The sequence below is a fragment of the Equus asinus genome, chromosome 22 (genome assembly GCF_041296235.1).
Source record: "Equus asinus isolate D_3611 breed Donkey chromosome 22, EquAss-T2T_v2, whole genome shotgun sequence".
NCBI lineage: Eukaryota > Metazoa > Chordata > Mammalia > Perissodactyla > Equidae > Equus > Equus asinus.
The window spans coordinates 43,856,760-44,303,898 of NC_091811.1; the positions used below are offsets into that span (position 1 = coordinate 43,856,760).

At 35.6% G+C, this 447,139-nt stretch overlaps 1 protein-coding gene across 22 annotated transcripts; it reads left to right on the forward strand.

Annotated features, from left to right (window-relative positions):
* Positions 1–97,722: 97,722 nt before the first annotated feature.
* On the forward strand, positions 97,723–439,800 carry CNTN1 (contactin 1). 22 transcript variants are annotated; one of them, XM_044756130.2, is made up of 27 exons: positions 97,885–98,023; positions 187,100–187,147; positions 218,317–218,634; positions 262,629–262,754; positions 283,297–283,435; positions 285,111–285,143; positions 292,194–292,326; positions 295,882–296,054; positions 297,929–298,024; positions 304,824–305,030; positions 308,159–308,258; positions 308,416–308,597; positions 310,020–310,144; positions 310,796–310,913; positions 314,714–314,864; positions 319,968–320,095; positions 320,402–320,577; positions 338,563–338,683; positions 363,100–363,258; positions 373,004–373,153; positions 382,508–382,578; positions 384,999–385,233; positions 387,644–387,747; positions 394,706–394,892; positions 397,644–397,756; positions 398,571–398,727; positions 437,331–439,800. In XM_044756130.2, the coding sequence occupies exons 5-27, from the start codon at positions 283,372–283,374 to the stop codon at positions 437,405–437,407; spliced, it is 3,060 nt and encodes a 1,019-aa protein (XP_044612065.2). In that variant the 5' UTR covers positions 97,885–98,023; positions 187,100–187,147; positions 218,317–218,634; positions 262,629–262,754; positions 283,297–283,371; the 3' UTR covers positions 437,408–439,800. The 22 variants fall into 22 exon arrangements, with proteins under 22 accessions (XP_044612066.2, XP_014683232.3, XP_070350020.1 ...); XM_044756132.2 differs by having other exon boundaries at positions 218,535–218,634; XM_070493917.1 differs by lacking the exon at positions 262,629–262,754 and adding an exon at positions 157,571–157,635 and having other exon boundaries at positions 97,896–98,023.
* The last annotated feature ends 7,339 nt before the right edge of the window (positions 439,801–447,139 follow it).

A 447,139-nucleotide genomic window follows, 5' to 3' on the forward strand; every position in this document is an offset into this window, starting at 1 on the left:
CCTGTAACACATGATGCTTCTGTCCAGCCCCTAGCATTTTGTCCTCTTTCCTGTCAGCATGAAAGAGGAATGGGAAAAGGGGAATGTATGCACCTTCCTTTTACTAGCAAGACCTAGAAGTGGCACACATATTTCTACCAATATCTTATTGGCCAGAATTATAGAGCCACAACTGTGTATAGAACCACAACAAGTGATTCCAAAATGAAGGTCTATGGATTGTCTATAGCATAATCATTAAGGATCTTTGCAAAAATACAGATTTATGAACTTCAAGAGATTCCAATTCAGTAGATCAGAAAGCAGGTACTAAATTGGAGTCAATATCAATATTGACTCCAAATCAATATTTGTAAACAAAGTTCTAGGGCCCATATTGTTCCATTTAGTAACAGAAATATCTAGAAGAGCAGCTGCAAATTCTATCATCACTAAATTAAGCCTATTGTAAAGGATACTGTGATGCACTGCCCAGATTCCCCTTTAGAAATAAAGGATTTATTGTCTCAGCTTTTGAGATTGCTGCCAGAGTACTGTTTTCAGCTGTTGACCTCCCTCGGGGATTGCCTCAGCTGAAGAAAGTCACATTGCTCTAAGTCATGTCCCCTTTCTATGGAAAAGAGGAGCATCCAAAGACTGATGGGAAGGTAGTAGAAAGGTTTGGCTCCCTCACCCTAACTTGCATCTTAAAAATACCCTAAAAAGATTGACTGAAACTTCCATTGAAGATGGAAGTCAATGGCTTGACTTCTCCCTCTACATAATCTTGCTTCCTTTCTTCTATTCTACAAATTTGCATTCCTAGAGCATTTCCTAATAAACCTCTTGCATGTTAATATCCATCTCAGAGTCTGTTTCTAAGAAACCCAACCTGTGTTACTTATGGGAATTTAGCATCATTCTCTAAGGTTCATCAATTGTTTATAGCATTCAAGTCTGATAATTGAGTGGGGAAGAATGCAAAATTGAGCCTACCTATGTCTCTTGTCTTTGATGGTGGCTTTAAAATGAGCTAAATATATGAACTGTCCACCACTGCCTCTGTCTCTCATTCCCTTCCCCTTTTCTCCTATATAATAAAAATAGGTAGTTTGCTATACGCCAATGACACCATTTTAGCGGTCTCAAAAGACAACTGGTGCTACCACAAAATTAATGAAAGGAAAGGATTTTGACTATTAATACTCAAAATCTAGAATTGTAATTTTGTCACAACACCTTTAAAACTCAATTAATATTCATGACTATTTTAATATCTCTGTCCCCATCTGTAATCCATCTCCCATATACGGGTCACTCTCCTCTCCTTATCTGCCTTTATATACTTTATAGCCCCACATATAGTTTAAAACAAATCACTTTATTAAGGGATGATTGACTTTTAAAAAGCTGTATATAGAATTGACCAAGATGGCAACATAGGAGGCTCCTGAACTTTCCTCTTTCCATGGGTGAATGAAACATACAGCTACACACAGAGCAATTCCCTTTGGCAGAAATTCAGAAACTAGCTGAGTGACTCCTACACATTGTGTGAAGAGGAAAATATTCACAGAAAAACGGGTTGGAAAGGCTGAGACACACTCTTGCCATAAACTCCACTCTGGCCTAGAGTCACGCAACTGGGAGGGAACTCCCAACTTCTCTCTGAAGAGCTAAGGATTTGGACTGTACGTCTACTGCCTCAGCTTTTAAGACTCCCACCCAAGGGATAGGCCCCCTAAAACACCTACCTCAGAAAGCCAATGGGGCATATATCTATGACATCCACGAAACTATAGCAAACTCAGAAGCAGCTCTTAATAGGTGTGCAAGCAGTCACCGCGCCTATCCCTCCAGGACTCAGTGCAGAGGAAGCAGCCCATCTGCTTCACTTTCTCTGAAAAGGTCTAATTGCATACTGTATAAGCTGCTGCCTGAGGATCCAGCTTCCAACTTTAGCAAGCATCTGGAGGCTGGCTGCCATCTCCCTGGAGACCAGGGAAGCTGGCCGGTACTTCCTCTGCCTTCTCCATCTGGTCTGCTCCAACCACAAGCCCAAGTTGCCAGTATCTCCCAAGAAAAAGCCGGTACACATGTCTGGCACCCCAGCATCTGTGGCTACTGCTTGACGGACGGGTCCCTGAATCACTTGACTCCGAAAGCCAACGGGGCTTACATTTATGAGTCCCACATGACTGTGGCAAAAAAACAAGCAGTTCTTAATGGATGTGCACATGCATGAGCAATTGCCGTGGCTATCCCCACTGGGCTCAGCACAGAGGGAACAGGAAAAATAGATATCTCTCAGTCTTTCCCTGGAAGGTGTCTAACTGCATAGTTTACAAGCTGCTGCCTAAGAGTCCAGCTTGTAATTTTAGCATGCATCTAGTGGCTGGCTAGGATCCTCCTCAGAGACCAGGGAAGCTGGCAGATGCTTGCTCCACCTGTTTGTGCTAGCCTGCTTCAACAATGAAACCAAGTCACCAGTATCTCCCTGGAAGGAGCTTGTACACATGTCCAGCACTGCAGCTTTAACAGTTGCCACCTGAGAGATGGGTGCCCAAACCACCTATTCTAATAGCTAACAGGGCATGCATTTGTGCGTCTCACAGGACTATAGCAAACAAAGAAGCAGTTTTTAAATGGATGCAGGAGCAAACCCCATGACTATACATCTGGCCTCAGGATAGAGGGAGCAGGCAAAATGTCCATCTCCCAATTTTTTCCCTGAAGGAGTTTAACTACATAATTTCCCAGTCTCTGCCAGAGGGCCTGTCTAGATGATGACTGCGATCATCCCTGTTGGGACACATATGGGTCTTGGAACACCCTCAACAACTGGGAGCCACTAAAAGCAAAGAAAACTACCTTTGATAATCAAAAAGGTTTGAGAGAAAACTCCAATTTTTGGCCGGGCTGATCAGCAAGTTTCATCTCTTACACAAGACCACTCTATCAAGACTGGGAAATGTGGCTATTTTATCTAATGTGCAGAAACCAACACAGAGGGTCAAAGAAAATGAAAAAACAGGAATCTGTTACAACCAAAAGAACAAGATAAACCTCCAGAAATAGATCTTAATGAAATGGAGATACGTGATTTACTTGATAAAGAGTTCAAAATAATGGTCATAAAGATGGTTACTGAAGTCAGGACAGCAATGCATGAACAAAGTGAGAATTTCAATGAGGAGATAGAAAATATAAGAAAGTATCAAACAGAAATCACAGAGATGAAGAATACAATAACTGAACTGAAAAATTCAGTGGAGGGGCTCAATAGCAAACTAGATCAAACAGAAGAAAAGATCTGCAAAGTCAAAGAAAGGAGAGTGGAAGTCATCCAATCAGAGAAGCAAAAAGAAAAAAGCATAAAAAGAGTGAAGATTGCTTGAGGGACTTATGGAACAACATCAATAGGACCAATACATATATTTTAGGAGTCTCAAAAGGAAAAGAGAGACAGAAAGGGGTAGAAGGTTATTCTAAGAAATAATGGCTGAATATGTCCCTAACACGTGGAAAGAAACAGGCATCCAGATCCAGGAAGCCCAGAGATTTTCAGATAAAATAAATCCAAAGAGACTCGCATTGAAACACATTATAGCTAAATTGTTAGAATTTAAGACAAAGAGAAAATCTTAAAGGCAGCAAGAAAAAAAGAACTTGTTACATACAAGGGAAGCTCTACAAGATTATGAACAGATTTTTCAGCAAAAACTTTCCAGGCCAGAAGGAAGTAGGACAACATATTCAAAGTGCTGAGAGAAAAAACTGCCAACCAAGAATACTTGACCTGGAAAAGTTGTCCTTAAGAATTGAAGAAGAGATAAAGAGTTTTCTAGGCAAGCTAAAGGAGTTCATCACCGCTAGACTGGCCTTATAAGAAATGTTAAAGGGAGTTCTTCAACTTGAAACTATAGGATAGTAATTAGTAACAGAAAAGCAAATGAAAATATAAACCTCTCTGGTAAAGGTAAATGCATAGTTAAATTTGGAAGACTCTAATATTGCACTGGTGGTGGGTTAATCACATATAACTCCAGTATGAAAAGTAAAAGATAAAAATATTAAAAATATCTTTAACTGCAATAATTTGTTAATAGATAACTACAATAATTTGTTAATTAGAGTTATCAGCTTAAAATAGACTCTTATAAATATAAGATGTTTTATGTAAGCTTCATGGTGACCACAAAAGGCCTATAGCAGATACAAAAAAATTAAAGAGAAAGGCATCAAACATAGTATTACAGAAAGTCATCAAATCACAAAGAAAGAGAGTAAGAGAGAAAGAAAGGAAAAAAGGAATTACAAAACAACCAGAAAAGAAGTAGCAAAATGGCAATACTTTAAGTCTACACCTTTCAATAAATACATTAAATGTAATTGGCTTAAATTCTCCAAACAAAAGACATAGAGCAGCTGAATAGATTAAAAAAAAAAAAAGACCTAACTATGTGCTGCCTACAAGAGACACACTTCAGCTTTAAGGACACATATAGATTAAAAGTGACAGAATGGAAAATATACTCCATGAAAATGGAAACCAAAAGAAAGCAAATGTAGATATACTTATATCAAACAAAATAGACTTTAAGCCAAAGACCGTAAGAAGAGACAAGGACGGTCATTACATAGTGACAAAGGGGTCAATCCATCAATGGAATATAATATTTGTAAATAATTATGAACTCAACATAGAAGCCCCTAAATATCTAAAGCAAATATCAACAGCACTGAAGGGAGAAATAAAGAGTAACACAGTAATAATAGGGAATATCAATACCCCACTTTCAACGTTGGATAAACCATCCAAGCAGAAATTAATAAGAAAACATTGGACTTAAACTACACATTAGACCAGATGTACCTAATAGACATATACAAAACATTCCCCCAACAGCAGCAGAGTACATATTTTTCTCCAGTTCATATTCTATAGGATATATCATACGTGAGGCCACAGAACAAATCTTAATAAACTTAAGAAAGTTGAAGTCAAATCAAGCATCTACTCCAACCATAATGGTACGAAACTAGGAATCAATTACAAGAAGGAAACTAAAATATTCATAAATATATAGAGATTAAACAACATGATACTGAAAAACCAATGGGTCAAAGAAGAAATCCAAAGAGAAATAAAAAAATGTTTTGAGGTAAATGAAAATGGAAATATATCACACTAATACTTATGGGATTCAGCAAAAACAGTTTTAAGAGTGAAGTTCATAGAAAAAACCCCAACTACATTAAGGAACAAGAAAGATCTCAAATAAACAACTTAACTACATCTCAAGGAACTAGAAAAAAGAAGAACAAACTAAGCCCAAAGTTAGTAGAAAGAAGGAAATAACAAACATCAGAGCAGAAATAAATTAAATAGAGATGAGAAAACAATAGAAAATATCAATGAAACTAAGAGCTGAGTTTTTGAAAAGATAAACAAAATAGGCAAACCTTTAGGTAAATTTACCAAGAAAAAAGGAGAGGACTCAAATAAAATTAGAAATGAAAGAGGATACATTACAACTGACATTACAAAAATCTAAAGGAACCTAAGAGACTACTATGAACAATTATACGCTAAAAAATTGGACCACCAAGAAGAAATGGATAAATTCCTAGAAACACATAAATTTCTAAGACTGAAACATGAAGAAATAGGAAATCTGAACAGACCAAGTACTACTAAAGAGATTTAATCAGTAATCAAAAACCTCCCAACAAACAAAAGTCCAAACTCATTTTATGAGGGCTGCATTAGACAAATATCAAAAACAGACAAGGACACTACAAGAAAAGACTATGAAAGGCCAATATCCTTGATGAACATAGATGCAAAAATCCTCAACAAAATACTAGCAAATCAAATTCAACAATACATTAAAAGGATCATACACCATGATCAATTGGGATTCATTCCAAGGACGCAAGGATGGTTTGGCATTCATAAACCAATCAATGCAGTATGCCACATTAACAGAATCAAAGATTTAAATCATACGATCATCTCTATAGACGCAGAAAAGACATTTGACAAAATTCAACACCATTCATGATAAAAACTCCCAACTGAGTGAATATAGAGAGAACATACCTCAAGATACTAAAGGTCATATATGACAAGACCACAACTAACATCACAGTCAACGATGAAAAGCTGAAAGCTTCTCCTCTAAGACCAAGAACAAGACAAGGATGCCCATTCTCACTGCTTTTACTCAACATAGTACTGGCAAGCATACGCAGAGCAATTAGGCAACATACGTAAATAAAAGACATCCTAATTGGAAGGGAACATGTAAAACTGTCTCTCTTTGCAGATGACATGGCATTATATAGAGGAAATTCTAAGGACTCTACTAAAAAACTGTTAGAACTAATAAATGAGTTCAGTAAAGTTGCAGGATACAAAATCAATATACAAAAATCAGTTGTGTTTCTATACACTAATAAAAAACTGTCAGAAGAGAAATTAAGAAAACAATCCCATTTATAGTAACATCAAAAAGAGTAAAATACCTAGGAATAAATTTAACCAAGGAAATGAAAGATCTGTATGCTGAAAACTATAATAAATGGAAAGATATTCCATGCTCATGAATTGGAAGAAATAATATTGTTAAAACGTCCATACTACTCAAAGCAATCAACAGAGACTCAATGAAATTCCTGTCAAAATTCCAATGGTATAATTCAGAGAAATAGAAACAAACAATTCTAAAGTTTGAATGGAACCACAAAAGAATGCAAATAGCCAAAGCAATCTTGAGAAAGAAGAACAGAGCTGGTGTCATGATCACACTTTTGATCTCAAACAAAGCTAGTCATCAAAACATTATGATATTGGCATAAAAACAGATACACAGATACATAGAATTGAAAATCTTCTGGACAGCAAAGGAAATTGTCAACAAAATGAAAAGGAAACCTAGTGAATAGGAGAAAATATTTGCAAATCATATATCCAATAAGGGGTTAATATCTAAAATGTATGAAAAACTCACACAACTCACTAGCAAACAAACAATCTGATTCAAAAATTGGCAGAGGAATTAAATAGACATTTTTCCAAAGAAGACATACAGATGGCCAACAGATATATAAAGATGTGCTCAACATCACAAACCATGAAGGAAGTGCAAATCAAGACCACAGTGAGATATCACCTCGCATCTGTGAAGATGTCTATTATCAAGAAGACAAGATATAAAAAGTGCTGTTGAGGATGCGGAGAAAAGGAAACCCTTTTACACTGTTGGCAGGAATGTAAACTGGATCAGCTGCTATGGAAAACAGTATGGACTCTCTTAAAAAAACTAAAAATAGAACTACCATATGATCCAGCAATATGTACCCACTTCTGGGTATATATCCGAAGGAATTGAAATCATTATCTCAAAGAGATAGCTGTACACTCATTTTCTTTGCAGCATTATTTCCAATAGCCTAGATATGGAAACAACCTAAGCGTCCACTGATGGAAGTATGAATAAAGAAAATGTAGTATAGATACAAAATGAAATAACATTCAGCCTTAAAAAAATGAAATCCTTTTGCGAGAACTTGGGTGAAACTGGGGGGCATTTGCTAAGTGAAGTAAGCCAGACAGAGAAAGACAAATACTGACTGCATGGTATCACTAATATGTTGAATCTCAAAAACAAGTCAGACTCATAGAAAGAGAGAGAAGAAGATGGTTGCCCGGGACTGGGGATGGGAGAAATAGGGAGAGATTAGTGAAAGGTACAGACTTCTGGTTATAAATTGAGTAAGGTCTAAGGGAATAAATATGTCCATCACCTCCCAAAGTTTTCTCCTGCCTCCTTTATTATTATTATCATTATTTTGTGTGTGTGATAAGAACACAACATAAGATCTACTTTCCTAGTAAATTTTAAGTATGCAATACATTATTGTTGGCTATAGGCATTAGAGTGTATCTCTAGATCTCCAGAACTTATTTTTCTTGCGTAACTGAAACTTTTACCATTTGGCCATCACCTTCCCATTTTTCCCTCCCTTAAGGACCTAACAACTAACATTCTACTTTCTGCTTCTATGGGTTTGACTCTTCTATATTCCACATATGAGTGAGATCATAAAGTATTTGTCTTTCTCTGTCTGGCTTATTTCACTTAGCATAATGCCCTCCAGGTCCATCCACATTGTTGCAAATGGCAAGATTTCCTTTTTTTCTTTTTCTTTTTTGGTGAAGAAGATTGGCCCTTACCTAACATCTGTTGCCAATCTTCCTCTTTGCTGGAGAAAGATTGTCACTTAGCTAACATCTATGCCAATCTTTCTCCACTTTGTATATGGGATGCTGCCACAGCATGGCTTGATAAGTGGTATGTGGGTCCACTCCTGGGATCCGAAGCCAGGAACCCTGAGCTGCCAAAGTGGAGTGCATAAACTTAACCACCATGCCACTGGGCCAGCCCCAAGATTTCCTTATTTTTAAAAGCTGAATAATATTCCTGTTGGAGGAGGTGATAGAAAGGACATAACCACTGGTTGACCCAAGAGCTGAACCTGGGCTATTGGAGACTCCTCAACTCCTCCCCTGTCCTTGGAATGTGTGTTCTGCTCACTATGCCCACAGTAAGAACTGTAGTAAGGACACAGCCTTGGGAGAATAAGGTGTTGGTGAGACCATCTGGACTGAATACATAACTGAGCCCAGTTAAGGCATCTGTATAAACTTTTGAGATTCTGGTGGGTGGATACAGAAATCTACTCCTTTTGCAGCCACCCAAGGAAAGCTTCCTAAGTAAGTTCCCTTGCTTATTAAAACCGCTACCTGCCAATCTGGAGTGGTCTGTCTCTTACTTCAGTCTCTCCTTGCCCTCTGTACGCATGGGCCAATTTACCAACCAACAATTGCACTGTATGTATATATCACATTTTCTTATTGATTCATCCATGTTGGGCATTTAGGTTGTTTCCATATCTTGGCAGCTGTGAATTATGCTGCAATGAACATGGGAATGCAGCTATCTCTTTAAGGTCTTGATTTAAATGCCTTTGGATATATACCTAGAAGTGGGTACATATTGCTTAATCATATGGTAGCTCTATTTTTAATTTTTCGAAGAAACTTCATGCTATTTTTCATAGTGGCTGTACCAATTTATATTCCCACTAACAGTGTACAAGGGTTCCCATTTCTCAACATCCTAACTAAGGCTTGTTATTTTTGTTTTCTTTAAAAATAAACGTATGAACAGGTGTGAGGTGATGTCTCATTGAGGTTTTCATTTGCATTTCCCTGATGATTAGTGGTGTTGAGCACCTTTTCATATACCCCTTGACCATGTATATGTTTCTTTGAAGAAATGTCTTTTAGGTCCTTTACCCCTAGTTTAATTGGGTTATTATTATTATTTGCTACTGAGGTATAAGAGTTCCTTATATATTTTGGATATTAACCCCTTATCAGATACATGGTTTGCAAATATTTTCTCCCATTCCTTAGGCTGTCTTTTTATTTTGTTTATTGTTTGCTTTGCTGTACCAAAGCTTTCTAGTTTGATGTAATCCCACTTGTTTGCTAGGGGCACATGGAGAGGGCAATAAACGAATAAATATATGTCAAGTAATCATAAGTGCTATTAAAAAATAAAGCAGGGAGAGAGGTTACAGAGCATACCTTTTAGACAAGGTGTTTGGGAAAGCCCTCTCTATTAAGGCAATGTTGAGGGGAGAAGTGAATGAAGTGAGGGAGTCATGTGGATTATGGGAGCAAGAGCTACCTCGAAGGTAGCATGCATTCTTTGCACACTATAAGTGCAAAGTTACTAAAGTACAGCCAGATTATTGTTTGAGACAGGAGACCAGAACATCTGGGTGCAATGAACAAACAAGAGCGTGAGTAGATGAGGTCAGATATGTCAGCAGAGTTTAGAAGACTTTATAGCTATGGAAAGATTTTAGATTTTATACTGAGTGCAATGGGTTTTGAGCAGAGGCAGAGCAGTAATCCGATCTGACATACATTTTTCACATACTGTTCTAGCTGGTGTGTTGAGTAACATGCTGGAGAGGAAGAAGATAGAAAGCAAGAACAGTGAGGATGCTATTACAAAGTCATGGTGAAAGATGATAGTGGCCTGGATGAAGGTGATGTTGGTGGCAGCGGTGAGAAGATGTCAGATTATGGATATATTTTCAGGGCAGAGCTAGGATTTGTGATGGTTTGGATGTGAGGTGTGAGAATGAGAAGAATCAATAATGGGAAGTTAATGGGTATTATTTGGCTTTTATCTGCAATGAAATGTATATTCTCCAAGTTCTTACCAGTGATTAGAATTAATTTTAACTGATCAATTATGATCAAAACCTCTACTTTTAGGAAACTATTTATGGAAGATTTTCTTCAGTCTGCCCATTCCTCACGTGCTAAATTCTATCCTTGGAGTAAATAAATGATAAATAATGTTCAGCCCAGTATATTTCTTCTCTCTAGAGATATAGACTGTAGAACAGTTAAAAATGTAGACTTTAGAGCCAGACTGCCCTGGTTCAAATTTTGACTCACCTTTATCTAATTTTTTAATGCTACATAAACTCATAACCTCATTCTTTTATAAGAGCTTTATTGAGATAAAAATTACATGTTGTAAAATTCACCCTTTTAAAGTGTACAATTTAGCAGTTTTAGCATATTCATAAAGTTGCACAACTATCACTGCTAGATAATTCCAGAACTTTTTCATCACTCCGAAAGGAAACTCCATGCCTGTTAGCAGCCACTCTCCATTTCTTCTAGTCCCTGGTAATCACTAATCTACATTCTGTTTCTGTGGATTTGCCAGTTCTGGACATTTCATATAAATGGAATCAAACAATATGTGGCCCTCTGAGTCTGTCTTATTTCAATTAGCGTAATGTTTTCTAAGTTCATGTAGCTTATAGCATATATCAGTATTTTGGTCCCTTTTATGGCTGAATAACATTCCAATTTTTGGATATACAGCATTTTGTTTATCCCTTCATGGATATTCGGTTTGTTATTTTGGGTATTTTGACTAATGCTGCTATGAACATTGAGTACAAGTTTTCATGTGGACATACATTTTCAGTTCTCTTGGGTATACATCTAGGAGTGGAATTGCTGGGGACATGGTAGCTGTACATTTAATGTTTTGAGGAACTGCCAAACTGTTTTCCAGAGTCACTGCACCATTCTACATTCCCACCAGCAATGTTGCTCTACATCCTTGCCAGCACTTCTTATTGTCTGTCTGTTTTATTACAGCTATCCTAGTGGCTTATTTAACCTCTTTTTAAGCCCCCGTGTTCTAATTAGTAAAATAGGACTAATAAAAATATCTACTTCATGGTTCTGTCTGAGGACGGAATGAGAAATGAGAGTAATGTATAAATATCTGCTATCACATTGCCTAAGAAAACAATATTTTTCAAACACTGTTATTATTCTACCTTTCCTCAATACTACAAAGCAATCTTATGACAGTTCTATGAGCTGATTTGCATATCACTTACTTTATTTCAACTTAGAAATTGATAAAACAGAAATGGGAATGACATGCCTGAGAAAATAGGAAATAATTATTTCATGATAATAATTTGAAAGGAATCTATGATTAGACAGCGGCACTATCATAATTCAGTTTTGTCATAAGGAAATATTTCAAGCTTTGGCAGTTGAGAAGACAAAGCAATACAGGACAACAGAATGTTCCACTGTGTTCAAATGTAACGCAGTTCTATTATGACTATTGTAAACACTAGATTATAGAAAAGAAAAAATTTTAGTTGCTTTCGTAATAATTTTACTGTGTCCCTGTAGACAATATTCTGTAGTTCTATTTTCAAAATTTGTTTTGGAAATCATTTTTGTTTATCTTAATTCTATTGTTAGGCTGGTTGGTAACTAATCCAGCTAAACCTGTGTGGACATCTGCCACTTTTCCAGAATTATAAAAAGCCAATTTCTCTTTCACTTATATGTAGGAATCCAAACTTGAGAACAAAGAGATGCCAAATTTCTCACTTCATAGGAAGAGAGAATGGAGAGACATCATTTTACTATCCTTTCCTGTTACCCAGGACATAAAGACAGCACCTAAATCATAGTGTAGTTGTCAGGATCAAATGAGATCCTTGATATTTGGGATTTTCTATGAAAATGCTAGTCACATGTAAAAAATTTCATTTCCATTCTTATTGTATTCCCTGCTTTCCTTTTCTTGTTTCTCTGGGACCCTGCCATGTTCCCAGCCTCTTTCTACTCTCCCCAGGGCTCTTGCTACTTGTTGCCCATCTAGTCCCAGCCCTGCAATCTCTAGGGCCAATTCTACCTCAGGCATCAAGGATTAAGCAGCTCTATTCCAACTTTCTACATCATTGTTCCTATTCTTGTGATGACTTTGTGCCTCAATCCTGATAGCTGAGTATTCACCTTGTTCCTGAAAAGAACTCACCGTGTTCTCCAATTGTGAGAGAACACACTTTATTTTCCTCAGACCTGATCTCTTTCTTGGTGACCTGTCAAGTAGCACAAACTCAATGAGAGGCTCTACCTTGCTATTTTAGCATCTCCCCCTTTCCCTCTCATTCTCTGTTTTGGATTCTGCTATTTGCTTAAATTCCTCCTCTTCTATCCATTGTCTGCCTTGATTTCCAAACACATTTTGGCTCAGTTAGATAATTTTGTTAAACTAGTATGTGGCTTAGGCAATACCATCACCAAAAGTATTTCTATTGCCCTAGGCAATAGCTCCTCTGTCAGAGGATGCTTAGGAAATTTCTTTGCTGTTACAGATTATTCATCTCTATTCTCTTCATTTTGAGTTAATTCAGTGGACTTAATACCAAGTCTATGGTCATTTAGGGTCAGGCTGTCTTAGAAAAGAAAATAAATAAATAGAGTATCAGGGAAGTACTGCTGGCATATTTGTGTAGCTGTTCTCCAATGTTTTGCATTGTGCCTAGGTATCCATCTGGTTCTAATAAGATAATGAGCATTTTAGTTGTCTTGACACATGATTATAAACTGAAAAGTTTCAAAAAATATCATTTAAGTTACCACTAAAGTCCCATAATACATTTGGCTGAGAATGCACCTGTTTTATTTTGCTTCTCAAATCATATGCAGCCATGTAATCCAATCTGGTACACCAGAGAGTGCTATGTAATAGACACCATATTGATTCCTTCAATAAATAGTTACTGAACAGCTGCTCTTCTAGACCCTGGAAATACAATGATTCATAAGAGGATAAGATTACTTATTCAGAGCTTACATTCCAGTTGAGCACGACAGGACATAAATAAATATTATTGGGAGCTATGAAATTAAACAAATTATTAGGACAGAGAATGAAAGCACAATGAAGAAACTACTAAGACTTTGTCCTTGGTATGTCAGTTAGGCCAGGATAGGGTAGGCTATAATAACAAATTAACTCCAAAATCAATCATAGTGCCTTGTAAAAACAAAAGTTTATTTCTCATTCATGCAGAATCCACTATGGATTTGTAAACTTTCCATGACAACAATCTTCCATGTAGTGACTCAGCAATCCAAGCTACTTTAATCTTGTGGTTTGTCATCTCAACAGGAGACTCTCTAATTGCAACAGAAAAGGAAGAAGAGAGACTACAATATTGAGCAGGGGTTTCCCGCTGACTCAACCTAGAAATGACACGTTTTATTTTGGCTCATGGTCCACTAACCATAAGTGGTCAAATGTTCTTACCATGTTGCAATAGTTTGGAAGGATAATCTTCTATGTGTCCAGCAAAGAGAGGTGTGTACTACTGATACTTACCCCACATAGGAAGGTTTCTCTGAGACCTCAATAACAAGAAAAAGCCAGCTGTTTGAAAATAAATGTGAGAAACATTCCAGGCAGAAGAAACAGGTAGAGCAAGGGGCCTAAAGTAGGAACAGAAAGAAGACCTGTCTACTAGGAAGATGTGGTACAAGATTATGTCAAGAAGAAGTCAAGAGACTGATCACATAAGATGCTTGCAAAGAGCAAGCAGTGTTTTGTTTTTTTTTTTAAGATAGGGAGGGAGGTGTTTTTTGTTTTGTTTTGTTTTGTTTTGTTTGCTGGGAAAGATTTGCCCTGAGCTAAGATCTATTGCTAATCTCACCCTCCTTTTTTTTCCTCCCCAAAGCCCCAGTACATAGTTATTATATATTCTAGTTGTAGGTCCTTCAAGTTCTTCTATGTGAGCTGCCACCACAGCATGGCTACTAACAGAGGAGTGCTGTGGTTTCATGCCTAGGAACCAAACTCAGGCTGTCGAAGTGAAACATGCCAAACTTTAACCACTAGGCCATCAGGGCTGGCTCAGTAGTTTGGCTTTACTATAAATACGCTAAGAAATATTTGAAGGTTTTAGAAAAGGGAATGATATATTTTGGTTTATATTTTTAAAACAACAGACTGATATGTAGACAATTGTTTGCATGAAGGCAAAAGTGAAAGCAGGGTATTATTGCAAGTATCCACATGAGAAAGAGTAGTGGTTTAGCCTCATGTGGTGTAGTAGATTGAAAATGGCCACAAATTCCTCCCATGCTTTTATGTACAACCTTTGTCACATGGCTTTACCTTTCTTCCCATCAAAAAGTGGAGCCTATTTCTCCAGTCCTTGAATCTGGGTTTGATCTGACGACTTGCAAAGAACTAGCCTGTTGGAGATTTTGCCATCCTGATTCTGGGAATTCTTCCACTATCATATGAACAAATCCTAGACTGGCATCCTTGAAAATGAATGACCACAAGGACAGATGTTCCAGTCATCCCCACCACCCCAGCCACCCCATGTAAGGCCTCAGATGTGTAAGCAAGACCGTTTCAAATCATCCAGTCCTAAACAGGCCAGCCCACACCGGAAGAACCACCCATGCAACCCACATAATTGTGAAAAATTATAAATGCTTAATATTTTAAGCTACTAAGTTTGGGATAGTTTGTTATGTAGGAAAAGCTAACTAATGATTGGCTGCTGTTAGTAGAAGTAGTAGTAGTTAGTGACAATGAGAAGAAGTAAATAGATTTACAATATGTTTTGGAAGTAAAGCTTATTGGACCTGCTAATAGTTTAGATACAGAGTAAGAGAGAGAAAATAATCAAAGCTAGCTATTAGAGTTTTAGTATCATTTATTAAGATGAGTAAGTCATTTGTAAAGAAGGGGTAGACCACGTCACAGAATTACCCACAATACTAACAATATGAAATGTTCCAAATTTACATAATATTTACTCCCTCCCATTTTTCTATTTCCACAGAAAAACATATATCTCATAGCAAAATTAAGAGATAAGAGGTCAAGAGATATGTGATATAAATATAAATTGAAATAAATTAAGCAAAACTATTTTTTCCTTTTAATTGGAAGGATCATTGTGGACTCAGAATTTGTTTTAATCATTATAAAAATATGTGTATTTCCTAGCTTTGTCCATTCAATTTCTAGAAGCAATAACAACTAGTAGAATTGAAAACCCCTTGTGCACAGATTTTCATCATCAAATACTTCCCTCAAAAGGAACCAGGTCTCCTCAGAGAAATGGCTGATTGCTCATCAGGGCAGTAAATGTATAAGATGAATCTCAGCTATCCTGTCATCTCTGAAAGCAAGGAAGCTATCAAAAACTCTTGAGATCACATCAAAAAGACACAGAAACCACTTTGAAAGGGCTCGCACTGGCCAAAGATAGACTGTTTTGAGCATCAAAATAAGAATTATTTGGATGCATTAAAACGTATCAAATACATAAAAATCCATGGGTTTATAATGATACCAAAAAGAAAAAAGAAACTCTTTAGGCACTTTAGGACAGTTTCTAACTATCAACTGATTTTTCTAGAAATTGATAAAGGGAAAGAATCAAGTATCTATCCAGCCACTCCTGTATGTATATATAAGGGTAATCGAATACTGGATGAGAAAAATTTCTTCTTTATAGAATGGATACATGTAGGAAGAATGATAGAAGTCAAAGATAGTCATTTTGTAACTCAAAATGAAATAAAAAGCAATGATCATCAATGACTGCTTAAAGCATTATGTAAAAGATTGAGGATGATTTTAGGCTGAAATCTCCTGGTCCATTTTTTGTAATGTTAATATTGTTCACAGTGGAGAAACCAGACATTATCTTTGGTGATACAGTAGCCAGAAACAGCGCTGATTATAAACTATTCTTGCCATAAGTACAATATTGTCAAAAACCCAGAAATAGCAAAATTAAAACCAGCAACTCAGTAAATAGTATTTAGTAAGAGTTTATTGTGCACATAAGATGAGTTTGTGAACTGAAAGTTTTCAAATTTAAAACTGATACGAAGCTCAGGGGTATGATGTTACAGGATGGCTTATAAAGTGAAAATGAGAAAGTTGTTTAACGTATACAATCATTGGTTATTACAAAAGGGGCTTCCAGATGGCGGGAGATTGGTTAAAAGCAATTAAATTATTTTTAGGAAGATGACGTAAATTTCTGTTACGATTACCAGAGACATTTAAAGAAATAACGTAAGTTAAGTTTCACTTATGTTCATGAAATAGTCTAGATTTAGTTCTGCTTACGTGGCTTAAATGGTCTTGTCTGCTCAGGGAATTTTCACCGGTGGCCTCCGTTTGTATTTAATTTTGACAGTATTAAAGCTGAATCAAATCAAGCATCTAAATCTAACTACCAATTATAGGAACATGCTAAATGATACTGTGAAGATATAGAGTCAAAACAAGGAATAATGATCTGGGTTCTACAGCAAATAGAATTATAAAGGAGGAAGAAATGTAATATTAGAAGAGACTTAAGAATCATACAAATTAAATGCAATGCATGAATGTGGTTTTATTTCTGATTGGAATGAATCAATCAGAGCAAGGCATTTTTGAGACAGAGAAAACAACACAGATTGTGTAGTAAATGATATTAAGGAAGTGACATTAATTCGATTGATTGCCATGATGGTATTGTGACTATACTTTCCTTTTTAACTCTTATCTGTCAAATACACACACTCGAGTATTTACTGGTGAAGTGATATGATGTCTCTGATTTGCTTTAAAATCTTCAGGAAAAAAACAAAAGGATGATATTCTTTGAGTGTTTCCTATGTCACATGCTGAATGGAATTTGGCAAAAGAGTTTCTCTAGAGACAATGAGGCACAAAGGGGATAATCTCTGGCTTTGACTACACAAAAATTTGAAATATAATTCATCTATATTTCAGAGAAATATCCAGACTGTGGCTTTCTTCTTTTTATAGGAAAGTTACACTAGGTTCTCAGCATTTTTATGGTCATTTCCTGTTTTCAAATATTACAGGGGCCGGCCTGGTGGCGCAGTGGTTAAGTGCGCACGTTCTGCTTCGGCAGCCGGGGTTGACCAGTTGGGATCCCAGGTGCGGACATGACACCACTTGGCAAGCCATGCTGTGGTAGGCACCCCACATATAGGGTAGAGGAAGATGGGCATGGATGTTAGCTCAGGACCAGTCTTCCTCAGCGAAAAAGAGGAGGATTGGCAGCAGTTAGCTCAGGCCTAATCCTCCTCCTCAAAAAAAAATTACAGTTGCTATCCGCAAGCTTGAAGGGATTAAAAAACCCAAGATGACATGAAACAAGGCCACAAACATTACAGAACATGCACGCTCACAGTGTGACAACAGCTCACAGTGTGTGTAGAGCATAGGCTCATCACACCATGACCTTGATTGCCCTTCAACACTGTAGGCTGTGGTTCATCGCCCTGACTGCCCTCATATGCATTCACATGTCAAAAGTTCTTGCATATTTTAATAAAAATGAGATCTATTTTTGATGCCAGCTTGAAAGTTTCACTGACATTCCCATTATAGTATGCATATTCAATTAATTTACAAAAAAAGTACTGCCTGCACGTGGGGTTTGAGGCATACAATTTGAGCACCCGAAGATCACATTACTGCACCTGTTTTGGCAGATAGTCCCGATAATAGAGCTACTTATATATTTGCTGGTTCCCCCTTCACCAAAATATTGAAAAGAAATGAGCCATGTGACATGGTCAAAGCTCAAACAATTCTTTTGGAATAGCCAATAGGCTATTTCTTTTAACCTTTGTAATATGTTGGAAGTTAATATCCTATGGCACAATATAATAATTGTGTGGACACCTTATGTAGAGGTCCTGGGTTTAATCATACTAAGTTACTAGTTTCATCAGTCAATATGGTCAAATAACTATAATTCCAGGGGTCAGCCCAGTGGCACAGTGGTCACGTTCGCACGTTCCACTTTGGCAGCCCGGGGTTTGCTGGTTTGCATCCCAGGTGTGGACGTTTGCACCACTCATCAAGCCATGCTGTGGCAGGCATCCCCCATATAAAACAGAGGAAGATGGGCATGGATGTTAGCTCAGGGCCAATCTTCCTGAGCAAAAAGAGGAGGATTGGTGGTGAATGTTAGCTTAGGGCTAATCTTTCTCAAAAAAAAAAAAAAAACCCAAAAACTATAATTCCATATAGTTCCATATGATATTTAAACCTATACTTGTATATTGGAGAGACTTTTTCTCTATTACTTTAGAATTTTTTGGAGAGAAGCCTAAATTACTGTTGTGTACATGAAGGCTTTAGTAAATATTTTTGTTTTACTTTATCTCCATCTTCCTTCAACAAAATTATTTACAAGAGCTTCCAATAAAAAGATGAACACCTTATGTTGTGGTTTGGACAAGTTCCTGGAAAATGTAAGAAAGGGATAAGGGATGGGGCCAGATTTTAATTCCAGGAGTATACAACTGAGAGTCAGAGAACACTGTGATATACAGAGGGTTTGACAGTGATAGAATCTGGTTAGGAGACAAAGTTAGAATTCAGGAGGTCAAGATCCCTCCCCCACTCATCCATAATCTTTAAAAAACCGTGTGATATTGGTATTTATAAGAAATATATATTTCCTTTTGGACCCTGTTCCTATCATGAAATCCTAAAACTCTTGGAATTTTCTGAGTCATGAGAGTGATAAAAGTGTCTTTTGTTACCTTAATGAGGTGACTTTTGGAAAACACCTAAGGACAGGGGCTGGTTACTAACAGAACCAACCATTTGATTAGAGGATTAGAACTTTCTATCCCAACTCCCTGCCACCTCGAGGAGGGAGAGGGGCTGGAGACTGAGTTCAATCACCAATGGCCAATGACTTAACAGTCACGCCGCTGTAAAAGCTTTGTAAAAACCCTAAAGGACAGGTTTGGAGAGCTTCCGGCTTGGTGAACACGTGGAGATTTGGGGAGAGTGGTGCTCTAGGAGAGGGCATGGTAGCTCCATGCCCCTTCCCTCACGTCTTGCCTTATGCATCAATTCCATCTGGCTGTTCCTGAGTTATATCCTTTTATAATAAACCGTCTAGTAGGTAAAATGTTTCTCTGAGTTCTGCGAGCTGCTCTAGCAAATTAGTCGAACCCAAGGAGGAGGTTGTGAGAACCTCTGACATATAGCTAGTTGGCCAGAAGCACAGGTGATAACCTGTGGAGCCAGTTTGGCAGGAGGGGGAGCAAGATTTGTGGGACTAAGCCCTTAACTGTGGGATCTGAGGCTATCTCCAGGTAGATAGTGTCAGAATTGAGTTAAATTGTAGGACACCCTGCTGGTGTCTGAGAATTGCTTGGTGATATGGAGAAATAAACCTCCGCACTTTGTAATTGGTGACCAGAATGTTAGGTGTAGGGACTACTGTAGCAACAAAGAAGCAAAATATAAAAGAGGAAAGAAGGCAGGCAAGGAAAACTATACCAGAGTTCACATCTGAGCTACTAGGCTGTCTCACCAAGAGGAAGTAATACATTTTATAACTCTAATCATCTTATACAAAATCGTATAAAAAACGCAATGACACAAACTTTCTCCTAGTTCTAGAATGGAAGAAGAATTTTTTATCAGATTACTAGTTTTAATTTAAACCCTTTTAAGAAGAAATAGGTGTGGAGAATGCAAATATTATGAAGAAAATTATGGACAAAAACAGTGCTTGTTTAAATAAATTATTCTGATGGTTTAATAGGAAGTAATGTATTTCAAGAAAGGAGATGAATGCTCACTCTATTTATACCTTATCATAATTCCTATTTATTCTTTCATTCATTTATTCAATAAATTTTATCTGAGCGTCTACTATGTGCTCTTCCCCGTAAATGTGCCATGAGCATGTTCTTGAGCTTATCCATGGTTACAAGATATGATTACCAAGGAAATAAAAGGAACTTACTTTAAGTATGGCACAATGGGAGGCCTTTCTGAGGAGATGAGGTTTAAGATGAGACCTGAAGGATGAGAATGTGCTGGCCATACTGAGAATCATAAGAAGAGCATTATGGACAGAAGAAATAACGTAAAAGAGGCTTGGGATCTTCAAAAGATGGAAAAATAGCTTGTGTCCCTCAATTTATTAAGGCAGAGAGTGTCCTGAGATGAGGCCAGGGAGCAGGCAGTTGTCTAACATGTAAGGCCTTATAGGTCATGGTATGGCTTTTGTATTTTATTCTAATCATAACTTTTATGTATGTATATATGTATGCCTTGAACTTGGCAGCTATGTGAAGAATGAATTGGAAAAAGGGTAAGTGAGTGTTGTCCGCAGCTGCAAAGGGCAGGGAATGACGGGTACCGCCAAGACTACTTGGTTGTTTAAGCAATCAAAGTTTATTGATAAAGGGAAACAGAATGAGGAGCTGGGATAAAGAGGAACAACAAATCGGTACCTATATATCCATACCGCAATCAGCCAGGGAAGTCTCAAAAGTTTGTACAGCGGGCGGGAGTGCCGATTGTCTGGGTCTGAGGCAAAGTGTCCTTCCTTCAGAGAGACTTCCAATTGTTTTATGCCCGTGACTCCCTTCTATCCTAAGATTTCTCTAGGTTCTGACTCAGGGTTTTAGACATTTGGATACTTTGAGTTATTTCTTCTTGTTCCCCCGCATGGGGTGCTTCTATCTTTTTTGTTCCCACAGATGGTATGTTTCTAAAGTCCAGCCAGGTGCCCATTGGGGTGGCCAGCCCAGACAAGGAAAATAACGCAGGACATATTCTTTGTAACTTGTGCCTTAGAGTCAGTGCCGAAGTGGCCATCTTTGGCTCTGGGCTCAGACACATTCCTTCATGTAGGGCCCAGGCCCAGTGTCCTTGGAAGGCAGGGAGGTGAATGAACTCTGTACAGAGAGGAAACATCTAAATGCTAAACCCAGTATTTATGTCTTATGTGTATATAAGGAAGAAAAGTATGGCAGATCTACAGGCTTTGACTTACAGATATGTGATTTTCATATTGTTAATAAAGTGTTCTTGAATTCAGATTGCAACTGAATTATTGTTGCTTGCAGATAACTTTGCAAACTTCAAAATCATCCAAATGCGTTTATGTCTTCTCTAAACTCTCATTTTGCACTCATTCATCCATAAGTCAGTAATCCAGTTGATGAGTTGGTCATAATTCAACCAGACACCATCAATATGGACTAGTCATGATCTCTGCCATGGAGAAAGGTGGAATAAGGGCTGAGGCGCATAATAAAGCCTGACATCCTCTCCCCAAGGAAAATTACTGTAAGTAAAAACAAAATAGTTCAGATTTCCCTAGTCCTGTATTTATATTAATTATTTTATTGTCTGACTTGGGCCAACTGTAATACAAACATACTGACAAAGACTGTAATATCGTATGCTGAAGATTGAACTAAGAATTCATTTTCTAAATTGGATTAATTTGGAAAGGGAGAAAATATTTGCATAATAAAAGCAATTAATCAAAGCACAGAAAACATTTTGCTAAAGAGGTTGGATTTCAAGTCTTAAGTGAACATAATAATACCTTACACTCCAGGGTAAAGTAGAATCCAAAGCTATGCCAGATCTAAGGCTTGAGTGATTAGTAATCCAATTCAGTCATCAAATTCAGTGTTGTGGATGATCAAAACCTGATGGAGGAATTCATTCATTTGTAGGAATAATACAACAGTTAATTCTTCTCAGTGCTTTTACTTAAATTTATATATTTTCAATCTGCAAATACAGACACTTAAAAGAACAAAGACCACGTGTAGGCAAATAAGTCTTTCCTTTACGACATTCAGTTTTATAAAAGGACAAAAGACCAGTAAATGTACATTTGAAGGACTTTAGAAACCATTTTATCTACTGCCAGGACAAGCTGAAGAATTCTCTAGAGCAAGAGTGTGGCAGGTTAATTTATTTCACATTGACCCAGAGACTAATGTATGCAATGTTACTGAAACCTTTGTCTATTGGCGTGGCAGGGCTAAGAAAGAAGAATTCTCCTGTGGTTTGCACCTTCAGAACTTTTTCAACATTCTCTGAAATATTTGATATGTATTTCTGCAGAGGTCTTCTCTCTTGTTACCAGAAATCTAATTTGCTTAATTAAAAACTAACAAAACATAGACACTAATAGCAAATTAGCAAGCACCAGTGGTAGTTTATAATCCAGGGTCAAATTTAGCCACAATAGTTATGTAGGAAGAAAATACCTTTCCGAACACCACATTTGGCATTTTAATGAGTGGAATTAGCAGATCGTTCTCATAAACTATATGCAAATAATTGAAGAATTAGTGTACGATAACAAATGATTTCACTCTCAATGTTATCTTTTACACCTTCATTTTTCTTTTTAGCACAAATTCATTGCCTTGCTTCTTTTGGTGCGTGCCCTTTCATGAAGAGATGCTTTATGGCAGATATTCTTCTCTAGTCACAATATGTGAAGAGTTAGACCAATACTTTCTTCTTCAGTCTTTTTCTACCTATTTTCTAGTTACCCTAAATATTGAGTATTCTTTGTTCTAAATAATCATTCTGAAGTGCTTACATCTTCTTGAACATGTCCTTCTATGTCATCTCTGTGTAATCTTTTACGTTTATCTTTCCTACTTTGTCCATATGAGAAATACCAACTTGCCTATCATTGCCTGCCTGTTCACAAGCCCTTCTCCTGAGAATGCAGAACTCCTGTAAAAGAAAAGTCCTATATATCTAAAAAGCCTGCTCCATCTGAGCATAGATGACTGTATCAGGATCGGTGACTGATACAACCAGGGCTAATTGGATTCTCCTTCCCACGAATTTGGATCTGGGATACTGAGAGACTGTACGAAACAGCCTCACCTCAGGCCATGCAAAAACAGATACTGAGAGAGACAAAACCAGTGTCGGTCATGGGAATGGAAAGAATACATAAAAGTGAGTATAATTGGCACCAGCAAGCCACAGACACATGAAAACTGAAATAATGGCAAAGCGGAAACTAAGAGTCTTGAAGAAGAGAAGTGAGAAGAATGAAAAGAAGCAAAATTGAGAAACCTGTTGTCCTAGAGAAAGAATCAGAGAGAGAACAAATACTTAAATGTGCTGTTAAGAGGCCAAGCTGTTTGTTTTTTGCTTCTTTGCAGAGAGAAAGACCATTTTCCTTCCATGTTTTTTACTGAATTCCGTTTCACTTTGAACTAGTTGGAATGGGTTTCTGTATTTTACCAAAAGTTCTCTTTCTTTAAAAAAATTATTTTATTGTAGTAAGAACCCTTAACATGAGATCTACCCTCTTAACAAATTCTTAAGTGTACAGAACAGTATTGTTGACAATAGACACAATGTTATACAGCTGATCTCCAGAACTTACTCATCTTGCTTAAGTGAAACTTCGTATGTGTTGGTTAGTTTTGATCAGAATTCTCTATCTACATTTACCTCAATTAAACCCTCCCAGCTCCACAGCCATCTCTCCCTCCGAACACCCATCCTTTCCTCTCCTTCCCCAGTAGAAGGGCTCTTCTATGCTCAGATGCCTAATATATTCTGTACATACTTCTTTCACAACCCCATATACCTTTGCTGGATGTACTCTTATATGTCTGTCCGCCACATGTTAGATGGTAAGCTTTCTAAGAGTTAGATTCTATTTTTTTAAGATCATATCCCTGGCACCCAATACTGAGCCAAGAACATAATAGGGTGCTTTTTTGTTGCTTTTTTAAATTTTTTTTTTAAGATTTTATTTTTTTCCTTTTTCTCCCCAAAACCCCCCAGTACATAGTTGTATATTCTTCGTTATGGGTCCTTCTAGTTGTAGCATGTGGGATGCCACCTCAACCTGGCTTGATGAGCAGTGCCATGTCCGGCGCCCAGGACTCGAACCACCGAAACACTGGGCCGACTGCAGCAGAGTGCGCGAACTTAACTATATTCATTCTAGTTTTATAAATATTCCTTAGTCTTGATCTTTGGCTTCTCTTCTTAAATTTCAAATGGAGGTGCCTCAAAGCCTAAATACTGGTCCAACAAAGCAAAGGGAACTGGAAAAAAAAAAGACACCACAAATAACAAAATAGCCCAAGAAATAGCATGTTTCAGTTTCCGGTCATGGAAGGAAAAGCTGCATGGTAGTGTGGAAACTGGAATGGCACCCTGCTGACCCTGAAGAGCCTTCTGTTCCACTGTTTCTCATAGACTCAGAGTTTGCATGGGTCTCATGCAGTCATGTGCTCCAACTTTCTAGCTTAAAGAAGAGGTAACTCAGCCCTGAAAGGATAGGTGGCTTGCCCAAGGTCACACAGTTAATTGGTGGCAGAGCCAGGCCTGAAACATAAGTCACAGGTGGTACAATCAAGTGCTCTCTCCAGGAAACAAATAGAATTTTTCCCCTTATTTTATATTTTTACTTTTTTCCCCCTGATTTATAAACAATACATGAATATGATACTTTTGGAAAGATGCTTGGCTGTATCCACTAAAGCATCTGCAACCATATGGCCCAGAAATTCCACTCCTAGGTATATACCCAACAGAAATATGCACATATGCTTACCACGAATGTTCACAGCAGCACTAATTTTAATAGCCCTCAATGGAAGCAACTCAAATGTCCATCAACACTAAAATGAATAAATAGATTATGTCCACTCACTCAATGGAATGTTACATCAGTCCATGAGAACGAGAAAAACTTGCAACTACATGCAAGAATACAGACAAATTTTACACAAAATAATATTGAGGCAAAAAAGCTGAACACAAGAGAGTATGTACTTTGCAATTCCATTTTTTATAAGTTCAGAAACAGGCAAACCTATCTATGATGAAAAGAGAGAGGAGTTAACTTTAGGAGATAGCGTTAGAGGAATGACTAGAACGGGCAGAAGGGAGCTTCTGGACTTCCAGGAATATTTTGCTCCTTAATCTGGATGCTGGTTACCCAGTGTGTTCACTTTATAAAAATTCATTGAGTTATAAATTATGCTAGGGAGTGCACATTTTTGTAAAGTTTACTGAAATAAAACATATATTAAAGAAAGGATAAATAATCTCTTTAGAAAATTGGGAATGCTAGTAAACATTAAGCAAGTTGAAATTGACTACTAATATTTTTGCATATTTCCTACCATATTTTACACATACGCATACTATCTGCATTTTTTTAACCTCAAAAGTTCAAAACCCAATTTTTTTCATAGCTCCTACAGCAACAAAATTCTGATGTGAGCCGAATTCATTTAGTGACAAAACTTGACCTCAACTGACGTGAGGTTATTTACTGTCTTTATTTATCCCACTTGGGGTGAATATTCATACATTTCCTGCAGAAAGATTAATGTGATGAATATAGAATAAGGCTGCAGATGCCACTGAGGATGTAATCTTTATAATTATCTTTTAAATCCTAACAATCCTGAATTCCGAAATACATCTGGCTCTAAGGATTTAATATTTTGTTTTATGCACCTTTTTCCAAATGTTTTAAAATTTTTATTCTTACTTTCAGAGAATTCAAAGATTAGATATACAGATGAAATCTGACAACGCATGTGGTTTATTATGGCTTTTTGTATTGTGGTAGGCAAAATCAAGTCCACCCTCCCAAAGGATGTCTACACCCTAATCTCTGGAGTCTGTGAATAGTTAGGTAACATGGCAAAGGAGAATTAAGGTGGTAGATGGATTACAGTTGCTAGTCAGCTGACGTTGAGATGAAAGGTTATCTTGAATTATCTGGGTAGGCCAAAGTAGTCACAAGGGTTCATAAAGGTGGAAGAAAAGAGGCAGAAGAGAAAGAACCAGAGATGGCAATGGGAGAAGGACTCAGCCCGACATTGCCGACTTTGAAGATGGAGGAAGAGGGCCATGAGCCTAGAAAAGTTAGAAGCCACTAGAAGCTGAAGAAGGTAAGAAAACAAATTCTCTTTCGAGCCTCCAGAAAGAAATACAACCCTAATGACATCTTTTTTTTTTTATCCTTTTGAGGAAGATTAGCCATAACCTCTGCCGCCAATCCTCCTCTTTTTGCTGAGGAAGACTGGCCCTGAGCTAACATCCGTGCCCATCTTCCTCTACTTTATATGTGGGACGCCTACCACAGTATGGCTTGCCAAGTGGTGCCATGTCCGCACCTGGGCTCCGAACCGGAGAACCACAGGCCGCCGAAGCAGAACGTGTGCACTAACCACTGTGCCACTGGGCCAGCCCCCCTAATGACATCTTGATTTTAGCCCAGTGAGACTCATTTTTGACTTCTGACTTCCAGAACTGTAAGATCATAAATTTGTATTGTTTTAAGCCACTGTTTGTGGTAATTTGTTACAAGCAGCAATAAGAAGATTACACATGTATATATAGGTATATATGTAAAATTTATACACACACACCCATATATATGCATAATATGTGCATCCACATATGTAGTTGATATATATGCTTACGTGCATTTTTAATCAGTTTCTGGATCACACAGTGACTGGCACAGAGTAGAAACTCAATAAGAATTTTAAATATATGAATGAATGAATAAATTGAATGAATACTCTATATATTACACACGCAGATGGGAATGGGGATGCAAAGTAGTTGAGAGTAGAGAGGAGTCAGTTCTTGGCCTGTGTAATTGTCAACTATTGCTCCATAACAAACTCAAAACTTCCTTGGCAAACAACAATAAACATTCTTTCTAGCTCATAGATTTGCAGGTCAGCTGGAGTAGCTTAGCTTCACATCTCATGTTGGATGGGTGGCTTTGCTCTCTGTGACTCTCAGCCTCCTTTCATGGTGATGGCAGAAGCATGGTGCTAGCATGCCCAACCACCTAAGCACATAAGCTGCATCAAGGCTGCTCACTCACTGACCAAAGGAGATTACATGCCAAGTCCAAACTCAAGGGCAGAAGTATCTTCACCTTTTGTGGGAGGGATTTCAATTCTGTCAAAAAGGCATGAATACATGGAGACGTGAAGAATTGAGACCAAAAATTTAATTGACCATGACTTCTTGCTATTTATCAAAAAGTACTGCTGAAACCAAATAAGGGCATCAGGGTATGCTAAACTGAGTAAGACCTTCAAGGGTCCAAGAAGGAAACTGTATGCTGTCATATAAGAAAGAACATATGAATGGTTTGCAATTATGAAGGAAAGAGGATTTCATCTGATTAGTAAGGAATTAACCAGGAGTGAAGACAGGTTTTAAAATAGCAGTTACAAATATCAGGGAAATCATTCTTTTTTTTCCTTTTCAAAGGACTTAATTTTTTAAAACGGTTTTAGGTTCACAGCAAAATTGAGCAGAAAAAACAGAGCATTCTAGTATTCTAGTATACCTCCTGCCTGTTCCCCATCCTCCCAGCCTCCCCCACTATCAAATTCCTGCACCAGACTGGGACACTTGTTAAACGATTAACCTCCAATGACATTTCATTATCACCCGAAGCCCATAGTTTATATTAGGTTCACTTTTGGTGTTGTACATTCGATAGGTTTGGGCAAATGTGGAATGACATATATCCTCCATTATAGTATCTAGAGAACAGTTTCACCGCCCAAAATCTTCGATGCTCCGCCTATCTATCCCTCCCTCCCTACTACTTTCTGGCAATCACGAATCTTTTTACTGTCTCCATAGTTTTGCTTTTTCCAGAATGTCATGTAGTTGGAATCGTACGCTGTGTAGCCTTGTCAGGCTGGCTTCTTTCACTTAGTAACATGCATTTAAGGTCCCTCTATGTCCTTTCATGACTTGAAAGCTCATTTCTTTTTAGCACTGGGTAATATTCACGGCTTACATGTAACACAGTTTATTCATTCACTACTGAAGGACAGCTTGGTTACTTCTAAGCTTTGGTAATTATGAATAAAGTTGCTATAAACATCTGTGTGAAGGTTTTTTGTGGACATAAGTTTTCAAGTCCTTTAAGAAAATACCAAGGAGCATGATTGCTGGATTTTATGGTAAGATTATGCTTAGTTTTGTAAGAAACAGCCAAACGGTGTTCCAAAGTGGTTGTACTATTTTTTATTTCCACCAACAATGAGTGAATTTTGGTTGCTCCGTATTTTCACCAGCATTTGGTGTTGCCCATGTTCTGGTATTGACCATTCTAATAGGTGAGTAATGGTTGTTCTTATTTTCTTTAGGTATGCTTTTTGGTGAGTAGGATTGGCCCTGAGCTAACATCTGTTGCCAATCTTCCTCTTCTTTTCTTTCTTTTTCCTCCTCAAAGCCCTGGCACATAGTTGTATATCCTAGTTGTAAGTCATTCTATATCTTCTATGTAGGGTCCTGCTGCAGCATGGCTTGATGAGCAGTGTGTAAGTCCACGCCCAGCATCCAAACTGACAAACCCCGGGCCACCAAAGTGGAGCATGCAAACTTAACCACTCGGCAAAGGGGCCAGCCCCCTTATTGTTGTTTTAACTTGAATTTCCCTGATAATATATGATATGGAGCATCCTTTAAAATGATTATTTGCCGTCTGTATATCTTCTTCAATGAGGTGTCTCTTCAGATCTCTTGCTCAATTTTTAATTATTTGTTTTCTTGTTGAGTTTTAAGAGTTCTTTGTATATTTTGAAAGAGTACTTTATCAGATGTGCCTTTTGCAACTATTTTCTCCCAGTCTGTGGCTTGTATTTTCATTTTCCTGACATTTTATTTCACAGAACATAAGTTTTTGATTCTAACGAAGTTGAGTTTATCAATTATTTCTTTTGTAGATTGTGCCTTTTGTGTTATATCTAAAAAGTCATCACCATACCCAAGGTCATCTAGATTTTCTTCTATGTTATCTCCTAGGAGTTTTATAATTTTGCATTTTACTTTTGGGCCTATGATCTATTTTGAGTTAATTTTTGTAAAGAATGTAAGGTCTGTGTCTATATTTATTTTTTGCGTGTGAATGTCCAGTTGTTCCATCACCATTTGTTGAAAAGACTATCTTTTCTCCATTGTATTGCTTTTCCTCCTTTGTTGAAAGTCAGTAGAATATATTTATGTGGATCTATTTCTGGGTTCTCTATTCTGTCCCATTGATCTATTTGTCTACTCTTTCACCAATATTGCACTGTCTTGATTACTGTAGCTTTATGGTGATTCTTGAAGGCAATATACACTTCAGAATCAGTTTGTTATCTGCAAATAACTTGCTGAGATTTTGACTTGGATTTTGTTGAATCTATAGATCAGTTGCGAAGAACTGACATCTTGACAATATGATTGGTCCTATACATGTACGTGGAATACATTTCCACTTATTTACTCTTTTGATTTTTTATCAGAATTTTGTAGTTATTCCCACTTGGATCTTGTACATATATTTGTTAGATTTATACCTAAGTACTTCATTTTTGAGGGTACTAATGTAAAGGATATTGTGTTTTTAATTTCAAATTTTATTTGTTCATTCCTGGTATATAGGAAAGCTATTGACTTCTGTATATTAACCATGTGCCCCACAACCTTGCTATAATTGCTTATTACTTCCAGGAGGGTTTTTTGTTGTTGTTGATTCTTTTGGGTTTTCTTTGTAGATAATCATGTCATCTGCAAACAAAGTTTTATTTCTTCTGTCTCAATCTGTATACCTTTTATTTCCTTTTCTTGCCTTATTCGTTAGCTAGAACTTTCAATGTGATGTTGAAAAGGAGTAGTGAGAGGATACATCCTTGTCCTGATCTCAGTAGGAAAGCTTTGAGTTTCTCACCATCAAGTAGATTTACGTTAGAGTACATTTTTTGTAGATGCTCTGTATCCAATTGAGGAGAAAAATCACTCTTAAAGCTGACAAATATTAGCTTACATAAAAATAGTAAAAACACAGTATACACACTTAAAATATTTAAAAGATGATCAGATTTGCATCTTGATTTCTTAACACAAAAATTGGTTTCAAAATTCTATGGATTAAGCTATTTTATCTTTAGGAAGAGGTACAAGAAGTCACTTTAGTGCCCCTAGCTGTCCTTTTACTACTCGTGGTTAAGGTGTACAGCACTCCATAAAACAGACCTGCAGATTTTCTCTTATGACTCAAGAAACATTTCCAGGTTCTGCCTCTAGCCTCCTCGCTGAATTCACTTTCTTGGCTTTTCAATTCTTTCTTGCACTGTACCCTTGGCATAGCCACTTCAGAGTCAGGCCAAGGATGCAATTTCAGTTTTACTCCTGAAAGCCTTGTGTCAGACTATCCTCAGTTCCACCTGCTATAGCCCATATCTCCATCCCAAGGCTATCCTGCCCCAGCCTAGGTTCTCAGAACTCCAGTAATAGTCCAGTATTTCAGGCTCCAGCTAATTAACAATAAGAGATCCAAGGATGTGAATAGATTGTAATATTAATAGCAATTAAATGTTTTATTTATGGATTTGTACTTTCTCAAAATTCTGTTTCATATCTTAATAATGGAAATATGATGCATACATCATGGGCAATGCTGTGATCATTTACGCATATTGGATCCATCAAAGCCTTTTCAAAACTTTACTCAGCTGGAGCTTTTATGTGACAGATTCTAAAAGTACAGTATAACTTTGGCTAATGGAACAGAAATAGTCAACTGCTAATTAACTACTCTCATTAATCAAATTTCATGAGATTAGCAGTCTCTCAACATAAGCATATGTGAAACCATAATACAATCGCTACTTGGGGAGGATAGTACCAAAAAAACAAACAGAGGTATCTAGAAACAGTATTTCCTACCATAAAATACCCCTACCAGTGCAACTGCAAAACTTGAAAACACTGGCCAAGTTTTTGTCTCTGAAAAGTTTCTGCTTTAGATACTTAATAATTTCTGTGTCGAATAGAACCATATCTCTTCCTCCTTTTCTATATGCTATGTGATCTGTCTTCTGTTGCCAGTGCCTCCCTTTGGATATGTTAATACTGTTATATATGCCTAAGTAAGACTTTAAATACATGTCTTCTTTGGAACTTGGTTGCTCAGGAAACATTAATCACACGTGTTCCTCGATCTCGTAGGTGAGGTAGTTTGGGACGGTTCATTTCATTTGTTACGTGCTGATGTTATTGAATTAGAAGTTTCGCCTCTGAGGAACCTCACTGATTTCTTCAACAAATACTTACTGAGTGTCTACTATGTGGGAGGCACTGTTCTGAGTATTGGTGAAATAGCACTAAATTTTTTAAAATGTCTGTGACCTTGTGGAGCTTATATTATAATAGAGGAGACTGCCTTTAGTTAAGCAAGTATGAAAATTAATAAATAGAAACCTCATTTAAAATGGAGTCAGGAGGACAGAAGAGAGAACGCTCATGTACCTGCCACTCAACACACACTACTGACCCCAACAGGAAGAGACACACCTTGCATCGTTGACAGGAAGTGATACTACTTACTATCCCAGGAGAAGGAAGGAAGAAATTCCTCTTTGCCCAGCAACAGCTCAGCCAATGAAAGACTGCCATAACTCAGCCAATGAAAAGCCACTGCACTTTGAACTTCCAGTCTTCTCCAATGGACTCTTCATTTACAATAGCCCCTCCTAACTTCATAAAAGAACGTTTTGCTCCTTTGTTTCTCTGGACTTACAAGATTCACCATAGAGACCATGTCCCAAATTGCAATTCTTTGCCTTTTCTGAATAAACCCATTCTTCTGGAAAAATAAATGATTGTTTATTTGTTTGATGTCAACACACGAAAACAATTATAATTTAATGTGAGGCTGTGATATGAGTAATAAAGAAAAAGCACGGGATAGACAGAGTTGAGAAGGGATGAGAAAGGGTTATTTTAGATTGGGCTTTCAATGAAAAACTGATTATTGAATCTAGACATGAAAAGAATGAAGAAGTGTGCTTTAGAAATATCTGGGGGGAAAAGTACCCGGACAATGGAAACTTGAGTTCAAAGGCAATGAGTTGGGAATATGATTGATGCTTCCCAAACTGGCAAGGGTGGCTAGAGGAGTGAGTGAGAGGAAAACAGCAGGAAACCAGATCATGTAGGACTTTGATGGCCATGGGGAAGACACTGGATTTTTTTCTAAGTGCTATGGAAAACTGAAGGAAAGTTGAGAGCAAGAGACTGACATGACCAGATTTAAATCTTAAAAAGATTACTAGTAATCCTATTAGTGTGGATCTTAATGTGAAGACTATGAGAGAGAGAGAGTAGGGGGACTGATCATTTGGATTTTGTAGTCATTCAGGCAAAAGGTGGTGTTGGCTAGGGCTGTGGCAGTGGCAGTGAGAAGGTGAGAAGTGGCAAGGATGAGATAGAGAAGATGCAATAAGGTTTTGGTCATGAATAATTGGATGGTACCCATTTTCTGAGATGGGGAATACTGGGAGAGGAAGTTTTGGGGGAAGAGCTTTGTGTATGTTAACTTTAAGATGTTTATTAAACAACCAAGTGGAGATGCCATAGAGAGAGTTGGGTATCTGAGCCTGAAGTTCAGGGAATGGTTTGCAGTGGAAATGCACATTAGGGAGTCATTCATGAACTATAGATGATCTGTGGAAGTATGGTACTAGACAAGATCACCTATGGAGTGAGTTTAGCTAGAGAAGCGTTGAGGTTGGATCCCTGGGGCACTCCAACAAGCAGAGAGAGAGGGACCAGAAGAAGTGGGTCATGAGGGAGGAGGAAACCCTGAGTCTCTACCATGTGTCTTTACACTGTAAACTCTGAGTATCTATGTTAATCTGTTCACCAGAATGCAACTTGATCACTATTTCTCTAAATATTACTACACTAAGAACCAACATTTATGCCAACAGTCATCAATACAATACTGGTAATGAAAAGAACTTAGAGATATCAACTTGCCCATCTCTCTCTTCACAATATAATTCAAAAACATACAATAAATCTGGCTTCTTCCATATACACACTCTCTCCCAAATTCTAAATCTAAATTGCTAAAAAGCTCCACAAAACACTTGTTACATATTAAGTATGCATAACTGTCACTCAGTTTGGAGTAAATATAATGAATTACAGATATTTCAAACAAGTCTTATGATTGATGTGGGGATTCACTCATGGACACACAGTAATGGACACAATACACACATATGTACCTGCTGCGCCTCGTACCATATGATAATTGGACACTGTGTACTAGTAGTCTGGAAGCAATGTGGAAGTCGTGGTGAGGTGAGAAACTCTAAAGCTGGATTGTTTAGTTGAGGATAACTTCAATTTCATTTGGATTTTGTTTGCTCTTTGTAATTCTTTTGCCTTTGTTCAATCTCTGGAATTCCCAACAGACTTAACAGATTTGGTTTAAAGAAATGTTATTAGAAGCAAACATTTAAAATACAGCAAAAGCTGAAAGAAATTTTAAAAGGTTAAATATGTACCAAAAATTGAGGCTAATTACTTTTTAAAATGCGTAATTTTGTCAAACTCCCTGGAAGAGATTAAACAATAACTTTAATTCAGTCCATTAGAGGAAACATTTTTTTAGTAGAAAGAAGTTCCTGAGAAAGGAATTAATTAATCATAAAGGCCATTAAATTTCCTAAAATGAACAAAGAATTCCACTAGAAATTATATAAATATTCATAGAAATATTACTTTTACTGGCAAGATGTCACTTTTTGTATTAAGATCACCTAATTTGAGGAAAGTATCCTCAGAGAAATATGAGAACACAGGGTGGTAGGAATATTAAATATGATAAATTTTTAAAACCTAAAAGCTCCGGTTTAATTCTTCTTCTTTTTCTTTCTCTTCCTTTTTTTTTTTGGTGAGGAATATTGGCCACAATATAACAGCTGTTGCCAATCTTCCTCTATTTTATGTGATGTCACATAAAATTTATGTACTTGACAAGTACTGCTAGCTCAGCGCCCGGGATCCGAACTTGTAACCCCAGGCTGCCGAAGCAGAGCGCACGAACCCAACCACTGTACCACTGGGCTGGCCCCCCTATTTTTCTTTTTGCAGCAAATAAGTTTAATGAGTTGTTTTAAAACTTGGAAATTATTGTGATGTGTTCTATCATAGAATTTGGTGTAATGGTTTATTGGTAATGACCAACTACTTCTTGCTAGTGGAAGAAATCTATGCTGTCTAGAAAATAGCTTGTGGAGCATATGATAGCAAATTAGGATCCCTGAGTTATACTTTCAAGTAATTCAAGGAGTTGCAAAGCAAGGCATGTAAAACCAGATTTGGTCTATTCACTCTGGATGATCATAGCTGGATACTTTGGTTTTTAGTCAGGTAATCTCAAGTTGCTAGATTCCAGGTGTTGCAATGACTTATAGTAGAGTTGGACAGGTAATGCAACTTTGTCTTCTTCTTTTTTTTTAATGGCAGTTTTTTTTTTTTTTTGCAGCGGAAGGGTCACCCTAAGCTAACATCTGTTGCCAATCTCCCTCTCTTTTTTCTTCTTTTCTTCCCTCCCAAAGTCCCAGTATATAGTTACCTATAGTCATAAGTCCTTCTGGTTCTTCTATGTGAGCTGCCACCATAGCATGGCTACTGATAGACGAGTGATGTAGTTCCGTGCCCGGGAACTGAACCTGGGCTGCCAAAGTTGAATGCACTAAACTTTAACCACGAGGCCATCAGGTGTGGCTCTACAACTTTTTCTTAGTTAAACAATACATGGTTTAAAAATCATCTCAGCTACATGAATATATATTTTTCCATTATGAATCTAGGTTTCTGTAGAAAAATTTTTAGCTCAACGTATTCTAAAAATCAGCATTCAAGATGTGTCAAAGTTTTTAACATCGTGTAAAAGACAAGAAAAAATGCCTTCTGAAAATTGTAACTTTAATTTGTGTTATCCTAGATTGAACTCTCTGCCACTACATTATTTCTTTTTTGGAAACAAAATGTCAGACATTAGAATTAATCTACTTTGTTGGAAGATATATTACTGTGGAAGACCCAAAATCTGGTTTACACATGTGTCTCCAAAACAGAAACATCTATCTTTAAGATACGGGCAATTTTCACCAGGCTCAAATTCTGCAAACCTTTTAAGTCATATATAATTGATGTTTTACCATATACACTTTGAAATTTCCTATTATTTTCTGTTCCTATTTCCAGTGGTCTCTGTTTTAGTCAGTTTGCAATGCTATCACAAAATACTATAGACTGAGAGACTTAAACAACAAACATTTATTTCTTAGAGTTCTGGAAGCTAAGAAGTCCAAGATCAAGGTGCCAGCAGATTTGGTGTCTAGACAGGACCCTCTTCCTGGTTTGCGGACAGCTATCTTTCCACTATATCTTCACATGGTGGAGGGAGAGAGAAAGGGCTCTGGTCTCTTCCTCTTCTTGTAAGGGCACTAATTCCATCATGGAGCCTCCACCCTCATGACCTCATCCAAACCTAATTACTTCCCAAAAGCCCCACCTCCAAATACCATCACATTGGGGGTTAGGCCTTCAATATATGAATATTGGGGGGACACAAACATTCAGTTCATAGCAGTCTTTTTGAAGCACTTGAATCAGTAAGAACCAATAATACTTTTTATTTGTGGAACACTTGCTCTTGCTATAATAACAAGCACTGTCCTAAGGATATTATAGACACATTAGCTCATATAATCCTCACAACAACTCTATGAGGTAGGCTACTTTTATTACCTCCATTTTATGGATGGGAAAACTGAGGAAAATGCATTAAGTAGCTGGCTTAAGTTCATTCAGTTGGGAAGTGGCAGAATTGGGATTTAAATTCAGTCTAATCTCAGAGCCCACTCTCTTAATCAGCATGTTACATACATTATTTCTCTATTTCTTTGTTTTTGTTTAGCTTATTAGTAACTTTTTAAAAAGAGTATAGTATATTAAACTAAGGAAGGAAGTCTCTATTTCCTGCTTAATAATTGATCATTAGTTCTAGCGATTCTTAAACATATAACTCCTTCAACAACCAGGGCTCTCCGGCAATCATCAGTGGATGTGTTTCAGGGCCCTACACAATTACTAACGTATTTGATTACTGCTAAGTTGGGATAACATGCTGGTCTCTATGAACAGTAATCAAGTACTTGTATTTAAGAAACATATTTAATGTAGATATTGGGAGAATTAGGGAGAGGGTGGGTACGAGATTAGTAGCAGTCTGGGTAGGTCAAATTTCTGTAAATTTGGGGGATATTTTTTACTAGTAGTAGTATCTCACTTAATTCAGCAATTTTTTTAACTTTACAATTCAGTTAGGGAGTTTCTATTATGAATTAAGTATAGTTTTATGTAATTATGGGTTTTTTTGGATAGCCCAACAATTTCATTAAAGTTACTCACATGAAAGCATAAAATAAAGCATGCTTTTATGTTCTTTTTTATATCCTGTTTTTATTTCAAAACCATTTTGATTATTTAGCCACTTTAGAGAAATCCGTAAGAAGATCTTTTATACTATTAATTTTCAGTTGCTCATAATAGTGTTCTTTGCTGGTCTTCAAAGAGCTTTTCAACAAAATGTTATTACATTAAAGGACGTGGCAGGCATCACCAATCATACCATGCAGGTATTTGTTCCCGAGGCATGGATATATAATGGTCTCGCCTGATATTACAAAGCAAATTAGTTTCAGGGCTAGACTGTTGATCTAATCTGGTATCCATGGCATAATCTGATAAAAAGTTAAAACACTAGTGAAATGAAAATAGCAATAACGTGAAGAAAATGTCTGTGGTAGGACATGGAATTTGAGGACACATAAACATGTATTTATAGAATTCTTAAACTGAAAAGGACCTTAGGGAACGATCTTGTTGAATTTCCTGGTAATTTACAGGTAGGGACAGATTAAGTGATTTGCCCAATTCACACAGTTTTCTCATGACCGAGAAAGTATTAGAATTTCATTTTATTTTCATTCTACGGTAAATGAGAGGATACCAAATGCCAATTTTCTGCTGTGTGACAGGAACTCAAAGATGAATAATGCACTAGGATTGAGAGCAGAAGAGGAAACGGAAGTAAAAGAATAACTGTGATAAAGCATGGTTATTTCTCTGAGAGTAGACAGCGCACTCCCACCCCTAATACTGCTTGCCCCCAGAACACTCCCTCCTCATATTCCAAGTCAGGATCACAGATTTACTGTTGTTAAGCTGATCAATTTTTACCTGGAAATTACACTCATAATTATATACCAAACTAAAATCTGGAAAAGTCAAGGTTACAGTTGGCAAATGTTTTGTCAAATATTATCTTTCTAGAAAGATTATCCATTAAGTATGTATAAGGACATAAATGTGTGTTTATGTTTGCTAAGTTATTAAACTCATTGAAGTTTATTAAAGTTAAATTGTGGGATATTCTATTCTTTTAATTCTAACTACAGAGTATTTGTGTCTGAGTTTTGTGTCCTGAACAAATAATCACAAATGCGACCCTATTTCACCTGAAGCTTACAATTCATTATCACTGACCTGTAGATGTACATATCAGCCAGGAAAGGGAACACTGAATAGATGAAGAAGTCCAATAATTAATTTAAATGATTCATTTTAATTTGGGGCTTTGGGAGTGCTTATGGATTTCACAGTAGGGGAAACTTAGTAGGAAAATGATGAAATGGAGAAAATCATCACTCAAATTCACCTCTAGGATTCCTGGAGGAATTGTGGCAGCAGTGAGAAATGGTACAATCAAAACACTCTTTTAATCCACAGAAGGAATACAAATTTGATCAGGTGCCTCAAATAGTACAAGCATCTGGTATACATTACATTTCCCCGAATAGTCTGATAACGAGGATTTTTATATCTGTGTATTCCCTCAGTACACGCTGCTGTTTTTTAAATTCAAACTAAATTCATACTTCTAAAGGTAAAATAATAGCTTAGAATCTCCTATAATCCCACATTGTATTTTACACAATTGCTTCTCTTTGAGCACATTATTACTGTTTCTTAATAGCTGATCATCGTCTGGCTGATCCTAAGTATACCAAAGTTAGCATATCATTTTCCACAGATGTTAAGTTTATAAAATTCATTTTGCCAAAAACATCTCTAATATGAAAGTCCTAGTTCTCACAGAAAGGGCTGCCCCTAGTTTTCCGAACAGCCTCAGGCACGTTGCTGAACCTTTCTATGGCTAATGTTTTTCTCTCTTTTTGAACACGTCTATTAGGTATGATAAGATATGAGGGCTTAAAAAAAGTCACTTCTGAGAGAGAAGAGGGATACCCTGGGGAGACTTCTCTTAACATCAGGATGTGACTAAGGGAAGTATGAAAAATGTCGAATATGAAGAAAACTAGTGGAGACAGTGAAGCCAGAGTGATGAAGGGAAATCAGCAAGCCATTCAGGACGCCATTTTCTGTTTGCTGTTTGTTCTTATAATTCCTCTTTGTCAATATTCTCTCGATCCTAATGTTTCTAGGTGGACATATATGCCTAAACTCACATTTATACCAACATATGGTATTACCCACAAAAAGATGTTAAACTCTCAAAAGGCAAGTCTAAAAACCAAATGTTTTGATTAACAGGATCATTATGATTTAAAAAAAAATATCCAAGCACAGCTTTTGTTCATAGAAAGGACTATTTACTGTTATCAGGATTTAAATCAATATTCAATTTACTAAAGTTAAAAATAAAATAGCCTAATATTCCTTATGCCTTGAAGTTATATTTACAAATCTCATTGTTATATTTATAAATCTAGAAAATGAGAATATTTTCCTTCAATTTTTCTTGGGTTAGTGTTTAACATAAATTGAACAGAATAAATTCCTTTAATAAGAAGTCTCATTTACAAATTTAATTAATTAAATTTCCTGGAGCATTTTACACTACTTTTAAAAATACAATGCATTTGAACTTCAAAACATTGCTGAAAGAAACTACGAAACATTGCCGAAAGATATTAAAGAGTATCTAAATAAAGAGATAGTCCATATTCATGAATCAGAAGACTCAACATTATGAAGATAGCAATTCTTCCCAAGTTGATCTATAAATGCAGTGTAAAGCCTATCAAAATCCCAATTGACTCTTTTTGTTAAAATTTATGAGCCAATCTTAAAATTTGTATGGAATAGCAAAAAATTCCTGAAATAGAACAAAATTGGAGAATTTATACTACTCAATTTCACTAATTAGTACAAAGCTACAGTAATCAAGACAGTATGGTATAGACTGACATAGAGATCAATGAAAGAGAATTAACAGTCCAGAAATGAACCCTTACATATTTTATATCATAGTCCAGATAGGAGTGCTAACGGAGAAAGAATAATCTTTTCAACAGAGAGTGCTGAGAAAATTGGTTTTCCATATGCAAAAAGATGAATTTACACCCTTCATCACATTCTATACAAAAAAATTAACTCAGAATCTGCTGCAGAGTTAATTTTACCAGCTAAAACTACAAACTCTTAGAAGAAAACTTCAAAGTAAATCTTCATGATCTTGGGAAAGTGTTTTAGGAGTGACACCAAGCACAAGTTATGAAAAAATAATAAAAAGCATTGTGCTTCAAAAGATACCATTTAAAAAGTGAAAAGAAAAGCCACAACAAGGAATAAAATATTTGCAAATCATATATCTGGTCAAGGACTTGTGTCCAAAATACATAAAGAACTTTTGTAAATTAATAAGAAGACAAATGATCCAAAGTAAAAAATGGTCAAAAGATTTGAATAGATGTTTCACCAGAGAAGATTTATTAATAAGCACAAGAAAGATGCTTAGCACAATTAGTCATTAGGTAAATGTAAATTAAAACCACAAGGAGATACAACTTTACATCTGCAATGATGATAATAAGAAGAACGACAATGCTAGTATTGGCGAGGAGGTAGAGAAACCAGAGCATTCATCCATTGCCAGTAGAAATGTAAAGTGATGCAGTCACTTTAGAAAACAATTTAGAGCTTCTTAAAAAGTTAAATTTAGGGGCTGGCTCTGTGGCCGAGTGGTTGAGTTCGCGCGCTCCACTGGGGCGGCCCAGGGTTCGGATTCTGGGTGCAGACATGGCACCGCTCGTCAGGCCATGTTGAGGCGGCGTCCCACATCCCACAACTAAAAGGACCTGCAACTAAGAAATACAACTATGTACAGGGGGTTTGGGAAGATAAAGCAGAAAAAAAAAAAAAAAAGATTGGCAACAGTTGTTAGCTCAGGTGCCAATCTTTTAAAAAAAAAAAAAAAGTTAAATTTAAATTTGCTATGTGATCCAGCAATTCTACTCCTAGGTACCTATCCAATGAAAATGAGAACATATACCCACACAAAGGCTTCTATGTAAGTGAAATTAGCAACATATCCATAACAGACAAAATGTGGAAACAATCCAAACATCCACCAGCTAGTGAATGGGTAAGCAAAATATGGCGTGTCCATACAATAGAATACCTTTTGGCAACAAAAAGGAGAGATGTTACAGCATGAATGACCCCTAAAACATTATGCTAAATGAAAGAAGCCAAACACAAAGACTAAATATTGTTTGATTCTATTTATATAAAATGCTCAGAGAAAGCAAATCTATCAATATAGGAAGTAGATTAGTGGTTTCTTGGGGCTGGGTGTGGAATGAGAAATGTGGTGGTTGAATAGTGGCCCCCCAAAGATGTCCATGTCCTAATACTCAAGTCTGTGAATGTGTTATCTTACATGGCAAGAGGAATTTTGCAGATGTCATTAAGTTAAGAATTGTGAGATGGGGAGATTATTCTGGATTATCTGAATGGACCCAGTGTAATCCTAAGAGTGCTCAAAGAAGGAAGCAGGAAAGTCAGAGTTAGAAAGAGAGATTTTAAAGAAATTGGCTTTGGAGATGAAACTGAAAAGGACAAGAGCAAGGGAATGCTGACAGCCTCTAGAAGTTAGAGAAAAGCAAGAGAAGAAATTATCCCTATGAGAACTGCTAGCAAGGAAGCTTCCCTTAGAGCTTCCAGAAGGGACACAACCCTGTCAACCTCTTGATTTTAGTCCTGTAAGAGCCTTTTTGGACGTCTGACTTCTAGAACTATAATAAATTTGTGTTGCTTTAAACTACTAAGTTTGTGGTGATTTATTACAATCACAAGAGAAAACAGGGCTACATTCTTTCTGGAAGCTCTAGAGGAAAATTTGTTCCTTTGCCTTTTCCTGGATCTAGAGGCTACCTGCATTCTTTGGCTCATGGCCCCACATCACTGACTGTTGCTTCTATATCACAACCCCATCTCTGACTTCTCCTCCCTCTTTTATTTATAGGAATCTTCATATCACATTGGGCAAACCCAGATAATGCAAGATAATCCCTCCAACTCAAGATCCTTAACTTAACCATGTCTGCATGGAAGATAACATATTTATAGGTACCAGGAATTAGGATGTGGACATTTTTGAAGGTCATTATTCTGCCTACCATATTTAATAAAGATGTCAAAAATTATATACTTGATTCCTATTTAAGCATTTCAAATACCATATAGGACAAATTGACGATCCTAATAAAATATTTAAAAAACAAAAAACTCATAGATCTAAAAGATGTTAAGTTTATAAATATATCAAATCAAGTTTTTGTAACTCTTCCAATTCTTTTTACAAACTAAATCAAATTTTTAAAATTTCAGTTTAAAATCATTGATTAATAAAAATCCAAATAAAGCCCATATTTAATGTGAAAATGTTCATATTATGAGTTTTATTTATTTCCTTATTTCTACGTTTAACTCCAAATTCTTCCAAGGTTGAAAAGGTAGTCAACTATCCAACTTGGATGAACAGTTTTTTAATCTCAGGAAGACTGAAATTACTGGTACAATTGCTGATCAGTCTGAGGATTCAGATGAGAACATATGAATGGGGGCTGCTTATGTAGAGAAGTCAATGAGCCCTTTTTTAATGGTTCTTTGATATGGAGGTTCATGTTCACAGCCTTAAATATGATTGGTCTTGCAAATATGTGTCCATGTTCAAGCGGCCACTTGCCTAATTCTTTTATACATCCACTCTTAGTTCTACCTAATATGATTCAATTTATCTATTAACTATCTAATTGAATCCTGCATTATTTTTGTTCTTCTCATCTAGTTCACACCACAACTCTAAAGTCATTCTAGTGGCATCTCTTTAGAGTCGGCTTTCCCTTCCTACTTTGTTCTTGTTATTATAGCAAAATTCTACGTGCTAGTGGCAACCTGTTGAAGCTTTGCAAATAATACTTCTCTAAACTAGTTTACACTTTTCTTACTTTTGTGAGCAATTCTATCAAACTGAATTTAACCTATTCTTGTTGATAATATATTGTCATATTTAAAAATTCTGCTGTGTTATGATATTGATGAGTTGTTCTGGCCTAAACTTGTTCCTAGAATGTATGTCAAAGCCTTCTTTTTTGAAGTGTATGATATTCACTGGTCTATTTTCATTAAAAGAAACAGAAAATCTGCTTGAAAAGCATAGCAAACTTTCAGCAAAAATAATTGCCATATCAAGCACTGAGAGTTTCTTCTGTTATGTTGTATATGTACAATATATATGCCTATATAAAATATATATATCACATACATACATATCACATATTTACAATAATATTACCATTTCTATTTGCTTTATCCTATCTTCTGAGGTGTTTGCAACTTCTAAATAAACAAGCAAACTTTCTGCACCATTGGAGGATCAATAACTCCTCTTTGTAGGCTTCAACAACTTATTCCCTGTTCAATTTAGGGAACAGAGCTCGGCATCACATACAGATTCCTGATAACATCCTAAATTGTGTATTTTTTTCATGTAAAAAGGAGTGCAAAAGTCAGTAGCCCGTGGTTGGTGCAGTGGTCGAAGGCATTCATCAAAGACCTAGGTAGCTTTTAGCTTTCTGCTGTTCTATCCTTAACATGAGACTCTCATCCTCATGGTTGTGAGCGTCTATGGTCATAAAAGGCATATATTGGAGTCATTATAATCTTGTACAAAAAGTGTTAATGGCATTAAAAATTGATTACAATATTGTCTTAATCCCACTGAGCTGCTTTAACAAAATACCATAAACTGGGTAGTTTATAAGCAACAGAAATTTATTTCTCCCAGTCTGGAGGCTGGGATGGCCAGGATCAAGGCACCAGCTGATTCAGTGTCTGAGAAGAGCCTGCCTTCTCATTAATGGCCTTCTTTTCACTGTAAATTCCACGGAAAAAGGGACAAGCTAGCTCCCTGGGTCTCTTTTATAAGGAGGCTAATCCCAATCATGAGGGCAGAAGCTTGGGGTTAGGATTTGAACATATGAATTTTGAGGGACACGAACATTCAGACTACAGCAAATATATTAACTGAAAAAAGCAATAACTAAGAAATATATGCACTTTGCACCCTTTTTTAATAAAATTATTTTAAAAGAGCGTATACATGTTTGTACAAAATACTAACAGATTATACATCAAGAGACTATCTTTGATAATCTATATAAGTGGAACTGTAGATGAATTCAATTTTCTTTTTTCATTTCTTTGTTATCTATACTAGTATGCATTGCTTTCATGGTGCAAATATAAAATAAAAGTTATCGTTTTAAAGGGGGGAAATTTAGCTTTCCCCAAAATCTCAACAAAATACGTTTCCATTTATATAGCCTTTCCCAGAATAGGGTTACTTGTCACTCCTAACTGCCAAGGAATGCAGGGAGGTAATTATTTCTGCCCTAAGTAAAACTGGAGTTTTAATAGTAAATAAGAAGTGTGGGGAGTGTATATTGGTAGGCAAATGGCAGTGTCCACTGTAGATGCAGTGTATGCTGAACTCTGTATTTAGTAATTTCTCAGGTGTAATTGCCTAAAATTTGTAAATAGGTGTATATACCTAATGTTTATATGTTAGTTTGTGCATAAACGAGATCAGAGAGTCATGATTTGTTGGAAAAGGTATGGTTGGATTCAGCCCTGGGTTCTAATCCCATTTCTATATGTCTCATTTTCTATTCCGAAAAGAGTGAAAATAATATCCATTTTTTTGTAATGCTTAAAAAGAATAAGGTTATGAAGTGTGATGTATATAAAGAGAGATAAATCAAGGGTTGGTCTTACCAACAAGGTCATATGGTTTAGCCATCAGGTGGGAGCTTATTCTAATTCCCTCTCTTTTGTGTTAGGCACCTTTGAGCTACAGAGTTGGTAAACACACTTTTTAAGCAATTAATTCTATCTCTAGAGATAACTGACTGTTGGAAAGTTCTTTCCTTTATTGACCCAATCTATCTTCTATTTTACAGCCAAGGCTCTTACAAAGGTAGACCATCTCTTGGAATTTAAATGCACTATATGCTAAATACATACTTTTCTATTCATAGTGTTGGATTTGGGGTCATTATTATTTCAGTGTAATTTATGTTTGTCTCAAAGGTAAAATATTTCCTGATATGTTTTCCATTGTTGTAATATTTCTCTTTAATGTTTGTTACCAGTGTGGCTCCAGATAGCTGCCTTTATAAATTAACTTTGATATTACCTAACTAATGAATATGAATGTGTCCAGTTTTTCCATTTCCTTTCAGCGGCAAGCACATCTGGTACTCAGAAGCATTGCTGCAATCTCACACAAAAGAGGGTTAGTTGATGATGCTTCTTGAATGTCCCAAGTGCCAATGAAAGCAACTTGGCTTCCTCTGAATACTCTATTTCATGCCCCAAATACTGTGTGAGTGTCTAAAGCTGCACATGTCTTTCTGATAGTTTTTTACTTCTCTGAACCTAGGCCAATATTAAAGGCATTCTTCTATCTTCTTGGTGCATTTGGTGCATTTGAAGATCCCAGGGTATCTTCCAAGCCTGATGTTTTCATGCGGCTGAAAGTCAATAGGCCCATCTGCCCACCGGAAGTGGCTTTGCCATCTGGCTTTAGGAAATTGGGTCATGTCTTACTGGTTCAAAGGGAATTGGCAGTAAATCTTTCTTATGTTGCACCACAAAATACAATCATGAAAAGACAGCCTTTGAAAGGTGGAAAGACACATCTTTGGTGTGGTCTTCAGTTCATTTTACCCACATATGCTGACCAAGAAATCATCAGTCTATTACCATTTATGGAGCATCCATTATGTGCCAGATGTTTTATATCCATTGTCTTTAATACTCACAAGAACCACATGTAAGTTTTATTTCCCCACTTAACAGATGTGTTCCTAGGAGTAGAGAGATGAATTGAGATGCCCAAGGATGTGCAACCCAGCAGAAGTGCATCTTGGATCCAAACCCACGTCGGTAGCATGGCTTCCACACACACCTGCTTTCCATCTCCCAGTACCACCTTGCTGTGTCATTCTTCCCATTTCTATGCCATTCACTTACACTGTGGTTAAAGGCAGTTAGTAGGGTATTTTTAATTTGTGTTTATTATTTGTAAGATTTTTTCCTGAAATAATAAACAAGCTCTGAATGTGAGCAAAAAAAGAAAAAACAGTATTTGCACTCTAACGTTTTCCAGAGCCAGAAAGGAATAGAGAGTCCTTGAAAGAGTTCCATGAGTTTTCTTTTAGTACATGTTAGTCATTGTGACTTTCAGCTCTTTCTCAATTGCAAAAATTTGTTTACTTACTTGAAAACAAAATGTTTTAAGCCAACTTATCAGTATTCATTTGGACAGAAGGGAAACTTAAGTAGCATGAAAATGTGATTTAAAAGGAAAAAATATTGTCTAGTTAAAATTGCTTGATCATTTCAAATGATAAGCCTCAGTCAGAAAAGAAAGAAAACTGAGGCCAGGTGTGTGTCTAGCTCCGACAGGGTATAAAGGGCTGTAGAAGGGAATTGCTCTTTTGTTTAAAATAATCTATAAAATTTTGTAGACAGCAAACTCAATGTACATTTAAAATTGGCCCTCTCCTCTTTATCACTGATTGAACCAGATCTTCTTGGAGTACAACAAGACAATTTCTTTATAATTTCCAATATCAATTAACAGTTCAAAATGCCAAATGAGTGTTTTAGAACTCTTAGAATATTAACTTGAGAAGTCATTTTCTATGGCAAATTGTGTACAAGAGAAAATATTCTTTTCCACGTGGACTCCAGAACAGAAAGCTTTCATTTTATCCCTTATCAAGTCATCTTAGTTTTAAGACGTCGAAATGGCATTTGTTTTCAGAGTAATTGAGATACTAACTTTCAGAGAAGATATATAGATATGTACCAAATAAGTAAAATGGCATGAATTAAAGCAATACAAATATAGATTAGAAATTGCTGATTTTATTCATTAATTTCTTTTTACTAGAAAATTCCTAGTTTCCAAAATGAACAGACTTTAAGAGTAGAAGCAGAGAAATTTCATTTTTCACAAAGTTTTTTATGACATCCTTTTTTCGTAGAAGTCCCTAGGTCACTCATTCTGCTGGAGTAGACTTAAGTTCTGCTGATCCTGGTCAGAGGCCAGAGTGAACAGTTGCTCAGATTCAAGACTCTGGTTGCAAAAGAAACCAGGAACCAGGGCCCACAAGATGGAAAATCCAGTTCACCTAAATTGGTTACTGATTGATTCTTACACAGAAGCAGGCTGGAGGTCAAACCTAGAAGATGGGACAGAGAATACAGTTTGGTATAGAGCTGGATACTTTAGAAAGAGCATGAATGGGATACTATATGATCACAGTTAGAGGGCTGAGAGAAAGAAAGGAAGTATTAGGGCCAAATAATAGGATATTGTTTCTATAGACCTGTTTTGTCTTGTCTTCTTTTTGCTATCTTCCCTAGATGGCATTTTCAATTATCATGGATTAAAACAACATTTTTGTACTGATCGCTCCTGAATTTATATTTCAAGTTCAGATCTCCCTTCTGAGCAGCAATCTCACACACTGCCCACATAGTATCTCCATTAGGTTGTCTCAAAGTTGTGGTCTCCAAAACAGAAATCCTGCATTTTCCCCCAACTCATTTTTCTCTTCTGCTGTTTTTCATTTCAGTAAATGGTAACAACACTGTCCTGCCAATTGTTAATGTCAAAACATCTTCACTTTTCTTCACTCATGTGGGTAAGTCTTGTTGATTTTATTTCTAAAAGATTTCTTGAACCTACTAAATTCTCTGAAAATTCATTGCCATCACAAAGTACAAGATAACTATCACCTATTATCTAGATCACAGTGCTAACTTCCTAACTCATTTTCTTACTTTCATTCCTGTTCCCTTATAATACATTTTTTGCTAGCAGAGAGTAACTTGAAATTTAAATTCTACCATGTTATTCTCTTGTTTAAAGTTCCCCAGTGTTTTTTCATTGAATTCACAAGAAAGTCCAAAGTCCTTTCAGCAGACTAAAGACCCTGCATTATTTAGGCCTAGCTTCATCTTTCACTGTTCTTCCCACCCACCACACCTGTCTAATGTCCTCTATGTACTCAACGTTCCAAGCTCTGTTTTATCATATACTTTAAAACATGCTGTCCCCTGTGTCTAGAATGCGCTTATCCCAAATTTCTTCATTGATGTGGATTAAGGCTGCCCCAGCTAGAGAAGCCCAAGGTGACCTGGCCTACATGCCAAACTATATGACCCAGTGGACTTTTTTTATGGTATGAATTAGGACTGCCCCAGGGAGAGAAGCCCAGGGCATCCTCACCTGCATGCCGATCTATATGGCCAGATTCGTATCTAAAGTTATATGACCGCACAATAACCAGACCCCATCTGCACTGAAATCATTTAATGACTTTTTACATCATCTTTTCTTTTTTCCAGTAAAAATAAGTCATGTACCCATGCCTTATAAAATTAGCCCTAACCCTCAACTCAGGGCAGCAGAAGCTCTGACTGCCCATGGGTCCTGTCCCCATGCTAGTCCACACTATTCTCTAAATAAAAGAGCACTACTGCCAGATCTTGAAAGTCTAAGAAATCTTTCTTTCGACTCCTCGGCTCACCGACCCCGCATCATTCATGACCAGCTCATAACGTCAGTGCTACATCCTCATGAAGTCTTCCCTGACAATCTTTCCTAATGTAGGTTCTCATCTGCTGTTCCACTGGGTCATTAATTCCTTCAAAACTATTATTGCAATTCGCCATTGTTAACTTATTTGTCTATTTCCTTTTTTTCCTGTCGCCCTCACTACAGTGTAAGCTCCTTGTCTTCCCTGTTTACCAAAGTATCTCAACCATTTGTTAAATTAATGAATTGATCAATAGTCAAAAAGCATAGCTTGTTTCTACCAGGGGATGATTTGAGAAGATGGACCCAGGGAAGCCTCTCTGGTCAGGGGAAGTTACCAAGGAGTTCTGGGTTGACAACATTCAGGAACAAGAGTTCCTCCCGGATTCCTTGTCAGCTTTGCCTTGCCATAAAGGAGTCTATTGCATCCTTCATATTAATTAATCTTACTGTCATTCCACTTGCTAGCTGTTGAAGAAGTAGAATTATTGAACGTCGAAAGAACTATGGAGGTCAAAGAAGACTTATGCTAGATGAAACAAATTCTCTTGGCTTCTCATTAAACTGTTTACTGGTTAAGCTGGCCTGTTGTCTTCACAGGGGCTTGGAAGTAGGACCAGAAGACATAGTCCAGTGGCAAAATGAGCTGCCATCAGATGGCAGCAAAGAGTTGTTTCTTATTGCCTGGCTACCTATTAACTGCCCCTATTTAAAGATATTAAAATATGATTGTTTTCCAGATATATTTAAGGCCCTAATGGGTTTCCCCATTTAGTATTTATATCTGTTTATTTTAAACACTACTAATTGGTAGAATCAATGGGAAAATTCCACTGTATAAGGGATATCTTAAGAAAAGATTGCAAACTTATTAAATTAAAAATGATAGCTTTTCCTTTTATAGAAAATATATGATGACTGTTATGATATAAACATTTTATATTTGAAGATGAATTAATTCACTTGACATCAATTTGACTAAAAAAAAGAGAAAATGTTTGTGTCGTTGCATCAGGTACTCTAAATAGTAACGCATTAACACCTGTATAATTTTATTTATCATTTTCATCATTTTGCTCCTCTGTTAGAATTAAACTACTTAGAGTGGCACAAAAGGCTTTAATATCCTGAACCTGAACTTGCTTTACCAACAGTAGCTACGATCATTTCCCTCTTCATCATCTATTCTAGTCACGGAAAGCTCACCATTCCCCAAACACTTCATTCATGTCAGTGCTTTTGCTCATGCTAGTCTCAGTTCTGGGAATAATCCGCCAGCTCTTTCTACCTGACAAGTCCTACTTCTTTTTCAAGATCCATTTTAAGTGTAACTCCCTCTGAAAGCTTTTCTTCCTTTCATTCTGCATCAGGCAAAAAGACCCTCTTTCTTTTAGTTTCTATAATATTTTATACAGAGAGATGGCACTTCATTCAATCATCCATCTAGTAAATAATTACTATTTAATTTGCCGTGCACTGTACTGGGTGCCAAGAAATATAATGATCATGTCACTGCTGCCATAGATTCTAGCAGAGTAAGGAGACATTATGTGAACAATTAATAGTATGATGAAGGCTAAGAAGACGTATAGGAAAACGTGTCTTTCACATATAATCGAGGCTTTCCTGGGGGATAAATCTATGAATGAGTAGAAGTTAGCTAGACAAAGAGACAAGCATTCCAGGCAGAGGAAGGAGCATGTGCAAAAGTTCTCAGTTAGAAAATGGTATATATTAGTTTAAGGAACCACTAGAAACCCAGGGCGCTAGAGCAGAGAGAGTGAGGGGAAGAACAACACTCAGATTATTAGTGCTGCTGAGTTAACTGATATAGGCACAGTCAAAAGTTAGCATAAGGGAAGCCATCTTATAGGAGAAAGCCATGTTGGAATTATGAATGACCCTGACTCATCAGCCCCTTTGAAACTATGCTTTAGTTTGCACATAGCCTAGATAATTAAGGGCCTATCTCTAAGGGATATTCAGGCTCTGTAGATTTTATGGCCCTTCCCAGCTGCAATAAGATGGTAGCTTTGTTCTTTTGAGTTCCCTAGGAGTGTGATGGCCTCTGGACAGAGATTCTATGCTGATATCCATGACAACTGAAATATCTGGTGTGACAACTCCCAACCTGTAACACCAGGGAGGGCCAACATTACTAACCCCTTCCCCTATAACCGCCTGGCCTATATAATTGCTTCAAGATTCTGTGCCCCCTTTAAGATGGTTCTTTTGGACATTAATAGGCCATCTTACCCCTTGCTAGCAAGCTGTAGTAATACCCTTTCTCTCCTACCACCTTACGTCTTGACTATTGGCATGTCTTGCGGTGGGCAAATGACTCCCCTCAGGTGGTAACAAGATGAGGTGGAGAAGTAGGCAGGTGGTGGTTTGTGATGGATCCTTAAAGCCTTATTGAGGATCCTGAACTTTACCCAACAGTAAGGAGAAATCATCAGAAACTTTTAAGAAGAGGAATAAAATAATATGATGTTGTGTTTTGGATCTAGTACTCTGATTGCAAAGTGGAGAATGGATGGAGCAGAATATGGAAGGTTTGGGAAAGCGTAGAGAGGTTACTATAATAGTCTAGACAAGAGATGTGGGTAGATTGGACTAGAGCTGCAGCCATGGGAATAGAAAGAACTGGAGCGATTTGAATGACATTAAGGGACAAAATTGACAGGACTTGGTGTTTGGCTGTGAGGCGTGAGAGAGAAGAAAGAATCAAGGGGGATTTTAAAGTTTCTAGATTAGACTAGAATTAGTTGTGCTAATTCCAGGGGTGAATAGATTTTTACATTATCAATTAATATTTAGAATTACTTTGATACTCTATTTTTTAACGTGGTCAAGAAGTATACAATACAAGTGAATGTCATGATACTTTAAATCCAGGATATGGAATTTCTAAAATTCATATTAAAAGGAATTTCTGGAGTTCCAAAGAAACATTAATTGTAAACATTTTTTATGATAATGAATGGACTTATTGGATTGGGGTATTTGCAGTAATAATAATTCCTGCTGCTATCAAACACTTTCTATGGAAGCATTTGCAGCTCTCTCTCTTTATTTTCTTGTTCTTCATAAGGTTCACACCCTTTTGCATCTTGCATACTTAACAACTTAAAAATTAAAAATAGCATCTCCAAGCTGCAGAGATTCTAATTGAACGTTTTAATAAGTTCTCTTCTTTGTGTTAATCAACTTTCTAAAGTAGGAGCTATTTTTAGCACCAGTTACACTTGTACCTTTGGGTCCAATTGTAATTCTCTTCACATGGCAGACGATCTCTGCAGCGTTCTCTTTGAAATCAATCGGTGCTTTCAGGAGAGAAAGTTATGCAGGGGAGGATGAGAACTGGGTCATGCCGAGCATTCTCCCTCACGTAATGCTGAATTCTTTTACTTCCAGGTGCAGAGACAGGGTTAGATGATTACCATTTAGAGAGCACAAAAGGAACCATTAGAGTGGACCAAAAGAAACAAAAGCTTACCTCAGTAAGGTTATTTCAGACTGGCTGTATTGTTTTGTTTCCAGAGTTTTAACTTTACCAACAAACAAATTAAACTGAGTAAAATTGTTATTAAAAAAAATTCCTAGTCTTAAAAATGGCAAGCAGTTTCTAATGCAGCACACCCACATTTCCTCCTCGGAATCCTGAGAAGACCCAGAAAAGACCAGCAGATAATCTACTGTCTGACGGATCATCCAGGAACTTTAGCAATTTCCATTAATTCCAAGTTTGATGGGATTTGGAGTAAGGAAAATATAGTGATTTGCCCATTTTTTTTAAGGTGTGGGGACCTGAAATTGGCCACCCCAAGATATGTCTCTTTGGCATCAGGATTATTTGAGGCTGATTGCTTTTGATAAACTGGGACAGGGAAGGAGGCTCTGAGGAATGGAACTTGCCCTTTGTTAAGACACTTAACATTTGTAAGGTAAATCTCTATCTGTAAAGGTGCCTCCCTCTCTGTACCAGGAAGAAGAAAGGCAATGATCTTCTCTCTAGAAACTCTTAATCAATACCGAAGGCAAGGACTTAAAATCTGCATTTTATTGTGCTTGTCTGGTAACCTCCTGTAACTGACACCCCTCCCCCTCCCAACTTTGGCATTTCTTTAAGGATTAAGCATCTTTCCTTAGGCTAGGAACTGATTGCTGAGCTCACCTGTGACCACCCAGCTCAAGACAATGGACTTGCCTCCGGCTACGCCCTCTGAGACAGCAGACCACTACCTGCTGTGTCCATCAAGCCCTGTGCTGACTGGGCAATCTTGTAACTATTGTGGGAGGGACATTTCAATCACATGTGAAACACCCTGTTTGGGGGTATATAACCACTATGTGCACCCCACTTCTTCGGTGCCCTTTCTTCCTTCGGGAAGAAAGGCCCCGGGCCATGGTTCCTCATAAAGCTTTGTTTAATTTTCTCTTGCTATTCTGTCTCATGTGAATTTAATTCATTCTCCGGCCAGACGAACCCACATTTGGGAAGAGGACATGTCTTCCTCCCCTACAAAGGTAAAGAAAGTAAACCTACCCATCTGAAAGTAAGTTGCAAAATCTTTCATTCTTCCCCCACTGTCCATCTTTTCATTGTTGGTTCAGGTTCTATATCAACCAGAACAAATGAAAATCGCTCCTTTTCTATGTTCATCTTGATTTTGAAGTGATCAAAGCCTGTTGTTTCAGCCTTTTCTCCTCACTCCCATCATTTAAGTAAAGTGGGGGCAGGTTAAGTTGGGCTTGACAAGAGTCCTGAAGAATCCAGGAAGAGATCTGAATTGCATGTACTACATTAATTCATGTTAGAAAACCAGGCAGGGGATGCAGGAGAATATTTCTACCTCATAAAAAAGCCTAGGAAAGGAATATTTGGGGATTGGTATTAAATTTGGAGCTATTTCTCTTATGTTTTTGCACAGATGTAATTTGTTATTCATCCATCTCTCCACCTACCCATTGAAGCAACTGGTCCTTATTACCTTCAGCACCTTTTAATTGTCTCTGAAAAGAAAGGGCAGCAAAAATTCTAGAGGGAGAAAAAAGATTCTGAATAAATTCTGAAGAAACAACATACCAGGAAGAATGGGCTCAAAATACCAGAAAAAGAAAAAATGATTTGAATTTCCAAAGTAAATAAATAAATATAAACAATAGACGTTTTGACTATCCCGAGACAAAACTTGAAGGAAGAAAATATCATGTTGGACTGGAAACTGAGTAGATGGGGAGTCAATTTCTGAGTCTCTCCACTATATACATCTTCCCTTCATTGCACAAAAGATAGATAAGAAAAGTCCTTCACAGTCTAAGGGAAAGAGGTTGAAATTTGGGAAAGGAGAGCAAAAATGTTCCTATGTGGGCACCTGGGAAAGGGATCTTGCCTTTGCCTCTCTCAAAGTGAAAGTCTGGGTTGGGCTGGATGGATACCTTCAAGTAGTTTTGAGAATTGGAGAGCAGGGGTGCCTCCTGTGCCCTACCTCTCATCTGGATTGTTAGGAGGGGAAGTTGACACAGAGTGCCCCAATCATAATGGAGTAAGAATGGATGCAAGGAAGTTCTAAGAAGAGAGAGATTATTATCCTCTTGCTCCTGCTCTCTATGCATCCAGAGCTTGTGGATGAGAATCTGAATGAGTTCCATGTCCCCTTGAAAATGATACAGAGGAAGGCTGACACAGTACAGGTGGCATTGGATATGCCTTGGAGCTGGAAAGGGGAATATGTGGAGTGAGCTATATTGTCTTGAGCAGATGGCAGAGGGGATGGATGCTGATCATTCAAGGTCAAGATGGATTACACATCTTGGTGAAGGCTAACTAGGGAAAAAAATGGCCATGGGTAGATATCAACTTTTCCTTGCAGCCTTAATCATATGTAAGTATTTTCTCTCATGGGGAGAAGAGAAGAGAAAAGGGAGAATTAACAGAATTAAAATTCTGTTTTAAATTCAGTACAGACTGAGTTTAATGAGAACTGGCAAGATTAAGATTTCTGTCTTCAGTAAAAACAAAACGGAGGCTTGGGGTCCAAGTTTAGTTCAGTTTATAAGAAATCAAAAGAATGCTCAGTTTTGCACATGTGAGTTTTGTGATTCTGATGACTCCCTGGATTCAATAGGCACATAATATCGGGCATGGAGCTTACCTTCTGTGACAGTGTTACTATAATACTCCAGTGGATGGTGTTCTTAGCCAAAAATGATCCGAATATTCTGTCACTGGCACCCAATGCGTCTCTGTAGCTTTGGCTTCATTTATTGTTGAAAAGTACAATAGAAAAAGAGACCCTCAATATGAGATTTCTGAGAAAATGCTGCAGCACTAAGGAAACAAGCATTACACTGAAGAGCAAAGAAAAACAGACTCTGAGAAATTAATTATTACAAGACAACATTTTGGTATCCTGAATAGCATAAAGGAATACATAGCCACAATGAAATAAGTTGACTCTAGGAGAGGAAACAGTGGATAAAAAAAGTGAAGAGGATTTTCAAAAAAAAAACCCAAACCAAACCAAACAAAAAACAAATGCCATTAATGAATTAAAATATATTTTTCAGGAATCTAAGGTACTAAGTTGACTCTCAGGAAAAGGGAACCACCGATATTGAGTATCAACTTGAATAACACTCATTGAATACAGAGGAAAAAACAAGGAGCTGATAGATGCAGAGGATGGAGAGCAGAAAACCAATCAAAGAATCAAGGTTATTCTTATGGAAGATATCAACATAATTGCAATAGAAGTGATCATTAAAGGCAAAATGGAAGATAAAAATTCTGACTACCATTCTTCTGCCTCTTGTCCTGACCCAACAAAAAAGATCAAATGATGTTATAAGTTCCTAACTCCCTTTAGATATTTGATTCCTTTAAGCTAACTAGAGTGTAGAGTGGTTCTTGTTTCCTGCAACTGAATCCTGAATAATAGCACATGCAGCACCATATGCAGGACGTGATTATAGTCAATGGACCTTAGGGATGGGAATCTGGCACTGGATATCTGATCAAATTTGGGTTTAAAGGAGGAGAGGAACCAGCTACCATTGGAAAATGGGATGCTGGTAACGCATGGTCTGTAGTGATAAAGTAGTTTCTGAAATTATCACTTTTGGTCTGGGATGAAGCATCTTGCTGAAGGCCAGGCTTGGTGGATAAAGTGACTACTTCAATAGAAAGATGAGTATACTAAAAATCATGAATTTTATACCTTAAAAGAGTGAATTTTACATTATGTGAATTATATCTCCGTAAGGTTTTCATGAAGAGAAAGAAAGTCCTAGAAACTTTGAAATAAGAGATAGAATTTTTGTGTTATTAACAGAATCCATGGAATAGATGTCATGAATGCATCTTTATGAAGTGATTGAAGAGTTTGGAAAATTATTAAGTGATAAAGTTACAGAATATGAAAAGTCACTTTTTATGCAGTGTTTTTTTGGGGATGAATTTATCCAAGATGTATGTATTTTATTCGACAGTGACAACCTAAAAAAGATAAAGAATTTATTGTTAATGATATTCAGAAAAACCAAAAACAAGAGAAATAAAGCAAAGTCAAAAAAGGAGATATAAGTGGTTCTGGGATGAAGTTTAGGCCTCTATGAAGGGTCATCTCAGACCATGATGACTACGATTGAGAATATAGATTAGCTTTTGCAACATCTTATCTTCTTGTGTCTGTTTCTTATTGGCTATAATTCCTTCAACACGTAGCCTGATTTCCTTCCTTTCAGTTCCTCCAAACACTACCAAAAAAAGTATTTGTTTTTAAAACTCTTTGACAATTGTTAATGCAATGAAAGAAACTTGGATCTTGCTCCCACAGAATTAAAATTAGTAAAAGAATTTTTTTACCATATCATAGTGTAAGAGAAATCCTAATAATGTTGTCATAATTGTTATCTGATTGCAGAGTAGCAGAGTCACCAAACTGGAAGAAAGTTCTTATGTGTCAACAAATTGTGTAGCATTTATCACACTCAGAAACCACTCAGAAACACAGCCTTAACCATGCCCCCTTGAACTATTTTGCGACTTGCTGAGAAAAACGAAAAAACAATACAGTTTGCAATAGGGCATGTGGTGTGTGCTTAGTACTAAACATGTTTGGTTTAAAGTCCTGTATTTGAATTTTAAAGAGAAATTTTTTTAAGTAGATTGTTAATTTCAGAGTGAAGATATTGAGGCTGAAAAGTCCACATGTTTGAGACTTACAAATGAAAAGACCAAAACTCTCCAACTTTCAAGCTCAAGAAAGGGGTGTTACAACTTGTGAAATATCTTGAGAGCTATGCTATAAACAGTGTAGTTTATATTTACCAGAATATTCCTACTGAAGCAGCTTTTCAGATGGGAGACAGAAATTTTTTTCCTGTTTCTCTATTAGCCTGATTCAAATGTCTGGGAAACAAAATCTCTTTTGTCTCCTAAACTGCAATGGAACCACTGTCTCAGGAATTTGGAATTTCCCTTCCTTTACAAAACATGGTCAGCAAACTGTACCAGTTAACTACAGATTGGTAAACAGGTATTATTATAACTGTGACATCTGTAATGTTTTGTAAAACAACTGATTTAATAAAATCACAAACGTGAGAACTCAAAGAAAGTCACATGAATCAGATTGATGCATGTCCAGCTGCTTCAGTTCCCAGCTAGTCCAGTGCTTACTCAGGAGGCTCAGGACAAGATGGCCCTGGGGCAAGGGTGGTATTTATGTGCAGGCTTCCCTTCACCAAGGCTAATCTGACTAACAGTGCTGTTAAATTTCCCACTTGCCAAAACAGAGACTAATGCTGCACATAATATGCTGGCATGCCCCAGAGGTACCAGAAACCATCTGAGGTCAGGTTGTTTATGTGGAACCAAATCATTGTGACTAGTTCACCCTGGAACAGACACTTGTCCATGGACTTACTGAATGCTTCGTTCACAATTTCAGGATTCCTCGTAATGTTGTTTCTAACCAATGGACTCATTTTCGAAGGGAAAGAGTGGGACAATGTGCTGAAGCCTGAGGAATTTCCTGGTTGTACTATGTCTCCTGTTACCTCAAAGAAGATATCCTTATAAATTAATGAAACAGCATATTGAACTTAGTAACAGAATTTTCTGGAAGAAAGTACATTGTGAGGTTAAGAGGCTCTCATGGAGAATGCATTATATGATCTTAAACAGTGATTCATGCCCTAATAGGGCTTTATTGTAAGGAGCACCATTATTTTAAGTACTATCAAGAAGGAAAGAAGACACTGCTGTCAAGTAAACTATGACTTGCAATCACTGTAAGAAGCAGGTCAGTATCAGAGATACAAAAGTCTAAAAAAAAAAGAAAAAGACTTAAAATAGAAGAAATGTAGTAAATGGTACTTTGGTTTTCCTATAGTCGTAATCTTACAGTTGAGGGACCAAGGAGTAGAAGGAAAGGTGATGCTCTACCCTACGGTACCAAAGGCACCTTCGAAAAACTCCCTGTAATTTTTTTAAAACCTATTCTGACAACTTAATTATGTGGACTTGTCAAAATTTTATTTTCAAGTTTTTTCAAAGAAAGGGAACTAAGCAGACCAATTCAAAGATTTATTGAATTGCTAGTGCCATTTATAGAAAATAGAGTTTTTAGATAATCAAGAAAAAGCTTTCTGATTAGAGATCATTAGACTTCTGACTGACAGTCAACTGACAGTCAAATGGTGGGTGGGTGACTAGTTTTTCAGAACAGATCTTAGGCTTATTAAAGTTCATCAGGCAAGTATGCAATGGTGCCAGAGCCATCTCATTAGATCTGCTGTTTTCTTCCTCAGAAGGAAGTTGTGAAGGACCCTGTATATACCAGACCAGGCTTGGGGTAATATTTTTGTCAAGTAACCAATGGGAGAAATGCTTCCACAAGGGATATAATGATGGTTGCATTTTAGGCTCTTCTTGCAAAAAAAAAAAACAAAAGAGAAGAAAACAAAGTCAAATGAGATAGGAGTAGAATACCAGTGATTTATCTAATTACCAAAGGGAAATAGGGCTAGTGTTTCACAACGGGAACAAAGAGGAATGTCTGGAGTCAAGTGATCTTCTGAGTTGTCTCCTATGCTGGCCTATCTAGCATTAAAAGATAATGGAAGATTGTATTGACCAAATGATCATTCAGGTAAGACCAAGAAGGAGCCAGACAACTCAGAATAAAGACTTGGAGCAACCTGCAGACCAAGCAAATAAACTATCAAGCAAAACTGACCTGCTAAGGTGTTGGGTGAAAGCAAGAGGATGTGGCATAGGTCTCATGACTGCTTGTGAAAATGACTACTTAGAGAAATACGTAATTTCTCTCTGTTATGTATATATCTATAGCTACTAATTAAATTTTTCTCCTTTTCCTTTCTTTTACTCTTTTGTATAGAATGTGTCATTGATGTTGAACTTCTACTTGAATTTATAGGTTTATACATAAAAGAACAATCTAGGCTGCAGAATAAGAGAGTCCAAAATAGAGTGGCTTAAGATGAGAGATTATTTGTCTCTCATACATTTGTCTGGGTTGTGGTCTAGGGCTGGATGGTAGTTTGAGCATTGCCAGGGATCAGAGCTCCTTTCATCACCTACTCTCCCATTCCTAGGATGCTGTCCTTGCCCATCATGCCCAAAATAGCTCACCCTCACATCCCATATTTCAGCCCAGAGGAAAGAGGAATGAAATGAAGAAAGACAACATGTTGAAGATGGCATTTTGGCTGAATGAAGAGAAATGAATATCACCCAAAGACGAATATAGTGATTGATGAGACTGATTCCCTACGCTGGGGAAGAGGGTGAATGCATTTATATCTATATAGTGATGGGTATTTTAAGTTGACCTTGTTTTCATTGGAAGTTTAAGTATAGGGAGAAATGTGTGTATAAATGTTGCTTATCAAAAAGATTGCATATGGTGCATATAGTGAAATGGTACTGTCATTTACTCCAACTTTCTCCTAATGTGGCCTCCTACACTGCAAAATTTGGGAAGCTAAAATTCCATTTTTAAAGCTCCCTTGAAGCTGAAGTTGAGGATAAGAAATAGATTCTGTCTATTAGATATCTGTTAGATGGAACTGCCTGCTATACGGAAGGCAGAAGTCTCCCTGTTTCTTTGGGTGTTATTTCTGGCAGGTACCACTGCATATTTGCTGTGTTTTGCTAAAACAGCATTCTAACCACTGACTTCTAGAGTAGAATTTGGCATTAATTTTTCTTAAAGGGCCAGATAGCATGTATGTTACATTTTGTGGAACAAGAGGCCACACACAAGCTCTGTCGCAACTGCTCAACTCTGCTGTTGTGGTAAAAGCAGCCATAGACAAAATGTAGACAGCAGAGTGCGTTTGTGTTAGCTGACTGGATTTGGCCTGGGGGACATGGTTTGCCAACCTGTCTTCTAGAGCATGTTTTAGAGAGGCAGGTGCAAGGAGCATTGGTAGTCCAAATCAGCATTTCATTCTCTAGTCACTAATTTGATGGGTGTTGAGAGGTAGTTATGGAGGTGCTGGCTACTTAGTCTCTGGATCACAGCTGTTCTTTGGATCACAGTTTCACAGAGATTACCTCCTTATTTCTCTATCTCCCTGATATGGTAAAGATTGTAGTTTCCTAGAGGGTCAGTTCAGTGGATTAATCTGAGAATCATTCCTGGAGGCCTAGGCAAAAGCCTGCTTTTCCATTCTTTCAGTGATTTTTGTAAGCACTCGATTCCCTACGTTAAACTAACACCTGCTTAAAATATAACTGGAGTGTTTTTTGTTTCCTGAGACTGAAAACTGTCTGTTCCTAGCTTATCCCTATACAACATTCAGAGACCATTACTTCCAATAAGCAATATGCCAGGAAAGAGGAGTAAAGGCTAAGTGCATTCTGGGATATTTGTTTGCCTAAAGAAATGCTTTTTTTTCCCCCTCAACAGAAAGCGGGAATAACACTGAGAACGGTACATGTTGGTAATTGGTCTGAAATCTTGGCAAGGAAAGTATAAGATCTGACCTTTGACTCAACAAAACCACACTGGATTATGGCTAGGTATCACAGATGGAGTCCATCAAACTTTCTTTCCATTTGGACTGAAAAGCTGCCAGCACTCAAAGGGACAATAAATGGTACAAGAGGCATTCTACTTTGTCTTTTAGCAAATGCCAGGCCTGGATTGGGGGTTCTCCATTCCAAATTAGAAAAGAGAAAATAATTCATAAATACATTTTAAAATGTAATGACTAAGAGATAGATATAGTTGTGAACATTCCATTCTGTTAGAAATGGAATATCAGAAATTGTTAGAAGACATCCGCTTGAAGTAGACATGAAATAATAGAAACCTAGAGGTGAGAAGAAGTGAAGGCAAGGATGCAAAAGGAGATGGCAGAAGTAAAAAAGATATGGATAGAAACACCAAGAGAAATCATGAAACAAAAATCAATATTAAAGTAGAGAACATAATAAACTTGCAAAATATCCTATCAGTGGTATGGTGGAAGAATGTCAGTATTTCTCCATCATACAGAGGAATAGACATAATTAAAATTTAAGAAAAAAATGACACCTAGGGAAGAAAGAAAAATAGAGATCTAAACAAAGAAATATATGCATTCCAAAGGAAACCGGACATAGTAAGCAAGTACTTTATAGAAAATTTTTCTGAACTGGAGAAGAATCTGCATTTGTTGGACTGAATGTGCTCACCAAATTCCAGGCAATAGGAAAGGAAAAAAACACACAAAAAAAAGACCTGTCAAAACTTACATTTCGAAAGAGAAAAAAGTAAAAAAATAAAAAGCAAACTTAAGAGGGATATTCAAAATAATGTGTTTAACAACTGTCTGGCACAGAAACAGATCAATGTGATGGATGCTGGCACTGGCCTGGTATGGCCTTACTAGTAACTGCTGGCTGAATAGGTTATGACATAACTATATATGTTTTCATCTTTCTATGAGTTAAATGAAACATATTTTTAAACACTGCAAGATCTCAGAACATATATTGCTAAAAACGTACTCTTACCAAGAAAACTACTCGAAAGTGCTCCCAACAAACAAGGGATAAATTAAAATTGAGACTTGATGGTGATAATTGAAATCAATTAAATATAGAGATTTATTATAACTACTCCTGTATATAAAGTTATAAAATTAAATGTAAACCCAAGAACTACTATTTTTCTTTTTTAGATTGAATTTATGTATATTAAATATATAAATTATGTTTATAGCTTGATGTAAATATATACACATCTTGAATCAACATCAACTGTATCAAGATACAGAATATTATCAGCACTCCCACTGGGTCTCCTACACCCCACAGTCGATAGATAGTGCCCTCTCAAGAGAACCAATTTTCTCACCTTTATCTTTAGTTTTGCCTGTTTTGGGCCTATGTATCAATATTGTATCTGAAAGATTCATTCCTCTTGTTGCACATAGTAGTAGTTCTTTTAAATTTCTGTATAGTATGCCTTTAAATGAATATATCACAGGTTATTTAACTCGATACTATTGATAGACATTTGATCTATTTCTAGGTTTTGGCTACTAGGTTTTGGCTAATAAAATCGTTTTGGACATTTTTGTGTATACTTTTTGGTGGATATAAGTATTTCTGTTGGCTATATACCGACAAATGAAATTGTTAGGTCAGAGTACAGCTATAATCAACTTTTATAGACATTGTCAATTTTCCAAGTGGTTGACCCTTCTTCTGTGATGGTTAGTTTTATGTGTCACCTTGGCTAGGCTATCACAACCAGTTTTCAATCAAATACCAATTTAACTGTTGCTGTGAATGTATTTTATAGAAGTTGTTATCATCTATAATCAGTTGACTTTAAGTAAAAGAGATTATATAATCTGGGTGGACCTCATTCATTTGGTTGAAAGGATTTAAGAGCAGAAGTGAAGTTTCCTTGAGGAAGAAGAAATACCTTCTGTGGACTACACCCTCAGCTCCTGCCTGAGAGTTTGCAGCTGTATGTAATGCAAATATCTTCTTCCAACATGTGACTACCGTTCTCTCTAGCATAATATCTTTTAATGATAGAACTTTTTAAATTAGTGAAGGAGAATTTATTGATTATTCCTTTTTTGGTTGATGCTTTATGTTCTGTTTAGAAATCTTTGTGTACCTCAAGTCATGAAATTATCTATGTTTTCTTCTAAAAACTTTGTATTTATGTTGCACAATTAGGTCTATGAGTTAATTATCGTGTATGCTGTAACATGAGAGTCAACATTTGTTTTTTCATATGGATATCCACTTGATCCAGCACCATTTATTGAAAAAATAATTTCCCTACTGATTGTCAGTGACATTTTGTCATATACTAGATCGTATGTATGTGTCTACTTCTGGATTCTCTATTCTATTTCCCTGGTCCACATACTGTCCTTGTGCAATACCACATTGTCATAATTACTGTAGCTTTATAAGTCATGATATCTGGAATTGTAAGTCCTCTACCTATGTTCTTTAAGACTATCTTGTGTTTTTTTAAATTTCTCTTGCATTTCATAAATTTTTAAACCAATTTGTCAACTTTCACGTAGACTAATACACAAATTTGCTGAGAATTTAATTGCAATAGCACTAGATCTATAAATCAAATTAGGGAGAAATGACATTATCTATACTGCTACAAATACAACAATGGTGATTCTCTTGAAAGATTTGTAATTGAAATGGTTACAATGGCTTATAGAAAATCAGGACTAGTTTTAAGGTATCTTTTGGAGTCACTGAGTTTTGTCAGCTTAGAAAGATATCCTGGGCTCTTGAAAGTCAAAAGCTGTAATTTCTATATTAAGGAATATGCATAATAACACAGTGAAAATGTTGCCTGATATACTTTTTTTTCTTCAAAAAACCTGGGACTAGTAGCACTCTAGATAATTGTACTGATCTATGGGCTGCTACTACTAGCAAATGCTTGCATAGGGCTTTCTGCTGTAACTATAGTTTTATAAGTGCAAATTTCTGCTACAGTTGCCGAATTTCCCACAGTGATATTAAAGGAAGTTATTTAAGTACAATTTACAACAAAATAAACAATGTCAAACAAAGGTCATTTCATATTGACTGAGAAGGTGAGTTAAAATTAGAATATTCATGTGTAATGACACAAACAAGATTTGTGAAGAAAACATCCTAGCCACTAAGAAGGGTGATGATTAGTGGAAGAAGCACTATGCCTTAAATATCAGAAAAATGATTAAACTTTCATTAATGCCCTGATCAAAATAAAATAATATTAGAGATTGTTTATCTCAACTTGACCCCAACTCCCATTCTGCATTGGAAAGATTGCTGATGGAAAATGTCAAATTGGAGAATGTTATTTTCTAACTTTTTGACTTCAATATGCAGCTAATTTGACTATCTATCACCTATACATCTATCTATCATTTCAAATTCCATGGGGGTACTTGCAGTCTCGCACACAGCACGGAAACAGAGCCGGCTCCTAAGATTGCTGTCAAGTAGGTATTTATCTCCACTCCCCTTCTTTCTGTACCCCTTCCTACTTCCCCTACTGACTCCCACCTCCCATACCTTCAGAGGCCTGCACACCGCTGCTGTCAGTCTACTTGCCACTGCTTCCGAAGATTGCCAGTAGTTTCTAATCTCTATGTTCCCCTCTGCTTCCCATTGGCACTACTACATTCCATTTTCCAGGACCTTTCGCAAGTCCAGCAATGAGACCGAGTTCAACGCTGTGCAACATGTACAAGTCTAACGCTTAACATCTCCTTCAAGATTCCCCTTCTCTTGCTCTTCCCTTCTCTGTTAGCCAGATGCAAAGCATTCAGTGGAAGACTTGGAAGCTCTAGGTGACAGAGTCCTTTGATCAAAGGAACCTGAGTGCCTGAAAGATTATGTGGGGCAGGGCCGTCCCCTTCGCACTGGCTCCACCACAACCAATCCCCATAGTGGACCTTGATGAGAGTCAGAAGGAATTTACTATTTTGTTAAGTCATGGAATTTAAGGATTGTTTGTAACAGAAGTTAGGGTATCTTGACAAATGTAGTGTCCTCATTCCGGATCAGTTTTTGACTCTTCACTTCCCCTTTAGGAAAGGAGTTGGGAAACTAGAGACTATGGGCCAAATCCAACTGTGGGGACCTGGATTTGGTCACCCCAAGATATGTCTCTTTGGCATGATGATTATTTGAGGCTAGTTACTTTGCAGACAGGAAAGCAACTGAAAAGTAGAATTTACTTACCCTTTGTAAGAGACATATACATTGTAAAGGAACTCTCCGTCTGTAAAGATATCTCCCTCTCTGTACCAGGAAGGGGAGATGACCTTCTCTCTAGAAACTCTTCATCAATGCCAAAGGCAAGGACTTAAATCTGCATTTTGTTTACTGTACTTGTGTGGTAATCTCCCATGATCGACTCCCCCTCCACCCCCAACATCCTCCTTTGTCTTTAGATATTTAAGTGGTGGTTTCGGCCATTTTGGCGAGTTGCTCAGCTTGCCTGACCTCTCCCATGTATACATGTTATAAAGCTTTGTTTAATTTTCTCCTGCTATTCTGTCTCATGTGAATTTAATTCGTTCTCTGGCCAGACGAACCCACATTAGGTAGAGGAAAAGTCTTCCTCCCCTACACAGCCATGTAATGTTTATGTATAGCCTGCAATATAAAACTGCTTTAAAAAATTTTTTTAAAGGCTTATTTAATGAGGAAAAAGGAGGTGGAGGAGGAAGAGAAGGAAGAGGGTAATGGAGTGAGGAGACACAATGTGGTAGAGAGAGCACGTGGCATGAAAACCAAAAATATTTACCATCTGGTCTTTTACAGAAAAAGTTTGCCAACCTCTGCTCCACAATATTGACAGTCCAAAGTCCTTTGTAAAAGCCTCAGTGTGCCAGGATTGCCCATCATAGGATTACCAATATCTATGCTAAGAATGAGGACTCTGCACACAACCACAGCTTTCAGCCTCCAGGGATCAGACAGTGCAGGGCTCTCTGCAGAGATATCAGCTCAGCTTGGGGATGGGGGTCCTATGCAGCCCTGAGCCTCACTTTTCCACCTAGGCTCCCAAGGCAGTTCTCTTTTTGCTCAGTCTCACAACTTCCCTTTAAGTAGGGCTGTTGGCTTTGGTCTTAACCCTCCATGAGCTGAAAACCAGTCTCCGATATCTTGGGAAGGAAAAAGTCCTCACCATCCCTCTCATGATTTCCATGTTCTAATTTAGGTCCCAAACTTCTTTTCTCTGTTAGAGTAACTCGTCCCCACAAAATCGCTCATGGACATAAAGGCAGGAATGGAGACTAACTGATACCTGTTATGTATGTGGAGAGGGTGATCTGAGTGTGTGTGTATCTGGTGTGTATAGAGTGTTGTCTACACTAGCAATCAGTTGGTTAAAAATATTCTTTATGGGGCTGGCCCTGTGGCCAAGCGGTTAAGTTCACATGCTCTGCTGCAGGCGGCTCAGTGTTTCGTCGGTTAGAATCCTGGGCGCCGACATGGCACCACTCATCAAGCCATGCTGAGGCGGTGTCCCACATGCCACAACTGGAAAGACCCACAACTAAGAATATACAACTGTGTACCGGGGGGCTTTGGGGAGAAAAAGGAAAAAATAAAATCTTTAAAAAAAAGGTATTCTTTTACACTTGCACTTATTTGGGCTGACCATCTAATAAAAATATTTAAGATTTCAAGTGTCCAGTAAAGATGACATCTGTGCCAGGCATTGCATTTTGGAAGTGTGAGTTTCCTGCTCCTGAAATTATAAAAAATTGGTAACTACTTAGTCAAATATATTTAAGAACACTTTGAAAGTGAAAAACTGAGGTACTGGGGACAGGGAGCAAATATCATGGCTTCTTTTGCCTGAGAAGAATCATGTGCACCTCATTAGGGGATGGGAGGTATGGGCTTAGTACCTAAAGTAGGGATGAATTTTATCATGGCAGTGTCTAACCCAAACTGTCCCACCAAACACTACTAAATCTGGCACCTGAACTATCATAGAATATTAAAAATTTGCAATCAATGAAAAACTTTAAAATCTCTAGGAATTCAAAATAACATTGGACTAAATCATAGTTTCATTAGAACAAATTTAAAGGCAAAAAAAGTAGTACAAAGAAATGGCTGATTGCCCAAACAATTCCAGACTTCATGACACCTGCTGACCATGCATTTATTTGGCCTTTGCAAGGTTTTGCTGAAAAAGAATCTTATCCCAGATATGTAATCATATCTGAGCAATCATTGAACTTTTAATGAGGTCATGTTGGGAAAGTTTCCAGAGGAATGGTTTTAAATGCTGGATTTCAGAGAACATGCAAGTGTGTTATTATGTCCTACTGATACTTTAAGATCACACACCTAGACTGGAATAAATCACCTATTTCTCAAAAATAAAAGGACCACTGAATGTGATGGTCAACTCTCTCTTCCATGTCTGAGAGAACTATTGCAGAGCCAAGGAGACTTGGCGCATGGAAGAACACAGGGATGAAAGAAAATCCCTTGCCAAACCGCCTCCACTGACTTCCAGGGAATTAACACTGACAGGTTTCCTGATGTCACTCCATCTCCTCCACCAGGCTTCTTATCCATTTCAATTCCCTGATGGATTGACTGGATAGGCAAATCCACACTCTGTTAGCATCAAAATCCCATATTATTTTATGTGCCTTCAATGAATTTAATAACTATAGCTTTTTGGCAAGGTTTGTCTTCTCAGGGAATAGACTGTCAAGAGCTTTTGTAAAATTCTACAGTTATTCTTACTTGTTCAAAGTTATTTCACACAGAATACTTGAAGATAGAAAAATCGGCATGAACTGTCAGCTGTTAACACTGTTGATTTAAACTGGAAGCAACATGGCATACAAGATCTTTCTGTGTTTCTGGGGATAATGGTAATGTTTCTTAGCAGGTAAGAGTCTGATGATTTACAAAAGGGATTTTTTTAATTTGCTCTTTTCCCAGAGGAAAAATACTATTTTTTATAGAAAGCATATTTGAATATATTTTAATCATTCCAAGAATGACTGGCTAATTTAAATTTCAGTTCAGAGAAGAACTTAGGATGAACTTCTAAAAAAGGCTGGCAACAAAGACTACATCCTGGACAGGGCTCATGTTTCTCGTACACGATCAAAATCTAAAGGCTGCCATATGGCTTCTATAGGAGAGCAGTTTGCCTGAATGAGCTGGTCTGTATTCTTGGAACGACACACCATTATTAGCTTGCAGACCATTCCTATCTTTTGTCTGTTGGTTACAAAAGAAAAGTGGGAGAAATTTTCTTCTGGTATTTCATCCCCTTCTTTTCCCAATCACCTTCTTTTCTTTCGCTTCAACAACGGAGCCCCTTGAATAGAGATCTCTAAGAGGACTGCAGTACTTCTACCTGCTTAAGACCCTTATGTTGAAATTCTATAGCTTTAGATCTCATATTCTCTAGTGCTGATTCTGATTTGGTCTTAAAACAATACCCCCTAAAATGAAGATTCATTGCTTTTCCTCCATAATAGTTTAGATTATCTACACATTTTTAGAACTACATGATAAAAGCTAATTTACCACTACTTGATGTTGTATTTTATATTCCCCTGTTTTCTTTCATAATTTCTGTGAATAATTGATGGTTTCTCATAAAATTGAGTACAGATCTTTGAATTTTTAATATATATTTTCTTTTCTTTTTAAAAATTGATATACAAAAAAGTTGCATATATTTAATTTGTACAGTTTTGATGAGTTTGGACATATGCATACACTCATGATATGATCACCACAATGAAGGTACAAACATATCTATCACCTCCAAAAATTTTCTTGTGTTCTTTTGTGTGTGTGTTTTGTGGTAAGAACATGAGATTTATCTGTAACATATTTAAAGTGCACAATACCATATTGTTAACTATAGGCACTATGTTGTACAGTAGACAGATCTCTAAAACTTATTCATCTTGCATAAGTGAAATATTATACCCATTGAGCAACAACTCCTCATTTCACTCTCCTCCCGTGTCTATTTTCTTATATTCTCAATATTAACACTTCTTGGCAATATGACTATAAAAACCAACTCTTTGTAGAAAAATAATTTAAAAATAATAGTCTTGATAAAATGTTAATTTAACATTTTATATATTTATATATAATTTATATTTTATATATAATTTTATATCTTTATATATAATTTATTATTTGTATTCTTCTGTAACAGAGTGATGTATCATTTTTTAGGAATGCCTGTAAAAGTGCAATGCTGTATTTTACTCACGCTCTGAGGAAGGCCAGAATCTCCCAGAATATTTTGTTTCACATTTTTTAATTAAAATAACTAACTGCCTAAACCACAGAGAAGAATATCATAAAATACTTTATTAAGTCTGAGATGGTTCATAATCTGGAATAAAATTATTTGAATTAAGCAAAGTACAGACTATTGTGAGATTTTCAACAAAGAGAATTTGACGATTTAGACAGGAATCAACAACAAAGACCTTTAATCATCCTGCTGCAAGAGGTAATTTCACAACCTTGTGATGTTTCTGAGATGATGGAAGGCCAGGCAGATGAAAAAGCTGATGTGGCTGCTAAGAGTGCAAGAATTTTTTATCCAAGCAAAAATAACATGTATCATGTAGACAGGAAGAGGAGATTGAACTTACTTTCAGGACAGTTGCTTAAAGGCATCTATTTTTTTTTTTCTAGACTTGAGATTTTTTGAGATACCTAAGATCTTACATTTACAAATCTATATACAAAAAATGTAATAACCATGCCTACCCAAAAAAGCTTCTGTTACCTTAAAAGTAAGTGCCTGAAATATTGTAGGACATGCATTCTCACTTTACCCACCTGAAAATAACATTCACAAAAGCAGGATCAACAGGGAACTTTCTGGGAGGTCATACTAAATCTCAGGGACAGAGATGCTATAAAATCAATGTAATTAAGAAGTTTCAAGTCAGAATTAAAGCAATGGAATTCTGTGACAAGTAGCAGACTTATGTTTCCTATAAGTACATGAATTTAGACCTTTATCAGACTTTCCACTGGTAGATGGGGGAAAGAAAAAAAAAAATCTTTAAATAAAATGTTCCTGGTAAATGACTCTTGGTAATGAGATTTCCCAAAAAAGGAAAGGAAAAAAAGAAAAGAAGGGAAAGGGACTATTTGAGAATGAGGGAAGGAGGGAGTGAGTACAAAGAAAAGGAAAGAAGAGAGAAAAGCAAAGAAAACAAACCGTTTTCTGAGGACTGACCATGCTTTAGGCATTGTGACAGGTGCTTTCATATGTCACCTGATCTAATCTTTAAAATAATTTTCTAGACAATTATTATTACCCCATTTATATAGGTGAAGAAACTGAGATCCATGAACAATTAACTAAAGTAAACTGAAGCCAGGATTCAAATTCATTTTGACTGTTAAACTCATTCATTTTCCATGCTCTCATAATTCAACCTTTGGAAATCATAAAGATTAATCTTCTTGCATTTAAATGACTAACCATTGCTCAGTGAAGTGGTTTTAAGTCGCAGAGATGCTCATTTTCCATTCAAAGCTGGAATCTCCAAAGGGACCTCAGTGTTTCGGCTCCGGACCGTGTACAGGATGTTTTAACAGTGGAATCCACAATGTGGGAATCAGGGGAGGCAATCCAAGGAGCTTTTGACATCCATCAAACTGTTAGAAGGTACTGATGGAGAAGTCCTGTGATGGCTCCTGTTTTCTGAGTCAGGAATAGTGATCTCCCTTTAAGACACAGAATAGTGTAGTTTTTGAGAGAGAAGAAAGTCATTGTGGAGAAATACTCTTCTTTATGATTGACCTCTGGATTCCTGGACCAAATATAACTGGCTTCGCACCCCAGGGTTTTGATCATTTCCTATACTACTCTTTCTTTGATTTTGTTCCATATGCCTAGTCATACTTCTTCACAAGCTCCACTCTTAGTTACTAATCACACTTTCTTCCTGTTCCACGTTCTTTGATCTGAGGTCACTTCTATCCCTGCTCTGTCTCCTGCACTCTCCCATCATCGATTTTAACTTGGTCACTTATCTGGGTTTGTCTATTGCCTCATTTTTACTTCATGCCCTGTTGTGTTTTCTGGGTTAGGCCATGCTGCCCCCCCAAAATGCTTTGGAACAAAGGTCCAGGATCTTATGTGATTCCCTTCTTTCTGCATTTATGCTAAATCTCTGGGGAACTCGCTCAAGTAGGGACATTGCACAATATAAACCTAATGACTTTGCTGGAATGTATTGACTTTGCCCTTCCCTTGCATACTCTTGTCCCGTTTTCCTTCCACTATTCTGACCTTCATTCTCAAGTGGGCTCTCAATGTTGCCCAGCATCTCCATCATGTTTTCCTAAAACATTTATTTTCCTTCCATCATATATGATTATTTTATAACTTCATCTCTCTCCTCCAATCACCAATACCTACTTCTCCCTTTCCAATCTCAACTGCTGGCGCTTGTTCCTCCAGAGAAAACAGAAGGAACCAGATGCAGAAATTCCACATGCTCCAAACATCATTCCTACAAACCTACTGGTAAATTTGCCTTTCCCCTGTAGCTATGGATGAAATATGCACCATCTTATCTAAGATCAATCACTCCACTTAGTCACTGGATTCCAACCTTGCATACCAATTTGAATACATTAATTCAGCTACTCTCTCCTCTCTATGGCAGCATCAATTCCTCCTTTTTACTGGATATTTCCCAACGTCACACCAATATGCTGCAATAACTCTAATCTATGCCTCTCTTGCTACTATCTCATTTCCCAATCCCTTTCCAGTAAAATTTTCTGAAAATGTTGTCTATCTTTGCTGTCTCTATTCCTCTCTTCTAATGTTTTTCTGAACCCATGCCAATCAGGCTTTTAATTCACTAAAACAGGTCTTGCCAACGTCTCCAATGACCTGTTCATTGCTGAGTGCAATGGTCAATTCTCTGTTCTCATCCAATATTTAATAGATTCTCACTTTCTTCACTTGGCTTCTGGAATAACCCTCTCCCTCTCTTTCTCTGTCTCTGTCTCTCTCTCTGTGTCTCTCTCCCCTCACTTTCTCTCTCAGAACTCTTCTCCCTCATTAGCTACTCATTCACAATCTTTGCTGGTTCCTACTCATCTCTCTTAATTCTAAATTGGAGGCCCCAGAACTCAGTACCCACGTGACTTTCCTCACACCCTGGATGATCTCAGCCAGACTCGTGGCTTTCAACATGCTGTCAGTTTTGAATTTGTACCTCTAACACAGGTGTCTCCAGTGAACTCCAGACTCATATATCCAGGTGTCTACTTGACATTTCCACCTGAGTGTCTAATAGCCATCTCAAGCTTAACTTGTCCAAACTAAATACTAATTTCCCACATCCTTGCCCTAACCCACCCATCCCGCAGGCAACCCCATCTCAGTAAATGGCAATTTCATTCTTCTGTTGCCCAGGCCAAAACATTACCCCTCCCTTTTTCTTACCACATATTCATCCTATTAACTAACCCTACTTGATTTATGTCCAAAATATATCTAGAATCTCACTACTTTTCATCAACTCTACCTTTATCACCACTATCCAAGCCAGTGTAATCTTGTTTGCATTATAGCAGTGTTATTAACTAGTCTTGTTACTTCCACATTTGTTTCAGAATACAGTCTATTTAATATACAGCAGCTAGATTGACCTTTTCAAAAATGTAGGGTCAGGTCCTACTACATTTCTGACCAATACCATTTGATGACTTCTCAACTCACTTAAAGCAACAGCGGAAGTCCTTGTAGTGGCTATAAAGCCCTCCCTGCTCTTCCCAACCTTTCAACCTTGTCTCCTATCACTTCACTACTCAGGGCTCATTCTGCTTTGGCCACACCAGCTTTATTGCTGTTCTGAGAAAAAGCAGCTTCAGGAGTTTTGGAGGTAGAGTTTCTTCTACGTGGAAGGCTCTTCCCCTGACAGTCTTGAGGCTCCCTTACCTACTTTCTTCAGGCTCCTATACTTGTGTAGCCTCCATCCCAAAAGCCTCTCTGACCCAGTGTTAAGAGGCATCCACTCATCACAGGTGTCCCCGCCACTCCCTGCTTTATCATGTCATTGTTTGTTTGTTTATTTGTTTTAGCTATCTCCTCTCTCCAGACTGTAAACTCCATGACGGCAAGAAGCTTGCCCTGTTCTTTGATATATCCCTTGTGCCTAGAATAATGTCTGTCCTGGAGTAAATTTCAATAAATATTATTGAATGAATAAATGGGCATCAACATAAGATGAACTAATCTGACTTGTTTGGTGAGGAGGTATTTTCTTAGAATGAACAATAAGCTATGAATATTACAGGTCTTAGGCAAAAGAAAAAGAAAATAACATCTAAGATGTCCTGGTAACTTTCTTAGGTTGTGAAGAAATAAAATATTGTTTATTTATCTAGGAGTCAGCAGAAATTCGGTAAGTTTTGCCTCGTCACTCTGTTCTGTGAGGAATACTTTCATCTCTTTAGACATAGCTGGAATTGTTCATGGTCAACCATTATTTACTGTGGGCCAGGGCCAGGCTCTGGAGACAGACTAGCCCATTAAATGGAGCAGCTCTCAGTTGTGGGTCCAACAAAAAGAACATATCGTGTTGTTTCATATCTTTCAAAAGTCAATAGGTAGGTAGTCTAGGCAAGCAAGGCTTGCAGGGATGGGGATTTTAAAATATGTAAATAACAGGGTACCCTGGCACATGGATGAGGCATAGACCATGCAATTCAGGAATCAGTTTTTTAGTCAAAAATCCTTCCATTGTAAATGACAGAAACGCAACTCAAAGAAACCTTCTCACAAGGGGAGTATATTGGTTCATGTACCAAGAAGTCTAAAAGCTCTGAAGTTTCAGTCACAGCTAGACCTAGGGGCTCAAATGAGGACAGTAGTATTCTCTCTTGCTCTTCATCTCTCGAACAGACTCATGCTACATGGTAGGTCAGATGGCTGGCCACAGCCCCACTTCGTATCCCACCAGCCTACCAACCTCAACAGGGGAGGTCTTTTCCGAGAGCCTCAGAAGAAATGTTCCAGGGGAGATTCTGCCTGGCCTGGCTTGAGTCTTGTACTTATTCCTGAACCAGTCACAACATCCAGGAAGCTGGGGGAACTTTGGCCAGGTCTGGATCATATTCCCTCCCTTGTGTTTCATGGGGAGTGATCAGACTCACATGAGCACAGAAGATGGGTTCACCAAAGAAGAGAAGAATTCTATTACAGAATAAGAAGGAGGGAAAGCTGTGTAGGCAATAAAAATTGAGAAAGACAGTCAGGGGCTTGATATGAAGGAAGCTTTTTTTTTTTTTTTTTTAAGATTTGATTTTTTTTTTTTCCTTTTTCTCCCCAAAGCCCCCCGGTACATAGTTGTATATTCTTCATTGTGGGTCCTTCTAGTTGTGGCATGTGGGATGCTGCCTCAGCGTGGTTTGATGAGCAGTGCCATGTCCGCGCCCAGGATTCGAACCAACGAAATACTGGGCTGCCTGCAGCGGAGCGCGCGGACTTAACCACTCGGCCACGGGGCCAGCCCCAGGAAGCTTTTTAATGTGTGAAAAAAATGAATTCTTTATACGTACCAGGAAGGTCCAGAGGTAGTAAAGATACTAGTGGAGAGCGTATAGGATGGCACTGTAATATTTATTTTTCCCCAGAATATACATCAATAAAATGCAACAATTGAATAACATCAAACTAAAAGACAAAAGATGAATTCTCTACCAGCTTTTTTTTTTGTCTTTTACCTGAGTGGCAGGTAAAAATGCGGTCCCACAAAATGGAATATTAATTTAAAACTAGCTAGACTTAAGAGCTTAAGTAAGAGAAATATCAGAGTTATGGATCCTCAGTAAAGTTAGTGAAAATATAAAGTACTTAATTGCTTAAAAATGAAAATAAAACACAAACTCTTTCTATTATTAAAGATGATTTACCATTTACCTGTGGCTCAACTTTTATGCTATAATTATAGAATTATCTGTACACATTTCCTATAGAATTCATTACAGTCTACATTATCTTTGACTACTTCTATTTTTTACTTTTTCTATTTGACTATTTTTATTTCTATTAGTACATATTGCCTTTTACGGTTAATTAAAGGATGTTCTCTTCCAGTGTAAGACACAAAGACATCTTTAGTAGGAAGAAAGAGATTAGGTTTGGGGTTATTGGCTGATCGTGTATGCTTTCCTTTGAACCACTACTTCTATCAAACAAGGAGTGAAAAAAATATACTGGGTACAGTGTTAATTATCTATGGTTCAGTCCTGGAAGCCAAACTGAATTTCTCTGAATAATAAGGAGCTGCTGAAAATAAACTCTAATGATAAAGTATTACTGACGATGAATTCTTACACTTTGTGAATCATTTTGTTCATGTTTGACTCTTTTAAGAGCTTAATTTCCCTAAATTCTGCAGCCTTCTGTGTCGCTCATCTCTTTAAAACCCAAATAGCAGTAGTTTGCGTTTCCCTCTTTTGCTTGAGTTACAGGAAGTAGTGTCTTTTATCAAATTTCCCTCCCCAAATATTTCTTGGTAACTTTCAGGAACATTTTCTTGTTCCATGAACGCTTCCTGTATGTCACTTGGCATCCTCAATTCAGGTTGCTTTTCTGGGCTTCAATATAGATCACTCCTTGCCAGGTCAATGTTACTCCTCCAGGATATTGGAGCTCTCCTAAGTGCGAGAACACGTCCATCCAATAATTCCTTAAAGTTTACTGTTTAACAAAGTTTTGCTAAAAAGCCTGAGAACAGAAGAAGTTACAATGTAGACTGGGGAAGGGAGGCATGGAAATCCCACCATTCCCCCTTTTATCAGATACTAGACATAATAGTTTCCAGAATCCATGTGTGATACTCCTCCTCCAAGGATCTGACATCACTTGCTTAAGCCCCAGATTCATCCTTCTATTTCAGGGACCAATTTCCCTTCCATGATCACATTTCTTTCCATTAGGACATCCCTATTCAGAGTCCAGACATCTAAACTCAAGAGATACTATGCAGAGAATTTAGTTCTTCAAGGTATGGAAATTCTCCTTCCTAGAATAAGATTGACTTTACATTCACATACCTAAAATGCCCCTTTAAAGTGTTCGCCAATCTGAACTCAATCACACATACACACATGACACACACATGATATTCATGAAAAGTACAATTCTGCCTGCATCTTAAAAGCCACATGCACGACAACACTATTTGAGAGAAGTCAGTAAATACATTTTAAGGTCATGAATCACATTTTGAAAATGAAAATACAAAACTTAAGCCTTGATGGAGATGGAAGAGAATGGAATGTACTCTCTCATTTTCATAAATATAACTCAGGTTAGTCTCTAAGAATGATCCTGACTTTCGAATATCTAAATACATCACTAGGTATTTAGGGAGTAAATGACATCCACGATTGAATCTGCAATCCATTCCCTGGGCCATTTCTAAAATTGCCATGATTTGGACATTTTTGGAGCAGAAAGTGAATTATCAGAGACTATGTTTTCAAACTGTGAGAATAGCTTATAATAGTTCCACATTGATATAATTGTGAAAATAATGCTTCCCTTTCTGAGGGCTTGAATATCCTCATTAAGGGAACAGCACAAGCAAGACACAATGTCAGAAGATGGCGCTACTCTCCAAGACAGAGAGGATTTTTTTTTTTTTTGGTTGAGCAAGATTTCTGCAATCTTTCACTGACTAGTAGATAACACGCAACAGGTGGAAAGACAACTGATGTTTGGATGATAACTGGGAGATTGAAAAATCTTCATGTCAAATAGAATGGTGGTTTTATTAGGAAATATAATCATTTAATCTTTTATTCAATGCACATTTATCGACTACTTACTATTTGTAATGTTCTGAATCGTGGAAGATATAAGCAAGAAAACATGCTTGCAAAAGCTAATAGTTTATCAATGTTATATACATACACATACTCGTGCATGCACCCAGGACTGCTAAATAAGCTAACGTATAATACATACAATATGAAAAGGTAGAAAATGATTAGGCAGTTCAGAGGACAGCCATTCCAGGCAGAGAAGAAAGGCAGAATTAGGAATAGCAAAGGGAATAATTTGTCTGGAAAAACAGAGTACATGTAAATGAAAGGTAGAATATAAGAGTAAGAACAGAAGTTAAACTGAACTTGGTGGCCTTTGAGTACCACATGAATATCGTTGTACATTATTTCATAAAAATGAGGTTCTACTAAAAGCTTTCGAGACAGGGAGGGACATGATCAGAGCTGTGCTTTGGAAGTCAATCTGTTTGGTCATATGGTGAAGATAAAGTTAGGATAGAGAAAGAAAATGAAAAGTCTGGAAAAAATTTGACATACTAAGAGCTGCTTCTCAAAATTTGTCATACAGATATTATTAATGCATTTTGCATGAGGAAAAATAGTTTGACCTTTAAGAGTCTATATTTAATGTTTATCCAGGCTTATGTAAGTTATTAAGCTAAAATTATTCTGGATGTTTTACAATGTTTCTTCCTGGTATTTCTTGTATTTGCCAATATATTGCAATAATGCAATAAATGCTTAGAAATGTAAGAAAGAGAACTCTGCCCTTTACCCCTCTTGTAATGTCTACATATGTCTAGTGACTGTGTGGAGCAGACTGTCCATAGGATTACTCTACAAGCACCGAGTCAGCTATGCTCAGGCTGTGGCAGAGGATGGAGAAGGCATTCACAAAGTATTCTCAGGAAGATATTTGTTATTTCTTCTTTTCTTTCCAAACCCTTTTCATGTTGAACATTTTAAGTGATCTAGCCTTTGGAGAGTTAAAAGAGTGTCAGGAAGATGGAATTGAAAGCTGCTTTGGGAGAATTCTTGTGAAAAAAAACAACGCCGAGGAGATTTTTTGATTACACTACATCTGGTAAAAGATGCAGTTAACATTCATGCAAAAAGAGTAGAAGAAAAAGTTCATAATTATCCAGAAATGATTCTTCTGTATCCATTCCCTCCTTTGTCTCATGAAGCTTTATGAGGACCAAACACTCATTACCATGCTAAGGTCTGGGGAAACTGTCAAGGATTCCAGCTTAGGGCTCAATTAGTGGTGCAACAGCTAAGGGAACACGGAAACATGAAATAGCAAGATGTGTTCAGGAGTGGGCAGCACCAGGGAAGGAGACTAAATTGAAAGCAGAGACCAGATTATGATATGCCTTGCATAAGTCATTAAAAAGTCTGGAATTCACCAGGTAGCAAGTGTGATTCTTTTTGATGGACATTTCATATACTCAAAACCTGAAATGTATAAACAACGTACTTACAAACAAAATCTGTTCTGGTTGGCATTCCTTTTGATCTTCTTCTGAATTTTTATGACTCATTCAATCTTGATACAATAAAGAAAAACAGTTGCTCGGGCCAGACTATCTGGTCTGCAAGATTTGGGGAAGCTGGTTTAGGGCCTGTAATGTGAGGTTGGACGAATTGAAGTACTTTGCAGTGGAGGCCATTTTGTGGTCAAAGTAGCAATATCTGAGAGTGAAATTTAGATTGTGAAATATGCAGTGGGAAGAGAACTAAGAACGCTTACTTAATTTGCCTGAGTTAATTCATGTGATGTGCTTAGAACAGTATTTGGGACAAAGCACTCAAAAATGTTAGCTACTAATATTAATATTATTTAATTTTAAAGGAAAATTAGAGTGGGAGGAAATAAAGAAGATTATAAACATGAATTAGGATTATTAGCTTGTTAAATCATCATGAAGACATCCCAACTGATACATTCAGCAAACACTTATCAGCACCTCCTCCGTCCAAGGCACTGACCTAGGCTGTGGGGATGCAGCAGGGATCAAAGGAGACCAAAATCTCTGCTTTGTGGAGTTTTTACTCTGGGAGTTTGGCTTAGGCATCAGAGTCTGGAGCCAGGGTCATATAACCGATTTCCAAATCGGTGGGTACTGCAAAGACTCTTCACACCTCCTCCTGCAAAACCTGTTGAAAAAGGTTCTGGTGAGGAGCAAGATGATGGCCAGAAGGAATGGCACCAACCCAATGGCTGTCACCCGAGTGTAGCACTCACTATTCTTCTGGCTGCTGCGCCTGGATATCCTGGCCCAATACCAACCCCCACTCCCTCCCCGTGAGGAATGGTGGTCTCTAAGGTATGTGATTTCTTTTGCGTAAGGATGTTGCTCCTTCTGCATGGGTACCAGAATAGCTGAGTTCAATTTTGAACTGAATGTTAATCAATTATTAGATCAATTACTACTCAGAAGCTTTTGAAGTGTTTTTCTAAGCAGCCTGACCTAATCTATCATTGCCAAACTGATACTTTCCAGGAAAGTAAAAACTTCCCTTTTCTTCTGTTTAAACTATATAGTAAACGTGCGAGTAGATGATGTCAATAGAATGAAGAGTTCCCTGGTCTAAAAATGTCTTTATTATTGCTTAGACTATATTTTTTCTATGTAAAACTAAAAGCTTACTTTGAAAACCCATAAAAATTTTACACAAATATCTGTGAAAGTTGTTAAACTGATTCTATTTAGCAATGATTCTTTTAACTGTCCTCTGTGAAATGTCAAAAACTTGCGGTAATACATTTGCTCTACAGAACCGTTCAGTGCATACTTCAGAGGTCCAAGCACATAAAAGAACTCTTTTGGGTGTCTTTTTATCTTTTCACTCACATGAATGTAGGGTCCACTATATTGTAGACTCTGAAGGAGTTCTTAAACCAGGAGGTAAGCTCAGGCTTACAGAACTGGAGCACGGTGTTGGAAATGGTGTGGATGGATTCAAACAACTCTGTCTTTTAAACATGCTCACACATACTCTCACACACAGACACACACACACACGATTGTATTCTGCTAATAATTGAATTAGGCTGAATTAAGACAGCCAGTAAAAGAACAGGAAATTCAAGACAATTGGTTTGTGAGAACTTGGAATGAAAAGTGTTATTTACTTAGAAAATGGATTCCCTAAGTGTAAATTAACCTAAGTTATGCTCTTTAGGGGGTTGGAATAAAGAGATGGTTAAGTGAGGAGAATTATATATATTACTGTGTATCATTTTCATCAAAATTTTTAACAAAATGTCTCAAGATATTGTTGAGGAATATCCCCAGAGCCATAAATATTGGATAACAACACAGATAGGAGAATTTTAAAAATAGATGAACAATTGTTTCCAAATATATTCTAATGAGATATACCTTAAGGAATCTTCTTCTATTTAGCACTGTATCAACAACATAGTAACCCAAACTATCTTGCCAAGTCTGCTAATCATACAAAACTGGAAGAGAGAGGTAATATAATAGATAATACAACCAAGATTCCAGAGAACTGCTGAGAACTCAACGGTCCAAAAGAATACAATTAACAATGTGATATTTAATGAAGATTAAAGTTTTGCATTTGAATAAAATCAAATAATTTTTAATCAAAAAAATAAAGTATAGTGTGGGAGGTACCTGGCTTCATAGAAGTTTATGTGAAAAAAAAAATCCAGGGCCAGCCCCATGGCCTAGAGGTTAAGTTCAGTCAGCTCCACTTTGGCAGCCCAGGTTCAGTTCCTGGGCGTGGACCTACACCACTCTGTTGGTGGCCATGCTGTGCTGGTGGCCCACATACTAAAAATAAAGGAAGATTGGCACAAATGTTAGCTCAGGGAGAATTTTCCTCAGCAGGAAAAAAAAAAGAAAAGAAATCCAGGAAGTTTTAATTGACTAGAGAGTAATATAAATTACTCATGACTATTAAAGATATTGTATAGACTGAGGAAGGCAAAACAATTTTAATCTTCAGTGGTCATGATACATCCGGATTATTATGTTTAATACCTGATGTAATATTTTAATAAAAACATCTGCCAACAATGGTATCGCCAAAAGAATTAAAGTGATATGTTGAAAGGAATGGAAACCATCTAATGTGAGGAAGCATTGAAGGACCTAGGAATGTTTAGACTGTAGTTAGAAGATAGCACAAGCAAGAAAAATGCCAGTTGTATGAAAACATATAGAGCAACATTAGGTAGATGAGAAATTAGATTAATTCTATATTGGTGAAGAAGGCAAATCTAGAATCAATAAGTGAAAATTAAAAAGAGACATTTAACTCAATGTAAAGGCTTTTCCATTCATCAGAATTATAACGGAAAAAATCTTAAGATGTAAAAGTCCCTTATCACTGGAAACTTTCAACTAGAAATTAAATAACCATGTGTTCAAAGTTGATCAAGAAAGTATTTCTGCACTGTCTGGAAGTTTGAGCCTTGTACTGGTTGGATTCTTATGGACTTTCCAAATATTTAAATTTTCTAAAATTATTCAACTAAGATTTTAATATACAGTTCTCTAGGATAATCTCCTTTACTTTTTTTAAAAACCAAACCCACAGAAAATTTAAATGCAAAGTACTTTTTCCAACTCTTTCAATGAAAGCAAAGTGAAGATTTTTTTTTTTCACCTTGACGTGGCCAAGCAAACTTACAGTGAAATTATGCACACATAAATCGTTTCCAAACAAAACAACCAGTTTTTCTTTAACCAGCATGCACGACATGCTTTATTTCAGTTATATGTAAGTAAAAGGGTTTGATCTCTGCTTGGAAACATTCCCTTTGCTTTTTCTCTCTTGTTTGAACCCACATATGCCCGTGTCTTTTTCATCCCTTTTCTTAGAGGATCAAATTTACTATCAAAATTACAGCCCTGATTTCTTCCATAGGCCTGTTTCCTGGGAGCATTTTACTGCTACACCCTATGCCTGGTCGTGTGTCTTTCTTCTTTGGATTCACTTAGAGATAGGCAGAAGCCAGATAACGTAGGGTCTTTTGGCCTATGGGAAATAGTTTATTCTTTCCTTCTGAGAGCTGGAAACTTATTAGGAGATTTCTCAGCATAGGGATGACATGATCTACTTACATTGTAAAAGTACCATTCTTCCTACTGCTGAGTGGCAAAATAATGGCAGAGGGCCAAGAGGAGGCAAGCAGCCAGGGGCAGTTATCAAGCCAGAATTGACTGTAGCTTGAGCTAAAGAAGAGTTAGTTGTAGGGGTGGTAAGAAACACTAGGGTTTAGGATATACTGTATTTTAAAATATATTTCTCATTAAGCATGTAATTGGTATGAGAGCATCTTTTGCTGTATAAAAGCTAGAATTAGGTCTCTGAAATTATTATTTTATGGCTTCTTTCATTGAGTAATTACTCTAACATGAGGAAAAATTTAAAAGAGCACAGTTTTGTGCTAGTAAGCGCTCTGCAATAGGGCTGAGAACAGTTGTTAGTCATCAGCTGAGCTTTTCTTTGCCTCTTTTTCCTGGGAAAAGAGACAAATGGACTCTAGAACACTAAAGAAGTTACAAAGGTGGATAAAGTTATATCAGCATGGTTTTCCATGGGTTCCTATAATCATTTTTGTCTTTATTGTTCCTAGTGCATACACACAAAGAGTCATCTGCATTAGCCTCACTGTTGGGTAAATAAATGTCTGACTTGGGAGACATGCATTTTCTGAAAATGTAAGCACCTTAGCATATAAGTGAAAAGCATTAATAAAACAGAACTACCTCACTACTGTTAGTCTACTTAGCTATTATATAAAATTACTTGGCAGCAAGTCAATGTACCTTCCCTCTTAGGCTGCAATAATTTTGGGGGTTTTGAATTCTTCAAATTTAATAAGTATATGGTACATAATTTTTTTGTCTAAATTCTTCAGTAGAGTTGAGACTGAATATACCCAACAGAAAAACTGTACCTCAATTCTTCAAGTACCTGTTAAATAGCTTAACCTTCTATTTAGGACGGTTAGTTGGATGAGTGGTAGAGACGATGGATGAGTCTAATAATGCATCATTGTTTCTCTGTCCCATCAAAACCCATGGCTACACAGAAACTTGGAGTCTACCTGGAGAAACCCCTACATACTGACAATTTGATAGTTTTTTTTCACCTTTCAAGAGGGAAGTGGATATTTGTCTTGTGCTCTCATAGTTTGGGAAACAATGCATAATTTATGTAACTGGGATTTTTAGAATAAAATGAAAAATTACTTGGCTACCATTGAGAATAGTTATAAATATTAGAATAGTTTGTGAGCGTGTGCTTACTTACAAGATTAAATGTACAAAGTTCCTTTTCTTTTTCTTTTTTTTTTAGTTTAAGCTGCAAGATTTCACTTGGCACAGCTCCTAGAATGTAAGGGAAATTTAGAAACAGCTAGAGTTGCCCTCCTTTTCAGTTTTGTTGAGATTGATGCCTACGGCTTGATAGAATATAAATTTGTGCTACCCCGTCTTGTAAGTGGGGGCATCCTGTTTACTTAGGCACAATGCACATGGTATTGTGTTGATTTGATTCTTTCCATAAACGATGAGGACAGCAAAGTCAGAACAACAAAGGAGGAAAGAAAAAGCGATTGTTGACTTGCTGAACTTGAGCACTGTTGAACTTGAGTGAGCTGTAGTGAAGCAACGTGAAGTAATGAGAGAATGGTGGAATTGGAGTCCAAATATCTGGATTTGAACCACAACCCAACAGTCATTAGATTTATGACCTTGGCGAGCTATTTGCTTTCTCTGAGTTTCATTCTCCTCATTTGTAGAAATGAGGATAATGATGCCTGTCTTAAAGATTTGTGATGAAATCCTGCCTCGAAAGGAGCCTGGCACATAGAGCCTACTTCAAAAAGATTAGTTGAATCTGAGACCTCATTGTTCCTTTATTTCAAGTTGCCTGGCTTCTGCTATATTTTATTATCTTTGAAAGTTTTGGCTTAACCATTTAACACTAATGCCTCAAAGTAATTCCAAGACAAGACAAGCATAGAGGCAGGACATTGAACGAGCTGTAGATTTATTTTTTCTATCTTCTTTTCCTGAAAGACTCCTAAAGATTGGACAATAAATGTCTTGTTTTATTCTTTTGGTGGTTGCCTATACATTAAAAACTGCCTTTCAACCCATTTTATTTAATTATCAATGTTTAAAGCTACTACATAATAGAAAAAAGGACAAAGGAATGACCTAGAGTATCATCCCAGGAGAATATTTCTAGAATGAGACCACCAGATCATTCTGTAATAATCTCTAACCTAGCTCCTCAAATATTTCACCATTTCAAGAACAATCTCCTACTAGGGGTACAAACTTAGAAAATCATTAATGCTACAAAGTAAAAGCAAACGTCCACTACTCTACCTTCTTCTCACTCCCAATTTATTTTTTTCTAAGGCAAACACTTTTTAACTCTTTTGATTATTTTTTTTTGGGAGTTTATCCCCACAATCATAAATTGTATCTTTATTTTACATCTATTGTATATAGAATACATACATGTATACCTATGCATTGTATTCTACATCTATTGTCTCCATGTCATTTTCAAAACAGCTAAACATCTGAAGGTGAAGCTTAGCTTCTCTTAAGTTTCCTCCTAAACCGTCCACACTCTTCCTCTCCTCCTTCTTGTAAAACCATTTAACCAAAATTTTTACAAAGTGAAAACTTGTTGTGTTCTATAATGACATTTCCTTTAGCCAAATAACATTTTTTCTCCTAGAATTAATAAATATTTTATACATTTATGATAAATGTATGATGCATTTATATGTATGCATTGTATGATATATTTTGTATTATATTTATATATACAATCATGTATTGCTTAACAACAGGGACAAATGTGTCGTTAGGCGATTTCCTTGTTGTGTGAATGTCATCGAGTGTACTTACAGAGGACTAGATGGTATAGCCTACTACACACCTAGGCTATATGTTACTAATCTTATGGGACCACAGTTGTACATGCAGTCTGTCATTGACTGAAACATCATTATGCAGTGCATAACTGTATTATATTTATATTTATATGATACATTTTTTGAAAGGGCATTCCTTCTGGAATCTTCTCTTGCCTCACTTCAAGTAGGATTTAGTACTACCTTAGCTGATTGCACAGTTGATGTCCTTGTCCTTATTTTGTATTGACCCTAGAAGAAATCTCCTATATTTCTCCTCTCTGTTTGATTGCTTGTTTCCTGGGTGCTACATCTTGTCCTAGATTGCCACAGGGATGTCATTGCTTCTAGGATCAAGAGAGAGAAATCACAAATTTATCATGACATTTCTAATTTCAATGCCAGAACGCAAGTAGTTATTCTTTGCCCTTTCCCCATTCTATATTTGCATTTTCTTCTTTCGCAGTATGAACCCTAACTCCCAACAATATTATCCAATTTTCTCATTTGCTCAGTCCTATGATACGTGTGGTATAGAATCAGAATTGATACAGTTATGACAAATACACTTACTAAAATGTCTTTAAGATTTAGTTTGATTCTTTTTTTCTGGACAGTTAAAGTATTCCATTTAAAAATTATTTGTGTTAGGTCTCCCCACACCACTTCAGTATGGTTATATTATTCATTTGGGCTTGTTTCTGATTACATACATTTGTAGTTTTATTTCCTCTCATTTTTTTAGTAGGTTATGGAGAACATTGATATGCTTCTAAAAGTCAAAACTACACAAAAATTAGACCAGAGAAGTATCTTTTCCAGCTATGTACCTTCTCCTGGCTCCTTTCTACCCTATATCTCTTGTAAGTCGCAAGTTTCATTGTTTTCTGGCCTATCCTTCCTTTTTTTTTTTTTTTTTTGCAAAAGTAAGCATGTTCACGTGTGCACACACACACACACACACACAGCGTTCCATATACTGACATGGACTTTGCTTTTTCATTACTATATCCTAAAAATCACTCCATATCTATTCATATAAAAGTCTTCCTCACTCTTCTTACAGCTGCATAGTCTACCATTGCATGGATGAATGATAGTCAACCAATCCCTATATTAGGACATTGAAGTAGTTTCCAGTATTTTCCAGTTACAAATAATATACAACATATATTTCCCTACTGTTCTAAACATATCTTAATGGTAACTTCCCAGAAGTGGGATTTCTGGTACAAAGGGTAAATGCATATATAATTTTGTTAGATATTGCCAAATTCTCCAGAAGGGTTGTATAATTTTACGTTCCTACAGCAATGTGTGAGAATGTCTGTTTCCCCACAGCCTTGCCAACAGAGCGCATTGTTAAACTTCTAAATTTTTATCAGTCTAATGGTTAGAAATGACATCTTAGTGAAGTTTTTAACTTACATTTTCTTTATTATAAATAACATTGAACACCATTTCATGTGTTTAAGGATCATATGCTTTTTGTGAATTCACCTATATTCATATCTTTTACCACTTTTTTACAGGATTTTTGGTCTTTTTCTTTTCTCAAATTAAAAAAATCTTCTTTATTTAGTAAGTATTAGCTCTTTATCTGTGATATAAGTTGAAAAAATTTCTCCCTAATTGTTGTTTTGTTTTTTCGACTTTGATAACTTTATATCTTTTATGGAAATTATTCTATTGTCTACCAGACAGTTTCAATAAAGTTTATTTTTCTAATGAATTATCAATTTTATCTGTGTTTTCAATTTTTTATGCAGGTGTGCAAAAATTTATTTCATATTTATTATAGTATAGTATAGTATATTAGCTCCTCTGTATCAATAGTTATTTCTTCTAGGTCATTTCTTCTGCCTTGTTGAAAAATATTTATTTAGTATTTTGTCTATTTTGTTGATTTTTTTAAAGATCAGAATTTTAATTTAATTTAAGAGACTGTTTTCTGTTCTCTACCTAATTAATCTCTGCTTTAATCTCTATTATTTTCCTAATTGTGTTTATTTTGGCTTACCTATTTTGAACCTTTTAAGTTGGGAATTTGTTTACTTTTCATCTATCTTTCTATTGATATGGAGCAAGAATTGGCAAACTTTTTTCCTAAAGGGTGTATAAATAGCATATATTTTAGGTTTTGTGAGCCACATAATCTCTGTCACAACTATTCAACTCTGCAGTTGTGCAAAAGCAGCCATAAATGAAGAAGTCTGACTGTTTCTGCAGATCATACAAGACAGGCATTGGACTGGCTCTGCCCTGGGGACTGTAGCTTTCTTACCAATGATAGAGATGTTTAAGGCTATGAATTTTCCTCTGATCATTACTTTAAATATATCCCACAGATTCCAATATGTAATGTTTTTGCTATCACTCTTTTTTCAGAAATTTCGAAACTTATGATTATATTTCTTCTTCTACCCAAGAGTTATTTAGTATGTTTTTTATTTCCACATGGAATTTCTTTTAATTTCTAATTGTTTTGCATTGTGATCACTGTTGTTTCTAATTTAAGGAAGTTACTGATGCTTCTCCTGTGACTTAATATATGGTTAATTTTTGTGACTATTCCATGAGTGTTTGAGAAGAAAGTATATTCTCCATATAATTGTGTAGTGTTTGATATATCCAATAAATTCTATATTGTTGATTACATCATTTATATATTCTAAAGCCCAATTTTTTTTTTCATTTGATCTGTCTTGAACAGAGAATAATGTGTCAAAGATTCCTACTTTTGATATTTCTATTTCATCTTAGATCTCTGGTGGCTTTTTAGTGTTATTTGGTGCATAGATATTATAACTTCTATTTCTTCATTGTCAATTGTGGCTTTTAGCATTTTAGGTGCCCTTTTTGGTCTCATTTAATGGTTTTTTTGGCTTGAATTTTACTTTGATGTCAGAAACACAAGCTCTGCTTCCTTATATCTTTGCACTTGCCTTTATTTTTAGTACTTTTGAGTTACTGTTTTAAATATGCCTCTTGTACACAGCAGAGAGCTGGGTTTGCTCTATGAGCCAATTTGAAAATCTTTTCCTTTGGTAAGAGAGTGAAGCCTGTTTCTAGTGATTGATATGTTGCTTGCCGTATTATTTTACAATTTCTGTGTCTATTGTGTTATATTTACTGTACCTCTTTCTGTATTTATTGAGTCTTCTTTCCTCTTTTTAAAAATGCCTTTGGTATTGAGGAAGTTTTGTATTTTGTTTAGCTGTTAACCTATTCATGTATACCTTTTATGTTGTCTTAGTCACCTTATTTCTTACTAAGCGTTTCACTATGCAGTTTGTGAAATCTAAATGATATTCTTTGACTTTCATCCTTTGCAAGAGTCAATGATCTCACTCCATTTCCCCTTCTCTCTGTTTTCTCCTTCTATTTATTAATTGCATTATTTCTACTTTGTCAGAATATGTGGTGTTTACGTGCTATTTTCTCACCCATGTATCTAAACCTATATCCAACTACTATCCCTGTAGTAGTCCCACATTTGAGTATATTAGATGCTCACCTTCTGTCTTTTCGTAGAAGCTTATCAGTCATCTTTTGTTCTGACGAAGTTCATCTTATAGTAGAATCCTCATGAAGAGCTCATGGTTTCAGCATATGTTGAGTTCCTTCTCATTCCAAGTTGTTTATTTTTATAGATTTGATACTTGAAAGATTGCTTGGCTGGATATAAAATTCTTGGCTCACATTTTTCTTAGATTTTTAAAACGCTGCTACTCTGCGGCCTTGCTTTTTATGTTGCTCTTGAAAAGTCTGGCACCCGGATAATTTTTTTATCCTTCTAATTTAATGTTTTTGTCCAGGAATCCTGATGATTTTGGTTTTGTCTTTAAAGCCTGATAGTTATACCAACATACATCTTAGAGTTTACTGTTGGGTCGATTTTCCCAGGTATACAAAGAGCCCTTTCACTATGTAAGTTTAGCTTTCTTTTAAAAGTCTTGTTAGATTACAGTTTTAAATATTACTTCTATTAGGTTGTTTTGCTTTTCTTCTTCTGAAACTCTAGTTGTACACATGCTAGGCCTCCTTTGCTAGCTTTCTGTTTCATTCACTCTCTATCTAATCATTTTATTTCTTTATCTCATTTCCTCTTCTTGGTTGGTTTTCTTTCTTTCTTCAGTGTCCCTTACAAAATTTTCAGTTGAATCCATTATCCTTTGAACACTTTATAATTTATGCTTCTTTTCAGAGATGGTTTATCTGTTTGTTAAATTTCTTTCCTGAGTTCACTAACCTCTTGTTACTTTCTTCCTGTGAGGTTTTTTTGTTGTTTTGGTTATTTTTTGCATCATTTCTATTCTTACTTTTTGAATTTTTGATTCTTGCTTTTTAAAAAATATCTTCAAATTCTTGTTTGAGGATTTAAAATTCAGATTCTAGTGTTGTGTTGCAGTTTTCTCCTGCATTGTGTTTATTTTATTTGGTGGGGGGAGAAATTTTCTCAAGCGAAATCTTTGATTCACATTTTCTGCTTTCTTCTTTCCATAAGTTTGTATAAGTTCATCTGATTTTTCTTTTCTATTCCTAACATCTACTGCGTAAGATTTCTGGTTTGAGAGCTACCTCTTTCAGTTTATGAAAATATAGTTTAGTTAAAGGAGATTATTGTTTCATTTGGTGACGGTAGAGCATGACAAGTTGTTTTATTTTGCCACCTTTTGTTTCTACAAGATTGTTACTTCCCTCTCCCTTACATTTTCTTTTCCCTTTTCTACCATATCTTCCCCCAAAGCATCACTCTTCCATATTTGCCTTTCTTCCCCAGAAGTAGTTCTCTATGGTTGCCACCTCCATTTCTTCTCATTTTCAAGTACTTTCCCCATTGTTGGTGCTGTGAATTCCCAGGTCTCAGACCAATATTTGGGCATTTGGTGTTGAACTCTTTTTTCCTAAAGGTGTTTTTTCTGTACTTCATGCGCATACTCTGTTCCCCTTCTCAAGAAATCCCTCAAGCCTTCCCTCTCTCACTTTCCACACCCACAAGCATGTAGCACAGTGAGAACTCTGCTGGAATTTGGTGCTTATCTCTTCCCCTACAAGTAATTTGAATTTGGTATTCTCTGTCTTCTAATAATGTTGAAGATTTGGATCACATGTGGTTTTATTTGCCTTCCTTGTTGCTCTTATGTTTTTAGGGATAGTGTGTGAAGAGATTCAGATTCAGGCAGTCACCATTATCCTCCATACATGAAGTTTTAACTAGATCGATCTTTTTTGAAATTAAAACTGTATTCGAAAATACATAACAAAGTCTCCACGTGCACTGTCCTAGCAGACAAGTCTTAGTCTGCAGGCTTATGTTCTTCTGAAAATATCTATTCCTTTGTAACAGAGCAATATTGTTTTATTCTAGAAAACCATCTTTCTCTGAATAAGTTCGTATGTTTCCAGACACGTCTTTCACAAATATACGATGGTAATAAATTAGAGTTCATACTCAGGACTCAATCTTGTGATTCTGCTGCTTAGTATGATCAGTTTATGGTTTAATTGAGTAGTTTTTCAGCTCTTCCTTTCTTTCCCTCCCATAAGCAAAGCTTATGCTTACTGTAAATTTAGGGACATTTAGTGTGTGTAGGGCAGTGAAAGTTTGGGTATATATCTAGAAATTCTGAGAGTATTTAAATTATTTGAAGGAATTAGTAAATTACCACGAATAGTAAATAAAACACAGGATGTTTAATATAAAAGTGTCAGAAATCTTTTCTTAGATGGACTGTCTGCATCAACGGAGTGCTAACTAACTCTCTTGAGCCCACCAGCTGCCTAAGAAGCAAAACCAAGCAACCTGCTCTGGAGAGTCCAGATGGACCACTCTACAGGATAGCGCATCCAGAGGGAGCTGTCAGTCTGTGACTGCATGAGTCACACAGCGAGTGCTCACCAACAGTGTTCATTGATTATTTTACTGCCTGCCATGGATATTTTTTTTTAAAAAAGTAGTCATGTGTCATATTTGTTGTTTATTTATTCTAAAATATTTACTGAGCATGTACCATGTGCCATGCACTGTTCTTGCATTGGAGAGACAGCAGTGAATAAGACAGACCAGGTTCTTGTCCTCACGTAGCATACTTCCCTTAGGGACAGAAATAAGATATACAAATAAACATTAAATACCAAATATTATTTCCTACAGTAAAGTGCTATGAAGCAAAACAACAATGTGATATGAGAGAGAATCTGAGTTAGGGAATGTACTTTAAGAGTGTTGTCTCAGAGGTGACATCTTTGAGAGGTGACATTTAAGATTAGACTTGAAAACTCATAGGAAGCTAATCAAATGAAGAAACAGGAGAAGAACCTTTTAGAAAAAAGGAATAGCAACTGAATTTGGCGAATCTGAGGAACAGAATCAAACCCCAGTGTGGTTGGAACGTATTAAGCAAAGAGCTGAGTGGTTTGAGATGAGGTCAGAGAGGTAGGGAGGAGCCAGATCATATGTAATGAATAAAGAGTTGGACATTCAAACTGTAGTGCAAGGCTGTCAGAGAATTTAAAATGGAGAAGACTTAGATGTGAGGGGACTTTCAGAATGAGAGGGCATCCTATGGTGGAGTCATCCTAGCTCCAACAATCCTGCATCTCCCATCAATTCTGTCGACCTCTTCCAAAAACATCCCTTCCAAAGAATTGTGGAACACGTGGAAAACTTCAGCCTCTCATATTTTCAGGACTATAGTCCAAATGAATCCCTGCAGTCCCTTTTTCCTTTTGTAACTGACCTAACCTATGTCCTATTTCTTTGAGTTCACATTAGAAATTTGCTAGTCAACAAAGGAATTCTTGATGGTATAAAAACTACCTACTTAACCTAGAGTGACTAATAGGATTATAAAGAACAATAGCAACATAGAAAAAATCCAGGCATTCAGGTAAACTGGGAAGGTAGGGTAAGCAGCTTCTAGCCATATATACATGATCGACACATACATATATATCAAAAATATATGACATGCATCTAAAATATATATATCAAATCCCTCCAAGTAGACAATCAATTGGAGAGAAATTCAAGCTTTGAGCCAATTTTATTTCAATGTCAAATGGTACTGATTTTTGGGAAAAGGAATAATTACATCCACACAAAGGTCAAAGAAAATTTTCTTTTAAGCAGAACTTCACATTTGATAATTGGAAGATGGCTAAATGCTCACATTTCCTGGCAGTCGATCACGCTTCCCTTTGAAGCTGTGCTTTGTGCTCTCCTTGTGTGCTGAGAAACGTGTGCTACGTGTTCTACATATTATTACTGAACACTCAAAGGAAGGGCAACAGAAGTAACAGAATGACATTTCTGCCCTCATTTTCTTCAGAAACAAGGAAGAATTCAGAATTCCAAAATTTGGATTTTACATATTTTCTACTTGTCTAGATGGATTTATAATTTTCTGTGCTTTTATCAGCAAATTGCCGTATTTCTCATAATTAACCTTCAAGTTAATAGCTCATTACGATAAAAAGTAATAGAGATGTTCTTTCCATGGTGACTGACTGTTGATGTGACCCTAGAAAAATCTATGCTTTCCATTTAAATATAAGCAAATGAAACAATTCCATTTTTTTCACTATAAAACTGTATTTATGCTGCACTTTACTCTCTATCTAGCTAATTTTTATTTGTTTTTAAAGATGTAATTTATATGTCGTCTTCTCTGAAGGCTTTTCAGATAGTATGTAACAGAAGGCCAAAGGAGGAAAATTTAAAAAAAATTCTTATCAGGATTCCCAATCAACCAAATATAGCCCTTACCTTCAAGGGGCTTTTTTATTTGTAATGAAGAAGCATATACCAGCAAATGCCTACAACAAAATTTTATAGTATCATGATTGAATTTATGTGTAAAGTATAGACATACAGAAGAGAGAGTGACTGTATCTGGGTGTGGGCTTGAGGCAGAGTTTGGGTTTCATAAAAGAAATAACAACTAACACACTTTGGGAGGATAAACAAAAGTTCATCTAGTTGAAAACAATCTGGGTGGGGAAGAGGAAGGAATAGCTTCCAGGTTGAGAGAACAACAGATATGAAGACAGAATCAAGCAAAAAGCTTGGCATTATTGGTGCTCTGTTTGGTTTGAGTTCCTAGTTCTTCAATCCTTTCTTTTCCACAGGCAAGAAATCTTTATTGAGTAGCTATCACGCCCCATGGACTGTTTGTTCTATGAAATGATACACAGCACTGAGCAAAAGAGACCCAACTTCAGCCTTACTGGAGCTTAAATTCTACACGTAGGCATATTCTACAAGACAGGCAATAAACCAAACGGATACAAAAAATGTAGAGTATTGTACTTGATGAAAGGTATCATTGAGAAAGATGAAGTAGGAAAAAGAAATGGGAGTCCTGGGGTGGATGGATGCCAATTTTAAGTGAGATGGTCAGGGATAGGCTCATTGATAAGATACATCTTAAGAAAAATCTGAAAAATATTCACACAGACAACAAGGAAGAGCATTTCAGGAAGGCATTTCAGCTTGAGATTTGGATTGAGTTTATACTCTGAACTGAGGACTCTTCCTTTCTGGATCTCTCTTTTTTGGGATTGCCCTGTCTCATTTTCTGTCTTCTATCATTATATGGAACTCTATCCTTGAGTTTTTCAAGTCAGAAGGACATTTTTAAGCTTTATCCATCTCGTTTGGAATCTGCTGGCACCTTTCCTCAAGGTTAAAGCTGTATAAATGGAAAACTCACCCTCTGCCATTTCCTTTTTCCCCGTCTAGACACCTTTTCAGATTCTGCCTGCTTTTGGTTGTTCTCTAGTGCCCTCAAGTAGGTGTTTTCTTTTTCTTTTTAGCCAGAGCTTATAGTTTGTATCTATAGGATGGATTGTTCAACAGTAGCTACTTTTCTATTACTGGATACTGAATTTCCATGTTCTTTTTAAGAGTACATGGGACATATACTAAAAATACAAATTTTACATAGTAAACAAAGCTCCAACAAATCAGATTGAAATACTTTTAGAGTATTTTTCTGGCAAAAATAAAATTAAACTAAAATTCTAAAACAAAGAGATAAGTATTAAAACCCTAAGTGACTATAAATTAAGCAATGCACTCTTAAATAATCTTTGGGTTAAAAAAGAAAATCAGAGATTAGAAAATATTTGAACTGAATGATAATGAAGATAAGACATATTAGAACTTGTCAGAAACACTAAAGCACTACTTAGAGAAAATATTATAGCCTTAGTGATAAATATTAAAAAAGAACAAAGCCTGAAAAATCAATGATATCTACTTCTATCTCAAGAATAGAGAAGAACACCAAATCAAAACAAAGTAAAGAGGAAGGAAATAATAGAAATAAGAGCAGAAATCAATAAAATAGAAAATATACATACATTAGAACAAAATAACAAAGCCAGAATTGATATGTGAAGTGATTAATAATATTTCTAAACACTGGAAAACTGACAAGGGAAAAAACCCACAGTTTATCAATATCAAGAATGACAATTGGATGGTAAATACAGATCCAAGAGATGTTAAATATATAATAAGGGAGATCATGAACAACCTTAGGTCAATAGATTTGAAAATTTGGATGAAATGGACAAATTCTTTTGCCTATTCCTCTTCTCTTGCTTCTTTCAGTTGTTTTGGGGGTTGGATGTCTGTTTGGGTAGATGACCTTTTATAAAGATGCTGATGTCATATTGTAGGAAATAGTTTTGTGTAACTCTGCCCCTCATTTTATGGCATAGGAAACTGAGATTTACAGTCCTGTCCCTATCCTCTCAGCTATTTACTAGTCTTGAGAAGAACAAAGGTCTTCTAATGTCCTGTCCTATGTCCACTCCAGATGATGAAAGTATCCATCATTCCAAAGACATGTTCAAAAAATGGAATTTTCAGTGTCTATGACAACAGTTAGGAAAGAAGGGGAAGGACATGTTAATTAAAATTGACATTGGGAGTTCACTAATAGTAACCGATTGCCTATTCTCCGTGAATAACAGAGACAGAAGCTACACTTTAACAACTGAATTGAACATTGCTCCCCATGAGTTCCACGAGTTGAAAGAATTTGGAGGACATATTAGCTATGAGCTAAGGAGTAACTTCCCCTTTTGTTATATTACATATCAATTTCTGTTATGCAAATGGGGCAATATTAAAAAGAATTAGTGGATTCTACTATGAAACAATGGAATCTTTGTGAAGGTATACTTGCAATATTAGCATGTAGCTTTTTTGTAAACCTGCCATTTTGGTGCACAGCAGTCACTGAAAAACAAAAGGAATTCTAATCTTACTCTTTATCTCCAAAATGATTGCAGTGGCTCTGGGTGAATTGCAAGCTGCTGCTGTTGACTGTATTTCCAGTATTTAGTATTTGAAAACTATCTTCCCTGCCTCTTTTTCCAGCCACGTGGTACTGAGAGAGAGAGAGAGAGAGTGTGTGAGTTTGCGCGTGTGTGTGCATCCCTTTGCCTGTATTCCCAGTTGGCTATGTAAAAGCTAGGTCAGTGGGCTGATGCGATCTTTCAGATGCTGCAGGCTGGGTTTAGCATGACTCCCTTCAAACTGGTGGGCAGAGCCTCTGTTGTCTTTCTTCTGTATTAAGTTTAGCCTGAAATTTTGATTGGAAAAGCTCCTTTTTCTTTACTCTCCCCCTGTGCTATGTCAGGCTGTGTTAGCAACTGTTCTCCTGGGAAGCTCTGAAGTGAGGAAATGGTGGGTGGAGCAGAGGAGAAAGAAAAGGAATACATGCTGTGGAAAGCTGTACTGTTGCTGTAGTTTCCTTTCCTCTCACTGAGATTTAATCACTGGTTGGAAGAAATTGGAATGTTAAAGAATGAGAGCCAATGCAGGGTGGAGGAAAGAGGGGATGGCAGGAGAATTCAATAATAGGGCCAAGAGAAGTTCAGCAATGTAATGCTCAAAAAGCTGTGCTATGGGACTCTGTGAGTGATTAGGGAATCAGAGCCATCCAGGGAACAAGGAAATTTTCCTACAGTTTCTTTGAAGATTTGCAAATAAGTCATATACCAGCCTGTCAGATATGGGGAATTTTGACTAATGTTTCTGCAGTTCTCTTCTTCTTCACTTTAGGGACAGTATGTACCAGAGGCAACCTATCTAGCTGGCCACTCATTTCCATCAGCTTTCTTCGTATCTCAACTCTAGCTCCAATTAATCTGATCCCAATCTCATGAAGCAGACCCCAAACTTACAAGCAGGTTGAGTCTCAGCTACTGATTACTCCCTGCTTACTTTCTAATTAAAGAGGCATGCTTTCATATATTTTTATAAATACTGGAAGAGGGGTACACCATTGGGCCAGTCCTGAAAACTTCAAAAGGCTGGGTGGTTCAGGGAGTAAAAGAGGCAAGAACTCTGCTGGAAGAGGTGCCAGAAAAAGTTATTGCTCATTGTGGTGGGGAAAAATGATGAATGAGTAGCCCTAAGATCTGGTTCTAGATTCAGGTTTGCCCCTAACTAGATACATGACCTTGGGCAATCATAATGTCTGATCCTCTCCTTCATAGAATAATGGGTGGAACTTGAGGGTTTTTAATGTTTTCAAACTCTCACATTTCATAAACCATATCAATAAGTATATATTGATTGTCCCCTACATGCCAAGCATTAGAGACACAATTATTTTTTTATTACCTTTACTTCATAAGGAATATATTTCTTTGGTTACTTCAGTTTCCTCAATTGTGAAATGGGGCTATCGATGACTTTCCTGCTTACTTAAGAACAAAGAGGGGATTGTATCTGAAAGTGATTTGGAAAATGTGAAAGGCTCCGCAGCAAATATTTTTGATGTATTCATACACATAAGAATATATATATTCCAGGAACTGATATGCAGGTTTTGCTCTCTGAGATAATAAGCAATAACCTCGAGACAGTTTGCTTTATCTAAAAATATACGAGGTGCTTGATGACCAAAAAGAAATTATAATTATCATAATACTGTTCCCAAGTTGTGTGTGATCTGTGTGTGCATACACATACTCAAACTCACAAAGCTGTAATTATATCAGTAAATACACAAAGTAACATTGTCTGTTTGAAGAATAAAGAATATGCTCCATGAGAGCTTTCCTATCTCATTCATCTCTGTGTTTACAATAGTGATATTTGTTGAAGGAATGAATGAAGGAATGAAAGAATGAAGATGGCAGAGATTTCTTTAGTATTCTTTTGACTTCCAACTTCAACTTCTGTGCCAACTTCAATGCTCATTTTCTTTCATTGATACTTTACCTTCTCACTGCTTAAATGTAGAGGAGGGTCTCCTGGAGTTCATTGTGACTCAAAATAACCTATGCTTAGAAACCAAAAGATGTGACAGTTGAAAATACCCATTCGCTACTACAATGTTTTGCTATCTTAAATGCTTCCTCAGTCCCTCTTTAACAAGTTCAATATATTATTCTTGTTTATTTCCTTAGCACCTAACACAGGATGTGGAACAGAACAAGTGCTCAGTGAATGCACTAAGTCATGAATGATTGTCAATTCCATGGAACAATTGGTGTGCGTGCCTGGGGTGGAGGTGCAAGACTAATGAGCATATTATGTAGAAACATGACTGATGGGGTTTTGATAAGTGAGTTCCCAGCATAAGAGTCATATCTATTCTCTATAAATTATCTCTTGGGTCTCTTCCCACTTCCAAATACATTAGTTTGATTCCTCCGATTTTATGAAAAGAACATTTTATGAAGAATCTGGGCTAATAGTAATAAGAACCATAAGCACTAAGCTAAGAGCCTACAATTACTAGCATTTAATAACGTCATCTTCTCTAACAGTTGTCCAGTGACCCACGTCTACCATAAGCTCTTTGAGAGTGGGAGCTGTGTCATGCTCAGCACTAGTTGAGATGGTTACTTAATTTAGGGGATGAAGAACTTGGCTATTTGCAGAAAGGAGGCAGTCTGAGAGGGAGGAGATTGTCTCCTTATATGGCACTGAAATAAGACACCTCCTTACCCCCTGTTACTTGTGATCTTTCTATCATTTCCCCCCATTTAAGAAATCCCTTGAATTCCACAGATTCCTAACACCACCCGGACAAATGGCAGAGATGGAAGATGGGCATAAAGTTGTTTTACCCTCATCCTCCTTCACCTAAAATGCAGGCTTGGGATCACCTAGGTTTGAGTTGACTTATACATCCTCTGCAGCCTTGGGGGTTGAGCACGATAGGAATGATGTATTAATATCAGTAGAAAGGGAACAGATTGATTATCGGTTAGTATGGTGGTGATTATTTTAAGACTCCTGCCACCAGATGAACTGCCCAAAGCTAGTCTCTTATGAAGGTTGGTCTTATTTCCTTCCTTTACTCTTTCTTGAGAGGTTATTATTGCAACGCTTCCCCTTTTAAAAGGCTGTTTCAACGAGGGGATATTTTGCCGTCTCTCTGCACTACAGAATAAGCATTTCAACCTTTTCCCCACAGGGAAAACTGCCATGTTACAGTTGAACAAAAATGGGAATTTGAAACAAATAAAACCCTCACATTTTTTTCCCTGTGATTTTTTTTTTTCACGTAAGTATATGCATTTTCCATTCTGCTCCATTCTTAACGAAGGGCGTGCTTCTCTACAGAGGAACTGCTCTTGATATTTTCGCCTGTCAAATCTCCCAGAGCAGATGGTCCCTTCAGGGAAGCTCTGGAAAGTGCTGGGTGTCTGGTTATGCCTGGCCCCTCCCTCCCTCTTGGGGTCTCAGATGACAAGTCATCAAACCAGTTTCCCTTCTCTTAGGGGTCCTTGATCCAGTAGCAGCAGGATTTGGTTCCAGGGAATGCACAGACCCTTTGCAGTTGGGTTTAGCAGCTACCCCAGTCCGCAGCAAGCCGAGATCCTGGGGTGAGAGTGGCACCCCGCCTGTCCAATCAAAGACGCAGGTTTCTCTCCGGCCTCCGCCCAGCTCTCCCCGCGCTCCAATAACCGCTCTAAAAGGCCGGGCTTTTGCTGTCAAGTAGCTAGGGTGGGCTCGGCTGGGGCGAGGAGGGGCGCCGGGTGGGGAGATGCGCTCCCAGGTGTTTGCAGCGGAAGTGGGAAACCTGTAGGTTATGGTCCAGCTGTGCCGCGCCGAGGCGATCAGGAGCAGGGAACAGGTAGGAGGCAGGACTTTTCCTTCTTGGCCGATAGAATAAAGAATGCGTATTTTCAGGCTACTGTTGCCTCCCTTCCCCTTCCCCCAGCCCCGCCCCGCCCTCGTCACCCCCAAACCTCTGGTGGTCGCCGCAGCTCTCGTTGTGAGGTACGGAAGGAAGGACTGAGGTGGAGGTTGTCTGGGTGCTCGGAAAGAGGGGTGAGGGATGCGGGAGCCCGGGGTGGCAGGCGGGCAGGGCGGCAGTGCCCTAGGAGTGGGGACCGAGCCCCTGTGTATCTCGTCAACTTTCCTCCCAGAGGCTTCCGCCGCCACCGCCGGTGACTTGCCCAAGGGATGCCGTGTCGAGCCGGCAGGGAGGGTCTGGGGGAGCAGACATGTCAGCAACCGGGAACCCTCAGGTCTTCCTAAATCGGGAAGGGCTCCTCCTCCCCACGCCTGTCCGCACCTCCTCATTTTCTCTCTCCTACCTGGCGTCTAGACTCTAGCGCATCCCTGAAAAAACTGGGAATGATTGCGCTCAGGGAAAGAAGGCACTTGTTTGTCCCCTGGCCGCTCGGTTAAGAACTGGCTCCCTTAGGGAGTGGGGGCTGGGGGAAAAATCCTGCAACTCGGTGGAAGGGCCTTTTCCAATTAATTACGTCTCTATTGAGAAGACGCGGGCCCTTCTCGCCTGTCTGCGGCAGACTGAGTAGGGGACAGACAGCGAGGGCTTCGCTTCTTCCCCCCTAACCTGGCGTTGGCTATTGGAAACCACCTTCTCGCCTAGTTTCTAAAAGGTGGGTTTATCCTCGGGGGTTCCCAGAAAGTCAAGCAATTGTGTCCCGATGGACTCCCAGAGGCTGCAAAGCAGCCTCCCTGGGTGACCGCATCTGGGTAGTAGGTGTTGGCCCAGTGCCGGTTCCTGCTGGAGTCGGACTGCTGGAAGCAGTAGGCAGAAGAATTGCAGAGAAATTGCATCTCTCTCGGGGACTGATGGCACCCTGCTTTGAAAATGGCTGAAAAATTGGGGTGATGGGAAAGAGGGCGAGGGGAGAAGTGCAACCTTTTCTCATTTATTCATGCCAAATCCAGCATGGGCATTCGTACGTGTGCTTGTGTGTGCACATCTCCAAGGTGGCGCTATATATAGCTCCTGCACACCCAGCCCTGTTTGCCTGCTCTGAGCGGGCTGCCTTGGCCTTCTGAAGCATTCTGCAAGCACTGAGTGGGAGGGACAAAAGGGAATCAAATTCTCCATTGGGTGAACAGCAGGAGAAGATGAACTCAGACTGAGGAATCCCTTGCATGAAATAATGTTTCTGTAATGCCCATGGAGATCAGCATTTCCAAATATCTTTTGATTACATTCTTAGAATGTTGTTGGATCTTCATCCATTTCCCTGCATTTCACTGCTTCACAGTGTACATATGAACCTTACCAGCCTGAAATCTAACACACATATCAAATAAATGCACATTATATCTGGGTTATTTTATTAAACTCATCAGAGCATAATAGTTTGCTTGTGCCTGTACCTGAGTTGCTTGTTTTATTTGGATGGTAAATTAGCTAGCAGCATGTGGGGGTCTGGAAGAAAAGGATCCACCCACTTTACAGGATGTAGAACTAAGGGGCCCTTAGAACCTTGAGGGGTAGTTTTGATATATTTCCTCGTACAAATTTTACTTGTGGACCTGATATTTAAACTTGTGCCGCTGTTTCATATCATATCTATTGGTACTAGTGGACTTTCTTTTATAGATGTATGTGCATTTCTTTTTCCCAGTGCCTGGAATTATTTAATCCTAATGATCACTTTTCCGTTTTCCTAGATGAGAAAACTAAGATTTAGAGGACACAAGTAATTTGCTTAAAGTTTTCCAAAAATGCGCTATTTCAACCCTAATATTCCATCAACCTACTGTGAATTATATTACATAGCAGTTTTCCCTGAAATGGAATACTTCAGCTTCCCACGATTTTTGGTCCTAGTAGGAAAATTTGGTCAATATTGATACCAGTAACTATATAGGCCCAGGTTATTCAGTTATTCAGACAGTCTTATTTTGTTGCTTAACCCTTATTTGTGTCTGATTTGTTTTCTAATTAGACAGGAAATACTTTGCATAAAAAGACTATGACCTGCATTTTTGTGTACTCCACTTCTGAACACAGTTGTCCTAAGTAGGCTCAAAGATTCTTATTGAGGAAGCATCATCAAATGGATGGATGCAACAATGACTTGGGGATAATCTATTTATTGATAGACAGCTATGTGTTGGGAACTACTTTTGGAAACTTCTTTTGGCTCGATTATTCTCTCCATGAGGAGTGATGGATGACATGAGGTATCCCTCCACGTATCCTTCCACAGAATGATTCAATTTTCCAATAGGGGTTGTGACTATGTACAAGTTTTTCTACATATTCTCTCATAACTTGTGTCCCTTGAGACTAACTAGAGACCAAGTTGAAGGATAGACAATTCACATTTCCCTATTAATTGGCAAAACATGCTGGGTAATTGCCTTATGAAAGAAGAAATCAACAATGTCCATCCATTTCCATTTCTGCCCATTTCTACACGTAAATTGGCCATGGCCTGTGTCATATCACAGAACCTGTCCTCTCTGTCATCTGTAAGCTCTTCTTCTTCGAGTCCAATGTTTGTTTTTCTAATTGGTGTATTGTGTATTTTTTTCCCTTCTGATCTGCCATTTTCCATATTGTCCATTTCTTCCTTGAAATTTTACTTCTTGATACCATAATGATCTGTCATAATTTTTCTCTTGCTTTTTCTAACCCTCCATTCTTTGTGTCCTCTTACCTCCTTTTCCTGTCTCTAGCTTTCAAAGGAATCCCCCAAATTGATGACAATTTATTTTATTGGAAATAAAAATTCTCCTTCTGGATTTCCATTCCTAATCTCTTCTCAATTAGCCATTCCAAAATACTCTCCTAGTGGCTAAGAGCACAAGCTTTGGAAGGAAGCATACATGTATAAGTATTTATATATTATTACACAGATAAGTGAACATCAGTATGTCAATTGGGGGTTCTAATTGTGCTTACCTCAGAGTTTTTGTGAGATTTTTCCTTTGAGTATTAAGTGAGACAATTCATGTAACACATTTAAAATAGGGCTGGCCCATAGTAATTACTCATAAATAATAGCTATTAGGAGTAGAAGTACTGTTTACAGTAATGATAATTTATATAGTGAAAACTGTGTTTTTTCGTTTTTTCTCCATCAATAGTTGTCATCCTTAAACTGGCTTTTAGCAAAGGATACTACAATTTTCCAGGCTTTCTGGTTTGTGATTAGGGTTTTTTTAGACTTCCTTTCCTCTACCTCCAAATACCTACCATCTATTCAGTAACTTATTCATTTTTGTTCTCAACTCTAATTTATATCTTTCTCTGTTTACCCCAATACCAGTTTCATCTGTCATTGTACACCTGGATTGGTGCAGTAGGCAATTAATAAAATCCCCCAGTGCTTAAGTCTCTCTGCTTCAATCTAAGATGCCACATATTTTTAGTGGTATAATGTATTTTTAATTTTCATGATTGGTTCTACTCTGCTTTGAAACTTCTGCTGTGCTTTGCTTCATATCTTAAAGAGCACTGACTTTGGAGCAAGAACACTTGGGTTCAAATCATGAGAATAGGACTTACCAGTTGTGTGGCCTTGAAAATATAGCAGGAAGAGGATAGGGCGTTACTTCGTTATGGTATATGAATGACCTATTGTGTAAAATTACATTCAAAACATACCCATTTAACATTACTTTTAAGATTACATTTTTATAATTATAAGGAAATACAGGAAAACTCAGAAAAAATTGAAAGTAAAAGAAAATTCCACCATGCAGAGAGATCTACTCTCAACCTTCCAGTTTCATTTCTATGAATATACATAGGTGTTTTAAATTGACAGATTTGGAATTAGAGTGAATATTCATTTTTGTATTTAGCTTTTTTCCCACTTAAAATACCATACACATTCATTTATTTCATTTAATATTCTTACTAATCATTTTTTATGGCTGTCAAATATTCTTTTATCTAGAGCCTTTAGATTGTTTCTGGTTTTTTTATGCTTATGGAAATGAACATAAATAAACATTAATCTTTGCATTTCTGTCCATTTCCTTACAATAACTTCTTAGATGTTACCAGGTCAAACATATAAATATTTCCAGACTCCTAATGCTTATTGCCAAATTGCCCCAGCAAAAAGTTTATACACAAGTTGATACTCGGTATAAACCAATTTGGAAAATTCTCATTAATGCTTAGTATTGTGTATAAAAAAATTGTGACTATGTTGCTATTAGAAGTTGTATAACTAGTTATTCTTTTAAGCTGTGTTTCTATGATTTTGGATGAGTTTGAGAAATATTTTCATGTTCATTGGCTCTTTGTATTTCTTAATTTGTGTATTTTATTTGACTCTATTGAGGTGCTCATATTTTCTTCATATTTAATAAAAAAAATCTATTGAATACTGGAAATTTTCCTCACTTTGTTTTTTTGCTGTTTATTTTTTAAGTTTTTGGACATACAGAAACTTGTAACTTTCCTGTAGCTTAACCTATAAATCTATTGGCAGTAGTATTTCTCATTACTGTAATGCTCAGGAAACTCTCTCCTATCTGACAAAGAATTGAATATAAAAACACACATTTGAGGTGCGACTGCAGAACTTCTTGCCTTCTTTGAAGCGGTATTTGACTTATGTATATCATGTATCTATCACTGTGTGAAATGGCTCCTGGGGACATATAAAATACCCTCTCAGTCTATTAAGATCCCGTTATTATTTATGTGGCTTTCCCATGAAGTGAATGGGACTTTAATTCTTTCTGAGCTACTACTGTCCATTTCAAAAGTGCCACAGGGCAAAACGTACTGTGGAAGATATTAATGACCAGGTTACTCAGCCAGAGCAGGGCACATTGTTTGCACAATTATCTGAATGACTCAGGCGCTAAATCTGCTTTTGCCAGGATTATCCAGATGGTCCTTAATTCACTGAATAATTGCTCACCCCTGTTCTTGATTTTGATGATGTAGACCTGACTGTTTCATCGCTTTTCCTGTACTGTTTTATTTGTTACTACTCTCTAAAGGCTTAGAGTTGACCACATTGGTTTCTTCTATGAGAGGCAGTTGCCCTGGTCCTTAAGAGTACGTGGGTTAGAGTTACGCAGAATTTTGCATGAAACCCAGCTCCGCCAGTTACACACTGTGTGATTTGGGGCAAATTACTTAATCTCTTTAAGTCTTTGTTTCTTGTGTAGAAAATGAGGATATTCAGAGTTCAGAGTCCCTACTTCAGTCCTGCTCTCTTGTAGTCTTTTTCTCAAGCACATTGTTCACAATATAACCAAAGTTATCTTTCTAAAACCAGTCTCATCACGTGACTCCTCTGCTGAAAATCTTTTGATAGAGCCCCGCCCCCTTTTTTTCCATAATAATGCCCTGAGTCCTTTGCATTGCACCTAAAGTCCTTTGTTAAATGGTCCCTATTTACTTGTCTAAATTCCTTTTCTTATTATTCTGGTCTCTTCCATCTCCAATCTCCCACAATGCCAATCACACAGAACTGTTTGCATTTCCCCAATACGTCATGTTTTTCCTCTCTTTCCCCAAACTCCAGTCCCCTTCCGTATTCTCTTCTCTTCCAGAAATGACCTGTTTCCTTGTCTGCCCTGTAACTGATCTGCCTAAACTCTTCAAGGCTCAGGTCAGCTGCCACCTTCTCTAGGAGGACTTTCCTGAACTTCCAGGCTGAGATTGGAGCCCTTACTCAGTGCTTGCATAAGAAAATGTGGATACCCCAACAATAGCACTTACTACCCTGTGTTGTAACTGATTGCTTGTCTGTTACTCCCGCTGTAAGCCCTTGAGGATAGAGACCATGCCTTATTCCTTTTTGTGTTCAGCCTTGACATGTAGTTGATAATAAATATTTTCTGAAGAAATGAATAAAAGCAGGTTAAGACTAACTCATTTTTAAGATTTCAACAAATTAAGGATTTATATCTCTACCTTGGAAACCAACATATAGAAACTAGAAGCTATGTCAATCTTCACAATTTTTCAAGAATTGACTTCCTGGTTTTGTGATTTATACGAGATAGATGAAAGAGAGCCCTTTAAAAGCAATTTGGTAATGAATACCATGCCTAGGACATTGAATAATTCCAAAATGCTAAATCAGTAGGTAACTCTCTTGTAAATAATTCTACATTTTGGAAGGAGGAAGAAGTGTATAGTTACATGGATAATGTAGACATATAAATTTAGCTGTGTTGAAACTAAATATTGGCAAAATTAATCCCCCTTTTCTTCATTCAATAAAAGGTCTTCCATTGGTGTCATCTTCAGAAGTTTACAAAGCATGGTTACGTGGATAACCTTTTTTGATCCTTTGCAACAATTCCGAAAGTTAGATGGAAAGGCGTGATTATCCACACTTACAGATAAAGAAACAAGATCAGAGAAGTAAGTCATTTGTCTAAGATCATATTAGCGGCAAATCTGGACAAGAAGTAAGGTAATCTTACTCATAGTTGCATGTTTGCCAAAATGTTAGCCAAAACATCACACTGAGGGATGCTGACCACCCTTCTGTCCAAGTCAAGGACACTGGTCTTTGAGACTGCCTTTTTTTTTTAAAGATTGGCAGCTGAGCTAACATCTGTTGCCAATCTTCTTTTTTTCTGTTTGTTTTCCTTCTTCTTCTGCCCAAAGCCCCCCAGTACAAAGTTGTATATTCTAGTTGTAGGTCCTTCTGGTTGTGCTGTGTGGGATGCTGCCTCAGCATAGCCTGATGAGCAGTGCTAGGTCTGCGCCCAGGATTCGAACTGGTGAAACCCTGGGTGGGCCGCCTAAGCAGAGCACACAAACTTAACCACTCAGTCATGGGGCATCAAGGACATTTGTCTTAATATTAATAACCCACTGAGAATCCTGAACAATCTAGTAAAAATTCACTGCACTAATACCTATATATTTTTGCTTTGGTTTTTAATAATCTGAGAAGAAACCAACTGACAGCAATTTTTGTTTTAAACATATTTTAAATTCTTTTTTTTAAATTTTTTTTTTTTAAACATTGGCACCTGGGCTAACAGCTGTTGCCAATCCAATCTTTTTTTTTTCTGCTTTATTTCCCAAACCCCCCCCCCCCCCCCCCCCCCCCGTACATAGTTGTATATCTTAGTTGCAGGTCCTTCTAGTTGTGGGATGTGGGATGCTGCCTCAACATGGCCTGATGAGCGGTGCCATGTCCATGCCCAGGATCCGAACCCTGGGCCACCGCAGGGGAGCGTGCAAACTTAACCACTTGGCCATGGAGCCAGCCCCATATTTTAAATTCTTGTGTTTATTTAATTGATTGATTATTTAGCCTATATATATATATATATACACACACACACACACACATAGTTACACACACTCATATTACACTTGTACTTTGTTTTACTTTAGAGGATATTTCTTTTTATTTTTGACCACAAGTAAAATGTCCCTTCCCTTCTCTTTTTTTCCCTAGAATTATTAAAATACTTTACTATATATTCTTAAGTAGACAATATTCAACTTTTCAATTTAGCTTAGTATACAGTCTATACAATCTTGGAGAATCAAATGAGTGAAATATGTTTTTAAGAAACAGTACAGGTGTTGAAAAAGAAATTTATGAAAAATAGATGGTTACTTACCTAGAGCACTGATCTAGGCTAGTTTGAGAATTAAAAACACTAAGATATAAGACTGATTTTTCTTGTGCAGACAATGTCTTCTCTATAAACACACTTCAATTACTAACAACAACCATTTATTGAGTGTTCACTCTGTGCTGGGCATTGTTTTGAACGTGTTGCATGTGATATCTCATAACCAAACCCAGTAAAGTGGATTTTATTTATTATTTTTACCATTTTACAGATGAGAAAAATTAGGGATATTAAAAAACTAATGATCAGAGCAACTGGAAGTTCACAAGCAGGTTATCTAACTCCTAAGCCTATATTATTAATCACTGTATTATTCTGCCTCTCCATGATATTTGGTTTTAGTATTTTGCTAGTCACAATTTAAATTGTCTCCATTTTAGGGGCCAGCCCAGTGGTGTAGTGGTTAAGTTCAGGCACTCCACTTTGGCAGCCTGGGGTTCATGGGTTCAGATCCCAGGCATGGACCTACACACAGCTCATCAAATCATGCTGTGGAGGCATCCTACAAACAAAGTAGAGGAAGACTGGGACAGATGTTAGCTCAGGGAGAATATTCCTCAAGCAAAAAGAGGAAGACTGGCAACAGCTGTTGGCTCAGGGCCAATCTTCCTTGCCCCCTCAAGAAAATTGTCTCCATTTTAGTGACTAGTATCTATCCCTAGACCATTTGTTTTATTTGTGAATCTCTCATAAAGAAAATGGTCTTCCTCTACAGTAATTTACATGGGGCACTTTCCCAAACATAGATTAAGCAATAACAATGTGCTATTTAAAAATTCATTATTTTAACTTTGAACCAAGCATCAGAAGTTTTTACGCCTCTCTGCCCTGATTTTACTTCCTGACATCACAAATCATAAACAGTAATTCTATGCTAAGACATCTAATCTGATAGTATTTAATTGTCATGGTTACTGAAAGCACAGATTTGCTGTCTGTAACAGGGAAGATTGCCTGCTAAGATATTATAAACAATATTTATAATATTCCAGTTTGAGACTCAATTTGTATAACAAAATTTTATACCAGATAAAAATTCCTATTGCATATATTAAATGAAATATATTTTAGTTAAAAATCTTTTAAAATACCTGATGGATTGATTTACTGTATTTTTCTTTGGTTTGCCTATATATTTTAGAGATTATAACAACTCTTTTGGTACTAGAAAATTGACCCAGTTTTTCCCAAAAAGTTATTTTCATGTTTTGATTTATGCATAAGTTGAATGGTGATGAAACTAAGACATTTACTTTCAGTAAAGTGTTGTATTACTTTTTTAAAAAGTTTTTAATTAAAGAATAACAGAAAAGTGAACAGAAAAAGGTCAGATCAATGAGCTATAACAAGGTATTTATACCCATGAAATCAACACTCAGTTCAGGATAAAGAACCTTATCAGCACCCCCAAAAACCCCTCTTCCATCCCCTCCCAGTGGCTACCACCTTGCGCTTCCCCAAAGGTAATCACTATTCTGACTTCAAGACCATAGAATAGTTTTGCCTGGTTTTGAAATGTACATAAAGAGAATCATACAGTATGCATTTGTTTGCATCACCTTTCTTTTGCTCAACCTTTTTGGTGAGATATATCCATATTTTTGCATGTAACAATAATTCATTTGTGTTTCTCTATGGAAATCCATTCTATGAATACTCCAAAACGTACGTATCTGTTCTACTTGTTGGACCTCTGGGTTCTTTCCAGTTTCGTGTTATTACCAGTAGTTCTCCTATGAACACTCATTCTTGTACATGTCTTTTGTGGCACATGTGTGTATATGCATTTTTGTTAAGCTAGACCTAAGATTAAAATTGCTGAGTCATAGGCTAACGCTGACTAGAAATTGCTACTTTTTCCCAAGTGTTTGAGCCAATTTCCAATCCAGCCTATGGTGTGTGAGATTTCAAGTTGCTCCTTAACTTTGTCAACACTTGGTATTAATATTTTTTTAACTTAAACTCTTTTACTGGGTGGGAATGTATGGAGATTGATATCTAATAATGGTTTTAATTTGTAATTCCTTTGTTAATAAGAAGAAATTCCTTCATTAATAAGAATAATTAATAATGGCCATGTTTTGGCCATTTGAATAGGCTATTTTGAAGTGCCATTCAAAAGTTTTGTCCATTATACTGTTAAGTTGTCTGTCTTTTCCTTATTGATTCACAGGAGTTTCCTTACGTGTTCTGAATTTGAACCCTTAGAAAATATTTGCAAATATCTTCTCCCACTCTATGATTTGCCTTACTACCCTCTTAATGTTATCTTTTGTCAACAGATATTCTCAGCTTGAATATAGTCCATAGTTAGTATTTTTTGTCTTGTTTAATAAATCTTTCCTTATTCCAAGTCATGGAGATATTTTTCTGTATTGTGTTCCAGATACTATATTGTTTTACATTTTATCTGGGATTGATTTTTGTGTGTGATTTGAGTTTTGTTTTCTTACTTATATGGATTTAAAATTGATCCAGAGACATTTATTGAAAAGAGTATCCTTTCCCCACTGTTTAGCAATGTTATCTTTGTCATAAGTAAGAATTATGTATGGGCAGGCCTGGTTTTGGACTTTCTATTCTGTTTCACAGGTTTATTTGTCTATCATTGTGCCCATACACACAGTCTTAATTACTGTAGATTAAAATATGGCTTAATATTTGCTAAAGCAGTCTCTCCAGCTTGGTTATTCTTTAAGTTTGTCTTGACTATTATTGACTCTTCGCCTTGCTATATAAATTTCAAAGTCAGCTTGATAATTTCCAAAAAATTTTTCTTGGAATTTTATTAGGATGCCATTCAATCTACAAATCTATTTGAGCACAATTGACATGTTTAAAAATTGAAACTTTCAATTTATGATCATGGCCTATGTATCACTTTCTTTAGATCTTTTAAAATTTCTCTAAATGATATTTAAAGTTTTCAGTATGAAAACCTTGCACATCTTTTGTTAGATTTACTCTTAAATATTTGATTTTTTTATGCTCTTATAAGCAATATAATTTCTAAATTTCAGTTTCTAACACTTTGTTGAAAGTAAAAAGAAATATAATTGATTTTGTGTTGACCTTTTGTAAACTTGTAAAACTCACTTATCAATATTAATAATTTCTCTGTTGATTCTTTTTAATTTTATAGATATTAATTGTATCATTTGAGAATAATGAGTTTATTTCTTTTTATTCGTTCTTTATAACTTATTAAAATCTTGCCTTATTGTGCTGGCTAACATCTTTAGCACAATGTTGGGGAGAAGGGGTAATAATTGGCATCTTTGTCTCATTCTTGATCTCATAAGAATATTTCTCAAAACTTCACCCTTAAGTATTAGATGTTTTCATAGATAACCTTTATCAGATTAAGGAAGTTCCCTCCTATATCTATTTGTTAAGATTTAAAACTTTTTTAATAATTTTAAGTTTATTCAGATGACCATATGATTTTTCTCTTATATTAGGTTAATGCAATGAATCATATTGATTGATTTTCAAATATTAAGCCAGAATTCCTGGAATAAATTTAACTTGCTCATCATGTATTTTTTCCTAATTATGTGTACACTGGATTAGGGTTGATAACATTTATTTAGGATTTTTAAGCTATGTTCTTCACTTTTTGTAATATTATTGCTCACATTTTGGTGTCAAGTTTAAGTTGGTGTGGACTCATGAAAGGAATTGGAATATATTTCCTCTTTTTATTTTGGTAAGAGTCTCTGGATGATACATGTTGATTTGTCTCTTAAATATTTTTTATAATCTACTGGTGAAGCCATTTGGCCCTAGAATTTTTTTATGGCACAATTTTAAATTAAAAATTCAATTGCTTTCTGAGTTATGAGTCTACTTATATTTCCTAATTATTACTTAATGTTTTTTGGTAAACTGTATTTTGCTAGGAATTTGTCCATCTAAATTTTCAAATTTATTGGACACAGTTTTTCAAAATAATCTCCTACTGTCTTTTAATAGCTATACAATTTTTTTTTAAATTTTTTCCTTTTTCTCCCCAAAGCCCCCCGGTACGTAGTTGTATATTCTTTGTTGTGGGTCCTTCTAGTTGTGGCATGTGGGACGCTGCCTCAGTGTGGTTTGATGAGCAGTGTCATGTCCGCGCCCAGGATTCAAACCAACGAAACACTGGGCCACCTGCAGCGGGAGCGTGCGAACTTAACCGCTCGGCCACGGGGCCAGCCCCAATAGCTATACAATTTTTAATGATGACTCTTTTTTCATCTATTTAAATCCACCCACAGAGGTGACTATTGACATTTTGTGTATATTTTTTATGCATAGAATATAGTTTGAAATATTATAGTATTACTACTATCAGAATTACATCACATTATATGTAATGTTCTGTCACTTTCTTTTTATCCTGGTCAACTTTTACTTCCATACATGATAGAGCTAACACATTCTTTTTTAGAATTTGCATAGTTTCCCTTTGTGTGGAACATAATTTATGTCTCATCATTGGATCTTTGGGTTATTTTCAATGTTTTTTTAAAAAGAATGTCAGAAGAATATTATTCCAATGTACCTTAATACATTCCTGGAAATATTTCTCTAAGATAGATTTCTAGAGTGAAATTGCTAGCAAAGGGGTACATCTTTTACAGGCTCTTTCACAATTGTCCTTCAAAGAGATTGCAGTAATTTATAATCCTAGTAACATGAGTAAGAGTGTTTCTTTTCTCATATCCTCCCCAGTACTGAGTATTATCAATCTTTCAAATATTTTTGGAGGATTTTGTCTTTCCAAATCAAACTATTACTAAAGAAATAATATAAATGAAGTATAATTGTGCACTGATGACATCATAAAACATAAAATTTCGTATTTTCCTGCAAATTGTTTTATTTTATTATAAAAATATTTCAATTATTATTGGAACTGTAAAACATTTCAGTTAAAATGGATCCTAAGTTGTTTTCATAAAATTCAAGTGCTAAAAAACATCCCTGCTTTCATTGTTAGTTATTTTAGTGTCATAAACTTTCAATATCATATATGACTATGTTTGCTCCTGCAGGAAAGAGTATAATACTAACAGTTCAATAGACATTGATTTAAATCTATATTCTGGCACTTAGTAGATATATATATACTTGGGAAATCTATTCAACTCCAGTAACCAAGTGGCTTCATTTTCTAAAGTGGGGAAAGTAGGTATGAAAGTAAGTTTGCAGTGTTGTCTGTCATCTGATTGTTTTCTAGGTTTGATTTAGGTGGTTAGGCTAGTTAGGCAGGTGCCTCTTCTCTCTCATTTGCTCTTTTTATGACCCTCTCAAAGTTGCTTGTTGTTCAAGGAGAGCAGTTTCCAGACGTGAAAAAAGACCCATCTCCCATGATACTAAGTAAGTCTTTCTGCTAGAAATGGAAAGAAATAATGTGAATAATACTTCCTTTTTCCTTCATTTATTATATATTGTATTTGTCGATGGAGGGAAACAGGGAGGGAGAGAGAAAAAGAGAGAAAGAGAGAGAGGGCATGCACAGAAAACCCAGATCCACTGTACGGTGGGCATGGCGTTAGGGCCTGGAGATGTAGCGGTAATGATTATGTCAGACGTTTCCCTGCCTTCAAGAGGCTTCTAAGCTAAGTGGGGAAAATAGATAAAAAGATAGCCCCAAATTGTGTGATGAGTGCCTTCATGCAAGGAGAGTTAACATATCAGGTGAATGTTCTATGCCAGGGACATTTAGGAGAGCACAACTAGTTTAAATAACTGAAAGAAATCTAATACATGGTAGAGTATAATCTGTGAAGATCTATGACTGAAGAGGAGAAAACAGTAGATCAAAAAAGTTCCTTTTAAGTGTTAAAGACTTTGTATTTTACCCTGGGAGCAATGGTTTCAAGTAAGGCAGTGATTTAATCAGATGTCTTTAAACGTTTTTTGAGGATTTGATGAAACAAAAGAAAGATATTAGGTATGAAAGGACTTTGTAATTTCAAAAATGTTAAGAAAATTAACTCTAGATTTGAAGCAGTGTATACAAATAATTCTCGATAAGAAATCTTGCTGCAAAATTTGCAGGCCTATACTCTCAATGACTTCATTTTGCTATTAGTGTGTTACGAAAACTCCTTTCGAGTAATTAAGGAAAGAAAATTAAATAAATGTACTGAGCCATGTATTTTCATCTTAATCTTTTTTATAGCTTCTTTGAGAGCTAGATTTCTGCTAAGACATTCATATTTTTTTAAAAGCCATAGAAGTTCACAGATGTCCTGGAGTTTGGATTTCATCCTCAGCCATGGCTGAGAACACTACCACACTTATTTCATAAACACATATGGTCTCCTGTTTGCATACAATTGTATTTTTTATAGGAGCATATAAAATAGTCATTTATAACATGACTAAATCACTAAAAAAAGATGTCCAGTAGTGCTGGGAGTTTTAGAGATATTTGAAACAGAAGGTTTTTATAAGATGCTTCCTATGTGTGACATCGCCAGACTAGAATTTTTTCCTTATTTATTTTTACTGTAGTAAAGCGACTAGTTGTGAACAGGAAAAATTGCCTTTACTATTGACCTAAAGGATTTTATTAGTCATAGTAAAATCTTCTCAAAGAATCGCTCCTCGGCATGTGAAAAGCTTACACTTGTAATAAAAATTCCTATATTTTCTGATACTCTGCTGAAATCTATTGAGAAGTCACAACAAATAACTGATATAAAGTGAGTGTGCATAATTTCTTATTTGTTTCTTTACTTTCTGTCTCCTTTTAATGCTGCTATTGTTCAAGGAAGAGTCATGATGAGGCATATTGACAATACTGGTCATTTTTTAAATGTCCAAAAATGTATACTTTTCAAAGGCAGTTATTGCCTATTATTTGATTCATTGGGGAATTAAGATTTAAGTCAGCCTTTCCCCCGAGGCTTTTATTTGATCACAGAATATTTTCCTTCACAAATGCTTGCAATATCCCTTGACTTGATGCCAACGTTTGAATATTGATCATTATTTCGGCTGCATTGTTGCCGTGGAGCTTCTGCTCAGCTTACATATGCTTATCTGTTCATTTATCCTAAACTTACTCATGTTTGAGATGGGGCAAAAGCTAAGCTTGATGGGTAGTAATGGAGAATTATTTCATGCATACAAGATCATAGTTTTCTGCAATATTTCTTTTTTTTAAAAATTTTTATTGAGTTAATGGTAGGTTACAATCTTGTGAAATTTCAGTTGTACATTATTGTTTGTCAGTCATGTTGTAGGTGCACCACTTCACCCTTTGTGCCCACCCCCCTTCTTCAATATTTCTTTAATAATGGACTTCAAAAAGAATTCTGAATGAAAGTAACATTTAGTTTTAAAAATTTCTTTGATGCTTTAATGAGATAGAAGGTTTTGCTTCTGCCTGCATTGTGTATCTAACAACCTTCTGCTTGTATTTCAAGATTACTCTGGGCCACCCCATTCAAGAAGTTTCTCCTAGCCTGACTTCTCCCAGTTAGATTGGCACCTCCCTTGTTTGTGTCCCCAGTGTACCCCTTACAAACCTCTACCATAGCCCTTTCATTATCCATAGTTATATTTATGTCTGCCATTCTTTACTAGATTGTAAATGTCTTATTGGTTTTTTTTTTTTTTTTTTGAATCTTCAGTGCCTAGAACCTTGCTGCACACTTAGGGGTCCTCAATACTCCATATATGTCTTTCATTTTTTTTTTAGTAAACAAATAAAATATTTTAGAAATGCTCCCTTGTAATAATATTCCATCTTCTGAAAATGCCAGAGGGAAACCATCAGCTTAATAGCTGATGCCCATACTACTTTCTCCATATTGGTAGATACAGTTATAATCACACAATTGTTCTACAACTGATGTACTATAGGGCAGCGGTTCTCAGACTTTATAGTTCATAAGAATTACCTGATTGTTTGCTAAAAATGAGGAATCCTGGGACTGGCCAGTGGTGTAATGGTTAAGTTCGTGTGCTCTGCTTTGGCGGGCTGGGGTTCCCGGGTTCAGATCCTGGGCATGGACCTAGCATGGCTTATGGAGCCATGCTGTGGCGGCATCCCACATAAAGTAGAGGAAGATTGGCACAGATGTTAGCTCAGTGACAATCTTCCTCAAGCAAACAGGAAGATTGGCAACAGATGTTAGCTCAGGGCCAATCTTTGTCATAAAAAAAAAAAGAGGAATCCTGACTTCCATCCTGACAGATTCTGGTTCAGTAGATCTGGAACATGATCCAGAAGTCTGCATTTCTAACAGCATCTCTGGTACTCCTCAGACTACGTTGGAGAAAGAAAAATTTCAGTAGACCTTGATGGAGATAATGCTTGTATCTCAGTAAAACTACACATAAATATACACACCCACACCCACCCACTACCCCCACACACCTGCTCAGACTAAGCCTTAAGGATTGCGTTTAAATACCTCAAGGATTCCCATGATGCCAGAGCCATTGCTTCTTTTTATCACTCTGTTCACTGCTTTTCTCTCCTTCCTCTTTCATTTCAATTGTCATTTTTGTTTGCTATCAAAACATGACTTTTTAAAAATATCACTAGCCAATCAGAGCACCCCTTTTCTTTCACGTTAAATACTAACCTATTTCAGTGCATAAAATGATCTAATCTTTGGGTTTTCTCTTGTGTTTGGCCATACAGATTTTTCAATGACTAATCATGAAGGACTGATTTGTCTCCAAAAAAGGTGTTTTATTGGTGGAGGAGGGAAATGTGAAGAGGGAACAATATTTTGGAGTCTTCAGTTTCCTGAGTGACCTCTGGAGGGATGGTTTCTGGATTGCTAAAACTATTAAAATAAGATTTTTGCAGCCTACCAAATTTTCGAGGTTGTTGGGAAAAATGAATAATTTATTTACAAACTCAGAGCAAAGATCACTTCCTCTAATTCCTATATTAACTTTAACAAAATTGATGCATTATTTCATAATATTAACTCCTCCACTGGGTTTTTATTCCTGGATACTTTTCTCTAGTGTAAATTGTATTATGTCCTAGAACTTTGTCTAATTTAAAATTACATTTTTCTTTGACTTATTTCATCTTATACTTGAGAGAAATTATGAAATATTACTCATGTCTATGCTTTTATTTTGAAAATCAAAATTGTATCACTCAGATTTTCTATTCACATTTTCCATTAACTATTGGTTTCTGACAATATGCTGAAAAATTTCACTGAATATTGTCTGATATGAGTGTACTGACTGCCAGTCAATTAAAATATTTCTTGAGAACCAACTGAGAAACAGTGTTACAAATGTTAGCACAAATTATGTTTATTCATATTGCCTTCTAGTTTTAAAAAGAATACTGCAGAACATAGCAATTTCTTTTGGCGTCTTGCTAATGTGTAGATAAGGAGACAGTCTTGCTGGACTCGGCAATGATTTTATCTTATTATGTTTGTTGGTGTAATTCACACATAACCTACTTATTTCTGTTTTTGAATTTTAAATCCAGCCTTCCTTCACAACTCTTCTGGAACATACTTTGGAAGATGACACTAATATTTTTATTCGAAAAATATCATTGTAAAGTGGAATGCCTTAATTAAATTTGGCTTCCCTCAATGTGGTCTACATCTCTACTGCTATCCTTTAAACCTATGAAAGAGAAGGATCTCTTCTCTTTCCTAATTCCATCTGGATCTCAATTTTCCTCAACAGCAGAGAAAATTTGCTCTCATACTCATATGCTTCCTCCCCAGAGATTCCAATCTTTCCTTTTCAACTCCCTAATTTTCTCCTTTCTTCAGTCTTTTCAGTTATATTTTTCTATTAAAATTTCTAGCTACTTTTTAAATTTCATTTCTTTTCTTTTTCCATTTCCAGAATTACTAGTCTGTAGTTTCCAAATATACGACCCAAGCTACAGCAACATCTCCTTCCATTCTTCCAATACATTGTAATGCAGAGGAAAGCCAATTTCTTCCTAAGGCTTCTTTCTCTTCCTGGGTTCTGGATTACATCCTTCCACCTTTTTGGGGTCCTCAGTATATCCATTGTCACCTCTTTCTTGGATCTTCAATCTTGACCTCTCTACTGGCTTCCTGATGTCAGCACTATAGCATGTCTAATTCTCTTTCATTTTAGAAACAATGCAGACAAAATTAAACAAACAAAAACTCTCCTTGAACTCTTACTCCCCACAAGCTCTGGCAGCCATTTCTCCCTTTCTCTTTCACAGCCAAATTTCTTTGAACAATCACCTATGTTTACTTCACCATTCTTTGCCTTCAATTCACTCTCTAACCTCTGAAACCTGCTTCTTATACCAGACATTTCAGTAAAACTACTCTTTACAAGGTCACCAAAATATTCCTTAGTTCCTAAATCCCATGGGTATCTTTCAGATATTACCTACTTACCTTTCAGCTGAAATGAACACTTGAGTTTTCCTTCTTGGAAAGGTCTTTTGATAGTTTGGATTCATTTTAAGCAAATATTCATTTCTCTCCCATTCCCACTTTTGATACAGAGCATACGGCCGTACCAATTGGTGGTGTGCTCAGTCGTATGACTTGCTTTGCCCAGTGTAACAGTAGTGGACGTGAACTAAGCAGAGATTATGCATCTGCACTTTGCCTTGGTTCGTACTCCCTCTCATCTGCCATAAGAAGCACGTATGCTGGGAAGCTGCTGGTCCAAGGTGAATGTGGAAACATGTGAGCAGATGTGAAGTCAGTACAAATCTTGGAGGCAAGTCCAGTCAGCTTGCAGCCTAAAGCATAACTGACCCAGTCAAACTGGACCCATGGGCAAGAAAAAATCTTCTTGTAATTTTAGGATACTTGTTTTGCAACATTATTGGGAAATAGCTGATTGATGTAACTCATTTCTCTGGGATTTCATGAAACCATGATCTGGTTTTTCTTTTTAAGTCTCAGAAACCTTTGTGACCTTTGTTGTCTTTTGTTCCTTTACCTTGCTTTTAAGCATCAAAGTTCCTGAGGCTTCTGCCCTAAACCTATTACCTCAATTTATTTATTTATTTATTGAGGAAGATTAGCTCTGAGCTAACTAGTACCAATCCTCCTCTTTTTGCTGAGGAAGACTGGCCCTGGGCTAACATCCATGCCCATCTTCCTCTACGTGATACATGGGATGCCTACCACAGCATGGCTTTTGCCAAGCGGTGCCATGTCCACACCCTGGATCCAAACCGGTGAAGCCCTGGCCGCCGAGAAGCGGAATGTGCGCACGTAACCGCTGCACCACTGGGCGGGCCCCTACCTCAAGTTAAATACACTTACTGTGAGATCTTATTCCCAGTGATGGTTTTGATTGCTATCTATATGCTGATAACTTCTAAATCTTTAACTTCAATTTGACCTATGCATCAGACCTATCTTGTCAAAAATGCATTGGACATTTCCACTTGGTGGTTTCACAGCACACTAAACTCCATTTCCTGAACAAAATGCTTCTGCTCCACAATCCATTTCATACTCAACCACAAGGAAAAAAAAATCTAAAAAAGTTCTGCAACATCAGCATCACAACAAAATTAATATAGGGGTTATGATTTATTGCATTTTTGCTTTATGCCTTTAAGTGCATTATCTGACTTAATTGTCACAACAACTTCGTGGATTATATATTATTATCCCTCCTTTGCAGATGAGGGACATGAAGCCCAATGAAGTTAAATAACCTAATATCAATAGCTAGTAAGGGACCAAACCAGATCAAATGCAAATCTGTCTGATGCCAATGGCCACATACATACTATGGACCTACTTATAACCATTTATAGAAATTTATCTAAAATCTAAATTTAAGGGCCAAACTTTCCAATAATCTTTTCAAGGTGTCATGCTTCATATAGATATTACCTATTCAGCTATAATTATCACTACTCCCTTAGAAGAAACTTCCTTGCTATCCTCCAAACAAACCACCCACATTATTGCTTCTGTGTCTATTTCTTATAAATAATACTGTTTATATAAATAATGGTGTCCTGTCTCCGCATTTGTCCAGATTCTCCCCTTCTCTGATGTACTGCATTTAAAGCTTAAGCCTTCTGTGAAAGATTGTCAGATTGTTTCCAATGACATTGGTCGATTTCTTAAACTCCTATAGTATTTCTTTTCCCTAATCAGATCAACTAAGATTTCTTGCAAATTAGCTGCAAGGCACTGATGTTAATCATATGGAAGCTTTCACACTATATATAAATAGTGTCTACCCCACAGGAATTTTCAGTTTACTTGGAATTATGCAAGTAAAATATTACTAAAATATAATTCTTCTATATGATTTAGTAGTTTCATATTCCAACTTTTTTAGCTGTCTCTTGAACGCAAAGTCTGTGTGGTCGCCTATTTTGTATTCATTTCAGCACCAAGTACATTTCATTGAAGATTTGTGAAATGAAATGTCTTTTATTTTTAACTCTATATCATTACTGTTTCTTTCACTGCTATCAAAAATATCATTGAGGTGACATATCATCTAGAGAAATATTCCTCTCCCTCAAATCATGGCTTCGTATAATTCATGGAAGTAATTATAAGAATTGATTTATTTATTGAGCAGAAATTTAAATAAACTTGAAGTTAGCCAAAATCAAAGCTGCAATCTCAAGGAGTTTTTTTTATCAAGATCTTCATCATACTTATTTATATGATACTAAATAAAGTATGGGAATAGATTTATTAGTGATTTCTATTTCTTTAGTCTTTTGACTATGTGACATATCTTTATAGATAGATTTTTCTGTTTATGAAATGACATACATGTAAATTGTTTAGCACAGTTTCTCACAAAAGAAGCATTTTATAATGGAAGTAGTGGGGAAGTCATGCTATAGATGTTATGTTTTTAAGGTCCTATCATGTTTAAAAAAAGTGTCATGAAGGCAGAGGAGAAGAACGTCAATATTCAGGAATAATACAGAGGAGCTGTCTATGTACATAATAGAATAAATGAAAAGTAATTAAAATGTCCAACCAAAAACCCTTGTCCTTTGTTACCCTGTGAACTATTGGGAAGTAAAATCACATGTCTTTTCCATATTTAGTGCTTTGTTTTAATCTATTATTAAATTGCAGAAGCATACTGGTTTTTTTTTTCCCCTGGTATTTTCAAATTACACTCTGCTCTATTTTTACTGCTAAGAGGAATAAGATGAGGTCAAATGACCTCCCTGGGTAGTAACTGGGATTCTTCTGATCACTCCAAAGATCTCTTTCTCCTTGTCTACCTAAGTGGTAAGAGATGGGTTGATCAATTATGGCCTCATTCTATTCTATTGTTAGAATTTGGGGTACTAACCAAAAAACTGTCAGGCTCGACCACATACGAATATAAATATGTAGTCTCAAGTCAATGTAAAAGTTTAAAATTATTAATATTTTTCTTGGATTATCCATATAATAGGTCTTCTCTAATTATAAGGATAATTGAGAGTCAACATAAGCATATTGTCTCTTGGAAAATTCCCCACCAATAAACATATTAAAAATTTTCAGAATTTCCAGAACTAGATGTTTATTTTAAGCATTAGTAAACCCAGGAAGTTCATGCAGTTTGGACAACTCATGAAAAAATGCAACATACTTCCTGGAGTCATAGTATGGGGCATTTCTGGCATTAATAGATTGGGCAGTAGCAATTTTAAAATCTTACTCAAAAGACAACATTTCTGAATTAAAGCCCCTGCATCTCTCTATCCAGACATGATTAAATTGTTGATAATTAATGAAATTATGTTATCCATCTTTATTAGAAAATGAAAAGATACAGTAGCATAACTAATTGCTAATCCTTTATCATTAAGCTGCTCTCATCTCTTGTATCTTCTCAGAAATAGATGTTGCTGGACAAAACTATATATTATTTGTTTTAAGAAATGACACTTTGAATTAGCTTTCCTGCAGACTTTCATTTATTCAATTCTGAACTTGTTACCTTATAAGATGTAAGACTTGTCAAGAACTCCATTTAATATGAATTTTTTTATGAACACATATATAGACCTTCATAAGGCAAACAAAATGTGAGATTTTATTTCAGTGAGCCAGAAGAGAGTGTATCAGGTTAACATTCTGCAGCCTGTGCAACTTCTATACTATCCACTTCCTAAGGGGTTTTGATTTCTTCAGGACCTGCTGAAACAGATATGACTTTGATATTAAACTCTGTGTTCTGTATGCAATCCACTCACTCAGAAATGGACTGCAAGTGTATTGTTTCTTATGAAAAGGTAAATATTGATCCTTTCAGACCAGAACCTCATCAAATCCTCATGGCCGTTCTATAGCCAATTGAAGAAATTCCCTCGGCATGAAAATTATTTCATAAGCATTTTTGTGGAAAAAGGAAAAACAGATGCAGAAAGGAATGAGAGGAGAATATATAACACCAGGGATTATGAACTGAATTTTATTTGCTTTAGATATAGCCCATGATTCTCAAGCATGAATGTGCGTTATCACTGGAGTAGCTTGTTGAAACAGATGCTCTCAAAGATTCTGATTCAGTAGTCTGGTGTGGGCCTGATAATTTGCATTTTAACAAGCTCTCAGGTGTTGCTGATGCTGCCTCTTCAAGAACCACCCTTCAGGTAGTGCTGCTCTAATTAAGTTTGGTACCAACCCTTCTTTGCTAACTGGTAACACTTACCTTCAGAAAATGATAACCACACCAAGAGTATTAGTTAGTGAACGAAAATAACAAAGCAGCGTAGTTTATTGTATAGGATGATGCCACGTTAGCAGGATTCCTTGCCTTGATTTAATATTACTAACACATTTTTTTCTTATTATCACAAAATAACACAAGTAATCTTCCAGGGCCTGATTTGAGGGCTCTTGTGTTGGAGAACATATTACCATTCCTGTTGCTTCTAAAAAATAAATCTGTTAGGGTCTCAAGTTTTTATTATGATCAAGTCTGGGGGGAGCAAGTGGGACGCCCCTGATGTTTTCTCATTAACAAGTAATTTCAAGCTTCTTATAGTCTAGCAGTTAGAGAATATGGGGATGAATGTAATTTGCTGTGCTAAATAACTAGTATATGAACCCTTGAAGTTTGGGATTTAATTCCACAAATATTTCTAATATGTTGAAAGTCTAGATGATAGAGTATCTTGCAACCTTAGCTGGACATTAAAGTCAACTGGGTAACTTTAGCATTACTGATACCCGGGCCCCACCATTCAGACATTCAGATTTCATTGGTTTGGATCCAGTCTTAACATAGGAAAATGGACAGACGAGAATGATTAAGGAGGTAGGAAGCCAACTACCATTTCTTGAGACCTACTTTCCATATGTCAGGCACTACATAAGATATTTTATAAACATTGTCCCTAAACTTCACATAAACTCACAAAATAACTCTTAATTAAGAACCTTTTTTTAATCTCAGGAAAGAGATTTCAACATAGGGATAAAATAACTTTCCCATGACAAGAGGTTGTTTAGTAGCAAATGGAGGACTGGTTAGTAGAACCTAGGTCGACTTTTCATGTTGTGGCTGGTTTCCTTTGCTGTGCAGAAGCTTTTTAGTTTGATGTAGTCCCGTTTGTTATTTTTTCTTTTGTTTCCCTTGCCCGGTCAGACATGGGACTTGAAAATATGCTGCTCAGACCAATGTCATAGAGCGTACTGCCTATGTTTTCTTCTAGAAGTCTCATGGTTTCGGGTCTTACATTCAAGTCTTTAATCCGTTTTGAGTTGATTTTTGTGCATGGTGTAAGGGAATGGTCTACTTTCATTCTTTGGCATGTGGCTGTCCAGTTTTCCCAACACCATTTATTGAAGAGATTCTCCTTTCTCCATCGTATGCTCTTGGCTCCCTTGTCGAATATTAGCTGTCCATAAACGTGTGGGTTTACTTCTGGGCTCTCAATTTTGTTCCATTGATCTGTGTGTCTGTTTTTGTGCCAGTACCATGCTGTTTTGGTTACTATGGCTTTGTAGTATAATTTGAAATCGGGGAGTGTGATATCTCCAGCTTTGTTCTTTTTTCTCAGGAATCCTTTGGCTATTCGGGGTCTTTTGTTGTTCCATATAAATTTTAGGATTCTTTGTTCTATTTTTGTAAAAAATGTTGTTGGAACTTTGATAGGGATTGCGTTGAATATATAGATTGCTTTAGGAAGTATGGACATTTTAACAATGTTAATTCTTCCAATCCAAGAGCACAGAATATCTTTCCATTTCTTTGTGTCTTCTTCGTTTTCTTTCAGCAATGTTTTATAGTTTTCAGTGTACAGATCTTTCACCTCTTTGGTTAAGTTTATTCCTAGGTATTTTATTCTTTTTGTTGGAATTGTAAATGGGATTGTATTCTTAATTTCTCTTTCTGCTACTTCGTTGTTAGTGTATAGAAATGCAACCGATTTTTGGGCATCGATTTTATATCCCGCAACTTTACTGTATTCCTTTATTATTTCTAAAAGTTTTTTAGTGGACTCTTTAGGGTTTTCTAGATATAAAATCATGTCGTCTGCAAAGAGTGACAGTTTCACTTCTTCTTTTCCAATGTGAATCCCTTTTATTTCTTTTTCTTGCCTGATTGCTCTGGCTAGGACTTCCAATACTATGTTAAATAAGAGTGGTGACAGTGGGCATCCTTGTCTGGTTCCTGTTCTTAGAGGGATAGCTTTCAGTTTTTCTCCATTGAGAATGATATTTGCTGTGGGTTTGTCATCAAGAAAATGAAAAGACAACCTAACAATTGGGAGAAGATATTTGCAAACCACATATCAGATAAGGGGTTAATATCCAAAATATACAAAGAACTCATACAGCTCAACAACAAAAAAACCAACAATCCAATTAGAAAATGGGCAAAAGATCTGAACAGAGATTTCTCCCAAGAAGATATACAGATGGCCAACAGGCATATGAAAAGATGCTCAACATCATTAGCTATCAGGGAAATGCAAATCAAAACTACAATGAGGTATCACCTCACTCAGGTCAGAATGGTTATAATTAACAAGACAGGAAATGACAAATGTTGGAGAGGGTGTGGTGAGAAGGGAACCCTTGTTCACTGCTGGTGGCAGTGCAAACTGGTGCAGCCACTATGGAAAGCAGTTTGGAGTATCCTCAGAAAATTAGGGATAATTCTACCATATGATCCAGCTATTCTGTTGCTGGGTATTTATCCAAAGAACTTGAATACACAAAGGCATAAAGACACTTGCACCCCTATGTTCATTGTGGCATTATACACAATAGCCAAGACTTGGAAGCAACCTAGGTGCCCATCAAGGGATGAATGGATAAAGAAGATGTGGTATTTATACACGATGGACTACTACACAGCCATAAGAAATGACGAAACCCGGCCATTTGTGACAACATGGATGGACCTTGAGGGTATTATGCTGAGTGAAATAAATCAGAGGGAGAAAGTCAAATACCATATGATCTCACTCAAAAGTAGAAGATAAAAATGACAAAAAAAAAAAAAACAACACACAGCATTGGAGATTGGACTGGTGGTTACCATTGGGGAAGGGGTAGGGGGGTGGGCAAAAGGGGTGATTAGGGTCACATGTGAGGGGATGCACTATAATTAGTGTTTGGTTGGTGAACATGATGTAATGTATACGGAATTCGAAATATGATGTACATCCGAAAAAAATAGAAATTAAAAAAAAAAAAGAAAGACCCACGTATAGAAATTCATGGATCTTGAATCAATTTCTTTCATCAAAAGAATGTATTTAACTCTAACTTTACAGGATAAATACTAGAACTAGCTACTACTGAAGGACTGAAGCTGAATTTTGAAAATGCTGCCAAACTTGCCTGATTTTAGGTAAAAGTTAAAAACGAATATCTTAAGATTGATGAAATTGATTCAAACTTCTTCTCTATTCCTGTCAACATACTTGTCTGAGATTTCTTCCTCTCCTATGACTGCTATTAATACAAGACACGTAAGCCATTTAAATTATACATTATTCCCCACAAGAAATGCTATAGTCAATGCAAAGAGATTAGATAAATTAACAAGAAAGAAGCAAGCATATGTCACATTAAAATTTAAATAATTGATATATATGATGTTAATTCAAATTGTGCATATAGATTTTTAGTATGAATAATGACTAATTATTTCATAGCTTTTTGGTTAGTTCTGATTGCAGAATATCAAAAAAATTGCAAGTAGAATATTAATCTCTGTATTATTCCCAATACAATCACACTCAATGGATACATACAATTTTGTAATACTTTTCTTTCTTCACATGTTATTTTTGTAGAACCTAATAGTAAAAAGTTGGGACTTACAAAAAAAAAAAATAGAACCTAGGTCGAGGTGGCTTCAGTGTCCAACACTTCCTTCCTTCCTTTCCTTCCTTCCTTTCCTTCTTTCCTTCCTTCTTTTATTTTCCTTCCTTCTTTCCCTCCCTCCCCCTTCCTTCCTCCCTCCCTCCCTTCTTCCTTCCTTCCTCTCCCTCCCTTCCTTTCTTTCCTTCCTTCTTTCCCTCTTTTCCTCCCTCCCCCCTTCCTTCTTCCCTCCCTTCTTCCTTCCTTCCCCCCTCCCTTCCCCCCTCCCTTCCCCCCTCCCTTCCTCCCTCCCTTCCTTCCTTCCTTCTCTCCTTCCCTCCTTCCTTCCTTCCTTCTTTCCTTCCTTCCTTCCTTTTCTTCTTCTTTTTACTACAAATCTAAGTACATTGGAATAAGAGAGAAACTGTAACAAATTTTGAAAGGCCATAGCACCACATGAGGAACAACGTATCCTTTAGAATATAGGCTCAATACATGTGGTAAGTAAAATCTTTGCCTGTAGTAGCTTACTGTTGGATGTGGGCAAATACGAATGTCTGGAGATAGGAACACTAGCTGCATTTCCAAGCTTGTGGGTTTAACCTGCAGTGGAAAGGGCATTGGAAGATAGGTAGATACATAGTCTAGATTCAGAATCTGGCAAGAATTATTGCTGTAATTATGATTGAAAGCCAACTGTGATCTCTTTGCATAGTTACAGGGACAATAAAATAACAGATATTCACTAGACTCAAATAATAAATAATAAATTTATTAAACTAAACTAAAATGAATATTGAGCTACTTTTCATATAAAGACCTTAGAACATTGTCTGTCTTCTAGTATGGTTATTATATTGTTTGTATACCTTGGCTTCCCAACTTAAAAAAATTTTATTTAAGTTTTGGAATAAACTCTTACTTAAACTTCAGCTAGTCATGTAAAGTAATATTTAAAATGAGAGAATTTCTTCTCATCAACTAGGTGTCAACATTAGCAAATATAAAATCATCTTCAAATGTACTTCATTTTTTCTATGTCAGGTCCATTCTATTGTTTCCTTGAAAGAGCATTATAACTCTGTGAGGGGAATAGTTTCACAGCTCTATATAAATATATGGTTTTGTTTTTCTTGCATGATTTAAGTTGAAACTTTAGCATTACAATCACCATTGGATAAAATCATTCCTGTAAGCACAATGTACCTAGTAAGTTGGAGGAATCTTAGTATTTCTCAAGCAAAATAGGGGCCTTTGTAAAGTAATTGTGCCTGTGAATTCATGTGAAATTAGGTTTGTCATCTTTAGCTCTGTAGTATTCATTCATTAATCAGCTTTAAAGCTACTCAGTAAAATGGTATTTCTTTGGGAATAGGTTATATATTTTTTCTTTCAAAAAGAAAGATTCTAAATTTTTAATTGACTGACTTACAAATGCAGTAGATTAAGTTTTAATTTTTTTCTTAGTTTTTAGATTATATCTTCATGTGAAATTGGGCTTGTATAATCTATTTCTTTTATCCCATCCGATGGATATCTCTTTTTAGAGTAATATGCATTCTCATTTGAAACCAAGAACATACTGGATAGTTTTAAAGATATTCCTGAGGATTATGAAAGTTTTTCAGTGCCTTCTCTGATAAGGAACCCGGGAGGCTTCCAGTTAACACTAAGAGTTGGCTTTAGTGAATTCAGTCATGTCTGTAGAGCCCGTTAGTCTATTTCTGTCCCAATGGGCAAAAAAAAGAGGCCTCTGGGGCAATGGCTGAATTGCTCTAAGAGCCCAACATGTTGGAGCAGTGTGAGTAAATAGAGTACTTATGTGGCACTATGAGGCAGAGATTATCCCTTCTTTATAGATGAAGGAACTGAGGCCAAGTGAGGTTATATTTATAGTCATAAATCTTATGCTGGGATTTGAACTCAGATATGATGGTTTTGCACCAGCCTTCAAAGTTTCCCCAGGCTCTTCTGTTATCTTTATTTGAACAGACTGTTTTGTGCATTTCTGGGTCCTGGCTGTCCATCTGATGGAAATTTGGCATTTCTTTCCATCAAAGCATATTTTCCAAAGGTGCCCTTAGTTGGATAGCCTCACTGAATTTACTTCCCTTCACCTTAGATGGTGTGAGGTGTTAAATTTTTTAAGAGAGGCTATTTGAGATCACCACTGTCTGATTGCCTGCATATTATTACAGTTCAAACTTTTTAAACACCGGGCAATTAAAGTTAATTATATAGTTATTTGTCCCTTGAGGATAGAAGTGTTGCTCATTCAGTTGGAAATAATGTGCTCAAGAAGGAAAAGTTAACAGTTGCTGATTCATCAAGTGGAATAATGCATATTCTAATGGATATTATTTTATAATATTAGAGCATGCTAAATAAATCAGTAATATGTGAACACAATGGAAAGATGAATGATAGACACTTTGATTTGAAGATAGTTATATTTTCAGAGTATAGTATTTAGGGAAGCTTTATATATAGGCTTAATCATTTAGTCACCATAAAATTCTTTTAGCCCAGGAATTTGCTATATAATTGCTCAGCTATTTTATAAGCAACTTCTAAATAGTAGTCCTTCGTAACCTGATCATCTGGCATACAAAATACAGTTAAAAATATGGCAGCTGAAAGAAAGGAAACAGTAGCTTTTATTCAAAAGAGCATTCAACTTTGAATCAGGATCACAACCTTGATTATATTTCATGTAAAATTATGGAACTCACCTTATCTCATTGTGCTTTCAGGTCAGTAAAGTAGATCATTTTTATTTGCTTAATATACTCTTGCATGGCTCAGGAGAAGCACATTGTACACTTGCTGTATAACGCTAGAGCTCTTAGAAAATAAAGTAAGGCTTTATTAAGTATTTACCGTATGGAATACTGTGCTTAAGTTAAAAGAGTAGCATATTGTTAAAACATCTACCTTGCTGGTCCTAACACTTTAACATTCAACAATGTGGCTTTATTCTTGGACTGTTCTACTCGTTAATCTACTCTCTCTCTATTTTTCATTCAAATTTATCTCTAAAGTATATGGGAGTCAAAAAGGTAAGTTTAGAAGAGCATATTTATTAGCAGTAATTTGAGCTCTTAAGTTTTAGCCTTTTTCATTGACTTTCAAAAATTTGGTTCATAGTATGCTTGTTTCATCATTAAACCCTGTAGATAGATCTCAGTCTAAGTGATAGTTACTCATCTCAAAGGTTTGTTGTGTATTTGTATGTGGTATACATGCGACAGTAGAGCAGTATGAAAAATGGTTAGGACACACAGTCAAATAGCATTGTGTTTGGCTATTTGTTTTGTGTTTTGAAAATTAAGTTTTATTTGAAGTGCAAAGGTAATAATATGGTCGCTGGATAATTGAATCCTATTATAAATCCCTTTGAAAAATTAACCATAACCAAAATAATTTTTTGTGTGATTCAACATTTTTATTTTTATTACTTTTTTCCTGAGGAAGATTAGCTCTGAGCTAACACCTGTTCCAGTCTTCTTCTATTTTGTATGTGGGTCACCACCACAGCATGGCTGCTGATGAGTGGTGTAGGTCTACCCCGAGGAAACAAACCTGGGCCGCCAAAGTGGAGCACACTGAAATTAACCACTAGGCCACAGGGCCAGCCCCCAACATTTTTAAAAAATAATCTTGTCAGATTATTTAAGCTGAAGCCAAGCTATGATTGTAGAAAATATAAAGCAAGGAAAATGCATTTTTGCCCTTTTAGAAAACTGTTAACTTTATCAGTTGGTCCTCTCTCTCCTTTCTCCAAACTCTAAGCATCGCAGTTCATCTAGATGTCCTCATTTTTCAGTGTTATGTTTTGGACAATGGTGTTCATATAAAGGATGCAATACTTTGTATTTCAGTCCTCCTTCATAACAATCTCAAGTGCCCAGCTTTTCACCTTTCCTATTATATTCCCTGCCCAAAAAAGTCAATAAAATAAGCTCCATGGATGACAGCCATAAAAACACTCAGGACCAGCTCATATTTTCTCTTTCACGTTGGATCTTTTTTCTAAGTTTTAAAATTCTTAATGTTATTTAAAGAACTCTAAAAATATCTTATTTTTGTTGCCAAGGAGAAATGCCAATTTGGCTTTGATATTCAATCTCAGAATTTACTATATTCATTTTTGTTATTTATTGTCAAAGGATGCTGTTTGCTAAATTGGGGCATATTACATGAATCTGAGCTGTGGGGAGCAACAGACTTCTCCATCAACTAACAAGGACCTCACGGTGGAGCTGCACAGGGCACAAAAGAAGTACAGCTCAGTGATTCCTTTCTTATAATTCAGGAATTCAAAGAGACTCTAAACGTGCAATCTTTGTGACTCATTTGGTGACAAAACTTGATCTTGACCTGAATTCATTTGATAGCATAATCTCTTCTGAACTACTTTGAGGTCATTTATACCTTATTTATTCTAATCCGGTGTGAATATTCACAACTTTTGCTGAAGACATATCGATGTCCCTGATTACATATTGCTATGCCAAACAGGTATAGACCCTTCCAAAATTCCAAAAAATCCAAAAAAAAATCTTAATCCAAAAGATATCTGGCCCCATGGACTTTGGAAAAGGGTTTATAGATCTCTATTAGATGTTGTCCATCAAGTAGCTTGTAGTTTATTGAAGTGTGGGACAGGAAACTCTGCCCTGAAGCAAATAGTCAACAAATAGTTATTGAAAGTCTACCAGATAGCAGATACTCACATACATATATATGTGTAAGTATGTGTGTATATATGTGTGTGTGTATATATGTATTTATATGTTTTATATACATGTATATAATGTTAATTTTTCAGTATAGGAGAGAAGTAATTCTAGTTTAGAATAAGTCTAGTAATATAAAAGGTTTCAGACAGTAGTAGAACTTCTTCTGTCTTTTGATTTCTTTCTTTCTTACTTTTATTGAGGTCACATTGGTTTATAACATTATATAAATTTCAGGTATACGCCATTACTTTCAACTTCTGTATAGACTGCATCATGTTTACCACCAAAAGTCTCGATGCCATCTGTCTCCGTACACATGTGCCCCTGCACATGAAAAGATGTTCAAAATCACGAATTATTAGGGAAATGCAAATCAAAACTACAATGAGATATAACCTCATACCTATGAGAATGGCTATTCTTAAAAAGACAAAAAATAACAAGTGTTGGAGAGGATGTGGAGAAAGAAGAACCCTCATACACTGCTGGTGGGAATGTAAATTGGTGCAGCCACTATGGAAAACAGCATGGAGATTTCTCCTCTCATTTCTTAACCATCTTTGAATTTATTTCTTAAAAAAATAAAGCAAAGCCATAGTCAATAAGGAAACCTCTGTATATACAACGAAGGAAAAGCAAATAAGGCTGTAAAATTTTGATGAAAACCCTTCAGCAAGTATGTTTTGTTTCCAAGTGATAGAAAGTTGTTTTGAGGATAGATCAGTTAACAAGTTTAGGGCAAAGAACCAAACATAATTTAGTTGGCTTTTACTTCTGCCCTTACTGGATATGACTTTAGGTAAGTTACTTAAAATTTCTAAGCCTGCTTTATTATCTGTAAAATATTAATAATAAAAGTAGCTACCATGTAGGTTTGCTAGAGGATTACATGAGGTAATGCATGAACTGCAGGATGCCTGGCGCATAGGAAGCATGCAGTAAATGCTGCTTATCATGAAGCTGTTCTCATCCAGGCCCAGAGGATAAAGATTCTTAGATCATGAAATTCTATGTGATTAATACTTAGGTATCCAAGAGAGTTATTTTCATTGCATATTAGATTTCCTTTTATAGGATAAACTGTTCCATAATCTTTTAAGATTTCATATCTAATCACTAAAGCAGATATCTGGTGAAGAAGCCATCTTTAGCTGCTTTACTCTTCACGTTTATTACTGGAAGGCTCTCGGCTGGCTCACATGATACTTTGAGATTTAACTTCTAGAATTTTTCCAGGAAGCAGAGGAAATTGGAACTGTAAAGTGTATTACCTTACAAAACACTTGATGTGTTATTTATGGGATTACTCCCAGGGACTCCAAGTTTAATAGCTATGGAATTTAATACACTCATAAGGTGATCACACCCTCTCTCCTATAAGAATCTCACTGAAATAAGCAACAAAGTATAAAAACTGGGGGGGATGTGGCAACAGATGATAATCACAACTAGAAACTCTGATATATTTCTGCTGGATTTAGTGAATTCACACTAGAATGAAGGTAATACTAATGTGAGCAAGAATCTTTGTACATGTTAATAAGATTCATCTAAAAAGGCAGTGGAAGAGATGATAGCAAGGCCATGTTATGATTTTCATGAAGCCTAGGCACTTGTACCCCTGTGTGCCCCTTCCTCCAAAAAAAGTAATTACAAATTATGTTTTACAACTGTCTGGATATAAAGATGAATATAATCCAGGCTGGATTTATTATTATATATTGATTATTATTATTATATTTATTTTTGTTATTTTAGAGCAAATTAAAATTAAAACATTTTTGTGAATGCCTAAAAGTAACATGGACCCTAGGCATTGTGCCTACTGTGCCTACCTCATGGATAAAGTTGACCCTGGACGCTAGTGAACTTCGCTAATCCTCCCTCTTAAAAGCCAAGAGTGGACAGATTTTAGCACAGGTATTCAGGCAACACAGAGAGGATAATCAATACAATACCTGGATTTCTATAAGAGCATTTTACAGGTGTAGAATAGAGGCATGAACATATGGTACCAACTACTGCCTCCCTCAACAAACAGAGAAAAAGAAAACTCATCTTCAACATAGACTGACAGATCCTGTCCTGACTTCTTCCAGTTCAGCTTATTTTCTCTCCATCATCATTCCAGGCTACTGGAACTCCTGCTTAGTAAGGTAAAAGTAAAGTAATTGAAAACTACTTCCTTCTCCTTTCTTTTGTTCTTGGAAGATCTGGAAATAGATCTGTAGGTTTTTTGGCAGAACCCATCTCAATGATCAGTACAATGCTGAAGAAGCACAGACTCTCCTCTGTGAGCACAAGCAAACGAAAGAACACTACTTTGGTTCAAAAGACAAGGACATTAAAAAATAAGACAGAGTCGATTATGCATTGGTTACTACAACACAATTGAAAATTTTACAATATGTGAAGTTGATATAAAAAATAAATCAACTTTGATTTTGATCAAATAAATAAATCAAATCTTTGCCGTTAAAGTAAAGCAAAAATCGTGAGAAAATGATCTGAAACAAGAAAAATTGCATGGAGTGAAAAACATAATTGTCAAATAAAAATCGGAATGAAAATAGAGACTAGTGATGGAATTTCATTGAATTAGTAACAAAGATGACAAATTGAAGAAATTCTCCAAGAACTCAGAAGTATGAAGGGATGAAAATTTCGAGACAAGTGACATGTGCCAAGATAGTTCTAAAGTTCCCCTCAGCTAGACTAATTTTAGACAGGCTTCTTCCTGACTCTATGCCCCTGATTTCCCTTATATTGGAGGATTTACTTTAGAAAACTTGTAATTTCATTCCCCAGCCTACAGCCAGTTTTAGAATCCAGGAATGTCTTTCTCAAGGAGCTGGAACCACCCCTCTGAAATGTGATCATCAAGAAAGATCTTGTTCTCCTGTCTCCCAGTTTCTGTGGGAGGGTAGGAACCTGACTTCAATATATTATATAACAATTAGCAAACACAGATGGCCTAGTCATATTGACCCTCCCCACTCATGTCTCTCAGTGCTTTTCTACTAGCTCATCCCAGCTCTTAAAACTTCTCCCGCCTTATTGTTTCAGTGGAGTTGAGTTCAATCTCTTTCCCCTACTGCAATAGTATTGAATAAAGTCTTCCTTGCCTGTTTAAATTTGTCTGGTGCAATTTTACTTTGACATATGGAGACCAGATCTTGGAGATTCAAATTTAATAGTCATTCAATAATAAAAATAAAAAAGACCAGAGAAAACAGGAGAAGCAGTCATTTAAGACAATGGAAGAAAACTTCATAAATTCAAGAAATTCTTGAGTCAGCAAATTAAAATGGCAAAGTACATGAATAACTAATGAAAAGAAATCAACACATAAAGGCCAGGCCTGTGGCGGAGTGGTTAAGTTCCTTTGCTCCACTTTGGCAGCCCAGGGTTTCGTGGGTTTGGATCCTGGGTGCAGACTTAGCTCCACTCATCAGGCCATGCTGGAGGCGGCATCCCACACAGCACAACTAGAAGGACCTACAACTAGAATATACAACTGTGTACTGAGGGGCTTTGGGGAGAAGAAGAAGAAGAAAAAAAAGAAGATTGGCAACAGATGTTAGCTCAGGTGACAATCTGCAAAAAAAAAGGAAATCAGCACATAGATGTGGTAAAATATCTTACACTTCAAGGATAGTAAAAAAAATTATAAGTATTTAGTAGTGGAGAAGAAGGTGGCAAGGAGAGGAAAAAACCAGTTTGGCTAACCTCAGAATTAGAACATAAATAATTCTTCTTTATTATTGTTGATGTGATTATAAGGCAATAAAAATGTCAAAATATTTTGGAAAAATAAAAACATTAAAACAATTCAAGAATCACATTGTAGATGTGAATTATTATTATATATGCAGAGACTTGGTAAATGAGTTTTACCAAGACAATAGACATTTTTATTTTGTATTGGTAAGACCAAGGAAAGATGTTAAACGTATTGAAATTAAAAAGAAAAAAATCTCAATTGAAGTACAAATACAATGTGTATCTTCAGAATCATTGGACAAATAATGAAGGAAAATGAGTCAAAATAGCCACACAAACAAAAAAAATGCTAACAATAAAAAGGAACATGTGGAAACGCTTAAAAGAAAATCTGTGACACATCATAATGAATGTGAGTGGCTAACAACACCTCTGCAAAGACAGAGCTTCAAAATAGGAAAGAAAAGAAAAATCAAAGGCTTTAAGACTGGGGCAAAAAGTAAAATTCTAATACATGCTATTTAGAAGGAAAATTTAAAAGTCATATACAATGATGCAAAGGTTTAAGTAATATTGGAAAATATGCCAGGCAAATACAACAACAAATGAAAAGCAGAGTGTCAATATTGAAATATTCAGCAGAATTCAAAGCAAAGAGCATAAAATGAGTATAGAGGATTTATTTTATTGATAATAAAATTTACATCATGGATAAAAGACAGATGTCTACCTGAATGAGTCAGAAAACATACATGCAATTTTAAAAAATAAAGAAAAACTGTTATAAATGCAAGGAGAGTGGAATGATAAATAAATATGAACAAACTGGATTTAAGTGATATAACTAATAGGATGAACTTATATATCAAGCTTGGTAACTTAGAGAAAAAAACACCTTGCTTTCAAACGTCCATGCATCTAAACAAAATCTATTCTATATTAAGCCATAGAAAAATTGTATAAAAATTACAAGAAGCAAAAATTATATATGCTTATCCTTTATTCATAATGTAATAAAGCTAGGTATTTATAAAAATAATTACATAAAAATACCCACTGAATTAGGTAGGATTCCCTAGAAGAAAATGATTGCTTGATAAAGTACATGCAAGAAAAATCTATGAGGAAGTGAGGGAATCAGAATGGAGTCAGGGTGGGGAGGATTGAAATCTAGCCTCTGTCACTCCCAATAGCAACCATGGAGTGTAATGACCCCATGGAAGTATCCCACCTTCAGGCAAGGGGGCCGGGCTCTTGTACTGCCTTATCACCAAATTATTGACTGTAGGCCTTGGACAGGGTGAGGCAGCTCTTCTTAGTCCAGAACAACTTTCCAGAGAGGGGTAGAGCTATGAGCTCACAGTAGCCTTGGGACATGTGCACTGACCAGTAAAGGAGATTTGAGGGGAAACCAACAACATCTACTACAACCATGCTTTCAGTTAATATTAATTTTGTCTTCAAAAAAGAGAAAATCTGATGAAAGTGGTTTAAGCAAAGCAAAGGCATTATTTTTCTCAAACAAGAAATCCAGAGTTAGGCAGTTTAGAGCTGTGAACCGGCTCCAGGATATCCTTAAGTATCTCTGCTCTTCCTCTCTTCCTGCTATCGTATCCTAAGTGTGTGGTTTCATCTTCATGTTCAAGATGGCTGCTAAATCTTTGGGCCTATGAACACATTCCAGGCAGGAACAGGGGAAGAGCAGAGGACCAACGGGACAAGCCAACCAGTATAGTAAGCTCTATAACAAAAACATCTCTTATAGAGCTCTCCTGGTTGTACTACCCAGCACCTTCTGTTAATATATGGTTACAACTAGACTACACATTCACCTTTGGTTCCAAGGACTTGTGAATTTTAGCTGTCCACCTTCTATAGCAAAGGAGGTCAGATGAGAAGGGGAATTTGGGATGATTCTAAACACCCATGGCATTTGCCAAACAGAACAATTTTTCATTTGAGATAAATGACTCTCTTAATTAACTGCTAGGAAAATAGAGATTCAGTTCTACAATTATCTCATACTTAGAACGTAAGAGAATAAGGTATATATAAAATTATGCAATAGGCCTCAGCTATACTCAGAAGAAAATTATTTTACATAATAAGGACTGAAAATAAGTGAACTAAGTACTAAACTAAGCAAAAATTAGAAAAAGAATGACAATACACTTAAGCAAAATAAAGAAGAAAAAAATCACCAAAAGTAAAAGCTGACATTTAAAAATTAGGAAAAAAAGGGGAAAATTCCATTGTCGACATAATCCAATATTTGTTCTTTGACAAGGTCAATAAAATAGACCAACCCTTTGCAAGACTTATAGGAAAACGGAGAAAGTCACTATGTTATGTTAGGAATGATGGAGGGGATGTAACAACGTATTTTGGGTCTTTTCCACCTTAGGAATAACGAAAATACTATACCAATTCTATGTTAGGAAATGGCAAAAATGTGGACGAAGTGAAAGTTTTTTTAGTAAAAAAACAAATGACCTAAATTCATTCAATAGGTAAGAGAAAACCATGGAGAAAATGGATAAAAGCCATTTAGTTTCAAAGTAACATAAGTCAAATGGAAATGGAACCAACAATTGAACAAAATATTCTCAGAACAGTTTACAAATAAGGATTAAGATTAGAAAAAAAGTATATATCTTCTAGATTAGATATTTTGCTTACAGGGATTTTTCATAGGGGAGAATGAGAGATGTATAGAAAGATTTGTATGACTGGATATGCAATGTAGTGCTATTTATTAGCATTACTTATTATAGAAAAATATGGAAAATAATTTAAACATATAAATGTTGAGGATTGTGGTTCATATACACAGTGAAATATATTAGATTGAATTGTATGACTTTGCTGCTATTGACCATTTCTAATCTATAAAAACAGTGATTTCACATGCTCTAACCTAATAAATACACACAAACGCATACTTACATACCCCAATATTTTAACTGTGGTTATTGCTGGGTGACAGGATTATTAGTGATTTTGTCTAATTAATTCCAATGAATAAACAAAATGAGCACAGAACATGCATGGATTGCTTTGTAATATTCCACTAAACTGTGCACTCTGGGGGAACAGGCATTTAGTTTTGGTAATTGTTACATTTCTGGTTTAGGGGGAACTCTGCAAATATTTGTCAAATCAATGGTTGAAAAAATATTTATACTATAAAATATAAATTTTTAAATTGCAAATGAGGACAGCTAGGGAAATTGCTCATTAAATTATTTGCCTCACTGTGTGGAAGGGTTAAAGCAATTTTAAGCTTATCGTGCTCAATTTAGGCAATTATTTTCCTTAATGTAGTCAATTTGGGTAGTATCTGATAAGATGTTATTATGAGATGTTATGTCAACTTTATGGTTATCTTTGAAAACATCCAATTAAATTTCATAAATAAAACAGTGTGAGAAATAATGAAAACACCAGTGATAAATGGAGATATACAATGTCGAGAAAAATTTCTGCCCAAAAGTTCAGAATAGAGTGGTAACATAGTATTTTAATCTATGTATCATAGTATTTAAATCTGCCATAGAGGTTTAGGAAATTACATCAAATACATTTTACTGATTCGTTCTCCAAATTCTCAAATTTCAAAAATGGAGTCCTGGCAGATGTCATGTAGTTTTGTAGACCAGACTCACGATCTGCCAGGAAAACTGCATTTCAGCATTGTAGTTATTTTCTTGTCTCATATAAAGAAATGCAAAAGAAACCAGTGACTGTGATGGTCTCTAGTGCAAAAGAAGATGGAACTCCACATTTGCTCGGAAATCTTCTTAGTGCCTCTATTGAGGAAAAGACAAAGAAAAGCACTGAAGTGTTAATGATTTGCCTAGAAAATTTTTTGTCCAAATGTTTGGATAAGCTGACAGGAGTTATTTCTATAAAAATAGTTTCTCTCAAAAGTTTTCGCTGAAGTAAAACTCCTAATCCAGTAGCATTCTTTGATAGCTCTCTTAAATATCAAAATGCTGATTTTTGCCTACATAATATTAATAAATGAAGCAGGCATTTTGTATCATTCTCTGCACGTACTCATGGAGTTGGTGTGTATTTTAATTAGATACAAAAATTAAAACTACATTGTTATTTTTACTGGGAAATTTCTTCTTCCAGTCATGGATGTGTAACCTTTAGAGAGATTAGGAGGCACAGTCTTTGCATTCTGTTTATAAAAGAGATGTAATTCCTGGGTGTGAACTTGGTCTTTGAATGGAGACAGACCAGATGAGGGTGAGGATATTTATGAATATTGTAAGTAGATAAATTTGCTTATAATGTTTTGTGACTGATATTGTACTTGATTTGCAGTTTTCGAAATACAAAATAGTGCTTTTGAAATACAACATTGCCTGGTAACAAAGAGCTTATAAACCCAAATGAGGTTCCGTTTATTTTCTGCTATTGTCTTTCTTGGTCATAAAAAAACAGCTTAACAATGAAGGCTGAAATATTCACTCAAAGCTTGTATTCCTTATACATTGTAAAAGATTTTTTTTACAGAAATTGAAATATATTTAGAGGCAAAATTTGGCAGTAAAACCCAACGCATATATTTTCCTATCATGCTGGTAGTTTTGAAAGTGTTCAGGTAAGGAGATTTTTTTTCCTGAGAGGAAGAAGTCCAAGAAATTTTTGTCACCATGAGACAAAGGAAGTAGCAGCCTTAAAAGGCCGCATGAAGGACGTAGCCTGACTGTGAGAAATTCTTTACTCTCAATAGTGTTTGTTTAATTTGAACTAAGAAGAGATCGCAGAATATTTCTAATTTGATCAAAAACTATATCATAAATTATAAATATTTCATATTTTAAAAAAATAACTTTTCTTCTTTGGCCTGCTTTTTGCATTCACCCTTAGTGCCACACAGCTCTATTTGATGGAATTTGGAAAGTTTGTACCTGAAAGACAGAGTACAGTCTCTCAGTTGATCTCTGTGTATGTCAAGAGCACTGATGATTGATTTGATTACAGCTCCAGCAGTTAAAGGAGTGTTCATTTCATGATCAAGTAGCTTGAAAACACTTCTTTAAAATGAATGCTTCTTTTCTACTTGGTGATTCTTTCAGTGCACACCAGGGTCCCTCTTCCCTGGGCTTTCCCTGCAATGCTCCTTTTGACATTTCCATTAAACTCTGAAAAATTAGTGTTGACTGATTAGCATTTCACTTTAAGAGCTCTGCTAAAAGCAATATTCATGAATCAAAGTCAGTGTGTGCCACTGGTAATTAACTTGACAAAATTCAGCTTTCCAAGCTAATCATCTTCGGCTGCTTTATGTGATGGCTGTCAGTTCAGGTCTATGAAGCAACTGGAGTCCACTAAAAGGGAAGGGGAGGCATAAGAACTAGTGATGAGGCCAAGTTCCCTGGCTGGGAACATATTCTAATTAAAATTCTGAAGTATAATAAGGAAACAGAAACATTCAAAAATGTTGACTTGAGATTCCCACATAAAAGCAGCCTAAATAAGATCAAACTAATGGTAGGAGTTAAATGATGAGATTCAGTGTAATAAATATCCTAGGGCTTACCATGTGAAAGTTGCTGAGCAACACCCAGAGAAGACAGTAGATCATGTGGCACTACAGGGCATTGTGGTTAAGAATGCTGTCTCTGCACTGCAGTAAGACGTGTTCAAATACTGGTCCTTTTATTGTGTAATTTTTGAAGAACTACTCAGCTTCATTCTGCCCATGTTCTCTCATTAGGAAAATAGAAAAAATAATTTTACATGCCTTATATGTTTATTTCAAGGGCTAAAGCAAATAATCACCTTATCCCATTGCCTGGCATTTAGCAGATACTAAATAATTGTCACATATTATAATTCTAACTATTACCATTATAATTTATCACTAAGGGATAAGTCAAGTACACAAATTATTATAATATAATATAGTAATATAATAAAGCCTCCCAAGAAATATACAAATGAATTGCCCTTAGGATTCAGAAGTGGAGAACCAACATTTGGGTTGGGAAATCTTGAAGAAGGATGAGAAGTTGATTTTGGAGATGTTCTTTAAAAGATAAGTAAACTTTATCAACTAAGATGAGGCTATCTAGTTTAGTTAAAGAGTATGAGCAAAATCATGCAGCAGGAAAAGCATGATGTATAACTGAGGAACAGTAAAGCAATCATTTTAGTAGAGCATAACATTTTGTAAATGAGTAAAAGAAAATTATACTGCAAAGAAAGTTTGGATAAAATATTATGGGTTAACTGTTTTTAAATCATCAGTAGATTGTTAAAAGTCTCAAAGGATGTTTTATTCACTTTTTGTAAGCCAATGTGTCCCAAGCTCATGGAATTCAACAGAAGCAAAACAGACTTGACCTTCCTATAAAATCTCAGTTAACTTCTATTTAATAATGAAAGCCATTTATATACTTTTAGAGATTAAAACTGGTAGCTTTTATGGACGTCAATTTAGTACTGTTTTTTAGAAGTAGCAAGAATGTTAAAAATAACTAGCAAGATGCTTAAAACTGTACATTTGATTCATCCAAAGAAAGGAAAGTTAAGTAGAATTTTAAAAATGTTATTAAAAGCCTGTTAATACTATTTTTAAAATTCTATTTAACTTTCCTTTCTTTGCCTTTGTTTGGCTCAGGCAATGAGTCTCATTCCCGTAGAAGTGGAGTTCGTCATTCCCATTCCCATCTGTGGAGTTCATCAGCTTACACAGTTTTTGGACTGACCCTTGAAGATTCTGATTCCATTTGTTTAGAATGCAGCTCAAGACATCATTAATTTTCAAAGGCAAAGGGGAATTCCAATTGTGAGAAAAAGGAGCAAAGACACTTTTTTCTCTTTTCTACTCTGAAATCATCGAAACAAGAATAACAAAAAAATATAAACCATGTTTTTGACAAAACCAGGAATATATGTATTCTTGAATCACTTTTTAAGAGTAAGCATTGTCTAATGCAGTAAATATCAATCCAGGATTCAGAAAGCTACTGACAGAAGACATATGCAGTTTTATGTCTCTGACACAGCCAGCTAAACACAAACATTGTTCTGACCATTAGAGTATGTTAAAGAGAAAAAGCAACAATCCTTGGTTTGAGCCAATGTAAACAACATGTTTGAACCATTTACATAAGTTTTGAAGACATGCAAAATAGTGTTTTGAGGTGTTTAAGATCACATAATGTGTAGCAGTACAGTCTTGAAGTGTTTAAGAATGATAAAAAACAAATTCAGGATATTTCTACACCTCAAGAGAAAAGATTATCAGGTTTACTAAATAAAAATACATTCAAATTGCATATCACATGAGGTGTATTAAAAATTGATTCATTGTTTATCTGAAATCCAAGTTTAACAAGGATTTTATATGTCAACCCCACTCAAGAGGGGTTCTGGAGAAGTAAACAGAGGCTCTAATCATATCTGTAATGTTTGACTTCTTTAAGAAAAAAATCTGAAACAATTATGGTCAAATGCTAGAATTTGACAGAGCTATTTAGTACAGGGGTATCCATTTTGTAATTCTATTTAATATTGTAAAAATAGTTTTAAAGAAAATATAATAGATGAACAGACCTTGTTGGTGGTAGCAACCCCAAGGAGAAGCTATCTTAACAAAAACTTATCAATAACTGTCCAAGATCCATATGAAGAAAACATACTGCACTATTGAGGGTTAGAAAGGAAGATATGCGTAGATAGAAAGACATGCTATATTTTGTTCTTCGATAGGAAGACTTGTGATGTAAAGAAACTGGTGCTTCCTATGTTAATACATTTAATGAATTCCCTTCAAAAAATATCAATATAAATTTTTGTGAAGTAGACCACATAATAGATTCTAAACTTCATAAGGATAAATAAATTTGAAAGAGCTGCCAGATAAATCTGAGAATGGTGAATAATAAAGAGGATGAGCCAACTTGTAATAAAATATACTGTAAATCTATGTTATTAAAATGAGTAGTATGTAAGAATATCATAATTACATTTCAGCTAAAGTTATGTCCTGTCTTAACATATCAGATGGCCATAGATGTAAAATGTGACAATTATTGCATAATATGGACTTATCCACAATATATTTTTGAGTCTTCACTATCTTTCTTACCTTTTTCTTTTGCCCCGACTTAATCTCCATCACCTTTCTTCTGGAAATTGCAATAGCTCTTTAGCTACTCTTCATACTTGCAGTATTTTCTTCAATTCTTTCCTCCACCTTGTTAAGAATCACAAGCACACATAATGTGTTAACTTCCTTACATAAAATAGTTGGATGCCTCTTCATTGCATACTAGACAAATGCAATTACATTAGCATGGAATGAAGAATACTCTAGGACCTGGCCCTGCCTACCTGTTCAGTCTTATCTTTGGCCCTCAAATCATTCTGAAAGCTTCTCCCCATGCCCTCCCACACACCAGGCCATTTCTCACTACCTGGAATTTCCTTTCAACTTGCTTCACCCGGCCAATTTTTATTCATCCTAAAATATTAACTCAGCTGCCATACCTGTTCCTCTGACCCCCGCGGTGGTTGGACCAAGTGCACTTCCTCTGAGTATCTCCCTGTAAGTGTCTATTTTATAGCTTACAAGTGAATCTTGCAATTTTTAAATTATATATCAGTCTTTTCCACTACTCAGTGCACTCCTCAAGACAAAATTTCATTTATCTTGTTGCGTTTAGTCCCAGCATAGTGTATACCTAATCAGTGGTTAATAAGTATTGAAGTGACTTGTTGAATGTCAACTGATGTCCTTTCAGTAAAGGATCACACATGTGCCCAGACAGGTGATATCTCAAACCAACCAAGAAGCAGGCAAACACACACACTACGATACCTGAAACAGGAAGGTGGACAGCAGCATTTCTGGTTTTACTGCCTCTGCCCTTACGTCTATTTGTTTACTTCACTTCAAATCAGCTTCAATAATTTTGACTTTTTACTTCAATTAAACTTGTAAATAAAATAAGTAAAGAAATTATAATGCATATTTCTTCATTTTTCCAAATGCAGTTCCAAGAAAACCCTTAATGAACAAGGTTCCCTCTCTTTTATGGTCCACCCATCTTTCTTCCTATACATGCTCTATAAGGTATCACATACTTTACCACAAAAAAGATATAAGAATGATGAACTGAAGCAATGGATTTAATAAGAAATAATCTGACCATAATCTTTAATTAAAGGTTACTGAGCATTCCCCTCAATGAGAGACTTTGAATTGGATCACTTTAATGTATTTACACTTCATTTTAAATGACATCTATTGATCACTTATTTGTACCAGATATTATGAATATTAACTGAATACTTAAAACAAACTGTGCATTGCATATTATTTTTATTTAATAGATGAGGAATTGTGACAGTGAGTGGTGAAGTAAATTGTTTGATGGAACAAATAGTACATGCCAATTCTCAGAGAAGCATACTAATTTATTTTACTTAGACTTATTTTCCATGATTATAGGTATGATCCTGTTTTTACTGACCTTTTGTGATAGATGTTTATAAACAAATAAATATTATAAGTTGAATTTTAATAGAAAAGTTTGAAAATTCTAGGAGTGAATTCATAATGTATTATCATTACTAATTAAATACATTTGAACTTATTATGTTTTTTAATTTGCTTTGAGAGGCAGAATTTCTTTTCTTTTTTTCCCCCGTGCACTCTAGGGGGAAAAAAATCTAGGTTGCTAGCCTTTCCAAGAGTTTTATGTATACTCTCAAGAAATGAAGCAAAACTGCTTCTACTTATAATAGAGCTTTCTCTCAAGTTAGACAAACTGGCCCAATAATATCACATTACAGTGGGAAGTTAGCCGAAAATGTTTAAAATATAACCCGTGTAACCTAGCCACAACTGGAGGGAGCCAATAATGTTCTCCTACTGTTTGATGATAAAAAAGAACCTCAGGGAAGTTTCATTTATCCTGCTCTTTCAATGTGCAGCAAGGTGACTGCCAAGTTGAGTTTTACAATAGCTTAAATGGGCTAAAACTAAAAGCATTTGGTAGAGTGGTATTTCACCATAGTAGCTCCATTGGTCAATAGCTGAACCAAGAGTTTACACAAAGAGGGAAAGAGGAAAACACTTTGTCTTTGTTGCAGAGAATTCTATCCAAATTAACATGCATTTGATTACTTAATATTTCAGAAATGACAAAATTTTCAAGGGAGTAAAGTTTGTCTTTGCTGCTTTTCAAGTTTTCTGTCATTTTTTTTTAAAGATTGGCACCTGAGCTAACATCTGTTGCCAATCTTCTTTTTTCTTCTTCTTCTTCTTCTCCTCAAAGCCCCTCAGTACATAGTTGTATATTCTAGTTGTGAGTGCCTCTGGTTGTGCAATGTGGGATGCCACCTCAGCATGGCCTGAAGAGTGGTGCCATGTCCACGCCCAGGATCCGAACCAGCGAAACCCTGGGCTGCTGAAGTGGAGTGCACAAACTTAACCACTTGGCCATGGGGCTGGCCCCTCTTCTGTCATTTTTTATACCTCATCCTCTTTCATGTCCTTTGCCTTCTATCCCTAGAGACTTTCAGGCTTTGCTATTAGTTCTCTTCTAAGTCTCTTTGACCTTGAAGACTGTCTGATAGGAATTACTCTTTCCACGAATACCTGCTTTTTCATATGGTGCTCTGATAATTTTCCACATCAACCATTTATTGAATGTCTATCATGTACCAGGTACTGAATTAAGCATTAGCATATGGTGGATATGCAATTAATATTATTGGATGAGAAAATGATACAATAATGAATAAGACCCAATTCCTACTCTGGAAGAGATTGTCATTTAGTGAGGAAGATGGAGTAACTAATAATTAAATTCTGTTACCTTACTGTAGATAATGTGTCAGATATATGAATATGGTGTTATGGAAATGTGGAGAGCAGAAGTTACTCTGCAGATTGGGGACAGAGGGAAGGGAAGTTTCATGGAAGAATAAGCCTTTGAGCCTTGTTGTAAAATGTTTTTGGAGGGAGCGATTGGGACAGACAGTTTTCTAAGCAGTTGAGGGATGCATAAAGTAATGGGGTTGAGGAAGGGCCCAGCATATTCTGAGTCTTTCTGTTCAGGTTGGCAGGAATACAGGGTGTGGGATAGGGAGTGTCAAGAGATAAGCTTGGACAATTACACTTGCTCTAGACTTTCAAGAGCTTTCTTTGGGGCACTAATGAGTTTGAATTGTTGTCAAGTGGGAGACTGGGGACAAAGCAATATTTAAAAAAATAACTAGAAGGAGTGACCTAGAGGCAGGGAAATTGTTGCAATAGCTAAGGATGCCAGCTCTGCCACTTACTAGCTGTACTATCTTTTCTCAAATTAATTATCGTTTTTGTGCATCAGTTTTATCTATAAAATGGCGTTCATGCATATGATTTGTATAAAGATTAAATGAAGTAACATAGACTAAGTATTCAGAATGACTGTTTAGAAAAAAAATGAAAGAACACCAGAGATGAAAGCATGAATGAAGTGAAAGTAGAGAAGATGCATCTAATGTAGACTTCTGAAGTGGAATCCCCTGTATTTGGTGACTTGTTATTTGTGATGGAAGAAGTAGAGAAAGAAATGAAGTTTGCTATTAATGTTTCCAGCTTAGGAAACAGGTATGGTAACATGAAACCCAGTAAGAGGCTGGATGTGATTGAAGGAATTCCTGTTAACATTTTTGTACAAAATACTTTCAAGAAAACTCTGGAATGTTTAATTCCTGTCAGAATACATTGGATGGGAACTTAGGATAGAGTTAGTAGTTGGGAGAGAAAGACTTGGGAGTCAGTGGATTAAAAGATGGTTGTTAAAGCCATTCAGGATGAATGTATGGAGTGAGAGGTAGAAAGAATCCCTGGGTACCCCAGTTTTTAAGAATGGACAGAGGAGAAATTTCTAATGATAGATTCATAGATACATTGGGTTCAAGTATTCTTGTATGGAAGGATAAAACATATGCAACATTGTGTATTCCAAAAATAAAATTACTTTTTTTTGAAGAACACTAGAGGGAATGTCTTCTTCCAATCACAACCATGGTTATCATTTTACATGTTTATTTTTAGGTTTCTGTTTCCTAAACAAATGTTTCTTTACTTATTTGTGATTGGATTATAATAATTTATAATCTGCTTCATTTACTTAACATTTAAAATGAACCATATTGCCACATAATCTTCATAATCACCATGTTTAGCAGCTATAAAATAGTCCATGTTGAATTGTACCATATTTATATAACTATTTCCTTATTAGGAGGTATAATACAATTTTGTTTGCTTATTTCTTTGTTTTGTTCTGGCAAATATCTTCAGGCCTAAAACTCCTTTCTAAGTTTCTCATTTTTTCTTAGGTGGTCCTATTTGTGAGACTGGACATTGATCACAAAATATCTATTCATCTGAATTGTTACTTACTGTTACAATAAACTAAATATTTAACTTTCCAATAATTATTCATATAAATTAATTGTTATTCACATCTTCAACCCCTTCATCATTTCGGTCATTTTTAATCAATATATGGGTACTGGCATCAAATGCTTCATTTTCTTTGAAGATGATCAAATGTTGGCCAGTCTTACTATTACCAAATGATATTTAATTGTTAAAACATTTTGAAGTATTAAAAATACTGCTTCAGATAATCTTGGCTATTCTTACGTTTATTAAAGAGCTTAGTTCTTATGCGTTACTAATTAAAGAACTAACTATATGAGTCACTAACGTATATGAATATAGGCTGGATATGTGACATGTAATCAGGGAAATTAATTTGATAGCATAATATAAATATAAAATAATTATAAGATAAAAACCCACTCTGTCTCTGTCATTTAGTATCCAACAGAAAAAATCATATTTCCTTTTGTCTCACTTGGTGCATCTTTTACAAATGAAATTATCACATACTGCATTTCTATCTCACTTTTTCAAACCAGTTGAATTTTGTATACGTTGCAATAATATTCTGTGTGCATATTTTTGTCAGGCTCCTTACCAAGAATCTCTTAAATTGTTTTATTTATTCGTTTAAAAATAACTATTGAATGATAACCAGGTGCCAGGCATTTTGCTCACTTACTCTTGTCTGCTTTTTAAAACTTTTCACTGTAAACTTTAGCATTGAGGTAGAGTAGGGAGAAGGAAAAAAGAAATAGCTCAGCAAAATAGTTTGCTATTGGAAGATTTTGAAAGTATTTGGTGTGAATTATTTTGGTTTCCTTTGAAGTTTTAAGACTGTTGGTATTTTTACAATTTGTGCCACTCATCCATATTATCGCAAAGAGATGGGACTGACCCAGTGGCGCAGTGGTTAAGTTCGCACGTTCTGCTTCTTGGTGGCTTGGGGTTTGCTGGTTCGGATCCCAGGTGTGGACATGGTGCCACTTGGCACACCATGCTGTGGTAGGCATCCCACATATAAAGCAGAGGAAGACAGGCACGGATGTTAGCTCAGGGCCAGGCTTCCTCAGCAAAAAAGAGGAGGACTGGCAGTAGTTAGCTCGGGGCTAATCTTCCTCAAAAAAAACTCCAAAAAGGAAAAAAAACAAAGAGAAATTTGTCTGGTGACACTAAGAAAAAAAAAGCTTAAAAACATTGTCTTTGTTTTAGAAATAAACACTCAACAAAATGTCCCCTTGCAGTCTTTGTGGGACCTGGAGTTAATTAATTCAACTCATTTAGGATTTGCAAATCCTTGTGGTTTAGTTTGATTTCAACAGAGTTGAAACTCTGTACAAAATAGTTCTGCAGATGATTTTACCAATAAAACTCCTACATAAAGTAGAGGTAAACTTCTAAAAGTAAAGTAAACTTCTAAAAAGAGTAGAGTAGATCTCCATAGTACATTGAATGAGAAACTAGCTATTTTATAAAGTGGGTAGAGGGATATTTTTATTTTATGTTCTATCTTCTGTTTCACTTTGGAAATTCTATGTAATTCTTAGCATTCATTTTACTTTACCCTGTGATTCTACTTGATTAAAAAAAAAAACAAAACAGAACCAGCCCTGATGGCCTAGTTGTTGAAAAGTTCAGCGTTCTCACCACTTTGGCAGCCCAGGTTCAATTCCTGGTGGCGAAACCATATCACCTGTTTGAAAGTAGCCATGCTGTGACAGCGGCTCACATAGAAGAACTAGAAGGACTTATAACCAGGCACTAGGGCTTTGGGGAGGGTAATGAAAACAAAAACAAAAACAAATATTTGAACACCTCCCATGTTCAAGCCACTCTCCTGGATTCAAAAACATTAGAGCATTCAGATGAATTGTTTTCCTTAAGGAATTTATATTTTGGTTAAAGAAACAGATTAAATGCTTTTTAGTAGAAGGATAAATTTACTAATCGAACAATTGTTTATTGAGCATTTCCAACATACCGACTTAAGGATACAATTGTGAAGAAGATTCTCTCTACTCCATGGGGTTTACATTCCATTTGAGCAGTAGGGAGTCTGGTAGCATCAGAAATTAATAAATAAGTTCAGATAATGATAAATTATAAGAAGACAACAAAGCAAAGGAAGGGATAGAGAGTGGTCATATGTGCATGAGTGTGTGTATGTGTGTGAATATGTGTGTGTTTTGGTGACTGTTTTAGAAAAGGTGTTTAGAGAAAATCTCATCAGAGAAGTAAGTCATGCAAAGTTGTGGGGCAAGAATTAAACAGACAAAGAAGGATAAAAGTTCAGGGTTCCAGGAGCCTAGCGAACAAGGGAGGAGTGATAAATCCCACAGCAGAAATGAGAAGGCAGAGCGGGCAGGTGCAGAGTGATGGTTAATACTTCTTTGTTTTCTTCTAAGTATAGGAACTAACTAGAGGATTTTCAGCAAGGCTGTGACCAAGTATGATTTGCATTTTTAAAACACCATTTGGCTGCTGAATGAAGAATGGATTGCAGAGGGCAAAAGAAGAAGTAAAGAGTTTAGGCAGGGGGCCGGCCCGGTGGTGCAGTGGTTAAGTGCACACATTCCGCTTTGGTGGGCTGGGATTCACCAGGTCGGATCCCGGGTGTGGACATGGCACCCCTTGGCTCACCTTGCTGTGGTAGGCGTCCCACATACAAAGCAGGGGAAGATAGGCATGGATGTTAGCTCAGGGCCAGTCTTCCTCAGCGAAAAGAGGAAAATTGGCAGCAGTTAGCTCAGGGCTAATCTTCCTCAAAAAATAAAAAAGAGTTTAGGCAGGAGGTTATTGCTGTAAGATAATACCATAAGTAACAATACAAAGGAATTGTAATAAAAATAAGTCATACTTAGTGTCAAGGAACTTGACTGTGATTTGCTGTTAAAGAAATGTTTCTTAATAGGAAGCAAAGATACAAAGGGGGAAATCTAGTATAGGCAATAGAAAGTGTTTTGGTAAAGGAGGTTTGAATTCACATTAACTCTTTCTAGGCTATGTGTAGTCCAAGTTGAGTGAAATGGAGTATTTATGAAGGAGAGTATTACACAACAAAGCTGTGTGGGAAAGAGACCCAGATTGTGGAGGACAGAAAATACAGGTTCAGGAATTTGTGCTTCATTCTGTAGACAGTGGCAGTAAACTGCAGATACTTGAAGAGGATGACGGAATGTACAATTTGGTGCTTTAGACAAGTTGATCTGGTAGCGGCTTATAATATTTTTGAGGAGCTAATTTGGAGGCAAGAGGACCTACTGGGGAGTGAAGTCTTAGGTGGGATATGAGATGAGACCTGGGCGGAGGCCAGGTTTGGTGTTAATCGTAAGATGAGAGATATTGGTAAGAAAGACTGCATGCTGAAGGGTTGAAGGAGAAGGAAGAGTGAAAGGTAAATCCAAAATTTAAAAGATAATTCCTGCAACAATCCCTTTAATCCTTGCAACAAACAGACGAGGGAGGTAATATTCCTATTCTACAAATGAAGACGCGAGGGGCTCAAGGCATAGCAGTTTGCCAAGTTCTCACAGCTAGTGTTGGATGGGAGTTTTAAATCCAGGTAAATTATATAACACTGTTCCCAAAATGTTCTGAAATAATTCAAAGTTTCTGAAGATTGGTTGTGCATGTATATTGTAGTCTATTCTCAGGATATTTATTTTCATGTTGAAATAGTTGTTTTGCTTGATAACTGCCGTGCTCATTTATAAATACTACTGTTGTTGTACTCCAGATATTTAAAGCACAATGAAAACCAAAACTGTGTTTAAATAGAATTTTGGCTTTTATGCTCATTGTTTTCATTTCATCTCAAAAATGATATTACTATATTGGCTTCTAATGTCTTATATATTTGATAATTTATTACATTTGTTTCCTTACTAATTTAATCAATTATTTATCTATGACAGCTCTATTTGGAGACCACCAAGCATAAAAAAAAAGTGACATAAGGTCAGAGGAATCAAGCTGAAGAAATAATTTAGTAGAAGAAAAAAATGCTTGTACAATAAGCAATAGTTTAAACTATAGGTGCAATGTGTATTTGTAATATATCTTTTCTTGCCAAGTTAAATTAAAATGTGTTAGACTTAAAAACAGATAGAACACCCCTTAGATTCTTATACCTGGTCTTTGCTATACCATAGCATTCTTTGACATTAAATAATTATTTCTATTCTTTCAATTGTTGTACAAATTATTAACTTGGTCTTCTGATTTATTAGTGCTATCTAAACAGCACCAATACTTTACTATCTCTCTGGAATTCAATTCCATTTTGTAAGAACAGTTCAGGAACTGTACAGAGCTGTCCCCTTTTAAAGATTTAAAGTAAGTCATCATAAGTTAATATTCATAGATTTCACACAGTGGACCGGGTATGGTAGCAAAATAGATGTGTAGTGTATTTAAAGTAGACAGCTTATATCTCCATTGTCCATTTTTCAGTTTAACCCACCACAACACAGTGACATTTTTGATTGAAAAAATATTTCTTTTGATGATTATGCTTAAGTCATATACATGTGTTTGCAAATATTGTGAGGTATGTTAATACTACTTGAGATATTTTTCAAAAGAAGGAGACAAGGCTTCCTTTGCATGGCTAGGAGCCAGAGCATAAGTTCAGTTCAGTAACTTTTTTTATTAATAACCTGGTAGGTATGAGGTTCTGGGTGAGCACTGAGCAAAATGCATATCTATATAATAGCAATAGTAGTAGTTATATGTATTAGTTCATTTAATTCTCCCAACAACCCTGGAAACAAGCTCTTATGCATGATCACTGCATTATTGTGGATGATAAAAATGAGGTTCAGACATGACCAAAATCATGGAATGGCAGAGCCACAATTATAGTCCAGGTATATATGATCTTGACTGCTATAAAGTGCTACTAGGTACTGTATTTTTAATAGCAATTAAAAGATATGTCAATTGGCTAATGCAAATGTTCAGTAAAAGGTGAGTTTTGCTGTACTTTGATCAGGTCATGCAAGACATTATATTGATTATTCCTTCTTCTTAGCATGTTACCATTGTTGTAGATTTATTTACTATGCAATTTAATTTATGCTTTGGAATGATAACAGCATGGAAAGTAGATTTAAAGGGAAAGAAACTTGAGATAGAAATATTCATTTGGTTGTCACATGATATAGTTGCAGGTAAGAATTAGGAGGGTCTGAAATAAGTTGATTAATTAGTATAATAGCATAAATAGTAAAAATAAATAGTATAAATGCTGTTCAGTGAGTGCCTAATATGGGTCTGAGACTGGTATAAACACAAAGACCTTGCCCTTATGGAGCTTACAGTTCACAAAAAGTAAATATATGTCAGACAGCAATAGATGCTGTGAAGAGCTTCAGTAAAGCTGGACAAAGAGTAGAGGGAATCTGTGGAAAAAGCAGCGCTGGGGTCTGGGATGTTGGGGATAAGATTTTCACTCTTTTATATGCATGGTTAGAGAAGACTTGAAACTATCTCCAGAAGGAAGAGGTGATGTACTGTGTCAAATGCCCCTACCAGTTCCTGTAAAATAAGAACCGAGGATTGACTATCAATTTGGTGGTGTAGACATCACTGGGGCTTTGACAAGAGCTATGGCATGGATTGGTGGGAATATAAGCCTGATTGAATTGGTTCAAGAGAATGGGAGAAGAAGAAGGGGAAATAGTATTGGCAGCTCTTTTGAGTTTTGCTGTAAATGAAACAAAGAAATGGAACAGTAGTTGGATGGGTATGTGGATCAAGGAAGGCTTGTTATCATTTTTAAGATGGAAAATTTTTTAAATCAGATTTGCATGATGATGGGAATCATCCAGTAGAGTGTAAAAATCAAAGAGGCAGAGAAAGAGGGGAAAATATTCTAGAGTATTGTCTCTGAGTAAATAGAAAGGTATGGATGGGTTTCAGGTATATAAGGAAGGATTAACTGTAGGTTAAGAGTAGGGCAGCTCATGCATATTAACAGAAGATGTAATATATGGATCCAGATTAAACTAATTTTGTGGATGTGGTACTGGCAGTATTTAGAAGTTCTCTTTTGATTGCATCTTTTTTCCCGCCAAAGAAATAGAAAGCATAGATAGCAGTTGAGAATCAGAAAAAGAGAAAAATGTTAGTAAGGGAATGGAAGTGTAAAAACTCAAGAGAACTCACTTTGGTAAAAGGGAATTATAAAGAAAAAAATGTTGATTTTGAAGATGTTATATTTGAGGTCCTGTGGGTCATTTACGAAGAGAGGATATTCAATCCTTTTGCTCAGTCAGGAGACGAAGACTAGAAACTGATTTGGGTATTAGTGGCAGGGATATGGTTATTTAAACCACGATGTAAAGATATAGCCAGGGAGAACTAGCAAAGTGAGAAGAGGCCAAGGTCAAGTGAAAGAATTTCATTATTTGTTTAGGTAATGGAAGAGATGGCAGCAAAAGAGCAAGAAAACAGAGAGAAAGAAAACTAGACTAAAATAGCAATAGTGGTAACTAGATGAATATTTACAAGAAAGAATGTTTGGTTTTTAAATGAATTCCAATAGAACGAAGACTAAAAAGAGATCATTGCATTTTGAAAATTAGGAGGTTATTGATTATTTAACTGGTAATTGTTTCTGAAGAGGGATAGGTTTGAAGCTACAATATAGTTGGCTGAAGTTTCAGGATATTTGACCATGGCAGTTAAAGGAAACGTCGTGAGAGTTTAGTAGCTTTAAAGTGAGGTGGATTGAAGAGAAGTTTTATGTTTTAATGAAAGTTTACTAAGTTTCTTCTCTATACCAGCCACTATTGCAGGTAGCCTTGAGCAAAGTGGACACTGTGAACAAAACTGACAAAAATTTCAGCCCTTGACTATCTTACAGTCTGGTTTAGGTTGTTTCTTTTAGCCTAGGGAAACTTAAGCATTTTTAAATTTTATATCAGAAGAAAGAGTCAAAGGAGAAAGAAATAAAAAACGTGGTTCCAGGGCATGGCAGAACTAAGGGAAATTCACAAAGTGCATGGGGTCACTTGACATCACAAGAGGAAGCCATGATAAATTGCAAAACAGGCAACCTTGATTTTCAGTTTATGGCATTTATATGAACAAGGATTTTGTACAGAAACTCTATGGTTCAGTGAAAAGAACAATATACTAGGTTTCAGAACACTGTGGTTCTGTACGCACAATATAACTAGCTACTTGTGCAAAGGAAAGAGCCTTGTGGAGCCATAGCTTCTTCACGTGTAAATTAGCGATATCTGTTCGATCACAAAGTGTTGTTACATTGGTCAAATGAGATTATATATTCTCTAAAAGCCTTATAAATCAAAGATTTTATTATAAGAAAATTATACTTGACAGGGCACATCTGCAAAATCTCGTGACCTATATTTTATCATTCTTAAAATCCAATTTTTGTATAATCATTTATTTTTATTTATCTGAATATGATTGGAGGGAAACTTCACCTTTTTACTTGATATTTTGATTAGTTTATATTTGTAAAACATATTTACATTTATAAAACACTGGATTGCTTTTTATGAGCAAGTTAACAAAATAAATTTAGAATATATAAGTCCCTTTGACAACTGTGCACTAATGGAAGGACAAAGACTTTGTTGTGCTCTGTGTGATCACATGTTTATAATAGATGAGCCTGGGCTCACAATGACTGCTCTGTTTGATGTTTATTAGCCCATGCCTTGGTGCAATTGAACTTGTCCTAAATTCACTGTTTCAGAGCTACAACGTGTGTAGCACATTCATTGTCCTCTGAACAATACTCTCTTGCTTGAGTCAAGAGACTATAACCTTAGGACTTTTAAGGTTCTAGAAACTCCTGTTAAAATGCTGAAATATGTGACGTCATCAAAATATTTCATGTAGTGGAAACCTTATCCTTATCTTATACAATTTTGGAAAATATCTATGTTATCTGTATGGGATTAGGCTTGTCCCACAGTCTTCCCCTTGGTGTTAGCATTAATGAATGTATCCAAGTTTGGGTTTCAATTTGTGGTTATTTTATCTAATTCCAAATAAGACAATTCCATAGTATGGTAAATTGTTTATAATTCTAATCTCTATTACCAGGAGTTTCCAATAATTTCAAAGATTATTACTCAGTGTTTTAAAATATCACACAAGTTAAAGACAAAATTTGAAAAGTAGCATTTTAAATTCTAGAATGCTTTAGAATCTTTTTTTAGATACATAACATCTGATTTATAAAAACAATAGTGCTATGTTTCTTCTTATTCTCATCCAAATTACTAAGTAAAGCAAATAAGTAATTTAAGGGATGAAGGTAAAGAGGATATCTCAAAAAATCCACTTATTTTATAATTAAAACTGGAAGTGCAGAAATACTCTATGACCACCTAAGCTACATTCTTGGAATGTAGAGCCTAGACTCTCTTCATCAAGGCACTATACGTCATTGCTCTTTGTGGTTTTAATAATTAAATATGGGCACATGTCGTTGTGGTGATGGTGAGGATAGAGTGAGATTTGTCCCAACCCTGCAGTAAGCTAGTTTTTCCCATGCACAGGGCTGCAAACCATTTGACAACCCTGAGGTGCTAGGGATTCTGACTAATTCTGCTAAAAGGAGTGAAGAGAAGAAAACCTTATTCTCCTTCCCAACTTGCCTCCTTTTGTTTCACCATCTTCATCTTCAATACTTTTTGCCCTGTTAAATTTCTGAATATACTGCTATAAAAAAGATAGAAAATACTGAAGAAAATTACAATTACCCATAGCTCCATAACTCAGAATAGCCACTCTTAATACTCTGCTATCCTAAGATTTTTTGGTGTATTGTTTATAGTGAATATTTTAGAAAAATGAGACCATTTATTTCATACTATTTTGTAACCAACTTTTAGATCTGGCAGTATGCCTAGAGAAACATCAGATATCTTTACATATTCTTCAAGATTATGATTTTTAATTCCTCTATCACATTCTAACATACAGATGTATTATAATTTACTTATTTAATTTCCTACTATTGGAAATTTATATTGCTTTTAATCTTTTCCTGTTATAAAATAACCACATTTTTTAGATTTTTGCCTCATATTTGCAAGTTACCTTCAGGAAGTTATCAGCTGATATCCCAACTAGTATGAGAATCCTCACTTTCTTGTATGTTTCACAATACTGGGTACACTTTATTGATAGATAGATAGATATGCATATTATGTATGTATATATAAATATATGTGATAAATTATAATTATAAGTTTAAAAATGTTAAATATATACTATAAGCAATAATGGTATCTCACTTTTGTTTTATATTATTAAATATCTGTAAAGTTAAATATTTTTTCATAAATTACTGCCTATCTCTAAATCTTCTTTTGAATTTCTTAATTATATGCATTGCCCAATTTTTTCTTTTGGACAATAATTTACAACAATTATTTGTGTTTTAATATTTTCTCTTTTTCTCATATTTATGTTGCAAATTTCCCCCTGGTTGTCAATAAATTCATAGTTTTATTATTTTTTTAATCTACCTGTTTTTTGTTAGTGTTTTGAAATGCCATGATAATCACATATAATGTTAGATCTGTTTATGTATCCCTAGTCTATTGTAAAAACTCTATTTCTATTTTTAATACCACTTTTCGTATTATCATTGCTTTATAATATGTTCTAATACTTTTAATACAACCACACTTTCATAAATTCTGTAACTTTTTAAAATTACTTGGTTATTATTACTATTTATTTGTTTATTCTTCCAGAAAAAACCAGTTACTTGTTTTCCTATTTCTTATTACTTATTCTTCTAAAGAAATCTATCTGGGAAAAGAACAGTAACAGCAACTTTGTGTGTTGATGGTAATGAACAGTGGGTGTTGAAAGAAATTGTTAATTCAAGAGGAAGAGGGGAGACTTACTGTAGTGATGCTAGTAGGTTAGGGGATGGGATCTCATGCACAAGTAGAAGTTTTGGTTTTGTAGAAGAATAACATTTACATGGTGTATTAAGGATGGAAACAGGGGAGGAAATGTTCACCATTTAAGGAGAGAAGAGTAAGTATGAAACACTAATCTAGGAGAATGGAGAGTGAACGGTCTGGTTTAATAGCCCTTTTCAGGATACTGTTCATGAATGTAAGGTGAAACCATTCAGTATGATTGTGTGATGTGATTTGTTTTTCCAGCCATGTTTAGATACACAGGTGCAGAATAGGTGGAATTGATTTTTAACTAGCATTGGATGTGGTCAAAAATACAGTGAAGCAAGAAAGTGTCAAGGGAGTTGGAGTTTTATATGAGTGATTTTAGTGATGTATCATGAAATTTATGATGAGTAAAGAAATTAGTGAGGACATGAGTTGGAGATGAGGGACAGAAAACAGGTGGTACATCCATGGATTGTAGCTCCTGGTGGGGTAGGAGAATTGTTGGATCAGGGTACTTGGAGTAAGTGAACTGGGAAGGAAGGAGGTGGTGTTACCAAAGACAAACACAGGTTCATTTACCCACTGCACAGCAGGGCAAATAACTGGGGTGTCAGACTTGTGGCAAAGGAAGAGGTTTATTATTGCAAGGAAGCCAGATTAGGAGATGGAAGTTAGAACTCAGATCCACCTTGTTGAAGGGAAAAAGGCAGGGTTTTTATCTGAGGTTTTAGGTAAGGAAGGGAGAGCATGCACTGGGGTTTTAAGTAGGGGAGGAGGAGCATGTGGCCTTACTGGTTAGTTGGTGCCTTCCCACCCAGCCTGTGTTTTGCCTTGAAAACTGATTTTCTTTTCCCTTGACTGTCTAGACTTCTGGTTAGTTTTCATCTTCAGCCTTCATTTGGCCTTGTGAGGCTGAATCTTGATGTCTGGACCTTGACTTCCTGAGAAAGGCAGCTCACTCATATACGAAGGAGGGACAGAAAGACCTGGTTAGTTTTTTATTTTTTGAGGAAGATTAGCCCTGAGCTAACATCCACTGCCAATCTTCCTCTTTTTGCTGAGGAAGATTGGCCTTGAGCTAAGATCTGTCCCCATCTTTCTCTATTTTATATGTGGGACACCTGCCACAGCATGGCTTGATAAGTGTTGTGTAGGTCCACACCCACGATCTGAAGCAGTAAACCCCGGGCCACTGAAGCAAAGCACAGGAACTTAAGGAATATGCCACTGGGCCAGCACCAACACCTGGTTAGTTTTGAACAACAGCTGATTATGCCAAATATGCACAGCTGCAGTTAACAAAGCTTATCTCAAAGTTTTTGCTCTAGGGAAGATTTTTTAACTTCTTTGCTCTTGGATTCAGTGGTGGTCAGGCAGTGTGATTCTAGAAAGAGATATTATGGAGGGATTTCCTTACTGATATGACCAGAGGAGCTAAAGTAGTGTTGATGACAATATCACTGAATGAAAGGAAGTCAAGGGCCAGGGTTTTGAAGGAATCCTGCATATAAATATTGAAACCACCAAAAACTGAGATAAGATTAGTGTTGGAGATTGTGACAGTGAGCAAAGATTTCTGAGAAAAGGATAGATGACTATACCAAAAAGGGGAACTGGATGATACAATCTATTACCATGAGATTCAAAGCTAAGGGTTGTTAGGGAGAGCCTGTGTACTAGATACTTCCTATGCCTAGAATGTTTTTCCTCCAGACCTCCCAATAGTGTGTTCCTTCTCATTAATTAGGTCTTTGCTCAACTATCATCTCCTTCAAAGGCTTTGCCTAAATCTAAATGGTCCCTCAAGGGGACCTCTCTACTTTGTATTTTTACTTGTTTTATATTTTAATAGCATTTATAACTAATTAAGACTATCTTGTTTATTTCTTTGTTTTCATACACTGGATCTCTTATAGAATATAAGTACTTAGAAAACAGTGATTTTGCTCGTCTTGTTTGTGGCTGATTTCCCACACTTATAATTACTGGCACATAGTAGGCAGCCAATAATTAGTTGTTGACTGAATGCATGAAAATTTAGGGGGTCAAATATTCTCTTCCATTTTCCTGTGACTTCCTCCAGAAACCAAGTATACTTTTTAAAGCAATCTTCCAACTCCGAGCATTCATTCTTCTCATCAGAATTCCTATTCACAACCCTTTCCTTAAGAATGGTGTGATTAGAAACACAAGTAGGAAAATGGTATAAAGGTAAGGTGCTGTTTGCCTTGTGGTAGTTATTAGATTTAGGACTCAAAGATGATGTCACCCATTACTTCAAGAAATTCTCACCACTGAAATAATAACCTTGAAGTATAGTTATCTCCTGATTTATTGATTTTGACTGTCACTATCATACACGCTGTTGTACTTAGCCAATGGTCAGCTATTAGCACAGATTAGCACTCACAATTGTAAGCTTGATGCTCTCCTCAGTGGGACTGTACCCTTTACTCACTTTTTTAAAAACCCAACTAAAGATGAATTGAAAATCTTATTAAAAAAAGAAAACCATTTATCTATCTCTATTTTCTCTTTATATAAAAATAATTAAATATCTTTATGTTTTTGTGCTGAATACGCAGTACTAGAGATAAATTTATGTCCTTATGTTTTGGTAGTAAGTAGAAATATTTGGTAATTAATTAGCTGCTATTTAGTTTATATGTAGAAAACTAGAAATAGCATGATGTAGTGGAACGAGCCCTTGGTGTTGTCAAGGATTAATTAAGATAACAAATGTAAATTCGTTTCCCCTTCTTTTCTCTTTAACAGACTGGATATGCGTTATTCATTTTCTTATGCAGAAGAAAACTATTCACCTTAATTTGATGCCCAAGGCAAGAAATTTTTTCCACATTGTAGACGGTTATTATGTAGCATGATTCTAATTGTGGCTGCCCTATTTTTATAATGTGTCATTCTGTAATCATGTCAGTGATTTAATGTTTCTAATCATTTACATTTTTAGCCTCTTGTATTATGAATATTTTACACAGTAGTTGATTTATGTTTATATACTCAGAATATTTCAAATTTAAAACAGTGTTCTTTTAGTGTTTTGAGAATTTTATAGGCAACTTAAAGAGAAATCAGCTACCATTTTAAATTCTGCTACTATTTATTGAGCCCCAAGACAAAGGCCCTGTATTAGTCAGCTTGGGCTGTCATAAAAAAACACCATACTCTGGATGGCTTAAACAAAAGAAATTTATTTTGTCACATTTCCAGAGGCTGGGTAGTCCAAGATCATGGTCAGGTTTTGGTGAGGACCCTCTTCCTACCCTGCAGATGGTCACTTTCTCATTGTGTCCTCACATGCCAGAGAGAGAGAAAAGCAAGTTCTCTAGTGTCTCTTTGTCTAAGGACATTAATCCCCTCATGAGGGCCCCACACTGATGACCTCATCTAAACCTATTTATCTCCCAAAGTCTCCATCTCCAAATACCATCCATCACTTTGGGGGTTAGGGCTTCAACATAGGGATCTAGGGGAGACACAATTCAGTCCATTGCAGACCTCGAACTAAGAAATACACGTAACTTTTTTCCAGTAAAACCCAGTTAGACTATAACGGCAAGAGGTTACCATCATTTAGATTACCTGTTGGAATGTAGCCCTTTCTAGCTGCTTCAAAATTGTGTTTTCTGCAGCTTATGAAACATTTATGAATAACCTTCATGGGCTTTCAACTTGGCATTGGAACAGACTCAGCATCCCAATAGACCATGAGATCTGGTTCGTTTTGTTTTGTTTGTATTATGAAAAATTTCTTATATGTACAAAACTAGATGTAAAAGTATGATGAATCCTTATACACACGCGACCCGGTTTTAGCAGTTATCAACTCAAGGTGCATCTGGTTTTCTCATACTCCACCCACTTGTACATAACTTACCTTGAATCTGGAATCAACCATTTTCTTCAAGTTCTATGATTCCTTTAGCATTTCTTCAATTTTCTTGCTAGGAGATCCTGTTGCCACTGGTTGATTATTGGTTTTTGTTGTTTTAGTTGACAGAGTAGGAAAAATATGTATTGTTTTGATTTCAAACATCAAATATGTTAGTTCATACTGATTTATACAGTTGAAATTTAAGACTTCAGGAATTCTAGTTAATCTCTTCCATCTTACATCTATATTTCCTTTCTCCCGTGCCAAGGATCCTTATGTCAGGAAAATCAGGGGTGATAAAATGATATTATCACAAAAATCACACATTTATTTTATCGAACATTATGCACAGAACAGTGTCTACAATACACAACCCTACTGCTAACATTATTATTACTGATAGCAGGTAATTTGGGTGTTTTTTTTTTTGCAGTTCTTTTCCCCCATAGAAAAGCCTACTAGGAATCTGAGGTCAAATTACTGTGAATGTGTGTTTTTTTTTTTTTAATTTATTATGGTAAGAACATGAGATCTCCCTTCTTAACAAATTTTTATATGTATGATACAATACTGTTAACTATAGGGACAGTGTTGTGCAGCTGATCTCTAGAACTTACTCATCTTGCATAATTGAGACTTTATGCTCGTCGAGTAGCAACTCCTCATTAGGAATAGTTCCTCTTAATGTGATTATACCAACTGGATACAGATTTGGGTTTATTGGTTTTGTTTTATTTTTAATTTTAGAATCTCCTTGTTTAAAATTTGGTTTTGTTTTATAAGTACCTGAAATATTTACGTGGTTCAATGACAAAAGTACAAAATAAATTGTATTCAAAATATCTAGTTTGTAGCTCATGTCTTGCACTCTATTCTTTTCATCCCCTTATTTAGCCAAAAAATAGCTTATTTGTTTTTTAAAAATATATATGTATACATATTTTAGTAGATGAATTGCAGCCTGGATAGGCTGTATATCTTTATTTATTTATATTTACAAATGTGTATATAAATAAAGGAGTGCTATTGAGATGACAGTCTGATTTTCTTTCTTTCTCTAATAAGTGACTTGGTCATTGTATACGGATGCCCAAAAGATTTTTCTCTTTTTCTTTAAAGTCTGATAATTTTACTAGAGTATGCTTTGGTGTGGGGTGGGTAATTTTTTGAGGTATGCAGTGTGACCTTCAAAATATAGTTTCGGGGCCGGCCCAGTGGCATAGTGGTTAAGTTTGCACGTTCTGATTCTTGGTGGCCAGGGTTCACCGGTTTGGATCCTGGGTGCGGACATGGCACCACTTGGCAAAAAGCCATGCTGTGGTAGGCGTCCCATGTATAAATAGAGGAAGATGGGCATGGATGTTAGCTCAGGCCCAGTCTTCCTCAGCAAAAAGAGGAGGATTAGCAGTAGTTAGCTCAGGGCTAATCTTCCTCAAAAAAAAAAAAAAAAAGAAAAAAAACAACCAACCAACCAAACAAACAAACAAAATATAGTTTCAAATCTTTTTCCTTTTTTCAGGAAATGTTTTTGAATTGTATTTGGCATTTGTTCTGTGTTTTGTTTTTATTTTATAAGGATAAATATGAGTTACAGTTCAAATTATTCAATTAATAGTCATTAATATAAGGTTTATCAGGTGGGATCAGTTTTGGCAAATAAAATAAGAACCTTACTAGTTCTAATTAGAGGTATCTAACACAGCATTTCTTCTTTGATCTCATAGTTAGAGGCTACGGATGTACTCTTTTACCTGGCTTCCTCTAATTTAACTTTACCCAAACTATATGCCCCAGAACACTGAATTGTCTCAGTGGAAAAACAATTACTCTGTCAAATAAGTTTAGAAAAAAATCTGGATCAGTCCAATTAAACAGGTTTATTGGAAATGTGTATTACAATCTTCAGAGAAAATTGCATGTAGCCTTCTTCAGAGAAGATTACATGTATTTCACAAATGTATTTGACAGGCAACCTTTTTTGCAAATAAACACATTAACATCTGTAAGTGAAATACAATTTGGAAGATATTGACAATTCATTTACTAAGGAACTGTCAGAGATTTATCTAAACACATTCAAATTTTTAATATTTCCCATTTGTACCAATTCTTAGAAAAATATACTTTATTAATTAGTGTAGTAACACTTCTTTTTATTTATGCAACACAATTTTCTCATATTATCATAGAGGGTATCTTTTTAAAGTATATTTGACTCAGGAAATTATGATAATATAAGATTTATTTTTCTTTAATTTCCAGTTTTCTTTTTTCCCCCTGGAAAGTTTTAGCAAACTATTTCTAAAATATTTGATTCAGTCAATTTTGATTACTGGCTGTCAGCTTGGCATTGGACATGGGGCATTAAAATATATTTTGAGTTTTAGGTTATTTCTTGCATGGGTAAGTTTAAAATACTCTGAAGAGTGAGAATTTTTTTTTTCTACTGATTTATAGCAGTTGCAGATATGAGTATTTATTTTATATTCATTTTAAACTTACCATTTTTTTCCCTAGGTAGAATTTTTTTTTCTGTTCATTTGGATTTTGGGAGCTCTTTGTCTTTTCAATGAATAATCATTAAGGGCTAGAATCACAGAGAAATTAGAATGTTATTTTGAATAGGCTAAATTTCTAAGCTTAATCAAACTTTCAAATTAACACCAGAATTCTAATTTAAGCTGAACGGCAATGCAGGATAACTGATTACTCTGTGTTTTTTGTTAGCATCAGTTGTTACCATGCATATTGACTAGCATAGACAGGACCAGGTCTTCTATTCCAGACTGTATGCTTTTTTTTCCTCTTTAATTCACAATCAGGCTCAACTGTATTAACCTTTGGGTTGCTACAACTAAGCATATATTTAAACTAGATTTTTTTTCTCTTTGAGAGGAATACTGAGTGCCTACATCATGGATTTCACTCTTATAAATATAAAAAGATCACTTCTAAGTTATCCGTTTATCATTTCCAAAGAAGAAGAAATTGGCTTAAATTACCCTTTAAGAGAGATTTAGGGAACACCCTTGACATTTTATGGAATACATTTATCAGAGATGGCCTGCTAAGTGCACTCTTTAACAGCGTAGGTAATCAAGATGAGAGAGAAAATAATTAGCCCATGGGCACACAGTGAAGACTATCACTTTAGAGGACAGATTAGAATTTAAAGTGATCTTGAAAATTCAGAGAAATGATCAGAATTTATCCAAAATAAAATTCTACTTAAGCAGAAAAGTCATCTGCAATATTTGAGATGAGGAAGATGTATAATCACAAATACAGCATGAGTTCAAAATAAAACAAAGTGAAAAGTAAGCCTCCTTATATAATGTGCAAGGGTGAATACTCTACTGCATTTAATAGTGAAAGGAGCAAGGGAGTTGTGTGAAAGGAGCTGAGTTTGAACCTCCCTAGAACTGGCAGAGAGCCTGCTTTGTGCCATACCATGTGCAGGCTTCAGAGATATGATGGTGAGCCATATCTTACATGGTTGCTTATCTTCTATGGTTTATGTCTAGTGGCTGAGACAGAAATTAATCACATAATAATAATAATGAAAGTATATAATTAAAAAGTGAGATGAGTGGTCTGAAGGTAAATAAGGTGAGTTTATAAATCTGCATATTAAAGGAACTTAAACCTTGAGGGAAGGTCAGCAAAGACTTTGCTGATAGAGGCATTTAAGTGGTGATCTGAAGGTGTAGTAGAACTTTATTATGTAAATAAGGTGGGGGGGAGGGAGCCACGCAGCTAAGAATGTTTAGAATGGAAAAAGTAAGAGCAAATGTATGGAGGGAAGGAACATAGTGTACTGGGAGACTAGAAAGAAAGCTACTGTGGCTAGTGTGCAGAGAAAGAAAAGAAAATGGAAGTAAAGTGAGGTAAAAGAGATGACTGGGGACAGATCATGGCGGACTTCGTAGGTCATGTTAAGGATTTTGATCTTTGTTCGGGGTGCCACAGAACAAAAAGTGGAAAACAGAGTGGGCCTTCAGAAGGGTGTAACATCCATGGCTTATTCACTGAAAACCTCACGTGTTTACTGTAAATATATTGCGTTATGCTGAAAATCTCAGTGGCTTACAAGAACACATTTCTCAGTCATGTGTCTGGGCATTGTCTGCAACAGCATTGCTCCAAGTTTCAGACTCCAGGCCTGGAGTCTCTCAGAATATATCATCAAGGAGTCAGTATCTACCTCGGCATGCTTTTCTGATAGCAGGAGGTGGAGGAAATGCTGGCAGGGTGTAGGAGTTGAGGACAGGAATAGCATGGACCAAGTCAAACCAGGCAAACACCTTTAAAGGCTTTGCTTAGAGATGGCTCATTCACCTCTGCTTGCATCAATGCTTAGCATTTGCCAAAGCTAGTCACATGGCTAAGTTCAAAATTAATAGAGTGGGAAAACATGCTCCTTCTATTGAGAGGATAGGGGGAAAGTAATTATTTGGTAAACAATCCTATAATCTACCAATGGGATTTTCTGGAAACTGTGGATTGGAAGTATGAAAGAAAAATTGTACCACACCAGTTAAACATGCAAGGAAGACTTTATTCAGGACTATTGCAAAGAGGAGAGAGATTATTGCAATGGTGGAAGGAAAGAGATTGAACCCAACTCCACTGAGTTAAAGGCAGGATGATTTTTAAATGCTACAGTGAGGTAGTGGAAATGTACTGGAGAACCTTAAGAGAGAGAGATTGGTCAATGTGATTAGGCTATTTGTGTTTGCTAATTATTGCTTATTGAAGTTAGGCTCCTACTTTCCCATCAGACTGGGAGATAGGGTTGCTATTTTTCTTGATGATTACATTTCAAAGGGATGGCTTCCAGGTCCTTGAGAAAGACTTTCCTGGCTAGTAGAAAATTTACGTCTCAAAGGAGCAGAGAAAGAATTTACAATTGAAAATTTTCTAAAGTAAATACTCTAAGAAAAAGGATATCAGGAGCCTATAGGAAGAAACCTGTCTAAAGTTTAATCAAGCTGAGAGGAATTTTAAGGCTGTCTTGTTCAGAAGGAAGAACAAGCAAACAGAAGCATCTCAGAAATCTCCCTTATAATCCCTCCCTTTGTGAAATCATACAATCTAGGCATTTTTAAATTTCTTCTTTGAACTATGGATTATTTAGCAGCATATTACTTAATTTCCTAACATTTGAGGATTGTGTAGCTATTTTTTGCTAATGATTTCAAGTTAAATTTTCACTGAGATTAGAGAAAACGTTCTATTAGATTTGTGAGTCTTGCTTTCTGGTCCAGCATAAGAACACTATTTGTAAATGTCCCATAAACATGTGAAAAGAATGTATATTTGCAGTAATTGGGTGCAATGTTTCATATTATATATTTTAGGTCATACATATAAATGTAATATGTAATACACGTATATATATTAAGATATTAGGTTCGTCAAGGATATTGCTAACAAGACTTGATAATAGATTGGATATGGAGAAAGTAAGGTAAATAAAAGAATCAAGAATAACTAAATTTTTGTTTTAATGGCTTAAGCTACAGTGTAAATGGTGGTGATGTTTTCTGAGGAGAAGACTTAGAAAGGAACTAGTTGGAAGAATATGTCAAGTTTGGCCATGCTGAGTTTTGATGCCTATTTAACGTCCAAGTGGAAATGTCAGTTCAGCAGTAGGATATAAAGATTTGGAGCTCAGGGGAAAAGTTGGAAATGGATATATAGCTTAGGGATTCATGTAAATAGTACTTAGAAGCATAGGTTTAATGAGGTCACCTGGGGGAGTGTTTAGATAGAGAAGATTCCTAAAGCATTCCAACTTCAGAGATAGAACAGAGGGGGAAGAACAAGCAGAGGAGAGCAAGAAGGAGTGGTTAGCAAAGAAAGAGGAAAACCATAAGCATTTGGCTAACAGAGTCAAGGAAAAACTGTTTCAAGATGGAGTTAAGTGGTTAATTTTGATGAATGCTTCTAAGAGGTTAAGTAACATGAAAACAGTGACTATTGATTTTAGGTAATTTGGGTAACCTCAACAAGAACAGTTAGAAAAAGCTCATATAACATTTATCCATATTTTCTGCTGATAAAGAATTTAAAACATTATTTAATCATGAAAGAATGAATGGAATCACACATTTATTAATCTCCTACTGTTTACAGGTCTGGGGATATAAAAATGCAAAACCATGGTTTATGCCTTGATGGAGCTCATAGTCTTGAAGGGAATAAGACATGCAAAAACAAATTAAAATGAAATTTTGCAAGTCCTGTGCAAAAGATATATCCAGTGCTGTGGAAGATAGAGATGAGCATGGGCAATTTAGCCGGAGGAAGTTTTCAGAGAAGAAAAGGTCCTACAGGCTGAGGCTTGAGAAGTGCCTGACAGTTTTCTAGGCAGATGTTGGAGGAAAGAGCATTCCAAAGGCACTGAAGAATAGGTTTTAAAGGCTCAGAGGCAGGACATTTAATGAGATTTTTAGAGAACTGTATCATCACCCTTTGAGGTGTTTAGAAATGTGTAAGATGGGGAAGGTTGATCATGCCAATGACTGTAGGGTGCACTAGCTTTTAGGAGGAGACAGTGACACTAAATTTCCTGTAATCCTTGAATGGATTCTTCCACTCCGCTTATCCAGTAAACCCCAACAGGGTGTTTCTAAATAGAGAAATCATATAGTAGAGCGCAATACATGGGGGAGAGGATAAGAAAAGAAGTTGGAAAGTGGGGATGAAATCTAACATGACAAATGTTTTAGAAGTAGAATCCACTTAATTTGGTGACTGATCAGATGGGCCTGAGGTCGGGAAAGATTGTGACTGCCACTCTTTAGACATGAGTCACTGTCTGGGTCACAGTTCTTTTCAATCAGACTGGAATATAGGGACAGAAGCAGAAGTCAGTGGGTGAGAGATGTTGAGGTTTCTTTGGAACAGGGTGAGGGTCTGTGGGAAATATTCAAGTATCATGTCCAGTAGATAATTGAAAATAGGAATGTGGACTTCAGAAGAGAGATTGGGAATGGAAATAGATTAGAGAATCATATGCTAATAGTAATGAAAACCCAGAGTGGGTAACATTTCCCAGGAAGAGTTAGTAGAATAGGAGAAAAGAGAAATTGATCATTATAAAAAATAAAATTTAAGAATTCTATATGCTTTAGTCAAAATTCTTTTGCCATACAAAGCACATCTATATTTTATAAAGTTATTTTAAGGAAAGCCAATGTAACGATGCAAGAAACTATACATTTTTAACATACTCAATAAGAGTATTGGCAATTTCCAATTTATTTTACATAATGTCTACTCTGGTAATTACTCATGGTCTAATAATACTATGTTATAAAATATTGACTCTTCAATTATTCCTTAACAATGGAATTATCTTGTTCTTAGTGTCCATTCTTTTTATGTTACTTAAATACTCTTCAAACTGAGATAATTTTCTAACCACTTTTCTAAAGGTTTTTCTCATTTTTTTGTAAGTAAAAATAACTTTTAAAGTGTTTTTCTTAATGAATTGACTTCCCTAACCTAGTAAATTGTAAGCATCATTATTTCTTCAATCTTTGAGTTAATGTTCCTAATAGGGAAAATATTAATGTAAGAAATGATTTCAGGGGTCTGCCCGCTGGTTTAGTGATTAAGTTTGGCACACTCTACTTTGGTGGCCCGAGTTTACAGGTTCAGATCCCAGGTGTGGATCTACACTACCTGTCAGCCATGCTGTGGTGGCAACCCACATATAAAGTAGAGGAAGACTGGCACAGATGTTAGCTCAGAGCTAATCTTCCTCAGCAAAAAGGAAAAAAAAAAAGAAATTATTTCATTGCAGTATCTTTATTTATCAGGTCATACTTCTGTGTGATGACAATAATTTTAAAATTAATTTTCTTCCCAGTACAATGGAGATTGGCTTTACAGCCTTACTTTATATTCTACTATATTTTGTTATCTTTTAAATTCCCTCATGACATTTGTGTAAGAGTTCATAGTTTACAAATTATTTATAGTAGTCATGTTACTAATTCTTAGCACAACTCTGTGACATGGGGATTAGTAATGCCATTTTATGGAAAAGGACACTTCAAATCAGAAGTCGACATCGTACAACTAGCAAGAGTAGAGAGGGCTCTCAAATCAGCTCCTCCTCCTCTATCTTCAGCATTCTTTGACCATATCTGAGCACTTTCAAAATGGTATTATGTTTTTGTTAAAGCACTTGACTTTTACTGCTCTTACAAATCCCTTGTGAACACATACTAAGTTAGGAAATCATATCCTTTATAGAAAAAGGCTAGGGCATGACTGATTCCACCCACTCCCCCCTCACCCCCGCTTTTTTTAAACTAGGTACAAGAGTCTCCTATGAGATTGAAACAAGTACTACATTTGGGGGTTATAACAAAGAAAGGTTATTTTCATCTCTAACAGTTCCTGGCTGATCACAGTGTTCCATGCCACAGAAAGGCCTGAATAATTTCTTCAAAGAAAGCACTGAAGCCAAGAACTAGCATTCTTTCTGGCTGAACTGCAATTGCACACAGGTTGGCCACTCATTTTGCAGCAGTGTGCTCGTTAGGTCAGCTGAAAGGCTGCCCCCTCCGTTCAAATGCAAAATGAGAAACTTAGACAAAGTAGTGGTGCTTCAGCAAGAAATGATGTCTACAGTGCCCGTTGTTGACATTTTCTCCAATTTTGAATAATGGAAACCTTTATGCTTGTTGCAGTCAAGGACTATTTATTTTTATTTTATCATACATAAGCATCTGTTATTTATATGTAACTATTCAAGTTCTGATGGTCTTCCCCAAAACAGTGTGCTGTGATGGTCAGTGTGAGCCACTTCTCCAAAAACAGCATCAACAAAGGGTCTAAGAAGGTGTAGGTATCCTCTAGTTGCAATTCATTGTTATAAATTACAAAGTCACACTTAACCATAATGCGTCTGTGTGGAAGTGTAAAAGAATTTATTATTCTTATTTTTATTTATGGATTCAAAGTGCTTTTTAAAAAATCTTAAAAATAAATGGAATAATTCCATCAAAATGAAATTAAGTAGTTACAATAATGTCTTTATCTAAAGCATACGAACAACCTGATAATTATTCATAAGGAGAGAAGAATAGCATTATATTAAATTGGACCTCCTAATAAACATGAGTTTTAGTACTATTAAATATCACAACCAATGTGATTCTTTTGAAAACAGCAGAATATAAAGAACATCTCACATTTGCCCATGACCAACAATTAAAATTCCATTTATAGGGGAGGAAAAACAATAAAATTATAGATTTATTGTTTAATGACTTTTATACTGACATTTACGAGTTGAACTGTAGTTACTCTGCAATTAACCAGTGTGAAATGAAACAAATGGCAAGCATGAGGACTAACTTAGCCGGATATGCTATATAAGATCTTTTCTTTATCTAAAATTTTAATATTTTGTTCATCATAGATTTTTACATTAATTTTGAGGTTTTAGAACATTACATTAAAATGTTACTTATCTTTATTACCAATTTTTGTGGGGTCCCCTTAAATTTTGCACCTGAGGCAATTACCTTCTTGTTATTACCAGGGTCCTGGCCCTGGACTGTGTTTAGATATTTTTAAGGCAATAATAAATTGTGATAAATGTAGAAATATATGTCTAGGCAAGATTTCATCCTTAGCCTGTTATCTTAACTAGCTGTCTGTAATAAACTGGCAGTCTTCATATCCCCAGTTATTCAGGGGATGGGGGGACAGATTCACCAAGTCAGCAACCTGGAAAAAGAATAGTTCTCAGGTTCAGTGTTTTCATGTAGAAAATTTTCAAAGGAAGTAATTATAACCCCTTGAGTGTTTTCTAAAAAGCCATTTAGCTGTGATATTATTTGGAACTGGATATGAAATTAGTGCTAGAAGAATTAAATTTGTACTGAAAAAAAGCATGTAAAAATAAAACCAGAAATTTCCTATCTCAAAATTTTGTTTAAATATTGTCATTAGGTTTTATTAACTATGTATTTGTATGTATGTTCAGATCTTTGGATATTGAAGCCATGAAAATAATTTTTAAAGAGTGTCTATATAGTTTAAACCAATTTGCAGATCAAGGTTCAAACTGGAATTTTAGAGGCTAGGTGCTGTTATGAGGAGTACAGAAGACTTAAGAGATAACATATAATTAACAAAAATATAGTCACAAAAATTTCCAAAATGTGTGTATAAAAAAGGTTGATCAGAGCCCGTGCAAAAGAGACTAAGACTGGCCTGGATTAATTAATGCTTTTTCTATTACTTGAGATATGTTGGATAATCTACAGCACATACTATATGCAAAATAATAAATATGAAATATGAAGCAATTAAATTTTACTAGTGACAGTGAAATAAACAGAGGCAGGTGCATTATGAAACTAATGATGTGGAAACCTCCTTATTAGGGTTTCAATTTTAATTAATTGTTTTCCAATCCCATGAGTTGAATCTTGCTTTGCTTATCAAGTCAGAAACCTCAGTGCGTTTTCGTTTGCTGATAAAATACTTTGTGCGCATACCAGAGAAACCTGCTCCTTTGGAAACCCAGGAAAGAAATCCAAGAGAGTCTCGTGAAACCCTTAGACATATATGTTATTCTAATAGGAAATCACATTAGAAATACATCACATTGTACTATAGCTTAAAATAAATGACACTTGCAAAATCTCATTGACTTAGGATCACAGTTAGAACATATTAGAATCTGGGCTAAAACCACTTCTTAGGATTACAAACCAGAATTTTTTCCTCTACACCAGCCTCATTCCCTGTAGTCTTTTCTTGAATGATCAATATGCACATTTTTTCACACTGGCTTTAGGATAATTAGCTGAGCAGCTTAATTTTCAATTAAATTAAAATCAATATCTAGTATCATTTCTTTTATAATGTTACTCTTGTAAACATTCTGCAAGAGACGGGAAACTATATATTTAAGAGGGTATGTCTAGTTTAGACAGTTCAGAAATAGGATATCTAAGAATATTTAATCTATGTTGCTCAGAAAGTCCTCGCCTCGGGATTAACTAATGATAACGTTGATAAGTGAGAGAGATTTGTATCGCTGTTTTTGTGAGCACCTGAGCTGCAGAGTTAGCCAGCAGGATGGGCAGCTATGGGATGTGGTTGCCTATGGCACCATCCAGAATGGCCAATTGTAAAATAAAAATTGGCTTAGGGTGGGTGGTGGACTTCTAATGTAGGTGACTAGAAATAAAATATAGAATCTGTTATTATTTAATAATACTAATTATTTAATCATACCAACTTTATAAAGATTTTTATAGAATTGCAAAAACAATTTAAATGTTCCTTATTCCCTCCCTCTTGCCAAGTGCTATGCAGAGAAAAGGTTGAGTGTGGAAGTGGAGCGGGGGAGGGATGGTTTTCTTTCTCTATGGGTGTGGTCTCTTCAGTGCCAAGAAAGCTTAGGGCAGCATTAGGAGCGAAAACAATGAAATTCCTTTGGAAAATAAATAACTGTTTTCTTCTTCATTTGAGGCTTTTCTCCTTCATCTTAGGCTATGTTCTATGCATTTCATTGGTCTCCTCAGCTCTTGTGCAGTCATGCTGAGGAGGCAGATTGTTTTCTGTTTTGGGGGGTTTTTTTTTGAGGAAGACTAGCCCTGAGCTAACTACTGCCAATCTTCCTCTTTTTTGCTGAGGAAGACTGGCCCTGAGCTAACATCCATGCCCATCTTCCTCTATTTATACGTGGGATGTCTACCACAGCATGGCTGGCTTTCCCAAGCGGTGCCATGTCCTCACCCAGGATCTGAACCAGCAAACCCCTGGCCTCCGAGAAGCGGAACGTGTGAACTTAACCGTGGTGCACCGCTGGGCTGTCCCCAGCAGATTGTTTTCTAAATAAAGACATTTGAGATATACACACATAGCAATTTGGATGGAATCACATGGCCAATGTCAAAGGAGGATTCGAACCTGAGTCTTTAGGGCTCCTGGCTCCTTAGAGTTCTCAAGAAATCATGCTTATACTTATATATTAAAGTAAGTTTGCTTGAGGAGAAATCTGGATAACCAGAAATCATAATATTAATTTTGGCTTCACTTCTAACTTTTCGTATAATCTTATTTCTCATATTTATGCTTTATCTGCACCCTAATATAATGTAGACGTTATACAGAATTGTGAATTATTCAAGTGATTCTGAATAGAAGTGTTGTTTCTAAACTGCCTTCAAGTATTTGAATCTTAAAGATAAATTTATTTTTCATATATACTGTATAAGTAAAAAGCAATGAGAATATGTTCTTTCCTAGACTGAAACAGTCACACTCATTTGTCTGTAACCATACACTCTTGCATTCACTTTATGGTAAGATGAGTTCCATAGTCAAGTACCTAGAACAGGAATTTTAATTGTAATGTGAGCAGTTTAAAGCCAGAGAGTAAACAACTAAAATCTATTCTGGAATTAACATTAAGGAATAAGAAAAATGGAAGGGAACTCTGTAACACTTGTTCAAGTGCTATGCTTTGAAGATAAACTTTATACTTGTAGGATTTTTACCATGTTTTCTATCACCTAGTAATCCAATACTCTGAGTTGAATATTTATGCTCACCAAAAGGGATGCGAGTATCATTCTGTACCTTCATAAGCTCAAATTTATTATTCAACAGATGTTGGGAAGCCATTGAATGTATCTGAACAGGCCAATCAGATGATTAAGGCTGTGAAGTAGGAATATTTATCTGGAATCAGTGTGTAGGATAAAGTGGAAAGAGGAGGTTAGTTAGAAAGTTGTGGTTATCTAAGCAATAGAAAGAAGGGCTTCTGTAGGGTGGGACAGGGAGACTAAAAATGGTGTAGACTCCAATAAGATTGCCACTTTACACACATTTACTTTCCAAGAGAAGTGGAAGTAAAATGCACTAATGTTTCAAGCTTAGATAAATGAGGAAGAAGGGACTGATAAATACTGAGCCTTACTGTGTGCCATCCACGGTATGTCATTTACACATATTATCTCATCTAATAATAACTGAAATACAGTCCACAGGAAAATAAAGAAGTTGTGAAGGGGATTAAAGAAGAGGGGCACCATGAGTTTCAGACAAAGGAGACCTCTAGCAGCATCTGGAAACTCAAGAATTGAGCATCAATGGTTCTGAAACTAAAGTGAGAGATCTAGAAATGATTGTTGAAAATGTGAAGGTGTATGAAAGAACTCATTTATGTTCAGAGAGAAAAGATAAGAAAATGATAGTCAGATTTTGCGTAATGTCTGCTCTTTTTATTGGATGACAGAAAAAACGTAAGCCAATGATAAGGACAGAAAAGCCAAGACAGCTGGCAGAATGCCCCAAATAGTGCTGTATTGTAAACACCAAAGAAAAAAGAGCTTTAGAAAGGAAAAATTAGACAATACCAAGATATACTGTAAAGAAAATGAGGAGAAATTGGGTTAAGAACAAAGCTTTATATTTTGAAATTAGAAAGTAATTAGTGATACAAAAAATTTAAGAAAGGAGAAACAAATCTATAGCTCTTTGTGAGAAAAGTCAAAATTCAGAGACCAAGCCAGGATATGGCAGATCTAACCCAAAACAATATTTTTTGGGGGAGGGGATGTTCTTGGTGAAAGTGTAGTTTGGGGAACTTTGGGGAGCTCTGCTGGAGAATGCAGCCAAGCTGAGGCATTCAAACTGTTTCAGTAGTAGACTTGGAGATAGCAGGTCCAGGTTCAATGTGGAAGGGACTGAGAGATGAAGCAGAAACAAAGTAGGGAAATAGATATCTGTAACATTTATGGGATGAGAAATTCTGGGTAAGCTCATTCACTAAGATTCAAAAAAGGCAAATGAAGCATTGTGATCCTTGGAGAGTCCTGATACTGTAATCTGGATTCTGGGTTTAATCGAAGAACCAATGTCTTGCTGCAGGAAGGAGATCGTGTCTTGCTAGGTAATATCTTGTGGTCACCGTAGCCCTGGCGCTCAGAAAGGGCCTAGCATAATATACATTCTGTAAATAAGCCAAGTGTTCAGTAAATGAATGAAAAATAGTGGGGAACCATTACAGGATTTTGAACAAGGGAGTGAAATAATTAGGATAACATTTTAAAAAGGTCACTCTGACTGCAGTAAGCATTATAGATTTGACCTGGGAACAATTGTATGCAGTTAGGCTATTGCATAAACATGTATGAGAGTTGTGGAAGAAATGACCATATTGTCTAAATGGAGATAAAGAGAAGTGGATAGATTTGAAAGATGTTTGAAAGAAGAATCAGCAGAACTTGGTTTTTGGAAGTATGAGATGAGAGTGAGAGAGGGGCCAGAGGGTGCTCGGATTTCTTACTTGAGCAACAGGATGAAAGGTGGTGCCAACAACTAACCAGGAAACCTAAAAAGAGGATTAATTTGGAGGAAGGATAATGACATGATAATGAGTTCAGTTTTAGGTTTGTTAAATTTTATGTCTCTGTGGACCATCCAAGTAAAGATGATCAGTAACCAGTTGGGTTTATGTCTGGATTTGGATTTACCAGCCTAGAGTTGGTCATTAAAAATGTAGATGTGAAGAAAATATACATAGGAAGGAAATAAAACCCAAGATGGATCTGTGAGGAATGTCTTCACTAAAGGATGAACAAAGGAGGTCACAAAGGAAAGTAAGGCGTAGCTAAAGGAGTAGGGACAGAATAAGGAAAATGTGGTGTTGTCTGAATGAAGAAAGCTTTTCCAAACAGAAAGGGGCTTAAGGGTGATAAAGCCACATAAAGGTCAAATAAGATCAGAACTAAAAATATGTGTATCTTTTGAATTACTTGTAATTAGGTGATTGACCTTGATGAGAGAACTTTCAGGGCAGCAGAGGAAGAGGGAGCCATCTGCAGTGTTAGGGAGTGGGTGGGAAGTGAGATCTTGGAGTCAGCAAGTGTGATGGGGAAGCTAGACAGTGTTGAGGGAGAGTGATGTGAGACAGAAATAGAAAGCAAGGGTTCAAGCTCCTCTTTTCAGAAGTTGGGTGTTAGATGATAAAACAGGGCTTGAAGTTTACAGAATTATAATATATCCCCCAGACTTCATCCCAAAGTGACTCCTATTATGTGGAGTCACTTACATGTAGATAAGGTCGGGGTACAAAACACTGACTCTGTGTTTGTTGGTTTGCTCTGTTATTCAGAGTCGTGGACAGGAAAGAGAATAAGCATTTATTGTGAGTCGTTGTTCTCTTTTTTCTCTCTTCTCTCATTTTTCTAAAAGCAGACAAATCCCATAGTCCTTTACCATAGTCCTTTCTTGTTCCATCTTTTTCTCACTTTCCTTATCTTCTTGTTATTCAAAACAGGCCAGAATATTTTATTTTTCCTTCACCTGATGTATGATATAAGGTTCTAGAAGTACTCCTGTCATGGAATTTTGAGTTACCCAGTTTACCCAAAGTATGTGGTTTATGAAAAACTTAAAAGTGCCAAAAAATATCATATTGTTGTGCTTTAAATGATTCCTCTTCTTTAAAAATATAGGTGTATGTATAATCCAAGAGTGATAGTCAAAACATTTAACAACAAAGCAGGTCTTATATCTATATCTGCATCAATATCATTATCTTTATATATCCATCTATCTATATGTACATATTTGCATAAGCTTTCAGTAATTGATCTTCTATAGGCAGAGTGCATAAACACATTACTTTGATTGATATATCATTACTTTTAAAGATTGATACAATGTAGCCACCATATCTCTTGACTCTGATGTTGTTTGTATAAAATAACTTTCAATGAATTTCACTGTATGAAGCTTAATACCTGAATTAAAGGAAACTGAATTTCAGACTTGTTTTATGAAACAAACTGATAAAACATTCTATGTAATCCTGTAGCCTATTTCTCCTCTGCAATGACTGGCTTGGCACTTTCCATTTGAGAAAATGACAGTATGGTTAAGTGCATTTAATTTTTATTCTTATGTTCATCTTCTGGAACAGTGAAGATTCAGACATCTTTCCATCCTTTCAAATGCTCAACAGCTATATTTATTTCTAAAAATATAAAAATAAATGCATAAACCTAGGAATTGATTTTATTATATATACTGTAGTATATAACATTTTGTTGACTTTTATATGTTAAATTTGTGCTGTTGTGAACAGTAGGAAGCTACGGAGACTTCAAAAACGAAAATAAAAAACAAAGTGAAAATAAAACCAAAGGCATTAGCTTTATGGTGATGCTCAGCATTCTTTACTTAAAAAAAAAAAGATTTTTCTGAGCTCTGCTTTATTTATGTTGCTATTCTAAGTACTTCGTGGCAAGTGTTAGACGTGATGTCTGTTCTTAAGAAGCAAACTGTTCACAAAAGATAGAGAACAATTCCAAAACAGTGCATCAGCAAACATTAGTTTACATGATCTATATTTTACACATAATCATTAGAAGCATGTGTTTAGTATAGGATACAAGACTCCTGATGCGGTTTGATCAAATATAATCTTCATGGTACTTATTTTTACCAGCACTCTTAGCATCTCCCATCTCTAAAATTTAAGCTCAATGGGAGCAAGGATGTGTTTGACTTGTTCTCATTGGTTATCACTATATTTGCAATATCCAGAAGTGTCTGGCACATAGAACAAGCTCAATAAACGTTTGTTAATGATTTTTATCATCCTTAACATGAATTCTTAATTCTGTAGTTACTGATGCAATTTTATCATGCAATTGCTTTTTACCTCTCTCATTACCGTATTGATTCATATTCAACATTATCAGTTCAGACTTCCTGACTTTTGTTTGCTTTTTTCCGTGCTTATTTTTAAAGTCATAACTTCCTCATCCTATATGAGTGTAGTTTGAAATTGGTAGTTGATACTGGTTTGCAGAAGGTAGATAGAATCTTATGAGCAAAAACATGGAATTGCAAATGAAGAAGATGGTAAGGTAAGAGAATCACTTGACTGATACACGTGGGCTGAGTTGATCAGTCACGAGAGATGATGACGAAACAATTGAACATCTGAGAATTTCTTTCAGAAATAGGATCTAAAAGTGAGAATTGTTGATAGAAGGAGCCTCACATTTGAAAGAGTTGCTTGGAAGATTCCCAAGTCGCCTGGGCTTTGTGTGGCTAGGGCAGTCTAAGAAGGCAATAGTGATTAGTGTCAGGAGAATTTCAAAGACTAGAATTCATTTTTGGATGATTAAGGGAAGAAATGGGTCTATCAGTAGTTCTATCATCCATAAGAGGAAAATTTGCAATCGCACAAGACAACAAATAGTTGAATAATGATTATAGAAAATATATTTGAGCTGGTAGTAGTCCCCTCATGGATAAAAAATTAACAATAATTGTCAACTTTTGTGAAAATTTTAACAAACAAATAAACAAACTCAAGGTGACAGAGTCTGTGCTTTAAAAAAGTACTTCACCTCTTCCCACTTAGTCTAATTTCACAAATACCTATAGAAATCACACATTTAACTCTCATCTTAATATTTAATTTAGTAGTTATTTAATCTTCTTTAATTATGATAAAAACATTTAAATTATACTATATTCTCCTATTTTTAAGTTTTTTTACCTTTCTTTACTTTTGTTTTTTAAATCAAGGTTTACTAAAATCTTTGAGAAAGAAATTAAAACAACGTAAGTCTTAAGAAGTATTTCTAATGTATAATAAGAAAGTGGTCACTTTTCTTTGTATACTGCATGGAGGAAAGATTTGTTTTAATAACTTCACATGCCAAATTTGAAGAAGAGCTAACATAATCTAATGAAGAGTTAGATTAATTTTTTTAACATAATGCATGTGTATTTAGGTAGATTTCCTTCTTAGATTTAATTTTGGGAAATGTTTAGATATGAAGTATAACTACCTAGAAGTTTGAGTAGTTTAGGTTTAGCTCTCCAGTTTTGTTCTCCATTACATTTTTCGGTACAAAATAAGTATATATCTTTGTCTACATCTCTGTAAGTCTGATATCCTATTGATGGGTAACTATGTAGGTATATTACGACTAGGCCATGGTTCCTCTTTATTTTTGTATTGTTTACTTCTTCCTTCATTTGAACAGCTTTTTTTTTCCCCAAATCCGTGAACATGTAGGTCTAGAAATCATCATTCAGAAGACAAGGTGTACAGATAGCTAAATCTATGAATTTCACAAAAGACTGCTGAAAGAGTTAGATGGTTTTGTAATTTGTAGGCACCAGCCAAGTTTTTACAACCCAAGGTGAAGGTTAAACACAAAGAACAAACACAATGGCTTCTTGAAATGGCACAAAATTGCCCTAGGAAGTATGGCCAAAAATAAACAAGTGAACAAAAACAAACCTTAGCGATCAATATGAGGCAAAAATGTACTGTAAGGTAAGTAGTATGCTACTGCATAGTTACTTTATGAGTCAATTACAGATATAGATGGATTCTTAATATTATAAAACAAATGTTTATTTGATTCATGCAGTGTGGGTTATTAATTATCTATTGTAAAAAGTACAAAAGCAATTATTTAGGGCATTTGCCTCATTCCACATGGTGAGCTGTAATGTTATTGCAGCCCATAGCACTGATATTTCTCTATTATTCTTTTGATTTATACGTCTATTCTCATGATTGAGTTCAGAATTCCTACAACGTTCTAAGACAGATAAGACCAAGAGTTCATACTGTTATGCCAGTTACTGGGCACATAAAAGTAAAGCCTTTGTAAATATACTAAAGTTCATTGAATTGTATACTTAAAATTGGTCAGTTTCATGGTATGCAAATTACATCTCAAAGCTACTTAAAGAAAAGGTAGAATCAGGACAGATTTCACTTGCAGCCACTACTGATTTGTGACTTGGGATAGTCGGGTTTTCTGTGAAATACAATGGTGTCAATTATTCATCCCCCTTTTTATGTCTTAAATTGCTCCTTTCCCTCTGGATACTTTCCTAACTACAAAAGTGTCCAGAGAGCTTCCATTATTAAAAACAAACATGAAAGAAAACAAATCTTTCCCCATTCCTCATTCCTCTTTTTCTGCCTTCTCCTAAGTTTTAGATTTAAAAAAATAGTCTGCACCCTTTATTTCTACATTTTTATCCTCCATGCTATTCTCTTCTTGTAGGTGAGGCGGATTGGCCCTGACCTAAAATCTGTTGCCAATCTTCCTCTTTTTTTTTTCTCCCCAAAGCCCCAGTACATAGTTGTATATCCTAGTTGTAAGTCCTTCTAGTTCTTCTATGTGGAATACCCCCACAGCATGGCTTGAGTGGTATGTAGGTCCACACCCAGGATCCAAACTCATGGACCCCAGGCTGCCAAAGCGGAGTGTGTGAACTTAACCAACACACCACCGGGCTGGCCCCCTCTGTGCTATTCTGACAGCTTCCTTTGCTATTGGATTGAGACTGACTTTGCAGAATTCACTAGTTACTCTTGAATTGCCAGCTGGAATGGTTTCTGCACAGTTCTCATCTTCCTGGAACTCTCTGAAGAAGGGGACATTCTTAAGAAGCTCTTTTCATTAACATACTTTTTGTTTGTTTTTGGCTTCAGTGATCCTATTTTTAACTTGTTGTATCCCTTCTCTGATCACACTTTTACAGTGTTATTTCTTTTTTGGCTCATCTTGTAGGTCCCATCTCTCCCAGTCCTAGATTCTTCCCACATAGCTTCTCTCCTTCTTTTGGCATTAGCTCTCAAACTTCTATAATACTAACACCCAAAGCCCTGATTCTAGCCTTGATCACTCTCTTAACTCCAGGTACATATTTTCAACTTCCTTTTGATTTCTTCATCTTCTCTCACTGAACCTTAAAAAAAAGTCATCTTCCCTCTTTCCCCAGACTCTGTCTCCCAATCTTCATTAGTAACATATCCATACATCTGGTCTACCATGCTAGAATGTTCAGAGGATCTGATTTCTATCTCTTTTTTTCATTCCTATATCCAGTCTGTTATCAAGTCCTGTCAATTCTGTCTTGAAATTTCTTTCATATGTATAAAACCTTTCTCTGCTTTCATAGTAATAAACTCTTGCCAAGACTTAAAGGCAAGAAAGGAGTTAACATTACATATTCAGTCTAGAAACACAGAATTTCCTCAACACCTTACTCTTTGTAACTCTCCAGGTGGCCCTCATGGCACAGAGTTCAGCATAATGTAAAAGAACGAAGTCTTTAGGACCAGCCCAGTGGCACAGTTGTTGTTTGCACATTCTATTTTGGCCGCCTGGGCTTCACTGATTCGGATTCCAGGTGTAGATCTACGCACCACTTGTCAAGGCATGCTGTGGCAGGCATCCCACATATAAAGTAGAGGAAGATGGGCATGGATGTTAGCTCAAGGCCAGTCTTCCTCAGCAAAAGGAGGAGGATGGTGGCAGATGTTAGCTCAGGGCTAATCTTCCTCAAAAAAAAGAAAAGAACAAGATCTTTAGAGTCAGGCCAGGACTGATGCCATCATATATGGCATATTTCTGTGAATTAGAAAGATTCCTTCTAAAATATACATTCTTTAATTTTAAAAAATAGCCATAGCACTGATTTTGTAAAAAGAAAAAAGCTTTACTGCCCTCTGTGGGAAAATTTCTGTAATGAATATACAAATCTACACCATCAATTCTCTTATATGTAGAGTTCTAAGGGTGCATAAATTGCAACCATACATGGTAGCTCTGAATAGATCTCTGTTGTTCAAATACTGACCCCACAGTTTAGTAACTATATAACCTCAGTAATATACTTAACCACTTTAAACTTCAGACTCATGACCTATAAAATGTGACTAATAACACGATCTTTTTCAGAGCATTTTTAGCAACAGTAAATAAGAAAATATATTTGCAAAATTAGCAATTTCAAATTTACCTGCAGATGGTCTCAGTCTACCACCTCAATAGCACAAATCCTTTTAAGATTGCCAGATTGTGGAATTCCTTACACTAATGTGAAGGGAAGATGAATATACTGCTGGTTTGAACATCTCACTGTAAATCATTACATTAAAAATTTTGTCTTCGAGAATATTTCACTTGAAGACATTCCAAAAGAAGCAGAGGAATGGTCATCTTATTTTTTTAATGACTAAAGATGTAGCCTAGAACCAAATGTTTATTCCTGAATATTGCTGCTGTGCTATTTCAGCAAAACAGCAAGAAAACTTTTAACAGACTACAAGAAAGCATCTTGGCTTCACCATTTCCATGTTATGATCATATTTTATTATTCTCCCATTTCAGGGGTTGACAAACTACAGGACATGGCCATATCCAGCCCATGTAATGTTTTTGTAAATAAAGTTTTATTGGGACACACCCCCACACACATTCATTTATGTATTGTATAGACTGCTTTCCCACTACAGTGATGGAGCTGAGTAATTGTCACAGAGAACATATGGTCCGCCAAGCATAAAATATTTACTATCTGATGCTTTACATAAAAAGTTTGCTGACTCCTGCCTCTGCCTTTTTGATCCCTTTTAAAATATCAATTCACTTGAACTTCCATTTTGCTCAATTCTATACATAAAGAAATACAAAGATTGTATTAATTTGGAGTATGGTAAGTCTTATTTTTCCTTCCAAAACATCTTTTAAGGATGAACAATGGAAAGCTAGTTGCAATATGCTGCCTTCAACACGCACAGTTCCTTAGGTTTTGTTAAAAACCAAGTAATACAAAAACTAAAGCAGAACAAACTGTTCTTTTTCACTAAATTTTCATTTGCACTACCTACAAAATATTTCCTATGAGAAATAAGCTTTTCAACAACTGGTCTTTTTCCTTCTTTTGAACTAAAAAGTGATAGTGAAGAAAAGTCCATTTTATAGTCAGAAGCGCCAGATTTGATGACACAGTAACTGAATTAGTTCCTTGTTGGAAACTATTTTTGATTGAAACTCAGGGAATCCTGTGAGTATTTATTTTTTTCATTAAAGCAAGAAGTTGAAACCATACCTTTCACATGGAAAAATAATCCCAATTTTGCAAGATTTTTAAATAATATGTTAAAAACTTGGTGAATAATAGTTTCTCAATTAATTGTAGCTATTATTTCTATTGTAAAGATTAAGTTAATCAAGTAAAATATGTCAAAATAATTCAACATATTTTTCAAAAAGTCTATTTAAATCTCAATTCTCCATCTGTTTGTTCTGAATTATTTAACAATTCTTTCTGTGTGTCACTTCCAATTCTTTAAGACAAATAAGAATTTAACCTTCTCACCTTTTTCACCTGCCACTTAAAAGAGTTCTAGGGAGACTTATAATTCAAAAGCTAGTTGTCTGGTGTCATTTGGATGTGTAGATACACCTAAAGTTATAATTAGCTATGGAGCAACAAAATATACATCAGCTTTAAGAGCTCTATTTTTACCATGCTTTCCAATGTCCTAAATATCTATGGCCAGAGATTGGACCTTAAGTATAAGTACATCCTCGAAGAAGTTTGCTGTCATTTAAGACATTCTTTGTAATATGTTTTAGAGTAAAATTGTGAAAGTTAAGTTTTACTATTATTAACTGTGAAGCAGTTAAGAAATACTTTGGGATCCGATATAGAAAATCCTCAAAGTTAAATGAAAATGGGAACAGGAACGAAATCTCTTTTTAAAATAAGAATTTGATCCGCGCCAGCCGGGTGGCGCAGTGGTTAAGTTCGCACATTCCGCTTTGGCGGCCCCGGGTTCGCCGGTTCACATCCCGGGTGTGGACATGGCACTGCTTGGCAAGCCGTGCTGTGGTAGACGTCCCACATATAAAGTAGAGGAAGTTGGGCACAGATGTTAGCTCAGGGCCAGTCTTCCTCCGCAAAAAAAGGAGGGCTGGCAGCAGATGTTAGCTCAGGGCTAATCTTCCTCAAAAAATAAAGAAATAAAATAAAATAAAAAAGAATTTGATTATGAAAAGTACCTTTCCCCTGATATTAAAATATAGGTGTAATCAAAATACAACAGGATACATTTTGGCTGGATTATGAAAGATTTTCATATCTGAGTGTAGTTCAATGCAGTTCTGGTTCCTGCTCCTGCCATTGTTAGGAGGACTCATTTTAGGCTAGAAATCTAAATCTCCCTAAAGTCAGTATAGTTCTGGAGGAAATCTAAGGAGTTTGAAGTCTAAGGAGTTTGAAGTTAGAATTTAGTCTGGATTCCTAAGATTTTCTGGGCCATGTATCTTTCTCCTAAAAAGGCTTCAGACCAAAGTGTGATCTATATTTTATATTCTATTTTAGACCCTAGTCCTACAAAGTTTAAAAGTTACCTACTTTGGGGACTATGGCTTATTCAGTACAAGGATATAGTAGATAAGGATAAGAAGAGATGCTCTGTGCTCTTGTTATACCAGAAACACCATACACCAAGACAAACAGATTTTCACGTATCCTAGGATTTGAAGTAATCGGAAACCAGTGTGGAGTATTTATGTACAATGAGTATAGCCAAAGATAGAAAAACATAGTTCGGGGAAAATTAGAAGAAGTTATCAAGGTTGGACAAAATGATTGTGAGAATCAAACCTATCTCATAGTGTGTGCAAGATGGGCATACTGGAAAGGTGATAGATAGACTTGTTATATGTGGATCCCAGTTGGGAGAGGGGATAATGAATCATCTGAATGATTAGGCTTTGAAGTTTATGGCCATTAGGGATTTGGAATATTTGAGATGAAGATCTGAAACATCAGCCAAGAATTTATTTAGTTAATACGAACTACAATATGGTTTTAGGATATCCAACATATAAAATAAAATTTGAAAAGATTTCTCATACTTGTCTTTGTCTCATATTTTCATGGAAAATGTCTTTTTTGAGAAAAAGAATGACCAAGCCTCATTTTATGGTTTATCACAAAATTCCATGAATCAAAATAGAAGGACTTTAAGGAAAGGTCAGTGCACTCTAGTCAAGCCTCTGGTTTTGGTTAGAGGTTCAGGAATCATTGACTAGGAAGGGGGAAGTGTTTCCTAGAATGACTGATCACAAAAAATTCTTTTTAAAAGAATTTTATGCAAGGGTGTGAGAAATCTCTCTTCTTTATGAAGATGGCATGACTCATTAATGAATCAGGCTTTGTCTTACACTAGAAAAAAATCATATGCTCATTATTAATGTTACCTCTGTTAGCAATTCTGTCTCTCCCATAAACAGCTAAAAGTAGGAGCCAAATGCATGAAAATAAATTGAAAGTGAACCAATTGAAGATCCTTGAATTGTAAGTAAGCAGCAAAAGGAACGATGATCTTGGGATGTGAACAATGACTATATTAGGCCTCCTACGCCGTCTTTGTCCATATCGGTAAAGTGCTAGGAAGAGGTGAACCCACAGCCGTATCTGTGGGACAGAGGGCCTCAAATGAGACGAAGGGTGAAGTCAGACATGGAGAGATTTCATGTAAGCCACTGCACTCTCACACTTGGGGCTCTATCCTACTGAACATCTGTCTGGATCATTCAAAATGGAAAATTTAAATTTCAATTCAGACTGGGCCATTGAACACAGCCCCCATCCTGTGTTGAATATGTATCAGAGATCCTGGGTAAACTTTCTTCTTCTTTCCTAGTGGCACCATCAGAGGTGAGTATTTCTCTCCCATGTAAGGAACAACTTAAATGTAGTATGAATTTTATCTTATTGTGTTATATGGGATAAGAGGAGGCTTGGTCATTGTTATTTCTGCTTTCCATAAAATTAGTCACCAAAATGAAGTACTGGAACAAGAGAACCCAAAAACAACACCATTAGGTGAATACAGCAGCATAAAAGTCCTTAACTTTAATTTTCTCTGCATGTACACTGTGTTTTCTCAATTGTTCTTTATTACAGTCAAAATGGACTTTATTGATTTACTTAATGCCTGTTTATATTTTGGTTTCTTGACATGTTTTCATATTTTCTTAGGAGAAAAGAATGCCTTTCGCTTAGAATGGCAATGTAAATGATCAAAGTAACAGATTTGGAAATCGAGTGTTCTCTTTTCTGTTCTCTTCCTTCTACTAATTTTTCATTAGTCATCTTGTGAGATCAACTATTCTTTAGAATACTTCTTGTATGTAATTTTGCCTTGTCACATAAGAATTGAAATTCAATTTTGTAACAAAACAACATTTGACTGGTTTACTTTTCAAGCTGGCTGTAATTGACAAGTGTGTCTAATTCTTGAGCAAGAGGTCTATAATTCTCTGATATGAAAATACTGAATAATAAAAAACGTCTGGAAAACATTTCTTTGTCCTCAGCCCATCGCGGTTTTCCTCCTTCATTAAAAGAAACAAATGTTCTTAAATGCCAACTCCACTTTTTTAATTGACCAGAGGAAAGCCAGTATCAGCCCCCTCTATCTTATTGATCCAATGAACATTCTTCAGTCGTCATCTGATTTGCTGTCAGCAACACTCCACGCTCTTGCTCAGTCGGGTCCCTCCTTCCACAGACCCTTCCTCTTGACTTCTGTCATGCCATGTTTTCTTGGTTTTCCTGGGTTTCTTTTTTCTCTTCAGTCTCCTTTGTTGGTTCATTTTCCTCTGCTCATTCTTTAAATGCCTGCGTTCTTCAAGGCTCTTCTCACTTTCCCAACTCTTCTACGTAATGCAATAAAGCTAAGTCTTTAACAACACAGGCTATATAAACTGACTACCTAGGTTTAATCATGTGCTTTAGTTTTTTATTGCTGTGTAACAAATTACCACGAACTTAGTGGCTTAAAACAACACTCGTTTAGTATCTTACAGTTCTTTAGGTCAGAAGTCCAGATGGAATTTAGCTGGGTCCTCTGCTCCAAGTCTTAGCAGGGTGAAATTAAACTGTTGGCTAGAGCTGAGGGCTCAGCTGAGGCTGAGGTCCTCTTCTAAGCTCATTGGTGTTGACAAAATTCAATTTCTTGTGGTTGTAAGACTAAAGTCTCCATTTTCTTGATGGCTGTCGGCCAGGGGCTATTCTCAGCTCTTAGGAGCTTTCTGCAATTCTCTGCCATGTGGGCCCCTACATAGGCCCTCTTACACTTCTAGTTCTGACATCAGGATAGGCCCAATCCCTTTTAAAAGGATAAACTGATTTTATCCAAGCCCACAAGGATGTCGTTTTTAGTTTTCATTAACTCAGTCAACTGATTAGTAATTAAATCATGGGAATTATATCCTATCACATTTACAGGATCTGCCCCTGTACACCAGAGTTTGGGAATGTTGGAGACCATCTTAGAATTCTGCGTACCACACCCTAGTTCTGCCACTGTGTGAATTTGGCAAGTTATATAATTTCTATATGTAATTTCTCTGTGCCTTGGTTTTCTCTTCTTTAAAGTGGCATAATAAATAAAATATTTTATGTGGTTATTATGAGGATTAAGTGGATTGATACATGTAAAACCCTTAGAACAGTGCCTGATACATAGTAAGAGCCTGCAAAGATTCAGTTATCCTTATTAATGTATTTTCTCCCCAAAGGAAATCAATCCACTCCTAAGACATCAATATTACTGTTATTCCTATGACTTCCAAATTTGTATCTTTAGTCAAGATCTCTTTTCTGAGCTTCAGACACTTAAAATTTCCTACTTCACATCTCCACTTGGATGTCTAATAAGCAATCCCAGTGCAATTTGTCTAAATCTAAATTCATGATTTTACTTGTAAACGTGATCCTTTCTAGTGATTCTTATCACAGTAAATAGTACCCTTTCAGGAAGTTCCTTATACTTTCCAATTTCCTCTTCCTTTCCTATCATTAATTTATTTAAAAACAACTTTTTTGAGTATCTACTGTGTGCAGAGCATTGTGGCAAAGGATATAATGGTCAGTAAAACAGATGCAATCTCTGCCCTCATAGAGCTTACAATCAAGTGAGAGAGACAGATTATACTCTATCCCCCAGATCTTATTAAAACAAACCCATTTTCTCAATCTCTTTTGCAAATTCTACTAGTCAAAGCCATTATCTCTCTTTCCTGCACTAGAGCAATAACCCCTCACTGGGTTCCTACATTCGCTCTTCCTCCACTTTCTCTTCCCCTCACCAGAGCTACCATCATCAGGGAGATCTTATTACCTCACTCTTCTGCATAAATCCTTTCAATGGCCCCCTGTAGTGTGTAAGGTGAAAACAAACCTTCTTTGTAGCCTGCCATGGCCCTGCCTAACCTCTCTAGCTTTGTGCACCCCTAGTCACCCCTCCATTTTTATGAGGAAAAGAGGCTTATGGCCTCTTCCTGCTCCTCAACTGTGCCACACTCCTTCATGCCTCCGCGCTTTGTACCTGCCAGTCCTTCTAAAAAAGGCACTCTCTCCCTTTCCTCCTCTGTCTTTGCCTGATAACTCTCAGCTTAAATTTTATTCCTCATGGAAGTCTCCTCTGATCCCACTGGACTAAATCAGGATCCCCATTACATTGAAAGTACTGTGTGAGTCTTCTTCTTGACATTTAACATGGTCTATTGTTATGTATTGATTTAAGTCATTATTTGATTAATATCTCCTACCATTCTGGAGGAGGGATGTTTGAAGCAATATCTAAAAGATGAGCTTCAACTATATGAAAAACTAGATTTCACAACTCCGTTTTATTTGTGAGGGAACATGACATAGTGTATATTTTAAATGTAAAGGCTAGTCTCAGAATGTGCATTTGATGAACAAGCTTCCTATGCAACTACTTCTGTGTCAACTCGGACCAAGCTGACCCTGATAGTATTTGGAAGGGAACATGTTTACGGTCATAGGGTTCCCAAAGACCTGAACAACAATGTGAGAAAGTGTTCTGTAAACTATAAAATTCAACACACAATTTTTGTTGCTGGTATTTTTGTTAATAGCACCAAAATGTCAGTGTATCCAAATACTTAAGCTAGGTTGAATTTGATGCATTTGATTGCACCCAAATACTCGGTTTTCTCTACCAAATGTTTTAGGTCTACTTGATTCTTTTTCCCCTTAATTTTACAAATGTGTGTGCGTGTTATCTATCTATCAGTATGTATACACACATATGAGATACACACACACACACACACACACACGGTGTATGTATGCTGTATATGGTGTATACACGTACTCTAAAATAAATTTCATTCTAGTGTCAGTATCATAAAATGGCGCAAGTTCAGCAATGTTATTATAGTTTTATTTAAAAGTTAATTTTTAATAGAATTCAATAATGCTGAATAAGATGTTATTTGGCGTATAAACCGTCAACAGGTTTTGCAAACAATAAAAAAGTCAAATCCCTTTAGCTTAAATGTTTACTGATTTTATAAAGGTATTTTACAAATATGCTAAAACTATGCTATAATGGTCAAAGCAATAAATAAAAACTTCCAGAGGATTAAAATGCAACTAATTTGTCATAGGAAATATTAAAAATCATTGCTAAAAGTAAAAATATCTTTTTCTTTAAGCTAACTGAGTATTATTTCATAATTATCAATTTGTAGATACCCACTTTGGATCGTTTCTGAAACTGAATTCAGAACAATCTTAAGGTAAGCTTTTTACTTGGGGTACGGGTGTGTGAGTGTTTGTGTCTGTGTGTTTCAGTTTAAGGAATAAAAATATGTGGCAAAACTATGTGTAATAGAATATTCTAGAATGTTGAAACATATTTCTAGTTACTGAGCACCTAGCAATTTTCTGGTTTGTGACACTCAGTGATATTGGTTCCATTTTATCTTTTTGTAATATTTCTCAATTTTAAAAAATACCAAAGCATATGATAAATTTCTTGATGACTACTTATTAAATGTCCTCTCAGTGCCCTCTCTGAAAATTCCCTTACAAGTAAATCACTGGGAAATACGCAAAGCAACTAGGGAACAATTAATACTGGATAGTGTAGCGCTCAATATTGCTGAGTTAACAGGTGCTGGAATGAGTTATCAAACGTGAGCTAGAGTAATGAAGACATCATGGAATTAATAATAATAATAAATAATAATACCAACAGCAATAATAATACTATTTACTTAACCTTATAATCCAAGCACTATACTAAACACTTTATGTGCTTTATGTAATACAATCCTCACAATTTTATGAAGCAAAAGTATTATTATTCTTGTTATTATTATTAATCTCATTTTACAACGAGAAACCTGAGGCTTATCTAAAGTTATGTGGCTGAGGCCTATCTAACACCCAAATTTTGGGGTCCTGCCCCTATGTAAACTACCTGGAAAAGATAAGAATTAAGTAGCATTTTGCAAATTTTGGATTGAGGAGACAGTGGCAAGGGAACTTTTTTTTTTTGAGGAAGATTAGCCTTGAGCTAACATCTGCTGCCAAATCCTCCTCTTTTTGCTGAGGAAGACTGGCCCTGAGCTAACATCTGTGCCCACCTTCCTCTACTTTATATGTGGGACGCCTGCCACAGCATGACCTGCCATGCAGTGCCACGTCCACACCCGGGATCCAAACTGGCGAACCCCGGGCCGCCAAAAGTGGAACATGCATGCTTAACTGGCTGTGCCACAGGGGCTGCCCTGCAAAGGAACTTTTTGAGGTATGAAGATCACTAACGAAAGCGTGAAAGATGATATAGATGTGCACTGTGCTCATGAGACAAGTTGGAATGAAGAGCATCTAAGGATAACACAATAAAAATTGTATAGCCAGAGCAGATGGAGGCTGTGGACAGATTTTGGTTGGTAATATTGTGTTCCAGTTTCATCTCCGGTGTTGTCTATGTGACTACTAAGTTGGATTTTTACAGTTGTATTGTTGAGTACAAGAATTCACAATCTGGTCAGGGTGATCAATTAAAAAAAATTAACGATAAAATACTAGAATTAGGTAGGATCTTTGAAAATTATCTAGTCCTGTCAAGGCATGACGTGAGGGCCTAATGCTGATTGAGGCAGTGGAAATAGAGAAGCATGCTATTGCCAGAAGACAAGAAAGCAAGCAAATATGACATTCTTTGTGACAGATTAGATAAAAGAAAGAAAGAAGGACAAGCAGAGATGGCTTTCAGTTTACTTCTATAGCAAAAAAGAAACATTTCAAAACCAATAGAAATGGGAATATAAACTGTTTTGCTGGAGAACAGAATGAGTTTGGTTTCTCTATTTTGCATTTGAAATGTCAATGGAGACCCACATTCATATATCCTATAGGACAGAAAAATTAAAGGAAGAAAGGAGGTGAAGATCAGGTCCTAATTCCATGAAATGTATTTATTAAAAACTTTAGAGCCGATGATTACCATGGAAGGATTAGTATAAAATTAGAAACACATTGGGCTGATATTTTAAACACTAATTTTAGTTGAACATTCTTTAAATAAAATATAGGTATGTTAGCTTGAAAAATATATGTAAGAAAATGCAACCTGTATAATAGTCTTGCTTTCTATGCCTAACTGTAAATTCTCAAATATTTTGTTTCTTTGGGATTTATTTATTTCTTTGTTTGGCAATATAATTTTTTTTAACAAAGTAAATGCAAATTACTTAAAACTCAACTCCGGAAAACGTTTATTTTAAATACTGACAATGTGACCGCCCTTACTTTAAACATTTAATGGCATTTTCTTTCATTGGGCATTATCATTATCCTGTTAACAATGCTTCAGGTAAAATCCATTTTAAAATCACTTTTATTTCAGAATCAATACACTAATTCATTCATTGTGCAAGAGAACATGTGCATTAGATAATAAACAAACAGGAAGAGAAAGAAAGGTGGGAAGCTCTACTTAGGCTCCAAGTTACTTCATTTGGAGTGATGTCTTTCACTAATGCCGACCCACAATCCTATAATATTTTTTATAATACTATAATAATTTTTCCCCAATATTGGTAAAAAAAAATACAAGTTGAAATGATATGTACTACAGAATTATAAACTACTTAGATTTCACTGAATATCTTCACTCATAGATAAAATTCATCAAATGTTTATTTGGTACCTAAATTCAATGCTAAATTTTGGGTCTACCACAATACTTATAGTACATACACTTTTTCTTTTCAAGATGCTCACAGACTAGGAAGAAAACCACAGCAAATATGTAAACAAATTATTACAGCATACTGTAACCTCTTGCACAAAGGATGGGATTACTTCTGATTGAGTGGATCAGGACTGCTTACAAATATCATCAAGGAAATGTGGATCTTTAGTTTATAAACCTAAAAGAAGATATAGTTTCTAAATTTATATTTGAGCTTAATTATGTTTATGTAAAATGTAAAGGCAGTACAAAGACTAATGGCAGGCTTTGAATTTGTTAGAATTTGATTCTCAAAGGCCATAATTTTTTCTGAATTTAGAGTCTGGAGGAGCGTCTTCATATTGTGCTATCGATATATTTTTAGAAAGTGGGGATTTAAAATGTGAAATGTATTGCCTGTGGTCTGCTACTTATTTTTCTTAACATTGATAACTTCAAGAATGGTACTTATTAAATGCATTAAGAAATTGAGTGGAAAAGCTATCACTGTGGTAACAGTTTTACTTAAGGTAGTAAAACCCTTGTTGTACAGGTGATGAAATGTATTACTTCAATTTTTTAAAATAAATTTGAGTAGGTTTAAAAAAAATACATGAAGAGTTCCTGTTCTGACAGCTGTTAAGTGAAAAACTCAAAAAATATGACTATAAAACACTTCTTTTTAAATGCTTTTCTGAGATGATAAGAAAGTAAAGAATCCAAAGAGGACAAAAATGAAGCGAAGGCAGCAACCCTGAGAGGTAAGCAGGGGCAAAGTTGGAGGCAGAGGATGCAGCCTAGGTCTAGCCCAAGTTGGAGTCTAATAGAAGAGCCTCTCAGAGAACCAGGATCCTTAAGGACAACGATCTATGAATAAGGGTCTACAAGTTATTACCTACCACCGAGAAGGTGCATCAAAGAAACACGCCTATCTAGGCTTTGCCACTCAGTGGAGGGACACAGATTTGCCCCTAGAATTCAGAACTTTTAGGCAGTCTTCACTGAGGTTTGGTGGCAGAATTCACCTGTGTGATCCAATAAGCTTCATCCAATAATTTAGAGTGGTTCCAGATTCACAGTCAGTGGGTGGAAGCAAAAGAAATTGTTTGCAGTATAAACCCGAATTCAATGTTTCAAGATAAATTTCTAAAGAAATTAGTTAACAATTTAAAAATTACAAAGCATAAAACATGACGCTTGGAAGAAGGCTGAAAAAAACCATGACAGAAGATATAGTCTTACAAAGGTATATTATATTAGAATAATCAGATTCAGAAAAAAATAAATGTTTATTATTGTATTAATTTTCTAGTGCTGCCCTACAAATTACCACACACTTAGTGTCAAAAAAAAAAAGCACAGATTTATCATCTTACAGTTCTGTAGGTCGGAAGTCCAGTACGGGTGTCACCAGATTAAAATCACAGTGTAGACAGGATGCATTTCATTCTGGAGGTTCTAGGGGAGTACCAAATCAGTTTCTTTCGTGTTCCTTTGGGTTGTCGGCAGAGTTCAGTTCTGTGTGGTTGCAGGACTGAGCTCCTTGTTTTATCAGTGACTCCCAGATGCTCCCACGTGCCTTGGCATTAGGCCCCTTTTTAATTTTCTAAGCCAGCAATGACAGATTGAATCTTTCTCACATCATATCTCTCTGATCCCTTCAGTCCAAGCTAGCAGTGTCCCTGCTTGTATAAAATTCTCAAGAATTCAGTGAGTCTCCCATGGATGCCGCAAGGATTCACTGAATTAGACAAGAGGTTCATGCACGGATGTTTCCAAGAAAATCTCTTCTCTATTTTTGGCTTCAACTGAGATGGCTGAGGGGATCTGTAATCACTTCCTTAATCTTTTCAAAGAGTCTTTTTTGTTACTAAATACTGTGATCTTTTGATCTTTCTAAGGTATCTCTGAAAATTAATCTCTTAATTTTAACATCTTTGCCATATGGGTAGGTTAAGAATTTCCAAAATCATCAAGTCCTCGTTTCTTTTTGTTGAACAGTTCCTCCACCAATTTATCTCTCTCCCTTCACATTTTACTCTAAGGAGAAAGAAGAAATCAGTCTGCACCCTCAATACTTTGCTTAGAAATCTCCTCAGCTAAGTATCCAAGTTAATTGCTTACAAGATCTGCTTTCCACATAACTGCATGACACAATCCTGCTAAGCTTTCTTCCTCTATAGAACAAAAATCCCTTTTCCTCTGGTTTCCAATAGCATATTCTCATTTTCTTCTAAACTCTCATTAGCAGCATCCTTAAAATTCACATTTCTATTAATAGTCTGTTCATGACCATTTATGTTTTCTCTGAGGCAATTTAGAATTCCTCTGTAACGCTCCTCACTTCCTTCATACTCCTCATGGGCAGTCTTTAATGTCCATATTTCTGCTAACAGTCTATTCAAAGAAATCAAGGCTTTTTCTTTCATGCTTCTCAAAATTTCTCCAAGCTATGCCCACTGGATGATACCAAAATCAGTTCTACATTTTTAGATACTTGTTACAGCAGCACCTCACTTTGGGTACTGAAATCTATATTAATTTTCTGTTACTGCTAACAAATTACCACAAACTTAGTGGTTTAAAACAGCACAAATTTATTATTTTATAATTCTGTAGTTAGAAGTCCACTACAGTTCTCATTGGACTAAAATTAAGGGTGCAGACTATGTTCCTTTCTCGAAGCTTTAGGGGAGAATTAGTTTCCTGCTTGTTCAAATTACTCGTGAGTTCAATTCCTTGTGTTTGTAGGACTGGGGCCCTCATTTTCTTGCTGACTATAAACTGAAGATTGTTCCAAGCTTCTAGAGGCTGCTGCATTTCTTGGTTATGGCCCCTTCCTTACCTTTCTAAAGCCACCAACAGTGGGCTGAGTCCTTTTCACATTGTCTCTCTGACCCATTCTTCTGCCTTCCTCTTCTGCATTTAAGAGCTCATGTGATTAGATTGGGCCCATTCATATAATCCAGGATAATCTCACCGTCTAAGGCCATTACCTTGATCACATATGCAAAGTCCCTTTTGCCATGTAAGGTAACATAATCGCAGGTTCTAAGGATTAGGCCATGGGCATCCTGGGGTGGGAAGGGGAGGGCATTATTCTAACCACCAAAAATATATTTAAAGAAAAAAATACCTGAAAATATGAGCAAGGAAATAGAGACTGTAAAAATGAGAAGTAGTTATGGAAAAGAATCTAATAGTTATGAAACATATTATAATTGGAACCATAAACTTAAAGAGCAATTTAGTAGAACTGACACAAAGAGAGAATTTGTGATCCAAAGAAATAATCATCAAAGAAAGAAATATCATAGAGAGAAAAAAGATGGGCATTACCAAAAAGGAATATGGACCATGGGATGGATGATGAACAGAATAAAAAGATGTAATATATGTAATTGGTGTTCTAAAAGGACAAAATAGAAATAAGGAAGAAAAGGAAATATTTGAAGAAGTAGTAGTGGAGAATTTTCCAGAATTGTTGAAAAATACTTAATCTTCAGATCCTGGAAGTCCAAGGAGATTGAAACAGAATAAATTACAAGAAAATCAAATCTAAACACATAAAAGTAAAACTGTGGAATACGAATAATAAAGAAGAACTGGAAGCAGCTAGAAAAACAAGAGACAGCACTGCTAAAGGAAGGCAGTTAGTAATGGACGACTTCTAAATAGCTAAAGTGGAAGCCAGAAGTTATTGGGATATGGGATCTATCCAGAAGATTCCAGTTCTCTGTGAACATCTCCTACCTCATGCTTCTCACTCCTATCTTCCAGTTATGTCTTATTGAGAAGGCCTTATTTGTATTTCTTCACTCAACTTTTAAATATAGTGTAACATTTCTAATATGTAACAAATAGCATAAATAAATGTATAACATATTTAACTCTTTATTCAACAAATATTCATTATCAGCTCACTGTGATGCTCACGACTAGTCAGGTTCTATTCTAGGCATTGAGGATGTAAAAAAAAAAAACTCTCTCTCTCTGTCAAGTTATCTATTTATATCAATTTTTCATGAATTAGAAGTTGTCAGCATAAAGTTGTACCTTTCTTCTTATTTATAACTTCTTTCATTTGTTTGTCACTTAAAAACCTTCATATCTTTATAACCTTTATCTTACATGATTTTCAACAATTCCGTAGACTCTCCTAAATGCTATAGTTTACTCAGGACTTGGCAGCTATCGTCAATCAAAAGTAATTTGTTTAACACCAAATATGTGCTCACTATTCTCCTTGGCACTTGTGGGAACACTGGGAAAAGTATTACAGCTCTACTGTATCTTTCAGTATCATTAAAAACTATTTATTATGGTAAATTTTGGCAGACTCTCATTGTTTTTTCTGTTGCACAATTGAATTATTTTGGATGTCTAATAACTTGAGTTTCTCATCAATTATATTAGAATGAATTATAGATAGGTATTAAAAGCCATTGCTTTATTTTTCAAGCATGATTAATGTAAGAAAATCTCATGACTCTTTATTCCATTTCATCAAAATAAGAATTCCTTATTCAATAAAAGTAAATCCAAGAAACTGCAGGGGATTTAGTGCCTGAGATTCAATGAAGAATAAAATGAAATGACTGAAATTCATAAAGCAAACATAAGCTTTATTTTCTCCCAAAATTGAATAATAGCATTCATCTGGAGTTTAAGAAAACATTTTACTAATTATTAGTGAATAACAATTTACTAAGTTTTGCTGATGTATAATATTATCTGGAAAATAGATAATGTCTTGTGACATCTCGTTTGTAGAGGATAGAATATGAGTGTCAAAGAGAATTGGTTTGAATCCTGCTTTTGCAGATTACTAGCTGTGACCCTCCTTAGGCAAACTATATCTCTTTCCTGAGCCTTCATCTCACCATAAAAAAATAAAAACAACTGTAATCCAAATGCAATCACATCTTTTATTTTTCTGCATAATTCTAAACTTGGCATGCCCATATTAGCAGGAAGTCCAGTGTCTCTCTCTTGAGGTCCTTGCTACCCCTACTCCCATTGCCCAAGATTCCCAGAGGATTACTCCATCTAATGCAGTCTGCCCTACTTCCAAATCCCAAGCAGAGAGAAAACTAGGAAGTCCCTCCATTGCTTTCTACTGATACACATGGAGCTGCTATGGAAAACTGGTTCTCTAATACATTCCAACTGGTGATTTTGCACTGCTACAGGAATGTCCTGACTGAAACTAATCCCTGTATACTTGTGGGCTTCAGGATTCCCTCTGTCATCTAGAAGCTCAGCCATTGTTCCTACAATGTCCACTCTCATTCAGTGGCCGGGACAGGAAAAGTTGCCAGCCTCAGCCTTTCCTCAGGAACCTCTAAACCATGGTTCTGAGCCTGTGTCAGTGGCCATGCGCTTCCTTGCCTCACGGTGACCTCCTGAGATGCCTGATATCCTTTTCTGTGAACAACCTCAATCAGGAAGAGAAATACTTCCAAGAAGTTCCAGTAACGTTAAATTGCAAAAGGATTATTCTCCATGCCCAAGTAATCTCTTGGAATAATTTACTCAGTGACTGACTTTCATGGTGGGTGAACGCTAATTTAGCAGGTCGTAAAAGGTCCAATTATTACCTTTTTTCCAGGGGGATAGATACCTACTAGGTTATTAGGGGAAAGTAAAATGACCCTGTAAAAGGAGGTCTTTCTAGACGATTTATTAAGTTAACTTCTCTAGCTGCTTCTCTTTCTTTTAGGTTCTGCCTCATCAGATACATCATCCATCGCATTACTGCGAGGATTAAGGAATGGCATATCCAAGTGCCCAGCAGTGCCCACTACATAGTAGACACTCAGAACATTTTCATTTCTTCCTTTGTCCTACATTTTCAATTTTTAGTTTAAACCTTTATTATTCTTTTTCTTTTTCACATATATATCCCAAATGAGATTATAAACCTGTAAGAGAAGAGAGTTATGTCTTTTGCATCTTTCAAGCCTCCACAGATTATTCAGCATAATGTCTTACAGAATAATATTAATTGCTATATAATTATTGATTTAGTAATTACTTTGAGATTGATTTTTCCATATGTAGATAATATAATCTGCTTGTTAAATTTCCTTGTATGACTTTCTGCTATCACACTAATGTTAAGTTATTCGGAGCAGAAGTTTGGCAAGGAAAGGAGACGAAATTCTAATCCATATATTTGCATTTTGATTACTGAATCACCTATCAATGAATAACACTTAAAGTGCTTAGAAATTTTCATGAACACTTGAATGATGGGTTTCTTTCTTTCTCAGAAATGGAAATGCAAGAATACATTTGTATGTATTGCAGTAAAAAGAACCTAAAGAAACTTATATTTGAATTCTAGATCTCCACTGACACCTGTAAGAGTATAGGCAAGCCATCTAATGTTCCTTGTGTGGCAAAAAGGGGTAATGATGGAGAGAACGTTATAACGATTAGGAAAACAAATCTGTGATGAGTGCTCTATAATAGGAGCCCTTTGAAAAATGCACACTTGTTTTGAAAAAACTTGGAAAATAAGAGAGAGGACTTATAACTCACATCTCAGAGATAGGCTTTTATCATCTTGAGCTATTTTGAAGTCATATATACCATAAATTTTAATATCCTATTTTTTTCACTTCATCTTATATTGTGTTGAATTTGGAAACTTTCCATGTCACAAATTCTTCAAAAACATATTTTAATGTTATACCTTATATAATTTGGTCATTTCTCATAGTTACATAAGTTTTTCCTAATGTTTTACTTAAAAATAATTTTATTGTTAATCCCTTTGTAATATTCCCATATTTACGTATATTTTTCTAGGAAATATACTACGAATATTTGTAAGATTCCTACATTTTAGATTTACACCGTTGATATTTGCTACTTCAACATTCTTTGATCCATCTGATCTTGAAATACCTCCACAGACCCATGACTTGTATAGATCTGTTATTTTACTGAAGCTCACACTTCAGAGCTGCTCAGTTCTAGCGTCGGGAGCATTCACTTCATCTAGTGAGTGAGTCTAGTATCTACATGCCCCTCTCTTACTCAACTTAATTGTTCTCTCTTCACCACGGTCCACCTTAAATCCATCTTTACTACAGTGTTATAATAATTGATAGATTTCCTAACATCAAACTGTCCTTTCCCTCAAAAGAGTATTCTTTTAATTGAATTTGGAGCTTGATTTGGTAGGATTTTATCTAGCACCTATGACAGCATCTGTCCTTTTTCCTTTTTGTGCTTTGTTAGGTTTAGCAGAAAGTGGCAGCCTAAAGCACATTCTACAGAGTGCAATGCAAACATGGGGAAATTAAAGTTAAATATAACAACAAATTGCCATTATATAACCCAGTAGGTCACACTTTGGACAAGAGAATCAGTATTCAAACTTAATGCAACAGTTATAACCCTGAGCTCAAACCAAGGTAAAATATGTCAGATATAAATATAAAATTCCTCATTTACACTTGAAAATATGATTCAATAAATGTGGGGTGGTAAAGGATCTGACCTGACACCAATTCTTATGAAATAAATACCTGTGCATTTTAGGAGGATCGTTAAGTGTTATGCGCACCACCAGAGTGCACCGCTGCTGATGAAGCTACTGCCAGATTACAGTGCATTCATAAAACAGAAAAAGGGTGCTACTCTTCTCACCATGTTTCTCAGATTCTTTCCAGCTGCAAATTCTAGTACCTGAATGACTTGTACCATGTGTATGACTCCTGCTGTTAAGGCCCACCTCTGGTTGGTCACTGGCATTTATCATATTTAGCTGATGCCCTTTGCTACCTCCAAGGAGTAACACAGATGCTCTTCAGGAGCCAGTGAATCTCCCCTACAGCTTCCTGAGGTGGGTAGTCTTATAGTAGGAAGCCACATTCCCCTCTTATCCCAAAGGGGTTACCACTTCTATGATACTATCACTTCATTATACCCAGATACCCCTTACAAGACTTAATCTCTAGGTTAGTGCTTCCAACTATTGTCTATGGACTACCTAAACTAATGGGAAACTCACAATTTTCTCTGCATCACGAGGTCTCATAAGAAGCTAGAGTGGGCTTTACCCTCTTCTCCCTATCTGTGCCTCTTGCCATCTCGTAGCTGTCCATCCCCACGCCCTGGCAGCACTGAAAATATCTGGGATTCTGCTGCTCAGGAACCTGCAAGTGGACAGGAAAGCCAGCACTCCATGTTCAAAATCCCTTCCAAATCTCAAGGGAGGACTTTCTGTCCACCTCTTCTACCCCTACCGCCAACCAACAGGAGGGGGAGCAGTGTGAATCTCATATTTCTTCAGAAATTCTTCTCTCCAATGCTCTTTATGAGGGTTCTTTTCTCAATTTCTTCTATGTTAAAAGATCCCAGAAAACCAGTTCTGCCTGTTTTCCAGCAAACAATAACCTGTAATTCAACCTTGAAGGAGGCTGCTTTGCAGCAGTTAAGGGCTGGACATTTATTCCCAGGCAGCTGAGGATTGCCCCCACTGAATCCCCCTGCCTTTTTCTTTTAGACACAGCTTGTAAGAGAGGCTTCCCACTAGTCTATGGCTGAGGTTAGGAAGGAACATTGTCCTCAAATTCTTTATTTTATATTGGTACAACAATTTTTATTACTTATTACAGTTAGAATTAATAATTTTCTACCCTTTTTAAGTACTATATTTGACAAATTTAAAATTATTTGCACACATTGATGCATATGATATGCATGTAGTTTGTCACCTGGTTCTTTTTTGAATTCTAACAAATGAAAAGGTGATCATTTTGAGAATGGCGTCAATTATCTTTGATTTTGCTTAACTCATGTCATTGTATTACCTCCAGAAATGCCTTACCACCTTGTTCTAGCAAGAAGTATCGGCAGAATTATTGCTCAATTACCCTTCAGTGACATCCCAAATTTTCTACTATGGTCTGAAATTCCCGCTGTTTGATTTACTAATGCTCTTTGTGACCGAAGCTGGAACTTTTTCCTTACCAGGCCAGTTAAAATACATATGGGCACTGACGTTTTCTTTTGAAACAGGGACATTGATTCAATTATCAGATTAGCTCAGGGATAAATTTGGTAGGAAGTAAGAAATACAAGTAGATTATTTCTTTAAATATTGTAATCGTATAGCTATATTTCATTACTCTAAAGTCTATAACATTCATTTACATACATAATCATTTTTAACCTTCACAAAAGACCTGTGAAGTAAGTAGCTTGTGCAGGCTCACAGAGCATTAGTGGTAGAACTATGAGGTAATATACAGATACCAGGTAAATATACAGATATGACACAGATACTGCTTTGTCAGGATACACAAGAATTGACTCTGAAAATACACTACACATCAGAAAATAGCCTATCCACATTTTCGCACTGAGAACTGGCTATGGGTGATGATTCATCACTGGGGGAGAGGGTTACACTGAAACGAAATAGGGGATAAAACTCCAGAAGATGCAGCCTAATCAATCCACAAATGTTTCAAGGCGCTTGCTATGTGATCAGCACTGTTTGGAGTTTTATGGGTGATGCAAGAGAACATAAAATATGGTTCTATCTATCGAAGACCTCATAATCCATGTGAGGGGATGAAATTAACTTGAAGAATTATTAGAAAAAAATTGTATTAGGATGCGGGGTGCTGGTCATGGGATATCAGAGACAAGACACAATAGAGGATGATGTCGTAAGAGCATGATTCATAGAGAAGATAACACATGAGCTGAGCTTTGGAGAGAAAAGAAATAGAACTGGACTTAGCTCTCACCTCCTCCACTCACTGTTTTATATTTTCTTGGCACTATTACTTAACCTCTTTGAATCATACATGGCTATAGTGGTAAAACAGGGAGGCAATCCCTCCTTTACTCACTTCAAAAGTTGTGAGGATTAAATAAGATGTTTTATATAAAGCACTTAGAATGCTTGGCAAAAAAAAAAAGACATTTAATCACTATCATTTCTTTTTCTTCTCTTTTCTTTGAGATAGGTGAAATCTAGATATGTATAAGAAGGAAATTAAAGCATTTAAGAAGGCAGGGAAAGAATTTGTAAATGAAAACACTAAAGTAGGAATGAACAGACTGGGTGCAGAGAGCATTGAGGACACAGGCTTACCTGTATAGTAATGGAAATGTTACTGTGCAAAAGGCACGATCTGCTTGCCACAAGACAGAAGCCAAAATGTCAAGAGGCAAGATAGTGGTAAAGAAAGGGCTTTTATTAAGCGATGAGCTAGCTGATTGGAAGATGGTGGACTAGCATCCTGAAGAACCATCTTAAGGCAGACACAGCATCTTGAAGCAGTTTTATAGGCCAGTGGGTTATAGGGGAGAAGGTTAGGAATGTTGACCCTCTGGTGTTACAGACTGGGAGTCGCCACACCAGATCTTTCAGCTGTCATTGATGATGGATATCAGCATAGAATCTCTGTCCAGGAGTCATTACATTCCTAGGGAACTTAAAAAAATTATCCTCTTATAGAAGGTGGGAAGTATATACTCAAGCAGGGGACATAAATCTATAAAGCACGCATGTTCCCTAAAGGGAGGCTATTACTTACCTAGACTATGTTCAACCTGGAGCATATCTGCCTAGGCTAGTTCCCCACAGGTCATTTGCAGTTGCAACATGGCTTGTTTTCTGTGATACGGCTTCCCATATGTCAACCTTGTGTTGAACCAGTATCAGAAACAATATTTTCTTAATTTCCAAAGAATTCCTCTACATTACTTTCTATCTTGATTTACATTTTAATTATCATATTTTGTATTTAACTATGATGTCTTCTCTGCTTTTGTTTTGGCTTTTTCTTCGTTGTTTGTTTTTATTCTGCATAAACCTTGGCAAAGTTCCTTGCATATACAGAATTAGGAAGTGGTATTCATTTGTTTCCATTAAGTAAATATTTTTCAGCACCTACTATGTGAATAAATTCAGGTTGTATAGATAACATGAAACTAGGTCATGAAGCACGTTGGACTTGGACATCAAATTTTCATACTCATGGGATGGAAATTAATGCCTTGTCCCTCTCTTCTACTTTTATGCCTCATTTTCTCCTGTTCTTTAAACAGAATGAGCCAAGCTGTGTCATTCCTTACTCCTTATTTTACGTGACTTCCTCTGCCTGAAATAACTCCTCTGTCCTCCACCTTAGCTATCTGGAAAATATCTACTCTTATTCTAACACTCAGTTGAATGAAACCTTCCCTGACCTTCTTGTTCCCTACCTCCTCAGGGAGATTATACCAGTTTATCCTTTCTGCTTCCTCTGAATCCAGTACTTATTTTTATCATTGCACGAATAACATATTGTTGTCTCTGTTTGTTCACATCTCTCCCTATTAAATTTTAAATTTAAAAACTGGATGGGGTAAGGGGAAGGAGGAATCTCATGAGTAAATTTAGATCATTTCTCTCATGCGTACCTAATAAACATTGCACAATTCAGGATTTTACCTATATGTACATAAAATGAGAGAATATTCAGGATCTTGACAAAATAAGGAATTTACTTTAATATCTCTATAATTGCACAATGAGGAAACCAACTGAAATAAATATGCTCTTTGAGCAGCACTTTTTGCGAATATTTTTTAGCTGTGGCTGTAAGAGACAGCAGCATTATTTTTGTATTGCTGAAGTGCTTTGAGAGTAATGCCCCAGTGACAGCATAAACAAAATACAAAGGCCAGTTTGTTTTTATACCTAAATGGAGGATTGTTGGTGAAGAGTTGTGCCAGCCAGTACAGAGTGGAGTAGTGTTTTATTCCTCTCAAGATAGATGGATTGCTGAATTGTCTGAGTTCCTGCTGTTTTATACCCTGCCCCTTGAATTTGAAAATGAATAACTGCTCTTTTTTCCTTGAATGAATGGTGAGAAAATGTATAATTTAAATAAAACTAAACTCATAATATTGTCATTAAAAAATATGTCCACCTGGTCTTCTACCCACATGATAAATTGCCAAAAATTTTAAATATCTCATTTATTAAATACTGTACTTTTTAGTAATTGTATCATTATTAAAACAGAGAATGGAAAATTTGCCAATATATTACACTTTTACAATGTTAGTTCCTTCAAATGAAGTGAATTAAATGTTATATCATTGATAAAGCCATTATTTGAAAATTTTGTAGGGAGATAATTTAATAAATTCAACAAATGTCTTCTGGGTGCCATGGTGAAAAGTCTTTGTAGGGATAGAAATAAAAAGAAAGCATAGTCCCTGCAATCAAGGAGTTCTCAACAAATAGAGAAAAATTATTACATGTACAGAGGATTATAACACAGAGAGATGCAGGAAAGTTATGATGACTATGAGAACAGAGAGAGAAAAATACTTCCCGTGGAGATGAATGATAGGAGAAGCCTTCACAAAATGATGGAACTTGAAAAACGAGTCTCACAATTGAGGAGGGAGGAATTAAAAGAGAGAAATTGAGTTGAATCATGGAGATCCTTTCACACCAAGAGAGAATTTGATTTTTGTTCTGTAGTTAGAAAGGAGCTGTGATGGTTAATTTTATGTGTCAACCTGTCTAGGCTTTAGTACCCAGCTATTTAATCAAACGCTAATCTAGGTGTTGCTGTGAAGGTATTTTGTAGATGTAGTTATCGTCCAAAAGCAGTTGAATTTTAGTAAAGCAGATTACCCTCCGTAATGTGGGAGGGCCTCATCCAATTATTCGAAGGCCTTAAGATAAAAAACTGAAGTTTTCCAGAAGAAAAGAAATTCTACCTTAAATCTGCAGCATCAATGCCTGCTAAGTTTCCTGCCTTCTAGCCTACTCTAGAGATTTCTTACTTGCCAGTCTCACATCCACAATTTCATGAGCCAATTCTTTAAAATAAATCTCTTTAAATATATAAACATACCTATATTCTATAAATATATATTTTATATATTATACATGTATATTCTATATATGATACACACATATTACATATATAATCTATATATATATATATTTTCTCTTGGTTTTGTTGTTTTTCTGGAGCACCCTTACTGAATCAGGAGTTATTAAAAGTTTTAAAGGAAACTACATTTATTACTTTTCTGGCAGACATCGAGTCTTATAATTTTAAAGTTTTATCAAACACGAATTTATTCTAGATTTATGCTACATGCTCTGGAGTAAACAGAAGCATAAAACATAGCGCCAGTTTTCATGATTTTTCTGCAACAATGGCTCACAGTTTTTAGCACTCCTGTGCTAAATCTTAGCAGGCAATGTGCTAAGATTTTTCCAAATTCCTTCATTTAGCCAATCAATGCAACATTCGTATGAGATAGATATTATTAATGTAGCTATTATTATATTTCTAATTTGACAGATGAATAAGCAAATGTACAGCTAATAAGTGTCAGACCCAGGACCAAACCCCAGACTACAGCACATGAAATGTGTATTGAACCACTAAAATACTCATCTTCTCCTAATGTAAAACATTAGGAAAATTTGACTATGGTCAATGACCAATGAACAGAATAAAACTACACTTTTAAACATTCATAAAAGAAAACATAAAGAGCCATGTTTGTTATGGAAAAGAGTTTTTAAGGAGAGGAGTCTTCACAGGTTGTAGAATAATGCTGATGGCTTAAACAGTAAAAATGGAGAAGTAGCTTATATCATGATTACCAGATCTAAGAATTGTTAAAGCAATCATGGCTTTTCAAAACCTCATTCAACTCCACCAGATTTTAATAAACTTGCTTCAAACCATTAGAATAGGGCCATTCAAATTATGATTCTAAGACTATCAGCGCCAGCATGACACTGAGCTGGCTACAAATGCAAATTAGGGGGTTCACTCCAGATTTTGTATACCAGAATTTCTCAGAGTGGGGCCTGGGAATATGTGTTTTAAAAGAGCTTTCCAAGTGCTCCATGTCACGTAAAGTTTGAAAAGCACTGAACTACAGAAACAGGGACCAACAAAAAAGAGTCTTGTGATGTGGAGGTAAACTTTCCCAGGAAAGCAGAATGAAGAAACCACACTGGACTTAACTAGAATTAATAATGATTGATGAAGTTTCTGTCTTAGGCTGAGATGCAAGATGGGAATCTGGGACAAAAATAAATTCAGGAGGGACAGAGCTTAAGGAGGGTCATGGAGAAGATGAAACTCTCTCACTTAAGTGAAGATGAGATTGGACACAAAGTCAGAACAGGTTACATAGCATAAGTGAAAAAGGTCGGTGTGATATGCATCAAGAATTGAAGCAGAGTTAAATGGTGGGGCAGATGTCGTAAGCCAAGGAAGGGAAAATCCTGGGACAAGAGAACAGCTATTTTAAAGAGAAACTAAAGTTGTAAGAATGTGTAGCAAAGGTCTGAAGTTGAATATAAAATATTTATTTGGAAGCAGGCAGCCAAGATCCATCAGGCCAATCTGATTGCAGTTACCAATTCTTCATCCTAAAGAATCAGGTCCAGTTAATAGCTAATGCAATCACAAATTGTGCCAATGGTTCATTCATTTATAAATTCAAAAATTATTTCTGGTACCCTCTATGTACCAAATACAGTGATAAATAACAGATGCTAAAGAGTGAGACAAATGTGATCTCTGCCATTGGGAGAGTCAAGTATTAAATAAACAATTATACAAGTACGCATTTAATTAGATTATCATAAGTACTACTGAGAAAAAGTACAGTAATATTGTGAGAATGAATCACAAGACACTTAACCTATCCTTCAAGGAGGAAGAGTGGGAAGATAATCAGGGAATTTTCCCAGAGGAAGTAAATTTTAAGCTATAACTTCAAGGATGAGATGAAGTTGGCTAAGAAAAGACCTGGGGGAAAGCATTCTAGGTCAAGAGAAGCAGCCTGTGTAGAGTGTGTACATTAGGTTAGAACAGGAGGATGACCAGGATGACTGGATTGTAGTGAATGAGGGGAGAATAGCACAAGATGAGACTGGCGATGATGATACAGACATTATGCCTTGTTAAAGATATAAAATAGCATCCTAATTGCAGTAAGAAAACACTGGACAATTTTAAGCCAGTAAATAATATGATGACATCCACGTTAAACACATATCCTTCTAGGTGCTTTGATATGATGTTTGATATGGATTAGGCAGCAAGACCCTTTAGGAGGTTATTGCAATAGTTCAGGCAAGGGATAGTGATGGCTTGGACTCGGTTAATGGCAGTGAGGAGTGAAAGAAGTAGACAGATTCAACACGTATTTATCAAGTACAGACCAATGGACTAATGGCCATAGAGAAAGAAGAAAATATTAAATAGGACATCTAGGTTTCTGGTATGAGTAGAAGAGTGGAGACTGTACCATTAACTAGAATAGGGAAGTCTGGAGGAAGACCAAATTTTGGGAAAAAAGTCAAGAGTTCAGTTGTGGACTGCCTGACATTGTGATGCCTGTTAGTTACCCAAGTGTAATATGAAGTATATAAGTGGATGGCTGGGTCTAGAGCTCAGAAAAGACATTGCCTGGAGAATAAGTTTGAATTCATTTTGCATGATAGGTCAAGTTATTAGAATGAATGAAAATACCTGAGAAGAGAGAATGAAATGAGAAAAGGTTTCTCATCCTTCGATCTTTAAAGGATGATAATAAAAATGTTGCACAGGCAAAGACTGATAGGAATGCATGGAGAAGCAAGAGGCAAAAGAGGCAAGTTTGTGTCCCAGAAATCAGTTGAAGAGATGTTCCAACTAAGAAGGAGTCAGTAATTTTGTGGCGGATGGCTAAGGAGTTAAAAAGAACAAAGTAAATGGAATAGACCAATTCGCTATCCTCTATTTTCCTACGTCTATTGAATTTTCTTAGTCTTAATTATTTGTGTCCACATCCACTGATTTTTTCAAGCCAGAAACCTCAGTGTCATTCTTAACATCTTCTCTCCAGTCTTCCACATAGAACTTGTGTCTTTAAAGAATAACATCTTTAAAGTACTGAAAGAAAAAGAAAAAAACCTATCAATCTAGTATTCCATATCTAGCAAAAATATCTCTCAAAAATGCAGGCAAAATAAAGACTTTTTTTCAGATAAATGAAAGCTAAAACAAAGTCATTGCCGTCAGACTTGCACTATAAATGATGGCAAAGGAAGTTCTTTAGGAGAGAGAAAATGATACCAGGTGGTGTTCCTTGATGTTATGCAACATGGAGGCCCAGAGTATCAAAACTCCTATTCTATCCACAGTACTTTTGAGTCAGAAGCTGAAGACAATATGAACATAAACCTAAGTGTCATTCTGACTTTTTATATATTTATAAATGAGCATCAGTAATTAAATTAATGTCTGACTCTTGTAGGTTATTGGAGCATTGCTGAAAGGAAACAAAGCATTGGAAGGTTGGTTGTTGGAAACATTAGATTTGATAAATCCCGTAAAGTACTTAGAACAATTCTGGCACCAATAAATGTCAATATTTTTAAGCTATTATTATTTGATAATGTATATATAATAAAATCTATTACTATAACCAAATCTGTTATTTGATATTTTTATAAATAATTGATGTTTGTATGCACAATAAAATCTATTATTGAGTAGTCACTTAAGAACGTATACATAATAAAATCTATTACTTAGAATTTGCATTAAGATAACCTGTTTCACCATGCTGGAGTATAAAATCGAATCATGTTATGTTCAATACTTAAATTACTTTAAATCACAATAAGGAGATTTTTTTCCTTCTCAGTATTAAGGAGACAGTGAAAAATTTAGAGAAAAATAAGCAAACACTTTAATAATGTATTCATATCAGTTTTTGGCAGAAAGTAACCTTATGTTTCGAGGAATGGCTCTCCAGGTGGGAGATAATATTTTCTGAGTCATTAAGACCTGACAAAACAAAAGAACTCAGAAAATCTGGTTGAATTTATCAATCAATAAGCATTTATTGTAAACTTATTTTATACAAGCTCTGTGATACATGTGTATGATATAAAAGCATAAAGCTTGGTGTTAGGTTGCAGGGAGTTTAGGGAATAATGGTAGCTAACAACTTTGGGCCTTTGCTATGTTGAGGCACTCTACTGGTAAGTTCTTGGTGTGTTCGTTCATTTAATCAATTCTCACAGTATTCCTATTGTGTAGGCATTATTATTGTTATTAATATTTTCATTTGACAAATAACTATATTGAGATTTAAGGAATTTAAGTAATTTGGCCATGGACGAGCAGGAAGTAAGTGTAAAATACGACACAAAGCTCTAGGGTGTAAGAAATGAAAGCTTATGCTTTTAACTATTACCTACACTGCCTGTCCCTTTTTACAACTCATTGGGAAAGTAAGGAAGATATATCTGAGAAGATGAACAATACTAGTTAGAAGAACAAAAATACTCTATAATTTTTCTTTTTTAAAAAACAGTATTCTCTACTACTAAGCAATATTTTGAGATTATTAAATTAAAAAAATTACCAATAAGCTTCACCAACTAAGGTTTTCCTAGTTTTGATAAATAGGGAAAGTGACAGCTTAATCACTGAGAATGCAGAAATAGATTACCCTCTGGAAACCAGCAGTTAGAAAAGTTAAAGTCATCAAGCATTTTTCAACACCTCTGGCAGTCATCTTCTCACCAGACTCAAACATGTCATCCTCAAACTACTAGAAATTTAGGAGCCAGCTAAGAAAATTCTCAAAAGGCTGAGGAAAATCTCCCTGGATAAAAGAAAGTGAAAACAACAGCTAGACTTATTAGAATTAATAACAGTTAATCAGTGTTCTATCTTCAGCTGGACTTATGTGGGAATGTAAGACAACAGAAAAATCAAGTAGGTCAGGGTGTAGGTAGGGTTGTGGAGATAATAAAACGTCCCCACTTAAGAATAAATGAGTTTGGACACAAAACCAGAGCAGATAGTCCACCATGGGTAACAACAGGTCAGAGTCTACTGACCTGTTCAAATTTGATGAGCTAGAGAGGCAAAATCTTGGGACAGAGATAAGTAGTGCAGATTTTTAGAGAGAGGCTTAATACATAAATATTCTTAGCCAAGATCTGAAGTTAAAAATGAACCATTTATTCAAAGGCAGGCAGCTCAGTTCTATGTGGTCAACTCTATCACAGTGACTGATAATTCAAACCTAAAGAATCAGATCTTGATGCAAGCATACACTGTGCCACTGATTCATTGCATTCAGTAAATATCATTTGGTACCCTCTATGTGCCACTCAGAGTAATGAACACCAGACATCTATATGAAAGACAACTGTGGTCTTTGCTGCAGTGGAAATTACATTATAGTGGAAGAGTTAGGCATTAAATAAATAATTACAAAAGATGTCTTTTTAATTGTAATTTTGATCAGCTATAAACAAAGGTACCAAATATTGTGAGAATGAATTGCAGAAAGAATTATCTCAGTTTGCTAAGTGGTAATGTAGAAGATACAGCTTGAAAGATGAGTCACTTAGCCAAGAAAATATTTGGAGAAAAAGCATTCCTGACGGAGCAAGAATAAAGTCTTTAAGTTAGGAAGAAACAGGAAGATAGCCAGTGTGGCTGAAATATAGTGAAGGAGGGGGAAAAGAACACAACGAAGCCAGAGGATTGGTTAGAGGCCAACAGGATATTATATGCTATGTTGAAGATTTAGACTATTATGTTAATTGTATTGGGAAAACACTGAACATTTTTATGCCAGTAAATGATATGATGATGTCTGCTTTTTTAAAAGATCCTTCTAGATGATCTCATATGGTATTTGGTAAGGATCAGCAGGCATCAGGATGGATATGGGGAGATCACCTATAAACCTGTTTCATTAGTGTAAGCAAGAGATGATGATAGCTTGAACTTGGTGACTGACAATGAAGATACAAAAAAGTAGATGAATTTAGCATATAACTAGGAGGTAGAAAAAGAGGGTTGTAATAAGAGGCATGAGCAGATGTTGTAGGGTGGTGTCATTTACCAGGATAGGTATGACTGGAGGAAAACTCAATTTGGAAAAGATATTGAAAATTCAATTATCTCAGAGTGAGATTACCAAGTGGAAATATGAAATTGATGTGTCTGGACTTCAGAAAAGATATCTTACCTAGAGGCAAAGTTTGAGTTCATCAGCATATATATACATACATATATACATATATATATATGTATGTATATATATATATAATATGATCTCTCAAGTATAAAAGGTGATATCTCATTTCGGGCATGAACAGATGAGTGGATGGTGGTGCCATTTCCTAGCACAGAGGAAAAAAGAAAAACAAATTTAGAGAAAGGAAGTTGAGTTCATTTGTGAACTGCCTGAGTTTGAGATGCTTGTGAGATATGCAAGTAAAACATCAAGCGTGTAAGAGGGCTGATGGGTCTGGAGTTCAGAAAAGGCATTTTGCCTGCAGATAGAAGTTTGAATTTACTATACATTATCTGTCAAGTTATGAGAGTAGATGAGAATACCTGGGGAGAGAGCACAAAATGAGGAGAGGAGAGGAGAAGGGAGGAGAAGAGAGGAGAGGAGAGAGAAATCTTCAGGGCTACAGATCTCTAAGGGGGAATAAAGTGAATAAGCTAATAGAGAGAAAGAGAATTCAGAGAAACAAAGAGGTAACCAGGAGAGTATGGCATCCCAGGATGCGAATGAAGAGATATTCCAGCTGTTGGGAAGTGGGCAGAACACTGAAGAGTCAAGAAAGAGAAGGTGAAGTAGACGTATACTGTTCACTGTCTTCTATTATTTTAAATTTATTCTAACTTTTGGATAACCAGTTTTAGTTGTTGGTTTCAACATCCAATGATTTTTTAAGGTAGACACCTAGGTGTTATTCTCAACATTTTCTATCTATCCCTTGCATAGAATCAGCCAGCAAATCCTATCACTCCTACCTCAGTAATGTCTTTGGTCTCTTCTTGCCTCCTATGCTTACAGTCAATGTCTCCTTTCAGATTTAGTTTACTCGTCTTCACCATTTGACTACAACATACGCTTTAAAGACCCATGTCCTCAGACATCTTCCAATCCTAAAGTAGCCTATGTTCCTATATTATTGGATCTGCTTCTATTGACTATTTATTCTCTTGACTATGGGGCATAGTTTCTTGTTCCTTTTTATATCTTGTAATTTTATTGCATGCTGTAGGCTGTGTGTTAAAGGACAACAGAGATTAAAGTAATAATATTTATCCCCAGAATGGAGCATGCCCCCTTCTTCTCTGAGGTCACCAGTCTGGACATCAAAGTAATTTATAGTAGATCCAGATGGAGGCTTTATTGCCACTTTAGTTAAATTTAATTTACTATTAATTTCAGATATTTTAAAGAGTAGGATAGAGACTTTCACTTCAGTAGGGCATGGGATATCAGTGTACAGAGCTCACAGAGCTCCAGCAGAGCTCATATTGTAGACATTTCCAAAGACTAGCTTAAGAAAACTTAAAGGTGGTTTTAACCTTGTCCAAAAGCTAGTGCCATCCTCTTGTGTAGTTTAAACTTTCTACTGTACCAAAACCAAAGCCCATCACTTTCAAAGACTCTGAAGTAGTTCCTCAAGTGCTCCGAGTTTGGAGGGATATGAGGATCCTAGTTAAGCCTGGATAAGAGTGAGCCTCCCAGCATCCTCCTTGAATACTGTCAAAACCTCAGTATCATTCTTTGTTTCTATATTCCGTCAAGTGGAATCTATGATACTTATTTTCTATCTTACACTGTTAAACCATCGTGCCATTGTGAAATTACTGTTATGCGTTTTAGGTGGCAACCTTATTAATCTATTCAACTATAGCAAAAATGCACATCTGGGGCTGATTGTAAATATAATTATCTTAGCATTAAAAAATCTTTTAATATTATTATGGAACATGGGAGTACAATTAGATGGTTAAAAGCATATTTATAGCTAATTTTTATGTAACATTTTTCTATGATTTGATGAAGAAATTTTAACCTTAATTTTTTATTCTAAACTCTGCATTTACCTGGATATATAATATAACCACCTTTGAAAGTATCCCAACTTTTTTTCCCGGTTCTTAATAGGGAAAAAGTATGGATCCTTTGGGATAAACATTCCTTGGACATTTATTTACATATAATCATTTTTCAGTTGGCCAAAGAGAAGGTAACATAACTCAGCTTTTGCCTGTCCACGCTGATAACATTAGTTGCAATTTTGAGTGAACACTGATAAAATCAAAATTGGAAAACGTTGTTGGAGTAGGTTAGGACTAATTGTTTTTAAAAATCTCTAGACACTGAATTGTAAGCTGAGGTATGCTGTTAAATGTTTAACCACCGGTTCTCCAGAGGAAAAGAGAAAGCCCTGTTTTGTAGCATTTGCTGCTTTTGGTCCTGTAAATATTTCCACCGTGGTTGATTTCGAGCTACCAACTTGCTGTTACTGAACGTGAGTTGGAATGAAGCACTCAATAACACACTATTACCCAGCATTTTCACCATACAGATAAAATAGGTGTAGACAATCTCTAAAGCAATGATAATAGTAAAATGTATAGGAAGTCATGCATTTTTGGTATTTATCTTTTTAAAAATATAAGTAAGATTATATCATTTAATTATTAATAATGATTGTGTTTAACGTCTGGCTTGCAAAATCCCTGAAAATTAAAATAGGCTCTTTGAAGCTGGTATGGGCTGGCTCCAACAGACTACTGATTCTAAGCCTTTAAGAACAAAGGTCATTAAACTCCCAGCATCAATTTGGATTTTGACCCATAGCCCACATCAATGAATATTTGATAAAAAAAGGATTCAAGTCAACATTACCTGTATCCGAAGAAAGCCAGGTATTGTTTGCATTAACGTCTGCATGCCCCAAGCCAGTTTTTCTTTCTCCTTTATGCCATAAACCTGTTTTTCTTTGTATCACTACTTCAGATTATTTTTCAAACATAATTATTTCTGGGTCATGTGTTGGTCTCTTCAGCCAAGAGTTTTGCATCTGTTCCACCAAGGAGGCAGTCTAGATCATATGTTATCCATATAAATTAGGACTTTTACTCCCTTCTTTAACTCATTATCTATTTTTAATTTAAATCCTCATCTATTTCATTAAACTATCACTTTGTTCAGAAAGATCCCCACACTCACTCCCTAAAACTAACATATTAGTTATATTTTCAAGACACTTTTATGAGTGCCTCTTTAATTACGTAGGACAAATGTCTATGATGAAATCTTTTCCAGGAAATTACAGTTGCAAGTTTAAAGATAAAACTCCTTATGAAGAAGTAGAGTTGATTACTTTTGCAGTAACTCCACAAAAACAAATATTTTACAAAAGAACCACTGGTACATTAATATCCTGCTACGATACCTAGTTTTGGTAGAAAAATAAAATGTGTTCCAAAGTATTCATATCAAAAAGGACTTATACAAAATTGCCTTATTAAATGATAGGATAACATTTACATTTTACATCTAGAACTTATGGTCAAGAAAGAATGGGAAGAGTGTGAATACAAAATTTTGTCCAAACTTTTTTTGAAATGGTTCCATATCTGGAGAATTGTACAGCACTACAGATTGGTTTTAAATGGTTGTGAAAAAATCAGATGAAACTAATCTATGATGATAGCAGTGAGGACAGTGGCTGTCTCTGGGGCTGGTAGAGGATGGAAGAGAGAAGACAGAGTCTCTGGGCTGCTAGTAATATATTCTTTGTTGATATGAGTGTGGGTGACATAGCTGTGTCAGTTTGTAAAAATTCAACAAATTGGACACTATATGTGTCCATTAGTGAACCATCTGTCCACTAATGTGAAATATACTTTACTTCAATGAAAGTTTTAAAATATTTGTATACATAAGCACATCCACATATACGCACACAACTTATACTTGTGCACTATAATCATGATGTGGTTATTTTTAAAATACCTCTATATAGCAGTTTTAAGATAAGTATATTTTTAGTGATAATGGGGCTAAACCTCTTATATCATCCATAAAAGGAGGCTGTGCTTTTAATATGTTAACCAAATATTGCAGCAAATGTATCATCTATTTTGTTGTTGGCATTCATTCATTTGACAATTCAAACAATAAACTTTTTAAAGGAGTTACTTATGGGTTGGTTTAATCTTTTCAAAGGCTCAAAAATCCTAAAAGACCTAAGAGCCTACAGACTTTTGTTGAATAAAAAAATTGAGATGTAATGAGGTAGGTCTACATTGTCTTGAGACTGAAATATATTTAGACTAAACTCTCTTACAAATATTTAAATTTGTTACTAGAGAATAGAAGTAGCATATAATTTTTTAAAGCTCTTCCCTAATGTGTATCTAGAGAGACAGATTGGCATGTACCCAGAGCTGTTCCATGAATCTCGTAGGGGTAGAGCTGGTTCTGATATCTTTTGACTTGGAGTTAAATATGCCTCCCTCAAGAAAAATTACCTGTCTTAAAATAACTGAAAGCAAATATGACTAAATAGGGATTAACATAGTTATTTGGGAGTTGTTTTACTTTCACAGACTTTAAAGACTTTATATTTTTCAATTGTACCTGTAAACATAAGTAGGATTCTTAGTAGCTTCATTTTACTTGGAGAATGAACTACAATTGTGTCATTTTTATGAAACCTAGGAAGTCATGTGGGCCTACTGATATCTCTAAGCTAACTGAAGTATTGAGGAAATGTTGGATATTTTAATGGAACTAGGAATCCTTTAATGTGACATGGACAATGTACAAGTATCTCAAATTTTTGAGATGTTAGGATACATATTCTCTATAGCTATTTTCTTCTTTATTTAATGAATTTCTTTCGTAATGACTAACAAGATGTTTTAAACGGAGTTGGATGTTATTAGGAGTACTTTTTCTTCTCATTACCATCTTGGGAAGGAAAGTAGAAACAGGAAAAAAGAGAATCCAACTGTGAAATCTTCTGAGCTCCCTTTCTTATGGATTTTTCTCTCACTTAAAATTTCTTATTAATATTTAAAATATTTAGATAGTATATAGAAACAAAAAAATTGTATGTGCCCCCTACCAGCTTAATAAATAGAAGTATACACAAATGAATTTCACTGTGTACTCCTCCCCAATAATACCCTTCTCTCTCTCCCTAGAAGTAATTACAGCCCAGAATTTGGTATTTATATTCTTCTCAGACCTTAATTTTCATTTATCTGCATATATCTCTAGACAAAATATAATCTTATCATACCATCTTGCTTGGTTTAAATTTTATGTAACTGGGATTATGATGCATGGGTTCTGCACGTTTTTGCTCAGCATTAAGCTTGTGAGCTCCATCATTATTGATACTTGTAGCTCTATTTTATTCATTTCTTGGTGAATTTTTAAAAAATATTGTTAAAGGATGTTATACTGTAATAAATATGGGCTTCGGTAGTATGGAACTTAAATTCTGTCTTATTCTTTGTGTCTGTGTACCCTCTAGAAAGTTACTTAAACTATTTCAGCCTGTTTTCTTACCTATGGAATAGGATTGTACTATCTTCTTCATAATTAGTTCAGACATAATGACATAATGTGCATTTTGAGAGATATATATATGTGTGTATAATATGTTTGGAACAGTAATAAATGTTCTTTCTTTTCCATATTCTAATTTGTTCTTTTTTCCTTATTTTTAAAACTAGTAGTGATTACCAGACATACTTTTTTTTTTTGTATACTTTTAATACAAAACTGACCATTTGTTGGTCTTCGGGGATATAAAAAAGCAAAGGGGTGGAGAGAATGCATTCCATGATGGTTCCAGGAGTTGGTTTAGCAGCTTGATGTGATAGAAGGGGCATGAATTGTGAATTGAGAAAACCTGGATGTGACTTCAGGTTCACCTGTTCATTGGTCTTGTGACTTAGCCAAATTTCTTAACCTTTCTTTGAGCGGGGACTTCTCATTGGTAAGTGGAAGTAATGCTACTTATCTAGCAAGGGCTTTGTGACAATCAAATGAAATCAGTTTATTAAAGTACCAAGCAATGTTCCAGCATTATAGTATATGTTTAATATATATTGGCAATTTTACCTTTTGCAGTCAGTGTAGTAATGATGTCAAGACATTAACATAAAACTTTTATGCACATTTTCTTCTCTACATCTCATGTTTCATCCTTGACCTTCTTTTCATTGTAGGCTTTCAACCTTGAGTTATTTTTTTTTCTTTTTTCTCTTATTTATTTTTTATTTTGAGGAAGATTAGCCCTGAGCTAACTGCTGCCAATCCTCCTCTTTTTGTTGAGGAAGATTGGCCCTGAACTAACATCCATGCCCATCTTCCTCTACTTTACATGTGGGACGCCTACCACAGCATGGTGTGCCAAGCAGTGCCATGTCCGCACCCGGGATCTGAACTGGCGAACCCCAGGCCGCCTAAGTGGAACATGCGCACTGAACCAATGCGCCGCTGGGCCGGCCCCTGAGTTATTTCTTTGACTTCAATAGCTTAAACAATTCTGGTCACTCCCAAACTAGCAATTCTATAAGTATCCAATTCTTTACCAACTCTTCCTCTTGCTTCCTAGTTTATCTCTCCTTTGCTATGTTTAATACTATAATTTCATTATCTCACCATCTTCTCATAATACCAGTAGTTCTTTTTTTTCCCTTTGGATAGGGATGAAAGAAGGACACTGAGTTACCCAAGTCACAACCCTAAAAGTCATCCATGATTCCTCCCAATCTCTTAATCCTACTTAATTCTACTGACTCTACTGTTTAACTATCCCTAGAATATTTTCCTTATATCCGTATCCCCATATCTGCCTTATTTAGGCCTTCACTTCTGGTGGATGGCAAATGATATTCTATGAAACATTCTTTTTATGTGGTTACTCTTTCCAATCTGTCTTCCAGCCACAAAATCTAGTCATGTTACTGTCTTGGTGAAATCTTTAAATATCTCTTTCTCTGCAGAAGAGCTTCAAACTCCTTAACGGTGTTAAAAATGTTCTATAAAATCAGAATTTTAACAGAGTTTTTAAAAAGAGCCCTGTATAAATCAGATTTGGTATAATTTTGCCTTATTACCTGACAAACTGTCTATTGTATCCAAAATTCTCATACTATAGATACTTCAGTTTCTCAAGCATATAGCATATTGTGATGTCCTGCCTCCCTACAAATGCACGTTGTTCTCTTTACTGGAAAGACAGTAATTTCCAAATGATAGTAGTCAGGCAGGCTAGTTATACATCTGAATAATAAATTTAGCAGACTAAATACGCTTTGATGTATTCACAAATTTTGATTCCTTTTATTGACCCTATTGTACATTACAAAGTCACTCCATATTTTACATGCATTATAAATTCAAAATATTGAAAGGCCTCTTGATCTGCAAAGAGGTCAAATTCATCTAAAATGGCCATCTCTGTTTTCCATCCATTTGAAAAAATCGGTTAAATGTGTTTCTCAGGCATAGCCAGACTTCTGGAAAGTGGAAATTGGTTCTTATTACAACCTTGGCCTTTTTTTCTACCTGGGAGTACAATGCCTCTGCTCTGATTTCTTACGTCTTCCTATCCCCATAGCTTTTCTCATGCCATATTCTTCTCTTCTTGCGGACTTCTAATGTTGGTCTCTTCTAGGTTGATGAGGTGTTTGTGTGTGGGTGTTTCTCATCTCTCTCTCCACCTTTACAACAATTGAATCTGAAAATTCACCAAGTAGATGCAAAGTTGCTATTTTTATTTTAGACTTGGGTCTTGGATATTCGTATGTGAGAAAAGATACTGACTTTCCTCTCACTCACTGCGGAAGGAGAAATGGACTAAGCTAATGTTCTTTCTATCCATCTGGTTATGCATTACAGAATCATGTCATCTCAGAGAGCTTAAATTTCTAACGCTTATATTTGCAATTATTTTAGGTCAGGCAAGCAATCCTAAGCGATTGTACTCTATATCCTCATACCCGATGACTTAAATTTCAATGCTTTCAATTTTCTACTATTTTTAAATGCGATGTGATCTTCATACAAAATTGTTTCTATAGATGGTCAAATTGATAAAAGTCTTGACAGAATATTAATTCTTAGCTATAACTTCTGTAATTTTTAAAATGCTTCACTCTTCGGTTTAAAGAATATTACTCAGATAAATATTATAAAATAAAGTCTACTATGTAGTTTAGCTGAAGTTTATTAGGTTAGAGGCAATATACATAAAAGTACAATTAGAATCTGCCTAGGGCAGAACAAAACATTGTGGAATATGAGATATATAATATACATAGTAACTAGATGGTTAATTTCTCAGACTGCCACCTAGAGTATTTTAGCCTAATCTTTATCAGTTAGGTGCAGTTATCTTCTCTGTGGCCTGGCAGGGATTATGTTCTTACATGCACCTGGAAGAAGGTGATATCTCCCCAAACATCCTTGAACTCCATCTCTGTTGTCATTAGCACTCTTACTACCTCCACACGCTGATAGCAATTGTTACTAGTTTATTGACTGAAAAGCACTGTGATCCTGCCTCCTCCAAAGGTGAATTGCTCCCTGCAGTATAATTGTTAGATGGGAAACCTCCATTATCCTCTGACAGTTATTCTCTACTCTAGGCCCCGAGCCATGAACTTGAAGGTGTCACTCTGGTCTGACAAATGGTCAGGTGTGACCACATAGAACTGTGATACTTGTGTGTGTTTATGGTACCAGTGTGTATATAAAAAGAGGCTTTGGAAAGACATGGCATTAGGTTGCTAAATAATCTTATAACATCATATTCAGTCCTCTTTTGGTGGATAAAGAAAACTTAATTAGTTTATACATTGAAGATACAATCAGAAATAGACAAACATTTCTTGTACGTCTATGCATTTGCTGTTTTACATGGATCTCCCACTACAGGATTTTTGCAAATACTATTATGACTTATTAATATGCTACCTGTGTTTTTTCCCCACGATGAATATTAGCATAATGAATTATGAACATTTCGTTTTAAAGCCTGCTTTTTTGAGGCAGTGAAAAAAGACTAATAAAAACCATGGTGTGTTTTTAAAAGCTTAAATTCTAAGAGAAAGTGTTCTCAGAACTACTGACACACACAGAATAAAGGTGCTTACAGTCCAAAATAGTTGACAATGATGATCACATGTACCATGATGATAAAAAAAAAAAAGAAACCTCTTCCGTATTATTGAAATGAACATTGATTATTTTTAAATTAAAGTCTTTTAAGAAAGGTTATTCAAATGAGCCCAGGTAAAAATCTCCTATGATTTATAGTCATACGTCACTCTTGTTTTATTTTTTTTCTTCATTTTCAGTTTAGCCTTGTTGATTTTCCAGAAATGGCAGGAAAAAACTAACTCTGCATGTCTCATGTATAATGTAAAATATTCAGCCTAAACCTGCAGAAAGTATGTCTTTTAAATAAAAGAAAACAGATGCTCTAGCCTTTCTGCCGAAGAGAGTCGGGTTTAAACCTTCTGCAGTATGCAAATATCATCTCGTCTATGTGAGTGTTTTACCCGAGTGGATGCTGCAGGCTTGGAGGCTTCTGCCTGTGATTTAGGTTGTAATTTTATTTGTGGAAATAAACCAATCGCGGAGCTCCAATTGTCTTAGCGATGAGGTGATCAATAGCCCATTACTGGATAGAACAGTGGCTACAGGAAGTGCATTGAAGATTTTAATGCATGAATTATGCATGCGTTGCTCATTCTTTAGTCTCCGAACAAAATGACAGGGTTTGTGAAGTCGCCTCAGATAGTTTCTTGCATTAAGTGACTGCAGTGAAATGCTTAATATTTTCAGGCATAGAAGCAGCATTGACTCAGGCCAGCCGAATTTGGAAGATGTAAATCCCCCAGCTCGCAGCACAGAATGCGTTATTTGAGAGTATTGCGATGCAGAGAGCCAGCTTTACTGTCATCTAACCTGCTCTCCCCAGAAGGTTGGCTGAAGGATGGGAGCGGCTGTGCCTGCTTCTGAGGTCACAGCTTGAAGTCCTTTTAACTTGCTTTCTGCTGCAGGAGAGAGGCATATTGTGGTATAACTGTCGCTGCATTTATTCAAACGGACAATTTGCAATAAATATTATACCCAGAACAACAGAACACTCCACCATATGAGGTAAGTCCGAGGTTTTTCTCTAGGTGAGATCATTGTAAGCGAGAATGTGCTGAGTTAGGATAACATAATGGTGATGCAGTATTAGTAAGGTTGACTCAGACCTCAGTATTGCCATGCAGTGTCAGGGTTCTCGATTGTTATGTTAATTGGAAGCCGACTTTATTTTGTAATTTTGACAGGATTGTGCCATAGGGTATTTTATTTTGCACACAAAAGCTTTTCAAGAATGTACCAGAGCTCAGATGTGTGTCTCTTGGATAGATAGGAGCCTGCAAATTGGGGAGGGACAGCACTGAGAGTGAGCTGAATTAATAAAAAATTACCTCCTTGTGGAGAAGTTTCAGCAAGCCTGTGGTATTCGTTTGGCTGAGATTATTTCCTTAATGTCAACATTTTCAAATTACGGTAAAAGATGTTCGTAGACACCAAAAATTCTCAATCCTTCTCCCAGAAGTAGAGGAAAACTCAAATACTGTGTTGCATACAAATTGAACAGATGGAATTAAAATAATTTGGACTAGCATGTCCTTGAAGGAAGACCTTGTTGTCAGATACAAAACAGTCTGACTTCTGCCTGTAGTGTTTTATTTTTTCTTCAGAATGCCTTGATCCAAAAGGAATGGATAGATGGCATAATTTGAAATTTACCAAAAAGAAAGTTTTATTTCTTTCTAGATGTTTCAAAAATTAAGCTTATACAATTGTAGAACCCACTATATAAAAGCCAAATAAAATTTACAAAAACTCTGCAAAACTGAAAAATATAGTTCTATACCACTGTATTTGCCAGTCTTTGTGAATTATAGCTGCTTGCTTAAATATCATGGAAATAAGTAATAAATATGCAAATAATGTGCTACATGATATGAATTCCTGAACATTTGTTTAGGGTGAGAAAATAGCATTAACAAACATTCAGTAAGAAAATCTAGATATAGCAAAAACATATAGTAAAATTCTTTAAGGATTGCTTTTCAACAGTAAATTTACACTATCAGTGGATATATATACACGTTTACATACACACATATAAACACATACATATGCACTATAATATATAATTTATAAAACATAATATATTTAAGATAGTATGAATGTATATTTCTTCAAATATGTTAATTGGTGCTAAATTTTTAAGAATATATTTGCCAAATAATCAATCAAGAACTAGTAATAGATAAAGCCTAGTATGCTCTGTAAAATAGGCATCATTTATTTTAAAAATAGAAAGAAATATAGAACATTGATAATAAGAGCACAAGAAAACTACTTTTCAAGCATTTCACAGTGCATTTCATTTCTACTATGGTGTCACTCTATTACTTGTCAACTGTCCGGTGGTATTGTGGCACAGAATTCCCAGCATTGTAGAATGTGTTTAAAGCTTCAAAGCTGATCTAGTTTAGGTACAAGAGGAAACTCACACGTGGAGTTTTTCCTTAGGGAGGGGAAGACAGGAAGGAGAAGTAACTGCCTATACATCTTAGAGGTCTCCTGATGCTGAGTCATGGTGTTCAATTCTGCTCAAATGCCTCCTGGCTGAGGTGGCCCATTAACAGCTGGTAAAATAGAATCTAAAGGAAAAAGAGAAAGAATGGAGGGGGCAGAAACTTACAGATATTTATTGCTTCATGACACATACTAAATCTGAGTAAAGAGTCTAACAGCAGTGCTGCTTGTTGGATCTGGCTGAGGTGACAGTAGAAGAGCCTCCAAGCTGGATGACAGGATCGTAGCAGTAAAATTAATGGACTAACATGGGGAGATTGTATAAACAAAGAGAACCATGTAACACTGCACTTGTACTTATTTAAACCTCTCCGTCGTTGTTCTAGTCTCAAAGCTGTTCATCAATCTCATTGAAAATACCTGACGGTCAGATAAAGAATATATCCCATATTATGTGAGAGAAATCTGAAATGAGATGTGCTCAGTTCCCAATTCTCACAGTAGTTATAAATAAATTTTATAGGTTATCAACTAGGAGAAACTAACAAGGAATGAATGAGACTATTTGAATATCACCCACAATATATGAGTTGAAACACCAAAATGAGTATAGATAGTGATTATTATGGCAAAGTATAATCATATCAGATGCAGTCGGAAAGGAGATTGAAGATATAGAAAAGACATTAAAAGGGAAAATGGAATGAGAACTATAGCAGTGAAATATCCAATGTAAGATTTTTGAAAGAAAAATGTACTTAATTCATAGTTGATATATTTAATTAATGCCTCAAAATCAATTTATAAGAATTCTGAAATATCATGATTTAATAATATAAGGTTTTATAGTTTACTTTAAAAATGAATTTTAAAGGTGATGAGTGATAAATCAGTTGAGAAGAATATTTTAAAATATAAGCTGTCAATTTTCTTATAGGGAATAAATACTTACACTAATAAGGGATATTTGATATATATTATAATAAATATAAGTAGAAAACGATTTATGTCTATATCTATTTATGTCTGTTTATGTGCAATATTTAACATTAACCATAAACTAGCATAATGAAAAAGTTATGAATCACTTATAGAAGATTAGGACAGTAAGAATATTTGAAGAGAGATAATATGCTCATTTATCCAAACTTAAAACATCCATACAAATTGATTAAATCTGAGCTTATATTTATATGATAAGCAAACCCCCGTAGGATTCTTTAGTAAATAGTCCTGATGAGTTACAAGCTTTGTAAAATTCAGAGAAAACTTTTCAAGTTTGAATTTATAACAAACAGTGCTACCAAGAGATTTCATCTTCCTTTCTCTCCCATTGGAGAAAATGACAAAATTAGTTCCTCCTTAAAATATTGTCCCTAAGAAATTAGTTTATGAAACATTTTCTTTTCATATCTGCTCTTACGAGTTGGCTTCACCAATTTATTCTGTCTGATTTTAAATATACATTTCACCCCATTTTTCATTGTTTCCTGATAACTTTCCTCTCATAAGACAATTCAGTGCAATGAAGAAGCATTTATTAAAGATCTTCTTGTGTGCTTTTACTAGGTATTCTGGTTCTGTAGATGCAAAATAAAGATGAATGGCTGTGCTTTCTATAGGACAAATAATTCAAAAGCAGAAAAAAAAATTACATCATAGCCTCAGCCAAAATATTTGGCAAAAAATTATGGCATCATCAGGAAAAGTGAGGACCCATACTCAAAATGTTAAAATGGAGCTCAGAAGAATATGCATAAAGGCACAGAAGCAAAAATTAATACTATTTATTCTAGTGTCAGGACCGAAATAGAGGAATTGGGTGGGTATAGCTGAGAATAAACAAGGTGGGAGCAAGTTATTAAGACCTTAACCACCAGATTAACATGTTTTGGTGGTTTTGCAGTCATTGGACACCCACAGATATTATTTAATCCCACTGGAGGCCTTTAACACTAAAGAAGTTTCTGACCCCTGAATCAGGTTTCTTTTTAGTGACTATTAATCCTAAATTCAATATTTCATTAACTACGTCCTGTATTTTCTGTATGCTAAGACTTCGTCTTGCTGACCCTACGGGGACTGCTCCCCCCAGGGTTGCTAAACTACTGGTTAGTAAATTGCTGGACTTAGTAGACCACTGCCCTCGGGTGCCCTTTCCAAATGCAAACAAACCAGTCCAGACCCCACACCTTCGACCTTCTTTATCAGGGTTCCCACACTCTGGGCCACTTTCTTCCTGCCCTCATCACCCCAGAGCCTAAGAGTAGACAATTAGGGACAGCCCCTATGCCCCAAAACTCCCAGAAATAATTTAAACTGGCCAATTCTAAATCCCCTTTTACCTTGCCTTTTTCCTGGGAAAACCACAATATAGGCTCTTGCCCACAGTTCCCCCTCTCCCTCTGCCTCCCAGCTGACCCCTCCCCGTGATTCCCTCTGTGCCCCCAGGCTTGACATGCCCCCTTCTCTTGGAATCTGTGAGTCTAACAAGGTGTCATTTCAGTGGCAATCATTACCAGATCTGTTGGCTTTACCATACTTAAATAATAAAGCTTATATTAAAAGAAACATGAAAAACTTCTTAACATCTTATTTAACACCAATTAACATCAATACAAATATTATATTCCTCGTATTTAGAATAAATCAGTCAAGTCTTTTTTTTAAAATCATTACCTTTGTATTAAACTGCTATATTGTTTTGAATTTAAGGGTAAATTCTGTGTGAACCTCTTATAAACATAAGCTTAACTCTTTTCTAAGTTGTGGTTCATAGAGGGAGGGTATATCCTCTAGAAATATGAAGGGACAATTCGAAGTTTTCAGTCTCATGCCAAACGAGTCTCATAGGTCTAAAGTTTTAAATGTTTTCCTGAAATTAGTTTAGCTTTTAGTATTTCATATCTGCTACATGAAAAGAAGCATCTACCTTGTCAGGCAACTAAATCAATGTCAGGGGGAAAATGCCACCTTATGCTCTTTAAATACCAAGTTCTGAAACTGTGATTATCAAATACTAGCAATGTTTACATAATGTCTTTAATATCCAGTAGGCAACTATAACACACATACTAATTAAAAAATATTTCTGCTACAGTAAGCCTAAAAATTGAATTGAACTGTCTTGAGAATGTGGTATCCAAGAAAAGGTTGTTGCTAATAAGTGAATGTAAAACTTTGGAACAATGAACCAAACACAATTAACCACAAGACTAGCAAGAATTAGACCACACAGAAGTAGTGCTCTGAAGAATATACAGCAAAAGACATCAGCGGTATCTTCCAGCGGTACTCTCTATTCAAAACACCCTCACTGAAAGAAGTTGAGAACAGTAAATGACTTTAAAGGGTAGAAGAATTCAAACATTAAATGCATATTTGAACTTTATGGCTTTTAAGTTCCCTTTCTACTTCAAGATTGTACGATTATGAGTTATTGCTGCAATCACAATAGCCCTTTAAGAGAGAAACTTTTGATAAAGAAATTCAAGCGAGAAATTGGAGATGATTTAGATTGGGAATAGGTTAGAAAAGATACTAGTCATGCTAGCAGATGGAAGGGCAACAAGGTAGGTGGCTGGGAGGGAATCTGGAGGCAGAGCTGTGCCAGAAAGAACAGAGGAATTTAAACAGATGGAAGATGATATATTAGTTGGCAAGAAGAGAAGCTGGGTGACAAACAGGAGAATCTATTGAAGAACTGGGAAAGTAGGCAGCCAAGAGGTGAATTGGATGAACAAGCAATAAACTAAATAAGTCACTATGAGGGCACCCAGATTCCAGAACTAATAGGTAAGAATAGCGGAAAACAGCTACAATATTTCCCCTTACTTGAACCTGGGAAATGACTTTTATTATAATTTTTTAAAGTGTTTTCAAATCACGATGAACAATGATCTTCTATGGAGGGAAAATTTTAGTAGAAAATTCAGAGGTAGTTTCCACTGAGGAAATTTATTCTGTAAAATTATCATGAGCATAATATTTATTTTTTATTTCCTGATTTTGTGTTTCCTATAATTTGAGTTCTGGCTCTGTCTTGGTTAATATATGAGGATTTGGCTGGAAAATAATACTGAGTGGTAATAAAATTAGAGAATAAGAACTTTAATCTCCATCAAAAAAGAGAATTTTTTGGAAATTCAGACTGTGGGATATCTGAATATAATCTTATCTTTAGAAAAAATTCCTTGTGTTGTCTTTGTCTATTAAAAGTGATAATAGCAGTGTCTCAGTGAACATAAAAAAGGTGATTACAAGTCATCTGGTCTCCCTTCTGTCTGCAAATTTATCTGCCCTTAAATCACTATATTCTTAGACAATTATTCATGCTCAAATACTTACTTAGTAAAATTATGTAACATAGTGAAGCGCTTTTTAAATGACAGTTGTCATTATGGATTAATATAGAAGTGCCATGCACAGTAATACTTGTAGTAAGGGCTTGGCTTAATATCTATCTGATTGACCTTCACATGGATGATGGGTTCTAAGTGGAAGAAACACTTCCATTTGCTACATATATAAACTTAGAATTAACATCACTACTTCCTTTTGCTCTCCCATCTAACCGATGTACTCATTTTTTCTGATACTGTCAGCCATATTTCTCAGGCCAATCAATTGCTATCTGTTTAACTAGCCAAAGCCTTTATGCCATTATGCCTGAAACTTTGATGTTTTATTGCCAATAGGATCACTTCTAAAATATCTACATTCCAATTAATACCATACACAGAAGCAAAGATCATTTATCAAGGGTTGTCTGGGCATATGGCTATTCTTTTCAGGTAATATTTTTAGTTGCCACATTATTCCCTTGAATTGAGCTGTTGAGCACAAGGCAAGTAGCAGTATCTTCCCAAGTTCTAAGTGCCCATTATGTATGTAATATATATATGAGCTGGAGCAATTCTGTTGAGCTGAGGAACCATATTTGGCAAATCCGACATATATGCCAGCCACTAGACCAGACTTTGCATGAGTAAAACATGAGCCTTCCCATCACGAGTTTATATTCTAGTGGAATAAACAGATTTATATATACCAGATACTATGGTACAGTTTAATAGATGCAGTTATGTTGTATCCACATGTAATAGATAGCTATATCACGCGCCACAATTCTGAATCTCTTGAGGTCATGGAACACACTAATTCATTAATTGAGCAAATGTTTGTTAAGCCCTTTTTATGTGCAGTGACCATGCAAAGGGAAGTATATTCCCTGTTGCCATGGACAGCACAGTCTATTGAATAAGAGAGGGGAGCAAATGGAAAGTTCACTGAACAAAGATTGCCCTTGTAAAGGTGTAAATCAGGTACAGTAAGTGCATGTGAATTGGGCTGTAGCCAAAATCAGAGAAGAGTATCAAGAATAATTTCCTGGATGAGGCAATCAAAGAATATGGAAAATTGTTTTAAAATATTTATATAATGGTTTATTCAGTGTAATTATGAAATAAAAGGTGTTGCCTGTAAACTTTGGGGTTTCACACTAAAAAGATATAGATAGTTAACACAATTTGAAAGGAAAGAAGAGACAAACTATGTGTTGGTGTTGAGAAATGCTTAAGTGCATTATCTCATTTAATCCTCTCTATAAAACTATGAGATCCTGACCTTAAAGATGGGGAAAACTGAGATCTGGAGGTTACACTGTCGCTAAAACTCTATGTTCAGGATTAGAAAACTAAAGTTCCTCTTCTATATCCCTATAATTTTACTAAATTTTCTTAGTACTTTGCAGGAACTGTCAAATGCCACTTCACATGTATATTCAAGGATGTTTTAGACCCCTGTATTCATAAGTTTATTCATCTTTCTTTCATTTTAACTGAAATGAACAAGTAGAGCCAGTGTAAAGTTGCAAATTAATTTTTATTAAGATGTTTTTAATTGGGAAAAAAGTCAAGTATAGTTTGAAAAATAAACCATCTGTAAACGTAATCTAAGTTTTAAAAAAGGTGACTTTGCTCAAGTATGGAAAATGTCACTGATGGATAAGGAATAAAATTTCCATTTGAGGAAATACATAAGTTTTACAAGATGTCCATGTACCCAGCTTAAATGTCATTGAGTAAATTGTTGAATAAGTTTTCAATAAATTTATATTAATTTATTACTGATCCCTCTAAAATGTGAATTATTTTAAAATATAAGAATAATTTTTTAATGGTTTTCCCTGGGGAGATACTTTTAGACCCTTTTTTCTTCTTACCTCCTTCAGGAGAAAAAGTGATATTAACCAGAGGAGTCTCCTGCATATGACTGAGGAATAGAAAGGGCATCACTTCTGTTTTGTCCGTCATTGCATTCCCAGTGTCTAGTACAGTGCTGTAGACATAGTAAATATGGATTGAATAAATGTTTACATGAATTAATATCACATTTTATTAATTCTAAGACACTATTGTTTCAGTCACACCATCAAATTAATAGACTTGGAGAGAACATTCATCGTATTAAGTGTACATATCAAATATAAGATGAATCCTATGGTAGTAGGATATTTTTTCCATGACAAAAATCTATCTCAAACTAGCTTAAGCAAGAAGGGGATTTACTGGAAGGATATAGTATCATGTGTCTGAGGCTGTACAAGCAAATGTTGGGAAGGACAGGGTTGGGATACAGCTAGACCTAAAGTATACCTGTAACTGGAGATTTGAATGCCGTGTCAACAATGTCAGCTTCTTTATGAGTGTGGGCTTCCATCTCAATGAAGTCCAGCCTTGCTATGCCTTAGGGAACATGCCTGGCCACCAAGATTTGATTTAGATATTGTGTACCACCTTCTCTTCCACCACCAGCAGTGAGTACATTTTGTGATACTTTCCACAAAGATTGTGTTGTATAGCAAGTTTAGGTGATTTGAATGAGCATATAGTTTTTGTTGATATATTGATTAGAAAATGAATGTAAAAACATTTGGTGATTTAAAAGTTGAACGGATATTCTGCCCAGCAAAAGTATTGTAGCTATTTTAATGAAAGAGAAATTGTGTCTTATCTAGAAGTTATGTGAATAGCAGGGACGAAAACAGTCAAAATATTTTAAATTACTTTAAATATTCAACATGTTTTCAGACTCCATGGAAACAATTATTGTTCTGCTTATGTCCATAGCTTCAGTGTGTAGCACATTGCTTGATATATTGTAAACAGTTGGTAAATATTTGTCACTAGTATATTGATAATAAGGTCTTCTTGAATCACATGATTAATTCATAGTAGTTATGGTGAAATGGACTACAATGAGGCAGTAGGAATGTTAAGAAAGTATTCTAAAAAACAGTGAATATATTCTATATTGTGACCCACTCATAGGTTAAATGATGTGAAACAAAGTGTTTGGAAATAAATAACCTGCAAGATAAGCGGAGGTCTAGGCCATAAAGAATGTGTCTTGTTAGGTCTGGGCTTGTTTCATGTTGTTAAAGATGGCATGAAATAGTACATTGTTTCTCTGGAACTTACTGAAGGTGTTAAATACATGAGAAATTCTTGAGAGTAGAACTAAGTAGAAAATAGTAATAAAGATATTGAGAGAAGCGGTTATTTGTGCCTCAATCCTCAGCTAGAAGAGAGAGAAAGAACACAGCCAAATGTTTACATGGATATATTTGGATCAGACCTTTGCAGGAGAGCATGAATGCCAAATACTGTTGATTTTTAAATAATTGACATATTTTAATCATTTTTGTAGGAAAAAAAGAACATTCTTTGGCACAATGATTGTTTTGAAGTTATTAAATACAAGAAAAATCACAAATACAGTTATTTTCTATTATCTTTACTGCAGTAGGCTGTAGCCCTCACCTATGGAAATATTAATGCTCTTAGAGGAAACTCTCCTTTCCTTTAAATTGAACTTAAATAGCTGCTTTATATAGTAATGAAGGAAATATTTTTGTAATTCAAGAGGGATATTATTTAGAGTTTCTCTGTCTAGTCCCTCATCAAGAATAAAATGAAATCTTAAGATTTGGAAGGGGTCCTCTAAAAATCATGATTAATTATTAATTTTTATATGCAGAAACTGAATTTCTGATGAGTGAGTCTTATGATATAAGGACCTACTATTTAGGCATACCTACATACAGAAAAATAAATTTCAAAGCATACATGGTTAAAAGTTCAATAATAATATAAAACTTCCAAGATTTTTTCCCTAATTGTAGAATTCTTGATTCAGATTTAATGTTGTTCATGTAATTAATTTCTTAGTTGTAGGGAAAATATTTTTTAATGAATTGCTTTTGCTTCTCTGAATTATCTATTTCAGGAAACATTCTCAAGAAAAGAAAGGAAACTTCAATGAAAGAAAATCATTCCTCTGTGATTCAAAACACATAGAATTCTTAGATCTTAACCACAGAAGTATAACGTTGGAAGAAATCATTCATGAGCATTGATTAGGAGATGAGCACCCATTGAGACATACTCAGCATCAATATAAACTTAATTCTTCTTTAAAAGAGCTAATCATGTGTCGATCAACCATGCTGAAACTAAAAGCTTTGGTTAAATATTAAAAACAGAAATTTCAGTAGCTTATAACTTGGGAAGAAACAAGAGTAAATGTGTTAAAGTTGAAGTGGAGGTTGTATGAATCTCCATTTCTCATATAGAAGACCAATTAGGATTAAATTGGCTCAACAAAGTGTAGATATGCAATAGACATTAAATGCAGAAAAACTGTGAATATCATATTGCCTAGCAATTGGTAAAATAAGGAGAATGAAGGACACAAGTTTAATTTGTTAATTACCCAGCGATATTGTAACCTGTTTCACAGCAAAATCACTGTTTATCGTATTTTGTTGACAGAATAAAGCACTACTTAAAAGGAGAGATGGGTATACCAATGTTTATTCATTTTGTACTTTGTGCTAGGCAGTATGGAAAGTGTTTTGTATATTTATTTAAATGTCATCACTAGAGTAACAATAAACATTTTAAAATGTGTTACTAAAACCCAATATTTTAATTTTGTTTAGGAAAAATTTTTGTCGTATGTGTCATACATATGTGATTAGTTATTTAAAAATAATTTAGTATTTAGGCTTTATAGACCTTTACAAAATAATTGCATATAAGACAAATTACAAAGAAATATAGCCTCCTATTTATTTACAATTTGGTTAAGAGTGGAGTGATTAAGTTTGGGCTGTAAAGAAACATATCAAAAATGCATATGAGTAGTATGGAAATTAAATATTCCATGTAGGCAGTAAAAATGATTATACACAGATTGAGCTAATTAGGGAAACTCAATCATGTGATGACTTTAGAGTCTGATTTAAAATGAGTTTAGCAGAAAATCAATGGTAAAGATTTACTTTATAGGTGATAAAAGAAATTACTTTAGCAAAGGCACTGCAGTAGAAGCTAGGAAAACAGTAAACTTATATGAACAATTGATATGAAAAGAATAGAGCAAATCTACCAGTAATCACAAAAAAAACCCCCACAAAAACAAAGATGACAGGAACTGGGGGGTGAGACTATTCAGAACTCGAACGCTTCCATGAAGTTTCCTGCATACTTGTGTATTCATTTTTTCTTCCTATGCATCATCACAGCATAGAGCAGTTTTTCATTATCAATATCTGAAACAAAGTCATTCAAATGAGCCAAACTTTCTTTTTTCACGTGCATATTTCAGAGAAAAAGATTGAATTCACTAATGGTTGCTTCTTTCAATTTGTGCCAGTTTCAATATTGTGCACCCTATTTGGGCCAATTAAAAATGTGAACTGAAAATTATTTGAATTTCATTATTTTCAAAGGTTTTTAGGAAAAAGTTGAAAAACTGAATTTATAATGTGGGTTGAAATTGGAATTTTATCTTACTAATTACGCCAGAAGCACATAATAGGGAGCAGTAGAGTTACGGCATGGAGGAGTGAGTTATTCCTCAAAAGTTTCTAAACGCTACACATATATTGTCATAGGAACAGTAACCTTTATACCTAGATAGAATGGATTCTCAAGGCTGCAATCTGATACCAGAATTAATATAAGAATTGGGATACGAAGAAGGCATTTAATATTCTTTTAAAACTTTCTTTTAAATTATTTTTTTCCCAGTGACATTTCTGTAAAGTCAAAATTTCTCTTAGCGTTCAATGTTAGGAAAACATTTTAATTTTATTAAAATTATTATTTTTTTATTTGCTATGAGCTATATAATTAATTGCCTTTTCTTTCTTCCCTTTTTGTTTTTGCATTGACATCTAGGCAGTTTATAGCTAAATTTTCTGTTCAGTTAATAGATAATATGCCCTAGGCTGGGTTATTTGTGTTCCCTTCCTACTGGGGTCTCATTTTTTTATCACTGTGTTAAAAGCTTTATTGACTATATAAGCTGTCATAAATTCTTTTTGGAAGTATTAGTGTGCATATAATGATCAAATAAATATGTTCATAATTTATGAGTTGGCATCTAGATCCTCATCTGTTTTGACTGAGTCAAGAGATTCAAATGGTATTTTGGAATTTATGGTAAACATTAATCTGACCACATCCAGTCTCTTTAAAAGAGATACAGATGTAATAAAATGAAGAATGGATATTTCAAAGAGGTTTTTCCAATTAAATTATTTTTTTTTCCAGGCCTTTGAAGGATGTGTGCCATACATCTGGCAGTTGGTACTTAGCCTTTAGGTCTTCTCAAGGATGAAACTCCTGCTGAAGTTGTGCTGAACTGAATTATATATCATGGCTTTGTAGTACAGATGGAATCTAGAGTGTCAGCTTTTCTTATTGAACAAGAAGAAAAAGGCGGTAGGGACTGATTATAAAGGAGAAAAATCACTTCTTTCTCCATGATTGCCTTATCAGACAAAATAATTAAATATAATATAGGACTGTAACGTGATAGAATTTGTGATAGATCCATATCTCTAAGCAACAGGTAGTGAAGTATCAAAAGAAAACATCCCTGCACAGTTAGAAGGATCAATAAATATTAGTGTGGTAGTGTCATCAAAATGCTGGATGGACTCGGAATCAGAAAACTTGAATTTGTGGTCCTTGAGATTTTAAACAAATGGATGAATCCCTCTAAGCTTCAGGTTACTAATCTTTGAAATGGGGATTAGTGGGGCTGGCCTGATGGCACAGTGGTTGAGTTCATGCCCTCCACTTTGGCGACCCGAGGTTCATGGATTTGGATCCCTGGCACGGACCTGCATACTACTCATCAAGCCATGCCATTTTGGCGTCCCACAGACAAAAAGAGGAAGATTGGCACAGACGTTAGCTCAGCGACAATCTTCCTCAGGCAAAAAGAGGAAGATTGGCAACGGATGTTAGCTAAGGGCCAATCTTCCTCACCAAAAATAAATAAATAAATAAATAAATTAATAAAATGGGGATCAGTAATATCTGGCTTCTCCAATTCTCAAACTGCTTATGAAGTACAAATAAAATGTTCCTGGAACTGTTAATAACTTTTATACCTCTAAAAAGAAAGCTATAAAGACCAAGAAAATAAATTTAACACTAAGAGCAATAATAAAATCCACCTTCTTGATTAAAGAGGTTGATGTTATATGATACATAATATATATGTATATATGAGATATACATAGATAATCACTCAGGGAATGCAAAACATGAACAAATGCAAAAATTACATCAATGATTGAACCCCCCCTCCCAACAAGCATATTGTAGATTGGAAATCTTAGTCAAATCTTTGAACCATTTCCTGGAAACTGACTCACGATTATGTTCTACTCCAATCTGTCCATCTATCTTTTGGTTCCACAAATAGCAGTACAGAAACTTGATTGGGATTTATGAGGGGAAACAGAGTTAACTAGTGCTAGACATTATGCTAGGATCTCTGATTTATTCTCCTGTTATCTGGAGAATTTCCATTAGGGAGACTGAGTCTCCACGAAGTATGGAATGCTAACAATACCTTCTTAAATACTTTTGTAATAATTGTTAAGATAAAGATTTTCAAACAATTTCCCAGCCATGTCATATGCAACCAAAGCAAAACAAACCCAGATTAGGAAAAACCTCTCTATTTTTCCCCTGTGAAATATAGAATACTATCTTAGTGGGAGATATATATGAATCCAGTAAAGAATCAATCGATCAACCAATCAGCTCTTTAGAGAATGATGTTAAAGTAACGTATTTGTTAATGTTTACATCTTTAGCATTATAAGAGCTCCTTGTAGCTTTCTCTTTAAATTAAATTATATTTTAAACAAAGGCTCATTTATTCTGAACTCTCTCACTATGGATATGTTTTACAAACAGCTAAATTGTTCATTATGAAATCAACTCATAACAAATCTAACTTTGTTCATTTCATATTTTTTAAAGACTGTCAGCTTGCAGTCATTTAGCTTGAAGTTTCTAAGGACTTGGCCAGAATTATTTTTCTTTCTTTTGATTTTTCAGACAAGAGTCTGAATTGATTCAGTACTTTTCAACTGTTCCATTAGATGCATCGCAAACAGTGTCCTGCAGGGCCACCCAGGAGAGTGGTAAAAGGAGTGAATAGCTATTGAAAGCTCTGCTCCTTTATGTGTCATAAAACAAAATGGAATTGTTAAAGCCTCCAATCTATTCCTTGATCACGCTTTGTATTTTAGAAAAAGCTTTCAGAAGATGCAGACACAGTCTGAATCTATTATTGTTTCTATTTCAGCTGACATCATCAAAATTATCCAGAGTGATGATATCAAAATATGAGCTAGTCTTGAGTAAGTTGCATGTCTAGATGAACAAATATAGATAGCTTTTGTATTCTTCAGCTGTCTATGAGATTACAGTGGATTCAGATACATACCAATTGATTTGAGAGTATTTTTTTATTGTTAGTGAGAGTTGTGGATGAGGCTATTTACTTATCTTTTCATTATGACTGCACTAAACCTAAACCAGTTATGAATTATCCAGGCTCCATTTTATTCTTTTTCATTTTGAGATTTAAAATAGTTCATTTTTTGGCATAAGAATGATGAAATAATCTCAATGTTAATGGTTTTGTCTATTCACCTCTCTTTAACAAGGATGTCTAGATCATTTATCTAGATCACTTTCAGACTTTAGGATATAAAATGGAAATATTACTGCTGGGATTCTATTTGAGATTGTATTTACCATGTAGTCAGTCTTTGATTTGCTACAAAGTCTTTTCCAAAGCCTTTGAATAGATTTCTAATAGTGGTAGAAATGGGGACTCTTTGGGTCAATCTCTTAGTCAAAGGTATTGACAGAACTCCCATGTGCCCAGAGTATTAAAAAACTACTTCAGGACAGAGCTTGGAAGTAGGGATGTCTCTCTGTCTTTAGTTTGTACATACTCTTTTCACTCTTCTCTTTCCTTCTTAGTCTCCTTGCTTTTTCCAGGGCATTGGGGATGAAAGCCCTAGCTAAAAAAAAAGAAAAAAATTATATCTATGCGTGTACGTACGTTTATGTGCATTTGCATGCACATGTATGTGCTTTAAATCATATTTCCCAAAGGAGTATATAGTTCCTGTGAAATACACAGTCAAAAAGGAAGTTCCATCGACATTTTGGGAGCCACCTGGGACATTTAACTTCGAACCATTCACATCTTAGACTCTCTGCAGTTAGTCTTGCTACAGAACTATATGCTCATTTTTGTTAAACTTTAATTTGCAAAGTCATTATACCTATCTTATACTCCCATAATAATTCCTAAGTTGGTATAAAAGGTATTTTTATCACCATTTTATAAGTGAGAAAACAGATTCAGAGAAGTTGGCTTCATAAATGTCAGCAGGCTAAGGAGCAATACTTGTTTTTAATCTAGACCAGCTCTGTCTGGGACCTCTGCTCTTTCTGTACACAGTGTGGTTGTGGCTTGGCTTTCAAGCTTTTACCAGATTTCTTAGATTTTATTTCTCTAAAAATGTTTATTAATATTTTATGAATCACGTTTTCTTTTTTTAGCACCATATTTTTCCAACTCTAAATGACACATTTCCCTCATTTTAATGTTATTGAAATTAAGATGCCACAAAAATTAATATCAAAATGGCATTTTTACAAAATCTGAAATTAAATTGACAAAACTAATGGTGTAATAGAACCGAGAAGGCACAATTTTCTGTGTTTCATCCCTATGTTTAGGAAACTTTTTTATAAATGTGTCTTTGAATTCCTTTTCCCTGGGGGGAAAAATCTTCTCTGCTTTTGTATGAAAATGTGATACAAAGGAACAAATACTATTTCATTATTTCTGTTATTACGATTCCCCCCAAACCATAGGTAAATCTTCCTTTATTAATTTTTATAATCTTCTAAATTTACTTTTTTTGAAGTCATTCAGTTTCCTCCTGAGAAGATAATCCTCATTGTATAGTTTTCTCTTCTAAGAGAATTTGATTTAATATCCATAAGTTTTTCAATGATCTTACTAGTTACTGAGGTTTTTCAATAACAGCTTGATTTATTGGAGTATCTTTTCTCCACTGTGTTAATATAAACATTACCCTGTCATCAACCTTACCAGAATTTCATGACATCTTCATGACATCTTTTCAACTTAATGGGGAAAAATATATGTAACAAAATTGAGTTTTAGAATTTCTTGCTGAACTTTGCTCTTTGCCGTAACTTGTGCACGTTTTGTTACCAGGGCTGACAGGACTTAAGCAGAGTGAAAGTCAGGGTTGAAAATAAACTGTTTAAACAAGTGACCCTAAGAGATAAGGAAAAAGCAGAGGTAGATAGCATTCCAAAGGATTATGGTTATTCAAACTGAAAGAATGGCTTCATTTTTGGTGGCCAATTAAAGTGTAGAACAGGAAACTGAGGCTGGATCCTTGTGGAATGGACCTAGCCACATGGTAAAGGTTAGTGAAAAATTCAATTGAGGACTCAAGCCAAGGCACAATTTGTATTAGACCTATGACATCAAAACTATTTCTGACAAATAATGAAACAGAAGCTGTTCATGTTTTCATTGTCTTGGTCTGGTTCCATTCATTCATTCAGCATCTATTTATTGAACACCCACTATGCGTGAGATACTATGCTAGGCATTGGAGCCTAAATGGTAAACAATAGATATACAATTCTTTTTTCTATAGAGCTTGTCAGCTTATTATAAATGCTAGGAGGGAATTTGCAAAGTATAGAATTTTCTTGAGGGATAAGAGGGAGTGAGAGCTAATTTAGATGAAAGTAGAAAGACTCTTGATTGAAGTAAGATTTATTTCGAATCCTAAAGGATAACGATTTATCCAAGCCAGGAGATGGGGGAATAATTAGGAGTTAGCCTCTGCTCATCTTCTCATATTCCTAGATTTACAAATTTTGTCTTGTTTTATAAAGATGTGAATTACCTTAAGGTTATGTATCTAATAAACCTGGATCAGAAATTAGCTGGAGAAATAAGAAAACAGAAAAGACTATCATACAAACATCTAACCATTTAAAATATGACGATTCAGGGGGCTGGCCTGGTGGCGTAGTGGTTAAGTTCGTGTGCTCTGCTTTGGCAGCCTGGGTTTCGTGGGTTGGCATCCCTGGTGCAGACCTACACACCACTCATCAAGCCATGCTGTGGTGGTGTCCTACATACAAAATAAAGGAAGACTGGCACAGACGTTAGCTCTGGGACAATATTTCTCAAGCAAAATGAGGAATATTGGCAACAGATGATAGCTAAGGGACAATCTTCCTAACAACAAGAACAACAACAACAACAACAACAACAACAACAAAAATATATATATATATATATATATATGAAGATGCAAGGAGCCAAAACAAGATGAGCAATTGAAAACTCTCAGCTTCCATTATAATTTATGTTTCTAAATCTGAAGTTATGTGCTATGACAACACATTAAGGGGATTTCTAACTCAGAATTGTAGGGCCAAATAATATTTTCTGAAACAATTGATTTCAGAATTGAGATCTGAGTGATGATTAGAAGCCAATTAGGAGAAGAGCAGATGGTAGAAGGAGGGGAAGTGTAACAGGGAGTGAGGATGAGTCAGGAAGGGAGAAGGACTTGAGAAAGGGCCCAGAGGCAGGAGACAGGGAGTCTTAGAGTTCAGATTCTTTGGAGTGGTGGTAAAGGGCAGCAGTGGTAGGGGTCCCTGGAAAGGTACACAAGGAAGGACAATGAGAAACCATTGCATTGTATTAAGTCGAGAAGTGCCTTGGTTGAATTTTGTGCATTTAAGAAAGATCATGCTGGCTGTAGTTATGAAAACATTTTTGAGTGGGGCATGGCTCACTACTAGGAAGAATACTAGAAGGTATTGCAGTAACCTCAGTGAGAGACAACAATGGCCTAGACTAGTGGTTTTCAAACCTTTTTCCTTAAGCACCCCAAAAGAATATTTTAAAATTGTGTATCCTCTCATATACTTATGAATAGACATACAAATTCATCATAAGTTTAAATAGTTGCAAAAGATGTTATTTTCAGCATATGGTAAATTTTTGAATTTTAAAATAAATCTGTTGTATCACTCTTAAATATATCCAGTAGAGTCTGAATAATACTGAGATTCCATGCTCCTCATTATCCATTTAAAAATATTTGAAATAGCTCTCGTAGAACTTTAAAAAATTTTGAGGTGATTCTCTTTTCTTTTGAATTCATGTTTTCATTCCCATGGAAATTCACCATTATATATCTTATGCTTGAAAGCATAGTTGAGAGTATGCTTGAAAGTATTTAATTCATTACCCTGTCATAATTTTTAGTTATGAAATATATTTATTATTTTATTTTTAAAATTTCTTATAAATGTAAAGTTTAAGAGTTAAGTTTTTCTTCTAGAATGAATTATCACCGTAATTTTTATTAATGCACAATTGACCAAAACTCTATGTAACTATATTTCAAATTCTAAAAAATTGTTGGTGGTAAAAAAGTACAACTTTACTAGAAATGCAGTGCTGAATGTAACAGGTGGGTTTCTTTATTTTAATTAACTCCTCTACCTTTGGAACAACGTTATTTATTACTAAAATGAGACAGAGTTTAGTATGAATTCTCTTTTGACTTTTCACTTTTGGGGATGTGAACTAGTAGATAAAGAGTTGAGTTATAACAATGTCATTCGGTTACTTCCTGATCATATGTAAAAAGCCACATGGTGATCTATTATCAAAATTTATCTTTATTAATCTATTAATTTTGTAGAAAGCAAAGAATTGGATATTACCTGATTTACAAAATAATTTCTGTGCCAGCCATTCAACTTCTCGACAGTAACATTAGTATTTCTCAACATTTATATCAATTGTCCTTTTGTTTGGTCTCCCAGAGACTTTATATGCTGGGCCAATGCACATAAAATTCTGGATAGGTAAGAAGTCTGTTTTTATTTTGTAAAATAAGAGTAAAGTAACCTGGAAAGGGGTGATTGGAAAGTAGAAACTGCACCTCTGTCATGGATGTGCCTTCAGTTGTTCCTCAAATCTCTTTCCGGGTACACCTTGGAGAGGATTTTTGTACTCTCAAGAGTGTACGTACACCAGTCTGAAGACCACTAAGCTAGATTAAGGCAGTAATAGTGGTCATGGAAAAAAGTAGAAAGACATTAGAAATAAAGAGAAATATAAGGTGGAAAAATTCAATATATTTTGGTAATGTATTAGATTGGGAGCATGTGTAAAAATTCTAGAATTTGAGAAGAGTAGAGTACATTTTAAATATTCCTTTAAAGAGTAGCAAGGAATTAACCAGGGAAACATGGAACACTTTGCTTGATAACTGGAGATAGTAAGTTTATAGGGTACTGACCTGCAAAGCTGTGCAATTTCCTTGGCTGTCATTAGTGACCAGGGTGAAGGTACAGAGAAGGCAGAGACTGAAGGTGTTTATGCTAATTTCAGAAGGTTGGTTTTGAGGGATGTGAGATGAATGTAATTATTAAGAATGGAGGTTACAAGCTCTTTTCTCTCTGCTATGTTGCCAGAAACATCCTGCAGAAAGGAGCTGGAGTCCACTCTTGATAGAGAAGAGGAAACTGAGGTCCCAGGTGGATCCTGCCTTAAGGAAACAGAATTGTGCATAATTATAGCAATAATACTTCTATTTATGGAGGACAGTTAATCTTACCTTAAGCTCTTTTCTTCCATTAGCTCCCTCTTTACAAAGTAGGCATTTGCCACCTTGAAGTATGTTCTTATCTTTTACTTACAGATTAGGTAACTGAGGCTTAGAGAGCTGAACTCATTTGCACACAGCTGAGAAGGGGTCAAGTTGGAATTGGAAGCCAGGTTTGTGCTCCTTACACTACACCAACAACCAAACCAAGGACCTTGCCGGACTTCTTCTCTGATGACATTTTTTTGGTCTTCATTCATTCACTTAAGTATTTACTGAGCACCACTGTGTGCTAAGACTACTAGATAGTCGGGGAACAGTGGGAACAAGATACAGTACCTTTCATAGATCTTACTTTCAGGAGAAGGAAGCAGACAATGACAGGGGAAAACACAGAATATGTAGATGCTAATAAAAAAGCCAACAGGATGTGGAAGTAAGAATAACTGGATGTGAGGAAAGTCTCTCAGGAACAGAAAATGCAAACGTCTTAAGGTAGAAATAAACTAAATGTGTTCAAGAAACAGCAAGAAGCTTGTTGTAGCTGGAGCAGCATAGGTAGAAGGAGGATGATAAAAGATGAGGTTGGGGAGGTGGGCAGGGACTGTACCAGATATGGCCTTAGGGGTCCTGGTAAGGACTTTGGATTTTATTGATTTTTTTCCTAAGCCATTGGAAAGTTTTAAACTAAAGAGTGATGTGTTCACATTTATATTTTAAAAGATCTCTCAGGTGTGTAGAGAATGAAATGTGGGCAAGAAAGAGTGGAGCATTAGGGGGCTATTGGAATAACCCAGATCAGAGATTATGATGATGTTTGAACTAAGGAGGTGGCAATAAGGATGGAGAGAGTGGATGAATTTAAGTTGTGTTTTGGAGGTAGAGTTGACAGGACTTTCCTGAAGGATTAGGTGTAGATTTCACTGAATGAAAGACCTGATGGGTGTCAAGGTGGGGAATCCAGAGTTCTTTCCTTTCTAGGTTCTTATGAGATACCAGAGGATAAGTCAAGTAAACAACTGAATATTGTGGTGGTGGCTTACCTGTCCACCAAAATTATTCCTCACTTTCTTGGCCATATACTACATTCCTCAGCCCCCTTAAATTAGGTGTGGCCATGTGTCTATGCTCTCCCAATAGAAAGTAAGCAGAAGAGATGTGCAGAGTTTTTAGGCCTGGTCCATTACAAACCATCAACAGGTGCTCCTCTGTGCTCTTACTTGTTTTTCCAGCTGGAAGCAGATGATGATCAGGTTCTAGAGAAGGCAAAGTCTCAAGATGGAAGATTCCAAGGTGAAGGAGAGCACTGCCCTATTGACCTAAACATCTACCTAGGAGTATTATATGGGGCGGGAGTGGGGGGGCTCCTATTGTAGTGAGGTTTAAAAGAAAGAGTAGAGGTGATAAAATTGGAAAGTAGCTCAACTTCTCTGGAAAGGTTAAAATAAAAGTCTACTCAGACAGAGGAATACATATATTATAGCACAGGAAGACTTGCCACAGGAAGGGAGAAAAACTCGAGAAAGGGCCCAGAGGCAAGAGCCCTGGGATGTCCTACTTATATACTCACCCTAGGAAGCTGACTTTAAGACAATGCATATCCAAAGAAAAATTAAGAATGTATAGCTCCTGAGGAGGACTCCCTTGAGAGCAAAGCAAAGATTATTTCTTACCATAAGAAATAATCAGAGTGATACCTATTTCATTCAGCAAAGTCATGGAACGTTCTAAACTTGAACTATTTAATCTATCTCCGAGGTTTTAAATATGTATATTTAGAAAGCAATGATACAATACATAATATGCTGACAATTATATTCTTTCAAATTATTTATACATTCTTAATAAGAGTTTAGATGTCAACTTATACAAAGGGCTATATAGCTGTTTCAAAATTATTTTAGGCAAATCATAGGCAAAAACTTTGAAGCCCACTGAAATGAAGTACTAACAACTAGGAACAAGGGTTTAGAGAGGATGACGTTAACTCTAGATGCTGGATAATATAAATGCGGTGGTAATTTTAGAGAAAAATTAATGATTAATCTACATAACTTTTCCAAAAAATTGAGTGACTATGAGTATTCCAAAGGTGTTCGCTCAATGGCCCATTCTGAGAGATTGGTAGGCCTCTATAAAATGATGGAGGAAATCTGGGCAAGTAATATCCCTTTATTGGAGAATAATTTGATAAATTTGTTGTTACATTATGGCTTAGAGAGATTTGTTCACAGTGGAGATGCCCTGTGAGTCCTTAGGGAAAGTTGCTGGGGAAACAGACTTGAGACTAGAAACACTTCTATTTTTAAATCATGCACAGTTGGAGCCTCAGAAAGTAGGCGGAACTATGGTATTCCTCCAATAAAGATAGGAAGTTGCGTACTGGAGAAACATGAAATCAGAACTCTGAAGCTTTAAAGCAAAATAGTATAAAATTGAGGAATCAAACTATTCCGAATAGGTAAATTCTTATGCATGTATACCAAAAAATCCCAAGGATCTCATTTGCTATTGAGTTTCAGGCACAAATGGCTGAGCTCTGCAGGTACAACTCTTTGCAGTTTCTGAGATAACTCATAACCCTAACTCATAGCCAGGCTCCCCCAATCTAACAGTTCCTCTGTATTGTTTTTTTTTTCTGTTTCGATTTTTCTGTCTTTCATGGTAATTATGGGAAATTACTTTTCTATTCTGCATATAAATCGCTGCAAATTTAGCATCTTAAACCCGATTATCTCAGTTTCAGTGAGTCAGGCATATGGGCATACTTAGCTGGGTCCTCGGCTCAGAGTCTCATGAGGTTGCAGCCAAGTTCAGCTGGCTCTGTTCCTTTCTGGAGCTTGGGTTTCTCTTTTGGTTGTTGGCAGAATTCAGTGCCTTGTGGTTGTAGGACTAAAGCCCCCATTTTCTTGCTGGCTGTCAGCCCCTAGAGGCTACTGGCCCCTTTTACAGGGCCCAGACTGGACCTGTCACAACATGGCAGCTCACTTCTTCGAGGCCAGCAGGAGAATCTCTTCAGGACGGGCCCAAGCCCTCGTTTAAGGACTGTCACCTGATTAAGATAGTCCCATGATAACTTGTCTTTTGATTAACTCAAAATTTACTGATTCAGGACCTTAATTAGTTTTGCAGCATCTTTTTACCTTTGCCATATAAGGTAACCTATTGACAAGAGTGGTAGCCGATGATATTCACAGCTCACACCCATACTCAAATGGAGAATATACAGGAAGTTTACACCAGGGGGCAAGAATCTTGAGGACATTTTAGAATTCTGTCTACCAGAAGAGTGAAGGATAGAGAGATATGGCATCCTTTGATTAGCTTATTCTTATCCTGTCCCTTTATCCTAGAACTTCCTGATTTCAAGTTTTAATAAGTTTTTACCAATCCTGGTGTTTTCAGTTTGTATGGGTCAAATAATTCACCATTCACAACTTTCCACTTTCAATGTTCAGAACTGAAGATTGCTTTTCAAAGCCTATGTCACTGAAAAGTCCATTAATATTATTATCAGCTTAACTGCTCTTTTCTAAAACCTTTCCAATTCTATTTTCCTTGAAATAGATCGTCTGCTTCTTACATGGTAGATTTTAGTTCTGGGCCTGCTATGGCCCTGTAACACATTACATTTTTTTTTCTAATTTCTTACATAAAACCAGAAACTGGACTTTTGAACCCTAAATTTATTAGGCCCAACTCAATTCAACAAACACAATTCATCTTTATAAACATTTATTGTATATTCTGTATTAGCCAGTCATCTTGCCACCATATAAACCTGGAAAAAGATTATTCTGTTCTCAAGTAGCTTATAAATTTCCACATGATTTATTGGAATAATTTTTAATGTTTTGCCTAGATGTCTCCTAGGGTAATTAACGACTCAGAAATCATCATTGTACAATATTGTAATTTAAATTACTTTAAAAAAACACTTGAATAAAGTTAATTGTTGCTAATCTGCCAACTTAATGAATTTAAGAGAGTTTCTTGAAATTTGCTCCAATTGAGTTGCCATGTCCCATAGCAAGGGTTTCTTCTCCTTCTGCAAACTTGAGAATTTTGACTGCATTTTTGTCAGCCCATATATAAAACACTAAATAAAACTAAAACTGCCTCCGCACTGACCCTTGGGGAAACTCTACAAGTTTTTTATTCAGAAAAAAATACATATTAGTGATTAAATTTACCTTTTTTAAAAATTCAGAAATGTCTTTCAAGTATCGTTGAAGTGTTTTAAATGTTTTTCTATAGAATCTTGATACATAAATTAAGAAAATAATATAAATAATTCCTTTTAGTTTCCTTTCTCTTTGATTTTTTCTATTTAGAGATTAGTTAGGAATGTATTTCTTCTTTCAAATACTAGTTTCATTGCTCTACATTGCAATCAAATGTGAGAAGTGAGATTTTCTTATAGACATGGGATTCATTAACTTGAGAACAGTCCTTTAGGATAGCTCTGTGCCAATTTATATCTATCAACTTCTTTGAAACAACATTGTTTAAAAAATGTTTGTTTCAACCTATTCATTAATTTTTTAGTGGTTGCCTTAGAGTTTACAATATACATCTTTAGTTCATCACAGACTGCCTTCCAAAATAGCATGCCACTTCGTGTATGGCACAAGAACTTTCACAACAGCATACTTCCGATTCCTCCTGCCCTCCTTGCCTCAAGGTTGTCACATTTTACTGCTATTTATTCATAAACCCCACAACACATTGGTATTATTTTTGCTCTAGATAGTCAGTTTTCCCTTACAGCAATGAAAAATAAGGGGAAGCGTCTTTTATATTTACCTTCATTTTGACCTTTCCTGGCCCTCTTCTTTGTGGAGACATAGGTTTCTGTTTGGTGTCATACTCTTCCTGCTTCAAGAATTTCTTTTAACATTTCATACAGCACAAGTCCATTTGTGTGGTGGCTACTGATTTCTCCTATACTCTAACAAACATAAAACATTCCATGTGTTTCATCTCCTTTTGGAGGAACTTGTCCTTTTTTGTAACTTGGTTGCCTTGCAACATCAGCTCTCTGACATACTCAAGAGAACTTATGATTTTGCAGATTATCTAGGTTTTTTCAGTGTTACATGGAGGCAGGGTTCTTTCAGGCTTTCGAGAGCCAATGCAGAAGCAGAAGTCCACTCTTACATTGCATCCCTTCAGTGATTGTATGCTATATTGTCAACATAAACTTGCGAAAATAAATCTCCTTATTAGTTCATGAATTTAACCCTATTCCCTGAACTTAAGACTCCTTTCATCAAATCCTCCTTAACACCAAGATATTTCTGTAAACCTTCTAAGTACTGAATACGTGCTTGTTGAAGTTTATGTCGAATTAGTTTTTCTCCCCATTTCATTCTAAATGGAGGCATAAAAATTTGAAATCTTGAAATCCACCTTTACTATAATGGTAGAAACATTTTATTTAAATTTCACACCTTTTGTCTACTTTATTAAATTAAGATGTATTAAAAAAAGCATGTTTAGATTCATTCATTTAAAATATAGCTATTAAATATTTGCTACTTTCCGGGTGTTGAAGTAGATGTTGATAAGAAAAGCATATGTGTTAATGGCAAAAATTGGATTTGAAGACTTTGGTATTTTATGGATTCAAAATGATAATTCTAACATTATTGCCAAAGAGAACTACAGGAAATACTAAATTCAGTGCCAGACATGTTATAGATTCTGAATTAATGGTTACTGAATATAAAATGAATTCATGATACTTGAGAAACTCAAATTATCTAAATTTTCTGTCTATATACAGTTATTTAGTTAAAATATAATTGAGAGATAGATAATTCCTAATTCTAAAATGCCATATTTCCATATGAGTCAGGATAGGCTAGGATAAGATAGGCCACGTTGTGTTAACAAACATCCCTGAAATCTCAGGAGTTTAGCACAGTGAAGGTTTATTTCTTACTCACGTTGCAGTCTAATACACTTCTATTCCACTGTTAATTCGTCTCCTGCACGTGACTTCCAAGGATCCCTTGCAGAGCAAGAACGCCCTGGAGGATTGGATGGGATTTTTTTGTTCTTTTTCTTTTAACAGCTTTATTTATTGAGATATGATTCACATACCATAAAATTTGGTCAAAGTGTATAATTCACTGATTTCTACTATATTCATAAAGTTGTACAAACATCACCACACACTACAATCTAATTTTTAGAACAGTTTCATTTCTTTAAAAGAAATCCTGTATCTATTAGTCTCATCTGTCCCCACCTTCTGCTCTTCTCTTTAAACAATCGCTAATCTAATTTCCATCTCCATGGATTTGGTTGTTCTGGACATTTCATATTAATTACATCATGCAATACATGATCTTTTGTGACTGTTTTCTTTCACTTAGTGTAATGATTTTAAAGTTCATTCCTTCTGTGTCATGTGTCACTACTTCCTTCCTTTTTTTTTTTTTTTTTTTTTTGGTGAGGAAGATTGTTCCTGAGCTAACATTCATGCCAATCTTCCTCCATTTTGTATGTGGGATGCTGCCACAGCATGACTTGATGATTGATGTGTAGGTCTGCATTCGGGATCCAAACCTGCAAATACCGTGCTGCCTAAGCAGGGCACACAAACTTAACCACTATGCCACCAGGCCAGCCCCTCATTCCTTTTTTTTACCACAGTATGTGTTCTGTTATATTAATATACCAGATTTTCTATATCTATTTGTTAGTTGATAAGCATTTGAGCTCTTTCCAGTTTTTGACTAGTATGAAAAATACAGCTATGAACATTTGTGTACAAGTTTTTGTGTGCATGTATTTTTTCACTTCTCTTGTGTTACCAGGAGTGGAATTGTTAGGTCATATGATAACTCTATTCTTAACTTTTGAGATAACTGCCAAACTGCTTTCCAAGGTGATTACACCATTTTACATTCCAATCATCCATGGATGAAGGTTTGAATTTCTCCACATCCTCCCCAACACTTGGTCTTGCCTGTCGTTTTGATTAGAGCCATCACAGTGGGTGTGAAATTATAGCTCCTTATGGTTTTGATTTGTATTTCAGTAATGACTAATGATTTGAGTGTCTTCTCAGATGATTATTGTCCTTTCGTATATCTTCTTTGGAGAAACACATCTTCGACTTCTTTGCCCATTTATTTAATTGGGCTATTTGTCTTTTTAAGTATTGAGTTGTGAGAGTCTTCATAGATTCTGGGTACACGTCCCTTATCAGAAATATGTCTTACAAATATTTTCTGCTGTTCTGTGTGTAGTCCCTTGACTTTCCTGATGGTGTACTTTGATGCACCAAAGTTTTTAATTTTGATGAAGTTCAATTCTTCTATTTTTTCTTTTCTCTTTTCTTTTCTTTGGTATTGTATCTAAGAAACCATTGCCCAACTCAAGGTCATGAAGATTTACTCCTGTATCTTCTTCCAAGAATTTTATAGTTTTAGCTCTTACATTTAGGTTATGATTCATTTTGAGTAATTTTTTGCAGGGTGTGAGGTAGAGGTCCAAATTTGTTCTTTTGTATTTGAATTATCTCATTGTCCCAGTACTATTTACCCGTTGAATTGTCTTATGCTTAAATTGGTTCTGAGCACCCAATTTCAATGTGTGTATGTGTGTGTGTGTGCACAGGAGTTTTCCACAACTCCAACAAGCAAATCTCTAGACACCAGCTGAGTGTTCAAGCATTCAACTCAAATCTGACATTATCTACCAAGAGATAGCGTCAGATTCTACAGATTAAGGTTTCAGTCCTATTAGTCTGTCCTTTCATCACTCCCTCAGAGTCCAGTCACGAGTCCAGGCTCTCACCTGGACTTGTGACGGACTAGCTATAAATCAGAGTTTCTAATGACCCCCTCCTCAGGTGCGATTAATTTGCTAGAGTGGCTCCCAGAATTCAAGAAACATTTTACTTACTAGATTACTGGTTTGTTTTAAAAAGATGTAACTCAGGAATAGCCAGGACGGAAGAGATGTGTAGAGCACGGTATGGGGAAAGGGTGTAGACCTTCCAGGCCCTCTCCAGGCATGCCACTCTCCCCAGTCTCCACATGCTCACCAACCCAGCAGCTCTCTGAACCCCATCTTTTTGGGGGTTTCTGGAGGATTCATTGCACAGGCAGGATTGATTAAATCATTGACCATTGGTGACTGATTCAACCTCCAGCCCCTCTCCCCTCCCTGGAGGTCAGGCGGTAGGACTGAAAGTTCCAGCTCTCTAATCACATGGTTGGTTCTTCTGGCAACCAGCTCCCATTCTTAGATGCTTTTCAGAAGTCACCTTATTAACATGACAAAAGACACATTCTTCACTCTCAACGCTTAGAAAATTCCAAGGATTTGGGGATCTATGAGCCAGGAAAAGTGGATGAAGACCAAATATATATGCAAAATATATTTCAATCCTCTGAATGACCAAATAGATATTTCTTGTAAATCACAATGCTCTTTTCAAAATCAACTGACAATAAAGGTAAGGGTTTATTTCTGTATTCTGAATTCTATTCTGTGATTCTATATGTCTATCATTATACCAGTACTACACTGTCTTGATTATTGTTGCTTTGTAGTAAATTTTAAATTTGGAACTGTGAACTCACCAACTTTGTGCTTCTTTTTGCTATTCTTTTGACTATTCTCACCCTTTTGATTACCATATTAATTTTAGGATCCACTTGTAAATTCTTCAAAAAGCCCTGTGGGATTTGGAAGGGATTGTATTCAATCTAGAATGCTTCAGGGAATGTTGACATCTTAAACATATTGAGTCTTCTGATCCACGAACACAAGATGACTTTCCATTAATTTACATTGTCTTTAGCTTCTTACATAATGTTTTTTAGTTTTCAATGTAAAATTCCTGTACTTCTTTTGTTAAATTTATTCCCAAGGATGTTATTCTGCTTGATGCTGTTGTAAATGTAACTGTTTAAATTTCATTTTCATTACAAGTTTGTAGAAATATGATTGATTTTTTATGTTGATCTTGTATTCTGCAACCTTGCTGAACTCATTGATAATTCTAATAGTTTTTTTTTTAGTGAATTCCTTGGAATTTTCTATATATAAGATTATGTCAGTCATTTGCAAATAGAGACAGTTTTACGTCTTCCTTTACAATCTGCATGCCTCTTTTTTCTTGTCTAGTTGCTCTGGCTAGAACTTCCAGTAAAATATTCACTACTAGTGGCAAGAATGGACAGCCTTATCTTGTTCCTTCTCTTAGAGAGAAAGTGTTCGGTCTTTCATCATTAATATGATGTTAACAGGGATTATTGATAGCTGCCCTTTGTCAATTGAGAAGTTCCTGGCTATTTTTAGTTTATTGAACATTTTTATTGTAAAAGGTGTTGGGGTTTGTCAAATGCTTTTTTTGTTTCTTTTGGCGTGATCATATGATTTTGTTCCTTATTCTATTAATGTAGCATATTATCTGCTGATTTTTTAATTTTCAACCAACTTTGCATTCCTAGGAGAAATCCCACTTGATGTATAATCTTTTTTATAGATTGCTGGATTTAGTTTGCTAATATTTTGTTGATGATTTTTACATCTATGGGTCACACTTAATTTCTTTTCATAACTCACAAGTTGTTGTTGAGAACTGACATTTTAGGTAATAATATTGTAGTAACTGGATACCAATTCCCCCTACCGGGGGTTTGCTATTATTGTAGTTTGGCTTTCTTTGGCCTTTTGTTTATATATATTTTTTTTAGTGACTTGGCTAGCATATTCTGTGAAAACCATTTCTGTGCAGAATTTTTTTAGGGGCCAAACCCAGAATTGCATACATCACATCTGCCCCAATCTCAAATCCCAGAATCTGGATGTGTGACCCAAACTTAACTGCAAAAGGGGCTGGGAAATGTAAAGAAGCACTGTGTTATTTGTGAGGGCCAATAATCTCTGCCACAGTCCAATCTTCCAATCACCAAATATCCTTTTGCCCCCTTTTCCATATACACAATGCCTGTCACCCTCCTCTTTAAGAGGTTCAACCTAAAATCACTGCATCTTGTTCAAAATCCAGGAGCTCTCAGGTCAAGATATGCACCTGCTTGGTCTAGTGATCTAAAAAATGAAAAGGTAAGATCTTTCGCTCCACTCTACGTCAATATATGCACCTGACGTAAAGTGGTGGGGCACGGGCAGGAAAAGTATAATCACATATACCATTTAGAAAGTGGAAGGCTTGAAGACATACAAAGATCACTTGTCTACAAAGACCTGATGTTTCATTTCTGGTTTGTCCATGTTCTATAGTAAACACACTCAAAATCTTTTCTATGTGTAGTCCTGAAATCTGATTTATTTTTTCCTTTGTCATGACACCTCTTTCATCTCCCTGTCAACACCATGGCAGCCTCCAATGGTATCTGACAGAATTGATGGGAAGGCCACACCCTTAATCAAACTTTTCTCTAGTCACTTTATTTAACTGAGAAGTTTTCCTGGGCTTTTGTCAATTAAAATCTATTTTATTCGTTTTTCATATTGTTTGGTATCTAGGAGTGTTTGTCTTTTTCAACCCTGAAATACCATGTGTTTCTGGACTTACTCTATTCCCTTATATTCCTCTTGAAAATTGGCCAATTCTTTCCTAAGCCAATTTGTTTTGGCTAAAACTTAGCCACACACAACCAATGATAATCAACACTCACTATAAGACTTTTTAACCTCTTCCCCTAGAGATACTAGGTCAGTACACATATGATCTGCTTCCCAGGATTCTGTAAGAAACATCTTTACTAAAGTTTGCCACTGCTGACCATGAATCAAAGTCTTTCTGTATCTAATATTAGCTTCCACACTGCCGACAATCTGACCATTATACTCTTGTCTCACATTTTAGGATTTGTTTTCAATTGGTAGCAGCCCTCCTCTTCAAGTTACTAATTTGTTAATTAGTCAGATATGCTAAACTATGCTCTAGTTATAAACAATGCAAACATGTGTTTCAACCTGAAAGGCTTCCTTCTTCACATCACAGCTGTGACTTTGCCATTTGGAATGTGTAGCCTCCAAGGCCACTATATTAGGGAATGAGATGGTTGGAGAATTTTAAGGACCAGGCTTAAAAAAATGCCTTATGCCATTTCTGTCCCATTCCCTGGCCAGAAGCAGTCATAAGGTTCCAACCTTATAAGTGCAGAAGAGAAGAGCAAAAAGCTGACACTTGGAGTCTCTGCCAATTATTACAACATCTTATCCATCATAAAGTCAATATGGACTTAAAATTTTGCCAAAGCCTTCTGTCACATCCTGGCCCTGTCAGGCACAGTGCTGACTTTCTAATCTATTCGTTAATTAGTGCTTTTATTCAACAAATATTTGTTCAGCACATATGTTATGCTTAGAACAGTAGAAGCATTTGGAAAACAACGATAAGACATATTGGAGACAGGTATGTAAATAATCAGAAAGCAGTGTCATGTGTATATTATTATCCAAAATGCTAGAGAAATACAAGGAGAGACATTGTTTAACTCTACCTTGGGCAGTCAGAGAAATTCAAATTTCAATTTTCACAGTCAAAGGAAGTAACACCAGAATCTTGTCTTACAAGGCAGAGAAGGGATTATGGCCTTCCAGACTGAAAATAATTGTGACATAATCATATTTAAAAACAAGAAATTAAGTTAAATTTTAGTTACTCCTGAATAGATCAAATTCTTGACTGTGCAGTTATAAATTACCTGTACTTAATTGTAGCTGCATGCTCTAATTACCCTATAAACCTTAAGTGAATTTCCCTAGTCACCTTGATTAGAGCATATAGAAATATATGTGTTTTTAAAAAGATTAGTTAGTAGAGGTCCAGTATTTAAGATCAGCTTACTCAGAATTATTTGCTTCTAATTTAAATGTTTTGCTTTTTACTTTGTTAAATATTTAACAATATAAATGGACCAACACTGGTTCCTTTATGTAATGGAAGAGAAGAATAGATCTGGTCTTTTGGGATTCATTTGTTTATTTATTTGTTATTAATTATTGTTTGTTATAAGTTTTTCGGTGATATCTTTGGTGGTACTTTTATATTTGTTTTAGTATAGATGGAAACACCTTTGGATTACATTTTAGCTTTGGACATTACTTATGGGATCTGTTGTAATTTGTGGCTTTGACCTTTTAAAAAATTACTGGAAAAATGATTTGCTTTGAGAAATTAAAAGTTTCATTAATCAAAAGTCACTACTTACTAAGATATTTTAGATTCTATTCTTTCTTGAAATGATGGCTCCTGTTTCATTTGTTCGTTTTTATTTCTAATGTAATTCCTTTCTCCACGTACATAAGATTTTCCTTCCATAAATCAAAATAATCATCCTCATGGAAATTTTTTATTTATTAAAACTAGGTGGTCATTAGAATACAGATATTTTTATATACAGAAGCCATTAAGATTTTAATTGAGACAGTCATTTGTAATTTGTAACAGAAGTGAAAGTTTATGATCCATTTTGTTAAACAGGATTGCAGAGTGTATCTATTTCTATTAGCGTCATTTGAAAGAAATTTAAAAGTTATGTACTCCAACTTCCTCTCGCAGTAACGCTTACTTGGAGGCCCCTGATTATGCAAGGGTGCCTACTGAAGTAAATGTTTTTGAAACCATGCTATTGTGAGTCGTAGGCTTTAGGAACTGCAATTGACATGCTGAACCATGAAAAGATCAATTGGAAAATTGTACTTCCTTTGTGTAAGTTATGTATGGAGAAGTTAAGGTATTTTTTAAAAACGTTTTCATTCCCCTCTTAAATGTGACAGGCTGTCTGCTGTAGACTGAATATCTGTGTCCCCTCAAAATTCATATTTTGAAATCTAATTCCCCATGTGATAGTATTTGGAGGTGGGGCCTTTGGGACGTGATTAGGTTTTGATGACAGAACCCTCATAAATGGGATTAGTGACCTTATGAAAGAGGCCCCAGAAAGCTCCTTTTCTCCTTCCACCACGTGAGGACACAGCAAAAAGACCACCATCTGTGAACTAGGAAGTGGTCCTTCACTAGACACTAAATCTGCCAGAGCCTTGATCTTGGATTTCCCGGCCTCCAGAATTGTGAAAAATAAATTATTGTTGTTTATAAGCCACCTCGTCTATGGTATTCTGCTGTAGCAGCTCAAATAAACTAAGACACCATCCATCTAGAATATTTTCAAGTAATTCAACTATTCCAATATTTTCTATTCTTTGCATCACTGAAATATGTCAATGCACATGGTGATATTTCCACATATCAGTCCACCAAAACAAAATATGTGGAACATTTCTAACCATATCTAATTCAAATTCATTTCTTAAAATTAGAAAGAATAAATAAATATTGAGAAATCTGTTATTTTAATTCATCCCATTAATAGACAAGAGTGTTCAAGTAGCCAAAAATTGATCTGCATTTAAAAAAAATTAGTAGCTTAAATATAACTTCTAAAATATATCAGAGTATAATTTAGAGAGAATGTGAATGTTATGTAAGTGAAAACTGCAGAATCTGAGGATTGTGTAACCAACTACGTGGAACATGTACTTACTTTAGGTAGGATATTTTTAATTTATCAAATTCAGAAATGTCAATAAAATTATAAATATATTCATGTAATTTTACTGGTAAAAATTTTAGATTTTCCTCTGGTTTGTATTATTTGATAGATTAAACTTTCTGTTTGTTCGTTACCCACTCTATCTTCAGTATTAATATCTTCTAAGGGATACCCACTTTCTCCTTCACTTGCTGTGAGGATTAAGTCAGTCAGCTATGTGGAATACTTGGATCATAGTGAATGTTTGTTATTGTTAATAGTGAGCACTCAAAAAGTATTTATTAAGTGAATCATAAAGTAATTTATCCCCATTAAATTATGTCATTGGCTGTTTATAATTTGTCCTATTAGTTTATTCCACAAGTATCTCTGTGTAAAGCACTATGCTGGGTACTATGGGATCTATCCATATGATTTTAGTCATATCTGACCTAAACGGTTTATAAGCCATGGCAGAGCAAGAGGCAGTTGTTTACTTAATATAGTCTTTGTTTCAGGTTATTGTGCCTCCCATATATCTTCAGCTATATTCCTATTGAGCATTCATTGGGCCAGTGCTCCTAGTTAAGTCATTTTGTCTTGAAAACTCCTGTTCAAATTTTAAGATGCCAATTGGAAATAGTAGCCATTGAAGGCATTATGATCTGTTATCACAAGAGCGCAGATGAGTTTATTATACTAGTCAGTATCCCCACAAAATTTCTGGAGAATGGAACATAAATCATTATATTTTCATTAGAAGTGAGTGCACAGGTGAGAGAAAAACAGTGACATAAGTTCGTTAGCAGTATGAAGAAAAGTTGAAGGCACCCTATATCAAAGAAGTTTGGATTTTATTTATTTAGTCCATGGTAAAGCTTGATATTCATGTTGATTCTTGGATCTATTGCCATTATCTCTGGTACTTTCATGGGGCACATTCTATATGTTGGGAGTCACTGTATAGTTGGATAATGCTATGAGAGATGGGGGCAGAGGTTCAAGTTGAGTGGGGACCCATATGACTAAGAATTAGAATAAAAACTCAGACTTCCTAAGGTACAATAGCCATAAAAATTTCTCTAAAAGCTGCAAACGGGGTAATGTGAGATCATCAGGCTGAAGAGTCAGTTCTTGTAACCACACGTCTCCTTGGGTACACATGTGAGAGTGGCTCTAGGACTCGTTCTCAGTCGTATCTGCACATCAGAATCATCTACTTAAAAATGACATGCCAAGCCGGGCCCGATGGCCTAGTGGTTAAAGTCTGGCGTTCTTACCACTTTGGAGGCCTGGGTTCACTTCCCCATCACGGAACCACACCACCCATCTGTCAGTAGCCATGCTGTGGCAGCTGCTCACGTAGAAGAACTAGAAGGACTTACAACTAGGATATGCAACTATGCACTGGGGCTTTGGGGAGAAAAAAAAAGAGGAAGATTGGCAAGAGATGTGAGCTCAGGCAAATCCTTCCCTGAAAAAAAAAAAAATTGACATTTGTCCAATCCTCTCTCCAGACCAATTGACTCAAAATCTCTGGGGATAGGGTCTGTACAAAAATTAAATCTTATCTTTAATAAAATTTCTCATTTTAAGGTTATTGTAAATTTACATGCAGTTGTGCAAAATAATACAGAGCAATCCCATGTACGATTTACCTGGTTTCTCTCAGTGATAAAATCTTGCAAAACCATAGTACAATATCACAACCAGGATTCACATTAATACAGTGAAGATACAGAACATTTCTGTCACCACAAGGATCCATCCTATTGCCCTTTTATAGCCACTTCTATTTCCCTTCCACCAATCCCCTTTTTAAACCCTGGTAACCACTAATTTGTTCTCCATTTCAATATTTTTTTTCATTTCATGAATATTATGTAAATGGAATTATGTGGTATGTAACCTTTTGAGCCTTTTTCACTTAGCATAATTCTCTGAAGATTCATCCAGGTTTTTGCATGTGTAGTTTGTTCCTTTTTATTGCTAGTGGTATTCCACAGTATGGATGTACCACATTTTGTTTAACCATTCACATGTTGAAGGACATCTCAATTGTTTCCAGTTTTTTGGCTATTGCATATAAAACTGATATGAATATTCATTTATAAATTTTTATTTGAACATATCTTTGCATTTCTCTTGGATAAATGCCTGGGAATGTGATTGCTGGGTCATACGTTAATTACATGTTTAGTATTTTAACTTCCAAATGACCCTGATGTGAGTATTTTTAAAGCTCCTCATAATTTGAGTATCACAGTGTTAGGGTTTATGCCTAGGAGTGGCATTTCTAGGACATAGGGCATATGTATTTTCACCTTTACTAGATTTTGGCAAACTGGCTTCCAACATGAAAGTGACCATTTATAATCTTATAAGTGAATCTGTTTCTCCTTCCTCTCCATCACTTGGTATTTTCAAAGTCTTAAAATGTTTCCAAATTGATGCGTGTTTAATGACATTTTGTTATGATTTTGTTTTGCATCACAAATAACTTGTGTGATTAAGCATCTTTCTTTACATTTATTGACTTTGCAGTTTTCGTCTTCTCTATATTGGTTGGTCAAAATCTCTGCCTACTTTTCTATTTTTTTTTTTTTCTTTTTCTTTATTGATTAATGTGCCTTTTTCAATATATTCTTGACATTAAGCTTTTGTTAGTTATATGAATTGCAAATAGGTTTCCCTGAGCTGTGGCTTGATTTTTTACATTGATTATGATGTCTTTTAATGAACAGATGATATTTTTGGTTAGATTTTTTTTGGAAATATAGTCAATTTATAAACCCTTTTCATTGTGATTTGTGCTTTTATTTGTGAAATAAGTTCTTTCCCAATGTGATGTCTTAAATATAATTCTATTTTTTTCTAAAAGTTTTGAAGTTTTGTCCTTCAAATTTGTTTTCTTTATTAATTTTGAAGTTAATGTGAGGGTAGGGTCATCATGAATTGGATCATCAACTGTCTCAGCCCCTGATTATTGAATGATCCATCCTTCTCCCACTAGTTATGGGGATATTTCTATCATTTATCAGGTCTCGTATTGTGGTTCTGTTTCTGGACTTTTTATTTCATTCCACTCGTTTATTATTCCACCTTGGCATTATTACTATACTATCATAATTATTATAACATTAGATAAATCATGGATCTGTTGGAGGACCCCACCTATTTCTTTTTGAAAATCATATTGACTATTCTTGGCTATTTGCTCTTCAATATAAATTTGTAAATCATTTTACTTAATTCCCTACTAAACACTGCTAGTATTTTGACAGGAATTATATTGAATTTATAGGTTAATTGGGGAACAGATTGAAATCTTTGATATATTGTTTTCCCATCCTTGAACATTTAATAATATTTCCTCATTGGATTAGCTCTTCTTCAAAGTCTTTTAATAAAAAGTTTTGCAATTTTCTCCAGAAAGGTTTCCCACTATTTTTGTGAAATTTTTTCTTGTGTCTGTTTTATTGCTAATGTACATATTATTTTTTAATTGCATTTTAACAGTTCACTGTTTGTTTATAGGGCCGCAATTGATTTTTAGAATTGATCTTATATGAAGAAAATTGCTGTACTATTATTAGTAAGATGTAATTTTTTTTCAGATTTTCTGTGTAGACAATCATATTGTCTATTAATAATGATGGTTTTATTTCCTCCTTTCTAGTTCTCTGTCTTTTATTTATTTTTCTGAACTTACGGTCCAAGACTCAAGTGTAATGTTGCATGGAAGGAGTAGAAGCAGACATCCCAACTTATTCTTGACTTTTAAAGCAATTATGTTAACTTACTAATGCTTCTCTCTTTGATCACACTTGAAGGTAAAAGTCAGTATCAATCCAATTATGTTAACTTACTAATGCTTCTCTCTTTGATCACACTTGAAGGTAAAAGTCAGTATCAATCTCAGGGTAAAATTAATTTTTTTTACTCTAATGATGATTTTTATCACCAATCTTTTATTTTTAATTTTGAGTGTAAATATTGTTTCTAAGACCTTGGAAAACACAAGACAACCACAGGTTAAATATTGCTAACATTATTTGTTAAAAAATAAGGTTTTCCAATCTACAGTCCTCCTGCAAATTTATTAGGAAATTAGTATCAGTATGCATCCATTTTACTAGCTTTGTTTCCTAGATATAACTTATAAGAGGAAAAAAAAAAAAAGAAATCCCAATGCTTAAGCCCTTTTGTACTCTCCTAGAACCAAATTAAGAGAAGCGTATTTTTCTAATGATATGTTCATTGACTTGAAATTAAAGTAATAGGAATGCTTTGAAGAAAAATATGCCCAACACTTTTTGGAGTAACCTGGATATAAAGTTACATTTAAACATTATGGAATCTCATGGAAAAACTAATTGACAGGCATTAAATAATATCCATATCCTAGAAGCATGTGTCTTCTCTACTAGAAATTTTATGAAACTAACAATATGGCCACTTTTATCCTCAAATATTTTTAGAATACTAGAGCCAACAAAAATACAACATAATGGTCTATAAAGGGAATATAATTAAATTATCACAGAAATAAAAAAATCCATTGTAATTATTAAAATATTGTAATATCTATTTCTATACCAAAGCATTTTCTATTAAATATATGTACTGAACATATCTTAGTTATTAGCTTTTCTTTTTGTCACCTGCTGCAACCAGAGATTTCTCTGCTTCCTCAAGACAGAAGCATGATTGTTTATCTGTAGGACACATGTTATTTTCTCCTTTTAACAAAACTCGGATACAAGTGCTTTATGATATCATTTTCATGAATTTAATACACTTATGTAAAAGGAACTGATAAATCCAACACGTTTGCCTCTGTGCACTATTTTTCTCTAAAATTTAGCCTCCATAAGATTGAACTGTTTGTCTGTATATAATTCTTAAAATCTAACATTTCAAGTGTGTCTTCATTTTCTATCGCAGTTAATCACTTGGTTTTAGTTGTGTTAAGAACTGAATTTCACCAGAATAATTGTGAATGGGAACTTTCTTGTTTTGTGACCTGCTTATCTGAACAATTTGGCCCGTTTTCCCATCAACAATCCTCATCGTCTGCCAGTGTTACATTATAGCTAGCTTAACATTTAATTCTCCTGCTTTGGGCTCAGAGAAGGTCAAGAATATTTCTTTAGTCAATATTTGCCACATATAAGTCAAAAGTTTATTCCTTGAGTTTCCTTGTGATTGCCACAGTGCATTTTGGAACTGCTTTAGGTTAATACCCAAAATGGTGTGTTCAATTAAACAGACTCGTGCACCCACACCATCTTGCCGCATGTTTTAAAAATTTCATTGATTTTAATAGAACATTGGTTTTCACTCTAGAATTTCTTTTCCTGAAAGAATCAAAGTAAAAAGCCTAAACATATTAAAATATATTTCTTTTCAAAGGAAGAGATCCTCTTAGCCTTCATGAGGCTGACATGCCTAATGTTCTTTCTATTTGTTAATGAGATTTGTTCACACCATTTAGCCTGCTATGAGATCTTTTGGATTAATTTTTTGTCCTCCATCTAAAATTAATAATATTATGAAAATAAAATCAACGTGACTGGGGAGTCTGAAGGACAGTGAGGTCAGATCTCCAGCCTTGGTTTATTCAGAGATTGATTAATAACTAAGCTGTGCTCTGGAGCGGGCTCATGTGCAGGAACTAAATCAATGTCATGGTTTTTCAGGTTGAGATTTTGAAACATTATTATGACCTTAATTACATATATTAAATCATTTATCAAATATTATACTCAGCACATTTTTCCCTTTTCTTATAGAACATTCATCAGCATCTCTTTTGGAAGAATAACATTTTATTTACTGCTTCTCCAAGAGATTTTCCTATTGCTTCTACAATAAACAAAAATCCATTTCTCTGGTATATCTTATTTGGAATTCTTTAATTTAATAAAAAATTCTGAGGGAAAAAAACCAAAGAACTTGCTGCTCAAGGAAATGCCAGATGTGGGATTTCCAGGAAGAGAAATAAATTGAAACATTTTGTGCTGCACTCAGTTCTCTTCTCTCTCCTTTCCCTAGATGTTATGCAAAATGAGTCAAATGTCAGAGATTAGGAACAAGTGGGAAAAAATCAGGAAAGAAGTGAAAAGATTAGAAGTGAGGAAGGGACTGGTATTACCACCACAAAATAATGGGACATATGTGTAAGGAAGCAAGGAAGGAAATTAGAGAAACTAACTGCAGGCTGGGGTAAGAATATTCCCTCAATCTTTTCCTTGACTTCTTATGTATGGGAGGAAAATATGGTCCTCTGTACTTAGAGAAGAGAAGAGGGGCATAGAGGCACATACATTTTTCCTTACAATCAATCCTACATATATTGTGACTTTTACCTTGAGTACAACTTTTTTGCATAGCTTGTTCATCTGTTGGGCCTTTATAGATTTTTAACAAGAAAAAGAAAAAAATAGTTAACTCTTTAGAAGCAAGAAATTCTTAGTGATAATTGTATGCTGCATGAAAATACATAACATTATCATCAGATAAACTGAATACAGAATGTAAAAATATCTGTAGTAATACCTATGCTCCAGGGAGTTTGCTGCTGATTGCTAGAAGGAATACAAAGAAGTGTAATACAGTGTTCTCCTTAGGAGCAAATTTACTTGGGATGATAAATATTCATATATAAAGTAAATATTATGCAGTGGAGAAATATGGCAGAATAACAATAAATAAAAGGCATATAGCTGACACATACTAAGAGTATATTCATTCATTCAACAATTATTTGTTGAATATCAAGAAATCTAGAGTCAACTAGATTTTAGAGGTTAAAAGAGCCTTGTGAGTTCTGTGATTTAAAAGGCTTTTAGAGGAGCTTTCCCTTTTGCTGAGTTTTTATGGGGAGGTGGATTTGAAGAGGAGGTAGGAGCATTCTTTCCTGGATAAGTACATGCAAATAGATTTATTGAGTAAAGCAAAGCCATTAAGTTTCCAGGGTATAGTAGTGGGTGAATTTTCTGAAAAAGTCAGATTTTTAATCACTAGCTAGGATATTTGCAATTGGTGCTTTGGGCAAAACAAGATTTACCCTTAAGCAAATAAATGACATAGTGAAAGATTGTGCATCACTCCTCCTTTGACAATAAGTGTCAGAGAACCCAACAACAGCTGACTGAAGAAGGAAGGGGTTTATCTGGTACATCACACTGAAAAGTTCAGAGGTAACTAGGGCCTCAGGAACATCCTGGGGCACAGATGATTTAATAAGGAATTGGCTTTTAGCCTTCTCTTGACTCTGATTTCATTCTCAGGCTCCATATGGTACTTTCCTTCAGTTTTAGGCTCTCATCCTCCTAGGATTAAGTCCAGCAGAAAAGAGAGAGAAATTTCTGTTAATTCCTGAATAAGGTTACTATATTTTATGCTTGAAACTTCTAGAGTCACAAACTCATCTCTGAGCCAATCCTTGTGGCTGAAAGGATGGAATTATACAGATTTACCAGGCGTGGATCACAAGCCTATCCAAGAAACCTACTTCTTGTGAATAAAATAATTCAATAATTCAATATTATGACTAGTCATGCATAGAAACTGTATACCGTCTCCCACATCCACATAAGTGAGAATTGAGGAAGGGTTGTTTCCCAGAGGAAATTTTTTGTCCAATAGAGAGAGAGAGAGAGGAAAAGAGAGAATGCAATGTGGATTTTTGCTGCCAAAATCAACCCAAATGTTTACTCTAGGGTGTTGTCTGATAATAGTATTTCTAATAGAATGGATTGGAAAAAAGAAAGCCTGGAGACGGAGGACCAAATTCTATTGTTATAAATTGTATAAATTGAGCTATATAAAATAGAATGGAAAGGGTGCTATCAATGTGCAAACGTTTTCAAAGATGACTTGGTAGAACTTGGTGATTGATGAGTTATTGGCGATGATGAAGATGATTAGCTTTGTGATCCATTAGCCATTCTAATATTAGGTATTTTCATAGCTACATATGATTTGGAGTTATACTATGGCCCAGAGGTTCCCAAAGGTTTTCAAAGTTCAGCACCCTTAATATCTGGGTCATTTTTTGCATGGCACCTCTACACCAAAATAAATACCTAAGAGATCTATTTAATAAGTATTTAGGTCTGAGAAATAATATGGTTGGCATTCACTCCAAAAATTTAAAGCTCCCCATGGGACCTCTATTTCGTGAACCATAGCTATAGCCACGGATTACAAAAATGTTTCATTACTTCCTAAAAGTAATCAAGAAATAAATAACAGATAACATAAGAGTTTCACAGCTGCTAGTTCAGTAACACTGTGTGTAAAAGGCTATCACATTCAGTCATGTGGATCTTGAGTAGGTGTTTAGTGTTTACCATTTGGTCCAAATTTTTCCTAGTTTGAGTTTTGGTTAATGAAGTCTGATTAGAAAGTAAAATTGGATCAAACTAATTTTGCGTATCAGGCATTTGTAGTTGGAGAAGAAATTGGCTTGCTTCCTATATATTCAGTCTAGGCCATTTTCTCCCCTTTGCAAAGTGTGATTTGTTTTTGGATATGTGAGTGATTTTTATATCATTTATAGCTTACTGTGAATGATCAGAAAACAGTTTTTTGGGGGTAAGGGAGGATGGAAGGATGGAGCTTTGTCACAATGGGCATCAGGAGGTGAGAGAAAGAGGCATAGGGATAGGAAAAATACATGGAAGTGGAACAAGAATAACCTAAGATAAACTTGAGTCATTTCTCAGTTTTCCAAGAGTGAACCTTGATTACGATTGGATGAGGCAACAAAAGGACCTAGTAAGTATCAAGAAAATAGGCATACAGATATAGAGAGGACAAGTTGAATTAACAAGCATTTTGAAATACTTTAAACATTATTAGTGATTCATTCTGATTATTTAGACACATGAGTTAAATAAACCTCATCAGTATATTTGTACCTTTTCTTAGTTTGATCCAAAGACTGTTACTTACAAGCAGAAAGGTGTCATTAACAACAATAAAAGCAGACAATTCTAAGGCTGTGAAGAGTGAAAGTAAATGGTATAGTGTCCCAGATGATTTTTAGTTTCCCATTTGCTCTTCCAGAAAGTTCTCTATAGACTGTCTGGAATGTGCAATACAGAAAACTGGGTAATATAAGTACTATTTTTTCCAGATCTTCTTCTCTCCTCTAGGACCGTATAGTCTTTTCAGAGGAAACAATCTTATCTAGACCTCTTCTTCCTGTTGCTCACCTTTTAGGATCTGTGCCACACTTAATTGTTTATTAGAGCTCAAAATAGTATTCCAACTTCAATAAGCCCATGTGGCATACACACCCTTCTAAATGTATAAATATCAACACATGTAATCTCCTTTTAAAATGCCTTGAATTTAACGTATCCCATATTTAGTATAAATAAAATAGTTTACATTAAAATAAAGACATTTTAAAACTATTTCTTCATTTCTCACTTGCTTTTAACACATGAAGCATTGACTTCATTTTGAGCTCTTTATGGTTTCATTATTTGAACTTTACATTTGACTCATTGTAGCAAATCTTTGTATAAATTTGTTGTTTAAGATATACCAGAGGATCATCTTTCATTAATTTATTCCTGAAACTTTATTCATCACTTAGTACATGCCTTGCACAGTGTTAGGGAAACAAAGACTGGTGCTGAGAACACTATAACGACACAGTGGCTGTCAGTTCAGGCTGTATGTTACTGTCACCTGGGGAGCTTTTAATCAAGCCTCACTCCAGACAAGGTCTTGAACCAGGGCAGGAGTATCTTTTAAAATATTCCTAGGTACTTCTAATTTGCATTCAAGGTAGGGAATGACTGATCTAATGAGAAGGCTGCTTTTTTAAGTTAAATGTATTCTTTAGAATCAGTTGCTAACTATTTCTGGTCTTGAGAAAATAAGGATGATATTGTTATGGTGTCTGCTTTTGTTCAGTCCAAATCCTTGACAATTAAAAGTGTTACTGAAATCATAAAACTATGACTGAAAAAATGCAAATATGTTCTCCTAACCTTAAAGCACAATTATTGTATTTCAAAGTGAATGAGAGAATTCTAGTGATTATAGAATTGATATTCCTTTTCTCCCTTTGCAGCTGCTTGCTAGCCTAATTCACATTGTTTACTCACAGGATGAAAGAGATGTTTTTAAGCATTCTCCACAGATGTGAGCGATTGATACAAAAAAGACACTCTGACTTTAAGAGTGTTGCTAGGAAACACACTTTCAGGATGAAATCCCCTACAGAGCAGTCTTCTATCTGGTAACAAAAAAGTGTATTAGTAGCTTGTTCTGCTTTAAAAAGTAGAAAAATAATCTGGTAAAGCTGTATCCAAAGGATATCTGTTATAGATTCACTTAAATAGCTTCATTTTGGAAATATTTTTGGTTTATTTGTGTTGCCCGAAACCTCCATGTATTCTGTTTTTTATTTGTGTAAGGATAATATTGTGAGCATATAATGATATTTTGCCAAATAATCACTCTTAAAAGAAATACACATAAACACAATAGTAAACTTATCTTCATTTTTACTTTAATATAATTTAATGACTATTAAAGTAATATATCCTTCATCACAGGAAAATTTGGATACATAGGAAATTTAAAGAAGATAATAAAGACACCCAAAATGCCACCAGACAGCAATAACCATATTTTGGTGTTATTCTTTCATATTTTATTTCTTCTAAATACCCAGGAATTCTAGCTAAGGATTTTTAAAGGTTTGGTTTTTTTTGTAAAGTATGTTCTGAGAGTCCCTGCCTTCTAGCAGAAAGATTACTTTAATCCATTTATGTTTATTGTAATTTATGTACCTTTATGTATTTTTAAAATATTATTTTATTTTTCTTACTGACTTCCTTTTTTATCCTTTCCTGCCTTCTATTTGATTGAGAATCTTTTGTATACCTTGTGTTTTTCAGGTCATACTCTATAATATGTAGTCCTGCTTTTTCACATGGTATTATATTCTGTTCTGATTCTGAATCTGATTATGAAGCATAATTTAAAGGCTTCCCTAATATTTCATCACATTGCTCTATTATAAGGTAAATAACTTCAATTATTTTATTAGAATAGATTTCTCTATGGGAAATCACTGTATCAAAACTCTTTTAAAACTCTTAATGCATATTACTAAACTATTTTCTCCAAAAATTATTTCAGTTACTACTTCTTGTAACAATATAGGAAAATATCAATCACTTCCTCCATACTAACGTTGAGTATTATTAGTTTTAATTCTGTGCAAATTTGATCAAATAAAATATCTCACATTTTAAAAAATTTGTATTTTTGATTCACTTGTTAGTTATTCACATTTTTCTTTCATGTAAGTATCTAATCATGTCCCTCATCCGTTTATCTATTGTGATCTTAATATTTTTCACATCTGTTGCTGTGAGCTCCTTATAGCTGTGTCTGTAATCTTTTTGAAGCTTTTCCCAGTTTATATTTTGACTTTTAAATTTGTTCATAAGTTTTAGCACTTTAAAAATTCTCCTTTGTGTTTTTTTTCTGTTCAGGGATTGGTATATGTATTTCCTTTTTCTGTTAGGTTTTTTTGAGTGGATTTAATTTTTACATTTCAACCTTTAATTCATCTGAGTTTATGTTAATGTATGAAGTGAGATTATAATATTTATTGATTTTCCAACTAGCTATCTAATTGCCTCAGTACCCTTTATTAAATTGTATTTCATATCTTCATCTGTTAGCACTTTTCAAATGGAGAATGTAAGCTGTATAAATGTAAGCCTGGGTTCAAATCTCAGTTCCCTTACTTACTAGCACCACCATCTTGGGCAAATTGCCTAACCTATGCGTCTCAGTTATGTCATCTCTAAAATGAACACAAAGAACGCGTCTATATCACAGGATTATTGTGAGGGGTGAATGACATAATATATCTAAGGTACTTGGCATATAGTGAGTGCTCAGGAACCTACGATTGTATCTGTTTATTCCTAGAAGAGCATCATACTTCTATTTGTGGAGCTTTATATTATGATTTTCTATCTGCTGGGGTTTTTCTCATTTTGTTAGCCTTAGGAAACAATTTGGCACAGTATTTAAGCACATGGACTCTAGTGCTGGACTGCCTGGGTGTGAATCCCAATATCCAAACTAATTAACTGTCGTGACCTTGGGTAAATGGCTTCACGTCTTTGTGTTTTAATTTCTCTATCTGTAAAACTGAGATATTTATAGCATTTACCTCAGAGATTTACTGTGAGGATTAAACGAGGATTAAATATATTTAAAGTGGTTAGTGGTAAGTGCGATACTAGCATTAGCTATTATTTGTTTCAAAATGTTCTTAATATCCTTTTCATCCATTTTTATTCTCTAATGAAATTAAGATTTATTCTGTGAAGTTCAGAGAGATCCCACTGTATTTAGATTGAAAGTACGTTATTTTGGAAAAAGTTAATAACATTGAGTCTTCTTATCAGGGAAAGTTGTATATTTATCCAATTTTTCAATGCTTCTTTTTGATCTATCAGTAAATATTTATAGCTTTTTCATTTTTCACAGTATTTATTAAGAGTATTACTAAGTAGCTAAGTATGTGTTTCTTAATATTGCAAATAGGGGCTTTATTTTTCTCACTTCTAAATAGTTATTGTTACTACACACACAAAAAACATTGGTTTGTATTTAGCTTCTGCTTAGCCACTTTACTGAACTCTCTGAATGCTAGTATTTCATTTAAATCTGTTTTGTTTTCTATTCTGGTATATAATCATGCTGTATGTAAATAACAGTTTTGCCTCCTCTTCTCTAATTATTTGAAATCTGATTTTCACTTCATTTTGAATTGTATTTGCCTAGGCTTCCAGAGAAGCACAAAATTTATGTTTAACAAACATTCATTGGGTGTTTTCCATGTTTTGGGTACTGTGGAAAGCGCTTGGCATAAACCAACAGATAGCACAGCCATGGGCCCTGTCCTCACAGAACTTTGAATCTAGTCCCATGATCTTAACACGGTATCAATCTATCAAATGCTGTGGGTAGGTTTGCGTTATTTAGGAGAGCTGGTATATAGCTTCCATTAGGTTATCAAAAGAGTTTATGACCATACAAGTTTAAGAACCATTAATGCTAAGTTATAATAATAAATATAGCCTTATTTACATCCTGGTTCATTTTACTTTGTGATTATTTAAATGTTCTTATTCTCTATTACAAACTTTTTAAAATTTGAAAGCAACTATGACAGTGTTATCAGTTTCCTTATATATATATATTTGAAAATTTCTCAAAAATCAGTTACTAATTTTCCATAGAAATATATTAAAATAACCTACACATTTAAAAAAGGACTCTTTATAGATACATTAATATAAGTTTTAAAAAGCAATATATGAGTGTTAGAAGATAATATTGAAAATATAATTGAAGTCTGTAATCACAGACTGGTCACCTATGGCTTCCAAGGAATACAGGAATAAGTTGAGGTATGGTTTGCAATCTTAGTTCGTGGTTATTTATTTTAGACTCAATTAGGTATTGAAGGAAATGTGGTTAACAAATAAAAAGCAAACAAATAGACTTGGATGTGTTTGTTTTTTCTTTTGCCAGCAAGTATTCTCTTCACATTTCTATTGCTGAGACAGGGGGAAAAGATAGAAAGTATTTTCTCAAATAAAATTGCCTGATGAGCAGGGAAGGCAGCAGGATTTTCTCAGGGTTCAGTAGAGCCACTGTGAAAGCACTTTATCACTTCAATAAAGAGAATAAGAGTTTAACAGGGTAGGTGGTTCTCCTCAAACAAAACAAGGCTGAGCAATGTGAGAGACGCAGCAGAGGAAAGAAGTCACCTTTCTAGATTTAGCATCCAGAAAAAAACATTCACAGGAGGGGCTCTCGTGTCGACAAAGAACAAGCTTCACTTCCCAAATGGCCTCTCTGTTCACCCCACAATATCAGGCCAGTGGGGTGCAGGCCCAGGCCAGCTGATGTGTGCTCCATGGGGCCAGTTATTTGAAATCCCTTGAAAGTAGTTGGATTGGAATTGTAAAAAGTTAAAGCATTTAAAAGTTCCTTCTCAGATTATTCACTGTAAGGGTTCAACCCTCTGTCTTAAGAAATTCAGTTTCCATCTGTCCACTTAATGTATTTATAGTAGGAGGGAGACTCTTTAAAAGGTTGAGGAGAAGTAGCCAGGCCTGTAATTAGAATCACAGCCCCTTCGTTGACTGTAGTTTAGACCATAATGTGAAGAGGTAAAAACAAAGATAGTGGATGTTATGTGTGGTTTAAAACAAAGCAAAACTGCTGAGACAGTTAAACACGGTGGTACAGTTAGAATGCGACTGAAGAAAAGGAAAAGGGCAAGTGGTATGTCATTACTTCTCTTTTCAGTCTCTTCAATTTATCCTTCAGCTGTTGTGCAAATATTAGGTAATTATGATTTTTTTAGGTCAGTGAAATGGTTATAACTGTCAAGGAATTTGTTAATTTATACGTTCAGAGATTTTTAAAAATGTTTACTAAGCATTTCCCATGGAATAGGTGTTATCATAGCTTTTGGAGGTTTCCCTTTTGAAGCATCTAGATCAATGGAGGAGTCAGACATTGATAATTGTTTAAGCATAAAGTGCAGTACTTGTTATGGAGGAAAGGCACAGGGCACCAGAAAAGTGCAACAGGAAAACTAGATTTCACTTGGGGATCCAGAGACAGCCTCTCTGTGGAAAATGCATTTAGGTTGCAACCTGAGAAATGAATAAGAGTTAGACAGGTGAAAAGTATGTGATAGGCAAGCAGGAACTAGATCAGGCAGAACCTTGTCACCTATGTTGATGAATTTATTATGTTTTAAATTTAGTGGACAGTCATTGAAGGAGGAGGACCATGATCATATTTCCAATATTTAAAAATTCTAGTTTCAGTTTGGGAATATGAAAAAGTTCTGGAGTTGGATAGTGGTGATGGTTACACAACAATGTGAATGTAGTTAATGCCACTGAGCTGTCCACTTCAAAAATGGTTAAAGTGGGAAATATTATGTTGTACATATATGACCACAATAAAAAATATTCTCAATCTCTCTGAATTTATCCCCTCATACAAAAATGGAGATAATGATATTATCCATCTCGATGTATCATTAGAGTATTACAATAGATAACTCACATAAAGAACTTGACAGAGATCCTGATAGAGTTGAATTATTATATATATGCCAATGATGAGAAGAGTGAAGATGAGCACTGTGCTGTGGATGAAGATGTTAGGATCCAGGTACAATCATTTATTATCATTGGCAAGTTGTTTAAATGCTCTTAACCTCATTTTCTTGATTTGTTAATTGGGGTTAATAACAGTTACCTATGGGTTATTGTGATAATGAAGCACTTGTCCAGTATCTGAAACATATTAGGTGTTCAACCAATACGTAATTTCTTTTATTGAACTACTACCTATATGATATTAATTCCTAACACTGTACAAAAATTTATCAATAAAATCAAATACAAATATATCAGTGGTAAATTCTGAGAATAACATTTATGTACTGGACTGTCCCTAAGGTCATTTGTAAGTTGAGTATGAATTTCAACTTCTGTAACCTCTTGTTATATTTTATTTCTTGTTATCTTTTTATCATTACTATTTAATGGGCTTTATTTTTTAAAGCAATTTTAGCTTCACAGCAAAATTGAGCAGAACATACAGAGGGTTTCCATATACCCCCTGCCTCCATTCATGCATGGCCTCCTCCACCATCAACATCCCACAGCAGAGTGATTCATTTATTGCAGTTGTTGCATTGACACATCATCACCATCCAAAGTCCATAATTTACATTAGGTTCACTCTTGGTGTTATACATTCTGTGGGTTTGGACAAATTTATAATGACATGTATCACCCGTTATAGTATCGTACAGAAGAGTTTCACCGCTCTAAAAATTCTCTGTGTTCTGCTTGTTCATCCCTCTCTCCCTCTCAACCCCTAGAAACCACTGATACTTTTACTGTTGCCATAGTTTTGCCTTTTCCAGAATGTCATATAGTTGGACTAATACAGTCTATTGCCTCTTTGAATTGAGTTCTTTACTTTAGTAATATGCAGTTAAGTTTCCTCCGTATCTTTTTTTAAAAAAGACTTTATTTTTTTAAGAGAAGTTTAAGGTTTACATCAAAATTGAGAGGGAAGTAGAGAGATTTCCCTTATACTCACTGCCCCCACGCATGAATAGTCTCCCCCATTATCAACATCACTCATCAGAATGGTACATTTTTTTTTTTTTTTTTACCAAGGATAAGCCTACATTGTAATTATGCAAAGTCCACAGTTTACCTTAGGGTTTCTTCTTGGTGTTGTAAATTCTATGGAGTTAGACAAATGTATAATGACATAGCTGTCATTTTATCATTACGACATCATACAGAGTATTTTCGTTGCCCTAAACATCCTCCATGAAAAAAGCTGCAATATCTCTGTTCAGGTTTTTTTTGCCTGAACATATATTTTCCACTCCTTTGTGTAAATAGCAAAGAGTGTGACTGCTGGATCATACAGTTAAGAATGTGTTTAGTTTTGTAAGAAAGTGCCAGATTGTCTTCCAAAGTGGCTGTACCGTTTTGAATTCCCACCAGCAGTGAATGAGAGTTCTTGCTCCACATCCTCACCAATATTTGCTGTTTGACATCGGTGTTTCATATTTGGGCCATTCTGATAGGTGTGCAGTAGTATCTTCTTGTTGTTTTAATTTCCAATTCCCTAATCACATATGATGTTGAACATGTTTCCATATGCTTATTTGCCATCCATTTCTTCTTTGGCGATGTGTTTCTTCAGGCTTTTGACCATTTTTGAGTTGGGTTGCTTGTTTTCTTATTGTTGAGTTTTAAGTGTTCTTCATATATTTTGGATATTAGTCCTTTATCAGATATGTCTTTTGCAAATATTTTCTCCCAGTCTGTGGCTTGTCTTCTAATTCTCTGGATATTGTCATTCAGAGATCAGGAGTTTCAAATTTTAATAGTCTAGCCTATCAATTATTTTTTTCATGGATTATGCCTTTGGTGTTGTATCTAAAACAGCATCACCATAGCCAAGGTCATCTGTATTTTCTCCTGTGTTGTTATCTAGGAGCTTTATAATTTTGAATTTTGTATTTAGGTCTATGATCCATTTTAGTTAATTTTTGTCAAGGTGTAAGATTTATTTTTTTGCACATGGATTTCTAATTTTTCCAGCACCATTTGTTGAAAAGACTATCTTTGTTCCACTGTTTTGCTTTTGCTCCTTTGTCAAAGATCAGTTGACAATATTATATGGCTCTATCTCTGGGCCCTCTATTCTGTTCCATTGGTCTATTTGTCTATTCTTTCATAATACCATTCTGTTTTGATTATAGTAATTCTTGAAGTTAGGTAGTGTCAGTCCTCTGACTTTATTTTTCTCCTTCAACATTGTGTTGGCTATTTTGGGTCTTTTGCCTCTTCATGTAAACTTTAGAATCTGTTTGTCAATACATGAAATAACGCAAAATAACTTTCTGGGATTTGATTGGGATTGTATTGAATCTATAGATAAAGTTGGGAAGAACTGACATCTTGACAATATTGAGTCTTCCTCCCTAACTTTTCAGTTTTGCATGAATATTTGCTAAAATGTTTTCATACCACAGCCATATCTCAAGAGTTTATTCTCCTTCTCAGCTTACTTTAGGCCAAACAACCAGCTGGCTGATAAGGTTAAAAAAAGACCTACCACTGAGAAGCTGCATCTTTGCTTCGGGCCTGTCTGAAGCTGAAGGATGTATAGATTATATGTAATTAGCAGAAGGTGGCAGGAAAGACATAACTACAGTGTAGATGAGCTTATTGCAGTTTGAAATCTATGCAACTGTGCACACCTCTAAAACTGTTGTCATCAGTGGAGTTTTTCAGCTTTATAAAATGATGCATGTGTTTCAGACGAGGCAGGGTTATTTCTCATTCTCAGCAAAACATCGTATCCCAACCAAGTTAGAATTTTTTCTATTAAAGGCTATTTTAGATCCTGACTCCTATTCAAATAAAAATATTAATTGCAGAAAACAAGATGGAATCTATCCCAAAGAAGGAGACACACTAATAGAAAATGACAGAACCATAACTAAACAATCATGACTGTCAGCATATCTCAGGAAGACCTGAGCATGGGTACCTGTAATAATCTACAAACCTCCTGTGTGTATATGAGGAGTAACATAACACCTGATTTAATTAAGATATCGTCCTTTGATAGAAATGCTCATCAGATTTTGGTCACACAATGTATTCAACAAGCATATCTTCTTAGTTTCTTAAATGGAAGTTCACTTCTACAAGGGCGAGAGATTTACAACCTGAAACATTTAACTTTCTAGCTGATCTGGCAATGAGACAATTTGCCAAACTCTCATTATATAATGTATTTTAAAAGAAATATAAAAGGCAACACATGGTGCTTTTTGTTTTTGCTGGAAAGCTCAGAATCAGAGAGGATCAGTTGAGCAGAATATAAATCATTACAAATTCTCCTTCCCAGAAATTTAAGGCATATTAATCAAAACAAATGAAACTGAAACAAAAATGGAAACAGCTGGAGTGTCAATAAGCAAAAACATGATGAGGTTGAAAGCATAATATATCTATTGATAGGAAAAAATTACTTATCAAAATACCAAAAATATTAAGCAGGAATGTCCTGGTTATTATTATTAAATATTTCAGATATAGTCAAACATAAATAAAGAATGGCCACTTAGATAATTCAAGTAAAAATATTGCCTTTTGCTTAAAGTTTCCTGGTTAATTAATTGCAAAACATTGCTTTTCACTTGAATTGTGGAGATCATTATATCATTCTGCACAGTCTTATAAGGAGTTAATTTTCAGTCTAGATCAAAATCTCTTAAAATATCAGTGATAATTTAAGATTTGAGGTTAGAAATATGGACATATTGAACTCAACACTGATACTTTATTGAATAAGACTAAAAGTCCTTGAATAGCCATAATAAACCTATATTGTACATTAAAAAAATTAGATCACAAAAATAAAGAAGGATAAATTGCTGCATTCTAAAACCTGTGAGTTTCTAACATCTTTATTCTAAGAAAATGAAACTACAGTAGTGATATTCCTTAAATCTTCAAAAACCCAAGAAGCATTTTTTAAAAATCTGTTTTACTTCAGCAGAAACTTTAGAACAAAACCCAAAAGTATTTCTTTTAAGCTTCTAAAGAAAGTCAGTGATTCTGGCAAGAAAGCAAAGAGCGGCAGGGCGCCTGCCAATAGATACAGCTGTCACTGCTTTCTTCCCTTATTTTATGTTTTTTGTTGGTGAGAGGGCCATGAGGGGGGAAAATCTTTCCAGGTTTATATTTCTGCTTCTTCACTTGTCTTCCTTTCATTTCTTCCTAGTATAAAGCAATTGATTAGGAGGTTCTAATTACTACTGGGCTTCAAATATTATCCTATGCAGATCACTTTCACACACCTATTCCCAACCCCTATATGGCCTCCAAATTCTGGTCTCATTTGTTCAAATATTTACTTGATATCTCCACTTGGATGTCTAATGAGCACCTCAGATCTAAAATGTTCAAAACTAAGTTCTTGGTCACCTCACTTTCCCACCAAAACCCTACGTCCCTTTGCTGAATGGCAGCATCTTCTAGTTCAGTGAGCAAGCCAAGAGAGAAGGACTCATCCATGAACGCCTTCCTTTCCCTCTTCTCCTACTTCCGACCAGTGTTTGTTTCTCACTGGTCCATAACCCACTTGAAGCTAAAGATCATACATCCTGGGTCCGTTGAATCTCTAGGACCTTACACAGTGTACATGATAGACATTTAAATATTTTAAAACAAATAAAGTTACCTGTATAACTGTTTCTACATTTGTTAAGTAAATTACTGATTATACATATCTACTTTGTGAATTGTATTGGCAACCACACTGAATTAGAGAAGTCCTTAGATCTGGGAACAGAAGTGGTATCATATTATTCCTCCCAAGTGTAGAAAGGCATGGAATTATCCTCAAATCATTGTTAACTCTTCAGTAGTGATTCTTGTGCTTTAAGAGTTCTAAATGAAGGCAGGTGCATAGCCATTCTCAAGTGCCTTTTCTTTCAATTATCAGCTTTCTTCTTTGACACCTAAATCTTCTGTGGCATTAAACATACATACACACAAACTCATACACACATGCACACACATATATTTATTGATCACACACTCTGTGCAAAGTATTTAAGCCCCAATAGGAATATGAAGATATGTATAAGGCATGTTCTTTTTCTTAGGCAACTTACAGTCCAGTTGGTGGTGATGAAAAACTAAGAGATATCTTATGTACATTTTTCACATAATTCTTACAATTACCTATTATTATTCCCATTTGACAAATGCTGAAATAACTTTCCCAGAGCAAACTAGCCATGTGAATCAGTTATGACTATATCCTCTGTCCATATTCTTGTCTCTCAATCTCACTGCTTTGTGTTTTTGCTTTTGCTTTTAATTTTTTGCTGAGCAAGATTAGCCTTGAGCTAACATCTGTTGCCAATCTTCCTTTTTTTTTTTTTTTTTGCTTGGGAAAGATTAACCCTGAGCTAACATCTGTGGCAATCTTTCTCCACTTTATATGTGGGTCACCACCTCAGCATGGCTGAGGAGTGATATAGGTCCCTGCCTGGGATCTGAGCCCGCGAACCTGGAATGATGAAGTAGAGTGGACTGAACCCAACCACTATGCATAGGGCTGGCCCCTGAGTGCCTTCTGATAATACAAAAATCTAAAATGCTGTGACCATATGTCCAGACTTTCTAAGATAGTTTCATAGTCAGATATTCTGCTCTACTTATTATCTTCATAAGCCATCAAAACCTATCAGAAATAACAAATTTTGGCAAAGAAACCACTTCTTTAAAATACTTTTTTTCTCAACCTCTGAAATTGTCTTCAAATATGTTTTCTAATCTAGTGTCTCTATATTCAGTTGGAAGTGGCCTTGCATTTGAAAGATAAGCAAGAACATAATAATAAGGAATCAGTGAATGAGTCAAATAACTGCTCCAAGAGTTTAGACAAGGGAAAGGACCTCATAGAAGATTGTCAGAGACAGCTTTTCCTATAAAGAAAAAGCTTGATCTAGTTCTTGAAATATACGAGAGATTTTTGTTTTCTCATCCATAAACTTAGGTTAATAATAGTAGCCACATCCTTGGCTCATAGGAAGATTATTTGAGTTAATACTTAAGCTTCTAGAGCAGAACCTGGCTTGCATGTTGAGAGATGATGGAGTGTGAGTATCTTAACTACTAAGATAAGGACTTTTTAATTGATTTTTTAATTTCTATAACCTTCTTTTTTAATTTCTATAATCTAGCATAATGCCTAACACATAAAATAGATACTCAATTGATTTTTGTTGAGTGAATTATGAAATCATTGTATATCACTGATAAATTTTGAGGCAGAGAGTACAAGAGAGTTAAATTTTCTGAAGATCAAATTGAATTTTATATTATTCACTAAGCTTCAGATATTTGGGTACGTTTATTAAAATAATCAATGCATAGGCAAAGGTCGCTCTTGATAGTGGGCATCAAAAGTAGATCCATTGAGATTGTTCTGATGCTTGTGCCAGTCTAGACTCCAAGCTTGAGAAGCTTGAGAATTTGCCTCTGCTTCTATTACCAACTGGGGCTTGTGTGGGGCTTTTCACATAGCAGGTACTCAATAATTATTTGCTGATTGATGACACTTGGGTTTGATACAAAGAAATAATTACATGAGAGAGAATAAAGTTATTTTCAGAAGCTATGAACCCTTTCATATAGATTTCAGTTTTTGGATAACCCACATCTTTATTCTGTAATTTTATGTAAATAGAGGGTTATATCCACTCCTGCCTTATCAGCAATTTAATTAAACTTTGCTACAAACTCACATATAAAGGGATAAAGTTCTCTGTACAGCACAAGACCATGTTGTTACTCTAAATCTGAAACCTTGATGCTGTGAGGGCATCAGGATGCAGGAGTTAGGGAGTTTCCCTAATATCTGTTCTGGTAATGGACCGTTGAAAAGGAGCCTGAAGAACAGAGCATTTGTCAACCAAAGTATTTAGGATTAAATGTTATGATGATTTTTTTCTTGCAGAACAGTTCAGCAGTGGAAACTCACCCACTGCCTGTGGAAAAAACCAAAAGTTCAACACATGGCATTTCAGGTGCCATAGTTTGACTACACTTTTCTCCTCACTTACCTTTCTCAAATGCCCCCATGAGTGTATGCCCCGGCCTTACAAAATTCTTCAGAGTTCTCTGAATTTGACCTTTACTTTCCTACTTTATGCTTTCACTATTACCACTTCCTCCTGCTTGCAGAGATGTCAGTCAAATATAGACCAATGATTTGCTTTTAATAATTACTCAATACATTTATTCAACAGATGTTAAATTGAATATCTTCAATGTGTAAGGCATCATATTAGGCAATATGGGGTATAGAAAAAGGAATGGGGCAATCTAGCCCTTAGGTGTTTCGAATCTAGAAAGTCCCTCACTGAACATATTTTTTGGTTTATCAATACTCTGCTGCTACAAAATGTCTCAGCTTGGTAGATACTTCATAAATGTGTATGGAATAAACTCATGAATAGTTAAAAATTACCATCCAGCTACCTTTATATGATTATTTTATTTCATATTCTTCAAAGAAAATGAAACAAATTTCTTGGTCTTTGAAAAGCATGCAATAAAAACCGATGTCTGATTAAATTGCACAATGCTCAATGATATCCTTTTATACATGTTTCAAAAATAAATTGAATTGTTTTAATTGAATTGAAGAAAATTTCAAAAATAATTCTCTTCTGCTATTTCTAGGAAGAAGGGCCTAAATTATTTGGGTAGACATAACTCATCCATTTCAGTTCTAATATATGACCTATAGTCAGTGACTTTTCCCTGTTATTTAAAAAATAGAACGTCAAGGATTACATTGCAGTCTTTCAGTAGGAATGTGCCTTCTGTGTGGTATCTCTCGTAACCTGAACAGCAGCTAATAGGAGTTACAAGATCATCGAGCTTGTTCTTTAATCATGGGTGAGTCTCTTGTCAGAAGACAGTAAGAAATTCTATGTACCTTTAGATGGTGAGGTAGAATAAATACCTGCTCTTTTATGCACAGCACAGACAGATACTCTGTAGTGAGGAACAGCTGCTAACATCCTGGGCCTTTGCAACTGCAATAGGGAAAATGGCTTAGAGTGAATCCTCAGAGCAGAAGAGCAGTAGCAGTGAAGCCGTTTTATTAAACACGGTTATTTCCATAGAGGAATAAAGCCATACAAAGGGGAGATTACAGCCCAGGAAGTCTTTAAAACTCCCAGTATAAATTGAGTGAGCATTTCAACCTGGTATCTTTTCTTCACAGCTCTTGTGTTTTGTGCATGTGTGGGAGAGCAAAGGGGAAAGAAGTTTGAAAGTTCTGTCTTGCTGGCATGGGAATTTTTTTCTGCTGTCAAAGACTTATTAAATCCTACTTTGGATTTTTAGATAGGATTCACAGGCAAGATATCACAGGGCACATTTCTTTGTAGTAGTCCAGCGATCTCAGATCAGTTTGAACTGCAGTGGGGGAATGAGAGAAGTTAATAGAACTTTCAGTCCTGCCGTTATAGTGAAACAAGAGAGGCTCATTTAAAAATAGGAAACCTTCCAGGTATTTGTCGAAGCAATATATCAAAATGCCTTGTTCATTATGATATAGTAAAGTAAATCAGATGCAGACGTAGAGGATATTCAATTCTCACCCAGACCAAATGCCACAACAAACTATAGTACAGACATAATTTTGAGAGGTAGATTATTAAATGTTGCCTGTCTTCTGATTTTTAGAGTTCACAGCCTAAAGATGTGGCCTAATGAATTCAGAACACATCTGTATATTCTCTGTGAGTGGTGGAAATATTCCAACCTTCACTTAAAACGCTTACTACAATCATTCTTGAACTTCAGTATGTCTACAAATTACCTGGAAAGCTTGATTAAAATGCAGATGCTCGGGCGATTCCCCCTGAGACTCTAATTATTCTTGGGAGTTGCTGATAAATCTATTTTATTAATAAGCACACCAAATACTGTTAAAATAGGTGGCCCTTAGACCATACTTTTGGAAACACTGACTTAGCGTTTTGAAAAATATGTTAATCATTGAATATACAAAATACCCTTTCTTGTGATCTAGATCAAGAACAGATTCTAAGTATATTTTTAAAAAATTAAACAATAAAAATGCAGGATTTAAATTTGTTTGGAATAGGATTCAAACATGGGTTCTGCTACTAGCTGTGTGTCTTTGGGCAATCCACATGATCCCCATAACTCAGTCTATCTCTAAAAATCTCATAGAGGTTTGGCAGGATCAGATGAGATAATACACATATCAGTAGTTTGTAAAACTGTTAGCACATATGCATGGTATTGGTCCTTTACACTGTCCTCATGTATCTGAGGTCACCTCGTTACCTCCAGTCGTCTCATTCATCATCTGGCTCCTTTCAGTTCTGTCCACCCTAATCCTTCATGTAAATCATTGACACCAGAGAAATTATTATTTCCACTCCCCATCTCCTACTAAAACTCACCTGCCATGTTTTATCTTTCATTCAATATTCATCTGATGTTTTGAGCAGCAATTCTTTGCCAAACCCAGCACTAGATTGTGGTGATTCAAAGTATAATAAAATATGGCTTTGCCCTTGAGTAATAAACTGGTTCTTGTTAATATACTGATGGGAAGGAGGTTGAGTGGAATCTCACAAATATATGTATGAGTTTTAAATCCTGCTTGATAAACAGCCCCTCCCTTGTTCACTGACTGAATCAGTAATTCTTGGAATTGCAAATAGTCAAGAAATCATATTGCCTGATTTGCTTATTATTGCTATTTCCATTTTTCCATTAGCATTTCATTTTTGTAATTTCAAGAAAAATGATTGTGTAAGGTTAGCACCATGTCAGTTCCATGGGGGAGATTGTTTGGAATCAGCAGGGCCTGTCTGTGCTTTCTCAAACTTCGAGAGGTACCTAACCACACATACATACACTCCTGAAACGTAGGACAAAATATATGCAAGGCTTTCTATTTTTTCTACCACCTAAAAGTGATGGTTTCCTGAAACTACCCCAACAAATAAAGCTAACTCCATCAGTTATAGTCTTGTGTGACTTTATGGGCTTAAATTAGCCTGTGAGGAATATGTGCTATAAATATCACAAATGGGGTTCCACTATTTTTAAGTTTCTCTGCATGCATTACATCATCTTAAAAATAAATGAGTAATTAATTTAATCAGAAATCCAATTATCTAAAAATGTGAACAGTCAGTTCTGTAAAATGCAGGCTGTGCAGTCAGCACTCAATTAATACTCATATTTTCAAAAAGTCTTCAGATATTTTTTCGCTCAGCAGCCTCCAACTCATTACATATTTCACAGTCTGATGATATTACATTTATTGAAATGTTTTGGAATGTAGTCTATTGCTCCTTTTTTTGCATATTCTTCACGCACAGTCAAGTGGCAGGCTGCTTCCAGCTGAGGTGGCTGCAGTCTGAAGACCCCCACACTCCACCTGGTAGCTGAGCAGTGTATGCCTATTCTGGAAAAGAAGGATACTGTTTATAATCATTTTCAGAAAATGATGTGTTTTCCTTGAGTGTGTACTGTTATTCCTAGGCTTAGAACAGCACATTCTTCAGAAATTTTTACTAAATATATTTGATCATAGCAGTAAGTTGCTAAAACATTGTTAATGACTTTGCAGTAAAACTATTAAACTGAGACAATAATAATTGGATGATAGAGTTTAAAGAAGTCAAAGTGAGGCTGGAGAAGAACATATAAAGCATACAATTATTCAGCTAGACGGTGTTGTGTCATCGATGTTTAAATTATATTTAATAATCTGAAAATTAACTGGAGAGATATAATATTGATATGAAAGTCTTAATGTACAGTATATATACATTTCTAAATAGACTAGCATTTTAAAATATATAGTATCCCCTTTCCAAAGAATTAGCATATTTTAAATTTAAAACTAATTTTATTTCTGGAAAATTTCATTTATTCAACTTTAGTGTTTTGACTTCTATAATATTCATATGTTAAAGGGCTTTTGCTTGCACACACACACAGACACATATATCCATACACATTCATGATTAGTATTCTTGGGTTTTCATTTTACAGCCTGAGTGGCTGACACCCCAGGGTGATTGAGTGACTTGTACAGCAGAGGCAGAATTTCAGATGGAGTCTGAGGATAAAATGTCTGCTGGTTTTAAAATATAGAGTAGGCGACACTGGCATCTTTTCACTTAGACTAATCTGTGCTCAACTCTAACAAGCTTCTTCTATTTCCTGGAAATAGAACTTTATATCAAATGTTCTTCAGAATCAGAGCAGAGTGATGAGCACTGTAAGTAAAATTTTAGGTTAAATAGTGTTTTTAACATGGCCTTTCATGAGCTGTGTTGAGGGTAGATTAGGATAGATTCCTGATGTTCCAAAAAAATCTTTTTTTCTTTCTAAAATAGAGATGTGACCATTTACTAGTATATATTAATATTTTATCAATATTTCTAAGATCTTGTTTTCTGTCAATGTAAATGATTGTATAACCATCAGTTCAATAACATTTTAATTTTATTGGTCTTAATGGAACATTCTTTCATTATATAGCAGTAGTAAATACTTTGTGAGTAGTCGTTAGTGGGTAAATGCTTGCTAATGTATTGTCGAAGCTTTTTTGAATAATTTATTGGGGCTATCCTATGACAGAGCAAAACATAAGAAGAGCTGGATGATGTCTGTCCAGCAGAAAAACGTATATCTATATATGGACCAAATTTCTCAAAGGAGAACCTTAGCATTGTTTAAAGTAAAGAGAGAGAGGTGGGGAGAAAGACGACTGTCAAAAGAAAGAAGGACGAAGGAAGAGAAGATGTCACACTAGATTGTCTTACGATATTTTTGTCGTTGTTGTTTTAATGTATGAGTAAGAGTTTAGTAAAGAATGCTGGAGAAGAGAAGTTAAATTCTCTTGGAAATTAATAAAGTGCCAGTACATATTAGGGATACCCCAGTCACTAGATACCTGTAGAGCTGTGATGGGTTGTGGGATGCAGCATCTGCAGTATCTGGTGTAAGGCCTAGGCTGGGAAGATGAGAGACCACAGGGCTCCAAAGGCCAGTGAGTTCAGGAGCTGGCCAGCACAGCACAGCCTTGGGGATAGGAATGTATCCCCGTGTTCCTGTTTCTGGACACTCCGTTAATTTGGTTATTGAGAAAAAATAACGTCTGCTCCTATAACTGGCACAACTTTGTCAGAGTTGTTTATTTTCTTCCTCTGCCACTTCATTTGCTGCAACACTTTCAGGCCCATGGCAGCTGGGGAGCTGGCTGTGAATTACTGAATGGTATGTCCTCAAGGGAGAAATAAGGAGAGCATTTTCTCCTGCCTTAGCAGGAATGGACTCAACCTTGCTTCCTCTCTCCTCTAGTGCACTGCTGAGGGCATGTGATCATCGACTCACAAATGACGGGATAACTGGTGACACCATAGGACAAATCACCAGCAGAAAACAAATGTGTGAGCAAGACATGAAAGATGCTTTTATGCTGGAACAGCAAGAAACCCATTAAATGAAATAAATTACATGCTGCCAGGGTGATGACTCACTGTCCTATTGAAAAAGGCAATATTTTGGGGTGAAGGAAAAGATAGCGCCGTATGACACAGAGAGGCTCAAAATAATGAAAAACTTTTCTTTCTGACTCGAGTGTGCCTATTCGGATCGGAAGACAGAGACTTCCAACAACACTCAGTAAAGTGCATATTAAAAAAATGTGTTAAAATATTGCTACTTAGAATATCCTCTCTAGAGTGAATGTCCTCTTCTAGGATATATTACAAGCAGCAATAATCTCTAACAAAGACCAAAGCCCCAATCAGAGACATTCCTTATTACCTATTGTCACCATCCTATCCTTATTTTAAGGAATTAAAGTTAAATATCAGTTTGTTTATGGCAAATGCTTTGGAATACAGTTATAGAGTGGTCCATTCATTCCTTCATTTATTAGTTAAATATATATCGAATGACTTCCATGTATGAGGCATTAGACACTTAGTGAACAGGAGACATGTCCCGTGGCCTGATGGGCTATGGCCCAGTAGAATAATAAGGTAATATTTATTGAATACTTTTGTAGTGAACATTTCACATGCACAATCTTATGCAACCCTTCAGTAGCCCTATGAATTAGGCATTCTTTCCAAATTTTGTACATGAGGAAAATTTGAGTCAGAGGTTGAGTAACTTGCCCAAAGTTGCAAGCTAAAGAATGGTTGAGCCAAACTTCAGACAAGATCTGGCTGACTTCCCTGATCTTTTTTGAGTATGCCTTGCCACACGTTCCCATATACTGTGGTTGTTATCTGGGAAAGAAATGTTAAGTAACATCCTTAACCTAGAAAATTCTTATGTATTTTGTTTTCAACTTCCTGAAATCACTTGCTCTGTGCGGACACAGCTAATCTGCCTTTAGACCTGCTCTCCTCTTCCCCAGACTACCTGTAAAGTCAGTGAGATAAAAAGACCAAAATCTCACTTACGTAATTCATCAAAATCAAAAATCTAAAGAATACTCTCACGGTAATTATTCTTCGTTTTTACCTCTTTTTACCAGATTCTCTTTCTGTCTAGTCAATGCTCCTTCTTTACACTCAATACCAAAAGTGCAGCAGCATCCCTTGCTCTTAAAGTTGAATATCTTTATTATTTAGAGTTCTCGAATTAGAACAGTTTATGAATTGGTAAATTAGAGCTATTTAAAATCCAATAATTACTGTCACATTAACCTGTATATGCTTTACAATCTGAAAAATGTTTACACATATATTATCTAAGTTAATCTTTGCAAAAATGATTGTCTGACATAACAGTTCTGGCATCGTTTCTCTGTTTGCTTTTTCTACTTTCCTTCTCATCAAAGGAACTCATCCTAATTAGTGTGCATAACTCAGTGACAGGAATTAGAAGCCAACAGGTCAAGAAAGGGTTTAAATGTTCATTTTTTGAGACAAACTTTTAGGGACATGAACAATGTGTATAGGTTTCAATAATTTTCATTTTGGTCTATATTTAGATACTGATGATACCATACATCATCAAATAAAAAGCTAAAAATCCTTCCATAGATATTTAATTGATTTCCCTGTCTCCTGAAGGAATTTTTCTTCATTCTTCACCTTTATTTACCTGCATATTTTTCTCTCTGATCAGTCCTGCTTAATAAAAGAAATTAAATTAAATTAAAATTAAAAGTCCAGACAATACAATCTATGCAGATGTGTAGTTCTCGCCTTCTTGCCTATGTTCAAAAGAAAGAAATTGGTTAGAAAAAATCCTGGCATTTAAAAATTATATGTTGAATATCTTTTCTCTTGCAAAGATATTTTAAATATTTCCTGTTGCTAATTTGACCTATATCCACTATGTTTTCTCCAAGAATTCAACTCAACTTTTTCTAGAAATAAATGATTTTTGCTGCAGAATAATCTATACACCAAAAAGGAAAAAATATGTTTATCCTGACCCACATAGCACCACTAAACATTTTTACTAGTCACTGCAAAGGTAGAATTCTGGGAAATTGTGGGGGGGAAAATCGCCTTAAAATCCATTACAATGAAAAAAAAATAAGTAGGATCCAGTGTTTTTCTTTTAGCATGTTACAACAATGCAAAAAATCAGTACCAATTTATTTTTGCTGTTTTAGACAATGTTTAAATATACTTTTATACTGAGATTTATAACATTAGGTATTTTCCTTTCAGAATTGCTTTCATGCTCTATCTTAATTTATATTTTACACTCAATTCTGTGTCATGAGATTTTTCTGTGCTATTATATATTCTTAGAAAACATGATTTAATGTCTTTTCAAATTGAAACTCCTATGGTGTCCCATTTGCAGAGGTCTCTCTCTAATGTCCTGGGACATGTTGCTGTCAAGGAGTTCCAGTAAGAAGTAGGTGGGTTCTGAAGCCACCAAACGGCTTAGATCTAAGAGTGCAATACTTCCACTGTGACGCCCTGCCTACCACGTCAGACCCCCAATCCCACCATGATGTATTTTACAAGGCTTTTATTTAAAGTGATTAATACGTTTTCAAGTTTAATAGCATATAGATCCAAACACCTTTCTCATTGCACTGACTTGTGTACACATATGTGTTTCCATTGACATGTGAACTTCTTAAGGGCAAGCAAGCTATGTCTTTCTTTTTGATTCCTTTACCTATACACTTGGTCACAGAGGTGGATTTATCACGAGATGATTGAAACTTGAGTCATTGGACCTCTCACTTACACGAGGCTGTTCCAAGGCCCTGGGTGAAACCTCACCAATGTAATCACATAGTCATAAGTTTTTGCAAAATTTACAAAAGCAAGATATTTCCATTAGACTGCTGCACGGTTTTGTAGCTTGGTTTATATTAGTAATGTTATCTTCTTGTCCCTCAAGATGGGTCTCCAACTTGTGAAGATTTGACCCCAGATTCTCCATTGCTGACATATAAGAAGCAATTATTTGCATTTTGTTGAATGAATAAATGAAAGAAGTGAAGGAGGGGAAGGGGAATGAGTTTATTATTAATCAGTATATTTTAACATTTAAAAATTAGCATTTCTGGCAAAAAGATGCCACAAGCCACCAACAGGTAATGCTAACCTATCACCCTTGGATAATGTCAATGAGTTTATAGAGCTCTTATACAAACATGTCTTTAATTGAATCTACCAGGCCTTCAAATAAATTTAATCTTCAATTAAAATCATTGATATTGAAATGTTTGCAACTGTGCTATTTGTAGACACGGTATTACTATACTCCATTGTTAGAGAGTTAAAAACTGAGAGCCAGCCCTGATGGCCTAGTAGTTAAAGTTCAGGGCACTCTCCTTTGGTGGCCCAGGTTGGGTTCCTAGTCATGGAACCACAAGACTCTCTGTCAGTAGCCATGCTGTGGCAGTGGCTCACATAGAAAAACTAGAATATACAACAGTTGTACTGGGCCTCTGGGGAGGGAAAAAAGACAGAGAAAGACTGGCAACAGATGTTAGCTCAGGGTGAATCTTTCCCAGTAACAACAAAAAATAATAAAATAAAATATTTCTCACCCTCTTCCCTTTAAAAAAATCCAAAAAACGAAAACCTGAAACATACCAATTGAGTGACTTGCTCATAGTCAAATTGTCAATACTGGAAGGCAGCTGAAGCCCTGATACTGAATCTACTCTTTTCATACAACATAGTGTTTACAAATGTTTTTAAATAAACTAAAACTTATTCTGTAATCAAGGAACATAAAATAAAATAGAATTGATAATGCTGTGACCTCAAATGATGAACATTTACCCTTGCTTTCCCTGTGCTTCTTTTTTTTTCTTTTCTTTGCTTTTTTCTTCTCTTGCCGGTTCTTTTCTTTCCTCCTTCTTTTCTTGATACAGGTGTTAAATATTATCCAACTGCCATAAATCTAAAGCTTTTTTGGAAAATTGAACCTAACCTCTACTGAACACAAGATGAAAATGTGGTTGCTGGTCAGTCAGTTGCTTGTGATAATATCTTTTACAACCTGTCTATCAGGTAAGAAATATCCTTTACATAGTCTCCACAAATTATGTCAATATAATCAATATGTGTGTTCACTTCATTAAATCTGGGATATGAAGTTAGAATTAATATTTTCTTTTGACACTTAGGCCAGACAAGTAAATTAATACGTCAAAGTTGACCCTATTTTCTTTTATTTTTACTTTCAATTAAGATTTCACAAATAAGATTTTAATCTTATGCAGTGGTGTGCTGATAAATGTTTAAAATCTGCATCTCTGGGAGGAAAAAAATAAGCCCTCCTGTATAGGATTTGTCAATTTCCAGGGCGTAAATGTTCCTACTATGGCCAATTTCAACTTGACATCATTTAATGTGGTGTTGGAAAAGATATGCAACAGCTCACCATTATAAATATTTTCACCATATAGATAAAATAGACTTAAATAACCTCAATAGCATAAATAAAAGTAAAATGTAGTAAAGTAATTAGAAAGTAATGGGTTTTAAGCATTTGTTACTTTGTTCTTTATTTATTTGCAAGTTATTACATTTTAATTTTTTATACTGGCTGGTCAATTTTATGAAAAACAATTTAAAATAATATACAGTGTGTGCAGGAACATTAAGAATACCAAAGCAGTTTTAAGAATGTTAGGGGCTGGCCCAGTGGCATAGGGGTTAAGTTCAGCATGCTCTGCTTTAGCGGCCCGGGTTCGTGGGTTTGGATCCCAGGCATGAACACACACACCACTTATCAAGCCATGCTGTGGCAGCATCCCACATACAAAATAGAGGAAGATTGGCACAGACGTTAGCTCAGGGCAAATCTTCCTCAAGCAAAAAGAGGAAGATTGGCAACAGATGTTAGCTCAGGGTCAATCTTCCTCACCAAAAAAGAAAAAGATTACTCTAGTTTTAAGACAAATACTATATTTCTATCTTTCAAAGACAAGTATGAAGGATTCAAAGATATTTCCTACAAGGAGAGGTGCATTGTATTTTTACCTGAAAGCAGCATGTTTTCTAACAATCCATTTTTCTACTACTTTCATCTCAATTACCTTAACTCAGTAAGTACTTGGTGAGATGCTATTAAGTTCAGGACATAGATGGATGTCCTCCTGTCATGTATCACTCCCCATTGATTGCTTTGGTGATGAACTTGAAGGACATCATGTTGTACTTTTTATTTATTATTGAGGAAATAAAAATGCTATTTTATTTTGGGGAGTAATTTTTATTATGATGACTTCAGAATCCAAAAAATAGAATACTTTCATCAGTACTTAATAATTTTAATGACCTTGTAACAACCACAGTAATTACACACACACACAAACACATACGTATATATATAATACATGCATATATATACATATATGTTATGAAATATAATAAAATTTTTGTGGTAGGGTCATTGTGGTTGTCTTATTTTTACGACAAAAATGAAACAAAATAATATTATTAGTACTGAAAATTCGTAATAATTCTGTGGATGACAAATTTTAGTGCTATAACTATAAAATGCAAAGACAAGAAATAAGTATCTACAGAGATGTGATGATACTTCAACCTGTGTAGTAAAGGGCCAGCAAGCTCACTCATTTCATTAACTAGTATGTCAGTTATTTGAGTAATGTTTGAAACCACCTACTTAAAGAGCTGCTTTGAGATTAAAATTGTTTTTTTTTTTTTTCATTTTTAGAGTTCACCTGGCACAGAAGGTATGGTCATGGAGGTAAGTTGGTGAAAGGGTAAATTTTTAAAGCAGCTTTTCTCAAATGAATCACATTTCATCTCTGCTTTAAGCTATTAACTCTAAACTTAAAAGCAATGGTTAATGTTAGATCACTTGGAAATTTTGTAAGATGGTTTATCTGGGGTCATAAGACAATTTGTTTCATTACCAAAATGAATGAATGAATACACACAAAGAAATATCCTATTGCAGGATTGTAACAGATGGAAAATATTCAGTGTGGCTGTATTTTTTTCTGCATGCTTTGCAACAATCCTATGCTACTAAATTTTGAAGCAGTATTTTAAATATTGTAAACCCCTAACTTATATTTGAGAGCTTCTTGCATTGTTGCAAAAGAGAGCACTAAAGTTAATGAACTTGGAACCTTAAAATTCAGCTTAATTAGGAGTCCAAAGGACTCCTAAAAATTAGGAGTTATTTTTAATGATTTATTGAATATAATTAGCAATGGTCCTAGTTTAGATTCTACTTCAACCGCTGAACAGAGCTTGCCAGAAGTAGAGCCGGTAAGGCATACTGGAAAACGTAGAGTCTAGAGTAAAACCAGCATGAATTTGCATATTCAACCTGGTCTTCATTAGCTATGTGATCTTGTGGAACTTATTCAACTTCTGTGAGCCTTGACTTTCCAGTATGCAAAAAATCACAGGATACTTGTGAGGACTAAAAAAAGAGTGTGAGGTATCTTCTAGCACAGTGACCTACATAATAGTTGCTCAGTGAAGATAAGTAAAACTGGTAACTTATAAAAGCCACTGCATAGTGGTAGGAGAATGAATAATCAGGAAGAATCATTGAGCAACCAAATGCTGCAACTTGCTGCCAAATCAAGGATGTTCATGCCAGATTGGGTCAGAAGAACTTCCACTTGTGACTGTGAGGATTAAAGGAAAGGAAAGTCTTATCCTGAATCCCACCAGTTATTTCTGTTTCCACCTTGTGAGTTATGAATCACTACTTGAAGGCTATATAAGGATCAATGAGATTTGTTCCTTGACTTCAAGAACCTTACCAAATAATAAGGAATAAGAAAAGTAAGTAGGTAACAAATTTACAAGAAAAATATAATAAGCACTTTAAAAGAATTACTTTGAGGAATTAAGGAATGTTTACTGATGGGGCAGTAGGAAAGGGAAGCTTGAAGGATTTCAAATGTTAGAAATGGAACAAATTCTACACAGAAAAAATGGCACAAACCGAAGTACAGAACGTGGGAACTATGGGCTTTGAGGTCAGAATTTCAAAGGAATTCTGCGGGATATTAGTAGGATTTACATTAAGAAGGAATTCATTGTCAAATAAATTTGGGAAAGCCTCGCTCATTAAAGTTCAACAGTTTATTATTAACTTTAATCAGTATTTATACTACCTATATAACAAGTAAGTCTAATACATGTATTAGTTCCCACGTACTGCTATAGCTATAACAAAGTACTACAAACTGGGTGGCTTAGAAGAACAGAAATGTATTGTCTCACAATTCTGGAGGCCAAAAGTCCAAAACCAAGGTGTTGTCAGGGCCCTGCTCCCTCTGAAACCTATACGGGAAGGCTCCTTCCTTGCCTCTTCCGGCTTCTGGTACCCTAAGACATTCCTTGGCTTGTGGCAGCAGACATAGTCAGACATGAGGTAGGTGTGAGAAGATGCACAGACAGTTATGCAAAACACCGTCTCGAGCCTCAGGGGTGGACCATAAGTCAGGGAAGTGGTTGCTGTCAAGAGATGTGATAGGCTCTTCTTGGGCAGGTAAAGCCAGACAAAGGAAAATTTAGTCAACTTAACCTTTCTGCAAACCTGAGCCTGGTCTTCATTCTAATAATTGAATTGCTGCATGTTCTTGAGACCAACTCTTTTACATTTTAGCTATAGTAAATTACTGCAATGTTACCTATTACCCATGAGCCTAAGGGATTGGGGCACCAGAATATAAAAAGTCCAAGCCCTCAATAGACTTTGAATATTCTTATCAGTGGGGAATGGTTAACGTTAAAGACAAGGGGCTGTGCTGCCTGGAAGAAGGATGCTTTGAGACAATTTAAATATTGTCTCTTTAAGGGAGTTTATTGTATTTCAAGAAAGATTGTAACACTACCCATCCCATAACCACTGTAACATTGTAAATATTGTAAAAATTCCAATGTTAGACTCTGTTCAAATTTTGTTGCCATTGCTTTTTTCTAATAGATTTTTTCCTTGAGACTGTTTTTACAACATACTTATATAAAATTATCTTTAGTAACTAACAGATTGAGATGACATGTTACAGAATGAGAAATGGAATTTGTTTCAAAATGGATATAAAATGAATAAAAAATAACTCAAGCACAAATCATAATTATACTTCAACTTCCAGAAATAAAATAGAATAGCAAGATTACAGTGGACCGTCTCCACGTAGTGAGAGGTGAAGTGAGCCCATTTTAGATCAGACAGCCAACTGATTATATTAATCGTAAAACTGAGAATGGGACTGAAAAAAGCGGTAGCCTTTGCCTGTCACTCATATCTGCAAATTTGACAGTATATATTCATATCTGATTTTTTTCTTTCTTGTTAATCTTCTTGATCAAATTTAAGAAATGAGCCAATTTCTGCAATAGATTTCCACTATATGATAGAAAATAAATTAATTTGCATTAAGAGCAGATCAAAAGACAGAATGATTTGAAGTGTTGTCTTCAATTAGCTTAAGTCATCTATGATTTTGTGCTCATTTAAACATAATACCTGTTTCTTGTTTTTTATGCCCTTTAATCTCATAATATTTCCAAAGCATCATAATTCGTCATCTAATTATTTCCATGTTTCTAGAAAAAAGCAAGAGATATCTCCAATTTTTGTTGGCTGAGAGTATATGCTTGCATTGATGGGTCCTTTACTGAGACATGTTCTGTTCTCCTTGGAAGTTCTTTTCCCTTGGTCTGAGCACCCTAGTTGAGTTAACAGAGCGATGAGTTCAGATATTCTTCAAGGGGGTTATGACGTTCACATTCAGAGTTTCACACTGAACATGCCAAAGCAATTCAGAGGCTTGTTTTAAGTAATCTGATTTTCAAGGGTCCAAATACGTTCTCAAAATAAAATGTATAGAGTAACTGTTAAACCATCTAATGAAATATATTATTTTATTCAAGCTTGAACATTTTAGAAAAGCAAGAAAGATAGATTTATAAAATAATACTTACCAGAAATACTAAGGTGATGTGAAATGTGTCTTATTCTGCTTTTTGATCTAGAAAATAGGCAAAGGGAAATATCTTAAATGTAATATTTCCTCAAATTGAAAAAATAAATTCAAAATCTAAATATTTTGTTGGAAATTAGTTTCATATTTTTATCCCCTAAATGTTTCATTATCTGTCCGTATAAAAGCAAACGAAAGTGGAGTATGAGGAAATATACACATAGAATTTGTGAAGACTACTTGTCATTGAGAAGAAAAATAGCATGAGACGCTAATACAGTTTGGCCTACAAATGTCAACACAATTCACCCAAAAAGTGTTTAATCTTTACATATATCCTTTTAAGGGATTGCCTATCAATAGATATAGTCTCCTCATTGTTAGTAGCTGATATTCCATTATTTTCCATGGAAATTTCCATTGTAGGTATCTTTTCTAGAAAAAATTAAACTTACTTTTTTAATATGTATCATCAAGATGAAGAAACTACTTACAACATATCCTCACTTTTCCAAAAGCTGACCACTTTTTATCTCAAAAGCAAATGCCTTAAAATGAAAAGATATGCTATCAAAAGAAATATTTAAGATTTTGTATTTTATTAAAATATGCAAATCAAATAACTAATCTCCACTTTCACGTAAATTTATGCTTATGGGCATCTATCTTTGTTGTATTTGAAGGCACCATACAATACTTTAAATAATCAAGACGATTCAGAATGACTATAACTCACCATACTTTAGAATGATAAAAGTATTTCTTTTAAGGAAGCTAATGAAATTATAAATTAAATTGAGAATTCAAGATTATTATAATCCCCATAATGGCACTTCCAGGGGGCCACTACAGAAGCAGATGCTAGACAGGCCAGGACTGTCTATTTCTACATTGGAAATACAATAATGTTAAAGAGACTTTAGCTAATGTAACCCTGCACTTGTTAAGATAAGTTCAAATTTTACGAAATAGTATGTGATCACTACGATATTCCCCATTATAAAGAGACATATTTTAGGTGAGTTGAAATTCTCTCCAATTTGTTGCTTGTGGAATGCAAGTTGGAGAAGATCCATAAAAAAACCCTCAACTCTGAAGACTTGAGATTCTCTTAACAATGTGTTTTATAAAACAGAAAATTTTAATTTTAGTAAAGTCCAACTTACCAATTTTTTTCCTGGGTCATGTTTTTGGTGTTGTGTCCAAAAACTTTGCCGTATCCAAGGTCAGAATCAAGTCATTGACTCATTAAGGACAACTAACACTATGTATAGTTCATCCAACTGTAGCCTCTCAGATGACCATTTGAAATTCCTATGCTACCACTGATGTAATGAATGGAAACTCAAGATCCGATCCAGTACAGATCAGTGGGCTTCTGTTTAAACTATAGGCATAATTGCATTAAACGTTCCTTTCTCCTTAAATCTGATTATCTCTTCCATTGGTAATAATATAATGACATAATCATCAGGCTTGTCATATAAATACAATGTCCTTAGAAGATATTTATGAGCTTTAAACTCCCCTAAGAAATATTTATTTTTAGTCTTTTAAATATTTAGTGTATTTTGATTTTTAAAAATTGTTTTAAAAATTTCACACTAAAATCATTATTCATTAGGGAGTAGTGTGGGAAGAAGAGTCACCTTGCCTTCAAGAAGAGAATCTAAATACGTACATAAAATGGCACTTCTCTACTTGTGTTTTTAAACATTTTTATGTGAATTGGGAAGAAACAACAAAATCTCCAGGCCAGCAGGTGTTACTAAATTGCTCTAGTCAGAAAAGCTGTGCAACTGGAGAGACCCAAGCAAGAGCTTATGAAATCATCCAAGTGGGAAGAAAAATAGCATATAGTTTTTATCATGGATAAGCACAAGGTCATTTCTTTTGGAGAGTGGAAAATCTAGAATTTCCATTGAAATGAATTGAAATGAAATGAAATTGACATTGAAATTTCAAGTTGAAATTGACATTGAAATGAAAGTCTCTAGATACCAGAGATTTGGGATTCATTTCTCATTTTTCCTTAGTGTGCTGTAACATCCTGAAAAGCCAGGAAATATTGGGCATCATCAGGAAAGTTATTAGAAGCAAAGTAGAAAACATTCTATGTGTTTCTGGCTTTTAAAACCTCAAGAAAGACATGAAACACGCAGCTCAGAGAAGGACTTTCAAAATCATTAGCAGAGAGCTTCTGTTCCCAGTCATGATCTTACTTACGGTTGTGGTAAGCTTGTGAGGTCCTTAGGACATATACCCCTATTCCTTTTCAAATGTAGAAGCCATGTAGAGCAAATGGCTTGCATAGCTAGAAAAGGGCATCGCTGGAGCTAAATCTCAATTCCTCTGGTTCCTCTCATTATGATCCAACGATTCATCTGCTATCTCAAATGGGATGATGGTTATGGAATGTAACTGAGGTCTATAAATTATTGAATGGTGATTTTAGCAAATTCCAACTAAAAGTGAGGCATCTCCCTTCAAAGTATTTCAAGTCAGTTTAGAAAAATTAATGCTTCATACTGGGAGAACCTAACTTAAGGATTTTATTAATCATCTATGTGTGCACAAATGTGTATTGACGCAACGCTAAGAGCACTGGAACTACAAGAGCAAATAAAAGTTAGCCCCTGGCTTTTAGAAGCTTCATGGTTCATCTAAGAGTTGATATATGTAAGATATATAAATTAAATTTTGAAAGGATTGGCAAATTCATGAGAATGTTGGCAAAGTCAGCTCTCATCATCAAGGTTGATGTTAGAGCAGACAAAACATCTGTGTGGCATTTGCCTTAAACTCTCTCTTAAAAAATAAATTGGAGGGGTGAACCATAGCTTTGATCTAGCAGAGACATTCCAATGATCCCATGTAAGAACATTACTCCTTTCTAGCCATACACATCAGTATTAATTCATTCTTAGCTGTGTTCTGTAAATGCTGCTATGTTGATGAAATGTGATTCTCTTCTCATCCTGCTGTGAGGCATTGCTCTTCCCTTTCAGAGAGGATAGACTGTCAGGAACAACTGCTTCCCAATGTGGCTATGTTTGTGATGGATTTTAAACCAGTTGGTCTGATCCTATAAGCATGTAATTTGTTTAGAACTGTTCTAGATGTTGCTGAGTACCAGTGTTGGTCACATATTTAGAAAGATAAACAAGAACTGACCCAGGAAAGAGACTAATGTCTCCGGAGCATCTAGAAATTCGTTCATTCTCTTGTTCAAAAATCATTAACCACTTAGTGTGTTCCAGACTGCTAGTCAGCTAGCTAGGAGAGTGGTGTGTACGGATTATGGACATAGCCACCTGTCCCCAACATTTGCTATCTAGTGGAGCAGAAAGTTTCAACAAGAATCACTGCAGGTGTGTTAAATACTATAAGCTGTAGAGGGAGTTGTGAGAACACAAATGAGGACCAACTGAAGCTAGAAGGGGTGAGAGGTCACGTCCTGAAGGAACTAACTCAATGCCTAAGTCATAAAGGACTGTACAGATTTTCGTAGGAGGAGAAAAGTGCGATGGTGATTATAGAAAGAGGAAAAGCATGTGCAAAGGCTCAGAGGCATGAAGGCATGGCTTGTTTGAGGAGCTGAAAGTAGTTAAGCATGGCGACACAGGGTGCTTTTGGAGAAATGATGAGAGATGGGCAGAAAGGAGTTGTGAATAAAGAACCTAAATGTTTTCCTCGAGATTATGGAGGGAAATGTCTTTGTTTTGAATGAAAATGGAGATTCTGTGTTTCTGACATTTTTTTCAAAGAACTTTCTAAATGTATCTAAATTTTCTTTGACTTATAAAACAGCATAATGTAAAACAATTTTATTTTTCTTGCAGTTTCTGAGGAAGACAAAGGATTTGGACCAATTTTTGAAGAGCAACCAATCAATACCATTTATCCAGAGGAGTCACCAGAAGGAAAAGTCTCACTAAACTGCAGGGCACGAGCCAGTCCTTTCCCAGTTTACAAGTAATGTACTTCACTTCTCTTTTCAGAAAGGAGGGCGAGACTAAAGATTACAGATCAGCATCTATGACCCTGTGCTGATAGAGAAAGATATAATATAAGGCTTTCCACAACATCCAGGGATATTAACAAAAATATTGGCATACAAGTTCTTTTTAAAAAGTTGTTTAATACTCAAATAGATAGCAAGTTTTCTTAAATATATGCAAATAATTCACTTGCCATTTCCTGCACAGATAAAGCCAGTGCCATTTGACATTATCCACTTAAAAATTGTCTAATGGAGACTATACTATTAAGCATGGAAGAGGTTATATGAAATTTGTGCCCTTTTTTTTTTTTTGCTGAGGAAGATTCACCCTGAGTTAACATCGGTGCCAATCTTCCTCTATTTTGTGTGGGGGTTACCATGACAGCATTGTTGCTGATGAGTGGTGTAGGTCTGCACCCGGGAACTGAACCCTGGCCACTGAAGTGGAAAATGCCAAACTTAACCACTAGGCCACAGGGCCCGCCCCCATGCACAATTTAAATATACATATTTGAGGATAAAATCGTTTTTGTATGCATTGGCCTGGATAATTCATACCTATAGATGGTGGATAATATTTTTATATTAACTATATTTAAAGAGCTAGTATAGATAATTCAAGAAAGCAACACTATTTCAATATTCTCAAATATGTATTCCAGACAACACAGAACATTTCTTAAATGTCTCTATCTACTGGACAATCTGTATAAACATACCTCTTTCTGTTTTTCTGGGGTACCTATTTGTGCTATCAAAAATAACTTTATAAAAAGTAACAATGGGTTTTCCTGTTTCCGATGGTCCAGAAAAGTATACTAACAGTTTCTAGTCTGATGCAAAGAATAAGATTTAAAAATTAACAAAATACCAATGGATTTGAAGTTCACCTGTGAAATGGTTCCATGAAGACAAAGCAAGTGATTGATGGAGAAATTGGGGCTCTAGTGTGTTCATGTTACAAGACTTATTTGAAACTTGTCACTCAACAAGATTGATTTTAATAGTAGATTTTTTTCCTGGATAGGAAAATAACTTTCTATTGTTATAAAAAATTGTTATCAAAGAGAATGCCCCTTCCGTCCAATTTAATTGTAATTGAATTCATTTTTCTCTTGCCTCTGGCTATAATTACAAATTAATCTTAAAATAAAACATAAATTTAGGTACAAAATCACCATCTCTTTGAACTTATTTTTATTGTTTCAATTTCATTCCTGGGAGTGCAATATAAGTAGATATTTTATAAATTATAAGTAATACATTTGTTCTGAAAATATTTGATGGGCTAGACTTATTTCTACCCTTCAGCCATACTTAATGAGAGTCTATGCACACAGCCACGGATGTGGACTAATAGGGGCTGTGGAGGAGATCTAATTCAAGCACATAATTTCACAGGAGAGGAAGCTGAGCCCTGGATGAGTAAATTGACTTGCTCCAGAGCTAGTAAATCACAGATCCAGGTCTAAAACACAGGTTTTATGACTTTCAAAGAAGCATATAATTTTTTCAGCATGTATCTATCTAGATAGGTTGATACCATCTCAAAAGCTATTTCTGTGACTCTCTGTCCTTGACATTCGTACATGGAAACTTACCAAATCAGCCTCTGCGCTGGAATGGAGGTGACAAGACAAAAAGAGATTGTTCTAAGATAGTGTTCTAGACACATGTACTTCTCTTTGCGGCCCCCCCCCCACCACCACCCCCTCACAGAGACAGTAAGAAGCTAGGTTTGCATAACTAAAATTTTATACACATTGATTAGCAACTCCCTATTTCTTCTCCCTCCAGTCCCTGACAGCTACCATTCTATTCTTTGCTTCTATGAGTTTGACTATTTTATAGATACCTCCCATAAGTGGATCTTGTATTTAGTGTTCTTATCAAAATTTAAGAAATAAAAATAAGAAGCAAAGTTTTGCTTGGCGAATATATCACCAACTCCTCCCCCAGGTTGCATCAGCACTGAAGTCCCCAGGGCAGGTGTGGCCTGACTATCCACTCGTTAATGTAGAGAGCTGGAGGGGAGAAGTAGATCTTTACTTCTGTTATGACGGCAGTCTGTGTTGGACAGCAAAAAGAAAAAGAAAAAAAGATCAGCTCATGATACAGCTTGTCTGATAGAAAAGAACATTTGAAGTTTCTAAAATTTACTTAACATTCAGGTCAAGTCATGCTAACCTTGGTAATCATGCAATTTGTCATTCACACAGTAGTTTTATATTTTGGTCATGTTCTATAATAATTTCTTATTCATGGCAACATCCTGAAAGTTAGGACAGGGAATTTTACCTTCCACTTATCAGCCTTAAGGCTTTCATTATCTTGTCTTGACCCCCAAAATAACAAGAACTCCAATAAAATTGCATTTAAAGCTGTATGAAAAGGATTACAACAATGATGTATGTTCCTGAAAATAAAATAGACCAGTGAACTTACCCAAACACAGCAAAACTTAATCATTATGTGACATCAAAGGCAGAATCAGATCCACGAAGGAAAGTTAAGGAAATAAAAAAAATTTGGAATCAACATGATGGGAAATCTAAACATAACAATTGGAATTGCTCAACAAGAAAACCCATTGCCTTGGCAGGTGCTAAGCAACTTGACATTGGATGGTTCAGAGAGGGACAATTGCCATCAACCGAGGGGAAGGGGAGCATTTATCCATTGGGTTGGAATTTGGTAGGTTCTCAAAATTCAAAAGCACAGTTTTCTGTGTTTGTTTTTAAATTACCTCCTACGTTGTAAAAATTAAAACTAAAAATGTTCCAGTAATTTGATTTAATAAAAAATATTCTAAAACCATTAGGCCTTTTTGCCAAGATTCTGATCCTAATCAGAAATGTGCCAGGCAATGAGTGATGCAGCCACAGTCCACTGTTTGACCATGGCTTTGTCTTACGTCATTGCTGAAGACATGGAACCTTAGGGATAACCCCTGGTGCAGAATGATTACAAAATTACGCAGGTGGTCAGCTTAATTGAAACCTGTTTTCTACATGCATTCTTCTCATCATCTCACCAAGAAAGTTAGAGTCCTGTTTCTAGTCAATTTATTTGCAACAATCTCCATAAATATACCTGCGATAGTTGTTTGTGGCTTGGAAACAAAAGACCCAATTGACTTTCATCATTTTCAAATTGTGATCGCCCTCTAGTGGTCAGAATATGCCATTTACTGAGCAGCACTCTGATTTCAGTTAGTTTGTTTTATTGAAAAAGCACTTTGATATTTAGAATGAGATACAGTATTTGTCATTTGGGATGCCTCATGAGAAAAAAGGAAATATTTCATGTGCTTGAACATTTACCTTTCTGTGCCTGAGCTAAATTATAAATCATGAGCCCAGACATGTGGAATTGTAGGGTGTGAAGAAATACCACTTGGAATCATCTACTTAATCATCTGACTTCACATGGCTCTCTAGCCATATTATTTTAGAACGATGTTAGCTCAGTACACTGTTTGCAGGCCTCATGACCTTTGATGTGACATTTATTTTTTTCTCTAATAGATGGAGAATGAATAATGGGGATGTTGATCTGACAAGTGATCGGTATAGTATGGTAGGAGGAAACCTTGTTATCAACAACCCTGACAAACAGAAAGATGCTGGAATATACTACTGCTTAGCATCAAATAACTATGGGATGGTCAGAAGCACTGAAGCAACCCTGAGCTTTGGATGTAAGCAATCGTAATTTTAAAAAGGGAAAGTGCATTGAGTGTAAGGGCAAGTGTATTGTGAAGTAAAACTTACATGCTATTATAAGAGTTCAGCAAGAAGAAAAATCAAGACAAAAAGAAAGTGAGAGAAAGTGTCCATTGATGAGGTGGGTCTTATGAGATCAGTGGGACTTATCTGTGTGGAGATGAAAAATTTCAAGAGAGCAAAGCATCATGAGGAGTATTATGAATGCACTTGAAGTAGTGAAAGGTAACACTGGAAAATAAACTAAGACCAATGTTCTGAAGGATATTGAATAACTTTCTAAAAACTAATATTAATGGAAATGCTAAGCCATGCATTCTCAATGGGATGGTATCACCCCCAAGGGGTGAAAATTGGTTCTTGTGGGAAGAAACCATCTTAAATGTTACAACATAATGGTTTGTGCCTCTCCTAAGCTCAACTCTACCTGACAAAACCTTATTCCTTAGTATTTAATTTCTCTTGTTAGGAATAAGTCAAATTCAAGTAGCTCAATTATTTTAAGTTTAAATTAAATTAAGATTTTTTCCTTATGGGGGCAATAATGAAAAATATTTTGGGAAACACTGTGCTAAACTGAAAGTTAGAGGTTCTGAAAGAAAGCTGTGCATTGGGAGAGTGTTGGCTAGATGATCTTCAGTGTGTGATTTCCTAAGTCAGCACTTAAATCTTTTGAAAAATGGATTACAGGATGAAGACAATGTTTTAAGAGGACCCACATGTTAGTGATTACGAGGAAGAAAGGAGACAGGGTCAGGAAGAACAGTCAGATTAAATTAATGTGGTGACAGCAGGGATGTAAATAAATACAAACTTTGAAGAAATAATTGACACAATGCATTGCACTAAAGGAAAAACATGCCAAATTTTTTTTAAGGAAAGTCTAGTCAAAGGGCAGGAACATTCTGATCTGTTTAAAAAAGGGATGGGAGCAAGTAAAACCAATTTCATGGATGAGAGGAAACATTTAAATGGTTGTTTCATGTGCAGAGGTTATGGCGACATTACGTTGTCCACGTCTAAATGTCAACTAAGTATTTGAGGATAGGGATGGCATTCAAGTGAGGCGTCGGGACTAGAGAGGTAGATTTGAATGGTTCTCTGCAAAGGGTGAAGATTAGAATGATGAGTTCTTAGAGCTATACAATAGATTGAGAGGAGTAAAAATTAGATATTACAATTGGAGTAGTGATCGCAGGTGAGAAATAGGAGGTGAGGCGGGACTGAATGAGCACCGGTGAAACAAATGAAGAATCACACAGTAGAGTATCAAGAAACCAAGCAAAATGTGAGTTCCAAATACACAGAAAAGAGTAAAGGAAGCGAGAACGGAGGAAAACTCAGAATTTAAAGAGGAGCAAGAAATTGTTGACCTTCGTGTTCCTCAACCAGGATCTTGCCTTTTATTTTTATTTCTTCTCCACCTTGGAGTCCTCCCTCAGGAAGGGAAATTTATCTTTCAAATGAGTCTGTTCCTCTCAGTCATTCATCCTTCCTTACTTTCTTTGTTAGATCACTGGTTTTCTCTGAGCCCGTTATATTTCCAGATGACTTTTCTTCCTAAATCTGAAACAGAAGTTTGGGATAGCTGTAATGTTCAGGGTTGTCAGAATACTTACGCAGGCTGCTACCAGCATCGGTAGGCTTGAATTCACCACAGAGCTCTTCTCTTTGGGTGTATACGAATCCCAGCATGTAACAACGGGAACTGACTTTCACAGGCTTCACCAAACCAGCTGAGAAGAGTTATATCCAAAACTGAGTTAGTAGCTGAAAGGTGAACTTCAATGAATCTCTGTCTTTGAACTGACCAGAGAGTGAAAGCTTTTCTTGTTTCTGTCGTGATTAGATCTCGATCCTTTCCCACCTGAGGAACGTCCTGAGGTCAGAGTGAAAGAAGGGAAAGGAATGGTGCTTCTCTGTGACCCTCCATACCATTTTCCAGGTAACTTTAGTTCCTCTGTGACCGCAAGCATCTGTGAACTGAAATGAGCAAATTTTTATTTACTTAACAGTAATGGTACATGTATAATTAAATAAGACTCAATATTTCTATAGCCTTCTAATGCATCACTTACTAGTGGTTGTAGATGCTTCCTTTCTTGGTTCTTGAATCACTTAACCCTAATTCCAAAGGTCTAGGATCATTTCAGATTATAAACAATATATATGTTGGATTATGTCTTCATTAAAGTTCCTGTTATACGGGAGGAAATATGATAGGTTTTCTATAAATTATTCCTGGAAAAGAACAGTACCTAGGAATGATATATAATCAATCACTTTATTAACAATTTAATTTCTACAATATCCTGTGAACTGTAATTAAACACTAGAAAGGAATAAAGACATAATAAATTATTAATCTCTTTAGGAGCACCAATCTGCAAGAATAATCATCCAGTTTAGCAAGGGGCTAAATTAAGTGTCATCTGCTACAAGATTCAACCTTTGGGAATATATGTTTTTAGTAATTTGATACGACTAAAATAAAAGCCACTGAAGAGCTAATTAAAAGATGAACCCTTCATATACTTTCACTAATTTTCACTTGTTTTATTTATCAAATAGCATCTTGAAATAATATAGTAATGCTTTCTCACTGAAAAAGATGTTTTGTATTCTTATAGTTCTAATATTATGTCATAAATTTGGCTTTAAATACCTCCATAGAGAGATTCATAACAGAATGTTGTAATTCATTTGTGTGGAATATATTAATCTGGTGTATATATATGTATGTATGTGTACATATATATATACACACACATCTCTGTATATTGCATTCCAATTATATATGTAAATTCTGATTGTTTATATATCAAATATTGATAATTTCCTCTCTAATAACTGTAGGAGAAAGGCTATTAATAGATAAATATGGGAGGAACATATGAATTCAAAATGTTGTAACAACCTTTCAATGACAGAACAGTCTTTTTCTTTGAAGAATTGTCAAAACTATGAAAAAAAATCCCCTCATCTTCATAGTATTTCCCACAAAGTAAATGATCATAAATAGCCAATGACTGCACTTGACCATATTCAACACCAGATGGGCTTCATTCAATCACTCATTAGCTCAACAAATCTCTTGTGAACACTTGCTGTATATCAGTGCTATTTATGACACAGAAACACCTTAGTGAGCAAAATAGGAAGAGCTTTCCACCCGCAGAGACCTTCTACTGGGAGAGACAGACAATAGACAAGATAAATAGTTAAAAGATATAGCATGTTAGATATTGATAGTTAAGCACTAGGGAGAAATAAATAATGTGGGGGAGAGGGGAGAATAAGTGTCGAGGGGATGCTTGAACTTTTATAAAAGACATTACTGAAAATGTAACTTTGAATAAAGGCCAGAAGGAAATGAGGAAGCTAACAATGCAGATGTCTGAGGGAAGACAAGCCAGGCCGATGCAGCATTGTGAGCAAAGGCCTGAGATGGGGTTGTGGAGGAAGACTAAGGAGGCCAAGGTGGCTGAAATAGAGAGAATCTGGTAAAGAGTAGTAAGGCATGAAACCAGAGAGATATGAGAGCTATGTCATATGGGACCTTAGAATTCATAGTAATTACATTGGCTTTTACTTTGAGTGAGATTTACGTTGGAGAGCTTTGAGCAGAGCAGCCACATGACATTGCTTAGGTTATAAAAGATGAGTCTGGCCACCACCATTTGAAAAAAGACTTAGCAGAGGATAAAGGTGAAGGCGGGAGATCAGTAAGAGGTATTGCAGTAATCTAGGCAGCATATGACAGACCAGGATGGTTGCAGCTGAGGTGGGAAGAAGTGGTTAAATTCAAGGTATATTTTGAGGAAGAGCCAAGAGGACTGGCTGGTGACTTCATGTAATGTATAAGAGAAACACAGGAGTCAAGGATGGCATCAAAATTTTGTCATGCGCTGCTGAAAGAATGGAGTCATCAATACCAGGTGGAATAGGTGTGGACACGGTAAGTGTGAGGTGCCTATTAAACTTCCACAAGGAGCTGTCTAGTTGGCAGTTCATATGGGCGTGGAGCCCTAGGGTGTTGTCTGGGCTAGGAATATCAATTTGTGATTTGTCATTGTAAAAATTGTTTCAAAACCATAGGACTGCATGTGATTACTTAAGGAATTACTATAGACAGAAAAGGGGAAGAAGAGGTCCAAGGAACAGACTTTGAGATTTTTCTGAGATAAGTCTTGCTTTTAGTTTCTGTGGCATCTTAACTACTGTGTTGAATGAAGAATTTCATGGACCAAGACAAGGTTGGTAGAAGCTTGAAATCATTAAGCCAAAAGAGTTAATTACCTGTTCATCCCAGTAAAGATACATATATCTACATGGTGGGGGGAACTAAGATGGCCTTTTAAATAAGTCCAAGAAACATCATTAGTCACAGAATAGAATCTGAGCAGCTCTTCCTCTCCTCCTGTCAGTTTGTAATTAGCAGATTATGATCTTTTTGAACATCAGACGTGCCACATTCAATATAAGAATGGCCATATGATTCAAAACCATAATACATGTGTGTATTAATTTTACCATCTCCACATCATAAAGCTTCTTCCTCCTAAATGCAGTTAAATTAAGGTTTTGTGCTTTACTTCCTAGAATTCATGGAGTTGAGGGTGGGACGGAACCTTCAGAACCTCTGGGTTCTGAACCTCATAGAATGTTATATATGCAACTATTTATGGTTGTCAAGCCCTCCTGCTCTAGCTGTTGATCGGGTAACCTGGGACTCAGTCCTTTCTATATCAAGTAAAACTTAGGCATCTCTACATCTCAATTTCCTTATTTGAAATTTGGGAATAATAATTTCTGCGCCATCTATTCCTCAGAGCTTGTTATGAATTTTAACTTTAATAATGTATTCAAAAATGGTAAAATGGATATATAATTTCAATGGATTATTATTAAAGTGAATAAAATAGTTTAGTACATTTAATATTTTGAATTCATTATTTTTAAATAAAGTACATATTACTATACAAAAGATTTTTGATTCACAATTTTGGAAATGTTGTCCCTCTCGTTTATGCACAGGAAAAACATCCAGGAGGAAAGTCTCATCTTTCACAATCCATTAACTTTTTCTATGGATTTGGGTGCTCCACAGTTTCTAGTAAAGGGCAAAACTCTGATTTGAACCAGTTTACTTAATTATCAAAGAAAAGTTTTAACTAAGAGTCTCAGTTCAAATGATTATTCAATTTTATAATAACAATTTGATATCCAACTGATTGCCTAATGCCTAGCACAGGGTAAGTTCTCAACATATATTTGAGGAATGAGGAAGTGAAAGAGTAAATAAATGTGTTCATTAAATTGATGGATGTGTAGTGGTTAAAATTTCATGGAAAGGTAAACTTACCTGTTTAGGTTTTGTTTTATTAAATAGCAATCAATAATTCACGAATGCATACGACTTAAACTCCTCGATGCTCAAAAAGTGAAGACATAATGCCTTATTTCCAGCTAATTTTCTATCAGTACAACCATCAGAAATTGAGTTGCACATCTCACAAAATATAAATCATGTATGTGTATATTGAGAGAAAGAATAAAGAAAAAAGGTCCACCATTTGAAGCATGGGTACTATTGGTGAAATACACAATACCTAATAATAGACATAGGTGTGAACTTTAAAATGAATAAGAAAGTGGAAATACTCTTAAGAAAAATAACTCGTAGCATATTGAATATGATATAGAATGAATCTCCATTCATTTTTGACTAAAAAGGTCAGCATAAAAATAGACACAAATGGGAGACCACTGTAGGGAATACATGAGCCCACAGGATAATTTGGCATAAATTTCTTTCTAAACAGATTTAATACATGGTCTACTGTGGATATCAAAGCACTAATCAAAAGCTATTGTGATGTTATTGGTATAGGTAAATTTTGTTCTATTGAGGTTAATTAAAAAAGAAAGCACAAACATCTTCTAGTAAGTTTGCAAACTATTTGTCCAGGGAATATTAAAGTACTTCAAATATATTTCAAGGAGAACTATACATTATTTAGCAAGGTTAGAGAAGTGATGTGTTCAGAGTAATCCAGTGAAACCAGCCAAATGCACTATAGCTGGCCAGAACAAATTTCCCCTTTAATATGGTCCAGACTCTCTTGAGGCAAAGGGAAGAAATCTCAGACATCTATCCATAAAAGGAACATTTCTGAAACAGGTGCTGGCACTTACTCTTTCTACAAAATTAATTTTGTAGTAATTTATTATTTAAGCTGGTCAACAATGCTATGAAGAAACAGGTGTTGGCTTTTTCAGAGATGGTTAATTTTACCATCTGTATGGGGTGGTGAAAGACAGATAAAAAGATAATCCATCGTGTCCCTGTGAGAACTGGGTCAGGGCTTAGCTCTTGATTGCCAAAATGGTCTCATTCTTAAGTCAGATGCAGGGCAGCTACCACACCCAATCATGGAGCTGTTTTGGTAGAGCTGGAGTGGAGAGGAAGCTTAGAAAGTTGGTTCTGCCTCCCTATTGCTATACGGCCTGGAGCAAGTCAATAAACCCAGCTAAACCTCAGTGTCCATGTTTAAAAATAGCAATAACAATTCCTTTCTTTGTTTTAATGAGAAATGGTAGCTTCTAACATACTGCAATTATTATTCTATCAAAGTGAATAGCTTATCAGAGACTAAAATTTGTTAGATAAATTTAGATTAATTATCAGTCTTAAATTACAAGTTCCACAAAAGCAAAGACCATATCTGTCTTGTTTAGTGGCATATAGAAGGTACTCATTATGTGTTAAATAAGTAAATTGGAGAATCCACCTTGGGCATTAAATCAGCCAGACCAATTGCTCTATTATCCAGGACTTATTTTCAAACAAACATCATCACAACATCTCTCACCTAGCATTTGTCCCTTAAAGTCAAATATTAAAACATTATCCCATTCCTCTTCACACATCTCTTATGAGTGGGATACAGAAAAATTTCTTAAAATTTAGAGAAACTGAGTAATAGAGTGATTAAAATAGCCTGACCAAAGTCATATTTAGTCTAGAATTTATATGCAGGTCTCCAGAGTCATGTAACTATGGAGTACTCAGACTATTCTAAACCCATTTTGTGTGTGGTATCTTGAAAACATTGTATGGTTAAGAAAATACATTTTCTGTAAGGAAATCCACAATTTCCTCACTTTCTTTGATTTTTTAGAATGTAATTGTGACCAGAAATCATTGTAAAAATACTGATTTTCTTTTTAAGTGAGAATAGGAAAAATTATTTCAAAATCAGACAGGTTCACTGTCTGTTTTAAATGTACTCTAAATATCATTTTGGACCAAAAATTACATGGCATTATTTCTTGCCCAATTCCAAGAACCTCATTTCAGCAATTTAAGCAGTCTCCTATGTTTCTTCCTATCTTGATTCTTCTGTGGTTTTCACCTGACCCTAAATCAGCATAAGGATAACAATTAAAATAATGGAATCATTCACAGATATAATGTCTAGAAAGATATATGCTAACAATAACTCTGAGATGGAGGATTATGGTTCTTTAATTTTTTTCTCTTTTTAACTTTACCTGTATTTTCTATGTTTTGACAAAAATGTAGTTCTATAATTAAAAAGCTAAGATTAAAAAATAGGATAATCATCTTCATTTACTTTCTTGATACTGTATATTGCTGGAGAAAATTACATGGCTAATCTAAATGGAATCCTCTGGATTATTATTCCCAATCACTCTGGATTTATATAGTGTGCAATTCTTTGTTTTTCATAGTCAGCTCTCTTCCGTACTCCCTTTGGCAGCTTTACTGGTTACCTTGAGCTCCCTAAAGCAAAAGTGTGTCATGATTATTTCATTTTTGAAAGATCTTGACCTTCCACCATCTTACATCTGAAGTCCTGTCTAACTTGACAGAAGAGATTCCCCCTCATCATCTTCCTAGTGGCAGTTGTCTTTACATGGTCATGATGTTTTAAAGGGAATCAACATTTTGTGACTGAGAAGTAGGCATTGCTCCTAGTTCCCTCTTGTGCGTTACTGCTGTGCATGACTACCGGGGAGTCATTCCTCACAGCAGGAAGGGGAGCTAGGAATAGAAAACTGTATGAAAAGCAGCAAATTAATGAGGAAATTCAACTTTTGGCCTAACCAGCCAGTGTGTTCAGCCAAAGGATTTCCTGTGGCTAAGAGTTACCATATGACAACCTTCTGAATATTTAAGAAAACCAGCAACATGCCTTTCTCTGTTTCTGTGGTTTTTACTTTTTAATGTGGCCAGAACAAGTTATGTAAACTCATTTCTAAATCTGTAATTTAAAATAGGAGTGAAAAAGGAGAAAGATGCAAAGCCACAGTATGGTTAGTAATCTTGATTTTGTTTTTAAAATGCGTTAGGTAAGAGGGGTTATGAGCTTTGGAATTACCAGATCTGGCTTCAAACTCCCAATTCTACTTAACAGTCATGAAATTTTAAGCAAGTCATTTAACCTCTCTGAGTTTCATTTAGCCTATCAATGAAACAGAAGTAAGAATATTAATAGTCCATAAAATAATTGAAAGAGAAAGATGGATATAATAGCTTAGCATCATGCCAATATTCATTCCAAATATGGTAGCTTTTAGAATATTTGTACTGTTTGTCTGCCAACATGTTCTCTACAATAGCCTAGATTAGATTATGTGCTAGCTTGTTAACTAGAAAATAAAATTTTTGGTTTCGGAAAAGAGCTTAATATTTAGTAGACAATGTTTTCTTCTAGATGATCTGAGCTACCGCTGGCTTCTAAATGAATTTCCTGTATTTATCACCATGGATAAACGACGATTTGTGTCTCAGACAAATGGCAATCTCTACATCGCGAATGTCGAGGCATCGGACAAAGGCAATTATTCCTGCTTTGTGTCCAGTCCTTCTATCACAAAGAGTGTGTTCAGCAAATTTATCCCACTCATTCCATTACCTGAACGTAAGTATTTTATTTGCTGAACCCTGTTTTTGCAGGGTTGTTTGCTTATGGCACACTTGTGATAATGGAAAGAAATATCCAGTGGGAAGACTAGCTGGTTGCTCAATCAGGGCAAATAAGACACACTTTGAAAGTCTTGGTTCTTCCTTAGTTTTTCCCATAGAGATTTACATCATACAAGTGCCCAAATATGGTTGAGTTTAAACTGGTTGGCTCTGTTTCAGAGACTGCATCGGGGACTGACTCATTAGCCAAACACCCGTATGTTGGTTACAATGGGAATCGCCAGCATCTGCTTTTTGTTTCATGGCCGTTCCTACTTCTTAGTAAGCTCATGAAAGAGAACAAATGATTAGATGAAAACAGACTATAGTAATTACAAAATTAGGGGAAAAAAAGTGTTGTATTATTTTTATATTTTTAAGGAACTAATTACATGAATAAAATAAGTATATAAATTGTGTTTCTACTGTAAATAATTAGCATAGGGTATTACTATGGTGGCGCCATATTTGATGACTGATGGGCTTTTTCCCAGCTTAATATTTAGTAGCTCCAAACTGAACTACCTTCCTTTTTTTTAATGCACCACCACTAGAGAGAATCAGATCCAAATATATTTGCTTACCTCATATTATTTTTATTGCAGTCCTGTTGCTACACGCATATCACTGAGTCCAAGTTTCTGAGGAAATACTGATCTCATGTCATACTGTTAATAGACTTAGGTTTGGCTCCTGCCTCTACCCCTAAGTAGTGTATGACAATGGAGAAAATGCCACCATATCACTGTGATTACATTTTTCTTACTCTCCTCAAAGTAGCGGTCACATGGTTGGTATTCAGTAAATACTTTTTGACTTTCTGGCTCTTTTTCCCTCCACAATCTTGGGAGATACTCTCATTCACTACTTCTCATAGTTAAAAAGAGCCATCCTGTAAGAACTCCCTTAATTTTCTTTCTTACTCTTCCCTAGAAATTCAGCTCTTCTATTTATTTCTTACTTTCTATCTTTGTGGAAGAAATGTTTCTCCTCCTGCTCAGGCTAATTCCTCCACTTGCTCTGATTCACATCCCATTTGATTCATTTAGAGATTTGGCTATATCACTTATTTCCTTTCTTTTATGAATCTTCAAATTCTCTTCCATTATTTTCCCTCTGCCTATTCTTTTGTATTCAGTGCAATCTTGGATAATGAAAACAACTTCTTATTTGCTAAATCCAAAGGACACTTCGATTCTGTATAAACTTTGTGTCTCTTTTGCCTCTCTTGAACTCTTTTTTGTTTGCCTAATTTCCCTGACTCCTTTCATTCTGTCCTCATCTCCCACCTGCCTCTCTGACAAATTCTGTGCAGTATCTTTCAGCAGATCTTTCTCCTTATATTTTTCTCTAATCTTTTTCTAGATATTCTCACCCATTTATACCTTTTCAACAGTAGCTCTATGTAGAAAACTCCAAATTCACATCTCCGAAACTTATCCCTATGTTTAGTCCTTAATTTTACCTACCTCCTGGACTTGTCACACAGAAAGTTCTCAAGGATGTTAAGCTCAAAATGTTCCAAACACACCTGTTATCTCCCCTCTAAACCTATTCTTCTGGTGTTCTCCATTTCGTTTAGCAATACTGTCATTCTTCTGCTAACTGAGAGTATCATTTTTAATCATCAACTCCTCTCCTCCCCTCATCTTCAGGACAGTGAATCCAATGATTCTCATTTAGTGTGTAGGAGCTTGGGAAGTTTGAGGAAAATGTGGAACCCAGAGGTACTGACTCAGCAGGCCTAGGATATGATCCAGGCATCTGAAGTTTCAACAAGCATCCATGGTGATTCTGATCAGTTGGATCTTTGATCTACATCTTGAGAAAACCTTGATCCAAGGGGCAGTCCTGTTGATTCTGCCTCTAAACAACAACTTGTATCTGTTCTTTCCTTTCTGTTCCTGCTGTGACTGTGCCCTACTTCATCTGTTTTTCTGAATTTATGAAACAGCCTCCCTTAGATTTCTGACTCCCTTCTGTATTTCTCTTCTCCATGCTCCATCCTTTAAAACTGCCAACAAGGTCTTCTACTTAAACCAAAGGTAAGATTCATATTACTTCTCTTATCCAAACCTATTGGTACTTACCCACTGAGGAAATTAGTCTTGAAATATTTACTATTACAGTTTTGAGCCTTCTAGGTTATAGGTTCAAGCTCATCTTCAACTACTTATACTTCAACATCGTTTGAATTCTCAGATCTTTTTAAATTCTCTGCGCACTCTTGGAGCTTTGTCATAATATACTGTTTCTTCAACCTGAACTGGTCCAGTTCAAATGTCCTCTTGCCTAAAATTTTCATAGTCCCTACATACTTCCACCAATTCTCCTTGACTGCCACTCTTTCAGACCATCTATTTTTGTTTTGGCTTGTATTTTAGGTCCTCATGTATCTATTTGTCTCCTTAGCATTATACAGGATAAAGTACATACATTGTGATCCTAAGCAATGTACTTAGCCTTTCTGAGCCTATTTCTTCCCCTATAAGGTTGGGGAAATAATATTTCTTTCAGGACTGAGATGCTAAGTAAATGAAATAAAGTACCTATATTGATGAGCACAGTGATGTCTGAATAAACATTTTTCTTCTTTTCCTCTCTCCTTTCCTCTTTTCAACTTGTTTCCCCTTCACCTTCATTTCCATGGACACTTCTTTCTTTTCTCTCTTTTCTTGTCTTTCCTCCTCCTTTCACTCACTCCTCTCTTCCTTCTTCCCTTCTCCCTCATTTCGTTTCTTCTTTCTCTTTCTTCCTAAGTTCTATATAGCACCTGGCACAATGTTTTACACATATTTGATGCTCCCTAAAGACTTCTTGAATTTTCTTAGTAAACTGAGTCAGATTGGTTACACAGCTGTTAGAGAGAACCAATGTGGTTGAAAATGCCTGATGAAATTTATACTGTATACATACTATGCATAAACAAACAGATCTATACATTGTGACACAGATATTTTCCAGGACCTGTACAGACAAAAGCTTTTCGTATTGAAGCAATTCTATTTCTATAAAAATTACAGTGTTAAAAAAACACTATTCTACTTATTAATCAGTTGATGTTTTTGTTTTTCTTAATATTAGGAACAACAAAACCATATCCTGCTGATATCGTAGTTCAGTTCAAGGACGTATATGCACTGATGGGCCAAAACGTGACTTTAGAGTGTTTTGCACTTGGCAAGTAAGTATACCTACATTTTTCATTAACATATACAGAAATACATTAATTTTTATACTGTTTTAGGAAATAAATGATGTAAACGTTTAGCTATAAATGTAAACACAAAATTGCCTTATGAGCGTTGTGGATTCTTAGCTCTTGCATCTCCTATTTAAAGTCCTGTTCCTGATATCCGATGGCGGAAGGTCCTAGAACCAATGCCAAGCACTGCTGAGATCAGCACCTCTGGTGCTGTCCTCAAGATCTTCAATATTCAGCTGGAAGATGAAGGCACGTATGAATGTGAGGCTGAGAACATTAGAGGAAAGGATAAACACCATGGAAGAATTTATGTTCAAGGTAGATGATATATTATGGTAATTTTCTGTAAATTTCATCAATGTCTTATTTACAGACATTTCCATACTTGAAAAGCTAGTATATAATGATTAATAGTTTAAAAATAGTGATATGTATTACATTGTGCAAAAAGATGAAACATTTATCTTATGTCTAATTAAGTCACAAATATGAGTTATAACTGTTATGGACCTATATCATTAGTATCATAGTAACACCAATGGATTGATAGTAGCCTTCTTGATAACTTTCAGAAAATACAATTAATGTAGCTTGTTGACTCCCTTCATTGTTCTCCTTTTTTAGATACCTTTTTATTTGTAGAAGAACCCATGCATTATGACTTGGTTTAATCTAAGCCACTGGTTTGCAAACTTTAGTATGCCTCAAAAATCACCTGGAGGGCTTGTTAAAACCCAGATTTCTGGTTCCCACCCTCAGAATTTCTGAATTAGAAGGTCTATTTGGGGCCCAAGAATTTGTATTTCTAACATGTTCCTAGCAGATGTTAAGGCTACTGGTCCAGGTACCACACTTTGAGAATCACTAGTCTAAGGAAGCATTTTTCTGTGACACAGTTTTCTTCATACAAGTGTTTGATTCTCACACATTGAAATAAACATATTTTGGAGAATAGAATGTTGCTATTCAAGCAATACTTGGAACTTTTCAGGTTGCGATCATCTCTATAATGTCCCACAATGTGAAAATTGCAGGTCACAACTGAATAAACATCTAGGGCTTCAACAAGATCGTTTATTTAAAGGATCAGCATACACTGAGTGTCTACTCAGAGGTAGAGTATGATCGGAGCAAGGATAGTCAGACAAAGGAAACACTCTCCTTACAGTTGAGGAATTCATACTCTATTCATGTTATACACAAACCTCCCAAATAAATACAAATATACACAGGTAAACAAACATATACCTACCTACCTACCTACTTACCTACACACAGACAAGTAATTATAAAGAAAATTGTGAGAGTGCAATATGGAAATTTACATGGAATATTGGTAAATCATACGGTGAGGAGCTCCTTAGCCACACTGAGAAGGTGGGAGATAGGAAAAACTGGATGATGCCTAAGCCAAACTGAAATACTAGAATGGGGAAAAGCACTGTGGCAGGGTCAAGGCTAAGCCCCCCTCCCAAGACCCCAGGGCTTTGTTCATGGAGGGATAATAAAAAAATAATTATGAATTGAATTATAGTTACTTCACGCTATAATAATGTAGGATAAAGTTTACCTGCAAACCTACGGAAATAGAATTTCAATGGCTAAAACGCTGATTTTAGGATACACACAAAATTTGATACATTCTCCAGAAGAAGCTCAACTAAATGTAATTAGTCCCCTTGAGATGATGATGAATGTTGAGACTTGCATTTGACATTTACAATGTTCGTTACTTTTTAGCATTTCCCGAGTGGGTAGAACACATCAATGACACAGAGGTGGACATAGGCAGTGATCTCTACTGGCCTTGTGTGGCCACAGGGAAGCCCATCCCTACAATCCGATGGCTGAAAAATGGATATTCGGTATGTATGTTCAAACGCTTTGCATGAGTCTATGTTTAGACAACATTTACATGTGGTCCTGGGATAAATTTAACATGAGAGTTGATAAAGTTAGGGTACCTGAGCCCTGAAATATGAAAATTTCCTAAGAAAAGCAAAGAAGAAAGTGAACATAAAGTATCTTCTTTCAGTTTAAACAACTTTCTGTAAACTTATATCTACCTTCTCTCTCTCTCTTATTTTTTCCTTTGTTCCACTTTTTATCCCTCTTCCTACTCATCCATCTCCACTACCTGATATTGTCCTCTTTTTCTTGCCACTGTTTCCCTGACCCCACAGAAACAGAGGTAAGAGTGAAGGTCCTACCTTTAGCCCTGGGGACACGTAGCAGCAGTGGGGTTCTTCTCTACCTTCCCACTGTAATCTCCCAGCTGGGCCAAGAGGGCAACAGGTGGACTCTCAGCTCTGTAGGATGAATAGGACAAGAGCCACTGGGCATGGTAAGTGGGTTTTACTTCCCCATGCCGTGAAAACCCCACTCCACTTGGCTTAGTTAACAGTGGGGGCAAAAATAATATATCTATATTAAAAGGCAACTAAGCCCAAACCTAAATGAAAGCAATTCTATTAAAGTTTGTTGAGGAAATGTGTTTTACTTTGTGTTCTTTTCAGTATCATAAAGGGGAATTGAGACTATACGATGTGACTTTTGAAAATGCTGGAATGTACCAGTGCATAGCTGAAAACACTCATGGAGTCATTTATGCAAATGCGGAGTTGAAGATCTTGGGTCAGTATCATTTCTAGTTTCTGTTAACATTCAGAAAGAGAACAACATGTTAAAAAATAATCATAGGGTATCTATAGATGATATATGATTTCACATTACTTTCTTGAATTGCTGAAGTTAAAAAAATTTTTAATGTGATTTGGAATAGAAAGTATTATTGTTTTTCTTTTCATTAAAGAACAGTAAATAAATTTGAACAAACGTGGAGTATAATGGTTTTTAAATTTTTTTTAAATGGTCAAGCAAACTTTACACATGTCCATTTTTAGAAGTGTTATCCTCCCTTGCGTCTTGGCAGCTAAGTACAGCCTGAAAATCACCTAATGCAGACTCGTGCTTCCACAATGCATGTGGCCCAGCCTCAGATGAGTCTTTAGCACTTCCTGGCATTATCTGTCCCTGTGTTGCAGACTCTACAATTGCTATTTAAAACCTTCAGGACATTCCTCAAGCCCCTGACCCCACTCTGACTCCTACTTCCATATTTCCTTCTTATTTCTCCATGAAAATTGAAATACTTAGAAATAAAATATTTCAGCTTCCCATCCCTCATTCAAAACTATCTAAATCTTTACTGCACTTGTCCTTTCATACTCTTCATCCAGAGGAAGAAAATAATCCCTTTACCTCTGGCCCTATATTTATTCCTTTTCACTTACTCTGATGCTTGATATCAACAGATATCCCTTTTCCGTGTGTGTGTGTGTGTGTGTGTGTGTGTGTGATGTATGTATGCATATGTGTGTATACATATTCCTTCAAGCTGCCTCTCCTTCTGGTCGTGTTTTGTTCTTGAATTCTCCTCTCCCTTGTCTTTGGTGATTCCATGCTCTCATACCTCCCAGACTATTTCTTCTCACTTACCTTCATTATCTCCTTTTCACCCCTTCCTCTCCTCAGCTAAAAATCTTCCTCTCTCCCAGAGTTCCATTCCTCTGATTCCATTCCATTCTCTTCCTCATTCTTCCACATATTTTATATTACTATTCTTGGATTATTATTTAAAAAATTTTTTAGAATTCCTGGATCATTTATTATTCCTCTTTACCCATTAATTATCACTGATCCTGTAATTTATATCTCTGGCCCAGATTTTTATCCTCAGCTTCAAGCTCCATATAAAGCTTCCTAGTAGAAATGTTCATCTGGGTAACCTGACAGATAACCCAAACTTAGCATGTCTGAAAGTGAATTTATTATCTCTCACCCACATCCACATCTCCTTCTGAAAAATTCTCTATTCTAGAGAATGACACAATATACTATATCCTTTTCTCCCATCACATCTACTAAATTTCTCAATTTTACACCATAAATCTCTCTGAGATTTTTCTCATTCTTATTTCCATTACAACTACTTTAAGGTCTTACTGCATCATGTCATTTTCATATTATTTGAAGTAGCTGTCACCAGGCTCAGTCATATTATAAGTAATGATTTCCAGGTAGTCAGGCTTTCTCTTCCAGAACTGATTATTGACAAGATAAAGCAATGCCTCAGTGTGGCCTATTTTATTCTTGCTACACCAAAGGGAAATTCTTTAAAACATTAGTATCACTGTGAATTGGTTGAGACTAAAAGAACATGAAAGGAAATGAGATAATTTTAAGAAAGTATTAAAGAAAACTATCTTTAAGAAGAGTTAAGACTTTCTTAATTTTAACTTTCTCTGCGTCTTCTTATAGTGCTGAGGATCATATTTCATTTCTTACCCTCTAAAGTCAAAATCCCTTGATAATGTTTTTAATCTAGTTTATGTAGATATCAAGCAAGCATTCAGGCTTAGGTTTCATACCATATCACTTTGATATATCACTTTGATATGGAATGAAATAAAGCATTTTGATTCTTAGTAAAGATATGAGGTGGGTCTGAATTCTTTCCTCAAGATCAACTTTCTGATTTCTGTTTAAAAAGAACCTTCGTTTTCTTATTTATCATCATCCATTATAAAAGAACATGGAAATTCAACAGCCCAGACTTAAAGATCTCTCTATATTCAAAGCTAAATCTTTCAATCATTTAATGACTATTAATGTAGTAATTAAGCAAACTGTTTGAACGCTTTCAGCCTGAGATCAACGTTCCTGGGCATCTTTATATTTGTCTCAGTCTATTTTTGTTTATTACCTTTAGAAACAGTTTTTCTCTCCTTTTTTTCCTGAGTTTTCTGGTTAATCCATTTATTCATCCACCAAATGATTGAGTACTTACTCCACACCAGGTACTATTCTTTAATAGGCTCACTAAAGAGCGAAAGAGCCAAAAAGCGCACGTCCTCTTCTTAGCTGGGGGAAAAGTGTTCCGTTATTTCTTCCCACTTCTAACATATATAGGAACATAGTCTAGATTCTGTTACTACAAGTTCAAATATTAGATAAGTATGAAGTCATTTAAATGACCATACCAAATCAACTATTTCATTAAAACTTAATTGACTCAAAGAAAAAAAATCTATTTTCTAGGTGAACTTACACTTTTTAAAGATAATTCTATTAAGTTTTCTCTCACATTTTACAAGCAATGTGCCACCCACAATACTTATTGAGCTGCACACTGCATTTGGTATACAACACAGATTGCTTGGTTATTTATTTATTGCCAATTATCAAAACTCAGACTAAAGGGATAATGTAATAAACTAGATCCTTGCTACAAAAAGGGTGCTCCTCAGGGCAGCAGCAGCAGTAGCAATACCTGGGAGCTTGTTAGAAATGCCAAATCTCAGGCCCACGCCAGTCCTACTGAATGAATATTTTAATAATATCCTCAGATGATTTTGATGCACAGATAAAATTGGAGAATCACTGGGCTAGATAATGAAGAGTCAAGACCTAGATAAAGATATACTTAGAAAAAGCTCCTTAAAAAACAGTTACATATGACTGGAATGTGTGAAAATAGATGGATGGAATTTCCCTGGAGTCTGCTAATAGACAGAGATTGAGAAATGGGCTACATGCGGGGACCCTAAAGAAAGTTAGAGCAAGTCATCAATGGAGTAACCTTTATGAGACTCTATATCCTGTTTTCATAATTGCTGTTCTGTACTTTGACATAGGGATGAACTATAAGTGGATCATGTACTCCTCAATTGATTAGATCCATCATTCCCATAGCTCTTTGTAGGTAGGTCCTGAAGGCAAGGATCTCTCTGTTTATTTTGGCACCTCATAGTGCTTGCACACAGTTGGCACTCAATAAATGTTTGTATGATGAAGGAGGAGTCATTGTTTAATGAAAAGAGCATGCCTGAGCATCAGAAGGAACTAAAGATTCAAATCTAGATCCCACCCGATACTGCCTTGGCACCTTTGACAAATTATATAACTTTAATAGATATCAGTTTTCTCATTTGTAAACTAGGAACAGTTCACTCCAAGTGTGGTTGAGACTATTGATTAGGACCGTATGTCAATATTGATAATGTTGCTTGATTCCCTCCAGCCTTTCACTTAACTTCCCTTGTGCAATTAAGTCAAAACAACTGAATTAGGTGTTACTTTCGAGGTAAATATGTATACAACGTTTGATTATAAAGTTTATAATGATTAATACAGCTAGACTTCAAGAAGTGTAGACTTTAAGATGAGTGAATTTTATGATAAATATACTTCAATAAAAATGAAAAATGATAGTAGGTATATCATGTATGTTGGTCACAGCTGATAGTATTTGGTGAGATTAATCTTTTCTATTGATTATTACTTAAAAGGGAATAAGCATGCTATAGTACAGAAGAAATGTTTTCTTTTTCTTTTTTAGCAAAAAAGGAAAATAATAATTTATTTCCTTTTAGCTTTGGCTCCAACTTTTGAAATGAATCCTATGAAGAAAAAGATCCTGGCTGCCAAAGGAGGAAGGGTTATAATTGAATGTAAACCTAAAGCTGCACCAAAACCAAAATTTTCCTGGAGCAAAGGGACAGAGTGGCTTGTCAATAGCAGCAGGTCAGTTCAGAAACTAGAAATTCAGCTGCCATTCGTTATCGGGAAAGTTTACAGCAAACTGGTTGTCATATTAATAATGTAAATGTTGCCTGTTCCAACTTTTCCCCACAGAAGCTACCATTTCTAAGATGAACAGAAATACATACCCATCACTGTCAGTATCTATTATAATCAGGGTTCAATTTTTAGGCTTCTATAATTTATAAGGAATTTAGAAAATTGAGGCTCAGAGATTTTTGGTAAATTGCCCAAGGGCACAGAAATAGTGAACAGTGGGAAATAAAGTAGAATCTCTCTAACTTATTTCTCTCCTAACAAGGGCATCTATCTTCATTCACATTTGATTTAATTTTATGCAATTAGTCTATTAAATATTTCAGTAGGAAAATTAAAAGGTGACTTCAAAGTATAACTCACTTCTTCCCATCTTCTTAAATGAGCAGGAACTTCTCATCTTCCCAATAAGTGGACCATCTACCAATGTTTTGGTGACTTTGGGACAAAATAAAAATATGTGACTTGCATAGATTATTTATATAAAAACCACACTGAATGGTTTCTATGAGTTTCCTAGAGGAAGTTATAGTTACATTGAGTACTAAAGTATGAGGAGGAGAAAGCCAGGATAGGAAATAGGAGGAATGGGATGAGAAGGTGGGGGAACAGGGGATATTTCAGGCAGTGAGAGCAGCATGTGTAAAGGCCCCAAGGCAGAGAGTATAGAATGTGTAAGGAATGCAAGAACTAAAATCAATATGGCATACCATTAGAGGAAAACGGAGGAGTTTTAACACATGAGACATAGTAAGCTTCATCATCAATAACAACGTTTTCTATGCTAAGGGGTTTGGGCTTCATCTACGAGTAACGGAAATGTGTCTAAAGGCTTAAATAAGGGAGGAAAAAAGTAGTTTTTGCCTTTTAAATGAATATTCTGGCAAAAGTGAAGAAAACAGATCGTCTTCACAATAATCCAGTAGAATAGGAAAGAAGAGTATTATAATCTCTATTTTTATGTATCTAAAGCCTAGAAAGATTAAAGTGACCTTCTCACAATATAGTGATAATCTCCAAACTGGAACTTGAACTTGTGTCATGTTGACTTGGAACCAGAACCTGCCAACACAGTTGTCTTATTAGGATGATCACAAGTATGGCTGTGTACGGGACAGAGGTAGGATGGGGAGAGGGGTTATGCAGGGATGGCAGTTGTTTGTCTGAACCCATCAACTTTTAAAGTTAATATATTTGACCTAAGAGTTATTAAGGCTTTAATGAATTGATGCTAGAAGGATCCGTAGTAAAGGAAGAATCAGTTTGTTCAATTTTCTGCTGAAACATTAGCAGTCAGACAATGAGCAATGCAGAGACTGTGATCTAAAGATAGTCCCATTTTGGGGTACTCACTCCTGCAAGAACCTATGGCCTACCATTCCCCATGGACTCTGCCATGAACTCTGTCCCCTTATTGAGAAAAATCTTGCTCTGATTCTGAGGAGGACCCATGTCATGGGCCTCTTCAACCAAGGGGATTTCTCAGAACCATTTTTCATGGACTTGTTTTTCCTAAATATCAACGTGTTCAAAAAAAGAAAAGAAAAGTCTACCTCCTAAATTCTTATTATTGTGGTCATGTTATAATATTTTTAAAGTCTTTGAATCATATTCTATTACTTCTTGATGAAAGAGTCCATAAATCCAATTCTTGCTCACTACGTCAATCCCTTAATTCTCAGGTTATTTAAGTACTACTTTATCATAGATACAGTCTTTTGTGTACAAATAAGTTTTAATGTTGTAAAATAGTATATATGAAGAAAAGTTAAATTACTAAAGTATTTTTAGAGAAGTAAAATGTTTCTATTGAAAAATAATATTCCAGGAATAACTAAATAACCCTCTTTAAGCATAACCGTAATCTCATTCTTATTAATGTAATTACAAAAACTTCTTCCGCATTACAAAGTTATTTCTGTGCCTGGTTAGTGGCTTGTAGAATGGTTTATGCAATATTTGCAATCAGTAGAGAGGAGACATAAATCTTGATAAGTTGTAATTAAGTTCTCAGTTGTATGATTCATTTTGGGCTAATATGATATACATTCTCTAACAGAATTCCTTTGTAGTTGTTCATTTATATCTGATGGACTGCTATCAGCTCTAACGTGATCAATATCTGAGCCATTTATGTGAGACTATCTCCAAGATTCTTTTCCACTCCAGAGTTGGAGTAATTTAACAATTAACAAATAAGATGGAGGTCATTTTGGAGTAATTTTGGCAACAATAGGTGAATTTTTTTTTTAAGATTGGCCCTGAGCTAACATCTGTTCAATCTCCCCCCCTTTGTGTTCTCCCCAAAGCCCCCGAGTACGTAGTTGTATATCCTAGTTGTAGGTCCTTCTAGTTCTTTGTGGGACGCCGCCTCAACATGGCTTGATGAGTGGTGCTAGGTCCACACCCGCAATCCAAACCAGGCAACCCTGGGCCACTGAAGTGGAGTGTGAGAACTTAACCACTCAGCCATGGGGCCAGCCAGCAATAGGTGACTTATTAAAGACCAGATTGTTCCTAGTTTGTTTGACTGTTTATCCATATCTTATTATCTGAAAATAAGGATAAGATCCTGAGAGTTTAATCTACATTGTCTTAAGTATAAGGACAGTTATTACAAAAAAGTCAAGTTTCCTAAATATTCTTACTAAAAATTAAGTGCCTGAAAGTATGGGTAATATGAATGACACGAGGAATTGTACCCTTTAAAGATCATAAAGATCAGCTGAGAGCTAATATAAATGAGAAAACTAAGAATATGAATGTGGATTCTAGAAAGAATAATTGTTGCTGTTGTTTCCATTGCAACTTGACTACAATTTTCATTGTTTTACTTGCAAAATAATTAAATGGGAGTGGGGTGGAAAATTGGCTAAGGAGTTACACTAGAGGTTGGTGAGAAAAATTTGGCCCATTAACATTGGTACTGTGTTAATATGGATTTTATAAGAAGAAGATACCAATTCAGGATTAGTCCTGAAAGAGATTTATTAATGGCAATGCCTAGGAGGGAAAAGAGAGAGCAAAGAAGACGGAGGCTGGAACAGACATCTGACTGAGATGCAGTCTGATCCCAGATGAAAGAGAGAGGGAAGAAAGGAAAAGAAGTTGGGTGGAAATGACTTGGACTGAATCCAGTTCTAAGAGAATATGGTAAGGCCTCTGGAGAGTCCTCTAGCCAAAAAGGCCCATCAAAGGAATCTGATCTTTGCCAGGAACAAGTCTGCCTTCAAATTCCTCCCAGGCTGTCATTGGCTGAGAGCTGCCTGTGGGAAGTGTGGCGTTGGCCCAACACAGGGATGGATCTCTGAGTGCAGCAGCTGGGGCAGTGAATCAATTACAGTCCTCACAATTGGAGAACTTAGAGAGGCATCTTAAAACTTCCACAGTATCGAATAATGGCTTTTATGGTTATAACATCTTAATACTGTATTTTCTCTTCAAGAAGCAAAACATCTTCTGAAATCAACTTAAGTTGGAATTGGGTAAAGAAGGGAAAGGAAATCCTGGAATAAATGATTAGTGGAATTTTTGGTATTATATGGAGATTTTTATTAATAAAGTAGATATACAATATTTTTCCTTTGTCAAGTTCTGCCCTGAAAATGGAGTATATGGAGAATTATTTGCATGTGTTGTGCAAAGCTTCAGAGATCACTTAAGGTTTCGGAAATGGCACATTTAAAGAAAGTAAAAATCCAATGACAGGCAATTCAATATTGAATCTAGGTGTGAGGCATTGTATAATGAAGTTATATAATACATATATGTTATATATAAAAGTTGTGTATAATGAAGTATAAGTAGTGAGTTCTGCAGCCTCTAAGGAAGAAGCAGACTGGCAGGTGGGATGGATTTCATTTCTGTTTAGTAGTAAAGATTTAGGTCCTGTTCAAAGAAGAATTTCCTGAATATTAATCTGTTACAGAGCCTGTCACTAAGGGAGGTTTTAAAACATCTCTCTCTAGAATTTCCTAAAAATAAAACGTTTGTATTTCTCTGTAGCAGTGGAAATGACAGTCTGTCCTAACTTCAGAATCTGAACTGAAGTCCTGAGATCACATTTCTGAAGTTCTGAAGCTCATTTCTTTCCAGCCTGCGATAGGTTTGAACCTGTCCCACAGTCATTTTATGGTGGTGTGTGGAAAACCACTTGCCTCGATCAAACTCCCTGTAGTTCATTCATTCAAAAGAAGGTGGGATGGATGCCTACTCAGCGATCGGTGTCACACTACTTCATGAGTTCCTGGCACAAAGAATTTTTTTTCCTAATGAATAAATGAGTTAATGGATATGTTCCCTGTTAGACACAGGGCCACGAACAAAGCAGATACCAATTCCTGACATCAGAATGTTACCATCTAATGGAAGGATTGAGTCATAAGTAAAAATGAAGTATGTCAGGTGAAATATGTATTCGGAAATAAAACTCTGGGAAGAGGGATAGGATGGGGAATGCCAGGACAGCAGCAGTGCTGTGTGTGTGTGCACATGTGTGTGCATGCATGTATGCATGCAATACTAACTAGAATGATTAGGCAAAGCTTTACTGAAGGTAGCCCTGTGCAAAAACTTGAAGGATTTAGGGAACAAATTGTGAGCTTGTCCAGGGCCTAAAAGGGCAATCAAAGGACTGTGGCTCTTACTATACATTAGGTGGAAAGTGACTGGGGGGTTTTAAACCGTAGAGTGACATTACTGAGCACAAGAGTGACATGGTATGACTTATGTCACGTGTCTTCATGCCTGGCTTACATGTGGAAAAGAGACTATAGGGAAGGAAGGGTAGAAGGAGGATGCCAGTTAGAGACTACTGTAATAGTCCAAGCAAAAGATGATAGTGGCTTTCTACAACAACTTGTCAGTGCTGAGAAAGAATATTATCAACAAAGGCTAGAATGTTTCATCTTAAAAAATCTTACTGTCAAGTAACTTGTGTAAAATGTACTGATCAAAAGGTATTAGTGTTTGTAATCTGAGATATATAATAGTAAAGTATTTCCTTAAATTAATTTTGTGAAGTACACATTGCTTTTTTCATTTCCATAGAATACTCATTTGGGAAGATGGCAGCTTGGAAATCAATAACATTACAAGGAATGATGGTGGTATCTATACATGCTTTGCAGAAAATAATAGAGGGAAGGCTAACAGCACTGGGACTCTTGTCATCACAGGTAAGAAAACATTTGATTACTATTGGGTGTTTGGGGTTTTTTTAGTTTGGTGGTTCTTCATTTCTAATGTACTATAAGATGTGTTACAGCACTAAGTCCATGTATTGATAAGTTTTCATTTCAAACGCCTTCTGGACAAATCTCTAGCTTAATGAAATTGTTCTTAGAATTTGGATTCAAAAACATCTTATTGCTTTGCACTGAGAAATCAAAATATATTGATTTTTATTCTTTTAATTTACCAGGTATTATGGTGTCTCATATTTTCTTGAATTGTGTTTGTCTCCCTTACTTGAAAATGTCTAGATCCCACACGAATTATATTGGCCCCAATTAACGCTGATATCACTGTTGGAGAAAATGCCACCATGCAGTGTGCCGCTTCCTTTGATCCTGCCCTGGATCTCACATTTATTTGGTCCTTCAATGGCTATGTGATCGATTTTAACAAAGAGAACATTCATTACCAGCGGAATTTTATGGTACGTGTTTTAAGTTTCATCTTGTTAACATCCCAATGACCCCTATGTGTCTGCACTGCAACTTCTATTATTACAATCATTTTCACAAGACCAAATAATATGCAAAAAAAGCTTCTCATGGATTTCCTTAGAGTAATTATAATACTCCTGAACTTTTCTAAAAATGGGTAGCTCTAAGGATTTTGGTAGAGATATTAATCAATAAATATTCATTGGGCTTTGGGTCCATCCTGCCCTTAATTATAATACAATTTTTATATTGCTGTGTATTATGCCTCAATATATCTGTACTTTAGGTACTAGTGCCTCTATGTTCACTTTAAATGAGGTAAGAGCATAGAATTTACCCTTTGTTATAATGATGACTTTAAGGCATTTATTTTATAATTTGAGGGTAAGAAATAGACAATATATATATATATGGGTGGGTTTGGACAACTAGTCCATATGATTTGAAAAGGGTTAAGTGGCTGTATTTTATTTTAAAAATAGGAAAGCATATATGATACAAGACCTATAATTAAGCAATTAAGCACAGTGATGCCTTTGTATGGAAATAAATAAAATAAAGAGACCGGGACATAATGCAGGAATAATGGCTTGCATAGGAACACTATTGGTGCGTTGATAGGGCTGTCTAGTTTACAGTGTATTTAAAAGGCAAGTTGATCGCTGCTTCTACTGATTTGTAGAAAGGTGACCGTTTAGGAGCCTAAAGACCTATATAGAACATATGCTTAGTTAAGAAAACTTTAATTTTAATTTCTGAAGTCAATTATTAATATAGAAATAAAAGTTTGGATTTGAGTTAATCCTGAGTTTTATTTAAGATTTTTAAAGTCCTATGAAATCTTAAGATTGATATGTATGTATTATAATAATATTATGCTTTCAAATAGTCTGTCTCTTTTTTTAAAATTCTTCTAGAACTTTCCTCTTTAAAAAGCCAAAACAAGCTTTCAGTCAGGTTAAGTGAGACTGATTTTAACTAGATGGAGACATTCTTTTAAATTTTTATTAGGTAGATTCATAAAGCAACTTTCAATACAGTATCAATGTTTATGACTTCCATACGTTAACTGTAATTCCAGTTTCTTTTTAATCTCACAGATCTAGCTATAATGTAACTCTACAGTAAACCCACCTACTGAAATTCAGTTTCTGAACCAAACTTACACTTTAAAAAGTAACAACTGGGAACTGGCAGAGAACGATTTTAACATTATACCACATGACATTTTTTCCTTATATGTCTGGAACTATTTTGTTGTGCTTCACACAAACATGCCCAACTCTAGTAAAATTGACACCAATATCTTTAATAATTTCTTCCAATTGTGTTTTGTTTTACCAGAAAAGCAAATATCTCTTAGTTTTACTCTTTTTAAGGCAAAAAAAAGTGAGTTAAACAGAGATCGTATTTTAAAAAAATAAACTTTGAAATTGCTTAGTTCCTTGATGTTATAAATTGAATAATTTCAAAAAATGATAATCATAGTTTACACAAGTAGTTACTTAATAGCCACGGTAAAGTTTATGTAAATAGATCACAGGCCATAAATTGCCCTAAATTAAGCTGAGATTTCATTTGTGGCACCTCTTGATATTCTTTAAAACGATAGTTACAGGTGCTGGTCCAGTGGAGTAGTGGTTCAGTTCGTGCGCTCTGCTTTGGCAGCCAGGGGTTTGCAAGTTTGGATCCTGGACACGGACCTAGCACCACTTGTCAAGCCACACTGTGGCAGCAGCCCAGATAAAGTAGAGGAAGACTGGCAGAGATGTTAGCTCAGTGACAATCTACCGCAAGCAAAAAGAGGAAGACTGGTGGCAGATGTTAGCTCAGGGCCAATCTTCCTCACCAAAATAATAATAATAATAATAATAATAATAATAATAATAAATAATAGTTACGTTGTCTTGGTTGATGTAAATAAACATTTCAAAAAAAGAAAGAAAGCAAGGGAGAGAAAAAGAGCCTCATGTTTGAAAAATAGGAAAAAATAAAGAAATTAGTGGAAAACTATTTAAGAAACAAATAATAATTGGACCATAAAAATGTAAAAGACTTTGATCATCACTTACCGTACTCCCTCCATTTGCAGATGACCGCCACAGAGCTTCATGTAGTTGCCCCTCAGCTAGTCCAGAGCAGAATGCTAACTGCAGGCAAACTGGTCTCTCCAACTCAGGTTCAGCCCATTCCACCAAATAATGATCTATCAGTGGTAGAAAACATACTCACGGGCTAAATATGCAACATAATTGAGTAAAAATATCAAATGCACATTTGTATCACTTTGTAGATGGACAGAGCCATTCAATTCTCTAAATACTAAAAAAAAAAGATAAGAATATCTATTTTAAAATCAATGATTAAACTTAATTCTATCCTTGAACCTAAGAAATCTATAAAACTTTCTCTCACGTCTTCCTTCTCTTTTAAGGCAAACTTCAAAGTCAGACTTCATGCTAAATGTATCATGCAAAATTTGAGTAAAAACACCATATGTGTTTGATCCACCTTTTGGAAGTTAGTCCTAATGGCTGGTAATTGTTTCTGGGCTCCTTAATGGACCACTCTCACAAGGAGTGGCTCTTCCTACCGAACGCTTAGTGAACGAAAACATAATGGGGATGGTGGGTATTGGGGACAGCAAATGCAAAGGAAGGAACATTGCTGACTGCATTTGTCTATTACTCAAGTGGCACAGCCAAAAATGTCAGCATATAATTTTGTTGATTTCTTAAATAATGTTTTGATATTTCATTTAATTCTGGCAACATTTCAATAATTGAATATCATTTGCTTGTTTAAAAATATTCTCCTAAGCCCATGCTACAAGCAGGAACAACGAAAGGCACTAGGATGAATAAAACACTGACTAAGACAAACGCAGGCCCTGATCCAAAATAAATCAGAGATACCTGTGACTTTAAAATTCAGATGTAAATATTTTGGTAGCTATCATGGTTATCAAAACTGTCATCATTGTCATCGTTGTTTTTGTAGTTTTCATTGCTAAAAATTAATATCGAAAGCTCTAATTAATGAAGCAAGAATAAGAATTCAAAATCTAAACTTTTTATTTCAAGAACCTGTTTGTATTTTCTAATTTAATTTTAGTAATACATTTTGTTCAGTAATCAAGTATGCTTTGATTTTAGCTTGCTATTCTTGATTTTGACCACCATGTGGCAGCCTTGCATAAGGTTTCAAATTTCACAGCTTGGACTAACTTTATGAAATTAAATACATTTTCCCATGTTTATGTCTAAGATGTGCAATTATAGGTGATTTTAAAATTTCTCCTTTATACTTTTTCCAATTGTGTTCATATAATTATCAGAAAAAAGTAACTATACATTTTTGAAAATGTGCATTTCAAGAATTTATAGTGAGCACCAAAAAAGTAAAAATAACATTGCCATTATGTTTAAAGATCCGGCTTTATGTAAATCTATTCTGAATTAATTAATTTAAAAAATGTGGCTATTAATTTTAAAACTGTAAGTAAACACTTAACATTAATTATAGAAAGATACTAAGTGGTTAAATATATCTAATCTACCTGTCGTGTAATTTATTCTTTTGTTTATTCAATAAATGTTCAGAGTATTATATTGTTACGTGATCAAGATCAGTAAATGTTTCATTTGAACTTGAATTTGTGCATATGAGGATGTTTAGAATATATATGAATCATACATTTAATAAATTTGAAGGTTTGATACAATCAACTATTGAAGTAGTTTATCTGGCATTCTTTTATTCTTCCAAAGTTATGTGGCAAATGCTCACGTAAATTTTTGAAGTCCACCTATAAAATAGCTTCTATTTTCATTTTCCAATTTAATGCCTACTTACTGCCTTAGAGTAAATCAAAGGGTAGAGTCATTTCTATTTATCAATTTAATTTATAATCCCTCTTGTTCTAGAAAATACTTTAGATTATCTACCAAAAAGTCCATATTTGTAACATATAATTTTATTTCTCTCCCATGGTGGTGCCTGATCTGCAAAAATTATTTTTTTCGATAGCCGCCTAACTTTTGACATCTACTTTGAGTCATTTTCTTTCAACCATGTGACAACATTCTTCCTGTCAGAGCCGTTATCTTAGTTACTTAACCACATGAGTTTCTTAAACTTTCCAATTCTGGTTATTGCTGCTATGCTTTTTTCTGATTCTCTTATTACAAATAAATGTTAAAATTGTAATTCAGCAAGAAGTTATTGTAGGTCTGTTTCAAATTCATAAATTCCATAGGAATTGTTCAGAGGCTGTGCCACAATGAGACCTGGACTCTAGGCTCCATTTTTTCACTTCTTATTCTGTAACTCTCAGCCAGTGATTAAACCTCTCTAAGCCTCACATTTCCCCCTCTGTAAAATTTTATTAATAACTCACTTACTTCATTCAGCTTGCTTCATTGGGATTTGCAAAACTGGTTACTTCATAGTATTTTTGTGAGAATTCAATGAGAGAATGCCTATAAAGTGCTTGGCACAAGATCTGGCATATTGTAAGTGGTAATTATTAATAGTCTTTATAATAGAGCAATCATTCCTCATTTAAAATTCCAGAAGCTTTTGCCAGATAGTTTTTCCTGGTTACAGATCTCATTTTTCATAATTTACTTCTTGCCCTGCTTGCTGTACTGACTACCCAGTCTGAGACAAGAAATTCTCGGCATTTCCTTGCTGAGGGCAATGGAGAGGCAATGTTTATGAGTGCTTACTGTTTGGCCAGCATTGGTTTAAATGCTTTGAGCATGTTTCTCAGTTGATCTCCACAGCAGTCCTCTATGGAGCACATATTTTTGTGATTCTCTCAATTTTCCAGATGAGGAAACTGAGGGTTAGAAAGATTAAGTGCTTCCCCAAAGTCATTGTACAACTTGCTCGTGGCAGAAGGAGGATTTGAAACCGGGTGGTCTGAGTGCAGCCCCCACGCTCTTCACCATGGCAGTTTTTAATTAATTGGTTAATATTCATGTCTATATCTATTTGAATAGTCCTCCTCCCATTGTTTGAAACACTTTAAGACAGTACTGTTCAACTCATAATTTATTCTATAATTTTGCTTAATGAACCTTTTATGCTCACTCAAGGTTATCCAAATTACTTTATTCTTCCTATACGATTAGCTACCTTTGCAATACATTGTAAATCATTCTGTAGTGTCTCAGGTGGTCTAACTATAACATTCTAGTCAATTCTTAATGATCTGCTTCAGGGGGTAGATGTGTGTGTATGTTTGCGGGTGTGTGGGCATGCATTTGTTCTGACTGTATAGACACCACCATCCAGGACAAGGAAGACAGATTTCTTACCCTAAGGCTCTACTTCTTTTTAAAGAACATATTAGTTATACTGAACATGTCACAAAACTATGTTTGAATGTGAGACATATGTATTCCCTACTAAAGCACATTAGGAACTTGAACAGTATTTGCTTCTGCAAGACAAGCAAAAAAAAAGAAGGAGAGAGAAAGAGGAAGAATAATAATAAAACAGAAGTCATTTTGTTTTTTTCAATTTCGTTGGCTCTCTGCTCACTATTGAACAAGGAGGTGAAAATTGTCCAGAGTTATCAGGCAACAGGTTGGATGAGAAAAGGAGGGTTAGGCAGTAATCCTGGCAAAGGCAAGGATCAAATTAGAACTGAAGAAAGCGGAGCAGAAGACTCAGCAGGCACAGTGAGATGATGTAAGCCCTAAAGCAACGGTTCTAAACTGGGAGCGCTTTTTCTCCTCAGGGGACTTTGGCCATATGTGGAGACATTTTTGGTTGTTACAACTGCAGGGGTGTGTAGAGGGCCGTGATTATGGGCATCTGTTTAGCACAGGTGCTGCTAAACATCCTATAATGCCCAAAACATTCCACACAACAGAGAATTATCTGGTCCAAATTGTCACTAGTGCCAAGATTGAGGAACGCTGCTCTCGAGGGAGAGAAAAAGAGACTTAGGAATAAAGGGACTGTCCACTGAAGGGTTTTAAGCATGATGTGTTGGAAACAAATAGAACTTATATTATTTTGAGCAGATGAGAGTGCTGAGGACAAAAAAAAATTATAAGAAGCTAGATAAAAAACATTTTGCAAAATAGCGTGAGAAATAGAGTATAGATTTCATATGTTTTGTGAATTTAAGACTCTTACCTTTTGATTACTCTGCTGCAGCCTTCCTGGGCCAGGTGTGAGGTGTTGAAGAAACAGACAGAAAGAAGTGCCTTCTGCAAGTTCTGTCTGCTTTTGTCACAGCTTTACAAGTGTCTGCCTCATATCTCTCCTCACTACTTTTAGGAAATATATGAATCCTGCAGGCTATTTGGTCCAGAGTGGTTTTGAATAGCAATTTTTTTTATTATTGAAGTATACTTGACATATAATATCCTATTAGTTTCAGGTGTACATCATAGTGATTCAATATTTATGTACATTACAAAATGCTCACCATGATAAGTCTAGTTAGCATATGTCACCATACAATTTATTACAATATTATTGACTATATATTCCATCCCCATGGCTTATTTATTTTGTAACTGGAAGTTTGTACCTCTTAATCCTCTTTGCCTATTTTGCCCACTCCCACAACCCCTCCCTGCTCTGGTAAGCACCAGTTTGTTTCCTGTATCTATGAGTCTATTTCTGTTTCGTTTTACTGCTTGTTTATTTTGTTTATTAGATTCTCTAGATAAGTGAAATCATACAGTATTTGTCTTTCTCTGTCTGACTTATTTCACTCAGCATAATACCTTCTAGGTCCATCCATGTTGTCACAAATGGCAAGATTTCATTCTTTTTTATGGCTAAGTAATAATATTCTTATATATATATACTACATCTTCTTTATCCGTTCATCTACTTGGGTTGCTTCCATATCTTACCATTTACATTTAAGGTAATTATTGATAGGTGTGTCCTTATTGGCATCTTGTTACTTGTTTTCTGGTTATTTTTGTAGTTCTGCTCTGTTCCTTTTTTCTTCTCTTGGTCTCTTCCCTTGTGGTTTGATGGTTTTCTTTAGTGTTATGTTTGGATTCCTTTCTCTTTATTTTCTGTATTCTATTGTAGGTTTTTGGTTTGTGGTTACCATGAGGTTTATGTATATTGATATATATATATATATAGCAGTCTATTTTATAGTGATAGTCCCTTAAGTTCAAATGCATTCTAAAAGCAGTACATTTTTACTCCTCTCCCAATGTTTTATGTTTTTAATGTCATATTTTACATCTTTCTATTTTGTATATCTCTTACCTACTTATTGTAATTATAGTTGATTTTACTACTTTTGTCTTTTCACCTTCATACTAGGTTTTTAAGTGGCTGACCCATTGCCTTTACTAAATATTTGCCTTTACTAGTGAGATTTTTTTCTTTCATCTATTTTCTTATTTCTAGTTATGGCCTTTTCTTTTCTGCTTAAAGAGACCCTTTAACATTTCTTGTAAGTCCTATTTAGTGGTGATGAACTCCTTCATTTTTCACTCATTTGGGAAACTCTTTATCTCTTTTTCAATTCTGAATGATACTTTACCAGATAGGATATTCTTAGTTGTAAGTTTTTTCCTTTTACCACTTTAAATACATCACGCCACTCTCATCTGGCATGTGAAGCTTCTGCTGAAAAATCAGCTGATGGCCTTATGGAAGTTCTCTTGCATGTGACTAGTTGTTTTTCTCTTGCTGCTTTTAAGATTCTCTCTTTATCTTTAACTTTTGCCACTTTAGTTATAGTATGTCTTGGTGAGGGTCTCTGGGTTCACCTTGTTTGGGACTCTCTGTGCTTCCTGCCTGTGGATGTCTGTTTCCTTCCCCAGGTTAAGGAAGTTTTCAGCCATTATTTCTTCAAACAGGTTTTCTGTCCCTTTCTCTCTCTCTTCTCCTTCTGAGACAGCTATAACCTAAATGTTAGGACATTTGATGTTTTCCCAGAGGTACGTTAAACTATCCTCATGTTTTAAATGTTTTTCTTCTTTTTGCTGTTCTGATTGGATGATTTCTACAATTTTGTCTTCCTGATTGCTGATCCATTTTTCTGTATCATCTAATCTGCTGTTGATTCTCTCTGGTGTATTTTTCATTTTACTATTGTATTCTTTGGCTCTGACTGGTTCTTTCTTAAATTTTCTAACTCTGTTGAAGTTCTTACTGTGTTCCTTCAATCTCCTGAGTTTTGTGAGCAGCTTTATGACCAGTACTTTGAACTCTTTATCAGGTAAATTATTTATCTCCATTACATTAGGGTTTTTTCTCTAGGGTTTTATCTTGTTTTTTCATTTGAAATATATTCCTCCATCTCTTATTTTGTTTGAAGGTCTGTATTTGTTTTTATGAATTAGGAAGAACAGCTACTTCTCCTGATCTTGATGGAGTAGACTTGTATAAGCGTATCCCCTGTATAGACCCTGTGTGCCAGGTAGCTTTGGCAAGCCAGCTAGAGCTGGAGTGGGTGAAGGCTAGAGGTCCCAGGGTGCACTGTGCCAGGCTTGCACTGGCAGCACAGCTGGAGCTGGAGTGAGTACAGGCCAGGTAGTTCCAGAATGCACTGTGCCAGGACTGCCTTGGCAGGAAAGGTGGAGCTGGAGCCCACACCGGCAGTGGGGGATGGTCCTAGGGCCACCTTAGCAGGACGAGTAGAGTGGGCACAGACTGGGGTGGGGAGGGGCGGTTCCCAGTGTGCTGCACTCAGGCTTCCTTGGCGGGAGGGCTGCAGCTGGGGTGGGAATGGGGGTGGAGGTGCCTAGTGAGGACAACCGGAAGTGGTATGGGCCATCAAGGTGAAAGAGAAACACAAAAAACTGGTACTGGCTGGCACCTTCAGACCCTGGAGAGAGTTCCAGCAATTCCCTGCTTGTTTGGCAGATCCTCTAGCATTAGCAAATGTATTTCCTTCCTGTATAGTGTAAGTGCCCTTTAAACCACTGTTCTTTCACTATGCCCCAGGGTAAGAAAACCTGTGTGTGGGCCCCTAGGTAATATCCCTCTTTGCTGCAGGTCACTGTGTTGGGGGTGGGGTTCTGTTGATACTGTATCTCTGTCTGTCCTGCTAGTCTCTATGTGGTCCTTCTATCGCTTGTTGTGCAGAGGCTGTTCAATCAGCCCTCAGTTCTTCTTCAGGAGGAATTGCTCTATATGTAGGTGTCGATTCGGTGTGTCCAAGGGAGGAGATGAGTTCAGGGTATTCCTACTCCACCATCTTGGACCCTCTCTCCTCCTCACTGTTGTCTTTTATTTGCTATTTTTCATCAGAAAACATGGAGAAAGGTATCTATGGTCACTAGAAGTGTCTATACTTGGGTTGGCTTCTTTTAGATCATCACATTTCTAGTGTAGAGTCCATTTCAACTAAAGTTACTCCCTAGAATAGCATCCTATGATCTAATCCCTAGTAAGCATTTGTCGATGATAATGCTAAATAAATGAAATTAAGCATGTTTATCAGCAAGTCTTTGTCCTTCTGAGTTGTATTGGCTTGGAGGAATCTCCAAAAGTTAATTTCAAGTTAAAGACCCATTTCTTTTACATAGAACTCCCCACATACTTCAACATCTCTACAGTAATTATTCTGACTATGCTTTCAAAATATAGGAACTATTTAAAATCAAAAGAGTGGGAAACAAACATGTAAACTTTCATTGTTTTAGGAATTTTATAATTTTACATCCTGGGCTTTATTTCTCATATCACACTAGAGATATACTATTTTATGATTAGCTGTCACATTCCAAGAAAGCTTACTAATTTTTTCAGTTTGTTTTTAAGAACATAACATTATCTAAAGATCTGGAGTGTTGTTCTGGTTTTGCCTTTAACAAGTTATATGACTTTGGGCAAAACAGTCACTATGAGCCTCAGGCTTCTCATCTATCATGTGAGGAAGTTGGGCCACATCAGAAGTTTTGAAAAACTACAACAAAAGGTTTTTACCCACAGAATCCTTTTTGCAAAGAAAATTTAAATCAGAACCCCAATAAATCAAAAAAAAAATGAAAGTGAGGTTGCTCTGACTGAAGAAATTGTGTGCATGTGTGTGGATGTGCATAGCCCAAAAGCCCTAACCACAGGGCCTCTCACATCTTCCTATCCCCAAATACTCCCCATTTTGATCCCTTTCGTCTACCAAGTGGTCCATGAACATCTTCAGAACCCTAACACTAATGGGAACCAATTTGAAAACCATATGAATTAAATGATATGCAAGTTTTCTTTCAACTCTAAAACATAGTCTCTAAATCCAAGGCTTTGATGTTTTTGTCCATCATTCAAAATGCTTAGCAGAGGCTGCAAAGAAAATTCTGTTTTATTTTTGAGTTTTCATTTAAAGTAGGCCAATTGATCAAAATTGGACTCTTCAGCCATCAAAATAGCCAAATTTAGGGATAGCCAACATTTCCTTTGATTCTATAAATACAGGGTGACCTCTTAGTAATTATCCTAGACCACTTCCCTAATTTAAGTTTTAGATTTATAATGATATTACTTCATTTTCCTAAGTTTTTAAAAATCATATCTTTTAAAAAATGTTTCATAGTCAGGCAATTTTCATGCTGGTGCATTACTTAAAGCAACACTAACTTGAATGGTAGACAATATTAAGAAATTTGTGTTAAATATGTTATGTGTGAAAATGGTTTTGTGATTATGTAAGGGAATGGCTTTACTTTGTTGGAGGTTCAATCTGATGTTTTGAAATTTGAAGTATGATGATATCAGTAATTTGTTTTTTAAGGGTTCAACAATAGACAGTAGATAGAGAAAAGAAAAGATAGAGCCTGCTAGCTAGACAATTAGATAAAGCAAATATGGCAAGAAGCTTATAATTGTTGAATCAAATTGGCTGGTCTATGGGTGGCCATTGCACGTACTATTCTTTCTATTTTCTTATGTTTGAACATTTAAATAAGCAAAAAAATTAATAAATAAATAAATTAAATAACATATTGTATTCTTCCTGCTATGAGAAAGTACCCACTTTTACCTATCAAACTGTGAACCTGAGTCCAGTTGTTTGATCCCTAAAGCACTACCTTGGAAACAGCTTGACCTGGTGAAACCAGGACTAGACATTGACTATTGAGCCTTCCACCAGTAGCTTCACTTAAAATCTCAAATTCTTTATCTCTAAAATGGAAACATTAATAGTATCTTGCCAAGTATTACAAAAATTGAAGATGAAAATGTAACTAAAATAGCTATCACATTGCCAGGCATTTAATAAATTAGTTCAGGTATTAGAAGGAGTTCAGTAGCAGGGGCAGCAGTGGCAGTAGCAATAGCAGAAGCAGTAATAGTGGTTGTAATTATAAGAGTATTGTGTCCTCATCTGTAAAATGTAGTTCAGAATACCAATCTCATAAGGTTGCTGTTAAGAGTGAATTTGCACATGTAGGTGTTTATAATAGCACCAGGCACTTACAAAACCCTGACTAAACATTTGCTGTTAGTCCTGTTGGTGATGCTGGTGTTAAAGGTTGCAGTTGTATATGATAGATTTGCTATAGCTATTGCTTCTTTATCCTAACAAACCAGAAGTTAAAAAGAAAATTTTTTGTTGTTTCATGGATTTAGCATGTATCATACATATTTAATAATTTTTTCTAAGTTTCTAGAATATTCTCTTTAAAAGATATGCTTTCCTCCCACCTTCTATGTTTGTCCGTTCACTCCGAACATCAATGGAACAAAAGAGACGTTTTCGTTGATATATAGCCATTATGACTTCTAAGCTTTATCTAGGCTTTATATACTGTACAGAGTATTTCTTTGTTCATCACGATTAAGTAATTTGCTAATACAATTTAGTAATTTACATTTACTTGTACTGCAGGAATGATTTTGCAGAGTTAGTTTACGGGGGAGAGGGGAGGAAGGGATGGGCATTTGTATTTTGGAAGTCTTTTGATTTAAACTTGGGAAATTTCTAAGTGGTAAACCACATCTACACTTTGGAACATCCCTGAGCTTTGCTATCACAATTTCCAGTATGTGATTCAACTCTCCTCAGATGAAGGGAAGCATTTTGTAATTCAGCCAACTTGTGGTTTTTAGTGAAAATATAGGGAGCATTCGTATCTAATTTGTGGCTAGAATGTGCTGAGGCCCATGATCTTTACTTGCTTTGTAAGCGTTCTGTCGACCACTGAGAAGCTCAGCTTCTCCTGAGGTATGGAAAGTGCTGGCACCATTTATAAAAACTTCAGGAAAGCTTTTCTACGTACATAACTATATTGGAAGTGCTGTAGTATATTTTTCCTTTGCTTTCCATCTGAGGTGTTTCAGTGCCACACCTTCACCAAATATAGAGCAAATGAGAATAAATGTTAAAGTCACTTATTATTGCTTTCTTCTTGCCTATCATTATCTATCTAAGGCCTAATGTTTAAAACAGAGCTGACCTTTGAAATGAGTTTAGCATCAAATTTTTAGAATAGTTTAATTAAAAGTTTTTAAAGAGTTTATTCTGAATATTTAATAAATATCAATTTAATGTAGTAGTTTAAGATATAAAATAGTTTATTTTTCATTATATGTGAAAAGTGCAAAAAGCATAACTACATTATTCCTCTCAGAATAAAATAAATGAATATGTAAATAGCAGAAAGTTTCAAACTAACAGTTTGAGGGGGAAAGATAGAAATTCTGTTAAGAAAAAAGAATATTAGGTGTACATCATACAAATATTTTTAAAAGGGCAATTATGGTACCATGACTTGTTTATTTTTATATTATTTTTATGCCCTTAGTTTTTCTTATTGTAAGGTTGAATAAAAAACATTGTAAATTTCTGAAGTGTTTTATTTTTTAATTCTAATCTAATCACATGACTTATTGAGATAATGGGAGTTTAGCAATAGGATTATCTTTCAATTAGAGACTTGCGGCAACCAAAGTAGTGAGTTCACATAATCAAAGAATATAGTCGAACTAAGTGCTTTGTATTTTTATGCAAACATTATTCTTTCTCAAATAGAGCTATTACCTTGTGTCATAATAGTTTGAAAGATTTTACTTAATACCTTCCTGTTAATGACTGTTTGGTGTCAAAGCGCAGTGCTGTTGAGGATGTTAAAGCACTTTGAAGCAGCCTGTTTTACAAATATATAATAGTTAAGTTATTTTATTTTACTATTATTATTTTATATTATTTCATTTTTTCTCACTGGAAAATTATACAGAAATATTTGTAATTAGCCTTTATAACAGCTCAAGAAAAAGTCTTTTATTATTACCATCCCCGATACACAATTTTATTCTCTCCTTACTCAATTTGCTTTTTTTTTTTTTGAGGAAGGTTGGCCTTGAGCTAACACCTGTAGCCCATCTTCCTCTTTTTGCTTGAGGAAGATTGTCCCTGAGCTACCATCTATGCCAATCTTCCTCTATTTTGTATGTGGGACACTCCCACAGCATGGCTTAGTGAGTGGTGCATAGGTCTGTGCCCAGGATCTGAAGCTGCAAACCCCAGAAGCAGAGCGCAAGAACTTAACCACTACTCCACCAGGCGAGCCCCTCAAATATTTTTTAGTTATAAATAATAAACTAATATTTCTTTACCTCCTTTCTTAGATGAATTGTATTTAGTATAGTGTGAGGAGTTAGACCAACTACAAAGTCAGGCACAGTCCTCAGGACTATCTTCTCTTCGGAAACCAACTTTGAGTTCCAGGGGTTGCCAAAACCACCCTCAGTTTCATTTTGCTGGAAGAGATTCACGAAACTCCCTGAAAGCTGTTATATTCATGGTTACAGTTTATTACAGGAAAAGCACATGGATTAAAATCAGCCAAGGGAAGAAGTGCATAGGGCAGAGCTCAGGAGAAATATCAAACACAGAGCTTCAATTCTTCTCTTTCCGTGGGGTCAAGATGTGTTACTCTATCAGCTTTGGTGTGTGGCAATATATGCAGAATATTGTCAACTAGGGATCCTTACCTGAGCTTTGGTGTCCAAAGATTTTTCTCAAGACTTAATCATGATTGATGGGTTGCCCAAAGGGTTAATCTCAGTCTCTAGGTTGATTGATACCACATGACCCAAAGCTCCTACCCTGGGTCACAATGTTGGTCTTTCTGACATGGCCAGCCTCTACCCTAAGACTATATGAGTGTGGCTAACTCCCACCCTAAATCACATTGTTAGACCATCTGGTATGACCCAAGATACCCAGGCAAAGAAAAACACTGTAGATTACCTTCCAGAAGCTGAGGCAAAGAGCAGACTTCTCTTGGGACAAGGCCAAATTCTTTACAGTACATATGGGTGGTTAGAAAACTTAGGGATTTCCATTTTCTTACATGTTAACTGCATTTTTTCCTCTATAAATTTGCACTTTGTTCCTAAAACTTTTATATTTCTTCATGAAATTAGTGTATAAATAATTTGAAATATATTATTACTGAATAGTTGATCTCATGTATTTGGATAGAAATAGTTGTTCTCCAATCACCTATTTTATCATATAACATTATCATTATCTTATCTGAAAAATTATATGAAATTAATAAAATAATTTAATAAAAACATTTTAGATACTAGGTATTTATTGGTTCATTATGAAATATTTATTTGTTGAATTCACCCCATATGTCAGAGATTATATTAAGTAATTTGTATGTAATAATAAGTAAGACCTAATCCCTTTCTCAAAGAATTACAGTCTAGCAGAAGAAATAACAACTAAACAATTATAGTAGAAAGGGATAGTTACAATGAACATGTACAACGTACCTGTACAATGAACATGTACAAAAACATGCATTCCAGAGAAGAAAGGGGTATCTAAATTATAAACTGAAATCAGCCAAGTGATAGAAATGAGAGGTGAGGGAATCCAGGAATGCAAGTGATGCATACAAAGGTCTGCAGGAAAAAGAACACTTGGCAAAGTGTATGTTGTTGACAGTGGCTGGAGCACTGGAGGTGGGTAAGGGGGCAACTGGAGGAAGTAGCAAGGCTCTGCACTTCATCCCGACACAAAAATAAGTCTCATTATGTGCTTATGAAATGCTGTGATTGTCATGGGCTATATGAACTTGCTAACCTAATTCTCCTTGTAGCTGAAAAGAAGTGAATATGTAGTAAGCAAGTTGACTAGTTCATTCAAACAATGTATATTTAATGTCATTATGTTCCTGGCACTGTATTGCTCCTGGGGATATAGCACATACAGATGTACACACATATAACACGGAGATAAAATGCTGAGGAAGACAGACATGCTTCCTCCTTGCATAAAACTTGCAGTCCTCCAGGGAGACCAACTTTAATCATACAATGTGGAAATATTTATTGAAATTGAGATATACGATATGACATAAAGTAAAAGATGCTATGACAAAATACAAGAGAAAATGGAAAGACCTGCTTGAGGAAATGACTTGAACTGGTATTGATGTGGGGAGGGTAGGTGTTGTTTAGGTGAAAGTGGTAAGGGGGTGGGTTATGAGGGGATCACATTCCAGGAGAGGAAACACCATGGAGAACCAGAGATGAGAGAAAATGAGATGCATTTAAGGTCCTAAAAAGGGAATGTTCTTCTAAAGAGCAGAGTGTAAGAGAAATAGTGGCACTAGGTTAGCTAGAATATTGGACTAAATCTAGAGAATGGAGCCAGGTTGGCCATTATAACATTTAGGGCTTTTATTCAAGGAAGGGGAAAATTTTTAAAGGTTTTAGTTTGTCTCTCTTTACAGAGAGGGGTGATTTGATCATATTTGCATTTTTAAAAGATCACTTGAGGTGGCAAGTGGAGAAAAGAATGGAATGAGATGAGGTGGAATTCATGACCAAATAGGATATAATGGTTCATTGAGGGAAGTTGGTAGCTGGGACAAAGGCAGAGGTGGTAGTGATGGAAAGGAATGGATAAATTCAAGAATTTATGACGGAATTGTAAGGAAGTTGAAGAGGAGGGGTTGAGAATATCCTCAAAGTTTTCGGAAACTGTGTTGTCATAGATGACTAGAAAAGTTGAGCGTCTGGGGAAGAAAGGTCAAATGCTATTAGGAAGTCAAGTAAGATGAGTTGAAGAAGTGGGAACTAGATTAGAATGGATTCAGGAGTGCAGGTGAAGAAATGGAAAAAACTAAAAGCAGAAAATAGTTTTTGAGTAATAGGTATTTTCAGAGTCCAAGGAACCATCAAAGAATTGAGCAGCTTAACACAAGGAAAGAAAAATAATTCTTTGTTTCCAGAAGAGAAAAGAGAAGAGAGAATTAAGAGATGGGAGTAGGAGTGGGTGCCAGCACGATGGCAGGGCACTGGGAGAGATGAAGGGCACTGAGAAATTCCTAGTAAAAATATAACCAATATGACTTTTAAGAATAGAACTATATAATGGATGATAATTTTTATGTTGATTTGCCCTACTGTGTGAGATGCAACCAGTTCCAGTAAACCCACTTTACTAGAGAATACTTCTTGTTAGTAGGTTTTATGATAAAATAGAAAAAGGGCTGAATTTCTAGTCTGGGGCTCCTTGGTATGTCAAAAATAACAGACTAGGACAATAGAAGAAAAAATCCTCTACCCGGAAATTTACAGAAATCTTGGAAACTGGACTTTTAGCCAATCTAGACCTCAAGGGATAGGAAGACCCCAATTGATATTAAATCGTATAACCTCTAGCTGTGTTTTTACTGACTGGCTAATATCAAGGAACAAGGTATGTGGTCTGTGACCAGTACTTTGTCTAGAGATATCAGTACTTTGTTACAACCAACTGAATCAATCTGCTCAAATTATAACTAGCTATTACTAACGTCGTTAGTCAAGCAAGGATTACAAACATAAACACTTTCCAAGACGAGAAGACAATATAACCTATGAAGGGACCACTGGTAGAATGTATGGTGGAGCAAAGCATTTATTCCACATGTAGTCATTAAAAATTCAAAGTTTAAAAATTTGCAGGACTAACATATCGCATAAACAATTCCCTTATCTATTATGTAAAATATTAACCCAACCATTAATTTTTCACCCTTTAATATATCTGAATATCTGTGATTGGAATAGTAAATCAATATTTTGGTTCTTGGGAAAACCAAATGTTTATTTTTAAAAATTGAACTTTCCAGATTTTTCTCTGAGAAATATTTTGGAGATGATGAGTATGGACTTTGGCATATTCTCACTACCAAACAAGCTGAGTGATCTTCGTTAAATTGCTTAGCTAATATTTAATAAAATGGACGTGATAGGACTTATAGGATTGTTGTCAGAAGAGAATTGAATGAGACAATATATCTATTTCGTAGCCCAGGACTTGGTACAGAATAGGCATTCAATAAATGTTAGTTTTAGAAATTGCATTGAGATCGTGCCTTATTGTCAACAAGCAAAATTCCCTCAAGCCTCCTTCAAAAATATATATATTGAATGCCTTTGTGAGCACTGGGAATAGAGCAGTGAACAAAACAGAAATCCTTGCCAACATGGAGCTTATATTTTGGCAAAAAAGAACATGTAAGTGAATTTTTCTTTTTGACAGTTTCTACCAGCTTTTAGAATCTTTGTAAAATAAACTGGCATATCTTGAAATTAGTCAATTACATCGGCTTTGCTAAACCAAACTAATTATTCCCCTAGCCATATAGCATATTTTATCCCCATTGATGTTTAGCACTAAGATTTTTAGATCTTAACATTTCTCTTTAAAAGAGACCACAGAAATAGTTTCATCCCTTGGTGTCTCTTGGTATGGCCCTCTGGTAATAGAAATAATAGAATGCTGGAGATGTTATCGCTAAGAAAGACCTCAAGTAATTAATTCGCGCATTTTATTTTTCAGTGGAGACATGGAAGCCCAAAGTGTAAGTAAGCTGAGCAAAGATATATAGTTAGTATTTCTAAAACAGATGCCTTTTAATGGTGTTCATTTTGTTAGGGGAGAAATGTACCTCCTGTGTCCTAAATGCCATGAAATTGGTGGAAAATGTACTGATTTGAATGACCTCTGTTTTTGCTAACAGCTGGATTCCAATGGGGAACTGCTCATCAGAAATGCCCAGCTGAAACATGCTGGGAGATACACATGCACAGCTCAGACAATTGTGGACAATTCTTCAGCTTCGGCTGACCTTGTTGTGCGAGGTAAGTTTCAACATCTTAAAATTACAAAACCAAAGGTATTTGACTTGGATAAATATGTATAAACTTCTGGTAACTCTGGTACGAATTCTTATATATTTAGAGCCTTGATCCTTGAGAACAGCTTCTCACCCATGCCTAAGAATAATTTATGCCAGACAAGTAGTAAACAACCTTGATTTTGTTTGTTTTACTAACTACATTTCTTCTAGACACTCATACCACATACCTCCCACTAAATGTTTGTGCTTTTAAACGTAGTCCTTACCAGAACTTCTCGATTTCTGCTAATACTTTTGGTGTCTTGAGTATAGTACTGTTTCCTTTTTTATTTTTTATGGACAAAATAGACTGGCGCTGTTTACTATAACCTCAAGTTTTATGTATTGATCACTATCATCTTAGAATAAAAAGTTAATTTATACATGTATCATGTTTCTATTGTTGCTGGTTTTTAGACCAGCACTTTTGTTACTATAAATAATTGATAATGTGCTGGGATATATACTTGTTGAAAACACAACCCCTTTACTAGCCTATGCTGTGTAGCTGTGAGGCCAAGTGAGAACATGTCACATCATGTTTAAAATCATTCATTGGCTCTTTACTCACTGCCTATGAAATGAAGATCGTTCCTTTTAGCTGAGCACCCAAGAAGTTCCATGTGTTGACCTCGGCGTATTTAGCTTTAATGTCTCATAACCAACTCCATTGTCCAACTAGTCCAAAAAATATCCTAGGATTTCTACCTCTGTTCCTTGGTTCACATTTTTCTTATGTCCTGTTGTTGTTTGTTGTTCAAATCTTATCTATCCTTCAAGGTTTGGCTCAAGTATTACCAAATTCATGAGTACTTTCCTGATGTCCTAAATATGAGCCCCTCTCTTCTAAACTTTCATAACAGTTGCCACTTTATCTAAGTGTGTGTTATAGGAATCTGTGCACATGAATTATCTTCTCTACTAAGCTGTGAAATTCACAGAAGCATTTTTTAGTAATATTTAGTGAGCTGCAGAATTCAGTTGCATAGTGTCATAGCTCTCTTTTTTCTCTCTCTGTCTCAGTATCAGGTTAAAATTTCTATTTTTTCACATTTCACCTACTAGAAATATTTGTTGACCATATTTTCAGTCAATTTTTGCACAGATAATTAGTAAGTAAGAGGATATCTGTGGTTTGTTTGTCTTAATACTCCTTGCAGATCCAGATCAATAAATTTCACTCAGTCTCGTACTTCCTGCATTTCTCTGCAGAGCAATGGTAATAGGGAGTTCCCAAGTCACACTGTGAAAATGCCAAAAAGCCTTTTATTCTAGTTTAATGAATTTTTCAATAGAAAAAGTCTAGTCAAAGTTTCTTTATCCAAATGAACTTAGACATTCATTCCACACACCACTTAGTGAAAATTAATAAAACTCCAAGGCTACAAAATGCTGAATCAGAGTTCATTTAGGTTCAGTATTTCCAGTAAGAGTGTTTTGTTGTCTGGGACATATATTGTCTTTGAGAGTTATCAGGGAGAGAGACTAGCTCACCATTCTTTCTAGTCAGATCGCTTAGCTTTAAGCTGTTTCCAGCAATACCCTATGTATGTATTTATGCAGCAGTTTGCATGTTAAATGATTTAGCACTAATGTTAGAATAGGGGTTATGTTAGAATGCAGGTACGTCAGTGTCTTCATGTAATTACCTTGTAGTAAACTCTTAGTGTTCAGACAGAAGTGGAAGTTCTACAGATATAATCAAGAGTAGTAATGATATTGTCCACACATACTTTGGTAATTAATAATCATCAGAACATGTATTTTTTATGGAGGTAAAACTAACAAAAAGAAGCTATAGCAAGTATTATGTAGAAATATAAAGGGGTTTTTTTCTAAAGCCTATTAGTCATCAGAAAAATACCTTAAAGCAATGGAACCTGGGAAGTGCGCTCCGTAGAAATATGATAAAGCATTGTAAGTCCATGCCCTATAGCAGGATGTTAATAAAACTATCCCGGTAGATGAAAAGCATTGCTTAGCACTGTCTGCAGAGTCATAATCATTCTGCAAACTTTATTTCTAATAATATAAAAGGTATTCATTTTATGTCAAGAGAAATTTGCAATTAAAATAGTCAAATACATTTCTGCATTGCTTGTATCAAAAACGTATATAAAGCAGATCTTCAAATATACTTTATGTATTTATGTATTAATCATAGGATATAAAATTAAGTAGTTTTCTTTATTTCTTGTAACAATGATAAGTAATATATAAGAAGATATACCATGCCTTAAGTAATATTATTATTGGTCCATTTAACCACTTAATTATATTTTTTCATCTAGTTCAGGAAATTATAACCTGGAGTCTGTGGATAGGCCACAGCGGTCCATGAACCTCCTGAAATTGTGTGTAAAATTCTATGTGTATGTGTATGAGCATTTTCCTAGGAAGAGTATTTATAATTTTTATCAGATTTCCACAGCCAGCAATGGCCCAAAAGGCTATTTTTGGCTACAAGGTTAAAAAGCCTAATCTATTATTCTTTTTTCGTCATTTAGATCAAGACTCTCTTAAAAGAGAAACTAAAGGATGATAATTGATTTCATACTAATAGAAAAACTAATAAATTTCACGTAGTAAAGTCTATTAGCACATTTAGACTGTGAATTACTTTAGAAAAATTCCATTTTCTCTCTATTGCTCAAGAATATGTCTGTTTCACAAAGCATAGTAAGCATTTTTATATTAAAGACATGAGACCTCTGTAAGGACTTGCCAGATTTGAGATCAACTAATTCTAATTCATATTCAGATATCAATGATCTGAACTGGAGATTCTGAAATTAGTGCTATGAGAGGAACAGTGAACAGAGTAGAGGAGAAAGTAATTTCTTCTGATGATCACTAAGAAATATTTTGATAATAAAACTAGTTTAGTGCATAAACTATTGTGAAGCCTATCAGAGAGCTAAAACAAAAGTAGAAATATTCAGACATAACTTAGGCAATCTTTTAGCCTGTGTTATCTTGAAGGAAATTAAGACATGGTGAAAATTGTTGTGCTTTCCATATCCTCACTGTGTGTTTGTGTGTGTGTGTGTGTGTACACATTTATAGTCATGGATGGGTGGGTGTGGGTGTATGTGTAAAGCTTGATGAAATTAATTTGTGTGAGAGAGAAAAATGTATTTTAGGCTTATGCCTTTTATCATTATTTTAAATTGAGTTTAGAATGGAGGCTGTGAATTAGTTAAATCTGAGTGCTTCTAAATATAAAACTGAAATTAAATATAGGAAAAACATAGCCAAAGGAAAAATGTAACATTGGATCTGATTTCATGGGGCTTTTTACCCACAGAAAACTTATTCCTCCTTTTATCTGTTTAAGGTGTGGTAGGACTGAGAAATAAGAAAGACAATAGCATTGTTGTCAACCAAAAACAATATATAGAAAATGGCCCAATAATCAGATATGAACCATTGTCTTTTGATAGCAGCCATAAATGTTTACTTGTAAAAAGCTATAGCACTTCGATTTATTTACCCACTAACTGAGCCCACAGATGCTCAAGAAAAAGAGACCATACAAGTGGCACTCATTGTCTGTTTCTCCAACTATGCAAACAATTTCAAATCATGGGGTCATATAGGGCGTGTAATTTTCACTTTTGATTTCCAAAGCTGCCTTCTATATTAGTTCTAGCCTTTCAGTTTGGAAATATTTCTGCTAGTCTTCTATAGTATAGAGAATATTTTTGCAAAAAGTAACCTTTACTCAAACAATATTGTCCTGGAAGCCCAATATAAAGAGTTCAAGCTGCACTGATTGAAAGAAGTCAAAACTATTTGTTTTTCTGGCAATATGTTCATTCACTGCTCTAAAAACTCTTTCACTAAAAACTCCAAAAATTTTAGGTAAATCGATAAACATTTTCCTCACAGCCCTCACAAAGGCAAAAGACTACCCTCTCTGAAATAACAAGCCTTCGACTCAGCACCCTCAGGATTCCAACAAATTTAGATAAATCAAATATGAAATGATGCAAAAAATGACAAGCCCATAATGAAAGAGAATCAGGAGAGGGAAAAGCAGAACAATAGAATTAGATACTCTAATAGTACTTCAGGTACTCTAATCAGCATCAGAACAATAAAAATAATCATGCCAAAATCTTTAAATTAATAAGAGAAGAAATGGTAAAAATGAGTTGGAAATAAGATAGTATAAAAATGAGGCAGATTGGGGAAAAAAGAATACCTATAAATGATAAGCACAATCATTAAAAATAAAAAATCAATAGATGGGTTCAACAACAATTAGAGGCAGATTATGAAAAAATAAGGGGCCAAAAAGATAGATATGGGAAATTACCATATTTCAGCACAGAAAAACAAAGACAGATTATGAAAAAACAGATTATGACATTAAAGATGTAATGAGAAAGTAATATTTGTCAAGTTGGATTACCAGAAGAAATATTACAGAAAGTAGGAGAGAAACAAATTTCAAAAAGATAATGACTACAGATTTGGGAGAATTAGTGACAAACATGACTCTTCATTTTCAAGAATCACAATGAAACACAAGAAAAATTTATAAAAGTAAATAAATAAAACTGTAGAACATTCAAGACAAATAGAATATCCTAAGAAAAGAGTGAAAAATATTTTTCTGTAAAGGCAGGGCAATGCACTGACAGCAGTCTATTCAGCAGCAAGAATAAAAGTCACAAGGTAATTGAGGGAGCCAGGCTTCGAGATGGCCCCCAATGATCCTTGCTTTCTGGTATACCAACCCTCGTGTAATTCCTCTCACATTTGGTCTATGTGCTAGCAGAAGTGACAATGCTGACCAGTGTTATAAATCACATTGTTGCCTCTGCCTTGGTGTTTGGAACTCTCAGTCTGGAGGAAGTCATGAGGACATTTCAGCAGTCTTGCATGAGGAGGAAATGAGGCCTCCTATGATAACCAGCACTGATTTCCCAGTCATTTGAGCGAGCCATCTAGAGAGCAGATCCTCCAATGACGCTTTCAGATGACTGTAGCCTTGGCTGACATCTTGATTATAATTTTCATGAAAGACCCTGATCAAGAACTATAGATAACAAATACAACCATGGAATAATGTCCCCAACGTGCTTAATGAAAAATAACTGTCCACCAAGAAGTGTATATCCAGACAAATTGTCGTTTCATATGAGGAAAAAAATAAACTTATGTTCAGACAAATAGACACGGAGTTCATCCCCCAAGAGATTCTTATATCCAAAGGAATGTGGTAAACCTATGGATACATCTGAGCAAACTGAGCTAAATCAGACTTCAGAATGTGCTGTGGTCTGGGTTTGAAGACTGGTGAGAATGATAAGTTGCCCTCTGGTCAGGTTGGTAGTTGATTTTACTTCAGGTTTCTATTAAAATCACAATCAGGCATTTATCTATATGTGTGTGTGTATATGTATATGTGTGTGCGCATATTTTATAGGTCAAATATAGAGAATGCATGAAAGTGATCATCATGAAATATACGGGAGTGGTTACCTCTGGGATTGGAGACAGGAGGGGAGGAGGATTTGATCAAGGAGGGAAGAACCCATCAGAGGCTGCAACTGTCTAAGTAATGTTTTATTTCTTAAGCAGAGTGATGAGTGCCTAGGTGGCCATTTCTTAATTTTTATAGCTTTCCCTAAATGTTAAATATTTCTTAGTAAGTGTAATTTAATAAAAGAGAGTCACAGAGTCACCTGCTATCCTCCACTTCCTCACCACCAACATTCTCAGCAAAGATATATGAAAAATCTTTGTGTAACCTCTGGGCAGAGTTCCCAAACTTGGCTGTACAGCAGGTTTACCACCATGATTAATTTAAAATACACAACTCTAAATCCCCTTTTGGAAGTTTCTCAATTCAATGCTCTCGGATCGCCTTACTTAAGCCAGATTGAAGATTGGCCTGGTGAACCATGGCGCATCAGCGCTGAACACAGAAATCGACTGACACAAATATGCTCAACTGATTTTTCACAAGGATCCAAGAGTAATTCCATGGAAGAAGGATAGCCTTTTTAATAAATGGCTCTGGAACTATTGGGCATTCATAGGCAAAAAAAAAAATTTTAAAATAACTCAAAATAGATCATGGACTTAAATGTAAAATGTAAAACTATGAAACTTTTAGAAAAAAATATATAGGTGAAAATCTTCAGCACCTAGGGCTGGGTGAGCAGTTCTTAGACCTGACTCCAAAAGCATATTGCATAAAATGAAAAAATGATAAACTGCACCTCATCAAAATTCAAAACTTTTGCTTTGTGAAAGTCCCTATGAAGATCATGAAAAGAAAAGCTACAGGCTGGGATAAAATATTTTCAAATCACATATCCAACAAAAGATTTGTATGTAGAATATATAAAGAACTCTTAAAATTCAAAATTAAAATAGTCAAATACGAAAAAGGACAAAAGACGTGCACAGACCTTTCATTGAGGATGATATACAAATGAAAAATAAATACATAAAGGATGTTTGGCATCATTAGCCGTTAGGGAAATGCATACTTAAAACCACAAGGATATATCACTACATACCCATCAGAATGGCTAAAATAAAAAATAGTGATGCAGGGAAATGTAGTCACTTACACGTGGCTGCTGAAAATGTAAAATGGGACAGCCACTCTGGGAAGAGTATGGCAGTTTCCAAACAAGTATGTACCATACAACCCAGGAGTTGCACTCTTGGGCGTTTACATCAGAGACATAAAACTTATATTCACATAAAAATATATACACAAATGTTTATAGCAGCTTTATTCTTAATAGCCAAAAACTGGACACAACTCAAATGCCCTTCAACAGGTGGATGGTTAAACAAATTGTGGTACATCAGTACCATGGACTACTACTCAGCAATAAAAGAGGGATGATCTGCTGATACACGCAACTTGGATATAGCACAAGGGGATTATGCTGAGTGAAAAAAACCGCTCTCAAAAGGTTACATTCTGTATGATTCCATGTATATAGCATTCATGAAATGACAAAATTATAGAGATAGAGAATAGTTTAATTGTTGTCATGGATTAGGGTGGGTGGAGGAAGGGAAGTAGTTATAGCCGTACAAGGGTACCATGGGGGATCCTTACAATGAAATTGTTCTCTATCTTAACTGTGGTGGTGGTCCCAGAAGTCTACACATGTGATAAAACTAAAAGTTTCTTAGAACTAAACAAACACACAGACACACAAATGAATGCATGTAAGACTAGTGAAATCTGAATAAGGTTGATGGATTATATCAATGTCAATATTCTGGTTGTGTTACTGTACTTTAGTCATACAAAATGTTGTGGTGAGGGGATGAGCGAAGGATATACAGGACGTCCCTGTATTATTTTTCACAATTACATGTGAGTCTATAATTATCTCAAAAGAAAATGTTTTAAAAGATCACTGGACATAAGACACACTGAAACTATAAAGAAAATAGTACTTATGCGCTCTTTTTTTCAAAGATAGTATAATATGATTAGAAAGCATGCAGTATGACACAACCAAAGATAAAGTTTGAACAAGTGGTGGCCACTATGCCTTCAAAGGAAGTGGGTCCAGTTAACCTCCAGACGTGGGAAAGACCAAGCGGGACTGGCAGCTTTGGGAGCAGAGTTGAATTACTGAAGGCAATAGATGAAAGCGTGTGCTCTGCTTCCTTCCCCAGACCCTCCTGCACCCTTTGTCTCCCTATGCATTTCTCCCTCCTTTAAATAAACACTGAATATATTTTTAAAGAATATCATTATGGAGGGCATCAAATTAATAGCATTCCAAAGTGAGCGAATGTTTAAACGTGGCTTGGGTTGGCAAATCTCTATTTTTAATAAGGCACGAAGATGATTGTGATGAAGTGGTCTCTAACGGTATTTGGAAATTATTAGTCTTGGGAATCCATGGAAAGTGGTTTGCAAGACATATTGTTTTGTTTATAAAATGTATTTTTAGGATAAATTACTTTAGAAATGTGTTTTGAAAAGATAGTAAAGAGCTCGTTTCCTCCAGTGTGTCCTGTGCAAACAAAACAGAAGTCAATCAGCAGACAATTGAAAAACTGATCTTAATGTTCTGCTAGCAGTCACAGGAGGGAGCTCAGAAGTACAAGTAGGGAGTGACATGGGAATGGAGGAAAGCAGTCCAGGTGCGCAGAAAAGAGTTAATTAACTCCATGATTTCTCCCTCATCCTCGTCATCATTTTAGCACAGCTGAACTTAAGCAATAAGTCATATTAAGTAAGACAGCTTCAAAAACTTTATAATCACAGAGCCCCTGAACCCAACTATGTATCAACAGTAAGGAAAAAACAAAAACAAAATACGATGAAACATTCCCCAGCTAGAGCACTAATATAAAAGTTAAGATAACTTTACAAGAGATTGTAATGCCATTCTTGGTATTATGACACTTAAAGTTGTTTATGGAAGATTTTAGCAAAAGATTTTTTTCTATCAAGAATGCATATATTGATATCAATTTAAAACAATACTGTGTCAATGAAAGACATAATTTCAGAATCAACCTTTTAAACAGATGTGTGTACAATATAGCCAAAGGGATTTAGAAGTCAAACCGCTATAAGTTGCTTAATATTAAAAGATCTTTATAGTTCAGAACTATTCTTAGTTAAAAAAAAAAAAAGAACCAGCTATCAGACTTCAAATGTTTTTAAGCTTCTTGTGTAAAAATCCAACTTAAGAGGATTGGTACAAATTTCTTTTTGTTGTTGTTGTAAAAAATGTTTTACTTCTGAGGTCCCATAAAACTGTATTCCAGCTTACTTGATCAAGTACTTTTTGATGCATATGAACAGACCTGTATGAATGTTCTTCAGCGAAAACCTTTCCGGAGAGCTTACAGCTCTTCAGCTAAAAACATGTCTATGAGGGAAACGTTTTGCAGATTTATTCGGCAGCACTTGTGGGAACATTGACGCAGCTTGCCAAATCTAAATTCTCTGTCATGAGTGCACTTTTGGACAACATTCAAAAATGGACCATAAAATTGGGCCACAAAAGCAAGAAATTAGGCTTTGATGTCCATGTTTTACCCCTCTCCACGGCATTTCTGCTGTATTATAAATGCTCCTTGGCAATGCTGCTGGCTGTTAGGAAGACCTTCCTGACACCTGGCTGCACATAACGCTGGCCACTAAAGTTGCCAAAATGGAAAGTGCAATCATCATTATACTTTTCAGACCTCCCTCTTGTCTACATCTTACATGCCACATTAAAGAAAATTTCTTAATGCAAGGTTAAGATTTAAAAACAAACAAAAGAAAAAAGATTTTGACTATCTGAACCTTTTCTTTTGGTCGGATTCTCAACCTAACATATGCTATATGAAATGTGAAAGTGCTTTGGAAAAAGAGTAACTGAAGTTAAAGCAGATAATACAAAAAGTGTAAATCATTGTATCTCCAAGTCAGGTTTGTATGGGTTATAGTGTTAGAAGCTTATATTCATATTGTTTTATGTAGATTTTTATTTAGATAGGAACAGCGTGTGAGTGTGTGTGTGTGTGTGTGAAGCTTTCCACTTTATTTCTAAGACCAAAATTCAGTTGCAGAATGGAAATGGATGTAAGTTAGATGTCATCTTATTTGATGTAATCCGTTGAAGTTTTTATTCCTTGGCCTAATGACATGGTTACCAGATACTTTCTTAAGAACGTTATTTTGGTTGATGAGTAACCCACTTTTAAATCCTGTGTTGGGGGCGGCCCCATGGCCGAGCAATTAAGTTCGCGCGGTCTGCTTTGGCGGGCCAGGGTTTCACTGGTTCAGATCCTGGGCATGGACATGGCACCGCTCATCAGGCCACTTTGAGGCGGCATCCCACATGCTACAACTAGAAGGACCTACAACTAAAAATACACAACTATGTGCTGGGGGTCATTTGGGGAGAAAAAAGCAGGAAAAAAAAGAAGATTGGCAACAGTTGTTAGCTCAGGTGCCAATCTTGAGAAAAAAAAAATCCTGTGTTGGATATGTTAAGGTAGTATAGCCAAATAAATAACCTGATGGAAGCTGTCAATATATTTTTTAGTCTGAATAGTATTGCTACATTTTAAACCATCATAATGGTTGGCTAATGGTCTTTTCTATAGAAAATGCTCTTGAGTATTTATGACTCCCAGTTGTTCTATATTAGTAGCATTCATATCCAGAGCATACCTCTCTTTGCTGTCCAGGCAAAATTATTTTTTAATTATTTTCTTGGAAATGTTTTTCCAGATTAATTAGTACTCCTTCTTTGAAAAATATGGAAACATTTTCTTTGTCTAAGATAAGAGGGTTCTAATGGTCCTACTATTGGTAAATCATGCATTAATTACATCTTTTTTCCTTCTGTCTACTTCACAGTAGCTATAGGAAATCTCTTCATTTATGTTCAGATTTGAATATATAATTTAAAATCTAGAATTAATCATAGAAGTCATCTAAACGATTTCTATACCTTCATTTTGCAAATTTTGACTCTGGAAGAGACCTGCCCTGTCTTACCCATCTACTTTGTGACAACTGTCTTGGAACCCCAGGCCAGTTTTCTCATTGTACTAGACTTCTACCACACAGTGTGAATAGATAAAATCTATAGTTAATTTCTAAAACTTACATAGCTAATATTTTAAAACTTTAACACTCTGGAACTTTCTATAGTGAATTTGGTATACTACCAGAGAGATTACCAAGTCTGTTCTAGAACTGCTTCTTCTAAATAGTATAAGTTACTGATTGCAGCTTCTGCTCTTTCTTCTTTCCCTTCCCATTGTCTGGTATATGCTAATAAATAGTAGTTTAATTTTTAAAACATTGTGGAAAAAGATAAAGCCAGAGAGATTCATTAAGAACAAATTAAATTGCTAGCTCTTGGATTATTTAGAGTTCTATCTGTGTGGCTAATTCAGAGACCTTGGATATTAGCGAAATCAAAAGGACAGAGAGTCTGTCGTCATGGTAAAAGTTTGTGGAACTCTTGATGTTAAATCAGGATTTAGATTTCTGTGGTATCTGGCATAAATATTCACATGTGTTCAAGCATTCCAATATTTCAATTATTATTAAATAAGCAAATGTGGATTTGTATTCAAAATTATTATTAAGGCATGACATACTGAAATCAATTCAAAAGGACTTTTATCAATTCAATCACTATAAAATTAGGAAGAACAGATAAAAAGTTTCATGTAGTATACACACCAAGTTATACAGGCATACCTTACTCCCCTCCACACACACACACACACTCGTGAAGAGATCCAGAAAAGAGACACACTTATGTAGGCATCATAGTCAAATCAAAGAGAATAGTTGAGGCAGTTTTTCAAGTATTTGGGTCAGAAAAACACACATTTACCTCAGATACTTGGATAATTGCCTATGCTTTCCACTTACTTTGGCCAAGAAAATTTGCCACAGAGACAGACTGAAGATTCCATCTCATCAGCCCTTGCAGGACCGAGACGGGAAAATGGCCCTTGCTGCCCACACTGGCGGGAACAATGACTGACTGGGCGCCATTCTGAGGCATCCTGAGCCCACTTGGCGCCAAACCACAGCTATACATCTATTAATAGTGAAGCCTGCCCAGAAATTAAGCATTCTCCTTTCCGATGAGAATCAAAAAATTCAAAAGCTACCAGCGGCCAGTTCTCCGTAACTGTTACGCGCTAAAGCTGAAATGTGTATCTGTTTATAATAAATGCAGAATTTAGAAAGTCGCTTGTTTCAAAGTTAGAACTTATTAGTAATTCTGTTTTAAAAGCTCTAGTAAAAATAACAGCTTTCAAGTATTTCAAAAATACAAACTATATATCATGTATTTATTATATTATATGAGGATATATAATATTTATAAAAGGCTTATTATTTCCCAGGCACTCTTTTAAGAGACAGATACTATTATTATCATCCATTTTACACATAAGGACATTGAATCCCAGAGGGTAAGTTACTTGTCCAAGTATATTACTGAAATTATAAACACATCAACGATTTCAAATTGTATTTCTCAGTGTAAGTTCAACGTAAATTGATGTAAATTCAAGGAAATTTTCAAATATATCAACAAAATATGTAAGTCATTCCGAATGAGTTGCACTATTTTAAACTTTAAGATGGGTCTTGAAAATGATATAGTTTAATGCTTCATTTTACAAATTCAAAAATTAAAAGGTAACGGTGTGAGGGTTAGAAACTGGTAGACAACACTATGCAGCACGCACTCATGTAAATTTGGATTACTTTTCTTTCTCCTCACTGGAGTACCGTGAGAGAAGTTTCCTTGGAGGATTGCTTCTGCTCTTCTTCAATTAACTGTTGCTGACTCTCTCTGTCTTAGAATCAAATCGCTCAGCTTTTGGCAAACTGGAATTTATGCTTTGCTACACAGTTGATCTGTATCCATGGCTCCCTTAAAACATAATCAGCAGACTGCCGTTCTTCACTCTGACCCCAGGAGAGAAAGCAGGGAAGCTTTACAAGACTTAATAAGTGTCGCTTGCTTTTAGATGCTCCACTTCAGTGCTCTATCCTTGACTTTACACATCAGTGTATATTTACCAGGCAGCGATGCCAAATTAAGCTGCCAATTATGTCAAATTACAAGAGCAGTACAGATAATCAGTGATATCCAAGTCTTTATGAACTTGAATAAATGGCAATTAGTTCATATTTTAAAAATAATTTCAATTTATGTTGACAAAATATTGTTTGCATCTCCAATCTTTATGCTTTGAAAATACACATTATGAGTATAAAATAAAAAATAAAATTAGGTAATTATATAATTTAATGTATAATATATAACAAAATATTACAATTATAGTACATATTATAAGAAAATACATATTATGTATCACATATTTATTATATTATATAAGGATATATATTTCTTAAAGGCTTATTATTTCCAAGGCAGTCCATTAAGAGACAAGTACTATTATTATCATCATTTTACACATAAGGACATTGAGGCCAAGAGGGTAAGTTACTTGCCCAAGGTCACGCAGCTACTACGTAGAAGAGCAAGATTTGAATCCAGACAGTCTGCCTTCAGATAGAACACCCAGCTCATTGCTGTAACACAATATAACCAAACACTAATTCATATATATTCAATGAGATAAAGTAATCGATGTGGAAAAATTTAAACGTAGGCCTTTTTCTTTTTTGGTAATAAATGTTTACTCAATAGAAAGTCACTGATGCAGATTTTGCAGTTTAGTTTCTGCCCATGACGTATTTATAGCTGGCCTACTAAAAAGGGGAAACGATAGTAATTTAAAATATATTTTTTTCAGCTAGCCAACGTCAAACAATCATAATTACAATAGCAAAAATAGTAAATAAATTGTAGTAGATAGTTACAAAGTTTGATTTTATAATGTGCTCTTTGACTTTAAAAATAGTTCATTCAGTATGTTTAAATATCTTAGATTCTAATGTATATGTCTACAGGACTTCCATATAAATTTTAGCATGTCATCCTAACAAAATTACTGTGAGATAGTAGTGCAAGGACTGGTAATTCCATTTCATGGGCGAAAGAAGTTTAAAAAAGAAGAAGAAATATTTCTCAGCTCTCACGTTATAAAGCCAGAATGTGGTCAGATATCAGTGCTCCAATTTCACCAGATAGCTGACTTTTCCTCACTACTCCTTAATGTTTAACTTTCCCAAATATAAAAATCAGATCATACAATTTTTATTGTACATCTGTTTCACTGTTGGTATATGGTTCACTTTATCAAATTAGATTGTCCAACCGGAACGCTCTGAGGCATTGATAATTTGAAGTTAAGTTAGAGAGCAGAATAAAATTTTAAGTTATTTGAAATTAGAATTTCATAATATCTTCTCTTTTTGGTTCATTTTATTAAACAAAAGAAGATAAAGCACCTTACCTTCATTACTGAAAAAATAACCCATGAAAGACTTAAAGGTGTAAAATTCCTTTTAAGCAAAACAATTTTCTCATGTATGATTTTTGTGGACTCTGCCATTTCAAGTCTCAGGAATGTGCAATTTTTTCCCAGTGGTGCCTTTTGCAGACTGGCTTCCTGCCACCATCATCTCCTAGCCACCAGCCAAGCCCCTGGGAATTTGATTAGGTCACAAAATTTTTTATACCTAAGCAAATGAGAATGAAGGAAATTCAGAAAAAGCTTTTACTCTCTAAAACCTGTGGCCAGTTTAAGAAGTTGTAGGAAAGAGATTTTAGTTCTTTTGCATTCCTGTCACACAGCTCCTCAAACTACCGTCACTGGGGATTAATTGAGACATACTCAAAGAGAAAAGAAGAAATGTTAAAAGGTGTCTACAGCTGACTCTGTAGACTCTTTCTTGGTGTTCTACAAATCCAACTGCTTCATAGTTTGCAGCCCACCCACTTCCTCCTTGAAAGTGACTAGAGAATCCTGTACTTGTGTAACAGAACACCCCATGTGTTATCTAAATTTGACTTAGGACATCTCATTAGATCAGCAGAGCAGGGAGTTCTCTTTTCTCTGCTACAGCACTTTTCCATTCTAATATTCCATTATAACTGCACACATATTCATAAGTGAATGCAGATTCTGGCTTAAATCCAAAAGCTCTCTTTTTTGAAAAAAAGTAAAACACTTTTAATTTCTAATTGCCCAGTGCTGGCCGTCAGTAATGTCACTCTGTGGACGTGGGACGAGGTGAGGAAGTTGGCTGTGGTTCACGTGCACCTCCCGGCGCGCTGCTGGAGCACGCATTGCGATGCAAGTGAATGAGAGTTAGCATATTACAGGAATAACCTTGAATCGACTTCATTTTTACAAAAACATAATACACAAACTTATGAATTTTCAATATTATTAGTAGCAAATAACTTGTGACACACTGGAGTGGAGTTATCCCTCATGTGAGCGTCACACTGAAGAATACACTTCTGAGCATCAGCTCCCGTTAGTCTTAGTGGCTTTCAACATCCAGCACTATAGCCCCTCCACACACTCCTAAAAATGTCTCCAGGAGCAAGGGACTGTTTCTGACAGGAATACATCAGATCCATCTACTGTCTGTAGTTAAATAACTTGGAGGACCACTATTTGATATGTTCCTGCATAAAGTGGTAGCTACAGTGACTAAAATTCAAGGAAATGGCACTCCACTGTGGAGTGGTTAAGGGAGGTTCCTGTGTGACTGCTCACAGCCTCCTCTCTCCAGACTTAAAACCTCAAGTTGTAGATAAACAAACTCTGGTAATATAGCAAACACTACCAAAACTTCACTTAAATGGGACCAAAAAAGAATATATCTAAAATTAGCAATTTCAGTCCTCATCAAAAAAACTTAGAAATCTCATATGCTTAAATGACAAATGAGTTTTGTGACCTTTGTTACCATTTACCATAAGGACTAAGTTTGCAACAAGTAGCCAACAGGGGCAAGTTTCCTAGATGTTATTTCTCCTATTTAAATAGCTATCACCAGGGCACAGTAGTGCTTGTAAAGTGGTTTAATTCTAATAATCAGACTAGCCTTAGTTTTGTGTAAAGGAAAGAAGTGGGCAATCATCTTATTAATTACATGACTTTCTATAATAATATATTTATATTAATATATGCATGCAATCATTAAGAGATTTACATGATACAATGGAAAAGGTATGGCTTTTGGCATTAGATAAACATAGATTAGAAATCTACTTCACCTGCCGAATAACCTGTGGTCTAGGCTAGTCAGTAAATCATAGTAAGCCTCAGAGTCCATATTTCTGGACGAGAATAGTAATAATAAAGTTCACACATTGCCCATGGTGATTTCTTATGTTTTCCTTTACTTCCTTACCCTTTGCTATTAATGTATATAATAGACATATAAAACAAATGTAATAAATATAGACATAATAAATAAATACAATATTACTCAAGACACAAGTTCCCATGACATCCAACCTCAACCACTGATTAACTCTTTAGAATCATCGCTTAAATTCATCCTCAGTATTTTTTTCTTAGTTAGAAGCCTTTAAGGCATAAGCATATGTTTTAGTAGGTAGACTTGTGCTATGTGGAGTGAAATTATAAAGGGTCTAGGAGTTTGTGGGTTTTTTGAGGAAGGAGTGAGAAGCCCCAGTTACAACTCTTGTTCTTTAGAAAGTCACTCACCGTTTATGAGGGAAAGAGTTTTGATTGGGCCAAAGCTTGTTACTTCAGCCTTCTCTCTTTTGGACTCCCATCTCTAGTGTCTAGGAGAAGATGTTTTTCTTCTTTCATGTTTTCAACTTTCTCATCAAGGACACAAGCAAATCCCCGAAGTACATGGCTTCCTGCCCCTAACTGGGCGTCCACACTCTCCCTTCAGCCTTGATCTTTCCTCTTGCAGGTAAAAACAGAAAAGGTGGAGAGAAAAACATGGTGGATCCTTTTCTCCCCGTCTGTGCGAGCCTGCCTCCAACCTGGTGATCGTTGACACTCACCATTTGTGTGAAAGCTTTTCTTTTTTTTTAACATGTTATACTAGATTTTACTAATTAACTTGATCTTGTAGCTTCTGCAGTTTTTTCCCCCCAATTTAGTTCTTAGAGGAGTTTTCCCCTTTTGAAACTTCTAAACATACTTTGAGCAGAAAAGTATTTAAAAATATAATTATACAGCTTCACTAATATCTGAAAAATGCCTAGTGAACTAATGCAGTGCAGTATATGATAGTGAAGTGAAATTTTTGTGTTTTCATGTCCTTGTTTTTTCTTTGAAATTACATATCTCAGAAATTAGCTCATTATCTGAAAAAATTATGAAGAACTGGTGAATTGTAATACAGGAGTATTGCCACTGAATGGAGTGTTTGATTTACCCAAGCAGGTAATGAACAATCTTGTTGTCAAATTCACTAATGAGTCATCTTTATTAGGACGTAAGCTCAGGGCCATTACACCAGCGGCCTTTTGTATCCTGGTGCCATACATATTCTTGGAAAGAAAGGATGAAAAGCAGCAGTAAGCAACTGAAGATTGCCCATGGCTCTTTAAGGGTTTTGGAACAATTCCCAGGATTGGGAAGTGAAAATGGACAGCATGCAGAGGAAACTGTCATCTCGATAGCAAGATTTAAGTGAAGATGACTAAGCCGTTAACAGCATACATGCATATTTAATTTTATTAACTCCTACGTCAACCTTCTTGGATCTTTTCTTTTAAGAGGAAAGTTGAAACTTTTATTGGAAGGACTTGAGCAGAAGTGAAGGATTAAAATAGAAGTATAGATAATTCTTTCTGGAACTGCTTAAATTTCATTGCTCAAAAATACTTTCATTTTCCCCCTTTGATCAAAGAGACTTGCTTAAAACTCTTGCTTCTTTACAAGAAATAATTTTAGTCTTAAACAGGTTTATATTTAGATGCAGGATATTATATGGACGTCTCATTTAGTAATGCTAGCAACGCCATCTGTGGTTGAAAGAACCCTCAGGAAAGCTTTGAGGGATACGGATGTGACTCTTAAATGTAAACATAAAGTTTTCTTTTAAAAATAATTTACTAGTCATCTTAAAGGAATAAATGTCTCTGGCTCAGATGTTACTTATTTCCATCTTTTTTAAATTTTTTATTTTCTAGTCTCAATTCCTGTTACAGAAGGAATTATCTTCGAGTTTAGACTACAGATCCAGGTCGATTGCCATTTTAATAAGTTATTTAAAATTAATTTGAGGATCTTCATGTATCTTTAAATATCACCATGGAGACATGTGCATGAATCGTCATTGTGGGCATCTTCTTAAGTAGTCCGTAATTGAAAGTGTACCACCAAGACCAGAGAGAAATATAGTCTTGAAAAGAAAGAATAAAAATTGTGAAAGAGAACCACACGACAAGTGTGACTTGTGCCAGGAAAGGAGAATATTCTTGTTTGGATAAACGGCATTGATGTCAACTAGAATTATACAAATTCATTTACCTCCCGTTAGCCTCGTTCTTATTTCTAATTGGGATCTAAGTTCATTTCTATCAGTGTCAGAGGTTTAAAAACTACCATACTCCTACTAAATGGTAGAGATATTTAATATTCAGATTTATCTTAAGACAGCCATAAACATTGACGAGACCACACAACATCAATTTGTGTTTTATAACCTTATAATAGAGCCATTGTCCTCACTAATTTTTAGAACAAGAAAGAGCCTGTAGTAATAAAGGGATTTTGACTGATATATTTTGGTAAAGAAGAAGGTACCTGCACTAATATAGCTGGTGTTCTTTGTGTTGTTATTTTAAGATTATTTTATTTTAAAAGGGAGGATAATATGTTCTGAAAAGTTTGTTTTTCCTTAATGTTCAAACTTTTCATTAAAATTTGCTATTTTAGTAAAAATAAATGATGACCCACAGGATAGTTGTATGTAGTGCTTTGCTTTTAATTACTTACTGGGAAAACACAAGTGGAAAGAGAATGACACTAAGATGTCTTTCCTGTTTAACATCAAGGTTTATTTTTTTTATATATTTTTTTTTTTCTGCTTTATCTTCCCAACCCCTCCACCACCCGCGTACACAGTTGTATATCTTAGTTGCAGGTCCTTCTAGTTGTGGGATGTAAGGTTTCTGTTAAATGTGTGTGCTATGTGGAGAGGAGTGCCAAAAGGACCAGTAGTTTTTTGGGTCCAGTTCCAACTATTGTTGCTTAGAAAGCCAGTCAGTGTTTGAGGGGAGAAGACATGTTAGGGCTACTACCTAAGGATTGGCATTGACTCAAGCCTAGGGCATAGTCACAGCTACTATGCATCCTATTTGATCCCGGAGGGTCCCAATTTCAAATCTTCTATCCTGTTTCACTTATTAGAAAAGGAGTCTCAAGTGTTGATCGAGACAATATGGTCAGCTAGCTTATAATGTGTGAATAATCATTTTGAAAAAGTTTTTTCTGGCTATTTTTCCTCCAATAGCTAGTTTTTTTTCCCCTCTAATGTCTAAACTCTTCTTCATTGAATGTTACTACATTCCTAGAGAAGAAATAACAGACTTGATAAATAGTTATATTTTTGCTACTAAGTGGAAATCACATCTTTATGTTCTTCATAGGTAAATATTTTTTCCTAAAAATGCTAACAAAATTCAGGAAAGATTAACAAATACCTTTATGAAGATCTAGAAAGACTGGGGGTGTATTGAGTATAAATTTGTGAATGAGTGATATGTTTATCTTCACTTATCTGAGTTAACAAGTTAGACAAAGATTTGAAAAACTGTGGTCAATGTATTACAATTTTTGTCATTTTTTCCCAAAATATACACTTGTGCCCAAGTATTCTCCCCAACAAGAAAGGTCTCCAAGGGAAAGCAGTCAATACCATTTTTGAATTTGATTCTGATAATGCTATTTTTAAATGATTGTTTTTACTATAGTAACTGAAAATTTGGTCCCATGGCAAATTGGTTGGATTTAAATTGTAGCTTTGCCCTTTGCTTGCTGGGTGAAGTGGGCATTTTATTTACTCTATCCATATCTCTGTTTCCTCATCTGTAAAATAGGGAAAAGAATAGCGCCTACATCATAGGGTTATTGGTAAGAATTATAACAGGTTTAGCAATAACTCTGATGTAATAAGGACTAAGTAAAATATATTGTTTTTATTAAAATATACAGTATAAATTTCCTTTTTTGATTCACTAACATTTTATGTCATGTAAATTTTATGTTGTTATGAGCTCTTACTTGTTTAAAAAATACAGACAAATCCAAGAGAACAACAGTGTAAACGTACAGTGTTCAAGTAATTCTTTGAAGGTCTTTTGCAAACAGACACATTTGGGTTACATGATCCGAACTTCAAATGGACTTTTTCTCATTTCCAGTAGGTTGTGCCAGAAAACCCAGTCTCTTGTCCTGATACTGCACTTTGCCACAGACTAGCTGTGTGATTCTGGCAATAACCCTCCTAGACTTCAGCATCCTTTTGTAAAATGTACAGATATTGGCTTAAGCGAACTCTAAAATGTGTGTGATCTACATTGCATACCAAAATGTTTCCATTACTTATCTGTAGCTAATGATTTAATAGTAAAAACATTGAGAACCTAGAGAAATTTGGGGAAAGGGAGTATGGATATGGCAAATGAGACTCTGCATTGAACCACAGATGAGAGGGGACCATTCTGGCTATTTCCACAGTCCTTTGCCAGGCAAAAAAATGACAGAAACAAGCTTCAGTAAATTGTAGACTCTTTTTGCCTGACTTTGGAGACCCTACAACGTAGAAACATCACGCTAACAAGGACCTTGAGAAACTAATTACCCCCATAGGTGAGATTTTATGGAGCACTCTCAATCAGTAATCCCTGAGAGGGATATTTAAAGCTGGAGAGAAAGAATGTAATGAGTGAAAAACCAGAATAGTAAGAATCAGGGTTATGCAAATAAAAAAGGAAGAACAGCCCGTGGTGGCAGGCTTCACCTGAAGAAGTACAGAGAGGTGACTCCAAGGAAGGTAGCATCGAACACTAGGATTTTGAATAGGAAAAGTAGATGCAAAGAATCAACATAGAACACTGTACTGTTAATTTTATAAAAGGGGATTGGGTCAGCTGGATAGGCCTAACACATTTAGTGATGTACACCCTTAATGACATCTGTCAGCATATGGAAGAATCAGGAAATAAAAATAGTAGCACTGTCTTATGGATATGATATATGAACGTAACAAAATGCGTTTCAGAAACTCCAGGGGGCGGCGGTGGTGATGACAAGTAAGCGATGTATAGAAAACTGTATTCGTAAAAGCTCAAAACAAAAAGCATGCTTTAAATAGCTTTTTATCCCCTCCTTTGTATCTCCTTTTCTCCTCATTTTCTTCTCTTTCCAACTCCCCGAGTATTTAATGGTAGTGAGAAGTGATGAAAAGCCTTTGCCAAGGCTAGTCAGAGAAATATTCCGGTTCCTTTTCTTCCCCCAACCACGGATCTTTAATGATAAAAACAAAAGAAAAAAAATAGAAGATTAAGATAATTTGTCTTCTACTGTATCTAGGCATTTAAAATGTAGGTCAAATTCCAAAGGTCTTTTCTATCTGACCAATCACTATAATTTAAATTTGGCGTAAATAGTGTTCTTAGGAATCATTAGCTATCTGTCTGAGGACCACCTAAGAAACTGGAAAGAGATATCAGTAGAGTAATGATGAAATAAGCTGCATGTCTCAGTCCATCTGTTTACGTGTTCCCTGGCTTCAATTCTCTCCTTAAAGATTTCTTGAGAGTGTTTGCACAGCAATCGAAGCTTGAAAAACAGAAGGAAAGAAACTCTTAGAGTCAAAGTTATGTATTGCTTTTTTTTCATCGATGAAAGAATCAGAAGGGTGACCCTTTCCTAAATGCCTTCCTTTATGCTGAGGAACATGTAGCTGCATTATTTTATTTTTTACCACACTTTTCTCTCCAGTCTGAACAGAAAAACTGAACGAGTACTGTCAGCTATTTTGCTTTCAAACCCTTCCTTCTGGGAGACAGAGCAGGGCTGGCCGTGGGTTGAACTCACAGACTATCCGAGTTTGTCTCTACAGTGCTACCTCTCTATTTTCGCTACATCCTGATTCCTTTCCTCACCTCCATCAAATTTGCTAGAAAATACTTTACTTTTAAGTGAGAACAAGTGGTAAATGAACAATCTGGTAAACAGATCCCTGCCAATTATTAACAAATACTAATAATCACTCCTGCCAGGTAGCTCCAATGCTCAGAAGGCTCTAACAGGAATAACGGTAACATTGTTAATAGTTAAAGTTTACCAAGGCCTTTCTATGGACCAGGCCTAGCGCTACAGTCTTGAAAGATGTTATTTCAGTCCTAACAACAATTCTAAATGGTTATTTTTTATTACTCCTATTTTACAGACAAGAAAATGAAAGCTTAGTAAATTCAAGAAACTTGCCCAAATCGGGGCACAGAATTTAAGGTCAGGCTTATTTTAACTCTAAAATCCCTGCTCTTTAATAGCATATGTTCTCGCAGGTATTTTCTGGGAGATATTTGTAGTCAGTGAACCAAGTATTATTGCCACACCGGGGTTTGAGGATATCCACCAACCCCTTTCATTCCTTCTCTCCATTTCACTTCCTTGTGATGATATAGTGTTTAGAGGCAAGTGGGAGAATGGAGATTGTACTGTGGATGACCATTATGTTTATAGAACTGTCTGAAGATCGATTGTGATAAACTAATTTGTTTATTCACCACGTATTTGTTGAGAACCCACTATAGGCCAGGCATATATCAGAGAAAAAAATCAACAAATATAATTACAATATTTTCCTTGACAATGTTGGTCTTTAATGAATGGATGACTACATAAAATTATTGTGCATATCATGTTCCAACAAATACACTAATAACATGTGACTTTAATCCGAACTTTTAAATTATTCATTTGCCTCTCCAAGAACTTCGGAGAATAAAAGCAGGGAAATGATTTACACTTTAATGGTTATTGACTAACCTATGGCAATTTTATCTTAAATTCCTTTCAACATTTTCTGAATGCCATACCTTATGCTCTAAGTGTCTGAATGCACGACTTTCTCTTCTAAAAATTATTTCTTTTATTTTTCATCTATAATTTTTAATTTTAGTACTCTGAAATATTCCACTCTCGAATTGACTTTTGGGGTCAATTGGGATGATGCTTTGTGTGAAATAATGAACTTCTTCATTCTGATCAAGAATGTCCACTGTATTTCAATGTGGTTTCTATGCATGAAAAATGCAATATGTTCTTTCTGAATATGGAACATGTTCTATGTGGTTTGTGTGTCTATTTTCATTTATTTTGGATGATGCAGTTACTTTTAATTAATATCAAGAAGCATAAGTACACTATTACAGATTATACATTTACAAAAGTTCACCTTTATTATATTTGTATGTTATATATTTCCAAATAATAAAATTTACTACCATCAATAGGGTGTGTGTTGTGTTATTTTAATATTGGTAGTAATGCATTTGTGTTGATCTACACACACGTTTTCCTCCTTGAGACCAACTACAAAGAAATCAGTGAAGGTTTGGGATGTTTCCTATACCTTTGAAAAGACCAAAGCCCAAATGGAGAAAAAACCCATATAGGCTAAGCGTCTGATCTGATACATAAGTAGGAAGGTATTTATTTTCAGCTAAAAGATAAAGACAATTTATTTAGTGCTATATTCAATGTGAAAAAATAAAAGTACTACTTTACCAAAGTTGTTGATTATTATATTCAATATGCCTAATTCAGTTGGAAATGGACTCCTTTCTGGTGGAAAGGAACAAGTGATGGCATTTTCTGAAATGTCTATTCTAGGAACTCTATTTACCGACAGCCTTTTTTAGCATCATAAGCCATGGGTGCCACTTAAAGGACATTTTTCCCCCTAATTTTTAAAAATGAGAATTTGTAATGCCAAGTGCAAGTACCTTGTATACCATTACCATGGCATTTACTCCTATTTATTACAGTTATTTGTGTGCTGATCCATTTCACCCTTTTCAGGACAAAGATATCTTCAAAGCTCAAAAGTTATGTCTCACTTATCTTTTCATCTCTACCACTCAGCACAGTGCTCTCAGTTTAAAGGATAAATAAATAATATTTGGTACTGAGTTATGAAACATCTTTGAAAACCTATTTTAACATTATTTTATGTTCTGCAATAATAATTCTTCTGTCCTAAGACTCTTCAATATATAATTTGATGTTTTCAGAGCATTCCTGATATATCTCTGAGCTGACAATTGTTTTCTACATTTTATAGAAGTGGAAATATTTCTTTCAGTATTATTTATTTCTATTACCATAACTAACATGAAATGTATTACCCAAAATGATACATACAACCATTCCCAGAAATTTCTACTCCAAGTGAAATAAATTACCTATAACATGTGGGGTTATTAAAAAAATGTTTGTTCCATTTTAGAGAGGCAGAATGAAACATTTAACTCACTGTTCTCATATCTGGACTGCATTGGGGTACCATCTCTGATTCATGCATTCAGCAAGCATTCATTACATCTCACTATGCTACAGTCTTGTTTTAGGTCCCATTGATGCCAGCTGCATTTTAGGAGTCAAAGATTATCATGTGTATCCATTTTCTGAGTCAAAGATTATCATATATATCCTGAATAATAATGACATTTTTAAATGACAGCATTTATCTCCTTTCTTAAGAAGAGACATGATGAAATCATTTAGTGAAAATCATAAATACTATTATCACTTCTTATAGTTTAGATTTAAAAGGAATGTGACAACACTGATTATATCATATAAATGTTCCTTAGATTACTTTCAAGGAAGACATTTTTGTATTCTAATGTGCACTTAATCCACTAGCTGGTGTTTATTGATTTATTACCCAAATTTTCATTCCAGGCCCTCCAGGTCCTCCAGGTGGTCTGAGAATAGAAGACATTAGAGCCACTTCTGTGGCACTTACTTGGAGCCGCGGTTCAGACAATCACAGTCCTATATCTAAATACAACATCCAGACCAAGACTATACTTTCAGATGACTGGAAAGATGCGAAGACGGGTGAGTTTTATTTGTCTGATTATTCTGTACATATTTTTAAATCAATTCTTTTATCAAAAACAAAAACCTGGATGTTTTAAGAATTTCATCATCTACTCTGAAATGCTTTTTGTTTTTTTTCTTATTCCAGTTCTTTGTTAGTGAAAAAAAAACACAAGGAAGTTAAACATTTCAAAGCTGTAGGGGAAGAAGCAGCATGTCTAAATCTATCATGGGAAAGCAGAGAGAGGTTCTCTGGGTTTCTCAGTTGAGCTACATCTAATTCTAAGATTTATTAGGAAAAAATCATTGGGAAGTCATTTTTTTTTTGGCAAATGGCATCTGTAACTTATTATTTTATGACCCATTATATTGAATTGTATAGGTACTATAGTTTTGCATTTTAAAAAAGCCGCATTAACCGTAAAGATTTAGCACCCAAATCTCACTACCATAACCCCTTACTTTCTGAGGATGATCTTGCCTGGTTTGAATTTCCTCAAAATGGATTTTTAAAGAAGTTTTGTATCTCAACCTTTTTCTATTCTTATATTAAGATTTTCTAAAAGGAAAAAATAGTTAAGAGTAGATGAATACTTTCCCTTGTCTATAACTATTACCATTGTCATTTCTCATGACTAGCCTACAATATCCCACATCAGTTTATTTTCTCCTGTAACATCTCAGAAGATAGAGGATCCTTTTGATAAAATAACCTATTTGTGTTTGTCGTTACTGACAATCTTTTAAAACATACTTGTAGTTGTCAGAATTTCTTTTAGATGCATAAAGAAGAGACATAGAAATGTGGGCTCACTTGTCATCAGAGGGGAGAAAAAAAGAGAAAAGGGGTGAATAAAATGTTTCTCTCTTTTAGAAACTGATAAAAGAATTAATCCCAGCATGTCCCAAACCTGGTCTCATTTTATCCTTATTCTGAAGTAATGGAATTTATTTGCATCGCTCACTAAGAGGTCTTAATTCAGATGTAATTTTCCTTGATAATTTCTTCCTATATTAGGAAGTGAGCCAAATATCAACTTGAAGTCTGTTACAAGGGTTTAGGACACATTTTAGTATTGTGATTCTCCACATAAGAGTATAAAGTTCAAATGAATGAGAAATAGATGAAACATTTATATTACATTATGCTTGTGAGTATAAGTATTATCTATAAATATACCAGACAAAATCAGACCATTTGAAAAATATTTTTAAAAACTTTTCAGATGTTTGATAAACCTAAAGTATGGGCAGTTTCTGTTTCTCTGAAGAGAATGAAAATGCATGATAATGTTGAAACTGTAGATAATATTAGATATCTAGCCAAATTGATACTGATTATAGGTACTAGAGAACAAAATGAAATAAACAAATTGTTACAATTTGGTTTGGCTTTGAAAAAGGAATATTAATTGCAATCACTTCCATTAATTATGCATCCTTACCATGTAGCTCAATTAAAATATGCTTTTCATTAAAAAGGAAAAAATCTGCTAGAAAGTAAGTTTTGTGAAGGTAACACTTTGTTTTATTCACTGTACTATCCCTAGATCAGGGCCCATAGCATTCATTCATTAATCATATATTTATTGAGCTCCCGCTGTATGCCAGAACCTGTCCTAGATGCTGGATATACACCTGACCAGCAGTGAACAAAACCGAGAGAAAAAACGGAAAAAAAAAAAATCCTGCCATTCTAGTAGGAGAGATGGCAATAAATAACTAAAATGTATTGTAAATCACAGAGTGATTAGTGCTAAAGAGAAAAAAAACAGTAGAGGGAAGGGAAGGTGGGAGTTGCATCATAAATAATGTGCTTCTGATATTGTAGCCCTGCCAACTTTCTATGGTTCCTGTTTGCACGTTACATTTTTTCCAACTGTCAACCTATTTCTATCTTTGAATCTAAAGTATGTTTCCTGTTGACAGTATAGAGTTGGATCTTTTTGTATCCAGTCTGGCAATCTCTACCTTTTGATTGGATTATTTAATCCCTTAACATTTAATGTTATGATAAACTTGGGTTTATATCTGCCACTGTACTTTTGCTTTCTAAATGTTTCACTTGTTTTTGTTCCTCTGTTCCTTCCTTACTGCTTTCTTTTGCATTAAGTGAATATTTTCTGGTGTGACATTTTAATTATTTAATGATATTCACTATTGATAGATAGACAGATAGAGATAGATATATAGAGGTAAAGATATGCTTAATGGTTACTCTAGGGCTTACCAGACACATCTGAACTTATCAGAATAGATTTCATATTTTTACCAGCTTAATTTCAGTGAGATTACTCCTAGAGAGTTATAGTCCATCTTACCCCTTTTATGTGCTATGTATTATTGTCATACATATTTCATCCATAAATGTTACAAACCTGATACTCTTCTGTTAAAGTTATTGCTTTCCATAATTTTAATGTCTTTTAAGGCAGGTAAGAGAAGAAAAGAAAGCAAGTATATATTTAGAGAGTTTGTTATATAAACCTTTCTATTTACCATTTCTGGTCCTCCTTGTTTGTTCCTATGGATTTAAGTTACTCTCTGATGTTATTTCCTTATTTTAATACAGCTTTGTTTCCACTTGCCCTTTTAAATTATTGTCAAATATATTACATTTCTATATGCTGCAGACTGAACAACACATTTGAGTTATTTTAACATAATTTTATTTTACACACTACACACACATATGTATATAGATACTTATACATGTATATAATAGATACGTAGTTAGATATAGTTTTCTACAATGGCTTTTAAATTGGGTAAGAGAAGAGAGGTGAAGAAATACACATTTATATTGTCTTTTATAATTACATAATTACCTTTATGAGTGCTCCTTATTTTTTGGATGTTTTTCCAAATTACTCTCTAGGGTCAACTGCTTTCAGCCTTAAAGAACTTTCTTTAGTATTTCTTGTAAGGCAGGTCTGTTAACCAATTCTCTCAGATTTTTTTTCTCTGAGAATGTCTTTATTTCACTTTCAGTTTTAAAAGATCATTTTATTGGATATAATATTCTTGATTGACAGTTTGTCTTTTCTTCGGTGCTTTGAATATATCATCTTAGATGCCCTTTATCAGGTTGAGGAAGTTTTTTTCTATGCTCAGTTTTCTGGAAGTTGTTTCTAAGTCCCTTTATATTTATCAATATATATTTACCGGGTTCTCCATTCCTTTCTGTAGAACTAGATTTCTATCTGGTATAATTTCCCTAAGTAAAGAAGTTTTTCCAACATTTCTTATTGTTCAGGTCGCTAGAGTCAAAGGCCTTAGCTTTTGTACATTAAAAAAATGACTTTACTTTTGTATTTAAGTGACTTTTTTGGATATAAGTTCTATTTTTTTTGAGCACTTTAAAAATATTGTACCATTGTCTTTTTGCCTTCATTGTTTCTGATGAGAAGGCAACTGCATTTTTACCTTATATCCCTGTATTTAACATATGCATTTTCTCTAGCTACTGTCAAGATTTCTCTTCATACTTGCTTTTCAGCTTGATGGGAATGTATTTATCCTGATGGGGTTTTACTGGCAACTTGGATCTTTGAGCGGATATCTTCCTTCAACTTTGGAAATCCTCAACCATTACCTCTTCAGATATTTCCTCTGGCCCATTCTCTTTCTCTCTCTTCTTGGTCTCTATTGACTCTATGTCAAATTGTTTTATGTGTTCCATAGATCATGGACACTGTATGTGTGTGTGTGTTTGTGTTTCTGTGTAGATAATGTCTAATCACTTGTCTTCATTTTCATACATCCTTTCCTCTTCTATGTTCAGTCTGCTGAGAATCTCATTAAAATAATTCTGATCTTACATATATATTTTTTATTTCCAGGATTTTTTGTTTCTAGCATATGGCTCCTTTTAACATTGCTCACAACGTGTTCCATAGAAATTTCCCATTTGTTTATACAAGTGATGTACCATTCCCACTTGATACTTTTACATATTTATGATAGTTGTCCTAAAGTCCCCGTCTGATCATTTAACATCCAGGTCATCTTTACGTCAGGCTCCACTGAATTTTTTTTTCCCTTTCTTGACAATGGGCCACTTTTCTTTGTTTTCTCATGTGCTTGATAATATTTTATTGATTTCCAAACATTGTGTGTAAAAGAATAGTAGAGGTTGAAGTAAATATTATTTATGCCCAGGAAAATGCATGTCATTCTTTCAGGGGTTGAATCAATCTAATTTGTAGTTGAGATGATCTAAACTTTGTTGTTAGATTCAGTTCAATACAGGCTTCAAGCGATTTGAGTGTAGGATGAGAACACTCCCTCATATCTGAGTGTCTGGAGATTTTCCAGCCTTACCATCAGACTTCAGCTTGGTCATCTAGCTTGGACCTCAGGCAGAGCTCTTTCAGCTCCTCTGCTTCTGCTCCAGAAAGTGTTTGTCTGATAATTGGTCAAAATCCCAGATGCCTGGGGAGGGGGGCTTCTCAGTTCTCCTACCCTGATTAGCAGACAGTTGGTGCTGTCCAAAATGTTCATGGAAACATTTAGTCTACACCAAAAGGTCCTTGATATTTGGTCCTGTCCAAAATGTCCATGGGGATAGTTGGTCTATGCCAAGTGGTTTTGGACAGGGTCTCTTGGCATGGACCAAATGTCTTCTGGATGTTTTGGACAGGACCAAATGTCCTGCAAGTCTTACCCTTCCCTCAGATTTCAGCAGACGCAAAGCACCCATCCCTCACAAAGGAGGCAGATCTTAGCTCTCCAGCCACTCACCCAGCCACACGTGACCACTTATTCATGTTCAGTATAAGACCCAAAGTGCATGTGGGGTCTCAGTTTTCCTACTCAGCTCTTAGACTTAAGCAGAACTGAGGTGTCTGCCTCAGAGGAAATTTTCTCTTGGCTCTCTTGCCCTGCCTCCAGACTTTCTTAAGTACTTTTGCTGAAGGCCTGTAGAAAACATTGGCCAGTGCATGCAGACTCTCCTTGATTTGGGGGCTCCTAGGGAATCAAAACAGCCTTGCCAGCCTGTACTTTGTCTTTAAATATCTGTTAAAACCTAAACTTTCTTTTTATGAACATCTTCAACCAGGTCCTCCTCTCCCCATTGCTCTACCAATGATGACTTAGTTCATTAGATTTCTTCACAAACTCACCTTTCTGATGGGCTCTTAGAAATGATTATTTTGTAGCTTATCTTGCATGTTCTTTTTGTTAGTTGTGTAAGTAAAGTTCTCTTGTGACTATATCCTAAGTGGAAATGAAAAATATTTTTTGCAACAAACACAGAAATAAAAATCATGTGGTTTTTATTTACAGTAGCATCCACTAAAAAAGGAAGGTACAGGATTAAACGTAGTTTTATGATGGTAATTATTTAAAGTGTTCGATAAATATTTTTCAAAGATATCAACTTTCAACAGTCCAAGGATTAAATTTAGAATAATGAGCTGAAAGCATAGATTGTATATCTTTAAAACAATCTACTGTACATATTATTTCTCTCGGACCTTTTAGGGATGGACAGCAGAAATTTGATGCCATTCCCAGGGTTCTACAAGGTGCTCAGTTCGCATCTGGAATGTTGTATTTTATTCTGTGCTACTACTTTCAACGGAAATATTATAGAATATTGTTGGTGATGGAGTGTGTGTGTGTGTGTGTGTGTGTGTGTGTGTGTGTAAGGGGGATGTTGGCCAGAACATAAAGAGGCCTGGAAACAATGCTATGAGGAGCAATTGAGAGAACCTGGGATATGTTCTGTAAAAAGGAGAAGAGGCCCAGCCCTGTGGCCAAATGGTTAAAGTTCTGTGCTCTCTGCTTTAGCAGCCTGGGTTCATGGGTTTGGATCCTAGGTGCAGACCTACTCCACTCACCAGCCATGCTGTGGAAGTGCCCCACATACAAAAAAATAGAGGAGGACTGGCACAGATGTTAGGTCAGGGCTAATCTTCCTCAAGCAAAAAAAAAGCAAGAGGAGGATTGGCAATGGATGTTAACTCAGGGCAAATCTTCTTCAGCAAAAAAAAAAAAAAGGAGAAGAAAAATGTCTTATATTTAAAGTTCTGTCATGTGGAAGACTAGAATTGATTGTTACAAATCTTCTGCAATCAGCATCTTAGCAAATAAATGTTTCTCTGGACTTCAGATTATTTCCTTAGAATAGATGTTTGCAAGTTAAATTACTGAGTGTAAACATGCTTAAGCCCATGCACCATACTATAAAATGACTCTGTAGAAAGGTAGAACCAGTTTTTATTCCCACCACTAGTGTATAAATATCTCTTCTACCATATCTTTACTTAGTATTTTCTTTTTTAAATCTTTTCCAAATTGATAGGTTAAAAACATGAAAAAGACACTGGGCTCATTGTAAGACATTTATCTTTTAAAATTTGCTATTTTCTTTTTTGCCTTTTTGTAGCTTCACTTTTTGTTTTTCTTATCTCACATATGAATTTCTAGGGTTTTATGAGGCTACATTCAAATTTTCCTTAGAGAAGGATCAATGAATCACCTTCTGGGACGCCAGAGCACAGTCTGCTTCGCTTTTGCTGCAAGGAACTTTGCCACACCTATGGCTCCTTTCCCAGTCCTGCCAGATGATCTGTGGGTTGGGTTAGAGCCTCCAACACAACACTGAATAGTTGTGTTAGAGCCAGCGAGAAGCCTTTAAATGACGTTTTCCATTTTCAAATCTGCTTTTACAGTTAGACCCTTTGAGGGGTAATTCTTTCTGGGTAGTTCCAAATACTTGGGTTTTGGATCAAGATGGAGGATCCTAAAGGTTCTGGTTGAATTTAAACCGTAAGGAAATATCAGGACTCACTCTGGTAATTTCCAAGAGTCTAGAACAGGTGGGATTACATGGCCTGGAATTATTCTTGAAACAATCTACTTTTTAGTCCTGAGGTCATTCTAGCTGTTTCTGAAGCTGCTCAAACAGCTCATCGGTGTGGTCTGAAGGCACAGCACCATAGCATGGTTGCTAGTCAATTAAAACACCGTGCATTATTGACCCTGGGGTACCCATGAGACTTGTTTCTCTTTTTCTCCAAAGAATAGTCAGAAATTTTTTACTCTGAGCCTATGGACTGAAGGTATTTACAAAAAAATAAATAAAATCTATGGACTACTCCTCTTGGCTGGTTGCTAAAACAAGACCTTCTCAAGGGGATCTTTTGACCCGAGTATTAAAATGAGGAGTATGTCTACTGCTGTATATCCCTTTGCTTGAAATTTACACTCAGAAGCAAAACCAAGATTTGAACACCTATCAGGTTAACATACAGCGCTTTAGTTTTTGATAGAGAGAAACCTCTGGCAGGTGTTACATAGTTAAGATCTGATTTTCCATACTGAGATTGTCCGTAAGAAGTGGCCTGACTCAGAATTAACCCAATTAAAACCCAGAAACCTGAGACCCCAGCCCTGATCCCCAGTATTGGCCTCCATTGTGCAAAGTACTCTCCTCTCTTTCTGACTCCAGGGATAATAAACAGGTTGCAAGGAACTTGGCTGGAGAGAGGGCACACAACGTCCCTTTGCTCCTGACTGTTCTTTTCCATTTGGCTTGCGGCGGGAATCTGCTTCCAAAGCAAAACTGACCTCTGCTCCCAATCTGGCTGTGTGGGTGGTTTTAGAAAAGTAAAATGTAGCCAATAGTTCATACCAGGGCTGAAGGGTCCAGAAGATTGTATGAGGTACAAATCCATTTAGAGGGACACACAGGGCTTAGAATAAAACAAATAAAAATTTGGACTGGGGTAAAACATAGTAGCAATGGAGGAGAGAAATCAGAAAGGATCAACTCACAGTTAAGAGAGTGGGAGAGGGCATCAGAGGATGGAGACAAGGTCTACGTTCTGCTTTCGACAAAGCAGGATAATTTATGGGCTAAACATAGGCATAGGAGCCACAGAGCGTTGGATATTTTGTGGTGGGCAAGGTAAAAGACACTGGGTGATGAGTATTTTTTGTGGAGGGTACAACATTTTGAAAAGCTACTTATTCACGGTCTGCACAGCCAGATGAAAATTCCCTAAGTAATAAGACAATGAGTCATAGACAAGCCTAAAGGAACACATTTGCCAAATAAGTGGTGTACAGGTATTTACATGCATATGTATGTGTAGGTTAATTATTAAAAACACATGTGGAAATATTTTAAGAGAGCTTAAAATGATCTATAATCCTGCCTTGGTGGTACGTTTTATCATACCTCAATTAGATAAGCAATCTTGGATCTTATTCTACTAATAATTTATAACTTCCCCATTAGTATCTAGTAGCATGTAAATCTACAGAACCAACTAAAAAAGGGTATAAATGTATAGGTACCCTAGTAAGAAATCATTCACTACCCCACACTACATCAGTGGCAGTCCATAAAATTTGAACTGCCCAGTTGTGCCCTTGCCTCAGGAAATCACTTGAGATACTACCTTCAGAATACAGCTCCTTACTATTCAAGGTGCAGCCCAGGGACTAGCAGCATAGTCTATGACCTGGGAGCTTGTTAGAGGTGCAGAATCTCCTTCACAGCAAAGAAACCATCAACAAAATGAAAAGACAACCTAACATTGGGAGAAGATATTTGCAAACCATATATCAGATAAGGGGTTAATATCCAAAATATACAAAGAACTCATACATCTCAACAACAACAAAACTAACAACCCAATTAAAAAATGGGTGAAAGATCTGAACAGACATTTCTCCAAATAAGATATACGGATGACCAACAGGCACATGAAAAGATGTTCTACATCACTAACTATCAGGGAAATGCAAATCAAAACTACAATGAGATATCATCTCACTCCAGCCAGAATGGCTATAATTAACAGGACAGGAAATAACCAGTGTTGGAGAGGATGTGGGAAAAAGGGAACTCTCATACACTGCTGGTGGGAGTGCAAACCAGTGCAGCCACCATGGAAAACACTATGGACATTTCTCAAAAAATTAAGAATAGAACTACCATATGATCCAGCTATTCCTCTGCTGGGTATTTATCCAAAGAACATGAAAACATGAATGTGTAAAGCTACGTGCACCCCTATGTTCATCACAGCATTATCCACAATAGCCAAGGCTTGGAAGCAAGCTAGGTGCCCATCAAGGGACAAATGGATAAAGAAGACGTGGTACATATACACAATGGAATACTACTCAGCCATAAGAAATGATGAAATCTGGCCATTTGTGACAACATGGATGGACCTTGAGGGTATTATGCTAAGTGAAATAAGTCAGAGGGAGAAAGTCAAATATTGTATGATCTCACTCAAAAATAGAAGATAAAAACAACAACAAACAATCACCTAGAGACAGAGATTGGATTGGTGGTTACCAGATGGGAAGGAGAAGGAAGAGGGCAAAAGGGGTGATTAGGTACATGTAGATAGTAATGGATGGTAATTAGTCTCTGGGTGGTGAACATGATGTAATCGACACAGAAATCGAAATATAGTGATGTACAGCTGAAATTTATAAAGTGTTGTAAACCAATGTTACCACAATTTAAAAAAAAAGTGCAGAATCTCAGTCTTCCTATCCTAGTCTGACTAAATAGATGATTCATTTGCATATCACTCTTTCTAGTTTATTATTTATTAATGACCGCTCCTCTTGCTCTGTTGAACTTAGCATTTTGTCATTCCTAGTTTTTATTTTTATTTCAGCTCAACGAAATATGTGCCGTTTTCTCAAAGCGGTAAAATGAAAACTTGGAATTATAAAAGTAATGTTACTCAATTAATATTCTATATTTAATGTTCATTTTGTTTAGATCCCCCAATTATTGAAGGAAATATGGAGGCAGCAAGAGCAGTGGATTTAATCCCATGGATGGAGTATGAATTTCGTGTAGTAGCAACCAATACACTGGGTATAGGGGAACCCAGTATACCATCAAACAAAATTAAAACAGATGGTGCCGGTATGTAGAAGAAGCTTTTTAAAATTTAAAAGGTTTATAAATATAGTGCCACTTTACTATATAATTGAATGTATTTGGAAATAAATAATGCTCTGAGGTAAGTGATTCATCCAAAAAATGTGAGTGTGTATATGTATTTTGCACATATGTGTGTATTCTGTGTCAAGACAGTCAAAAATCAAAAAAGGAAATAACAGTAGTTCCCTGAGAAGATACATTCTCAGACCCCCCAGTGGATGCCTGAGACCATGGATAATACCAAAACCTATATATACTATGTTCTTTTCACTTAAAAGCACTTTACAGCTTCTCTTTGGCATATCTGAATTGCCAGCATCATTATTCTTGCACTTTGTGGCCATTATGAAGTAAAATAAGATTTATTTGAACATAAGCCATGCAATACCATGAGGGTCAATCTGATAACCCACAGCTACAAAGTGGCTAACGGAGGGATAGTGTGTACAGTGTGGATACGCTGGACAAACGGGTGATTCACGTCTCGGGTGGAAGGAAGTGGGATGGCGTGAGATTTCATCATGCTACTCAGAATGGCCGCAATTTAAAACGCATACATTGGTTATGGAATTTTCCATTTAATGTTTTCAGACTACGGTTGACCATGGGTAACTGAAACCCCAGAAACCGAAGCCAAGGATAAGGGGAGACTACTGTATAAAGTTTAAGAATATTTTTACATAAATATTGTAGAGGAAGAACTAAATAGAAACCACTACATATTCCACTAGAGACCAGTTCAGTGAAGTTGGTATTTAGAATGTAAACTTTCACGTTAATTCTGAATCGCAGTCAGACAGACTCTTGATTAAGCAGCTTCCATGATTTAGAAGGTTCACAATTATGCGTGTCTCACAAAGACGTGTATAACTGAATGGCCACGTGGACGGAGCGTAGGGGGAGCAAGAAGTGAGAGACTGATGAGCAGTTCTCAGATCTATACCACTTTGGGAGTCAGAGCATCTCTGAGAAATAGCTCTAGCGTGTTCTCTTAATATTAGCTGTCACTCCAAATATGCTCTTTTATCACAGCTCAACCTTGGCTGTTCTTCCAATTTGGGTTCGCATTTTTGTGCTAAATACCAACTCTATTTAAATAGCCTTTAGTACGAGAAGTACTCCACTCTATTTTCCTTTCCCCCTGCATTACGAGGCAAAAATATTGTTCTGATTCTAAGAATAGTTCTTTTTTATTATTCTCTATGAAAAAGAAAATGTTTTGTGGCTCCCTGAGTTCGTTTATTTTTACTATGCTTTGCCAAACTTATGTGCTTTATTTGGGGCAGAAGGGTTTAAATGGATGACAGACTGCCGTTAAAGTTCTGCAATGATACCTTAATATTTATCCACATTTCTGGCTACCTCAATTCCTTAGCCTAACTTTTAAGTAGAATTATGTATCTAATTTCTTTAGTTTTTAAAGCCAAATTATTCACAGTACTGCCCTCAATAAATTCTCTCTTAAAGTTTCATGTAATTTCGTGTAATGCACCAGATAAAAATGATTATTCTGTAATAAAGGAAGAAAATAAACACTAAAATACTCATCTGCATTGAGTATTTTCACACACATTTCAGTTCATCCTCATAATAATATGCTGAGGTAGGTATTCCTATCCAATGCTTGTTAATGGGCCGTTGACTCACAGACACCAAATAGTTCACCGAAGTCAGTCTAAATCTTGCAAGATTCAGAACTCAAATCCAGATGTGTCTGACACCTGACATTGAGATTTCTCTCTTGACAGTGGTTTCACAGGCAGGACTCTAACATTCCATTTATATGAACCTTTATTACTGTGCTAGAAGAAGCTTAGATTTCATCCTTAACTACAAAACTGGATATGACCTAAATACTAATTTTTTTGTTTTAGTATGTCCACCTGCAAAATGCACACAATTGTTCATTTTTCTCTACCTCACAGAAATCTCATTAGGATACGGAGGTAATGTAAGTTGAAGCCTTTAGAACATAGATACCAAGTGGCCAGGAGCCTTGTGTTTGGTTTTTATTATTATTCCTTAGAGCCACCTATGTTTTTAATAGAGGCTTCTGTGTGATGGACTGAACACAGTCGCCCTTTCTTGAAAAACAAGAATGAAAGGAACTGGGGCATGATCTGACAGATGGTTTTAACCATGTCATTTCATGCTGAGTCATCATGAACTTGGATTTGATTTAACGAGTATTCATTTTCAAAATTAAAACTGCAAAACAAAATCAAATGATTAAGTTGGTCTGAGTAAACTTATTTCAGCTAAAACATTTCTCTCAAATACAGGCCTTTTAATCTCATTGAGCTTGATTAGTTTTCCATGATTTCTGGACTAATACAATATGAATGAAGTCTTATCTGAACACATTTTTTGAAGTACAAAATTGTCCACGGGGATGGAGAATGCTTTCTCTGGCCTTGATGACAGACGTAGATCTCCTCCTCAGGAATTTTATTACAAGCAATATCTTTATTATTTTTCTCGGAAAATGATTGCTTTAATATACATGGGTTGATTGTCTGCACAGAATTATCCTAAGATCTTAGATTTTTTTTTTTAATCTCAAAGTAGGAGTGATTATATAAATATTTTTAAGAACAACAACAGGGGCTGGCCCAGCGGCGCAGCGGTTAAGTTCACACATTCCACTTGGGTGGCCCGGGGTTCGCTGGTTCGGATCCCAGGTGTGGACATGGCACCGCTTGGCAAGCCATGCTGTGGCAGTGTCCCACATATAAAGTAGAGGAAGATGGGCGTGGATGTTAGCTCAGGGCCAGTCTGCCTCAGCAAAAAAAGGAGGAATGGCAGCAGATGTTAGCTCAGGACTCATCTTCCTCAAAAAAAAAAAAAGAACAACAACAATAAAAAAGTGTCTCAGAGAGAGTTTCAATCTGATTCTTTTGTTCTGAATCCTTGAATATAATTTATATTTAATATTATATTTATAAGGTGTGGCCAGTTTTTGATGTGCTCGCTACCAGTAGTTTGTATATAACTCTGGAGACTTTTCAACCTCAATGTCTTCTTGCCCTTAGAAATGCTCGGAAAATCGTGTTTCAGAGTGATATCAAAGCTAAAATTTTGGCAAGGTTGTTACTTTCAACCAACTTTTTGACATCACTTTCTTTACATTATGCATCACCTCTTACATCATGTTTGCTCAAATGGTGTTTTGTTAAGGAATTAATTCTTTCTCTAGTGTGCTTAGAAAATAACTTCCTTTAAAAGGCTTCAGGGGCCAGCCCAGTGGTGCAGCGGTTAGGTGCACACCTTCCACTTATTGGGGGCCTGGGGTTCGCCAGTTCGGATCCTGGGTGTGGACATGGCACTGCTTGGCAAAAGTCATGCTGTGGCAGGCATCCTACATATAAAGTAGAGGAAGATGGGCATGGATGTTAGCTCAGGGCCAGTCTTCCTCGGCAAAAAAAATTTTTTAAAAAAGAGGAGGATTTGCAGTAGTTAGCTCAGGGCTAATCTTCCTCAAAAAATAAGTAAACAAATAAATAAAAGACTTCAGAGCAAAAACAAACAATCCAACCTATGAAGTGATAACAGTCTTATTCACAATGCAAGATACAGCTCTATAGTGACATAATGAAATGATTCATTCCTTTCGATTCCGAAAGAATAAATCCTATGATCTGTAATACATTTGTTAATATTTCATAAGAAAATATTTTAGGGTCTTTTATTCATCAACTTTTATGGCTGCCATTGTTTATGCACTTGCTTTATGTTAGCAGACACAGTGCTAAGCTCCCTACTTGCATTGCTCCACTTAATTCTCACAATAACTTCATGAAACTGATAGTATTATTCCTAATTTCACAGACAAAGAAGTTAAGATTACACCCAGCTAATGTGAAGCAGAGCTGGGATTCAATTCCAGGGCTTTCTAATTCTAAAAGCTTTGCTCCTAAACCACTTTCTGGAAGGGCAATGTGCAGTATTGAAGCTCTAGGACATTGACCCTTGGTAGAATCCTGCTGCCATCATTTAAAAGCTCTGTGATTAGGTACACCTTGCTTAACCTCTCTAAGCCTCATTTTTCTTATCTCTAAATGAAAATTATTTATCTTATGAGATTATATTTTATGGTTAAAAATCATATAAGGAAAGCAGTACTGTCTAGTGCATAATATTTGCTGAATGAATTTATTTATTATGCTATTATGCTCGTTTTAAACTTTAAAATACTTATAAATTGTCTACTCTATAATTGATTACCTCATTTGGCAATAGATTGCCATTTTTCATAAGCATGATAAAGGATCATGTGTTTTCATGTAATATCTAATCATCTTAAAGGAATAATTTTATATATTTAATATAATAAAACTCAACAGGCTTTCTCTTTAATTGTTTTCTCCTTTTATCCTGCTTTTTAAAAACTGAGTATGCATAAAACTTAACATTTATATTTTTCATCCTTACAAGAAAATAAAAATACTTTCTAAAACAGGGGGATGTTTGCCTTGTCACGTACCATTATAACAACCCTCCAAGAGATGCCAACGTATGTTATGTGGGATAAAGGCTGGCTCCCATTTGATGGAAAGGTTGTTCCTCCGCCTCATTATGCTGACTGAAAGACACAACATTATCTAATGCAGCACATGCCCTTATCTGTCCAATTACTTAATGTTAAGATCACAGTGCACAGTTGGGTATATTCTTTGGATTCAGACAAGTGCATTATAAAACGGATGGTCCCAAATGAAGAATTAGAAGATGTGTTTCTAATTCATTGTGACCCATTTATTTTTGACTGTAAGAAAGAGATAACAAAAACATCCTTCAAAGTAATGTGTCATTGTAAGACATACCCCTATGGCTAATAGGTCCGCAGGTGCACTTGGTGAGTCGATATCCTAAAATGGTGCATTTGGGTTTCTTTTGACAGCTTTGGCATTTATTTGCCACGTGAACCTCAGAAGGAAAAGAGAAAAAATAACATAACACCATAATCAACAGTTTCATGTTTTGTATAAAGCTTTAATTTCATGTCTAATGAAACTATTCTGCTCTTTCATTTAATTTTTTTAGATATTTTTGATAAAGGAGAGGAATGTTGCTAAGAACATATCTGTAGCTAGTAAGGTATATATTAAAGTTAGTTGCTGTCAGAAGTAATAAAATAGATAATCTTCTTTTTAAAAGAAGCAAAGAGTATAGATTTTTAAACCATCAGGAGGTTTAACATTGCAGCTTCTCTACAGGTAAGCACTGTGACCTGGGCTAGTTAACTAACTTCTTTTGCCTTTCCTCTAAAAAAAGCATAACGCTACTTCTCTGTGTACTTATTTCAAAGTGCTGATCTGAGTATCCAATTACGTGTGGTAGATAAAAATCATTTCTAAATTCTAGATGAGTCTTTTATTAAGCTAGGCTTCTTCATTTCATTCATTCATTCATTCAGCAAACTTTTACAAATTAGGGATATTTAAATTCTATTGAATTAAAACATATTTAATTTCTACTACATTAAAGAGAGCATCCTCAAGACTGGAATCAGATTTTATTCATATTGCTATCTGTAGTCCTTAACGCAGCACAATGTCCATAATTCGTGCTCCAAATTAAGGAAGGAACAAGAAGGGTAAGATGATGGTTCTGGCAATTGCAAGTTAATAGAGGATGATGAAAAGAGAAGCAGTGATCAAAGCGACAGTATATTTGCATATTATGATTTAGAAGAATCTATTACCAAATATAATTTGTTTCGTTTGACAACAAAGTTAACAAATGCATTAGATGCTTTTGTTTTTAATACACTGAGAGAGAGAAACTAGGAAGTGTTCCTTGTTTTACACAATTTAAACAAATAATCTGTGGTTAGTTTAGGTTCTTCATAATTTTACTATGTGTTATGATTATGTCAGTTTGTAGCATTCATTTTTGCCCATCCAAACATTTCCCCAGGTGACATATTTTTAGATTATCATTCCATTGAGCAGTTAATAAATTTACTCTGCTCTACCCATTTAAGTTTCCTCTTGGAGAACAAAGCCTAGATTAATAAACTAACCTACAGTTTTACCCTGGTAATACTCTAAGACATTAATATGATTGTAAACTATCTTGGACCTTATATCTTTTTAACCTACTATGGAAAAAAACTTCATTTTAACATGGTAAATGTAATAGGAGCATTAGCAATCTGCTGCACCATCAGAGCAGGAGATCATAAGAGTTACAAAGATCTACTCTCATTGAAATATTGAAACATTATACAGTTCACTTGACTTTATTAATGGCTCTTCAGAAAGAATACATATTTAAAGATAGAACAAAAACAAATGTAAGATTTTAATCTCTTTGGATTTCTAGACTCTAGAGCATTGCTTACATAACCATTTTGAATCTCTTACTAAAAGATTTAAATCACAATGAAATTTTGATTTACGCAAATTAAAGTGAAAAGTTATATTCACGGTAATTTTATTTCTGTAAAAATGACTATACAAGTTAAAGCAATAATTAACAAGAGCTAAGTAGTCAATATATTTTGAATCAAGGGCCTATCTTCATGTACTCTATGATTTTCATAATTTAAAATTTGTCACAGCCAATTTGTACATTGTTAAATAAAACACCAACGCTCAAATTGGTACTTATATGCAAATTATTTAAGCATTCAAATCTGAAAGTAAAATTAGTAGCATTAGTTTCTTTTCATAGGAAAGAATAGTCATGCCGTTGGCTTGATTTTCTTTTAAAATACATTTTAGATCTATGACTGAAATACAGAAGCACTCATAAACATCATTAGGGAATTGCTATTAGACTGAAATCATGGCAAACGGACAAGTTAAAAAAAACTCACTATTTTTAACCTTTCACGGTAATATAAAAATTGTTTATCCATGATTAATTCAATAATTCTGTATTTTTCCTAAATATTTGTTTAAATTCTTTTTAATGATTTATCGTCGAAAGAAAGTCTAGTTTGTTCACTGTTAAATGCCCTGGAGCCTAAAGTTAAATAAGTTTCCTTGTGCTTGGGGTGATTTACTTCCCTGAAAGGAATCACTATTTGGCGAGGTCCTCCTGTTCCTGCAGGGCTGAAAGCAAACACAGAGCACCTAGCTGCTCGCCTCTCAGACTCATGGCAGATATGTAGGTGATGTGTCAATTCCACCTGTGAAAAAATGTCCCTTCACTGCTAAGGCTACAGCTGAACATTCAAAGCTGAATGGAGGAAACTAAGTTAATAATTAATCCAAGAAAGATATAAAGACACCCTATTAAGAGATACAGTTCCTTTATTTCTGTGATTTTTGTGTATCTTATTTTCAGCACCATGAGCTCAATGGGTGATTTTTGAAGAGCAAATCAATCTTGAGATTACTTATTTGGAGCATGTTAAAAAGAGCTTAAGATAAACATTATAAAATGGAAAAAATATTCAGTCTAACATACATACTCTATATTTAGCTCTGTTCTAAATAAAAAGGTTAATATTGATTATAATGAAAAGGATTACAGTGAAATGCTTTGGCAAATAATACTTGTCCTGATAAAGGCAATATTTGTTTCAACAAACTACAATATAATAAGTTATTCTAGAGTTATTTTTGAATTTGCCTGTGACCGCTATACTTATACATAGAGTTAAACACACCAAATCTGATTTATTCATTGATTATAAGACAACACGCCCTTTGTTTCTCTATAGCATGCAGAGTTTTAACTTCAGAATATGAGTTATAGGTTTTAAAGAGTTTCCAGGAGTTATTTTAATATCCCATCCTTCAATATGTGTTTTATTTAAAGTGCTACAAGTAACTTATCTTCTAACATCCCTGTGCACTCAATTTCATTTCTAACACCCATCTGGTGACAGCTGAATAGTAAAATAAAATCTGTCAAATTTCATATAATTTTCTTCATCAGAAAGGGAAGTCATCACGTAGTTTTATAGATTGAAAGAAAAGCATGCATTTTGTTTGTTTCTGTGTAATTTACGTACATACTTCACCAAATAATTTATGTGGCTAGCATTAGGAAAAGTCTTGAAGTATCTACCTTTGAATCACAATTGTTTGTTAGGATCTGCAATTCAGTAAATGAATTCCTTGCTTTGAGCACCATGAGGAAGGTGTGATTATTTTCTATTGGGAAGGGTTTGGAGGACTCTAGGGAGAACCGATGTTTCATCTCTTAAAATGTTAGCAGATGTGGGGATGGTATCTCAGACTGGAGCCACAGCATTTGTGTGAGAAAAAACTATGTCTTCTGTAAAAACACCGACTTCATCCACATGGCCTGGTAATGGGTCTCTAAGTGTGAGTGCAGGGACAAACAATGCTTTATTTTTTTATACCATTCCAGTTAGTGCTAAGTATACAAATCCAGTAAGATATAGCACCTACTGTGGAGGACTTTCAAGGAGAGAGAATAACTTGGAGAAAAACAAAGAAGACACCGTTGGAATTGGCAGTTAGAAGCAATTTTGTGATTTCTGAGAGATTTCAGTAATATAAAGTATTGAAATAATATGAAATAATTAATTTTTTTGAAATGTGAAATAATTCTTGTGAAATAACATGGAAACACATAATGGGTTGTTAAAAAGTGGTTATGGAATAAAGTACAAAAAATAGTCCTATATCTGTTCTTTGCAGATCAGGAACAGGAAAGGGTATGAAGCGGAAATTGAGGGACGCAGTGCTACAGAATGGCTTTTAAGGATGGAGAGACTGCAAAGAATAGACTCTACAGTAGAGAGACTGGAAACTGAAGAATGATATGAGAGGCTGGGAGTACAGCAGAGTTGGAGTCACTGATGGGGCAAGGTTCCAGAGGAGATTTAGGAATTTGAAGTGAGAGTGCAAGGAACAATGTTAGGTTTCTAATACTTTCAGATATTTGGGGGGAACATTATCCAATGTTAATGCACATGTACCATTTCTTAACAGTTATTTGTAGTTGAAGCATAAAACTAACACAACAGTAAGTAAGGTTGTAGAGTTCAAAAGCAAGAGCAGTGGAATATTTTCCTAACAAAGTACATCTGATTGTTCAAAATCACATTAAATGGAAGGACGCACACACACAAAAAGATGGGAGAGGCAAATTTGCTTCGATACCCTTTGTTGAAGAAAACCGGCACATTTCCTATGGCATTGAATCAATTTTTATCTTGGCAGTAAAACAGATTATTACAGTTACTATGAGGCATTGTTATTATAATTGAATGGATCATATATGCAACTTGTCTTTTCTGGTAAAGGAAAAAATTTATAGTTTTTGTAGTGAATGAGAACTCCAATGTTGGAAAAAAATTTGCATAGCCTCTGTTTTTTGTTGTTTTGTTTATTTGTTTGTTTGTTTCAGCACCTAATGTGGCTCCCTCAGATGTGGGAGGTGGGGGTGGAAGCAACAGAGAGCTGACCATAACATGGGCAGTAAGTATTTATAAGTTGCTTATATTATAGGATGCATTACCTGTACTTAATTTCAAACCCATTTTGTTTCCTGAAATAAACTGAAAGAAAAGACAATGCCCAAAGTACAAGCAAGAATAAATTACTAAAATTATTCTTTTTCGTAAATGCTTGTCAGATTTTACCTGGCTTACTATGGCTTAGTGTGCAGTTTCTGTGCAAAAATAGATCCTTGACGCTAAGGAATCTGTTGGCCTAAAAAACTAAATATTCAAGTTTCTGATTCCAGAGATATTTTGAACTCATCATCACCTGGTAACCCAAATGTAATTTATAACATTTCCACTGGACATTCAAAACTTCAAAGATTCAGTTAAAAAACTTGTGTATCATCACCTGTTTTTAAATTAGAGTTTACTTTCTGGCTTGAGACTTACTTTGATCACTAGTGTAATCTATCATGATGGGTCAGTCTTAGAAGCCACCCAAGTAACTCATTGTTAAGGTGTCCAAAACGTTTTATTAAATTTTTACTACCCAAAGGGAAGTTCTATATCAGAAACTATAATGTCTGGAAAACCATGCATCTTAGCTTGATTTTTGAAATGAGAGAGATACTGGGTGTGGGAAAGCCTGTGATAGCACAAACTTGTCTGAATTAGTCATCTTGCGTTTATCTAGGTAACATGTTTTATATAGCTCTACATACCCATTAAATATTTTTAGTATTTAATCACTGCAGATAATCAAAGAACACAACTTAGGCGCCAAAGGATTTTGATGACTACAGAAAAAAATGACAGGTTTTATTCTTTACATGAATCAAATTGGTTTATAGAATAAGTGGATATTTAGCAAAAATTAACTTCAGTTTGTGCTGTGGAGTCATATTTTATTCTTGGCATTTAAATCACATTTTTACATAAACTTTAGAAAAAGAGTTGACTTTTGCTTGTCCAAATCTCGAATTATTTACTTGTAGGTTTTAGTGTCAATGTAGCATACAAAAATGCAGCTATCAGGAAAATTAGAACATCTTACTCTTTTCTATATGGCTTAATGTTCTTAAACTTTGTGGGTGTCTGCTTCAGAATAAGATGGGGAGCTTGTCAAAAATTCAGAATTGGAAATCCTATTTCAAAAATTTGAAATCACGTCTGGGAATAGGATCTGAGAATCATTAATTTTTGAAAGCTCCATAGCTAATTCTGATATACCTTAAATTGCAAAAACTAAGTAGAGAACTCTCAATAAGAAAAAATGTTTAAACTATTGTGGAAATGTTAGGCTATACTATCTAATGATCTAAAAATCACATTTTGTACATTTTTGCAATCAGGCTGTAGGATATCTATGCTGTGCTACCGAGTACAACTTCTTCTACCCTCCAGACTGTATATATTTCTGTATCTTCGTGTTTAACATAAGTATATTCAAACCACTGTGTTATGTTAGTTCAAAGTTTTTCCTCAAGACACCTTAATGTTGATTTTTTGGTGAAAAAATAAATATACAGTTTGCACATTTACCTTATCGGCTAAAAAGACTAAACGATGAGTACTCACTAGAACCAGCTTTAAGTCAGTATTATAAATAATGGCTTGTTAGGGCTGATACAGACTTCTTTATTCGCCAATTGATATGTGTAATAATAAAAAACCCTGAGAAGATATTGCAAAACAGAGCCCTTGCTTCAATATTGGAGTCAGACAAGGGCCCAGAGCCAGCCTCCTACAGAAGAGGGTAATGTCATCTCTTCCTCCTTTTGTCTGCTCCCTCTTTTTCCTCTGACTAGTTTCTATTGTTTGATTGCAGTACAGATATTCTAGAGTATTGTAGAACTCTCTCACTATAGCGTTTCAACTCTAAAGAAACTCATTCATTGAATAAATATTACTTTGTGGACTTGTTCCAGGTCCTGGGGATAAAGAGGTAAGTGAAACTGACAGAAACTCTGCTCTCATGAAACTTATATTCAAACAGTTGAGAGAGACAATGAAGTAGATAATAAGTAACATATATAGCGTAGATCACGATAGTGTTAAAGAGAAAAAATTAAAGCTGAGAGGTGGGATACGGAGTACTGTGGAAAGAGTCTTCACATGGCAGATCCTGTGGCCAGAGAAAAGACCAAGTAGGTGATTTTTACCTCAAGAAAGTGAGAGAGGGGCCTTCTGACATATGGGAGAGCATCTTGGATAGGAGGAACAGAAAGTAAAAAAGCCCAGAGTGGGAGCCCCCCTGGGATGTTCCAGGAAGAGCAAACTTGGTTAGATGAAGTCAGTTTTTGCCCTGGCATTTTCAGGCAGCACTAATTTTTGAACTAAATATGTTTTTACAAAGAATCTTCTTCCGTGTGTATCATTATTATTACTTGCATGGGTTTTTCCCCCTGTTAACTGTATCACTTAAATCTTTTTAATATTGCAATTTCTGTTTAGCCTTTGTCGAGAGAATACCACTATGGCAACAATTTTGGTTACATTGTGGCTTTTAAGCCATTTGATGGGGAAGAATGGAAAAAAGTTACAGTTACTAATCCAGATACTGGCCGATATGTCCATAAAGACGAGACCATGCGCCCTTCCACTGCGTTTCAAGTCAAAGTTAAGGCCTTCAACAACAAAGGAGATGGACCTTACAGCCTCACAGCAGTCATTAATTCAGCACAAGACGGTAGGTGAAAGGAAGACCTTGCTAACGTGATGGGGGAGAAAAAACTAATTCTCCGGTTTGCATTTCATTTGATGTCTTTTGGGCCTTGCTTAGTATGATCTTTCTATAGTACTCTGCATTTCATAAATGAGTGTTATTTTGACCCAAGTTAAAATGTCAATCTCTCCATCTAAATGACAAGAATTCACCAAAACCTTTTTCATCCTCAAATCATGTTCATGGTAGTTAGGAAATCTCCACTAAAATAGTTGGTTTAGGCCCCTGTTCCTGGCTTCTTGATTATAGTTTTCAGTCAGAAATTCTCCATAGTTGATCAGAACCTCAATGTGTCTCTGCATTCACAAATACTACTTACAAATTCTTTAGCATATACTTTTTTGTAAAATTTCCCCTTTAATCTCAAAATTGTGTAATTTTGGCATTTATGTAACTTATTTTTCGTTACAATAGCGTGCAGGAATTTATTCAAGGGAACTAAGGCATACTTCTATGAAAAAGGAGTCAGAAAGCAAGTTGAAATTTTTTCTTGGAGAGAGAAAAATTTGAAAGGCCATTTAGGGAAAAAAAAAATACAGATACTAGCTTTCTTTGTTTTTCTAGAAACTTTAACTGAACTGAGCATGTTCCTAGAGGACATTGCTTTAGATTAAACATAATTACATTGATTTCTATGATATCCTATTTAAACTACCATCCTTTTTATTATTTATGTTCCTGTTGAAAAAGATAAGACCTCCTTATAGCTGTGTACTCCTGTGCACTGTGTAAATAATTAATGGCTGGAAAAGCGAGTAGAGATTTCATTGCCGCCTGACCTAATGCATTCGTCCTTGGCCAAGTTTCTCTTTGCACATGTGTGAGAAGCACAAATGGAAGAGTTTGAAAGTTTAAAACTGTGAGATACCCTTCTGATCTCTTAGAGGAAAAACACTCTATTAGTTTACCCAGTTTGCATTATGTTTACTCCAAAATAAACATTTAGCTATCCCTTAAAACTCACATATGCTCTTCAGTCATAGAGGTATCAGCTTTCATATTTGTTAAAAATTTCACATGCATTCAAATCATTGCATGATCTTTACTTTCAGTACAAACATGAAAGGCAATCTTTTATATATGTATATATATGTCTTCACACACGTACATACTTTTTAAGTTAGCTCAACTAAATACATAAATACATAAAGAGTAGAAATTATTTAGTTTATAGTAAATTCAGGACTTTTTAATCTTGAGTAATAAATCTTACATTCTCTGTGCTTGTTCTGATTCAGCAGAAATATAACTTGACTCTGTTAATATTTTGAACAACATGAGTACATCTCACAGAAACAATGAAAGTAAAGTGTTTTACAAGTTATCTTCTCACCCAGTACCAATTTTTTACTGCTTCAGTTGATGCGAAAGTAGTCAAGCATAAGGCTATGCTTGTCATATTTTAGTAGCGGCCATCTGTATTTAATTATGTTTCTTTCCTAAATGTTTCATAAGTCTCATAAAACCTGCCTGTACTAAAACTTCATGTGTTCATCTTTCCTTCTACTACTAAGAAATCAATCCTAGTGCCACATGTTTACCTTGACTTGGAAAAGCAACAGTGTTCATGTGCGGGACATTTTTAACATAAAAGAGGATTAGGGCTTGTTAATAAAAGACAATAAAAATTGATCACTCCTGCTTAAGATTTCTTTAATATTTTTGTGTAATTTTCATAATGGATGTAAATTACTTTTTTCCACTGAACAGAAACCTTTTTGATACATATTTGACTTGATGCCCACTTATAAAAGCTTTCTTGAGCCCAAGAAGCAGTGGATGTCACAACTTGTTTCAAAGGATCTTAAAAAGAACCCTTAGCTTAAACATAAAAGAGAAAGAGGGAAGTATTGCTGTGTATCTTTAGCTTGTACAAATAGAAAGTATGAGAAAATTGAAAATTAATTGTAATGAACAATTTTCTGTAATAAAAAGCAAATTTCCTATTTTTGATACTGTAGAATTGATAAGCTAAATATAGTGAATTTTAATTTGCATCCACAAGCTTTCTGAAGCAGATTAGTTGGGAGAAATACAAAAAGAAATTAGTATGGTTCTTGCTCGCAGATATCAGAAAAATCCATGAGCTTTCCACATTTACTTAAAAGAGTGTTTGCACGTGTGTATGTATATCTGTGTATAATATTCATGTATATGAGTATGTGTGTGTGCATATATCACTGATGACCATGAAATAAAGTAATATTGGCAAAAATATTACTATTAAAACATCTAATAATTTATTTTGGAAATAGTCAAACTATTTGAAATTATTAAAATATAATCTTAACTCATTCATACAGCAAATGGTGCTATTTGAGTTTTGTTAAATAATCATCTTATATAAGAAGTTAACGTTCTCATAAAATTTCAGCTCCCAGTGAAGCCCCGGCAGAAGTAGGCGTAAAAGTCTTATCATCTTCAGAAATATCTGTTCATTGGGAGCATGTTGTAGAAAAAATAGTGGAAAGTTATCAGGTGAGTTCAATTTTTATCAAACTAAATACATTTATTCATAAATATATCAGCATAAGTTTTCAAATATGTTGCATCTTTCAATGTTCTGTTTCCCATTGGTTTATGTGACAACTAACACTGTATTCTATGTGTTCAAGATGTTGGGCATTTATAAGCTAATTGTTAAGAGTAAAGCAGAGTTTCCTAATTGGCTTATCTGGAGAGCTGTAACTGTCTTGTGCGTTGACAAACACATGGCCAAAATAGAAACTGAGGTCATAACACTCGTGGTTAAGCAAGATCCTTTGAGACAAACATTGTCATAAAATGCTGGTGAATATCAAGTTTTTTGGAAAGCATTTTGGTAATTTATAAAAGCGTGGTTAAAATGTTCACCCTGTTTGGCTCAGTAGTTCCGCTTCTAAAAGTCCATCCGAAGGAAACAATTATAAAACTCAGATTTTCTGATTCGAAGCTCAAGGCTTTATGCCAAACCACAAACTCCCTTTTGTTTTATTCAGAGAGTGGACAATGAGTGCCCTTCTGGATCCGTGGGCAGTGAGCTGCCACTCAGTCAGCTTGCCCTCTCCATTCTTGTCCTCCTTCTTCGTCTGTCCATGGAATATTAGTTCCGTAAGGGCAGGATTCTGTCTATTTTGTTCTCAGTGCTGAGAACAGTGCTGGGCACATGGTAGGCAATAAATGGATATTCGCTGAGTGCTGATAGAGATACTGAAGTATGATCAAAGGAAGTGTTACAGTCTGGCTGTCTCAAGGCCATATTTCTGAGATGTAACCACAAAACCAACCTAAATTTTTAAGTTTTAAACATACAGACTAACAGGAAGACTTTATTTGATATCGTGGGTTATGATTTGGGTAGATCTCAAAGAATCTTCAGATAATCTTTGCAAGGGTTCAGCTGAGGTTATTACAAAGAGAGTGAAATGATAAGAGTGGACTGGAAAGGCCCAATATTTCTAGCCTATTAAACTGACAATTACATTTACAGCTGTTAGAAAAGAAATGGGAAAGAGAGATAAATTCACTAGATGTTACAAACCCCTGTAATAAACAAGTCCAAGGTATCTTGGGAGAAGACATCAATATTTGGAGCTTTCAAGCCATATTTTGGACCACAGGATTTTTTTCTTCTTTTATATTATTCATCCCTAAGTAATAAAAAAGAGAAAAAAGATAATTTAATTTATAACCCATCATTGAGTCAAAGTGCTATGTATGTTTTGCTTTGTTAAAAACATGCCAAAGAATTATGTATTGTCTTTGCCTAACAATTATATGCTGACTATTTTATAACTTTCAACATACAGAGTATGAAGGAAATATGAGATGGGCAGCAATATGCTGCACCAATGAATTCAGACAATAATCAGACTATGAGCTCTTTTGACGGGGAAGTAAACATCAATTAAGGATTCTCAATGAAATAGCAAAAAGTAATCTTTAGCAGATAAGATTTTCTCAAATGAAAATTTCAAGGGAAAAGTGTATGCCATCGAAGAGTTTAGTTTCACATATTTCTAACTTTTTGCAACTCCACACTAAGTAGAAAATTGTAAGCTTTGTTGCTAAGCAGACATGGGTTTATATCTCAGCTCTGTCCCTTAGGAATTTTGTGGACAATTTACTTGAACTTTCTGAGCCTTGGTTTCCTTACCTGTAAAGCTGAGAGAAATCACCATCTCGTATCCTGTTGTGTGGAAGAAATGAAATCACCTGCATTTAATACTTTTCCCTGTTTTATGTCATTGGACATTTGAAGACAATGGTGATAATGATAATGATAATGTTCATGATGATAAGAATGATAATATTTGTTAAGACTTTGCTATGCTAAACACTTAATTAAGTTTATTGTATTGAATCCACAAAACCCTAGAGGTAGACACTATTATTATCCCCATTTTAAAGATGGAAAACTTGAGGTTTAGAAATGTTTGTGTGAGTAATAATTGGCATAACCAGATTTGAACCTAGGTCTTGTCTTTCCAGAAAATGGTTGATTAAAAATCCTGGAAGTAGAGCCCAGCCCCATGGCCAAGTGGTTAAAGCTCTTTGTGCTCTGCTTTGGCAGGCCTGGTGTTTGTGGGTTTGGATCCTGGGTACAGACCTACACCACTTGTCAAGCCATACTGTCATGGCGACCGACATACAAAATAGAGAAAGACTGGCACAGATGTTAGCTCAGGGCTAATCTTCCTCGAGCCAAAAAGAGAGGAAGATTGGCAATGGATGTTAGCTTAGGGTGAATCTTCCTCAGCAAAAAAAACAAAACAAAAACAAAAACAAAAAAAATCCTAGTAGTAATCACAGAATTATTGTTTCCATTCCTTCTTTCTCAAAAACTTTTTAAGTCTTTCACACAGAACCTGGAATATCAAAAAGACAAGCATGAAAGCTTAAAAGAGAAAATCCGTAACATCTATTCTTCTATGAGAAAATGCCCTTGTATTAGGGGTAAACGCTTGACTGACTATAATGTGGTTATTGTTTCCATTTTAAAATATGAAGGGAGAAGCCAATGGTTTAACAAGATAGATGATCAAGAAAACTAATGCCCCACTGCATTTCCCATGAAAATGTGCTATGGGTCTAAGCTATAAAGAAACAAAGAAAAAAAGCAGCATATTAAGAAAATTAAAAGCTGGAGAAGCCCTCGTCCTGTGTGACTGACCCCATCTCAAAGTTAACTTCCTGACATCTAAAGTGAGAACTGTAGGCAATTAGGTTTAAAAATAATCGTCTCTTCCCTGTGGTTTTAAAATGTAGCTCAGTAGAGTGTTTAAGTTTTACCCAGTTTTTTCTCTAGTTTTTTCTTTCCTAGTCAAAGAGGTCTCACTTCTAGTCTTAATACTCAGTTAGTTTTCCTGCAGTGTAGGTGAACCAGAAGAATACAAGAAGTCCTGCTTCTCAAAGGCATATTAGAACGTTGGGCTCCTGCCCAGGAATCCGGAAAAGACTTAGTTTGCTCACCCAGCAGGTAAAACAGTCACTCAATTTAATGAAAGCAAGCAAAATATGCTATCAGAAATAGTGGATACAAAAACTCTTAGCAGCTGAACTGGAAATTAATGCAGACGATTGATTTCACAATTAGATTATTAATCCTGAGTCATTTACTCAAACATTTTTAAAGGTTAAATTATTATGGTGAACATAAACTAATATTTAGGAAGTGCTTGATTTTCGGAGAAGGAGTCTATCTTCATCTGGATGTCTCCAAAGTGGAGCCTGACACATGAGTGTGGGAAAAGTTAGTGCTTTTGATTTTTCGTTGTTGCTGTCGTTTATTTGTTTCTTTGTTTTCAATGCTCCCAGGGAGCAGGTATGAGGAAAAAGCAGAGTAAACTGGAAAGAAGGAAGCTCAGATAGAAAGATGCTTTGCCCTATTGGCAACCACTGTGCCCAACTGGTACTCCATCCCCTGGGATCTTTGAGGAGCTTCATAAATGTGGCTCAGAATTGCCGCACCTGGGATGAAAGGGGAAGCATTCGTCCACCCCTGTGTCCCATTGATTAAGGGTGGCCCCCGGGACATCACCTCCCCTCCCACTTCCGTGGACTGTTGAGCAAGTTTACCACCACAGCATCAAGGACAACACAGGACAGGACATGAGATATTAGCGACACTAGCAGAGGTGAAATGCTAACTAGTAGTACTTACAGGAAACTGGTTAAAACCTGCATAGAATTGTTTGGTTCTTGCACCAATGGCTAGAATAAAACAGAACTTTGAATGGTTCCCAAGAGGCGTAAGAATACAGATTTTGAACGATTTATACTATTGCTATTTCTAGCCCGTGGAATGTACTAATACTTGAATTAGTCTGGGATCTAGATAATACAAAGTTATTATATAATATCTTTTTAGAGCTTGAGCTTTTTTGTGTCAGAGTCTCATTTTTTCACATACATAACCATATTTAGATTTTTTGCTAAAAACTGTGTTAAATCCTTAACAAAGAATATTCACTTGTCAGAAGATATTGTTTCCAGAAATTTAGAATTGAAAGGGGAAGAATTTAGAAATCTGATACAAAAGTTTACTGAAGTAGGGAATAGTAAAATGGAACAAGCCTAAATTTCAAAAGTGCTAAACATCTTTGAGCACTTCCCTAATTGTGACATCCATTTCTTTATTCTAAACCTCTTCCGGAAAATGAGATTAAAGAGCTGTTTTTCCTACAGATTTCTTAAATTTTCCAAGGAAAGGATATAACTATATATCTATTATCTCTGTACAAAAGTGGTATTATTGTAGCATAAATTTATGGAAAGTATAAGTGTTCTTTATTAAAAATATGACTTAGCTCTTTTTCTGAGGCTTTTCTTTTTAGCTTCCTAATCGTTTTCTAAAAAGGTTTTCTTGGGGCAAGATCTCTCTATCAAAGAGACTAGTAATTTTATGTGAACTTAAACATTTTGATTTCTTCCTTTATTTATAAGATCTGTGAAGGCAAAAAACACGTTTGCTTGGTTCTCTACTGTCTTCCCAGCGTCACAGTAACTGGTACAAAGCAGGTGCCCCATAAATTTTTGTTCATGAAAGAATGAATGCCATACATCAAATGCAGTCCTAGGCACACAGTGTCCGAAAATAAATCATGAATACCTGTCCTCAAGGAGTTTATAATCTAGTAGTAGTAGACACCAGTAATAAGGCGATTCTATAACTGTTTAACAAGCACTATGATAAGTCAACATTAGACACAGGATGTTGTGGATTTTTTCGAAACATGTAGAAAAAAAGAGTTAAAATTATAAAATGCCATACCGTTAAATACCAATAAATACACTATATGTTGCTCTAGCCTGTGGAAATGAATTTATGGTCTACTATCCATAAAGCAGGGCCTGCTTTATTTATTTATTTATTTTCCACTAATTCATCCAGGCTCTCTTTTGGTGTCCCTAGTGATTAACCAAAAGCAACACATTTGTTCTGCTCCGTGACTGCAGGTTGCACACTTCACTTTGTATTGCCAAAATGCCTCATGGAATTTTGGGTGAGAAGCTAGAAAAATTTTGTCGCTTTCATTGCTCATTTTAGTACAGTGTCTTTTAGAAATGGCCTTTATTGGGGACAGCCTGGTGGCGTAGAAGTTAAGTTCACCCACTCTCCTTCGGTGGCCTGGGGTTTGCTGGTTCAGATCCGAGGAGCAGACCTATGCTCTGCTTATCACGCCATGCTGTGGCAGGCGTCCCACATATAAAGTAGAAGAACTTGGGCACAGATGTTCACTCAGGGCCAATCTTCTTCAGCAAAAAGAGGAGGATTGACAGTGGATGTTAGCTCAGGGCTAATCTTCCTCAAAAAAAAAAAGAGAAATGGCCTTTATTATACTAATCTAGTTAAAAAACTTCTCTTTAAAGTGGATGAAAAGTTGTTATAATGAGATGAAGATTTAAAACTGTGGTGTACATCTCAGTCAACAAGGATACATATAAAAATGCCTGCACCTCATGGGACTTCAATTTTGATTGCTGTAAAATGAGGCAAATACTACCATTCTAGGTTTATTGAGAAGATAATGTATCTGAATGATCGTACTTTAGTGCTTGGCATTTCATTAGAATATAAATGTTCATTTTATTTCTTTTCAGTCAGACAGTGGAAGAGACCTTACTTATTATTTACTTCAAATGCCCACCAAAATTTAGGCCGTCTTCCTTCTTCCAAGATGGATGTAGTCACTTCCAGAACCAGGAAACTCATGCCTTCACAAGGAGGCTTACACCCTTAGAAAGTCCTTTCTCTGCCAACTGAGATCTGCCTTTGGATCCACTTAGTGCAATTCTACCTTCTCGGTTCTGAGGTCATCCTCTGGTCAGATGACAGAAATACCAAAGAGATTCTATCAAAATCATTAGGAAGTATATTGTTGGCATCAAAAAAATGAGCACTAGTTACAAAATAAAAATATTGCAAAGGAAACCAATAAGAAATTAGTAACTAGCCTTTGTCCTGGAATGTGCTCATTCTACATAGAAACCTCGCTCTGTTACCAAGTGAATTTGAGCCATCCAGTTTCATTTTATACTGGTTTCATATGTGTTTTATGTAAATGAAAGTTTCAGGATTATATAAATATTAGATATTATTATCATTTAGGTACTTTGGTTAATTGTGAAATTAAAATTCCATTATTTTATAGATAAGGCATCTAAAACATGTATAATATCAGTATACTTACAGGCAACCCTTTCCTTTTTATTTACGCTGTTGATGTCATTATAGATTTTTTGACCGATAAAATAGCCTTATTTGAAGAATGAAAATTATAATTCATAGGTTTTACTTAAACTTTAAGGGGCAAGAAAGGCTGTCATTGATACATTGACTGGTAAAAGTAATCATTTCTAATCACAACATGGGTAAAATTTCTTAAAAATACCTTTATTTTAAAGATAAATAGTTTCTGAAACTAACCAAGTTAGTAGTCAATATTTCTTTGATATCTGGCCTCTATATAAATTCAAAGGAAATAATTTTACATACATACTTCTGAAATGAGCGAGCAGAAGGTTACTATGCTGGCATGTTCTAGGCCACATAATGACTATTTTGTTTATCAATGGCTCATAACAAATTTAAAATCATGTAAACAGAAATAAAGCAGACAATAAATGATAAAAATTATTGGACAAATCCTTCAAACAGAAACCAGGTTTATATTTTGAAAGTAAATCTTATCTAGAGTTTTTTTTCTCTTTTGGTCAGTGTGAGACAGTTTTAGCCAAATGAGGTGAGCCTGTGATTTGCCTTTGACATCTTTGATCAGATCTGCATTGTGTGCCTTGCCGTAACCTAAGACCAATAGAAGTGTAAGCAGCATTAAGTAACATGAGAATATGATGCTCAGCCAACATCAATGGTGTCAGAGCCAATTGAAGAGAAATTTTCACAACTGAGATGTCTGAATCATGATAAAATATTACTCAACTTGAATGCTTGCAGATTCGGTACTGGTCCGCCCATGACAAAGAAGCGGCTGCACACAGAGTTCAAGTCACCAGCCAAGAATACTCGGCCAGGCTGGAGAACCTTCTGCCGGACACCCAGTACTTTGTGGAAGTCAGGGCCTGCAATAGCGCGGGATGTGGACCTCCCAGTGACATGATTGAGACCTTCACCAAGAAAGCACGTGAGTCTGAACTTTTGTATCTTACACTTGTCGAAAACTACCAATTGATTTGATCACGATGCAGGTACATTTGAGAGAAATTTACTACCTAGCAGTCTAAGCACATTCGGTTTTCAATTTTAACCTTTAAAATCACACAAGATTAAAACAAAAAACAAAAAAACTTTCTTACTTGTAGATATTGAGGAAATGTGGAGAATATCTTCATACATTTAATGTTCCATTATAGAAATAAAATTACAAAACTTCTCTTTGTAAAGACTACCCCCAAAATTTTGCACATTAGATAATTAATTTTCATTCATTCTATTATCATTTTAAACATTGTTTTCATAGGAATGCATCAACAGCATGAGAAAATTAAAATTCTAATTTTTCTATGCTTTGATTTATAAACCTTCATCATTGCACAATGCAAATGCAAGTTAAACATTGTAGCCTTGTGCTTATTCTCTTATCAACATATATTCTCACTGTTCATATAACAAGACCACCTACCCTGCTCAGATTTCCTGGTTATTCTCGCCCCTCTGGCTTCACTTTGATATATCCCTCTTAAACCCAAGCTGAATATATTATATTCAGGACTCTAGGAAGTTTCATAAGAATTTGAAGACATGATTACCATTACAGTTTGAAAATTTACAAAATTCTCTTGGGGAAAAAGAAACTCCTAATGAGATCATAGAACATGGTGGTAAGAGCCAGACTTTGTTATCAAACAAGGGTTTCAGATCTGTCTCTACCACTTACTAAATGTGTGACAATAGACAAATTACTTCACATCTTTCAACCTTAGTTTTCTAATTTGTAAAAGGAGCACTCATTCTTTTGTTCTTTTTTCAATTTATTTATTCATAAAAGTATGCTATGTGCCCAGCACTGTTTGAAATGTTAAGGATACAGAAGGCATCAAGCCAGACCCAGAACCTCTTCTTACAGGGTTTACAAATTAATGGAAGAAGAGAGAAAGAGAGAGAAAAATCTGACAAATAAACAAGTATGATAATATCAGACAACAGGGCAATGAACTGAATAGACAGATAATAAAATTGAAAGTGACTTGGGTGGGAGCCGAATTCCAATTAGGTGGTCAGGAAAGTCCTTTCTGAGAAGATGCCATTTGAGCGAGGATATGAGTAATAAGAATGACCCACTATGTGATGACCGTGAGGGAGGGGATTATTTCAGGTGAAGAAAATAGCTAGTGCAAAGCCTGTAGGTGGGAAGAGTTTGATGTGTTTTAAGTATAGAAAGGCCAACGGGGCCAGAACATAGGTTCTTAGATGAGGAGGAGAAAGTGTGCCAAGAACAAAATATGAAGGGCCTTATAGGTCATAGTAAGGAATTTGAATTCTTTCTAAGTTGATAAGAAGCCTGGAAGATTTTAAGGCAGAGAGTAATATCTAATTTATATATTTTTAAAAAACATTCTGACTTCTGGGTAGACAGTGGGTTCACAATTTTAAAAAGTAAAAGGAGAAAGCTAATTAGGAGATTTTTTTTATTAGTCAAGGGGAGAAGTGGTGGTGATCAGCACTAAGTGACCATGGAGAGAGAGAGAAGTGGACAGTTTTTTGCAGGCAGAGTTGATAACTTGCTGCTAATTTGCATATTGGCAATGAGCAGAATGGAAGGCATAATACTAAATTTTTGCCTGAGAAATTAGGGATTTGGTTATTTCGTTTACTAAAGATGGGAAAGACTCACAGAGAAGCAGATGTGGGGGTGCATGGCAAATGTTCCACCTTGACTATATTACATTTGAGAAGCCTTTGAGACTTTCAAGTAGAGATAGGCAGTTGGACACATATGTCTAGAGGTCAAGAGAGAGGTTAGACCTTGAGATAGAATTTGAGTACTTAAAGCCATGGGCCCAGATGTAAGATTTAGGGAGAATTCATAGATAGAGGAGAGAAGGGTGCTCAGGATTAAGTCCTGACTCATTCCAACATTTACAAATTGGGCAGAGGACATGGACTAGCAAAGGATGGTCAGTGAGAAGGAACAGCCTGAGAGGTAGGTGGAAAACCCAGAGGCTAAGAGATCATGAATTTAAGAAAAGAATGAGATTCAAGAAGGAATTAGAAAGCCAACTCTGTGGAATGCTGCAAAGATGTTAAGTTTGAAAAGAATGAAAAAGTGACATTAGATTTGGCCAAGGGGAGGTGATTGATGACCTTGAAAACAGCAGTTTCAAAAGACTAGTAGAGAAAGAAACCCAAATGAAGGATGATGAGAAGAGAATAAAAGATATTCATATTCCCTACCTCACAGGGCCATGGGGTGGTGCATTAAATGAACTCATGGATGTAGAGTACTTAGCATGATAGATAGCAAGCACTCATCAAAATTAGCTATTGTTGGGGCCAGCCCCGTGGCTGAGTGGTTAAGTTCATGTGCTTCACTTTGGTGGCCCAATGTTTCACCAGTTTGGATCCTGGGTGCAGACATGGCACCACTCATCAGGCCATGCTGAGGCAGCGTCCCACATAGCACAACCAGAGGCACTCACAACTAGAATATACAACCATGTACTGAGGGGCTTTGGGAAGAAGATGAAGAAGAAAAAAAAAAGGATTGGCAACAGACGTTAGCTCAGGTGCCAATCTTTAAAAGAAAAAAAAATTAGCTGTTGTTGCTGTTATTGTCACATCATTATCATCAGCCTTATAATTTCTGATGCCATGCAGCTTGCAGAACTAAAGTTAGATATGGTAACCATTAATTGCATATTATTACGTGTCACAGCTCCAAGCCAGCCACCGAGGATCATCAGTTCCATAAGGTCTGGTTCACGATACATAATCACCTGGGATCATGTGGTCGCACTATCAAACGAATCTACAGTGACAGGATATAAGGTATATGAAATATTACTAGATTATTCCCCACACTAGCTTATTCTTACAAAGATTGATTAATGTCTGGACTTTTTGCTGTTTCAGCAAAACCCATTCAGCTTTCTTATCCTAGCTTTATAGCAGAATCACATGACATAGTGCCATGATAAATTTTGAAATGAGAAAAGATCTTCAGTGAGTTTTAAGAAATGTCATGTCAAGTGAGCAAGATAGAAATAATAACTGCTTTAAAGAATAGAGATGTTAGAATAATCACTGCTTAAAGAGAGATGGAAGGAATCTATTTTTGTTTGGCAGTGATACAGATAATATTGCCCAGCACACAGCAAACTCTTTGATGCTTTGAGTTGCCTTCTATAAATGAACAAAAAAGGAAAAAAGAGTATTTCCGTATACTCTCTATATCACACATTACCACATTTTTCATTGAATACTAAATTTTAGAAACACTGTGGAAAAAAAATTAAATTAAATTGCTAGGCAATGTTTTTAGACTACTTCAATATATTGGAAGAGCCCTTATTTTGTACCTTTTTCATAAAAGGACACATTCTTTCCTTCTCTTTATTTTAGGTGATCTCAAAAAATAAAATTCAGATACTTAAGTCACATCCTCTTGAATCACCTTAAAAAATAGGTGAAATCGATAGCTGCAAATTAAAAATAACATGAATTTTCCAGCTAATATTACACATAGCTTCCTAAGATATTATTTATTAATAAAAATATAAGCATTTTTATTCTGGCTTTAGTATTAGGACATTGGCTCATTATTACCACTTTATTAAGTATATGTATTTTTGGACTTTTCCAGGTACTCTATAGACCTGATGGCCAGCATGATGGCAAACTGTATTCAACTCATAAACACTCCATAGAAGTCCCAATCCCCAGGGATGGAGAGTATGTTGTGGAGGTTCGTGCACACAGTGATGGAGGAGATGGAGTGGTGTCTCAAGTCAAAATTTCAGGTAAGCCAGTCATTGAAGATACATTTCAATTATGTACTTGTAAGTTTCTAGGCCCATATGGATTCCGAAGAGTAAAGGTAGGACTGATATTCACACTAATATCAGTGTTTCCCTAAGTAGACTTGAAATGTCAAAGATGCCCTGTAATTTGGTATTTCTTCCTTTTGAGTCACAAAAGTATATTTGCAACATACCACATACTTGATTGTTATCTGGATATCAAAGCACAATTAAAATACCATAATGCATTAAAATGGTACATATTCTGGACCATTAGATAATAATATCCAAACTTCTCTGATATCAAAAAGGAAATTCACTGGACTACTAATAATATTCTTCTAACCTCCTTTTCCTTGTCTTACACATATTAATATAGTAATAAAATAGACAGTAGATGATAGCTCACTCCTTTGTCTCCCTCTCTTTGTCTCAGCATATCTATTCCTTTTCTGCAAACTCTGTTTCTCACAGCATTGTTTAATTTGAAATACATTTTGAGGCAGTGATTTCTTCCCTTTTTTGGATTTGTAGAACTCTACTATTTGTTTAAATTTTGATACTTTTTTCTCACCCTGTATGCATGATATAGTTTAAGTATACTGAATTAAAATTGACGTTATTTGAGAATTTTATGAGAGACTATGAAATACTAGAAGACGCCAAATCAAAGATGGGAAGAATTGACTTAGAAGAAAATTTGTTAAATAGATGATTATGTTATATATTTAACTAATAAATCCTTTAACACATGCCACATTTTTTCGTTCAACCATAACTGTACAAAAAAATCGTAGAATTAACATTAGGAAATGTCAGATGTTTGGTGAATAGTACTATTTTAGAATTTTCTTATTTAAATTTGGATTTATTTGAAAATTGTTTAAATTATTTGTAATGAAAAAAGCATGTAAATACAAATGGAAATTTTAGGCTTCCTTGTAAATTCAAATTATTTACATTGAAAGTGTTTTTAGTTTAGACATTCTTATTATGTCTTCTTAGAAATTTTGGAAATTAAAAAAAATCTGAAAGGAAAAGGAAATAGTCATATTCCAAACACTCTAAATTAACTACTACTAACGTTCAGTGGAACTTACTTCTAGTTACCTATTATATGTATATAATTTCATGTTGAAGCCTCTATTGAATATATCATGTTATATCCTACTTTTATCAATTATGTTGCATGAACATTCCCCATGTCATTCAAAATTTTGTAAATTTCGTTTAAACTTATACATAATATTCTCTCAAACAAATGTATAGAATTTATCCACCCATTCCAGTTTTTCCTATCTTGAATAATACTATGTTGAATACATTTTTATAAATTAATCTTTCTGCAGGTTGAATTTAAATAGTGAGTAACGTGTTTTATATTGCCAAATCTGTTAAAATATTTATCAATTTATGTTCCTATTGTAGTTGTATATGAGTGCATTTCCCACTGCTCTACTCCAACATGGGTTTCTTTATTTTTAGTCATTGTTAATTTGATAGGAAGAAAATGGCATTTTTAAAATTTTTAAAACATTTTCTAAATTCTGAACTTTGATAACAGACACCTTCAGTAGTTTTACACTTAGCAGGGCTGTTTTGCAAAAGGACATCTGAGGGAAATGTAGACATTATGTTGAGGGTGGTAAAGTGTAAAAGAACTGTATAAACTGCTTTTGAATGCTGACCTTCCCTGTCAGAAGCCAGCCGTAGCACGCTGTTGCCCTCTTCATTTCCTTCCCTTTCCTTCATCATCCCTAATGTGAAGCAGAACCTCGTTTCTGGAGTTTACACTACAGAAGTTTGTAGCTAGAGATGCTGTAGCAGCGGCAGTAGCATCAGCATAGTTATAAGTGGTGGTGCGCTGGTAAATGTTAAATGACTGGCTCTCTGTGGGTGGAGAGAAGCCCGGGTTTGTAGCATTTGCCAATTTCTATGGAGTGAATATTTTCATCATGTCCGATCTCAAGCTTCCCATGTGACATCACTAAATGTGGAGCTGGGAAGAGCTGCTCAGTAGCAGACCATTGTGTAGTATTGCCACGATACGGATGCAATAGGCATAACTTCAAGAGCATTGATGACATTAAAATGTAGTAAAATAATTAGGAAGTGATGAGTTTGGGGTATTTACTACTTTTGTCTTAAACTTTTAAATTTAACTAATAAGTTTGCATCATTTCAATTTTAATAATAGTGTTTTTAACAACTCGCTCATAAATTTCCTGAAGTTTAGCAGTTGTCACTCAAGAGGTGGTATGGACCAGCTGCAGCACACCATGGCTATAATCTGACATCCCACTGTAAATAGCCTATGTACAGAAGACACAGAGTATGCTTTTTTAGAAATCTCAAACATACTCAGAATAATTTCCTCTTTTTTTGCCAACTAATGGACAATATTCTTTTTAATGCAGAATTTCTGTTATTTAGCTCTTAGTCTGACCATAACTGTACAAAGAAACTTAGAATTAACACTAGGAAATGCCAAAGGTTTGGTGAATAATACCATTCTAGAATTTTCCTAAGTTTGAGTTTATTTGCAAATTGTTTAAATTCTTTGTAAAGAGAAAAGCGTGTAAATACAAATGGAAATTTTAGACTTTCTTGTAAATTTAAAAGACTTAATGCTTTCCTTTGTTTTCGTTTTCATGCCTGAAATGTGTAGCCAGGAATATCACATATTGCTAGGTTTTAATGTTTGTATGCATCAAGCTGTTCGTTCATTCATTCATTCAACAAATCATATAACTCTCCCCTTATTAAGGCATCCTATAGAATCAAATCTAAATTCCGGACCACAGCCTATAGTGCCCCAAAGAACCTGTCCCCGCCAAATTCTCTCACCTCAATTAAGCGATTTCTCCCTCGCTCCCTTAACCTTCTTTCTCCAATGTCATTCCTACCTTGAGGCATCTGTACTTGTTCTTGCTGCTACCTGGAATTGTCTAGATCTTGTCATGGTAGGATTATTCTTGTCATTTTTATTTTTGCCCTGATGTCACCTCCTCAGGAAGAATTACATGGCCATCGATGTAAGAAAGCCCCCTGCTTTAATTATTTGTCATGTCATATCACTGTTTTATTTTCTTCATAATATTTATATTTAAATTTATCTTATTTAAATTTATCTCATTTATCTATTTAAAATTCTTATTTATTAATTTATACTGTTTATTGTCTATCTATCTCCATCCTTACTTGAATGTAAGCTCCATGGGAGCAAGCTCTTGTCTGCCTTGGACCTTGGAATCTTCAGCACCAAGGGGGCACATCTGACACATAATAGGATTTTAACAATAGCTATTGAATGAATTCATGATTTCTGTATAGAGTCAAATTTAGTTATAAGAGTAATTTGGGCAACTTAACAATAGTTTAGATGTCTAGAATGTTGATACACTTCCCCATGAGGTATATAATTTGCATCATGACACGTGCTAATCCACGAGTTTGATTCTTACAAAGATTAAGATGTCATATTAGAGATATTCTAGAAAAATTTATCACACATGGTAATCTGTAACTCCATTTCTTTCTGACCTGAACACTGTTATCTGCTGTCTTAATAAATTATTCCCTATTGGATGTTTATAGCTCACATCGAGGCAAACATAGCATCACAAATGTTTCATCACGAACATACTATCTCTAACAAGTTCTATATTATCTTTTAAGACTCATTTTTAAACATCATTGTGAGCTAAATTAAGAAAAATGTGATGATAGCTACAATATTTTGAATATAAATTTTAGCAAGCTAATTTGGCTTGTTACAAGTTCACTATAAATTTTAAAATATAGATTAACATGGATCTTTGATCATAAAATAAATATCCATAGAGAAGCATGGATTTCATTATTTATGTGTGAAATGCATATTTTTAGCTTCTATTTTTCTTTTTAGTTTAAACAGACTACAGATATCGTAGTCAAATCAAGGAAGACTTTCGGGGCATTTTTGTGGACTTCTTCCTAAGGGCAAGAAGTAGTCATTTGAAACCTTTAAGGTGGGAGTAACGTAATCAGATGTTTTGCACTTGAAAAATCACTTTGTTGATTGTGGAAAATGTATGTATATAGTAGAGTAAGATGTAAGGAGATGAATTACAAGGTTATTATCATGAAATGATTAAAAGATGATGATGGTCTGGACTGGAAAGCGAGCAGTGGTGAAGTCTAGGGTATATTCTAAAAGAACAAGGCATTTTTCCGTTTGATTTAAAGTTGCTATCTATTCATTTTGTTGACTTTATGTCTTCTAATAAATCTGTAATTTATCCTGATGTTACCATAGATGATGTAATCTAAACATTTAACCCACTATTTTTGGTAACTCCAAGCTATTAAGTTAAACTCTATAACCAAAGCCACTGACTTAAACACTGATGAAAAACATATTTTATTTTTTCACTTTGCCCTCTTCTTCCCAGTAGCAGAAGAAAGGCTAGGAAACCATTCTGTAGGTGGAACTTTTAGGTGTTTAACTCCATTACAAACACGCTTCCTGTCCCAGCGACTAAGCAAGTAGTACAGCATAAAAGGAACAAGAGGACAGTTGGGATGTTTAGATTTAATTCATACATTATGAAATTAAAGTGCCATATTGGCATCATCACTTTTGCAAATACTTCCTCTGTAAGCATTTTCAAAGACCAAAATTATTTTGAACATCTAATCTTGTACAATAGCCTAGATATAGAAGGAGAGGGTAATAATACATGGTGGTCTTAGGTTTACTTTGTCCTGCCCTCTTTAATGGTAGGATGCTGTATAATTCAGTGATCCCCAAATCTGTAGCTTTGTAAACGTCATTATCATTTGGGAAAAATAGATTTCCAAAAAATAAATTAACTACTAACCTGAAATTTTGGAATGGTATATTACATGACAATAATGTTACAGATGAATGCCCTTCTTATAAGTCCATCATCATAACTTTAAAATTTTATATTTGTGATTATGATGTAATCAAATGTTTTCATTCAGGAAATGCTGTCTCTCCAACCATTTTGAAATAATCAAATATTTTGTTTCCCTTTACTACATTTCGTGTAGGATCAATTAGAGAGTTCAAGTGGATGAATCCAGCCTGTGTATTCCTAGGCTGACAAACAGTTTATGTTTAAAACTACTTCTAAAATATATATTCCTTTTATTACAATTCAATCATGATTATCCACTCAAAATCTCTTGCAAATATATAGCTGTACTTAACGCTCACAGTTTTGTAACAAGAATGAAAATGGAGGAGACATTTTCTCAACAAAGGAATATTTGCGTGTCTCTAAATTTTCCTGGCTGCCCTGATCCTTTAATGTAGCTCCATGAATAACCTAGATTCGCCAGAGCAGTCGATGGACAGCTCCCAGCACAGGGAGTTCCCAGTCTCATTTATTCTTCAGGAGCTTTGAGAACTAGTTCTAGAAGCAAATTTTCCCACTTTGTCAAGCCATGGATAGCACCTCTGCATCTAAACTCACTTGGGTTTTCCTGAATTGTCCCAAAGATTTCTTTAGCTACTTATAAGTTCACATAACAGTCCAAACATATTATTTTGTTCATTTACTTATACTCGGAAATAATTTGATTAGAATATTGCTCAGTGCAATACAATATAAGAATAGACAGTGATATTAAAAGTAATCCTCCAAAAGTTACTTACTACCAAAATAAATTTGGTTTATGATGAGCTTACTCTTTGGAGCTATACTTTAGCATGATAATGTGCAGATACGTTTTTCCTCGGATAAAATAAAACTTCCTCTTAATAATTATGGGTTTTCATAACACTTTTGTTCTCCTGAAAATTGATTCATTCAATAAACATCTACTGAACAACTACCATATGTCAGGCGTTCTGCTAGGATATTGGTTACAATAATTGGCCAGTCCTCCTGAAGTTTGTATTCTTGTGGATATCAAGAAAATAAAGAACTAACATTAAATAATAAAATTATTTCTATATAGGCTTATAAGAATTGTAATGAAAAAATAAGTGGCTATAAAGAGTAAGAGAGGTAGAAGTGATTTGAGTAGGATGATTAGGTCAAGTCTCTCTAAGAAGGCGATGTTTAGGTTGAAATCTAAAGGAAAGGAACTAGCCATACTACGACAGTGGGGATAAGAGTCCCAGGTACAGTAATGGCAGGAAAGAGCTTGTCATATTCAAGGAGCTCAAGGAAGGCTGGTGTGACTAGTGCGTAGTGATGTGGGTGACTTAGAGAGATGAGAGGGGCAAAGCCATGAATGGCCTGCCCTTGATTACATCTCAGACTCATCTGATACTATTCTCTCATTCCAACTCTCTCCTTACCCTCTCCTAAAAAGCTGTTGTCAGAAGTTTGTACTTTATTCCAAGTTCAATGGGAAAGCATTGAAGTGCTTTCAGGAGATGAGTGACACAATCTGATTTAAGATCACTTTTGCTGTAGTGCAGAAAATAGAATGGAACAAAAGGGGAATTGGTGGAGCTGGTGAGAAGAGAGAAAGTCTGAGACCCAATCAGAACAGGCAGATTGTTTTTCAGAAATAATCAATTAATAGGATAACTTAAGTTTTTTATTGCTCTGAGATGCAAAGCAAATTACAAGACCTTTTCCAGGATAAATGATTAAAGAATGTATATGGAGACATTATATACATTTCAGAGGGGAAAATGTACATTTTAGAATGTTTCTTATAAAAATGATCAGGTGTAAAGCATAGGAGTTAGTGATAAAGATATGGGGAAAATAAAGATTCATGAACTTGCTGGAGGAAAATGTTTAGATTATCTTGTTTGGCTCCTTCCCAAGGGTTGGAATTTTCTACAGGACATTCCTGGCTTATGCTCCCTCAGTCTCAGCTTAAACATTCTCCGTGATGGAAAGGAAATTCACCCATTTTACGAGCAGCCCTTAGATTTATCAATAGCTTTAATCAATAGATTACAGACCTCTGATCGTTTTTCTAATGATTGAACTAGCTTCCAATAAAATTGAGCTCACGGGATCGACCCCTCCATTGCTATAAAGTTTTTTCTTTTCTCTCTTCTATCAGTGAACTTTCTGTCAGAAAAGATGAAACATCCCTGGATGTTGTAATCAAGCATTAAATTAGAATCTTAAAAAAAGAAAACAAAACCATTCATAAGAATTATGAGAGTGAGTGTCTGCTGGATTTGAGAAAAGCAAGAAATTGTATTGAAGGGAATGCGCACTGGTGGTCCATCTGCCTACAGCACCAAAATGGGAGGTCCATGGAGAATTCTCAAGGGCACTAGCACCACCTTACCTTTGACCCCTGCTGAGGCCCACAGGCCTGCTCATCACTGCCAGAGCAGTAGTGGCTTCTGCTTTTCTATGACCTTCCAATTCTGCCTTTAGTGCCTTTCAGTGGCAAGAAAGTCTAGGAAATATACTTTCCATATTTTGACCGCAGAAAGAGAGAAAAGGGCAAAGAAAGCAAGAGGAATGGTGCCAGAATTCCAACAAAAAATACAGCACAGCTTCTCCAAAAATAAGTAGGTTTACATGGTAACAATCAAAACTAACAAGAAGGTCTCAGCCAAATGTGGGTTTTTAGGAAATGTTAAATGAAGGAAAGAAAAATAAAATGACTTTTCACTTCTAAATTGATTTCATGATGAAGAATCTCATAGTATTAAAAATGCCAAGAAAATTATAGGACAGGAAAACCTGCAGATATTGAAGCTACATCATGAAAATATCTAAAAGGAAGATTTAACCAAGATATAGAAAATAATGATTAACATCACTTGATCACAAGACTTACAGGAATAACTAATATTTAGTTATTCCTCATATTTTCTTTTTAAGCATTATGGTAACAGCATAATGGACATCTTTGTATATAGATTTTTTTCCTGAATTTCTAATTATTTTCCTTAGAAAGATTCTTAGAAGTGAAATCACCAGATAAAAAGGCAGAACATTTTGAAGACTTGGCAAATATTTGGCAATTGCCAAATTGCTATCCAAATAGCAATGCCCACATTTTATCGTTAAACAAATTTTTTACTAGCATTTAATTTAAAAAAAAAATGTTAAATGAAGATACTACCTCTTAATTTTTATTTATATTTTTATTACTATTGATCTAAATATATTATGTTTAGTAGCTAGTTATAGTTCCTTTTCTGTGAAGTTCTGTTTCTGTTATTTTCTGTTTATTATTATTTACTTTCTTTAAAATTCTATGATCAATTTATGAAGATTATTAACATTTTATGCCATATTTGTAGCGAATGCTTTTTCAAATTTGTATTTAAATGTTATTGATGTTAGATAAGTATGGTTTATTTTTATGCAAAATAATGAATTCTCATTTAAAAAATTCCCCAATATTTAGTGCACATAAACATGAAGTCATAGACTAGATACAATGTAAATCCATTTATATGAAGTTCAAAAGCAGAAAATAATGAAACAATGTTTAAAGAGGTGCATATGTGATGTGTAAAACTTCTCCAAAAGAGAGTATGATTAACACAAAATTCAGTACAGTGTTGCCTTGTGGCGGGTCAGGGTGCAGAGGGCAATTGGAAAGAGGCTTATAGGGTGGTGAGAATGTTATTTCTTTGCCTGACTGGTAAGTATTCAGGTGTTTTTTTGTTGTCATTGTTTTTAAAAATACTAATTTATGTAATTTATTTCAAAGCTGTAAAATTCAAGGAGTTGAAAAAATTGAGGAGTAAAGTTTTTGAATTTGACATTTTAGAGGTCTGTTTTAGTTTGCTAGGGCTACCGTAACAAGAAACCCACAGATTGAGAGGTTTAAACAACAGAAATTTATTTTTTCACAATTCTGGAGGCTGGAAGTCTGAGATGAAGGTGTCAGCAGAGTTGGCTTCTTATGAGGACTCTCTCTTTGGCTTATATATGGCTGTCTTCTACTCATATGCAGTCTTATGCTGTATATGAGTCTTCAGGTGATCTTCCTTCTGTGTATGTCAGTGTCTCAAGTTCCCCTTCTTATAAGAACACCAGTCGTATTGGATTAAAGCCTACCCTAATGACCTCATTTTAACTTAATGACCTCTTTAAAGACTGTGTCTCCAAATACAGTCACATTCTGAGGTACTGGAGTTTAGAGGTTCAACATATGGATTTTGAGGGGACAAAATTTAGCCCATGACAAGGTCATTGGTAATTTCAAGAGATCAACTTCCATAAAATAGTGTGGGTAAAAGTCTTATTTATCTAAGCAAACCTTGTAGAGCTTATATTCCAAAGGGAGAAGGTAAAATAAAATAAGTATATAACAATATATAACATTTTATCATATGTGAAGATAGCTGAAGAAAGGAAAGCAGAGGCAGGGGAGTAAGGAGTGAAGGAAGAAGACTAGGGTCTGTGTTTTCAACAAGAGTGGCAGGAAAAGCCTGCTTTGATGAGATGACACTGGAGAAGACAATTGAATGAAGTGAGGGAATGATCCATGCTATTATCTGGAAAACAAATTATTCCTACGAGAACAATACCCAAGACCTGAGCTAGGAGTATGTATGCTCAATGAATAGTAAGGAGACCAGTGTGGCTGGGGCCAAGCAAGCCACAGGGAGAGTAGACTTATAAGGAGGCTGGAGAGATAGGCGGGACCTGAATCACAGGTTTATAGGTTCTGGTTAAGGATTTTGGATTTTATTCTAAATGTGATGAGAAGCCATTAAAACACTTTAAGGTGGGAACTGACATGATCAGATTTATATTTTACAAGTCTCATTCTGACTGCTCTTTGGAAGGAGGGAGAAATCTTGTAAATGTTGGGAAAAAATCTCTGGATACAGGAAGGGCAGTTATAAGTCAAAAAGTTGATGGTGTAAGCAAGAGATGAAGTTAGCTTTGATTAGTGCAGTCCCAATAGAAGAAGTGAAAAGCAGTTATACTCAGGATTTATTTGGAAGAAGACCCAACAATATTTTTGATGATTTGATATGATGTATGAAGGAGGATTTGGCATCACTCTCAGGATTTAGATTGGCCAACAGAGTCATCTACATTAAGAGTCATCTACTGAAAATAGATGATTAGAGAAAATAAGTAGGAGTTCAGATTTTGACAGCTAGGTCGTGCTACATCCATTAGACATCCAATTAGAGATAGATTTTTTTTAAAAAGGAAAAAGGAATCACCTAACAAAACTGAAAAGCCAGCTGAAGTTTGTCAGAGAACAGATTGGCATAATTATATAACTGTCTACAACCCATACCAGCCTAGATGCAGAAATGGAAATGGCAGATGGTTGTTGGTGTTGCCCACAGTTGGCAACTTGTATGATTAATATAGTAGGAGATCAAGGGACATGAGGATTAATTACTTCTAGTTAAAGGATAGTTAAATAGTTGAACAGAGGGTTTGTATCTATTAGAATATTTTCAGCTGTCAGTAACAAACTTTCAACTCAAAATTGATTGAGAGATAGGTAACCTTTAGGACTTATGGAATCAGTGTCTCAAAAATATAATCAAGGACCAGATTTCCCCGTGCTCCCTTTCTCCACTTGGGAGGTCTCAGTATCAGGTTCATTCTCTGTGGTTGCAATCTTTTCTTCCAGGGAAAAAGGAGGTCAGTATCTTTTGAAGCTCTATATTAACATGAAGGACCTTTGCCTGAAGCCCCTCAGAAAATCTCTCCCATATTGTCTAGAACTGGGTCACAAGTCTACCCTTAAACTCGTAAAATGGCATTTCCATGATTGCTCAAAGTCATCAAAATTTACCACTAATCTGGGGATGGGAAAACCTTTGAGGAGTAAACATCCAAACAAAATCAGTAAACACAGGTTTATCCTATAAAACAATATATTTGGAACTACTGCTGTTAAAGAATATTTTAGTAGGTAACTAGGAATGTTTAAGTCATTACTGCTGTAGGAAAAATGCAAAGGTTTTTGTTTTGTATTTTAGATTTTAGATACATCACAATACTGAAATCTATGACACAATCCCTTCCCCTCAAGAGCTGCATGGGGTGGTGTTTTCTAAATTTAGAAAGTTACACTAGGAGGGTAGAATCTGGTAAGAATACTGCTGAAGGAACTAAAATTGGAACCTAGCATGAGAAAGGACTCCCATATATAGAAACTGCTCTGGAAAAGAGGTTGTAAATTAAAAGAATTTTAATTAATTTAATTTTATTTATTTAAAAATTAAAAGAATTTATAATTTTTTCTGAATTGGGGTATTAGCAAAATTCTGACTTTACTGAATAATAATCTGTTTATTTTACCTTGTTTGCATAATACCAAGTGTCGTGAAATTTAGTTGTAAAGTTTCAACAAATTTTATCTTGGGTTACAATATGATTGCCATCAATAAATCGGCAATGGGAAAATGAATAATCTTGTGCAATGGCATATCTTATATGTGTAAATTTAATTATTAGTAAGTTTGATTTTGTATTTTTTATGAATGTTGATGTATTATTGGCATAAAAAATTACATTGAGATATCTGTTATATACACTCAAATGGATTGGAAAAGTTTTATAATCCTCAAGAAGGAATATTAGGATAGATGTACCTCTCCTCAAATCATAGGATTTTATTTTATATTCTCCCCTAAAATAAGAGCAACAAATAGGTGAATTAAAACAACCAGATTATCTTTAATTGATATATGCAGTGACCATTAAAACATCATTTTATAATTAATTTTCCTTTGAAACATTATAGGCTCTGCTGGAATTAGTAACCCTCTCAGGAAAATATAAACACAATCGTCTGTGCTGTGAATGGGAGTTGGGTTTTAAATTTTCTCTCCTGAGGTTTGACACTTATTCACGGCAACATAAATGTGAAAGCCATTTTGAAAAGAAAATGAGTTTGTCATTGTTAGAAATAAAACCCTGGAAATTTCTCACAAATGGAACTGGAAACCTTTAATGCTATAATAAGAGGGAATATAAAACACTTAAACTGGAAAGTGATAAATCAACATATTAAAATGGTCCATTTGATACTACATTAGGGACCAGCTTTAGTGATTTATGAAGGAATGTTAGGTCTCAAAATACCTGTCATAGTTGGGTAAGGCTAGAAGCCAGGCCCCTCAGTAGATTATTCACAGTATGAAACCAAAGCAATGGCGCTAATGACATTCCAGGGCACTTTTTACAGACACTTTCTGCAAAACGAGCCAGACCAAGAGAAAATAAATCATTTAGAACATATTCCAAGAGTATGAATTCCTCTAGCCAGTAGTCTTTCTTCTATAACCCTCTACTCCAGGTCCTGAATATCTGAATCTACTCTAAAGCAAATCGCTCTCCTTGGTCACATGGTCATAAGAAGCAGGAAGAGTGAAGGGTGTTGTAGGTTACAGAGAATTTAGGGAGAGTCCAGAGTGTTGTAGATTACAGAGGACTAGCCCAACAAGACTCCACGGGAGATGCCTGAGTCTAGATGTGCCTGGAAGTTGTGAATTCTTAAGACATCAACATCTCTGTAGATGACCCTTCCAGTGCCCTGACCTCTTAATTTGTTTAGTTCTTTCCTGATGATCTTGTCCTCACCCTGCCTCAGTCAACCACCCATAATCACAGTTTAGTCATGAGTTCACAGAGTTGAATGTGATTTAGTATCGGAGAGGTCTCCAAAACTTGAATGGGAAACAATTGCCTTGTGATTTTTACTGATATTTTTCTAAGTGAATTTCAGTATTTCTTCAAACATGAATTTAGGCAACAAATCACTGTCGCTAATAAGCATGGATATTCTCATATAATATTTCAGCTACTGCAATATCACATCTTCAAAAATATGACACTTACTAGACTCCATCCTAGTTCTTGTTATTTTTTTGTGTTAATAAACATGCTATTTTAATGTGTTAATAGACATATATTTGCCTTCTTGATGTTTTTATAGAATGCATTTCAATATAATTGGTTTCATTTTAACTCTATATATTGTATTTTATGCATATAAAAGCATCATTTTCAGTATTCTCAGAGATTCTCAGATTGCCAAGGTGTCCATGACACAAAAATAGGTTAAGAATCCCTGCAAATCTTGACATTACTAGTAACTGCAAAAAATTTGAAATTTTAATTCTAAGCATTCTATTCTCTCACACCTAACTCTTATCTTTCCAGCTTATTCCCTCAAATCTCTTCCCAACTCCAACAATTCTTCCACCCTCCACCACCCAGACCTACCATTGGTCCTATTGCTGTTTTTTCTAACCTTCATTCTCCCTCACATCCTCAGTTTCCTCCTTAAAGAACTCAGATTTTCTGGCCCATAAATAAAACCACTGCCTTATCTATACCTTGCCTCATCCTCCTTTTATTCTCCTCACGTGGCCAAACCCAAACTCTGATTAAATACAACTTTCTGCATATTATATGCCTGCGTACAAACAGAACTCCTTGTACTCCCACCAAGATCTCCCCCTTCCATTTCCATCCCCAACATTCGCCACTTCCCCAGCACTATCCACCTGGAGACTCTCAAGTCTCCTCATGCCCTTAGGTCTTGTTTGTGACAGTAACCAAAAGAAGCCCAGGATTCCCAGATTAATTCAGCTCTGTGTGTCTCACTTTCTGACTCCATTTCCATCCGTACTTAACTCTTAATACCTTCTGACTCTGCCCTTTGAATTCATTGTCAGTCATCAGCAAAGTCCCCTAAACGTCCATCTCTTCACTGCATGTTTCTTTCACCTTCTTAATTTATCTGAAGCCTTGCTCCCCCCGATGACATTTCTCCTCCTGCAGTCTATTCATACTGCTTGAGCACTGGGCCTGGTGACAGGATAGGTATCCTCTTTGCTTCTTGTTGTTGATTCCATATTATCCCCTTCCTTCTTGCCCCAAAAGCCGTTTGGAATCTGGTATCATCAGCCTCTCCCATCCATTTCTCTTTCTTGTTGAAGTTTTCTACCAACATCTTGGGTCACTCCTACTTGTTCCTTGGAGGTTTTAGTGCTGGGATCTGTCACTCTCTCCAACACTACTTCTCTCAGACTTTTTCTACATGTCAATATACATGTAGATGATCCTTATATTACCCTGTTCTCTCAGTTCCTTGAAACACTTCCTCTCATTTGTGTTGTCCTCTCCATGGTCTCACCCCAATCCTTATCATTGGAATCTTCATAATTTCATTCTAGTCTCTGACCACCACCTATCTTTCCTCTCACTCCTTTTAGTATTCAGACTCCTGAAATTTTTTGAACCACCGAAAGCCACAAGCCATTGATCTTACCACGTTTTCTGTGTCTCTTACCTTTCTCAGTCTCTCTATATCTGTCTTAAATCGCACAGCCACAAAGTATAATTACTCCCTTGCATAGACCCCTTCCTCCCAACTCTTTTTTCCTTCTCTCACTTCATCATACTCACTTGCATAAGTCATGGATTAAATCTAACTGTCCACTTACTCTGTGCCTACACTCTCACTGCTAAAGGTGGCCAGAGAAAAATACCCAACACTAAGACTGGTTATACCTTGAATTCAGGACCATCATCTCAACTGGCCCCATAGTGCTGCTGGACCATTCCACAAGTCTTCTAGTACATTCATTCTTCCCCTCTCCTAAACAACTATTTTTCACGCTGTCTTCTCTTTCCTTAAATTTCCAACTTATTTTTCCCATCTTCCCTCTTTAGTCAATAACTTGGTTCTTGTTTCCCTCAGAAAATAGAAAGAATCAGAAGCAGCCAACATCTAACTATGTGCCCATGTGCCCTGCCTTCCCTCCTAATATCTTGGCTGAACTCTGTGTTCTTATCTAAGGGCCACCTGTGAGCTAGATTCCAACACTTCTCGTTAATTCAAGATTATTTCCTCAGCCATTCTTTCCTTTCACTTCTGTGTCATTGTGTTCCTTTTTTCTATCTGATTTTTCTCATCACTATAAAAGCATTCTGCAATACTGCACATCTTTAAGGGAAAACAAAACAAGACACGGAAAACATAGAAAATCTCTCCTTGTAGCTAATGCATGGTTCTATGATTTTCTTTAGAGCAAAATGCAACAAATAATTTGTCCATCTTCACCAGCTCTAATTCCTTGTCTCAAATCCTGCCTTGAATTTGCTTCAGTTAGGTTTTCTTCCCAACAATCTATCAAAATACCTCTTGTCAAGGTCGCCAATAACCTTCATGTTTCTAATCCAGGAATCATTCTTCTCCTTACTCAATCTCTTAGCAGCATTAATGCAGTTGGCCATTTTCTCCTTGGCTTTCTGGACGCCTTTCTCTCTTGACTTTCCTCCTCCCTTCTGCTGTTCTCAGTCTCCTTTGCTGGTCCTGATCATCCCCTCAACCCTAAACTTCAAAATTCAGTACTTCAAAACTTTATTCCTCTTAGTCCCTAAGTAATCTTCTACAGTTTCAAAGCTTTAAATGCTGAAAACTCTCAAGTGTAAATCTTTGATTTATCCAACTGTCTGATCATTATCTCCACTTGGATATCTAAATTAAACCTTTTTTCCTCTTGTATTTGCTTTTCCTACAGTTTTGCTCATCTCAACAAAGCATCTCCAATCTTCCTGGAAGTCACCTTTGACTTCTTTTTCTCTCTTACATACCACATCCATTTCATCAAGAAATCCCACTGGTTTTACCACTAAAATATATCTAGAAAGCTCCACCTCTGCTGCCACTATCATGGTCCAGCCATCACGCTTTCTCTCCATGATTGTGGCACAAGCCATCTATTTTCTCTGCTTCATGCTTAGCTGGCACCCTTCATTCTTAAAGAATGACCATAGTGATCATTTGAAAATGTCAGCTCTTATCTGTGAAAAACTTCCAGTGACTTTCCATCTTACTCAGAAGGGAACTAGACCATATTTTATTTGTATTTTGTCTGATCTCTGTCAGCCTTGGTCATTATCATTAACTCCCCAGCTCTGGAAATAAAAATCTGTTTCTGTGAGATTGATTTTCCAAAGTTCTGCAAAATTTGACTCCTCTAATCAAGATGCCTATGATATTCCTATATATTTGTATATATTTTTATTATTATATAGCTTGATTATTTAGCATAGTTATATTCTATTCTTTACTTATTGCATGGAAATAATAGTATCTACTTTTATTTGAGTAATAAATGATGAATAAATTATTACCTCATATTATTGTGAGTCACAAATTAATAAATCAAAACCTGTTTTCATTTACCTTAAACCTTTCCCACACAATTCCCAACAAAAGCATGACTGAGAGAGAGAATACTCTACATCAGTGTTTCTCAACTTTTTTTCATTCTTGCCCCCCAATAAGCCTTTTCACACATTTTTTTTCCTCGCAGCTGTTGCCACCCATGAAATTTTAATACCGCAGATATACTGCAAATCTGTTTATGTACTGTAGCCCTTTGGAGATGCAAAAACCATTGTAATGCCTCATTTTTTCACCATTCAAGGACCAGTTTTCACCTCTATGGGGGCAAAATTGACCCTGTGGAGAATGCATGCTCCATGGAGACACCTCCTTTCATCCATCCCCAGGAGATGCAATCAATTTTATGAATTGATCAATCCACAACTTCAGTGAACTATGTTTTTAGAAGACATCCTTTTGCACCTTCATGAGATTAATTTTCATTGAATTGTACTTTGGTATTTATGCTATTGGCTTACACTGAGGAGCATTACAGGAAAAAAAAAGAACAGAAACAAAAGCAATTACACAAAATCTACCATCCTATTTTTTTCATAATTGTTGAAGATATGTTTTGCTGGACTACCCAAAGTCCTCCTTTTAAGGAACCATGATTGAAAATTCTCCCAGGTAGGGCTGAACCTAGAGAAGTGAGCACCCTGGGCCCGGCTAATAAATAAATACTTAAATAAAATAATTTGATACTAGTATTTTTTGAATTCCTGTACACTATTTAATGGCGAGGATGAGATTTTTGTTAGAGGAAGGATGTGAAGGAGAACCATTTCTGTCTAAATTCTAGAAAAATTCTTGTCCTCAACACCTCCCCCCCAACATACACACACACACTCAAAAAAGAAAAATTAAAACAGTTAAATAAATCCTCTCTCTTCTGTAGGCAGCATAGATATTACTTATATTGTATGCTGGCATGGCTACCTTATATCCAACATGAATTTGATGTATAGAATGAAGTACTACACAGATAAAAATTATTTCGCTTCTTTTATGTTTTCACTGAATATATTTTTCTACTGATAATGTAGAGTTGGTCCTTTAGAAGACTGCTCATTTCTGGGAAGCCTGGTTATTTTATAATTTTGTTAGTTACTTTTCCTTTTGTATGGATGATTTTAGTGGTTGAACACATGTTTCTGTCGCTCCCTGAAGCCACATATTTTTTGCGTTTTTCCTGGGATTAAAAAACTGTCTTTACCAAAAGCTTTTAACTGATCTTTAATATATTTAAACTAAATAAGGTATATTTAAATACCATTACAAAAAAGATACTATCTCATATTCGTTCAGTTTATACACTTTTGTAGAACTTTGGGTTTAGTTAAAAAATAGAAGAATGATTTAGCTTAGAATTTTCTTGCTCTGATTTTTTTATTCTTTTTTGCCTATTTGTCAATGAATATATTATCTCTAAATTAAGAGCCCCAATAACTCTATTGTCTTATTATTCTCTAACACTTCAAGGAATATTTATATACCAACTGCTAGTTATATTCAGAGGAATTTTTTAATAATCAATATTTTATGTCAGATAAAATAATATAAAAAATATTCTTTAAATTTTATAAACTAATTCCCTTCCCTCAAAGGGAGAAAAGTTACATTGTTCTCAACAAAAATGAAAATAAGAATGCTTTTTATTATTATGCAATTATTTAAAAGTACAAAGTAGTTTTAAATCTCTTTACTAATCTTCCTGTAAGAATATTTATTGTACTAAAATTTGAGATTAATAAAACGAGTAATAAATTGTGCTAGGAGTTGCAGCATTGATATTGGGGGTAAAATAAGGCATATATGTTATAGGCAACATTAAATTCAGTATTATAAGTGTTTGAATGTAAGCATTTCTCTATAAATTAAATAAGAATTGTTGTCAATGCCTAGCATCCTAGATTATATATTTTCTCTGTAACATGGGATGTATGAGGCAAGGGTAGCTAGACAAAAGATGGGAAATCACAAGGAGAATATGATCAGAGACAGTTTTTGCTTAGCAAGGAAAGAAATGGTGTTCTCACTCTCAACTTGAACAAATTTCTTATCTTTAAAATTAACCTATTGATAATATAGGCGAAAGTATCACAGTGCACAACAATTACCCATAATTTTATTTAATCTTCAGCAGTTACTAGTGCACGCTACAAGCTAGCATATGAATGATGTGCTTCACACAGAATAATGTCTTCATACTACATTAGCAATTGCCATGTCATAGTTAAAGAATTATTTATTTCTATTGTGGTAACATTGGTTTATAACATTTTATAAATTTCAGATATACATCATTACATTTCAATTTCTGTGTAGATTACATAATGTTCACCACCCAAAGGCTAATTCCAATCCATCATCATACACGTGTGCCTAATTACCCCTTTTGCCCTCATTCCCCTTCCTTCCTCTCTGGTAACCACCAATTCAATCTCTCTCTCTATGTGATTGTTCTTGCTTTTGTCTTCTATTTATGAGTGAGATTATAAAGTATTTGACTTTCTCCCTCTGACTTATTTCACTTAGCATAATACCCTCAAGCTCCATCCACGTTGTTACAAATGGCCAAATTTCATCCTTTTTATGGCTGTATTCCATCGTGTATATATACCTCATCTTCTTTATCCGTTTGTCCTTTGATGGGCACCTAGGTTGCTTCCAAGTCTTGGCTATTGTGAATAATGCTGCAATGAACATAGGGGTGCAGGTATCTTTATACATTTGTTTTTCATATTCTTTGGATAAATACCCAGCAGTGGAATAGCTGGATCGTATGGTAGTGCTGTTCTTAATTTTTTGAAGAATCTCCATGCTGTTTTCCATAGAGGCTGCACCAGTTTGCACTCCCACCAGCAGTGTATGAGAGTTCCCTTCTCTCCACACCCTCTCCAACGCTTGTTGTTTCCTGTCTTGTTAATTATAGCCATTCTCATGGGAGCAAGGTGATATCTCATCGTAGTTTTGATTTGCATTTCCCTGATAGTTAGTATGTTGAACATTTTTTCATGTACCTGTTGACCATGTGTATATCTTCTTTGGAGAAACTTCTGTTCAGATCTTTCAGCCATTTTTTAATTGGGTTGTTAGTTTTTTTGTTGTTGAGATGTATGAGTTCTTTATAGATTTTGGATATTAATTCTTTATTAGATATTTGCAATATCTTCTCCCAATTGTTAGATTGTCTTTTCATTTTGTTGATGGTTTCCTTTGCTGTGCAGAAGGTTTTTAGTTTGATGTAGTCCCATTTGTTTATTTTTTCTATTGTTTCCCTTACCTGGTTAGACATCGTACCTGATAACATGCTGCTAAGACCAATATAGAAGAGCATACAGCCTATTTTCTTCCAGAAGTTTCATGGTTTCAGCTCTTATGTTCAAGTCTTTAATCCATTTTGAGTTAATTTTTGTCTGTGGTGTAGGATGGTCTACTTTAATTCTTTTGCATGTGGCTGTCCAGTTTTCTGAACACCACTTATTGTAAAGACTTTCTTCATTGTATGTTCTTGGCTCCCTTGTTGAAAATTAGCTGTCCATAGATGTGTGGGTTTATTTCTGAGCTCTCAGTTCTGCTCCATTGATCTATGTGTCTGTTTTTGTGCCAGTGAAGAATTAATTTTTTAGTTACTAAATGAACTAAATGTATTTATATGATTTAGAGATTCTCAAGTCATGGCATACGTTTTTGCAAATTTGATAAATTTTTATTTATAAGTTTTAATTTTAAAATATGTTTCTGTTGTTTAATATATTTTCTATACTGATATGCTGTGTAGTTAGTGAATAACATGTACTTTATGGCTTATCCTCAGCCATTTTTAATTAAATAACATGCAACATTGCAAATTTTGAAACTACAGGTTAGGCATTATTCCTAGTAGCAAATATTTCTGTTGTGGCTATTTTCCCAGGTTAATAACTTATGACATTTGAACAACTGTGTTTGAATTATAGTCTAACAGAATGTATATTTCCCTTCTATTAAATTTATATTCAAGAGGATGATGATAAAATACCTCCTTAAGTTTAAGGGATCTGAATGTTTTTATTCTTTTGGAGTGTTCTATGAATTAATGAAGTGAAAATTCATATCTTTTAGGGCATTAACTATAACTTTACATTAAATTAGATTACTGTAAACAATGGCTTAGAATAAGAGTTTACTTTCCTTTGAATATCAAGGATTACCTTTCATTAGATTCTCTCTTTTTAGTAATGCTTTTCTTGGTAAATATTTTATTATCACAATTGAAGGGCATCTGTAAATCCCGTACACATATTTTATCCCATCTCTTTTTTCTTAGCTCTTGTCCCTCCTCCTCCAAGAAACTCCTTGTCTGCCACCAACTGTAGCTGCCCCTCATTTTTGCTCCCAGGGTGTCTTGGGCATTCTAAGTGCAATAGACGCTATAGTTGTGGTTTACTTGTGACTCAACTGTGATCGCTAGGTGGAGAAAAGGCTATTTCTGCACCCAGCATTGAGCGCACGCAGTACTAGTAGGTTCTCATTATGTGTAAATTGAATTCATGAAGGAATGTTAGGCAGTTAACTTTTTTCCATTCTATTAAAAGTTGAAGCTGTTAAAAAAAAGGAAGCAGAATTGATCAGAATCAAATTTTAATCACATTCAGACATTTACTGCCTACTTAGCTAAAACATCCAGCAACCATATCTGTAAGCTGGCTCTTGTCGATGTACATTTCTCAGTAGCAACTTCCTGTCCACGTCTTCTCAGCCTCCACTTGCCGCGTTACAGCTTACGACCTGCTCTTACTTTAAAAGCATAGGCTTCTCCTCAGTTCCCAGGCCCCTTTTCAAGTGCACAACCTTGAAAATCAGAGAGGTTAAATTGTAGTCAGAACAGCTTGATCCCTCCTGACTTGTCTTGAGTGGTGTCTTAAATATCAGTTATTACTGTGCAAATGCCCTTCAGTTTGGGCCTGGTCTGGTACCTTTTCCTTCCTCGGTTTGGTAAGGAATTATTTGGTATGTGGCCTGCAGAAACCACAGATGGATGGCATGCATTTCTTTGACAAATGGAGCAGGTCAGAAAAGAACTTCCTGGTAATAACAATAAGAAGAGTATTGCTAACCCATGTTTGGTACTCAGCACATTTTTTTGCTTTTTCTTGTGTTTAAATAAGAGGTGATGAGGTCCTGAATTACTAAGGCAGAGGCAGTAGAGAGATTGGAAGAGAGAGATTCTAGAGCTGTATTGGAGATCAAATCAATTCTACTTGGTGACCAAGTTGATATATTACAGGTGACAGAAAAAGTGTTTTGAAAATGACTCTATGTTTTCTATTACGAATAATTAAATGCATGGCAACAACATTAACTGACCTAAGTAATTTAGAAGGATGGGCAAATTTTATAAGAATGATGACAAAATGGAGAGTGTAGAGGAAGAGAGACATGGTCCTGTGACAAACTCTGAAGAGAAGTTTGGAGACCTAACATGGAAAAACTAGGTAAGGCAAACAAGAAATACGCCAGTCCAAGTAAAACATACTGTGTCAAAACAAATTGTTGGTCTCAAACTTCTTTTTAGATTTTATAATATTTCTCTCAATATCGAGAAAACTAATTATGAGTTATTTTAAACATATTAGTATATCATTATCAGTCAACATTTAAAAGTCACTCTGTATAAAATACACTATCAAGAGATATAAACACACAAAGCACAAGTCTTGAGGAGAGAAAGTCAATAATGAGTCCAAAAATTGTATAATGGAATGACTAGAAGACTGGTGCTACTGGTAGAAATACAGATGTCGAAAGGAGAATCAATTTCCATTCACTTCGTGGGAATTTGACTTGTTCAATATAAACAAATGGTTGCTTAGAGAATTTCCCAGAATTCCTGGTGGTTAGCAAGGAGTAACTACTCTGCTGATTTTTAAAATAAACTCCTTGCAGAAGTGATGAAAGCCAATCTTCTTCCACTTTTTTGAACCTAAAAAGAATTTGAAAAGAACTTAAAATTTTAGGGTTTACCACCATAAAAATATGACTAAGAATGAGCCTTCTAGAAAGAAAGAGAATTCTGAAAAATATATAAACAGGACGGAAATTCCATGCAGATACCATCTAAAGAGATTCTAATTATTTTATATCTTCTAGATGAGAAGCTGAACAAGCACAAACCCTTAGAAATCCTTTAGGATAATCAGTGTCGAGTTCCAGCCAGTAACTCCTTAAACATCTCAGACTTGTCAAAACAGCCAAGAAATTGTTTCTCCTGTGGAATCACAAAATAATTCAGCTGATTATGATCCTCTTGATAGTTGTACAGATTCAATGAATTCAGGCACTTTCTTATAAGAACTTTATGTGCATGTGGAAAAACAGAGAGGCACCAATTAATCCTTGTTGATAGTTGGATGACACTGAATCCTGCAATAAGGCCCCAAGGTCTGACAAACAGATAAGTTCAGGATCATATTAGGAAGGAAAATCTTATGTACCAAAATACTACCTCAAACAGGTAGAGTCACTTATTTGGCATAGCCCCAAGGCAAAGACGAATCAAGAAAGATTAAGTGGGACATTTGCCCCTGTTTTACCCTGGGAAACTTCCAAGGTAGTCGCATCTCTGAGTCACCACGTGAAACCAGTCGGGGACTAGGATCCTTGACTATTGTGGCTGTGGAGGTGTTTAGATACCCGTAATAATTTCCAACTCTCCACTCATTACATTAAGGAAGGTTGGATCACTGCATTGTCTAGCCATATTAAGAGACATTCATGAACCATCTGTGGGGTGGAGAAAATAGCACTGGTCTTAGAATCAGATTCCAGTTCAATACTCAAGTTTGCTTGTGCTAGGTGGGCAAATATGAGCCTTAGGCGCCTCATCTGTAAATGAGGATAATGATACATACTTCAACCGTATAAGAATTAAGCGAGGTAACATGTTGCAAACTGCCCTGGGCAGAGTAGGCACTTTAATAAGTTGTGAAAAATAAAAAGAATCCATTGAACAGATATTTGTTGATGACATGTTATGGGCCAGACTGTCCAGAAAACTTACGAATAAATGAAATAAGTTTTTATTATTCTCCTATCTTCACTATCTGTATATTTAAATTTTGGAGTTTTCCTCAATGTTAGGTGAAGATTTTATTTAAAAAGAAAAGCATAGGTAAAATTGAAATTGAAATTAATCTATACTTTGATAAAACCAGACATGAAATGGAAATCATCCCCAGGTAGCTTGGCCATTTGAATGCTGCTAATTAGGGTCCCACAAAGGAGCCACATGAAACTTCCACTTTGGGGTTCACAGCACTGATTGACAGACGCTTTTCTGTGTCATCCCCATACCTCTCATCTTCTTGAAAGGCCTGCTGTTCTAAGCAAATTTAAAAGGCAACATACTTATCCTTTTCTAAAACTGGGGAATGATTTGTTCCACAAATATTGGTACTAGAAATAGGCATGCAAATATGTGTCTCCTAAAAATACATCATCTGTCCTATAATTTTAGGGATGCCTATACAGAATAGACCCTCTATGAATGAATAGTCATGAAGTCCAGCCACATGATAGAGTAAGACTTTTCGGTTCCGTTGTCTCACCTACAAACAAAGACTGTGCCCCACCATGACCTTGAGCATGGGTATTAAAATCAGCAAAAGATCATTTACTCAAATTTACATGAAAGAAGAATGAGAACTCAGTAGGCTTTGTGGGAAGACATAGCTGCTGTTCCCCTTAGTTTGAATTTTGTTTAATTAGATGTACTTCTAAGTGTAAGGGAAATTGACCAATGTTACTCTTACAATTTATTGTCAGTACTCCAAAATACCAGCTGGTCTCCCAAGAGTATAAAGAGGCAAAGCTGAAGAACAAGCAAGTGTGTCTGTGGGGATGTGGGGGAGGTGCAGGGAGCAGGGAGCGGTCCTCCTTCATCTCTAACTAAACCAAATAGGCCATGTATCTGTAGCTCCTGAAAATGTCCAGGAAATCTTAGTCACAGATGTGCTCTACTGTTCCCTCGAGCCTAGCACTAAAGAGAAACCGTTAGCCTTGGCATGGGGCACACACAGATTCTTCAACTTTCTTTCTGACTCTACTTGCTGTCTCTGCCTCAAAAACTGATTGGGGAAAGGCAAGGTCAAGGCAGTGGAGGGAATAATTTAGTTCTTATTTTTATGAGTATGGTAAAATAGGATAGGCATCTGAATTCCCAGTCTCTCTAACTTTAATGGAGCTTGAGAAAAACTGATCCTGGTGGTACTTTGATGCATCCTGCAAGTCTGGGGCTACTCATGTAAGAATGCTCTGTCAAACAGCTGTTTCCAAAGCCAGGTGCAAAGATGATCTAATAAACTGGCTCTGGTTGTTTGTGAATGAATCAAAAATAACTCAAATGTTATTTGTTAAAGACTTTGTGCAAATTGAGGAAAGAATAAACCCATGAAATTCGTTATATGTATATTGCATATTTTATAGAATAGGACCCAAATACAGAGATCTGGGTCTCTTCTGTCTCATCCTAGACTCAGTGTCTAAATATTCACTAGGTGATAATTTTTTTTTAAATGAACAAACTAGATTTCGTATTTCAAATTCACAATTATCATGATTTTTACTGTGCATTTTTAACATTTTTAAAAATTTAATTCTCACAAATACTTTTCTGGGTATGACACTCTCCATTTTACAGATTGAGAACTAGAGGCTCTGGGAAGTTAAGTGCCATGTGAAAGGATCACACACTTAAGTGAGGGCAACAATATTCAGATAGAATTCTTTCCAATGCCAAGTCTCATGCTCTTGTGAAAACATCACTTGCATTTCTAAAGAAGTCGGTAAGCCAGCTGTGAAAGTCTTCATAACTATAGTCCCATCTTTCCCAAAAATTTTATCAAAATTAGGTTGAGCTTGTGTTTTTTGGCTAATAGGCAGTTAGAAGTTGCTTTTACATTTCCCAGCAAATAATTGGCTGTCACTCTATTGGAAATGCTCATTCCTTTCTCAAGGAGAAGATGTACCCTGGCAATCTAGCAATTTCTGACAGAGAAAGGGCCAGAGTCAACAGCAAGGAAAAGATACAACTGCCAGGATAAGCTACCAGCAAACCATGCAGTCCTGCCACCCCCCAAAAAATATCTCTTTTGCTTGGCATATAGGCTCATAATTGCCAAACAAGTAGGAGCAGCAAGATTAGTGGGTTTCACCAGTTTAAAAAAACCCATCAAGCCACTATCACTTATATAATCAAGGTTTTAATATATATTTCTAAACTGACATCAACTTTGATTATCCTAAATGAGGGGAAATATAACAAATATGTTTGCAAATTTTATGCCTCAATGCTCCATATTCTTAAATACACTATGGTTTCCTTAGAATCATAGACTCATGGCCGTAGTTGGAACCTTAGGACTTATAACGTTGAACCCTATTATTTTCCAGAAGGAAAATCCACATTCTTGACAAATAAAATAGCCAAAGATCACACCAGCCTTAGAGCCACATCTTGAGTCCAAATATTCTTTTTTGCCCAAAGTTATATAACTAGCTATTGAAAGAACTGAAAGTAAGCCCTTCAGCTGTCTTTTTTTCTTCTCAACATAGCTTAGTATTTTTCTATCTCAAAGATGCATAAAGAGATAAAATGATGAAAAGCAAAATAAATAAGCTGATATACTCAGACACTATAATAAAATAGATATCCAAAAGCAAAAACAAAATCATCAAAAGTAGAAAAAATCTGCTGTAACTCAAAGATCAAATTCATTTTATTTTCTCATTTCTCTTTTGTTTTCTTTTCTAGAAACTCTTAAAACCAACAAGGGTAAATATCTATTACTTCATTTTGTCAAAGGCAGGAATTAATGCTTATAATAATTGATTTAAAATTAAAAACTGTCTCAGCATTTTCCCCTAGTGACCTATTTGAAGAAATCTCAACTAACTTTCTAAAAAGTCACTTCCTTGAATTTTTAATGCTCATTAGACAATTTATAAAAATAATAATTTTGGTATATGGCCTAAAGGAAATTTTAACATTAACCCCACTGAATTACAAAAGTTTTATTGCAAATTTTATGCCAGTTTCCAGGCAAGTAAAACTTTTCTATGTTGTAAGTTTGTAAGTTTTATATCTCAGCTCTACTCTCTACTCTCACTGCTGATAATCTTTAGACAGAATGAAGAATGTGGTGGATACTCAGGGGAAAAATCATTTAGAGACAATGTGCAAGAAAGGAGAGAGAAAGAAAAGATTAAAATTCCAGAAATGAATCAACTAAAACTAATTCTAAGATTGTTTTGTCTTGTTTCAGACATTTGTAAAGTCCCAGTAGTCAAGACAAATTGTAAAATATTTGTTTTTCCTCAATGCCTTCATTTTGATTAATTGTTAAGACCTGCAAGAAAATTGGATTAGCTATCTTTGTCAGCAAATTCATCCATACATTATGTTTCAGTATCTCAAATTGAGAAACAGCTCTTCCTCCTTTAACCTTTGTTTTCACCCATTTCTGCCACAAAGTTTAAGAAAATAAGTACCATTTTTTCAGTTAATCTTCACAATCCAATGGGGAAACAGACACAATTAAATAATTTGCCGAAGGTTACACAGCTAGTAAAAGAACCAGAATTCCCAACTGGTTAGCCTAACCCCAAAACAAGGCACTTAACCGCTACTTTACCATTCTTTTTCAGACTAAGTTCTTATGATTGATTTAATTTATAAAATGACAGACTCCTACGAGGCCTTCCTCTACAAATAAATAAGGTCAGAAATGCTGACCTTACATAGACTCAGTCACAGTAGTTTATTAAATTTTTTAGCTTGTTTTTCTTTATGTAATCATCATTGCTGCTAAAATTCCAGATCTTAGAGTAAATGTAACAGTACATATTTGTGTACACCACCAAATAAAAAAAGTAGCTTTCAGGCTTGCAGATTCTAATGCTGCACCTATCCTGAGTGGCTGTCAATGATTACTCATAAAAATGGCTCTGGTACCATTACTAGTTTACAGAAATAAATATTCTTTAAGTCTTTAGTAGCTAAATATATCGCTTGCTTTTCTTATCTTGATCAGCCTCAAGCAATTGGGAAAACAGGTAAAAGTTGAGGAAGGCAAGTTAGAGAGGTTGTGAATAAAATGCAGGTAAGAAATTTTCTGAAACACACTTCTCAATTACCACAAAACACATTTTTCCAAAGTTGTAGACAGAACATTGTTCATGTGACATGTTCCTTGACAAAAAGCTTAGCATGGTCAAAATTGGGAGATAAGGATTATTCTGTGTTATTTTTGGTGACTCTCAATGGGCATTTGCACTTTTTAGTTGAAGTGCAGTCTGTTTTTCCCAGAACCCTTCTTTTGCTTCTGGATCCACACAGCCCTTTCACTGGGGGAAAGTCTAGTCCTCCTGAGATCAGAATGAAAGTTGACATTTTCTTAGGTCACCCTGCCTCCTTGGTCACAGTGATTGGTTGAGGGATGGGCACCTATTCCAAGCTAGTTCAATGACAGAAACCCACTACTTCAGCCACAATAATTGGTCTGGTGGTGGGGGTGTGGCCTAGACTTTGCAAATCTGAATCTTTCCTTGAGAATTTTCTCACTGAAGTTGAGGTAAAAAGATATTATCTCTTTGCTCTTAAGAATATATGATTGTGAGCTGGGAGCTCTTGTCTGTCTTGACGAGAAGTCAGTTGAGAATGTGAGACAATATGCCAAGGAAAAGAAATGAAAGCCAGAGACACAGAAGGCACAGGAGTTCAATTCTCTGGCTCTAGTTGTCCCAAAGCAGTAGAACATTGGCTCTTTCTTCAATTGGGTTCCTGTTACTAAAAACCAAAGATCTCAACTACGATGACACAGAGGAGAGAGTGCTTGAACTAGATTACTACAGAAAAGCTCAACATGCCCAGTGTTTGATAGATGAAAGGACATTCTAGGAGTCTTTGTGCTCTAAAAGGACACATGTGTGATTGGGGAACAGTAAGTATACACATACATCTCAAATGTAAGTTGTGTGCAGGGAATAACTGCTTTATTTATTGTTTTACTTTGCCTTTTACCTGACTACTTTTAAAAAAAATACAGTGCAGGTCTATAGCAAGAAATACACAACATCAAATGTAGTATGACTTGCTACCATTTATGGGAGTTTTCTATTAGCCATGCATTTTCTGAAGTGCTTTGCATAAAGCAGCTGTTTTCACACCGTGATCAGCAGAGCCTCCTACGTTGCGTGGAGTGATGGGCTTGCGGAAATACAGGTACCAGCCTGAACAGAGAAGAGGCAAAATCTGGTGGTCTCTAGCCCCTGGCCCATGTTTGAATAAAGCATCCCCTTTCCCTCCTACTTCAGTAATGGGCTTCCACGTATGATTGCTTTTGAACAAACGTCATGCTCCTAAAATACGTATAAGAACCATTGATAGACATCTTCTCAATTCTCACAATAAAGCCATGAGACATATCACTATCCCCATTTTATAGTTGAAGGGACTAAGGCTTAACAAAAGTAAAGAACGTACTCAATATTACCTAGCCAATAAAAAGAAGGGACAAGAATTGGATTTGCTTTCTCTGCCTGGCCCCAGAGCCCCATGATACTGTTCCCACTACAGTCTTACAACTCCTAACCACTCCTACTAGGACAGTGGCCTGCTTACTGCTCCTCGCATTGGGGTTGGGCGTGGTCATGAGGGGAGTGCAGTGTCGCAATTGCATATTCCCAGTAATAGATGGGAAGAGTAAAGCAGATCTGGGGCGTCATTGGTAACACAGCACTGGCCACTCAATAAAGGGGTCATTATGGCATTTTAAAGCTGCTGCGTGACCTTGGAAGTGTCTCCAGGTAAGTTTACAGTTGGCATTATCTGTGTCTGTCAGTCTAACCTGAATCAAGAGAGGCAGCTTTGTTCTTTTTCTGTCTGAGCTGAATTTCACTCTTTCAGTCCCAGAAGACTTTTACTCTGTTACTTCCCTAAACCAGGAGGAGTTTTATTGAACTCAACAAATAACAAAGGCAAACAGCCACTGATGTGTACCTAATACTCTTATATGTATTAAGTATGCCTCTAGGCAGTGGGGAATCAACCATCTTATCAAACCTCTTTCCTCCCTCAGCCTAGGGCCAATTATAAGACTTTGAAAGAATCCGAAGTAATGTCCTACCAAGGCTAGTTGGAGGACCCTTGGGTTGAGCAGTAAAATAAATACGTTTTTGATGTTGTGGATTTTTGATATCATCTCTCTGATAGGGAAAAAAAATCCTATTTCCTGAGGAAAAGCATCAATGGGGATGAGTAACCCCTTCCTTGTCCCAGGTCCCTAAAGTTAGACAGATTATGCAATAGAGGGAGTACATGGAAAGACATATCAAGGGTTCCACTGAGGTCACTGTGGTGTCTTTTGTCTTCTTTCTTAAACCCCCTTGCCAACCTTTTTACTTTCTCTCCCACATTGTACTCCGTAATCAGAAAAGGTTCAGGGCTTACAACGGGAAGAATTATTCATATTATAACACTATGGGTCGAATACTCACTATATGCTGGGCTTGGTATTAGTCAACACAGCTGAAAATGTCATTTGGATATATTCCATGTCCTGAAGTTGTCCACAATCTCAAGATATTAACACTTGTGAACACAAAAAGTGACACGATGTGGAGAAAATTCTAAGTATTATGGCATCATCGGCAAAAGCAAAGCAGTAGCAATTTGGATTGGACCATGGTCTCCAAATTTAAGCATCAGAAAAGAGATTTGTATTAAAAACTGACTAGAGCGGTTCTCTACTTATCATAAAACCTGCAGAGATTGTTAAACACTGCTTAACTTTTAACTGAAATTTCTCTTCTCAATATGTAACTCCCTCTAGCAGAAATCCTTGCTGAAGGATTGTTAGATATAAAACCAATATATGTTGAAAACCCCTCAAGAATATAGGGATCCCACATTTAAAATGACCTTAAATAGTAATTCAGTCAGGTCTCTAATTTGTGCTTGGAGTATGGAAGAGAATTGAAGACAAAGACCACAATTACTCAAGCTTGAGCCATTAGAGAAATGAAATATAGCACACATAAACATGGAGAGTTTATTTAAAATAAATCAAATATCCTATTGTTGAAGCCACAAATTATGAAAATGTGTTTGGTTTTCATGCTAACACCAGAACTTCAAAATGGCATGTACAATTGACTGACCTTCTCTCTGTGGCCACAGTTTGCACTGAGCCAACCCACATATTCAGGCAAGTACATGAACATGTACCCATCACTGATGTAATTTGTGGTCAAAGGATAGAGCATTGCAGAGACCCCACAGTCATTCTCAGACAAAGATCTTCAGGACAGATCATTTAAATTAGGTCAAACATTGAAAACTAATGTTTTTTTATGTGATTGAGGTTTATTATTGGTCATCTTATTGGCATAAAATAACATGTGGGCTGTGGCATATTTTTAAAATATCTATGTAGAAAAATAGAAGGAAAAATACTACAAGAATAAAAAGACTTTGTAACAGTTTAGGTGCTGTGCTTTCTTGGATGTCATTTATTTTCCATTTGTGCCTTGGCCCTGACATATTAAGTGCAGGGTATGGTGTCCTCATGTATTTCTAGAACTGGTCCCTTTCCAAAGCTATCTGCAGAAAGTGGCAGAGAGGTAGAAAGAGTATAGCCTTTGGAGGGAGGCCAATCTGAGGTCTAATCCTGGCTCTGCCCTCTACTGGCTGTTGGCCTTGAACAGCCATTTAACCTGATTCTGAGTCACATAATCTATATAGTCAGGATAATAAGACCTACCATCATAAGCTGTTGTAGTAATGTGATAATATATATAAAGGGCCAGCATAGTGTCTGTCTCATGGCTGTAGAACAGTAAACAGGAGCTATCATAGTCATTATTAGGGTTATCATTCTTCTTGATAATGTTAGTATGCAGCATCTGCATTAATGAAGCCAAAGAGTTACTTGAGGGCCGTTTATATCGCTCTTGCTATTCTGCCCTCACTTTTTGACCCTCACAGTCCTGCTCATTTCTAAGAACCACTTCATCTGTGTCTGATAACACTTTCTCCCTTATGTTTTCCAATGCATCGCCGAAAATCGCTAACAGAGCAATAGTGGAACACAGGCATGCAGATAGACACAGTCGTCTTCCACTATATAGAGAACATGAATATGCTTCTTTAATTTTATTGAGGTCATAATAGTTTATCACATTGTGAAATTTCAGTTGTACACTATTATTTGTCAGTCGCCATATAAATGTGCCCCTTTACCCCTTATGCCCACCCCCAACCCCCTTCTGCTCTGGTAAACACTAAATTGTTTTTTGTCTGTGTGTTAGTCTGTCTTCCACATGTGAGTGAAATCATACAGTGTTTGTCTTTGTCTGTCTGGCTTATTTCATTTAACATAATACCCTCAAGGTTGTAAATGGGACGATTTTGTCTTTCTTTATGGCCGAGTAGCAGTCTCTTGTATATATACACCACTTCTTCTTTATCCAGTCATCAGTCGATGATACTTGGGTTGCTTCCACTTCTGGCTATTGTGAATAATGCTGCAGTGAACATGGGGGTGCATAAGTGTCTTTGAATTGTTGATTTCAAGCTCTTTGGATAAATACCCAGTAGTGGGATAGCTGGATCATATGCTATTTCTATTTTTAATTTTCTGAGGAATCTCCATACTGTTTTCCATAGTGGTGCACAGTTTGCATTCCCACCGGCAGTGTATCAGGGGGCCCTTTTCTCCACAAACTCTCCAACATTTGCTATTTTTTGTCCTGATGATTATAGCCATTCTAACAGGTATAAGGTAATATCTTAGTGTAGTTTTGATTTGCATTGCTCTGAAGATTAGTGATGTTGAACATCTTTTCATGTGCCTATTGGCCATCGGCATATCGTCTTTGGAAAAATGTCTGTTCATATCTGACCATTTTTTAATCAGGTTGTCTTTTTGTTGTTGAGTTGTGGGAGCTCTTTATATATTTTGGAGGTTAACTCCTTGTCAGATATATGATTTGCAAATATTTTCTTCCAGTTGGTGGCTTGTCTTTTCGTTTTGTTTCTGGTTTCCTTTGCCTCGCAGACACTCTTTAGTCTGATGAAGTCCCACTTGTTAATTTTTTATTTTGTTTCCCCTGCCCGAGTAGACATGTTATTCGAAAAGATCCTTCTAAGATGGATGTCAAAGAGCATACTGCCTATATTTTCTTTTAGAAGTTTTATGTTTTCACATCTTACCTTCAAGACTTTGATCCATTTTGAGTTTATTTTTGTGTATGGTAAAAGATAATGGTCTACTTTCATTCCTTGGCATGTGGCTGTCCAGTTTTCCCAACTTATTGGGAAAGTTTCTTATTGAAGAGACTTTCCTTTCTCCATGGTATATTCTGGGCTCCTTTGTCAAAGATTAGCTGTCTCTGGATATGTGGTTTTATTTCTGGGCTTTCAATTCTGTTCCATTGATTGGTGTGTCTGTTTTTGTACCAGTACCATGCTGTTTTAATTACTCTAGCTTTATAGTGTATTTTCCCTCCAGCTTTGTTCTTTTTTTTCTCAGCATTGCTTTAGGTATTTGGGGTCTTTTTTTACCCCATATGAATTTTTAGGATTCTTTGTTCTGTTTCCGTGAAGAATGTCATTGGGATTCTGATTGGGACTGCATTGAATCTGTAGATTGTTTTGGATTGTATGGACATTTTAACTATGTTTATTCTTCTAATCCATGTGCATTGAATATCTTTCTGTTTCTTTATGTCATCGTTGATTTCTTTCAATAATGTCTTATAGTCTTCATTGCATAAGTCTTTCACCTCGTTGGTTAAATTTATTCCTAGAATATTTTATTCTTTTTGTTGCAATTGTAAATGGGATTGTAATCTTGAGTTCTCTTTCTGTGAGCTTGTTATTACAGTATAGAAATACAACTGATTTTTGTAGGTTGATTTTGCACCCTGCAACTTTGCTGTAGTTGTTGATTATTTCTAATAGTTTTCCAGTGAATTCCTTAGGGTTTTCTCTATATAAAATCATGTCATCTGAAAACAGTGAGAGTTTTACTTCTTCATTTCCTGTTTGGATTCCTTTTATTTCTTTTTCTTGCCTAATTGCTCTGGCCAAAACCTCCAGTACTATGTTGAATAAGAGTGGTGAGAGTGGGCATCTTTGTCCTGTTCCTATTCTAAGAGGATGGCATTCAGTTTTTCTCAGTTGAGTATGATGTTGGCTGTGGGTTTGTCATATAGAACCTTTATTATTTTGAGGTACTTTCCTTCTATACCCATTTCATTGAGAGTTTTTATCATAAATGGATTTTGGATTTTGTCAAATGCTTCTCCACATCTATTGAGATCATCATTTGGTTTTTATTCCTCATTTTCTTAATGTGGTGTATCACATTGATTTATTTGCCAATGTTGAACCATCCCTGTGTCTCTGGAATAAATACCACTTGATCATGTTGTATGCTCTTTTTAATGTATTGCTGTTTTCGGTTTGCAAATATTTTATTGAGGATTTTTGTATCTATAATCATCAACGATATTGGCCTATAATTTTCCCTCTTTGTACTGTCCTTGTCTGACTTTGGGATCTGGGTGATCTTGGCCTTGTAAAATGTGTTGAGAAATCTTCCATCTTCTTCAACTTTTGGGGATAGTTTGAGAAGGATAGGCATTAGATCTTCTTGGAATGTTTGGTAGAATTCTCCAGAGAAACCATCGGGTCCTGGACTTCTGTTTTTTTGGAGGTTTTTGATTACTCTTTCAATCTCTTTACTTGTGATTGGTCTATTCAGATTCTCTATGTCTTCTTGATTCACTGTTGGGAGGTTGTTTGAGTCTAACAACTTATCCATTTCTCCTAGACCATCCAATTTGTTGGCATATAGTTTTTCATAATATTCTCTTATGATCCTTTGTATTTCTGTAGTATCTGTTTTTAATTTCTCCTCTTTCGTTTTTGATTTTATTTATTTGAGCCTTCTCTATTTTTTTCTTAGTGAGTCTGGCTAAGGGTTTGTTAATTTTGTGTATCTTCTCAAAGAACCAGCTCTTTGTTTCATTGATCCTTTCTACTGTTTTTCATGGGGGTTTTTTTTGGTTTAAATTTCATTTATTTCTGCTCTAAATTTTATTATTCCCCTCCTTCTGCTGACTTTGGGCTTTGTTATTCTTTTTCTAATTCTCTAAGGTATAGTTTAAGATTGCTTATTTGAAATTTCTCTTGTTTGTTAAGGTAGGCTGGTATTGCTATGAATTTCCCTCTTAGGACTGTTTTTGCTGCATCCCATGTGAGTTGGTATGGCATTTACATTTTCATTTGTCTCCATATGTTTTTTGACTTCTCCTTTAATTTCTTCAATGGTCCATTGCTTGTTCAGTAGCATATTGTTTACTCTCCACATATTTGTCACTTTCCCAGCTTTTTCTTGTCATAGCATTATGGTCAGGAAAGATGCTTGATGTGATTTCAATCTTAAATTTATTGAAACTTGCCTTGTTTCCCAACATATGGCCTATCCTTGAGAATGTTCCATGTGCACTTGAGAAAAATGTATATTCTGCTGTTTTGGGATGAATTGTTCTCTCTATATATATCTATTACAGCCATCTGGTCTAGTTTTTTGCTTAACCCACTATTTCCTTGTTGACTTTCTGTCTGAATGATCTATCCATTGATGTAAGTGGGGTGTTAAGGTCTCCTACTATTATTGTGTTCTTGTTAATATCTGCTTTTAGATTTGTTAATAGTTGCTTTATGTACTTTGGTGCTCCTGTGTTGGGTGCATAGATATTTATAAGTGTTATGTCTTCTTGGTGGAGTGCCCCTTTTATCATTATATACTGCCCTCTTTGTCTCTCATTGTCTGTTTTATCTTGAAGTCTACTTTGTCTGATATAAATATGGCAACACCTGCTTTCTTTTGTTTGCCATTAGGTTGCAATATCATCTTCATCCCTTCACTCTGAACCTGTGCTTCTCTGTAAAGCCAAGATGTGTTTCCTGGAGGCAGCATATTGTTGGGTCTTGTTTTTTAATCCATCCTGCCACTCTGTGTCTTTTGATTGGAGAATTCAATCCATTTAAATATAGAGTGATTATTGATATATGGGCTTAATGTTGCCATTTTATTACCCATTTTCCAGTTGTACTGTATTTCTATTGTTTCTTGTCCTGTGTATTTTGTACTACCAATTCAGTTTGGTAATTCTCTATGATGGTTTTCTCAGTTTTCTCTTTATTTATTATTTGTGTCTCTGTTCTGATTATTTGTTTAGTGGTTACCATGAGGTTTGTATAAAAAAATCTCATAGATGATATAGTCCATTTTCTGATATCCTCTTATTTCCTTAGACTAAGCTGATTCCATCCCTTTCCTTTTCCCCTTCTAGATTATTGTTGTCACAGCTTATTCCATCTTGTGTTGTGAGTTTGTGGTTTGAATGATGAGATTATATTTATCTTCGATGTTTTCCTTCCCTTTATCTTAAATGTTGTAGTTAATTGTTTGATAATCTGTTCTGATAGAGAGCTGTAATTTTCTCATTTTGTCTGCCTATTTATCTCCTTGCTCAAGGCTTTGTAAGCTTTTATCTTTTTTTTGTCAGGTATGAGGGACTTCTTGAGCATTTCTTGTGTGTGTGTTGGGGGGGTCTTGTAGCAATGAACTCCTTTAGCTTTTGTTTATCTGGGAAAGTTTTTATTTCTCCATCATGTCTGAAGGATATTTTTGCTAGATGGAGTATCCTGGTCTGAAAGTTTTTGTCTTTCAGAATTTTGAATGTATCATTCCACTCTCTCCTAGCCTGTAAGGTTTCTGCTGAGAAATCCGCTCAAAGCTTGATAGGGGTTCCTTTGTAGGTTATTTTTTTCTGCCTTGCTGCCCTTAATATTTTTTCTTTATCATTGGCTTTTGACAGTTTTACTACTACATGCCTTGGAGAAGGTCTTTTTCCATTGATATAATGAGGAGTTTATTAGCTTCTTTTACTTGTATTTGCATCTCCTACCCCAAGTTTGGGAAGTTCTCAGCTATTATTTCTTTGAACAAGCTTTCTGCTCCATTCTCCTTCTCTTCTCCCACTTGAATACCTATAATCCTTATGTTGCATTTCCTAATTAAGTTGGATATTTATCATAGAATTTATTCATTTCTTTTTGGTCTTTCTTCTCTCTCCTTCCCCATCTGAACCACTTCTATATTTCTGTCCTCCAGACTGCTAATCCTGTCCTCCATTCAGGGAGTCCAGATTTTTCTTTTCCTCACCCATTGTGTTTTTTCATCTCCAGCATTTCTGATGGGTTTTTCTTTATAGTTTCAATCTCTTTTGTCAAGAATTTCCTCTTTTCATTAATTCTATTCATGATTTCATTGAATTGTCTATCTGTATTTTCTTGTAGCTCCTTGAGTTATTTATGATAGCTATTCTGAATTCTTTGTCATTTAGATTATAAATTTCTGTGCCTTCTGGGTGCTTGCCATTTTCCTTCTGGTCTAGAGTATTAATATATTTCTTCATACTATTTGATGGCATGGATTTGCGCCTTCACATAGTGATAGTATTTGGTCACAGCTTCTACCTGCCACCACTCGAGGGTGTCAAGAGCTGTGTATTCTGAGCCTGCAATGACACCTAGTGTCTGTGCCTGTCCTTAGGATCTATACGGACAGGGCCTGTCTGCAATTTCCAGCTCACTCACTCACAGCTGCCACTTTTCTAATATATGTGTGGGTGCTCTGGCCAACCAGCTAAGCTGGAGCACTGGGAGGGGGAGCGGCCCTTTCTTTCACCTGTGCAATCTCAGGGGTGTTCTCACTCTGCCCTCACTATCTGATTTCCTGGAGTGCTGGCTTGATGAAGACACTCCCTCAATAACTCAGCCACATCTATGTGGGGCTTTCTCATGGGCTGTGAGGGAACTTGGATAGTGAAGGTGTTGTCACAGAGAACTGCCTCTCCCCCCTCTTTTCACACAGCCATGCTATTTGGGAGGGAGAGATGATCCCCTTACCTCCACTTCCTTCAGGAGGTCCAGCACGTCCACTTTAAGACATATGGCTGTATGGGTCTCTCAGATGTCTTTTGTGTTGTGCAAATCTCCTCTGTGGAGTTATGAATGTCCTTTTCGTTGTGTCATATGGAGGAGAGTCTAAGGGAAGGGCTTACTCCACAATGATGCAAACTATGAATGTGCTTTTAATGACCAGAGATTCAAGAGAAATGCCCTGAACCTTCCTAAGAGGAATATTCCAAGAAAAGGGCTATTTTAGACCACTGTTAATATGGTAGTGATGGTTTAAGGTTTTAAATTTAGAGAATAAACTTCCAAAAATGGACACAAATCTGGTATATTTACAAGCTATTGACTGTATTTTTTTAGCCTGTCACTCATTCCAGCAGTGTGTTCACTGAAGATAGCACCTAATAGGTGTGGAGAGTTATAAGGAAGAGTATGCCTTCTTGGTCCCACTTTCCAACACTTTCTAAAGAACTCCAGTGTGGACACAACCTTCATCCATAAACTTACCTGACCACAAGAAGAGCCCTTCTAGGTGGCACCCAAGACATAATTTAAGTCTGTAGAATATTATATCATTTTATTTTTAATTCACAGCATAATGTCTCAGCGTAATTGTTCTTTAGATAAAAATTTGAATAGAAAGTTATTTACTATTATCAAAAATACATTCCTCAAGGGGCCAGCCTCATGGCATAGTGGTTAAGTTCACATGCTGCACTTTAGCAGCCCAGGGTCCACGAGTTCAGATCCCAGGTGCAGAAATATGCACCACTCACAAAGCCATGCTGTGGTGACATCCCACATACAAAATGGAGGAAAACTGGCACGGATGTTAGCTCAAAGATGATCTTCCTCAAGCGAAAAGCAGGAGATTGGCAACAGATCTTAGCTGAGAGCCAATCTTCCTCACTGCCCCCTCCAAAAATAATACATTCCTCAAATCATTGTGTATAATGAGCACCTAAATGTCTTAAAATCATTGGCCTATGAAATTGTGCAAGATCTATTCAGTATACTTATGATGTCATTATCCCAGGTAACATTATTAGCATTTTTACTGCATCTCTTTTTTTTCAAACAGCTTACTTATGACTTTTTAGTTATTTATATATGTTTCTTGACCTGTGCCTTCTGGTAGGAATTTGAGACTGCTGGATCATAGGGAAAACTTAAATATTTGTGATCTTATTATCTTAAATGATTTATATGAACATATTTTATAAACAGTCCACATGTTCTCACACACCAAATCCTTGATCAATCCTTTTTGTTTTTCTTAAATCACTTAAGAATAAGAGAAGCTTTTTTTGTTTGTATTTGTTTTTGTTTTTGTTTTTAAGGAACCACTTAGTTTTCGAGATTATGTATATGGCCTTCCTCAGAGCAAGGTAAATGAGCAATAGTGACTGTTATCAATGAAATAATATGCACATTTTTGGCTTACTTATAGGTGCATCCACCATATTACCAAGTCTTCTCGGCTTACTGCTGCCTGCCCTTGGCATCTTTCTCTACTTGGAATTCTGAATGTGGTGTGACAGCTGCTGTTTCCATCCCAGCTCAGAGGACACCCTTCATCCCTGTGATGACTACAGTTTCTTCCAACTCCTGCGGCTCCGTCCTAAGCCAAATAAATTATCCTTTAACAAACTATCCAACTGATTTACAACACACATTATGACTGAGGCATTCAGGAACCCCTTCATCCAAAAGAATAAACTTTTAAATGGATTTAAAATGATTTTTAACTCGTTCCAATATGCCTTATAAACCACTTAACCTGATTCTGTGACAGTTGCATGATTTAATCCAATGGGACAAGTTACAGTGTCAATTCAATACTATAGGCTGTAGAGTGAAAGTAAAATCACCATACACAGGTGCTTTAAATTTAATAACAAGTTGTGAAATAAATAGAGGTTGAAATGTTGATTGTATGTGGTAAATGTAAGAGTAATACAGTCTCTTGTATTATCCTCTCTGTCTTGGGTCCTGCATATTTTCAAACGGCCCCTATCATTCAAGACATTTTGAGTTTTCTTGAAAAAGACATAGAATATAACTGAAACATTTTGACATCAATTCCATTACCAAATCATTTGACTGAATGAGTTGAAAGATTTTAAATATTGAAAACCAAATTCTAGAACATATTATCAGTATTCTCATTTTGGAAGTGTGTAATTTTCTAAATGTTTGATTTTCAGGATCAGTAATAATTTTAAGTTAGTTTTTTAATAGTGAAATTAACATACCACATGAAGATTTTTTTTACTTTTGTATTCTACTCTGAAGTTATTTTATGCTTTTATTATCGGTTTCAAACCTCAAAAATCATAGCTGTTATCTAGAGTATCATCATATTGCTGTATTTATTCATACGTGAAATGTTGAATTTTGAAAAGTAGAGTGCTTCCAATTTTAAACTGAGATGTGGCAGTCTTTACACAGCTAGGAATAATGACAGTTAAGTGAATGTCAGAATTATCTAATAATATTCTAGAATCTTTGTTTTTGTGCTTCATTTCTTTATTGAAGGTATGGGATCAAGAAATCACCTGTAGGTTGGAAAAATACAGTATTCCTTATTTTTTTTAAACAGTTTTAAACTCATTTCCCGCCTCAATGCAATACCGTAACTGGCTAAAAATACCAAATCAATATGTTGCTAATGGTACTTTGAAGAGTATGCAAAACTGGAAGGCCAGGAGGAGACAAATAATGGGTCTGTCCAATGGTGTCTCCCAAGGGTTGGTGCTTTAGGTTTTTGTAAGTTGTGAAAAGGAAGATGCACATTTCTTCATTCTCCATGGTGTGCACGGAAATGTGTTTGAGTGTGGATGTGACAGAAATCGAGTAATAAAGGATTAGCTGGCTCATGAAATAGTGCAATGTCTGATGCTTCAAGAGGTATAATCCTATTTTATTAGCACAACTTTGCTAGCTAATTAGAGATAGAGTTTATCTTTTTAGAAAGGATACCTTATAGGTTCGTAAAAAAAATATTTACAGGAAGCAAAATAGATCTATTACTACTTTACCCCCTTTTCTTTAATTTGTATAATTTTTGTACTATATATCTATGTGTAAATGTTTAGAGCTTTCATTATGAAAATATCAATAAATATTTCATTAGTTTACATTTAACTCTTTGTTATAAAATGAAACTTTTTAAAAACAAGTGAAATGGATGATTTCCCAGTGGAAGTATGTCAACAGTCTTGAGATCATTACCAGATTTCATAAAATATTTAATTATTTGGAAAAGAAACAAAATCTCTTCATACTTTAGGAAAAAAAATACTCTGTGAGCTTTCTGTACAAATGTTTGTGTTTTCATTGTTACACTTTGGGGTTTTCCTTTTGCAATGTGACCCATGTTGGGCATTTTTATATAATCGACAACAACTAAATCTTTTGCCAAATGCATGCTTGCCTTTTATTTTCTAATGTATGGTAATAAAGAGCAAAACTGGTTAGATTTTGCATGAAATGGTTCAGAAAGGTAAGAGGAAAACAGACTTTGGAGATTGTTTAATTTCAAATTTGTGACAGAGATAAGGTAGATTAAAATCTCTCATACACTGATAACTGAAGCTTTTCATTTCCTCATACAATTGTACAAATTTGACTGGGACCATCAGTTTTAAACTGTTGTCAAACTAACTAATGTATCATCTGCTTTAAGACGCAAGATTCTTAATTAAACTTTATATAGATATAGAGACATCTGTTGTTTCTTTGTATTTCAGGAAAGGTGATAGTAGTTTTATTTGATACTGATAAATATTGAATTGATTTTTTTAGTTATTTTTTATCATTTTTTCAATGGAGTAGTATAGGACTGTGCTTTGTCCTTTTTATGAATGAAAACAAATTATAAAGAAATAAATGTCTTACTGTTACCCAAGAAATAACAACTGTCCTTTCAATTTACCTAAAGTTGAGAATTCATTTTTAGAAGGTTTTCATTATAAGTTCAATAGCATGGAATAAATGTTACTTGTTAAGCAAGAGTTCACTGTTTGAAGGTTCTATAAAAAGTATACACACATACGTTAAGACACACACACTCGAGCTTGTATGTGCACGTACAACACATTGTTATTACATTAAAATAGTACCACCTAATAGGTAATTTCGGTTTATGGAGACGTCAGTTTATATCACTCAATCTAATGCTAAACACTGAAGCAAGCTTCTAGATGCTGAAAAAACAGAGTAGTTTAACCCTAAATGAGCTGACACTCTAAAAGAAGAATTTGCATAAAAGCATGACTCTACAGACAGGAGGCTGGTACAGGTAAAGCCTTCTCTGAGTCCTGAGCCAGACTGAGCACCAAATTCTGAATCTCAGGGCTTCCTGTGTTCTGCCTCACAATCTTATGTTCTGAATCTGATTTTGTGTTGGCATTCTGACCTCCCTTCCTGTTTCATGAAACTTGCTTCCACCCTGGATCCTGGTTTCCCTTTGGGGCCCTGCCTCTATTTCTTGACCCTAAGTATTAGATTACTTCCATTCTAATATTTTGCTTTTGGTATTTGACCTTGGAATGACCCCAGCTCTAATTCCCCAGGCTTTGGGAGATCAAAGCTTCTTTCTGTGAGAGCGGTCTCTGTGTTAATGGTTCTCAAACCTGATTGCCCATCAGGATGACCTGGAGAATTTGAAAAAATAAAATAGATTCCCTGGGCCTCAGTCCAGACTTACCAAATCAGAATGTGGGAAGTGAGGCAGAAGAATCTTTCTTTTTAGGTTGTTCAGGGGTGTCTGATAGGGAACCAGGTTTGAGAATCACAGATTTTCCTGATTACTACAAGTTAGAGTGATGTTTTTAGCTGAATCAACAATATCACCATTTCGTAGACATAATTTAAATGTCTCTTAAGAAAAACAAATCCATTCTCTTGGCTTATCTAAAATGCTAATTTGCTCATGACTAATTTGCTCATTCGTTCTTATCTTTTGGTTCCACATCTTAAGTATTAAAATGCTATACATTTTTTGTCTATTAAAAATATTCCCTCATTTGTTTGTAGCTAAAACCCAAGCAGCAGACTAAAACGTACTTCAGAAGAATTCTTCTCTAAAGGAATGTGGATTTCCTTTACTTTGTTTTTTCTTCATGTGACTTGGAAAGTTAATTAAATTTTAATACTTAATTTCCTGAGTCTATAATCTTCTGGAAGTTTCTAATAAAAAGGCTGACGAAAGGTACCCCATCTCCAACTTCAACATTTGATTTTTTTCAGGATGGAAACGTGGTTTCTTTGAATGAGTTGATGTTAAAATTAGTTGATGGGAGGCCAGGATTAAGTTTCTACATTGTTTACCATATTTTAAAAACAGGTTTCACTTTTTAGTTACTAGTCATAAATTTGATACTGAGAGTAACGTATATCAGTACCTATGTTGCTGTTACTATTTGGCTCTAGAATTCAGTCAGGCTCATCCTAAAGCAGAACTGTGAAGCGAAGGACCTTGGTCTTCATCTACCCTATCTCCTCAGTCAGGCTCCCTTGCTTTGATGGAAACTGCCTTGAAAGGAATGCCAAATACCTTCATACCTTCTTACATTACTTTCCTAGGGTTGACACAACAAATGACCGCAAACTAAGCAGCTTCAAACAACAGAAATCTATCTCTCACAGTTCCAGAAGCTGGAAGTTCGAAATCAAAGTGTCAGCAAGGTAGCTTCCTTGTGTAGTCTCTGAGGGAGAATCTGTTCCATACTTCTGTCCTAGTTTCTTGTGGTGCAGGTACTCCTTGGCTTGCAACTTCCTCTCTCCAATCTTTGCTTTCGTTGTCACACGGAATTCTCCCTGTGTGTCTTTGTGATCAAATTTCTCCCTTATATAAGGACACCAGTCATTGGATTATAACCCACCCTAATCCAGTATGACCTTGTCTTAACTTGATTACATCTGCAAAGACCCTATTTTCAAATAAGGTCACATTCACAGATTCCGACTGGATATAAATCTTGGGAGAATACTATTCAACCCAGTATGCTTCTCCACTTCTCTTTTTAAAACTTGCATATGTTCTCCTCACACTAATGAGGATGTGATTGAAATGCTGCTGTAAGCATGCTTTCATAAAACATTTCTGTTGATAACATGTGGCAATATGAATGAATCTCAAATGCGTTATGCTAAGTGAAAAGAAGCCAGATTCAAAAGGCTGTGTGATTTCATTTATAGGATATTCTGGAAAAAGCAAAACTCTAGGGACAGAGAACAGGTCGCTAGTTGCCAGGCATTAAGAGTAGGGGGAGGGTTTGATTACAAAGGAACAACATGAGGGGATTCGTGGGGTGATGGACATGGTAAAGGTGGCTCAAATCTATGCAATTGTCAAAACTCATAAAACTGTACAGCTAAAGGGTGAGTTTTACTGTATGTACATTTTTTAAAAATGCAGTTATGCAAAGATCAGTGGACAGACTTATGATCATATTCTAACTCTATCTATTACCCATGAGACCATGGACAAGTCATGTGACTTTTGGAAGATAAGTTTCCTTTTCCATAAAATGAGGATAATACTCCCCAATGACTCAGGATTCTTTCACTAAGTGACAGACACTAAACTCAAATAAGCTTAAGGAAAAAAAAGGGAATTTATTAGTTCAAATAATGGGATCTACCAAATAGACTGGATATAAGGGCTTAATAATGTTCTCAGGGAACTGTGTCTCCATCCGTGGATTCTGCTTCTTTCTGTGCACAGCTTTCATTCTCAGGCAGGGTATGGCCTTGTGTCAGGAATCATGGGTGCTGACAGTTTCAAGCCTACATCCTGCTAGTCAGTGGTTCAAAAGTGATCCTCTCTTTCTGACCCACTACATATAACAAATCTCATTGAAGACTCATATTATCTCCAGGAGTTCAGTGTATTTTACTTAGCCATCTTGGGCCTCCTAGTTACCCTTCTGGGTAATTGGAAGGTGACAAAGGCACAGGAATAGAAATTCCCACCAGGACCACATGGAATGGAGAAAGCATAATTCCTCCAGAAGAAACAGCAGGTGTTATTAACAGAAGGAGGGTATTGGACCGACAGAAACATTCTCCACTCCTCTTAGTCTCCCTTAAGTTCTATGAGAATTTAGAAAGATGATAGAGTTAAAATGCCTGACACTTAGTAAATTCCAGACAAATCTTAAATTTCCCCTCCCATGATTACTTTTCAATTGATAGATGACACTTAGTAAATTCCAGACAAATCTTAAATTTCCCCTCCCATGATTACTTTTCAATTGATAGATGCAATTTAGAATTTAGGGCTTTTAAAACTCTTAGTTCAGATGATTGCATAGCTATCTGTTTATACCTAGCACAGAGCTTAGCATTCACAGTCAACTCAAAGTCAGTACCCCCTGGATCATGTAGAGCTGATTTAGTTGAACTGAATGCAATATCAGAATGCAAAAGAATAGGAAAAAGGGCCTGTTGGCACTGAAACCTTCCTTTTACTACATTTTAAATGTATACCACTTCCAATGACGAGGGGTGAGGGAAAACCATGGTCAAGAAGTCCCATCTATACTTTTCATTCTTTCTAAGAAAGAATGATATGTTTATCCAGATATAGTACAAGTTTTTAAGGGACTTTAGAACTGCATTGGAAAAGCTTATCCACATAAACAAACATTCCCATTAATTAATGGGAAGGGGCATGCCGTGTTAAAGTACTAAAAACACACCATTTTAAGTGAACTATACTAGTTATTTATTGCCACAATAATGCTGCAGAAACACAACCACAAAACCTCAGTGGCATATAACAATATACACTAATTGTTCATACATCTGGGTCAACAGTGGATCAGATATGTGGCTTTGCTAATATGAACTGGTCTTCCTCACATGCTTGAGAGCTGGCTGACTGTCAGCTGTTAGAAGCTGCTTTAAGTTGGAGACTTTAGGGCAACTTGGCTCTGCTCCACTTTTTTCTCATCCTTCAGCAGACTAGTTCTGGCATGTTCTCATGACAATGACGGAGGTTCAAGGAAGCAAGTGGAAACATGTATGTACCTTTTCAAGCCTTTGCCTGCCTCGTGTCTGCTAATATCCTATTGACCAAATCAAGTCACATTATAAACCCAGAGCCAAGGGGCAGAGCAGGTCACCCACATATGTGGGTGGGCACTTTAAAGTTATAAGCAAAGGGTGTGGATATAGGGAGTGTTGAAGAATTGGAGCCAAATGATGCAAACTACCACAGATGCAAATTCCTTTGGATCAAAGAGGCAATCAATTTTACCATTAATAAAGAAAAAATACTCCTAATTAAACTATAACAATGTTTGCTTATCATGTAGAATTTTTATTTTACATTTCTTGAAATGGCTATTTCTTTGCACAAAGATTTTTGTAACTCGTTATTCTTGTGCATAGACAAAAAGGAAACTATACACAAAATAAATTGTGTAATATACTCCTAAAAGTTCTCCACATTCAGAATATGACTCTTCTAAATCATTTTAAAATTCTGAGTAGTTGATATTTGTATTTTGCCACCAAATATCATCCTTTGGTGGTATTGGTATATACATCATCTCTTAAAAGAATGCTCCACTATTTATTCCAAAGTTTTTGTGGATGTTGTTAGTGTCATCGAATTGATTCCGACTCCTGGTGAAAGGACAGTGTGGCTGGAGTGGATAGAAATGGATCATGAGGGCCTTATGAGCCCTGTTGACAAAATTGTGCTTTATCTTACCACATTGGAGGGCAAATAATTGATAAAATAATAAAGTTTGCCTTTTATGCTGAGTTCAGACTATATTGTAGGGAGTGGCTTAGAAATGAGCGATATTGGAGTGAGGGAAACCAGTCAGAGAGGGGACACTCACAATAATCCAGTTAAAAAAGGATGGTGGCCTGAAATGCTCTTGCGGTAGAAGAAAATAAAGAACATGGAGAGACTTTAGAGATAGCTAACAGGCGAAATTAATAGAACTCATGACTTGATTGGATATGGTAAGTAGAAGAAATGAAAAAAGTTCAGTATTATTTACTGGTTTCAGGTTTAGCTATTTTTCTTAGAAATTAACCAATACTTCCAAATGACTTCAGGAAGATTTGAGTGCTTTTAAATATTTTCACTGAATTTTCATAATTATAGCATTTATATTGTGCTCATACTGTTCACAGCCTTGATGAGAAAAAAAAAACAGAATATGTGGAGGAGAACAGTTTAATGCATGATAGCCTGTTGAAGTAAAGTAAAAGTCTGAAATATCTTCATGAAACTAAAATGATTTGCTTAGGTAAACAGAAATAAATCAGATTGTTGAAAAGTTTCTCTAATTTTTTGTGGTTTATAGATGGTGAGCTTTCAGGTCCCTTTTGAGAACATGGTCATACAGATATTTTGAAAGAGGAGAATTAACATTTCCCTCCTCATTTAATCTGCCGTGCTCAGAAACATTGACTGATTGACTGCTTACATATTCGCCTTTTCCAAAGCCAAATATGGAGACAACAACTGCTGGTGCTGTGTGATTTGAGAATTGTCAAAAGGACCATCTGTCTGATGGATATTAGATTTCTATATTGTTATCTTGTTTCCCTTTGTGTCCCTTAAACTTGAGGAAAGCACAGATAAAACCAAACAAATCAACCAAACAATGACAAGCTATCCATGCTGGCTAAAATAATTATTAAAATGTTGCCAAAATATATACAACATAAAATTAGTTATAAGCTTTTTGTACTTATAACTCATGCCAAAGCAAATTTAAAAATTAAACAAAGCTACAAGGCTAGTAATATTGAAATTAATAATTGATCCAATATGATCATTGATGTTGTTTTACCAAAATTAATTTGCGGCTTGCAGCCCTGTACCAGATGACTGAATTCTCCTACCATTTCTCAATCCTAATTACTATAAAACCTTTTGGCAAGCACTGCTGACATTTGGGCATCATTTAGTGCAAACTCATTGTTTACTATTAAGTGCATGACTGTTTATTTCTTGTTAGCCAGAGACATTAAAATTATGCTATTTTGTACCAATAGAATCGAAAACACAAACTCTGGGGCTAAAATTATAGGAAATATTAAGCTATTTAGTGGGCATTCAGATCATGCTTATGCTATTTTTAAGATATTGTTTAAAGATAATCATCAAATGATCGACTTTTAAATTCTCCTTGAGAACTCTCAGAATTTGTGGAAGCAGCTTCTTCAATCAGACCCAGCTTGAAGAACGCTAAATGAAGACTTGATGGCAAGAGTTTAAATGTAAACATTAGTTGTAAAGAAAAGCACACCAAATCTTTTGACACCCTAACCCAAAATGATTTGAGCAGCAAAGGGAAGAAAGGGAAAGACAGTCTTCTTAGGCTGGAGTTAAGGGGTTAAGAAATAAAGCATTTGTACGTAAACCATTTGTAATGATCATATGAAGCTTTTGGAAGGTATTAGAAGGCACTAGGTACCAGAGTCCAAAGTGACTGTCATATAGGAGAAAGAAGGTGTTCAAAAAACATTTGAGGAAGAATGTAAAGCGTAATTTGAATACTTAAAAAAGTTTTATTTGTAACATTAGTAAATACTATAGATGCAGTTATATTATTCTATTCATTTCAGCTGTGCTCACATAGGATTAAAGTGTGCAGGAAAGTAAAAAGACAGATTCCAAAAATAAACAGTTTCACTCCCCAGAGAGATTGCTTACACTGCTAACTGAGGCAAACCAGCTCTCAGAAAACATTAACTGATTGGCATTTTTAGCATATGAGACTACAGATTCTGTATATTTATGCCTTTCTCAGATTTGAGTAGAAACACTTATTTTTTAAAATATGTTCATCGTGGATTTACAGACTGCATATTTTAGAATGTTAGTCTGGTATGAAATGGAGTATTCTAAGACTCCAGTTTGGGCAGGATTTTACCATTTAAACAATCTTGGGAAATACAGCAGCTCTTTGAAAAAAATAATTTACTGGGAGTCTTAAACCGTAGATTTGAGTCCCAGACCTAGTTGTATTGAGCTAGCTACATGATTCCTATTGGTTTAAGCTTTGTTCACTATAATGGGAAGGAGTTGGCACAAATAATCACTGGCTCAACCTCTCTGCATAGTTAATTGACACATTGATCATTAATTGATGCAGCTTAAGAAATTTCCTCCAATCTGCATCCTAAACCTCTGAAAAATTAATAGTAAACAAAAAAAGAAATACATTATTTCTCCCTTTAATTATTCAGTTGGATCTCACATGTATCACATAAAGAATA

What these genes read in the sequence shown, in the direction of transcription:
- CNTN1 (XM_044756131.2), top strand. Translation starts at nt 283,372, where the DNA reads ATGAAAATGTGGTTGCTGGTCAGTCAGTTGCTTGTGATAATATCTTTT. An exon ending in AGCTGACCATAACATGGGCA is followed by an intron (nt 382,579 to 384,998) that starts GTAAGTATTTAT and finishes ATTTCTGTTTAG; the next exon opens with CCTTTGTCGAGAGAATACCA. An exon ending in GACCTTCACCAAGAAAGCAC is followed by an intron (nt 394,893 to 397,643) that starts GTGAGTCTGAAC and finishes TACGTGTCACAG; the next exon opens with CTCCAAGCCAGCCACCGAGG.